A 576716-nucleotide genomic window follows, 5' to 3' on the forward strand; every position below is an offset into this window, starting at 1 on the left:
TTCGTTCATAGATTTTTCACGTTATCTGCATAATTTTCTTCAGCTATGCGATTTTATCAACTATTCGATTGTGCTTCGCTCGTGACAGGTTCAACGAGCTAAAAATAAATTTCACCTCGTGTTTTTTAAGATCGATAGAACATCATACCTATTGATCCCTTTCTATAGCAGAATGTATTTCTATAACTATAAAATAATTCCTACATATTTGTGCCTGTAGTTATAACAATACCTATATTCACAAACAGAAAAAAGTGGTAAAAGTAATGAGGCTGCAATTGTTGTGGTTTCATATTAATATTAAAATAATTCATGTAATAATATTTACAGGCGATAATAAATAATAAAAACGTGTGACAAAGATTGATAATAATAGTGTCCGCAAAATTACAGACACGAGTAGGCATTTGCTCATTCGAATGTGGTTACGCATTAAATGCAGGCGGTTTCATTACGGCTTATTTTAAACAGCTATTTGAATGCAACAAAACTTAACCAATCACGATTTAAAATTAAATTAAACGGCTTGATGAAATAAATGATTTGGTAAATTGAAGTGGTATAATTATAATTAACAATAATAATACCTACACACTATTACTACCATAAGGTAGTAGGTAAGGCTGGAAAAACATTTTACCCGTCGTGAAACGAAAAATCTATGGTTAAAAAATACCTCGGTTCATTAAATTTATCTGTAATGAACGTTGTTATAACTCAATTTTTTAAGCATTTAAACGCGTTGATTCAACCAATGCAGTAAAATAATAAAGGCGAATATGTGAAACGATTAAATAATAATATTACCTGAACAATGGCGTCGCTAAGTGAATTGTATTTTCCCTATTTAGTAATTCCAGATAATACATCAACACGCCAAACATAGTTTGCCAAGCCTTAATATTTAGGAACGATCATTTAGCCAACATGTCCGCAATAATCACATTTCTAAAACGGCCGGTAACTATATGCAGTGTTCTAACTTCTAGCGCATATGATTTTATTACAAACTAGCGGTGTTAGCAATTTTCTACGACCATATGAATAAATTAAAATTCGCATAACAATTTTATTGATTGTTCTTCAATTTTCTAGGTATGACAAATATTGTGACTAGGTTGAATAAAGGTTATTTCTCTCAGATAAAAACATGAGCAACAATCTACTTCTATTCTTAAATTAGTATAATCTTAATCTTAATACCTACTATTATAAAGGCGAAAGTTTGTATGGATGTTTGTTACTCTTTCACGTAAAAACTACTGAACCGATTACAATGAAATTTAGCACACATATAGAGGGTAACTTGGATTAACACACAGGATAGGTTTTATCCCGGAAATCCCACGGGGACAGGAACTATGCGGGTTTTCCTTTGAAAACGCGGGCGAAGCCGCGGGCGGAAATCTAGTAATACATAATATTATTATCATAGTTATCTCGAGTAACCGATTGCATTACGACAATACGGTTAAACAATATAATAATTATGTTTTCATATAGATGACGATAACCGGTAACCATAATTTAATGGCATTCTTAAACGCTTTACTGCAAAGCAACAGCGAGACTTGTAATTACATTATACGATATAAAGTTAACGTGACATTTGTTGACAAAAGTTATGTATATTGAATTGGCTGCTTTCAAAGGCATACTCAAGTAGGTAGGTAATCAGTTGACATTGAACAAATAAAATTAATTCGCATTACCATCTGTTTCCCGGGCAATATTCATTCGTATCTCGTCGTGCATCAATATTGTCGGGTATATCACGTACGCTAGCGTTTCATTTTGCACATGCTTTAATATGTTTCAGTTCACGTTATTTGCCACATTTGTTAGTCGTATTTGGAACTACACAACCAAAAATCGATATAAGCTTAACGCAAGTTTGCATCCAATTTCTATGTGTCACAAAAATTGTCAAAGGTTTTACATTATTTATTTATTATTATTTATTGGAATTATTCTTACAAATTATTACAATAACTTAAGTCTAAGTCCCACAAAACTGCACATGCAGTTTGACTGTGGGATCAAGCCTATAACTAAATATATTATATAAAATATCTTTATATCTATCTATAACTAAATATATTATATCATATTATTATCTGTTATAAAATATAATATTAAGTGAATAGGTATATCTATTTATGAGCTTGTGTTTTAGCATTCTATTGACTGAAGAAGGTGTTTCCTTAATAATCTTTTAAATTTGTGAATATTTGCTTCTGTTCGTATGTACTCTGGTAAGCTATTGAGAAAATATGGTAAACGTTTATCTAGAGTTCGATCTCCAAAATAATTGTTGACTCTAGGTACTTCATATTTTCCTGAGGTCACTGACCTCGTTGTATGATTGGTATTTAACAGATTAAGAGAAGGAATAGAGCTATGGTTGTTCACAGCAAGAAGATATTTGTGCTTAAGGCTGACTGGAAGAATATTACAAAATTTAAATAGCATTCTATAGTTATGTTTATATTTATGTTTTATTTTTTTACTCACCAAGAGTTTTAAGAATCTAATTTGCATATTTTCTAATTTGTTTAAGTTAGTTTTAGTAGTAAGTCCATAACAATCAAGAGAATAACTAAGTATTGAATCCACAAGGGCCATGTACAGACATTTTAAAGTCTTTATAGGAACTTTGTAACTTATATGATAGAATTTACCTAACAATACTTTTAATTTATCATATATATAGTCTATATGTGTAGTCCAAGAAAAATGTTCATCTACCCTCATGCCCAGATATGTGACAGTTTTCACGCGTTCAATCGGTTTACAAATACAATTTTTAAATTGATTATGGATGCATTCAAAAGTGTGGGTGAACATGGAATGTGTTTGACTGAGAGGTAGGTATGGTGAATGTACGATTAGAAGCTTAGTTTTATCAGTATTTAAGACTATTCCATTGTCATGTGACCATTTGACTACTGCATCTATATCAGTCTGTACGAGCCGGCAGGTCTCCGTGAGGTCCGTACCCGCGCGCATGGCACATAAGTCGTCTGCGAACATGTGTGCTGAACAATGTTTCAATACACCACACAGACTGTTTACGTGCATAAGATAGCACACAGGCCCGCAGCCTGAACCTTGAGGGACTCCGCACTGAACCGCTTTCCCGTCACTGAAAGTGTCCTCTATTCGAACTTTAAAAGATCGTGATGTAAGATAGTCACGGAACCAATTGTTAAGGGGCTCTACGACCCCGCACTCCTCCATTGCGTTTAAAAGGGTATTCGTTTCTAAAGTGTCAAACGCCTTTTTAAAATCGAATAACACTGTTACAACAAAGTTTTTATTATGAAGGTGTGAATTTATTTCGTTTGTAAAGTTAGATAATAAGGTGTTTGTACTTTTTCCTTTTTGAAATCCGTGTTGACATGAATTTAATATACTGTTTTTTTGAAGATAATTACTGAGTTGATTAATAATACATTTTTCTATAATTTTGTCTACACTAGATAATATAGCAATGGGTCTGTAATTAGAGTAATTATTACGGGTTCCTTTTTTGAAAACTGGTCTAACTATTGCTTCTTTTAACTTGTTTGGGAATATATGTTGTTTTATTGACATATTAATTAATCTCGCAATGACTGGGCTTATTTGGTTCACTACAATCTTAAGATCAGACATGCGCACTAAATCACTACCTGGTGCCTTATTGATGTTCATATTACTTATAACTTTTTTAACTTGTGTTTCGCTAACAGGTTGTAATCTCATGCAAACGTCTGCCTTTTTTACATAGTCCTTCCTATCGAGCCAGACATCATTACATGAATGTTTTATTTGGGAAATTTCGTCTGTAAAAGTATTTGAAAAGTTATTACATATTTCTTTGGTACTACCCTGTTTACTCATATTGTTAAGTATAAAACTATCTAGACTAGATCTTTCTTTCCCCATTAACATATTTATTCTTTCCCACAGTTTTTTTATATTTCTATTACAGTCTAATATACTCTGTCTGTCGTATTCATTTCTACATCTATTTATAGTTTTTGTACATTTATTCCTGTATTTAGTGTATTCAAGTCTTTTTAACATATTTTTTGGTTCGTTACTCCATATTTTAAATAGTCTATCTCTTTCTAGTAGCATTTTCTTTAAATTACAATTTATCCATGTTTTATTATTTCTATTGCTAGGCCTTATTATTTTAGTCTTATAAGAGTCGTTATATATATTATTAAATAACTTAGAAAACTCGTTATACAATTTTAAAGGACACGAAATAGTCATTAAGTGACTAAAATCAGTAGACAATAGTTTATAGTCCAGGAGGAATCGGCGCATGAGTACCGAAAACTATTCCACCTCAATTTTTTTACGTGATCCTCTTCAAATTGCCCTACTGATGATATAAATGCATGTTGCCATGGGGCAACCCGGTGCCATATTGTTTAAACCGAAATTGTTTAAACAATTGCAAGGAATTGTTATTTTTCAACCGGACAAATTTTTTTTATATTTTTTATCGAAATACCAATAAAAAAGGTCCAATTACTTTTCACGATAAAGTTAATATTTTCAAAGATATGAATTTTTTAAGGTTTGAAAAATCTCAAATTTGGGTACTTTCGACCCATGAAAAATATATTTAAAAAAAAAATAATATATAAGTAATATTTTTTTTTCAATTCTCTATACAATAGTTAATAATATTGTTAATAGAGATTTAAGAAAATTTCATTGTTTATATCTGTTTTTTAATTGTTAACTTCGCGCGCTCACAAGTACGCGCCGCTTACCTTTAAGTATCGCCGTCTCTCTCTTACTCATGCGCTGCATCGGCCTCTCTGTGTCTTGAATCATTATTTATCATTTATCTTAAAAACTATCAACTTTATCAAGATTTCTAAAGAGAGCAATCTTATTAATAATTAAATTGTCTACAATTTGTTTCTTATATATTTTTTTCTGAAATCAATTTTTTTAAAGTTATTTAAGCATAAATTGAAACATGTAATTAAAATTACTTTTTTGTCAGTTTATATTACTTTTTTGTTATTGAAACAGCAAGTAAGGTAAAAGACCCAGTTATTGACACTGGCCTAGTTGTTTGACACTCGCAATTTGATTTTAATTAAAAGAATGAAATGTTCTCAAAAAACCAAAGATCTTAAAATTTTTAATTCAAAAATTATATTTATTAATTTATTAGAATTGATTTGTTTTTTTTTTAACTAAAATAAAATTTAAAGTGTCAATAACTAGGTCTTTTACCTTATTAATTACATTGAATAACTTCTTCAAACGAAAGTTATAGATGGAGAAGTATGAAATAATAAAACAAGATTTAAAAATAAGTATTTATTTATTATCAATATTATTTTTATATATTATATTCTTACAGTCTTCTGAATCACAACCACATAGAAGTATGCAACTTATATTATTTGTGAGCGCGCGAAGTTAACAATTAAAAAACAGATATAAACAATGAAATTTTCTTAAATCTCTATTAACAATATTATTAACTATTGTATAGAGAATTGAAAAAAAAATATTACTTATATATTATTTTTTTTTTAAATATATTTTTCATGGGTCGAAAGTACCCAAATTTGAGATTTTTCAAACCTTAAAAAATTCATATCTTTGAAAATATTAACTTTATCGTGAAAAGTAATTGGACCTTTTTTATTGGTATTTCGATAAAAAATATAAAAAAAATTTGTCCGGTTGAAAAATAACAATTCCTTGCAATTGTTTAAACAATTTCGGTTTAAACAATATGGCACCGGGTTGCCCCATGGCAACATGCATTTATATCATCAGTAGGGCAATTTGAAGAGGATCACGTAAAAAAATTGAGGTGGAATAGTTTTCGGTACTCATGCGCCGATTCCTCCTGGACTATTATCCCTTACTAGACGGTTGTCAAGAACGCGCCGGCGCACAGGTGCGAGGGGCCTCGACAGGGTGGAGGCCTCGTATCGCGCGGCGGAGGCACGGTTCCATTGTATCGATGCAGCTACATAATAATGATCCGATATTTTATGTTCAATAACAGCAGAGTTGATAGTACTCGTAATAGGTACTCGTGTGTAAATGTGATCTAAGCAAGATTCGACAATTTTTTCTGATACAATTTCTTTACGCGTTACTTTATCGATGCACTTAGTGAAACCAAACTCTGACATTATGGTCTCGTATTCAATGACATGATTATTTTCTTTGTTTAACAAATTAATATTTATATCCCCGCAGATTATTACGTTCTCTTTGCTCGGAAAAGATTCAAGTAATGTATGTAAGTCTTCAAGAAAATGTACAATTTTATCCTGTCTTTTAATTTTTGGCGGCCTATAAATACCTATTACGTGCAATATCTCGTCGTTATGGTGCAGTACAATGGGAACGCACTCCGCCGCTCGCATGGTAATAGCGCGCGCTCGGTTGTCAACCTGTGCGCGGAGCCCTTCCCGCGAATACACCAACACGCCCCCCCCGCTACGTCCCTCACGAGTATAACTATTTATATTAAAACCTTTTATATTATAAAAACTTAACATATAAAAGTTTATATTTGGTTCGGTTACAATCAGTATATCGATATGGTTTAAGTAACTTTCCAGCGTTAGTAGAAGTTCACTAAAGTTTTTCTTCATTGAGCGAATATTGACATGCAACAAACATATTTTATCTTTGCTATTGTAGGTATTTTGTATGGTAGATATCCATGTATCAAAACTATTTACTTTAACGGCGTTTATTGAATCCTCAGATATGGATTCGATATTATTTAGAAGGGTCATTATAATGGTGAATTTATACAATTTAAATCAGAATAATTAGTAATTTGTGATTAGGTAACTAAATACCTATATATACGTTAGTATAATGCGTTAATGCGTTAGCATTAACCTACTTATTTTTGAGTAAATCACGTATGTCAGATTCGGATCTCAACCATGAGGACTTGTCGCCTTCAGCCTTTTTTACGAGTACTTTCCCGTTGACCACCCATATGTATTTGTAGGACCCGGTGAGCTGCTTCTTCGTATTCCATAGTAGAGATCGTGTGGCTTTAGTTAGATCTTCGTTTATGTAAACTTTATTCAGTTTTGTTCCTCCTGTTACCATGCTGCTGTTAACCTCGGAGAGTTTGCGGCGCTGAGCCAGCCAGTTCTGGATTTCACAACAGGCTCACAAATTACATCTGCATATGGCTATTATTATCTATACAATTTTAGTTCCATAAAGGATCATTTATTTAATACTATAGCTTTCCGCCCGCGGCTTCGCCCGCGTTTTCAAAGAAAAACCCGTTCCCGTAGGATTTCCGGGATAAAACCTATCCTATGTCCTTTCTCGGGTATCAAAATATCACTATACCAAATTTCATGCAAATTGGTTCAGTAGTTTAGGCGTGATTGAGTAACAGACAGACAGACAGAGTTACTTTCGCATTTATAATATTAGTATGGATAAGTATGGAATAGTCCGTTTTCTTATGGGAAAAGGTATACATTTTTGAGTAAAGCAATGCCATTTGGTACGAATGTTGTACTCGTCCACCTAAGCCCAAATCGCCCGGTAGCCAGTCTTTACTCCCCTGCAGAAAGGAGGGAGGGGGGGTTATAGAACAGAGCGCCCGGCGCTCCGAAAAACAATTCTGGCGGAGCCATTTGGACCTTTGAGTCGAGTTTGGTATCGTTTTCAGGTAACTAGATGATGCTTGATTCATTCCCCATACCAGTTTTTTAGGTTTCCCTAGCAAAATATGTCACAATCCTTAAAATAATAAACTTTTGGTAGTGGCAAAATCCAAACAAACCAGTATATTTTCATATTTTTGTATGAAACCTGGTTTATAAAAAAATACTGTCTGAAAGGCCATTTAATGCAGATTATAAAAACATTAACAAGTAATATATATTTTACCGTTGTCAATGTAAAATTAATTATAGAAAGTATAGTAACGCTCGTTAGCGCAGCATAGGGGACGGCTAATAGACCCGAAAAATAAGCGATACTAACAAACAAAAACCAGCCAAGTGCGAGTCTGACTTGTTCATCGAGTGTTTCGTACTTATTTGTCCCATATCATGTTAACTTGTCTGGTAGAACCTCGTTAACTGATACACACACACTTTCGTCTTTATAATATTAGTGTGATTTTAAATCATCTTTAAATTATAAATGAAGTCAGGTAACATTGTTAAAAATAAAGATATATAATAATAGAACGTTTTTGTATTAATAATAATGACAACCACCTCCACAATTACATAATTCGGTACATTTGAGCTGGCATATGCAATCCGGAACTACAAGATTTCACGTACCAACATCTTATCAATTCAAAGCTTCTCTTTTCTTTTTATTACAGATGGGCAAGGAATGTTTTGATTTTTTTTAGGCCCCCAAATATATACACTATATAGCCTGTAAAACTGCCCTTGAGGTGTGTTGTTTATGGGCAGCTTCTGTGGGAGGCAAATTTTCGATCTGCCTATCTGTGTTTGTTTAAAATTTGTTTGCAACTCTCATTTACTGTCACAGCGGGGTAAGATGTGAAAAACAAACATGTACTTGTAATACTTATAAAAAAATATAATTTCTGGATAAGAGCATCTTTAAAATATTGTGACCGTCCTTACGCTATCATGCATTGTAATAACAAACTTTTCAATTTCACTGTCTGTATATTTGCCACTGTGAAGTGTTTCAAATCCTCGTGTGACATTCGGATATGTCTTCCATACCTTAAATGCATGTGTACCTATAGTTCTTTTAGACCTTCTAGCTTTGGAACACATGATATTTTGTACTAGCCATATCTTTCGACTGTTCTTATAAACAATAATTCTTATTAATAACTCAGGCCCCGGAATCACAGATACAATAGAAAATCTATTGTGTCGTGGACCGATCGGGCCGTTCGGGGCTCAATGGGTTAATACTATTTTGGCTACTACTACTATACCGTGTGTTCCAAAGCTAGAAGGTCTAAAAGAACTATAGGTACACATGCATTTAAGGTATGGAAGACATATCCGAATGTCACACGAGGATTTGAAACACTTCACAGTGGCAAATATACAGACAGTGAAATTGAAAAGTTTGTTATTACAATGCATGATAGCGTAAGGACGGTCACAATATTTTAAAGATGCTCTTATCCAGAAATTATATTTTTTTATAAGTATTACAAGTACATGTTTGTTTTTCACATCTTACCCCGCTGTGACAGTAAATGAGAGTTGCAAACAAATTTTAAACAAACACAGATAGGCAGATCGAAAATTTGCCTCCCACAGAAGCTGCCCTTAAACAACACACCTCAAGGGCAGTTTTACAGGCTGTATAGTGTATATATTATTTGGGGGCCTAAAAAAAATCAAAATATTCCTTGCCCATCTGTAATAAAAAGAAAAGAGAAGCTTTGAATTGATAAGATGTTGGTACGTGAAATCTTGTAGTTCCGGATTAAATATGCGCCAGCTCAAATGTACCGAATTATGTAATTGTGGAAGTGGTTGTCATTATTATTAATACAAAAATGTTCTATTATTATATTTCTTTATTTTTAACAATGTTACCTGACTTCATTTATAATTTAAAGATGATTTAAAATCACACTAATATTATAAAGACGAAAGTGTGTGTGTATCAGTTAACGAGGTTCTACCAGACAAGTTAACATGATATGGGACAAATAAGTACGAAACACTCGATGAACAAGTCAGACTCGCACTTGGCTGGTTTTTGTTTGTTAGTATCGCTTATTTTTCGGGTCTATTAGCCGTCCCCTATGCTGCGCTAACGAGCGTTACTATACTTTCTATAATTAATTTTACATTGACAACGGTAAAATATATATTACTTGTTAATGTTTTTATAATCTGCATTAAATGGCCTTTCAGACAGTATTTTTTTATAAACCAGGTTTAATACAAAAATATAAAAATATACTGGTTTGTTTGGATTTTGCCACTGCCAAAAGTTCATTATTTTAAGGATTGTGACATATTTTGCTACGGAACCATAAAAAACTGGTATGGGGGATGAATCAGGCATCATCTAGTTACCTGAAAACGATACCAAACTTGACTCAAAGGTCCAAATGGCTCCGCCAGAATTTATTTTCGGAGCGCCGGGCGCTCTTTTCTATAACCCCCCCTCCCTCCTTTCTGCAGGGGAGTAAAGACTGGCTACCGGGCGATTTGAGCTTAGGTGGACGAGTACAACATTCGTACCAAATGGCATTTCTTTACTCAAAAATGTATACCTTTCCATACAAGCATGCCCATAAGAAAACGGACTAGAAGGTATTCTTTAATATAAAAGTATTGTCCGGCTTTGTTTTTTTAAGAATATGTATACTTACATACATATATATTACTTGTACAAGTATATATAATTTTTTACATTACTAAAATATCTATACTATACTAATATTATGTATAAAGCTGACTGCTGAAGAGTTTGTTTGTTTGTTTGAACGCGCTAATCTCAGGTCCGATTTGAAAAATTCTTTGAGTGTTAGATAGCCCATTTACCGAGGAAGGCTATTATTAGGCTATATATCATCCGTCCATCACGCTAAGACCAACAGGAGGGGAGCCACGCGGGTGAAACCGCGCGGCGCTTCTAGTAGTAGATAATATAAAACAAAGAGCTTTCCGCTGTGTGTCTATTGCTATGTATGCTTGCTTAATAACTGCTCAATGGATGCTGATGCATTTTTTTATAGATAGAGTAACCGCTCTATCTTCTCGGGGAAGGTTTTACTAAGTAGGTATATAATTTGTTAAGTTTTAAACAAAGCGCGCGAAAAACTAGAATCTAAATTCGATTCATGAAAAGAGGCTGCATCGCCTGAGCTTGAAGCAAACACTTTCTATACATATTTAAAAAACTATGCAACATGTAACTGCATAGTAGTTACTTACTACTTAATTAATATAACTTTCATTTATTTATTATATCATCAATTACTTTCATTGTACAGATATAACTTTTCTACAATTTTATTATATGTATTGATGATGATAATGATGATTGATGATAAACCTTAATAATAATTGAACTCGCAGTTCAAAATTCGACTCTCGCTAGCATCTTTTAAAATATAATAGGTACATTTTGTGTAGATGCATTAGAATAATTAAAATGAAGCTGTTCATATATTAATCACATTAGATAAATCAACTTCGTGGAGTAAACGGACAATATTAAAATCTTATTTGTTCTGCTGATAAAGCTCTCGAAACTTTGGAAAGCAAATTCTTCAGTGAACTTCCTACAACGAATTCAGCATTTTTATATTATATGTAAGTATGTCTTTTATCACAAACTGTAATATTATTACTTATTGACTTATAAATTAAAAATAGAGATATGTATTGATGAATTTGTTTATTTTAACGAAATAAAAAGTCAAAGTTTCGTAAGCTTTTTCTTGAGCATTCGGTTCGAAAATGTCCGCTTAGCACTTATCTATACTAATATTATAAATCTGAAGAGTTTGTTTGTTTGTTTGAACGCGCTAATCTCGGGAACTACTGGTCCGATTTGAAAAATTCTTTCAGTGTTAGATAGCCCATTTATCGAGGAAGGTTATAGGATATATATCATCACGCTAAGACCAACAGGGGTGGAGCCACGGGGGTGAAACCGCGCGGAGCAGCTAGTAAAAAATAAATACATAACATGAAGTTATTCTTAAGATTATTTTGCTAAATTATTCGATTGATTATAAAAAATAATATCATTTTAATGGCTATTACCTATGTTTAAATATACCTACACTTCTATATAAACATTCTGAAGGAGCCGCAATAAGGCTTTTTCATAGTACGTCACCATAATAATATCATAATCCTACAATAATGGTCTTATATAGTAATATATTAGTCTTATATTATTATTATAGTCTATTAATAGCATTTCAGGTAAAATGTAGCGAATGAAGTGCAATTTCAATTTTCATATTACTTAACTCTCCAATATTTATTTGCACTTTAGTAGATACTCATATTAATTTATCTTTATGAAAATATTCAGCGTTATTAATATAAATTACCTTTGAAATAATGCATGCTTCATATTAATTCGTGGAATATTTAATTCACCATTATATAGGTAAGTACATAAGTATGTGTACCTATTTTAAACGATGCAAATAAATCCACAAAAATTCTCATAAAAGCTCGAATATTTTTCGTTCAGTTAAAAGGCCTTTTGTGCAAAAATCGTCTTTATAAATCTTCGCCTAGGAGATTTCTTCCATATCATTTATGAATATGAACGAACTCTTAACGAAGCTCGCAGTGTTCTGTTATCATGAAAGATGTAATGGTTTTCATTTATTTTGTTTATGTACCAGACCTCATATTTATTTATGTTTGCGATTTAATTCATTTCGTTCAGATATGTTTTCACTACAGTTCTGTTTTATTACGTGAGTTGTATACCTACACATAATATTATGCTTCTTAGGTTCTAAGAATATTTAATAAGTTTTATGATAGAAATATGGATATAGAACTCATTTATTTCACCTCGAAACATTTTTCAAGCAAATTTTGATCAATAAGATACTATAGGTAGTACTTATGTGGAATTGAACGCTTGAATAAACGGTTTGGGAAATTTAATTTCATAGTTTAACTTTCTAACTCGTTATAAGTCTGTTCAAATTTCATATATGTACTTAATTAAATTTTGTGTTATTTTTTAGGTTGTGTGTTATCACTATAAATATAACATGATAGTGTGCAGAGAAGGAAGGATGAAGAGGAATAAATAAAACAGAGTTGCATTTTTCATACTTTATTCATTCTTTTATGTAATTTTCAGAGTTGTACAACTAAATAATCACAGTTGAAACAAAACATAACTATGTAGGTATAATAATTAATGTCTAAAATAAAATTACGTGCACCGATTACGTACGGTGTGGCGTGGGTCCGCCCTCATTGTATGTACTGGGATTGTGTGCTCTGCCGTCTTAATTAGTGTACATACAGTATTTTAATAATCACCAAAATGCAGTGAAATATAAAGTGCTATTTTCATGTGTACCTATCTTTAGTAGAAAGCGGTAACGTGTCGAGTAGCAGCTGCGGCGAAACGTTACTCATGATGCATAAATTTCGAACACAAATGTTTTTGCTTTAAATGTAACAACGATAATTTCGTCGGTAACATGACAGAATACACGAGCGTGGAATATTTACAGCAATTATCTATATATCTTTGGTAAAAACGTATTAAATTGTAAAGGTACACACATGGGAGACAACGCAGAGCTTATTCAAAGAAATATCAAGGTTTTGTGCATCGAGTGGCACGTCACTGTCGATTGAGGAGAAAGTATCACGTTCATTATAAAAAAGTTCAAAAAATTAATATACAATATCATATGTATACGACAGAAATATAAAATCGGACCAAACTCTATCGTAATTCGTCTATATATGATTACTGGCAGTGTAATGATATTATAAAAGAACAATAAAACCTAGAATATCAATCTCGGACTAACTATTAACGTCTACTTACACAAATAGTAATTAACGAGAATTGCTTTATTATTGAGACTTGTATATCCATTTTGAGTGCAAACTAGTGTGTTCTTAGAGTAGGTATTCGAAGTCTATATGTAATGAAATAACCGAATCTACATAATCTTAGGCTTTCAAACGCATAATAAAAATCAGTCATTTTAACATAATTCAGTATATTCTAAAATTTACACTGATCCTAATTCGATGTCGAGGTGAGACAGTATTTGCGAAACCTTCAATAAATTTAATTATTTTACTATAAATTCTTAAAAATTAGATTTAAATTAGTGACTTCTAACGGTTCCGGGGACTATCTCACGTCAAAATCGATAACATAAATCTAGCACAACACTCTTAGTAAGTTATTGATATTTTCCTAGGTGCGACTAAATTTATACGTAAATATATGAATAAATAAAGTGCAAACACTTATCGCTATGTTCATTAGCTGCATCGATAATAATGCTAATAAATTGGCACTGTCCCATTCATTCGGCGCTCGTCGGAGCCGACGCCGCGCTCTCGCTCGCACGCACTCGCTCGCACATCGTGCGTCCCGCTCACTCCCCGCGCCACACTACCCCGCGCCCACTCTCTCCGAGCCGACAGAAAACTCTCTCTATCAAAACTACGTACATATTATTATTATTTACCGAGCCGATGCCCGCACGCGACACGACGCACGTGGGATCTAAAATTTATCAACTACTCTACATGGAGACTTTAGGAGAGGAACACCAGTTATTGTACACTTACGAAGAGATTTCGAATAGAGATGTCGATCGATTCATATTAGACTAAGTTGGGGGTAGAATTTTATTAAATATTTATATGTACATCCCCCGGCGATCGATCCACGTATTGAATGAGCATTATAAACTCGACGTCCGTTCGGACGAATTTTTAAATATTATTAATCATTAATATAAAATATAACATATATTTTTATAGTAGGTATAACGATTCGTTACGGAAGGGCCGTAAGTTAAGATATATCACGTAAAGCTGCGGACTTACAAAATACTCGTATAAATTATTCACATTTATAGCACACTATCTACAAACACCCACGGTTCACTTATGGCCCTCCTGCATAAATCCACTTACATCGATAACTTCCAATAAAATACTGACTCATAATATTTATGGCTAACTCGAATAAAAACTTATATCAAATATTTGGTGAAGATACACGTTTTGTCTCAAAACGACGCAATACGCCCCAAACGAGAACGCTCTTAAGCTAACACGTCTATTAATTAAATATTAATAAACTAAAATGTTCGTGAGCACAGCCCACACTTTAGGTGCGTATCATACCTATATTTGCCTAGCCTGTAAACGTAAACAAAAAGACGCGGGTGGTGTCTCTCCCAAGATAGCTTAAAAGTGTCTTATTAAATTAGAAACGTGGGAGACAATTGACTAAATTTGCGCGATGTAATGCGCGCGGTTTGCGTTCAACCGAACCTACAGTTGTTCGTCCAGATCGGGGCCGTACAGGTCGGCGAGCTTGTCGAAGCGCGGGCCCCAGGCGCCCAGGTAGTCGTACTCGTGCGTCTCATCGTCAGTACCTGCGAATAAAAATAATTCGATTATTCAGTGCATCAAATAAATAATAAAAAAATTATCAGTGAATTCTCATTATAATCTTCCAGTCCAGTCATTTGGTTTAACAAATGGTGGTGCGAATGGAAAATATATCCACGAGATGGCAAAATAGAAATTCGAAAGGAGCATCTCTTGCACCCAAATGCTTCAATAATTTGAAATTACCGGAAAACTCTCTAGGTACAAGTACCAGATAACTAAACTACTAAACACGGACTAAACAATTTTTAGGTAATAAAAATAATGCTACTTCATCCACAATTAGATATTTATGAATTATAGAAAACTTCTTGCTCTTCCATCTCTTAATAGTAATAAGAAGGAGGAAAACTTATTTACGTTTAAAAAATAAACAATATAAAAAAGGTACTGCAAAGAGCAACGTTTTAGACAAGCGGCAGTAATGAGCAAGCGACTTATCAAACGAATTCATAATCAGGTCTTTAGCGGTATTTGTTGGCGTATTGCTTCAGTCGCTAACTGCCACCATTGTACGAGCGCTTGGCGGTTGCAGTAAGAAGTTAAAACAAGTGGAATTGAGAAAACGGTAATTTTTAATTCATATAATGGAATGGAAAATGTTTAATTCGAAATCGTCTTTAGTAGAGAGTAACGCTGAGATCAGAACAAAAGATTCATCTGTATTTTAACAATGCGTAACAAAGTAACCTATCTATCAAGTTCTATCTTTTGAAAGGTGTAATCTAAAACACTCACGAGTATTACCGATTAAAGTGTTTACAAAGCGACGCCTTGTCTCGATTAAATTTCCACTTGACAAAATGAATTTTAAGCCAGCAGTCCTTTGTCCCTAGTGACATTGGACATACTTTCGATCATTAATCAATTATTTCGCCCACATAAGGAGGTGATCAATTTTCCGCAATCTATCAGGTCGAGAGTTCTTTCTTTGGTAACGGGAAACTAGCAGATTAACAAATTACTTAAGAAATCATAGATTAACTATGAATATTATTATTTTACTTATAGTTACTTATTCAGGGATAGGTATTCCAAATACGTTAATGGGATTCGAATTAACTTAACAAAATATGTATAATTAAAAATTTCGCCATCTATATTAAATACAAAATTATATTATAACGTAGAATATAACTTGGCAAGGTTTTCCTTCATTAAATGAAAATGAATCAAAATCTACAAATGAAGTTCATTTGTAGATTTTGTGGAATTTTTTCTATAACTTATAATATAAGTAAATAGTTATTTACACACATACCAGAAGCAAGAGACGACAAGGATCCAGCCGTGCTGCCGCCGCCCTCATACGCATAATTCCGCAGGTCGTCGAAGGGCGGCGCGTTGGGGTCACTGTCGGCCCTCCGCTTGTGCTCCTCAATGAACATGCCCACGTTGGTCTCGCCCGGCATCGGGACCCCGATGGGAGGCGCCACTCCGACACCCATGGGACCGACTCCAAGCCCGACGCTCATTAGCGGATCTAAACAGATGGACCGTGGTTACAGATCTATCTTATTGACGGATTGAGTGAGAGAAGAATACAATAATTAGTGCAGCTTGCTGCTTGCAGGGAGACAAAATTTTAATCGGTTAATAATTTGAAACGATTTATGACTCATTCGTTCCACTGTGACTTCTTATTTTTATTTCCTGTCTTCTTTAAAGCACGTATAAAGACTGACCTCAAAAACTTTAAACGTATTTGTTACTTAAAATTATAACTTAATCATATTTATTCATGAATACAATATACATATAATAGGGTATTGTTATAGCATAAATCAAGTTCCTAACAAAAGCCGCTTCCATTTCCCGCACACGCCTGACGTTAAAAACTTGCAACTTTAACACATAAATCCAGGCTTGAAGTACAACTATGTAATTTGCGTCTCAACGAACGCTTTAGATGGAAGACGGTAAAGTTCTATAAAATTGGCTTAACCACGAAATTCAGCGCACACTTTACAATTACTTTACTTCTGAAATCGTTTTAATAATTAACAGCCTTATCTCGTATTTAAGCCCCAGATTTCATTACAAGCCTGAATCGTGAAATACGAATTTTGTGTTGTTGTGCATTAAAGGGTTTTATGTTTGGGTGATATTTTAATTGGGGAAGACCGAAGAATGTTACCTATATAAATTTTGTGTTGTATTTGTTACGCCCACAATTAGTATAATAAATAAAGATTCCATTATTTATAGACTATAAACATTGTCAACAACAACAATTAAAACTGATAAGAAAATGTCTACGAAAATAGAAAGATAAGCAAATAATAAAGCATATTTTTAGTAAATTATTCCGATAATTTCCTTTCATAGCTATCCAACATAGTTCGATACAAATTATGAGGATATACGAAGTAATTAAACATAAATACTATACAAACATCTATGAAAAATAAACCACGAAAAACATATGAAATCGAGAGAATTTTGTAAAGGCTTGTCAATCAGTTTCAGTTGACAAATGTAATGCGCCGTTAAAAAGGGTAGGTACGGTATGGGTAATGAGTTCCGGGATTGTATTACTATGTCGATGTTCAATCAAAACCCAATTATTTTAAGTTGTATTTTAAAACCTTGCCCTATTTGGACTTTAATTATGAGCAGTAGTTATTTAAATCTTTGAACGATTTTATTTGAATCCTTTAATACATGAAAAAATTTAACGTCACCTTTCTCATACGTAAACTTTTAAAGTATACATATATTTTTTACAGAAGAGCTGCAGTACTTAATAAACTTCAACTATTAAAAGGCAAAGGCAAAGGCAGCACTTAAAGAATTAAAAATCTTCGCTTGGAAAAGAACAAGGGAATAATGAGTTGGTACTTATAGTTTGTCATTAAATAAGTGATAACAATACTTCAAATGAGAATTTCAAACAGAATGAAATAAAAATAAAAAGGAAGATTGTTACTTTCGCAAGCGTAAAGAAAATTCCAAGGGATTTTTATAAAAGCACCAGTGTCATTGCCGGGATTTCGTCCTTGTCATTCACGGTTCAGCGGCAAGAATAATATAAGATAAAAATTTATTAATATTAGCACGCCGACATATTTTGCGAGCATTCTGCGCTCTCTTTCGTAATTGACGACTGGTTGATGAAATGTTGAAACTCTAATGATAAAGAATTTTATACGAATATTAAATGAAATGTATGAACATTAAATTTACAAATTTCTCCTCATATTAATAAGCTTGATGAGTTTCAACATTATGTCAAGTGTTATTTTCCATTCTATTTTGCTTTATTCAAGTTGGTAACCATAATTTATTGAATATTTTAAATTTTTTAAACGGATAGCGATTACATCAGAGCAAGCGGAAAGTCCGCGTAATAAGATCGCAATTTCTATTTTTCTTTGGAAGGCTACTAATTTCCTCGGTGATAAATTGTTGTGTCAGTTTTTAAAAAGTAAGATTTATGATTGTACGTTCTTAAAAAGTTCTGACTATTTTTTAATGTTTGTTTTTTTGAATAAAAATAGAAAACTCCAATTTTAATCTGAAGTACTTATTCGTCTTTACAAGAATTTTATTTATATCATTTGAATTTCGGCACATCATAATTACAGAGCAAACATTTAATTTTATTGTTGCCGATAACTAAAAGTTGAGCTCTCTCGTTGAGCTGATTGAAGTTAATATTAAACCAATTGACTAGTCACTTTGCATCTAATAATTTGCTGCACACCAAACAGTTTGGTTTCACAAAGGGGCGCTCAACCACAGATGCTGGAGTTGCACTACTAACACATATATATAAGGCATGGGAAAACTCAAAAAATGCTTTGGGGATATTTTGTGACCTCTCCAAGGCATTTGACTGCGTTGAACATTGTACCTTATTGCGTAAACTTAATCACTATGGGATTAAAGGACAAGCTCAGAACCTCATAGCCTCATACCTGCATGATAGGATACAAACTGTAGTTGTTAATGGAGAACGTTCTAGCGGTGCGTCAATTAACATTGGTGTTCCACAGGGATCTATTTTAGGACCCTTCTTGTTCTTGGTATATATCAATGATCTACCTTATTATTTACAGGATAGGTGTGAAATAGTTCTGTTTGCAGATGATACCTCATTAATATTTAATGTGGATAGGCATGACCCAAATGTTGACGAAGTGAACAGTGCTCTTTTACACATATCCGACTGGTTTACTGCTAATAATTTATTATTAAATGCCAAAAAAACAACTTGTGTTGAATTTTTACTACCAAACGTTAAAAAGTTAAGCAGAAATATTACCTTGAACGGGGAGGTATTACACCCTACAGAATCGACTGTATTTCTTGGGTTAACATTGGACGAGAAACTACAGTGGGGAGCCCATGTCAACACCGCTGCAGGTAAGCTCAGTTCAGCAGCATATGCAGTCCGAAAGGTAAGGCATCTCACCGATGAAGATACAGCTAGATTGGTTTATTTCAGCTACTTTCATAGTATTATGTCCTATGGAATTCTACTATGGGGCAGGGCAGCAGATATAGAAACTATATTTATCTTACAGAAAAGAGCCATTCGTTCTATATATAATTTACGTGCTCGGGACTCACTAAGAGATCTCTTTAAGAATACTGGTATCCTTACTGTACCATCACAGTATATATTTAATAATATTTTGCATGTACACAAAAACGCCGACTTACACACAAGAGTAGGAGATAGACACTGTTATGGCACAAGGAACAGAAATAGAATTGAAATGCCATTTTTCCGATTAGCTAAAGTTAAAAATTCATTTATGGGTCAAGGTATACGCTTTTACAATAGAATTCCTCATAATATTAAAGAGTTTAGTAGTTCTAAATTTAAAACTTATATAAAAAATGTACTAGTTCAGAGAGCGTACTACAGTATTCAGGAATATATGGACGATAAAAACCCATGGAGGGTTGTCGCGTAAAAACCACAGGACAGTTCTTTGGCATGTTATTACAATACTTATATGTTGTTACATATGTATTTTGTAAAATTGTAAAACTGACATGATTTAAAAGAGCAACTATGGAGTTTCTTGCCGGTTCTTCTCCGTAGACACTGCTTTCCGAATCGGTGGTAAATTTTAAAATATGTAATGACGTTTCAAAAGTGCTTCTTTAAGAAGTCTAATTGAATAAATAAATGTTTGAGTTTGAGTTTGAGTTTGAGTTTGAGCACGTTTGTGATAAAATACCTAAAGATATTCGAAGTCATGAACTGGTTGGCAACAAATTACTGGATTTACGTATGATCGATCGCCGCCTTCCGCAAAATGAATCTTACAATCGTACCCTCTTCAGTATTTTCACATATTTGGTCAGTTTCCGAATAAGTTTGGGTCTAAATGGTTTATAGGTACTCTTTCTCATGAAAACTACTGAAACGTTTACGTAAAATTTACTTTAGTTGCAATATGTGTACAATTAGGTTAGTATAAGTTATACTTTTTGTGCGTTGAATTATGTAGATATCTTATTCCTTCCTATAAGTAGAAAATCTCTTAAAACTAAGAACCAAAATCAAGTTTCACAAGCGATAACATGTATATTTTGTGAACACACATCAAATAGCCAAGAAATCGACATGTACTCACAGGGTAATTTAGCGGGAACGTGATCGGGGAGCGGTCCCCCGATGGGAATCTGCAGCGGAGTGATATCAAAAGCTGTCATGTCGTCCTCGCCGCCCCCCTCGTCGTCGTAGTTTATTATATTCTCGCGAACGTCGTCGTCCGGCCCCGGGTACTTGATGTGGGCTTCCCGCCGCCGATTGTACACGACGAACACTAACACCAGAACTGGGAAAAATTTGCTCGAGTTAGTTCCTAAGTTTTTAATCAAAGTTCAACTTGTGACGCCTTTAAGTTTTGGACGGGAATTTCATTTTAGTTAAAGATTATGGCACATTGCAAGCGAAACCAAAGAGTGGGAGGAGCGGGGCATTTCGCAATTTCCTGTACCTTACATTTCACTCCATTTAATATGGGTCCTTTATATATAATGATTTTATATGGTCGATATCACATTATGGGTCTGTTTTTGTTGTTGTTCATGTAATTTATCCTAAATGAAAACGTTGATGGGATAACATACTTTAATCAAGTGGTATTTTCATCTTACCTTTCGTACTACAACAACTAGCGGTAACATGACAAACGGTAAATAAAAGTGAACACTAGATGAGAGACAATGGTATGGTATAACACATGCTAAAAAAAGTGCTCACCTAAAAGCAAAAATAAACAGACAATGATAGCTATAATGAAATCTCTGGAGGGCATGATGATTCCGGACGCGAGGAGCTCTAGTTCGCAGTCGTGGCCGGTGTAGCCGAACGAGCATATGCAGTCGTAGCGGCGCGCCGGCTCGCGGTCGACGCACGTGCCGCCGTTGAGGCACGGGCTCGCCACGCACTCGTTCACGTTCACGCACGTGCCGCCCGCGCGCGCGGAGCCCCCGGGGCACCTACACACAGCGCGCGTTACCTCCGCCCTCGAGCGCACCGCACCCGCACTGAGCCCTCCATGCACTACTACACGACTAGCTATGCGATCATACATACATACATATGGAATATGGATGCACTTTCAAATTGAATCACTTTGAATAAAGAACAAAAATCATGAACGTTTTCAATGGAAAAGAATGCAACGTTTAATTAGCTGTCTTTCATTTTAAAAGTGCAAATAATAATGAAACTAAATACTATATTAAATATACATAAGTATATATGGGTGCTGTTGTGAATTGGTGAAGGATGATCAGACGCTGAAAGCGCGGCTAATTAGGTGCTCACTCATGATAATTAGTAGGCAGACGAGAATCGCCGCGAGGGCGCCCATGCTGAGTTTGAGCGTGCGGCCCTCTTGAACGAGCTCACAGTTTTCGCCCCAAAATCCTTCCGGACAATGGCAGCGGTAGCCGGGCTCTCGGTTGACACAAGAACCGCCGTTGCGGCACGGGAAGTAGAGACATTCATTCTTGTCTACGCAACCTTTACCGTCCGACGACAAAACCAAACCCTCACCGCAACTAAACACCATTATGTTAAATGTTAAATAATTATATACACGATAGTATTATGCTTATAATATATGGAAGGCGATTTGTTTAATAACAATATCAAGACAATGTATTGTATTCATAATATAAGCTTATAAATTAGTATTATTAAGCATTGAATGGTTAGTTGATTAGTCGATTTATCTTTTATAAAGCAGAGTACATATAATATTTAAAATAATAATTTAAAATTAGTAGGCAAAACATAATATTAATAATATAATATAATATCTGCCCAATGTCTAAAATATCCTCAGTGCGCGTTTGGCATATTTAACAAATAAAAGAAACATTTAATTATTTAAAAACAAATATAATGTCAATCGTAAGAATTTTATGAAAGGAAATATCTATTATAAAAAATTATCAGGAAATATGTATTAAATTAAATTATCTTCATATATTTAATTTATAGTAATTGAGTGAATGAATAATACTCACGTGCATTCATATTCATTCCAGAGGTCCACGCAGACGAAAGGTTCTGTGCAGTGCACGTTGATGCAAGGACTGTTGGAAGGACAGTTGCGGTCCAAATTTCGCGCCATCGTCGCTTGTCCCCACTGCGTGCCATTCATAGCCGGAGGAAGTGGTAGGTGCTTTCCTTCCAAGCGTATATCATCTAAACAACCTTTTTGGAAATCAGCATACACTTCAAATGTCCTTACACCAGTATATTCCGCTTTTCCGCCTGCATAAACACCCTCTTGTTTGTCTACCAATAGCCACTGATGGCCTTCGAAAGTGAATGTCTCATTATATCGACGACCTTCACCTCCATCTATTTCCAAAGTAGCAGCACTACCATACCTGCTAACTCTAGCTATGTGCCATTGACCATCGTCGACAGCAATAGAATTTAGCCAAACATCGCGTTCTTCAGTTCTTAACGAGTTCAAATTGTACCTAAAGTGTAAGCGCGACTCTTTCACTTCAAGAATACCATATTCTCGGTTGTGTTGGTCACTCACTCTAAATAGTTCTCCGTGAGGTTCTCTTGTTCGGAATCGAAGTTGAATCTGTGTGCTAAATCGATCTGGTTCAAAACTAAGAGCAAACTTTACATAACTTTGAGGTCTAAAGCTAGTAGGCGTTGTGGGTAAGTTACACGAAGGTCCAGTCCAACCAGGTTGACATTGACATCTGGCTTCTGAAAAACTACCAACACATGTTCCGTGCTCCCAACATCTGGACGTCGTATCTGCTTGATTACAAATCTCTTCGGTTTGAGGGCAGCCAGCAACTGAGTTTCTAGATAATCCAGGATGTGCCAAATCATATAATTTACTATTGTGTATTAGATTTCTTATGCATCCATCAAAACCTTTACCAATAGGCATATATTGCCAATGATAATGAGTTGGATCGAAGTGCTCTATGTATAATCCACCAACTTGTAATGGTGCATTTACATTTAAGTATTCATTAAATGGTGGAATTGTTCCTGTAGCTTGGCAAGTTGAATCATCGAACTCTGGAGGTGTACCATCTTCCATTTCCTGTATGTCTGCAGATTTACAGTAATCAACTATCATTCTTACGTTTTCAGTGTCCCAGAATATATCCAACCGATGCCATTCACCGTCATCTAGGGGCTTTTTAGTTTTAACTCTGAGTTCTAACGTGCCGGAACCGAAATCGATTAGTAATCGAGGATTTCCCCTTTCTAATTCAACTGATATGAAATCAGATACCATTATTTCTTCAGGCTCAGGAGGTACAATCGGTCCATTATATATCAATACACCTTCAGATTTTCTAGTTATGAATTCAAAACTCAAATGAGAGCTATCACACATTTCCAATGAAGGATACCACGCCCATCCAGTACCTCTAAAGCTTCGTGATGTTTGTTGACATCGAGGACCAGTGTAACCTGGAGGGCAAGAACATGTTAATCCATATTTTCCTTCTATACATCTTCCTCCATTATAGCAAGGAGAGTTTCGACATGTTTCTGCTTGCGTAAAGTTTCTCGCACCACACGTGCATTCTGCAATAACATCAACGCGTACTCCCACGAGAGCCGTTTTATTTGCGTTCACCATGTAAGGTAAATTACTAATATCTAATACATTGGTACAAGATCCTTCACATGCATGATTTTCATAAAGACATTCATCAATTCCAACCATCGTAATGTTTATTCCAACTGCTCTTTCAATTTCTTCTCTGTGCATTAAAACTATTCCATTGAGCCGGATTGGCTTATAGTAGTGAGCGCCGTGAGCTGCGAAACGAATGTCAGTAACCGGAGGATGCTTCTTTCTTAGTTGAACACTAAAAATGTCAATGTTCTCTCGTTCGGTATTAAGTAAATCGGCTAATTTATCCTTAAAAATGTCTAATTTACTTCGAGATACACTTAAAGTCTTATAATTCCAAACTCGAATAAAATCTTCATCAGATATACCTGATATTCGTATTGAGCCTGAATTGACTAGTGCATCGTGTGATATTTCTTTTACATACACAGTAACATTTGCAGGAACGTCGGTTTGTGTATGTTTTCGATCGTATACTTTGAATTTTAAATGATATCTGCCTTCTCTTGTTTTATGTTTCATTTGTATCATTCCTGTTTCTTCGTTAAGTGTAAAGTTTGGATGTTCAGAACTTTCCCAGAAGAATTTTTTGTCTGGTAGATCCCAATCGTCAAGATCATATACATAAACTCGTCCAATCTCAGTATCAGGAGCTTGTCCTTGATAATTGTAAACAAGAATTTCCTTTGATCCTGGTTGCATTTTGTTGTCATTAACATCACCAATCACAACAGTCAAGGTGCTGGTTCCAGTCATAGCTGGGTTTCCATGGTCCTTAATAATAATAGGAATAAGATACTCTTTTTGTTGTTCTCTATCGAATGATCTCAACGATGACACAATTGCCATGCCATCGCCATTGGCACCTTTTTGATCCTGTTCTACTTTAAATGAAGCTCTTATAATATCATCGGCACCTGGATCTAACCGGAACTGGAATGGTGGACCATTACTTTTAGATCGATCGTCATCATCCGTAGCTAAAATTTCAGCTACTTTTTTAGGGGTTATATGTTCGGTCAAAACAGGCCTATAATCCTTCAAGAACGTAGGTGCATTATCGTTGATATCTTGAACGATAACGGTTAAAGTAGCTGTAGCCGTTCGAGGCGGTAACCCGTCGTCAATAGCTAATATTTTAACTTGATGCCGAGGTGTGTCTTCTCTATCCAATGAACGTTGTATGCTTACGGTTCCTTCTTGATTTATTGAAAATTGTCGTTTTCTATCTGATGATCTATCGATAGCGTAAGAAACCTTACTCTTACCACCTTGATCTGGATCAGTTGCCTTAAATGTTTCTAAACTTTTACCAACTTCTGCATTTTCGTATACTGATACTTCAATGTTAGCTCTATCGAATTGTGGCTTATTGTCATTTATATCTCTTAATTTAACGACCACCCATGAATAAGCTACATGATATTTATCGTTGTCGTTATCTTCACCTTTATCGTTGACTTGTATTCTAAATCTGAATCCATTACTTTGTAATTGATCTTCATAGTCCAAAGGTTGTACGATTTTTAAAGACCCGGTACCGTCATTATTTCTAACCATAGTAAACTTATCAGCGCCATATCCACTGTTTTCAATAACCTTATATTGAAATTTATTTGTCTCATCTTCATCATGTACAGTTACAGTCAGAATAGGCATTTCAGGAAGGTTTGTGCCATCGGTTTCATCAACTTCCGTAAACCATTCATCTTTCGTGAATTGCGGAGGCATATCGTTTATGTCTTTAACTCGTATTGATGCTGTACCAGTGCCTTTTAACCCCCCTCCATCTGACGCAACTATTTGTATTGAATAATCAGGTGTCCTTTCTCGGTCTAAGCAACAAACAGCCGTTTTAATCACGCCCGTTTCAGGTTCGATTTCAAATATTGGAGAACCAGTTTCTTCTTCGATTACATTTTTCTCAATAGAATACCACAGTTTTGCATTATTACTTTCAGCGGGATCATCATAATCAATAGCTGTCATAGTCATAACAACCATTCCAGCCGTTCCATTTTCAGTAACATTACCGAAATAAACGCCTTGTGGGAAAATGGGTGCATTATCATTAATATCTTTAAGATTAACTTGAACATCAGCGTAGCCTACAAGGCCCTCGCCTCCTTCATCTTGAGCGAAAACAGTAAATCTCCATTGAGGTCGTCCATTAGGTTGATCACGATCTAAAGGCTGCAAGTAAAAGCTTAAATGTATTCAATTTATCTAAATTATTATTGGTACAACAATTTTCTCTTTTTACGAAAATTCGATTCTGTATAATAAATATAATTTACCTTTAAGACGAATATCTCTCCCGTCGTTCTATTAATGTCAAATTTACTATTTGAAGGATTATCTGGATCGATCCCTTGTCCCGTTAGAAAATAAACTATATTTTGTTGTCTATCCTTATCTCCATCAGTTGCAGTGACCTGTTTGGGCGGAAATAATTTATTGTATGAGTTATCCTTATGTTACGGTTAATCGTCACAAAAATATAAAATTCGTTTGAAAAAAGTAAAACTAGCAATGTTTACTTCGTTTACTTAAATAAATTTACAAATAGAAATACAAAATGTAAATAATTGGTTTTAAAACTACTGATAATGATCAAACAAATAAGATTATTCACTTAAGTTATTAACAGATATAATTTATAAAGGAACAACTCTTTACTAAATTAGTCAATGCCTGAAATACATTTTGTCTTACTTTATTTGCTCCAAATTGATTGTGGAAAATAATAATACGCTTTGTTATATCTATTTGCAATCAAGATAATTATCAATTAAGGATCCATTAAGTACATTGGCCGAATATTGCCGTTAAATGTATGGGATCCGGTGTCGGACTCTCCAATTATGTCGGCCTAGCTAGAGCCGGAGAAATGACGAGGGTCGACGTTAGCGTAATTACGCGGATCATTTGTGAATCTCGCTAAAATATAAAAAGGTCTGACACTCAAACGAGTGTGAAAATAGACAGATATTTTGCAATTATGAAGATATTATAGAAATATTTTCGTGGGCTTCTTAACATCAATTCATTATTGTTGTTCCACAAGTTAAGGTCACATTCCAAAAGCCGAAGCCTTTTACAAATTATTGTGATTCCATTTCCATTTCTATAGTAAAATTTATTTAAAAGTTTCTTTCATGAAATATTTAATCTCAGTTCACTGATTCGTTTCGTTTTCAAGAAAGAGTTTTAAAAGGTATTAGCGAACGCTGTTAATTAAATAAACGAGATAAACAAAGGCTGAGTTTCAGTTGACTTCAAAATTGAAGTAGATGCTTTCTACATAAATCATGCATCAAAGACATTGAATTAAATAAAAAAAAATCTTCTAACTACACAATGAAGCACCAATCCACGCAATTTTGTGCATACTTACCGCATTCACCCATTCTAAGTATTTTACTAGGATTGAAAGAAAACTTTTTACAGGATAAGATTAATTATATACTTTGAATGTACTTAATAGAACCTAAGATACAATTAGTAATTCATAAATCACCGCAAGCTATAATAGAGCGAAAAGTTTTCTTAGTATTTCAGATACGGAAGGGAAGTGAATAAATAAAAATGAGATAAATGTTACATTGTAATAGATTTTTTAGATAACTGTTGTATTGTAATAAAATAATAACTTGAAAATAACGAAAAAAGAAACATAAAGTCTATTTCCATAATTAATAATTAATAATATTAAACTGTGTGAACAATTATTTCATTAGTGTCTTCTCGAAATACACAAGAGTGTAGAAATATTTACATTTTAAATATGTGTTATACAGGGTTACTTGTAAAACACCGGCAACCTCGCAGGACAAGATAGCTAACATCATAAGTAACAACATTTGTTCTACGACTTTTGATAATTTGTTAGATTTTATTTTCATACAAAAATAAATATTCATTTAATTTTCCGTCTGAATATTATAAACTCTACGCCTCCCAAAAATTACGTAAACAAAAAGCGAACGAGAGGGGGAAGGGGGCGTCGCGTCGTCCATCCGATAATTAATAGAACATAGACTTACAAATGTAAGGAGAGTACAATAAAAGTTTAAAAAATCATTTAAAAATAATTTATTGCGTTATGCCAAAAGTCGTAGAACAAATGTTGTTACTTATGATGTTAGCTATCTTGTCCTGCGAGGTTGCTGGTGTTTTACAAGTAACCCTGTATACAAACATATTTAATATCCATATCCCACATTATGTTTAATGAAATACCAATTACCAGTAACTCTGCGAAATATAAAAAAAAATAAAAATAAAACAAAACAAAACCTGTATAAGGGAGTGGGGGTAGGGTCCGGTTTCCTCGAGGGCCTGGGTGACATAGGCACTGCGGGTGAACCGGGGCGGGAGGTCGTTGATATCTAGGACGTGGACCACCACGCGCGTCGAGTTCTCGTTTCGCCCGTCGGACGCCACCAGCGTCAACTCGTACTGCGCACACGCACGCATTAGCCAACATGCTCATGCAATACTAGTCTTTCTTCTTTCATGTGTATGAGATCTTATTTGATCCTATTTGTGTCAAAGTCTGAATGTCCTTTTGTCCATGTGTGTTAAAGAAACGTGCTCTATCTAGCCCAATGTTTGTTGAGGATTACTTGATTCGTGGATGTGTGTGGCGTAGTACCGTGAACATAGAAATATAATACGGGAATGTGTTCCATTTTGATTCCATACAAAATATTTTTGAACGTGTTCAATCTTCGTTCAAGACGCTAATCTATTTGCTAATTGTGAGAATTGTTTTAGGCTATAGCAAATTAAATATCAAAAATTAATAAAAAAAAATCCATATTAAATATCGATATCCTTTTAAAATCAATTAAGATTCATTTGTATTCCAAGCTAATGTACTGAAATTATTTAATTGTACGTCTCTTTTGAATATTTATGTAGGGTTAAAAATATTCCTAATCCTTGATACGCAAATGTTGTTATGAACGACCTTTAAACGCGACGCTAAATCGCTTTTATTTATTTAACGTCGAACAAATCAAATGTAATTGAAGTATAATGTTATTTTATTTCAATAAAACAAAGGGTATGTTACATACATAAACACGGTAATTTACTGTATAAGCTAAAATATTTAAGTCAAACAGAGGAGCACACTAGAGCATGAATGCTAAACTTTGCTTTTGAATATTGATGTCGGCAAACATCGAAGTTAGAGTTCGTATTAAAACTCAGCAGGATATTGATTAAACATGTGTTTTACATATAAATAGAATTATATACTATTTTGAGGTTTGTATTTTAATGTTTCGCGTATGAGAAAATTTGAATTAGGGTATAAAGAAAATATGCAAGGATTGTTGACAATACATTACACATATTAGTTGTTATGATTCCTCTTATAAAGAATTAATAGTTGTTTAGGTAAACTTAACCTATATAAAATCTACCTGTACATGTTCTATTTCCTGAAAATTCAGTAGACTGTAAAAAGTGCAACATTCTAACATGACACAATACGTAAAGGATTCGACGCTAACGAAATCAAGGCACGCATTTTTTCATTTTTACATTAAAGTCCGATGTATTTAAATGTACGGTTCTCGAGCGTGTGGGGAATGGTGTGGGGAATCAACGCGATTGTTAAAACTCTTTATAGTAAAAGAGAATATCACGCGGCTCAATGAATATCACTAGATATGGCGGAATTGTCGCGTTCGATCCAATATAGTCCGATGGTAATTTCAATATCGAGCGCTTATGTTTCAGCGAAAAAGAGTATTTTCAGATATTCTTTTATAAAATGTTTATGCTCGTAGTGGATTTAACAACCAAGAAATAATACAAAACGTAACACAATAAACGCTGCAGCGCCATTCGAGGACGCACATGGAAAAATTGCGTGGATGCAATTGCTAAAAAAGAACACACTAGCTGTCGAACGATACTACAACAAAAAGTAAGATTTCGAAAAATTCATGCCATGCAAAACGAACAAACATCTATTTCAACCCACGCATCAGAAATATAACCTCATACGATTCTTTTTAAAGCTTAACGTTCCGAAATAATGATGAAAGGTGCTATAAAGAATCGAATGAGGCCGTCTATCGTCACTAAGCGGACCTGTAGCACACGTTTGGGAAGATTGCGGTCGTCTTCTTCTGTGATTTGGGTTCGATATGTGGGTCTCTCGAACACGGGGGGATTATCGTTGACATCCTTCACATGAATCACAACTGTGGTGTAGTTTTCCTTCAGGTTGTCTGATGCGGCTAACTTCAGCTCGTACTGTCCACGTGTATTTAGGGCAGCAATGGGTGAAATTTGTTATTAACAATATAACTATCTATAGTTTACGAAGTTAAAATATCATCGGTATACTATTCAAATTTAAATATAAGGTAAGGTATATATAGATATAATTAAAACTTATTTAACTTTCATAATGACTAATCTTAATTATGATTAACGAAGTAATTAAAAAAGTTTATTTGAGTAAAATTACGTAAAACGAACTCGAAAAACGCTTCACAGAGGTTTGATTACTTAGAATTTTCTTTTGATTCGTAAGTTACGTTAACATGTTCAGTTGCTGGTAATTATAACTTTTTCTGTCAAGAAATTAAGTAAAGATTTTAGAATTTTAGAATTCAATATTCCGAAAGATACACTTAGAAATCTGGTCGTGATACGAGTGATACGTCTTATTAAATGTTTAGTACTCGGGCCACGTCATGTTGAACGAAAGAGTGGTTGTGCAAGCATTGTGGCTGGGCCCGGGCAAGTTAATGGTATCATCTGTCAGTGTCGCTCAGTAATTTCCTCGGCAATGCAGGAAATGTTTGTTTCAAAAGTCATCTCACGCGTTTCAAAAGTTAGAACTGTCGTTGTCTACCATTCCCTGTTATAAAACACTTTGAATTCTAAAACACCTATTCTTTCAAGGAAAACATATAAAAATAAAAACGGATTCAGACTTCATAATAATTTTATTTACTGAAGCAACTCGTTTTTACTTAATGGTATTAAAATTTTAATGTATTTCGATATCACCAATATATAAAATGTTGAGTATAATTAATTACACAGAATAAAATAAAAGGGGTTTATTCTTCATGTGCATCATTACAGTGCTGCTGTTGTAGTGTATATTGGTCCGTACAATTTTATTTCAAAAGTATATTGCTTGTAATAAAAGTTTAGATTTTATCATCGTTTATATCTTTCATTTATCATTACACCTGATGTGAAAAATGTAATATTATCGCGACCGACAAAATTGTAGGCATTTATTTTGTATTTATACCGGGATAAAAGCGAAAAGGAGCCTGAAAAATAAAATGGTTTACATCCATTTAAGCTCTGTGAGGATCTGCAATTTAATAGCAATCCGGCCTTTGGTAGGAGCTCTGAGCCGGCTTGCTTAAATGGGTATTAAAGATTAAATTATTTATCTCGCGGAAAGTTCGACGAAACTTCCTCTGGGATAACAAAGAGGGTTCTTATGATAGCTGGGTATTGCCGAGCGCACGACTCGCCCGCTAGTCCGGACCACCTCGCCAACGGGCAAACACTTTGTTTCACAATTTAACCCGCTCAGTTCACTGCAAAATTAGTTCTTAGCGTTTGTTGGATAATTTTTAATTTGTTTAACGGAACCCGATAAATGCGAGCGATGCGATGCGCATTTAAACAACATTGTTTTGCTGGAGAATAAAAGAATTTGGTTCTCGAATTGTTTGGTATTTCTATTCAGTGATTTCTTTAGGATTTTACCTTATATATTTGTAAAAATACATTCGTATTGCTTCATTTATACGATTTAAATTTATAGCGCATCTGCGATCAACGCTTTGAAATATATCTGTGCGCTGAAAAACAATAAATTACTATGCAAATTGAAAACTTTCCGATACTCACCCTTTTCCTAGTTTCATAGTCGAGCGCCCCCGCTACATAGATGGCGCCAGTCATGTTCTTGACGGCGAAGGCACCGCCTATGTTCCCGCTCGTGATCTCGTATCGAATACGCGATGCTGTAACAAAAGTTCTGTATAATATAGAGGTGACAAAGGCATTACGCTAGTTATAAAAATTATTAATCATGGTGCGACGTCGCTATGCAGTATAAAGACCTAAATTCAAACTGTCTGCATTTTTATTGTTTAAATAAAAAATATTCCCGAGATTTTTATTTAAGACCGCCATTTATCTTAAACATTGGCATTCACAAAGCTCTCAATACTGAAAATATGAGAAGAAATCTTTTAAGTATACGAGATCCTTAAATAACTTGAAAAACTTAACGCTTCAGCGCACAAAATCGGTTTGAAATATTATAGCGCTTTCTTTAAACGACGTGAGTACCTACATTCTAGTATTGAGTGGGTAGTGAAAAATTGAATTCTTTTCAGATTTACGACTTAACTGTCAGAAGTAATATGATCGTTGGCATGGTATCTGTGCCTGGTTAGACTGTGTATGGATACATTAACTTTTAAATGATTGATAAAAATATAATACTTAATCTCACTCTACAATCCTCTCAAAATTGAAAATATGTGATAGGTACCTACACAAAATATGTCAACTAAACTAAAATTCTACACTATAATTATTGTTCGTTAATAAACTGTTCTTATTTTCCTTACTTACAGAAACATATGCATTATTCATTCCGCAAGGAAATAAGTTATTTAGAGAAAGACTCGGGCAACATCGTAATGGGTATGTTACAAAAGAAGGAAAATAATTCATTTGTTGTGATTACTTCAACAAAGTTCCTTATTGGAGTTTGAAAATTAGAAGGTGACTTTAGGCGGTTAGGAATGAGCGGGGACCACACACTTTCCGTGTATCTTGGTTAAATAGTAATCGGATTTCCATTACTAGAAATGTTCGGGATTTCTTGATAAGGTCCGGTAGGTAATGTAAGAAGGTTCTGGATTCGGCCAACGAAAACCTATAATAATGATAGGATCTCCTCGATTATGAACCATATTTTTATCTTACAAACCAGTCTATAAAAATGGCGAGTACCAATATTTTACAACAAAAATATGATAGAACAAACATATAAATATTATTAAGCTTTATTAACACTCAAACGACAATCTGAAGGAGATAAATTTTCATTCTAATAACATTTATACTTTAACAAAGAGCTTAAGTGACGTGTTCCAAATCTAATGTAATTTTAAATACGTTATGCAAATTTTATATCGTACCGTTTAACTCAAGACCCTGGTGGGTGTAATAAAGTTAATATAATTGCGTACGGAATGTATGTACTGAGTAGCAATATTGTGTACGCAGCGACTTATCGTCAACGCACGGTTTGTAATGAATGAACACTGTATTCTAAGACTAATTGGCGTATAAAGAAGCACACCCTCTTGCCTCCCTTCATAGTTGAATTTCATTCCGTTTAACACAACCACAACGAGGCGTATAGTTTAAGACTTTTGTGAATAAAGTTTTCATCCGGAATAAATTGATATATTTTATGACTTTAGTTCTAGGCGTTGACGTAAGCAAAGCAGAAACTTAAAGCGAGTAGGTTATACAAGATCCACAGGCTTGAAGTTCTCAAACACATTCAGTATTCACATTAGGAGAATAGCTTTCAAGTCAGCGATTGAGTGAATACGCTGGAATCTTCGTGGTTAGAGCATTAAAACATGATCAATAAAGTGCATAGATGTTAGTGGCTTCTGTAATGATAACAAGACTTCCCTTGAAGTGGCTATATAAGTGTGAGTGCACTTCCAACGAGGCAGTCTAATGACAGCACTAATGGGTGATAACAAGGCCTCTTTTGTTATAGTCCCCGACCAATCGCTTTCGACTCTCCATTATCTTCTATCAATGTTAGCAGCAGGCATTTATCAGGAAATTATGCGGACAAATGATTTATTGGATGATACGTCTATATCTTACATTAGGTGATTAATTAGCGTTTATGGCTGTATAACGTTACGACTTACGTACGATTCTATCATGACTGTGTGCTTTATAATAATTATACTGTTTTCAATAAAATTTAGTCTATAGTACTGATAATATTTATTAATTTGCTTCAACAGCTTTTTCTTCATTGTTGCTTACAAAAAATTAATGATTCTTAATAGGTAGATATTGTCAAATCGAGATCTTATATAACCAATTCAAGTAGTTCCTAAAGGATGAGTCTAATTGCCATTTATTACAGTGGAATGAATGAAAGTCATAAATCTTATAGGGGACGTCAAAACGCGATTTTTCTTTCAACAAGGCACGTTTTCAATAATGCACGAGCGGTGGTCCTCGCTGTAAATCACACTTCTTTTCAAGCTCCACTTTAGTGATTCTTTATACACATGAATTACTTTATATTAGTTGTTATATTTAAATATATTAAGTCTTATAAGTTTTTTCGCATATTGTGTAAGTTCGTAACATAAATGTTACGTATACGCATTGATTATGAAAAATATATCTACTTATAAATTGAAAATTATTTTGAGCTATTTAAGAATACGACTATTCTATGTTCTTCTGTGTGCCAGGCGATACCGCAAAATAAGATAAATAGTTTGAACGTTGCCGAAGTAAGTTAAGTTTCGGTTACGTTGAAACTGCAATACAACGGGAAGTTTTATACATACTGGTAACGTTTATCGACCGTATTTTTTACTGAAATCCGGAATGAAAGATAGGATTCTGTGAATATATACAATAGGTACATATGTTATATTATAATGTTTCTGTGAAGCCTTTTATAACGTTACCTTCATATAGAATAATAAAAGAAATGTCTTTAACAGTGATCTTTCATCAGCATCTTTCATCATTATATTATTCTCTGTTAACTAAATCTTATATTAAGTACACTTTATTACTTTGCTGAAGAAAAAGCTGAGCTCAAATAGCCACCAGAATAATAAGGTTATTAAAAGTATAGTGGCTTAGGAAGGATATAAACAAGCCGGCATCGATGAAATATTGTGTTTTCATGCTAATATTGGACTTAACATAGTTAGCTTGAAATCACCCAATCTCCACGCATAATTCGGTATCCCATTAATACTAAGTAACATTTGATGGAAACAAAGGAGTTAACATTAATGTTCATAATCCAACATACTATCTATATTTCATGAGCTTGATAACCTCAATATTTAATCCAACCACGCGAAATATGTTTCATACACATTGAGTTTTAGTGCCATGAGCTTTACCAAAAATTAAAATATATTTTCGTATACATTGCCCATTATTGCCAATCTAAAGCTTGTAAAAATATTTCTCAGACCTAAAATATATTTCGAAAACAATAAAAAACAGCCGTTGTAGCATTTTTGCTCGCATAGCTGTAATAAGCGGTGGCTTTATTGTCAACTTGGCAAAGTGGGATATGAAAGAGTAAAAATAAGTGTTTCCTGGTTTTGTTATGGACTATGCCGCTGAGTCAGGGGAGCTATTTTGGAAGCGGATGTTGGCTGACGGACCGAATATGGTTCGTTAGATTCTGTTAAATAATTCTTTCGTTCTTTGCAATTTACGACGGTTTGTTTTCATAATGCTATGAACAATTCCATATCAATGGTAAGAAAATGTACTAAATTCTCTTTAAAGTTATGGTTTATTAATATTTCAAAATGCCTTTTAAACAAAAAATATTAAAAGTGAATGGTTATTTCGTTAAACATAAATTTCCTTTTAAAACCTATATCGAAAGGTCACGTAGAGTTTCATTTTTGTGTTAATAAAAAAGGATATTGTTTCAATAGCACAAAAATATTTTTTATAGTGCTTTTTAGGATTGTATTGATATTGTATATTGAATCCGGGAAAATGCGATATAGATAATTGGAATAAATGGAGATAAATGTTTTAATATTCACTTTAACACTAAAAGAGGTTATAGTTATTGAAAGTGCACTTTAGGTAAAAGTTAATTAACAGAAACAAGGAAAGTCTTAATTTTTACTTGGTTCATTTAAATTTTAAATCATTTTAATTTCTCAAATCTTCATATGATTGAAAAATAAAATTACAACTATCATAAATAAACTCTCAACCATTAATTAAATACGTTATCCACACTTTATAGCTACCTCTATAATAGTGGCCATTAGCGACCCAACGCAAAGGTGCTGTACTAGAATTCCATACATAAAATACATGGCGTAACATAAACTTAACCCAAAATCAAGATAAGACAAAGCACCATAACAGTTTATTTAATCCAAGGTTCAAGGAGAATATTAATTCGTTGTTTTAGGCTCATATTTCCCAATACGAGACCCTAGGCTCCAACTCATAATATTTTGATTGAGTGAAGCACGCAAATTTGGTTGAATTCCGATTCATTTTGACCTGTTGATTTAAACGTTTTACAAAGCAGCTTTTTGCCAAATAGTCAAAATAACAGTTAGTTGGACACGAGCCAGGAGCTCTGGGGTAACATACACCGATGTTTTCATGTCGTTACATAAGTGATGAATTCGCGCAGGAACACTAAACTCACTCGCGAATTTTTTGAATTGCTCAGTTTTCAACTGACCGCAAATGTTTATTTAGATTTTATAGACCGTTTCACATACGAGAGATATTACAGAGATATACCTATTTGCAGAGCCCCTCGCGCAACTCGGTTTCCAGCTCGCACAATATTCCGCAAATACATCCGGATATTTGGGCGTCTGTTGTGTTCTACTTCGACTTCGATTTTTATCTGCACTTTATCTAATATTCTAATATATATTATAAAGGCGAAAGTTTGTAAGGATGTATGGATGTATGGATGTTTGTTACTCTTTCACGTAAAAACTACTGAACCGATTACAATGAAATTTAGCACACATATAGAGGGTAACTTGGATTAACACATAGGATAGGTTTTATCCCGGAAATCCAACGGGAACGGGAACTATGCGGGTTTTCCTTTGGAAACGCGGGCGAAGCCGCGGGCGGAAATCTAGTATAGCATAATTGACAAAGATTTCATTTGTTTGTAAGATGTTAATTTAATATTCTACCACTAACACAAAAGCTAGATAGGTACATATTTACAGAGAGAAATCGACTGCCTAGGTAATATAGAAATTAGGATTGAAATAACGTTTGTCATTTCGGGCTTTATCTAAGTTGAATATTTGTTATTATAAATATGGATTTGATTATTGTGGGAATTGATATTTAAAAGCTTGTTATGTACTGTGTATACACGCCTTAACTATTAGAGGATGCATGGGGCCACCCAAGAAGGACTTGCACCTGTTAGCCATTGCGACATCGCGCACACCTGCGATTCCAGAGAGTGTTGCGGCAATCATCGCCACCGCGACGCTGTAGCTGCTCCGCCGTGGACGACGAGCACTCTTTGTTCCAACATTGAACGGGAGGGACATAGTTTAAGTTAGGAATAATTTATCATGTAATTTTTTTTACAATAAATTATTAATAAGTAAATTTCGGTTTTTTTTGCGCCTTCGCGGGCCGGTCGATATAATTGGCGCAGTCTTGTGGATAATCCTCGAGAGCCGTCTCTCGGAACGCGAAACTACAAGCATCGAGTACCGCTATTCCATCGGAGGGACGACGACGGGGATCCAGAACCTACACCATTGGCCGCCGCAACGCGAAGGGTATCCAAACATTGATACTGCAGGAAAGGCCGAAATGAAAATCCTGTAAGTACACTAATTCTCTTAGTGTCTTGCCACTCCTAGATTGTAAGTTTTCCTAGATTATCCATTCACGGGAACCGAGGAACTGTAGTGCGTAGGCTTAAAATATATTAATTCATCGAGAATTAATTGTAGAATTTTACAAAATCAATTTGTAAAATTCAAATATATAGATATTAGGTTGATAAAAGATTAATAAATTTAAATATCAATTAATTACGAATTGATTAATTTTCGAATTTTACGAATTAATTCATTTTATAATTCAAATATATTAGGTAAAGATTATTAATTTTTTATATTAGTTTAACGAAGTAAATAAATTTAATTAAATTTAATATATTTTATATAGGTAATACAGATATTTAAAATGTCAGATTTGGATAAAATTTTTAATGCACTTAGGCTTTTGCCAGAATTCGATGGTAATGTTAACGTTTTAACAAGATTTATACATTTAAGTGACCAATTAGCTGAGGAATTTATAGATAAAGATCCCGGAAATACTTTAAAAACTGCCGCGTTATGTAATGGTATTTTAAATAAAGTTACTGGGCCCGCAGCCCGAGTTATTAATGCAAATGGTATACCTACTACTTGGCACGGTATTAGAAGCGTATTAGTTAATAACTTTTCTGACCATAGAGATGAGACCGCCCTTTATAACGATTTAGCCTTATTAACGCAAGGTCGTAGCTCTCCTCAAGAGTTCTATGAAAGATGTCAGCATCTTTTTAGTACCATAATGACGTATATAGCATTACATGAAACAGTCGTTACTACTCGTGAGGCAAAAAGGGACCTGTATCAAAAATTAACACTACAGGCTTTCCTACGTGGTTTGAGAGATCCGTTAGGCTCACGCATACGTTGCATGCGCCCCGCAACCATTGAAAAGGCATTAGAATACGTTAATGAAGAACAAAGCACTTTATACCTTCAACAACGTAATGAAACTTTTGATAGGAAACCCCACGTACCTTTTAGAATGCCGTACTCGCATGAACCGTTTTATAGACATAATGATAATGATTTTAGTGAACCTATCTCTTCTAAACTACAGCCTATACATTCGTTTAGACCGCAATTTAAGCCATCAAATTTTATTCAACCATACGGACCAGCACGTCCTACTCGTACTATGCAAATTTTCCGCGCTGCACCCCCTAACTATAACCCACAGAGCAATACGTTCAGATTACAGCCTAAACATCCTGCGCAACCGAAACCGCATCCTATGAGTGGCGTTAGCCATTACGTGACAAAGACTTTACCACCGACACCTTTTGCACGCGCTCATGATTGGTCAAAATTTGGCAATCCACCCCCGAGTAATTATTTTAAGACTAGGGAGATGAATCATAATGAATATATAGGTGACGAAGATTATTACTGTACCGATTTATATCCTTATGAAGATGACTATTATAATAATGAATATTACTGTACGGAATATGAACCTTATGTACATTACGAACAGACAGACGCACCTGAAAATTCTGATGAAACGTGTGACGTACGTTCAGAACACGATCAGGATTTTCCGAATCCACCAAAAATTAGAAAAACCAAAATAGAATTAAATCTACACACGCAACGTCAACTTCCTTATATTCAAATTCGTAATCCTCCACTTAAATTGTTAATTGATACTGGAGCTAACCAATCTTTTCTTAGCCCCGATGCAGTACAGAGATATTTTCCTGACGTTACTCTTAATTATGATCCCTTTGAAGTAAGCAATGTTCATGCTGTAACACGTAATAATTATTCTATAACATTACCTAGTTTTCCTGAATTTAATGACCCTGACGATATCACATTTTTCGTTTATAAATTTCACAATTATTTCGACGGCTTAATAGGTTCAGATTTGTTAGATAAATGGGAAGCATCCATTAATTATAAAACTAAAACTTTAAATACTTGCAATGCTACGAATCGGTTATTAGTATATGACTCACGGAACGCTAATCTTTATGAGGACGTCATACCCGCAGGAAGTAGTAAATTAGTTAGATTACCCGTAGATGTTGAGAATGGAGACGCTATTATACCGGAACAAATTATATGTAATTGTCATATTTCTGAATGTTTAACGAAGGCGAAAAGCAATCGCGCTATCGTCGAAATTTCTAATCCAACCCGTAATGACGTAATTTTTTCAATGGATCGACCGGTATGTGCCGAGGTTTATAATAACGAGTGCACGCGCACCAAACGTTCGTCCGACCGTGTGAAACAGGTATTATCTCGCTTGCGTACTGATCACTTAAATAATGAGGAACGTTTAAATTTAGAGTCATTATGTACACAGTATGCGGATGTATTTTATATAGAAGGAGAAAACTTAACATTTACGAATAAAATTAAACATTCTATTAGAACTAAGGATGAAATACCGGTTTATACGAAAAGTTATCGCTATCCAATTATTCATAGGCAGGAAGTACAGAATCAGATAAGTAAGATGTTAGAACAAGGTATTATTAGACCATCAGATTCAGCATGGAGCTCTCCTATTTGGGTAGTACCTAAAAAGGCAGATGCCTCCGGCAAAGTTAAATGGCGTTTAGTTGTTGATTTTAGAAAGTTAAATGAGAAAACTTTGGATGACAAATATCCGATTCCTAATATCACAGATGTCTTACATAAATTGGGTAACTGTCAATACTTCACAACGCTAGATTTAGCAAGTGGGTTTTATCAAGTGGAAATGAACCCGGCTGACATTCCAAAAACTGCTTTTAGTGTAGAACATGGTCATTTTGAATTCTTAAGAATGCCCATGGGTCTAAAGAATAGTCCATCTACTTTTCAAAGAGTAATGGATAATGTACTGAGAGATTTGCAAAATTCTATTTGTCTAGTTTACCTAGATGATATAATAGTGTTTAGCACTTCTTTACAGGAGCATATCGTTAATCTTGGAAAAGTGTTTCAGAGATTGCGCGAATCCAACTTTAAAATACAGATGGATAAATCGGAATTTCTTAAACTCGAAACTGCGTATCTAGGTCACATTATTAGCAAAGATGGGATAAAGCCTAACCCAGATAAGATATCTGCCATCCAAAAGTATCCTCTTCCGAAAACTCCAACCGACATTAAACGATTTCTAGGTCTATTAGGTTATTATAGGAAATTCATACCAGATTTCGCTAAAATCACGAAACCCATGACACAATGCTTAAAAAAAGGTTCAAAGATAACATTTTCCAAAGATTACATTGAATGTTTCAATAGGTGTAAAACATTATTAATGAATGATCCAATTCTTCAGTATCCTGATTTCAATAAAGAATTTATTCTTACAACTGACGCGTCGAATTTAGCTATCGGTGCTGTACTCTCTCAAGGCCCCGTTGGTTCCGATAAACCAATTGCGTACGCTTCACGTACACTTAATAGTAGCGAAATTAATTATAGTACGATTGAAAAGGAGCTACTAGCAATTGTCTGGGCAACGAAATATTTCCGCCCTTATCTTTTTGGTCGAAAGTTTAAAATTATGACTGATCATAGGCCCCTTCAATGGGTCATGAATTTAAAGGAACCTAATTCCCGTCTCACACGTTGGAGGCTCAAACTTAGCGAATACGATTACACTGTAATTTATAAGCAGGGAAAGCAAAATTGTAACGCCGATGCTTTATCGCGTATTCAAATTAACAATGAGGAAACAGATTCTTTAGCGGTTAATCCAACAGAAACAACACCTTCATTAATAAGAAGAAGTTCAGATACAATTACTGTTAATTCAAATTCAAGTACGATTACTGCACATTCAAAATCAGGTACTCTTACAGCAAGTTCCGACACCGTCACAGTTCATACTGACGCGGAGAACCCAATTTTAGATGTACCTATAACAGATCACCCGTTGAATAAATTTAAGAGACAGATAGTTATTACTTTAATAGATAGAGTACCGAGTAAGCCTATAATTTCAAAACCTTTTGAAAATCATACTAAGATAGATATTAATGTTAACAAAGCGAATATTGATAGTGAAATAGTTTCACTTATTAAAAAATATGTAGATCCTAAGATAAAAACTGCAATTCTAGTTCATCCCCCTGATGCTATGTGTGCTATAGTTCCAATAATACAGGCTAATTTTAAAAGTTCATGTATGGATTTAGTTCTTACAAAATTAGAATTGCAAAATGTCAAAGATTACTTTAAGCAACAGGAAATAATACGAAATTATCATGAAGGCAAAACTAACCATCGCGGAATTAACGAAACTCATTTATCTTTATCTAGGAAATACTTTTGGCCTAAAATGAAGGAAGCTGTAACTAAATATATTAATGAGTGTAGCATATGTGGTCAAGGAAAATATGATAGAATTCCAGTAAATCCAAAATTTCGAATCGTAGTTCCTCCTACAAAGCCTTTTGAAATAGTACATCTCGATTTACTTAGTATTGATTCTCAGAAATATCTCACTATAATAGATGCATTCTCTAAGTATGCTCAAGCATATTGTTTAAAAGACGCAACCGCGATAAGCGTAGTTCAGGCTCTTTTGACGTTTAGTACACATCATGGCTTACCTATGACTGTCGTAACGGATCGAGGTCCTGAATTCACGAACCAAATATTCAGTGAATTTGTAAGACTTCATAGAATAAATCACCATAAGTTATTAGCTCATGCACCTAACGAAAATGGTATGGTAGAACGGCTTCACTCAACTTTATTAGAACATATACGTTTACTAAAACTTGAACGACGTGGTGAATTAATCATTAACTTAATGCCGTACGCTGTTCTTGCCTATAATAGTTCGATCCACAGTTTCACGAAGTGCAGGCCTCTTGACATTATAACCGGTCATTTAGATCCCCGCGATCCTGTAGATATAGATCTATCAGAAAACGTCTTACAGCAATATATGCAAGAACATCGCGATAGTATGCACAAAGTATACAAAATTATTAATGAATCGTCTTTGGAACGCCGTACTCAAATTACAGAAAACATTAATAGGAACCGCGAACCCGAAATACAGTATTATCCAGATCAACAAATTTTTGTAAGAAATCCTAGGGCTAGACGGCAAAAGACCGCACTGCGTTTTACGCACTTTACGCGATTTACCTATTCATATCTATACTAAGAAGAAATATGGCGCTGTTGCTAAATCTAGGCTTAAGAGGGTACCTAAATTGTTACAGAATCCTTCCTCTGATCCTGTGCCTGATTCAAGCGGAGGATCCCACCCTGAGTAGCTTGGATGATGGACCCGGTATACTACCATTTAATATTGGAACTGCAAGAATTGTCACTCATTATCATTCATTTTTGCAAATTATTAATTTAAAAGATATTCGCGATAGTATAACCATAGTAAAGGATCAATTAAATTCATTAACACCTAATTTGCACGATAGATTATTTTCGCTTTATAATTCACATATCGAACACCTGCATTATAAGATTATTAAATTATCAAATCAGTTAGAAACTTTTGAACCCAATCGCAAAAAGAGAGGTCTCATAGATGGTTTAGGTTCAGTAATAAAAAGTATTTCTGGTAACCTAGACTATACGGATGCAATTAAATATGATACCGCAATTAAATTATTACAAAATAATGAAAATAGATTGGTCACAGAAATGAATAATCATATAAGCCTCAGTAAAGATTGGATAAACCAACAATCTGACATTTTAAACAACTTAATTAAAAATCAGGAAAAAATTGAAATAGCTATAAATGATTTAAAGGAAAATAATTTAAACATTACTATATACATCGATTTAATTCAACGCGTAGCAATTTTATCAGATAACATTGATGATATATCTGAGGAATTACATAGATTAGAAAATTTATTAGGTTTTATTCGTGCGAAAAGTACGCATCATCTTATGTTCAATTCAAATTCACTAAAAAAAATGTTAAATAAGTTAAACAAATTTTATGGCAAAGATCAAATCCCTCAAGTTAATTATAGAGAATATTTTGATTTAGTTAAACTAGGCTATTATTATAGTAATAGAAATATAGTTATAGTTTTTATGTTCCCGGTTGTCCTTCCTGCTACCTTTGAATTATTTAAATTATCCATAGTTCCTAATAAAGATAGTAAAGTCCTAATTCCACCCTATCCTTTTGTGGCAATTCACGACGAGGATTTTATGTACATGGAGGCAGAATGCCCGAAGTCTGGCCTAGGGTATCTATGTGAGGACAAGCTGAACCATCATCGATCCAAAAATGACTGCGTGTATCACCTTATTACCACGCAACGAGTCGTCGCATCTTGTCTCTTCACGCCTGTGGAGCTCGGAGCACCCGCACTAGAAAAATTAGACGACGCCCACTACGTCATCAGTTTCCCCAAGCCATCAAAAATTCACCTATCATGCTCGCAAGATCAATATGACGTCATTAAAGGAAGCTACTTAGCCACAATACCCAAAAACTGCATTCTTCAAACGGAGGCTTTCAAGATAGTCAATCGAGAAGACCATATCAAAGGACAGATAATGAAAATTGCAAACCTGCCAGATTCCAGCCAATATAATACAGATGAAGAAGTTCTGAAGTTGAATTCGATAAATTTGGATAAATTACACGCTAGTAACAGAGCTATATCAATGGAAATGCCTATCAGTACCAACAACGGATACGAGATTCTCTATATGCAGCCTTCCATCATACCGATATATGTTATATTAATAACGAGTGCAGTTGCCCTAGTGACATGGTACGTCGTACGGAGAGTGCGTACATCAAAGCCTATTACTACGAGTGTTCATGGTAATCAAAGAGAAGAAATAGAACATCAATCGGCGGAGTGTGAAATTTCAGCGATATTAACGAGCCTTGCCCGCCAATAATCGCTGAACTTCAGGAGGGAGGTGTTATGTACTGTGTATACACGCCTTAACTATTAGAGGATGCATGGGGCCACCCAAGAAGGACTTGCACCTGTTAGCCATTGCGACATCGCGCACACCTGCGATTCCAGAGAGTGTTGCGGCAATCATCGCCACCGCGACGCTGTAGCTGCTCCGCCGTGGACGACGAGCACTCTTTGTTCCAACATTGAACGGGAGGGACATAGTTTAAGTTAGGAATAATTTATCATGTAATTTTTTTTACAATAAATTATTAATAAGTAAATTTCGGTTTTTTTTGCGCCTTCGCGGGCCGGTCGATATAATTAGCTTTTGTCTGACAAAGAATACAACAAAAATTATTTCCGATCTGGGAAATATTTACTATTATATTTTACACTAGCGGTCCGCCCCGGCTTCGCCCGTGGTACATGTTTACGTTTTCTCTACATAAGAACCATCCTCGTCCTTCAAGGAATATAATAAAAATAGAATTATCGAAATCGGTTCAGCCATTCTCGAGTTATGCGCTTACCAACACATTTTGCGATTCATTTTTATATATAAGATTAGACAATATTTACTTAAAAGCACGTATATTTCTTCATAATTGACGTTATTACGATAATTGGTAGTTTTACATAAATTATTAACACGAAATTAATTTATAAAATTAGAAACGTAATCATTTTGTAAAAGCAGCCTGTACATGTTATGACAGCAAATTAGCAAAGTATAATTACATACATATAATGATACTGTTTTATTATTATTTTCCTTTTTATTACACGTTGAATTTAATGAACAATTTGAAAACGAAAGGTATCAAGTTAGTGAAATCATGAGAGCTCACAATTATCCAAAAAATGTTTCTGAAGGCCTTAATTGAATTAATTAAGTTCACTCAAATGAAGAATAATGAATGAAATCACCTGTGTAATGCAAGGGTTTTCACGTAAATCTCTTCGCGTTACACAGAGAGCTGTTAATAGCCGTTTAAATAAGTCGCAATTCGCGTAGAAAGCCATTAATACGTAGGTACCGGCGAATGCGATTACCATAATTTGTCCGAAGATATACACGTATCCTTTCTTCTGCTAATTAAGATCTCTGGGAATGTTATAAATATCAGACGTGTCCCAATAAGTTTCGTGCGGGTCGCGAAATAAATCAAAGAAAAACCATTCCTGAAGTAGGCCGTAAATCAGCAGATAGTGCATGGGAGCCTATTTAAATTCAAGGGGAAGTGTGAACGAAGGTTCCTATGATTTATGTACATTGGGCTGGTGCCATTGGGAAAATTTAAATATGATCGGCTCATCGCGTTTGCATCAACTACTCTTTGGTTCACTTTCGGGGGAATTGGATCAATGAGCCGTGTGGCAATGTACCTACAGGGAAAGGAGCTACATTACAATCCGGCTTCCGTACGCATCATTACTTTTTATTGTATCTCACATTCCTTTCCTGTGGAACGCTAGTAAAGCTTTGTCCAAATTAAATTGTCACTTTCTAGTTTATTTTCGCTTTTTAAATGGCAAGCCTTTCCTGTTTTTAATGTTTGTCTTCGCTATTTCTTAATGTTCAGTTTAACCATCTTAAGGTAAACGTTAAGGTTCTTAATGTTCTTGGTTGAGAATTATTTAACGGTGAAATAAGCACATGAAACCCTATTACGATTGCAGTAAATCATAGTTAAACCGGTAAAGTAACAACTTGTTTATATCGTTACATTAATATTATCGTAAAAGTGTTTGTCACATCGATACCTGTATGTACCTATGTTTATCTCTGTCAGTATTCATAGGCAATATATTATATAGAAGTACATTATTCATACCTATTTCTGGTTGTTTATGGTAACAGCGCACCAACTTACTTTTTCGTGAATAATTCATGACTTTAGAAGTGTTAAACGAGTACGAATACATTCGTATATTGCATTAATATTAATAATATTGTCGCACCGACAAAAGCAATCCCAGTAAACACACATTTCCTTGCAAATTACTATGGACAAACATGTATTAGGTAACGCACTTTGCTGATTACATATCTCATTACTGAGTTGAATTTGTGCACACAATTCATCAGTTATATTTGCATTGGAAAGTTTAGTGTGGTAAACAATAGCACCCAAATTATATGTATGTGAAAGCTAGTTCCGAGTTCAAATCTCAATAGAGAATTACTCTGAGCAATTAATACATAAACAAATTTAGTACCTAACTTCACACATACACTAGTGTATGTGGTATACAGCTGCCGACGAAAATTAACATAATTTTGTAGTAGTTCAACATATGAACCCGCGGATCGTCTGCAATTAAATTGAAATAAGATACTTTTGGAGTTTAGGACGGAACATTAATGGACGGATTTAGTTTACGTATAAATCAAGATTATCCAGAGAGTTTCAGACGTGGCTTGAATTTAAGGGAAAATTAAAATTCATTTTCAAAGATAAATATTTTAATATAAATATTTATAAAACGAAACACAAAACGTAATATATTAATATAATTTGATGGCCTCTCTGAACTGCTTTTTAATATCGGTATGGTTTATGAATATTAAAATAGAAATGTTGGCGTAAAGAAGAATATGTTAATCAATTTGGTATCTAATTATTAAAGTGCTGGACAGTATAGAAAATGCTTGTTAAAAATTCTAAAGTAAAGTTCTATAAAACGATATCATCGAAAGATAAACAAGAACAGAAACGATTAAACTAACAAATGTTTGAATTTAACTAGACCGAGTTAAACAAACAAACAAAGAAGGATATATCAAGTTATAACCGGACAGATAACCTAATTAAATTGTTGCAAGTTTAATTTGCAAATGTATGTAGGCGTGAGGGTAGTTATTAAACAATTTGGGATCGGAACGTGTCGGGCTGCCATTACATTCGAGTTTTACGCCTATCACGTGGTATTCGCCGCGGAAACAATCATGGCTCGTGTGCAAATTGTGTCCACGACCGTAACTAAATTCCTAAATTCTAATCGCATAGCAATGTTGGATAGAGTTATGTTCAATATTGCAATACATCGACTGCGCACTCATACTTTCTTTGGCCGATGGAGAACGATTTGCTGGGAATGCACTTCGTACAAAGGATGTATCGCTTCGCTATAACGTTGTATAATAATAATATAGAAATGTTGCTGTTGCTTCGGTTGAGGTAAGTTCCAAAGACTTATTACTTTATCCACCCACTACTTTTAATGTTGTGTAAGGTCACTATAGTTATTTTACTTTATAAGTTATATAAACACATTTGGAGTGAAATACTATCTGATATAATGTTTCATGTAAAGAATAATATAAAAAGGAGGATGAGTGGTTTTTCAAACGTACACAGTTTTCCTATTAAGAGATCTGCGACGGTTTAGAAAATGTATGGGTATTAGAATGTGCCTCATACGCGAGTGTAAGCTTCATATTAATACTTACTTATACTTTGCAGAAAATATGAAAATGTTGGTGTTAAATATAACTTAAAAATAATTTGGAAAATCCAAAAGTGCACGCCTCATAATTTTTTTTTAATAAATATTTATTAATTATTATTTTTGTTTATTTAATAACAATTAAACAACATCGAATCAGACCCTGAAAAATGAAAGGGTTCTATTCCTGAGCATACTCAAGCGTAAGAGAAAAAAAAAGACTCGATTAGTAAAGTATTTCGGTCGCTATCGTGTTAACAAGAAAAAGGATCCGCACATACAGACACACGGACGTCCAAGACAGAACTTTTTTAAACTGTTTTTTAACTAGTTTAAATAACAAAAATGACATCAAAAATATCATGAACGTTAAAAATAGTGTTTTTTCTTAATATGTGTGTGTATGTATTATCTTACAAGTGCAATGTATGATACATAAAGACATTTTAAGTTTGAAAAATCAGATGTTTTGCGCGAAGTGACAGTAGTACCCACCTCAACGCTTCGCTTATGAGGCGTGCAAAACACAAATGTAAAACGTAATTAATGTAATTTCAAAAAATATTTTTCGAGGGATTTTGAAACATAATTTTAAAACAAATTCAAATGCTGCCCTAAAATCAAAGATAGCATCTTCAAAGAACGACTGGGAAATGAGGAAAATGTAACTTCAAAAACAAGGTAATAAAGGAATAAAGAACCATGACGAATTGTAACAACAAAAATAACTTTCCAAAAACATCAACCGAATACGAGAAATACCTACCAATGAATATCAAATAGCATTAAATAAGTTTGAATTTGCATATTCAACAATAGTAGTATCATTTTAACTCAATAAAAACGACAAATATAATGAGTTCTTACGTTTATTACCCGATATATTGTTGAAGTTATTACGGATAAGATTGTACTTGTAGGGTAGATCTAGCATAAAAGCAGGACATAAAATCACCATATAACACAGATTTTATAAATAGGTAAAGTGGATATTAGCTATTCACTGTACAAAAGGGAGATAATGTTCCTAGACCGCTATATTGTTGCTAGAATGTAAATATCATTTTACGTCGTCAACTTTGCGCTTGCTAAATTGAATTATATTGTAACGCTTTTTACACAACAAAAACGATTATAGTAGTGTATTTTACGTGACTAAGCACAAAGCAACCCCAGCTTTAAAATTGCATAGCATTTCAGCTTTGCATTTTAAGTGCATTACAAAATAAATCCGAGATATTTCATTAAGAAGTTCTTGTGAAAAATTTCTGGGGCTTAAACTTTGTATTTCTCATATTGGAACATCAAGAACATTGTTCGAACACCAATGTTGTTGTTTGTTGGCGCGGAAAATGCATCCATTTAAACCGAGACTGTGGTATAGCGAATGCTTTGAATGCATGTCACTTCTCATTACCAGTAAGCGCTCGTAAGCTAAGTGCACTGTCTCCTGCCTTATCGTAGTTTAGCACTTAACATGTAACTCCTTTATCCAATCAACTGAGTTTTCCGCAATTAATTCACTATATGAAAATGATGACATCGGGGCTGAATGGTCTTATTTAGGTCGCATGCAGCTGAATGACAACGACTATTGATTTAGAATTTGGATTGCGTAATCGATATTAAATAATCTGAACTAATGGCTTACTATTGTTGTTATGCAACAGCGACAAATGTTTGAATATATTACTTTAACAAGCTCTTTGCAAACGGCTGATGTTTTTAACTTGCGAGGTGTTATTGTCGTTGATATCGAGAGTTGGTTTGAATAATAAAAAGTAAGTATAAAAATCTTTTTCTGGCATTTTCAAACAGTTCTTCTCAAAACATACTTTTCTTTTATTTTTGTAAACAATTTCCAATTTATTTAATTAAAATAAATATTTTAAGCATTTTTATAACATCAATTGATTATTTTTTATTAGTGTGAAAGCAGGTTCAAAGAAAACGAAAAATTATACTTCTTAAATTATTTTCGAATTTATTATTTACCCAAAAGTGAAAGTTAAACGTAGGTAAGCCTTATTTCACTCGTCGACCGATAAAATAATTCTGGGGCAAGGTCGTTCTCAAAATTGGTCCAGAAATATTCTCTTGAATATAAAATGTGTTTCTCTAACATAAATTATGGTGTACCGACACCCGTCGCGTAGGTACATATTTCAGAAAACTGATTAAACACGATTTAAGTTAGGTATAATTTAATTTAGCTAGAACCGTTTTTCGCGTTTGTACCTTATCCTTTTTGCCAATATAAATAATCGATATAAATTAATTAATATAAATTCAATATAAATAATCGGAGCTGAAATTAAAATAAATCGATGTTTGACTCCGTGAACACATCGATTCACATTCATAGATTTCTAATAACGTTTCCTTTGAGCTTCGCCGTAGCAACTTGAGATTAATGGAATAATTCCAAATTGTATCACGGTTGGATCTAAAATATTTTAAAGATTATTCGATTAAAATGGATTGTGTGAAAGTCGCACATCTCGTAAATAACTAAAAGGGATAGATTCTAAGTTGTAGAAATAGTGTTGGTTCTGGATCCCAGCCAATTCACCTGCGGTATTAAGCTGAGGTGAATTGGGGTATAAAGTGTGTTGTCTCGAAGCTTTTAGTTTTGAATACCAATATTATTGCAGTAAAGGATTTTCGACTTATTTATGTTTATTTAGCAGCAATAAAATGTAGCAAGTACATTTTCTCGTTGAATAAAATGTTTTACTAAATATTCATTTAGTTAGTATAAATAAGTTTGGAAGTGTGTTTCGCCAAGGTTGTTTTCTTTCTATAATAATAGTTAAATATAACAGTAGTAAAAGGCCTCTCTATGTATTGACGTCACAATGTACGGAATTCCCCAATGTCAAATCTATATAGATACTCCTAGTTAGGAAAAAAGCTCAAAAAAACTGTAAGATTATTATTTATATTTATGAAGAGAGCTTTCATAATATAATGCACCTAACAAGATTATAACAAAGCAAATACCGTGAACTGAACGCGCGTGAAAAGAAAACACAGTGAAAAATTAATTATTTCGATTTTAATTTGCACTTTAACATGCTATTATTATTTGCATCGCATTAAAAATTATTATGAAAATTATAAAATTATTATATAATCAATCCCGAAAGCCATTCATTAATTATATTTTATCTTTATGAATAAGTTTGTGGTGGCAAACGTATTTATTTTACTTCATATATATTTCGGCGTAATTAATTGAACGCGAATAATGCGCGTTATAAATGAAAAGGCTGCTTTTGTTAAACGATTAAATGACCACACCTTAAATCAATTCGCAAACATACATAGGACACTGTCGAGAACAACGAATAATAGATATTATGTATAAAATATATTAATTCTAAATATAATGTATAGAATTAATTGTCTGTATGAGGTTCTGTATATAAATGAAGGTAGATAAGAGGCAATTTATTTCTATCATGTTTATACTTTATTTTTTTTTTTATATAATATGTAAGTAACAAAAAATCTTGACTCATAATTAGCATCGCACAGCAATTGTAGGATGTCTTGTCCTGATGTCAAGAAACTTGCAGGAAGTCTAGGTAAACATTTGAAAAATAGGTTAGCTGAATAATGCATGCTTTAATAATTATTATTTCAATCTCTACAGGTATGAGTAACTTTGAAATAAAAATCTTATTCACTATTGAAGTAAACTTTATCATACGTTCAAATTCAAGACTATCAGCTTGGGCAGTTATGTAACTCAACCAAACGCAGATTTTTCGCAGATTTTTTATATATGTATGGTAGACGAGGTGTGAAAGTGACCCGATTCACGCTTGGTCGACTGTCACGTATAAAATACATATAAAACGGCTAGTCAAGTCTCATTAGACTAAGCAATATTTCACGCAGACGTTTCGTCTCCCCCGGATTTCCAAGCGTCAGCTCAAGCGCTAGCTCAACCCTAAAATCGTCTACAACGTGACACAAAAGGGAATGAAATATGAACTATATAGCACAATAAATTCTTAAAATGACCACTTCAATTCTGAAGCCAATATCATGCCCAATAATTTATAGTTGCTACCCTTTTTTACTATGAAAAAATATGGTGCAGAAGAGATGAGATTTTTATTATTTTTAATTAACTTTCTCCTACAATTACTGCAATCTTTCATAATTTATTGAATGGAAATATTTTTTCTGGCTCCAATATAGGTTACCCGTAAACGCTGTATACTTCGTACATGTAATTTTATATTCATGGCGCTATAATGATAGAGCATGAATTGTATATTATTTGATATTTTAGTAAGAATTTGAAGTGTAAACTTTTCGAAAGATTTGTTTTTCTCTAAATTTATAGTTGGTTCAATAAACTATGAATATTTTAATTAAGGCTGGGAGCTAGTATGCAAATTTACTTTATTCAATTAATTATGAAAGATACGACAGATATTACAAGCACGGCAAGCTGTTAAAAATTTTGCTTATTCAAACAGTTTTTAATTAACATAATGTAGGTACGTAATTACTAATTTCTAAATAGGTACTTTCGTTTTAATAGCGTACAATGTGTTAATATTTATTAAGTCGAGTGCTAGTGTCAAATAAATTGTTAAAGATACGGTATTACAGAAGCCTCGAAACAAGAGCCGTTAAGATCTAAGCGGAGCCGCGTGCGGGATATTCACTATTAATTAATTTTACTTGAAGTACACTTGATACCAGAACAGCGTATCAAAGAAATTCTCGGGTTTAAACTCGCTTCCGACATAGTTATATTGTAAAGTTGTTTACATGTTCCAATAAGAGCTTTCACGTTGGATCTAGAGGCTTTACTAATTAATTCATACTTTTCTACAACAGAACTGAATTCTTTAGTAGGTATATCTCGTACTCGGGCACGGTCTAAATAAGTTATGAGGGCAACAATATTTATGTAAATTGTGAAAAAAAAAGGTTTTAATGACAAAATAATATGCCGTGCCGAAGTAACTAAAATTATTTCAATTATTTTCATTTTTACACATGGTATTATTACTAGAGAGGGCACCACGAACAAAATCTGTGCCACAAGCGCTGTGACGCTGGGTGGCTAGTGAGACATACACTTTGTACATATTCTGCTTCTTATCAATTAAAATCAATCAATGTAATAAAAAAAATAAGTTTGAGACGATTGACTCTCACTCGTGTTACAAATAGTGTAGTAGCGATAGAGGACTCTCTAGTACGTAGTACATGTACATCAATGCAGTTTTTTTTCATAAAATGACAAGATATAAATAAAACTAACCATGTGAATATTATAACCCTGGGGAATATAACCTGTATTGTAATAAATAGCCTATTTCGATATTCATTTACATTAAATTATTATTACATTACATTTACTTTACGCTTATCATAACACTAAATATTTTCTGGATAAAATAATGAGCACGCATTCGGCTGTGTTTTGTATAAAATCAAAACCCTGTCAAACATATCCATTCGCTGCATCATTGATTACAAATTAAGCTCAGTTATATTATTATGGTTAAATTAAACTAATTGTTTCGTAGTTATCATAGTCAAACAATTAAACGACATATAGTTGGTATATGTGTAATATAATCTCGCGATTATTGAAAGGAATATTCAAACACGTTGGGATCCTATCAAATACGTTGCTATACAAAGTTGTCTCAGTGGTATTGAGGAAAATCACTAAACCGTATGAAACGGTGAAATAAGAATCACGTTTAAGAAGTAATGAAACAGAATTTCTAGAAAAATCACTTACTCCGATTTTATATTCCAGACAGAGCTGGTTAATTAGTGTAAAGAATCATAATGATTACTTTAAGGCATGGTCGAGTGCCAAGGAATAACACAATTCTTCAGTTGGAATGGATAAATTATGTAATTTCTGAAATTGGACGGAACATTATTCGGGGAACGATTCTCTAAAAAGTACACCATTTATTCACAACTGGATTCACGACGCTAACTAGTGTTCGCTGTTATTTTGATAAAGCAATAGCTGTTCTCATTGAAAATGACATAATTAGCTTTGTAATAATTAAGCGAGAACTTCTCCAAAATTATTACAGTCGGACTGTGTTTTAATTAAACGACTGGATTATATACGGCAACTACCTTCACCGTGTATTGTGAGACTTGTAACATGAAAATATTATGTGTAATATTACGGGATAGATTAATGGTAATGCGTGTTTGTACGGGAATGTGTATTATCCAAGAAATTAGGGAGGAAATATTATATTTTTATTATACATGAGATGCGGTAAACGAGTAGACGCTTACCATTTAGAACAATAGTCTGTCTAGAGCAGATTGATTAGATAAATATTATTAATACTGCTCTACTTCATTTTGCTAGACAGTTGCTTAGATATCTTTAATGAAAATGTAGATATTATATTGTTAAGTCTTTTTTCAAAACTACCTGTAAATATTAAAGTTACTCTTAGACTACAAGCCCGCATAGGACAAAAATATGGGTCAAATGAACCACCAGGGGACATATCTAGAACGATAGCAGAGCAAAAAATAATAAGATTCATCACTATGCCGTCACTTGTAAGCTGTCCAACTGAGTGCAGATGAGAATTGAAAAGTACAGGTAGACTCGGTAAATTTTGGTCATATATTTTTGTACGGCATTCTTAACCATCGATAGATCCATTAAAAATAATAAGAAACCGCTCAGTGCCGTACAAAAATGTGGGTCCACCAAGTCGGAATTTTTATTTAATTTCCGAGAGTTACCGGGGGTAAATTTGGTCATTTGACCATGTACGGCATCTGTGTCATACTATTGCTATACTGCTTTTAATCCATTATTCCGCAACGCCGTACAAAAATCATGGGGACAAGGGGAAAAAATCGAGAGATGCAATCCCCTCTCTGTCCCCACTCCAGGGGGTCATTTGACTAAGTACGGCTTCGGTTCCAAAACATTATCTAGCACTCAAAAGTACTATTAAAAGCAATGCCGTCAAAAAATAATTGTTCTTTTAAATGTATACCAATAATCATCTTAATTTCATCGAATTCTTGATATAAAGAGCTGTAAGGTCATTTGACCCTGTACGGGAACTTTTTTTTAACATGATATTGTAAAATTCAATTGTTGTATAGTATTGCCGTTCAAAAGAAACCGTTCTAAAAAAAGTTATAGAGAAATGCAAAACCAGAAATTTTGTTAAAGTTTAAACATCGTAGATTAATGAAATATAATAGTTTTCTACACTTTATCCGTTGTTTTAAATAGTATTTACATAGATAAATTAGGAAAAAACGATGCCGTACATTTTTGTGCAGACCACATCTTTTAGGCTGATGAAAGCGACGAAAGCTACAATTTTAAGAGTGCTTTATGGCCATTTGATACAGTACGGCATTAACATATTTTTACCCAACTACGGCAAAGCAAAAGGAGGGTTATGGTTGTTTACAGGTCATGTATGTATGTTCATCTATTCCCTCGTAACTTCTAAACTACTTATCAGAATTCGACAAATGACATATCATTAGAGGCGTCTGAATTGTTCACTGGATAACCAACGACCAGCTAGCTAAAGGCTATATGGGGTTTCACAAAATCTAATGTGGCGCCCTCTAGCGGACAAAACATACAGAGTAAAAAAATAAAGTTAAGATAAATATGCAGTGTTTGGTATCATTTGAAAGCGCTTTACTTGTACATTTTGAATATGTATATATTACTAGCATTTGCTTGTGACTTTACCTGTATTCATGGACTGATTGCATATAATTCACATCTTTTCGTTCATAGCTTTTTTATTAGTTCATCAATTTAACGGAGTCCATTCCACCTGACTCCGACTTTCCAAGGTGATAATTAACCACCTCGAGCTTCTTAATATTAATGTATATTTATATTTTATTATAAAAATATAAAGCAAATATTTCGTTATATGGATTTTTTTCTTTTTCAGATTTTTCCCCTTTGAACCAACGAAAATGTACGGCACATGAAAAAATATTATCTATGCATAAAATACTTTAAAAATAAATTTATTTCGTGTTGTGTCAAATGACCCCCTTGAGTGGGGAAAGAGAGGGGATTACAACTCTCGATTTTTTCCCCTTGTCCCCATGATTTTTGTACGGCGTTGCGGAATAATGGATTAAAAGCAGTATAGCAATAGTATGACACAGATGCCGTACATGGTCAAATGACCAAATTTACCCCCGGTAACTCTCGGAAATTAAATAAAAATTCCGACTTGGTGGACCCACATTTTTGTACGGCACTGAGCGGTTTCTTATTATTTTTAATGGATCTATCGATGGTTAAGAATGCCGTACAAAAATATATGACCAAAATTTACCGAGTCTACCTGTACTTTTCAATTCTCATCTGCACTCAGTTGGACAGCTTACAAGTGACGGCATAGTGATGAATCTTATTATTTTTTGCTCTGCTATCGTTCTAGATATGTCCCATGGTGGTTCATTTGACCCATATTTTTGTCCTATGCGGGCTTGTAGTCTATCTGTCTGTCTGTTACGCTTATTATCATTAAACCGAATTTGATGAAATGGAACCGGGATAAACTCATTCTTGATATGGACATATTAAACTAATTTAGTCAATAAAGAAGGTTCATACGAATATAAAAGTAAAAGTCTTAAAAACTTCAACTTTATATTTTTATTGAAAATGTTATAATATTAATAATAATCAGAAACCATGGATTTAAAGGATTAGATTTTACGATTTAAAGTAAAACTTAAGATTGTTATTTAATTTGAATATTTCATAAACTTCAGACGGATGGTTAAAAGTTTCACAATGGCTCATAAAGCAGTTAAATTTTGAATTGCTTTAGGCCTTGTCACGGATAATTAACCAACAATTAGCGATAAAGATTGGGCAGTATTGATAAAATGATTCAAGTGGTCAAAATGAAATGTATTCATGTTATTTATATTGTATCTCATTTTATTAATGAGTCGAGCTAATTAACTTATTTTGAAAACTGTATTGAAAAAAAATATAGGTACCTATTCGATTATCACATTTTAAGTTAAATCTTTAAAGATATAACAATTAATTGATATTAAGATTTAATATTTTATATTGATCGCTTTCAGTAGGTAAAAGGAGAGCAAGGAGAAGGCAAGGAGGAAATAAAAGTAGTTAGTAGTTTCCTTATTTTTTTACTTTTCACTATATTATTGTCTACTTTTCCTTATACACGCCGATGTGTTATATTTTTTTCCTTTCACTTTCTTTATAGACACAGGAATCAATTCATCAAATTGCCAAAACATCCATTAGACTTAAATTGGATATTTTGAACCAACTTGCTGCGGATATGGATTGGGCCGAAATGGATTAAAGTTTAAAGTTTCAGTTTCAGATGTTCCGTGCACGCCATATAACCCAGGATTAGAACTGATACGTTTTGGAAACCTTTTGAGTTCCATTTATTTTATTTTTTAAACTAAAAAAATAGGATTTTAAGACCTTTTTAAAACAAGCAAGTGAGGTTTTTTTTTAAACAAAAGCAATTGAGGTTTATATCAACTTGATATAAGTTCTTAAAGTTCGTAACCAGCCCATTTTTGTTTCTACGACAGCAAAGGTTTACTATCAGGGATCAGGCTATAATCTATCACGTTTGCCAACTGTTGGCTAGCAGATGTCACTTGTCCTCGAACTTTTTGCTTCTTACTTCATGCGGGTTTTCTCAAAATGTTGACCGATTGGAGCAAATTGGTTTGCAAAAGGTTATTAACTATACTAACGAAGAAAAAAGTCAAACATGCATCGTTAATTAATACAAATACTTATTAACATTAATTTGCTCTTTTAATATCTAAATCCATAGAAATAAAAGGCCCCTATAATTGTCCATAGAAATTTATACTATCAATTTCATTCCTTTTAATTAGGTAAGGACGAATCAGTGAGCGGAAGCAAATGACGACTTGATATTAACTTTAATCGGATATGGAACTCCTAACACCGTCTCTCCAATTTTATTAACAAATTTATTAATAAAAAGCGCATAAACACTGATAATATCAGAATTTTGAAGAATAGAAAGAGTTTGATTCCTAATTAAGTAACCAGACATTTTTTTCAGTTAAAAAACATCATTTAACATTACGTTAACAATATCACCAGCTACGAAAAACTGCTGCCTTACACTTAAATCTACCTCAAGCACCTCTTTTAACAACTACATACATATTATCCGCTTAACATAATTTTCTATTGTTTAAAAATGTCCAAACGATATACCAACGTTTTTTACGTGATTATTTTTATTTCTATATCATTGTATAAAGAAAACACGATTCAAACTAGGAGTTAAATAATGTCTCTTTGCCTGTAAAGCGATTTGTTTAAATCTAACGTTTCTCTCCTTCTACAATAACCTCATTGCACAGCAGTGAACATTCTTTAATGGTCTCAATGCATACGTTTAATTTTATTCTCATTGCGATACAATGCATTTTATTTTATTTATGCATATGCGTGATAACACCCGTTGAGTATAAAAAATAAAAACACTTGAACAAAAACTTCACAACACAAAAAGTAACAAACTAGTCTGTTTTTAAATTTCAGTTCTAGTGGATATCGTGTGTAGTTATTATACGAATTTTGGCACAGACTACGAATATTAGACCGGGAGATACTGACACAAAATTTCGAGTCATTTGTAACAAGGATGGCGGTTCTACAGGGGTCTTAGTACGCAATGACAAAAAGAAAAATGATGGTGTGAACGCTGGTACCGGTGTCTTAGTCGCGTGGGCGTTTGTCGAACTCGTCGGAAAAATAGCGAAAGTCAAACGATTTGTAACACAAAAATTTTAGAATTTACCGATAGCCCATAAAAAAGTAGTAGGCGGTAGTGTCATGCCATACTTTTCCGGTGTGACTTACAGCCCGCCATACCGACGCGAATGTGTTGATTTAAATAAAACAATCATTGAACCATTTGTACCAGGCTAACTTTAGCACAGGTAACTATCGTCGTGCAGCCATTTACGAAAATCGCCATACCATACTTTTCGGACGATTCCAAATGGTCGCCATACCGCCGAAAATCTGCAAAAAATTTTTATTTCGCCAAACTTTTTGTACCAGTATTGCATTTGGATTTTTGGAGAGTATTTGATAAAATGTGACCATTATTATATTTGCCATACTTCTAGTAGGGGGAAAAAGTGCTGTTACACTTGAAAACTTAATTTATTATTAATTTATATAAGTGAGGATTTCCAACACTTAGATCTTTGAAATTTTGTATTTATATTTGTTGATCCTCAAACTTACAGGAAAAATAAGTGCCATACTGTTACAAATCGTTTGACTTTCGCTATTTTCCGACGAGTTCGACTAACGCCCACGCGACTAAGCCGCCGGTACCAGCGTTCACGCCATCGTTTTTCTTTTTGTCATTGCGTACTAAGACCCCTGTAGAACCGCCATCCTGTTACAAATGACTCGAAATTTTGTGTCAGTATCTCCCGGTCTATATATGCTTTATGTTATTTGTATTTGACATTACTTTTATTTATATGCAATGGAAGAGATTAATGTGCGCGACATAAATATAGTCACGCTTTTGCGTCATATACCGGCAAGATGCTGATTATAAAAAGGATTTTTTCAAATCATAAAATATAGGTATCAATAAGGTTCTAACAATTGTTTTTAATATTTAAGATAAGTATCTTGTAATCTTCAATGTAATTTCATCTTATCTCGTACGTATTCACGTAGACAACGTGTAAGGTAATATTGAAAATATAGAGCGACAGAATAAGTACATAACAGTACCTACTCTTAAAATGATCTCGCAGTGAAATTTTATTTGAAATGCAAACACAAACTCCGTAATGGATATGATTTATGCCTTATAAATATTCCACAATACGAAAAACAGTGTACCTACGAATATTACAAAAACAAACGCTAAGTTCGAAACCCTCGTTGTCATACGAATGTGGGTTACCATGTGAAAAATGTTGAAAATAATCATGAGACGGGATTAACCTTATTACTTCATACTTGTGTAAAGTTTATTCATACAATGCTTTTGGCACGGACCTTCAACAGTTTGTAGATAGCGAAACGACTTAGAATAAAGCTGCTTCATCGTTCTTCTGGGAATTAGTGTGCGGTAAGAATTACTGCACACAACGTGTCAGCTCATTATAGTTTACACCCCAATGGCCAATAAAAACATAAAATTCAAGTATGTACAAAGTAAAACTACTTTCTGAATACAGTTTCATTAACTGGCAATGTAAAAATCTTTATTTACAGTAATAAATCCAGAAGGTTTTATGAACCCTCCTTATTAAAATGTTTTCATTAGATTTTCTCATTCGAAACACGCTCAATCATCTTATTTCAATAATTCATAGCTATGAGAATATAGCGATCTTTGTAAGTAAGACAATGCAGATCAGGATAGTATTTGATAAAATCATAATTCAAGTCTCGAGCTTCATGTGATTTGTGCTCTCCATTGTTCATTATTTTGGTCCAATGCCACCTCCATGCCATCTACCTAATATTGTTTTTATTTAATAGTATAAATGGACAATAATCTCAAAAGTGCGATAAGATTTTATTAGTTGAAATAAAAAACACATTAAGTACATTACTTGAAAGTCATTTATAACAAACACAATAATGAACTTCTTGTGACGGACAGAACAATCAAGAAAATACAGTGAGTAGAACAGAGTGAAAACATAAAGAGCTAGGTTACACGGCTCATAAACACGACGCATCAGCTGTTTCTAGTACATAATTCTGCAAGTTCTGCTTAGCTGGTCACGTACACATTTGATAGCTACAGCCGTCTCGGTAACCTTGGGCGTGGTTTCCTTTATATAATAACTAGACACAAGGACACTAAATTACACAGAGCACTGGTTTAGAAGTAAGAAACTACAAGACAATTTCCGGCACGTGTGTCGTTCGACCACTTCCAATACCCGATCGTATATATCTGGCTATTGACTAAAATCACACAAAACAGAGATCACAATAAGCGTTTTCTTAGCAGAAAACTTTCGTTAACATTTTCCTTTTTATATTTATACACCTAGCATAATGACTAACAAAATTTTGCACGACAAAAGAAGAATATATTTCCTTACGTTCGCTTTAAAATTCAAATTCAAATATCGGGTTTATTCACGTTATTTTATGCGGAAACTTCGATTTCATGTGTCATTGAACCGTCTCGCCTTCACTCGGGTGAAAATTTTCAGTGAAGAAACGAAAATGGACAATGATACTGAAATGGTTGTTGGATCAGGATGCAAATTAATACGCGCCTCCGGATAGGGTACATGAATATGCATGGTCAGTACGTCCGAGCCGGCCGGAATAATGCTTTTGCCACACATACGTCGAATTGACGAGGGACCGAATTTATTACTATTCTCCTTACATCTAAAGATCAAGTTATTATAATACCGAGCGACGCTATGTCAAATTGACCACCCCCTGGAGTTTCAGTATTCCTAACGAGATATCTTCATTTCCTTCAGAACCATGACATTCTAGAACTAAATTATCAAATATAACTGTTATAACAAGTTCATTATACTTGAATCATATTAAAGGCTTGTTAAAAAATATGTATAAAAGTTATAAGATACGCCCCTGACATAGTGACCTATATAGAGGACGAAAGCAAGAATAATGAGTATATATACTAATTATAGACTAGAACACCTTAGTCAACCTGATAAGTATAGAGACATAATTAATTGTGATATCTCTGTATACCTAGTAGGTATATTATGTACAGATACACATATCGCTACTTCACAGTGTACGTACCGTAAACATTCAGTAATTGGGTGATTGATTTCCATCTTATTTTCGAAATAAATGCTCGTACATTTTATTATGTATACGATTAAGCAATCACACAGTAATTTATGTTTGTAAAACATTCGCTGTGTTATTATTATGTATTTCTGGTTGAATCTACATGTGTGTTACAGTAACGATCTAACATAATGTAGATGCAGGTAATTTGTCTCCAGAAACATATTCTTTGAAGCGGGACATAACAGCGACATCGCTGATCGCATTACGAACTGATAATGGTATATGATGATATACAACTGTTTGTTCTATTAAAACATGAAAATACCTTTTTGGAAGTAATTTACTGACAAAATATAAAACTATCGTGCAATCGTCAATTTATTTGAGACTTCAAACTCAAGAATAATATAAATATTAATGTTACTAATACAAACTTTACAGCATAATTTTTAATAATGGTAAAAATTTTAATATAAAAAGCTCTCGGAATATTAAAACAACACTGCTAGGAGCGATAAACAGCAGCGCATTTTTTTCAGAATATATTTATACTTTTTATGCAATAACAAATGATTTATATAAGCAATATTTGGAATAAACGGAGAAATTAGTAAATCATAGCATTTTATTCAAAATATATCAGTTATTTTGGCTAGCAAATATCTAGTATATTCCCAGTATTGGGTTTTGTAAAATTGGTTTAATAACCTTGATTTATGGGACGTCTTTGAATATTCTTGAAACGTTAAATATGCAAATGATACGATACAACTAGCACGGGGCGTTTGAGTTTTCAAGAGTTCATTATTGACCCAGTAGTGTAAATGGGGCTGGTATTGAGACTTGGCACCCTTCCACTATACCTAAATATTTGCGACTTAACGGGGCAGGAGGTAGATAACAGTTTTCTAAAGACGCACAAGATTGGACTATATTTTGTCTTAGATTTATAATTAAGTAGTATATTAAACCCTGTTAAACAATTTAGGTGATTAATCATGGATTAATCCTTGCTTGACTATGTTTGAATAACAAATTATTTTTTAAGAAATAAGTTATTTTATATTAAAGATGAAAAAGATTGTGTTGAAATATTCACTGAGACGATTCTTTCTTTGTTTTCTGTTGGTGTTTTCACAACTTGATTACGCAGACATAGCCTTGTTTCGTACTTACACAATGTTTTAGTACAATGAAACTATTATCAGCTTTTTTATTCAGTTGGAAAAGATAGGATACGTACGTTAACATAAATAAAAGATGAAATAAGTCTGGAGTAGCTTTGACAATGTTTTAAAGTATTATTCAAGTTTTATCTCTTGCTGAGCATTTTTCCATTTCTGTGTCGTGGTGTGTGGGTTCTAAGAAATCTTTGATACTCGTCCTCAATTGGCTATTGTTATATTCCTTTACAAATATGTTGAATAATGGTATATCGTTTTTACTTTTATTACAAAATTATGAGTGAATATGCTCAGCTATTTTTGTATTGCTATTATTGTTCCACAGCTGTTTTTGTACTCGTAATCTGTATACTCCTAAATGGTGGATATGTAAGGAACGGTATGAATTGGAAAAATGGTTATAAGAAACTGGCATAGCGCCTAACAGTAACATGCACAAGATATGTGGGACAAACACATACGCAGTCAGCAATTTTGCCGTCCGCCGATGTCAGCTCATCTTGTGTACAAGTTTATATAACTGCTGAAAGAACGATTTTCCCCATCTTTACTACTTCGAGTGTTAAATCGGTTTACTGAGTACATCACGTTCACATCTCGAATTGACTGTAAACTTTTATGGTTGTGTTATTTACTGCGTACACTTTTAAATATATAGATATAGTTAGAATACTTCAGTGGTATTTAATAACATTGCAATAACACATCTATTTATAGATTCTTGGGATGCGATTTCAATTAAAATCAAGCTCACTGTTCAAAGATCACAGTGCTTTAATTAAAGCTGTTTTTTTACACGGTAGCCGGAGGCGGAGGTGGATTCTCCGGTCCTCCACTATTCATTACTTCTCGAGGCTACACATGCCGATGTTCAGTTTAATTAGTTTTTGTTAGAACCTTCGATCTACTTCGTGCGCTATAGACAACCCAATCCTAAATATTTTGAAGCTAACAGTGGTTTTTGCAAAAGACTGCTGTTGTAATGTATTTGATTTGAGAAAGAAAAGAAATACTCGTTTATTTATTTCCAGGCAGTTTCAAACAGTATTTTATATGATACATAACTACAATACCCAAAACGAAAATTTCGATATATTACACTTTCGGATAATAGAGATACACTGGAATATGCAAATTAAATACATATTTTGTCAAAGTCTGACAACAAAAGGGATTTAAACGTGGTATGAATAATTAGGTTGCAAGTTGAGCCCATTCGACGTCGTTGAAAAGAATTATTTTATACAGCGTTCGTTTTGGCTTTTGATGGCAAGCTGCGGTAATTTGTCACAGCTCCGACCCGGAATGTTTATTCAAAAAGAAGATTTTATTGCAACTACATAAAATTTTATAAGATTTGGTGCTAGTGGCGGAAGTATAATTGTATAAAATTGTAATTAAGTAGTTAAAGCATTGAATGAATCCTGCATAATGTATTTAAAAATGTTGGAGAAAGCTGAAAATTTTTCGCAATGAAGATATGACTGAGACTTTACAATGTAATCTTATGTTATGTTTCAAATTTAATTCAAATAATTGCATGGAAATAAGATGGGATATTTGTTTATGAATAACCAGAAAGTAAGATTTATTTTCATAAATAAAAGGGTTTATTTAAATACCAACATCGTAAAAGCAAGTTCCCAACATTGATAGCCTTTCTGATTTGCGCTGCGCTGGATAAATTTATTACTCGTGACCCTTGATATATTATGTTTTATAATACTACCTACTACAAATGACTACTGAATAATATATTTATACAAGTGACTTACTGAGTACTTGGACAGAATCATCACAGGAAGCCTGTACCATGGCAACATACAAGTGTGAGAGATGATTAAATGTTTGATGGTAACTTTTCCATTAATTACTTTCAAATTAACGAGTTTACGAGGAAGGTAATTCCTGATAAATGTAATAACTAAATAATTCAGAATTCATTCAAAAGTATACCAAATTGTGTTAAATTAGTACTTGAGCTCTTCATTAAAATCCTAATTATATTTCTAGTTAGAAAACTATAGACTACTAGGAGGCAAGCATCCGCAAGAGCTCTATTCCTCCTCATATCTCCATAATGAAGTGTGGATATATTACGTAACTATGTAATTTGAGAAATTGCGGTCTCGTTAACTGAGCGTTTCAGATATAGAACAAATATTTATTACGGAATTGAAGAAAGAGAAAACTATTTAGAATTCTTGGATATTAAATCATCTCAAACTGTTTTCTAAGTGCCTCTTGCGCTGAATGTCTTTGTTTTTAATTTTATGTTAATATAAATTTTCTGGAAATAATATCATATCGTTTAATAACAACATCATAACTTCTAGGAATGAAGTCTTTGAATTCGTATTTAGAATATTAAATATACTTAACAACGTATGTTGTTCAGTAATACGAGGTATATTTGTCACTAGTAAATCACTTGCTACGCTTTGTATTAAATATTATAGGACATTAGGTCAGATAAAGTTTTTGTATTATATATTAGTAAGTCAGCATTGTGTTATGCAAACTCCATTGAAGAATCAAATCATCTTATTTTTAATGTGAACGATTTGAAATTGTTATAAATACAAAAAAAAAGTTAATAAGAATCTTGACTTTGATACCGAGAAGATGATTCAGTATCGGATTGCCAATTTGCAAAGATGTTGAATTTAAAGAACCTATAGACGTTGAATGATTGAATCGAAGAAAAGTTAGAAAAGCTTTTCAAAAATTACGAGATCTATCAATATTCAAACGAAACATCCTCTATGTATTTTTCAATGTAAAAGATTTCACTCTTTGAAATAACGCGCAACAGTAAAATATATTTTCACACAAAGGAAATTTATTACACAAACCGAACGGTTTATCGATATCTGATACATAACTAATGTGATAAAATATGATGTATTAAGCGACTATTTGATATGTATTATTGACATTATTCATCCTATAAAAACAAACGATTTCAGTCATGTCAATTATTGGAAACGGACACGATAAAGAGTTATATATAAACAATCGCGATTGGTTAACTTTTTATGAGCTTTTTGTATTGACACATCATTCGTCTCCTATAAAAACATTATTTACGTTGTTATCAATAATTCTAATACTGCAAATTCTAATAAAAGAGCAACTACGTGATATAAGATTTTTCTATTAGATATCTATAATTAGTAAAATACGAATGCAAAATGTTCAGTTTTAAGAGAAACATAATTCACATCCAACAACGCGTTGCATCGTAACTTAAAAACAGAAGTTTGTTAATAAGTTATTCCATTAAGACAAAAGAAATCATCCGAGGGAGCATGCAGCAGAAAACTGCAAACTTTATCACTTAGCATAACACGCGTAGGTAAATAAGTTAAAACTTTCAAGCTGTTCACTTTGCTCGACAACAAAATCATAACGTAATTTGTCAAGTGTCAAAGGGCACTCGCTTGCTCCTGTTTTTGTGACGTCATCGACAAAAAGCTTCATATTGGGATAACGTTAAGCTGGTAAATGTATACATATAATATATTAATATGTTACAAGCATGTAGACGCTGTTCCTTATCCTTTATTATAAAAATTAATATTTTCAAGAAAAAAATATGTGTTCCTCAGAATATAGTTTGTATTTTAAACGCAATTAAGTTACAAATCTTAGAATAGCTGCTTTCTTTTATGAAAATTTCAAAAGAAAATTACTCGATCTCGCCAATATTATGTACTTTAAGGTCTGGAATTTTACTCCGCAATGTTCATTAATAAGTTATCGTCTAGACATGAAATACCTCACATAAATTATATTTAATGGGATTGCAGCTTCATTAAAGAAGCTTAGATGTAATAAAATATTATTTATTTTCGATAATATTATAACAGTCGTAAGTCTTCACGAATAGTATTAAAATGTACAGAGATTCTTTTGTTTTTGACCTGTAAAAGAGAAAATCACTGAACAAGTTTCAAAGTCAAGCGAATCTAAATGTGAAAGCTCCGAATGGCCATCCCAAAATTGCGGACTAGGGTTCTCTGACTATTATTTAGCAGCAATGTTCGACCAATGTCGTTGATAAATCAGTCGGCTGTGGTAAAAAGCTACGTGGAACAGAGATAGAATCAGAATGATTAGAACGCAGCAATTTATGTTGGTTTATAATATAACAAATTCATATTTTATATTAAAAGATGTGCGAAATATGTATGCATCGGAACAAACAAAAGTTGTAGGATCTCCGACAACAATGTAATATCTTAATTCCGAAAATTAATTAAAGGCGTTGCTAACATTTCTAATTTGGAATTAACAATTTAACACAGCACAGCAAGAGAATTTAATTTCACGAATTTTCAGGTTTCAAGCCAGTCGACGCGATATCAAGGCGTCGTCTCATCAAAATTTGGAATTGATTGCGTATATTGATTCGAGTGGTACTCATAAGACAAAGCTAAAACGCTGATCAGCCGCCGCGTCACAATGAATTAACGAGACAATCACTCAGATCGGAGCGGGCACGAGTCATCGCAGCCGCAATTAATGGTGAACTACCCTCCACATGAGTGGTCTCCACCACGAATTAGTTGACCTCAATATGTATACGTCTATGTTCAATTAATTATGTACGATTTTCGCTATATTCTCAGAAATTCTCACACCGAGCACAATATTCAAGGTTCACAAGGGACCCGCTCTTATCGTGCGACTGGCGTGTATGCGCGCTTATTACATCGCGGTACAATTAGAGGTTAGTACCTACTTCATAGAGATACGAGTCATATTATAATGATATTATTTCTAGGAGTACAACATTATGTACACAATTAAATAAGTTATCCATTAGCAAGTTATTGCGGCTTCCCTATCGAGGGCGTCGAATCGCTTGTAATAAAATAAATTAAATAAAAACTTTGTAGCCAAATCTACATTAAGAAGATTACTAGTAATAACAATAAATCAGACGTTGTTTGGTGCTTTATTACGATGAGTTGTCGTGGTTTTATCCATTAGGCGCGATGAAAAGCTACGCGTTGCGCATAATCGTGCAAGGAAGCCGTGACGTCTTCAATTAAACGGAGTTATTAATGTGCCTGAGGCAGAATTAATAACGCGCTGAACCGCCTAATTGCACATGTGGCATTATTTACTACGTAACTACCGCCTAAAAACTAGGGATCTCATTATCGTATAACCCACATACGACTACAATGACAAACGTTTGTTATAGGTACTTCTTGTGGGTAATATTATCTCATGTTTCTCATTCATTATATCTTTTGATGATTTCTATTGTAATGTGTTCTTCGCAATGTAGAAGCACCGGAACTTGACATATTTGACAAAATTAATGTAATACCACGTAATACCTACCTACTCAAACAAGATTATTTGTCAAAGTTTATTAATTATTACGTAGATATAAGATTGAGATTATAAAATTGTTAAGAACCGAGTAAATATAGTCTTATTCAGACGATTACTGTGCTGTTTATATTAGTTTATACATCTAATTGCGAATAGTATACATATTATGTGTGTAAGTAATTATTGAATATCGCACATAACCTTGTAATTGCTACAATAGAGCTGATTGAATTGCGGCAATTTAATCAAATACAATTGCAATTTAATATGCACCAGATAAAAAGCTTTTCAATTGTAAAATTACATCAATTAACATTGTGGGTTCTCATAAAATAAAATACTGCTTTGCTAATACACAGTGTATAAAAAAACAGAATGTTTATAACATGTTGTTTATATTAAAATTAAACAAACTAAACTTAAGAATCTTAATCAAACAGTGAAATAAATAAAGGAAAGTTAAAAAGTATTATATGACATTATATGTATTATTTGAACCTTTAAAATGAGAAGGCATTATAAAAGTATCGTCCCTAATCATTTGGCTAACCATTGAAATTGATAAATACGAAAAAGCTACATTGAAAATGTTTTAACTTTAAATAAATATACGTCCGGTTGATTTCGCTGTAGGCGGTGAGACTACCCTTTGTACTTTATTACTTTGAATTATTTATATTTATTAAAATAAAGGATTTAATTAAAACAATAAAAATGTTTGTAGCTTAACAATTTTTTTATAACACTCTGCTGATCACAAGGTCGTAGTTTAACATTGGACTAGCCATAAGAGCTCTGGCCATTAAATGAAAATATCCTTAAAAACAGAATAGCAGGTAAAGGGTAAGTTATCTCTTTATTATAAAACTTCAATTCCGAGAAGAGCGTTATAGTGATAATAAAGTTTTCTCAAAGACTAGTTAGGAATGCCAGTCGTTTTTAAAGAAATCCTCTCTGCAATCCAATTTTACGTAAATCATGGAATTATTCAGCTGGTAAAGTTTTATAATTTTTCTTTTCCAGGTCTTTTTTTCAGTTCCGAAACAGATGACTCGTGAACTGTTTAATTTATGTTGTTTTGCATGAAACATGTTCCTGAAATTACGCCCAATTTTAAATCAGTAGTACATAATTTGCAAAGTAACGTTATGTTTATTAAAATACATTTTCCAGCAATAATTAGATCATACCGGATTACTGTGCTACATAATATTATGTATTCCGATCTCGTGTGACTAACGACTGAGCTAATTATAATCTAAGCAGTTAGACCAATTTAGATATCGCCACTCGCTTTCAGATGCCCCATTAAGTACTGCGATACGATAGATAAGTAATTATTCAAGGAGCTACACCCATTGAGGACCTTCACTTTGCTAATTTATAGACCTTTAAGCTTAGGTACTTTGTAATAATTTAGTAGCTACTTATTAATTTTAAAGGGCGGCCAAATTTATGTACATTGTTCTTTGATAAGCCGAAAACTCTTTTGCGAAGTTTTCTTGTGATGTCTAAGTCAACAAATTTTCAATGGAAATAGTTGTGCTACACCGCACACTAAAGTGACTTTTTATTTTATTATTTAAATGATATTACTTGCTAATGCAACATTGTAGAGGTCTTAAGAGAAGGTAGAGTAAAGCTGAAATAAAAATAAACTATCATTTTAGTAATAAGGTTACGATATAGTATAAATTTAACAGCTTTTATACTATCATCATAACTCATTTTGTATAGAAAGCTACTGAGAGTAACTAATCAAACATACTATCATTGAAATTTAATGAGAGCCATTAGTTACTCATAACTACGCAAGACGAGTGCCTGCCATTCTATCGAATACAACGCTTCTCCAGCAGTAGATTAGGTTAATAATTCAAAAGCCAGCTAATCCATTACATTAGTGCGAATGTTTCTGAGAGGGCTGAGGTAGATAGCACATACATTCTCCTGCAAACTTGCGATACAGGATGCGGTTAAATGGAGACTTAAGCAAATATCTAGCGCAGCGAGTAACAGCAACAATTTAATAGTTTAACAAGTTGCACGATGAACACTACCGAAATTGTTCCCTTAATTAATTTGCTTCGTCGAAACAGGATATTGCCGCTAAAAATACAGAAAATCTATTTACTTTGTTTTGTAATTTCGTATAAATAAATCTCTTTCCCTCGTTAATTTCGCCGGGTGGGGCTCAAGTGATTAATAGGAGAAACAATCACTTAATAAAGTGTAACGAAAAAGTGATCCCCTTTACAAGTCAGCCAATTATATTGCAAAGATCATTTAAGCTCCTTTTAATAAGGAAGTTTTTATTTCTATCCGTTTTAAGATAGACGATACTCTATTACAGTTTATACTTGAGAAGACTTCTTGAATTTTTGTAAGAATCACTTAATGCATTACAATGTATTTAAATTGAAAATGGGAAACATAACAAGACTGGGGAAATCTGCTTCGACACAAGCACTGAGCGTAGTGAGAACTCTTGTACATTTCTAGTCGAATCTTCTTAAGCTCTCAACATGGTAATGAAATTTCGTATTTTTGTAAGGTATTTGTTGTCACTTTAAATCCTTTTATTGTGTATCTAGAGCACACACAGTAAATAACGAATAAAGTATGATTATTTGTTTAAAATACAAAAACATTATTAATATGCTTACATTTAAATCTACATGAGTTTACAAATAGTTAATGTTATGTTTTTGCTTAATAGCAGTTAGTACTACTTTTTCCGAGATTAATCTCTACAACTCTCGGAAAAACGATGTTAAAAAAGAAACTAAAATTCATTACACGTGCTGTGAAAATTAATGGCTTTATATTACCGGTGCCAATAGATTTACGATGCAACACGAAACATTTTACTATCCTATATACATTTCTACAACGGCAACGATCAATCATAAAATAACATTCAATAACTGCAAGAATGTTGCATATTTTAAATGTCCTCAATGCATAGGTACAATAAAATATCAATCAACAATTTTTCAATATAAATATTAGTAATTAATATAGTTTCCGTGTCATTCAGAAATATCTGTGAGATTTTCAGAGATTAGCATGGCAAGCAATGTATGCCAATCTATTATGTAGATACACATTTCTAAAATTATTTTCCTTAAAGTTGTGAAAAGTGGTTTTCCTAGTTACCGTGACTATGTAAACTCATCGATCACACTTCGGATTTCTCAGTAACTCGTGCGGTCTATATAAATACTTGAGTTATAGTATATGTATACTCACAGGAAACTTTGAACAAGATGTACTTATGCGCCAAACTGGCACATTCACACGTCGATGACGATGCTCCACTACTTGGAACTTTGCATTAATATTGAGAATAAACTGAGCATTCGTATAAACATAAGTATAGTGTAATTATATGCAGTTGATGTACTCAATGAATTTTAATATTAATATTCCTAAATAAATCTTTTAAGGAAATGTTATTCTAAATCTATAAGATATGTATTCTGTTTTAATGACAAAACTTCTGTTCTATAAAATATATATAGTAAAGTTGATTTTTGTATATTTTTTCGGTAACATTATAACATGATGTATGGAAGAAAGAAATCCAGTAACAACGCGGACAATATGAAGGTTAATCATGCGACCCTTACGTATTATATCACGAATCCTATTTATATGCGTATCGTTCCAGAATATTCACTTATTTATTTTACGTAACTCGATTATTTACTCACGGCGATGGAATTGTTACCGATACTAAATTAGGCTATTTGTACATCAAAAGCAATTTAATCAATTTGAATATGGATTGAAAAAGAAACGAACAAAGCCACAGGGGAAACACAAAAGGTATTATACGTTCACAAAGACCATTGAAAACGAAGTCGTACAAGGTGTTTTATCAATAAACACCTTTTAATGATTTCCTCTTTAGCTTTCGAGTTCGGATACGTCTAGGTCACGCTTCGCTCTTGTAATTATAAAACAACAACAAAGAAGAATCCTAAATATGAAAGTAATTAAAGTTTAAAACATCGCTGCTACGCTCATCATTATAACAAAAGAGAACGAGGAATAATTAGGAAGCTTTCAGATGATAGACATTTACAGGATTTATTATCGTCATAAATTAAGACGGAAATTTAATAGACTATAACTAAATCTGATAAACATTGCGGTCAAACTCCGAAGCGACAGACGCAAATCCATTGTCACCACTGATCTGCTTTTCAATGAACGCCTGGCACACTTCTCCATTATAACAAAACTGTCAACCCAACTAAAGATTGGGTCATTGCATATGCTCGATTTTCGTAAGCTGCATGAGCGAATAAACAGAAATAGGGCAACACCTACGTATCCAGAGATTTCAGATCGAGTTCGTGCGTTGTGTTTGTTATGTTGACTTGTCGATATTCACGTGAATACACACGGCATAATAGTAACATTATACTCTTGTGATCTATTTTGAATTTACGCGTTATTACTTGAAGTCAAATTATTTAACTAACCTTTCGATTCTCATTAATATACCACCGTATTATTTCCTAACTAGTTTACAACAAAAAAGCAGCTTTTTGGAATATAAAAACTCCAAGATTAAGAAAAAATATATTATGTTGTGTTACGCAAAAAGAGCTAAGCATATTATATATCGTATTTAACTAATTTTCAATTTAAATTCCGACGACATTGCAATGCTTTTCCTTTTACATTATATTCATTTACATATTTAATTCTATTAAATGAAGTGTTCTTACGTTGCTTGAAATATTAGGTACATAATAGTAATAAGACTTACATTCGTCGTGATCTTTGGCGGTGACGGTGAGGACTGTGTGCTGTATATCTTCATTTTCGTCGACCTCAGCCTCGTACAGCTCCTTATCGAAGTAGGGCGGGTTGTCATTTTTGTCCGCAATTCCAATTCGGATGAACTTCGTCACTGAAAAGAAATAACAATGGTCAAACTTTGAAAGCCGTAAAACGTTGCGACATGAATTTATGTCAGAAACACAATACCAAAGATTTATGGAGTCGTTATTTTATTGCTATTCGTTTAAAATTTTGTTATTCTTATTTTTACCTTAAATTCAGCTTGGATAAAAATATAATGATATGCAAAGGGTTCTCAACAATAAGGCGTAGAGGTTAAAGCAGTGGAAAAATTCAGTGTTCCAGAAATAGTGTACGAGTGTCACTCGCAATGTATGAACGATCGATGAGCATAGCTGAGACTGCATTATACCGATAGCGTTCGTAAATACTATAGAAATTTATTCTAGTAAAATTTAATCAAGTAGACTCGGAGAAAAAGCATTCATTCAATCAGCATAAGATAAATATAACATTTATTTCCTGAATAAGTTTGCATTAGTTTCACCTACTTCAGTCGACACCGCTTCAAGAGATATCCTAAGATAAAGTTCACTGTACAAACTTCTGAAGCCAGAATCAACTTAGAGCACAGTGCCATGAACCAACTCGGTTATTATTGTGCCACCTGATTCAATATGGCACATGAAACATTTGAATATTGTGGCTAAAGCGATACAGCTCAATTTCACATACCCGTGGGCAATCCATCCATAATAATTTTGAAAATAATTGGATATTACTGTGGTCTTTGTAGAATAAATATGATGTTTGAATGATTTTCATTTCCGCTGAATGCACGATTGTGATAGATATCGGCTTGTGTATTTGGTGTGCTAATTTAACAAATATTTAGTTTGTGAATCTATTGATAGACATTTGTATTATAATAAATTATTATGTCGAACCAACTTTGATACAAAAACAAATATTATGTTGTTATAATAATATACATAGACATAAACAATTATTATTTTCCGCGAAAAGTAATTTTCGAGAAAGATGTAACATTCAAACTCAAACTCAAAATTTATTCATTCAACAAGAATTCTTCAGAGAAGCGCTCTTCAATCCACAAAATACATTTTATTATTTACCACCGATTCGGGAAGCAGTTTCTACAGAGTCTTCTCTGTATTTGCTCTTGCCAGGTCAGGTCAAAAATAAAACAGATAGAAGAAGAAATGTGAGCTTTTAAGTTGAGTACATTAAATCTCATCCAGTAAAGCTATTAGCAATTATATTCATTTCCAAGCACTCCTCTAAATTATTTTGCATAAACGCTTAAGAGGTTAGCTAGTATTCAAGGCCCTGGAAACTAAGCAGTATGAAAATTTCTCTATTAAAAGATTTTATCACAGCTGAGCTGCGGATGATAAATTAGGAGGGAACCCTTCGAGGAAATTTCTTCCCGCTTTAATATACAAACACTTTGTGGTTTTTCTGCCTTAATCCGACCCACATGTTGGTGTCATAAAACTTCTACGCTTGGTTTCGGGCCGCGGTGAAATAATTTATCCTCCAGGAACATTAGCACATAATTAGGAAGGCTTTCTTAGAATAAACGTTTATACTGAGTGTGTGTTGATTCGATGAGGTTTAAATTAGCATATTATGTATATGAAATAAAACGAGACGTAATATTATTTAATTTAACAGAAATAGAATATTTAAGTGAATTCACTTTACAGACTTCAAAGTTATGCTTTGAATTATATTAGGTATCGACGCAAAAACTTGAAATTTATTTTTATAAAATATGAGATTTCGGTGTAAGGCCGTCAATATACTTTTGTACTAAATACATGACATGCAAATATAAACTTTCATCATTCGTTTTGATTTGCAACATTTCTTCTCGAAATGTACCAAGAAAGTTTTCTAATGATCGTTGTTCCAATTTGTTTATCTTCAGGAAAAAGTTTCAAGTTTTATTGTTGAATTGGTCGTCCATAAAAACTAATCAGCGCATAAAGAGCAGCGTAACGACGCCGCGGGCAACTTTTTGACAAACCAAGGGACAGCGCGGTCCGAGGTCCAACAATTTTGTTAGAAAACTGTGGAAACTCTCGTAAAAATTGACGCGGACAACTCGGCTTCTCTCATTTAATATTCCACTGCCTTTTAGCATACAGGAATACATAAACGAGTCGGTATCCATTAAACAACACATACGAAATTTATGTCTTCATATTTCCCAGCCAGCCAAAAGTGGCAAGATTTATTGTAAGTATATATTTGGATATATTTACGGGCATTGTTGAACATTAAATGCCACTATCTTTTTCTTATTATGAAATACTTTTATATAATTTATTAAGTCAAGGTTGAATACGTCATAAATGCTTCATCGATAGAAAAATGCTCGCTCTAAGATTTTTTGCTTGCGTCCTCATCTTGTCTCTCGCCACTAAAGATATTCTTCTTCTAGTCATTTTAAGAGAAATTTTCTCACAAGCCTGAGTGTTACATCATGCACTTCTACGTTATTTTGTACTCTCTTCTGATGCAACGATCTTAACGCACTTACTTTTTCCGAGTGCAGCGACTCCTCGTCGGCTACAGAAATCTACAAGCCGTTTATAAAATTGTATATCGAGTAAAAATTGTTTTATTCATTTATTAAGGATTTTCCATTTTCTCAAAAGAAAACCTTTAAGTATTTTATTTTAATTAAATTTTCTGAACACAAGATAGTTTTGAGTAAGATTATTTTTAAACACTATTAGCATGATAAAATAGCTGTTATGATCAAGCGACTCTAATCTAATATGAAATATAATAGCATGCGCATAATCCACAAACACAAATTCATGAGAGCTCTCTATAATGGATATAACAAAATGCACAACATCTACTCCGCATAATGGAATTACGTGCAGAAACGTCCCGGGGCCAAGTGCGATCTTATTGCCGACTTAATGCCGACATATTATCATGACGTCACTGAGCCTAACAGCCTACGTATGAACACAGTATGAAGTATCATCCGTTTAGTCCGAGCAAATCTTCGCTTCCGTATGGAACGTACGTGCATCTCACTTGAATACGTTAAGCCCAGCAGAGCTCTCGCCTGATCGACTTATCAGATCCCTACGTTCTTTCTGAGATAAATGGGGATTCTTCTCTTTCACTGAACGCGATTGAAAACTTAATGTTTGATTCAGGATATCGATATCCTGTTGTTGAAGATTTATGTCTGTGTCTGAAAACTTTACAAGAAAACAATAGCTTAATTTTGTTGTACGTCAACGGAACAGGGAAGTCGGTAATTAGTTTTTAACAGCCGATGCTTTTCTCAGACAGCAACAAAGCCGGCAGGCAGAGAATAAGTGTTGATTTTTACTTGAAAATTCATGAACGTGGCTGTTTTTGTGAAATGTATTTTCTTTCATTTGAAAATATAAATGTTTTTACAAGTTTGCAATCTAGTATTAAGGCTAATTGTATATTGTGGTGAACATAATACAACGGGTATTAATTTATATACGTGAATATGATATGGATAACATTATACCTACAATACACAGTATATTTTTATTCTATTCCAAAATATGTATAAACAAAAATTTAAATACAAATACATTTTTTATTTTAGAAATATTTGTGACTGACGATATGTATTGTAACTGTTGATTGAAAAGTATTCATAACTTCAAATATTTTTGTACTAGAATTGTCGGCTAGCTTTATGTTTCAGCCATTAATTAATTATATTAAACAATGAATCAATACTTTTTCATTTAATAAAACATCCAGCCATATAACACGTTGATCTAAATTTGAATAAAGGTCCTATCACTTAGAATTTAGCTTAACTAGACAACTTGTGGTATAATCATAATACAATAAACAGTAATTCCGTAGTATATGCAATAGGTACTAGGGTAGCTTATTAATTAAAAACAATAAAGTTATGAGTAGACAAAGCGAAAACAATACATTTATGACGTTATAAGAATAACTTTTTTACTCAGTTTACACGGAGAAAATGCAATGTTATCTAGAATACGCGCATAAAACAAAGAGTGCTTCACGAGAATCTTTCTCGAAACACGTAATAACATATTAAAGGTTTGAATAAAAAGCTTATCAACGAAAGTGAAGATATCACAAATCACGTTTATTTCCCAGCGGGGTGTTGCGGTGTATAAGGTCGGTCATTCTGATATGTCTCCAGTGTATTTATCCGAAATCCCAATAGAAGCATGATACTGGACTACGCTCATATCGTCCAATAAGACAAATTTATGGAGGTTTTAGAACGTTTTATCATTTTCTTGCTTGGTGCAGCTTAAGCGCTATTATTTTGCAGTATTATAAAATATTGCTATTTTATTACTAGAACTACAATAATTCTCACTCTGTTTTAAAATGTTCATATTTTTGAGTTTGCTTGTTTTTAATTTGTATATTTTAAAGTGACTGTTAATTGGTGAATAGCATTGGATTGAACTTAATTATTAAATGAATGGGGCTCTACAGATAAGGTTGATTCCTATACAATGTATGCTAATTTGTGATTGTGAGTCGCGTCCTGTTAATTTATGCTTGTGATTTCAAACTCAATATACACAAAATTCGGAGTGTATTCGTGATCATAACACTTTGGTATGACAAATAAAATTTTCACTCATTTTTCCGGTTTCGATAAGAGTATTTTTTCAATCACAAAATATATTGGTGTCAATAGATATGGGTTCATAGCAATATTATAGGGATGTCATTGTATTGATACGTGTGTGGCCCGAGGGATGAATATAGTTAGCAGAATTCTAAACGAGATTTCCTTCTTCGACTCGAGTGAGTAATAGCGGATCTAGCTTATCTCAGTTATATGTTTATATCAAGACTTGATATTTCTTAACAGAGAGAGAACTATTTCTATTTAACTAACAACGCTACAACTTAACCGAGAGCAAGATAGTTTAATATCTTAACTACTTTATTAAACTGGATGACCTTATTCGAAAGGACAGTATTTAGTAATGTTACCTTCCTGTAAAAGTACCGTAGTTAGCGAGACCGTTGGGTATATTATTAATTGTAAACAATACCTAGGTTTGGCTTACGTCCAAACAACTTATTAAAGCAAAATTGTCATAATAGCTGTTTCACTTTGTTCTTGACTACTTATTATAAAAAATAGACATTAAAACTTTTATTGAACCAAGTCGATTGAGGAAAATATGTAAAGGTGTTTCCAAAGTAATTTTGCACGGTAGTATTAAAATAATTGCTATTTCATGGTAAATTAACAATTTTCTTCAAGATATAGAATTTAAACCTATAACTAAAATATGTTTTCTTGTTTTATGCAACATTTTAGTAAATATCTTTCTTTAACTTACTGCAATATCTTTTTAGATTTCGACTCAGAGGTACCTATTCATGACCAGTGAATAGCTATATTACAATAGCCATTGAATTAAACTTTAATTTAGCATTCAATATTTCCCCGTTATTCTAAATTTAGATTACTCTTAATATTTAGGTATTGTGAAACAACAATTTTATTTTATTATAATTATTTCACAAAATATTTGATCGGGTTGAGATGTAACGATTTTATTGTCGTTAGAAATGTTTCAAAAATTAAAATAACCCTTTTTATGTAATACTAACATTTATTGTAACTAAAAAAGGTTCAGACGAGACATTTCCCTTATTACTTTAACTAAATATCCAATTTGTACTCAAACTAAGTACAAAATATACAGCTTACGGTAAGGTCAAAAGAGATCACATCGGAAAGGTATCCTTAATTGTGTTTGTGGCAACTTACGGATGCGACCCTAAACAGTTTAGTTAGCGGGGAATTAAATAAACAGGACCGAGCACGAGTGTTGCCATGTAGTCACCTACAACGGTCATGAAAAATAAACTCCCTGAATTTGTGTGCAATGGACGCTCTTGACCCTCTTCCGTGATAATGATTTCAGAGCTACCACTTGATGCTTTAGTTTGGAATACGTGTAATTGAATTTAATGGTCAAATTTCCAACCAAACCGCAACCACTTCACATGCGGGAAAAATAGCGGATAGTTCGATATAATCATTCCGAATTTCAAGTGGAAAGCAAATGTTTCTATTTCATTACACAATTGAACTAAAATGCTATTTGATTCACTTTGGTTCGAATATAATAAATCTCTATAATTCTATATATGTAAATAATTTTATGAGCATATTAAAACGTTGTGTTATTTACTCTCAGCAAAACATAAGACAAATTTCTCTTCAATACTCAGGATAGATAATAATTGTTCGAGAAGCGATGACCGCGTGAAAGTGGCAAAATAATAAACAACAGAAGCTAGAACAACTATAAATTAGACTAAGTAACTTTACTCTGTGGTTGAAGTGCCGTATCTATGTGTAGTGCAACTGGAAATGGCTTTCGCCATCAAAATATATTTTTGTGTTTGCGACAACGAGAAGAATTTCCAACCACTAATGTACCAGAAAGCTTGGAATTTGTTTACAGAATATTCTGTTTACGGTTAGCAAATATAATTATCATACACAACATTATTCGCTCTATTTCTCAGAGAAATGATGACGCTCTGAAAGCTCTTGATATTAAAAGTATTATTGAATAAACTTACTAAACATTCGTATGTTTACGTATTTATATAATAAAAACATTATTAACACCTCTGTCAGTATACCATAGTACACTCTAATTTATTTTAAAGGTTTGTAAGGTCAGCTCAAGTCTAATTAATGATTTTTCTCATACGAAAACAACCTTTCAAGCCTTACAGAAGAAGGGATAAAGTAGCATCCAAAGAAAGCGATATAATAAATTCTTGTTTTATATCAAAACAGCCGTAAAGGAGTAAATGTAAATATCTTTATTTAATACCCAATAGCTAGAGTCAAAGGAAAGGGTAAATATACAAATTCAAGGTGGCGGTTATTTTGTGTATTCCAAAAACTCCAACTTTAATATCGTAAATACCTTTTCCACAAACCACTGAATTGAATAAAATATTACGACAAACTGAGAAGTAGACAAACTCCGAAAAATCTATATCGATTATTGTGAAATCCTTCTTTCTCGACAACATAAATGTTCTCATTATTATAGTAATTTATTATTCCACTTTAGTTTGAAGTTTAACAGCACGCAATCACTAGCAAATAAATATTATTTTGCATAAAATATCGTTACCTGATAAAATTCACTACGATGTAAAACATTTTTGAGAAATGCTAACGTGTTTAATTTTAAATGACAGTGTAAAAGAGAGTGTCGATCCACATTTTATTAAAAATATTTATTCATAAAGCACTCGGAACGCGCACACCGATTTCGAAGATTACTCTGAAATGAATAAAAGAAGACCCGAGAGCTTTCGCGTGATTCCTATCGAGGGACTGACGAGATGAGAAATGGTGTGAGACTGTAGGTTCTGTTCACGAATTACTCGATAGCGGAGCAATCTATCATGTTAGTCGAAGGTTGCGAACGAACGTTGTTTTCGAAGACACGAGGGAGGTAAACTAAGCTGTATGAAGAGGATCGTCGTGTCGGAATGTCGGCCGCAGTTACGGCAGCCGGAGTGCAACAGCTCAGATTGAGTTATTGTCTCATCTGTATCTCGCTGCGGACGCCGTGTCGCCAATCTGTCTGGCCCCAGGTGCGCCCTTATTGCACTGACGCGACATTGCATCCACTCGGTCACAGTTGTATTGATATTGCATTTGTCATTTTCCAGCAAAACAGATTTGTATCTATATTTTACTTTTATCTATGCAATACGCTAGAGAGTCGCTAGCGTTATACGAACACTTCCAATATCTGACACGATTTATTTTAGCGATTTATATGCGATACGTGTTTTAATTGTATCCTTTAGATGTCATAAATATAAATGTGACAATATTTACGAGATTCTAAGCAGGTATTACGTGGAATTCATCGGACCGATTTTATTGAAACTTTTCAAGAGTTTCATGAATACCTTAGAGGCTCGCTCTATTTCGGAAATTACCATACTTTTCAAGCCTTGTTCATTTCAGTTAAATTTTTTCCCAAGTTGCGATGCCAAATTGTTACTATAGTGTTTTCTTATGTTTACAAAAATAAGATATTAATATGAAATTGCAATAACTTATTCGTTTATTTTAATATAACAAAGGCTTAGTAAAGCCAAGTAAAGTTTTTTTGACATTTATGTAAAAAAAAAAATGTTTATTATTTCAAAATAAAATAGAGACCATAAATGCCCGCAACTATATTAATTAATAGGTAATTACGGTCACAATTTATCAAACCATTGAATTATGTTTTTGACACAATATACGAGTATAATATATCTGCAACTAAACGCAACGTAAGATTCGATAGACCTTCTTATTAAATAACAAACTTTATATTCTTGTTATATAATGTTACAGATGTTAATGTACTTTCTTTGTATCTGCTCATATCTTGTGACAATCGTCAAGAAATTCGCGTAAAGCGGTGGTGAAGCGAGATCTCTAGTCACAAAATACTCCATTAAAGTTTTGACACAAACAAGTATGATGCTTGTAACATCTCTCAAAGTTACACAAGTGAATAAATGCTATAGTTTGTCAATGATACAGTGTGACTTTAAACAAAAGTGCTTCCGGAGATCCTTATATGATATGCGAATAATTATATTTTCAATGGAACTGCTATAGATTTATATTTTGTAAATAGACAAAGCTAAATAAACATCTAAATACCCATCTCATTTTAGCGATTATCCGTCATTGTTAGGTATATATTTTTTTCGTTGTAATACATATTATAGTAGGTACTACTATTATAATATATTCTGTGGTATTACGTCAATAGCATAAAGGATCACCAGAAAAATGGATATGAATGATTATTATGTATATTTTTCCCACAAGGAACTCGTACATAATATGTTATTTTATCCTGTTCGAAAAATCTCTGATTGATATTATAACAAAGGTTTATATAAAAACATTTGAATGCTATACGTTTATTCTAAATATATGTATGCTAATCAGTATTGACTACTGCATGAAATACGAGTCTCATCTTCACTTTATGTTAACGACATACAATAAAAGTGTGTAATAAACACTTCAATTACTTTAAAGATCATTAGCTACTCAAATCCCTGCGGATATAATGCCTAAGAGCTTTCTATTTGCGTTGTAAACTAATAAGAGTATAAATAACATATTTATTTTGAACAAGTTACCTATTCGAGAAGGGCACGCGTTTGTAAAACACAAGATGAAAAATATTTTACTCACGTACACAAATTGAAAGCAATTTAACGCAAGCAATATTGGAAATTTCATATTTATCACTTTGTTTAATTTTTATTGTTATTTTGGAAAAAGAAATGAAATAAAACTTTTAAAAGAAAATGGCTTTAAGTCCAGCGTCAGCAGTTACTTATTTATAACAGTTGGTCAATTAAAAATGAAAGCCTCTCTAAAACTCTCTGAAACGAGAAAAATTGGCAAAGTATGAGTTTTATATTCAGCATTCGTTACAATACTTTTGGCAGTTGCGTAGGACATTAGCTTTAATGGCTGCAATTCATTATATATACAGAAACCAAGATACGTATATTTGTACATATATAAACTGTCTTTGAAGAATAATATGCTTTGTTTTTAAAGTTAAACAAAATACATTTAGTTCTACTTTTTCTTTTTTCTACTGGTATATTTAAAGACACAACTCACATCTTAAATTAAGCATGGTAATTATAAATAAATATAAAGAGAAGACGACCACAAGAAGTTACTATATATTTATTTCAGAAAAAATGCATAACTTTCTCTACTTAGATAAAAATACACTAAGTATTTGTTATACGAGTAAGAGCTGTTTATAAAGATTAATTTATTCCGTTTTCCTGTGAACAAAGTACGGGGGAGGTGAGGACTGTGGGAAAGTCTAACATCGAGTGTGGAATGGGTCGTAAAAGCAGACGTAAATAACACATACAGATACGAGAACTTCGCAGAAGATTTGCGACATAAATTCGACTTACATAATTATAACATACATACGTTTCCCAAGAATAAATTATGCAATTTTACCTAAATAAGTGCTGTTCGTCAAAACCCAAAATATTTTCAAGGGGTCCACCATATCCGCGCGTGCAAGCACCAGAGAGCGATTTTTCACCGCATGGCGCACTTAAAGCCTCGACTGTGATTACGATACCACTTACATACCACACACTAATTGTATAACTGCACAGCACTGAAAATGAGATTTCACTTTTGTGAGTTTCGACAGGTTTGACATTGAAGGGAATAGAAGTACGGAGGGAAGCGCGAGAGCCGGGCGGTCGGCGACGGAACGCGGAGCGACTGCCGCGTCGCCGAGCCCGCCCCTAGCCCCAACAACCCCGCCTAGCGCTGTGCCAAACGATCTGCAACGTTTTCAAATACCAAAACATCATGTTATAAACAAATAAACTTCTAATGTAGTCACTTATCTATGATGTTGGTTATGGGTTGAAATTTAGATTTCATCTAAATATACTAACATTGCGGTTTTATTGCAAGGATTTTAATAAGGGATATCCTTTATTAAAATAAAGGAGTTTTAACACAAAGACACAAGATCATAATATATTTTTTAAAGATAATGAAGTCTATGACAAGTATTTTTTTAAGTAAGTCCATAGAAATACTAGAAAACACATCTTTAACTCTGAGAAACCAGAGCAAAGATTGGAGCAAAATCTAGTATAGGGCTTGGATCACGTTGCATGTGCACAAAGTAATTTAAGCGCCAGAGAATTAGTCTAGCGTAAAAAGCGCAGTTAGTATCGTCAAATATTGTTCAACCAGAAATCAAATAGAAGTTTTTTCTAAAAATAAATTCTAGATTTGAATATTGAGTCGGCACGAAAAAGTAAAACGAAAATTACAGTTCTAAACGAGCAAAGGTTTGAATTCACGATATTACAGTAAAACATAACACAAAAAATAAACTATACAATAGCAAACTTTTGTAAAACTTGCTAATGAGTAATTTCTCCGGGGATCCTGACAAGACTTCGAAAACAATCATTTATATTATAGAATCGCAAGTTTTCTGTGGTAAGTGGTGTTGATACACAAAAAATTCGTACAAAATACTTGCATTGAAGCTGCATAAACTAGGAAATAGATAGAGGAACCTCTCGTGGTATTAAATTTAAGCACGTCGTAACATATTTAATGGTGTGACATAAATAACAGTAAGCTGCATCGGCAGTTTCAGTATGTGGCAATATTTTTTCGTGTTCTTTCTTTTATATTTCCATTCTACATTCAATTTCGAGCATTCATTGTTTTCGTTTTACCTAGATTTGGTTTTAATATAACAGTTAATTATCTTTCATCATTACATTATCAAAAGCAAAATTTAATTCGCGAGACCGAAGCTTGTATTAAAACCAGACATTGATGGGTCGGAGTATTACCGGTAGCGCAATCATTAATTTGTACCTTTCCGATCAGTAGTCTCTCGAATTAATACGCGAGATTTAACCATTACACTGAGAAGTTTATATTGATTTATGAATTTATTTAGTTCAAAATATAATCTTTCAAATCGGTTAAATACTAGTTTCTCGTAACTATCCAAATAATTGGTTTTGACTGTGATATTGGAAAACTGAATAGTTTTGATGAAAATGATGAATTTAAATTTTTATGTGTGAAGGAGTTATTCTGTTTGTTAAATGTACGTTTTATAAAGGTTTTAACTAACAGATTGAGAAAAGATTGGTTTTCCTATTTTACATTACCTAATTTCGTCTAAAATCGAATACATTCTCAATTATTGAACTACCTAAGGTACCAGCCTACTCAAATACTACTAGTATGGTCTAATAATCAACTACAACAACAATTATTTTATGTTAGTCAAGTCATTACTTTATACACTCAGTGTTGATTGAAAAGCAGATACTCTCACAGGTTATGTGAATAGAAATTGCATCAATGCCAACCAAGTTCTAAGCGTTAGACAAAAATCCAATACATTTTCACCTTAACTAAGTCCACTTCGAGTTAGTTCGTTTGCTACAAAAGTACGAGAGCGCTTTAAACGACAATATCTTCTTAATACTCTTAGCTGCGAGTTGAATTTGAACAACACTTGTTACCTAGTCGTTATTTTTACAAACGATATTCATTTTTACTGACAGACAGATGGATATACAACAAATAGGCTCTAATAGCGTCATTTCTCATTTTCCAATTTGCAATGCTTAAATGTTCAAGCTATTAGTTATATTATTAGTTCCCCTGCTTGCTATAAATCGTAGGACGATTTACGCCGCAATTTATACAAGTAGGAGGAACCGCAAATCGTTATTTTAAAGTACATTTTACCTAAATTGTAAATGTAAAAATAAGTAAAGGTTTTGATATTGTATCTGAGTCTTTGTGATGGATCACTCGAATATTTATTCAATTTTTTTTTAATTTTATAATTTACAGTTGGAAGCATCGATGTTTAGCTTTCTCTCATTAATTTAATAAAGAATAACAACCAGTACCAGACAACATTTCTAGGAAAATTTCAGCAAAGGATTAATAAGAATCTAATTTCTTGTATAAAAATTTAAATAACAAATGGTCTTGTTGGGTTAAAACAGAAAATAAATAAACGAACTTTCCTTTAACGCAATATTGTATAGAACAAATTATTTTTGATAATCATCTCCATTTTCCGACTCATTTCATGATCTCATTTTTTAGGATTTTTTTAACGAAAACTTTCCGGAGTCCCAGTTTGCATACAAAACGATTAATTAACAAGATCAACAACACTTCGTAAACGGAGGTAATACAAACAGCCCGTCCAGGACGCGCAAACACGAAAAAATATAGCTAGATCCGAAATAAAGTTCCTGTTAATTAATGTGCTTAACTCCGTATGTAACCCGTGATGTCGACTCTAGATAATATGTTTAAACTCATTTATATTTATTGCGCTCGCAAATCACTCGCAAATTAACCACCGTTACATATCTAATTGAATCGCTTTCGAGAAACGTCTGAATCGGTTCAATGCTTAGGTTCAATGTGTACTTGAATATTGTGGATTTTAAATTTAAACATAAAGGCCATTCAAAATATAGTCGTAGATTGAATAGTGTATATGTTACGGCTAAAGGTAGGTGAGAACATAAACTTAAGATTAGCCGGCTAAACTTAGGTTTATTTTCGACGAGGTGTTAATGTTAGTTTGTTCTATCTTTAGCCGGCTAAACTTAAGTGTAACCGCAGGCCCGTGGCTAAAAATGTCGGGGTGGGTAGATTTGGTTACTATAATACATGTAAGGAACAGGGCGAGTGTTTTCTGGCACTTCGCCGGCTGCTGCCGCAGCACGCTCGCTGCGCTCGCTCGGCTCGTGCGGGTCTTAAGAGTTCTAACCTAACCTAACCTAGCCACCAGCTTTCTGCCCTGAGTCGGGGTGGGTAGATTTGGTTACTATAATACATGTAAGGAACAGGGCGAGTGTTTTCTGGCACTGTGCGGGCCCCTCAAGCCCTCCACCGGCCCGGCGCTAACCAAATCTACCCACCCCGACATTTTTAGCCACGGGCCTGCGGTTACACTTAAGTTTAGCCGGCTAAAGATAGAACAAACTAACATTAACACCTCGTCGAAAATAAACCTAAGTTTAGCCGGCTAATCTTAAGTTTATGTTCTCACCTACCTTTAGCCGTGACATATATAAGTCACCGTCACGAGGGCGCACTCTAAATGGCTACTAATAAATCTCAAGAAAGTTTTTGCATCTTCGAACAATTTTGTATTACACTTCCGAACGTCTTTTTAAAGTGATTTTTCAATATAATATATGTATTTGTATACACTAGAATCTAGATCCATTAAATATAATTTAAAAACTTTCGTAGAGAGCAATAAAGTCTAATTTATTCTATTATAATTTATCTCTAGGTATTACAAAAAAATAATAAAAACTATTGTTTTTTCATCTTGTTTTATTATTTCTTTAATCTTTATTTACTTTGAAAACAAGCAAATCTTTTTCATATTATACTTAAATTATCAATATTTATCTAATACATAGCTATAATACCTATGCATCCATTTGCGAAAGAAATTTTATATGTTTGCGCAAGTTCTTTTGCTTTTGCTTTATGTGTTGTGCAAACAGTCAGCTCTGTATAGAATTTCCGGTTCTATTGTGTGGAAATGTTCTGAATAAATGGTACTTTCATAAAATTGAAGTACCTATACGCCTTCCGTCATGGCGTCGCGCCGCCAGTCCGCCACTAATCGGCGCTAACCTCAAGTTTATAGTGCAGTTACGGCTTAAGCTATAAATATCAATATACGCTCATAAGCGGACGACACGCTTAAGCAATAATGATGATACATCGAGAACTAAATAACCACTCAGCAAAGCCTTCTTGACGTCTAAGAGCATTATGCTTCATGCTACGAATAATCCGATGGATCGTTTACCATCCCGATACTTGACGTAATTGTACTTCATATTTAAAAGTATGTATCCCCGGAAGTAATTATTATCCAGATAATAAATAGAATATTGTTATAATAATTCACGTCCTTCAACTCTGTTTATAAGTAATGTAGCCAACGTAACTTCTAAATTTTAGTTTATCTAAAACTGAAAATGTGAACATAAATAAAATATGTTGCTTTCATACACATCACAATGTAATTTGGGCAGTCTGTCCATCCAAGATAACATAGTTTATCCTAACAAAGAAGCGTCGCTTCGGAGCCTGCCAAGTGTTAAAAGTCCGACTTCCCTAGTCGGGTTAGGAGGGTCGCCGCCAACTCTCTTCCGATTTCCGACTCCCCATTACACAACAGCGATGTTAGAGATAAGTATTTATACCACATTCATACGCCACACAACATTGTGATTATTATTACGATTAAAGGCTATTACTGTATCTGATACGCTTAAATTAAAAGCTCAGGAACTATTTTAATTATATACAAAATATAATTTCATCCTATTGATGAAAATTAATTGACTGATTTTATATAAAGAATCGAATTTGTTCGAGTTTCCATTTATTTTATACACTTGTTTTCATTGAAACCTTTATAAAAGTACCATTAGGACAATGAATAAATAAGATAAGTAAGAAAAAAGCAAACTTGACAACTGAATTAAATAATGCAAATAGAAATGCAAAATAAAATAAGAATCAAAGTGAAACGGCTGCAAATAAAGCAGTATAAGCTGCGTTTCGAAACAAACTAGTGAAAATTAAATGCATCTAAGCACAAACGCTGGATAGCGGAATTACACAAATGAAAATGTTCATATTGTAACTACTTAACATTTACATCCATGTAGAAATAGTTTTTCGGCCGTATGAAATAGGATTGTGTCAGGTTAATAAGCCGCCGTGAAATATTGATGGACGTTGATACACGGAGATAATTGTGGAGACGTGCCATGAATAATAATTTCATTAGGCGCTATTAAGCTATGCCGAGAGTTCCTACGCAACGAGTATGCAATGGCATTTCTGCTTCTATTCTCTTATAATAGACTCCATAATTGAAATAGATTTTTTTTAATTTATTGATTATTAGAGCCCTACTTATCAAGATGTTTCTTAGTCATGGCTACATTATTTTGATCGTCTAGTAACTAACAAAAACTTCATCGTAATTTCATTAACTTTTTCTTCGAATAAAAGCAGAATACTTCTCAATTACTTGTATCATCCATACATAACAGAGAAAAGGTCTTTAATTAGAGTATCTCTACTAATACTAAGATAATAATAGTTTTAGTCCAGCGAAGCGACGTAGACAGACCACAAAGCTTTTTAAAACTTTTAATTGTGCAATGAGAGTATATTTTTGTTAGTTCTTTTGTGTTTAAACCAGATTTAAATAATAAAACGCCTTTTTTTAGTCTTATATTATAAAGATTTGAATTAAATAAATGTTTTGATCAATATTCACTTTTAATTAATGAATGACATTTTAAAGCGATCATGTTTTCGGAGACTAAAACATTATAGCCTTCATTTCTGCTATTTACGGTCCATTACTGCCTGAGAGCATTGCCTATTAGTCTTAAGAGGTAACGGTAGATGCATACACCAGCTTATCATACTATCGCAGATATATGGAATTGCTTGATAATGCTTATGATTGATGAGGTTTGGATGAAATTACTCGTTCAATAATTCAAAATAGCACAGAAAATAAAAGATACAAGTAACACATATTCTAATATATTAACTTTTAAATACGTTTCGTAAAAAATAAACTAACAAATGTACTAATCGTGAAAGATAAAATTGTTCATTTTGTATTGCTACAACGGTTGAATAAATTGAAATGTACAGGCAGGTAAACTTGATTTAACAAAGCTATTATGTAGACAGCGTAGAACGACAACGCTTAACGAATTTAATTGTATAGCCAAGTAAGTCGATACAGCAAATAGGAGTTTGCAAGTTGGTTACCGTTAAGCATACAGCTCATTAAACTTCTGCCATCCACATTGCCGGCGACTCGGTTCAGGGTTTCTTGAGGACAGAAATGACACTTGTCTGTTTTATCATCGACCTTTTAGTTGGCTTAACCCACTTATTAACGCTACAAAATGTTCGTAGTCAGCGAAAATTAATAAGAGCGTCCTTCAGTATCTCCGCCGACCAAGGACAACTATTTTAATAAAGCTGCTTCCAGTGTATTATATAATTAATAAGATATCAGATTTGTTACACGGGCAGTTCCAATTATTAATCTATTACTAACGCAATAAGGTTCGATATTTCTCGGAAAACAATGAATCAGTCATTTTTCTACATAGATAAAATTTTATTGTAGTCAGGAACCTTTCTCCATGCGGACCTGAATACGAAGCAGGCAATAAGGGACAACAGAAACAATTTACTAAACACTATTATCAATGTTATAGCCGTGAGTAAAAGCTACGACTATAAGAAAAACTTTAACCTTTATCTTATTGAGCATAAAAAGTATTATATTAAAAGCAGAAATATATTGTCTGTACAAAAAATATCCTTTGAACATAGCTTTAATAGTTTTATAAGTGTTTATATATTTTATGAGGATTTCTAATAACTCTTTGTCTCCGTATATTTCCGCGGAAATAATATAAATCATTTATCATAGTATAAAAGCTCCAGAACGATTATAATCCAGAATAATCGTTTCTTTTAACAAACGATACTTGGAAATGATTTTTCCCTCCTTTTGTTTCTTTATTTTGAATTATGAATTTGTCTTTACCTTTTAAATATAATTAACTTGATTTAGCTGTAAAGATCTATTTCTAAAGGATTAATTTCAATGATTATATTGAATAATAATAAAATAAAAAAATGCAATGTCCATATTTAATCGATAATAATAATATATTTACTGCGCTAAAGCGATTTTCTTTGAATGAAAAATAAAAAATCGAACAAATGAACAGCTTTGGTCACTATAAGTGAGATGGCACAATGAAGAAGTGGCGAAGTCACTTTAGCCGAACTTTACTCGGAAGAACTTTGGAGGAAAATCAAACTTCGCACTACGACAGTCATTGTATATTAGTCATAAGCAATGTTGCCCTAAATATAACTGTACATTGAGCTGTTACTTAAATGTATTGACTTTAATAAACAAGATGCTATGGTAATTGTTAAACATAATGGCAACGTGAAGTTTCTATTGAAAGTGATACAATGAGAGCCGAGTCCATCTTTGTGTATTTCTTGCTTTTCTTTGGGGCCAGGGCGCTTGAATAAAAGATTCGTATATTATCCCAGACTTGGACCGAGTACAATAGAACAGCGACAACGCAACGACTGTAACTCAGTAAGCAAGGAAACCACCATTGTAAAATACAACTGCTTCGGGTGTCCAACGACGCTTTTCCAATTTTCTGAATTAAATCAATTAGGATATTCTTGAATGTTAGTGGTGCAAGCAATGTTTCCTTACCGTTTCTGAATAAAAATGCTGTATAAAAAGCAATACATCATTCCATAAGTATGCCGATTTTGATATGAGGGCCCCCTTAGGGTAAATAAAAACTTGTGAAGAAAAGTCACGCGTTGGTTTTATGGCTTTAGAAAAAGGGTTCTGTTCTCTGAATAAGAAAACATAATTCGTCGTCTTCCCGTAAGTAGTTTGAAGTGCAAACAAAAGAAGGATACAAGCGTTTCACGCATACACAAAAGAAACGAGCCAAATCTCCGCCGATTGTACGCAAATTGAGATTCTCACAAAAACATCTAAGGTCACGCGTCACTGACCTGACGTTATTTGTCAGAGTGGATCGAAAAGCAATTTCACCTAACTGGAGACTATTTGTCACACATAAAACGTGATGTATGGAGACCTTCCGTCGATACATTCTCCAGCCGCAGCGGACTCCGGAACTAATGTGGACGGACTTCTAAATGATATACTTATTCTAACTTCATCCCTTCACTTTTACGGTTCTGATTTTATTATAAAGGGTCTGTAAATAGTAAACATTTCTTGATTTTATGTCCTTTTTATTATGGTGCCAGTCAGTAGGTTGTGTTCTATTCTTTATAACAAGAAGCGAAAATATAAGTAACATTTAAGTTAATAACTGTTATGTGCTATATGATTATACTGGCTATTATTTATTCCAACAATCATATCATGAGAAAGGGCAACCTCCTAAACGAGAAAGCGAATGTCTACTTTAAATACTGTTTCTTAATTAATGTAATAACGAATAAAAACGATGACTTAATATTTATGTTTGAAATCATTTAAGTTCTAAGTAGATAAAAGCCTGAATGTGTTACGTGCGTTATATATATATATATATATATATATATATATATATATATATATATATATATATATACAAAACAAAGTTTGTAAGAATTTCATTTGGACCCTATTCGTCGGTTGATCTTCTTGCATTCGGGCATCAGAACAAAGACGTATTTTGGCATGACCCAAGGTAACAAAGCATGTGAAATAATAGAGCAACAAGCACAGAGAATATTCACATATACTCAGCGCTGTCAGATGTTATCGAGTGAGTATGGACGAAAACAATGCACATTGAACCTTTCCGTGTGTCAACGGTGCCAGTAAATGGTTCTTGTACATCGGGTCAGAGTTTTCGTCTGGAAATAGAAAATTGGATTGTCTAACATCGGTCGCAGGAACAACGTCGAGGAGTTGGAAATGAAAACTCGGTCTGCGATATGCATGATGCGGTTACTGCGAATGTCTGCTGCGCTCTGAGCTCTGTTGCACTGGCCACTGTACAAACGCTAAGTGTAAAACCGTATTATCACGGATGGCTTGCTTTAGACCAACACGATGTTAATGTCTTATTTGTAATATTTCTATTTTTATTGGTTTTATAAAGTTGATATTTTCAGTCTCCCTATTAAAAGATAATCTCGCGCTTGACGTCTTTTCTAAGTATTCTATTTTTATATCCAATCCACGTTTTTAGAATTTGTTGATGATACATAATTAAACAGATAATAATGAATTGATCGTAATTAATCTAAAACACAAATAAATCTTTTTCCCTTTAAACGTGTATAAGATTACATAAATACGTAATTTAATCAAATGTTTAACTCAAACAAAAATACATCGTACAATATGTATCGTTAAATTTCTGATCGACGCTTCAGGCGGCGTAATAATATTGAGGAGCATTCGGTGTAGTTAAGAGATCCTTATCTAATATTGAAATTGTATGAGTCGGATCGCGTGGGAATGAATCAGAAGCGTAACATTTGGCGATAATTTAATATGTGGGATATGTAGGATAAAAGAAGGCGCCGGGCCGCGAACGTCGTGGATATTACTATGTACTTGTGAGCCACGCATCGTTACTTTACCTAATGATACTCGAGACCGAAAAAAAATGACGCTTGATTGAATTTCCCAACTCCTCCACATTATTTTGTTTGTCAAATTTCCTTGTTCTCTTGTCTAGTTTCCCTCGTGATTATGTAAGACATCCTTTAGTTAATGAGACGTGAAAGGGTTTATAGGGGTTAATTTTTAATCTTCTTTAGGTACATATTTTATATAAATTATTTAGCGAATATAACTCAAGCTATTCAAATAATTTAGCCTATCGAAATTTCAATTAATTAGACCGACATTTATTATTGCGGTAATTTTAGAATATTAAATATCGCTTCGCGTGTTTTGCGCAATGCCTAATATTTCTGTCAAAATTAGTCGTCTAATTTGACTTGGAATAGACTAATGTAATGTATATTAAATTTTCTTAAGCTTAAAACTTATGAAGGTTATATAAAATACGTAATACCTACATATTTATTAAGTAATTTTATACAATTGTTTGCAAACAGTCTAAAATACGAAATAGGATTTACAAAGGTTAATATAGCTTTTTAAAAATAAAATGCAATTACAGTTGAAGTCGGAAATGCGGTTCTAAGTGCAAGACGTATGTAAGGAAAACTTTCTTTTATGAACAAGATTGCACAGAATATTACTTTAACTCTCAGCAAAACTGAAATTCGCAACCTAAAAAGGAGCAGCTACTATTGCTATTACTTTAGTTCTGCTCCTGTTAGATTACTTTAGCCTCATCTTTTGCAGGAGTTTTCAAATCGCAATTCATAATATTATCACAAGTTTCCTAGTGAATAAGATTAAGTCAATTACTATTCAAGGTCTCCTTCAACTGTTAGACCTCTGACAATCGATTCCGTCGCCAAGCGGACCCTTTTCAAGCTGTAGGTAATATTAATAAAGTTTTATAACTCCTGTCAGGCAGAAATGGCACGTAAGTCATCATTCTATGGATTATTGTACTATATATAGATATGTATTTCATTATCCCTTTTCAATATTTTTGATTTTAAATATTATAATGTTCATCGAAGCTTAAGTATGGTAATAAAGTCAGAATACGGTTCACAAATCGCTCGCTTTGTTATTATATCAGTGATAATTGGTGTGGCTATAAAAATGATTTGTTGAAAATTGTAGGTCAAATAGCTAGAGATTGTCATTAGCGTGTACATAATGGTACTATAAACGCTCCATGGAGAGTGATGATACACACGATTGTAGGCAATGGGATTGCGGCTCGCAGGGCAAATGTGCGCAGGCTGTGCCTCATTAAGGCTAATAGACGGACATCAATCAATGTTCGCGTAATAATGAGCTGTCTTCCCGATCGATACCCGTAAATGTCACCAGCATGGCTGACACAAAACTTTGGCTTTAGCAAATGACTCACTATCACGCACGCATCGATGTACTGGTATGGTTCCAACCATGTAAACGGTAAGATAATATTCTTAGTGTTTTCTTTGTGTTTTTTATTGATCTTGATGGGCTAATCTAATATGCCATTAATTACACAACGAGAATAACTTATCTATAGTAAAGAATGCATTACAACAACAATAATTTAAAATACACCCCAATTGTCTGCGTTAAGGTGGATGTTCCGACCGTCCCTCCATACATTTTTGATTACCTCTAAACACTTAACACAGACACTATTTCTTTAAAACTAATCATTTTATCACTTCTCTATAATGAAATGTGTGCGCGTTCGACCTTTTTAATCAATAATTTACAATATTTACTTAGAAAAACAACAGTAAAATACCGGAAAAATTTGACACTTCTACAGTAGTGTGCGTGACTTTTGCCAAGCGAAACACGACATAAAGCACGACATCTAGCGCATAGACTATATACTTATTACAGATCTAGCGCGTCAATGTCTAAACGAAAGGCGATGTTTAGACATTGACGCGCTAGATGTCGTGCATTCGCGTTCGTTATCTTATACATAATGAGCATAATTCTAATAAATCAAAGTTCTGTGTAAAAATTGAGTAATTTCATTTCCAATCGTTCAAAGAAAATAACAATAAAATAAAATAAAACTAATGACCTTAGAAACTATGTTTTTTTTGTAAGCAATTTATTACTCATTATTGTTCGTCCGTCGTAGGTCTGTAAACTGTATTGTACACTGAAGGTGAAGGTACTGTAGGTACTTTAGTTCGGCGTCGTCATCGGCTTGATATAAAATTACATTCTTGATTTCATTGACACGCGCTATGATTTGCGCGCGGAATTTCTTGTGTTGTGAATTTATTTTTGTATGCTATGCATTTTAATTGATTCAAATTGCAATGTTTCTCTAGTATGCATTTGAGACTATATTGTAAATTGTAATAATTAATCGTGGGTATAGTAATTAACTAGATTTCCGCCCGCGGCTTCGCCCGCGTTTTCAAAGGAAAACCCGCATAGTTCCCGTTCCCGTGGGATTTCCGGGATAAAACCTATCCTATGTGTTAATCCAAGTTACCCTCTATATGTGTGCTAAATTTCATTGTAATCGGTTCAGTAGTTTTTACGTGAAAGAGTAACAAACATCCATACATCCATACATCCATACATCCTTACAAACTTTCGCCTTTATAATAGTATTAAGATTATTCTAATAACGCAATTAGTAATATATGTATTTTCGGTGGGATTCAAAACAAAAAATTGGCCCGTGATTTTTATGAAATTTCACCACATTGCAAATCACATCAATCATAGTTCATACACATGTATGACGAAAGTGATTAGTATTGTGGCTAACATTGACTCATCAGTTCATCACTGAAACCAGTGATAAATCAGTACCTATATCATATTGTGTTTGAATATTTTTAAACAATGATATAAGTATACAATTATTATAAATCGGTAAACTATCAAAGTAATCACAAACTTGCAAACATTGGTAAAATGTCCAGTAGTTTATGAGCCTATTCATTACAATCAAACAAACAAACAAAGTTTTCCTCTTTATAATATTAGTGTAGACAAACACTATGAATACGATCACGAATGCAAATTCGGGGATTTTCTAATTATTGCTAAATAATAATTGAATTCGTTTTGAAATACTCTATAATTTTTAGTGTATAAATAGACATTTATAATGTGGTGCTCATTTTTTTTTTGTACTGCTAACGCTATTGTAGGTACCTATTTTCGTTGTTTTATTTCAAGTGAACACGGCCATACAATTTTGTCACGAGCCGCCTATGATTGTAGGTAGGTACTTTTGTTAGGCTCCTTCGTCGTCCGCGTCGCGTCGGCTCGAAAGTTCTTGATTTCATTGTCACGCGCTATGATTTGCGCGCGGATTTTCTTGTGTTGTGAATTTATTTTTGTATTATTATTATTTTTTATTTTTTTTTATTTTATTGATTCAAATAAAATATTTCACTAGTATGCATTTGAGACTATATTGTATTATGTATAATTTATCGTAGGTATAGTTATTCTTATAACGCAGTTATATTTTCGGTGGGACAATTTGACCCGTGATTTTTCTGAAATATCACCACGTTGCAAATCACATCAATCATACACACGTATGACGAAAGTATAGTGGCTAACATTGACTCATCAGTTCATCACTGAAACCAGTGATAAATCAGTATATCATATTTTATTGTGTTTGAATATTTTTTAAACAACGATATATACAATATTATTATAAATCGGTAAACTACCAAAGTACCTACTTCCGAATTTTCAGACAGACAAACAAGTAGTTTGAACACGCAGTTTTCTTATACTAGTAGCAAAAATCAAAACCATAATATGTATTATGTTTACCTACTATATTTTACTAAAAGTCGAGTGCGTCGAAATCGTAAATAATAGGTAATATAATGTTTTTCACCTTCCTGGTTATTTTCCCATAGTAAATAGTGTTTTAGGTTTGTTGTTGTAGGTAGGAATAATAATAATTATTCTTACTTGTTGGTTATGAAATGTATATTGAAATAATTTACTTTTACAAATCATTAGTGATATTAGTTTTGAGTGAAAATGCTTGGATCAGCATAATATTATATGGTACTTCAAATACATGTTTTGATAAAAAAACAATAGTGTAATAAAATAAAACGTGTGCGTTTTATTGTAATCAATGTTGACAGTTTTAAATTCCAAAATTATTGATCAATAAAATAGTTTACACCAACAAATATAACTTTTATTTTTATAACCATCGTTCATAATATAAACCGTAGCAGGTGGCGTTTTGAAGTTCTGTCTACTCATACAGAAAAATGGAAAACTTGCTTGCTTTACTTTGGCAACTCGAAGCGTGGTCGTCCGTCGTAGGTAGGTACTTTTGTTTTGTTACTCAGGAGGATAACCTCAGACTGTAGACACTGTAGTGATGTCAAGACAAATGTGCGAAAGACTGTAAAGTCAGACGCTAATTTAGAAGACGGGCTACCCATTGGGGCTGTTGAAATTGTCTGGAGATCCTTTTGGAACTCATCCATTCTGTGGTTAAACACTTCAAACATCTGATCAATAGACTGTGTGATGGATTCCATATTAGTTTTAGTGCAGTGGCAGTGTAAATGTTGTTGTTGAGGTTATGTAAATTTAACACTTTAGTTAACTACCAAGATATAAAGAAATGAGGATAGGACACAATAACTATTGGTTGAGGTATTTATAAACTCATAATATACTTTTAAAAAAATCACGTTTTAATAAATTTCTAGAATTAAATTAGAACAGCTGATTCAAAATAGCCTAAAAAATCTTAATAATAATAATTACGCTTCACAGCAAGAAGAAATGTACCATAATTATGTACCCGCACAAAGTCGATATTGTGTTGCCTACCGTTCGACTCAATGGCTAGGGTTGTAACTACCTTTAATAATTATTACCAAACTAATAAACCGAGTGATGCGAAATAACCATAATTCTTTTAGAGTTTGATAAAATGATCAGGCAGGTATTTTCTTTAATCCTCTGAATTCTCGGTTACTAAATTGTATCGTTGAAATTATTCTTAATCGCGTAAATTTAATAAATAATCATATGGAAAACACTTTTCATTTGTTTTTTTACTTTCACGCCCAACTACTATACAATAATTACGTTGTTTCGGTATTTTGACGAGAAAACGCAGGAAACATCCGTTGTATCATTTTAGATAGATTGTATATTTTGTATCTGTAGAATTGAAATCAAAGCTATGTATATGTTGTCTCCATTCTTTTCTTATCGGATTGTTGATCCCAATGCGAATGCGTCAGTAAAATTTTATAAAAGACAATTAAGAACATCAAAAATAAAGTGATACGTAAATATTTCACAGTGCAATATATTATGTAATTAATAATAATTATATATTTATGAAAAAATAATTACATCAGATTTAATAATCGCAATTGTTTTGAATGTACATATGAATAAATGATTACATCATAATAGTAATAATCACAATTGTTTTATTTCCCATTTGTTGCAACCCTAGCATATTTTCATGTAGCAGCAGAAGTACCTACACTGGCGGCGCGGCGGCATCGTGCGACATCAAAGGCATTGCCTTACTAGGTAAGTTTATAATGATTAACTCTTTAATAATTATTTTTGACTTTACTCATTTCTTTTATTATATAATTTACGTTTTACTTTTACAGAATCCGATTCAATGGATTATGAAGACGAGGCACACAACGCCATACGATAGTGATGATGAATGAACATTTCAATAAATGCATGCGTGTTTTTTTATGTTGTTTTGTAATTGTTAATTGTTTCTTAAATAAAGAAATAAACTAAATATTTAAATGATGATTTGTTATTTGCAACTTTATATTTGAGATTCTTTACAAATGTATATTTAGTTTTGTATCATCAAATTTATAAATTTTATTCCATAGTTTTCAAAATTAAATGTAAATGACCATAAAAACATTAATAAAGTAAATCATTGATGTAAGGTCAGGGAACGTAATACATATATACATCTGACCATGTAGAAGCTAAGTCTTGTTGACTGCTGAAGTCTGTAAAGTTTTGTTGTCTGCTGAAGTCTGTACGCAATGAAAATGTCTGCCGTTTCGAAAATAAGTTTTTAAGACCCTAATAAATAAAATATATGAATGGCAGATCTGGTCAAATACTTTCAAAATTGTATTTTTTTCAGCACTTTCATAAGTGTCTGCCAGAATGTTATCCGCGTGATAATGGTCTGCCATTGTTATTTTCCGATAGTAATAATAATCTATTTTCAAATATCAAAATGGCAGACGTGGTCAAATGATTTCAAAGTTCGCCAAAAATTTCCACCTGTCTTACCTAAGCGCGCGCCCCGTCCACCACTCTGGGCTTAGTGACTCCTCATCTCATGTATAGTAGGTATAGGGGAATCAACACACAAAAATCCAGGTCTGGTCAAATACATACAGGTAGCTTTGCGCTAGCTCTCTAGCTATTACTTCTTATGGAGAGAAAACGTAAACATGTACCACGGGCGAAGCCGGGGCGGACCGCTAGTAAATAATAAAATAATAAATAGTGTATTAGATTTGTTATTGTATCTTGTATACCTACGAATAATTATTCTTACGTCTTGTTGGGAAATGTTCAAATACCTACCTATTGAAATAATTTACTGTTACAAATCATTAGTGTTATTAGTTTTGAGTGAATAGGCATGGATCAGAAATTCAGAATATAATATGCTACTAACTACTCAAATACATACATGTTTACACAACAAACACCACTGACCTCTATAACTATAAGTTATAGAGGTCAGTGACCGTCAGTGACAAACACTATGGATACCTACGCTCGCGAATGCAAATTCGGTGATTTACTAATTATTGATACCTAGTCATTGAATTCGTTTTGAAATAGCCTGTACTTTGTAATTTTTAGTGTTATAGACATTTATAAAATGTGGTGCTCATTTTTTTGTAATAAATCATCCCGAACGCTATTGTATTTTCGTTGTTTTATTTCAAGTGAACACCTATACAATTTTGTCACGAGCCGCCTCTGGCCTCTGGGTGAAATAAACAAGTCAAATGATTTTTGTTCTAATTGTATTTTGGTAGTAGTTTGTTTAGAATTTACATTACCATTGTTTAATTTTTACCTACTATATTTTACTAAAAGTCGAGTGCGTCGAAATCGTAAATATCTTTTTCACCTTCCTGGTTTTTTTCCATAGTAAATAGTGTTTTAGATTTGTTGTTGTATGAATAATTATTCTTAGCATAATATTATGTATATCATAGGTATATGCTACTTCAAATACATGTTTTGATAAAAAAAACAATAGTGTAATGTAATAAAATAAAACTGCGTTTTATTGTAATCAATTTTGACATTATTTATTTCCCAAAATTACAACAAAATAGTTTACGCCAACAAATATAACTTTTATTTTTATAACAATCCTACTTGTTTTACATTCACGCCATCTAGACTTAAATCTTTATCATTTTTGTATACGTCTGTGTGTGTAAACGACCCTGTATGCAATGACAGATGTTATAATGCATTTTTTTACCGAATTGGGTGGATTTTAAGGCAATGATATGACATATTTCAATAAAATATAATATTCAGTAACCGCCATGACTATTCCTACGACCTTAATCTTTTCCAATTACGCAAAAACTCAAATAAACTAGAAATGTAGAATTCAGCGCCATCTAGCGGGACATTGGCTGGGAACAGATCGTAGGAATCACCTTAAGCCTTTTAATTTTACACTCAAAAAGCATTCTTGTGTTTGTTTAAAACAACAACGAAGCTAGAAAGTAGAAGGCACCCGATGTATGTAACTGAGTTTTAACCGATATCCGCATTAATCTAAAAAGTTTGTTTTTACGACAGAACGGATTTGCGAATATTATAATAATTGCTACAGTTATATATGCAAGGCTAACAATGGTAACATCTGTTCAATCTACCATTAATAAGATACAACTACTGTTAATATTGATTATCACAATGTTGTGTATCGTTCATGCATAGTATATCATTTAATTGTTACACAATCTAAATAGACTTGGTAATAGAAACTGATTGCATTGTTTAATCATGTACCACTTAACTATGTACATTATTATTTAATATTTTTGTGTCGTACTGTAATCGAAAATATTGATAAAAAACAACAAAACCTGAATAAGCCAGGATTTTTAAAAGTGGCCAGATTTTAATGTGGAATACAGTAGAATTTCTAAAGATATGAATACTTAAAAATTAATAACAGAGTTCACAAGTATGCGTTTACCAACGTTTAGTTCATTCAAAGATAGTTATAATTGTTTCCTACTTTGAGTACTATTCAAACTATTGCAAAAGTGAAATACGCAAAATATTTCTACATTCCAGGCCTCTTTTTTCCAACACATTAGTCGTTAGCGTGAATATTGGCCACAGCCTTCTGCAAATCCTATTTCCACTATTTTCAGTCTACGGAAAAGAACATCAACGATTCAAACCTCAGTTAAAATGACTGAATTTCACCACAAGCTGTCTACGTATTTGAAATGCGCAGTTGGGACATTTTCCTTCTAACCACCGCGGCTTAAGAACGATTTCAAAGTTTTTACATTTAAACTTTGATTATGCAATTAGCATTAATGTGACATAATGACTAAATGTATGAAATAAATGGGTCTTTAAATAATTATTCGACATAAAGTACCTACTTACGTTGTGAAATAATGGTAGAATGGCAAATTACTATATGAAACTAGTGGTAAATAATAATGCCCAAAGCTTTCGAGTAAACAATTCAATGCTAGATATCGCCTCCTTCATTACATAAGATCTTTATTAATTAAACCCGTTTGAGAGCTTCGAGCAATAAATCGGAAGAGGCGTTTATTAATTTCGTATCGCTCCCGTACCTCTATAAGTATAAAATATTCTCATTGTTAATAGCAGACGTAAATGATTTAGTATTTTTGCTGCATTACATTATAAACAGATATTATTTAATTTTAACAGCTAGAATCAACAGAAATTATATATTAATACGTTTTTATAATCACTACAATAAAAAACATAAAGGCTTTGTATTTCCGAATTTGCTATTTTGGTAAATTGTAAATAAAATAAACCGGAAGCGGCCGTAGTTTCACAAAAACCTCATGCTTCAGAGAATTATTTCACTTGAACAAATTTGCTCAAATGTAATTTTTTCCTGAAGGATTTTTTTACTTACTCACTCTTTAAAAGCTACGATAAAAATTTTCGTCTGTGAAATTATTCTATTGAATCATTGACCTAATTCAAAATCAAAGGCGGAATTCATTTAAATTTTTATTCCATCAATATATTTATGAGTTCAAAAATGCATGTGAATTATAGCAGGACGGGTTCTTGATGTTTGTTCCAAATCTACTATATTAGTGTAATTTTTTGTAATCTAAAGCTTTGCTACGTTTCGTTTACCTTTGATATGAACACGATCAAATATGATCGTAGACATTTGAAATTGTTATAGAACTACCATGGCACCAGCTTTCACAAATATAAAATGTATTGCCTAATCTATTTCCAACGACGCTGACGTCATTATAGTACAAATAAATCATATTATATTCTTAAGATTTAGGCTCCGCAAGGTAAGCTGTGTTCGAATAAGCAATTTGTTTTAGTGATGGCGCCGTCATGCTACGTAGCAAGCTGATGTGTGGAACTAAGTGCCAACATACAGCAGTGACGGTGCTATTCACTCAGCGAAGCAATTAGACCCTCAGTATACAGCATGCATTAAACGGTAAGACCTAGAACTATGTCAAATATAGTGATTAATGACTACACGCTCTAGAGTTTCAACGTTTTCAACAACCATTTTCAAATTCGCGAGTAATTTTCAAATTAATATAGCAATTTTCGTTAATGTTTTAATTTAAAATTAACGTATAATATCGAATTATATCTTCGCCTGTTTGGAAAACCGAAGAACGGAGAATTAGAGAAAATGGTTGTCCCAAACTTATTATTCTTTTTATTTGTAGGTAAGGATGGTCAAAAAGGAAGCTAAGAAAGGCATCTCGGGACTGCCGGCTGCGTTTGACGAACGGGAGGAAATTTGCTACCCCCTGCCGGGAAATTGAGGCGCTTCTCATAAAATCGAGCTCCCCTTTAGGAGTCTATATGCGATCACATCCGGATTTCGACATAATTTATTAACAAGCTCACCTACGCATAAGATCGTAAAATCGGATAATCTCATGAAACAAGGTACAAATATTGTACTGTGTGCAAAAATTATTTGTACAGCAGAAACAAAGGCCTTTGTGAAATATAAATTCTGGATGAACATTATTGTTGTTTACCCCAATTTGTAATTTATAATTTGTAATATGAATACTCAGTAGTAAAGAGCGGTAGTTAAAGTTGGATAACGTTGGTAATCTAACTTTGTTATATTAATTATTCAATTATTTCGAGGAATGATGTTTCATTAAAACTTGAACAACAATCACTTGCTATTGACCACGGAATCTTTCCGTTTGAACTGAAGCGCTCTATTATTGTTCCCATATTTAAAAGTGGAGACAGAGACGACATTAACAATTACAGGCCGATCTCGGTCCTGACAGCACTATCAAAAATAATGGAAAAATTAATAAATTCACGATTATCAAGTTTTATAAACAAATACAACCTTCTCTCTAATTCACAATTTGGCTTTCGAAGAGGAATCAGTACTGAAGACGCTATCTCCAGCCTTACAAATAATATTACAGAACAATTAGATGCAAAGCGCAAAGTTTTATGCATATTCTTGGATTTAAAAAAAGCTTTCGATACCGTCTCTGTCTCCACTCTTCTAGAAAAGTTAAATAAAATGGGCGTTAGGGGTACTTTTCACTCATTAGTAACGGATTACCTCTATAACAGAACTCAAAGGGTAAAGCTGAACAATGACATCATAAGTGATGATGAAAATTGTTCCAACTTCGGCGTACCCCAAGGAAGCGTCCTTGGACCCACATTATTTTTAGCATATATTAACGACTTAACAAATATTAAAATTAAAAACGGAAAAATTTTTTCATATGCCGACGATACCGCTATTTTCATCCACGGCTCTAACTGGATCGAAGTATTTAATCTAGCAAATTCTGCGTTATTTAAGATATCAAACTGGTTAAATATGAATCTGCTCACACTTAACACGTCAAAAACACATTACATTACATTTTCAATAAGAGACAATATGCAACCAGATCCTAATTTAACATTAACTCTTCACCACTGCACCGATTATAAATCTTGCTCATCAAATTGCCCCCCTCTTAAACGAGTAAATACAATCAAATACTTAGGTATAATTTTGGACAAAAATTTAAGTTGGCAACCGCAAATAAATCTTGTCACTGTACGCGCCAGAAAACTAATTGGGGTCTTTATAAAATTACGTGATATTGCAGATAAGGAACTAATTATGTACATATATAGAACGTTGGTCGAATCTCTTTTACTTTACTGCATTACGATTTGGGGTGGCACTTTTAAATCAAAATTCATTAGTATAGAACGGGCACAAAGATCTATTATTAAAATTGCGCTGTTTAAGAAAAAGAGATATAGAACCGATACCTTATATAAAGAAGCAAATGTCCTTACGGTAAGAAAACTATATATACAGCAATGTATACTTAAAACTCATAAAAACATAAAAGTCGACCCAAACATTCTAAAAAAAAGAATACCATTCTCCGTTCTACCACAAATAAATAATAAAACACTATTTGCCTCCAGACAATTTTATTCGCAATCAATTAAATTATATAATAAAATGAATAGAACTTTAAATTTATACACAATGTCCTTTGCAGACTGTAAAAAAACAGTGCATAATTGGCTCAAAACTATAACTTATGATGATGCGGAAGATTTGCTATTGTAAAAAAAAAAATAATAATAATAAAATTAACAGGATTTTGTTTATATAAATTATTCTATTTTATTTATATATTATATATTGTATATATAACTAGTATATTGTATATTTTAATATAAAATATTCTGATTTTATTTATTGTATTTATTTACTTACTAATTATATAATATATTTATATATTTATTATTTCTTAGTACCATATTAAATTAAATAATCTTTTGTGTTGTATTGTTAGCATGTACAGCTATTTTCCAGTAAGGAAGAGGGAACTTCCCTACTACAGGTCTATATGACTTAAAAGGGAAGTTCCAAATGATTGTGACCACACCGCCATGCTTATCAATAAATAAATTGTTTAAATTGTTTAAATTGTTTGTTTAAAATTGTTTAAATTGACAGCGTATTTTTTATATATTATGTATAATTATCATATGATAGAATTGCTGATTGAAATATTTTGCGATAAGTTAATATAATATAAATCTTAAAAAATATACCAAACCAAGATTAAACTAATTTCATATGCATAAAGCAAGTTTCTCTGTTTATCAAAACTTTTGTTGACACCACACGTGTGAACTGTGAACTAGTTTAACTTTATAAATATAGACGAGAAAATTAAGTTTTCTTTATATTTAAAATAAAATAGGTATAATATAAGAATTTAAAAAAAAAATCGCCACGTAAACGCTTCAACATAAAAATGTATGAACGACATTTTCTAATAACTCAAACGACTACCAAATGAAGTACAAAGTGAATGCGACATTTTAATGCGCTTAATCAAAAAAAAGCAACAGAGGGACAACGTTTCGTTTGGAATATTGCAACGGTTCGAGACAGTGGGAATTGCGAGGCAAACGAGGTCCGGGTGAATTATAACATCGCTGTTTGATAACGCTAAATGTACCCATCAGTGAAATTAGACCATGTAGCTAGCTGGCTGTTAGATTTTATATTCTGCGCATGTAACTTTATTCGGTCTAACTGCTCATATGCGATATCACACGCTACGAGAACTGTTAAAGTTAATACTCATGTACGATTCACATAGACTAATGCACCAGCCGAGCATAATATTTGTGGAGGATAGAGTGCTCTGTAACTATCTAGATTAGATTTGCAATGTTCCAATGGCTGTGGTTATTCACTTCAGGTTAAGTTAACAAATATATATTGAATTTCGCAAGACTTCTTATCACTGGTTAAATAATTTGTATTTATTTTCTTTTGTTTACTGAAAGTAAATGTATCAAATAAATATAAATGCGAGACTTCCTCTAACAATAATAAATAAATAGTTTATTTGGAATTAAGAATCCGATAGGTAGATATTATAATAGAATATCAGGTTTATAATTTGAGATAGAAAAACAACATTCTTCCACGAAAACACGATATATAATATTGTTTTACGTAACGTTCAGGGTAAAAAATGATTGCCATGTCAATATGGATAGACAATACGATATTTGATATTTTTATTTTATCTTCTTGGGTAAAAATATATTATACATCTTCTATAATATAAAAATGAATCCCAAAATGTGTTGGTAAGCGCATAACTTGAGAACGGCTGAACCGATTTCGTTAATTCTTTTTTTTTATATTCCTTGAAGTACGAGGATGGTTCTTACGTAGAGAAAACGTAAATATGTACCACGGGCGAAGCCGGGGCGGACTGCTAGTACTTAATATTATTATCCATAGTGAAATTTAGCTTTAATACCAGTTTTATAAAGATAAGTTAAATAATGATCAGAATTTTTTTAAATAGAGCTTTTAAACAAGCGCCAATGCATTCGCATTATTGTGGAGGCACCGCTTATATTATAAACCTAGAGAGTGGAAGCCATTTATTAATTAAAATTGCTTGTTGCCTAGCAAATGCGTATTTTGCACAGGGTACTTCAACGAGAGACCAAAATATAAAACGACAGCGTGATGTAGCACCATCTGATACGCAGAGTTGACTCTAACGGAATTTAAAACTGTCACAGATAAGCACACTAACTCATCATAATGGCTGAGGCCGGCCGTCGCGCGCCCTCTGCTCGTTGTCATATTGCGTGATTTTAGCGAAATATATTAACATTTCACCACAAATATCCCGAAAATGTTAACCGAAAAATCTACAAAATAATAATTGGAGATTGAGTTTCAGAATTAAATACTCCGTAGTCTGTATCAATTACAGTAATTTAGGTTTAACAGTCAGATTTTTAAAATAAATTTTAATTAAATATATAATGAAAAGTAACCTGGCATCGCGAAATGGCGAACAACAAATTACATGTAATAAACGGGTATGTAAGCGGAAAACATATTTCATGCTTATTCAAAAACAGTTCCTTCCAGATAACAATGTTTTCCCTTTTTTTGCACATGACTGGTTTCTTTCATGCAGGCACATAAGATACCTAACGTAACGGCACCAGTCTTGTACAGATTAAGGAAAAAATTGAAGTTTTTTGCAAATTTCTCGTAGGTTTTTTAACTTTATTGGATATTGTTTAGTTATACCTTTAGTTCAATGTTAGTTTAACGTAACCAATGTTAGAAAAAAGATTACAATGCATAAATAATGAAGTTATTTATAAATTAAAAAACCACTTTTTTGCACCAGTGTTGGACAGTGAAAAATCTAATGATGGACACCCAGTTTTGGACAACATCCAGTTATGAACACCCATTTATGGACTGTACCTAAGGTCGTTTCTCTAGTTATTTACACTTGGAGAAGACTTATAGTTATCAATAGAATCTTGAAAATGATGATTGGAATACAATAAATCGGGGATGTATTTATAAAAAATAGTACTTATTAATTATTTTGTACACTTATAATATTTAAAACAGTCTTAATTTCCATTTTCTGGGCAAAAATTGGACAAATGCATCGTTAAATACGAGTTATGTCCGTTTAGAAACACCAATATGGTTTTTTTTTTCTCAATAAGTCAGGGATGAAAAATATAACTAAAAAAAGTACTGCCATTCCATCCATTTTGGGACTTCTTCTTCTTCGTCATATCACTCTAGGGGGGTAGATGTTACCCGCTTCATGATGTTCCGCCATATCTCTCTGTTTCCTGGCATTCCGCTACACTCGTGAAGTGACAATCTGAATCCGCCAGCAGCCTTAATCTGATCGGATCGATCCATCGATATGGATTCCAAATTGTAGCACGAGGCAAAAAGCTTTTTTTAAACTGTTGTCAAGATGGTGTGGATGAAATTTAAGCGTGTGTGCTATATGGTGGTGGAATTTAGCAGCAGACAACGATCCAAACAGTTCATCAGAGAACTCTCTATGATAGATGCGTTACAATACGCATAAGTATGCGACTTCTCTACGCAGTGATAGAGAATGAAGCCGAGAACGAGTCACACAGCACATAATGACCCATTGTTCTAAAATATATTCTTCATGTTTAGATAGATATTATGTTGTTGGACCCATTAGTGTAATTTTAACAAAAAATATCAATGTCCATTATAGGAACCAAAGCAAATCCAGTCATGGACAATTGTTGTACAATATTGGAACCCTTTGTTTGAAATGGTCGTGATAGGTATATTATTAATCAGAAAGAAAAGACAATACAGAAAAGCGCATGTAATTAATACCTTTAAAAAAAGTTTATTTTCGACATATGTCCATAAATGGATATATCCATAGAATTAAATCCAGTTATGGACACTGATGAATTTTATTTAAACAACATAACCTATCATGATACTAAATCGTGTAATATTTCGTACACTTAACTACTATAAATAAAAGTAATATCAAATTTTGCTGACATTTATACAAAAATTCTTATAACCAAAATTGTGTCCTCACTTCCTTAAAGATTTTCTTAGTAAAAACGGATTTCTTCGAAACGAGTCGCAGCAACTGAACATAACGTTCTGCCATCTTCAAACATTTTGGCCGAATAAGATGAAATGTCGTATTTTGATAGCTTATGAACCAAACTTTTATTTTAAGTATTGCCAAATTATATAACGTTAATTTTGGTCTTAATATTTAAATTTAATATTTATTTTGTCCATTACTGGATGCTTGTCCACGACTGGTGCCGTTACCTTACTCTGCGAGTAAGCACATACTTTAACGAATGCTTTGTCAACGACCCAACGCGAACAAACAGGAAAGCATTTGTTTATATTTCTCTTATTGTTGCTCGCCGGAAAAATGCGGCATGTAGGTAAGCTGTTTCGACTTCTCCAGGACGGAGATACTAAAAAGTTTTATACTAGTTTTAAAAATTAACTCTGATAAAACAAGGAATAAGCTAACCTTTTGTTTTTTTTTTATTTATAACTACTACTAAGCTGGATAATATTCAGTTAACCTGCTGGTGAAAATATTACCTATATATATTTTCTCATCATTGAAAATATATTTATACGAAGTAACAATTCAAAGTAACTAATTGACTACAAATTGATATGTTTGTAGACATCTCTACAGTTCTACACATATTACACTGACCGTACCTACGTCGGAAATAAGAAAAATACAGTCGAAGTCCACTGGTTCGCTATAAACTGTTGTTTTCATAGACTATGGTTGTTTTTTTATAAACATTGTGATAAGCGGTCCACAACGGTTGACATAGTAAAATTGATGGCTTTGTTATCGTATGAGTCTTTTATTATAGACTGTTGAAAAATCAATACCATATGCATAAGCAACAGGATATTTTTATAATGCAATTCATAAAACTATAAATTTCAGTTGTTACAGGGCGTTCAAAACTAAATAAGAATGTTTCTATTTCAAAAGATTACAAGCAGATTAAAATATAAATAAACTCTTGCTGAATTAATATTTTAACTTATTGGACATTCTCAAATTATACTTCTCTATTTCATTATTACAAATATTCCTGTCACCTTTTTTATGTACAGAAGGGTTCATGTATCATAGATGTATATATTGTTTCATCTTTTAGAAGTGGAAAGACTGCGCCATTGGTAACAGATGGCAACCAACTGTCGCTCAATAGTCCCTTGTATGGTTTTTGAGAATTGGCTTGAATAACACAAAGACAAAGGGAAACAAATATCTTTCACCAGATGCTATGTACATGGATGTTCGCTAAAGCTACATCAAATTAAATAGAGTCGTCATTTCTCCATCTCGTCATTTCAGCACAAAATGGAATGTGAAATCTATCCGAGATTAAGCGTACATTACCAAAATACACGCACTTACGAATTTCCAACGAATTTAGAACATCTAAAATCATAGAAGAGCTGAACTCATTAAACATCAAATTTAACGAGGACGAGTGTATTTGCGAACGGAATGTGCATAATACCATTTTCAGATGAGCGCTTTATTTTTGCCTCTTTTCCGGTTCTGTACGTGTGCGAATTACTCCGGCAAGCGGCACGTGCTGCGGCCGTCGTCTCGCACAATGCATACCTGTAATTATACGGGAAAGACCGCAAGCCCCCAAATACTATTGTGCTGAAATAGGCTTTTTCACTTCTATGTATTTGCCCGTAAACTTTTAATACACTTACGTTTCAACTAACATACAAATTGGTGAGGGAATTGACTATTTACAGAGAAATTGTAGAAAAGTATAAATAATACGAAAAGGAACTTTATTATCGTGTGTTATAGAATAATTATGAACAAATAAATTTAATAAAAATATACTATACAAAAGGACAAGATCTTTGTCCCAGTTGACAGTAACATGCGCGCCGCAATTGAGTATTTGAATGAAATTTTTTTTGTGATAAATGGAAAGATTATATATTAGTTTTATAACAAAACTGTTTTTATTTTTATTTTTTTTGCAATAATTCAAAAGTTATTTCAAAATAAAAATTAGTCTTTGAATCCAGTACCGAAGACACGCCGACAACTCCCGAAGCGTCACCCGAGCGCGTGTGACGTCATAATGTTAGTTTTCACTCATTGCAGTTGATAGAAAAATAAATATAGTTTGAAAAACTAAACAGGATAATAAGATAAATTCATGAAATTATTGTATTGTTACCGGGTTTTTATAAGTATACAAATTTAAATTAAATCCGTCGGTTTATAATAGTGGGTTTAAATCGAATCGAAAGGAGAATTGATTACTTACAAACATATGTTTTAAGCTGATCCTGGCGATCCTTATCAGGATAAAAGGATAAATTTATGATATTATTGTATTGTCATCGGACCTTGATAAGTGTTCAAAATTTGAACAAAATCCGTCGGTTTTAAATGGGTCAAAATCGGGTCGAAACTTCGAAAGGAGTCGGTTACATACAAATATACAGATGAAGCTAATAAAAGCGTGTTAATAATAAATACAGTGTTTTGATCTATTTAATTTTGTTGTCATTATTAAATTACATATTAATTATATTAATTTTAATTATATTATTTAAATTTATATTAAAAATGGCGAACTTCAAAAGTTATCGTTTTGTACCATTATGTACGAATACTAAAAGGCAACTCCTGACAAAAATCGGTGATCATAAATATATCAACATCAAGAATATTATTTTCGTAACTAACTAACTAATTCGGAACCAACAAACAAATCGTATCTTAGCAATAAATCAATATTATTGTAATAGCCGTAAACGCTATAAAATTATGACGTCACAACTATATGGTGACCAGTCATGGCGCGTTTGTAGTCACGTGATTCTAATTTAAATTTCATCAATTTTTAATTGTTTATAATTAATGGAAAATTTTTGTTTTTGAAGTTATTTGCATTAAATATCAATACTATTAATAATAAAGTTTCAAAATACATAAAAAAAATCAATATTTTTTTTTTATTCAAATACTCAATTATACAAACTTTTCACGTTTAAACTTTCACCTTAATAAAAACTTTCTTCAGAATTCTTAGCCCTTATATTTTGTTGTAACTAAAATATCTACGTAATAGTTCAAAATAAATGTTCTCTAACTAATCAGTCTGAAGCATAAATTATACGTGAAGATGACATCTAATTAAAATTATGAGTGAGCTGTGTAAGTTATTAATTCTGTTTATTATTATTTTAAATAACATTTCTGAAAATTTTCTAATAAGAAATTGAAACGTGTATAAAAATCTTTAAGACTACAGCTATGATCTATTATTTAGTGAAATCATATTTTATTTTTCTGATAGCAATTAGCAAAGTAAGTGAAATAAAAACCATTTATCAATTTTGTAAAAGAAAATTGTAACAAAAGAATAAAACGCACGTACATATATACCATATATAAAAATGAATCCAAATTAAACCGGATTCCACATAATGCGTCCAATACGTGATACATAGCCTTAACTGAAATATTTTGCCGTTGAATGGTCGCCGGCTGCGCGTCGGGAAAATTAAATTTCGATTCATTCTTTGCGTTGGATAATAATTACCGGTATAGACGGTAACGAGTGTTGTACGCTCAATACGTGAATACGGAAATGGTAGTTGCGTCCGGCCGCAACAATCGAAACGCAACCCCGCGTTTCAACGTCAACCTACCCATTATCTGCCGCCTATAGCTACGCTCCCTTCCCGCAGTTTAAACCATTCTCGACCTTATATTAAACAGTCAAACCCCAAAATCGAATGCACCGACCTGATCTATTGGCCAACGTTATTATACGACTATAAATCGGACGATATGACAGTTATTTACATGATTTGGGAATTAGCGCGCTTTAATGGTTAGATCAAAAAGTAAGATATTGTTTGTGACCTTTTTATGAAATATTAATCTGTAGGTACTTAAATCGAAACTTTTATAATAATTAGCAAGGTTTGTCCACAGTGTCCGCCTTTCCTATGATTTTGACGTAGACTGCACCTTTTTTCGCAGCACGGTCTTAAAAAAGAGCGTTACAATTCAGCACTGTGTCACTTAAGGCTTTAGTCATTAATTTTAATGAGAACACTTTCTTAGGCATTGACATAATTACAACAAGTGCTAAATTGAAATTAGCCCGAGCGGATATGGTCATTTGTGTATCAAGGCTGTTTGAAATTCGACATTAATTCTTGGTTAAAAGAGCCGTATACAATAATGAGATAATAATATACAGGAAATCTTCACAGTAAAGGTTACATTCACTTATCAAAATTATGAGTATGGATGATAGAAAGTTTGTAACTAATCCTTCAATCAATTGTAGATACAGCTATAATTATTCAAGTGAAGAATCACAATATTTTAGGTAGATACCCATTTATTAAAACAATATTCAAAGCAATCAAATTTAAAACAATAACTTTTCCTTTCGTCTGGAGTTTACAAAATAAACCTGTTGACAAAAACTAGTCACAAACAAGTTGTATATTCAGAAAATAAACTTATATTGTATTCATACAAACCTCCGTCTTCTGTGTATTTAACTTTGCGATACATAAGCTCGAGGCTATCAAATTTCCTCGAAAGCTTCGAGGGACGCCAAAATTTGCTTACCTGAAAAGAAAGAACAATATTCTTAACCCTTACGCAATTTAATTTCAATTAGCATAAAAAGTATTGTTTATTCGTTGTTTTGTTTTTCCTTCTTGGAACTACATTAACATTACCTACCTATACATTATACGTAACGTATTTGACGTAATTCAACACTATACGATTCAGAATACGGTTACGTTGACTGTTACCTAGTATATACGACAAAAGACGTACAAATAATATCCAACCAGACATTAAATATTAATTAAAAGACTTGAACTTTCATTAACTAAAGACGAAAGTTAGGTATGTACTAATTATTATTATGTGACTATAGGTAGGTACGCGACGATTCATTTCAAGCCATTGACAAAAAGAAAATTATTCCAATTGTAGATCGTACCCTTCAATTGTATTTGGCTTTAATATACATATATCCATACTAATATTATATTAAATGCGAAAGTAACTCTGTCTGTCTGTTACTCAATCACGCCTAAACTACTGAACCAATTTGCATGAAATTTGGTATGGAGATATTTTGATACCCGAGAAAGGACATTAATTGCGAAATATGTACCACGGGCGAAGCCGGGGCGGACCACTAGTATCACATAAATATTAGCTATTTAGCTTGTGTGCCTCAAATAATGCCACTTTTATCCTCGCGCTGAAGAAAATCTTGTATTTCTATTTCCATTAAACACAAATACATAATATTATGTTTTTTGTGAATTTTCACGCCTTAACCACTGAACGAATAAAGATGTTTTTCATTAATAGCTTGATGGAACCTCGAAGAAAGAATATAATGACCTGTTTGAAATAACACTCAGACCTTGGCGTGCATAGTGACAATGTGAAGTGTACACGAGCGAAACCGCAAGCAAAAAACTGAGAGTGAATTTTTAAATAAACAATACTAATGAATATATATTTTGTTCCAATATTTTTATAAATATTAAAGTAAATACTGAATAGTAAAAAATTACACGTTCAACAACTACCCTCAAAAATATCAAGCAATCAGAGCTTTCATGATCTTAGCTTTTTTTCTACATAAATTATTAGAAATTTTAATTAAAAACTTATTTTTTAAATGTTTGTTGTGAATTTATAGTCCAGTCGAGAACTTGGATTTTTATTAACCTTTCATACCTAAACAATATCGTTTCAAAACATTTTCTACGCCACCTTTTGTAGAGCATAAATACCTACTGACTGGATTATTAGTTACATGTTGTGTTTAGGAATACGAGGAGAATACGTAATACAATAATAGCGCCATCTATTCGAGGGTAGACGAAATACTTACAAAAGCTTGAGGTGCAGATTTAGGAACAAACTTGGTAAACTGATTTTAGCAACAGTGGCGCCATCAAGGCAACAACGCCATCTAACGGAGGGTGGAGGAAACACTTTCGAAGCGAGAATTCTAGTTAAAACTTATAGATGGCAGCACATTGTACGACTTACGATACTATTTTTGAAATGAATGTGTAGATGGCGCTAATGAAAAGAAAAATGTAGTCATTTTCAATAATGTTTTAACAAGCTAAATTTCAAATTATACAACAAAATCACGAACAATATTAACGATCAAAGAACCTTTTTATTTTTTGTTTTCTATTAGAATGTAATACATTTCCGCTGCTTAATGGATCTCTAAAAAATAATCGCTTTGATGTCACAAACACTCTGATAAAGGGTTTGAATCTTCATTACCCTTCCTTGCGTTTGATTTTTAATTTCAAAAAATATAATATGAAGTTTGCATTATATTATGAAAATCTAGTTTTGGTAGAATAAGGAAGATAAATCACATGTATGCTCAACTTTATGCACTCAAAGATATTCAATAGAGTCGATATACTCAGTCTTTTACGGAGCGCTGACTGCGAGTAATAGGTGCTTAGAAACAGAAAAAACTGAGCTTTTTACCGCAAATCCTAAGTGAATTTCGTCTAACTGTGCGTTCTACTACTTTATTCCAGTATGCCTTCATAAAACTCGCGTAATTATGATGCATTTTTTGTAAAATGTACTTAGTCGACGCAATCAGTTTACCTTGAGTTTTGTTAACGTTCGCTTAGTCTTGAAAATGGAATTCAATTTTAAATTGAACCAATTCCATTATTTAAATTGAAAAAAGAATATATATTTCTTAACATAGGTACATTATTATGTAGTACGCTATGAATGTTTAAATAATATATATTGTTAAAATAGTAGGTACCTACATTTATTTAATAAACTAACTGTAAGACGAAAATAAACTGCTTCAAGTAAATAAGTCAACCGATACTCGATCCATAAGGAGTTTACAGTATCTAATGCTGTAGTCAAACGGCTATTGAAAATTGACAACAGAGTATCCTAAGTAGGTTAGCAGCGTAAAAGCCTTTTGAAAATATCAGCCAAACGTAAGCGGGTTTCGTATGACAACTTTACATTGAATCCTAAGTTTTCATCCTCGGTTGAGAACGTTAATCCGATTACCGGGGAACACGGTTTTCTGGTTTCTGGTGTAGACAGGTGTGAGGTGTGAGGTGGACACAATGCTGACCGCGGTGTCCGCCGGCTGTGGTTCAGCAATTAACATGAAATATCCCACAACACATCCCGCACTGTGTTTGTCACGCCGCCATTAAAGTTAGACCAACAACTTATAATTACCTAATTAAATTGCGGCCGAAACACATCTCAGTTCAAGCCTAAAACTAATTTATTCGTATGAATAAATTTATCATCCAATCTTAATCGTTGTTGTTTCTCAGATTGCAAATTAATGTTATTTTAATATAAACGGTATTTAAACCACAAAGGCCAACGTACTTTATAGAACTCCTTTTATCTTTACTTTATACATTTAATTCGAGAGCTACGATTATTGGCAATTTTCGAATGGTTAAATCACAATTTTCAGGACTGGTAGAATTGAAGAACAAAAAATGAGAGGTATTACTTATATCCGGCCTAAACTAAGACAGTGAATATGGAACTAGAATATTTTATTAGCAACATAAAATAATACACAGACGACTGAACATGTACACTTGAGGGAAAGATAAGCAAACACAATAATTTACATATATTATCTAATGCCTCAGCTAGCATAAAGCAAGTTTGCGTTCCGGATTCGTACGTTTAATTACTGAAATCTAACACTGTGTACGTTAGAGTAGACTTCTAGAGCTGCCACTATAGCATTCTAAACTTAGCACTACCAAGTCAGCTGCGATACTTCAAACATTCTGAGCTATTTAATGTGGAGCGCTCAACCGATAGGCTAAGTTATGAGTTATGAGTTTGACTTGACCATCACGTCAACGCCGTATTGAGAATATTCAATGAGTTGCCAATTGAATAATCCGTGACTGAAATAATAAAATTTCACATAAATTTCATGTAAAATGAAAAAATGTACACATACCTTTTTATTTTAGATATATTAAAATACATTTTAAGATGGCTGAATGAAGTAATTTAACGGAATGAAACAAATTCTCAGAATGTTATAAAATAACAGGAAAATTGCGAGTTCCAGAAATTTAATTACTTACTTTAAAAAGTAATAAATATTTTAGCTATGTTACCCTGTTGTATACTTAATGGTATACTTGCTTTCATTAAATAGAGATTAATTATTATACCAAAATTCAATATAAAGTACACACAACCTAATTTTGGTTTTCCTATAGTTGTTTGAAGCCAGTAGGCAATAACATTTTCATAAAGCAATAAATTAATCCACAAGCACCCTCATAAAATAGAAAATCATAAAATGACATTAAAACATTATCGTTATAAATTCTAAGAAATGCGATTAATGTGAAAACTAAAGTTACAGGAGAACTGATTGCCTCTGTGGAATCGAATAAATCTGTGGAGGATATAAATTATGCAGGTGATTTTTAACAGAAGTCGTTCATGAAGAATAAAGTTTCTGAGTTAGGAGGGACACGGGGAGCATCAGCATTCCGCATGCGAGTGACCGCCCGGTCTGCGGAGGGCCGGCTGGGGATCATTCCGTATATTAAATATCGCATTACTTTACGCCAACGGCAGGACGGACCCATGTTTGGTACAGTCAATGACGATTGCCACACACACGGCTCTTAGCCGAAACACAAAGGAGCCAAATTACACCCTCTTTGACAGGATGCTATCATCCCCTTTGTGTACAAAATTGTACTAATGAAGCATTTGGTACAATAATTCTGTACGTGAACCACATTTTTATAATCTACATACTTTTGAAAAATTCTTAATTTTGCAGTACTCGTCGCAGCGTAATTTTAACGGAAAAATGCATATTATATTCTTTGTTCAAAAACACTGCGTAAAAGTTCAATGTAAATAAGTAGCTACTTATTTTCACTTGTTTATCTGTTTCTAATACTTACATAACTATTTAGTAACCTATGCTAATACGAAGAATGCTTGAAATGAATAACAAGAAATGTATTTACCTACTTGTAAATGAGTTGTGGTACTCATTTACAAGTAAATACATTTCTTGTATGAAACGCAGAAAATGCACAATATGCAGCAATATTTGAAGTATATAAATTATATACTTCAAATACAAACACCTGATTATTAAACTAATCCATCAAATGAACAGCGCATAACAAGCTTTACAACTAACAAAGAGAAGGAAATTCAAAGCAACAAGGTTCGTGGTGTATGCCTTGTAATGAAAAGCTTGCAAGATTTTGAAATGTTAAAAGGTCTCGGTAGCAGAGGTCGAGGGCGGCACAAGCTCTTGACATGTGCCGACGTCACAGGACAATGCCTCCTCGCATACCTTCACTGCATATTATTGTTTACTACCCATTTGTGTATATTTAAACCTTTATATGTTCATAATGGATTACAGAAGAGAATGATAGAAGTTCCTATTACATAAACAAATTATTGACAGACTAGTTTTAATCACTTGCAATTGCTTAATCTTTAAAAATGTCCACCTACCAAATAAAGTTGAAAACTATTTAACTACGACGATTATCCCGGCTCAAAGCCTTAGGAGAGCCATAAGTTGTAAAGAAAAAGTTCTACGGAAAACTAGTATTTGATAACTTTCTTTATAGTCACGCTTACGTAAGCTATGGATGGGAAAACCTCTTTTAAAGCAAGTGAGGTAGATAGGATTAAGAGAAAGAACAAAAGAGACTTAAGATCTTTCCTGCGATGACTAAGCATTTATGCTACGAACAATTCGGATTTAGCTAATATTAAACCTTATAATTTTCACTTTTTATATTTAAAAACAAATTTTAGTTAATATATATTTAAACAGATAGAGATTCCATATGTTCTTTCATTAAATTTACTCGTTACGGAAAAATTATGTACCTACAACAGATCTTTTAATTGTAAAAGGCATGTTATTTATTTTCATAATTGGGGATGAATATATGTATAAACATTCATAATTGAATCCAGGCGTAATCACCGCACGCCGCTGTTATTTAAATCGATGTAAACAGACCAAATAATTGAAAGAGTCCTCCAAGAATTCAATTCGAACTATTAATACATATTCCAACTAACGTCCTAGTCCTAAGTTCAATATGAATTATGAAGCGAAGTTAATAATTAACTTTAAAGTTTCGCATATACTGAGTTTGGCAGTTTATTTGATGGTAGCATGAGGTAAATTACGGTAGCAATTATCTGGAGCACACGTTCCGGGGTTTAGTTAACGATAACCTGCGTTTATCTGCCCTTAGTTATTGCTAACATTACTGTTAACGGCTAAATAATTTATTACGGAGCAATATACGTCCGGCATAACAGGAAGTTAAGCGCAAATAACCTAGTAAGGAACCTAGTGAAATGAGGATATTAGATAGGCTTAGATCGATATCTTATATACGCTTGGCTTTACTAATTATTTTTTATTATCATTTGTACAGATGGCATAAAGGTTCAATAAAAAATAAGCTTCGTTACCAATAGGACCGCCTATTGGTAGAGATCATATTTTGGAATGAAGCTAAGTTTTTCATTATTATATTTGTGTTATTTTAGTAACACAATAGAGATAAATTCATTAATTCTAAGAGCAAAATAAGCAAAATTTGCTATAGTATCAATACTTTTTGAAAATAAAATACAAAAGAATGTATTGTGCTGTGCTGAATGTTTTTACAATTTGTATTTTTATATGAAAAAAAAAAAGGTTTTAAATGCTATCTCCGTAAGTAGCACTACGTATTTAATGTCTTAGCAAATGTATTATTATTTATCATTCGTAGTAATTTGGCCGTATTCCAATGGAAGTGCTGCTTGAAGCGTAACGTAGGTCGATCTAAGTACATACACGTGTTTCAGTTAGAATTTAAATAAAGATACTGAAAGTGTGAATACTTTACTGTTAATATTTTGTGTGTAAGATTATAAATTTAAACCTGAAATACTGTTAATACAGCAAGAGCCTTTAATACAACAATGAAATAACCAATTTTGCAGTTTATGCAAGAGATGAACAAGACGTGTTGATACAATTGAGTTTAATGATCATTGGAAAACTTAGAATTGAAAAGGGGCATAAATTGAAACGATATAACAAGCTCAAATATAAAACTACCTTAGACATAATGTTCAGTTTATAAATAATACACTACGAACCCACAATAAAGTTATGATAAATTGACTCTCCGTGATATCGGTTTTATTCTGTCTCTGGAGAGAATGTGCCGGCTTATAATTTATAAATAATACATAAAAATGCAACATTAGATATTTTATGCCCGTACTCCTTGTTTTGTAGAGGTAGGTACAATATATTTATAATGGTCGGTTCATCGGTAAAACGGATTTATTGTTCTATAATTAAAACAAACACAAAAGGACGTACGGAAAATTCTAGATTGAAATTGACGCAATTGTTATTTATTCAATTTTATTGTTGGATACAAATAAACAGAGGAAGGTGTGTAATAGATGTTGATACAAAATTTTGTTTTCGTTGACAGGATTTATAACATCTTTATAAATGTTGTCGGCGACAAAAAAAAAAATATCAGTGATTTTGTAGAGAATACATGAATTTTCTTTGCTTTGCTTCAAATTTACGAATATTTTAAAATCTAATGGCGTGTAAAAACACACTACATACATACATTAGAACAAATCGTAATTAAGTGGGATAGCTTTAACTATTGTGAATTCAATATATACCTCGTCATAAACCATTAAAATTAAAAATAATTTGCAAAACAAGCATAGGTCATAATATAGTCGGCGCACGGTTTTATATTGTTAACCCCATTAACGCCTAAAGCTTATAAAATTAAGCACGTGCGTTGAATAAAATAAAATATTGAAGTGATTTAAATATTTACAACGAACAGAGAACGCAGAACAATGAACATGGACAGCATAAAGTATATTTATGGTCATTGATTTAAGCGATACGATGTCCAATTTTAAAATTATAGTTTACATTAAACTGCCGTATTTATTGCTGTTTTTCCGGAGCAATATTTATAAATAAGTAAATAACGTAAATTGGTAATATTTTAAAACAAGCATTCATAAAGTTCTATTTTTTTTTTTAAATTGGGCTATTTTTCGTGTTGTTAAGGTTATATCTTCTACATTAAGCTATAATCGAAGAGGCTAAAAGAGAAAATTTATTATGCTCTACTTTTACCTTAAATATTTAAAACATAATAAAGCTTAAGTTCAAAACTTTTCCAATTCACAAATTACACTTCCGATTTATAACAATAACAATTTAGAAGTGTAAACAGCAAATTAAACCCAAACGTTGTGCTGGAAAATAGGCGAGCGCTATCATTTGTTAAGTGTGCGCATCAGACGACGCATTAGGAAGATTAAAACTTGTAAAAGCAAAGAAGCAACTGCTTTCACTCCGTCACTATTCTACATAACTATAAGAAAGTCAGAGACAATTTCTCCCCGGTTTACAAATACTGGACAAACTGCGCAAACGATACAAATAAAATGTGTATTTCGCCAGAGCCATTTTGCTACAAGCAATTTTGTTACTACGCTACATGCAATTTAACTCCTGTTTTATTTTTTGATAAATGATCGCACAGTATACTTGCTCTTGTAACAATATAATATATTAGAATTCGAATTTTATCCAATTATGTACTCATTGACTTGAACAAGTTTAAACGATGTTATTTAATATTGAAAACATTTACCGGTGCGACGAGGTCGCGTCGTCTCTCAAATATTAATTTCATTACAGCTAAGGTGTAGAATGTAATTTTGGAAGTTAAAAGTGTATAACGTTCGGCTGCAATATTGAGTGAGACCTACTTACCAATGATAAGCCGTAGAAGGCTAGCGGCGAGCAAGCCCAGGTCTGGAGAGTTAGCCATCAGTCACATTCCTGGGTCCAATTAATTTCACCAGCCATCACACACAACGCAACGCCACCGAGCACTCAACAACACTGAATTAATTATTTCTGTACTAATATCAAGATATTGCTGGGACGATGATACCATAGTTATTAAGTCAACAAGATCTTCAGAGGACGCGACACGTTTAACTAAAAACAAAGTTTCCTACGAGTCCATTATTAGATTGTACAAGTTAATATCGGTGGAAAGTACAGAACGTCGGTCGGTGACGGTGTGTACCTATTCCCTAGGAGACGGCGGGGAACATGTACAATAACTCATGCGAAATTGGAGTAACTTTTTTAATTTACGCTTCGCAATAAATGCAAGCTTCGCTTCGTGATTTATACGAGATAGCGCTGATAATATTCGATGCACTCTCATTCCGCACAATAACACGTGATATTTACTAATTTCTGGACTGCGATGATCAAATGCGTTTAAATTATACAAATTGTCCACATTTTAAATTCAACTTAAGATAAGCCAGGATTGAAGACAAATGGCAACTGAGCTAAGACATGGAAACGACAAAAAGTTAAGCTCAGTAGACAGGACAAAAGACATAGTGCTCTTAATCGTGACTCGTGGCCATTATTAAGAAAAATACCCTCCCTACTTAACGGTTGAGAGTATATAAGAAACGACGGCTGCAGTACTAGTGACCCAGTTATCGGTTAGTTAAAATGCAAATTTTTATCTTTTGTTTTCATAGACAAATCGACAACACACGAGTACGCTCGTACCGACATTTCACTTTATAAAACGCCAGCTTCATTTTGCGTTAATGAAGCCGTAGCTTAAATGCAAATATCGCTTGAAATGTATATGAAAATTTACAATAAAGTAGGTAGCCACTGTTTAGTTAAGCAGTACAGAACTATTCGTTAGAATAAATGCTTTGCATATAATTCCGGCTATTTTAATGTTTCATAATGCTTTTGTAACAAAGAGCGTAAGTTTTTAAACCATTTTAAAACAGCTACGACCAAAGTAAAAGATTCAATTAACATAATGTATTGTGGGGATGTTTTAATTTGCGGCCGCTAGCTTTGAAATGCATAAGGATTCAAAGCTTCTAAATTGAATTGTTTTAAAAGTAGCCTTTATTTTATTACCAGATGGCCTGGAAGTAGTACCCTTCACTTCGAATTAACGTTTCAAACTATACAAGATTTTAGTAGTCATATGGACGAATGGATATTCTTTAAACGTCTGTATTATGTTTCTCTAACCCAATCATACAGGGAATATAGAATTATTCGAGCACTTCGAGCTTTATTGAATGGGTCCTTTTAAATCAGTTCCTTTCACATCTATACGAAGTAATATATTCGGAAAGTTCGTGAACAAAATACAAATAAGGTTGGGTCGTCTGAAGTGGCGTAGCATGAAAAACCCTTCAACTAAGCGGAGACCTCGCGACGCCAAACTAGCGTTACAAGTGCTTTTGATTTCACCCTAACCAACTAAAACCTTCCAGCTATTTTTAAAGTTTATTACTGAATTTCAACTTTAATTAGATCAGCTTTAACAACATCATGTATCAAATAACGGCAAATCGTTTCAAATGAATACTGGTTTAATTAGAAAATAGTTGTGGCCGAGGACTGTAAAGTGGACGACAAAATCTATTAGAGTAATCTCGTTACACAACGCGCCGTGTGAAGTTTTCATCCTACTTCTAAGGCGCAGCTTACCGCAAAATACAGAAATAAATGGTTAAGTATTTGTTCTACAAAAATTTATGACCGCTTTTGCGGTGTTTAAGGAGTCCTCCGTCACAGAATGATATGTGGTTGACCCTTAGAAACAGGTTTAAATGTCCCTAAAACGTACCTTGATATCATTCTTCCTTATAGAATAAATCCAATTACATAACATTTATATCAAAACATTTGATATGATAGAAGAGGTCCTAATATTCAAATATAATCACACATCTGTATTTAATATTATTGGCAAAACACACCCAGCATATTCAATGTGAGATATTAATTAATGGCAATATTTCATTTTCAATTAAAATTAAATACCGTATTCTGATAACGTTTATGAACTGCTATAAATTATGGTAAATATTTCTACATATTTAATTTATTTTATTCCTCGCGTCTCGAAATAACAGGGAAAATAAATTGGCTAGTGTCATCATGTTATGCGTTGAATGACACTAAAAAGAGAAAATATCAAATGAAGAAGTGAAGATTGAAAATAAACACTGATTTTTTCAAAAAAGTGATAATGCTAATGCTATTTGTTTCCATAAAATATAAAGATAATACTAGATTTCCGCACGCGGCTTCGCCTACGTTTTCAAAGGAAAAACCCCCATTTTATTACCCTCTATATGTGTGCTAAATTTCATTGTAATCGGTTCAGTAGAATTTGCGTTAAAGAGTAACAAACACACACACACACATCCTCACAAACTTTCGCATTTATAATATTAGTAAGAAGATTATCATAACATACTATTTCGAGTAAGGTTATGTATGAGCAGGTATAAATACAGTCTCTAGACAGGTAAAAACAAAGTTTTTCCTACATATCGTATATCAACAGTACACACAAGCTTGCTATGCTAGATATTTATCACACGGAAACTGCAATAAAGCCTGGGCGATAGCACACGGCAGCAGGGACGACATAAATGTGTCCTGCGTTTTCAGACTATTTTCAAAACAAAATTCCGCCCGAGACCACAACAACGTAAACATCATTCAATTTTAAGTTAGATTTTTATTAGGGATCTTCTTGTTTACCGCGGAACTATATTATTTTATTTCAATCATAACAATTTACACATGTCCGCGATGTTGTTTATGTTCTGTGCGTATTTTTTCCCCGACTTTTGATTTCATCTTAACTTTTCAAACGACATTTGTCTTCTCAGAGATTTTAAAAACGTAAAGATACATAACATTCCTCAATTCCTAAGAATAAGGTGTTTGTGTATTTTTTATGGGTTTTTATAGAGCTATATTGCTTGCAAAAAATGAAATATCATTCTTCTCAGCATCAATAGTTTAGGCTCTGCGAAGACGAATCAAAGAATCATCGCATGAATGTTCATTCCCTATCTCTATCCATACAATAGAAAAAGAATATCAAGCGTACACTTATGAGGATAAATCCTTACATAATAGTCTTTAATCTACATACTCAAGGTAACGTAAGTACACTTTTTATATTCATAATAGTGCCAAGGGACCACCCATTACATTTTATTTCCGAACTCCTTAGAATAGATTATCTCGAAAATCGAATGAGGTTTGATTGCCATACAATAAAGGGAATTTATTCGACATTCCTTTAATGATTGTATTTATAATATAACTGTGATACCTTTTATTATTCCTGAATTTAAATATCTGTCTTGATTTTAATGACTATAATATACTTTATATCTCAAATCAGCACAAGCTATAATGAACATTTATTATGTTTCGTAAGTATTATAAAATCGATAAAACTTGATCTTCATAACTCTCAATATAAACTACTTCGGTCCGTTCTATCTCGCTCTCTCAATATTCTCAGTCTCTCAATATAAATATAAACGGTCCGCCCCGGCTTCGCCCGTGGTACATATTTACGTTTTCTCTACATAAAAACCATCCTCGTACTTCAAGAAATATAATAAAAAAAGAATTATCGAAATCGGTTCAGCCGTTCTCGAGTAATGCGCTTACCAACACATTTTGCGATTCATTTTTATATATAAGAAGAAGATAAGTAAGTATATTTGGTTGTTTACGAAACTGAAAAAGTTGCCCAAATTTTATGAAATATTCTTTTATATTTAGTACAATATTCATAGAAAAAAAAACACTTTTAGGAGTTACCTATTACATATAATGTTATTTATAACTATAATATTTAATTTTATAGTTTGATTATTTGGAAATGTAGGTCAGAACCTTATCAAAAGTTTGGATAAATTTTTCGATCCAGTGGACATTCATAACAGTTGGTAAACAATTCAGTTTTAGTCCATGCGAAAATTTTGTATCTACAAATTATGTTATGTTCCTCTTAATTCAAGGAAATGTTTATTTAATTTATATATTGGGCCGATAGTGAAAATGTAAAGTGCTACGAATTAAGAACCACGTTCGTATTTTTGGAATGTCCGTTAGTAAAATACTTATTTATACACACGTTTGCATTTAGATTTTATTCTAAACTGTAGCAAAAACTAGAAACTGCTCTAGTTTTTTGCTAATATACCTTTATTTATTATTATAATATCATTTGAAATTCTATGCGTCTCTCTATTACATTTTCATAACATAAAAGAAACAGACAAAATACGAAAATTTCAATGACGTTTTTTGTTTATATTTAAACTAGATCGTTTCATTTTGACCTTTTATAAAAACAACCTTCGTTCTACTTCCAGGAACAAAGAAACTCCGAGGCACGGCACATGCATTCGCATACTAATTAAAGTTTGCTTCTCTTATGTTCAGATATATGAAAAAAAAAACTTAGTGAAGTTCAAGACTGTAAAGCCGGTGACTGTGAGGAAGCTGTGGGCTCTTAAAATTGATAATGGATATATGTTTCAACGTATGAACAAATGAACTTTCATCGTCACCAGATATGTTTTAAGTTTGACATAATTTTGTTAACAAAATAATCCTAATTAGGTACATGAAGCGTATGGTACAAAGCTCTTAATTGGTTTAACATTAATTTAGCTACGAATCCATTATTTGGATTAAAGTCATTAATAAATCATTAAGTATCAAGAGGGTTGCTTTAGCGATTACTGCTTCTGACAGTTTATTAATTGTGTGTGACTATATTTAGTAAGCTTGCATATAGAAGTTTTGTTTAGCCAGCCCTCCGCATGATTACTGCAACCACATTATAAACGTGTATTTTCACTGTTAATTTTAAACTATTGTTGTGCGGTCAGGTCTAATTCAATATTATATTACTCATTTGATTAGTAACATAATATTTTGTGTTTGGTTTGTATTTATACATCTGCATCATGCATTGTGGTTTGTTTAATAAATTATGTCAAAAACAGGAATTCACAGCAAAACGAAATGTTAATTAATATATTTTCGTGGAAAGTAATAAATGTTTTGTATCAATAGAAACCTTTATTCTAAGTTACGAAAGCAAAATTACTGTATAAACAAAAACGTACACATTTTCTGTGTGGAAAGGGTTCGTAAAGGAAATGAATGATAGATGGTGTTTTATTTTCCCCGAAACAGACAAGCAAAGGAGGATAGAAGGAACGTGTGAGGTCAACCGAATGACGTGTGTCACAACATCGTGAAATCGAGAATCCAAAGGTAACAACCCCGTTTAGAACTTAATACAATTTACCGTGTACCCTTTCAGTGTATGAATAGGGTTGTTGCTTTGATTTCCGAAGTGCTTGAAACCTTTGTATGAGATGTATTTGCAAACCTATTTTGTGAATATGATTGATCACGGACATGGCTTATAGAGGACGGCAAATGTATTTCCGTACCTTCCTTTCCAGTGTTGCACACACTGCAGCCAACTACTGAAGATTTTAAAGCTGAGGATATTTTAAAGAATAGAAAAAAATTCGGTCACGAGGCGGCGATATCAAAAATTTTAATTAAGTTCTTATTTTAGTTGAGTTTTTATCTAAAAGCGTACCTATATCTTGATTATTAGGTACTTAATTTCAAATAACGCTTTGTTATCTCTCATTATTCGATAAAAATTACTTCATAAAATCGGTAGTAATCAGTTTATAAAAAGATCAAATATTTCATAAATGGTATTAAATAAAAAACAAGGTACAGGAAAAATCGTTGGCCGCTAAGAGGAAAAATAAAAATGAAAATTACCATCTTCACTTGAACGCGCAAAACATTTAACTTCTCTGATATAATCGGCCATATTTAGAATTCACCAGAGGAGGCAATAAATTTTCCATTGACGACGAGACGAAGAATTGAACAAAAACGGCTCTTGTTGGATTGGGAGTCTAACAATGGATAATTTATCGTGGTCGGCCCAGGCACGCCATTTTGCGTAAAAGAGCTGGTGGTCTCACACTATTTTCACGATCGGTTGGATTTTATTCTTCATTGATACGCGCAAATAGCTTTTGAATCGACACTATGAGCATAATGTGGGGCAATAAGTTACACACATCTACTCATTCATAATAATACTTCACTTTAAATGGAAAGGAAAGATTTTTACATAAGTATCACTTCCCAACGTTGTAACAAAATAATGCATTGTTTTTATCGGACAGTAGTTTTGAATTACGGTTGAACCAAGATAATGTAACCAAAACAAGATATTGAAAATGATTTTTTTTATAAAATGCATGTTATTATTATCTTTACAATCTTTCATTGTTTTGGCCGTTCGCTGTAAACCATTCAAAACAGAGTCTTTGATAACAATAATTATTAAACCGCGTATTAATATAATCCCTTATATTATATATACACTGCCTAAATTCAAATTGAATATTATTTGCACAAAATAATTTTACCATAACATCAACAAAGTGAGTTGATCTAAAAACAGATTTAACATGTTTCAAATATGCTACACACGGCCTTTTATGGACGCGATTTTTCACCATTTTCCTCCCTAGCTAGGCTTGATAACGTTTACTGAAGAGACTTGAATAGTTCATTGGACTCAATAGTTACACCGGGTGACTGATTTTGCTAAATATTTTACCCGAGTCATCGTTCATTGTTGATTTGAGTTGACTTGCACCATCCATACTAATATTATAAATGCGAAAGTAACTCTGTCTGTCTTTTACTCAATCACGCCTAAACTACTGAATCAATTTTCATGAAATTTGGTATAGAGATATTTTGATACCCGAGACATAGGCTACTTTTTATCCCGGGAAAATGATGCAATCCCGGAAATCCCTCGGGAACGGGAACTATGCGGGTTTTTCTTTGACTGCTCGGGCGAAGCCGCGGGCGGAAACCTAGTAGATTCATAATTGCACAAGAAAATTTATCACAATTAAAATCTTTTAATTTCCACAATATCGTATCGAACTATTTTTAATTTCAAAAGACACCGTGAAATAATAATAAGTAAAGTGTTTCAATTTCATAAAGTAAACTTCTACTTATCTTGACGTGGAGTTGATACAATTCAAAACATTACTTTTGAATATATTTAAAAGCTCTGTAGAATAGCATGAAATATGCAACCTAGCATGCGAAAATGCCTCAACCAGGACACGCTTCCACGATGATTTGTGGCCTTTATATCGCGATTCTCGAAATAAATTGTATTATATACATCACAACATACCTCTTGCGACTTGCCGTACCGTTAGTGTAATGTTAGCTTGCTAGCTTTTATAAAACATCTTTTATGTACATTATATTATGTTAGTGAACTTAGCAGATCATTTTTAACAGATCAAAAAAAATGTGAGTTCTTATCGCGTGCAGTTGAGTTCTACAGTTCCTGATACTTTTTAGAAATAGTTCTGGCGTTTTTACCTTAAAAAACGACATTTGAAAAAATGATCTGCCAACTTCCCGTAGCAGATCATTTTTAGCAGATCAAAAAAAAAATGTGAGTTCTTATCGCGTGCAGTTGAGTTCTACAGTTCCTGATACTTTTTAGAATAGTTCTGGCGTTTTTACCTTAACAAACGACATTTGAAAAAACCCGACCTGGACCCGGCTTAACGTGATGCTAAGACGTAATGCTACGACGTGATGCTACGACGTGATGCTACGACGTGATGCTACGGCGTGATGCTACGCTGTGATGCTACGGCGTGATGCTACGGCGTAATGCTACGGCATGTGTTACGGCGTAATGCTACGGCATGTGTTACGGCGTGATGCTACGGCGTGATGCTACGGTGTGATGCTACGGTGTGATGCTACGGTGTGATGCTACGGCATGATGCTACGGCATGATGCTACTGCGTGATGCTACGGCGTGATGCTTCGGCATGATGCTACGGCGTGATGCTACGGCGTGATGCTACGGCATGATGCTACGGCCTGATGCTACGGCGTGATGCTACGGCGTGATGCTACGGCGTAATGCTACGGCACGATGCTACGGCATGATGCTACGGCATGATGCTACGGCATGATGCTACGGCATGATGCTACGGCATGATGCTACGGCATGAAGCTACGGCATGAAGCTACGGCATGATGCTACGGCATCATACTACGGCGTGATGCTACGGCATGGTGCTACGGCGTGATGAAATATGACATAAATAAATTTTCTAGTGTTTCATTTTACGCGAGTATTTCTAAAAAGTATCAGGAACTGTAGAACTCAACTGCACGCGATAAGAACTCACATTTTTTTTGATCTGCTAAAAATGATCTGCTACGGGAAGTTGGCAGATTATTTTTTCAAATGTCGTTTTTTAAGGTAAAAACGCCAGAACTATTTCTTAAAAGTATCAGGAACTGTAGAACTCAACTGCACGCGATAAGGACTCACATTTTTTTTGATCTGCTAAAAATTATCTACGACGGGAAGTTGGCAGATCATTTTTTCAAATGTCGTTTTTTAAGGTAAAAACGCCAGAACTATTTCTAAAAAGTATCAGGAACTGTAGAACTCAACTGCACGCGATAAGAACTCACATTTTTTTTTTTGATCTGCTAAAAATGATATCTGCTACGGGAAGTTGGCAGATCATTTTTTCAAATGTCGTTTTTTTTAAGGTAAAAACGCCAGAACTATTTCTAAAAAGTATCAGGAACTGTAGAACTCAACTGCACGCGATAAGAACTCACATTTTTTTTTTGATCTGCTAAAAATGATCTGCTAAGTTCACTAACATCATTATATTCTATGAATTACTAGATGCTTCATAAAGTACGGTACACTATTGGTTGTGTGGAACGTCTCTTCACGACGTGTTTAACGTTTATGAGAGCAAAGTCAATGAAAAGTATTATCATCAATATTTAATTTAAATAAATGTCTTTGCTCTTTACTTGTTTACAATGGGGAATGTTTTACGAAGAAAATTAGATTTCTTTAAAAAAACATACTTAAGTCCTTTAGGCTAAGGAGAGTAAAAGACGGTAATTAAATTCATTCCTTTCAATTAGCGCCGACTTTTTCAACAAAAAAACATTGAAACCGTCCTTAAATATGTTTCTGTTTTATGAAAAGTTAAATAAAGTCGCAACCATTTATTCTAATTTGGTAACATCATTAGAAATAACGATATTGTTATTATAGCCTGTTTTAATGTTACAACCATTTCTGAAACTACTTTATTACAACTAACGCAATTTACTTATAATAATTATTTATAACCAATCTAGTGAATTCGGAGAACAGGAGATAACGATCGTTCCGTTATTTTAATTAACTTTAATGAAACAATTATTTTGTTGGATCTCGTAATGCTCACGTACCGAAATAATAACTAAACTAAACGTAACACCACTGGGTTGAAGGTGATCGCAATGAAATGGTAAGCTACAGGCATTTTCAGCGTCAGATGGTTTTTCGTTTAGCAGAATGACGCGTAATTACGATACTGTAGTTTCTGTGTGAATTCGGTCCTCATTGTTAACAAGAACACTGCAATACTGCAAAATCACGATGAATACGCAATTAAGAACTACTTTTGATTGTCCTAATAATACCTCTGCAATTGTATTCTACACGACTACATACGTACGACGACGTACATACATTATTATTGTCGCTTGCGAAAAATGGAAGATAAAAGTGACTGGTTTATGACTGCGAGCTATATTCAGATATAGTAATGAAATAGGATACCATAGAAAGACTGACATCGATATAGGAACGAAGAAGTTTAACATAATTTTACGGTAGAGTGGTCGCGCGCGTCGAGATTTCCGTGGATACGGCGCCGCGTTCAATTCTCCTCGCTATAATGCCGCGATAAAAGAGATTGAACTTACTTCGTCCGTAATAAGCACGCCCTGTTCCACAACGAATTTAAGACTGGCGCAATTTCTAACACGAGTAGGCTCGTCAGATATAACAGTCAGAAATCACAAAGTGTTTTCAAAGCGTGTTAGGTTATAAATACATTACGTCGTGTTTTGTTTTACTCCCTTGTGAGGTAGGGATTTATTTGTACCGTTTATTTATGTTGTATCTCTAATTGCCTGTTTGTCTCGGAAAGAGATTACGTAGATAATACTAATGAGTATTTTTCTTACTTTATTTTTGTAATGTATATTCTTCAGTAGATTTTGTTCAGTATATTTGTAATATGGTAATCGTTCAAAGCAATAACAAATTTTTATTTTATATACCTAGGTAATATGTATCAATTGGAAAATTTAAAAACAAAAAATATTAAACTAGTTTCACCAAATTTTAAACAACAATAAAACATTCGAATCATTTCAGTAAATCCTGTCATAATATTAAAGTTTTTGCAACTTATTATTTTATTTAACAAAATATTTGCTCCTGAATAGGTACTAAAAATTTTTGAAAGTCAACAATACTCGACCTACCATATACTACGCATTAAATGCATTAATGTACCTACTAATGTTCATGAGATAACATTTTTAGGTACCTACTTTATAAATATAATATAATTATTACAATTATTCGTTAAGTACAAGTATTTTTTTTTTTTTTAAAGGCACCCGTCATCACAGGGTGTTCGCGCCACCTCTGGAATATTGTCCAGAGACATTATTTTCATTTTTTATTTATTTACAAATACATAATTTTCAGCCACATAATAAATTAAAAATAAAATTAAAAATATTACAAATACAAAGTCAAAGATATTAAAATACTGGGTAAATAAAATAAATGCTACAAAAATTGAAACTATCCTAATACTAATATCACAGAATCACATCACACGCCATTGTTACGCTTATTGACTACTTCTACAATATATTTACAATATTTAAAGAAAGTATCCCTACACTTGTCCCCCAGGGCGGAAGGCAGATTCACCCGTCATCGCCATGCCCAATTTTTGCTCAATAGCATATCTATTGCTTGCAAAAATTGGGCACTCGAGTAACAGGTGAGGAAGTACAAGTATTACAATAATACGCCATTTACTATTCACCAAAACTTTTATTTGAGGCACGTGGACATACTATTGTAATAAGTTTACCAGTGGTACTAAAACACGGGATCTATGGTTGCACAGTATTATGCTAATTTCCTTCACCTGCCACGTTGAGAGGATAACCAACTCGGAAAATATTTAACATGTTCTCACAACAACTGCTAGCTGATTGTGAGTTGTACAAAGTTTAATAAGTAAAGTTTACTGATGGCTTTTACCCGTTTAAATTGACATTAAAATCTCACGTTAGCTCCGGACATCACCTGCTTAATAAAGAAACGCGTTGTTCTAAATTTCTATTCACTAACAGAATAGTTTATTGCATTAATTTCGCTGCCAAAAGTTATGCTCAAATTCAATGCATGTTTATAAACATCGCTGCACTGCTTTGGATATTTATCATAATATGTGGTCATTTAACACAGACATAAATGAAAATAAATGGCGCTGAATAATCCAGAATGACGTCAGTGACGTGGACTATAAAAGCGCCAACGAAATTTCCGTGAAAAGATTTACATAAAACCACCGCGCATTTTCAGCGTACCTGTAACACGGTTGTGCAGTTCTGTTGCTAACGCTACACTATTTTTGCCTTTAAAGTTAAATGGGATAGGTTTCTGAAAACACATTCACTCAATATCTAAGAAAATATCGAGTTTCTTTAGGAAGCCGCTATATAAAACTATGGAACAAATATCACAATAACTGGAACGATTGTAAATGCAATAAAAAGTTCAATAAATTCAATAGGATTCTTCTATAGTTCGACGAGTTCCTGAACGAAACATTACATTCACAAGTGTGCATCTATACAACTCGTAAATTTAATTTGGGTAACTCCGCCTGCGTCTCCGTACTGCGCTCGCTTTGTGATTGACATACAAGTATGAACGCCTGCATCGACATTAATTTAAATGCATTATATTGAATATTGTCAAACCGGAAATGTTCAAGTTTATTTATAATCGATTTAATATAGTTGTATTGAACGAGGTTCGTGTATTTACTGTAGTCTCTGAAAAGCATTAATAGATTCTAGGAAACAGTAAAATATTGTAGAGAATAGAAACCGATAGTGGATGCAATGAATTAAATATGTGACAGGTGTATCGTGTAGTTGACAGCCTAAAAAGAGAAGTGAAATTATTTCCGGACGATCGTTCTTTTTGTGTTTTAGAAATTTAATAACTTTTTTTTTTCTAATTACAAGCATTTTAATAATGTAGAGCGGATTTACATAGTTCACTTTCTAGCTTCCATAAAGTCGGATAACATTTTTCGATATTTAAAGTATTTGTCACTTTTGTATATTTTCTATCATAAAACTATGAGTGCATGTATTGCAAAACCGCTGACAAGGTTCCCGCATTATACTCGTACGATCCGACTGGTTTTCATTCAATATGTGCATTCAAACTTAAGTTTCCACGCATAGCAACTACATGAAAAATAAATATTTACGTCATTTTTGTATCATTCTCCATCTAAGAGAATAAACTAGGAATAAAGGGGAATATATACGTTTGTTACGAGGCGTATCATGGTCCGTCAGAGCCATTAGCTACATTTATTGTAACAAAATAAACGTTATCTTCGGCGTAAATATAGTCGGCGGGGAAATAAATTAGAGTTGAGTAAGCAAAGACTTGGAAAATAGACAACACATTTTACGATTTCCTAGCTTGGCCATTAAACTGGTTTTGGACGGGATGTGCAAATTCGGACTGTGAAAATATAGATTCTCTCAGTTTACATGACTAACTTTGTGAAGCTGGGCGAAGTTCTGGAAAATATTCCAAAAATTGCAACTGTCCTTAAAGTTGTCCTAATGTGTTCTAACAATTCAGCTTCCTTGACAATACAGGCAGTTTTATTTAATTGAATGTATTTGAACAAAGAAAAGATTATAGCAACTTCTCCTTTCTTTTTTTTACATTAATGGCACGTTAGTCGTCTCTAAATGAGATGAAAAACAAGAATTAAAATTCAATATTTGTGCTAATTAAAATAGGGTCAATATTTCTATGTTTATCTACTGAAATTGGTGTAAAACTTTTACGAAAAATATACCCATTTAAGTATAAATTTTTCAACTTTCGGTTCAGTAACTCGAATCGCTGATGCAATCACTGTGTAGCCTGGATAAACCAATTTCGAACAATACAAATCAACGAAATTGACGAAAAGAAATCAATTGAAAATTGAATTTAAAAATAACACGGGAGAATTGTTTGCGATTCGTCAGTGACAATGTTCTGAAAAGTCGACCGGCGACAGACAACACGAGAGAAATTCATAAGCTCTTGTATGTAATACCACTCGAACTGAACTTTTGAAGAGTCGGGAACTTTCCATAAGTTGCTAAATAAAAGTGGGAAGTGGAGCGGCACTTAAAAGCCAAGACTAAGGACCATCACATACAGACGTAATAGAGCGACCAGAGAAACGAAACGTTTATTAGACGTTTCGAAGAGTTCATATGAGAAGTTAAAAAAGTGGAATCTCTGTCTCATACTATGATTCTTAAATATACGAGAAAAATAAATATGGTTGTGAAAACTCAGTCTTTATTTAGGTCACATAGCGAACTAATGTGTAGGTACATATAGCTCACGTTATTTAGTAACGAATTTCATTTAGCCGCTGTCCGTATCGGACATTTAATTTCCTGTTGGTTCATATCATTAGTAATAAAGGGTAGATTCTATATGAAATTATTAAATACTAGTGAAATGCCGGTGCAAGGGAAGGTAAAACAATTTTATACAAAAAAGGCAATCAGCTTCATATTTATGACTTTATCAATTCAAGATGGTTCTTTTTAAGGCTTCCTTCCATCGAGCTGCTCAAACAGAACTGCACCTAATTAATATCGTCGTTACATTTAATTCCGCTTTTCGCAATTTGTACACTTTTCTATTTTATATGAACATTAAGTACTGTGTAATTAGCTTAGCAATCTTTCAAAATGCTCTTTACTCGTTTGTTCCGTGTTTTTGTAAACAGAACTTATATATATTTTGTAATAATAAGAAAAAACATCCAACCCGTTTGACTAACGTATTTAATAAATCGAGATTTTCGTGTTTTGTAGCATGTGTTGATATACAATTATATTATACCGATATGAATAAGACAAATACCTATAATTATTTAATTTGCAATTTATTCGGTCAATTCCAATTTGTCCAGTAAAGGGTTATATTACCCCTGCAAGTACATAACTACCTATACCCACACTATGAAGGTTCGATTACAATAGCTAAAATCCAATCATAATATTCATGAAAAACATAGAATATACGTGAAACATTCTCACCCACTTGAATTGATATGAGTAATAAAGTTTGTTCTATAAAAGGTTTATATTACTAATTCAATTTATATCGATACACAATTTCAACTAACAACAGACGGAACCTTTTTGTTTCATCCGAGTAAGAAAGGCTAAAAACCTAATTAAGTCTAGGTTCTACTTTATCTTAATCCTGCAAGCACGTCCTGAGTTCCTATACAAAATGAGACAGCTTGGATGGAGTATGAATAGGAAATTTAAATTAAAGTCTTGAAGATCATAAATAGAGTAAGCAAAATTTTCAAATACAAAGTTTATATTCTTATTTGAGAATCACAATATTGCGAACATATTGAGTAAGGAAGCCCGACATCAGGAATATGAATGAGGTGGTATTGAATATGTATTTTAATTCTTAAAAGACATTAGCGACCCGCTTTCGTTTCTCTACAATTTCATGTAAGAAGAATAAATTGAGTCATGAAACTAGTCATATTTGTTGAGTGATAGTGCATACAGAACCATCTCTGGATACGAGAATACACTTCAAAAATCCATTATGATCCGCCTTGTAGTATTTGCGTGAAGTAAATGGAAATTCTCTAAATCTGAATTATGCGAATAGAACTACACTGAATATTTTCACATAATCTCTCTTGTATCTGACACAATATATTTTTATGTTGAAAAAGTTTTGTAGGTATATAAAATTTTAATATTTTATTAAATTTTATCTGCACATGAGTATGAGTATATACTTCTGAAGTTCCAAAGAACAAATTTGTTAGCAAAATACATACAATATGATACAAAAATTAGTTGTCTGTAAAGTCGGTTTACTGACGATAGTTGAACGTGACAACGACCGATTGTTTCTTTGTCGCTCGTTCCGCGCTCTCGCTTGCACTTCAAGCCTTACATGGAACGCCTCAGAGCGAGGTAACGCCGCATGAGTCATGTTTTTTCGTGCGTGCAGCCGGCTCTATCGAATTATAAAACGTTGTCACGTCAAAAAAAACAATACATAATACATATTAGCAACTTCTCGCTTCCATTTAGTTATTTAATTATTCAAGGACTGAAAGCCTGCATTATCCATTAAAAGAAACATGTTACATACACGATTAGTTCACAACTATAAGATTATATTGACTAAGCTCGGTACATTAAAACGATTACGTAATTTAAGCACTAATGGTTTCGCACTTTAGACTTCACTAAATGCACTTGCATTTTTCAAGTAGTCTTATATCGCTTATCTTATAAAATATACTTTAGAATCGAAATAAAATAGAGGGTTTTGTCGATAAAATACAGACATCCATTATAGGCACTCTACTTACATTCAATGGTTGACTAGACTTCACAAAATAATATCTGAAATGAAGATAATGTTTCGGCCTCTAGTTTTCCTTCGAATGTACGTGGGACGAATTAATAAAATAAAATTTTACCAGATGGCTACAGTATTCTCCAAATAAGATTTCATGTTATAAGTTATTTCGATAATTTCTTATTTTCAAAAATTGAAGAATGAAATCCCTTTACGAAAACCAATTCTATGAAATTCATATACCTAAGTTCATTTCCAGAACAAAATTTTTTTTTGTGTGAGAACTATAGATATCTTTAATTACATTTATCGGTCACATGTACTTTTCTAGTTCAGAATTCCAAATGGGGATTAAAAATTGAAAAAAAAAATTATGATAACATTATACGTATGTATGTCCACCTTAGATGCAGACTTGTTATAGAATAATTAATATTTAATAGCTTATTAATATACTTCCCGGCTAACATGATAACTTGAGTGGGTTATTACTTATGAAAAGGGTTTTAATGTCGCAGATTATTAATGTTTGAGCATCGTTGAATCTTTGCTCGAACAATGCTTTATGAAATTTAAACTTAATTCACTATATCATATATCATTAGGTTATAATTTTACATCCTATCATATCTAACTTTTAGAGCCTTCCTCGATAAATGGGCTATCTAACACCGAAATAAATTTTCAAATCGGACCAGTAGTTCCTGAGATTAGCGCGTTCAAAAAAATAAACAAACAAACTTTTCAGGTTTATAATATTAGTATTGATTTTTAACAAGGCAAATCCAAAGCTGACTGTTAATAAATGAATACGTGTTAATACGATAACTATGTAGAGTTTCTGAATAATTTATACCGATCCTATGTAAGCCGAGAGTTAAAGAAAACAATACATAGACTATCAAGACGGTCCCTAATACGACAACACCTCAACACAGCTTAGGCGTATAACGAAAAAGCTAGTTACGAACACAGAACAAAGTTATCTTCCGCTCGAATAATAAATCCCCTGAACCAAAAACGAGAACAGTTTTTAGGAGTCACATGTGTACGTACTTTTAATTGTCACACAGTTGTGGCGCCGGTTTTGCGAAAATAAGACTTCATTTTAATTTTACTTTACACAAAGGTATACTGACAAAATTTTCATTAATTATAATTTCAGAACTAGATAAAAATTCCATGGAATAATATGGGTTGATATTATTACTGTTAACCAAGGACGTTCCATAATAATAATTAGCTATTTTACTCTGATATGACCAAATACGGCAGAACCACAAAAATATTTCCTAACCTTTAACCTAAACCTTTCACGAATTACATATTACAATTAGCAATAATAAAGTTAAATTCCTTCCTATTATTGCAGAAGGTATTGGACGATGCAATAATTTAAATAAGCACGCGAGTTAAATCTTTAGAATAATTTTAAATGGGAATTTCATCAATTCGGATTTCAGGACAGAGATACCATTACGCTCGAATAGATAGAACACGGCGATATTAGGCGATTTCACAAATCACAAAGGAAGCTCTCTTCCCTATCGAACATAAATCTTTAAACGTTTGATGTTAAAACAAAGTTTATTTAAGCTCTTAATAATACAATGAATTAAACATGAAACAATTATTGATAAAATAATAAAGTCTATCTAAATAGTACCTTGGTATACTTAAATAATATTGATATAAGTGTTATATCCCCAAAACGGAGCTTAATCCGAGTTCCAATCCCGTATATTAGTATAAACGGAATATGCATTTAATCCAGAAATCGTATGTTAATTTTATTGAACGTACGGACTTAATGAATATATACGGGGTGTAGTTGTAGCAAACTGCACGTACCTACAAGTTCAATAATGCAAGAGAGTTAGTAGATCGACGAAACGGAAACTCCAAACAATTATAGTAGTTCCTCAACATAGCTTCGATACGTTTCATTCGTTTGAGGAACCAATAAAAGTTCAACATAAACTGAGGGTTTTGTACTAAAAAATCTGCCTACAAAAGTTTAAAACGCAGTCAATCCAGTATGGACAAATTATTATTAATATTTCAGCATATGCAATGTAGCAGAGATTAGGTAAATAACTGAAGTTTCAGGATATAACAATATAAAGGAAATGATATATGATACATGATCCTGTATCTGTATAACATAACATCGGGCAAAGTTTCGGCACACAGACTCAATTATTGTTTGTCAAATAGATATTCTGCTTAACTACAAATAGCTTGGCTAATACTCGACTTCGGATCGAACCTGACACAAGCGCAATGTTATCATAGATTTCCATAATTAATTCATACACGGTGACCCGAGGGACGTTTTGTCTAGACAAAAACTAATTGTACGCTTTTTATGATGTTTTTTAGTTTAGTTGTATCACAGTTCCTGTCGAATGTTCCAGAAAAGTTTTGTTTACTTTTCCTCATTAATTCAGGTTACATAATATAGATACAGAATCGTTTAAACTATAAAACTCCGAGATAGATGTAATTATATTTATTACGCACTTTATTTAAAGAACATATTTTATGTTGGTGAACAGTTTCTAACATTGCTCTTTACCAACTATCAGCTATCACAAAATCTTGCCACATATTTTACAGCCCTGTACATAATTTAGATAGTCTGCCGTTAACAGTACTCAATTGTAATTAGATTCTAGGCAGTAGCTAAGGGAAAACAAGCCTTTGTAGAATACACATTACTCTCATACCTGGAAATGAACGTCTCACATAACACAACTTACGTGTCAGCAGAGCCTGCACTTTACCTAATTACCACAGATAAATTATTAGATTACGAATATACAGCGTGGGGCGTGATTGTTTAACGACTTCACATACACCTGTGTGTGTATAATTAACGCTATTTTGATTGGTATATGTAACGTTGGTGCTGTAACAATACAATCAATAGTTTTTGTGTCTTTCTTACTTTGGAATTCTTCTTGGATCGTTGTAAAATAAAGAATTGTGATTTGTGTATTTAAAATTTGAGAAAAAGTTGACTATCGATTTTCGTAATTTCATAAATCTACATTAATAAATGTAGATAACAGATCTCGATCAGACTATACATTAATAAATGATGTTTTTTGGTAAGGACGACTAGAAAATGACTGATTTTTACACATAAATGTATATAGAAATCTACCAAATTGAAGTAGATTCCAGAAACTTGGTTATTTATAAAATATTTTCTCAATATTCTTCTGAACTCTAAACTAGTTGAGGTCAGAACGATGTTTATCAGAGCAAATAGCATGCTCGTATAATAAAAATAGAATTCAATTACTGATTTTAAAATGGAAATGTATACAAATTTTTATCATAATTTGAAATTACAATTCTGTAGTAGATAAACAACCGAAATAGAAAATTTAGTGAATTTCAGTTAAAAGGTATTGAAATGAAAACTATTATTTCGTATACATCGATTGGCATTGAATTTTATATTATACTAAAAGTACAAGTATGTTCGAAGCGAGATCCAAACTATATATGCACGCCCTAATAAAACTTCATAACCCTGTCACGATTTCGGTCGCAACATGACATGATGAAATATGTAACAAGTAAAATATGCTTACAATAAATCCTAAATCATATTCTCTGCTTTCGTACGAAGAAATATACGCAAATACCAACATTTATAGAGAGCCTAAAAAGTATACTGAAATACCTTCTGCCGCTTTTATTGTTAGAACAGCACTTAGATTTTGAATTTCCGCTATTATTACAAGCATATAAAAAGTTCCGTTGGTTACGAAATTGCATGGACCGTTTAAACATTAAAAGAATTTCCATGTAATTGAATTTTAGGTCACAATCTTTTATAAAATATTATGTATTCAACCTACGAATTGCTTAGCTTTCGTTTAACAGCACTAACGCGCAAAAAACTATTTTCAATCTCCCCTACGATGGAATTTTTAATAAAAATCACAGTGTGTGAAAATTGTGATAAATAGAGCCACTATTTTCAACACATGTAGTATCCGTTCTATGAACAAAAGTCCCAACCATTGTAATTATAGGATCGTATTGTTTTCCCACAGACTGCATGTGAACCATTGTGCCTCTGAATGGCTACTAATTACTGATACTTTATGTATATAGGAATAATCATTGCAATAGATATGTGTCCAGGGCCAGTAGTCTGTACAAATTAGTCGGTAATTACCGATAACTAATTTATAGTCCCGTCTTCAGCAATGAAAATGATGTCGCTTAATACCTCTCCCCAATTTGATGGAAGTATACAATGAATACATATATTTGTTTATAATTTTTATTCTTCACAAAACTTTCCGTTATGCGCAAAAATATTTATATGATAATAGCCTTGTAGTAATGCATTTTTATCTAAATTAATAACATCATTATTTCAATTCCGTAGATATATGAAAAATAAATAAAATATAGATTTCATGGATTTGGAAAATCATTTCTTTGCAACACATTCGAATATTGTCAAAACAAATTATTCTTTGACATTGTCAATCGTTATGATACCGACGTTTGATCTCGACAAGATCTCGAAGGCCCTTCTCCCATTACGCTACCGGTATCCTCCACGTCCGCGACTAGTTTAATTGGTCGCTTTTGCGTCGCGTTTCGCGCGTATCTCTTCGGTAGGAAGATAAAAAATTCTTATCATCATGTTGTAGTTCTCGTGCGGCTATAAAACTACAATTTATGTTTCTTTCAATATATGGATGAATCCTGCAGTACCTACTTCCTACTTTTACGTCGTCACTGGAATTGCTCGACATAGCGTCCGTCTACAAAAACGAGGCACAATAATGATGAATTTAGTCATTTTTCAGTCGCATAATATGTGAGCATCGGGTAGCGAGCAAATATCTAACTAGTATTCTACTCGAGTATCGTATTCTAGAAGTATCGTAATGGGAGAAGGGCCTTACGGTTTGTGTGGATTTGTAGATACGGTTGATAATGTCGGAAAAATTATAGATTATTATAATTTTATAATAAAAAAGATATTTCAAACTTCCGATGTTACATGATTTAACGCAATATTGTTTTCTCTTATTTAATGTTATTGCAATTAAAATAAAATAAACAAATAATGTTTTATTTTTAAGATGGTTTCAAAATTTTATTGATAATGTTAAGAAGCCTCTTATATTATATTAAATAAATATTAAAATACATATGTAGTGTACTGCTGTCTGCATTTATTCAGCCTAAATTATTGCATTCATATTCGATTAATTTCTTTCTGAACTTCTAGGATAATACAATTATACAGATGAATACAAATAAAACGATCGAATTAAGAAAAAAATTTATTAGAAAAATTTAATTTAACAGTTTATAATAGCGTAGTTGAAAATTTGGCTCAAAACCATCATCTCTCATCAACATAATTCTAGTAACTTGTTCATCTGTAAATTATAAAATTTATAGATAAATATTTATATTTAACACTTAAATAATTACCCGTGAACCGCTAAATCAATTGCATATATTCATCCTTTGCTTATTGCACATAATATAATATAATATGTAATAATACAAGCTAAAAATACAAGTGATACAAATTATTATCCGTTCCGTCCTTAGTTTTAGTTCCGTCCGTTTCTATAATGTCTTAAAGATTTCTCGAAAGGCTTCGAATTGAGCAGAATTATCTTGTAGAGCTTTTAGAGTCTTTTGATTAGAATTTTAATGCACTTCACAAATAACAAAATATTAGTAATCTAAAACTAATAGCTTTAACTATATAAAAACATAACGCAGATTGATGTTTTCTTAGGATATTTGTTATCCCATAGATTTATAGGATTTTTAAGAACATAATTAAAAATTATCCTCTTGAAAACACAAAATTTATAGATATTAATTATTTTGATAGAAATATTATTTTGATTGATTGATGTCAAATGTCAAAAAAGTAAATAAGGAGATTGCCATACATGGAATTTTGGATTCCATGAATATGTGATAAAAAGAACATTAATCAAACGATTGATATAAAAAAATATCGAATTTGATTAAAATTAAATTAACTGCCATGTTTTTTTATGCATAACATGTGCTTTTTTCATATGCAATTATATTTGTAATAATGCAAAAAAATTATGTAACTAATTTTAATTTACTATATATTCCATAATATCAGGGTAAATTTCTTGAAAAAACAACACTAAATTTTTTAGGTCCATACTATAGTTACTGAACATCGTTAGTTACCGACCGTTTTCGGTCGAGATCGATGTCGATTAATGTGTCGAGACTACACCTACAGTTTCTATTAGAAAAGCAAATAACAACGTCAAATCTGTATGCAATGCCTATAACTACAAAAAACTTATATTGCACTCGTTATTGATGTTGATTGTTGTTGATTCCATGTTTAATTTTACGAACGCAGTTTACATACGCAGTTTTAGAGCGAATTTTCCCAATTATTTGTACACTAAAGTCAATTTGTGATCTACTGTTTCACTTTTTAACCTTTTACAAAAGCTACGACGAAACAAATCTTTAAATTGCAACTCAGCAAACCACGAAAAGCAACTCTGAGCAATGCATTGAGATTTGTGGTTAACTTCTATTCTTACATCACGTAAAGAGGTAACAAGAAACGAATTAGGCCATTGTTAAAAAACTCGTGTTCGTCTAATTATCTAAGTAATCACTTTTAAAATAAAATTGTTTCAATCGAAAATCACGTTATTCGCTGGATTTACTTCGAACATATTATTTAATTTGAGTTTTATAAGTTTGAGTTTGAATGTGGTTTGAATAGTTGGAAATTTGATTATAATGTTAAGTGCATCTCTTTTTGGACAAAACAAACTTTGTCGTTCAATCACGAATATAAGTAGTTTAAAACAATTGTATATTTCTTGTCTGAGAAATCCATACATAAACTAAATCGTATAGCGATATTATACTCAAGTCGTTCTTGCAAAACGGTGTTCTATTTGGTTGACCTTTCCTATTTTTTTACCCGACGAGCCCTTCAATATCTCACTTTAGCTCAATTCGAAGGAATCATTACTTCCCATGCAGCTGTTACACTTTACGACCAAACTTATATTATGTTCTTAACATCGTTACAAACTTGTGCACTCTACTTACTTATGTATAGAATGCTATAGTAGTTTTTTTTCATTATTATCTTTAAGTATAACACTTATGCACAACGTTGTTATTCCTTATCTTAACACATATTGTTTTCCTTTAAATGGAAGTATAAAATGCAAACCAATTTCTTTACAGAAAATGCTTGCTAGTTTTTGGTGTACGCTTGAATCTTATTCTGGAAAGCATTGGCTTAGTAAGTAAAAACGATCTATTTATTCCGCTGTGTGACAAATTTTCAGCCTTACGTTGACTCAACGTGAACTGAATTTGAAATTGTTGTACGTATGTTTCTTGTATGATTAGCTTACAATTGTTACAATGCCATCTTATTAGAGTAATAACATCCAATTCAATTATATCAAACGAACAAGTCAGAATCAGGTTTTTTGTTTACCGGTTCGCATAAAAACCGATAAGGACCCTTTTATATCAAAATCCTCTATTCTGAAAAGCGATTTCACATTTATGTGGATAACAATGCCCTTTGTTTCCTTTGACTAAGTAATTCCGTCGTACTATTATATCATGTAAATTGTCCCAAAATCTGACATTTACAAAAGATTGCGACCAGATGAAAAGATAACAAGAACCAATATGTCATTTGTATTTTCGTCTGTTATTGAAATGTACCATCTCTATAATTGAAAGGTAGCTAATAGACTGTTTGAATACACTGAGTTAAAGGTATATTAATCCTGCAGATGTAATTCACGTTAAAATATATCTAAGATTCAGAAATGATAAAAATAATAGCCATTCCCATTTTACAAATAGTATACTATCATGAGATTTATATAAATATACATAATAGTAGTAATTTAATCAAATCTCAATTACTATGGTTTGGTTTGCATTGTCCAGTCTACATAAACCACAACGATGTGCAAATTTCATTTGTCAAGGAACAACAAAACGTTATCTCGACGAGATGAAATTGCAGTTAATATCCAAATAACGTGACACCAATATGGCTCGTTTCAAAGCAAATCCTTCGGGAATTTTAAAGACTGACATGTTCAGATTTCATTCTGTCAATATGGACTTACCGAGCTCTAACTTTGACACATATTGAATTCTTAAAATTGCATTTAAAAAATCTTTTACACGAGAATAACACTATTTAAAGAGCAATAGAGCTTTATCAAATCGAATAAGCAATGGGTCAACAATGCTCGCTTTCTATTGTGAAAAAATGTAATATCAGATATTGTACTAAGTTTGAATTGAATATATATTATAAAAGATACGTCAAACACATGGATTTAATAACTACCGCGGCATTTACACCATTGCGTGATTAACCAAAGTAACACGCAAGGATGTACTTGATAACGTAATTAAGTAATCATATATCAATCAACAGTTGACGCATGACAAATAGCTATTAATGTCCCGAATCCGATCAGTGACGAGCGTGGGCGGCGCGTGAATGTGCTCATTCGTTAGTTTATTGAAACCAATCAATTCGCAATTCAAGCAAACATCCAATTAATTCAATAGCGATATTCGTCAAAACATGTGCCCTCGTGTTAACAAGAAAAATTAATACGTATTGTACGGAACTGCCTTGAATCGGAAAGTCATTCGAATTATACATCACATACTTTTAGCGTAACGGGAAGTTCCGCGAATTTATTATATTATCTCGAAAAGCTTTTAAGATTTACAAAATTATGTATTGTCGATTTCTAAGAGAGCCAATTTGAGAAGAATGTAACAAAATTATACAAAAATATTACTTTCCATACAACAAAGCCATTATCGAAGCTAGCTGGCTTCGGTGCGTCTAACGAGAAACGTGTAACTGAAGTTAAAACTTTTATTTACTGGCGGAAACAGTAAATTTTATAATAAAAGCGTTACCTGCATTGCTTGTTATCCTTGTACAAAAAAAAAAAGTAGTGAATAACGTCTCCAACTTTAAACATACATTTATTCCAGTTAAATCAAAAAGTAAACTAAATGTTTAGTACGTTGAATAACCGTCGTCCTTTTAACTAATTATTGTCTAACGGCATTTATTCAATGTCAATAGTTTTTAAGTTGTGTAGGCATAGACCTAAACAAATATAACTGAAAATATTGAATAAACACGGAGTCGCCGAGGCATCTCACCGCTGTTGCGAATGCTTCAAAAGAGATTTAAACTCGTATTCGTAGTAAGTCAGTCATTCAGAATTTCGATCTTTTCTGCCAACGAAATGTGAACGTATAAACCCCGTAAATATTCTTATATTCAGTTTATACACTGCTTGTGTGACATTGCAAAAATTTAATCCAACATAACTACTTCCTATTCATAAGCGCGAATCTGCGCTAAATAAATTCACGTAAATTGCGCATATTTATTTGAATAACTGAGAGCAAACATTTGCAGTAGGTGCCAGAGATTCTGCTTGAAGTTCCTTTAAAAGTTTTCACTTGCATTAGCATTTTCAGGTGGTATATCTTTAATTTATATTCGCTGCGAACCGGCGGGGCGTCATCTGCAGTGATATTATGACGACTTGCCAATATGCTAGTGTGTCACACTTAATAACTGCTCAGGAAAATCCCTGGCAACGAAATTAAGTTTTTGTAGCGTGTTTCGTTAAAATTACTTTTCGTATTTTTCGCTTAACTGTGACGTTGTAGGGTAAAAATGTAGAATGCTAAAATTGAGTTTCATTGAGTTTTTTGTGCCTTGCTATGCTCTTATAAACGTTTAATTAATAGTATGTACAATAAAATGTAAAAACGTACCATTTTCTTAATAAAAAAAATTACAACTAAAACTACAATATTTGCTTTTGTAGACTCTAAACTAATTTTAACCGATACGTTTAGATTTATTGAAATAAGGTGTATATTTTAATTTGTATGCACGTCCCGCGCGCGAACTCCAATAAACGATTAAAACGTATCTTTATAGTTGAATTGCGTTCGCTTCTTTAGTAACTAAGTAACCTTTTCAACATTTCGCTTAAAAACTTTCAAAACGGCATCTGCGTTATCACATTCGTGAAAAACAATTTATTCGTTTAACGAGAAAAAAGTTGTTTAGAAAAGCCCTTAAAGCTTTTAATTAGAAGTTGAAATCCGAGCTTTCACACCATACATACTTTCAAGGTAGAATCCAATTTAATCACAAACTAGCATAGCGCACTCTCACAAACAAAAAATCGTATGGGCACACAAATATCGGGCACTCAAGATCGCGGGTTGTTGCGGTACGTCGGGGTGCGGGCGCGTGTTGCCTTCGCGGGCTGGTGTGTCACTGGCCGTCGCGCGTCCCGCCCGCCCATCGCCCAGGCGCAATGACGCTTCACGCACAGATATCAAGCCTACATACTATCATTTCCTTTCTATTGCACATACTTAATATTAGACCAATAAAGACCAACTTCTCTCATACATACCGAGTATGATTATTTCCCATTATTCCATACGTTCCCTTCTTAATCGAACTCCGTCATTGGTATTGATTGACATGTTTTAATTTAATATTATCATATCATTACGAAGCACCCTAATTGGGTCGTGTTTAAAATTTCATTGCAGTGAATAATATAAAAAGTCGAGCCATAGTCGGCGACGCAAAAAATTGATGACAGTAAAGTACTATTACGACCTCTCGTAACGCCTTTTGCTCTTTTCTCTAGACTTTTAGACATTCTAGACACTTTTATTTGAACATGGAACTAAATTATTATATATAGCCTTTTGCTTCACTCCGTTGAAGATGAAAAATATGGTCGGTGGCGGGATTAAAAAAGCCGAGAAGAAGCGCATAGTTATATTCATAATGATTCGACAAAATTAATATTCTACATTCCGTGATACATTTCAGTTTCGCTTTTAAAAGACTTTTTACAACCTTATTTTAATCTGTATTTATTTGTAGATAAACTGTCGGATATTTCAGGTGCAGGTTTAGGAATTTACATTATCATAAATCTACATTATATTTTCGTATAATTTAATATTGGTATAAAAATTCTGTTTGATGTATATATATTGGTGTATAATTTGCTTTCATCCACTGTTATGATTCTTAATTATTCAACGTGTAGCAAATACACAAGTATAAAATAAAACATAAAACAATAACAAATTATATCTAGTCCCCTTGAGAAATCGTACAGTTGTTGGAATAAAACTATGTTGTTCTATCACTAATAAACAAAGTTAAATATGTGAGTTCCCCTCTAATAACCCTGAAAGTTCATCCTTAACTTCATGTTGGGTAACTGCAAATTATTATTATTTATATACAGAGAAGTTAATATAATATACGGTGAATTCATAACGCAATTAATCACAGAGATTCATACGTATTAAAGTAATAACTTACACGGATGTATTTTATGAAATACGCACTTGGTTATTAATCAATTAAAATTTATTATTTGCGCTTAAAAAAGATAGAGTCGTCTTTGAGAGTAATGTTGCTTCTATTTATCTCGTACATTGATTATATTTATTTTCGTTCGTTGTATTCTTGTTGTATTATTATTGTTGTTCATATGAAATAGTCAACCCAATTCATATTCAAAGCTCTTATGTATAAAAGCTTCTAAAATATGTATTCAGAAAGGAGGTTGTTTATCTTAAAACGAAGTACATATATTGAAACCTTTCCATTTAACAGCCAACACACTACACAGAACATCGCAAAGGTAAGTGAACATTTGTAGACAAGGCTTAAACGGATTAGCATGATTACGTTGACAGGTTTAAGTGCGGCTTGATCGCACACAAGATACCACTTTATTTTAATTTTGAGATGCTCCCGCAAATTGAGCAATGTCTGCATGGCTTAAAATAAATTATATGTAGATTTTCAATCTAATACGTCGTACATTGTTACTATTCGCAACCATTATTTAAATCCTCTGCGATCTACGTATATGATCACGAGGACCGAAATATTTCGCGATAACAAACATTAAAAATACGAAACAACTGAAGTGTTATGTAATCCAATCTCGTAACATTATTGTGTAAATAGGTAATAATGTTGACGCTTTTATCCACGAAAATTCACGAAATATTTATGTGCAACGACCGAGCCGTTCGAACATTCAAAATTACCGACATAACATGCGCTATATTTTAAAGCTTTGTTAATTTTTGGTATTAAGTGAATTTCACACTATCAACACTAAAATCGGGCGAAATGACTTTTTGATTGAAACATATTACCTTTATGGTAAAATGAATGAGCCACCTATACTACATTCCTGGGAATAATGTGAGCTTAGTAAAAATTAAATGCATAATATGAACGACACTGCGGTTACAGAAACGAGATTTTTAATTAACGCGCATTTCTTTCGATTAAAAGTGATTTTGTTGAGATATAATTTAAATGTGCCAAAGCTGGTAACGTCAAATAGGAAATGCATGTATCTTGTACATACAACTAAAGTTTTTTTCAAGTAATTTCAGATATATTTTGTATAATTTAATTGTAAATTTAATGTTTCATATTCTCTTTTCCTGGCTATTAAAGCTATAAATAATCAATTATCCGAATTTATGTATGTGCCCGGAATACTTTTGAGTGTATAATTACTGAAACCTTGTGTGGTGTGATTGCATAAGCGGTCTGTTGCTCAAATAAATATCATTAAAACTAGCACTTTTGTTGTACACCTGTAGTGGTATTTGTATTGTCCGTGCCGTAAAAGCCCCTAGTAGTGTAAATACCGTTCCATTAGACCCAAGCGACGCTTGACAGAGCTGGACATTTCCTTTACGAAGGTGAAAACAATGCTCTTTACGCTTTTTACAGTACCGGACAGACATACCATTGCAGTCTTCAAAACTCTTTTGTCGCACTTGGAAAACGAGCTTGGGCATTTCATATATTATTGCAGGTAAAACTAACAAAATTGATAGAAGCGACTGTAAGCTGGTTTATGCAGTTATTTATTTGAGAAACAACAATCACAACGACAAACTCATCGTTTCAAAAATAGACATCGCTATTAGAGGTAAAGCTTTTAATTAGATAATTTTCCAACTAAAATGACCGCCGGCAAGAGACAAACATTTCCACTGGAACATTTATAATTTAATATTTAGCTCCGACAATATCATTGATGGTAATAAATAAAATTATTTTACGAACCTTTGTCGAGACTAACTTTTACAATTTGTCCTCAAGCGTTTGCTATTGTTTACAAACGTGGTTGTTAATTATTTGCGATGTCCAATCATCACGCATTGATTGTGAATTGATATATTAGATTTATAATAATGGCTTGTACTCACCGTTGAATGTAGTCATATTATAAAATGCATACCTGCAACAAAAACATAGCAAATTAATAGTAGTTCTTTAGAAGTAGAAAATAGTATTTCTTACATAATGATACGTTTGTTGATAAAATAGCTGCAAGAAACGGAGTCGGATATTGTATCTATCTTTACTATCAGAAACGGAAAAACGATGAAGCGTCACCCGCCTGATGCCGACGGGGAAATATGATAGGCGAACAAAAGCCTGAAATAGTGCAGACGTCCAAATCATTATTTATTGTTTCGTTAACGAGCAGCGAAGGAAAGCAGGCCGGATCCGTGGCTCAGTGCCCGTCCGGAACTACAAACTGACTCGCGACTGCCGTATTTTGGATTAATCGTAATCTAGCAACCCATTCGGTAATTCCATTCTGAGATAATTACCTAAGTCCCGAAACTTTACGTTTAACCCCGTCAGATAAGGGGCAGGTAGAAATCCGAATGTCGCGAATAGCCACGTACTTTACAATATTTATCGCCGAGACTGTAGTCTAACTTCGTTTTAATTTCAACTAAACTTTATACAGCAAAAAAGAAGCAAGATTTTGCTGTAACGTGGCAGTTTGTAAAATAATCATGTTACGGTTAGCCTTCGCCATCACAGTAACATTTAATAGAGCTAGTACAGTATCGACTGGCAGCGACGTAAAGCTAATTTAAATATCTTCAAGGGTATAAAACTTATAAAAGAAAATGGAACAAACAAGCAGTGTGATATTACTGTAAGGCTATTACGCTTAACTTTCCCTTTTAATATTATTAACAGACACGTCGTGTGTGACTTCAGAGAAAATATATTTGAGGTATCTGGCTATTTTATATCCGAAGCTACGTCACATTTTACATGTTACGAGTGCTGCAAACAATAGAAGATTGTTTTTGTCCAGAAAGTAGGTCGAATGTTACTTCGCACCTAAATACTTACATAGTAAAACTTTTTCAATTTACAATTAGTTAATTAAAAATGTCGCTAGTGAACGATTCAAAGTTTACGAGGAAACGAGACATTATATACGCATCGTGGGTACAATGCAGGGTCCGTAATTCGGAGAGGAAGCGACCGGCTCGAGATTCGAGAATGAGCAAACTTTTTGGGAAATTGGAAGCCAATGAGAAAACATGGGATAAGTTCTTCCGTGTGATAGACAAAAACAGTAAACATTGAAAGGGGCTCAATTAACTACAGATACTCGTATGTCTGATAGAGCGTGGATAACAAAGTAAATTTGAGCAAATATTTAGTTCAGTTACTGGCTGAGTTATTTGCAAGCTAAAATTGCTTTAGTTCCATGAACAGAATTAATCAACGGAGTATCCTACAGATGATTAAGGTAATTTGCTGATATTATTACATTCTGTAGCTTTATTGCCCTAGTGTCCAATAACAACTATCCAGATCCTCATAATATGCTTGTTCTTATGTATATATATTATATTACTTTAATATGTTTAGGAAGAAACAGCAGCATTTATGAAACATGGTCTGTATACAAAGCGGTAATAAGCACCGCTCAGCTGGATAATAAATAAAGGAAAGTCAACGAAACAGACGCTGAAAACATTTCATCGGCAGCTGTCGCGCGTGCGAACTCTGATAACATCCGCTCTCTGTCAATAAAATATTGATCTCAACCGTGGTCATGAGCAATAATATATTATCCTATTCAAACTGACAACACCGAAAGAACTTACGAACAAAATACAATGTTAAATCAGGGGAAAGATCGATATTATTTTGTCGTTTCACCGATTTTTAACCATCTATCAAATAGATATGTCGATGAGAATAAGTAGCGACGATGACATCGCACGCGCTACGCTGTTCTGATAAATCATCGCGCTTAAACGAATTTATCGCTGCTGTAGCTATTTTTTTATATATCTTAACCCTAAAGCAGAAAATGTTAAGTATCATTTATGCCTCATTGGCTGGATATCTTATATTCTAAACGCAAACATTTTTCACCAATGTTAGAAAGAATAGTATACAAACGATTTATTGGTTTTATACTAAACCTTTCGTCACAAAATCCTTTACATCTATTATAGTTACGAACAGGAAGTTGTGAAGTGTAATAAACCAAGGGCCTTATTATTATACAAATGAATCCTGTTATAAATCCGCCTCAAAATTTTCTAAATTTATCGTAAACAATTAAAAAGTAGTTAGTGGTCCGAAGAGTATTGAGATAATCACATTGTTTCCTCCCTGTAAGCTAACATATATAATAGTAGGTTAGGTATTAAACGACGGGGTTGGTTAACCAAATCCATAATTATGTTTTCCCCGCAATCCCATCTTAAATTACACTTTTCTTCAAGGTCCAGCTCAAATTACAATTTAAAGACGATAGGATATCCTCTCTTTTCTCTCATTTGCCTTTCCATTACCGAAAATACAATTTTAGGAAAACATTCCATTACTAAATAAATAAAGATAATTAATTATACAGTACAGTTAAAACAGTATCAGGAATTAATGTATAAAATTATGTTTACACTTTATACCCGGAGGCTACTATTGCCTAATAACAGACACGGGCACAGAACTATTAGTATCGCGATACATTTTTCAAAAGTCCGCTTAATGCTACTCAACTTGAACAATTGAAGAACAACACTGAACATCATAACACGTAACAATAAAATTGACGACTAGGACTCAGGGTTTACAATAGCGACTTTGTATTACAACTCTTGTACGCTTTTCTTCCGCTATTAATACTCTTAAGGAAGTTTTATTTATGCGCTTGTGTTGACTCTTTTTCAATGGGCAATTTATTTGAAAGAGCTTATAACAAGAATATGGTAATATTTTCAAAGTATTAAAGCAAGCCGGACTTTGGCGCCTTCATAAATATTTAAAGAAAAACCATAGGGATTTAACTTCCACTGGGGAAATATGCTACAGAAATTAAATATGTATGTAATGTAAATTGCGTTTTCTTAAAATTCATCTTCAAATGAAGTCTTTCATCGTTATTATTAACGTGATTGAATTAAAGCTATATCGTATCGTCTAGATCGCAGTTACTTTTTTTTTTTTTTTATTACAATACAGCACACGTAATCATTTTAGTTCCAAAAAAATCTAAAATAAAATCCTCTCGTTTTTGATTTTTACACGAGGCAATAGATAGCTCAACAAAAAAATATTTTGTTGGTGCATATGCCTCTGTAACAGATTGCTGTTCTAAAACTGAGTTATATAAATCCTATTTTATTCCCATATAACACATTTCAACACTTTTTACATTTTATGACAACTACAGAGCAACATCTGCATATCATGAACAGAATGTATCAGTTATTTAATTTAAACAAATTGATAAACTGTAAAAGGTTTTAATTATATTCAAATATTATGTTTCATATTACATAAATAGTTCAATATATTACAAACTTACTATATTAAAAGTAAAAACCTATTTTATCCATCAATATACATATACTACCAATAGTTTTGTATAAATGAGCAGAGCACGAAAGATAACATTGTCTTAAGAGCCGCCCTACATTACTCTTATGTCAATTACATAAAATTAATTAACTCGAGGACCAGCTATATAATTTACTATGCACAATCTTCCAAGATACCAGCGACCGTATGCAAGTACAAACCACTTTGTAGATATGAAAATTAAATACATACTGTTTGCGCTATTTACATAATCGCTTATAAAAACGTCAAACCACTGCATACGACCATAAAACGTACAGGTATCACAATATATTGTAAATTCGCAGACGTAGATTTAATTAATATACAGTAAACATGAAGTCGTGTTCTCGGCTTAGTTTAGGTGAGCCCTATTTAGGCAATAGCACGTTTCATATTTTGCAAATTGCAGTTTAAGTTCGTGAGGCGGAAGATGGCGGCTGGTCACGCGTCCCCGCTATCGCTGACACGTAGTGCGCCCTTAATTGATATTGCTCTAACGAAGACGCGTCGGTACAGTTTCAATACGGTATTCCACGATACTCTAGAGAATACATAATTAACGTCGTCAGCGCTTCTTGCAAACATCTCACTTTAATTATTATAAATATTAATTGCCGATCGGAGTATCGTAGTTTCTTAATGATAACTTGAAACGATCATTGAAATGGATCCTATCTCTTGAGTTCCAGCAACAGTGGAAACTTACACAAAATAAATGGCTTGTGAAAGGACATAGGGTGACTGTTACGAAAATAGAGCAATGAAACGTATGTAAAATTCATCTGACATATAAACTTTCAGTGACAGGAATCACTTCAAATGATAAATAAAATCATTCAACAACCGCTAGTACGATTACGAGAAATGAGATAAAGTAAACAGGTAAGTTAAATAAACATAAATGTATATTACTAATAATTCAAATTCGAGCTAACCAAACAAAACAGATATAATTGAAAAGTCATTCAATAAATTGGCTACAGTCAAAGGTATGCTTTTTCATCTCTTTGCTAATAGAAAAAAGATTGATGAATGAAATTTCATCTTTTAAAAACATTGATGAAAGTTTCATACTCACTCGGATATTCGATGCTTGTTCTTTTCACATCTTGTTTTTGATATTAATAATATTTGCATAGATAATTTTCTTTATTGACCACATTTTAAAACTTTTGTATCGTGAAGTCATGTTTATTTTCAGTCAGTATTAAAAAATTATACACTCTTTTATCGAAAGCATAAATTTTAATCTCCGACTTTGAATAAGGATAAGTACTTTTTCTATCTTTGGATTAATATCCTTGATCTATTAACATTGTACAATCAAATACCTAATTGCAATATTTTGATTGTGAATCCCAATATCTCCTACCAGCTTGAATCTATCGAAGCAGTATTTTACTACATACTTACATATTAGTTTTAACTTATTAACGATGTAAGTATATTTCTAAATTAGTAGTAATTACAAGCAAAAAGCCAATTGCAATTTCCATTCCAGCATATCGCTTAAAGGTAAAATATCACGGAGTAAACAAAAAATACGCGGTTTCGTATTAAATTAGATAGAAAAAAGCGGGGTAAAAATGTAAAATGGATCTCAAGAGAAGCGGGAGCGAAAAACCAATCAAGTACGAGTCGGCCGCCGATTAATGGCTCCGTACGACCACTTTTACGTTTTACATAAAATGTGCTTATAGTATTCGAGATAAACAATTTTTATTATTTTTATTTTCTTGCCTTATATTTCTTATGAAAGTTAAATTTAAAATTACTAAAGTTGGGTATTCATTATCAGTCATAGTCGAAATAACCCAAACATATAAAAAACTGCATAAAACTACTCTTATATTTAAAAGAAACAATTAAGTACTATTATGTACATTATTTGCAGTAATGCGACAACTGAACAGACTTCATAATTCAGTCTTTATCGCGTTGAAGAATGCATTGAATGTCAGACATCCGAAGGAAATGAAATTTGCGATGAAAAGTTACAAGAAATGGCTGCGCCTTCTCATATCTCACAAAGAATTGGAAGGAAACTTGTTTAAATATGTCTTTTATTGAACAAACAAGTTCGATATAAAATACTAAGTCTCAAATAACAAGAGTTCAGTCCCTTTTGTGGGTTTATAACGATCTTTGCTTCACGTAATTTCATTCGGTACATTGTTATCTAAATACCAAACTTTATAATGGTTAGCTGGCTCAATAAGATATTCGTGCTTACAACGTTTCATTAATTAGGAAGAAAATTCGAGTAGCGTCAAGTTGCTCCTTTTATTAAGATTTGTTTTTAAATACAATTTGCTTAGACATACAAAACCCTTTTCTTCCTCGGAACTTTTTAATATGATTTAAATTCATAATTCTTAACAAGTATTTGTTGTTCGTGAACATTTATAAATTATAAAAGCTTTTCTTATAAATAAGGTTAACAACGCGATAATTTCTTTAAAATGAAGCTCTGAAAAATTTTAACATTACACCATAGTTTAAGACAATTTTTCGCGTAAAAAGGTTACTTTCAGCGAGGGCTTGTGGATAATATTTTACAAAAATAAAACACTTTAGGGATTAAAACCAGATTTCTGTGAAAAATGTATAGAACTTAAAGGCTTCTCAAGTCTCTCTTTATTGTTTTGTATAATAATGAATTATTTTCAAAAATATTTATTTCGGTTATAATAATAATTTGTAATAATTAAATATTTATTTCGGTTATAATAATAATTCAAATAATAATTTGAAATAATTAATATTGAATAATTTATTTCTAACTAAAATTTTACTTCATAATATATTGTACATTATGATATTCAAATTTAAAACATTAAAATGAAGGTTAATCCTTATTCATTTTATACCCAAAGCAAATTTTAAGTAAAATGTAGAATCAATATTGCCTGACCGGCATGCAAATCCATTAACCTGACTTTCCTTATATAATCCCAGCCGTTACTTAATTCAATAAAATGCGACAGCCGGGATAAATTGTTACCGCTGCAACGGCCTAACACAAAAGCTGCTATTTTCACTTTAAAATCTGTTTTAAATATAATACTGGGTATCTATATATTTATAACACTTCCTCATAACATACCTACAATAATACATTCAAAATAATGATATGGTTTTAATTTATGTGTTCGAAAATTTTAGAGGCACTTCGCAACAGATTTTTTCAATAAGTTTCAAATTCTATTCTCTGGCGCCAAGATAACTGTTAATAATTTTTAGAAAATAAGAAACTTGCGGAAAATATATTTTTGTATCTGGCAAGCTCATATTGTCGCAGAATAGTCTCATATAGCATCTTATTTACGAGGTCACCTCGCTCAAACCGCCAACTGTTTACGAGTTGGCGACAATTCTGGGTGTGAACAGCTAACAGAAATTTATGGGATATAACGAGCTCCGAATCGAAACATAATAAGCTTAATAGCGAGCTAAGCAAGTCTTTGAAAATAAACTTACAGAAATATATATATTCTTAAGAGATGCTTAGACATTTCCTGTTTGAAAGTATATACACATACCTATGTGTACCTAAAAAATTTTAACAAGGTAGGAGTAATTTTGTTTATTAATATGTAATGAATAAAGTATACGGAAATCAAAGAAGTCTCTCAGAAAGACATCAAAAACGTCCCAACAACACTCCCAAGGTTAATGAAATAATGTAAGAACAAACTATATAACGACACAAACAATTTCATTAGTATCTATTTCATGGCAATCTTCTTTGGCAATATAATCGCACACTCTTGATTGTTGTTCGAATACTATATAATAAATTAATATCACTTAATAACCTACTTCATTTCATAGTAACTGTACTCTCTTCCGTGTAAACAAAGTTCTATTTGAGCAAGGTATTTCACTCAGCAAATATCACAATAATTATTTTATGTTAAGTATTTCTGATTTTCCTCTGAATTCATCCCTCGCGTGCTTTGTTCGTTGAATCGGAAGACATTGTAATTTCCTTGATGCTTTAATAAAGTTTGCATAAATTCTCGTAGCACAACTCGTAGGATAAAACGTTAATTGTTTAAAGTTTAAGCAAGTCAAGCTTCCGAGAGAATCGCTATCGCTAGAAAAATCTGCTGATTAATTATATCTCATGTACCGGGAGACATTTGACGTCTATAGCTACATCTAAATTAATTAATGCATTCCTTTGACTTCAAGATAATAACTTCGTCGCGGCGCCAGATGTTGACGGGCATAATAGCTGAGTTATGAATTTTAATGTCTGCTCGACGAAAATCCGAATGAATATTGAACAAATAAAAAAGGATAATTAGACTAGGAAAGGATGTTTCCGTTGAGGAATGGACCGGCAAGTCCCAGAAGGAAAATTTGCTATGAACACTGAAAAGTAATTATGATGAAAACTCATTTAAAATGCAAACAATGAAAGCTCTATGAATAAGTACATCGTACTATTATGACGTTGATAGGTAAGTATTACTACTGTTTTGATATTTGAATTATGTTGAAAAAAAAAAATCCATCTGTCTTTGTTGCGCATGGCTGTGGAATCATGTTTAGGGCGGATGCAAAAGAATATTTATTACGACCAACCCGCCCTTGCTTCATTTCGCAGTAGATAATTCATTAAATGTAAACCTGGAAAGATAAACTTCCGTAATAACAGAGAGTAACGAAACCTTTATTTATTATCGATCATCAGCTTAATAAATTATATTATTTGTGGCGTCCAATAATAATATTGAAATAAACATTGAAATTAATTAAATATCTCTCTAATTTCTATAACAATATTGCACAAACAGTATAATTCACATAATATATTAGGTATTCCAATCAGTTGGTAGCCTGTTGGCATACCTTCAATGTTCTAAAAATAGTTTCTTAAATATATATTTTGTGTTTAAGGCAAAGAAAAAAGAAAAAGAATTCAAAATCTAAGAAAATCAAGATGTAATTATGATAACTAGATGCAGAGAACATTAAAACGATTTGTGAAAAGTATGTACCGCAGACCGTCGTCTATTTTATGTATTAAGACTTTTATTCCTGCACAATAACTTGAACGGCATTGTACGTAAACTGGAGCTTGGTACGTCCTGCTTCACAATATGGAATATATTTCCATTTCTAAACGCCAGATCTGATTACATTTATGTAATGAAAAGTTAAAATATTTTAAATTTAGCATTATTATTAATTCATTTTAATAATTGAAGCTCTAATCTTTTTAAAAATATAATACGTTTCAACGCAAAAAAAAAGGTATATGTAAACTGTACTGGTCTTATCAGATCGATTGAATGTTTTTCAAAAGAGATACGTAACAATATTTCACGCATCTACTACTACACTACATTTTACGTAATACTCGTACCTACAGACTATAAAATGAAAGGCTCAAAATCAAATTTGAATACTCGAAAATGAACTTGACGTGATATTGGAAATTCATACATCAAATCAACAAAGTTTGCCATAACTATTTCGCGTCTAATTTCAGAAACTACTTGGTGGATAGACGAGCAATCTCTCTTGGTATGTGTATACGAGCTCTATTGACGCATTGCTTCGGGCTATCCTTTACAGCTAAACGAACCTTATGTGATTCAAAGCATTGATGGCTATCAGCTAAATACGAACAATATTCATGAGTCTAGCAAGAGCTACAGGTACATATTATATATGCATACACTGAGAACTTCTGTACTTCAGCCATGAAAGACGAGCTACGTGAAACAAACAAGGAATGCATTGTGCTCATACTACGAACACATTCGTAGGTATAAACGTAAAGATAGCTCTAGGCTATCAGCGGAATATACACAGTCGACTCATTTCTCGGTAAAGGAAAGTCAATATAATAAAATAGCCGTCCCTATCGATATCTTTTTCGTTTAAGTTTATGATGCAGCTCGAACGTAATATTTAGCATTAACAAAGTTATCGAAGTGAAATTGCAAATAGGAAATTACTTCGTTACATTCTTGAAATAAGGTTCATAACAAGGCAAAGCGCGATCGCTAAATAAAACCCCTGGAGACATAGAAATACATGATTGGTCTGCTACATTACGATTGGCAGCAACTCGGCAATACACCTCTAACCACCTGTGTGTATTCAGCCGAACACCACTCATATCGACACACTAGCCCACTTCGATACGCCAATAGCGCTACGATACTCCATATTAAAGGCCCCAAATTGCAGTTTAATTTATTCCGTACGTGTCTCGGCAACAGAAGCACAATAACCGGCCAAAACAATACCGTCATTTATTAGGGGCGTTTGATTGCATTCATACTTGCTTTCCCTAATTTCAGTTTGTATGCTGCTCTTCTTTCAATGGTTAACAAAGTCAACAAAACGTTTTAATGGAATCGGAGCGTGAACAGCAGATTACGTCCAATGTCCATGTGCGATTCTATTAAAACAAAGCTTCACAATAAAAAATAAAACTTTTACAAATTACAACATTTTTCATATTGACGACTCACTGTTTTCCACGAGTGGAAAAATTCAAATGGACGCAACGCAACATATTCTCATAGATTTTTGCAATTGTTATTATGAAAATAATATGAATTGTAATTGCTATTATCATGAAAGTAATACCTACAACAGATTATTGTTTATAAAGCATCCTTTTCATTTGCATAATTTCGAAGTATAAGCTAAGAATATGATATTTCAGCGCAAAAACTATGTAAGTAAAGAAGCGAAAAACAGTTATGGTATGAGCAATTATCATACTAGACGTTTCAGAGGTAACTGCCGAAACGGTTTTATGAAAGCGGGTCGGTTTGCAGTAGCACTGATATCGTATAAAATTAAAATGCTACAGCTTTTTCGACACGTGAACAGAATAGATTGGACACTGCTTTAAATCTACATATATGGCGACTGTGAAAATATTACGTGTTTTTTATTCGTTATTACTTGCAAAATTCATGCTTACGTGCTATGAATAATTGTTTAAAATAAAATGTTGTCATTTGCTTGGTATATTTAACGAAATAAATAAAGCCAATGCTACATCATAAACTCTACGAACTTAATTTAAAAGCTTGCAGATGGAAAATGTAATCATGATACCTAATTAATTCAAGTATTTGTAATGGCAATTGAACTTAGTTCACAATATAAAACAATGAAATGTATACATGTGTAAAAATATTCGCAGTTCACTTGTAAATGTAATCTTCTTGACAACATCCACGAGTTGTAACATAAAACCAAATCTAAACAACAAACTGAATTCTAGATGCCATTTTATGGCGATTCAAATGTTTCTTGGCCTGTATACGATATTTACGACAGGGGAATGACAAGATTATCATACAACAACAAACTATTCGGCCTACTCTTTCGGCATTGTAACGCATAAAAATAATTCGTGTATCAGTATACGTATTGTAGCCAAAATTGGCTCATGCGAAACGTGGGAGAAGATTTTTATTTCACATACAAGTACAAGATCACTTAAACCCTAATGCCTGACAGTTTTCTTACTTTCTTTTCAAATAACGGGAGTGTCTGAACAAATAGGAGGTTTAAATATATATAATATTATATTACATACAACAATCTATTTCACGAGATCATGTAAGGGATGGTAAAGGCTACTATTTGTACGTATAGAGCATTTAATTAAAGTAACATAACGCTGTCAGGAACTTAGAAAAGGGAATAACTTCAAACGATTGTGAAGTCCTAGTCCACATAACGAAGTTACGCATAAGGGTCTTCACGATATATTGATCTAGTCCTATTTGCGCAAATAATCAACAATGTAGACATTCTTTATAAAATCAGATTGAACCCTTAAAAACTAGTGTACACTCTTCAATGTTTCTAATATCGTTTATACTTTACAACAATATTTTGTATCAATATATTTTTGTTGTTATTTACGATTGATCATAATACTTTTCCAACTAAATAAACAGTGGCAAAAAAGGGTCCGGTTTCAAAGTCCACTTGTGCCGACCGAAAGCTTACTTTTACTTTAAGATGTAATCTGAAACGTTATGTATCGTGTATTTTCCTTTAATTTTCTAAATATAGATGGCATTAGTTTACATGGCCTTATGGCCTAATAGAGAAAGATATTAAATTAACGTAATATGGTCATTTAAAAAAACAAATGATACCTAAGGTCATTTGATTCGATGATTAATTCATTTTCCAAAGATAAGGCCAAAATGGAGATTTTTATAAACTAGCTATTAGTACATTACGCTCTTCATTCTAGTCAAGCGAAATTTCAGGCTAAATGCTTATGAAGAAAATAATGTGCGGAGGCACGCACACTGGAATTAATTAAATAGTTAGGTACACTTTCTAGAAAAAAAATTACCTAATAGTTTTTAAACTGATTGACTTGAAAACTTAGCGACCTCAAAGACCACAATAGACAACGATTATCTCGGTCACAGTAAAATTGGACAGAAAGCCAAATTGAAATAAAATACGGCAAAATTGTCTCGACATAAATCTTTACAATTTAAATAAAGTTATCGACTATTTTTAAGAAAATAATTGATAACATTGGAGTTACTATGAGAATATTACGAAAATAGTTATTACGAATCGTTTCCATAAGATACAGCTGTAACATACACATTTTGAACTTAACCTCACCACTTAAATAACTATATTAATAAATTGCCAGTGCGAACACCACCTCTCAAATTAAACTTACGCCTTTCTTCCAACTATCTACGTGTAACTTACTCGAATGTTCTTCGCAAATGTCTTCTGTTAATTTAACGCGGAAGAGAACTTAAACATTGTAATGTAAAACTTTCAATGTAATGAGTATTATTCACACACATTCACGTGTGGTGCTAAGTGTTATGCTCGATGTAAAGCTTTATTATTTAAAAATAAAAATAAAACTTACTTCGAGCTTTTCGGATTACATGCCATTACCACAAGCCGGTCTCTGTGAATTTATTTTTTATTTTTATGTTATTCCATTTTAATGAATAGCACTTATGCTTAAAGCTGTCGTTATCTGTGCAATCGCCTATGTAGCTTTCTTTTTATAAAATAAAACAGAGACTGAAACGAAAAGCAGATAAAAATTCAAAACAATATAGTTCCATCTTGTCCTCTACTTCAAACACTTTTCGTAAATACTTGACACAGAAAGGCCAGGCTTAGTTTAGTTCTTGGCCAAAACAAAAAAAAATCTATTTAACTGAAACAAAACAAAGTTAATCCGCGTATAAATTGGCTGAAAATTTAATGGCAACGACCTATCAAGCTTTCAGGTAAAGCGCGGGTGTTTATATTCGCAAGCGCCATATTATATTATTTTTATGGACCGTTTATCCCACGTTAAAGATAAGAACAGAATTTACATACGAAAACAACTACAATATAATCCATCGTCTGAACGTAAAAAAGGAGTCACATTGTTTTCAAGCTGAAGCGATTCGTTCGCTTTATACATGTTTGTTTTAATTTATTGCCAAGGATATCACTTGTGGCTTTAAACGCGGTAATAGAATAGTCTCGAGTGCACCGCACGTTATAGGGGAAGCATGTCTTACATTTTAAAAGGATTACGAGGTCTTGCGATTCCCGATTTATCTTCCTAACGACTTCCGCCGTGTGACGTGCGGTGCGGGCCAACGCCATCGTTTCGCGACACTCGCACAACCTATCCGACCACACCATCCAGTTTCACGTTTACCATCATTTTTCATTCCGACATGCATATTCAACGATATAATAAATCATTCGCGACCAGAGCCAAACGAAATAACCTACTGTACTGCTGGAGCTAGCTAAAATATGACACAAAATGTGAGCAAACAAAAAGCAATAATTACCCAGCCTTTCGAGTTGTTGATAAATGGCGCCGCTATTATCACTAGTGCTATAAAAATGTTGCTTGCTGTTTATTCAAATAATAATTCATACTTGAATTATTTATTGAACTCGTGACTTTGTCTTCGGTTATAAAATATATACTTCGTAATAAGTCTGACATTGAGCCGCCCTTCATGTTATAACGCACACGGATTAAAATTCTATTGGATAGAAAATAAAATAAATTAGGATAGAAAATATTATAACATATTCGAAAGATTTTAAACGAATAACGGAAAATATATAATAAGGATAACTCTCGTGACACAATTCACTACCCCATTAGTTCATTGTTCGGGAACAGATAGATTAAGATATCTCAATTGAGATTACGTGAAAAATGGTAATGAATTGCCGAAACTCCAAGGAGTTGTTTGTCGTAACCAGAAAATACGTCTGATATAACTTTTTGATGAAATTAAATCGATGTTGAATATCATTATACACATTCAACCAAGCTATATTTAACAATATGGCTTGACCGTAACCTATCTGTATAACAGTAACTACCTCCAGTGCAATATGTATTTGATATTATGTAACGAAAATGATACCCTTAACGTTGTGTTAACCTTACTTGGAGGTCTAACAAACAATAATTAATATTGAATTACAAGTCTATAAGACGATGATAATTAATTAAACTAATACAAGTAATATAATTAAAATAGAAATAAACTTGAATAACAAAGAAAGCTGAGGTCAATAGCCTTAAAGCGATGATTAATATTAGAAATGGCTGCCTAGAAATTAATATTAATAGTTCACCACTGCAGTCATTAAGAAGGACTACATGCAAGTGTATATACTCCATTACCGCATAACACACAACGGCAATAATTCTTAATCCGCCATATATTATGAGCTTCGTCCACATTTCACACAAGTAATATTATGTGACGAAGCTAAATGCGAGCAAATTCGCAATTTCGAAAGGTGTCATTCAATCGACACGGATTAGCGTCCCGTGACAACCTGTTTACATAATTATAGTCAGATTTGCTACGAATGTGTGGCGAATGTTCACGCCTAGCTCCACTAATCAATGTTTTAGTCATGAGAATTATTAATCTGTCTGCTGAATCTAAATTGCGTTCAAATCGCTTTCAGGAACAATTTTTGGGCAACATTTGCGTTTTTGCGTCGCTTATTTCTGTTCCGTCGTGACGGTAAAATAATGGTAACAACAAAGGAATCTATTGTGAATTCAACCTTTCACGGAACGTTAAAATTTACAGATTGAATCTTAATGTAGGTGTGCTTCCCTTTAAGCCCTTAAAACTTATGTAAAGTTCATACGTACGCATGTTGTTAAGAGTGATTCAGCGAATGTAATCTTAAAGTAATGAGCCGTGACACTACCTGTGCGTAGTTTGGGCGATATGTTTGCGAAAACGAGGCCAAGCCTCCCCAAACTCCCCACTTAAAATGCTAACATTAAATAGACGATAGACGATTACTTACGCTTCTAAAAGGAGCTATTTTTACATATTAGATTCAAAAACATTTTCTTTATTTACGAATAATAATTCGAGTAATATCTAAACAAATCAGGAAACAAAACATTGATGTTATTAAGTACTGACTAATTATTCTAATGAAATAATTCTCAAGACACAAATTATCTCTAGGCATAGGAAACATCTTTTGAGAGCGGAATTATGAAATCAAAATTTTTAAAGACATTTGATACAAAGCAATCCGCTTGGAGCCGAAGTTACAAAGGAAGCTTTGAAGGCGGAAAAGCAAAGAAATTACACGTAAGTAATTACCTACATTATACATAATACAATTAAGTTTTGATAATTAAATTGTAGATCTGCCGTATATTTCAGAGAATATTATACTGAGGATTGAGATTATTATTCCACGTATACATATTAACTAGGGATATAACGATACCGATACCGATACCGATATATCGGCCGATATATCGGCAAGCCGATATATCGGTATCGCCGATAATAAATCAACCGATACCGATATTTTTTTATTAAATTCTTTCTTTTCTTTTATATTTTTGCATTGTATTCATTCATATTGTTTTATTTCTGTTTCTGTAATAGTGTTAAGGAAGAGCGGAACCTCCTGACACAAGCATTTTATTTGCTTACTAGGAGTGTTCCAATCACAAATTTGTTTATGTAAAGGAAAGAAATAAATAATTTTGAATTTTTTTAATTTTTAACGTGATAACGTTTTTAAAATCGTTTTAGTCGGGTGACATGTTCATAAACTTGTGTCACACCAAAACCTCACGAGCGCGATCGCAGGTATAACGAGAGAGAGACGGACCGATCTCCCGTTTCATCTCGAGCGCTGCCACTGCATTATGTTATCACGTAAACATCTCGATCGTAAACCTACTTTACAAACAACCAATTTTTTTGATATCAAATAATTCAAAAATCCGCGCCCAATGAACGATGCGGGAGGCCGCCCGCGCGTGCGCACTTTGTTTTCTGAAAAAACTCTACCAATTATAGTAAACTTTTATTAGGTACTGATTGTATGTGTATTACTTAAAGTTTAACTGACTTCGTAAAATAATAATACTAAAATAAATGGTTTTGTTGTTTTTTGATTTGGCATTTTTATTTAAAAGAATACGATTAACAGTTGTCTCTGTTAAATGTTGGTAACTTTTTATGCATAATTCACTATTTATTTTTCTACCAAGCCATCGATATCGGTATCGGTATCGGTATCGCCGATACATTACTACAAATATCGGTATCGGTATCGTATCGGCAAAATCATGTATCGTTACATCCCTAATATTAACCTTTGCGTTTGATACATACTTGGAACAAATGATTTGCAATCTAAATTGAATATAAAGTTTTCATTGAAAATACAAACGTATGACCGTAATAATATTGCCGTAATACATTCTTCTTGTTATCCATACACAACACGACGACGACATTACGACAAAAATCTCTAAACAAAAGATGGAAACTATTGCATAGAATGCATATTATTACAAACACAAATGAAGGATCAAAGTTTTAAGTAGGGCTAGAGCATATGACGTGTCGCAACTCCAGTTGACCCATGCAAACTCTGAAACGTAAATCTGTTGCGCTAGTACTAGCAGTATCGACGATGGCATTAGGTAAACGCTCTCACCGATCTCCAAATCTCTTCGGATCCGGGGATTTGAGCTCGCCGAATCGATATGCACATTCAACAACCGATACAAAAAGTCCAAAATGATCAAAACTCATAAATTAATTTGCACAGTGTTAAGTTCACACTTTTTGTTTTATATTGAAAGTGTATCCTTCGAATATTATAAACGCGAAAGATTATAACAAAGTATGTTTGTTACTCATTCACGAAAAACCACTTAATGATACTTGGTAGTGATGTAGCCCATGTATAGATACTCGATATTGCCCGCGGGTAAAACCGCGCGGCACAACAAGTCATGTATAAAAATGCGACTCCATTTTAGACTTATACAGTCGCTTTAAATTTCTCTTTATTCCGGTCGGAATTAACATGCGACGATCATAACTTCAGAATATTGATTTTATGCAGTCTCATATCTCTCTTCAACGTAGCTTCAGGCGTAGATACCTATTATGCAATTCACATCTGTTTCAGATTTTCGGCCATTTTAAGTAGAACCTATACGTTCTGCCTGATGTTGCCTTTTAAAAGCGGACTTGGAAATAGAATATTACATAAACGTCTATTTTATGAGAAGATCTGCTAAAGTATTGGTATTAAACAATATGAACTGATTTATAGGGATGGTTTTACTATGTATAATCTATTGGCTTCACAATTTTATTTAATAGCGACGATGATCTTAAATATTTCCTATTTATATTTTAAATGGATAACTAGAAAAAATGCGCTTTACCTATGTGATATTTATAAAGTATAATTTAACTTTATGATATAATTGTCTAATGCATGCAATCTTTACATCGTTTGTAATACGACAAACTATTTCAAAAAAGTCGTACTAATTTATTGTCAGTACCATATAAGTTAAAAGGAAATACTTTATTTATAATGGACACTTTATTTTATCGGATTTATCTATTAATCCTCGTCCCTACGTTAGAGCCCTTTGTAGCGAGCGGAGTCTCGTCGTGACCGTGAATAAATCGAACATAACCTTACGAAAAAGTATTCCTAGACCTATAAATTATTTAATTAAAAAGAACCCGTACATTGGACATATATTAATATGTCTGTATTAACAGATCCTTCGTATTTTTATATTTGTAGATATCATAAATTTTCAGCTTTAAAACATATGAAAGAAAAATTTTAAAGAGAATTTAAACAAAATATTTAACGTAACCAAACTTGTTAAGACAGAGTTTGTTAAAATTAGCACAAGTTTTTCGGAATAAACTAATTTTCTTTCACCGCAATCTATACAGATATGTATATCTGCCTATCTGAATTTGTTGTATACAATAAAAACTTTCTTAAAGCGAACTGGCACAAACATTTAAACAAACTTAACCAGTCTTAATTGAAGCGCCCGCCTCGCTACGACTGATACGCGAAATAAGCGGTTAGGTTCTGGTAACAAAACCTCCGTTTCGCCTTTCTTCTAACTAAATTACATCAAGAACCACAGACTTACAAAAACGTCGCTATTAACTCCGGGTTTGAATATGGGAAAATTATATATAAGAAATGAAATCCAACTGCCGACCGTTAGTCCTAGTGCATTTTAAATGAAATTGCTTCTTAAGAAGGATTGTGATACTCTACTCAGGATTAAGTGCTGTATAATCTTAAAATGGCGCTGTTATCCTCAGCTCAATTAGAAAATTGGTTTTTATAATCACATTCACTGGGAACGGGAGTATAAAGTTCAGATTAAGGCAGCATTAGCAACAGTCATTATAGGATATACACACAACGCTAAGAAATCTGATAAACATCATTTCAAAGAAATGTTCTCATGAAGGAACTGAAAATTACAAATTGTATTAAAACATTTTCTATTACACACTTTCTATTAAACTTAACAAAATAATATTCGCTTTCCAATTAACTTCATTGTTCTTCTTTATAGAAATGTTATATAATATCATTTATGAAGTTTTTAATTTCAATGTCCGAAAAACTTTAAGATACCTATAAATTTCTTTGTCTTCCCGTGGCCTTAAATAGCGAAAACAGAACCTTCCCAATTTCGTCTTGAAACTAACTCGGAATTTTAATATTGTTCATACTACCTTCGAACCGTTTAAATGCCGGGATCAACGCGAATTTAACAAATTTTCGAAAGTCCTTCATGGAAAATTAATTAAACACTGGAGCATTTTACTGATTTGCAAAACGTAAGCATTCCAAACGTGTTCATCATAATTAATGGAACCACATCAACGAACAACATTCATTGTCATCGAACACAGATTAATTATGTAAATTCGGTTTGGGCTGCAGCAGGCGATAGCAAAGGAAATGCTTACAAAACGACCAGGCCGACATCACTCAACCACTTGCAAGTTCGCCATACTTAAAAAGGCCGCCGATCAATCTTGGAACCATTATCGCCAACCATGATTTATGCAAGCCAAGTAACAATGCGTTTAAAATATTACCCGAAATGGCGCCTAGTACATTCCTAAAGATGGTCGTAAATCGTGATAAGATTCAAAGTACTTTATGTCGTGAATAATTGTTAACGCTTATCGTCTTACTTAAACATATTACAACTTGATACGGAATTGATCTTTGAAGATTATTTTGGTTTTAAATAATTATAAAGGACTGTATAACTAACTATAATTTAATAAATAGCAACTACTAGTTTCAAATATAGTTTGCTTGACCTAACATGAAAACCGATCAATACTCTTGATTAAATTGATACAAAGTATATAATACTAATTAATTATGTCAGTAATCCTATTCAATTAGCTACGTATTGATTACGATATAATATATCTACTAAGAAGAGCTAAATATATTCACATCTATTATAATATACGAACATGCAATAATATCCCTTAACATCGGTGTACGGTCGGAATGGGAATTATTTCGACATTCCAGAGGTTAGCACCGGAATGCCTTCCAAATTGGGGTGACCAATCAAGAACCCATTGTAATTTTCCATGCGTTATTTAGTTAAAATTATTTATCTGTGAACACGGTGAAAATTGCCAAATAGTTCGAAAACGATAATATAATAAAAAAAACTAGCAATTGTTATTTAGTTATATTTTTTTTGTAGTGTTTCTCAATGTTAGCCAGAAGGGCTTCTACATTTTAACGCGGACGCGTAGTTATATTCTATTCTCCTTGTTTTGTTTGTATTAATGGTGGATGTTGGGTGGATGGATAATGATTCATATTTTATAGAGTATTCAATAAAAACAGTACCATTAAGATTAATTACGATACTTCAAAAGCCAAGATAAAATTAGTTGTTTTACCAACTCTTCAAAAACAAACTAGGATCTTTATAAGTAAGTTCGTTTTAAATATTGCAGTTTACTAGCTGGCAGTTTTATTTTTATTATCATTTTCTTTTATTGGAACTACGAGTTAATTTCTTTATTTAAGTTATCTACAACAGTATAAGAAAAATTTAAAATAATTCACGTTTCACATAAAACAATAAATCAAATTTTATCAATCATATATTTCAGACAGCGGCAATCAAAGTCTGAATCAATAAAGAGGGCAAACTCTCGAAAACGAAGGTAAACACACGGGATTGCGTCACAAGGGGAAGACTTGCGAAGAGGTCCACATCACCTATTTTTCCTTTCCACACTTAATGAGTTAATCAACACTCGCAAACACATTCTTTAAGTTCCACTTATCTTAATTTTTAAAATTCATGGTGTTCTTATTGTCATTCTTTTATCCGCCTCCGACTGGATATTTCCTAAAGAATTTTGGAAATATTACGCAGATGGAAATGTGTATCACGACAAGAATACTCGTTTTTATTATTCAATACATAAAGATTCAGATAAATATGACTGAAAAAACTTCTTAACGTCTCATATTATTTTCGATATTATAATGATCATTATCTGTACGAAAATGTTACGTTTTCTGAAAAGTAAGTTAAAAACATTCTACAAGCATAAATATTCATATCAAACATAAATTTCCTCTTTTTTGCGAATTAATATCAATTCATGACGCCGGGTACGCTTGAGTAGAGTACTACACATGTTAAACCTACTATATAAACAACGACCTACATTTATTTATAAACATTATGTTTTAATATAAAATCCGTATCACCGCGATTTATTTTTATCATATTAATGAATAACAAACCATGTTTTCAAACTGATTCCTTTGTATGTAATATATGCTTTATGTTAATAGATACTTTTCAAGTCGATAGACGATAGAGAGATAGGAAGAAAATAAATGTGTTGCAAAAAATCACAGACGTTCTTAGTTTATGATCAAATCAAGGTATTATTAATTATCTATAATAATTTCTTAATTATTTTGGCCGTCTCAAAGAGAAAGTCATATTACAATCAAGCTGAGCAATGAACTGTAAAAATGGAGTTCAATAAATTAAGAGGATCGTTATTTTCCAGCACGAAATTATCTTAATAAGGAGCTCTGCGCATTATTTATCGAAACATATCCAATAACATTACTCCCTTTCGGTTTACTTTTAATTTATCATTGATGTACGAAATGGTAGTTCATTTATTAATTTGATGGTATAATACGCGATATCAATCATGTGGGTGGGTAGTGGAGTGGTGGCCGACGAGCGTAGCCAGCGTCTCCCCCATTCATCACACTTCGAGCGTTCTTAAGTGCTTTAACGCTGCCTCTGGGCCAACTCCTTATATCCCACTCTCTCGCTACATAAACAATCGCAAACTAAATTGTTTGTACAATATTAAAGAACGCTCGCTGCTCATGGTGGATCTCATTGTTGTATTTCTTGTTGTTTGCTCCGAACACTCACAATAACAACGTTAAAATAAACGTGCATGTTTACTCAAACTGAACTGCCATTAAAAATGACACTATTCATTGTGTTCAGTAATTTAATGCGCTTTAAATTATAAAATGGATTCATTTTATAATTCTTCATTTTTAAGAGGACTTGAGCTTTACACGGTATAATAGATAGATATTATATTCTTGGTTAGTTGGTTATATTTTTATATGGACATAAGGATACACGTGTTTTGTTACTAAGAAACTGATCACGTACAATGCAAACAAGTTCGTTCAAAATCAGAAAGGGTGTATTAAGAAGGTCCTAATGATTAACTTCTGCTTGTGCCGGTACAAATCTTTTCGGCGAAATGGAACCAGTCGGATATATTACAGTTAAATAACAACAAGGAAACAAGTTGTGTCGGCATGCGAGCTATTCTGTTTAATAGCTACATTCGAAGTTTAGTTTTCGAAAACCGCAATTTGTACTGATGTCACTTCACCCCGCCTACGATATCTTGCCTTGAATAATAGCAGAGTAAAACAATTCGTTGCAAACTCAACAAACTCGACGAAAATATATGTACCATCACTGATAAAGTACATCTAATTGAGATTGAAATCTTTATATATATTCATATCAAATTTTCCAAGCTAAAGCTTTGTCACTTTACAGCGGCTAAATAACATGTTTAAGGAATAATTAGAAATAGAATTCTGAATTACATAGAACGTAGATTCCTTTTAAGTTTTAAGTTGTTATTTAAGTTGCCAATTATTTGTATTCCTACTAACTAAGGACTAATGTTTTGTATTGATATAATATAGTATAAGTTATCTAAGTTAGAGTATGTTAGACTAATTATATGCAAAACCAAAGCTCTTAATAACTTATGCGTCTTAAACTAAACAAACTTTAAGTCCGATCTTAAGTATGCATATGATTATAAGTTCTATATAGAAGGTAATTATTTAATATACTTGCACTATATGTATCTTGCTCAAGGGATACGAAAAACACACTTAAAAGATTAAAAATTTAAGACATTTTAAAACACCTTTTCCAAAGCCAGATAAATGCACACTTCATTTGATCGCAATTTAGTGTAAGCCTAGATATGGCCATATAAGCCGTAGAACAGGGGTCGATGGTGTGAACGGGCTTAGAGATAACCTCCGTGTACCCGCACCCTCTAACCAGACAATGTTGCTTTACCGAGAATGAAATAAATAAAAACTGTGATATTAATTTCATAGACATTTAACATAAACATTCCAATTAGCATCAAAAAATTAATGCGTAAAAAGTTGATGGCGCAGGTGACACGTAATGGGGAAACGCATTAAGCTCTCGCGGAACTCGCGCCGCAAACGAGGTTCGAAATAAAATGCACTAATGATCGCCTCGCTCGCCGTATCGACCGACTTGATAACATTAATATTTACAATATTAATGCTTAAGCAATATAAGTTAACGACCCGCCCTAATCAAAGTAGCAGTCGAACATATTTTCTCTCCGGAATAAATTGCTATTATAGATAGGAGTTCAAAGGATTATACGAGCGAGCTAGAGCGAAGCTTCTTTAGATATCGCTTACATTACTCTGCAATTAAACGCCATTTCATGGAAGAATTTAGCTCTAGGAAACTCTACAATATTAATACTTAAAACTAATCATTATTATATTTTCTAATAATTTTCTAGATATTCATAAACCTACCATACCTGAATACATTTTCTACATATTTTTCGCACTTTAATAAAAAAAAATTATACGTCAACCAATTATATAACCCATGTTCGTGTCCCAAGGCGCCGACGCAACTATTTTGTCTTTGCCTTATCGATGTACCGCCTCATCCTCCCTGATTTCGTAAATAAGCGTAGGTGTGATTAGTTATTATCTTATTAGGTACATAAATTGGATAGTTGTATAGAATTATGGTACATCTATGTATTTGTGAATGGAGCTATTTATATTACCGTCCCGTTACTCATATTTCTGACAATACAATTATACAATGCCCGAATCGTTTTACTCTAACTTTTGCGAAAATAAATAACCCTTTGAATTAGTGTAAAAACATGATTTTATGTAATTGCTAAAACTGATAAATAAATCCGAAACATTAAAAAACAATATTAAAAATTAACTATCACAGTTGAATTTGCAGATACTTTAGCGTACGTCTACATCTAAATATATTAAATTAAAACATTAAATTACAAAGCCTTTCAATCACGTAGATAACACCTAAACCACACCTAAACACTAAACCATATCGCGATCGTTATTAATTGAAACCCTAGTTAAAATTATTACTATAATCTTGTAAATTTTTAACATTAATCTTGAAGTATCTATAACTGTGTTATACAAGGTGAAAGGTAAGACATTTGAAAAATTTAGACAGGAGCTTCTACTCATGAAACTGAACAACTTTTGTTCTACAACTTTGCTGAATTCGTAGAAAAAAATTTGGACTTTGTATGGAAATCTGTCAGCTGATTAGCGAAGTTTCCTTACAAAGTCCAATTTTTTTTTTACGAATACCAATATTTTTTTATACCAATATTGGTTGGTATAATATTGTAATATCACTACATAGTATAAAACAAAGTCGCTTTCCCTGTCCCTATGTCCCTATGTCCCTATGTCCCTTTGTACGCTTAAATCTTTGAAACTACGCAACGGATTTTGATGCGGTTTTTTTTAATAGATAGAGTGTTTCAAGAGGAAGGTTTATATGTATAATAACATCCATTAAATAGTGGAGAAGTACTGTTAATTTTGAGGTTTCTAATGTGATGGCGTAAAAAATTACATTATTTCCGCTTACATTGCAAACGCAGGCTGAACCCTACGAGTTTTATCAAAATAATGTACTAAGTATTATACACATTGAAAAGGTCTACAGAAAAGTCCGCGATGGTATATGTCTATCTCTTATGGATAACCCACAATAACTTTTTTTTGTCATTTACTTTTTACGACAAATAATGGCTAATTTTCGATGCGATTTTAACCAATACAGCATTAATCCTTAACCAATTAAATACCTTGAATACATTGTTCATTTAATATAGATCTATATGGCCCTTTACACCGTATGATTTAAGTGAATATTTTCGAAGATATTACAGATTTAAAAATTGCGGTACCGGCCGGCCGCCCGGCTATCTACTTTATACCCGTACGAAGTCGGAGCGGGCCGCTATGTTTTTATATACCTACAACGTTCACAGTTTTTCTGTAGTGTATTTAGTATCAGCATTGCACCCGTGCGAAGCCGGGGCGGGTCGCTAGTTACATTATAAAACGTAGCTTGAATATTTATCCGGAAAATAAATTTACAACGAAATTGATTAAACTGGAAATAGCCATCTGATAAAAGAAGTGATTATAACAAACAGGAAATTGTGTTTTTTCTGACAAAAACTAATTACAGATAAAAAATACATAAAGCAAGTCATTTAAGGCTTAATAGAGGCTTTGGGGTGCAATACCAGTCGGAGAATGAGTTTAAATTGTTGTGCGAGTTTGATAATATTATTTGCGTGTATATTTCAAATTATATTAAATCAAAGTAATGTAAAACGTTATGTGAGTAAGCAAAAATAGCTATTTTCTTGTCTTGTGTGAAATTAGTAGTAAAATTAATAAGAAATCTTTGTACAATGTGTGTACTTTCATATTTATTTTTTATTTGGTTACTTTATATTTATTACTTTTATATGAGATTATTATTTTAGGGGCCATATAAGGCATCTTGGGACAAGTATGAAATATGTAAGGGTCCAAAAAAATTGAATTGTGGTAATGTCAGGATTGATAGCCTAAAGAACATGTCCAATATAGTATTTTTATTAAATATTTCAAAGGACTGTGCTATAACAAAGGTATTTTTTTATATTCAATATTTTTAATTGCACTAAAATATCCTCATTATAGAATTATTTTAGAATAAACTCTTGCAATGTAGTTGCAAACAACCTTTAAACCCTCACAAATAAAACTTGAATGTTGTAGGCTAAAGTTGCAACGGGAACAGTAAAACATGGCAATAATACAATGAAAAAGTTATGGAACTATAACTTGAACAAACCCTGTCAGCATTTCGTGCTTGGCCCCATACTAACGAAAGCCTTCAATTTGTCTTCGAATTGCATTATACTCAAGGTAATGTACCCATTGCTTATACTCATAAATTGTTCTTATACTTTGATCGATTCTGCACGATAAAAAGTTTATATATTAGATTAAGAAATTCAAAGTTTCTTTTTATTTATTAAAATCGTGCTTTATAAAAGTTCTAAATACATGAAAAGCCGTGTGTATGACTGAAGCTTAACGGTTCGGGAAATTCATGATTTCCGTAAAGGAACGCCACGAGGTCAAGTTGGATTATAAAAAGGCAAATAAAAGGAAATGTTGGAAACGAATTCAATTTTGTTGACAGGGCCATTACGAAGTAGCTATAAATATGCATGAGATAAGCGCTAATTTTCTGGGAACAAGTTTTTTTTACGATACGTATTTCTTCAAAACCATGGCTTACAACGACCGCAATAATTTCATTTGCGTCGACACAGTTATCAAAATATCTCCCAAAGAACAGTAAGTAAATATTATATTAAAAAGTATTGTAATAGTATATTTAATAAACAATCTGAGAGATTTGATTTTTATTTATTGCCTCTTTTCATTGTATTCAAAGTTAATAGGCACCAGGCTTTTTTACACGATCGATCGTAACACAACTGCCAAGCTCAGCAGAAACGAGCTGGCAAATTTGATAGAAAATCCCAATTGAAAATCGAACAGTAATTCGTTTGCAGTGCTATTCCAAGAAATTCTTTTTAGAATCCATTTTCACAACTCCGAAACTGTATTCCGTATTATTGTATATTTTTCAATTATATGGGTATACTAACAGCGCGTGTGTACATAGTCTTATATTATGTTAAATGTATTCAAAGCCAGTGAGGCATGAAAACGAAACTATGTCGCAGGAATATTGCCAATTAGAAGTAAATTATATACAAATTAATTTAATAATTCATTGCCCGATATCTTAATAAAACGAAATTCACACCGATTTTAATTTCCTTATTTTTGTCAAAAACTAATAATCTACTTTCGCATATACAAATTTACATATTTATTGTTATTTTTAAAATGACGAATAAAATATGTAAAAAAACTATCGCCAAAATCTCTCCCATCGTTGAATTGAAACATGCATCGTACATATTCGTACTTTCTATACGCGTAATAATAAAAAATGTCAACATTTTCAACGGAAAACTTAATTTCATCACGATTAAAACTCGTTACAAATGGTTGTCTGACCCCCGCTGCGCCCGTCACGAATACCGCAAAAGAGAAAAAGACTCAAACACAACGCGCAAATTTTTCATAACGCGAACATGAAAATATAGCATTAATTTAACCTCTCTCATATACCAACGACATGATAACGCTATTGAACTAATTATGCACGCTTAGTCCTAGAATGTTAAAGCTTTAAAACCCTACAAAGCGTGTCATAAAAATTAATTCGTGGATGTTTTATTAAATTTAATAACAAAGAAAATTATACAACAGATTATACGGTCTCCGTGGAAGTCGTTGTTAGGAGAAAATCCGGCTAGTAATCGGGGTCGGCACCTGAGCTGGTGGTTGTTGGACGCGCTAATTCGCAAAGCGCAATATAAATTACAGCCTCTAAACAATGACGGCAACTTGCTCTGTTACCGAATTATACAGAAGCACACTAATGTACTCGCTAAAAGGATTCAACCGAAATGCGAATCATTTCAGACCGTCTTGAACGTGCTGCAAAATGAGCTGCTTAATTATTTTGTACGTATGGAGAAGATAATAATGCGGTCTGATAAAATAATTACGCGTGTTTATTTACAATGTTTGCAATTTAGTATAGGCACGTACGTTTGTATATTATGATCATAATCAGTGTTTTAATTAAATGTATCGTCTCTTCGTTTTAATTTATTTAACTAACATTCAGAATGACATTTTGAGGAAAAACTCATTAAAACTACGGATACTCCAAAAGACGCCAGACTGGTGAGTCAGGCAGTTAATTATTTTTCTCGGGCCGTGATTTGCAAAATTCAACTCGCTCTCTTTAAGACGATGACACGGTTCATCGGTTAAACGAAGCCCACAATAACAAGCATAATAAACTAAGTTTCAGCAGAAAATACCCTGGTACGGTCTCATCTGCTAAAAAAAACTTCCGGTAAAAGAAGTTTTTAAATATAAAGTGCAGGAATTTTTACACTTCGAGTAAATATTGTGATGGAAATGGAGGATAGCTTGAAAATCATGGCCTTAATGATTTCGAAATGAAATTCAAATTGGCCGTATGTGGAATGAAGTCTCTCGTGAAAATGACAATAATGGTGTAACACACGTCTGAAATTAATCAGCACCCGTCATTGATCAAATTACGTTGACGCCAAGAGCGGTAACTGGCCCATGAATCAAATAGCTCGTGAATGGCTCGTGAAATGTTTGAAATGAATTTTATATGAATACGTAGATACGTAGATATACGTTATTGGCACGGAAGCAGGCTATTTAAATGCGTGACCCGTCATTAGGCACGCGGCCCGAGGTCCCGGTCCGCCCGAGTACGCACTTGATGGCTTCGCATAATCGACCTGTTAACGTTTCCCCGTGCCAACCTCCTGCTTTTCCCCATTTATTTTTATCACCTATATAGATTTCGTGACCGCACCCTTGGACAAACAGGAGAAACTTTTTCTTACTTAATCCGGTAAAGAGTCTTATTGAGACCCGATTTAACCCACGGAATAAGCGATTTTTAATGTAAAGCCCGTGGTTACACTGTCTTAGAGATTGGTAATAGTAATGGTACATTAGAATTCTTGAAAACTTTTATGATCTGTATATGAAATGCTTTTTTATTTATACTTACGTATCCCAGAAGTTGTTTCTTACCTAAAACAAATAAGAGTAATCATTAGCGAGGTTATAATGGAAGAAGAATATAGAAAAATAATTATACAATAAATAAATAATTTGATCATGTAAAACCATTACGAACGTAATACTATGAAATGTGGGAAAACCCTTCCTAAAAACATGTAAAATAACACCTGAGTGGGGGATGGGAACAATTTACGGCATATTGTATATGTTCCAACGGGTTGGTAAACATTGTACGCTATCATAGTCGGCCTTTACGAAATATAAAATTGAAAACGCCCAGTCATAAGAGGTGCTGAGGCAAATTAATTCAGTTCTTTGAACAAAGTTGTTTTCAAAATGTTCTCTACCCCTCCACTACCTTTATACTAAAGATCTCAGCTTATCCAACTAACAACACCTACGTTTTATAAGAACAATGAACAAAGAAGATATTGTTTTTCCTAGAACACGGACAGAGCATAGCACAATAAAGTCATATTATTATTTGTATGGTCTCATTGTTGCGTAGTCACGAGCACATTGGCGCACGCTACACCTGTCGGCGGCATTTGCCACCAGGGACCTCACTTCAAACTATTCCTTTGTATTTCCACCGCGTAACAAGTTTATTTCATTTTACTCTTCATCCTCTACAGTCTAACCGAATAGAATGAATCTTTTTCCCAACAACACGGGAAAAGCCTAAAAATAAAGAACAACACTTTCCGTGTTGCACGTTACAATGAGATTACTACGTCAACTTTCGCAAAGTTCAGAGCACAGCTGTGCCGTATAACGTATTACATAAAGTGCATTATGAAAACAAAAATGTATTTTTTTGTGGAAAAATCCCGTGAACCGAATGATTAGCAGCAACGAAGAGAAAGAACACCATCAAAAAGTAATATTAAAACTGCCTGAGGCTTGTAAAATGTCAGTCCCAATAAAAGTTAATAAAAGCGCATACTTACGTAAACAGAAAATATATATTTTTGTTTAACCTTCTTTAGTGAACAAAGATTTCCTTTTTAGAAAGAAATCATAAAGTGCTTTTATTATTGTTTTAATGAAGCGTTTTTAATGTATAAAATGCATTCATTTTATTCATTCATTTTATGTTATAGAGATTAACCCCTTTCACATTCATAAGATGGAAATAAACAAAACAAGGTGTCCTGAAAAGCTGAAAGGATTACGCTAGACTTAAGAAGGTTAGAGGCGGTAAACATGGAGTCACTAAGATCACGCACACATCTACCTCAGCGTATTTGTAACACGAGATTTACGTAGCGGAAAATGTACGAGAAACAAACTCCACATATCTGATGCTCTCATTTCTGTCATTATTACAGTAAAAATAAGGAATACGGGAACAACCAAAATACGACGCAAAAACTTTCGTTCTCATGGTAAAATTTAATATGCGTGCCTAAAAGTTCAACACATTATGTATGTTAGTAGTGTATGTTCATATTATTCATATAGTTCATACATTCAAAGACGTTTAAAAATGTACACAATGTTCGACCTGACCACTCATATACGGCACGAGTGTTCCTAATGTCGCAACTGCAGTGTAAATCCAATACGTAATGGGTACTAAACCTTTAAAATACTATATTTCCAACACTTACAGCTATCATATTATTTATGGTTTTTAGTGGCAATAAACCTTTGCTATTATACTGAGTATTTCTTACAATAAGCGAATCGCTTCGGAGTCTTACAGCCGTTACGCCTAATAATAACTACACGTATTCTCGTACAGAGTAAAATGAAAAAACAAGGCAGAAAAATCTTAAATGCGATGCGCGAATGTTATATTTGCGACAATAAGTAATCATAAAGACGGTATTTCATATACGTGAAGTGGCTTGGTGTTACGAGTGTGGAACGTGAGCTGAAAGAACCGCGACAGCGTTTATTGGAACACCTGCTTACTTGGGATATTATGAGTTTTAAACGTTCAAACAGAAACTCGTGACTGGAAATCTAGGCTGCTAGAACAACATCTTGTCAGAAAACTTGACAAGTAAAAGGATAGTATACGTAAGTATAGTACGTTTACCCATACATTTATTTCTCGAAGATAATTCTATATGACTACTGACTACATCTATTTGAAGTACAAAATATGTTATGTTGTCTAGAGTGTTTTCGTTTGTATAGTTTTTATTACATTGAATATCGTAGAGATTTTTGTAAACACATCTATATGTAGGCATTCCACGAAGTATTCGTAGTAAACACACTTATAGTCAAGTACACCAAATATTTTTAAGCTGACAAGACTAGTTTCCAATCAAATAAATGTAGACTTATGTCTACGTACTAAATTCTTATCACTATGTATTTTTTTTTCTAGAATAAGAAAATACAACGCACACAAACCATTAAAGCAAAAAAGTCAACCATGTAATAGGTACGTAGTTTTAAATTAAAGAAAACCTAAAAACTTTTTCGAAGAAAGAACTATTTCGAGTGCGGCAGTCCTTTCTCTTGAAAAATTAAGGTCGACTCAGTGATTTGCCGTTTTTAACACAGAACTGATTTTCATTCGGCCCCAAGGGAATGCTCGGTGACAGGGTTGGTACCCTTAGAATATTAATAAAAATATGATTTGTATTCACAGATGCTACTTTATGTTTATGGGTAGACTCAATCGGAAGGTCTGGCCAGATCATAAATCGGTACAGGGCAATATTAGAGCATCGCTGGCGGTCGTGAAATAGCATTGCCAGCCATGTCGCACATTGCCTAACTCGCTCATAACGAGCAAAGATCATAAATTCTAAAGCGATGCAGGGGCATTCACCGAAAGTTACTATGTGATTGGAACATCTAAAGCTTATTTATGAGATTATGGTATGTTTACATTAATTGTTTTTGGTAATCATGTGCCTACATTTGTTTAGGTCACTCTCATATTATAGAGCCTGTGTGCGTGAGCCATACTTTTGTGGCACAGACTCGCCAGTAGCTTCTTTCTTTTCATTTTACTAACATATAAAGTACGACTGTCTGAATACTTCATAATTGTAAAAAATGATATCAAAGTTTAAAATCATATTTTTTATATTAGTTTGTCAATAAAATACTATTCATAATGCTAGCAGAATTCACGTTATACGGTTATTTTACTGTAAAAATATAGATACCGAATATATATTTCAGTAGTGAACTGGAAATAGCGGGCATAGATCAAAAATTCAAATTAGATTTATTGATTTACTTTTAACCCCATTTATATGGCTTACAAACATATATCACACTAGATTTCCGCCCGCGGCTTCGCCCGCGTTTGCAAAGGAAAATCCGCATAGTTCCCGTTCCCGTGGGATTTCCGGGATAAAAACTATCCTATGTGTTAATCCAAGTTACCCTCTATATGTGTGCTAAATTTCATTGTAATCGGTTCAGTAGTTTTTACGTGAAAGAGTAACAAACATCCATACATCCATACATCCTTACAAACTTTCGCCTTTACAATATATATATATATTAGATATTAGATGTATGCATGCAACCTTTATTTGGACGTTAAAACAATTTAATTTTATATGCATAGTTACTTCAAACAGATTAATCCTATCAAAACTATGAACATTCTGAAACGGAAGGAAAAATTAATAAAGGGGCCATCAAAAGATAATAAGTTTCACATTTTACAGAACAATATCTAAAAACTGAATTAACAACGTCGCATTTGGCTCTTCGCAGAGAGAGCTTGCGTGCCAAGAGCCACCGTGATCCAGATTAAGAGCGTTACCGTATTGATTTAGTTTCAATTAAGTATGATACTGCTGTTGTAGTTTTGAATTTATATTCATATTAATTAAGTGTAAAACTCATTGTAATGTTACGTAACGTTGTTATGATTGGAAAAATAAATAAAAAAGCAAAAAATGTGTATCTGTTAAAAATAAAGTTATATTTATATATGTGCAAAACTAGATTTCCGCCCGCGGCTTCGCCCGCGTTTTCAAAGGAAAACCCGCATAGTTCCCGTTCCCGAGGGATTTCCGGGATAAAACCTATCCTGTGTGATAATCCAAGTTACCCTCTATATGTGTGCTAAATTTCATTGTAATCGGTTCAGTAGTTTTTACGTGAAAGAGTAACAAACATCCATACATCCATACATCCATACAAACTTTCGCCTTTATAATAGTATATTAAGATTATATTATATCATATTATATCGAAATTGTAAAAATGACCCTTAGTAATTGTTATGTTTTTAATGTAGCCAAACACAATCTGATTTAATAATAAATAATAATCTAATTTTTTTCTTCTTATTGTTAACATAATATTATGTACATGTATTCACTAATTTAAAAACTAGGTGTGAATTAAAATAATATACATCCGACATCAAAATGGCAAAAGATTCTAGATTTAATAAAACTAATACGTCGACGAAACCCACAAAATTAATTAGTTACATACTTTTACTGAGCAGCCTTTAATAGAATTCGTAGTAATTACGTTACATAACGTTTGTATATTTATATAGCTGATCTATTTTTATGAAAACCCCACGGGAAATCTATCCTATCATGAGGTACAATTCTTTATTTGACTTACTATATTCCTTGCTTTGTCGAGATATGTTATTATTTCTTGATACTGACATTTACTTCTCAATTATTACAAGCAGCATTTATGCTTAAACAATGCAAAACGTTATGAATAAGCGATGCAATGTACAATAGGTATACAGGCTTAATATCGTAGTACAAAGCAACCCAGATGTTAAAGAACTCATTCAATCGCCATCATTTATACCTCTCCTTAATTGACATGTCTAATTTATCTAACTAACATGCGTCTACTTTATTAATGTGTTGCGGGATCGCTGCCATTCGCTGCCGTTCTGCGCAAATATTCACTGACAGTCTAGATTCGAGAAAGCACTTTCATTTGGTCAATTTCATTAGTGAAAGAGATTTCACGAAAAAACTTAATTAGCCTTTTAAACGCAACGGTTTGTTTAATTTTTCCTGGCGAGTTTTTGTTCTTTTAGATTAAATATGTATACTAAGATTACAAGCGGTAAATTTATTTAGAGGAAAGTTAATTAATTTAGACATTATAGAAAAAAGTTAATTAACGTAATATAATGCAAACGTAGTTTTTAAAACATTATTTCTAATTATAGTCTTCAACTCAAAATACGTTAACTGAAAATGTAATACTTAATTAAAATTATTTTACTCGAATTCATAAACGTTAAATAATTTCTTAGGGCTCGAGTCATCCTTAAGCGTGAAAACTGTGTACCGGCAAGAAACTTATAATTATTGCTCTAGGTCATAAGCGACTGCAAGGTACGTTAATTATCTACGAAGCTCGGATATACATTTCTCTCATTGACCTGATTTTTATACACACACCGTCTCTTTAACATTCTGCGAGTTGAAATTCTTAGACGATGGTAACAGTTTAACGTATACATTGAAACGTTTATAAAACGTGAGCGGCGCGGTAAAAGTGCAATTTACGGTCCATGCTCGCATTGTACTGAAACAATTTCAAGTTGCACTATATCGGTCGAGTAGTGGTGGGTATTACGCGAGTGTACGTGAGTAGGATCTGCTAGCGGAATGGCAAATTGAAGACGGTCGAGTGTCCTATATATTTCAACACCTGCTGCAGTAGGCAGTCGACTGTGAAATTCGATGAAATTAACTGATTTTTATCTACGATATTGAAAACTTCGCGAGAAAAATTATATTAAACTCGCCGGATTTAATTATTGAGAAATCGTAGAATTGTGGATCGTGAATAAAGTTTCATTAAACATGAATAGCTTTTATTCCTCGCGGAAGGATAACCTATATCCGTTTTATTAATTTAAAATATATTTCTATTTCTTTTTAACGTTTTACTGTTATAAAATCAGAGTCACTGAAGCTAATTCAATACTGTAGGTATATAAATTATTGAGTATTCAGTTGAGCAGCTTGCACCTTTATATTATTAACTACCTTTCGAATTCTTCAAGAGTATAAGGTATATTCTTTTTCTCAGATAATAATATAAGTATCTATATTATCTACGGAGATTTAATGTAAATTATTTTATCTACCACTTACAATATAATAGTTGGGATCACCAAGCCATCATGTTATAATATATACCAGTAACATAGCTCTTAATCAATCTGTAAGGAAACTTTTGCGTTCAAAATTGACACAACCCACCGCTAATAATTATATAAGCCCGAGATTATATTATGCAATTAAAATTAATAATTCACACAAAGTCGGGAAGTACTTTTTCAGGTTCCTTAAAACAGTTTCCTTAAAACCAAATTTTCTGATCCAACAAAATTATGTTTTATTTTATGAGTTAAATATTATATGATCCCTGCTTTAGTGAATGTCTGAATCGAGTCGAGCGGACGTAATTCTCTTAATGAAACCATTCAAAACGTATAAAATGAACATAATATCATAATATAATTTTAACCGACTGTCCTAGTTTACTTCTTGTATGAATCTATAAACAATTTATAAAAATAACCTTTTTTATTTCAATCCTTTACATAGGCAGAAATACTTGTTTAGATTTATTTCTATATCGAAACATGGAATTATGAAAACAATATTTACAAGTTATAAATGTACTAACTGGCAATTGATAGGTATAACACAGGTGAGACCATGTTGTTGTCGATAAAACAGCACAATGAATTGCTTTCACAGCTAAACCAATCCTGAACCAGTAATGTACTTCGGTGTTCATGCGCTCTGCAAATACAACTGGGAGAACTTGTCCCCGAATGGTTTAACAATAATAAAACTTTCCATCAAAGGAGCGATTCGAATAATATAAATTTTATACCGACTACGCGATATAATTTCAAGATGACTCAACTGAGACACATTTAAGAAACTTTTCTATTTACGCTATGAGAGAACGGTTTAATCAAATAAAGCAATGCTTGGGATAAATTTATTTTCATATAACCAAATATACAAAACGAGAGATTTAAAAGCGAATCCATAAATAAGATACGAACTTTCTAGACCATATATCAAAACATATTATAGAGTACAGAATACAGAAAACCGGAAAATAGAGGAAGGCGGCACATAACCGAACTGTAAAAAGAGAACTTAAAGCGCACCAACTGGACTTTATTGCAAGTTACTTTAGCTTGAATATCAATTGAAATAAGCAAACAAAAATATTATAAAAAAACATATCAGCAGATTGTTGCATTGAAAAAATCAATAAGAATATTTTTTTTTGGCTGCTAATAAAAATCAGTAAAATACTCGTCCTGAAATGGTCTCGGACTTATTTTTACTACGAAGTTTTATGTGTAACTAAGAATAATCGTTACCTACTTTCCCGTCTCACAAAAACCATTATCGACACGACTGAGTAATCACCATTTACATTTTTAATAATTAAATAAGCCTTGAAACTTCGAGCATTACCCAACCTTTTTTGGGTATTACGACGTCGCAAAAATCTATACGAACAAGAAAACGACATAATATTTTACAGGATAAATAGATTGTTCATAACTTTGGAGCAGTAAAATACATGTTATACCTAATATAAATTATAAACCCACTTCAAATACTGGTGTTTCATTTAAACGAACATTTCTGTTTACTAAGGTTTATATATACCTATATATTTGTTACGCTCAAACTTATCATCTTTCTATGAAACTATAATAATATGTGGATAATGTGGATGTAAGAAGTTAAGTTTTTTTTATTATTTTCATAGAGTTTTAGGGTTTGTAAATAATATGAATATGAACAAGATAAGCAGATCATCTTTAAATAAAATATACATAATAATAAGAATCTTCGGAGACCGAGAGTCAGTAAAAGTGCTATTTGATAATAAATTAGCCGTTAATAAGATTACTTTATAACATGTATTTATTGTTTATTTATTTATTTAACAATTTTATGTACCATTACAAATTTTACAATCATATAATATTTACAAAAAAAAGGAAACATTCACAGCACATAAGGCAACCTTATCGCTTATCAGCGATCTCTTCCAGGCTGCCCAAGGTAAAGGATAAAGATTGATATACAATGAATGGGTACACGGGTGGCAATGAAAATAAAGATAAAAGAGAGTAAATAAAATACATATTATATGAATAATAAAAGAAGATATAATACATACTATTATTTTGAAGGAAAAGCTAAATCAGATAAATGTTTATTTAAAAGAGTTTTAAAGGAACTTTTCGAGGAAGCTCGTCTTACAGCTATAGGCAAAGAATTCCAAAGTCTGATAGCGGTTATTACAAAGGATTTACCAAGGAAACTAGTGTGGTGAGAAGGAAAGCTAAGGAGAAGGTTATCAGCGGAACGAAGAGTATAAACACCTGGATCTAGGTGTTATTTTTTAGCACATTTCAGCACATTTTCCGCCCCTTGTTCTACGTTTTAGATTCGTCTTTACAATAATATTTAGCAAAAAGAACACCATAAAAAGAATTTATATCTACTAGATTTTTACTTTTCACAACAAAAACAAGTAAAATATATTTATGATTTCCTTATACCCATTATAAATACACGGCCTGCGCCTGATAGAAAAACAAAAATACGCAATTTATTTTCCCAGATATTCCAATATGAGTTCATTACAAAGAAAGGAAACCATTGTGTATTTATGTCTCCAGGGCAAGTATCATGTGTATTGAATACATCTGTTAGGGTTACAAAGGGCCACTGTTTTTACTTCGGTAAGTATTATCAATCATACCATTTCGCGTGACATAAGTGGACCCTCCTTATACGAGCTCAAACTTCCATTACTCACGAGACCACGCCCAATTCTGATTCCTTCTGCCGTTCCCACAGTAACCTTGTAACCGTTTCGTACGAATATCATTAGAGATATTTCCTAAAAGAAATGATAAAAGTAATGAATATTCTTCTCGATGCTATCACGTAACGCCCGGAAAATTAACCGAGTCGACACGACACGACACTGACAATGATAATGCCTTCCACCATTCGTCTCGAAATGAACGTAATTACTCCAAAAGTATGTTAAAGACGAATAATACAAACAACACAAAGATGCTTTTTATATGAGAAATTAAATACACAGAAAAACACATTGTTAATTGAAGTACTTAGGCAAGTATTAAATTCTTCATTCACAATTGCGTAAATAAGAATGTTGTCTTAACAGAAAGGGCAGAGTAATTTTGTCGTTAACACTGTTGTCACAAATTAATTGTTATTAGCGTTTTTAATTAGCGTCCCTTATTGAACTGTCAGTCGGAAAGAGGCGAACGATCGACCCGTACATCGGACGGTATTCTGTTTAATTAAACTTGCAGCCCGTTGATAGCTCTCACCATTTTTTACTGAATATTGAAAATAATTACAGGATACAAATCAAAACAATATCAAACTATAAAAAATAATTTCATTTACATTTACGAGGATACAAAAAAACTCATTCATGCCAGGAATGGTGTTAGGTGATTTTTATGTAACAAAGGCGGATGGATCGTGGATGTTATAGCGCCTATAAACCCTCTTGTCGAGCTGGCGTTTTAAGAAAATTCCGCTCTTCTGAACAGTTATTTGTCACTTTTAACGCCTTCAGAGGCTTATAAATTACCGGAATTCATTTAGTGAATGGCCGCTGTAATGACACCTAAAATCCTTTACAAAGGATCAAACAAGAAGAATGAGACTGCTATTTTGAACAACACTAAATCGCTTGTAAAAGCTTGTTTGCTGTTTTATTTTGCCAATAATTTATTCGCAATATCCAACAAGATGAAAGTAAAAATTCAACCGGATAAAGCTACATGGAAATGGAAGTCAAAAGGTAAAAAATCTGTTTGAAACGCTTGCGGCGAGCCGGCTCCGGTTAAGCTTAAGCAGCAAACAGCAATATTTAGTAGTTTGTGACAGTAATCCTCAGCAAGCAGTGCACTCGGCCGCGTCCTCATCGCAAATTCTCGAGGGCACTGCGTTAAATATAGGCCACCAAGTTCCCGCCGACCACGGGAATATTGCTTTGTCACTTGGCGACATCGTGCTTCCCTAAGCCCAAGTAATTGGAAATAGTTGAAATAGAAGACTTGGAGAAACATAGCTCCATTTTACAATTGTGATTTCGTTTAACAATGCGCTACTCTACCACTCTTTAGGGGATTACGTAATTATGCATAAGTATTTAATTTTATTGAATGTAATATGAAGTAAATTTGTGTTATACAATTGAATAATGAACGCTTTCTATTTCCGCAAAACAGCCTACTCAGAGATTTATCCCTATAAAATGAGAAAACAAAACCAATTATAGAAGTCAGCCAAATACTTTACCAAAGAAACAATCTGGCCCCTAACTTACTCAGCTTTGTTATCTAGATATTTGAGACTAAGATCTGATAAACTTTCAAAATGGAACGGTTATAATATAACCTATACTGGTGGCGGTTTCACAGAATTATAATAATCTAACTATAAAATTAACATATGTATGCAATTTTGATTTGTGATATAAAAAAATGCACATTTCTCTTAATCTATATTTGTTAAACTTAACGGTGTTAACGATTTGATCATAAAATTTTCATTATAAGAATTTTAAGAGGGTCGCGATAAAAGAAATAACAAGACAATGCAGTAGGATATAAAACGAAACAAAAACCGTAATAGACATTTTAATGACTTGCTGACATCTATCTCATTCAGTCAATTAGACAAGTCGTAAACAGGCTGAAACGTGAGTAGAATAAAAGTCACAAAATCATTGAATGGAAAGCCGACGCAGTAAAATAAAATTATATACAGAGACTTCATAGTTCCCTATTAACCATGAGTCAAAGTAACGTAAAAGTCAAAGTATAAAATAAAGAAGACAATGAAATTATAGATCAAAGTCATCTTAATCTGGAGGTTATATGAAAATATCAAATAATGTTAATGAAAAAACAATAATTTCACTTTAATTTAATATAATATATATATATATTAATCCTCCAAACCAATATCAATATCTGATACTTCGTTGAATCACTTAACGAGGCCGAGGGAGCTCTTAGTAATGCATCAACTATTAGAATTGTAATTAGGATAACGTGGGAGTATTGATTACATTGCAGAATTTATATTCAATGAATACGGATATTACTGATGATTACAAACATTAAAATAAAACCATGAATTTTATCTCTTAAGTGTTCATGTAGAGTTTTAAACCCACTGAAAAGATTTTATTCGCCTTAATTCTGTATAATAGCAGAAGGGAGACTAGTTTGAGTTTTATTTCCTACTTTCCGACTAAAATGGTTACTATTATCCTCTATTTCTCATCAGTATGCGAAACGCGCCCGAACGCGCTCCTGGTCACAAATGTGCTGCAATATGCTGAAATGGTACGTGGCTTTTAGGCCCAACATGACGCATAACTAACCCGACGACAAATTATTCGCAAATAAAGAGAGACGCATGTCTGATGTAGCAAGCTAGCTATAACTATCCATCATATATACCACGTTAAACACCCTCCGGATATAATATACGCATGTACCTCATACAATACAACTGTAAATTAGTGTTCACAAACAATTACGTGTAATAAATAATCAATTGTAAAATAATCAATATAGAGGTACACCGTACACATCGAACATGAACGGACGCACGGTCGGTGTTTGTATTCGCAGCTATAAACAAAGATAACGGGTATGGATTTTACGATCGGAAAGTAGTTAGTTGGCATTTTATTGAGTCGTATAGATTCATGGTATTCATGATGCATCAAGGAAATTGTATACTGCGGGGAGCTAAGTAAGCGTTGAGCTGATTCAAAGCTTGCTATTGTGCACGTGAGACAGATACAAGGATGAGGAGCTTAGTCGGATTATGCCAGAGGCGGCGGTTTATTATACCGCTACTTGATTTACGATGACGCGATACCGTAGAACGTCGCCGGCTCGCCTCTCTAATAGGAGGTAGCCTAAGGCGAACAATTTATACTGTCACTAGCACCGATATAATCAATTCTCCAAAGTGTCGAAAATCGTACGAAATATTACTCGCTCGTTTAACTGTCAACATTTGCGTCGATGAGGGTCATACAGTTAAATAACGCTCACAGAAATTCAACGCACTAGGTGTTCGTCGTCTTATGACGCTGACTAAAGGAAAAATGGACATTAAAATGCGGGTCGCAAAGTGATTAAGCCTGAGGCCGGTGCGTTCCTGACAGCTTGTAACTCCAAGGCCTTTCGTCGGCGTTTAAGCTTTATATATATATACTTACATTTTAGAAAGGTTTTCCCTCTTGTTGACAGCCCCCGACCTCTATAAATGTCTACCTATTCTATTTTACCTTCACTTCAACACATTACGTTTATAAAGGTGGGATTTTAATATAAAAATACAATCAATAAAATTCCGGGACCCATTTATATCTATTTTATTATAAAATAAAATAAGGTAAGGATTATTGTAGCTCCGTAGCACCATCGATAACATAAAATTATGGTCAGATAAAACTTATGTACCTAATAATATAATAACTAAACATGTTAATATAAAATTTATAGAGTAACTAAAAGTGCTTATTCATTTTAATCTATTTAATTTCAATTAACTCCAATTATATATCATTGGCGTAGCCAAACTTGTTTATATTTGAATAAACTTAATCTAAATCAGGAACTTCGAAAATAATATTAAAGTTGTTCCATTGTTGGACTTACCTGAATTTGGTTGGTTGTCTGAATTCGGTCGCGCCGAGGGAGCCCCGTCGCGCGCCTCTACCTCCAGCGCGTAGGCGCCCTGCTTCTCCCTGTCGAACACCACCTTTGTGAAGATCTCCCCAGTCTGCATGCTGATTTCGAAGAAGTCCTTGCCTTCGTTCCTCGGGGAATCCACGATGTAGTAGTACACCTGACACAACAAAGATTATCATGAATCTCCATCCCGTATACATATTCGACTCAAGCTACCGCTGTACAACTCCCGAGAGATTAAAACAGAAATATAAAGATATGAAGCTTTTATTGTGAAATTGGTAAATGTGTTGCATGTGCTACAATAAACTTATTAGCACGAAATCATAACTGTAATACAGACTCGTACAGAAACGTAATAAATTCCGATACAGATCATCAAATAATTCTTAATTACGGAATATTAATATATTTATTGCTAGCTGATCACGCCGGTGTATATAGGTAGATACAGTATTAATCTTACTAAACAATGGAATGTACTAAATCTAATAAACATGCCCATGTAATTCCAATTACGGCAAAACCGACGTGTACCATCAATATTAGCTACTATGTCAGTGCGGAGGCGAATGAAAATTAAATATTCAAAATCCTTTGAGATACCGCACATGGAGTAGATATGTATAGTGCATTCGGTAAATATATAAGCAAATCTGGTTTTGAGTAAGGCGCTTAAGGGGATTTAAATACGTTCAGATCTTTGTGAATTCTTTTGGAATCGCGTTGAAGTCGTTTAATCAATTCCAACCCATCTTTGGAATTATCCTTACATTCTGATGTTGGAATTTCTCGACCATTTGAATATTCTGGTCATTGAAAGATATCTTTATTTTTATTTGATAATAACTTAAAATATCGGTTATGCAGATGTAATCGAATTATACCGGAAGATTTTATACATATTTTGTCTAAAGAACACGTCTTTCCTCAAAAAGAATTTTCGTCCATAATCTCGTTTACGATCTTTACAAAAAGGTAGCTTTTATAGAGCAATCTGGGCTTATAGTGGTTATCAGACGGAGTGCGGGGCTTATGCAATCCAATCCATTGATTGCTACGATATTTGGGTGCAGATAGTTGAACGTACGTATTGATTGTTCATACTACGGCAACTTCAGGTTTTACCCTGCGAGCTTATTGAGATCCTTTACCGAATATACCATTTAATAAATAATTACACTACTAACAAATAATGAATCATAATATTAATAAAAACCTAATAAAGGTAAAGGCACATATGATATTAGTATGTATAGTATGTATGTATAAACTATATCATAATATACTTCTACATATATGTCTTTTCTCTAGGTAGAGTTATTTTCAACAAAATATATTATTTTTGCCGTTTCGTTCTTCCGTACCTACAGGCCACATATTATACGGTGATTTGTGGTAAGTGTTGGGAGTTTTAATAATGTAGAATAAGTTTAAAGGATGACCGTATTTTCTTATTGTATTAATACGATTGTGGTTACGTATAGATCTAATCAAAGTGGAAACAAACTGTCAATCATCTATTAATTATCGAAGGTACCCAATGGACAAAAATATCAGTTTACGGAACAGCTTCTATAGTTTTTCAATAACAATATTAATAATAGAGATGGATGTATGGACTTTGAATAAATATATAAACTTTGTGGAAACCAGGATTCGCTTCATTGATGTACGCCGAAAATAAACTCAAGTAAAATGTTATTGTAAACTTGCGAACTATTTTATTGAATGGTTATTCTGCATGCATTTAAATTATTCATAAGTTATACTTGAGCAAATATTATCTCAGCATGCGATGTGCTAGATTTTAATAACTTCATCAGGAATTTAAAAACCAAGATCATGATTTTCAAAACACACAAGTTTTTTCTGAAATTAGAAGCACCCACTTATTTTCCAATAATCTTTGTATATCATACGTAAGAATATCATCATACAACTTAATCCAAAGCCAAAGGCAAACGTCATGAATTTCTTATGTACGATATTAGATAAATTGTTTTCACCAATAGTAGTAGACTTACATTAGAAAGATTAAGCCCAGTTCCGCGACTTGATCATAAAAATACTGGTAATATATTTAACTTCATTTTCATACCTTAATTTTAATTGACTAAGACAGATCCGCTAACAGAACACATCCAGAAGTAATATAGGTTCGTTTACTCTTATTTATTAGACACTAGCTTTCCGCCCGCGGCTTCGCCCGCGTTTTCAAAAAAAAACCCGCATAGTTCCCGTTCCCGTGGGATTTCCGGGATAAAACCTAGCCTATGTCACTCAGAAATGATGTAGCTTTCCAACAGTGAAAGAATTTTTCAAATCTGCCAAGTAGTTTCGGAGCCTATTCAATTCATACAAACAAACAAACAAACAAAAAATCAAACCTTTCCTCTTTATAATATTTATTATATTATTATTAGACAAAACACAACGATTATGTTTAAAGATGGCGAAAAAAATAACTTAATGAGAGCTTTTTTTATTATGTATCTTCAAAGCTATTTTTATTTGAAAATTTTCCGGTCTCTGTTGAACCCCGGGCGGACGCTAGTAAAATTATTTGTAATTTATATTTTAATTTTTCGTTATTGGGTAATTTATATTTTTCGTTGTATTTTCCTATTTCCAATTAGAAAAATATATCAAGTAAGAAATGAAAAGGTACAACTATTTTTATCAATGAATTATTCGATCTTTTAAATAAATTGGAGTTCTACTGTATAGAAATAAGAAGAAGAATAAAAGCGGTAACTGAAGTTCTACTTCAAAGTATATAGGTCGACCTGAAAATTATTATATATGTATTTCTATCTACACTAATATTATAAAGCGGAAAACTTTGTTTGTTTGGTTGTAATGAATAGGCTCATAAACTACTGGACCGATTTTAAAAATTCTTTCACCATTCGAAAGCTATATTATCCACGAGTAATATAGGATAGGTTTTATCCCGGAAATTCCACGGGAACGGGAACTATGCGAGTTTTTCTTTGAAACCGCGGGCGGAGCCGCCGGCGGAAATCTAGTATTCTATAATGTCAATCAGGAATCGGTGCTTCATAAAGATATATGTTTTTCTTTCTTCTACTATGTACTAAAATATATTTATAGAATTAGAGGATTTCTTTTTCGGGGAAAAGTAATTGCCACGCCCAAAAATATCTCAGCCACACTGATCACAGAATAATATGTTTATCACACACTTTTCTTTTCATGTGTGTACATATTATGTTGCAATAGAAGCGATTTCCCGTAAGATTGTGTCCTAGAAGTAGTTGTAAGAAAGGCATACTAGTTCTAACTAGGGAAAACTAGAAGATACTATAATATTTTTCCGAGAAATAATTTTACTTCTCTATTTACTTATCTTTGTTATTATATATCATATCTTTTTTATTCCTTTCATCAAAATAAAAAAATAGGTAGCGAATAGCGATGCAAGCAGGGACGAGCAAGTAGGGTTTATATTATCTGAACAACACCAAGAGCCGAACGAGCTCCGCGTGGGTGCAGCTGCCGGCTAATACCACAATTGACTAGGGCGTTTCCATGTCAAACAGAAATCAATGTCGACCAAAATAAAAGCTCATCGTTCCACAACACTATGTTTAAATTAATATTGAAAAAATTTCAATTAATTTTATGTAATTTGATTATTATTGACAAAAAATCGGTTCTAATAGTGCTATTTATTATTCCAGTTTAAATTTATCTTTACAAAAAATTAATATTTATTTGTAAGTTTTGTATATGATCGATATTATAGAGCTCAATTTCCGAATATGATACATGATAAGTGGATAAGAATTACTCAGTAAATCACATAAAAGAATGTGTGGTGTTGTGGAAAAGAGTTATCCCGCCAAATCATGCATTAGATAACACTTTGCGGTTCGGACACCGAATCTGTAGATTGCACGAAAAAGATTGTATGAAAATAAATTGTTGGAAATTTTCCCTTGTTTGTTTTGCTTGTGAAATACCATCCAACTAAAAATCGCTACTTTACTACGTCATTTACGAGGGCAAGTAGAAAAGATACGACACATCAAAATGTACAAATCACCGATTTTCAGAGCTCTCGAGATAATTTTAAATCTTTAGATCATACAACCTACAACCCGGAATTATTTAAATAAATGCTGCAAAGCAAAACCCATTAAATAGAAATAACTAACCTGGTTATTAGGAAAAGTCCCGTCTTTGTCTATAGCGTTGACTTGTGTGACCTTGGTTCCTATAGGCTCGCCTTCCAGCACAGTCTCCTGTTCTCTCTCCGTGAAGAGCGGGATCTCGTCGTTGACGTCTTCCAGCATGATGTAAACCGTGGCTTCTGAAGCTAGCTGCTGGGCTCCGTTGTTCTATTATCATAGAAACAATAAATGTAATTATTTGTCCTAAAAATGTACGCTATGTAAAGGATATAAATAATTTATCTCAAACTTTTTATAAATAGGTTACTTATATTTGAAAGGGAATTTTCCCCCTTTTCAAATATTTAATTGAAAAGGGGAAAGTGTGACAAAACGGATATCTTTCAATGACCAAGCAATTTTTACCTCAACTCGAATCGTAAGATTGTATTCTTTAATGCTTTCGTAGTCCAGGGGATGATTCACTTTAATGTCAGCCCACGTGAATCCGTTATCAGCTCTTTGTTGTAAGTAGAAAGTATGAAATTTGTTCGTCTGAGCCGTCGAGCCGGGCATCAAGCGATAGAACACGGTCGGGTTGTTTTCAATGCCAGAGCTAAAAACATACGACACAATAAAGTACCTATATCTGATGAAACCATACCAAGGGTTTATCTAACACAATACGACATTCAATGCGAACTGAATAAAATAAGATCAGTTATGGACATGACAATGCCTTACAAAGAAAATGTAATTTAATAAGAATAGATGAAATAATATGAGGCTAAAACTTTCTTTTTAATCAAACTTGATGATTTATTACTCCAAATAAAAAAAAATCTAATGTCACTAATTTATAATGATATTACTCAGGGAAGCAAAAACGGTACCATATTATTATGGGTACAAAATAAATACAATATGCAAATACATTATACATTCGTTATTATAATTTATGGTATTATTATCACCGCCAGAAAATCTTTTTTTTATATCTTTTATTTTCTGGCGGTATGATTTAGCAATAGTAATATTTTGGTATTTTATTAATACATCTAACTAGTTAGTTCTTTATTCTTATTGCAACCTAACAAAATAGTTTTATTGTTAGGATTAATTGTGGGTGAAATTAATAAAATAACTAGCTCATATTTTTTTAAACAACAATAGTAGATATTTGTATCTCATTTTGATGATTAAGTTTGGAAATGGTTTTAGTCATCAGATTTGCAGTCATATATTATACAAGGTATCCCGGCGCCAGTGTACTTAGCTTAATAGAATTTATAGTATTTCATATGCTGATTATAAATTAACAAAAAATGCGTTACCTTGTAAATGTATTATTACAATTATTTTTTTAGGAAGTTTATTATCTCGCGAGTTATATTGCAAACCAGGGGTGTTTATAGTCCTACGGGGTCATGTAAACTCCTAACTGGCAATCCGCCCACCTTCGACTCCCGCTCGCGCATCTAGGTTGTTTATGTTTTCATAGACACAATGCCCACATTCATCCCCATACCGCATATAAGGATATGAATTTATTAAAAATCGAAATAAAAATGTTGGCCTCGTAAGTTTTTTTTACAATCTACGTTTGCGTAGTTCTATTAAACAAAGTACATCGGTGACGGGACTCCCTGTATAGCAAATTTTATATTTGCATGTTGTATTTTTTAAATACCATACATCGAAACAATGATTGCATACTCTGTGCGTAGTAGTAGAAGTAACCATTAATAAAGTATATAACTACTAGTACCCACAGATGCAAGTAACTTACCTTACCTTTATTTATTCGTTCTCAATTTTGTCATTAATTTAATAGTATTTATGCAAGAGTAAATAATTTTGGAAACAACTAATTGAAAACGAATAAAGTTGTAGTTAAAAGTAAAATAAAAGGTTTAGTCATGTGATTTAGTATTGGTTTCGTCTTAAATTATCATGTAAGTTGAAAATGTGGTTTAGGATGAACAGATAGACAATAGAAGTGAACCATGGGCCAACACTGTGTGGATTATGCACTATGATATGCAATGCATTGACACTGTAGGTAATATTGACGAAATCGCTGGGTAAGTTTCTTATAAATAAAAATATTATTACTTCAAATCACTTTTTGAAATAATTTAATATGTTTTGATTTCAAATTTTATTTTTAACTGACAATGATCTAAGGTTTTCACAAAAAAAAAAACAATTAAACTTTTACTCCATCTAAGTTATTTTTTATTAATTTTTTCAATATTTTTGATTTGGTGATTATATTCAGAATATAACGAAAAAAAAAAATAAAAAAAAATCAATCATGAACTAGAAACTTTACTCTGCAATACAGTTTCATTACGACTCAAATGCAGTAAATTACCAGCCTACATGCAATTACACTGAACACAGATGACTAAAATACCTACCGATAAATGTTCAAAAATATCTAATCGAGTCATAATCTTTTGCAAACTAAAGATATTTTTGAGCACATTTCAATCCCCATTCCATGTAAGCAGTGAGCCCGCTAAGTAATGCACGCTGGTGTACAGAAAGTTTCACAAGTGATCGTGGAAATGCATATAAAATTTACGGACATCGAACATTACACGGTTATCAAGTCACCAATTATGTGAGGCGAATGAAAAATATATTGAATACGGTCGTGCGCGTATCTCGTGCTTCCAAAACCTGCACCTGCCGTCAAAATCGAATGCATAACCGAACAAGGTGCAGAGAGTATACGTATTCGATGTTGATAGTTGCGGAGCAGGCAGGCAGAAGAGCGAGAAGGCGCGGCGGCCACACTGCGTGCAAGGGGGGCTGCGTGCGGTGCCCGTGCCGAACAGTTAGACACGCACCTTGCTTTAACGGACACCACTTTGGCACCGACGGGCAAATTCTCTCGAATGTAGATGGGGCCGTACACTGTGTGGTCCCACACGGGGGGATTGTTCGCGCGATCCACTACGTCTATCTGGACCTCCACGGTTCTGGACAAGGGCGGGAAGCCCTTGTCTTGAGCCATAGCCTCCAACTTGTATGTCTCTCGCTATTGGGGAAAGAGTCGATGGAAACAGACAAAACCACGTCGTTAGTAGTGTTAAGGAGTGGAAGGGCGGCGGGCCCGCGGGCCCGCTGCGCCTTATACCAACCTGGCTTTCACACTGGTCACTACGGTACCCACTGTGACATTCTCTTTGATGTGAACGGGGCCATACGTGGACATGTCGTCCCAGATGGGAGGTTTATTGTTCCTGTCTACCACGTCTAATTCAACGTCCACGTCTGCGGAGGAGGGCGGGTCGCCTCTGTCGGAGGCGCGCACGCGAAGTCGATACCTGTCCCGCTACAGATACACGGGTCAGAGGTCAGCGGGGACAAATAAAAATAAAACAACTCAAATATAAACACATAAGTAGTTCTTGCTAATAAACAATTAAATTAAAAGAAATAAATAAAAAAACATCCACTTTCACGATTGATTACTTATTGCTTTTTTTTTTAATTAGGTAAGTAAATTAACTTTTTCATACAATCATCGTTCATACATTCATGAAGCCAAACTAAAATAAGAGTAGAAATAACTAGATTTAACTAACAAGTAGAAATCCTCTCGCGACGTCTTCTTCCACGCATAGGTCTCGTTCGTGCTAGCTTACGTAACAATGCTTATTAGCCAATGTAAGAGGGTGCAAGAAAATAAATCGGAAAAATATAATGTTTACCGTATTATACAATTTCCGGTCTGTACAATAGGGAAAAAGACAAACTGTACATTAATAATACTTTTTACAATAAATCAACTAAACTAATCGAAAAAAAATTAAAAAAACTTAACAAAAAGCAGGCAATGCATGCGGCTCTGCATACAAGACATGGCGGAAAGGTCAGGTTGTCATAAGAAGGTTTGGTGACCTCGTAACGACTACAATAAAACGACACTCATTGTAATGAATATATTACAAACGGTGGACGTTACGGTATACTGTACAAATTTTGCTTTTGAAAACGTTGCCCCTTTCACAGAAGAAATAATGTCACAACTGGTCAGATGGCCAAATTGCCCGAGGGCGATCTGGCCATCTCAGTTAAATCTAACATTAAAATAAGTCATATAATACACTGGAATCCTGTAAAAAATTCAATATTATGGTGAATATACTAAAGTTATAGTGGGTACATAGCATGAGAGTCGTCTAGCGCGCCAAAAAGTTTCTAGCAGGTTCGAACTGCCGCTATAGGGTATGCATTACTGTGTCGGACATTAGTAACAAAACATGTACATACATACAATAATGATAGGTATGTTTAAAAGCGTAAGCTTCCCAAATCAATCGGTTAATTATTAAAACTATAATTCAAAACTAGTCAGTGCGAAATATACAGAAGTGCTCTTACAGAAACTGTACATGTTTTAGAACTAAACACAGGTTTATGGTGAAATATTTACAGCAGTTTTTACGGTCAAAGATATTATACACAAGTCGTATTTATCGATAAGATAGTTAATGCAAGATGGTGGTGCGGAAATAAATCTTAACGAAGATTGAGTGCTGAGCCGGCGCTGGCGGCAAATGAAAGTAATTGTGCTGCAAGAGGAACAAGCGCCGCCGGCCGCGCCTCGCCGCCCGCCTACTTCAATGGACAACTACTCCTCATAGCCAGGATTTACTCTTCTCCACAGCAATTTACAGCAGCGTATAATTTAGAACTATTTACATGTAAAAACTTAAATTAGGTGCCAATTGAATCCTAGGGCTTTAGGTAGCACTCATCCACCAAATATAGTAAAGTTGACCCTTTCATCCGTCGTTCTCGCCACAAATCCACACTTTTCGTTCGATCGTGAAATATACTTACGTCCAGAGGTTTCTTTAAAACGATCCATCCTGATTCAGGTTGGATTTCAAAGTATTCTATGTCTGCTGGGTTATAAGGAGCGCTTAAAGTATAAACGATAGCTCCGTTGTTATCAGCATCTTCATCAGATGCCGACACTCGTAAAATATTTGTGCCTATACTGGCATCCTGTTTTACATTCTCCACGTATTTCTGCAATATAATATAGTTAATAAATTTTCTAATGTATAACCGACTATAAAGTGCAATAAAGCATTGTGATTACTAAAGTACTAAACATGCAATATCTTTTTACAATTGCTTACTTGTCGGTCGAATAGTGGTGGGTTATCATTCACATCTGTGATTTCAACAGTAAATGAGCAGACACCTTCCAGGGAAGGATCTCCTTGATCGGTAGCTTTCACAGTGACAGAAACAAATTTTCCATCATCCCCTTCTCGATCAAACACCTTGTTGGTGGATACTTCACCAGTTTCTTCATCGACTGTGAACTTTGTACCCTTTTGATTAGGCTGTTGCACTATAGAATACTTTACTTGACCATTAACACCTTTGTCTTCGTCGGTAGCATGTACTTTTATTACTGGACTGCCGTTTGGAGCGCCTTCTTCTACTTTTGGAAAGTACGTTGGACAATCTTTGAAGATGGGTTTATTATCGTTAACGTCTGTTATAAAAACAACGACCACGGCTGTAGATGTATGTATAGTTGCATCCCCATTAACGCAACAAGCCCCGTCGTCCATAGCCGTTACGTTTAACTCGTACTTATCCCTATCTAATGATATGGCTTTATTGTGCAATCGTATGACACCTGTTATTTCCTCAATTACGAATTGTCCAGAACTTGTACCGCCACCGACAAAACCGAAGCGAACATTATCTCCGTCCTTATCAGAAGCAACCACTGTAGTTACTAAAGTATTCGGGCCCGCATTTTCATCCACGTTAGGTGTGTATACTTGCTGTGAAAATTTTGGTTCTTCGTCGTTTTTATTTTTCGTATAGACTCTGACGGTTGCAGTTCCCGTTTTTGCTGGTTCACCCTTATCCTTGGCAGTTACAACAAATTCATAATATGCATTGTTGTTATCGGCGTCCAACTGTTTGTTGTTTGTGATTATGCCATTCGAATCAACGCTGAAGTGATCATCTGTAAAATAATTTTTTACTATTATTATTTGGTTATGATAACCTAATGCTCTATGTCTTAGGAGCAATAATTCTACATAATATATACCTATATATATATAACATAAAACAAACACTAACAATAATGAATTGATATTTTATTTGCAAGACATGTGAATATTAAACCCCAAAAAAATTGGATTATTATTTCATTATGTCCAACTTTAACGCCATCTATTGTAAGGTTTTAGGTGCGGTAACCATGGCGCAACTACAAATTAATATGAAGTTGCCCGTTCATGTTCACACTAGGTGGCGCTACTCGTATAAGAATGTTAGAATTCAGTTTACAGTTTGAGAATACGATTTAACCAATATTTTAATACTATGTAATATTTTTAAAATAAACATAGAACACCCCATCCCTGTATTATTGTCAAAAAAAACACCTATGTTTTATGAATTAAACACAACTATTGCTGTGATTCATGCAGAATTTAGATATGTAAATATTATGTATATATATGTAAAAGTTAATTTATAACAATTAACAGCAAGCCAATTATAACAATCATTTTCTTGGCAAGGAACCTAAGGCAAGGAAAGATAAACTTTAACATTTATAAAAAAACTCATAAATCGTACCTGAAACTAAATATTCGATCTCTGCGTTCTTTCCGGAGTCAGCGTCCATTGCTTTCACTTTGAGGATGCTGGTTCCAAGCGGGATGTCTTCATCAACATTATGGGCTTGGTAGTCGGGCAGCTCAAACTTTGGCGCGTTGTCATTCACATCCGTGACTCGGATTGTTAACTGAAATTGTAATAAGGATACTTTAACTTCTGTTCGAATACTGTAAGGACTTTTATTTTACTGTTAACGAGTAATTATTCCCTGAATAGGATAACAAGATAATTCCTTTGAGCTTTTGCACAATTGATTGACAATTACGCCCAACTGCACATTTCACAATGAGAATTGTGGTGAGAACATTTAACTCTTGAAAAATGGACCAAGTGGCCTTTTACCATTATAATTCTGTACATTTTTTAAATCTTTAGATAGGTACTTATTGTATTTTAAATTAAAGAACGATACTTCATGAATAAGGGCATGATAAAAAATAGCTCAATCTCAATATTAATTAATTAGTTTATTTATTTATCAATCCTTTATTGCACTTAAAGAGAATAAGAAAAAAGAAACACAAACACTTAAAGATAGCTTAAACTAAGTACAAATGGCGGTCTTATCGCTTTAGAGCGATTTCTTCCAGACAACCTTTGGTACAGTAGAGGAATAAATATAAAATAAATGGGTAGTGCAATAATATATAGTGAAAGGGGAAGAGTAATACAATATACCATACAACATAATACTTAGGTAGTAATTAATAATAAATATATAATATAAATAAATATTATGTTCGGCTAAGACTAAGGAAATGAGCTTTAACCATAGTTTTAAAACTATTTAGGGATTGAGCATTTTTGATAGAATCTGGCAGGGAATTCCACAGTTTAGTAGCATGCACAGTGAAAGAATCATCATAGAAATGTGTGCGATGTGGAGGCATTATTATCCTCAACGTAATTAATGTAAATATCTCAACATACTTATATAGTACTGACCATTGAAATACGTTATTTTGTTATCCTAAGTTTTATTAATATTTTTTTATTAATTACCTCAACGGACGTAGAGAATCCTCCAGAGTCTTCAGTAGCAGTGACGACCAATGAGTAGACATGTGGCTGCCGCAAATCTTCAAAGTCTAATTCCTTCGCCAATTTCACGATACCAGAAGTGGGGCCAATGTTGAATGTACCCGCGCCTTGTCCTTGTGCTTTCAGCGTGTAGCGGATTTCACGATCGGCAAACGATTTCGCTTTCACGGATATGATACTGAAATTGAGAATAATATTGAATGAGGACATGGCTTTACGTTGCAACCCAATAAAATATGGAACAAGTTATAATAATATAATTTTGATGAAAGGTTTTCAATGATACGATATACGATATTGCATAAACAAACTATGTATATTATGTAGGTATATTGTACAATGTACATACATATGACATATCGTAAAACCGTTTGAATTTTTATTATTGGTACCTAGATGTCGATATATATTATAAACATTCATTCAACATCAATCTTTAGTAGATTTTGACTTCAATTAGTGATTTACAGTTTAATTAATATATGTACCTACTACCTACCCAATCCAATGAATACAGAATAATCAAAAGTTTTGCACAAATTGATATACTTACATATACTATTTTAAACAATGTGTTAGTTCATAGAATGCACCTACTAGATATTATATTAATTGCTTCTTTTACGTTTAAACAAAAACCCACGCATACTTACTCAGAATCTTTCTTCTGATTCTCGGCTATCTCAGCTTCATAGCTCGGCAAATAGAACTGAGGGGCACGTTTACCGCCTACAATGCTAAGCCGTTCCTCGGGGGTTGATTGGAACCGCCTCTCGTCGACTCGACCGCTCTGAAAGTTCATTTAAATAATATTAAAAACTAGACTAGGTACCTACTTAGTTATGTGTGGTACTTTCTTTTAAGTAGAATCATGACGTATGAATAATTATTCTCGAACCGGTAAGGTAATAATATAATGCTACGAGAGGTTATGGTGAGAACTGAGAAGCATATAATGCGATTGGAAGCAGAATATCTTTGTACTTAAATGTAATCATAATTAAAACTCCAAATAGAGCTAATTCTAATACAAATTAAAGAATTTTTTAGGAATTTAAAACACTTGTTGACTTGTTGATTGATTAATTATTTTCGTAACTATATACATATTACACTTATAACAACATAAAACACATGCTGCATAAATATTTGACGAATTTGCGAGACTCCACTAGTTTAATAAAAAGTAAAATGTTTCTGCAAAAATTTTATATAAATTGGCCGTCATGGTCCGGGAGCCAGCAGCAGATTTTATGACCAAGTTCCTCTCAAGCGGTAATTAGTAAAATGCATCAAAGTATAGTATTATGAAGCCTCGTGAACGTCAGCTGGAGCTCGGTTGGGGGGAAGAGCGGTTGTAGCCTCCCGTATCAGCTGACGGTTTTTCCACCAAGATACAGCCAGCTGACATATATATTTATCCACAGTTACATATAAGCTATCGTCAGGTAAATTTTTGTTTGAGAGGAAATAACGGAAAATAAATTTTTCTTTAAATTTAACTTTCATGTTCGAGACACCAGCTGACGTATAATACACCATGTTGTAACCAGCTGACTATTTTTTTTCGTTGAGATATTGGGTTAGCTACAATTTGACAAATTTTTAGCTGAGAGGAAATGAATGAATGAATGTATTTTTTTTCCTGTGTGCGTGGGTGGCTACAACCGCTCACCCCCCCAACCGAGCGCCAGCTGACGTTCACGAGGCTTTATAATACTATACTCTCATGCATCTGACGAATTATCTCTTGAGAGGAAATATTTAACCAAATTTGCACCTGGCTCCCTAACCATCATTAGATACTTGAAGCCTCGATATATTGCTTTCTTCTTGAAATAAAAAACTTTGTTAAGGATTTATCACGCCATAAATTCTTTAACTGCGCCAGGGTTGGGAGAGTTTACAGCGGTTGATGTGAACTCAATAAAGATATTATAATTCTTTTTAATTTTAATTTTTATTAAATATTCTTTTGTCTCTCTTATATTTTGAATAAACAGTAGACACCTATCATATCATTTATACGAAATTCTAGTTTTGAAAAATGTTTTTCATCAAGATATAAAGTCCTCCAGATTAAAACTTTACGTAGGTAGGTAGAGAAATATAAAGTAAAATTACGAAACAATATTCAAAGCTCATAAGAATATGATTAATACTATTTAATTAATTCATAACTTTTCAAGAACTCTGAACTATTATTTTTACCATTTGGTTCATAAAAATAATTCTATTCAATTCCTCGACTTCGAATAAAAATACTCAAAGTATGAAACTTTTCAGACATTTCTGAGTATTCCAAACTCAATTTAGAATAAAATTTATTCATTCAATAAAAAAATACTTTGTTATTATGAGCGACTTTTTGTATTAATTTGCAATCGAAACCAAATACAAGTCACAAATGTTACTCAAGCAATAATAAGCGACTCATAAATGATCGACATAATATATAATATAATGGTAAGAATGTAACAAATAAAACCTATTCAAATACATATAAAAGTGAATCTCACCTGATCTTCGGCCTTGACATACAAGACGTATTCCATATCAAGTTGGAAAGGATCCGTTCCCCTGGTGCGAACCACACCCGAACGCTCGTCAACTTCAAATCTGCCCCCTGTTCGGTCTCTTACGATGAAGTAGTGAATATTGTGGTCAGTATCCGGGTCTCTAGCTTGCAGGGTAAAGACAGGCGTATTCGGTGCCGCGTTGAGCTGGACCACCGTTTGCATTGGTAGCGGACGATTGATAAAATACGGAGGTTCGTCATTGACATCCTTCACATGGATAATAACACGCTGGTTATCCGTATCTGGAATGGTTAATGACATATATTTAGTGTGAGCTTTATTTATAAACTTGTTCGTTTTAATTAACTCTGAAAGCCAGTAATGATAACCTTTCTGAAGTTGCTTTCTATTTAAAGTGAGTTTTCGGTTGTTTCAACAATAATCAATATTGTTGTTTGTACACTACCCACTAATAACCTTTGATACAGAAAACACAATGACCCAACTTCATAATACATTAAACCTAACCTCTATTTTAAAGGGCTTATCATAATAGCTAAGATTCTTTGTTGATAAAATATTTTTATGACGAGTTACAACTCGTTTTATCCATGTAAAAAGCTCCACAATGTTGCAGATGTATTTTGAGTCAAGTTTAACAACAGAACTAACAATGACATGAGATATAAAAGAGTCCGAGGATAAAATAGAGCCAACATAAAACAGAAGATAACTTTTCCAATTACGATAGTGGATTACTCGCTTCTGCAGACTTCAATAATCCTTTAAAGCAAATGATTAAACTTCACAAAAATGCAAGTTTGTACCTACAAAAGTTCCACCTTTAGATTTTAAGTGTTATATGTATTATATTATCTCTTAGTACTCCTATATATTATAGCTAAGCTATCTTATTAGAAAAGCTTAAGTCTTTCAATTGTGTGTACAGTCGCTCGTTAGACGGCTGATCCAAATAAACAGACTCTGTTGGAGAGATTCCATTACCGATTAAGTTATCAGGCAGAAACGAGAGCTAGGCACGATCTCGTTTAATTAAATTAGATTTTTATAATCAATGTCGTATATTACCTTAACGTGACAATAAACTATTAAAACTTAATGGAATAAAAAACACTGAGTAGAAACATGCAGTTTTTAAAATATAATAATTTTGATCATATCATTTTACTTTTATTTGTTATACTTACACTTCAGTGCCACTGGATAGCGTGAAAAAAACATACGAGTATTAATAATTTGTCAGCATTTTAATACGGTTAGAGACAATTTAAGCATAAGTTATATTATATACTTATATAATATCTTAAATCTACGAATTAAACAGTAAAATCGTCATTTAAACACATCTCAATTTGATAGTTGTTTTAAAGATATTATCATTTGGTATGGACTTACGATAAATAAATTATTATCCAAATACACAATAACGTAAATAGTTTCTTTGGACGTTTGGTTTATTATTATTATGATAGTTATAAGAAATAGAGTAGGTTTGAGAAAAGAACGACATCACCAAATATACCTAGGTATCTAAACAATCAGAATATCGTATGATACCTAGGTATGTATCAGTAAATAATTAGACATTTAATTAAATCAAAGTGAAATTAATTAACTGATGTGCAACTACTCTAGGGGTTAATTAGATAATGTTTAATTTAATTGATTTGATTATGCCATTACAGCTGTTTAGATCTCTTTCAGAAAGAAATGTAAAGTTAAACACCAAAGAACGTAACACATGTACAATAATCATCGATAAATAAATACCACCCAGCTTTACTTCTGAATTCGTATAGTATTCTTATCCCTAAGGGCTTTCCGTATATCCCAAACTAAATCCAACAATTTTGCTGTAAGCCCATGTTCCGGCGGCGTTGGTTTTTACACACGCCCCATACAAATAAATAAAACACTAAAGATCTTTATATATAACTACCACTTTAGAATCATTTTATGCAAACATGTTGTGTACGCATGGTTATGTCAATTATATATTTAACATTACCGCAACATTACACACAGTACAGAATTTATATTTTTGTGATAAATCATAATCATGTTTCACGGTATAAATTTAATATAATTCAATAGTTGCTATTGAACGAATAAATGAACGAATAATATTTAATGCGTGATTATTTACAAAACAATGTAACATACAATTATTGTTTGTAAACAAATTTAAAACTACAAATTATTTTCTCACCGCATCGGAGTTAGACATTGATGATAATATGTTTTCATTCAGAATTTATAAAATCATCATACTTAATTATTAAAAGTATTTCAGAAAAAAAACGTTCAGAGCTACGGTTATCTGAAGGGTGCCTTGTATAGTACGTGATATACATTGTTAATTGTTCAATTTATCCTATAGAACCACTTTGGCAGCTAGAATTGTCTTAAACTCCAACTTATCGTGTTACGTTGCCAACTTCCTGTTGAGAGACAAAAGCAATAACTCTATCTAACAAACTATTGCGACTGTAAATGTATTTCACAAGAAAAACTGTCTATACACTTATGGCACCCGAAATTGTTCTTGGTAGTTTCTTAAGTGTTGGTGAAACAAAAATAAACAATCATACGTTATAATATCTTAGAGCATTCGTTAGTCGTTATATATTTGGTGTAACTCACTCTATGTGAGAATGAATAAAAGACTATTGCGATAGAAGGTATACCTAAATTAACAAAACATCAATATAAAAAATGCGAGATGCATTCATATCACTAATACGAGATTTCTTCTAGGCAACCGATTTAAATCAAAATGTAAAACAAAGTGAAGACAGGTAAGGAATTCAAACATTTTATAAAAATAAATTGAAACTGTATCAGAGATAAAACTGTTAAATTATTATATAAGCGGGGTCCGATTAAAATATGACTTAGGTCGTCTGTAACACTAGCAGAAAAGTCTCCACGACCTGGCCGCCAGCCAAAACCTCGTAATATGCCACGTACGTTATTGTTTTTCTATTTATTCCAGGGGAATGTTTAGACACGTACTATGTCTTTAAATTGTGTCTATTCCTCCAAAATTTACTCAAGACAAACTGAATGTAATGATTTACATTGTACACAAAACTTGTAATCAAAGTCGATATGACTTCTTATATACTGTACTAAGTTGCATTTAGTTGTTTGTATGCCAACAAAAGAATATCGAATATTGTCAAATTCCAAATTGCAACTTGGAAATTAAAACCCCTACCCAGCATACTAGAAATAGAAATTTTCTGGAGGAGATTTTAAAATCAAATTTGATTTATCTAGTCTACCTCGGTTTTTATCTCGTATGAAGCTGTGGACTAGTCGCGCTCTATCTTGATATAGGGATTTTTGCGAAAATCGCGCCTGGCGGTAAAACTCGGGTGCATCAAGCAAAATGCTCTATATTTTGGCTCCATGCCAGCTCCATTGATAGTACGGACCTCGCTGATGAGATAAAAACACTTCCTCGAAAAGGCTGTTGTGAACTGAAGGAATGTTTTCGTAGCGCTATTTAGTTCAGTTATTATAAAGCTGCTTCCGCTATGTACTAAGGAATTTTAAGTACTTCATCGCATTCAGTTTAATTGCACTGCAATAATAAACTATAAATGCTTACCTATTTCTTTTGATGTTATTGCTTTAGACGCAGCGATATTATCGCATAATCACAAACAATATTTTTTTCATGAAGCAACATGTTATCGTTATGCTATATTTTTATGAAACAAGTATTAATTTTTGGATGTTGTATCTTGTAAATTTTTTTACAAACACCATTATCAACAAAGTTACCGATTGTGAGATTCGCTCATGATTTTTTTACAATATTAACTCAATCTACAATTGATGAACTCATATTTAAATAAAACCATAATGCAATTTGTATTCAAGCCAACGAATTAATTTCCAAATTCAATTTGGAATCCATGACTGTCGAACAGGGGCATAAGCGACAGTCGTCGGAGCCTTTGAAATACGGCTGGTTTTAATATTGCGGGGTACGTTACCAGGTGGGCAGGCCGGCAGGGGGGTACTCGCGACCCACTCCACCTGCACTTGTGGAGGCGCTGCAGCGCGCATGCGCGTACTACGTGCCGCGTGCTCTCCTCGTGGCTACGCGCCTCTTGCGATAAGAGAATCTGAACTTACATTCGTTCAAGCTACCTACTTGCTTTAGACAGCCTACTCACTACGATCGTAAAATTTAAAGCCTATTATATACTACTAAAACGTTCCATACATAAAATTAGTAATCTAGTGCTTGACTTTTGAGTTATGGAGCATTTTCGTGTGCTGAAATGTTTTATTGCTTTTTATTAAGCGGTTTATTAAAGCGCTATTCAGCGGTAAGGAAGTATGAATTATGAATATTTGAGTTGTAAAACAGAGTAACGTAGTTGGCGCACCGCGTTCAGCTCGACAATGGGACCGTGAAACTTTGATAAGTTGAATCCAGCTCCGACATAGAAAGCCTGATCTACGAGCACTGTGTTAACTGAGCGAACAGTTTGGTTAAAATTTACAGCAGGACGACGTTTAAGATACTTAATGATCAAACAAAACAATACTTAGGTACTAACTACTAAGTACTAACCAACTAACTATACCTACCTTCTTCAAAAGAAGTATATTGTACGAATAAGAATATAACATCGGGAAGTAAAATATTGAATGATTTAATTTTAAATTTAAACAAATTCGGAACATACCTAAAAGGTAAATCTTAATAATTAATCCATTGAAAGCTTTTAGTGTCAGAAGGATAAGTGACTATTGGATCAAGGAAACTGGTAGCAAGTTAAGGAAATAAACCTATTACCCTCGCTACGTTCTACTTCGTTTTCTCAATTACGACGATAATAAATCTTCAAAATCAGAATACCTGCCCGAGTTAGATTTGAGATAATTTGCTTCCCACTTCAGTCGCGCTTTACAGCGTTTATCATAGTCGGCAAAGTATTAAAGGGCGTTTGAAGTTGGTCCTAATTTCTGAAGAGATTAATCATTTCCAAGAGAAACTCGTTCTTTGTCCAAAATTATTTTTTACAAATGAAAAGTATAATTTCATAATAAGAAACTTTCAAAATGTAAGCAAAGTAAATTCTAAAACCATGTCTAAAAATTTATTACCTACTTCTAATCGTGATACTGTATCCAATAAATTAATATTCATGAACTCAATCTATGGGATTAATATTTTAAATTGAATTTCAAAGCTTACTGCATGTGTTGGCTAAATAATTTTGAAACATATTTTCTAGTAATCATTATAAATAGCGATTTTACTGTTTATAATATTATACCGTCACCAAATGTTCACTCCAGATTCGATATTTACCTGAAAAAGAAGAAAAAATATTATCATTAACGTTAAATAATAGTGGTTTACATCTACTAATGTTATGATAGTACATAATAAGCATGTATAAAATGAGATATTAAAGTATTTAGCAATATAACAGCAATTTGTTTGGTATGATAGACGGTAATGTTTTAACGGAATGCTCTATGTACCATTAGCTCCGCTATTCCTGGAATTACCACTATTTATTTGGTCACTGCTTTACGAGTTTATAACGCATTGCACGGTCATTGAACGAAATCATTATAGAACTTGTACAATAACCGTCAGTCGACACACATGGCATTTGAAACTAAACGGTTTTTCAATTTTCGTGTCTGCAGAGATACGGCAATATGCAATGCAAATCAAATTCCAATCAATCTAAAAATCAACGGCCTACATCTCCCATCCATGTGGTATGGGAACTGGATTTATTGGAAGGTCTTTTTTTAGTTTGTATATTATGTTTACTTTTCAGGTGGTTCTAAAACAGTCTGGATGTTGATGTTTATTTTGAATACCGCTATATACACGCTTTAACATTTATAAAAACATTTACATTCCACAAAGAAATAAGAAAGAAATAATTTGAAACATCATAAGTGTTCAATTTAATTCCCTCGGCCCTCCTTAAAATTATTTATGAAACATTAAATTCGAAATCGAAAAAGGTTTCTTCGAGGGTGTCGTTCCGAGAATTAAAGTTAGTCATATCTAATCAATGGAGTATCGCATAAATGTTTATAACACCTACTAAATTGAAGAGCCACTTAATTAAAAGAATATTCTATTGTTTCATGAATAATTTTTAACTATTTCTTCATAATCAATGACGTATTGCATCAAGTTAACGGATTATTGAATGCTATACGCTTCCAATGAAATTTATAATTGATTTAAAATAACTCAATAATGTAACTCTCGACGTAATGGAACAGTCGTGTATGTTATTCGGTAAATTAATACAAGCCAATTGCATTGCATGACTCAATTTCAAGGAGATGAACGACATTGACGCTATATAATATACGTTGTTCAACACATAGTGCTAATTTCCATATGACATAGTTAATTTAGGGTAAATTGCATGACGCTTCCTAATTGTATTCGTTAATTATACATTCATCGTGTGGATTTGAGAACGGCTAGGACAGAGATATTTTTAGCCAGAATTTCGAGGAATGTTGAATTTGAATTTTGGATTTTCCTTAACCTGACATATTCTACTACCAATTCAAATAAAGTATTAACCAGATTTATGTCGTGTCTAAAAATAATCAATGCCCTAAAACGAAAGAAATGTAAGTAGAAATATTCTGTATATCAAGATAATCTGTGAGAGTGAGGTTGCGTGTTGCGGTCAATTTGTCAAGTCATTTACGAGTAGCTGTTGTGGGGAATACGGGCTCAATAAGGGCAATTAATACAGCGCAGGGCTTCGCTACTAACGACTGAGGCTTCTATCAACATTCCCTTTCGTTCCCGTATTTATGCCGTAAGTTACAAGTCTATTCCCGCAGGTATTGTGCGAACGTTCGATCTAAATATAAAAATTCAAAGCGGGCTGACTGATATACCTACTCGTAAAATGAACATTCGTTCTAAAGTATTGAATCTGGATTTTATACGATATCTTATATTACCAAGTGAATATTAAATGCAATGAATATGAAATTTTTATATTAAAAAGGTCTCTTAGCGGTAAATATTTAAACAACATCACACCATGTTGTAACGCTATAAATTATACGATTTTTAAAACTTAAACATTCATCCCAAGTTTAGAAAAATAAACCGTCTAAAATTTAAATAATTGGATGAGTTCTGAACTTCTCACAACTTTAATTGGAAATATTTGACAATATTAATTAAACAAATGATATAACGGCATATAATGATACACCACATTAACAAACAATTATTTATCTAGGTTTATGAAAGGATATTTTAATGGTCACGCGAGGAATAGTAAACAAAACATTTCGGACAATAGTAGCCATACAATGATCCTCGGAAATGGTTCCACAGAAGCACCTATTGTGGATAAGCATCATGTAACAAAAAAGACATTAGTTCGCATGAAGCTTCATAAAAGCCTGCGTATACATAAAAATACAGGCCAATAGTGTATAATTTCCATGTAAAAACTACGGCACCCTAATTAATAATTTAATTTTGTGTAACACGAAAGAAAAATGACAAAATGAGGGTAACAGCGACATGTATTAATCTTCGTAAACCCGTATAGGGTGTGAAAAGGGTGTATAGGAGAATTGGATCCATCCGCGTCGCCGAAATCACGCACGTAAAGCGATAGGACACTTTCATTAAACCGATGTCCGGTACTACACGGTTCAATGTCCGGTTCACTCTATTTTTAACACACTAACCCACGAGCGGCGTCGTAAAGAGCACGTGCGATACGAACAATACGAACCCAATCGCATACTATCACTCCTATACTGTATCTACTTCTACGACAGCTAAAAGCATTTTCCTTCGATTTTAAAACTAATAAGATTTGCAGTCACGTATAGGACTTACTCTTAATGATCCTATTTAGGTCATTAGCCGTGCTCACGAAGTGTCGTTGACGGCGGAGGGCAGTTAAGCTTTTACTAAAAAGTGCAACAGAAAGCCCGTGCAGCCTTAAAATGCATTTTAACGCGGCACGTAATTTTTGCATTTAACTAATGGATTATTATTATTTTAAAGCTCTATACAGCTTTTTTACAGCTGCCTTACATGCAAGTCGTGTTAAAAATAAAATGGAAATACTTATATATAACATGAGCGACATACAGATATTATATTTTTATTACAGTCAAGGTTCCATTGAACGTCTATAATTCAGGAGAAATTCAATTTATACACCGAGGGATTGAATGCAAAAGTTAGCGTGCCGACTGCGCTGAAATCAATAAAATCGTCTCAGAGCGACCGCGAGCTTCCTTCGGTAGCGGAGTTTAGCGTAAAGCGTCCCTAAATAAATAATAAGCGTAGTAAACTTAAACGAGAACTTCACGTAGACGGAAAATGCATAAAGAACCTATATACATTTTCCTGTAGTAATAATTTATAGCTGTACGTCTTCCTCAATGTATAACTTCCCGGATAAAAACTCAAGACATTTTCAACCTTAAATGCAGTCATATTTTTAAAGATAGATTTTTTATTAAAATAAGAATGCGAGTGAATAACACCATGGAGTGTTTAAAAAATTTTGGTACTAAAAGCATTATTAGTTATTAATATACTAGCGACCCGCCCCGGCTTCGCACGGGTGCAATGGCGGCCGGCCGGTACCGCCGCAAACGCTACGTCCCGCAATTTTAAATCTGTAATATCTTCGAAAATATTCACTTAAATCATACGGTGTAAAGGGCCATATAGATCTATATTAAATGAACAATGTATTCAAGGTATTTAATTCGTTAAGGATTAATGCTGTATTGGTTAAAATCGCTTCGAAAATTAACCATTATTTGTCGTAAAAAGTAAATGACAAAAAAAAGTTATTGTGGGTTATGCATAAGAGATAGACATATACCATCGCGGACTTTCTGTAGACCTTTTCAATGTGTACAATACTTAGTACATTATTTTGATAAAACTCGTAGGGTTCAGCCTGCGTTTGCAATGTAAGCGGAAAAAATGTAATTATTTACGACATCACATTAGAAACCTCAAAAATAACAGTACTTCTCCACTATTTAATGGATGTTATTATACATATAAACCTTCCTCTTGAATCACTCTATCTATTAAAAAAAACCGCATCAAAATCCGTTGCGTAGTTTCAAAGATTTAAGCGTACAAAGGGACATAGGGACAGAGAAAGCGACTTTGTTTTATACTATGTAGTGATTGATAGCAATGCCATAGGTCATGGCTCATAAAATGTGTTCTTATCCATTATAATATTTGGTATATTCGCATCGTTAACAACCACGTTTTAATGGAATAACAGATACCTTTATCTAGAGTAAGTTCATACGTGAACATTTTAGAAATACTCCGACGTGGCTCGCTCGGAACAACTTCCTAAACTCATCAGCTGCCCTCTGAGCACGCTCGTAAGCTTACTTGTGAGAAAAGTTTCTTACATCGTTTCAACTTCCTCTGCTGGCTACAATAAACCATAATTGTCTGTGATGGTATATATACTATTCAATATTGCTTGAAACACTCAAAGCATTTATTGTGAACAAAGCATTTCTTTAAACTTTTCCTTTCTTTACATATACTCTGTAAGTCTACATAGCAATTTAATGATTAAACTCGACTTGCCATTTCAATCGTAATACATCTTCTATAAGCATTGAATGATCGATTTGGTATTTCCATTCTACAATCTACATGATTGCACTCACGATCTAGACGTATTCAAATGTTCCCTTTCCATTTACTACCAAATGTTTTAAAGCTCAAAAGAAAGTAATCAAGGAGCACCGACCCTATATACCTGTGCCCTAGCTGTGAAGTCTGTACTGTCATATGCACCCCGGGCGACGCGTCGAGGCAAATACTCGAAATATAGGGGTGTTGATCTAACCTGGACCGACTGAGACTAAAACAAATCGTTTAGCTCGGCTACATTATAGCGTACTAGAACGATGAGACGATAAAAGCTTTTATATGCTGTATAAAAATTTATGAAGTTTTACATTCATTGTGAATAAATGAAAAATATACCTTTTAAGATAAAAATATACATGACAATCTAAAGTGGAATAATTTTTCTTCTGTTTTTAGTGTACTTAACTTGCAATTCTCAACAATTTACGGCCTGTTTTATTGTAATTTTTAGTGAAAATTCTCCTACTAAGTACATGTAAAATTAAATCCAAATAAAGTACGTATAAGGCGATTAGTGAATACTTAAACGATCTTACATCGAATTTAAAAGTCATCTCAAATCAGAAAAGTGTGATATTGCAACAAGAGGACGTCAAATGGACGACGTTAATGATCTCATTACTGACTGCGTATAATGTACATCTATTGTTCAGTTGCAATACCGCCTTCTCTACATTAAGATATCAAGTTAGGAGTCCTCTCAGACGTCTCAAAGGGGTGTTTTGGTGTACAATAAGTGCAGCGACAAGGGATATCAGTCAAAGAACCCTTTTTGAATATTCTCCCTGTCGTGCAGAACATTATGAGTGCCTAATTACTCAATATTGCTGCGAAATATGCAGAGGGAACCGTTTTACATAATTCACCTGGCGAGTACCTATTGTAGCCTGTAAGAAATTTGACGTATAATGCACAATGAAAGTGAGAAAATCTTAACCGTTTTCTTCACATTGATTTAAGCAAAGTAAGATTATATATTTAATTAGCTTTATTCCGTAGTCATATCTTTAAAAGTAAATACGACAGTAAAATTCAAAAAATTATAAAACAAAATTAAAATTTATTCTTTAGACGAATTAATAATTCACTTTCGAAAACGAAAATTATGATAGAGAGTAACTGTACCTTAAATTTTAAATAGTAAACTATTTAAATAATTTGTACTCTTTAAATCACACACCTCATTTCATTACACGGAAAAATATATTTTTAATCAAGCAGCAGTTCATTGGACCTACAAAATGAATATTACCGATAAGCTTATTTAAAAAGCGCAATTTACCAAGAAAAGAATTAAGTTAGCCACAGCCGTGGCTACGATCTGTAATAAACCTCGTTTCAAGGAACGTAAAATAAACAATCCCTATATTAACCGTAATATACAAACTTCTAGCCACTATTTCACTGTGTAGGAATATAAAAATCTAATATCTTTTGTAGAAAGTGTTGGCTATACGAGATACCAATTACCTGTCTCCTTTTCTCATTTAAAAGACTGTCCCAATAACCCAGTTTACTAAAAGGCCAGGTATGAAAAGTTCCATTTATAGTTTATAGAGATCCACTAATACAAGCCTTGCTTTCTAAATGGAAGATTATTATTGCATTAGAGAACTAACTGGATTCTAAATCTAACATTAATCAAGTTCATGTGATAACGATTCTAACATTTTCATTTTACACTGAGTGAGTAGTATATGTTAGCAAAACCACGGTAAAATATTCAAACTTATTCCATTTCAAATACAATACATCGTTTTATACCTCAGTTCTAAAACCATTGTGTAGCAATTGACAAATCCCATATTGGAATCTGGAAATACGCTGGAATCGAAAATTGAACAGGATTCACACGATGTGTTATAAATAGCTTTATGCATAATATATATTGTTTGATTTTATAAATAATTAAACATCAACTAGCCAGTAAACAAAACACATTTTAAAGCTATCGTGTGAAGTTGTAAAGTAGGTAAGTAGGTAAGGTAAATAGTATGAGTTTTGCCTTTTTTGTTTTCGACTAATAGCTATCCTGCCATATAGTATGTAGGACCTATACCTTGTCCTTTATCATTTGTGAAATAATTTAAATATGATTTTTTTTTTGTTGGTATTCATTAACCAGATTTATTTATTTTGTTTCATAACACGAGCTGCGATGCAATCTAATCCATTCATGTCTATCTAACTGAATTTTTACCGTCCAATTATTCTTCTAACTTTCAAACTACTTTATATTCGACACAGAATAATGTTACGCGAATTCAGTAGAGGTAAAATATTTAATAACCATTCAAAACTCGCAGGCGCGAGTCGTACTCGAGCGTGATAGGTGTTTTGAGCTAGCTTTAACGATAACTGAAAAGAATAATAGAAACCCTCACTGAAGCTCTGAATAAAAACCTGGTTACTATTGTACATATAGGTACGTATTGTGGCCTTAATTGTAGTCTCTAGCGTAAAAAGGATTACGGACTCAGCCTGATCTATAATTCGTAATTAAATTTCTAATGCGGGTAAGGTAAACAGAAATCGCATTAAATACATTTTCTTTAACACAGATATTTTATGATAAATGTAAAAAAAATATCTTTACATACCTATACAGTATACTTAACTAATTTCAATAGATTCAATAATATCTTATCGAATTGCGGTCAAACGAAAGAAGAAAAATCCTACCACAGTTTTTCAATATCGCATCGGAAACAAACACACACAAACATGCGGGGTTCGCGTCTTCCAATGATAACATCGTTATTATCGATTTTACTGTCGAGAACAATTTATCCAAAAGCAACACGCCGTCAGCTAAATCAGCGACATCCGCCCGCCTGTCTCCCCCAATATAGTGCATAGATTCGAACAAATCTCCTCTGATAAATCTTGCGACTCGCTAGACACTTCGCTAATGGCCACTCCAGCGATCTCGTGAACATAGTTTAGTTTTTAAATCTTCAAATTTAATGAACCAGTACTGAAGACATAGAGTACTTCAAACTTCAGCAGTTTACTCTGCCAAAAGGAGCCAGCTCTATTGAATGGAAATTTCCTGTTAAACAATTAAAAAAACGGTTCTCAATCTTGAGCACTCAAGATGACCCGGTTTTCCAATGTTGATAACACTTTTTCTTAATTATTTGTATTGTTCAAAGATTGGAATTTAAATAATTGAAATGCTCGCTGGTGCAATATGCAGACTAAGAATTTACAAATCATCCCAATAAGGACTTTTTAGATTGACCTAAACTTTATTTATCTACCCATTTGGTTCTTCAAAAAATAATTTTCATCAAAACATACCAAAAATTCAAACAACTTGTACCTATGACCTAACAAACAAATTATTGATTACAAATATTCCCATCCATATACATACACATATATATATATTTTTTTTTTCATTCATAAATAAATACACATACATGCCCATTGCCCACATATCTATCTATCTGAATTATTTTTAATATCTATGTAAGTATATCTATATCTATATTGTTTATTTTATAATATTTATATGCATATATTATATGTACAATATGTAGACGTATTTATAAATTTTTACTGTTATTGGTAGGAACAGTTGTGGATGTAATTTTTTTTTAATTGTATAATTAGTATTTATGTAAATGTAGGATCTCGGAAAATACGCGGGCAGACTGAAAATCAGCGCTGTTCGGGTGTTAGCCCACAGCATGGCTGAGTCTGTTCCGATTGCCTAATATATTGTGTTTACTTTTAAGTTAAAATAGTCTAAGTTTTTTGTTGGCAATAAAGCTTTTTTTCTTTCTTTCTTTCTTTCTTTCTAACAATTGGCCAAAAAAAATTCAAACAAACGACAAGAATAATCCTCTATTTTCATTTTGCTGACCATAATAACGTTTTGTAGAATTCGCCTGCAATTTATAACAAATTATATCTGGATTAAAAATTGATTTTTATTACAAAGCAAATAACACATAATGGGTTCTTTATAATTTTGCGCCCCATACGCCATACCTATAAGCCACGCTATAGGGTCGCACCGACATGCTGGCCACCTCGCTCGTGCTACCCCAGTACCCCATGCAACCACTGCATTGCGGAACAAGTACTATAATTCATTTTTAGAACGCGACGCATTCCCTTTGTGCAATTTCTATTGTGAAATGATATTTTATGACAAGATTAACTTAGCGTGCCTTTCTGACGCGCTTTTATATCGATCGGGACAGTTATAGTGGTTATAGTGCCCTATTGTTAATGAGTTGGAAGTCAAAACAGATTCAATAAATAATTATAATGAATTTGACCGCGCGAGCTTTGCGTTGGATTTCTGAAAATTTGCAAATGGTTCTTATTTCGTGATACAAATAAAAATATTTCTGAAATAAAATAAGGAGATTAGCATGAGCGTAACTTTATTTAGCTTCGTGCATTTTATGTAATAGGCGATGGCGTTCAGTCGCTAAAACATTCCTAAATTTGTTTTATATTTTTCATTTAATTAAAAATGTAATAAGTACTTATATAATTTCAAGTACTATAAACATAATTATAAAAAACATGTTTTGTAAGATCACATAAGGTTAGAACTTGTCGGTAAACATTAAAGGTCGGGAAGCATCCTCAATTCAAGGGTTTTGAAGTACTTTCGCCGTAAAAAGATAATATTTAATGGGATCCCTACGTTTCAATGGAACAGAAGGTACTTATCCATAGACTAATTGAAATTGGAAGACTATCAGAGGATCGGGGTGTGAAATGAATGGTGAGGTTTGGTTAATAAATGAAGAGAGACGTCGGAAATCTACATCAAGGCACATCAAGGGTCGCTCGTGATGTAGTCTAGTCACGACACTTTTATGTCTCAATCAAAAGGTTCAATCAAATGTTTTTACAAAAGTTGAAGATAATATAAATGAGTAAATTGATTACAAATGACAGATTACAGTTAATATTATATTTATATGGTGAAATAAAGTAAATAATTAGTAAGTATCATGCAAAGTTAGGTTTAATTTAAGAAAAGTATTTTGAAGTAACAACAATAATTATAAGAACAATTTGCTGTGACAAAATCTTCACAGATAATATACCCTACGTGGGGTTAGGTAATTATCTACTTTAATTAAACATATCTTTAAATGATGATGACCGAAATTTATAATATCTGACAGCTGAACATCAAATTAATTATTAACAGTCAAATACTCTTTATGGCATAGTAAAAAAATAAAGACCCAAGAGCTATCCATCAACAGAATAAAGTCATTAAATGTGGTCTTAATAGGTGTAGAGCGCGATAAAGGATATTAACGTTCGTATGTGTCTTAAAGGGCTTAATATCTTATCGTCATACGAGAAAATATTGTTTCGAAGGCTAGCCACCCTATGATTTGTTCCTCCCCGCCGAGACGAGGGCTGCGCGGCGCGGGGGCGCGCGGGGCGGGGTAACAAAGCAGCGGCCGTTGACACGAATCTCCGACATTGTGTTTATGTATCCTATTGGATTTTTTCCGTATGCGCTTGCCGTTAGCAGCATGAACGCAAATGGTGTGTTTGTTTTTAGAATCGATACCATAACAATCAAATCGCTAGGGAAATCGGACAATAATAGGATATTAGTTCCTGAATTATTTCTTGTATAGTTTATTCAATGTCATTTTATCTTGAAATGATCTAATTTATATTATGATTCAATTAAATAAAATATAAAAATTAATTGAATTGTCGCGTTCGCGGTATTTTAAAGAAGAACATGTCTATTGTCTGTTGAGTTCACCACGATAACTTCGATTTTTACATACTTATTGCAATTTGCAAACGCTCTTCAGAAATGTACAACAATCATTATTTAAAACTAGCTTCCGCCCGCGGCCTTGCCCGCGTGGTGTTTTAATAAAAGGTAGCCTATGTTCTTTCTCAGGGTCTAAAGATTTTCTGTGCCAAATTTCATCAAAATCAGTTGAGAGGTTTAAGCGGGAAAGCGTTAACAGACAGACAGACAGAGTTACTTTCGCATTTATAATACATATTAGTACCTAGTAATTGTAACAATTAATTAACCTATTGACCACCGTAAGGCCCGATCGGGGCGCGACACAATAGATTTTCTATTGTGTCTGTGATTCCGAGGACTGATGGATTAATAGATTAATTCGGTATATTTATGTATCTGCTAACTTTGTAATTTTACTACTCACTCATCCCGGATTCACCTGCTTTAATCAGGGATAAAAAAATTGAAAAATAAAAATTGCCGATCTAATCGATTGCGTGCTCCCCACTGCGCGCTACGTAAACCTTAGAATGTCTACGGCTTTTACCGTGTTTACTCAAACATTTTAAATTCATGGCTGAATGAAATGTCCGATTTGAATAATTCAAAAAGTATCCTACGGGCTCTGAAACAACCTTGAATACAACGAGCACATCATGAATACGATTAAAGAAGGAAATTATTCGGAAGAAGATAATGATAAATAATAAAGCAAAAATAACTTCGTGATTCTTGGTCACATTTACATAAACTTTTGAAGTGACTTCTTTAGGCGCGTTGAGAGCAAAATTTCAAGGTCACGTCATGGCAATACCGTCACGTCATAGAGTACGGCGATGATTTTTGTATCTTTCAATCTTACCGTTTAAATTTCACTTCTGAAACGTGTGCTCAGCACACAGGCTCTAAATTGTTTACAAACAAAATTATATTGCAAAACTAAAATAGTTGAGCATGTGGTGATATTTTCTTTATATACTTATTATTACGTTCTTACGTTATATTCATCTAATATCAACTGTAATTGACGAATAAAGTACATATAAGGAGTACTTCATTTCGCAAAAACTTCTATCTAGCTTTTATATCATAGGTAAGGTAGGTAAAGCTATATTATAACAAAGTAGAATTCCCTCCGTGCATCGCTGTTATGAAATCGTGAGTATTCAATTATCTTCGAAAACGGTAATCCTTGAAACACAAAGGCAAGGAGTGAGGCTGGGGAATCCATTTCATTATAACTTACATTTACTCAACGTAATCCCCATACACTTGAGCAAACCATATTGTTTATTCTTTAATCAGTAATGTTGAATCATATTCATCAAAGGCTTATAATCACACGCTAACAGACGTGTTACTAAGAATTAAGATGTTATTTGATAAGTCTTCATCAACTCTCATCTTACACTTCACATTTAATAGCTCACCATATGAATAATTATTTTCGATCAGTAAAACAAACAAGTCGTTGAATTTCGTACTACAACTTATTGTACAAAGATAAACTACTACAAATCATATCATTTAGGTATAGACTATATTATAGAGTATAGACAATGATTGTGAAATCTTAAACCATCAAATTAATATTATAATCTTACATATTATGAACGGGACATGAAGTTACATAATGGAAGCTGTTAAAGTTTTCATCATAACCAAAAAATGCTTTATTGGGACTGTTGGCATTGTCTCTTCTAGGTCCTTACTCGGTCTTCTAAGTAGGTACTTATTCGACGCAATAGAGAACAAGAACAAAGACATTTTATAAAACGAGAGATTGTAGATGGTATAAACATAATACATACATTCAGTAAATCTCTAATGAACTAATTTACATACAAATGGGAAATGCGCGGCGATTGAACGTAGGTGCTTACCGTTTTGTACAGAACATTTGATCCGTAAAATGTTTTAAGTAAACATTATTTTTACTTTCAGCGGTCGCTACGACTGGAATTTGTTAATTAAATTTACTAGCGTTTAATTAAAAAAAAGAAAATACAAAATGCCAATACCGAGACGGTAGGGTTTATTACTGACTATAATAGAATAAAATTAAAATTTATTTTTAATTAATTAAGCACTTCATTTTTATAAGCCCTCAGAATTTAATTCCCGTAATTCCCTATTTAAAAATTAAAGTCGAAAAAGTTTACTGTTACTGTTATATTTCAACAAATTATTATTGCTCTACGAAGCTTAATATGTTAACTCTAGAATACTTAATTACACTGTTCAACATTCCGATGCAGAAACAATTGTTCTTTGCGTAAACATTCTAATATATCTTCAGTGCGGACTAATAGAAGAGCTGTTCTCGAGCACTTAACTTTGTTATCATCCAGTTCAAATTCGACGAACTGTGTTAAGACGATACACAAAAAAAAATCCACTGCTTGGCGGGCGGAGTCTAATAGCTCGCTATCGCGAACGCGGGTGTGCGCGAAGTCATTCTTGCATACTCGCCGCGCTGCCGCTGGCCGACTCGGGTTCAAACATGTATGGAGTCGTCATACAGTTATAATATTGTTATACATATATTTAATTGTTGATTTATTGGTTTTATTTTCTTGCTTATAAACACAAAATTATCTTCTTTTTAACAACTACTTAGACATTATTAATAATTATTAATTATTATTATTTCATAATGTTTACTTTATTACAAAATAATACAGGTTATAAATAATCTTTAAAATAACAAAAAAATATTGTTACTCTGAAAAAATGAAATGGTACCTAATTACGCGGACTACTGAATTGATTTAGATAGAATTTGATGCTGACGTAGATATTACATCATGCCCAGAAATGAAAGGTACTATTTCTGAAAGAAGTTATAAACCCTAATTCTTCTCAGTCAAAGTCAAGAGTGGAAGATATCGCTAATACAGTAAAACTGATGCGAAACTTTGGATGTTAATTTGTATATTTTTTTGTTAGTTGTTACTTAATCACGTCAAGACTACATTACCAATTTTGATAAAATATAGCTAATTGCCTGGATTTACACATAGGATACTTTTTATCCGAACTGAACACTTCTGTGGGATAAAACAGGATTCACGATATAACCTAATTCCACGCGGGCAAAGCCGCGGTCGGAATGATATTTTTTTAAATAAAAAAATTGTTTAAAAAAAACACAAAATATATTGACGCATGTATTTATTTTTTGCACTCTATTATAATTGTAATTATTCATTACAAATAATCAAAATAAAATAGCCAGAACAAAGTTAGGCCCTGGTAGGATAGGTAGGCAGGTACAGCAATGTGAGACGAACACTGGCTTATTTATACCAATAATAATGTATTATAAACATTAAATTAAGTTTACTTTCTAACAACAAAAAAACATAATATTAGCTAATGTGAAAACGAATCAACCAATCATCCCACAACAATGAAATGTGTACACAAATATTCATCCAAATCGGTTCATGTGATTAGGAGGAGTGACTGCAGCGCCATCCTCCGGGCCCAATTGTGTTTCCAGATCACCCAGGAACTCAATTTAATATACTTACACAAAATTTTTCGAAATGAAAACTCACATTACTATGTAAATATGAATATAAACCGGTTTTAGTACTAAGCAATTTCCCGCACAGGTGTAGTAAGTATAAATGAAATAAATATCAACATCAAATTCTTTATACAACATACTTATCTACCACCTACTAAGAAATTCTTGAAATTTTTTCGTATTTTTTTAAAATATAATACTACTCCAACGAGCTCCTGTTCCATAATTCCATATTACGTCCACCATACTTCCACTAAGTTCACCATGATTTTTTATTTCTTTGCACTTTGTTGCTTTTTGCTAAAAATGGAATCATGCGATAAAACCAGTAGAGCGTTGATAACATACATTTTTGACTGAATAAAGGTACTTACGAAGGAGTGGGTTCACATTGTGAACAATCAGTGGGTTTATTTTCCTTCTGGATTCCGGATTTCTGAAAAGATTATTTATGCTATAAATGAAAAAATCTTACACATTCGTTATGTACTTAAAACAGGGGTACATATCAAACATCGTCTATAATACAATTATCATCAAATTTAAAATAAAACCAACTTACTTCATTAATTTGTTCCAATTGTAAGCATTCTTTTTCCTCCAACCTTTATGTTTCTTCTTCTTATTTTCTTTATTGTCCCCATTTGTCTCATTTTGTCTTATCGTGTTGTCACCCTTTTTTACGATTGCGCAAGCGACACAAGTTCCCCGTGTGACGGCCGTAGCGGGAATGACTCGTGCAGCGATCGGGGTAGGAAGGTACAGGGCGGCTCTCGCTATATTGGCTGGTCAGGCGCTAATTTCAAGTATTTCTTGTTTATTTCAAAACCATCGCATATTTCAAAATTCTAACACGGTAGACGTATAGGTTGTATATTTTATAGTTAATATCCAAAAAGTCGTAACTTTACGTTTGTTATTTTGAAGATGCCAGAGATTAAAAAAAAATAACAATGAGAACTTTGTATTTTTTTTCTATCGAGAAAATATCATGGAATCATGTTTCTAAAACGGTAGACGTATTGTGTTACTATTGAACTTTCTTGTCAAGAATTTTCATCACGACAACTTTAATAATATAAAAATTACGAAGGTTTAAAAAGGGCCGTAAATGTTAGAAAAATTAATTCATCACCTTAACCGCTTTTGTATCTCGCAGCTTCACACCTCGGGGCTTCGATAGCATCTTATGTAACTACCTGAAGACGTGCTTAACGGTCAACCTACATTAAATAAATGGCACGAGATAATGTCAATACGTTCGCGTGTAGGAACTTTGCACCCCAAAGGAATTTGCTTGATTCATTTCTTTGCATTTCCCTTGCTCGGTTTCCTCAGTAAATCTTCCACAATGCTCTAAGAAATACGATGCTTTCATTGCAAAATTATACAGTAATTTTAACGAGGAAAAGTAGAATAATATTCAAAGGACTCTTTTGTTCTTTTTAACGACTGGCGACCTTTAAAAAGATGAGTAAGTACTCCGAGGTGTTTAGGTCGATTAGCGTAATTTTCTTTAATTGAACGATACTTATACGAGAAAAATTTAAGATACATTTCCCCTGAATTACAAGTTTTATTTCATTCATATACCTATGTTGGTTCTTATTATTATATAGATATTCTTATTATTATATAGATATTTTTGATAATTGTTTTTGCAATATACTTAAAAATACTGATTTTATTAATTTTGATTTGCCCACACTCTCCAGTATTCTTCAATTACTAAAATAGGTGAACATACAGAGAATATACCGTGATGTACCTTCACATCATATCATCCTACAACTTCATGCATTGCCACATCCAAACAATAGATAAGTAAACAGATAATCTTATTTACAATTAATCCACTCACGAAGACGATCCTAGAGTGGCAGATGGAGGGCTATCATCACTCCCGATCGCCGGCGCGGTCACGATCTCAGCTATTGTGGGAACGATTTGATGTTATCCACGACATAATACCCTATAACGCGGTATACTAAACGTTTTACACTACTGTTATATTTAGAAGTATGACAGATGAAATCATAGGTGTGTTGTACTATTTGTTCAAGTGACATGTAGTTATAGTTAGCGACGCCCTCATTTCGCTTTCGTTTCAAGAAAGACATGGCAAGTCGTCGTCTACTGTATTGCAGTATTAAATAAAAATAATTAAGTATGCTGTAAGTACTGATCCTAATTCTAGTTATTGTCAGATAAAATAGAACATGATAAAAAATTGAAGGTTACACTATGATTTTTTTTTGTATTAGAGAAAATTATAATAATTATAATTTTAAACAAGCTGCGTGATAGTATTTGAAGTACTTATTGATTTCGGTCAAAACATTTAAAAAACTTGGTAAATGCGACAATAATTAGTAGCTCTACCATTTGAATTATGTGTTTCTAATACTTATTATAACCAAGTATTACGTGTTGTTAAAATAGTTTAAACAATTTAAACAATTTTATTTATTGTTAAAATAGTTATAATGATAATTGGTAAATAACTATAAACTCTTTTCACTTTCGCGATAAATAAGCCACAAGGATTAACTGAACATAAATTAATTAAAAATAGATTGTGGAAAAGGAAAATATCTAATTTCCGCTGTTATTATATTAAATGCTTTATTTCGATATAGTCAAAGCCGTTTTTCCCGTAAACCACACCATTGCAGCAACGGTAAACTTAAATAGAGCTTATAAGAGACACTTTGCTATTTGTGATATGAAATTGAATTAGAAAAAAAGTAGTCATTTTAATGTCCGTGCAAGTTATGTAAAGTGAATATTTATAATGATTTATAACGTAATCAATACTTAGGTATATTACTAAGAAACTATTTTTAAGGAAAAATAACAAAAAAGTTTTTGGGCCCGAAATTACTTTCCCTCTTTAAAACCTGAAATATAAAACAAAAATTTCCATAGTTTCGTCAACGGCCAATCCGAAATACTTTTTAAAATGTACGTTTATTTTTTTAGGAGTGAATTATAGGGCAATTTGTATTAATGTTCACAGCATGACAGCAAAAAACGAGAGGCGTGTAAGAAAATATTTTGATTCGAAACTTAATTAATCGGTCCATGGGTGCACGAAACTAAATCCAACACCGTAATCACGCGAATCAGCGCTTAAATAACATGGGAAATGCGTATTTTCCTACAAAACATAATTTTGATACGAATTTCAGTGTTCAGAATGATTACGTCATAGAACGTTATATTATTTGGCCTCCTCAATTAATGCACATTGAAAACATTAAACATGCTTAATAAACTTATTAACTTAACTCTTAGATCATTAAGTAATGGATAACACACGCAGGCGTTTCCCCTTTTGCCGAGGTATAAGATTATTCGAATCGAAAAATCTTATGCTTTCATAAAAACTACTTGCGTAATCGATTACGAACACTCTGCGTATTCGTAAAACATCGAAAGGACGTCTGCGAGTGCTCCGCTAAAAATGCCGTTTTGCACTGTCAAGTCTTGCAGAAGCAATTCAAACATGTCGAATATTAAAAAAGATGGAATAACCTTTCATTTGTGTATATTTTTTTATTTTTTTAACGTACATTTCTAATTAAATGCAATTTCTAATAATCGTCGATGTATCGTTTAGCGATATGATCAAGACAAATAATCGAGTCATGTGTGTACTCGATCATTGATGCGGCCTCACGAGACTATCATGGAAAGAAAATATACAAATTTAATCTTTATGAACTAAGCGATAAAGTTGAATTTAGAACGCGATATTGAACCGCACTCCCCACGAGACTATAAGGCGCGGGTCAAACACAAGCGGTGCGGGCGCGGGCGTGCCATAAGCGCGCCTCTTCAATCTGTTTTGCACCACATCCTTCTTATACATTTTGTATGAAAGAATTTTGGACAGGCGTCGAGGCGGCACGCCACCGTTGCGCCGCGGGCGTACCGCAGGCGTACCGCAGGCGCGCTTCCCCAATCGCATCCAAATAGAGGTCAATTCACGGTCATACACAATCAAAAACAAATCGGGTGGTAGGAGACGGTAGCCTGTCAGTCAAAAATGTGTTCTCTCTGTGTGGAATTATATAGAGCTGCTATTACATACCCTTCTTCGTTTTGTTTTTAAAGGTGAATTGAATTAATCGATGAAATGATTTACACAGGTGATGGCAGTAGGGAAAGTGAAAATGAAGAAGAGCATAATGAAAGTTCCCATGTATTTACAATGTCAGAAATAAAGATAATCCTGATTTTGATTGTGTTTTTTATTTATTTGTAATTGTAATAATATTGTGGAATGATCAGTACTGTAAATACTTTAGAACTGAGATTTTAATGATAAGATTTATATGGTTTAAATGTAAACCTGTGTTTGAAAACCATATTTTATCTATACTAATATTATAAAGAGGAAAGGTTTGTATGTATGTATGTATGTATGTATGTATGTATGTATGTATGTATGTATGGTTTTCACGCATAAACTAGGTACTGGACCGATTTTGATGAAATTTGGCACAGATAATCTTTAGACCCTGAGAAAGAACATAGGCTACCTTTTATTGCGAAATATGTACCACGGGCGAAGCCGGGGTGGACCGCTAGTACAATATAAATTTTGTGTTATTTTAACCTTCTTTTCTTCCATCATTACACCAGTACTACTTTAAAATTACTTTAAAAGTACTATAAAATTTTCCAGTAAATTCCAACATTTTCAACAAAGATATATTTGCAATCGTGGGGTTATCCTCGCTATTTACTTACAAGGAATTATCAAAACAAAATCGTTACTTTCAAATTAATGTTAATCTCTTTTAGCACAAAAAACATAATTTTACTAAATTATGCATGAAGAAAATGCATTTAACCACTCTATATAAATATGATTTTCGGACGCCAACAGCGCGCCCGATGCGCGCCGGCAGCGCGCCCGAGGCGCGCCGGCAGCGCGCCCGAGGCGCGCCGGCAGCGCGCCCGAGGCGCGCCGGCAGCGCGCCGGCGGCGCGCCCGAGGCGCGCCGGCAGCGCGCCCGCGGCGCGCCGGCAGTGCGCCCGCGGTGCGCCCGATGCGCGCCGCGCCGCTTGTATATGTCCCGCGCCTAAACTGATGTAGCGAGACTATCTTGAAGAGAAAATATACAAATTTAATCTTTATGAACTAAGCGATAAAGTTGAATTTAGAACGCGATATTGAACCGCACTCCCCACGAGACTATAAAGTGATGTAGCGAGACTATCTTGAAGAGAAATTCAAATTTAATCTTTATGAACTTAGTGATAGAGTTGAATTTAAAAACTCGTCGCTTAAAAGGTCGTTAATTTTTACGACTTTCTTAGTGACGGACTGCTTTTAACTTGAACGTCGATAAAAAAATATTTTTCTAAGTATAATTTGAAATGAGATGAGAATTAATCTTTATTATATTAAAATTTTACACAACTGCATAAAAAGGAGTATAATGTTTATTTTGTAAGTCTTGTATATATTTATTAAAATTTACGCTCGGTTACTTTTAACTGGCAGAACATTTTAATGGTACGGAACCCTTTTTTTGTAATGTTAATCTTGTAATTATTCTATTATGTAATCTATACTAATATTATAAAGCTGAAGAGTTTGTTTGTTTGTTTGTTTGTTTGAACGCGCTATTCTCGGGAACTACTGGTCCGATTTGAAAAATTCTTTCGGTGTTAGATAGCCCATTTATCGAGGAAGGTATATATCATCACGCTACGACCAACAGGAGTGGAGCCACGGGGGTGAAACCGCGCGGAGCAGCTACTTTATTTATATGTATGTACGAATATTGCGTATATTTCAGATTTACAAAAAATCCTGCTTTAAGGCTAAGGTGGATTGAATGCTGTGGGAGAAAATCAGAATGGACACCTCGGTACAGAAATAATAAAAATTTCTGTACCGATATTTATTTTATTGAATATAATATGTGATGTGTTGAATAAATACATATTCAAATACAAATAAAATGGCGTTTTATTGTTTTTTCGTATGCATATAATAATGATGAAAACGTTACAAATGACCTGTATAGTATTTTTTATGAATATAATATTAATGTTATTTCTAATTTCAACAAAATTATTATTTTTGTAATATCGATATGGTTACATCCCTTTAGAGCGATTGTATTATTACGTATATGTATAGAGATTTTTCTGTGTAATCGATGTATGTGTGCAAAAACATGCTAGTCTGTCCATTTTGTAATAGTTTGAGTTTGTAAAGACACAAATTATTTTTGTGAATGTGTGATAGTGTTTCAAAGTGTGAGTTACCCTCCCCGCACCAAAACCGGCAGAAAGTTTAGTTAGAACATTTGCCAGCGTGCTCCATCCATTACTTAATGATCTAAGACTTAACTGGTTGACTAAATTAAAAATATTACATTTTTCCATTTAAATTACTTTTATATATTTCCTGTTACAATAAAATTAAGCAAATTTGTACATACAAAAAGCTCTTAGACCATTCTTTAAGCTGGTTGTATAGAACTACTAGCTTTCCACCCGCGGCTTCGCCCGCGCATTCAAAGAAAAACCTGCATAGTTCCCGTTCCCGTGGGATTTCCGAGATAAAACCTATCCTATGTCCTGGGGTAAAAAGTAGCCTATGTCCTTTCTCGGGTATCAAAATATCTCTATACCAAATTTCATGCAAATTGGTTCAGTAGTTAAGGCGTGATTAAGTAACAGACAGACAGACAGAGTTACTTTCGCATTTATAATATTAGTATGGATTAATGAATTAATTTCCATTTCAACATTTAAAAAAAACACCAGTATAGTGCATGTACCCATCCAATAGTATAAAGTATGCAGTAATACAGTATTATTAAATTTATGTGTCACTGTTTCCAAGCCCGGTGGCTTCCTTCCGGTAGCCGATCGCTCTCATTAAAACTGCCGACCAGAAAATTATACTGCAAAATTTAAACTACAACCATATTGATACAACGTCATAAATAAGAAATTACATTACCCATTACATACTACAATATGTCATTCACATGAAAAATATCCGATTAAAATGCTGAAATATATAAAAAAACTAGTGGTCCGCTCCGGCTTCGCCCGTGGTAGGTACATATTTAGTATCCTATGTCCTTCTCCTGGCTCTAAACTACCTCCCTGCCCATTTTCAGCTAAATCGGTTAAGCTGTTCTTGAGTTATAAGTGGAGTAACTAACACGACTTTCTTTTATATTATATTCTTCAACTTTTTGATTAATACATACATTTAAAATTTACAACAATAGCTCATACTACAACCACATATAATTTCTCCAGCCCATAATGTAATGATAGTACAGTAATAAATTAATAAATATCAATAGATAAAAAGTATCTACCTATTCCATCATAACAATAATTATTATATCAACATTAACCCACTCTAAAACTACATACAGATAGAACAGAAATGTAAACTTTTAAATTAACTCTACGTAAACCGATTAAAAGGTTAATTCAAACCTATCAAACTAAAGTTCAAATACCTCTTGAAGCCCGTGCAATTCAAATAAAGTTTTATTTTGGCTTCATCTAGAGTTACTTTAAAATTGCTCCAGCATTTTTAGATTAAGTGACGCCCTGAAAAGTACCATAGATCCAGCTATTATTTTTAAATAAAGCCTTTAAGCGATATATTCTTTGAGGATAAGTACCTCATTTCAGAATATAACGCGATATTCAGCTCGCGTGCCGACGAGCGTCTCGATCGATAGCCTCCGACCTCGTATAACATCGCACGCTGCTGTTAGCGTCTGCTTCACGTTTAAAGGAATGACTTCAAATACATCGAAACCCAAATTAAACACAGGACATTTAACCAATTATTAAACAGTAAAACAATTCGTGCATCGGATACGAGCTGAATAATAACAATCGATTATTGACCCGATTGCTGCAGCCGGAAAGCCTTTTTAACGTGTCACTGCATTTGCGGATTTGTCTTTGAAATCCTATTCTGCAATCGTTTATTAGGACATCGCTTTTAATGTAGGTATTATTTCTCTATAATCAAATGTACATTAACATAAAGTATAGGTACTTACATTTAAACTTCAAAAATAACATAACTAACATTGTTGTCTTTCTCCGTTCGATTTTACAGTTAATTTATTCTAAAGTATCTAAGCTTTTGTCATGTAAAGCTCTATTGGTATTTTCTATTCTAATTTGAACTACCAGACTCACAAGTTGTATTGAACCAACAATCAAATACCGTTGGTGTTCATACAGTAGATGCATAATGTATACGCTTAAACACATATTTGGCAGAATACCTACTTATAGAAACAGAATGACTTTGATTCCATGGTGATAATTGGATTGATAAATTAAATAAATAAAGCTAGTGTCACATCACACATTGAAATTACATAAGAATTACATTTTTTGTAAACTGACAACAAATATAATATCTATGTACATAATAGGTACCAAGGATTGGATAGGGCAAACAGCCAAACAATTTATCATTTTCAATATCATATGTGCGCCGATTGACTGATAAATAACACTATTTAAAGCACATACTAGGTATATCATTTAGAACGTATGCAACACATTACACATTTATATGTTGTATTTATTCCCCGTTTAAAATTATTATTTTAAAAATTAATTGTGTTCAGATATTTACATTACTTATTATTAATTGATTATAATTTACCAAATAAAATATTTTTTTTTTAATAGTTACTTCGATAAAATTTATTTAATAATTACAAATCAAACATCATCATAGAAAAATCGGAAGCGAATGAACCAACCATGACTTGTCTGTTTATTCAATCCGAAGTAATCTATGAGCATGGCGCACGTGTGGCGCGCATATGCGCCGGCCGGCCCTACCGCTCTCATTGTTTGGAATTTCACATTCAATATGGTGCGTAAACATTTCGACAAAGCTGTAAAGGCGAGCCAATAAAAGAGGAACAGATCCCACAGTACCATTTCTAAGAATAAAGATCGAGATTTCATTTTAATATTTTTTACGCGATTGGGTATTATTTGTCATATCAAGATTACGTAAAACAAAAGATTATTTCTTACTCGTTTTGTTATGGAGATGTGCGGGCGTGGCTCAAAGTTAGAGCTATACGCATAATGTCGGGAACAAAAAGCCGGCAAAATAAGGGAGCTGGATTCATCGCACACGTGCATCCGCTTGAAACAGTGCAGTTATTTTTTGAAAATGTATCATTTAACAGCGATGAGTGAATTATCACAGCTTCCCCGATTTTTATAGTAAGTGTTACAATCCATACTAATATTATAAATGCGAAAGTAACTCTGTCTGTCTGTCTCAATCACGCCTTAACTACTGAATCAATTTGCATGAAATTTTGTATAGAGATATTTTGATACCCTAGAAAGGACATAGGATAGGCTTTATCCCGGAAATCCCACGGGAACGGGAACTATGCGGGTTTTTCTTTGACTGCGCGGGCGATGCCGCGGGTGGAAAGCTAGTATAAAAATAAACTTCTAATATAATGTAATTTTTATCATATCGTAACTAGCTAGTAGTAGGTGCATCTTATTCTGTAAACCAGAATTATTAAGAAATGCATAATAAAACAATCAATACATTATCGTATAAGGTTTTAGAAAAGATAATTTACCTGTTAATAATATACGATTTAAGAAGTTGGACATAACTATAATATAATAAAGGACGGTCATTAACGGAATATATCATTATCTCCATTTATAGCCGTAAGATAAACACTATCCCCTCGCCGGCCATCACGGCTTAATTATGATATCAAAAGCTGCCTCGTCAGTCAGAACCCAGCACGTGCATTCTTTCTCTCTCCGACACAGGCCGAGCTATCCGAATTGCATCTCTAGCATCGGCGATTAAACACGACTCTATGCATGGTCTCGTATTTTATTATACGTCCTGTTGTTCCTCAATGACGTCCAGGATCGTAAATGACTACACTTAATTCAGATTTGAAAGCGACGATGACAGGCTAAAATACAACATGAATATACCTTTGTAAAACATAAGCCTCAATGCATAAAGCACTCTCTACTATTAGAAAATGTCGGCGCTATTATATTTGAATGCCAATCTATCAATCAGTACGGTGTTTAAAATGCTTTGTGGATTGCGTAGTGAAGATACAAGATTGAACCGTGAGAACGTCGAATTTGCTTCGGAAGCAGCATCTTGCACGCAAATGAAGTGCAATTTTCTCCGAGTCTGAGATTGAAGTTGAGTTTCTGCCGGGAAGTGCTTTAATAAGAAAACTAAGGAAACGGTCGGGAATGAAGCTTAAATTTATATTCATTTGTTGAGCCAAAGTAAAATCATTAATCGTAGCACAACGATGATTTCAAAATAAATAGGTGTAATTGAAATTATTATTCTTTGGTCTCTATGCCTTAACTAATATTTAATAAGGTAGGAAGATATTTTAAAGTATCCATGAACAAAAATTTTCGATATAATATTGCAAGACTGTAGAATTCACCAAATAATAATTTAGTTCAGATACATTATTAAAGAACAGAAATTAATTATGATTGTATCTTTTTTCATTTATTTATGTCTTAATTATGCAGCAGCAGCAGGAGCATTGCAAAGACGGGTAAATTACTATTTCATTTCAAATGCCATTGATTTTGTGAAATGAATCACCATATTATTATAACGCTATTATTCATCTAACCCGAATCCCTACTCATATTTATGTACCTATAGGTATTTGATTATATTTTGCCCGTATTCCTCTAACTCGTCGCCGAAGTGTGACGACCACTGACAGTGCTATATCGCAGCACTCATCAACTTTCGCAATCGGAAGTGTTTATAATCATTGCTCACGAACCAGGCAAATCGTTGACGCACGACAAGAACCCGTTAACAGTTATACGTTTTTATCAACCTGCCATCAAAACCATCATTCAAAAATACAAACATTAGTAGAAACATACTTTAATGTTTAGGTAATTGCAATTCTACATTACCTATTTGATATTTATCGGGGAAAATTATCCGATTATCTAACGATTAGGCATATTATCTCTATAGGTACTACACCATTCGAACAGAATAAATGGTTACTCAATTATAAAGTTGCATGCAATCGCCCCATATAAGTTGTATCGACACGATATATTCAAGGGAGCAAAGTTTAATTATTATTTACCACAGTATTTCCCAAAGGAACGGTCTACCGGCGCTTGCAAGCCCAAAGCTGCACTAAATCTTAATAAAGTACGTAACAATTTTCCCGTAATACCACATGCTAGTGCTAATAAATCACATAGACGAAGCAATATACCATGTGTTTACCTATAACAAAGACATTCATCGTAGGTATATCGTTTAGGGCCTACATTTTTGCACGGGCGTTAGGTAACGACATGCTTTAAATGATACATGATATTATTCAAAATAATTACAAGTAAAAACTTTCAAAGCAATTTAAACGGTAACGTACATCAGTGTTATTATGAAACATCTCTGAAACGCTTTGAAAGCAACACGTTAGGCTAAAACCAGTCTATAATTAGACAGACGAATGTTTTGGTTGTAACTTTCTAAGTAGACGAATACGCACGCCCTCTGTGACCCCGCGCATCTCAGAGAGGTGTACTTGACGGGAACTAAATGATACTCTCACCGTAATTACCTATATAATAACTTTAAAATTGTCTGAAATGAAGGCAAATAAATTATAAAAGCGAAACTAATTAATGTGTACTAAAATTTCCTTTCATACTGTGATGAAAGTTATAAAATCAACTTTATTGCCATAATTAAAAGTTGTTTAGCGAGTATTTTCTTGAAGCTTGCAATCTAGGCGTGAATGCTTACTATCGAGCAAAAGGGGTGAATTGACATGTGTAGTGAATGCCAATCAGGGTCGCGGAGAGCTCTCCAGTTACCATTGCAAACAGAACAATGCTATGTTAAGTGGTGTACATGCAAAAACCACGATTTCGTGTCCCCCACGTATAAGTACTTACGTCTCTTAGTTTGATGTACTCCATTACTTCTTACGAACTACTGTTCAAAACCAACTGAACATGTTTTAATTCTAGCAATAAACCTAGTAACAATCGTGAATATAAAATATAAATGTTATTATTTCATATTGAGTTCGATGTAATCAAAATCAAAATTAATAAATAATAGTTAAGTAAACACTCTCAAAGCTCATGAGACCGCTTGAACAACATGCGCTTCAAAGGTAAAATTAATTAGGCTAGAATTATAACTGTACTAATTGAACACTAGCAGTCGGAGTTTTACGTGTATAACAAGGCATAATAGTTTGACTACAGCACGCAATAGGCATAATATAACATGTGTAAGAATCGTGAACAACCAATGTATCGTTAGTTGTTTATACTCGGCGTGTAAAGCTTCTCACTGGCATTTAGGGAGACGAGCAAATGACCGCAATCAAACCACAATCAGAGTGAAAGCCTTGAAGATGGGAGGATAGATCGACAATCACGCACTTTGCGTGAGCTATTTGCATCTGATATCATGTTAAACATCGCTAACTACGCTTGTCTTATAATAATTCACGAAATTACAAAACAACAATGAAACAAAACGGACATAACATGAAATTTGATATTATAGATATACTTACTGATACTATGTACATAGTTTTTAATTTATCTTTAATTTTCTTGTAACTACATTCGCAGTAAAATTATAGAGTAGCGTAATAATCACTGATTAAATATTTACAGCTATGTTACATAATTTAAACTTTAAAAATACTTGTACTCTGCAAACAACGCAAAAGCACACTCGAAACCTAACTATACCAATAAGTACGTCCCGTGTGCTAAGCAAATACTTGAGCATGGGGTTAAAAATGGAGCGGTCAAACATTCTCACGATGGACAGGGCTAAAAATAATTTTTAGCTTTTGCTTGTTATATTCAAGAGGAAATTAAATACCTCTAAAAATAAAGATTTTACAGATTATTGTTATTTAAAATCATAACCTAGATTTTTAACAAGCATATTAGATTTTGTGTTAGCTATTTTCATAGCATAATGTCCTATGGAATTCTGCTATGGGGCAGGGCTGCAGATATAGAAACTATATTTATATTACAGAAAAGAGCCATACGCTCTATATATAATTTGCGTGCTCGAGACTCACTAAGAGATCTCTTTAAGAATACTGGTATCCTTACTGTACCGTCGCAGTATATATTTAATAATATTTCATATGTACACAATAACGCTTACTTACACACAAAAGTCGGAGATAGACATTGTTATGACACAAGAAATAGAAATAAAATTGAAATGCCATTTTTCCGGCTAGCTAAAGTTAAAAATTCATTTATGGGTCAAGGTATACGCTTTTACAACAGAATTCCTCATAATATTAAAGAGTGTAGTAGTTCTAAATTTAAAACTTATATAAAAAATGTACTAGTTCAGAGAGCCTATTACAGTATCAAGGAATATATGGACGATAAAAACCCATGGAGGGTTGTCGCGTAAAAACCACAGGACAGTTCTTTGGCATATTATGTTAATATAATAATTATTATGATGTTACATATGTAATTTGTAAAATTGTAAAACTGATATGATTAAAAAGAGCAACTATGGAGTTTCTTGCCGATTCTTCTCCGTAGATACTGCTTTCCGAATCGGTGGTAAATGTTAAAAATATGTACATACCTAATGACGTTTCAAAAGTGCTTCTAGAAGAAGTCTAATTGAATAAATAAATGTTTGAGTTTGAGTTTATGTTAAAGTTAGTTGTTATAAGTAAGTAGGTATTTCATTTAATTTTCATAAAAAACGTAACATTTTTTTTTAACGAATCATGACGTGTAGAACATTTAAAACACGTAGTAAGTAGCGCGATTAAGAGAAGAGGATCTTGTGTGCACTCTACGTAAAAATAAATTAAAAACAGCGTACTGCATCTGAACATTAATCAATTGATCAAGTTAGGTTCACATAAGTAAGAAAAATCCCTCAACTTTCCTAATCTCTAGAGGGCCGTATTGAGGGTAGTTTTATTCAGATAAATAGCAAGGGTGAGTAATTTAATTACGAAATACAGTGACGCACAATACATTACAAAAAGTATGACATTATCGTGTGTAGTACATAGAAGCCCGTTCCCATGCATATGTATAATATCTAGACTGTTAACTACAATTAGCTGTGATGCGCATCCTAATAAACGAGAGGCATAAGAGCAAAAAATCGGTCACCAGATGTGTCGGTCGGGGTCGAGCATAGGAAGTGCGCATACGTAATTGCGGCCAGTGGTCACAATGAGGGGAATTGTCCCGTACCGATTATTGTGCGACCAACGCCCGCACCCATTGCCATTGATTGAATGAATGAGTAAATTTAACAAACAGTACTGCACAAACGGACCGTAACCGTTTTGCGAGCATTCAGTGTCCGAACTACGGACCTTCATTGCCACATAGTTTCAAATGTTACACATGATATGGCTCTGATGTATCGGTCCAGTAGAGTAATGGTTGAAACAAATTATTATATAACTGATATCAGATATTCTTAACTGTTTACGTTATAAGAAGATGAGATCGTATATTTAATTATTTATCGTTTGAGTTGTACCAATGTAACACACATGGATGATGGACCCAACATCATCGTCTTCAAAATCATCTTAAAAATATGCATTATAGAATAGGATATGTTACATATTAAAATGTAAATATTATAAAAACTTATCGGCATGTAATATTGGTAAACCTAAATGTGGATTGCGGATACATGAAATTAACGTTTAATTTTACAGCAGAATAAATAATAATCAGAAACCATATAGGTACCTATACATTATATGTATCTATGCCTTTATTGTTTGTTAATCAAGTCCCTTTCAAAAACCTGTCTCATCAATATTAAAAATCAATTTAAATAGAGCAAACAATCGAGATAACGCCATACCTGCAAATGTATTGAAAGAGATTCAGAAACAAGATCAAAGCACTTGTCGATCGCTAACTCAAAGAGCGTATAGGATGATACAGGGCACGAATAGAGGATTAATTTACCAACAGAATATATCTTCCTATATACATTATACATATATGTAGTATATACGTATACATAAAGGCACTTTGATGAGATTGCGTCGCATACCAGGTATTAAGCGCTTTGTCATTTTTCTGAGTAAAAGCACATTGCTGTGTGTGTTCTTTTGAATTGAAAGCAATTTTTGTAATTTTATAGAAATACTTGTGAAATTGAAAATTAAATGTCAAAGAAAAGCTCTACGTCCGCGTCCGTCGCAAGAAACAACAAGCAATTTTATTTTAGTACTTTAAAACTCTATCTACGTAAAAATGTTAACAGCTTTTAAAATTAAATACTTGAATATGATTATTTTAGAATTGCACACGAAATTTGATTACATTTTAAATGTTCTTTTCTATGTGATTGTATCATAAACTATTATAAGATTTAACCTCGAACTAGTGAAGACGCATCATTCGAGAAATGAAGGTTAATAAAGATTTGATATCCGAGTTAGATTAGAGTAATAGCCCGAAGACGGCCACCCACTAAGGATCATCTACTGGGAACGTATAATTAGGCAACGCGTTTTTATAGACGCATAATAATAATCGATACAGGGCTGCTAAGACACAATAACAATCGTTAATCATGAATACCAAATACATTTTATACATACAAGATTTAATAATGTTCCCGTCAAGATAGAGCCCGGTCTCGTGTATTTTTAAACAAAATTAGACCTTGTCCTTCGCTAAATAAACATTATCACATTTAGGTTAGACCTATACTAAGCCCTTAGATAAATTGGGTTCTCTCTGGTTCATAATTACTAAACTTTCAGGGTATGTTTTAAGTCCGTTCCCGCGCTACTTTAACATCATATTGAAATAAATTAAAAATGTTTGGTATCAAAGTACGAGGTATCGACGCTATCGTTCTAGTTATAAAGTAATGTGGCATTCCATGACAAGATTGCATCGTGATCATGGGGGTTGGCGTAAAGAATCGACAAAACTGAGGCCGTGCGACAGGTCCCCGATTATCAACGCATTCAGCACGGTGGTCGCAACCTGTCGCATCCATTCTACGGCTAAGATTTATGACTTTTAATGGGAATTCCTAGCACACCTGTCTGTGGTCTCGTGCTACTGTTCATACAAAAGAACTGGGACACGCTATTAATGTCACATTCTATTGCTATTAAAGAAGCCATATAATAATCGGACTGCTACTATTATTTTGATTACGTTGTATGAGGTAAATCAATGTAGGTTAATTGTAAACGTGTATAATTAAAATTGTTCTGCTTTGATTGTAATGTGGTTGCAGTTATCATTACAGATTAATAGGTAAAGCTTATTGCGAATGAAAGATTAACATACACTAAATTGTTTATAAAATTAATACAAAACACGCTTTAGTCATCAAATAGGTCACATTTATGGTAAATATTAACCCAAAATTATATTAAACCAATAACATAACTTATCTCTATCATAGTTAAGACACTAATACAAGCAAATTATATCCAAATTTCAAACCAAAATACAAATACAAATTACCACTGATAGTTACTTTACAGTAATGTCTATCATAACAAGGCCCTTAGTGAACTTTTAATAACGCATTAAAACTTGAGTGTATAATCAACGTCTTCACAAACTAAGCTTTCTTGGCAATAACTTTTCTCGCCTCGTTCTAGTTTCAGCAATAATATTGTCATAAATAAAATCTCGTTTTAATCGGTCCTATAATATGTTTCTCTTATGAATATTGACTAAAAAATATAAAATATTAAAAAACGTATGGAATAATTTTATATCTTTAATATAAGTAGTCATAAGATGAAATCTAGTTAAACATAGGCATATCTTTGTATTGTAATTTAAACTAGAAGGAGGTGAACTAGGGAATTGAAAATCGTACGAGGAAATGACATGCATCTCAGATGATATGTTAATTGCGAGCGGAAAGTTAGTAGGTACCTACACCTATATTATGTATCAAAAAAAAGTTAGATCGATGAAATCTAAAAAATGAAAACAAAACCATGATCCAAAATCTCATCTCTCGTTCACTAATACAATAGATATAAACTGTATAAATAAAATAGATTATACGTAATATACGATAGACCTAATGTAGGTATATCATTATGCATGACTGATGGATGCACCGAAGATTGCGTCGCAGAGGGACTCTATAACCTGACGCACAATAAAACGGTTGAGTGGGCAATTCGATACGACAGGTGTTAGTCACGAGTAAGTTATTAAAGCTCAAGGGTTATATTAGAACTTGGTGTTCAATTACATTTGGAAAATATACACTCGTTTATGAGATGTTTGTGAGTAAAAATTTTTAGGTAATATAAGTGATTATTAATTGCATATGAAATGTTTTCGAGACAAAAAAATTCTCTTTAACCCTACTAATTTTTGTGAGGGTTGGATTGATATTGGCAAAGTTTCATTACTTGATGATCAAGATTCACTCATTACATTTAAAAAATAATTTGGAAAATCCAAAAGTGCACGCCTCATAATTTTTTTTTAATAAATATTTATTAATTATTATTTTTGTTTATTTAATAACAATTAAACCACATCGAATCAGACCCTGAAAAATGAAAGGGTTCTATTCCTGAGCATACTCAAGCGTAAGAGAAAAAAAAAGACTCGATTAGTAAAGTATTTCGGTCGCTATCGTGTTAACAAGAAAAAGGATCCGCACATACAGACACACGGACGTCCAAGACAGAACTTTTTTAAACTGTTTTTTAACTAGTTTAAATAACAAAAATGACATCAAAAATATCATGAACGTTAAAAATAGTGTTTTTTCTTAATATGTGTGTGTATGTATTATCTTACAAGTGCAATGTATGATACATAAAGACATTTTAAGTTTGAAAAATCAGATGTTTTGCGCGAAGTGACAGTAGTACCCACCTCAACGCTTCGCTTATGAGGCGTGCAATTATACACTAACGCATTTCTATGATACTTACAGAGAAAATAGTATTTGATTGTATGCAAGTGTGTTTGTAATAAATAAACTTAAATAGTAATTAACCGATTGAAAAAAATATTTTGATTTCTTCAGCGACATAGGAACGCATTTTTTATTTTGTGTTCATTTTGTGAGTCAACCAGGAACGGAGCTTGGGCAAGCGCGTAATATTAAATAGGCATATAAATATTGATTATCTCTAATATTTCTTCTTCTTCTTTTTCGTTTTGTTCTATAATAAAACGAAAAAGAAGAAGAAATATTCTAATAAAAACAGTAATATAAAAATAACTTACCTCCATTTCCAGCATTTGTGATGGTAACCCAAAAGTCAATAGTCTTCTCGGGCCCGAGTTCCTCAAAGTCCCACTTCTTTTTAACTTTTACAACACCACTAGGTTCCACTGTAACCCACGGATTTTCATCACGAATTTTAAATGTTTCACGATCAGTTTCTTTTTCAAGTGTAAAGACTGCACGTCCCTCAACTTCACCGTCACCTTCTGTGAATTCTATGCGTTTCGTAGGACGAACGGCTCTAGTAACACGTCGTTTCTCTCGATGAAGTGCAGGTAAATCTTTTCGCTCCCGAATAATGAACTCTAGGAATACCTGAGCTGGCTTACTTTTCCTAGAGGGAGTACCGGTATCATGGGCAAGTATCAACAATTCTGCTTCATAGCTGTCGGGTTCGCCAGCAAGAATCAATTCGCCAGTTTGAGGTACAATCACAGCCAGATTTGTAGGTGTTTTTATAGAATAGTAAACTCGATCGCCATCTGCATCGTAGGCATGAACTGTACCAATATTCGAAAATCTTTGCCAATGTGCAGTTCCATTATTAAGGTTCTTGTCTAGAGTTCCATTTACAGCGAAATAGTATATTTCCTGTTCAAATAAGGGCTCATGATCGTTTTCATTTAAGACTGTGATTGAAACTGGTAAACTAGCCTTACTTGCTCCGTGCAAATCGGTGGCTTGGATAACAATATTATAGGAATTCTTCATTTCAGCATCTAATGTACGAAGCGCAACTAATTCTACATCTCCTTCCGTTACTACAGATTTTAGATTATAATTTTGATTGTTATCCTTTTCTCGTAGAGCAAAAATGGAATCTTCATTGCCTTTTATAATTTTATATGCTATGGGCCCAATATTAACAAGAGCTGTAGCTCGTATCGGAGGCAGGTCCACTACGGATCGTTCAGGTGCATTTTCTGGAATCTCTCCATGCAATCCATTAATAGTAGAGAAACTAAGCATTTTCTTTCGATCCATAACAAATAAGTGTAATGAATGAGCTGAACTACTATATGGTGTACTCTCCAATATAGCGAGATTCAATGGTTGATTCAAAAGAGGTCCAAGGTCAGCTGTAGTCATTAGTAGGCCATCGTCCAAAAGCGTGAAGTATGAAGTGTACTCGGGATCCAGCAGGGTATATCTCGAATGGTTCCCGGCAAAATGGCGTACGGCGTGACCAGGGCGAACATCGTGCGGCAGGAGGATAAGCGCGCTAGACTCTAGCACTATGCTGAGGATACAGAGCAGCGCCCCTCGGGCCCCTACTATGCACCCCATTGCTCTTTTAGAAGACTTCAAACTTATCCCAACATTTCCACCTATAAAAAGAAAAAAATATCTATGCAATCCCTTTTTCATTGTATATAGTAAAATTATAACCATCTAAGTGTTGATATTATTCGCTAACGCCTAACAGTGAAATGCGAAGTATGTAGGTACATATAATTAAGTTTACATTTGGCACGCATGCATCTTTATATTACTATACAAGTGAACTTTTAAAGATCTTAAATATATAATTGCATCATACATAGGTACCTACTATTGTACTTATTCAATATTTTAATACTGTCTTAAAATGTTATTTCATAGGTATTTGTCATATATTCTTATTTCTATAATATAGTACGTAAAGATTGTAAACAAGTGGGTAAATGGTAATAACTTTAATTAATGTTAAAAGAGACCGAGAGAAATGTGTAATGGCAAATAAAAGCGCAAGACAGAGTTGTCGGCGACGACATCGGCGTAGGGCGGCACACATGCAGAGCTTTATTTAGGCGGCTGGCGGCAACGCCGGCGTCTCGCGACCCGCCGTCGCCGATCAATACCCCCTTTTGCGCCGCCGCGTGACGTTTCGCGAACGAATCTAAACTGTATGCGCCCCTGTTCACGACACACCATCAAATATTCACATATTTTAATAAAGAACGCGTAAGCTATTTCTGTCAATCTACACTACACTGGACGTAAGTGTTTCGCACTATAATAAATGAATTGCTTGATTAAAATTTATGTAGCTCCAGAAACACGAATCGAGCAGTCCGATTATATCATATTTCATTTCAGATGGGAACACTTTTATTTTATAATTAACCACCACGAAAATTTAATCAATGGCAATTAGATTTGACACAATATAATTACATATTTAAATTTGCTAATGGGTATAGGTACAACAAACATGTGTGCCAAATGTAAACAAAATATTAATTTCGACTTTTCCTTTCCACATTTTCTTTATCACACGTAATTCCATTAGCAAGGGTTTATCAAAACATTTTTCACTTATCACAGAAATACATACATATGGTTAAAAGTTTATAATGATTTGTGATCGATGTGATCGTATCGAGCGATTCGACGGCTGACAGCAACCAAACGCGAGGGGCGTCAGAATGCGACTGGATGGTGGATGAGTGAAGTTGTAGCGCGCGCGTATCGAGCGCACTTCGCCCGTAACACCCCCGCCTTGCCGAAGCCACCCCTATTCCAGCACGCTATAGAGTTATAATAAACCTATAGCAACCTATAGGATAAGAATGCCGCGATCTACTGTTCGTACTGGTTTCTTTAATTCGAAAAATAATTAACTGCTAATAAATAATGTATAGCAACCCGTTTATTTTATAAAAATAATTATACATAAATAGTCTCTATCTACTTTTCTTATCCTAGTAAGTACCTAGTTGTACCTAGTATGGAAATCGATGCATAAATTTTAATGTGTCCGGGCCTGGTGAGATTTCCCGTGTTGAGTCAAATTAAGCCGCAGGCTCCACTCCTGGTGGTGCCCTTCCGTCAATTCCTTTAAGTTTCAGCTTTGCAACCATACTCCCCCCGGAGTCCAAAATCTTTGGTTTCCCGGAAGCTGCCCGCCGAGCCATTGTAGTAACGTCGGCGGATCGCTAGATGACATATTTACGGTTAGAACTAGGGCGGTATCTAATCGCCTTCGAACCTCTAACTTTCGTTCTTGATTACAAGTTCTATTTGTAATTATTATATTATATTGTATTGTGTGTAATTATTATATAATAACTAACTAATTATTTAAAAAAAATTGGTTGCGCTTTAAAAAATATAATACCTACGGACCGAGCTATCATATAAATATTCAACTGCCTACTAATTTACCTATTTTATATACCTAACTGTTGACACTAAGTGCTAATGACGCGGACGTAATGAAATAATAAAAAATCAAAAACCTAGACCTTATTTGATGATCATACGGTCTACGCATAGTACGAGCACAGTACGAGCACGCCTTGGTTTAGAGTCTAAAACTTTAGACTAATAACAATGGTCAATGCCTATAATATCGTACTATTATGTTTTTCCCATGTACAATGTCGCTTGTAAAAACCATATTATACCTAAGTACCTACTTAATAAAATATCTTAAATTGTGGACTAAGTTTATAATGTCCATAACTCATTAAAATTGACGAAATAATGTCTATAACATTTGCTTGCAATTTAATGCATTATTTTTCAGAAAAGTATTGTGAGGAGACCATGGACGAGACATTATTTTTCCTGTTTCAGGTTTCCCAAACGACCATCGGTGCAGTTTGCGTCTTCGCCATTTTTTCGGGTCTTCGTGTAGGCACAGAATAATAACTAGTCGCTAGGTAACTACTGTGTAGTATTTAAATAAACTGAAACTAATCTTGCATAATAATTATTATCGAATTAAACGATTTCATGTCGACAGTTTACTATCTACCGAAAAATCCTATGGAAAAATCAGTGTGTTAGGGCGCGTTCCCACCGTGTCGTGACGACAGATAATCGTGTAGTTTTAAGTGTCGTGGCTTATATGTTTAAATGGAGGTGTTCACATTTAGAACGACACAATTTACTGTCGTCTACGACAGTTTTTGCAGTGACGACACTTTGTCGTGACAGTGGGAACGGCAAGCACGACAGTCGTAAAACGATAAAAAATCGTGGACGGCAACTCTATAACGTCCATTGAACTCAGGAGAGTAAACGCACTCGTAATCACCAAGCGAACGCAGAGGCGACTAGATTTGTAGCTTGCTGATGATGTGTAAACGACAAAGCGACTCCCAGGAAACGATAAAATGTGGTCGCGATCCAATGGGAACAGCTAGATACGACAGTCGCTAAACGATAAAAAATGTTGACGACAAACAATCGTTATAATGGGAACAGGTAGAGACGACAGTCGTCGAACGATAAATTAGTCGTTACGACATAGTGGGAACGCGCCCTTACGATTCATCAGATTTCCGATTCACCAAATTTCGACTGATTAGGGGTTTCGCGGGCATCAATCTCTCGATATTGTAAATGAAACCAATAATGTAACGGTTTTTACAATTTTACGGTGACATACCTATCATACGTTAACGGATAACCGTACTTACGGTTAGTAACATTATGTTAGACGTTCTATGAATTAGCTTACGATCATTGCTTACGATAAGAAAATTTAAATCGCGCGTTTCGGCGTCGCATCGTTCGATTGAAAAAATTGTCCATTAATTTAAAGTGTGTAAATAATTGAATTTATTAATTAATCGTATTAATACTACCAAGGTATACTTACTTAATTTTTATTAATAATAAGTATATTACTTATACAACTTGTACAACTGACTCAACGCTATCTTATCCCAGAACTCATCTCTCTACAAACGCCTTGTGCAGTTCATACCTATCTAAATTGTTATAATCATACCGATAGTTGGTAAGTATATAATCTTGAAAATACTGGTCATCAGCGTGATGATAAATAGACTATAGTTTTCCTCGATAAATGGGCTATCTAACACCGAAAGAATTTTTCAAATCGGACCAGTAGTTCCGGAGATTAGTGCGTTCAAACAAACTCTTCAGCTTTATAATACATAGCAGTATGGATTTAATTATTTTCATGATTTGATTACTTACACAATTTAAAACTAAGTTGCGTGAAAATTTTTCTGGCGGGATTTGAACCCGCGTTTTTCTCCCGAGGTCTCTAGGGTCGCAAAAGATTTCTCATCTACCCTCATCTCAAAATTCAACTATTTTTAAGATCAATATAAAATGTAGGTAGGTATACATAAAAAATCCGTTTGGTTCACCATAAACACAATAAGGTACAGCTATGTAGCTGCATTCTTCATTTTATAAATTAAACAACAAAATTTATTTTAAACAATTATATTGAAACAATATAGACTAGTACAAAAATAGCCAAAGCTACAACGCTGAGCAAATTTATTTGTGACATATAAAAAGTAAATATGTATATAATATTCTATATTTAATTATAAAAAATTATTGTGTGCTTATTTAATAGGCGAATGCACTATGTGCAATATAGTCGTCTTTTGCTGTATACTAAATATTGTTAGGAAATTGTTTTGCAGCAATTGCTTTTATTGTCAGTTGTTTTCCTTGATGAATCCTCTGGAGATGACTCCTCATATCATAAGATCTTGAAAAAGAGCGTCGACAAACAGGACATTGAGTTTTACCAGCATGTGAGTCTTTATGTAGGGTTAATGAAGTCGGGTGCTTAAAGCCTTTTGGACATAATTGACAGCGAAACTTGGCTAGATCCGATTCTGCAAAAATAATAATATATTATTTACTGAACAGTAGATAGACATTTAGATTTAGTCAAATAGAAATTTAGTTTTGTTAACAACCAATAATATATTGTATGCCTATTGGACCGGTCAAGTTTTCTGAATGGCATCACAATAATAATATTATGTTCTGACTGCATCTATTTTGAATCCAATTATTTAATTTCTCTCAAAGTTTGATTATCTTATATTATCAAGCAGCATAATATTTGTGAAAAACAGGCCATAAGTTCCTCCTATTGGTCACTTTTTGTTTATGGTATTCTTATCAAAACAACAATGTAATAAAATTATTGTTATATAAATAAAATACATTGATAACAATACCAATGAATCATAACGTGATAAAATTGGGAAGATAAAACCTATTATACCTATAAACATGGGTCAATATTAACAAAATTGTAAAGATTTATATGTGATTGTGGATACAATTCAAAAAACCTGAATGGAGAAGAAATTTTTAACATTTGTTTGAAACACACAGACAAAATATATTTGTTGTGCTAATGTAATACATACACAACCCTTTGTTTTATATTGAAACAGAAGGCCTCCGCTGAATATAGCAAGTCCATAGACTCACTTGATTTGCATTCAAAATAAACTTATGAGACGAACTTATGGCCTGTTTTTCACAAGTATAGAATAAGGGAATTACGCGTAACATGTACGTTTCTTCTTTATCTCTTACCTTGGGCAGCCTGGAAAAGATCGCTAGTAAGCTATAAGGCCGCCTAATGTACCTACCATATTAATCCTCTTTGTATAATTGTAAATATTACTTGGTGTGGTATATTAAATTGTTAAAAAAAAAGGGATAATTGTGTGTAGAAATAGTAATTTATATACTTAATAGAAATCTGATTGATAATCAGTGTTATCATGACATTATCTTAAGCCAGTAGGCAGTAAGTCATATTTAAGCTGAAGTTCTGCTTTAAATTAGATTGATGAATGGTTTTTATAATCTGCTAACGCTTTAATGATCAAAATATATAACATGAACTTAAATGGAACAATTATACATACCAGAATTATTCCTCTCTGATAAATCCTCAGCTGATGTAGATTGAATGTCAATTTGCATATTTTCATCCCCAGGTGGGACAGAAGGTTTTACTTTCGGGTTACCTAATTCTTTATTTGCGTCCAATTGTAAATCAAGTCCATCATCATCCTGTTCAGTGGGTATTGGCAGTGGATTGCTTTGAACATTTTCATCTCTGCTAGGATGTAAAGTTGCTAAATTTATAGGTTCATCTACAGATGTCGCAACTGATGTCTCTGGTCTCGATTTTGTCAAATCTAAGGAAGCACTGTCAGAAATCTTTAGCTGATTCTTATAACCTTCATCTTCTAAATTATCAGTCAAACCCTTAACTTCTAGAAGTTCCGCTGTTATGAGAAATGATTCCAGCTGCTCTTGGAATATATTAACTTCACCGTGATACATAAAATTTATGATTGCGTTAAGATCATCGTATTTAAAATTTCTGAATATAATAACAGGATGTTGACATGGATTCTCTTTAAATATCTGCTTGAAATAGTTACTACATGCTGATAACAGCATTTTATGAGCCTTAATTTTACCACCATCACAACATAAGGTCACATCCACTAAATCATTCTCAAACCGTAAAGTATTAAAAGCTTCTGTAACGTGGCTAACATAATTATTCCATCGTAGTGAAAACTGTGGTGCATTATTCATTATTTACTCTTTTCATTTATCTTATGAAGATCAAAATAAAATGTCCGTGTCGTTTATATAGAAATCTTTGTAATTATTGTAAATGGTGCCCTCAGTCTTGTGAAACTACTTTTTCTAGTTTAATCATTAATGTCAAAATCCAAAAAGTAAATTGATGTTTGTTGAAATCTCAAGTGTCAATGTGTCAATCAAATCGTTTCTGACATACAGGGTTTAAAAATCATTATGGCAAAGATTCATTGCTAAATATTTCTTTCATCGGCAACTTCACGGCACACTCGGGCTGTTTTCCAATTACAGAGCATAATGCGACTCAGTGCCGCACAATGCCGAATTATGCTGATGCTTAATTGGAACATGAAACGCACCAGCAGGCTGCGCTAAGTTCAGTGTTGAAAAAAAAAATATTCATAGAGATAGCAATAACCTCATTTATGTGTAAATAAAGTGGTATACATAATAATTAGTTGAAAAATATTTACGGTTATTTTAAGTACATTTTTTTCAATGTTTTTCAACCTTCATCCATACTTATATTTATTTTTTTTAACACAATTTGAATTAACTTTGATTATTTCGAAAAAACTACAATGAAACGAAAGCTTTAGATTTTTTTCCAAAAATTAATAATTACTAACGATAAATCGATTGCACGCATCAATAGGCATGACGAAAGATTTTGAAATCCTCTTCCATAATGTGTGTATACGTTTACTATACAAGAAAAACCCTATATTTCGGTAATATACTTAAATTTAACGAAGATAAAAGCCATTTTTCAAAAAATATTTATTAGCTGTGCCAAAACAGCTCGCAGGTGTCATGGCGTAGGCGTGACGTCACTCTTTCGTAAATACGTAATTATTTGTACGCATTGTGAAGAAAATTAAAAAAATATTTATTTATTATGTGTTATAGAAACGAATTTCAAAGTTTATAAGTGGTGTGCAGTATTTCAGTGTGAATCCACATAAAAATAATGCTCAAAAATGTGTTAGTAATTATTTCAAGCGAGAAAATAATAAGAAATGATTGTATAAAGTTGGTGCGGAGAACCCCGAACCACGTATTCGTGAATTCGTAATTATATTTCTGTTCTGTGTCGATAAAGCATACGTGAAACAATAAATATAAATAAAAATGCGTATACTCAACATATTCATAACAACAAAAACACATCTGACGTGAGTTGTTTACTTAAGCGTGACGTCACGCGTGTTTTAGTCAAAATGGCTAACTGCAGAATTTCAATGTTTTATTTTATTGATAATCTCATTAATCTTAATGTTTTTAAGATTTCTAAGTCACTATATTTAATTTATTTATCATATATTTTCCCTTAAGAACACTAATACGATCATTTATGGATACTGTCGTCATGCCTATTCACGCGCATTACTTTTTCTAGTGCTCGATTGTGCGAAGCGTTGCTGTAGTTGGAACATTCAACGTTAAGCATTATGCCGCATAATGCGCTCTAGTGCTGTAATTGGAAAACGGGGTCATACTGTTCTGTGAATCGGCATGTTTGCTTCTCTTCGTTTATAATCTGAAAGAGATTTTCAGCAAAATTTGCTTCAGTATTTCAAGTACTTTTCCTCCAGGGAATCCACCGGCTATCGGCGTCCGACACCGATATCGGATTGGATAGTGTGAAAACCTTAAATTAGTGAAAACGCTCTTACAGTAATTTAGTCTACCTACTGTACCTAATATGTGTACCTACTGTAGAAAGAATAGGGGAAGATCGAGCAGCGAAACGAGCGTACTGGGACGCTGCGCCGTCCGGTTGGACGTCCCAGGTACCGCTGGAAAGACGAAATCGCCAAAGACCTGCGCAGCCTCCAGATTGAAAACTGGCAAGAGATGGCGCAAGATAGAGTCAAATGGAGGCTCTTATCTTATTGTCGGAGGCCAAGACTCACTTTGGGTCCCTGCGCCACTCTAGTAAGTAAGTAAGTATTGTAATATACTATATACTGTAATATAGGCTGTTGCACGCCTCATAAGCGAAGCGTTGAGGTGGGTACTACTGTCGCTTCGCGCAAAACATCTGATTTTTCAAACTTAAAATGTCTTTATGTATCATACATTGCACTTGTAAGATAATACATACACACACATATTAAGAAAAAACACTATTTTTAACGTTCATGATATTTTTGATGTCATTTTTGTTATTTAAACTAGTTGAAAAACAGTTTAAAAAAGTTCTGTCTTGGACGTCCGTGTGTCTGTATGTGCGGATCCTTTTTCTTGTTAACACGATAGCGACCGAAATACTTTACTAATCGAGTCTTTTTTTTTCTCTTACGCTTGAGTATGCTCAGGAATAGAACCCTTTCATTTTTCAGGGTCTGATTCGATGTGGTTTAATTGTTATTAAATAAACAAAAATAATAATTAATAAATATTTATTAAAAAAAAATTATGAGGCGTGCACTTTTGGATTTTCCAAATTATTTTCCAATTACAGAGCATAATGCGACTCAGTGCCGCACAATGCCGAATTATGCTGATGCTTAATTGGAACATGAAACGCACCAGCAGGTAGCGCTAAGTTCAGTGTTGAAAAAAAAATATTTATAGAGTTAGCAATAACCTCATTAATGTGTAAATAAAGTGGTATACATAATAATTGGTTGAAAAATATTTACGGTTATTTTAAGTACATAATTTGGATTTTGATTATTTCATTAAAATTTTTTCCAATGTTTGTACCTTCATCCATACTTATATTTATTTATTAACACAACTTGAATTAACTTTGATTATTTCGAAAAAACTACAATGAAACGAAAGCTTTAGATTTTTTTCCAAAAATTAATAATTACTAACGATAAATCGATTGCACGCATCAATTCACGCGCATTACTTTTTCTAGTGCTCGATTGTGCGAAGCGTTGCTGAATTGCTCCGAGGTTGCTGTAGTTGGAACATTCAACGTTATGCATTATGCCGCATAATGCGCTCTAGTGTCGTAATTGGAAAACGGGGATTATATAATATACTCAAAGCTATGCGCAGTAATCCCCTCCACATTGCACTTAACACGTAAAAACTTAAAAAGCTTGCTGTTGCTCATTCGTAGACAATCAGGACAATAAATAAATAAATTTCTATTAAGATGGAATTTAATATTTAAATCGATGAATATTTAAATACTTTTTAGGTACTCTGTGATACATACCAAACTCTGTGCTCGGTCAATGGTGGTGATTGGTGGTTGGTGGCTCAGGTTGGTGGTGTCAGCTGTGGTTTGTCATTTTGATACGTCACTCGTCAGTCTAATCAAAATTCACCAAACTTCACTTCACTAAATTTTTGGTTAAATATTTCAGAATATGATTATAACTTTATTATAACAAGATTTTATTTTATGCAATATTGTAATTGTAATACACACATAAAAATAAATTGTATATTATAAGTCAGTAGATTAAATATTTGTTAGAATTCCATGGATGTTTTTAATGATACGCCTCTTGTAATCAAATTAGACTAATCTTATGAAATTTCTTAGAAATTAGAATCCAGTTCACCTACTATTTCATCACAATACTAAAATAAAAAAATATTGAAAATGGTATGTACTTCATTTATTTATACTCTTTTTATGTTTCTTACTTCATTGAATAAGACAGTTATACTTGAATTAATCTTTACTTTTTAGCACGGACGGATAAAGGTTCGTACTACAGAAGAAGAAAAGGCCAAGAAAGAGAGAGAAAGGCAAGAAAAGCTTAAAATTTTTAAACATGCAATGCAAAAAATCCAATTAAAAGTAGGTAGCAGAGCAGCAAACTTTGGTTTTATACATGTCTTTTTGTTAATTTATTTATTTATTACATTGTAGAGAAAACAAGGAGAACTGGATGAGGAACAGTTAAATCTTACTGGAAATGTTTTAAGCTCAAACCCTGATATTTACACTTTATGGAATATAAGAAGAGAAATTCTTTCTGACTTTAGGTATGTTTTGCTAAAAGTACAACTATTACTATAGTGTGATACTAATACTATATGTTGATATAATCAATGGTAAGAAATACAAATTGTAGCTATTAAGCTACAAACAATTTGTTAATTAAATATTATGTTAAATCCCTACTAACTGCAAAAGTAACTCTGTCTGTCTGTTTGTCTGTTACACTTTCCCGCTTAAGCCTCTCAACCGATTTTGATGAAATTTGGCACAGACAATCTTTAGACCCTGAGAAAGAACATAGGCTGGCTACCTTTTATTGCGAAATATGTACGACGGGCGAAGCCAGGGCGGACCACTAGTATTCTATAAGTCTAACTTGTTCATTAGGCTACACTTAAGAAACTGGGCTTAAGGTTAACATTTGATAAATAATTGAAAATAATTTAATTTTTTCCCTTTCAGGAATAATAAAACTGAAGAAGAAATTTGTAAGCTTTATGATGCTGAATTAAGCCTCACAGAGTATTGTTTAAAAATAAATCCAAAATCATATTGTGCCTGGCATCAAAGGGAGTGGGTCCTTACAACTAGATCAGATCCAGATTGGAAGAAGGAGCTTGGTTTATGCAATACTTACTTGAAATTAGATGAGAGAAACTGTAAGTATTATTTACTTAAACTTGGAATATCTGGATACTACTTAAATACTTAATATGTACTTATGTCTGTTCTGATGTTGGTAAAAAAGGCTATGTAATCAAAATGAGACCATATTATTTTTTATTATGTCTCAGTGTACAATATACATAAATCATAATATATAATCTATTTGTGTACTATTTTAGTTCATACTTGGGATTATAGAAGATTTGTTGTAAGTCAATGTAAGCCATCTCTCAAAGAAGAATTTGATTATACTACAGAAAAGTTACATGAAAACTTTTCAAATTATTCTGCTTGGCATTATAGAAGTAAGATGTTGCTGCAATTATATCCAGATTTGGAAGGTAAAAACAAGTATTATAATTTTTTTAAATATCTGGTCTGTGGTCTAAAAACAATTAAATGAATTTTTTCATTTAGAAAACGTGACAGTAGACATAGTTAATCCTATATTAAGATTACTATTAATAATGAATCTAGTACAATTATTGTTAACACTTTACTTTCTAGGAGGAAGACCTATACAAGATAGTCATCATAAACATGAACTGAAAATGGTGTTAAGTGCTGCATTTACTGACCCAGATGACACAAGTGCCTGGTTTTACCAAAGGTGGTTATTAGGTATGCAGTAAGTTGATTAGTACATATAATAGCTACTAGCTACTAAAATATAAAAAATACTAAAATATAAAAAAGGATTTGTAAATAAATAATATAATAATTATATTATAGAAAAAACTAAGTAATGCCACAGATAATATTATAATACTATACTGTAATAGCCTTGTTTTTTTTAAACACACATAATATGTGTACTTTTTAAAATCATCCTACTAATATTATAAATGCGAAAGTTTTGTGATGATGTTTGTGTGTTTGTTACTCTTTCACGCAAATTGTACTGAACCGATTACAATGAAATTTAGCACACATTAGAGGGTAACTTGGATTAACACATAGGATAGGTTTTATCCCGGAAATCCCTTGGGTACGGGAACTAACCTTTGAAAACGAGGGCAGAAATCTAATTTCTATGAATGTTATGTACTTGAATTACTACTTAAATTATGCTTTAAATTTTTTCAGGTGCTGTTAAAATTACTACAAGAGTAGTAGTATGCACTATAACCGAAACAAAGACATCCGTGGCCTTTAGTCACACTGTTTCTATAGATTATATAAATTCTTATATTAATTTGTTTATTAATGACGTGAAATTGGATGGAGAATGGTCATCATCTACTGGCTGTGAAAATAATGATCTGTGGATCTTTAAGCACAACCAAATAATAACTGATAAATTAATTATTAAGGTATGTTTTAATAATTAATTACTTAAATCTGCAATTAAATATATTTCTATATTTATATTTTATTTATTACTAACAAATGTGTTTTTTTTGACATGATAACGTTTTTAAAATCGTTTTAGTCGGGTGACATGTTCAGAAACTTGTGTCACACCAAAACCTCACGAGCGCGATCGCAGGTATAACGAGAGAGAGACGGACCGATCTCCCGTCAATCTCGAGCGCTGCCACCAATAAGACATTATCACGTAAACATCTCGATCGTAAACCTACTTACAAACAACCAATTTTTTTCAGTTAGAGCATAATGTAAGCAATGATGAAAAAGAAATTATACAACTTGAAGAGTACAAGCCGTGCTATTATGTTGGAAAGAATAAAATAAACTTTCAAAACAAGTACTCTGCTTCTGTGTTAGAAGAACTGAATGAGCAGTTAGATGCATGTCGACAGTTACTTATTCTAGAACCTGACAACAGATGTAAGAATATTATCAGATTTCTTTTCAATATATTTAATAAAACAATCAATAAGACACTTGCCCCCCTATACCCCTTCACACATTATCTTTATTCGTCAACTTTCTATACCCTACTTACGTTATAAATGCGAAAGTTTGTGAGGATGGATGGATGTTTGTTACTCTTTGAAGCAAATACTACTGAACCGAATACAATAAAATTTGTATTGTAGGTAGCTGAAGACCCAGAATAAGACATAGGCTACTTTTTATCCCGGAAATCCCACAGGAACGAGAACTATGCGGGATTTTCTTTGAAAACGCAGGTGAAGCCGCGGGCGGAAATCTAGGATTTTATGTATGATAACCTATTAAGATGTTCCTTTAATAAAATGAAACTAATGTTCAAATTGACATTTTTATTTTCCAGGGACTCTTCTAACAACTACCTTCTTTTTGCAATGCATTGATTCAAAAGCATATCACAGAGAAATAATTAGCAATTTGGACTTGTTAATGAAACTCGATAAACAAAGAGCAGGTTATTACAGTGACCTTAAATCTAAATGGTTGATAGAATATATTCTTCCGGAACATTACATAAAGATGAACCTTGATTATAATGTTGCGCTTAGAAATCTTACCAGCTTACCTCATTTGCAATACTATAGCTATTGCGAGGATGTAGACCTTTCAAACCAAAGCTTGACTTCTAAAGTATTGCCAAGTCTCATTAAATTACAACATTGTAAGGTGAGTAGGATCATTAATGAAAAATAAGTACTATCTAATTGTTTATTCTAAAAATGTTTTATAAAATATTTTATTAAATTGCAGAAACTTAATTTATCTAACAACAAATTAACAACATTGAATGGATTTCCATCACTGCAGTTGGAAGAACTGAATATTACACAAGGAAATAATTTAGATTTAAAAGATATAGAGCAATTTAAAAAGAAACACAATAATATCAAAGTAATACTTTAATACATGATATTGATTTACGATAAGTAAAATTGTATAATCAGATCTTTAAAATTTTATAGATGTTCTGTATAAAATCATGGCTTGGTAGAGTTAATTTTTAATCGGTTTTTGGAAGAGCTGTAAACTATGTCTATTTAGATACCGTTTTTACTTTCATATTTGATAGTCCATTCAGATACACAATGGTGGCCTTATTTATTAGTTATTACATTAACAATGTTTAAAAATATTACAAATAATAATTGCAATGCCTTACTTTGTTACAATCAATATTAAATAAAGATTTTATAACACTAAGTTAGTTTCTCTTATGATGTATTTGCAAATTTATTATGATTGTAATTGTAAAATTATACATCCTTATAAACATAAAAAGAACAGAATCTTCATTTCATATTTCTTATCTTATCTTTTAGAATCATAAAGTCAACAAGTACATACAGTTCATCTTAGTCTAAATAATTATTAAAATACTGAGTTATTCTAATGAACTGATGAACAGTTATGGTCATACCTACCTACTATTCAGCTATTGGCAATTAATTATAGTCTAAACACTAAGATTTAGTAATTGTAATACTACTTTACTGATGCATTTGAATGTCTCATCTTCATCCCAATAAAGTTTACCACAATCATCACAAAGAGTAATAGATTTGTCCTTATGTGTTTGTGCAAATGAATAAACATTTTGAATACTACTCAGATCTATTGTGGCACCTTTACTGGTAGTGCAAGGTGTATTCTGCTTTGGTGGAGGATATATACAAAGCTCTTCATCATCAGATTCACTGAGAAAATTATCAAATGCATCGTCATAATCCTCATCATAACTATCATCTCTAAAACGATTATGACTAGCCGTTGTCACAATACTTGTTTGAGATTTATTGTATATATCTGAAAGCTCATCAAAATTCAATAGTCTTAGACCCAGGCCATTGCAATAAACACACCTCATCAAAAGATCTTTTTCATGTACAGAAACATTAAAATATGTGAAAATTTTTTGTAAGTGATCTTTAACAGTTCCTTTACCTACATCTAAAATACAATTTTGGGGAAACTTAGATGTAGATGTCAATTTTAACTTAGTTGTGACAATGCAACGATCTTCAGTCATAGCAAAACCTACTGAATCGTGCCATACCATTGATGTTGAAATTATTACTGTATCAATTCCACAGTACCTTAGGTAAGCCACCAAACGTGATAATTCTGGTTCCACAAGCAACTTTAAATGTTTTGGTTCTTTTACAAAAGTGCATGCAGTTGCCTCCAACTTATGAATAGCTTTTGGCTTCTTAACAATTTTCGGTTTTTTATCCAACATAACTTCATTACAAACCTCTTCAAAATTTATATTACATTCATTAGACAATTTCTGGAGATAGCTATAAATATCTAATAATACATAGGCATCAAGGGCTGCATAGTGTATCTGTGTCTTTCTTAGTGGTCTAAGTTCCCAATTAGAACATTGCTCAGTTTTTTTCAGTGGTACTCCAAAGCATATTTGTACTAGTGAACTTAGACCCTTTCCTTCAATATCACATGTGTTTGGAAATGAGAGGCCACTATCAATAAGTGTTCTCCAAAGCAGGGATAAATCCAATAATCCTTCACCTTTTATTTTGATATTATACAAACCAATAATGGAAGCTTTAATTTCCTTTAAATCTTGTTCAAGACCGAACCCTAATTTTATAATCTCATCATTTTCTAAGAGACCTCTATTGAACCTGTGCCAGAAGCTGGAATACTGCTTATCATTGAAAATAATAGTATCAATGAGATAAATGCATGTTGGAGTGGCTACTTGAATAAGGGCAACTTGTGATTGTGCTGCACCAAATGATGGCTTCCACTCACAATCAATGCTGACTAAATTGCATTTTTCTAAGTGATTCATGACATCATAGAACTTTTCTGTTGTATCTATCATGATGATGCAGTTTTCTGGTAAGGAAAGTTCATAAAATTTTTGTGCTGGATCTGATACAACATCCCAGTTTTCTTCTTCAATGGGAACATCCTTTACAGATAAGTTTTGGAGTGCCGTAGGTAGATTATCTTCGGGTATATTTAAATATGTTGCCCATTTCAAAGCTTCATTATGATCATAGTCAATTAACATGTTTATAAATTCCTCAGCACATCCTTCACTTTTCTTTAATGAGTCCTTGACCAAATCATCCCACACGGTAGCACTCACATTGTGTTCTACATATTTTTGATAAATTAAATACCTTAGGCCTCCTGATGTTCGATTTTTACTCAAATTTTTACATGTATCAATTGGAACATTATACTTATTACAAATACGGGCTACTAACTTTCCAAGGGGTTTATGGTGTAACTTCTCATGTTTAACATTATAAACTTTATGATCTTCAATAAATTTTTGAAAAAAATCTTTAATATTGCACTTTTTATCAAGCAATGAATCCAAGAATTTTAATAGAGGTCTGACTTGACTTGGTGATTCAGCAAGATATTCATCAATAATGTTAATTTTGTCCTGTAATATCAGAGGAAATAGCAAATCTTCTATTGGTATTTCATCATATAATTCTAGAGCACTTACAAATTGTGTTGCTTGTTTGCAATTGTCATTCTTTATCATATCTATTACTTGTGGTAGAACTTTGTGTTTAATTGTCTTTAGATCAAAAGTTTTTACAACTTTGTTGAGGAAGTATTGATTTCTTTGTAATGTTGTTATATGAAAAGCTGGAAGTTTTAAAGATTCATCAGGTATTCTATTATTCATTTGTGACCATTTTTGTAAGGATTCAATAATATAAAAAGGAAGAGTCTTCGGCTTACAATCTTTAAACTCTTGGCACTTTATTATACATACTAGTGCTATTCTAAATGGATTGTCAAATTGGTATAAGGACTTCAAGTGGTTTTCCACAGTTGGACTTTTTCTCCACGTTATCCAAGTTATTTGTAGTTGATTAAACCAAATAATAGTTTGTTCGTCAAGATTAACATCTAATCCCATCTCTTGTAATGAATCTTCAATAGAAGGGACAATCTTTATAGACTGATGGCTGCTACTAACAAGATCGCTTAAATTCATTGTATATTGCTTTTGTTATAATTTATTTGGACTTATTTTTTTTAAAGAAAATATAAACTTTTGCACTGATAAAACGAAATAAACAACAGTTCAATTTTTTATGACTATCGATGGAATTTGAAGTTTGACGACATTATTGTCAAATGTCAATATTAGACATTTTCAAATCATTGGTCAACTGCACACTCAGAGCACTGCACAGATCTCAGAACAAAGAATCCTATGGAACTGCCGTAATTGTTCAATTTGACGCGGAAATAATAATGATATACCCATCTCTTTCTCACAACAGTGGTTTTACCTTAGAAAAAGCATCTACACTCTTTTTATTAGCGCCCTCTTCATTGGCATCGATGTACCTTTGCTGCCACGGACGCCATCTTAGTATACGGTTTTGTTTACATGTGAGAAGATGTCATTGTGAAATTTTTATGATTTTCCAGTGTTTTTCGACCATAATCGAGTGTAATAAGTATAATTGAAAATAATAATAGGTACCATGAAGTGTTCTATAGTAGGTTGTGGCCTATGCCAAAGCAAAAACAGGCCGAATCTAACCTTTCAACGGTAAGTGGCTAACATTTTGTTAAATTGTTGCTTATATTAAAGTGTATTTATTATCAAGTGTATAGAAATCTTTTAATCATTTTACATTTAATCATCTTAGTTATTATGAGCTGTAGAAACAACAAGTGAACTGTAGAACTGTAGAACTGTAGAACAAGTGAACGTCCCTAGCCCGCCATGTTTGTACCCCGATTTGTTTACTTAGGTATGCAGGAAAAGTACATGCATATGGCAGTTCCATATGATCGTTGTTCAGAGGCACAGATCTACTACATTATTGTAGTAGATCTGTGGTCAACTGTGTTCTGCACAGACTACTCAGTATTACGTATTAATACTATTTTTTTAGTCTTTTTTAGTTCTAAACATTTTAAAAACCTATATATACTACACTACTTACTATACTACTTACTATACTACATTACTTGCTCTGTGTATACTACTAATGTGCTACTAAACTATAACAATTACTTGCTCTTTAGTAGGTAGTTGGCGCAAAATTGGTCCAAGTGAGAGCGTTCTTCGTTCCAACTTGTATCTTTCATAATCATAGTTTTTAGTCTACTTGATAAGTTGAAAATGGCGTAAAATAGAGATAAGTCTCATAAAAATACGTGCGATAGCTCATTTGATTCGGAATGACGTCTAGAAAAATGTATCGGAAATGTGTATTAGGCCGTGTTTCCACCTGCAAGTAAACTTGCGGAAGTCTTGCATGAGTTACTTGCAATATCGTTTACATATCCTGCAATTTATTGCTGCACTAAATGTCATGCGAGAAGCTCGCGGATCATACTAATATTGACTTTCTTGAAATTGACTTTATTGAAATCCTATTGACTTTATAGTTTCTCCACAAGAATGCTCTTTTCAAAAAAATCAAAAGCCGTACGGGCGATACTTGTAGCTTGCTGCGAGATATACGGGTCATGTTTACACACGCTTTCGCAACTTCTCGCAATTAGCGCTTGACAAACTGTCGCGACAGAACTTGCTACATGGTTTACACTTGTAAGTTGCTGTCAGACAGACTGTCGGACAGTTCTTGCGGAAGTTTACTTGCAGATGGAAACGCGGCCTTAGCACACAAAAAAAAAATGTTGTGTGGTTTTATGAAACCACGGTAAAAGTGAAACTGTACGAACGGTTCCGAACACTGCTTTGTGTAGCGCATGTCGCGTGCCGAGTAGGTATACCTACTCGGCAGCCGCGATACACGCGACATGCGCTACACAGACCAAAAAGTTTGAGACGATGTAATAAAAGTTTCACTTTAAAATTGCAAAAGTTATAAACAAATTAAGTTGCAAAAAAAGGTATTTCGTTTATTGTTATTAACATTTCAGAAATTTTGAAAAAAGATTCTTAAAGAGGAAGAAATTTCCAACGAAAAACTTGTGTATATCTGTTATATTATTATGCGTCTGTGGTTTCTGTTTCTGTCGGTTTCTGTCGGTTTCTGTCTGTTACTATATTACTTGCTCTGTGGTTTCTGTCCGTTTTATGTTTTTAATCTGTACAAAAAGTATGAGTGTCAGCAAAATTGAATAGGTTGAAAATTGTCACATCATTTTGTCAAACCATATTTTCTTAATTTGAAGAAGTACAGTTTAAAAACAATATTTGTATCCAATAATTGTGATAAGAATATTTTCTGTTAATAGATTTCAAGTGTTTATATAATTCGTGTTAGAAAGGACCAGAAACTAAGATGGAGCTTTCAGCAGAGGGCAAAACTCCGGAATACATGGCATTAGCCGGAATTAAGTTCAAGTTAACATTACCACAGTTTAAGAATGATCCCGCATTAAGCGAACAGTTGCTTCAGGGTATAAAGGCTGGTCATATGGCACCATATTATAAAGAGGTTTGCTCGGATCTTGGATGGAAATTTGATCAGAAGCTGTATGATCAAATGACAAAAGAAAATGAAGACAGGCTCTCTAAGTTTCAAGAAGATGATTCAGAGACTCCTGTCTGGCAAGATCGGTAAGTATTTCTCCACTTTGTATGCTTTATTTTATAATGTGATTTAAATCATACAAGAAATGCGTGATTTTGAATTGACAATTCCGATAACTTTTTAATTTTTTTGCATCAGCACTTTATGAGCATACCTACAGCTTCAGAAGTTATGAGAATATTTATAGATTTAAGTGCAAAGTTAATTAAACCTGGCATTATTTTATAATTTATCTATAGGGTAAGATTAGTATGTCGTCTCATCTCATTTTCATAACATTACAGATTGGATTACCTCTGTTCAATTGGCGACAAAGAAAATGCAACAGCTTTAGCTACAACTAAATATGAAGACTCAACATTAACAACCAATAGGCGATTGGATGCTATATTTGCTTTGTTCAGAATTGCTTATTTCCATGGTTGTAATGTGAAGGATATGGGAAAGACCATTAATAAGGTAAATTTAGTCAAATATAATGTGTCTTGTAATAATGTTTTTATTTCTATCAAATAGAAATCAATGTGAGCAAGCTTTGGCAGAAATTGATTGATGTTTACTAAAGATCTATTTTATGAAACAGAAGATTGGTATTAACAAGCAAATCCTTCTAGGATTAACAAAACAAATTATTAACAGACTAGTGTAAATTATCTCATATTCCCTTTCTTAATCTTTTTGCTGCATGTATTTCTGAATAATTTTTAATTTGTTTTGAAGAATACAATCATCAAAAATAAAACATAATAAATATAAATATAACATAATATGTCTTGGAGGGAATGTTAGTGCAAAAAGTTTTAGCGTTTAGTTTAACCTCCGATTTTTTTTATTGTTATATTAATATTAATTCTTTTTTTTTTACAGGCCCATGAGCTAGTAGACAAAGGTGGTGACTGGCGTTCCAGGAATAAGCTAAAGGCATATGAAGCTATTTACTGTTTGGCAGTGAGGGACTATAGTCACGCTGCTGATCTATTCATTGATTGTGTGTCTACATTTGAATCTTATGAACTTGTTGATTTTGGTAAGTACAAGCTCTAGCTTATTATCTATAATATATTTTTGTGATATTATTTATTTTTCTGTTCATTTAGCTGTGAAGAGTAGGCAAAAATTTATGAAAAGTTGTTTTCTGTTAACGTTTAGGTAATGGATTAGATGACAATAAATAAGCAAGAAAGCCAAGCCATAGTATGGTGCAACATTTAGATTGCATTAACAAATATCAATAGGGATAACAGTCCTAGAACAAATCAATGTCTGACTTAAACACAGATATCAATTGACTAAAGACTAAAAATTGTTACACTTTAATAGCTCCTTTACAGTTTAAATCTTAATATATATAAATCTCTTGTCACAATGTTTGTCCTCAATGGACTCCTAAACCACTTAACCGATTATAATAAAATTCGCACACCATGTGCAGTTCGATCCAACTTGAGAGATAGGATAGTTGAAAGATATAGGTACCACGGGCGAAGCCGGGGCGGACCGCTAGTAATGATATAAAGAGTATTTCCCCATACCAGTGAAGTATTGCCCATAAATTTCCAGGCACAATCATCCAATACTGCGTGTTAGCGTGTGCGCTCGCTCTCGAGCGTCACGCGCTACAAGCGGCGCTGCGGAAGCAAGGGGCAGCGGTACAAGCTCTACGTTCAAGGTTCCCGGAGCTCAGGGAGCTGGTGGAGTCGCTGCATGAATGCCGCTATGCTGACTTCATGAAGAGCCTCGCTTGGGTGAGTCTTGTATTGGTTTTATGGCAATTTTTGTGTTGAGAGTAAAATTGCGGCGCGTTGAGAGTTAAATTTCAACATGTCAATACCGTCACGTCATCTTTGAATCTTGCCAAAGAATTTTCACTTTTGACACGTGTGCTGGTGCATATATGTACTCTTTTTTATATGTATATCTATCATATTTAAAAATTCTTTGGGAGCTGCCTCAATTAGCCATGTTCTCAATTACCTTGATTACTATTACAATTTTTTATGACATCATGTCAAATGAGAGAAAGTAAACTTTCTCAAAATTTATCTTATGATTTTATCTATTGATTGCTTTCATTTTAATAAGAAAATGTGTGTCAAGTTTTCAGGCAAAATAAGACTTCAATAAAGAAAAAACATGAAATTGAAGCATTGAACTGGTTTTAACGAGATCAAAAATGTTTTAAGTTTTTTGAATTGAAAACTTCTTTAGCGGCGTTGGGTATAAAATCTTAAACTCGCGTCAGGACACGTGACCTGATCGAAAAAGCGTAAGACGGATGGATATCAAACATGCTCAACGTTAATAATCAAGTTTTCACTTCTGCCGGCACTCCAGGAGTGCAAACCCGTCTTTTTTTATAAATCCTGATTTTTGTTATTTGTACAATTCCAGGTGGAAACTCAGATCTGCGTGGACCCAGTGTTCCGACCCCACTATCAGCACTACGTGCGCGAGGCTCGCATCAAGGCGTATGTGCAATTGCTTCGTGCGTACCGCTCGCTCAGTTTGGACAATATAGCTGATACGTTTGGTGTGACCAGGGAGTTTATTGAAGAGGAGATTTCTACGTAAGTTACATTATCATACTTTACTTATACAGATAGGCATGCAGTCCTTGTTTTACGATATTTAACGTTATTTCATCTTGTAATACTACTCTGCTATATATTATATATTATAGACTTGACCTAAAAGATAATGACGAAAGCATTGTTAATTTTAATATGACAAATAAGAAAATTATTGTATTCTGGCTTTTCTTTCACTGTTTCGTTCAGGAAGTCAAGAAAATGCCAATGGGAATGTTGGATGTTTCACTGCAGTATAAAGTAGTCTCTTTCATGTTATAAAATCGCTCCGTTGCAATGTGAACGAAAGACAAAGAAACATAGTTTCGAATATCTGTAAATTTTTAAACTGTCCCTGATTGGTTGATTATACTGCTTTTATTAACTCTAATATGGACCATACCATAAACCATATCATGTAATACAAGAAAGATAAAAAATCCATGAGCTTCAACCATCTTCTAAGATAGTGAAAAAAAGGAATGATCTGTTTTTCCTTTTTCTTTTCTCTACCAAGGATTGAATGAAAATTACTGCGCATAACTATATTTTTATAAGCTTGTTCTGGTACCTACACCACACATTAGCAACATCACTGTCAAGTATCATTAAATTATGTTCAGCTTATCCAAAATATAAATTATTAAAATTAGGTTATCTCTTGTACAATAAAAAGTCGCCTAATTACTCTGTTTGTCTCAATGAAATTAATAGATAAATTAAGTTTTTCTTACTAATGTGATTCAACAAAGAATAGGAAAGCCAAAAAAAAAAATACATTTTAAAAATACAATTTAGGTGACTTGTTTGCACTTCAACAACGATTTATTTATACATAATGTAATGTAATATATACATTTATTTATACATCAAATTCAAATCCAAACATTATTTCATAGCTAAGATTATTAATTAACTTGTTATAATGTCACAAAATGGCACAGAATTATATTAGGTGAATTGCATAACACTATTTAACTTATTTAGATGTTTTTTTTATGTAGTTATTTCATTGCATAATAATTTCCCTATTCCAGTTTCACCGCAGCGGGTCGACTCCAATGCCGCATCGACGCAGTAGCCGGTTGTGTAGTGACGGGTGCAGGGCGCGGCGCGGACGCGGACCGCTCGCAGCTGTACCAGGCGACCATACGCGAGGGGGACCTGCTGCTCAATAGAGTCAAGAAACTCGCTAGTGTTATCAACTTCTAGTTGTTTATGCTGCCCTGGTAGTTTTGTGATGCGTTCTACTGTAGTTTGGTAAAAATTAAAGCTTTGATTCATGATGATTGTTTGATAAACACATTGACGTACAAAAAACTAGACGGAATTACTCAAAATTGTCTGGAATAAAACTGTGTAGTTGTGTATCAGTTATCTAATAGAAACTACTAGACTCACAATCAAGCTAAAAATTGTCCGAGGTAAAACTCTGCCTATGCGTGAGAATAAATACAATATTAATAATGGACTTTCAACATTACTGCCTGTGAATAAGGTGTTAATTTCTATGGATGTTTGATACAACACCGCTCGGACATTTTTGACGATCTTTTAAATGATAGTCTAGTTTTTTTATAGTACGCCAATAGATGTAAGATCATCCTGGATGTTTGTATTTTGAGTATGGATTAATCGGAATATTGAGATAAAAATTAATATTTTTGCTGGTTGCAGTTTGAATGTAGTCACGAAATATACCGTATTCTTATATAGCTATCTAATATAGTGTAATACTGTAAAACTTTTCAATAAAATTGTAATTAAGTATATCTGGGCTGTTATTTTGTCATTATAGTTCAAGTTACTTAGTTGATAGGAATATTCATGTAGGTGTTGATGATAGGGATGTAAAACCAAAATAAAAACGAAGGATAAGGTAGAAGGAGAACAAAAAAGAAAAGTAATTAGTGTTATAATTGTTTTTTAAATAATTTGAATACTTTCTGGACATTTACATAAACATTTAATAATTTACAATTGATTATTTATACTGACATGGACATGACACATCATATTCATGGCTAACGCTACGCTATATCTATTCGCAACATGAAAATTAAATTGTAGGTGCTATGAGAATTTATACTAGACAACTAAATTGTTGTAGAGGCCTATCGCCTCACAATCATTTATTTCTACGAGTGTATGCATGATTTGACAATATAAATAATTTAGCTGAACATTTATACACATCTATTTAGAAGTACGAAACACATCACTATGAAACAATAATAATTATAAATAATCGTATAACAGTTCGGCTTTTAGTTACAAACATTGAAATGCACATTTTTGGAAACAAAATTTCGTAAATAAACGGTCAGTCTGTGAAGTACACACTTTCATTATTATGGAAAATAAGTAAGATACATTTTTACAAAGATATGTTGAAATATCCTAAAGCAATATAGCTATGACTCTTAAACACTTAAATCTATGTAGACCTCAAATGCAAATACTTTTTAATTTACATGATATGAATATGTCATTAACCTCTGTTACCGTAATTAAATATAGTAAATATATTGAGTACTTAGAGCGAGAATAAGTTAATAAGGTATACATTCCTTTAAATAATGCATTCATCAATAAAATCTTATACAGATATTTTTCGTTGCCAAAGAAGATTCTTATAAATACTTTGCTGCCTACTTGAAATTTGATGATGTATCAACATTTGATACATTTCAATAATTTACTAAAGAATCTCTTCACATTGGAATGTGGTATTAAAGAAATCATGCATATCGCACTCCAGTTGAGACATAATATAGATATAGCATAATAATTAATTAATCTATTTTACTTACGAACCTAAATATTATACATTTTATTTACATAATTATTAAGATATATAGATTTATGAATTTAATTAATTTTTGGGATAATTTATAATTACTTTTGATGTTATAGCACATTCGACTGCATCCAATATATCTGATACCGTTTCCATACTTCTGTCCATAAGATACAGCCTCTTCATGTGCACTATCACAGAGTAATGACATAATAGTGGGACTCTTACGAGCCCCGGATTGCCCCAGGCCCGTACTCGTGCATATAAGTTACTTATAGTAATACTAGGCGTAATAACACTTGGAATAATGACTCGATACATACATCGATACACTTAGCGTGTTAGCTTACGCTATTATAAAACGTTTTTTTTTCATATATCAGTCCGTCACTTTGAGTACTCAAGTTTAATCTTTGTACATAATTGAGAATACTCGGTATGGTCAATGGCCATTAGCAAGTTAGAGATTCTTCGTAGCCCGCGGAGAGTCGATTATTTGGAATGTGATCGGGCATTGCAGGAGTTCTAGTTGCTGATGCACGACTTATCGGATCGATCGTCGATCGGTAGGTATATTCGAGTGATATATCGACTGGGCGATATCATTTCAAACGGTGAGGCCTTCGGTCCGGGCGGGCGGCGGGAGCGACGCCAGCGGGTGCGAGTGCGGGTGGTGCGGCGCGGGCGGGGAGGGCTGCGCGGGCGGCGGGGGGTGCGGCGCGTGCGCCGGCGGGGAGCGGTAGTGCTCGCTCTCCTCGCGCATTTGCCGACTGCGCTCAGCCAGCTCTCGACCTCGTTCGGCAAGTTCACGCATAGCGGCTTGGCGCTCATCATTCTCCAAAGACGGCGGCCTCTCTAGTGGCGATGCTGCGCCGGGCCTTCCGGCTCCGAATGCACCGAATCCGAGCAGGCCTGGGAATTTACCAGCGACGCCGTTCTGTCCAGCGCTCTGTTGTATGACTGATATTTCATTCAACTGTGGACAAAAAGATTATAGTTTTAGTTGGCCCTTTGAAACAAGGTTGATTAAACGATACTGGAAATTTGACTTGATTGAATGATTGATCCTTGAGCTTTATATTCTTTGACAATAACCAGCTAATCTATTAGATAAGTACGTAAAAGTGGTCAGCTTACTTTCTGCTGCATGCCGTTAAGGAAAGGCGCGGGCAGGTAGGGGTAGAAGAGGTCGGGGCGCCGCAGCAGGTCGTGCGGCTCGTGCAGCGGGCGCGGCGGCAGCTCCAGCGACATGCGCCGCCCGCGCCGCGACGCGCTGCCGCTCCACATGTGCGTGCCCATGTGCACCTGCGTCAAATGTTCCCGTTAATATTTTTGAGTACTTTTTGATAAATGTGTAGGTACGTAGGTAGTAGGTATTTGGTTGTAGGTTAGTACATGTTTTTGAGAGAAAATAGTGTTATGCTCTATGTATACATATTGTTCTTTTTCCATAATACATATATCTAAAGGTATTTATATTTTCCATGATTTATTGATCGTTCGGCAAATATATGTTGGTGCAAGAGTGAAACATTTCTGAGTGGTCATAACTAATACCTAACTTTTATACAATTGTGTGCGTATAGTGATGAACTATTTATTCGATTCCATGACATGTTCGATAAAATATGTACCTACCTATGGAAGAAATTAAATTCATATTCTAGAATGTCGAATACATTTATGTTTTTTGGAACATACATTAAATGTTTTATATTTCGGAGCGTGTTTAATTTACATACCATAATCATTAATTTAAAAATCTGCTATTATAATTAATTGATGAGTTATTTTTTCTTTTAAAATTGCAACTGTTTAGGTAGAAAGAACAAACTATAAAATAGATACAAATAGGTACAATGAAATTAGTTACAACTACCATACCTTTTTTAAAATTTTTGTTTTGTTAAATAATATTATGTTTGTAAATAATTTAAATTACCAACAACAGAACAAACTAAGCTATTTCCAAAAAATATTCACCTTGAGGTTTCCTTTGGTTGTGAACGCTTTCTGGCAGACCGCGCATCGGAAGGGCTTGTCCCCAGTGTGGGTTCGCATGTGGATCTGCAGAGCGGACGACGACGAGAAGTTCTTGCGGCAAACTCCGCATAAATGCTTCGACGACGCTGACGGCGGTGGGTGTACAGGTGCACTTGGCACTGGGGAATAAAGGGTTTATGTAGTGACAATGAATATATATAGCCATATTCACCTCGAATGCAGGTTTATGTGACAAAGAATATACATATAAAAAATTTGACATAGGAGCAATTTCTTGTCCCCATAATTAGTGTTTAAACGACATCGCCCCGAATGCAAAAATTAGTAGTAGTAAAGTTTAGTCTTTAATTGCATGTGTAAGAGAATTAAACATGTGTGCGTCTGTGTTAAAAACACGAAAGGAGATGGTCCAAAAATGTATGGACCAAAAACCCAGAGTCGATTTAGACAAATTGGGTATCAATGGCTTTATTATATTGCACAATTTACCCCACCGAAAAATTAATGCCCATATCCATGGGGTATGAGAGTTATAGGCTAACAAATTATATATGGAAAAATCATGAGTAACTTGTTATTTAGCCTATAACTCTCATACCCCATGGATATGGGCATTAATTTTTCGGTGGGGTAAATTGTGTAATATAATAAAGCCATTGATACCCAATTTGTCTAAATCGACTCTGGGTTTTTCTGGGGTCCAAAAATGTATGGACCAAAAACCCAGAGTCGATTTAGACAAATTGGGTATCAATGGCTTTATTATATTGCACATTTTACCCCACCGAAAAATTAATGCCTATATCCATGGGGTACTTATGAGAGTTATAGGCTAAATAACAAGTTACTCATGATTTTTCCATATATACTTTGTTAGCCTATAACTCTCATACCCCATGGATATGGGCATTAATTTTTCGGTGGGGTAAATTGTGCAATATAATAAAGCCATTGATACCCAATTTGTCTAAATCGACTCTGGGTTTTTTTTGGACCATCACCTTTTACATCTTATTTTAAAGTACGTCTCGTGTTATATTTTTAATACGGTAAAGAGCAATTATCTTGGTATTTTTATGATCTAAATTAAACATTGTTACTTGATCAATATTGCATTCAACCACATTAAGTTGTACGGATTCAAACAATTCTACCGTCTACGTATGGAATTTAATTCCACTAAAGAGCATTGAATATTCCCAGCATGTCAGAATAGCGAGGACACGGCGGAGTGAAATAAATGTAAAGTTTCGGCCTACTTATTTAAATTGAACTTTTATTTATATTACAGACGAAAATAAATCATTTGATGATACGATATAAGTATCGTTACCATTTATAGCACCTTTAGGTACTACCTATATAGGTAAGGTCTAATCTCTAAACAATTTCAAATTGAGTTTATCAATTAATAAGATATTTAAAGTTATTAGGAAGGATGGCCGATGGTACCTACCTACATACATAATGCTAAATTAAAATATAACTCTAGGTACATAAACTTCGCTCTTAAAATAAATATCCGATGAAAATCTACCAAAACTTAGTTTATTGAATAATATTCGTATATACTTATGAAACAAGTTTCATTAAAATCGGTTCAATAGTTCAATACTTCAAACGATCTACCCTATCCACCAAAATGTTACACGAAGTGCATTTAAATTCATGTAACGTTTGCTCTGTCGAGTTGTATCATAACAATTACCTGTTAGTCTCTTTGGTAAAGGCGGCATGTCAATCGGGGGCGGGTGATTCATCGGCGGCGGCGGGTGCGCGGGCGGAGACCGCTTCAAGTCCATCTTGTCGGGCGAGGAGCGCCTCTCGGGGCTCGGATCGCGGCCGTCCTCGCTCGCCGCTCCCGTAGGACCACTTCCATTTTTGTCGAAGCCCGGTGGCATGTCCCGAATCTTGTGCGTGAGCATGTGTTGCTTCATGTTACCCTATCGAAAGAAACGACGATTAGTTCTGAGATTTCGTCACTCGCTGCTTAATAAGAAATAAGAATGCAATTTTGGGGCGGTTAAGTGCAGAAGCAAAATAATGATTTTATAGAGGCCACGCTCAGGCGTCACTCTCTCATACCGGGTAGACGAAGGCGTTCCAGAGGTCCAAAGCAGTGGCGTGTGGCGGGCGAGGAGCGCGCGCGCGCCTGCCGCATTGGCAACCGCCACTGCTCTGGAACCACAAATACACGCAAAATTTACACACACGCTCAGCTCACATAAAGTTTCTAATTGGGGGAAAAGTTCAAACAATACATTGGATAATAAAAAGAGTTAAAATTATCATCTAATATGAAATCAACGAGAAGAATATGTCTAGGTACGCACAGAGGATTAACAAAATCCCTACCTATCGAGCTTTCGTTATGAATCACGAATTTTTATAAAAATACTCAAAATAAAGCGCAAGACTTGTAAAACTCATATCTACTGTCTTTACTACGTTTAGAATTCCTTTTTTTGTAAACAAAAAATATAAATTCAGTTGTCCCCTTAAATTATATTTATCTTTTCAATAAAACATATAGAAGTAGTCATTAAATTAAAATAAAAAATAATCGGGAAAAAGTGAAGCGCCGTATTATTTAACACAAAGTGATTTATAAGAGTTTATGAACATTAAAAATGAGGTCACGTGATACTTTGTAACTTTGTAGTTATTAATTAGGTAATTCTTATGCATTGACGATGTCTTGATTTATCTTCCTTAACTCATTATTATTGAGAAGATATAATATTTACATTAAAATGCTTTAAAAATTTTAAGTTATTTTAATAATATTTATCAATGCCAAACGCTCAAACCTTTAAACCCTGTATTATGAATATACAGGGTGTCCCACTGTTGGTATACTAAGCTCAAAGGAGGTTATAGCTTTGCATACGCTGAGTACGTAAAAAATACTTATAAAATTCCAGACGCATTTTTTTTTTCAAATAGATGAATTATTCTTAAAACTCTATGTGTACACCCATAACAAGCAACCCGCCCAACTTTGCCACCAGCACGTGAGCTATCGTTTAAGATTATGTTTTCATAGACAAAATGCTCACATTAGAGAAGCGGTATATTATGCCGGCTGCGCGAAGATATAGAAGAAAACATGGATTTTCAGGAAAAATTTAGCAAACAATTTTTGACGTAATTTTGTTGTTTAAGTATTTTTTACGTGATCAGTGTATGCAAAACTACAAGTCTCTTCGCGCTTAGTATACCAATAGTGGGACACCCTGTATATATTCTATTCTACTTAGTCATTCTATATTAAATAAAAATAAAATTGGTTTTAAATTACCTAATTAGTTCGTGAGTTATCTTGTAAATTAATTTTTCATTTCGTAAAATAATTAGGTTTTATATAGCTCTACTTTACAATTAGTCCGGGATACATCGCCCATTTTTGCAAGTGATTACTATCAAGCTAATTTTTCGTGAGTAGCTTTATTTTGATGAGATGCCCAATAATTTCATGTACGAAACTCTCGATTGTGGTAGCTTACAGAGGTAACAAGGATAAAAATTCTTGATTTGACGGTTCTCAAATATTTATTACGCAATTTGTAGGACAATATGTCTGTTGAATTATATAAGTATTAAATAAGTGAAAATAAAAAAATCAGCTGGTTAGTAATCATTTATGATGACTTCGTTATCGATACACATTGGAAAGGGGGACTCTTTGATCAAACCATAGATTTTGTAGGACAAATATTTTTTCGAATAATTTAGATAATTATCTTGAGATTGAACAAAAAAAAACATTCAGTTAGTAATTAATATTTGAGAACCATCAAATCAAAATATTTTATCCTTGTTTCCTCTGGTAGCTACCACAATCGAGAGTTTTGTACATGAAATTATTGGGCATCTCATCAAAATAAAGCTACTCACGAAAAATTAGCTTGATAGTAATCACTTGCAAAAATGGGCGATGTATCCCGGACTAAATAACTTATTAAAAAAATATGGAACAATTAGGATCACTTAATATCTAACAATTATTATAGATAAAGAATAGTTAAATTAAAAATTTCTTAAATTCTTAAGAAATAGTTTAGCTATTCAGTAACAGATGGCGCGCTAGTACATAATATGTATGTAATATCCACATAATATCAGTACCAGTTACGCGACGGTAGAGACCGTATTTAAATGAAAAGGTTTGTAATCTAGAAGAATCTTCGAATGGATGTTTATAAAAATAATAAAATTTGAATCTTGAATTATAATATTTAAAATTTAAGGGAAATATATCATGGACCATAAAAAGATAATAAAAATGTCATTATGCGGGCTTATCTCTGTTTTATAAAAATAATTGTCTATTTTGACTTGAGTGCTGATTCATAATTTTATACTAATAAAGATTTTTAAAATATTATACTCATAAATAGATACATTTTGTTTATATGTGATGTATTACATAATATTAACTAATTTCATTGGTAGGTACTACCTATACTTTCACGCCTATATTGTACCTACTTATTACAAAGATATTAATTATTATAATTTATGATATCCAATCCATTCCCTCCATTATGGCTGGGCATTTATTGGTCAATATGAATTACCTATTTTCCTTTTCGATCATCACATCATATTTTCATGTATTTTCGTGAAAGTGCATTGTACTTAGATAATCTTAAAGTTGGAAGAGTATTTGGAGTCAATAAACTGGCAACGGTGATCAGAATAATCGATAATACATAGTTTGGCGCGTGAACTTTCATCGGTACGGGTGTTGGCGACACTTATTGTAATTTTAAATGTGCTTGTAAGCAGACACTATTCGATAAGGCCTCGCTGCTTGTTTCCCGATATTCTCTACAAGCGATCTGACATTCACATTCTGCCACGCTACGGTAAAGTCGATACATTTAATATTTTACTGCAGTTGTATGCATTAAAATATAACAGGTACAATCTTATCATGCAGACAAATTTGCACTTAATAATTATTTGTTATGTTTACTGTGCATGCAACGTTGCACAATATCATAAAAACGTAATTATATCTTCATAAATTTTGATGTTTGTATCAGAGAATAAGAAGTGGGTCATGAATTTAAAAATGATATTATTTTATAGTTTAACCAGCTATAAGTATTAAAGTTTTAATGTAATTTAAAAATAATACCGGCTGCCATTTGTTATTCACAATGTGAAATCACATTGTTTTAACACAAACAAGACAATATTGAGCTATAATAATTTTATGTAGGTAATTCTGATAAAATATTTGTAAGCGGTTTATGTGTAAGTTTACTGAGAAGTCGTCGTAACCATTCTGCGTGAAACCGGGGTGGCCACTACATTTAAAATATTTTATGCATACTTTAAGTTTTTGTAATTAATATAATTAGGGAAATTTTGCGAAAGGTATATTTCGGCAATGTAAGAAATGTAACTTGCAGTAGGTATAGGTATCTATAGGTATATCAGGGTGATATTACTCTAGATAAATATATTTCCAACAATAGGTATACAGATAAAGATATAGGGTAGTATCTGAGTGAATTTGCGGCGCCATCATAAAATAAACTTTTAGACTCATTTTATTGATAAGGCCCGCATAGACACTTAGGGAAACAACGAAAAAATATTATTTTGTGAAGCATAAATAATCTTTTTATGAGAAGAGGCGTAGGTAAAGGCTCAAGGATTTATAAGCAATAAATATTTTACGACATGAATTAATATTCCGATCGTTTTCCGTGACGTTGTTTTTATGACTTATCATTTTTGTGGCGACGATGGACCGCGACGCAAGCGCAGCTTTATGCTTGAAATATTGGCCGGACTGATTATAAAACTTGATTTGCCATAAAAGCAGAAATATTCTTTGAACCGTCTTAAGTATTGCATTAATTATTTTAATCTGATATTGCTTTATTATCATCGCTGGGGGAGAGCAAAACTCTTGAAGCAGTTTATACCTAATCTTTTTGTCTTCGCTCCAAAACTAATCAATACTGATATATCTTACAATCGTTCGATGAATTTATCTGGGCTGAAATAACTTTACTACAAAAAGCATTTCTTACAAAAGCCTACGTTTTCCTTTTATAATATAGGTAGGTATCTGTAGTATTTAATCTATCTCGAGACACGTACAAAATAACACAAATAAATCCGAGGCTTGAAGCAGCAAATGTAACATTCAATACCTACGGGGAATCGAGAAAATAACAATAGAAAGGTGATGTAATATCTAGAATAGCGCTTTAATGTAAAGCGAGTGTTGCATATCTGAGCGCGTCAAGTGAACACGGCTCGCCGGTAAATCGGCGAAAGTCAAGTTATGCCGTTGAGTGGTTTCTTACCTAAGACATAAATAGACTGTAATGAAAGCCGTTTAAAGGATTCAACCACCATTTAAGGTGATGAGGATATAAGGGCGAATATGAGTCCTATGATTAAGGAAAACGTTAGACAAAAAGATATGCATTCCTCAGCGTGCCTATCTTAGTTATTTTTCTAATTTCTATCAGTAGGTAGGTATATAAAGTGACGCCAGAAATATCAGCACCAAAATTATTATTAATCCTACATTGGAAGTATATTATAATTATGTTGATATAAATAGTTTTGTAGAGTTGCTATGGGTAACTTAATAACAGTGCCGTCTTTAAGGCAGGGCCCGCAGGGCCCTGGCCCGAGGCCCCGAGGTAGGCAGGGGCCCCACAATTCTGAAAATTTTCGATATACAACAACAAATTTTATAACATAATAAGAAAAATATCAAATCACACACTTGGTAAAATAGAAATTATAATATTTATTGAACTCTCATATGTGGGGTGTTAAGAGACGGGGTTACGATTTAGCCTATTGCGTTATTGTAAACTGAAAAATGATAAAGTTAAAATTTAAGGATTTTCCATCCCTTACATAGGCCCCAGCCAGTACCTTGGCCCATAGCCTCGTTGATCCTAAAGACGGCACTGCTTAATAAATAATTCTTGCACAATTGCTATAGATATTTAATTAAGTTATAATTATGAGCTGTTAGCCCATAAATTAAAATGTAGACACGCTTATCGGCCTAAGCATGCACTTAAAAAATGCATTCAAATGCACCATGAATAAGGTCTAATATACAATAAGTAAATAATCGAACCAAAAAGGAAGTTAATACAATACGATTTGATTAAATCAGAATAAACGAGCCTACAAGTTTGTAAAGTTGGTCGTCAATTACTCAGCAAGTCTGGGCTCGAGAGAGGAAGACAACGAATAACGACCGAAACTTATGCGAGCTAGAGGCGTCGACTAGAGACTTGTAATTACAGCCTGCAAAATTAATGCACTGAAACTTGGATGAAATGAAACCGGAGTATGCAGTTTCGTACACCAACATTGAGTTGGTTTTTGGTAAACCGGGCGGACGGACGACTTTATCTTATAAGTAACCGTAAATATAATCTTTATATGTTAAAACCCGTATGCAATTATTATGGCAACATTTATATACAGCATTTACACGTTGAAAACGTTTGTTTTCGCCAATAAGGCATTAGATATGTTGTGAAAATTAGAGGAAACGTCGTAAACGCGTAGATATGTGTCGCTATTTGTGTAACAATAAAGTATGAACTGGCTTCGAGCCAAAGATACTCGATAGGAGTTTATACGATTAGATATAAGGAATTTCGTTTTGAATAATATAATTTTCTGATTCCACTTTTTTAAATATAGAATATAGACTATCTAGTAGGTAATTTAGTAAATATACATAAAAATATATCTATTTACAGAATAAAAAATAAACTAACCTTTGTCGAAAAGCCTCTATCGCAGACCGTGCACTTGAACGGACGTTCTTTGGTGTGACTTCGGTAGTGGATCTCCAGTGCGGAGTTGCAGGCAAAGGTTTTGTAGCAGATGGTACACGTCGTATTACCACGCACTAGACAAGGAAAAGAAAAACATTTTTAATTGTTATTTTCCGGGTCACAATACGAACATCTCATTTAAAACAAAGATAGATTACTTGTTAATCATAGCCATCATGTCCTTAAGCACCCGGTAAGGTAATATTAGAGTAAAAAGTATTAGGACAACATGTAGGGAATGGAAAAGTGGACGACCGGGGCGGACGATTATTTAAGATCCCGCTTTCGCATACCTGCGGGAGGAAAAGCAAGTCCGAGCGGGCTGAAGGGCGATCCACCGAGAGCACCGAGCGCAGCCAGGGGTGTGGGCGGCGAGGGCAGCGGCGAGTGATGCGGCAGGCGCGGCGGCGTTGACAGGGCCGATGGTGACGGCGAGGGCGACGGTGGCGAGGCTCGCGCACTCCGCCCGCTCTCCGAACCTGTCGCCGATGGGAGGGAAGCCGTTGTGGTGATGGTTTTTATTTCGCATTCGGACGCCGTGGCGCAGACGGAGAGCGGCGAAGTTCGACGATCCTTTATTTCAGATTCATCGTCGAACTCCCGAGTAGTAAGCTCGCGCTCTTCACGGCCGCTCTCATCGTCGGTTCCGCGGGAGTCCGCCCTTCGGTCGCCAGGAGTGGAGGGAGTTGGAAAGGTAGGAGTGGGGATGTTGCAAAATGGAGAATAGTCTGTGATATCGGAGTCATTATTACTGAATGATTGACTATCGCAAGTATCTCGGGTGCCCTGATCAAAAGAAACATTGCAACGATCGCCCGTATGCATTCGAATATGTTGATGTAAAATGCTTGGGTCAGTAAATTTTCTGTGACAAACGGGACATTGGTGTAACATTTGAGAGGGAGGTTTAATTCGGTGGACGCCCATGTGCGTTTTCAAATTCCCTTTTGTAGTAAAAGCTCGACCGCACAACTTGCATCGAAATGGTCGTTCACCAGTATGAGTACGATAGTGCATCTGTAGTGCACTTTTACATGAAAGAACGCGATGGCATACAATGCATTCATTAGGATCGGTTACTTTATTATCAATATTATCTACTAATTGTTGCAACTTAGATGTTTCTGAAGTTTTTGTAATTTCTATCAAACTTTCCCATGAATTATCGTTGCTACCAGGACGTGGTAGAAGAGAATTGTATATTATAGGGTCACGAGAGAGATCTGGGTCAATTATATTGTTAGGAATATTTGGGAATGGAGTTACACTACCTGAGGAGATACTACTTGGAGGAGAGTGGGGAAATAGTGGATAAGACGGAAAAGTACGAAGTCCCGTAGCTATTGAAATTGGTCCAGATATCGATTGATTCTTACTTGATAAATTTTCCGGTTGATCGGGGTCCGGCTTCACGTGAGGACTTTCTCGGCCGATTTGATCTTCATTGCTATATTTTGAGTCCATGCTGCAATCGTCATAAGGTGAGGTGGATGGATATCGCTCTTGCTCTGTTTCTTGCACAGGCTCATTTTCTTCGGGCTCTCGTTTAGGTGATATTCGGTCAGTTTCTTCAAAACTGGAATCTCGTTGGCTTTCTTCGTCTTGCGGTTCTGACTTAAACATATCCGATGTCGATCGGGAAGGACTTGGTGCAGAAGGTTTGCTTAAATCAGCAGGGGCATCTTGTTCTTCCCGCATTGCAAAAAGTGGATGTGGTGGCAGAGGTTTATCTCCAAGTGGACGTGGAGGAAGAAGGTCATGATGCGTTGGTCTATATAATGGCAAGCTTGGCGGAAAAGGTGCAGGCGCACCTGGTGGAAACTGGAGAGGGTGTGGTGGCATTCCAGGTATAGGCCCCGGAGACAGCTGCGCTAATAGCGGAGGATGGTATTTGTCTAAATGTTCTGGCACTGGGTTCGGGTTCATTTTGACATGAGGGAATTTGGCCGTGTGTCTTTGGAAATGTACTTTAAGATTTCCTTTTGTCGTGAATCTTGATCCGCATACGTTACATTTAAAAGGCCTTTCTCCAGTATGTGATCGAATATGGATTTGAAGCGCTGAATCACTTCCAAACACTTTGCCACAGTATCTGCACCTGTGTTTAAAGAAAGGCTCATTTCTCCCTCCGCTTTTTCCATCATACGGTGACATTTTTCCTGACTTTCGAAAAGCCAGTTCATCAGCTAAATTATTCGCTAGAAGTCCTTGAGATGCGTTATCAAGTACCTCTTGTGCTCGCTTCTGTAGCATTTCAAGTGTGTTTGGTTCATTTAGGGACGGTGGAGGATCGTTGTTTGTGATTATTGAAGATGCTAATGATGAAGAAATGGAGCTATAGGGTGGATGAGACATCATAGGTGGAGATGAGGTCGGAGGTTTAGGAATGGATATCGGTTCCATCTTAGGCGTAATGTGCGAGTGGGTTGATGGCAAGCTTTGGCTAGTAGGAGGAGCTGGTTCAACAGGAGATGGCTCCCGTGGCGGACGAGGCGGCGACGGTGAGCGAACTGGCGTCGATGGAGCGGTCGGTTCTTGTTCACAAGGTGGTGGACTTGGCTGCTGATCATCTTTTCTTCTAGTTAATGATAACTGATTTTGTAATTGTCTTATTAACTGAAGTTGAAAAACTTGTTGATGTTGCAGGGTAAATAACGTACTTTGTAATACTGCGAGCTCATGTAAAGCAGCCTCATTGTTTGCATTATTGGCCATAGCTGTGGCCGCAAACTGTGCAACTGCAACTTTAGTATTTTGTAATGCTTCAAGCGTTACATGACCAGCCACCGAGAAGGGTAATCCAACTGGTGGAACATCAGCTTCAGGTACTTCAGCCTCTCCATCTTCAAGACTATTATTATTTTCTGCATCTTGGCGATGCCTTCTTACTTGTTCTAGTCTTTTATTAGGACTATCCATTTCTTCATCCCCTGATACAACCATATCTTCGGGATCCGAGTGCATTCTTTCTTCACCCATCTGAATTGCTTTTTCATCGCAAAGTCTCTTATGGTATAAGAAATCGTTAAAGTTATCAAACTGTTCCTGACATCGCGGACACATATGCGTCTCTGGACGGTCTCTGCCATCTTCCGGTAGAACATTATTTATCTCTTCTTCAGAACACGACCCCGAACTTTCACCTAAAACAAAAAGAAATCGTTATTGTTGCGATTCCGACGAATATCATATTTTATATGAAAATGTGCAACTGTAACATAAAGTTCTATTCATGAATGATAAAACAATACTATATATATACGTATTTGATGTCGTTTTCTTTATCTTTACAAATGTTAATGAAGTTCCATTTATTTCGAAACAGTAACGTGGAAAATAATATATTTAATCTATAATTACATCTTAAGTACATGTTGTAAAAATTTTCAAGATCATATCGTAAGTTTTCTATCAAGTGAAGTAATGGTATGAACATATTTATAAAAAAATATCACACTAATGTAGAGTTATGAAAATCATAATTATTTACATAAGGTATTTGAAATATTAAAAACGTACCAAACGTAAGTATACTGTACTTTATACTTATAGAAATATCCTTATGTTTATAACGACCGCGACGTGGTAAAATTTGGCAATCAATATATCATTGTAAAGTGAGTAGTTATAAAATTGCCTATAGAGTGATAACAATACTTGTATAACTAGGTAATTAAAGGGCTAAAAATAGAAAGGATAAAAAATATTTATTGTCCTACTATGGTGACTATTTATAAATATATTTATTCAATGAAAGAAAAGTCATACGGGAATATTGTCAGTCATGATGTGTTGAATTATGAATATGGGGCTTTTATATATTACCGCCCTTATTAACGAGACCATACTGTTTACGCTCGACATAATTCTACTAATTTAGAATAACCATTTACAGTCCAAACTAGAACTTAATATGCAAAAAGTATCTGGGCACACAGTATTATGTAAATAACTCGAAGGCAAGGCGATGATGTAAAACATTCTGGTGCCGTTTTTTAATTCGAATATGTATTACAAACCCAAGTATATCTAACTAATTATATGTTTTTGCATATTATAACAAAATATACGATGATGACGCACATGAAAGTGGTACTTCAGGTACATGTACAAAATAATGATATTAATTGGAACAGCTAGAAACGATAACGACCTTACATGTAATAAAATTATAAAATGTACAGTGAAGACATACATTTGCGTAATATGTATATATATTGAAATCTAGGCTGTTTTTCTTAGTACTTTAATTTATAGTTACGCACTTGGCTCAAGCCTCAAAGAGATAACTTATAACTATTCTGACTTTTAATCTTTTAGTCTTAATATTAAAAAATGTTTTCCGTAAGTCGTTGTATGATATTTATTTCGGTTTAAACTACATAAAAATAAACTCTAGATTCGATAGAGCAACAAGTCACATCTTCTATATTTATTGACGATTGAAAAGTATAGGTTATGACTTTGTTTCAATTTCAGAATAAGAGAGAGAGAGAGAATGAAAGCGTTGTTTCTACGTTTTTAATTTTTTACAACAAGGCGGCGCGTTGCCTTCATCTATAATTAATAAGATAGTTTTATAGTATATATCTATAACTATAATAATACTAAACTGCTTATAAAGGAAATAAAAATAGATACGTCTAGAACTATTCAATTGGAATCATGAGATTACCTCAAACATAATTATAAATTATGTAACGAATTTGTATGATCTCCATATTATAATGACGAAGTTTTTCTTTTATGTAAGAACCTTTAAAATTTACTATGCCTTGCAAGTTTTGAACTTTATATTCATTTCGCATAGTATAACACTTCTATTATAGGCAATAGAAAGTACAATAATTATAGTCATTGTTCGAAATCTTCAATTTTGAATAAGAAATTAAAATATTGTATATAAATATAATCATAGGATGACGTAGATATGTATTTTAGACTCACTTTAGACTTTTAATAATATTTGTAACTTTTATTATTCAGTACATTTGTCGGTAGGCAGATACTTCTACTAATCATCAATTGACAACTGCATTCCATGTATCTAATATTGTAGCGCTTATTCAAAAATGAAATTATAAATTTATTAAATTTTTATAATTTTTTGCTATTCTTTATAAATTTAAATTCAAAACCATATTAAGAATTTTTTTTCAATAATTTTAAGTTTAGGCCCTCTCTTTACAGGACGTTATCGCAGGCAAATTACTTTTTTGCTAACTATTAATTGTAGAGGAGCTTATGAGAGTACCTATAGTTTGACCAAATAGGATTATTTAAATAAGTTGTAGCAATTCACATATTAGATAATGAATATATAGTCAATAATTATACAATAGTAGATAAATATTCGATTGGCAGTTTATCTGTATCTAAAAATGCCAAAAAAAAAACATTTAAAATGAAAAAAAGTCAGTGAAGCGCGAATTAATCGAACTTTTTTTTCAAATTTAAATATAATTTATTTATTGTACCTACCTAATTAATTCAGTATGCAAAATTTTAGTAGCGTAGCGTTTATAAAATTATCTATATTAGGTATTTTACGAAATACAAAGAATATACCTAATAGGTCCTATTGTCTTTTTAGTTGATATTATTTTATAATCATAAACAAAAATAATTTGGAAAATCCAAAAGTGCACGCCTCATAATTTTTTTTAATAATTATTTAGTAATTATTATTTTTGTTTATTTAATAACAATTAAACCACATCGAATCAGACCCTGAAAAATGAAAGGGTTCTTTCTATTCCTGAGCATACTCAAGCGTAAGAGAAAAAAAAAAGACTCGATTAGTAAAGTATTTCGGTCGCTATCGTGTTAACAAGAAAATCCTCCGCACATACAGACACACGGACGTCCAAGACAGAACTTTTTTAAACTGTTTTTTAACTAGTTTAAATAACAAAAATGACATCAAAAATATCATGAATGTTAAAAATAGTGTTTTTTCTTAATATGTGTGTGTATGTATTATCTTACAAGTGCAATGTATGATACATAAAGACATTTTAAGTTTGAAAAATCAGATGTTTTGCGCGAAGTGACAGTACCTAGTACCCACCTCAACGCTTCGCTTATGAGGCGTGCAATATATTTTAATGCATGAAAAACTTTAATATTCTTACTTATTTAATATTTGATCACATATTTGTTTACATATTACCTAAAGATATCAATTATTTTTGTCACAATTCATCCCGTTGCAAAAGTTATTATTTCAAAACCAAAGCCTATCCGTATACAGTATTACAATATATATTGTAATACTGTGCTATTAGTATGTGGTAATATTATAGACTAGCTGCGCTCCGCGGTTTCACCTGCGTGGCTCCTCTCCGTTTGGTCTTAGCGTGATGATACATATATAGCCTATAGCCTTCCTCGACGAATGGGCTATCTAACACCGAAAGAAATTTTCAAATCGGACCAGTACTTCCTGAGATTAGCGCGATCAAACAAACAAACTATTCAGCTTTATAATATTAGTATAGATGTATGGATTTATTCTATTATTTTTGAATTTATGATTATCTTTGACTGGCTAATATTGTGTTGTAACAAGTACGTTTATGTTTTGTATAGGTAGGCACGTGTAACTTTGATTTTCATAACCCATTTTTTTAGTTAAATTTATATTCATAGTTCTCACCATATTTTTATTTCCATACTTATATACACTGATCTTTAGTAAGCAGAATATACTATGATAATATTATGTGATCTATACGTTATTCATTGAAATATTTTAATAGGATATTTATAATATATTTGGACAGTTCTAAATGGTTGGTAACAGCTTCTTGACAAAAATAGGCTGTAGAGAAATTTATAAATATAAAATTGTTCTATTGTATAGGTACCTAATGCACATTGTAAACGAAATAATCTTTAGTGGACTTTGAATGTAAAAAAGTGGAATATATCCCTATTATCGACTCTATGTAAAATCACGGTGCGTTAAATTGTTGTTTAATCTTATGTCATTAATACTGTATTGATAAACAGTAACTATAATGTTTTTTATATTTATTACAACAAAGGGATTCAGGTAATAGGTATGTATAAATGTATAGATATATCATAATTATTGAATGGTTTTTATAATAAATTTCTTATTTAAAGTAAATGTGTGTTTTATTTCAATAAATTAAAACAAAAAGAACGCTGTGAAAATGTAGGTATCCTTTTAGTAGGTACCTATTCTCATTTACTAACAATTCAAAAGACAATCTTTTATATGCAAAATAAAATAATATTATGTACATATTGTTTTGCCCAAAAGATAGAGGATATCAAACGAATGAATTATATTTTCTGTAGGAACCTTATCGTTGAAATTGTTTACATTAGGTAATATATACATTTTCCATTTCTGATTAAAGTCAGGGAAACGAATTCATGTTAGTTATCATTTAAATGAGTCCCTTAACAATAGACAGTTTATATTGGGGTCAAATTAGCCTTACAATAGAATACACAAACAATGAAAAAAATAAATGAGAATCAAAAATAATGTTTAATTAATATTTTTTAAATTACCCAAACGTTTGAACCAATGACTTGACACGAATGATAATAAGCGATATTGTATTATGTATTTGGTATCTTATTTTGAAGAATAGTGTGGTCATTGTAATTCATATTAACTATAACTATGTAGGTATATGAAATTCAATGTGACGGTGATCTATTCGACCTTTGTTTGGGAGCATCACTAATCATCCATTGTTATAATTCAAATTTAGGTAGATAAATTCTAATTGAAAATTACAACATTTTTAATCAAAATTTATTATTTATTATACCTAATATATACCTTAACACAATTAGTACAACACTTAGTTATCCTATAGCACTTAACCGGCTTCAAGTGCATACTTTTCGATATTTAAAACATAAGGATTAAATACCTATTGCTGTCGGCATTTAATGTAATTATAACAAACCATTTGTTTTGTTTAAAACATACGAATCATGACCAAATTACTAACACACTAATTTTTAATAAGAATTTGACTCTATCAAGAGCTTTTTTAATGTAGGTATCATCGATTTCTTGATTGTCTTCTCCGTTATCATATTCGAATATAGAAAATTACTTAAGATATCACAAGTACTCAATATCAGGTTATTATAATATTTAATGCGTAAACGCATAAATTTGCTTATCGTATAGATTTTTCAACTTTCACCAAAGAGTTTTTATTTTTTAATGTCCATTTGATGTCCGCATCATAATTATTATATTAGAAAGTAGTTATCTGAAGGCATAGATTTTACGCAGGCCCTTATTTATCGACAGCGTTTGTAAATGTTTACATTGAAAAGCGAGCGAAAAGTGAGCACCGACACAAAACATCATAATAATCCGGGATAATCTTGCGGTAAGGGCTTAAATGTCTCATTTGTATCGAGATACCGGTGCGGTTAATAGTTAGTTTGTAAGAAGGAGGATTAGTGGTGTCTGTTTATCGCAATTTGGGTGTAAGCTTTGCGGCCAGCGCGGCGACTCAAAGCGCTGGCTTGCGACAGCGACGTGCGCCTTACTGGGAAGTGCAAAAAACGTTTTGCATTAAAAATACAACAGAATGCCGCTCGACAATATCCACTATACCTATTGACAAAAAATAATATGCCCATATTCATATGTCTTTATCGTCCAGAAGCTATTTAAATCGGTTTCAATCAAAGCCACTTTTTCAGTTGATGTTTAACTAAGCTAAAATTAGGATTTCCTGTTTATTTGAATAGCGATCTATCATAGATTCGGTTCATGATGTGTTGATTATATACCTACTCGATAAATATTATAGCCGTTTGAATATTTAATCTATATAATTTGAAACACGATGGTAATTAATCCACTTACAGAAAGTCTATAATTTATACATTAAGTGTAATTATTATTCATCATTCAAGGTAAATGGACGCAATATACATAAGTATCAATATTTCATTTTAGTAAATACGGATTAGAACCTGATCGCTTAGTAGCTTTTTATATTGGAGCCATCAAATTCGTTATCAAATATTTCTTCGAGAATATTAGGTATGCAGCTTGTTTCAATCATTGAAAGATAAAAAGCTCACTAAATTTTTTATAGAACAGCAATAAAAAAGTGTAGCGGCTCATATATAAAAATTTGACGGCCTGTCATTCGACTAATATACAGCCACTTAAGGCTTTTATCAAAAATGTGATACTTTTTCGGGGTTATGACACTCAAATGTAAACTTTCCGCATAACTTCTAACGTTTTATTTTTGATTGGTTTTTATCCGAGAAGACTCGTTTAATTCCATTATTACAAAATCTTGAGTAAATATTGCTTCTTTGTTGTATTATTTTATTATGGTATGTGTTTGACATTAATGATGTACGATAAGATTTAAGATTTTATAAAATATGTTTGAATAAAATTCTACGATTTAAAAAATGTTAAGGCGTACAAATGCTTTTGCGCATAATATAGTTTTAACAAGAGTGTGGTGAAATCACAAAGAAAAGCAATTTATTCATAAGTGTGCATTTAGGTAGTTACTTTTATGAGTAGGTAACATACAAAAGGCTTTTATAAACTTTTTTGAATAGCTACAGTGGGTACCTACCTACTGTTCTTTATGAAGAGCGTACCTATTTGTTTTAATTTCATTGAAGAGAAAAAATGCATCGCTTTAATATGAATTTAAGTGCTACCAAAAATGGCTCATATTAAATCAACTAAGATAATAAAAGGGTAGGATTTTATTTTCAGTTAAAAATTGTTTTAAATGCAAATTTTGCCGTAGTAATACTTTTTGGACGGGAAAAGGTAGAGCCAAAATGGTAGAGCGTTTAACTTATAATGAAATATTGACTGTTAAAGACAAAATAAAAGCGAATTAAGTTTAAACTGGTTAAGAAATTCATATTAAAAATTGAAGAAAGCTCGTACATACATCATTAGCCGCCTAATGCTAAATATCGGAAATAACCGGGGTCAACAATTCACTACACTGTTTACTCACCACGCAGAGGCCGAATTTTTTTGCGCACTTTTTGATGAATGCCAAATTTTATCGTCGCTAACTGAATCATTTTAATTAATAATTGACAAACAAAACTTTCAAAAACCGAAAAGCGGTAACACGATTTATGCTCCCGAAGGAGACTTCACAGTCCTTCAGTCGGGTGATGTTTGGGTGTCGATAGTGAAGAAGTAAGTACCGATGGAGACGCGGCGGACGCAGGCGGGCTTCACGCGCGGCATGTTGAGAGGCGCTGGGCTGGCGGCTCACGGCCAGCGCATGGCAGGGAGCGCTCGCCCCGGACACAGTTCACTTCGCGGCCGCGGACGGGCTCGGCGGCGTGCGGACTCGGAGTGCGGTGCGGACGGTCAGAGGAGCGCACCTCTCGCCATCTGACGCGGGACTGAGCGCGAGGCGGCGGGCGGCGGGCGGCCGCGCGCGCGCGCACCAGGTATACGGTTATGACAGGGAGGCGGGGCCGCGCCCGGCTCATAAATCAAACTTCGCCCATTCGCACGCGTTCCGAGCTCTCCCTCCTCCATATTCAATATTCAGGGCGGGGCATATTTCATAATCATAACGCCTCATATTCATAAGTGACATGTGGCCGCGGCCGCGGGCTCCAGACGCGGGTGGGCGGTGTTGACGCCCGCTAGATGGCGACCGACGTTCGCCCCGCGAAGCCTCCCACATTCGCTAATTGAAGCTACACTTTGTAAGTTATAATCCTTTGTTTGTGAATTAGTACATTTGTTTTCATTGGCAACATAGGTGCAATGTAGTATGTGATCCAGTACTAGCGTGTAATAATGTTATCATGTTTTGTTAGCGTTATTTTACGAAGTGTTTCTTTGATTTATTTTATGTTTCCATGAATTATTTTAATAAAAATTAACTAAATTTGTAGATTAAAATATAATTGCTCTAAGTTTTACAGCACACATTAATAAAAAATTATAAATGAATTGTGCTGTATCTATTTAGAAAAATATCATATTTTTTTGCTATCATGCATAAACAAATATTATTTGTTATAATGTATTAATTTCACTCACACATAGAATATCTTAGTCCAGTCCAGGTACCTACCTATTATTTTGAATGCATTTACAACTTAGCTTTTACAACTTTAAGCTCATTTAGGTATTTATTTTTAATTTTCAAACTCAAAAAAAAAAAAAAATTCAAACTCTACATAGAGTTCTAATTATAGAATGAATTAAAGTATCTTAAAGAAATTAATTTCGCTCATAATAATTTGACTATGATTCATAATTAGTTCTTAACTTTTTATCAGCCATATCAAAATCGAAAATCTATCCAATAAAAATAAAAATGAAAAGCGAACATTTCACTGAGTCATGAGCAACGACAGCTGTGTCGAATCCTACAATGACAACTAACTAGATTCCGGCTAAATCGACATCGATTTTAATTTTTGAAACTGCGACTTATTAAAAAGCGGATGCCGGGAGCCATGTCAATCGCTTTGTGTTCTTTAAATTAAACAGATATATACGTACGGTAGTCCCGGGGCGGGCCGAATCCAATATTAATGTGATAGAAGCAATTTAGACGAATCTGCCAGTCATCGGGTCGAGACGTGTGACTCGCTACCGCTTTATAATTGGCCCTATTAAAAACTTTTGCCTCCCATTTAAACTTATAACATCACTTCTCAAATGACATTTATAATTTGTAGGTATATTGTTCGTGTGAGCGCTTTCTGGGGTTTGAAATGTAAATAAAGGGGGGTTTACAAATTATTTATTGATAATAAGATTAGATAAAAGTTCATTCCCATATATATTATTGAGATGGATAAGTTATTTCAATACTTTGATACTTTTATGCAGTGCTATAAGCTATAGATACAAGCGAAATAAACATGTAGAGCTATTTTTATTCAATAAATAAAGATATCATAATATGTATCTTGTTTGCTCAGTTAAAGTGTCAACAAAAATCTTTAATTAGTATCTACCTATTGAGAGCAATCTCCTCATCTCCATTTTCTAAGATAAATGTATTTTAATGGTTTTAACGTGTATTTAAAACGAAAGAAGGCACAAAATATTTACTTCAAAATCGTTTATTTTTAAACGAACTCTAAATTTCATTTACTTGATTACAACGGCCTGCTTTTTTTTATTGATAAATTCTGTTGAGTTAGTAAGACGACATTGTGTATGCTATCTGATAAAATCAATTAAATAAAGTTTTAATTAACGATCAACATCAACTGACTTTTTATATCTGTCTGTTTGTATTGAATATTCATCGCTTCGGCTCGGGACTTTAATGTGGCGATGTGAATATACCTGTAGTTAGTGTACTTTTTAGTGCATTTATTGCCTGCTACAAATGTTATGTATACATTTATGTGAAACGTAGTATGTGGTGGGGCATGAAATTGAATATATCGAGTCCTAGAAATATTTTAGCAGCTGACAAATTTTTGATTATTTTAATTAGTTTCCAAGGATGTGATTTACATTGAATTGTATTTAAGTCGATATCAATTGTCTAAGAAATCGATTGGATTTACAAATACCTAAAGTAATTGGGTATCAAATAAATATTTTACATAGGTATATACAATTTTCAATTAATGAATACCTATAGGTTAGTTATTACCAAACCTTCTCTACAAAATTAATACATACTAATAATACATAAGTATAATTAATACATATAATTTTCTTCATTTAAAGAAAACTAGCCTTGTTCACTGCAAGCTATTAATTTGACTTACATTTGTAATTAGCGCGAGCTGTTGTTGTTTTTAACCTCAGTTGACTAAATAATTCCTGTTTATGATGACACCTAATCCCCTATGAATTAATGCGAGTTCTGTGAACGGTAAAGGTGTTATTTCAGATCCATCAGTGCGGCTGTTAAACAGAAATAGCTGTAACACAAGTCGCATTCGATTTAAATACACAAATTTTTGAAAACGTATGTTTATTTAAGCTAAAGCATGTGCCCTGTACTGTTAGGCGGTAGAGCATTAATTCATGTGATTAATCCTAACTCTATTTATGATGTTTTCACGTTGAGTATATTATGATGAATATTTTTTTGACAATATTATGGAAATCTTTATATTTGCTCTACAATGAAAAGGATACTTATAAAGTGTGAACATAGGTTGTTCCTAGTGGCTTAGTTCATTAACTACCTAGCAAGGTGATAAGGTATAATCCAAATTGATTTATAGGTATTTTTATAGAAATAATTTTTTGATTAAGATGACTCTACATTTAAATTTCAAGAAGCGTATAAATTAAAAACAATTTGTTATTTTAATACCTATTTTTATATAGATAAGGTTACACAAATTTCTTCATGTATAATTACCAAATCAGATGGCAATGTTTATAAAGTACCTACTTAATTGTTGCTTTAAGTAAATATTTAGCCAAATTGTCCTTCAAATACAATAACAATACGTGCGTCCTTACATCAGCCATATAAACGGTCGGCGAGCTGGTGGCATGAGTAGCGGCCGGGCGTTGCGGACGCGTTCATAAATTTGAATATGGAAGTGAGTTCTAATGGCGTCGCTGTTTATTTTTACTGCACCCCCAAAGCTGTACGACCGAATGCGACGCCGAATTTATTTCCATGCATTTTAATATCTCCCTCTGAAAAGCTATCGCCATTTTCACGCGGTTTACGTTACATTCCTACACAGCCATAAACCGTAGATGATACATTGTGCGATGAAGCCGTAATGTCGATCGAGTATAATTACGCGGGCAGAAGGAACGCATATTGAAGCGGTAATAAGTGGGTGAGCGCTCGCGGCGTTCGCGTTTCATGTGATGTTATGAAGTGATTTTTGCGGTGGAATTCAGAGGCTGAAGTTGTCAAAATTAAGTTATTACATTTGGACAGTGATTGACGCGCAGTCGTGCGGGTATCCGGTGAGCGGATCGTGCACGAAGGCGCAATTCGCGTTGCGTCTCGTTCGCCGACCTGCGTCGCTCGCTGCTCTAGCGGGCTTCCCTCCGCATTGACATAGCTTAACGCCTTGTTACTGTTTACTCGCCTCGACCTCTAAAGGGTTATTGTCACCGCTTTCGCGACTACGTTTTTTTGTAGTATTGTCATTGTTGTCACATGTTCTTTGATAGATGTTTCCTTTTTCGATTGTTTTACTGTATTCAGAATGTTTAAAATATTAAAATAGTTTCATCAATAATAAAATAATCTTCTATTAGATTCTGAACCAGCTTTTCTTTTTAATTACCTAATTAATAATAGTACTTACCTAAAATATTACTGATGGGTTAATGAGTCACAAACACTGATTACTTCCAAATTAACTTTATTTCTAAGTAAAAATACCGGGAACACATACAGTATGCTATAATGTCACGGAGCAGAGAGAGACCATAGATTATGAACCGCAATGGAAGGCACGCAATTTAGAATAACACAGATAATAAATAAATTTACTTTAACAATTACTTAATTAAAGTAATGTTTTTTGTTGATTTTTTTTTGGAAATTGCTGATAAGTAGGATAGGTAGGTACATTTTCCATCTACTTATTACTTCTTTGATTAATAATAGTGACATTTTAATATGATAATAAAATTGACGTATGTATCCTCACACATCATAAATACAAAATATGTACAAATATGATGCATCTAACCTAATGCCTTTTTATAATGAATTTACACGAAGTACCTATGACATATATTATGACTATTTTCACGGAAAAATAATACACCAACTGTATATTATGATAAAAGCAAATGGTCGCGGTAAAATGTCTCCGGTTAACTTAGCTCATGAAATATAAAAGTGGCCAGGGGCACTCAACGGCCGGACGCTCATATTTTGTTATTTTGTTTATATCAAAAGTAATGGTTCTGCGGCGAATAATGCCCTGGACACTTTCATACGTTTTTTTTCCTTTTCACTCTCTATTATTTTCACTTAGGGAAATTTATGACTTTGAATTGACAGGTTTGTTCATTTATAAAGTACCTATTTATAGAGTGTTTTTATTCACCTGAGAATAATTGATATAGATAGACTGTTTTCACAGTTACAATTTAAAAGATATGTTATAAATGTAAAGTAATGGTAACTACATTGAAACGACACAAGTATCTTTTTTAGTATTGAAATGTATTGTTGATCTGAATAAGGCGACACTTCTACTCCATAATTAAATTTAAAATAAAACAAGTAAAGTTAACAATATACGACAGTAGTATATTTCCTTTTTTGTAACATGGCAGTATACGCTACTACATTGACATCGTAGCATAAATTTAGCTACCATAGCGAACATATTTATGCTATCATAAACAAGAAATACTAGACATCTTCACTATAACGTTGGAAAACGCTAGAGCTCGTTGGATTCGAGCGACTTCGGGCGATAGTGACGGTATTCCGCTTTAAAGTGTTGGTAATAGAGGTGAAGTCGGTGTATCTCGGAGCGCAACAGCTACAACGATGGCAGCGACCGGGGCCAGCAGAACCGTAGCGTTGTAATGGCGGCGTGCTGCGTGTCGCACGAAGTGTGGCTTGTGCTGCCGGCTCAAGGGGTCAGTTCGGCGCGGCAGCGGGGCGCGCGACGGCCGCGGCGACGGCGCTCTTCCGGGGAAGGCACTATCTCGGTGCGGTGGCGTGGGGCGCGCCACCCCCTCGTAAATAACGCGCGCTGGCGAGCCGGCGAAGCGCCCGTGCCAGATTCTCCAGCTAGAAACAGTTAAACGCTCATAATTTCGTGCTGGTTAAGCTTATCTTTGTCTCGTACACGAAATTTCCCTTTGCGACCCCTTCGCGCGTTTTCGTGGACATATTTTATTTGTTGCAGAGGAACGTACCGCCGCGTCCAGGGCCAAAGTTATAATTGTTGTCCGACATACCTACGGTTGCAGCTTCTGCATAAAGTTACTCGACGTTGGCATTGTTTGAATAACTACATCTGGTTAATGTTTCAAGTTTCAACTTAACCATTCAAACGAATTTTAATAAGATTTTAGAAGTAGGTACAGGAAAGTATAGTTTGATGTTACTTTAATACATGAATGAATAACCGAAAACGATTTTTATGTACATATCTATGAAAGGATTGAAACGAGTCCCTTTGCTTTCCTCTAAGTGAATAGAAAAGTGAAACTACTAACTATACCAACAATTGAAGATGTTTAGATAAGGCCGCGAAGTTACAAAGTTTTGTCACTTATACACGACGAACTTGTGTATAAGCCGTAGACGCAACTTTTCATGTAGATATACTGGAAAGGCATCGGAGTGGCATGCGATAGTGGCGCGGGCGGTGGGGGGTGGGGAGGGGTGTTAAGTCGGTATCATCCCGCCTTATCGCGGCGCGGTGGTTTCATAATAATTTTAATACGCGAGACGGGTTCCGCATACTTTTAAGCGATTCTCGCCTTCCAGGGATTCGAGTTGTCACCCCTTCTTCAATCTCCGCTTTCCTTTCGGAAAATACCCTCGAGGCTTTAGATTTATTTTGACGTTTTATATAGTTCCTGTTCAGCGGGAAAGGGAACTGTGGCTTTGCGATTTACACAAATTCACATCCTTTGCTTTGGTTTCGATAAGGACAGCGGAGGGATTCATTTTAATCGCGTGTTCGATATAAATGCAAGACACTTTTATTTGGTTTAGAAAAAAGTCAATCTACGCGTCGCGTTTATAGCAATCAACCATTCCCTAATGAATAATACGAGATCGGGCAATCCGCTAAAATGGATATAATAAATGACAGCCGTAATAGAGGTACTTGAGTGGAACATTAATAGAGAGGCAGGTAGGGTATGAAGGAGGTGGGAGGGGGAGGCTAACGAGCGTTTTTATCCAGGGCGGGAGGATGATGGATGAAGCCACTTCCGACCGCGATGTCGGCCGTCCGTGTTTATCAACATTAATATCAATGTCCCGTTGGAAATATTAAATAGGGCAGTTTTAGCATTCTAGGTTTTCGTCCGGTCCACCTGTTTTTTATTCATTAATACTTATACAATTATTATGGAAACTTTATACACGATATTCATTTTGCTATAAATTATAGTGTGTTCAGGGTAGATACCTAGCTACTGTAAGTCAATTATAACATTCTTTAATGGAGTTATTTCAACGACATTGTATTGTTATGCTGTAGATGGATAGTAAAATATTTTACAGAAAATAATGAGAATGTTCGAAAAGTTAAATTGCTATGCTCAGAATGCAGCTTCGATAATAGAGATAACAAAATATCTAGTGTTGCAGGGCTAATTATCCCAATAAAATAACTCTAATGATGACCGACAATCCGCTCGTCTATCATTATTCATTACCATGGCTGGGGTCGATCCCTATTCACTATTTTCATTAGACATATTTTCACTCAGAATATGAAGTCCTGTTTCTAGGTACTTTATTATTTTTTTGGCTTTACTTTTGCATTGAGTACAATGTTAAGTATTAAACTAGGATCAAAAGTGCTCAAATTGAAAAGTGCTCGCAAAATTAAATCATTTAGATTTTAGGTTTTAAATGGCAAGGACATCTTTTCTACAACCAACTTATAATTAAAAAAGAAACGCAATAAGCGTAGGTAATCAAACTTATGAATAATCTGATATTTTAAGTTCTCAAACAAGCAAATATTTTTGTGACTCTATCCTCTAGTCTCTACATAGCAAATGACGTACAAAAAGTTAAAATCAAATAACAAGTACTAACACTAGACAAGAGCCTCTCTCTTTCTGCATAGTTATCCTTTACTAGAAACATTCTCAGTCAGGTAAGAATTGATGAAGTACGATATAAATTGTTATACCGAGAATAGTCATATTAATAACATTACCGTCTAAGCCGATTCATATTACAATATATATTATAGCCTTACAAGTGCCTCGTTCCACTGCGGTGTATACTATTTATGGTAAGCCATCGCTAATATTATAAAATATATTCAATTACTTTTAAAATCGAAGTAAGAAATGGTGAAATATACAATGAAAATATTCAAATCACCTCATGCAAATAAGTACACGCTCACGACTAAAAGGAGTAAGTACTACATTTCAGTCGATGCGTGGAGTACCAGCGCCATAACTAATTACGGTATAAATCAAACTCCTAATCGGCAATACGATCTGTAATATATTCACTTAGAGGCGACTATTGCTTGCAATCTTGACGTAAGTTATAACAAACTTCGTTGGCGTCCGTCGCTAAATACTAACTGCTTAATTGAATTTATATCCACGTTCTCAAATGAATATGAGTGGAACGCTCTCTGTTTTATATTAATGATGGTGTATTAAGTATTCATTGTGCCTCCGTCGAACGGTGAGAACCTCGTAACATAAATTTTGCGTATTATTTACGTTGACAAGCGTTGCGTTATGAAATTATAATAACGTGATTGATATGCTGGGAGGCGCTCGTTCGCGACTCAAAGACGTGGTCATCGCAGTCCGCACGTTGACTTTCCTTGTAAACACGATGCGCAAAGTGTACGCACTGCCACGGTTCCCATGGACTAAGTGGCACATTGTAACTTTGAAGGACCTAGAAACACGCTCATAATATAACTTGCATACCATGAGTTATTGCTGTAGATGGTATCTTTATATGCGTCGTTCAACATACAAAATACAAATCTGATGTTCCAATAACCATAAATAATTAATTTGAAATTAGCATTGCATTTTGCAATTACGGGAAACAGGCTGTTAATCAATGTGTCCAATAGATTAATATTAAAAACACATCAATTATTTAGAGAGCTCAGTCAGGGTAATAACGAATCTATAGATATAAAAATATAAATGTATGGAGTGTTTTTGATACAGATATGCAGTATTAGAAAAATGAAGCAAAGTTAAAGTCATCAGATGCGCTAGTTTTGAACAAATTCGCGCGAGTCGAAATAAAGCGAGCCAATCAATATTAACACGCCGCAAACAGCGTAAATTGTTGCCTAATGCCATACACGCACACAACCGATACGTCCGTGAAATGAGACACGGTAGATAGCCAGGGTGTTCTTGTTTAGGAATATTATACATTTATTTTACAAAACACCTGATATTTTAACATATAGGTAAAGATAAACCGTATAAATGAGAGAGATGTAAATTGTAACAGCACGAACTTTAGATTGCTAATGTTATTTGGTGGTATTGCGTGCACTCATTTAAAAATAACTAGAGCAACCATTGCACGCAAAAATAAATTAAGATTTTTTTTATCTTGATTAGAAAAATATGCAACATACTGTATGTGTCACATTATTACATTTACACAAGAAGCTCACATAGACAAGTGAATCGTTTCTATGTGGACGCACGCACACTAGCCCCTGCGCCCGGCCTGTAATAACTCGGAACCACAATAAATCAATGTGATTAATGTCATTAAGCACTGTGTGCCGGCCTCTCTATATTCCGTCAATATGCACTGTTTTACGACATGCCGCGCCACGATAATTAGTCAGCTTTGTTAGGACCATCCATGAATGCTATTACATAAAAATTAGATCGATCAACTAATTATATCAACTTGCTACGCCGGTTTTGGTCGGGCGATTATCGCATTACTTTCTTTCTTTTCTTTAAATTATCACTGTACATTATACGCCCAAGACATGAGAAAAGCAAGAATCTTTTTTAAATTTACAATTTTTTTTTCAAAATTGGAGCACGAGACATAAATAAAGCAATAATTAAATACTGTAAATGTGACACCTTGGAAGATCAAAGGCACAACATAGCATTCATAAACACTACGCCCACGCAAAAATGATCTCTGCTATATCTCAAACTAATTTCTGAATTCGCAGCCGGTACGTTAAGATTGACAACGTTGACCAGTTATTGGTCAGAATCGAGAGTCGCATGTTTATCATACGTCTGTTTGATTGATGTCTCGTAATTACAACGATTAGAACTCGCAAATCATGAGAACATCGGGGACAGGCTGACTCAGTTGACGTTCTTATCATCGCTTTTGATCTGAATTGTTGGATCGCGGTTGTGTTCTGGAACAACCGGCCAGTTTCATACTTTATTTCATCTCTCGTTCACAGTGAATGCTTCATGCACGAGGCGTAGTTACAACGTTACGAATGTATTGAGTATCGATTCCGTGGCCCATTTAGATCGCTGATACGTACCAGCTTGACGGACAGGACCGGCGCGTCAACTATGTTCACGTTAAAGGAATGTTTAGACCTATTGCATTTATGTGCAATTGTATATTACCTATGTACAAATTAAAGGGTGTTAACGAATAGAAGAATTATAAAAACAACAACAAACATATATACATATGTATATATATGTTATTATTACTAACATATTATACTATTCTCTTATCTCTTGAAGCTAAGTGGAGCTTATTAGTAAATTCAAGTTCATAAACATACCTTATTTTGCATTTTAACTATAATAAGATATTCAGTAGTTTCATGGTACGCATTTGTAACTCATTACTCAAGTAGCTTAGACTAACTCCTAATTAAAAATGAAGTAGTCTATAAACGGATTCCACATATGAATTAGTATAGATCACGTCTAATTCTCGCGTCCTAAGGGAGCCGTCTGTTGGCCATTGTGGTGGTCGCATGGATGCCGATGACCATTTCGGTTGCACGCCTGCGCTACGAGGTTCGCAATCAAATAAATATTTCGGCACAATTAAGAAAACCCCAGAGTGTAGCACTCGTGACATCGAGGAAACGATAAGCTATGGAGTATCCCTTGATTAGATTTTAACTAAACTGAGGTTTGTAGTTAAAAGGATATGAAAATATTATGAATAATATTTAAAGCTATATTTTTATGTAATGACAGTAAAAAAACCTGAAAATTGTTAGAAATAATTGGCATTGATAAAGCATGCTGTGAACGGGTAAAAATGAAGAAACGATACAAATTGTTACGCATTTATATCATTTTAAAAAATTATGTTTTCAGTTTTTACATATAATAAAATTTAATATTATAATTATGTTAAGAAGGAACTGAATAAATCTTGAAAATATAAGAAATTTTAAGTTTAAAATGACAGTTGGTGTAAAAAGTATTATCTTTAAGAAAACTACTTACATATTACGACACACGACATACTTGTAAAGCAATTTCTATGAATAATAATTAATTAATTTACAGTAAAATGAAGCCCTTGTTCATAAATTTATAGAAAAATTTGTAGAAAAAAGAGTGGGGCGCCAAAAGTCGTCTCTACGTATGGCTGTGTGCTTGCATTTCGTTCTGCCCACATCCGCTGAAGTATTTTGTTTATTGCTAATGCGATTTTATTTTTTATTGTTTTTTATTTATCTTTATTCAGCGATTGCGGTTTATTGTATTAAAATAAATAAGAATTCTTGACTTTTTAATTTTATTCTTGAGAGAGTACAAGACAACGCCGCGAGGAGAGAAAGAAATAAATTTTAATAAGCGTTTCTTTTTTAAGGCGTGATTCTTCAGTTAAAAGCGATTTATTTTTTATATAAGCTTGAAGATAACCCGTATTCATTAGAGATCGGCTGGAAAGGTACAAAATAAAAACAAAACGTGGGCAAGTTGGTATTGTCGCTGAGTTATTGTCGTTAATCAACCCCACTCCCTACGCGGTGATTGGTTCTACGTTCTCTCTCAATGCCCATTGTTGTCTAATTAGCATTTTGTTTAATTATAACGGCCATTTTTATTAAGCATTCCATAACAGAGCCGCGCTATGATACTTTTAAGTATTTGCGATGATAACAATTGTTTCAATGTAACAACTTTTTCCTTATGTTTGCAGTAAAAACGTTTACTGGCAATGATATAGAAATATGTGTCATAAGCGAGTTGCTATTTATTTATGTTACTATGTGAGTCGTGCGTGCTCAATTCATTTGAATTCAATGAGCGATCACAGGTAGGTTATTACTTGGGACGCTTACAAACGTGTATCTATGTTGTAGCATCAATTTCCCATATTAGGTTAGTAATAAACTTATTTATATCTCATATGTCGCCTGGGTTAACCACATTTGCAATGTTGGCTGTTATTTACCTAATATAACGAAATATTGAAGATCTCTTTAGACTATCGAAACCAAACAAGCGACTAATCATGTCGAAGATAGCGGAAGTACATAAATTATGTTTATCGATCGATCATCACCGGACTATAGTGACATAGACACGAGATTTACTGCCTTCACTGTCAGCGCCGTAAACTAGATCTCCATAAAAAGGAACATTTCCTATTTAAAATTTATATCAAAGACAATGGTTGACAAAAACTCGGCGCCCGCTCGCGATGCCAACGGGCCGAGCTCCACGGCGCCAACTGCCAAATCTCTATCGGCCTCGCGTAAATTACGCCTTTTTACCTGAATTCCTGTTTTGACATATTTAAGGCATTAGTAATAATTATGAGTGCTGCGCTCACTGGGTAAGTGTGCGTCAGTAAGTTTTGACACTATCTTAATGACGAGCTTCGAGTGACAATAAATATTGAAACGTTATCGGTCCCTATTCAAGCTCATGTCACTCGAGCTAGTATTCTAAAATAGACCTCCGGAATTGGTGCTTCTGCTAGGTCTAATCTTGGAAACGTATTGAATGATTACATTACGGAATAAATTCAAGAGAAATATTCACCGAGATGGTACAGTTAGTTGATTGAACGTAGGTGATCGGAAATATTGGGGTGAACGCGAAGGTCAAAAGGGGTCGCGCACATCTGCTGCAGTTGTCCTCCTACGCAGCGCAGTTATATTAACAAGTTGAATAGTTTTAATTGTAACGCGATATACACCTATTTGTCAGTGTCAATTCCAAAGTTTATTTCTCACTTCTTCTAATTGCATTATTTGAAGGTTTTCTTTACTTACTTATCAATTTTCAAATTACCTACTCTACAAATTCGAAAATTGTGGGACAGGTGTTATTACGACTGATGTGATAAAAATGCATTCAGCGTACGGCATAATTAATATGCCGCGCATTGAACATTGCGGTAGCTGCGAAAAAACGAATAAAAAAAAATATAACAAAATATCCGCTATCCGAAAAACCGATCATGTGTTTCGGGTGGTATGAATAAATCAGATATAGCGACGCGACTGGCGTAGGCGCCTGGGGAGCGAGCGGAAAAACTCTCCCAGCCGAGGTATAAAACCTTTTCAAAGAGTCAACTGAAAGAGTCACGCGTAAATATTATGGGTTTACGATGTCTCATTCAGTCATTAGGGCACCTTTTGTTTATAACCGTTCGTAGAGTTGACACGGCCAGATAACATCGCTCTCAGATACTCGCCACATTATTTATGTGAATTTTTCAAAATTGATACTATTGGGTTGAAACAAAACTAGCATAATTTATTGCGAGTGTAGTGAACAGGGATATGTAATAAAGATAACTTGGACTTCCTTTCAAAAGAAATACTTTTAGCTAGTAATACGTGTCAGACACATATATCATTTACGTATAATAGGACACATTTTTATTTCTTATTAGTTAAATTTTAGTAAAATAACTTTTACTTTACCTTCGTGCATAAGCATTATTTCAATAAGATTTATTTGTAGGTAATATAAGATCCAGTTACGCTTGTAGATGAATTAATAAATATCAGCTGTAGATACAATTTTTTTTTTAACATTGTGCCTAAGTTTGGTTTGACTATCATACGCTTATATAGGATTGGGAGCTTGAAAAATTGAATTATAAAACTAAACATCCGAAAGCTATATAGACCATCATCGGAAATAAAATTTATACCCCTTAATAGGCTTTAGACAAGGGTGGATGAAATACGGTTAATGATAAATCCACAAATGAGATTTGCTGGACGTCTGGCCACTCAAATGCCATTGTTATTGGACACTCACCTTATATTTAAGCAGCTATATTAAACGTAGGGATGTTCACTTTTCTGAATTACCTTTATTTGTATTGCTGTAGTAGGTTGATCGTGTAAGGTATATGAAATATTTTCTTTATACCAATTTATCTTACTTTTTTATTACGTGCGAAATTTAAGTGTCTTCAAAATTGTTGGAAACTGACTGAGAAAATAAGTTTGTACTTTAATTTGCTTTCATAGTTAGGTAGAATCTAATATTGTGATATGGTAATTGGTAACATAGTTCTGTCGTTTCTTGATTAGCGCATAAGATGCTGTAGACTTGAGACAGGATGGATTTGGAGGACAATTTATAAATTCTGGTCTTTGGTGTATTCCAAATACATAGGTGACATCTGTGTACTGTTCTCGTATATTTGGCATGCTTTCGTTCACAAATTCATACATTTTTTTTCGTGTTTGCCATAAAGCAACAATTAGATCATCCTGTAAATCATAGATAGTGTAGGTGGTGATGTTACAGATGGACGCGGGTCAGCAGCTGCGCGGTAATTAAGAGGTGGCTGGAAGTGGCATGCGCCGGCGCACAATGCGGTTCAATTGAATGAGAATAATCTTTGCACCCACGCTTCCTTTGTGCGTGGGTGGACCGCTGACCATTCGGTACGTGATCGGTAAGTAACTCTACTTTGTTAAACGTATTGTTGAGTATTTTTCGGATCATTTAAGTGATTTTTGGTACATCACAAACACACATTTTATAGATATCGTAGACAGCGTCAATATTTTTCATATTACATATACCTACCTATTTTGAAAATAGGTATATTTTGTTTTGATGCAATCTTTTAGTTTTCCAAATGTTGCTCCTATCATTAATATCAGTTTGCGTAGCAAACTAGAAGCAAAGAAAAAATGCTATAATTGCTCTAGAATTAAGAAAAAATAACATAACTTAATTTTGCTTTGATAAAGTTACTTACAGCACTATTTCATAAGGCTTATCGGTAAAATTTAAAACTAAATAATATTTGGAAAGTAGAGCATCTTTCCAATATAATGCTTCATGTACACAAAGCAAATTATTATTGTAAAATTGCCTTAATGATAAATTGGTGGCCGTTTCTAATGGCAGTGGGGTAAGCATCGGGATGACCCGCACTAGTCATAACGTCCTTCAAACACAATGACACTCTCTCTATGATTTATGTCTTAATAGAACATTCCGTTATAGGCTTTTATGACATTTCTCTTTGTCATAATTCAGGTAATAAACATTTTATTTTATGTACGGAAATAATTTTGCAGAGACGTTTTGTCTGTATTGCTCTGTTAAATTAGGAGTTTGATTTGATGATATCATTTTTATCAACGCTTTTGCTCAAGTTTAAAACTAGATGAGAATGTATTGTAGTCATAATGTTTCATTTGGTGACAACTCTACATATTTAAAATTGTTTTTAATTTTAAACATTATGAGGCCACTGCAGTGTTAGTATCACAAATGCTCGTATGACCTAATTATTAATAATAATTGATTATATACGCTTATTTTAAAGTCACCAGTACCATAATTAAGTATATTTTCTGTAGGTACTGATAACAATTTGCATCATCGATATTTTGAGATGTAACCGCATCTTCTTTATTCATAGTTTCAATATAAAGCTAGAATGCAATATATTTCTTTACCGCATATAAAGTAAGACGTATTCTCAATAAAAACAATAGCAGGTAGGCACAACAGCGGTGCATTATGTCATGGATGATGGAACGTCGCAACCATTGTCAATACGAGTTGTAAAGAAAACTAATAGAGATTTCCTTCCTACAACGTTACGACTGTTTTACCGTTTTATGCGATATCAGCGGTGCGCAACCTTTGCTTTCATGTTTTTTGTATAAAATAAACTTCATAGTGGTATGTTCTCGTATAACAAATTGCTTAGGTAGGTTTAAAAAGTAATAATAATTCTCACAGGTTTTGAAATGGTTAAAGATACGCAATTAAAAAAAAATTCTATCAATTTAAATGAATCACGAACAAGAGAATAATATGTAATGCGCTTTTAGTATCTACATAACTGCAACCTTCTGTAATATAAATCGGGGCCATATGCATTACAGTAATTTTGTCGTTCTCGTGAAATATTCTTCCTGTGTTACACGAGCTCCTTTAATTAAGGGCAATTAATATAGATTAAAAGATACCCATAAGCTTTAAAAGGCTGATGAAATTACGTTAATCTAAAATTAGAATATTAAAAAAATATATTGAAAAAAAATGTGTTGAACGCCTGAAACCGCCGTAGGCGTATGGGGTTGTCGTCGAACTATTGATATCAATACGAGGGAGGACTTTAATATTACAGTTATTTATTGTAAATCGTTTTCCTTCCCCATTGTGATAAAATAATGCTGGTCGTGAACGATTCCTATCTGTCTTACCTGTTGAGATTGAAATCATATCTAATATTAGTATATTGCGGAGGCTATGTGGTTGATATAGAAAATTTATTGTTACAAATTGCAATGTTTTTTTATGTAGGTATCTTTTTTTCAATTAAATTTTATAAAAGGTACGTAAAACCAACTTTAGAATAGGTATCATTATTGTACAATTTATTCGGTGCGCTGTTTTAAGTTTGTAAAGATATTAATTCAATTTACACAAATTCAATATATTATTGAATTTGTGTAAATTGCACTACAGTTCTTTTACAATCTTATAAAAATTAAACGGATATACTGTACTAATAAATTTTCATATTCAAATATTGTAGCGACGTATAGAGACAGTGAACAGACGTTGAAAGCGATAATACAAACGCTAGGGGACGATGTTTGTCCGCTGCGGTATGAATAAAGATATTCCCGTTATTTGTAGTACAGATGTCATGTAATTTCATTGTGTCGCAAAATATTTAGTGTAAACAAACGGGGAGATTCCGCGGGGACTTGATAAAATCTCCCAGTTCCGATGCATTTCACGTATCCACCGCCTAATAAAGGTATTTTATAGAGTCACAAAAGATTTTCCTTAGTAATGATGGAATTATTCCCAATATTGTGGCAATATAAAAGAGATTAGCCGCTTTCAACGCGAAATAATATTTAAGCAATAAAAATAGGGGAGTATTTCATCTTTGCATTACTTTAATAATTAATATTATTTGCTCTAGGAAACGCAATTTATAGTTTCTGTTCAATGTCAAAGCGAGGTTTATGAAATAAAAATATAAGAAAGAATATATTTTTATAAGCTAACTTTTATTTTAAAAATCATATTTGAATATTACCATTTTACTGAAAGGATTTTGAAGTTCAGTGTAGATTGTTTAAATTTTCAACTAATTAACATTGCAATAAAATTTGTTGCCTTTGTATTTGGAATTTATGTATGTTGGGTAATGCGAAAGATCGTTATCTACTCGATAAAAAGTTATTCATGCGCTCATTTTTATAAAACAGTTATTTGTAAAATCTCCAAGTCGTTCTTTAAAAAATCATTGAACATCGGCACGTTATCGTAATAAAATCATGTCAGTCATAGGGAATCGCGACAAACCCGATGAACATGAGCCCTCCATTAAATGATAATCCCTCCAATTTATCGACAGAGCAAAAAATATACAGCATTGTGTCGCGAGTTGTCGAACATGAAAATTATTTTATATAAACACATTGAATATTCTCGGGTCGCGACCTCCCCGCCGCTGGCAGATTATTCCCGATCTTCCCTTGTTGTCATCCCTTGACATATTTTTTAAAATGGGGCGACCGGTAATGGAATAATAATTTACTGGAATTTACTTTTCGGTCATCGTTGAATCAAAACCTAAAGGGGTGTGAACATATCGCTCGTTGTTAGACGTTTCTCATTGTCCTGAAATCGACCAATACTGTGTAATCAACGGCCGAACGGAATGAAATGGAGTTCCTCACTTATTTGTCGCATGTTTGACAGCAATAACAGGGTTCACCACGCATTAGAGTCACCATATGTCGGTCATATCAAATTTATTTCTATTATTTTATTGGATTGCCCGCCGATGATTGCCTTCATTACCTTTATTGATTGTCACAGAGAATTCAAATTTATGGTCACCGATAGCTAGATGACCATAACGAAGTGTATTAAGTAATAAAAGTAATAAATTGGATGCACGCTATCGTTCAATATTACATTTACTATTCTGCATGTATTTAATAGAATACGTATTGAAAATAATATACTAATAAAAATGTAAAAAGTAGTTCCATTCGAAATGCGGTGATTAGTGATGTATGTAACTGTATTAAAAGCAGCGGGACAATAGCAGTATCAGTGGAATGGGCTTAGAATCATCCATTTAAATAGCGATTTTAAATAAATACTGCGCAGATAATAGGAACAATGTAATATTTTGTCAACTGCCGACTCCGGCCCGCGGAGAGTGCACAACTGCGTGAAGCGGAAAATCCTCGGGACATTCGAGGACATTTTTTGTGGGTTAATATCCGCACGACATTGTCAACCGGCTATTTAATACATCATGTAACACAATACTTTAAATACGACTAGATTTGTGCAAAATTTGAAATTATTACGCTCTGTGAATTTCTATTAATCTACGAGATTAATGTGTCCCTTTGGTGACATCTCATTTTAAGTTAATCTTTGGTATTTACATTTTTTTGCAAAGTACCTGGAAAAGACTTTGAAATTAAGTAATAGATTGCGTATCATTGTTTTTATAGAGCTTGTCCATAGAGAAATAGCCTCCTCCTGCCAGTTAATATTTGATATGCTATATGTAATGCTCATTGCTCTACATGGTAAATATGAATTCAAATTAAAGGTAAATTCTTACGAAATGCTTAGAAAAACAATGTCTAAATTTATATATCAATTCACATTTGAATTAAACATTCCTATCATTAAAAATGTTGGTATCATAAAATTTAAATAAAAATCAAAGGCAACTTAATAGGTGCACCATTCACTGATTTAATTTTACAAAACTCATAAAACGTTCAACCCTCTCGCATTTGCGGCATCAAACTCAATGGCTTTTCTGAACTCCGACGCCAGTAATTCACTATTGAGCCGCAATAAAACAAGATATGACAAAAATATCGGGTTTCATAAAGCTTTGGTTTCGTGACATATAATATTATATTTAAGCCATATTACTATTATGCTTTTTGTTTGTCACCGCTCGGAGTTGGAGCCTTATGTCGTCATATGCATCGATTCACATTAGGTGATTTTTTTAAGAAGATATGAAAATTTTATTATTGGTTGATAATATTAAACAGGATTTTTCAATGATACGAATGGTCTGGAAATTGTAACCATTAAATTATAATATGAACTAATGTTATATATATATATTAAGTTACTTTAAAAATTACAGTTAAGGTATTATTTCCTTTAAAACTTACACAGAATTCTGTGTACTTTTCGATCCAATTAAAATGTAAATTGCACGCCTCATAAGCGAAGCGTTGAGGTGGGTACTACTGTCACTTCGCGCAAAACATCTGATTTTTCAAACTTAAAATGTCTTTATGTATCATACATTGCACTTGTAAGATAATACATACGTCACACATATTAAGAAAAAACACTATTTTTAACGTTCATGATATTTTTGATGTCATTTTTGTTATTTAAACTAGTTAAAAAACAGTTTAAAAAAGTTCTGTCTTGGACGTCCGTGTGTCTGTATGTGCGGATCCTTTTTCTTGTTAACACGATAGCGACCGAAATACTTTACTAATCGAGTCTTTTTTTTTCTCTTACGCTTGAGTATGCTCAGGAATAGAACCCTTTCATTTTTCAGGGTCTGATTCGATGTGGTTTAATTGTTATTAAATAAACAAAAATAATAATTAATAAATATTTATTAAAAAAAAATTATGAGGCGTGCACTTTTGGATTTTCCAAATTATTTTATTTTGTATCCGCAAAAAATTAAATAGGTACAGAAAAAAATCGCGGTGTGTAAATGGATTCATGTTTTTAATTGGATCTGAGAAAATATTGTTGAAGAGAGCTTTGCTTCAATGGAAAGGAAATAATTCAACAATTAAGTATAAGAATTAGTGCCCTTGACAATGGCGACAACTTTTTATGGATGAATAAAGTATGGATGTATGAAAGAAATCGTTTACATAGGGGTCTCATATAATATGGCTTTATTATTCATAATTTTTGCTTTTATGTGGTACATAATTTTTGTTCTTGTCCATTACAAAACAAAACTTTCAATCATACCCAACGAGACTCATATTTCTCTTGATTGTTATCTTAAATGCGTTCAGTTCGGTCCATTTAATTAAATAAATAAATATATTTAAAGCCACATAGAAATTAAGTAACAATTTAAGTTACGTCATTACAATTAAATAATTCGCGTTCGATTAAGTGTAGCTGATAAATTTTCATTACTTCTTTAATTTCGTGAAAAGGAAAATGTGTCGTTAAATTAAATTTAAATTTACTACTTTTTTATACATACTTTTGGAAAGAACATATCCGGTAATGAAAATTTTCAGGTTACACTAAAGTTTTACGATACGATATTTTATATGGAAGTACTTATTGAGTTTAAAGCGTAATACAATATAGGTTTGATAGTTAGACATAAACGAATAAAATACGAACAAAAATATATTTTTTCATTTCATCTAGAGACTTTTTTTTTTGTTTTGTAAACGATATTTATGTAGAGAAAGTTGTTGCGTATAATTGTGAAATTTTATTTTTAGAAAAGGGCATCACGGGGGTATTCATGGTTTCAAAATTAAACAAACAATACAAGCTTTAATTTGCTCAATCCAAATAATGGATTCTGATGGAATTACTGGAAATTAGAATAATACTAGATATAGTTACATACGTACTTTTAAATTGCGTAGGTATCTGGTATAGGTACATAAACCTCTCCAAACAAAGTTTCAGCGAGCGTGCAGAAATAGAGATAGGTACCTGATAATAGTATTGCATGAGACAGATGTATTTCTTACGTGTTTTCACTTTTTTATTTGAGGTGATAAGCCGCCTGTGTTCTACCAACTTTTTTATGTCCACTCCAGAGTTCGCACCTAGGACCTCTTCGTTATCCGGTGCTTGACGATGTTGTTTCGGGCCAAAACATGCTCAATTCACACCTATATAAGAATTAATACCTTGGAACAAGTTATATTAATTGTATCTTTAAAGGCTGATAAATTTCAGTATCATTATTAAATAATAAATTGCTATGAAAGTCTGTCAATGTAATTTATCAGCGATCGTTAGTTAATTATCGGGATCGAAATGAAAAGGGCAATCTATTGGAGGGCAATTAAATTCTCGCATGCCTCAGTCACTTATGTCAAAGCGGAGATATTGCAGTGGCTTGTTAGTTAGCTTCTTACAACTTGTTATAACGTTGTTGTAAACACGCGTGACGGCCCGGTATCACGTCATCGCGCACGCGATTCTCCCGCCCAATGAATGCATCCTACCTATAATAATAAATCTGCCATCTGACTCTCACTCACCAACATAATTTTACAACTTAAATGCTGTGGCTTGTCCATACAAGCGGTGATATCTTTATTCACATTGTGCACTTAGTGATTAAATCATCAGCCCTGCAATCCATCTCTGATTATAGGTTATGAATAATTAACTGTACACAAGATGGCATGATAATGAATCGTTATTACTATATGTTTTTTATCGTGTAATTTATGTGTGTGGGCCGGCTCAATATAATATACCTCTGCATCAAGAGCTGCAATTATTTTATAAACTGTAGATAATGTACAAACTACAAAGCAATGTCTTTCTTTTATATACATACAACATTTCAAATAAACTATTTACCTATATTTATGTTAAGAGTAGTACCACATTCTTTTTCTCAAAATAATCATAGATCTAAGACCTAAGTAAAAAAAAGTGATAACTTTTAATGGCACGTTATGGGCACGTTACATTGGGGCATGGTGATGATCTAGCAATATAGGGTATCCCATTAAACCATATTATGCAAATCAAATTTTAGGGAGAATGGAGATAAGTATGAACACCAATAAGTAATATTAGTGACAAATGTCCTGTGATCAGTCCATACGAAGTCAATGTAGGTGAAGTTGCGTGCAGAGGCTGCGTGCGGCGGGCACATTCGCCTCCGCGCCTCACATCGCCACCCTAATTAATATAAGATCTCAATTAAATTGCGACACATAACGAGGACGGAATTTTTATTTAAATAACTACACTGTACCGGCATCTTTAACATAATACACGCTTACATAGAACAGGTGCAATTTAGAAAACGGCAGCATATCTAGTCTTTTTATAATGACAAAACGCGCATAATTAGCAATGATAAATAATGCAAAAATAATTCGCTTCAAACATGTCGTTTATAGAAAATGTTAAATGTGAAAAAATAATTAATGGATTTTTTAAATTTCTTACGGTTTTGCAAATTATGAGAGAGATCCTTATCAAATTGTTGTCGATACACATACATTTCCTACTACCGGGTGGGCTATAAATTATTCCAGTTTAGTAAAGGCCTTGCAACTTGAGATAAAGATTATCAATATTAAAATAGTGTCTGGTGTAAAAGGTCCGTGTTTATTGTTATTCCTTTAAAGCATTTTGTCGTATTGCTTTCATTCCTCCAATATTGTTGACATCTCTAGAAGCCCACATAATAGAGTCGAAGTTGATAATTCAGAAATAAATACCTCGGATCTTTCTGTAAAAATCTATTTCTGTATTAATCAATAAATTTTTTCATTATGTTGTCTTCATTGTTCAAACTGTTGGCATACTAAAATTCTGAAAAGTTTATTCACTTTGATGAATATTCTACCTTTTCACTTCGCTCTATTTCATATTTTTTGTTGTATGTTTTACAGAATACCTATTAAACTTCATACGATATACTGATAAACAGTAGCATCGATATTCATTGTTTATAATATATTGTGTGTAAGTGTAAGTGAAATAATTACCATGAAAGTTTCGAACTACTAATTCTGCATAAATAATTTACACTGATTTATAGTGAGCTTTAACTACACCCCTTTAAACTGGCCGACAGGATACAAAGCACTTAGTCACCAGACTCTGAAATTCTTTAGATTATGATACCTCATTCGATATAAAAACGAACATAACACATTAATTTCCAACGCCGCTTAATTGACATTCGTTTATTATGACTAAACAAATAAAGTATCTGAAGTTGAAGTTATAAATGGCCACTTTTTCCTTTAATGGTATCCAAAGTTACTATATTCGGGATATAAGGTCTTGACCAAGTTTTGAATCGTAATATTTTGGGTTCAGATTACCGTGCTGATAAAACTTCATCTCACCTTTTACCAGTGCCGAACTTAAAGTGAGAATATTATTGTTATTATTCTACTCGAGGTTGATTCATTGATGACATTTGTATCAATTACATATATTACATACATTGCTTAATTATTTTGTTGTTTGCGTAAAGGTAAAATATAATTCGTTTGTTATTCACCAACTTAAATAAAACCATAAAATTTTATTAAGATCATTCCGCATCCAATATCTCGTTAAGTGACATTTATAAAAATTTAAAAATATGTGGTAATAATTTTGATAACTTGATTAATGATCTTTAAAAGTTTATCTTTTGCATCTGCATTTAATTCTGGAAAATATAATGTTTAATTATGCATTCGTAGTAAAACTTTGATTTGATTATTTTCAAATATTAATTGGTTTAATTACGTAGCTAGTTCGACCCTGTGTTGGCAATGGTAAGGCCACACGCGGTCAGAGCGGGCCCGCGGCCGGGGGAGGGACGGTTCATTCATGTTGTTAGACCGACCCGCTCATAACTTAACTTTTAATTTATTCCTTCATAGCTATCCTCGACGCCTTTAGTGTACCTAATTATATGCATAATTTAGAAAATACATAACACGCAGCATGGTGAGAGTTAATTGGATGAAGCTTGTTCTGAATTCTGATATTTTGTACACATTATCAGTTTAATTATCTTTATTGATTTTTTTTATTGGAGTCTGTTAAGGAGTCTGTAAATAAATTACTATATTTATTGAAATTATAACTCAATTGAGCTTCACTTGTATCATAAATAGAATGAATTGAAATATGAAAAAGACAGGAATAGTTAAACCTCAAGTCATTCACATATATCTTATTATCTTTAATCAAAAGATCTAAAACCTGCTCGCTGACTGGTTGTGGTTTTCATTCATATGTTAGACAATAAAGGGGTCCCAAGCTCTAAACTATAATGTGACAATGAAACGCCTACGATTCAGTTTAAAATAATATCGGGTTTCATTCCAATCATCAATCGGGATGGTGTGTGAAAGCCCGATGGTGGATAAATGTTTTTTCTTCTATATTTATGTTTGTCTTTAATTTTTACTTCTTAGCCGCTGTCCATTTAATATTGGACACGGGTCGCGTTAACGATCACTATATAAAATTTTATTTCAACGCAACTCGCGCTTCTCTTTTTCTGTTCGACACGTCGTTGGTTTTACTTTTTATTAATCGTTGCTTTTTGGACAAAATATTATACCAGTGTTCAACGATAATGCGTATCATTGATGAATATGTTTAATTTAAGACGACGATGAATGCGTACGTATTTATTAAGGGAAAACCGATAAATCGATAAAATAGCATCGCTCAATATCTTCTATTGTTTTGTTCCAATATCAATAAAAGTCAGCCACAGCTCCGGTTGACCCCTAATCGAGAAAACAATGTAAAGTTGCGATGCAAAATAAAGCGGCGACGAAGGTCGAAAAGATTTGCGCGGTATCTCTGGGGAGCGAGCATTCATGTAGGCAGAGATAGGCGAGCGGCCACCGCGCGCCCGCCGCGCCCGGGCCCTATCGCACACTCTCACATCCAAAACCAGTAAATATATTTATTTAACGATAACAATTTCTCGTTATAATCTATTTAGAATGAAGCACAACAAGTTTTCGAATCAAATGTGTCGCCCATAAAGATGCCGTCCCCGAGCCTCGATCTTCAACTTATTATTTCATTTACGGCGCTCGCATTACGATTACTCCACCATTAAATGATCCTTTGTGTCATCAACATAAGAATTAAAACTGATCGTTACCTTTTATACGACAATGATCGTTTTGAATCTGATCGATTCGGCTCCGCAACTCAAAGGGTTTCATGAACAGATTTGATTAAAAAATGAAATATTTCTTCCATGGAATAAATTAAAGTCTATAATCCAATTCCATCGTCGTATTGTGAGGATCCTACGTATGGACTTTAAGAAGGGAACAGATAGATTGACGTCGTTCGTGGAGTGTGAATGAGAGCAATACGATAAGGGAGGGAGGCGAAGTATGCGGGGCAAGAAGAGGCTTTCGCCGTTGGATAATTCTTTATAGTTTATGAATATGTGAGCTCGTTATCTCTGGGCTGACGTGGCCCAAGACATTCGCGCGTGTACTGATGTGAATGTGAGGGCTCGGAGCACACACGGATATGCGTCTTGTTGCGCTATACTCACTCTAGTGACGATACTAAATAATACATAGGAATCGACAGGCTCGTCTGCAAAGAGCGGGTACACGACCGGATCAACATACGGCATCGACGGCAGATTGAACGATAGTTCCCGAGGAACTGGTTATCGTTATGGGCCGACTGGCGGATGAAATTTATTGGCAGCGCGTTGGAGAAATGTAGCGGGCGGAAGGGCTTGCGATTTTAATTAGGTAATGAATGTCGATCCTGATCTGCATATCGCTTTACAGCTAGATTTATCAGTGTGTTAGCTGTCTAAGTTTGAAAGGTACCTCAGCAAAATACAGAACGCTGTATTATTCTGTATCAGTAAAGTTGTCGCACTTTGCGTATAAACAGAACTGACTGTAGAGTATTAAAAGAAATGTTTAAAAAGTTTAGCTTATTATAGCATCACGTTTTTTGCTTCTTATAAATAATAGGAAAAAAGATACTTTTGACGGTACATTTCTCTTCGAAATTGACGTTTTTCAGGAACAGTTGGTTTTTAACGTTTTAATTAGGGGCGCACATTACGGCACGCCAGCACGTTCGCCCCTCGCTCTTTGCCTCACATTTTTGTATATTTCTGTCTATTTAGGGAAAAATTTTATTTTTCGACAAATGTGTGCTATTTTTGTGTCGCGTGCAGCCGGCTTCGTCGCGGCGCTAAATCTCTGTGGGAATTACGTCGTTCTATTAATTGTATGTTTATTTTATTCGTGTCGGTTTCTTCAACTGTGTAGGTACTATACCTACGTTAAATTATTGACAAGATAATCTTATCACAACGAATTGATTTCATGAAGAATAAAAGTTGACATGACATTTTATCATAGACTCTAAGTACCTACTGCTGAAAGAAATAAAAATATAATTTTTTAAACGAATAAAATTTTCTTAATTTTATATGTATGTCACGTGTAGAAGGAAACGAATATCATGATGGAGTGAAGATTGACACTTTCCTTTTGTTAAGTAAAAAATATTCTTTGTTTTCATTACTTATACGCACCTGTCATCGCCCGAGTCACTGTAGTTTAGTTTTTACGTTCTCGAGAAAAACGAGATTCATTTTTCATTACCTACTAGCGATTAAATTTTATTTATTAAGCATATTACTGTTTACTATTTAATAAAAATCATGAAAGAAGAAAATCTTAAATTTAGCCACCCGCCTGCAAAATAGATTACGATATGCGAATATTTATTAATATTAGGCTCCTATAAAATTCCCGATGCTATATTTAGGATTAGAAAACGAAGACAGTTTGATGACGCGCCGCGCGGTTCTGAGGCGCGTCACGTCACGTCATGTCATTTGTCGTCGTTAGCGATGACGCATGGCGCCGGTGACCCGGCTCCTGACCCGCTCCATCACTCTTCGATCAACGAATGACAAGATATTGTGTAGTGTCAGTGTATGTACAAGGTACACGTTTCTTAGAGAAAGTGTTTGGTAAATTGGCCATTTTGTAATGCTTATCGATTTTATTAATGGATCTAAAGAAAAATTACTTTGGTGGTGTTTTTTTAATTGTTGTCTACTCTTCAGATGCATATTTCGACATTTATAAATATTTTTTGCACTAATTTGATTTTAATTTAAAATGCAACAGTAACGCATTTAGCAGTAAAGTCATATTTCGTAAGCAGGTGACAAAATGAACACATTTAACCATTTCTATAAGCTTTCTTTTCTTGGAAAATATTTACAAGAACTTTTTTAAACCACCCACAATGGATGGAACGTGCACAAATGGCAAAAATCTATATTTGTGTAATGATTTTGCATTGAGACCACGACTCCCATTCACGGAATATTTCTGTTTAGGTGATTTATGGCGATATGCAACTAGACAATAGATCCGTTTTGACTTATTATCCACCCGGAGCAGGTTTCACTGACTACCCTTTAAGATTGCCTTGAAACAAACCCTTTGAAAACGGGGTAATAAAATTTTATTATTATATTTGCAATACCGAATACAATTCTCGTGCGCCCCGTAGCGTGTTGCTAAAGCTACCCCAATTAGTCATGACTTCGGTCAAAGAAAAAACGATATATTTATTGGTTGAAACAAAAAATGACACTTTTGGATGTGGATTTATGATGGATTGATAGTTACCCTTTTGTGAGTGTCATAAAACTGAAACAATGTTGTTTTATTATCGTCTTAATTAATGCTCTTTGGATGGGAGGTAGAGCGTATTATGGACAAAAATCAAGTTGAAGTTTTATTAATTCATCAGTACATTTGTTTAGGTAATATAAAATAAATATTATGTGTTTTCTCTGAAATAAATTATAAATTATACGACTCTTGTATCAGAAAAGGTGTATTGACTGCTTGTAAAATTTAATAAAATCCAAACCAAACAAAGCCTAATTAGAGCGATTCATAATACGATCCTACAATACGAGAAAACATGTACGACACGCGTCTGTAGATATTCGATATGACATTATACTATTTCTATTTTCTGTTGACGAAAGTAGTGGCGAGATGCGCTCGAGTGCATCCAAATGGTGCGTGGAGATATTTAACGTTGACGAACGTCTAGTGTACGTCTCCCACCCTAGTTACCTGCACTACAAATTGGAACGAACAAAATAATACGCTGGTTTAAATTAGATCCTAGATTTTATGGAACTTTTTCTTTTTCATGATTTCTTCTAGAAATTATTCTGCATGATATTTCACGCATTCCAAAAGGTCATCACGAACATAACTAAATGTTTATATTGAATGTACCATCTTGAGGAAAATATTGTGTGCAATTTCTCACGAGCCCGGCTTAGTCAGCATTCAACTAGTTTATATGTAGAGCGAGTGCTATTTTTAAGTAAATCTGAATCATTTCATCGGGGTTACGTATTGTTTTGGATTGTTTCTTTGGCCTTCAATGGGAAACAAAATATCTAATTGCGTAACAGTTTCGAATGAGAACAATAATAATTTTAATATTGAATTTTAAGACATATCTGTTCAAAACAGTTTTTTCATACCTTTCGGTTTCAATTACACGAAGAGTAAGTTTTTGCGGCGTCACGACGCGGACGCCTCACTGACTCCCGAGTCATTGTCTCCGGCGGCCTGCGGTTTTAAACAATTACCATATCGACACACAACCAGATAACTAGTTTCTAATAAATAAGTGAAAGTGATATGTCCAGCGTCCCTAGCGCTTTTGTCATTCGAAATAACCGTCTTTGTTATGCTAATGTGCGACAATTTTAAAGCTTTTCTGCTAAAGGCGTAAACGTATTGTTCAATGTAATAAATACTATAAACGCTTGCATGTGAAGCGTTCCGAGAAGCGAGTAGACAAATGCGAAGTAATTTGGGGGTGTCGGTAGAATCAAAAGGCAGCGATCGCAATTGTTGGGCAATATGTCGCAGGCGGTAACTCGGGAGTGCGCCGGGGCCCAGAGGCTGCGGCTGCACGAGCGGTAGCGTCGCCGCGCGCCCGTCTAATGAGCAACCGTGTTCGCCTCAATTGCACACAGAACTCTTATTCACCGGCAATTTATTTCATTTTTGCTTCTGATCGCGCCTTATTGAGAGACTTTTTATCTTTTTGCCTTCGTGGGTCTATAATACCCGTCCTGTTACTTGCAAATGAGACGCACCAGTAACGTGTTGGGTTCGCCCGGTCATCACGTACATAGGAATAATTAAAATTTTTATCTCATTATTTATTTGCATCGTTGGATACATTCCGTGGGAATTATTTAAGGCGTGCTTATAATGAGAATTATGTATCGTACAGCGTTTTTAAGCTCTGTCGTGTAAATCAAAGAGTTCATTGGACAATACTGACATTTATGTTCCGAGGAGTTATGGCTTATTGACGATATGAAGACATTTGCCAAGGCAATAGTGATATGAGTAGAGGCATCATTAAAAGTAATAACAATTTCTGACTTCATGCCAATTCGCTGTCGAGTCGACGATAAATAGTGGGATGGTAGTCAGAATAATAATGGCACTAAAATATAGTAGCGACATTTTTATGTATTTTATGTATGAAATATTAATAAAGTAAAATTCTTCATGTTTCTTACATTTAAATATTTTATTAAATCTACCTTAGTCATCCTCTATAGTCAGACTGATTGATATGAAAAAAAAAACAACACAACGATAGCCATACTCATTTTTGCTTGTTTTGTAACGTTTTATTACGTCCAGAATACTAGGGTAGAATCGTAAATTAAATAAAAGATCCTTCAGTTCGGGAAGGAGTAAATCAAGATGGACGGATTGCCCCTAATAAAAATTATAAGAGGCACAATGGTTCGAATGTGCGCCGAGACCGTCAGGAGCTGTAAACTCTCGCCATGTTTGTTTATGAGGCACTAAAATATGTTATAAACTAGATAAGTATAATCTAAATAAACTAACATAATATAATTAGTGCCATGATTCTTATGTTTAGTGCCACGATCCCTTCCTTGTTGTTGGAAAATAGGTTATTAATAAGCTTTATCATCGTCTACGCGATCTCTACATTATGTTTATTTTGATTTCTATCTGGATTCCGTTGTAATAAATACTCTTAATTAGTTCAGAAATTGATTAATTTAAAGTACGTAATTGTTATAAAAGGGGTATGAGTATGGTAATAATTTTGCGGAGAGACTAAATAACGCGGCAATGTTTCTTTGTTCGCACAGCCAATGGAGCGCGGCCGTCGTTGACGTGTCTTGCTAAGCTTTTTGTGATTCTCTTATTATATTTTTTGGTGGCATTTTTTGGATGATCTTATTTGTTGGTTCAATACCTGGTCGTAAATTTGTCGAGATGTATGAGAACCAATATATGCAGGTGTGCCAACCCCTTCCGGCTATTATATTTTATATTTACTTTTTACTATTTATATTCCCGCTGTTATATTTTACACAGATTCATTTGTGAGGTTTATTTTGACGAGATTATAAGTAATACAATCGGTTGATTTACAGCCGAAATATTTAGGTCTGTTTCTGTTCTAATTGAATCCACCTCGATAGATTTAAAATGCGAGTACTGTCTATTTCCAGCGTAAATTAATTTTGTATTTAGAGGATGCCCCATTTATTACATTCACAAATGTAAATGAACGCTTTCGAGTTACTCGTTTACGTGAGAATATTTGTATTTATTTTATTTATGGAGAGAAGCGCAAGGGCGATGTGTTTAAATATCTCGAGATTTAAATACGTGTTCACTTGAGTAACCCAGGAATCCATTAGATGAATATTAGAAGTATTTTCTAATTTCGTGCAATTGTAATGTTTGTTGTAGGTACTCAGTACTGGCTTAACATGGTCATGCGCGTTGGATTTACATAGCTCAGTTAATATCTCTTCTCTTTTTTTTAAATAATTTAGATTTCATTTTAATCCACTGGAAGACTGCCTTTTAGTTTATTTAACTGTAAGGTTAAGTTAGGTTAAATGTAAACAATAAATGCTTTAAAATTTACTGTAAAGTATGACACATTCTTGTGTAGGGATTCATTTAAATGAAGTTGAATTACGGCTTTATAAGATGTTCTTTCTGATGTCAACTTTAAAATTTAATGCCGTGAATTATCGTTGGTGTATTCGTGACGATTACACTCGCGCTAACGAATTTATGTTTCACTTGTCTTTTGCGTGCTTCAAGAGAATCATAATGTCTGCAATCGGTATTTTTGGATGTTTATTTGATTTGAAAAGAACCGCGAATGAAAATTTGGTGACGTTTATAAAGTGTGATAAAGAAATATGCAACAACAGAGCTTTATTCTTTAATGCAGGTTGGTGTTAACTGGTAAGATTGCCAGAGGTAATAATGATAATTTTTGGAGCTGCTCTTGTTGTATTTTTTACTGCATTACACATTTACTGCTTAATTTTATTTTCTTTTGGAAATTTAAAATCTTTGAAGGTTTTAAGGAAGCTTTGCTAGCAAAAATCTCCACTTACACCTAAGACATAAGGAACAAATAGATCTGTGTTAAATTTATCGCTCTATGTCTATGACTCTTTAAAGAATACCTACTGATTATATTTTATTTAAAACAAGAATGTGTGTGATCTGATTTGTCCTCAATCCTACTGAAAGGTCGGTGAAGAAGTTAGAAGCCAAGAGGTTTTAAAAGGAACTGCAAATCTTATGTAACTAAAAATAATTATGTATATTATTTTACTTAGATACAATACTCAGCAAATACCTAATAGACAAATTTATAAAGGATATGGGTAGATGAAAATTCTAGGGAAGTTTTCTTTTATACTTATAACCTCAAAGGCAATTCGGTCGAATCAAGTTGCGAAAACTTAAATAATTCACAAAGCAAGGTTTCTTTTAGGTGTCTGTTAAAGTGCCAGTTTTTAATCATGATAGCATAATATAAAAGATAGAAGATAGATACAGAAGATAGAAGATAGCATAATATAAAAGATAGAAGATAGAAGATAGTATTATATATGCCCTAGTGTCATGTAGTAGTTCAAATGCATTTAATATTATCACGTTCTCGATTTGGGCATAATCTCCATACTACATAATATTGGGCACATGCATCTATCCAAAGATAAGTCTGACTGAGCTGCTACGTCAAACATAAATATTATCGTTTGGAAGGCCGTTCTCGATCGAACTTATTTTTCCGACTGCAGACAGTTATTTCATATAAATTAATGGCGCGAGTCGTCATGGGGCAGACGCCGTCTTCTATTTTTAAACTGACGAATGAGACTGGCCGAGCGCACGCGTACGCGTTCCGTCATATTCCAATTACAAATAGCTGTCATCGTTTCTATATATCCAGCATGTTCTGTTTCTCGTGTTTCAAGTAAACATTACCAAAATAGTGTTACTTTTGAAGAGTTTATAAGTACACTCTACATAATAATCTGTACAGCGTCAGTAAATCGCTCCAGGCGTTTACCAATGAAACGAAGCTTTCATGTAGGTATAATTTTAGCGCTGCTCATAAATATAAAATTATGAATTATGAAATGGTGGGTGTTGTACAGCGTCTCTGTTTCACCTAAGAATAAAACGGGCGAGTGAATGAGACGCAGTACGCCTCGCCGCGTCGCTTCGACTTCAGAAGGGTTATTATATATGAATTATGATGACGCCGCAGCACCGTCGGCGGTAATATCGTTATGAATATGCTGAGTTCTCTTCGCCCATTGGTGGAAAGCAGAACCGCTTCGATTCAGCGGGAACGCCTCCGGTGGTCGTTTTTTTATTCCTTTATTGACATTCAGATATGCACATTGCAAGTGGCGATGCACAAACTGTAATATTTTGCTGGAAGAGAGATAAGTTGGGCGGGCGAACGGTCGTAGCGAGAATTTGGGATGCAAATACAGCAGACTGTCGTATGTAAACGAACTTATGCTACTCATGCGGTATAGGCCCCCGCTATGAGACCCACTCAGACGTTTCCTGCATTATATCAATTTGCATTTCAGTTGGGATACCTAGTTGACATGGCTATGTGTGTATATCTTGTTCGATACTTTATCTATAATATTTTATATTTAAGGACACAGGGTGATACTAAATCCAAGCAGATATTGTGCTAAGTATTAATCTTTTATGATTTTACTTTTGAATATTCTTATCAGATTATTATTCTTGTAAGACTGTTAGACCTTTAAAGAGCTCTACAATATTATTCAGTTTCATATTAAATAGGATAGCATTGATATGAATCGGGCTTTATATCAAACTAAAATGGTGCTTTATAAAAAAATCAAATAAAAGCAATGTTTACAGAAACTATATATAATTGTAGGCCATGTTTCTGGCAATGCTGGTATGGTATGGGCTTTAATAGGCCTTAGAAGCTGAGTTCTAACTTTGAAGTACGGATCTATTAAGAACCTGTCAAATGGGTTGTTATTTTTGAATAGTAAATAAATACGAAGTACTCGTGACGCTTCCGTATGTTTGTTGGGTAAAGTGGGTTGCGTGTCCCGGTGCGTGGCGCTCGTGGCATTCACCTTGTTGGCATCATGCCAAATTTCGATGTTCGCGCCCGCATTCGATAGTGCTCCTTACCTACTTGCGAAGCGATCATCGGCGTGACGTCACGCTACAATAACATTTTGCAACAAGTTTGTGAGCCCTGAATGCACTTGATTGTTCTTTGACAGAGTCTATGAATGTTGTAGGTGTCAAGGTTTAGGTTGTGATCATAATTTTATCTAAGCAATGTGTCTCTGATTCTGTATAGGTACTTAGAAAGTAGATTAAAGGCATTAAAGAGATCATTAATTGGAAACACAATTGTATTATTCATATTGTGCAGAAATTTCAATGTAGGCTTCTTATTGATGTAGGCTCAACATAATTAAAATTTTCTTAAGAATAATATAGTAAAGTATTTGAAGTGGATAACAAGCATAGAAGTCTTGGGTGTTATATGCGAACATTCTTTAGTATTTATCAAAATTACGGTGCTATTGTATTTATGTAAATGGAACACTGTTTTATATCGCAACTAAAATTGTGTGTACCGACAGCTGAGGTCAATCGTGTTAACTCAATGAATTACGTAGTCTTTGTGTGATCGTATTTTGTATGGAGAGGATTTAGATATCATTTGTGTGTCGCATGTTCTATTCTACCAACAGCAAATAATTATCTACATACAAAATAATAGAAATATATTTTAGGTATCAAAACTTGTTTATTAGTTATTACGTCATTCATGTTAACATCGAACATCGTTAGTACACAGAAGTCTGCTGATACACTTTTACATTAATTATCAAACGCAAACAGCATGACCAATATAATGCTCAGTTAGCTTCGCGTCTTAATTTGATAATTACTTTGTCTGGACACGCCTATTAAATCGAGTACAACACAAAAACCTTTATTAGCACTTACATATTCATTGCAGACACGCTCACGATATAATAGAGCTATTTAATTGTTATTAGAAACGTATAAGAATGCGGTGTAACCGAAATGTTCCGTTCTGAGAAAGCTGTGAATTTGTCAAAATTAAAATACAAAGGCTTCGCGCGCTTGAGAATTGTAATTAATAAAAAGCGTTGAGAGAAAATAATTGGCCATTGTTGGAATCGCACCAATGGCGGTGTGAGGCTGCAGTGAATGTACCGAACGCTGCTTCCATACTACTCAGCTTCATATGGTAATGAGAATACTTATATCCATTTTCGTAGGATAATAATGAAAACAATTTTAGTACATAGAATTTTATAACGCCGCGCACGGAGGGTCCAAAGGAATTCTTGAGCATTTCTTGAAATTGAAAATCTATTGATATTGCTTTTATTGGAGACATATTGTTTTGTATCTTATTAGACTTGGATATAATAGAAAATACAACATTCAAAGAAATAATATAATCATAAAAGAAGTTTATTTACCATAATTTGGATTTCGGTTTCGGCTTCAATTCTATCATGCATATTCAATCATTTGCAGACAGAAGAGCGGGGCTAATTACAATTAATGAATTCACGGGAATTCAAATTAGTTTAGATTTTTTATATTTTAACATTAAAACTGCAATCGATTTATTATATCGTAAACAGTAATATTTCGTATTAGAATTTAATTAGAAAACCAAATTATGTACGTAGTGATAGAGTAATGAGAAAATGTTGTATGGCTTCTCTATTTGTATTTTCCAATATTTTATATTGATGAGTTTCAAAAAGGAGACATAGTATGTGAATTTTTAATTGTTTTTTTTTTTTATCTGAAAGTAATCTCTGGGTGTGGTAACATTGTATGCATAATTTAATGTGGCAAGTACTCGGAACGATTCAACTAGGGCGATGTTCCATCGGAAGTTAGCAAATTATCACTGACTCGTAAAATTAACGCTTCTTATCGATCCAGAAATAATTTCAGACATAAAGCTTGCGAACAATTTTGTACATTTGGTTCCGTGAACAAAGATCAAAGTTCTTTGTAGAGCGCGGTCGACAGCGCTCAACTTATTTAAAACGTAACAAAATGTTTTCAATTTTATTGCTGATTTTATGTTGAATTCTTTAAACATGTACGATAGAGTGCGTTCGTATTTGACGTTTGTATTCAAACGCACACTAGTTCAGTCGTAGTTCAGTTATGCCGTTGTGACCTTTATTGCGAAGACGGTAAGTCGTGAAATTGGAAGTACGTGGGAGAGAATCTGAAATTTGCCTGCTGGAAGTGGCAGTTTCAAGATAAGATCTCACGATGCCGCAATAAAAAGCGCTCGTAGCTCGTCCGTTGTGTAATATGCATTCAAATTGCATTGTGCGAGAACTAATTCGTTTTAGGCCGATTCGCATGTTACGATAAACACATGTTTCTATTAAGATGGGTAACACTTTATTGTTGGCAACAATAGACGTTTAAATTTTACCATATTCTAAACGTACATATTTGTTACTGTACCTGCTTGTTATACTATCAGATATTACTTATATACAAGGGACACTAGGTAGGTACCTAATTTTCAACAAAAGTGAAGCTGTTTAAACGATTCATTAATAAAAATAAAAAGCAAATTTTACTCAACTAAAACGTGATTCTGTATAAGGAATTATATTAAGATTTACTTACACATCGATACAATTATGAACGAGTAAATTCTGTGCCTCCAGTGAATAAGGGAATAACTCAAAAACAGCACTTTTCAGGAGAGACAAAAAACTATATATCAACACTAAATCTTTATTAATTCAAAATTTTAAGCTTGTATGTGTAAGATATGATGTTAGACTATATTTTTACATATGAACACATATTGTAACAACCCCATAAATATACTTTTTTCGTGTTTTTTTGTAGTTGTGGCCTTATGAACGAGTACTTCATGGAATAACTCAATGTATTCACATAATTTTTTTTTTACTCTTTGCAATATAACGACTTATGCCCTTATGCACTATGTTCATAATCGCACAACACGACTTATATTATTGCCAGTTTTGGTTTTATAGAAATGATGTGACTTATTATGCTTGAAATTTGTGTACTTTATGACTCAATTGAGGCATTTTAGTGGAAAAACTATGCACGTAGCTTGAAAAACGAATGAAATCAACGGGTTTTTTTATCGTTATTAGATAATAAAAACAAAACAACATTAAGGTATTTATGCATACCTTAATGTGTACCCTAGAAGTCCAATCTACGTAAATTTGACGTATGAACTCTTCTATATTTACCATCGAATCGCTGCAAAATCCAGAACCAACTTATTAGCCGTCGAGACCTAGCAGTACATAGTTGGCTCATCCAGGTAAATTCCGCCATTTGGTTGTAAAGAGGATGTTGTGCGTCATTTTGACGTATAATTGGGCTTTTCGTAACTTTTAAAATTGTTTCAAATTTTTATTTTGTGATTTATTTGAATAATTTTTTTCCAAGTCACGTTTCACATGATATCTATAGTATAATTATACTATAGATTGAGTATAAAATGGGATCCAGACAACTTTTATACTAGGACGAAAAACCTTCAATTTTAGTAAATGACGATTATTGTCCTCCGCTGGATTTGGACTTCAAGCAAAGGGATTGGGTGACTGAAGATGTTGTCCGGAGTAAAACCGAATATGTTATGGGGTTTTGTTACCCATGTATAATGAAAGTCGTAGATTGTAAAATAAACCTTTAATCGATCTTTCAATAATACAGTACTATGTTGTTAATGCTATACAATGTTTCACCAGTCACCGCAATGAGTCTATAGTCTGTACAGGTTAGCAGGAGACAATCATTGAGTATTGGTATTAAATACGTATCAACTGCGTATTGCGTTTTGCTTATTAACTATTGTCCTAGTGAAAATGAATCGTCGAATCAATTTAAAATTCGATCAAGTGCGTTCCGTTTCGGAACGCCACAGATAATAAAATATAGATAATAAAAGTGGCAACGCCACAATGTCATGGTGGTATACATTGAGGATACAAGCACTATAAAGAGATAAGAGAAGCCCGAAAACCATATTCCTGTATGTTCAGTTAATACAGGAAAAGTTATAGGTGGTCAGTGGCGATATTTTACGGCATGATATAGAATTTTAATCATTTTTTATATCATATAATATCAAAATAATGTAGATAAATAAAGAAAATACAATGAGCCGCAAAGATTTTATGAAAAAATTAAGCACAGATTTGAAGGTGCCTTGGATGCAAATACGACTTGTGGCACGCACTTTGAAGAGACTCTACGTGACAATAGCCCAATTTTTTAAAAATATGTGGTACCAGAGTATCCATAAAATGTTTACGAAAATGCAGGACCAAAGAAGTATCGATATTGCGGATTTTTTTCCTATAAAAAAGGCAAATTACCAAAGCACAGTGGCTAAAACGCTATATGCGGAGAAAACAATATTCATAATTGTCAAGACTGGTTATAAATACTTTTTTTTATGCGACTATTATAGACTATAGTATTACTGTCTTGATTATTGTAGTTAGATAATTTTTTTGAAAAAAGATTAAAAACGAGTTATTTTTTAAAAACTTACCCAATTATAAGAAGAAAATATAAGTTTAACATTTTTGTTGGCTTTTTTTAGATGATTCAATTATCGTTCTGTATTTATATAAACAAAGAGTATAATATCATTAAATGCACTTAATGTGTTAACTGTATTTTTAATATCTATTGCAAAAAATAGTTAATTTCCATAGAAATATATTAGTATCCCAAGTTAACTGATACCATTATGATAATATATTATGATATTACATATGTAATTTGTAAAATTGTAAATCTGACATGATTAAAAAGAGCAACTATGGAGTTTCTTGCCGATTCTTCTCCGTAGATACTGCTTTCCGAATCGGTGGTAAATGTTAAAAACATGTACTTAATGACGTTTCAAAAGTGCTTCTAGAAGAAGTCTAATTGAATAAATAAATGTTTGAGTTTGAGTTTGAGTTTAACTGATAAATACCTTTTTTAAAAAATATAAAGATTTGTTGTTGCAGATTATTTAAAAAACGATTTAAAAATAATAAGGAATAGTGTGTGTTGTTTCCGTGCAGTATTCAATTAATAGACCAATAGCAACACGGCATTAATGCCAAACTGTCTCATGTCGTCACTTGAACCAATGACACTAAAAGAGTTGTTCCTTTATGCTCATGTTAGAAAAATGACACAAATGCGTTTATACCAAAAATAGTGTTAGGACTGATGGAACAAAATGAATTAAGTCTTTATTCAAAAAGTATAACTACACATACGTCTTTGTGTTCGTGGGAACTTTTGACTCGAGACGAATAGTTCCTTTGCGATTGCCTAAAATGATGGATAAGGTAACTTATACCGTTAATCACACCCTACTTATACCGTTTGGGTCATTCGAAAAAATGGGTTAGGACGCAGCTAGAGATATGACCTTTTGATATGTTGTGTATTTTGACGAGCTGAATCCAATGGTGCAATAAAAACCAAAGGGAATAACTCGTCTTACTCCCTTATTCACTGGAGGCACAGAATTATAACAAGTTGTATCATTCAGCAGAATTCCATGAACATATTGAAAGCTAAGACACGTTATATCAAGATAAGCATATGACAAAAGCTATTGTTCTGTAGACCAATTACTCGCGGCTCGCGAATTACCTAAGCCTCATAATATAAATTAACCGACGGCAAACAGCGGAAAGATTTCTCTAGTTATACGCCAACACAACAATTATTCGTAAATCACTTTACTATATGTTGAAATTTACGAGAGCGCGCCCGGTGAAGCGCCGACTCGCTCTTTGCTGTTGCGCGCTCTTCAGGCGAATTGTAACCGATACGCCTACAGGATAGAGTTTAGTTTCTTAACATTCCCCACTGTTTGTAGAGAACATAACATTCTGTAGCAAAAGAGAATATGCATGGCGATTTCGTGATGAATATTCATTTCCTACGGGGCATGAAATTTATTGTGTTTTACATTTATATTCAACTCAGCTGTCTTATGTAACGGTAGCAGTGTGGGATTAGCAAATTGTGGTAGATTGTGTTATGAATGTAGATATTTGTGATGCGACTTTCCACCGATACCCAACGCAAATACGAAGTACCTAGATAGAGTTAAAAACAAGGCCACAAGAATATTTACGTATTTGAGTATTATTAAATAACATACGTATAGGTATTGTATGTTGTTAGCATTTGAAAGTACGTATACAAAGCGGTCATAGACTAGGTATACATTGCAGGTAGTTAAGTCAACCGTAAATTATTAGAGATAATTCATCCTTTATAATAAGTCGCGATTTCGTTCATATTGAAACTTCCAAGTATAACGATGATAATTACGCATTTAGGCAGATAACTTTTTCGTATTTACATTATGCATTTGCATCGCATTGCTTTGAAACGTAGGCGCGAGTCTTCAAAATGAAACTGTCGAATATCCACCACATGTGGATCTCCGTATGTTTAAATTGCTTCCTCGAAATTGATTTATTTGCCTTACTAATTAGTTATTTTCAGTATTCTTATAAGATTTTCACAAATTAAAGATCTATTGTGATTTTTGTAATCTAAGTTGTATACTCGTATTTAACTTCAACTACACACCTACTTCATAATAACTTACCATCGTGAAACTATTTGTCAGTATAAAATGCTAATTAGCTTAGTTCTGTTAGCAGATCTGCGATTTATAAAGCGATATTGAGTGGAACAGGTACACAATAAAGATATATTGAGATCAGCCGAGCGTGGAGTGTAGATGTGACCCGCGCGGGGAGCGGGCGAGATGCTCAAATTATTTGACATTTGAAATATAATTTGGGACATTGTTAGTCATCGAACTTTGCGATCGACACACTTGGCACCTGTCGAATATTTAGCGTATAAATCCATAGCAACCAATCAAGCCGTTCTCTTGATGGAATCTGAGCTATATTTAATCAGCACGAGCGCGACAAGCCGCCGCATTGTTCTCCCGATTAGACTATCCAAGTGTCTGCCTCTATTCGATTTTATATATTTTTTATAACAAATGCATTTAATAGGCCTAATAAGATAATCAAAAACTAATATGAAACACTTAATTGTTTAATACATATGTATGCCGTATAACAAGTTAGAACATTTAATTGGTCACGCGGAGTCCTAGGCGAATACATGATGTAAAGCGGTCTTTGTGCGCTCCATTTATGTAGTGGGATGAGTAACGTTTAAATATTCAGTTTGATTAGTAAAATACCAATGAAGTGCACAGGTGGAGCGGGTTCGGCGTCGTGCGGCGAGTGATTGCAGTGGCCGCGTCAAACAATTGATTAGTCGCATAAACTCGGTTTGGCGCGCGCTAACGATGCATCATCCAGCTTGATAATTAAATTGTAAATTAGCTAAGCCGATACTACCTAACTGCAGCAGGGCTGTGGTCGCGTTCTATCAGACACTATGCAACGATTGTTTTATGAACCTCATGTGTTTATGATTATCAACCTGCGGTCCGTGGGAAGGAATATCGGTCGTTCCACATTGTAATTAAAAGTGTATAAACTTTTCTAATTACTGCAAGTATTATACTAAATAATAATATATTAGATATTATTGGTTAATTAATCAATTCCTTTCTGAGCAATAAACTTTCGCCGATTTCTAGTGGCTATTACCTATTAATATGAAATGGCATTAACTTTTAATTAGGTACGGTGTCTAAACTAATAAGAATATTTATTGCACCAAGAATCCGTTCATACCCATTAATTGAAATTTTGATCATCGATAGCAGCGATAATTTGCGTTAATTGCACATAAATGAAAGAGCACAATACAGTTCCTGTAAGTATACAGCTGTAGGATACAATTACATAAGTTCATTTCGGTCTCGCTCGTGCTGATTGCGAAAAATTCAATCTTGTTTCATGGAAATTTAATTTAACATACAAAATGAAAAGCTGCCGTCGCTCGATATGAATCGATGTCGGCCGGTTGACTGCTCGTCTGTGTTTGTGGACGCGATAGTGCACTGTGTGCATATTGTAATCAATTGTCGAATTGTATCAATTTGTACTTTCAGTTTGCAATTTTGACGTGAATTCGTTTATTTGTTAGGACTGTTAATGAAATCGGCTCATGTTGTATTTTCTCATTAAGACTGGACCAGAATCACGACTTTGATTTTTGTTTATTATTGAATGCTCAACTATTTAGATTTTATGTCATTAAGTGTTGATGAATTATTTTGCAATTTTCTTTGGTAAAGATTAAGACCCATTACACTCTAACCATCTATTACAATATGTTTTTAATTTACGAGCAATCTAAATAGCCGCTCTCCTCCCCCGAGTCGTTATAAGAACATGTCTTCAGTCAGAGCTTGTAAGTGCTTGTGAATAACGGCCGTTTGTCGCATACTCACTACGCCCGTCGCGCTGCATTCGCATATAAAATATATTAATAGCAGTTCGACGCACCTATCGCGAGAAGAATTCGCGTGCCGATCCCTTGTCAATAATCATTAATAGATATTTCAGAAGACAATGCAATCGTCTAAGTATAGCCGTCGTGACTAACGTCCCGTCTGTCGCGATGGCTCGCGCCCGCTACACGCATGCTCAACTCTCTTGATCTTATTATATTCAGAAAATTTATTTGTGATGGACCCGCCGTGACAGACGATGTCCCGTCTCACTGTCTCACAGTAATTATTAAACGTGTGCTCCGCGTATCGGCTCATTAGCAACACTGATATGTGGGACAATACCACTGGGTGTATGTTTTAAAACCAGAACCCTTCGAAGGTATTTCGTTACAAAACGTGTCTATGGCTAATCTATTCCGATCTTGCGATAACAATAGCGTTTATGAGGAGATGCTACGAGACGCAGAAAAAATTGCCAAGCCTCGTAGAGCCATATGTTGGCAGGCGTCGGAAGTCGTAACTCACTATTATGATGCGAACGACACCAGTTTCATAAACATTGTTTTTCTTCGTTTCGCCCCTAATATTTATATTTATCAATCCATCTACGCATTTATTTATAGTTCAAAATAGCGAGCTTCCGAGGGTGCCCAGGGGGTGCGCTGTCATTACGATTTATTGTTTTCTTTGGTCATACTTTAGACCCCAATAACAGCTTCTTAAGTACGATATTGGTAAAATTAATAAAACATTTCTCTTTTTGGATTCTAAATTTTTATATAAAACATTTCATTCGTTTGTTGTAGATATTATATTATAAGCATGATCTTTACTTTGTTACTTCTTATCATTGTTTATAGTTGTGTACATTAAGTTTATTCTAATTCCATAGTTTTAAAAATAAATTATTACAACCGAAATTACGTTCTTTATATTCCTAACATACAACTGGTACTTTTCCTCACCTTAACATTTATTTGAATATATTAAAATGCACGCGGCAAAGCATATGGTCAAAGAGACCTTTTGGCCTAATTTCATATCTTGTATTTATAAAATTCAATTTAATAAATATATACTGCAATGAATAAAGAAAGAAATTCAATAATAGCATAAATTAATCAGCAAGTACTTTTCTAGTTTTTATTTGAGCAGCGACGGAATCAATTATTTATAGTGGTTTACACATGGCTGTTAACAGACGAGATTCTTTTTTTTCTAAATATCTTGCTTCTAAATATTTTTCATCGAACAACTAAGAATTAAAAATAAATATTGTTTCTGACCAAACAAAACAGCAAACGTGGCATATTGCCATGCACCTAATATCACTGGTAGTTTCGATATTTTTGATTTCTAACCTGTTATTCTTTATCAAGTAATTTATCGGTTTTCCTTAAAAAATAACATATGCATATTTATTATGATATTGCGATTTTAATTTCTAGTGCTACGAAATGAAAGTTTTGATTATAATAAGTACCTACTCTACCAAACTTGAACTTTATAGTAAATTTCAAGTTTGGTAGAGTACTTATCTAAAAAGTAAAGTTAATTATAAAGTAACACATAAAGTGGTTTAGTAGGCAAATTAAAGTTTAATAAGTAATTATTGAAATTAATAGCTCTACATAATTAAACGACAAAAAAAGCTCATAGAAGCAAGAATTATAATGATATACTTTCATCCAGTTATTTTATTTTGAAAGTGTGGTTACTGTTTCGAACTAATAATGTCACACTTGCAAGCATATTTATTGTCTGTTTTACATTCTATTCGCCATCTGTGTTCGGTGCGCGTGAGTCTATCGATCGACGACGACCTTTGTGTCACTGAACTTTGGTGTTACCTGTCTGCGAATTGTGTTCCTACCTACTATACCACTATAAACAAACATGACAGACAAATTCTTGTAACGAAAAGGCCTATTTACGCATTATGTGCACATTTCTTTTAAATCCCAGGAGATGAAGCATAAAATTATGAAGTAACTATTTTCGTCTTAACTAATCTCCGGAAACGCAAAATTGTAGGTGTCAAAAATACTATTTGACTCGTGCCGCAGCTAACTATACAAGTGCGCATGTATAGCGCTACCAAACAGTTTTGATCGTGGCAACAAGTGAACACTTTAAAATTCGTATTTCACACTTCGATACCAATCGAAGCACCAATCTTAATTAGTAGTTCTATGCAGATGAATTACTATTCAAGTGATTTAAAATAACTTAAATGTAAAATAACTTAAATGGAAAACGATAGAAATCAAAGGACAAGTATCAAAATTTCAAGTCCTCTACAGTTGTAGCGGCAGTCTTCTCAATATTTGACATATTTATGTATACAGTAGGTGCAACACAGGGACATATGGCGCGGCAATTTATGAAGCCGAGGGCCCATTACCATTTTAAATATTATTTTTAGGGAATTTCGTGTCAGATCTCACTCGTCGGCTGGCCGTATATTGTGAGATGTGATCCTCTGATTAAGCCAACTTGATGTTTCTGTAGCACATTGCTTTCGGATATATGTACCGATAATTAAACGTTCTGTGACACTAAATTACGTTCGTTATTACTGTCTGAGATGATAAGAACGTTAATAATTTAGTGCATATTTTAAAGACGATTAATGCCAACAATAACTTGGCAATGCTATACATCAACTGAATATGTTAGTGCGCAAATATGCGTTGACGCATGCATTATAAATAAATAATGCAAACATTATACTCCAGAAGAAAACTTTTCAATAAATATAACAAAGTAACTTTGAACCGTCTTAAGCTCAATAATACATTAAAATATATATCTAGGTATCTACGTAATAAGATGAGTTTAGAAGAGATAGGTGGTTGAATGTTGAATGCCTAAATTATAAATTGTGCGTTAGTTTTGTACACGGTTTAAAATAACATTCAATGTTAAAAGCAATTAATAGTTAACCAGAAGGACTATATTATGAATGGTTCAGTTGTGAAGTAAAGTTAAGCAAACAAAGCTGGGTCAACCACGTCATTAAACTTTATGAAACGGAAGCCGTCAAAACCGACATGTGCTCCGTCCTTCGATTTGTCAATAACAACTGATCTGCGCACGCGCCGACCCGCAGTCTGATCCCTAATTCTACTCCATCAAAAGAAAATTAACCCTTATGACACCTACACAAAATGTATTTTACTTCAGTTTCTAATCCTACACAAATTGTTTAATGATGTGGAAAGAGAATATTGTTTACCTCCACATGTGATGAAATTAAAACTTTCGGAGGGTGTTACATCGATACGAACTTTTTAAATGAGCACCGTCTTCAAGATTTAAGTTAATTTTCTGTTAAATTTATTTACCCTTGTTACTACACCGAAGGCGCTGTAGTTGCGGACCAGCAATCAAAACATTTCATGATAGGTCGTAAACCAACAAAATTCAATTTCACATTTGCGATTAAATAATAATGTATACAGAAATTTTTAAGCAACGTTTTGCTGTAAAGATATAATCGGAACTTAACGCAAGATTACGATCTAATAAACGAAAATAATTTCATATAAAGATTTCTTCTAAGATAAGGGTTTATTTTGAGCGAGATAAAATCGCCTAATTAATTATGATGAAGGTGAAAAAAGACATGTTAAGAATACAAGCAATTACGCCAAGAACGTCCGAGGTATGCGCATTGCTGTCCTGTGAATGATAACCGATAAGTGGAGCATGTAACATCGACATAAAGTGCTCTAGTTTTTGTTGTTTATGTTATTACACTTATGGACCTGGCCAATCATTATTTAAGCCATGTCGTTATTTTACTTTTTGTCTTATTTTCATACATTTAAATGCTCTTTATACAGCTGGGAAAATATGGATAGTTTGGTGTTTATAATTTAAAAAAATAAAATTCACACATAGCCTTTATCCTCTTCTTTTATTTCACATCCTTTCATATTACAGGCTGCCTTGAAATAATTGGTCTGTAGCGATAATACTTCGAACGCTTACAAGTACATTTATATCAGTGGCTTGATGATTAATTTATACAATGCAATTAATTAATAATGGCAATATTTTAAATACTGCATTAAAATAAATCTTGTTGTTTATAACACAGGAATTCATAAAATTTTGATAAGGTTAAGGTTAAGGTTTTAAAATAAAATTGTAAAAGGGCTTGTGGTGTAGCAGAGAATGCAGTGGTCCGTGACAATAGGCCGGACACTGTGGCTGCCACCTTGCCTCCAAGTACACTCCAAAAGACAATAAATTTTAAGATTTATTAATTTACTAATTACTTCTACATTAAAACACACAAAAAACTGGAGGGACAAAGTTGTTGTATATAGATATGTAGGTTTCACATGTATTTATCCGCTACGGTATTGTATTCTAGTCATAAAATGTTCCATTAAATTCGTAGGCAATATAGACATAGTATCACTTTACGACTTAATACCGTCGTAATCTAGGTTAATTGCGTTTAAATAGACGCCGAAAAGACCTCACATGATACAAAACTATGATAATACGCAATTTATATCGTATTTTCCAATCATAGTTGTTCAATACCGGTTCATGAATTTTGTTACCGATTGTACTAAACGCATAATAAACAGGTACAATATCAAACGGAAATATCGGGTTCGTCAACGCCATTATATTCATACAACAAAGGTCACATCGTTTATTTTACTCGAGGAAGTTTCATTAGTTATGTTGTCAGGTATTAGGTACAAATGTTTTTGTTTAAATAGGTTCCAATAATATTATTATCACTGTTCATGACTAACAGAACAGTAACGCGAAATTGACGGCTTATCATATAAATTTAAACCTATCCCAATAATGTATACCCGGTAATTGGGAAATGGCAATGTTATCGCGTTATGTACGCTAATTGTATTGTCATTTCCAATTGCCTTTTTTGTGGTGGTTAATGTAATAATTTGAAAGTAATTTTAATACAATAGAATTGTGTGATTTTATTTTGAAATGAATGTGAACTGACATAAAAAGATAGGTAACTAACATGTTAAATATTGAATGGTGAACACATACCCAAGATCAAAATAAGATACAATGTACAAAATGTCAAAGAACGCGAAGTGTTTTTCTGTGAATATTTGATACCTTTTGGCGGCTATATCGTTCAAATCAAAGGAAATATAAATGCTGTCCAAGGGCGAATATGCGGCAATCCCTCACACAAGTGGGTAAGACGACTTGAATTTTTAATGTTACACTCAGACCGTTGCAAACCGTAACAGTTTTCTTGTCATTGGTAGAGTGGAGATGTGAGATAAATTTTGCAGAGTGGCCCCATCTTTTCGTTTGACATTAATTTTTGATACGAACAAGCTGAATACATCATACGTGGCTTGTCTAATGCCAATTTGAAACGTGTAATGTTTTTTTTGCTAGCATAGGTAAGTAATCTAGTATGTTATTTTTATAACATAAAAAAACTTATAATTACATCAATAATAGCTGGGGCCGTTTCTTATTGGAATTACAAAGAAAAATTATCAATTGCTCACCTTGAAACGACTTCCTCATAGTCTTTGATAATAATGACAAATTTAAGACAATAAAACAACTTTACTATTAGTTTTTATTTTCGGTAATCGAAGGTTAAATTAACAATACATAAAACCATGTCGCCATATAATTTCAGTTAATCGAACGCCTTGTAATCATGGCATGGACTGGAATCGATTAAAGCGTTGCGCTTCCCGTGTTTTTGTGGAAAAATTAAATTAAAAAAATTAAAATCATTAATTTCCTTGCTTTTTACGTATAATGAATCTATGGATGATCTGTATGGACAGTCAACTGTGACCGCTTCCTCGATAGATCATTATTTCTTAGATAACTTCTTACAATAAAAACTACGGCTTTTGGTTTTTTGGGAGTTGATGTCATGCTTTTGTTATATGCAATGCCGCACTTGCAGCCTCGTTGAAAACATTTAAAAATATTAACTATCTTTTTGTTCACGATTTAATATTGCGATTGGGAAGTAGATCACCTCGTTGATTACGAGAATCTTTTTATTACAGTTTTCGACTTTAGTTATGCAGTGAAGCGTAGCTCCGTTTTTTTGAAATTTGTTATTGACGTTCGTCAAAATACAATAGTGTTTTATAACTGACTTTCGAAATAGAATTGATGATCAAGCTCATGTTTAAGTGATATCTAAAAGTTGAAATTTATTATTTCGACACACGATATTATAATATCTATAATCGAAATCTTTTAGGTAAATAGTAAGTATAGATATTGATTATAATACTTAGTTTTTATGGGTCTGTAATACATAAGTTTAATAAAGAAATTACTTTATTAAACTTATGTATTACAGACCCATAAAAAACATTTTTATATCACCCTATATTAAAACGGGATATGCTACGTAAAACGTTTCCCATCAACAAATATTTATTGAAGCTTGTTTAAGAAACACGTGCATATAAAATGGCCAAAATAAGGTTGTGTTAATGTTAATGGAGGCGATAAGCGGTCGTCTGTTAAACTCCTGTCACTAAATTATTAATATTTTATTTTTATGGCCTGATATCATCCATTTTTAACGACCACTTTCCGGTTAAGCTTAATGGATATATTATTAATAACGTAGATATTCAAATGTTGCCAATGGTTTTTGACGCTCCAAATGGTAACATCTCTGTTGACAAATGTTTATTAATTATGTATAATCATTAATTGTATTAACACTGTGCTAATGAAGTGTTTTAAAGATTTAGTGTATTCCAATTCTATATCTTGATGAAAATATTACGAGTTACGACGAGCTTCGGTCAAAATATTTTTGTGATATGTCAAACTTGTCCTAAATGTCAAGGGTTGACAGCGGTCCATGACACAAGCTGTACCCGAACGCGAATCATTAATAATATCGTTACCCTTTGAGTAATATGAAAACACTCTTTAGTCATAATATGACTGAAAACTATTTTAAAGTGTACGTTTCCATGTTACATGTTACACTTTTAAATTGGTATTCCTTACTAAAACTTCTTCAATAACATATGATTTTCTGTGCTAAAGTAACTTAATATCTTCTCAAGCGTTTTCTAAGGATCATTTTTGTTTGTATATCCCATTCGTCTTCTTCTGCGGAAGGAACAGCTCAATGTGTGGCTGTACATTTGCGTTATTAAATGATTTATGGAGGTGGATTATCGGGATAGAGAGCGTACAATGCTAATATAGAAGTTATGCCTTTGGGATAAGGTCAAATTTTGAACGTACAAATTAAGAGTTAATCATGCACAGAAGTCGTGTGTTGATCTCTATGTAATTGAGTTAACTGACACACTGATGACTTATTTGACGTCTGTTTTACTATTCTGTACTAATGCTGTCATGTCTTCCGTTATGGATTACGTCTAAATATTTGTGGACTGTTAATAGATGATTTGAAATTTTTATTTGGATAATTGTCTTCCTACAATATTGTGTATAAATTAGTCTAATTACATTACATTTAATTAAGGGTTTAAGGTTGTTTAGCTTTAATACATGTAAAAAATGTTCCATAAAGACAATTTATAAATTTACAATGAAATTATGAAGCATATCTATTATACTAGGATATTTTGAATCCAATCCGAAAATGTGCCATAAACCATCGAGTCGCGATTCAGCATTATCGATCTGACATTCATCGTTAAGGCATTATTTTCCCAGATCGAGATATCAAATTGATAAGTGAGGCACATTCGCAGCGGGCGGGCAGGGCATTATGAAATTGGCCGTACGTTAGAAGCCGTTACTTCCGATAAAATATAACAGGCCACGCTGCTCATATCTGTCGAACGAATGTGTAAGCTTTTCCTAGTAACCGACTCACGTCCCTGCACCCATCATTTTATACGAAATATCAATAATTTATTAACAAATTGCAACTATAAGCGTATTTTGATAGGCGATAAAATAAGATAGATCGCTAGTTCCACGAAACAGAATGGAGCAGAATCTGAGAATTTATTGTAAATTAATTAACAACCAACGATGATCCTTCGATTAAATTAAGATTTATACGATTATAATAAGGCGATTTCTTAATAATTATTTTGTACTGGAAAGTTGATTATAGTAGATTCAATACTATTTAATTGTGAATTACAAATGTAGAGTTTTTGCCTATACAGCTGTATGTTGTTTTTTTTTTAAATACTAAGCTTAACATTGCTTCTACCAAATTTGTATACCGTTATTAAATGCTAAAAATATTTTAAAGTCAAAAACAGATATAGGGCCTAAGTAATATCAGGTGTTTTTTCTCGTTTTTGAAAATGCAATAATTTCATACTGGCTATTCGCAATGAATTCGCATTATTTGTAGAAATAGTGTTTCGTATCTGCAACATATGACGTGCTCTACACTGGGGTGGTGGGCCAGGGCCCAGGGTGTAGCCTCAGAGATTTATGTGCTCATAACGCGCCGTTCCTCGCCCACAAAACGTTCAGACGTATTGATTTCATTTCAGAATTCATTTTTAAATATGTAGTGATGCTTCGTTTGAAGCCAATAAAGTTCAATTTTTATAGTTTGCAGGTTGAAGGAAATGGGTGAGTGCTTACCTGTGAGACGTAAAGTTTTCCTTGGATAGGAACAGGCTAGAAGACTAAGAATAAAAAAATCAAGAACCAATACACTAAGAAGTAGAAGAACTAAAGTGAGGAGTGAATTCTTGTATTATACCTTCTTGTATTATACCTTGTATTAATACCTACTGAACAATATTGCCTTACAGTGATTATTTTTAAAATATTCGTCCGTGTATAATACGTCCTGTAAGTGTTCTGGTATAATAATAATAGATATATTTCACAAAATTCTGAAGAAATAATATGACAAACAACGCAGTGTATGCATGTAGCAAACTCTCAAGATACAATTATTGCCGACAAAATGACAACCAGTGAAAAGCAATTTTATGTAATACTTAAACTGCAGTTTAAAATTACTTAAGTAATTATACCTACTGTCACATAATCTTTCACTGGGTCCTTTAGTTTTAATTAAAAGCTATGATTTCATTATGATTATAAATATATTTATAGAGCCATGATAATAATATGGATGGTCGCATATTTTTATTCATGAATAAAATTAAAGCAGCGTCGTCATATTAGACTATTCGACAAGTCTTGGAATAAAAAAAAAATAGAGGGATTTTCTTTGTCTTCAGTCTTATGCACTACATTTTTGTAACGGGGATGCAGAACCAACGATAAATATATACATTCCATTTAAAAAATGCCCAAATATTCCATATATGCGCATCAGAGTAATTAACGTCGACTGTTTTGTCTAGACGCAGTTGGGCCGCGTGCCTATCGCGAGTAACTAAAAAGGTGTCGTTAGTAATGGTTTTTGAAACATCATAAAGATGTCAAGTCGCTGTTACCAGATTGTGGCTATCAGCCCGGCGTAATAGAGCGTGCGTAAAGCCGCGGTGTACCGTGAGACTATACAGTTTGTGTAAACTACGCATCATTATTTTAGCTTTTCTGTAACATTCGTTTATTGTCTTTACATTGGTAACGTTATAGAATAATACTATTTAGATTTCTTTATTTTAATAGTCGTGTTATGAATGAGTGTGATCGGAATAAGCTGAAACGAGATTATTGTCTTATATGTCTATGTTTTCTGTTATTACCTTACATTATGAGAGAATGTTGAATAAATAGTGCATTATCGCTATCTGACCAAACAACTGCCCAAATAAATACACTTTAAGAAAAATTCAAATAACAAAACCTTTTGCTGTCAGTACTTTCTTTTAATCACTTCATAAGTCACCAGTGCGCTATTGTCACAGCTATCTAGTAATTTTTGATAGTCCGCGGTCACTTAACACTTCAAATTGTTTCGGATAGCTGTTTATTTATTTTAATGGCATTGTAGTGCTTAAAGAGCACTCCACTAATCAACTCAAGTGCGTTGTACAATGAATATGACGTGATATAAAGTAATTGATGTTAGTATAATGTTTACACCAGTATCCATAAACTTATCTATGGAAAATTTAAATGGACGCTTTATGTGCTTGTAAATGTTATTCAATTTGTAACGTACTAATCAATTGTCATGTTTTAATAAACCGAGAATGTGTTGCATACTTACAAGAAAATAAAATTATGTTATTACTTTACTTCACATTCATTCTTCTTTTAATGCATCGAATAAACTATATTATGAATAACAATAATCACGCCCTATTAATTTGCTTTGCCTATCCGGAACTATAATATCATAGCATAATAAATTATGATTTATAGCCAACACGAATACTGAATAATGAATTCATTCCCCTAATAATATTTATGCTTGATTTGCTTCAACCATCACAAGGCGGAAATTTTAATTTATGCGCTTCAAATTGTTTGTTTTTCTATAATATACTTTTTGTTTACGATCTCTAACAAAAAATATTGAATCGACGAACCGATAAGACAATATTTTATATAAATTGGCAACTGCTAGATTTATACTTGACTTTCATTTTAGTTTGTGAAAGTTCTTGTAATTTATTATGATAGAAGTGCCGTTTCAATTGGCATATTGTGAAATATTTTCTATACTTACGTAATTATCTATTTAATTTAGTTCAGTAATAATTTAAATGAATAAGCTATACCTACTAAGTTAATATTATGTTGCATATGTTTTTCTTTGTTTTAAGACATGCTCCACAAATTATTCGCCACGTTCATAATGCATGTGATTATTTAACTGATCGTTTTAAGAAGTCATCAATTGAGTCGATATCTGGAACTGATTATAATGCCCATAACAATTGGATACGCTCGAAGAATTCTAATCTACGAAAAGTGACTGAGCAAAAACCATGCTCGAGTCCTTCCAATGATTTCGTTCAATTATCGAAATCCATTTATCTCCTTCATGATTTACGCTTTTAATAGAATATTACGTTAATTAATTGGCTTTCAACAAAAGATTTACAAAGGAGAAAACTTCAACAGGAAATTGTAAACACTTAATAAATTGATCGATTCAGAAGTTAGTTTAAACCGACAGTTCGTATATCAGAGATCAAACGCAGTCGTGATTTCGGTGTTAAAAATATTTATTTGTTAGTTTACTGTGCAATCTGTTTCGTTTGATAGTATTGTCACTATGTAATATACATTTGATTGAAATAGCGTTTTAATTGGGCTTAATAAAATTGAGTTAATGTCGTGAGTTAGCCTTGTTGAGCAAGTACCTACCGACTAGCATTTAAGTAGAATGCTTTAGTTGTTCATCTTTGTATGCTAAAATTTTACAAAGACAGTATTAATGCAACATACAATTATATACTTAACAGAAATTCGATTTTATGAATACATGACAATATCATTCGGTTTAATATCAAACAGACACTGAAATACAATCTCTGTTATTGCGTGGATTAGACCGTGACTTGGACCTCAATTTAAAGCATAAATGTATTTATTATAAAATATTTACTGTTGGTACTGTTATTATAGAATAATTCATAATTCTTTATTTACGTTATATTATCTACAATGACCTTAACCAAATATTATGTAAAAAAGTATTTTAGCAAATTTTGAAGTAGATCCTCTACATACAAAAGTAGTGCAATAAGGAGAATATATTCCAAAATTTATACATAGCTGGTAACTGTTGAATGCTGGTAATTGCAAAATAATCGATTCGAATAGTTAAGTGATCCTCTGAAGTTATGACAAATTTTTGAAATAACCTTACATTCGCTATTAACCACTGGACACTATAAAAATAATAATATTAAATTCTTGTTTTTAATGTCATGTAAGTTTACTTATAATATTATCTAATGGTATGACAAATAATGCAGAAAATTCAATAAAGATTTTTTTTAATTTGTGTTTGGATATTTTCCTTGCCTTCGGTGATGACTTTGTAGTTTGTACTGTGTTTTTAAATTAATTGAAATAGTTCACTACGAATAATAGTATATACCACTAAAATTTTTACCAATAATAAATCAAGATATATCTTTAACAAGTGTATTTACTTTTTATAATCTAGTTGGTATAGCAAGTCGAATATAAAAACAAAACACAACACATTTTTAAAATCCTTTTTTCTTTTCTTATCTGTTCTTTATCAAGCTTTGGTTATCTTCATGTAGGTACAACTGTGTCTTATTGAAAATTAAGCAATTTGTACGAAATAAATAATTTCATTTATAATTCCTACAGAATTTATGATTAATTGGTTGAAGAAAACAATGGGAATACAACAATACGATGTATAATTTTAAATATTGGTTACCTATACAAATTATTGAATTGTCGAGTTCTTATTGTATAAAAAAAATTTATACAATAAATTGTGTGTTAATCAATTAATTAATTATTTAAATTACTTTCCACCTCTCACCTCGTGTCAAGACATTTCATATTTGTTTCACGGCAATCAGCATTTTAAAACTTGAACTTGATAATTGTAATTATTGTGGGACAGATTTTATACCGGTTAAACATTGCTATTTAATTTTGTAAGCACTGACACCAAAATACCTCAACGTAAATATTTTAAGTGAAAGTTTACTTCAACAAGTATTGTTAACAATACTTTGTTTCCAACATAAAAGAGTATAATTACAATTGTGCCGTAACTAGTAACTAATAGGTCCTGTTGCGCTGTCGCAAATACATCTCGATGTGAAACAAAATAAAAAGACGCGCAGGCGTGTCGTACAACATTTATCTAGATCTGAGCATTCCGAGAACAGAGAACTCTGCTACCAAATATCATGACTACCGTCTTACAAATGAGAAAATTTCGCTCTAATTATTTATGAATGTGTTATCATCATATCTCGAGAGCTCACGACCCGGCGTCTGTGAGCACGACACGAGCAAAACCGTAGGTAATTAGCAAATGTGGCTCTCTTTGTTCTCATGGCACGTTTTGCATTGATTTCCCATCTATTGCTATAGACGAGCTGCGCACGGGGAGAAGAGTCGTCGACGTATCGCTAATAAACCTCCATTACTTTCATTAAAGCTATCTGCGGACAGTGGTCGTATCGCGACGTCGGCCGTCATGCCATCGACACATAACAAAATTAAACGCGATGACGCTATCGAAGGCCGCGCATCGAGCGCCGAGCGTCGAGCGCCGCTCCGCACTGCTCTCCTCGACTTCACTTAATTGCGAAATGCGAATAAATGACGATAATACGTTTAATCGTTACACTGAGCACCGAGCTCGACATCATTCTCTGTAATCCTAAATCTCGTTATGGAAATGACTGGAATACCTAAGCATCTATAATAAATTAAGTTTCAGATTATCGTATGATCCAATCGTAAATTAAGACAAGATACATAATTAAGGCGAATAAATAAAATGGTTGGCATTTCGACGGGAGCACGTTCGATTCTGCCGCGCGATATTCATCCTCTCCATTTTGAGCTATGAGCCCTCTTTAATAAAGTATAGTTTGATTCGTTACATTTAATTGCGATTCAATCGCCAACAATATTGAAAGAGGCAGAAGAGTGCGGAGGCGGGACGGGGCTCTGAATGTCACGACAAGATTTTTAATTACGGCTAAGATATCATCTAAGAACTGCAGTCCCAGCTATAAGTCGGCGACACATCGTGAAATTACAATTCAATAATTATTTCTTGGGAGACCCGCAAAGGTTAAGGTAATAATTTTAACTTGTGACAGTTTTACTGTACGCTAACATGAACTCGCGGAGGAAGAGCGCACAATGTATGAACAATGAGAGGCGCGAGGCGGGAAGCGGTGGCCGCGGCGGGTGTCGAATATGATCTGAAGTTTATTTTCGTTCTTCTAATGCGTCTTCGCTGCCGTTCAGAGGACAATTAAAAATACAAAAAATAAAATGTTCGTTTCAGACGTTCATTGTCTTCGTTATTAATAAATTCATTTTACTGAGTTGAAGTGGACGTGTATATTTTATTCGCTTTAAGTGGTTTCACATTGTTTTTGTATTTATGTTCAGTTATTTTCGGCGAAGACATAATAATACGGCTCGTAGGGGAAGATGTGAAATGGCTCACTGTTACTCCATTAGAGATATTTGAAACCACAAAGTGCACTCATAAATTGTCATTTTGTGGTAATAACTGGTTAAAAATAACTTTTATTTAATAAAAGCGTATTCTATCGAGCTCGAGGGAAAACACCCTTTGTGCACGCTACAATGTAGATTTTTCAGTGATATAGAGATGAATATAGCATAGTAAGCACGCATCAGAAGCAATAGGCACGTCGCAGGCCGCTACCATTGCATTTACTTTACAGCCCTGATATTTTACAGGCAAGCTCTTAACTTCCATATGTCCGCTTTTATAGTCTGCTTCACGTTATAGCTTAATGTCACGAGATCCTCTGATTTGAGGCTTTTACTTCTTTAAGATAATATTACTTAATGTTGAACGGGTAAATATATTAACGTTTACTAACTTGCCATTTATTTAAATTATAGTTTGTTCTAATTACTTGATGGATAAACCTAAATGCGTTTTTTCAAGGCTTGTCTATTATTAGGACTTTGATTGTAATTGCTAAGAAATAAATTACTATTTTACAAAATTTCTTTAATATTTAATTTCTTCGAATTATTGAACTAATAGATAAAAACAAAAACATTCATGAGTGGTCTAATAAATCGCTGTGCTATTACAACGGTGACAAGCAAACTTTAAATTAACAAATGAATCGAAGGGGCATTACTCTTGGTGAATTTCCGGCTCGAAAAAATAGAAGAGGCTTCGCAACAAAGTGAAACAAGATCCACTCCACTAATCCGACAAAAGCGAGCCTTGTTACCCTTCAAATTTATTTATAAGAAAACTCTCGGACAAGTCGTTAATACCTATAAAGTAGGGGCGAGAGAGGCGCGAGCGAGTTTATAACTCACGTACCGAACTTTACTTGCCGACACATAAAATAATAGGTGTAAAAACTTACACGGGAATGTACTCAATGCGGCGAGCTGCGAGATGGACGACGCTCTAGCCGCGCCGCTATAGCTGCTATACACCGTCACCTTGCGACTTGCGAGCCTTCACTCTTTAACATTCTACTTTTTTTTACTGACAATGTATATTATGTTGCTAATTTCCCCGTAAATCGTTTTAAACTGAGCAGCGCTTTATCTGCAAAGATCCTCCTGTTCTGTTCTTTTTTAGTGAATTATTACAGCGAAAATAATTAAAATGATATCTACCTTTAAGAAATAGAACCAATGAACATCATTGTTATCAAAAAGTACGAGTATATTAATCAAGTTTATAGTATCTTCGACTAAAAGCTTCGCAATAAACAGTGTAACTCAATTTCCCATGGTCAGTCTGCACTGTTTTTCTGACCCTACTATTGTTTGAGGTGAGGTTGCACTCGGTTCGAGTTCACAAACTTTTATCAAATTTCGTGAGCCCACTTAATTTGAAATGCTTATCGGTAGACACAATGGGGGTAGCGCAAGAATTATTTTCTTGAATAAATCATGATAATGAACACCTTTCGAGCCTTTTATATCGTTTAATTCAGATATCACTGCGGAAACAAACGTCGGTTTATCCCGCCATCTGGGGCGCATGCGCGCACCGGTAATCGTTAACCCCGAGGTGATATTATTTTGAATATCAATTTCCTTTATCCTTAATATTCAAATCGTTCTTAAGCGCGGGTTCTAGAGTCCAGTTTACAAATATTATTGTTGTAGCCCAGGCGTAAAGATGTATGACACGGATTCGAATTCGAAAACGTGCATAGGAGCCGCGGGCGTAAGACACGTGCGCTAGCGCACCTTGCAATGCATTATTTCTGAACTTTTTATTAATGTGAATTTTTTTTTTTTTTTTTTTTTTTTTTTTTTTTTTTATTTATTGGTCTACAAAACTGGTTACAAATGTTTGTGATTTATTCTATTAATTATGTACTATCATGCAGTTGATTTATAACCTTCTGGATGTAGACACAGCATGCAAATTTACAAATTTCAATTGGATACCTTATCTATGTATAACAATAATTATAATAACTATTTATTTGATGAAATTTAATAATTTATTCCTAATTGAGACCAGAGAACCACTAAATATGTCTATTTCTGATCGGATACTATTTGCATAGGTACACATTCGAAACAAAGGTGCATGTTGACCAAGATTAGTTTTACTTGAAGCTGGCAGAAAACATAATCTGTTATGTAAACGAGTAGTGATACGCGGAACTGAAAGACAAATGCGCTCCAAGACATCAGGACAATCTGCTTCCCCATGTAGAACCTTATAAAGAAATAAGATATCTGCTACTTTCCTGCGTGTATGTAAACCACTCAAGTTAAAGTACGATAGACGCTGGTCATAGGAAGTTAAAACCCTACATTTATGTTCTGAGTAACTAAGATAATACAAAAAACGTTTCTGGACTCTTTCAATTCTATCGGAATGGACTTGGTAACTAGGGCTCCAGACAGCTGAACAATACTCTAGTATTCCACGAACAAGGGTGCTATAAATTAAAATGGTAAGTTGAGGTTGTTTCAGGAATCTCATTTGTCTCGTGACGAAGCCGGATAATTGTGAAGCTTTTTTAACAATATGATCGTAATGGTTTCTGAAACTTAAAGAACTATCCATGATCACGCCTAGGTCACGGATAAAGCTCACTTCCGTGAGTGGTAAATTATTGATAAGGTAAGTTACGGGTGTTCGAATTTTCTTTCTAGAGAATGTAATGTGATGGCATTTATTAATATTTAAGCACATCTGATTATTTGTACACCATTTTTGTATATTATTTAAGTCTGATTGAAGTATATTAACATCTGTTTTATCCTTAATCGTTCTATAAACTTTTAAATCATCAGCGTACATTCTATAGTTTGATTGTATTACACGGGGGAGGTCGTTGATAAATATTAAAAAGAAGAGAGGACCGAGATGGGAGCCCTGCGGTATTCCCGATGGAATAGTATAGGGGGTAGATTTAAAACCTCGGATTGAGACAAGCTGGGAGCGGTTGCGTAAATATGACTCGCACCATCTTAATAAGGATCCGTGTATCCCCATATTTGAGAGCTTATGTAATAGAAGATCATGATTTACTAAGTCGAACGCCTTTCTGAAATCGGTGTACACGGCATGCACTTCGAGATTCTTATCAAGTGCTTCAGCTATATCAGATACATAACCTACTAGATTTGTGTTTGTTGATTTACGGGGCAGAAACCCGTGCTGATTTTGATCAATTTTACATTTAATGTGGGCCAAAAGTTTAGTATTTACTATGTCTTCTAGAACTTTTCCAGGTGTACTTAGAATTGAGATAGGTCGGTACTGGGTAATCTCGTTTAATGAGCCTGCTTTGTGAATCGGAGTTAAGTGTGCGAGTTTCCAAGTAGATGGGAAGACGCTGAATTTTAATGATTCGTTAAAGATTAGAGTAAGTGGTACATATAGGCTTTTGGCACAATTTTTATAGAATATTGGTGGTATTGCATCGGGTCCTGGGCCTTTATTGGCATCTAAAAGTTTTAAGCGATTTAACACTTCTTTTTCAGATATCACCAACGTGCTAAAAGGGGCGACACCACTGTCTGTATCTGCATCATGCATATTTTTGGATAGTGTCGTTGAATTCGAAGAATAAAAATATACTGATTGGAAAAAATCAGAGAAAGCATTACATATTTCTTGACCACCTTTAACAACCGTATTATTAAAAACCATTTCATGTGGTAAATTTGTGCAGTTGCTCATTTTATCTTTAAAGAATTTCCAAAAATGCTTAGGACGATGACGTAAATGATCAGCCGCATGATTTTTAAACTCTGAGTAGCAGTGGTCTAGCATGTCCTTACATCGCCTTCGAAGTAAATCAAACTGGAGCTTGTCTCTGAGATTCCCATATTTTAGGTATTTTGAATGAAACTTAGCTTTTTCTTTAAGAGATTTTATTAAGGGGCGACTAAACCATGTGGGATATTTTTCATTGCGTAGTTTGCGTACTGGAGTATTACTTTTAATAATATTTAATACAGTGTCATAGAAAGTTGTGACCATTTCGTCAACGTTGGAGGCGTTTGTCCATTGGGAAGTCCAGTCAACTTGTTCCAGTTCGAAATTTATTACTTCGTAATTGCACTTATAAAAATCATATAAAACAATGTCGCTATTTGGTTTCAAATGACGTTGAGATGGATTTTCTATATTAATTTTAAGAGCGGGATGATGCGCATCGATCGAAACTAAAGGAAAATCAGCATTATAGACGTTGACATGCGACGGCTCGCTGGCTAAAACTAAATCGAGAATACGATCATTTGAATTCGCGACAGCATTGCATTGTTGTAAATTGTTAAATGCAAGGGAATCGAGGAAATATGTACTAAGTGAACTACAACGGGAAGACGTTTTTAGGTAATTTAAATCACGATCGCGTTGCCATACTAATTCCCATAGATTAAAATCACCTATCACAAAAGTGGAAGAGCGCTGAGAGTTCACGTCATTATGTATGATTTGAGTAGTATTATTTAAAAAAGTTTCGAGGTACGACGAGTTAACAGGTGAAGGTATGTAAACAGCGCATATGTGTATTAAAAAACTATTATTAATTTTTAATGAGAGCCAAAGGTCTTCGCATGCTGATTCCCAGTTGGAATTTCTTATAACACGAAAACGGTTATTCACTGCAACTAAGACACCACCTCCATCTCGTTTATTCTCACTAGAAGAAGTTGACGATCTATCTCGTCTGAAAACATTATAACGATGGTCAAAAAGTTCATGGTCAAATACACTATTGTTAAGCCACGTTTCGGTTAAAATTATTACATCGTAGTTATTTAACAATACAGACTTGTAAAATTCTTCTGTTTTGGTTCTGAGGCCTCGTACATTTTGGTAATAACATTTTAGAGTGAATTTTAAAATAAATACAGTAAAGAGAAAATATGTTGTTGCTAAAGTTTACAAGGTTTTTAGAAAATCTAAATTTTTTACCCACTTTGCTTCTGATTTAATATCCTTACGAATAAAAATGCGGGCATTCCTTATCCAAATGAAGTCGTATTTCTTTTCTTTAGCAGCAAGTCTAGTGGCAGCGTGAAGTTGTTTATTGGCAGGGCTGAGATGCTCCGAGATGAATATTGGCGACTTAGCACCAGCAAGGCCAATATGAGATGTGTTTAATTTCTCTCCGTTTTGGCGGTTAAAGGTTTTTACAGCGGCTAGGAAATCATCTCGGGTACGTTGGTTGTTCATTTTCAGTATAATATTGCGTGGGCGTTTTGATTCTGAATCCAACTTAGCTACTCTGTGGAAACCCGCGATGTAAGTGTCTTTTAGATCATACTTTACTGTGCTTGCTATTTTGTTTATAATGTTAAGAATATTTTCGTTTCGTTGTTCAGGGACACACTGAATTTCCAAATTGTTGTCTCTAGTGGATTGTTCTAGCTGAGCCATTTTTGTATTTAATAAATTTAATTCAGACCTGAGAAATGAGTTCTCGTCAAGAATTTTTGAAAGAGAACTTTCAGTATGTTCATTTATTTTTATTTGGTCGTCGTGTGCGTCTGATAAAAATTTTATAGACTTTACAGCTTCATCCAATTCTTCTCGTATTAAAGAAATATTTAAACTTATCACTCTTTTATAATTGTGATCATATTCATAACAACGTCTATTGATATATTATCAGTTAAGGGCATAAGTTTATTCATGATAATAGCTAGTGTGCATTTAATAGTTTTACTTTTGTTTATCCTGTCTTACTGAACGTTGAATTTTTACTTTATCAGTTGGCCATAGATAGATATTATAATACATATTACAGTGTAAATTGATCGTGACAATAAATATGTGTACATATAACAATAAAATTGTCCAATAGGTACTTATACGATATAAGTAGATACTTCGACAACAAAACATATTATAAATATATTTTCACTCTTTATAAATTATGCTCTACTACTATGTATCATTAAAATACTTACTAAATATTCAATATTAAAAATATATTAACAACGAATCAGACCGTAATACACTATATTGATAAAGAATGCACATCGTCGAGTAAGGCTATATGCCTCATATTTGCATGCAGGCACCCAGTGACCGAGGTCAATCAGCGTCTATGCTCAAACTATAAATTTCTTTTAATAAGACACAAATACAACTTTATGTTTCTTTTTGAGTCGCGAACTAAAGAAATTTAAATAAAACGCTGTTATCAGATTCGACAGGTGGAGCAGTTTTTCTTATTCTTTTTAACTCCGCTGTAGGTTACGGATTAGTCGGTAACTAATCGATTCCTGATACGGATAGAGCTCTTTATTAGCGTAAATGCTATATAATATTTAAAACAATGGAATCTTTGTATTATCTATAGTAACATTTATCACCGGCTTTGTATACAAGAAATACACACCAATGAATACATGCACACCTATGATGTCATTTCATTGTATATTGACACTACTTGAACTTTTGACTCATAAGCTGTTTACTCGCAACAGAACTTAATATATTATTGTAACTTAAACCATGTAAACGCTCGAGCTCCGTGAAAAATATTCACACGCATGTATTGATTGTAAAATAATTAGTCGTGAAAGTAATCGTTTACTCGTATTAATATTCATCAAGTACTTAATCAGTCAGTCAGTCAGCGGCCACCCACATTCGCAGTTGACGCAACAACTACCGTTTTCTTCACCATCAGTGTATGCATCGTCATACTAATTTAGCACAACTCCGTCTACCAATAGGCTATGTGCAATAAATATTTAAGATTAATCTGATTGGACCCGTAGCTAGTTAGCTTAGTGAATACTAACGATCGCTAAGGACTCGATTCTCTTAAACCAGGTAGCGAAGAATTTGTTTATTTTGCATATGAGTTTTGTTTTCTATTTATTTTTATGAACCATACTAATAAATTTTATAAGAGCAGACTTTTATAATTTATGTACCTACATCGCAAGATATTGATAACAATGGACTAGTATACAATTAAATTGGTTGTAATGTTTGTAACTATGTTTAATGGATGCTGTAAACAAAATTGCTCCTATTTTAAAATACTTATTTCATAATTTTTTTTAAACCTTTTGCTTAATTTTAATCTTGTTTTTAATGCACACGATAACAGCTTTTACAGTGCGTAGATATACTACACGATAAGAGCTAAGAATATAATATAGTTGTTTAAATTCAAACATCGCTATGCATAAAGTGGCTAGAAAATATTATGTTGTTCATAATCTTAACTATAGTGACTGACACATAAATTAAATCAATGACTTTAAATCAGCCGCCGTTTACATGCAAAATAACTGCGAACAGAAGACGATCGTACTTTGTATCGTCTGATTTGTAGGACTTTGGGTACCTATCAAGTTACAAATTGTATATCTAAGATCGATACGGCCGTAATGAAGAGGGCTCAGCATTTAAATACATTTGCATATTAGAATGCGTTCACTCTATTGCTGTGCGGGGCTATAGCGAGCTCGCTAACTATATGTCATTTTGCATACTTGATACCGGACAATTGAATAAGAGAATTGCACTAACCGAGAGGGAGCTAACTCATTTTCCTCATATACAATACTAGCTTTCCGCCTGCGGCTTCGCCCGCGTTTTCAAAAAAAAACCCGCATAGTTCCCGTTCCCGTGGGATTTCCGGGATAAAACCTAGCCTATGTCACTCAGAAATGATGTAGCTTTCCAACAGTGAAAGAATTTTTCAAATATGCCAAGTAGTTTCGGAGCCTATTCAATTCATACAAACAAACAAACAAACAAAAAATCAAACCTTTCCTCTTTATAATATTTTTATACAATATTAATGAAAGTAGTATTCTATTAGCAGCCATTATGAGTAATGGATACGTGACGTTATTCACCTCTCAATTTATGTACCTGCCAGTCGTAGATATCAAATTGTCTTAGCATAACATTGATTAAGATACATTTAATTTAATCGTCGCGTGCGTAATAAACAACCTACACAGCTAGTTAATAATTAAATTAAAATAAATAATGCTTTAAGCAACGCTTTAGCTAAATAAGTTTCTTGTCCTTGTTTTAGCAAAGCTATTGATTGGTACACGTTGTTATCTCTATCTGATCAAGTTACAATGATTTCACAGTACAGATTTATCGGGCCCGATATTACTTCATAGCGTACAATCAAATATTGCGTAACATTTGAAATATGTACACGTAACAAAGGTTTAGGTAAGAGTTACCGTGGCCGTGGTGTTGGTGAACTGCTTTAATTCTGTTGTTCCAACGGCGATGCATCATTGCGAACGGTTAGGAGCTATTACGGGGTAGAAACTAGAAAGCTGCATTCACGTTTCACATATGTATAATATACGTTACGCGTTTGTACTGCACATAGGCTAGGTCGTAGCGATGTGCTCGATAGCGACAATTAATATGCAATGTCGTAGCACTCGTAAACTAGTCACGAACATATGCCAATATGTTGGTTCCGTTAGAGCTTGGGATATTTGTACGATTCGGCTATTATTACTGAAGGACGATGCTCTTGTTCAACGTATTGTTTTGTTCAATTTGCGATAGACGAATACTTATACGACAGATGAATACTTATTTAGATACTTTTCAGCTAATGTAACTTGAGTCTTATCATTTGAACTATTCATGTAGAAAATTAATCTTTCGTAGAAATGGCGTGGTGACAACTAAAAATATTTATTCAAATAACAGATTACAGAAACATGCATTCCAAATAAAATCAACCCGCCTTACATCAAATGCCTCAACAGTTTTTCACGTTTAATTAAAGGAGACACGTTGAGCTAATATTACTACTAATTAGTAATTCGAGAAACCACGTTAGATATTCGTATACTATCTATGTAAGAGAGCATTCCCTTACAAGCTTATTAGATAGAAAAGCATAGTGCTTACATTAGTAAGAGGGTTAATCAGTGATAATGAGTCTTGGTGCGAACGGTATGTTAATACTGCGGTATCACACATCGGCCGACGACGGTGTATCGGCTGATCGGACGGCGGCGCCAGACCAGGCTTCGTCTTGACCACGGCTTCATTATGCGTAAACGATGCTGCAGGCCATTTCATAATTTGTACCAATGCTGATTATTTCTGCCAATTAAAGTCTGCGGAGTTCTATTTGTAATCTTAATATATATAAATCTCGTGTCACAATGTTTGCCCTCAATGGACTCCTAAACCACTTAACCGATTATAATAAAATTCGCACACCATGTGTAGTTCGATCCAACTTGAGAGATAGGATAGTTTAAACATGTAGGTACCACGGGCGAAGCCGGGGCGGACCGCTAGTAGAATTATATAACAAAAGTTATGTAGCGAGTACCTGATATGTTTGTGTTTAATTGATTATGAATTGATTCTGTTATGAAAAATATGTAAATAAACATGTAAAGAGAGGATTTGTTAGATAGTAACAACCATCCCATAAGTAGGTATGTGAAAACAAAGTTGGTGAATTTAATGAAACAACGGTGTTCTATTTTTTTACTTATATTGATTCGTTTACTTATTAAAATAAGTTAATTTTGATAATAACAAAAATATACAAAAAAATAGTAGGTTGCCACTTATTTTTTGTCAATCTGAAAATAGAAAGCGCGCAAGCTTAAAGCTCTTTAAGTGGGAATCTGAAATATTTATACCCGGCGCGGCAAGATGATCCCTATGACAGTTCGTCTTATGCGCTGATTACACCTAACGAGTACAGTGGCGAGTCAGTAAATACGCTCTCGGCCGAGACAGTTGCCGAACCGAGTGGGTGTTTACACGTATTTCACTAGTGGCGAGTCAGTTCAGTTTTGATCACGACGCGGACGTCTGCAATGGATCGAAAAAAAAAAGAATTTAAACGGGTTTTAAATCGGCTGTTACCAGATATTATTAACGAATTGTGGGATTTATTAGAAATAATAAATAAAAATAATAATTCTTTGAAAAAATACAATGACGAAACGAACGAGTGGCGAGTGGCCGAGTGACGCGACGAGTGCGTGTTTATACCTGCCGAGCGGGATAGCGAGTGGGTACTCGGCCGAGTAAACAAATTGGGATTCTAGTGACTGTCTCGCCGCTCTTCTCGGCCGAGTACTCGGCCGAGCACTCGTTGAAGTGTTTATACCAACCGAGCACTCGGCCGAGGACACTGACTCGCCACTGTACTCGCTAGGTGTAATCGCCGCATTAGTGATTGCTCGTATGATGGATCGTGTCGATACTTTACTATTTTATAGGCTAAGGCGTGGTTTGCATTCAGCCACGTCGGTAAACATGTTTTTAAAAATATTATAAAATGAATTTTTAACGTCTATTATGTAAACGAAACGGTAAGTAAAACGAAAGTTTTCCAAAACATAAAAATGCACCTTATCATTTTCTCGTAATCTTTAACCCGTTTAACACAGTGTATATTATTTTATCATGAAAATGGAATCCCCCATTTAATTTTTCTAAAAAACTTATATTATCATAGGTAAGTAAATTAACGCGAACGGTAATTAATTAATTAATTATGCTGCGATCTTCTGTTCCATTCAATAGAGAATGAACTATAGCTTAAGCATGGAAAAAATGTGAACTCGTTTCCATTATCGAAATTTGTTTATCGATACTTTCCGCACTAGTCGATAAATGCCAACGATGTAAGTTTTGAAGGACGTAAACGTAAAGTCAGATTGATATAATTTCTCGTAAATGTTAAGAATTGTTATAATTCCAACGGAATATCATTGTAATGGCATAAAGCTACGTAAAAATTAATAAATGCCATTTTTAGACGCCTCCAATACGTTTCTAATTTTATGGTGACGCCATTACAAGTTTGTCTCTTGAGAATAACTGTCAGTGTCATAGGGATCATCTTAGGCCGCGCCGGGTATAATAATGGAAATGAAACTTAGGTATACAGGGTGTCCCACTGTTGGTATACTAAGTCCAAAGGAGGTTATAGATTTGTATACGCTAAGTACGTAAAAAATACTTAAAAAATTCCAGACGCATTTTTTTTTTCAAGTAGATGAATTCTTAAAAGTCTATGTGTACACCCATAACAAGCAACCCGCCCAATTTTGTCACCAGCACATGAGCTATCGTATACCAATAGCGGGACACCCTGTATAAAGAAACGTAACTACCGCCATTTACCCAACATTTTATATAAACTATGTTATAATTAGTAATTAGTATATTAATGTTTTCACAACATAACAGATACAAATAAAACATTTCAACCGTAAGCATCATGAACATGAAAAGCCTGAAACCCGGGCGGAAAACAAAAAAACAGTCATGATATGTTCGTGCAGATTGATGACCTACCGCAACCCCGAGGTAAGAATAAGCAGGTAGGTGTACTGGGTAGGCATTAACTGACGTAAACGCAACGCACAGCATAATAATTAGTCATTAGAAAGTAAGCAGGGGGCGATGGGGGCAGGTGGGAGAGGGCGGGGCTCGTCCGTTTCAGCTTATCTGAAATTACATCTTTTATGGGTATCCGCGATTATTCCGCGCTGCAGCGACTTGCGGCGCGTTACTGCCGCTCGGGAAACAGCTCCGTGTTACCATCGGTGTTCAACATAATCCCCACTATTGCTTTTTATGAGATTGCTCCTATTTTCGCTCTTAACTTGTCGCGTTTGCAAACCATTATGTTGTCTGTGCACTCCTAATGCGACTGCTAAATCTTTTAGTGTTTGTTCTATGTATTATGTTCCTTATATTTTAAAGGTAGAGCAAACATGCTATTGAGTAACTTTTGAAATATTATTGTACTTACTGAAATTTTAAAATAGAAGCTATGAAAATAGATGATTATCTAATATCTTTATTTAAAGCTTCAAAATCGTTAGATAACTCAAAAGATAATATTTAACATCTGTACCTACATTTATATTGCCGCTTCTAATACAGATAAATATATCAAGCCTTTAATTATCTTGGGAAGATGGAAGAAGTAAAGCGTTATTATCATTGTTTGTAACAAAGCACAATCTACAACAACAAACGAATAACTCAGTGGAGTTAACTTGAATTCATAATCAAGTAATTTATGTGCACGGCGAATAAATTAGGCGCTCGAGCCCGCGCGTCGCCCATAACTTACCCCAATAAATTGCCCAAAGCGGGCCAACTTCATTTTATCTCCAAATACTAATAAGTATGTACATAGGTACACAATTACTTGCTTTTTACTGCCATTTTATATTTAGTACCTACGTTTTTCACGCTGCTAGGGCTTTTTTATGTACGGGTTGCGATAAGTGGCTGATAAGATTCGTTATGCTTGTAAATAACGTGCCCCTGGCGAACTACAAAAATGTGACTTATGTATTAACACATAGGTACAATTAATTATTGTTACACTTTAATATTTGTAACTGATATAACGAGAGATAACAATGTGGAAGTCTAATGAGCGATAATGTTCTGAACGGCTTACGAGTTAAGAAGTAAATTTGAAAAGCATTATGTTAAACACTTGGTATGTTTTGTTGCTGAACGTAATACTACGTATCAGGTAGCACCTGCTTTGCATAAGGCGTCATGTGGAGAACCCCACGTTTAAGTGTAAATTTTGCGATTAAAAGTACAAAATTGAGCATAAACATGAAAATAATATGGGTTATGATAATGGAAATGGGACATGAAGCTAACATGCCATATGGGAAGCATATCATGATGTCCTTTTGAATTAAGGTAATTTGGTGTTCTAAATTATTTGTACTATGGACGCTAGAAGGTAGGTGAAGTCCAAATTATTACAGGTAATACCTGATGTGTATTCAAATTGATTCGTTTATGACGAGCTTTTTTATCGCCGAAAGTAGGGAAATGATTATATATATGTATTTCTGATGTTTTCAGTTTCAGTCATGTAGTAGGATAACGATTTATCTTCGCACTAAAATTACAGCTTATCCATTTATTACAAGAAAATTGATTGAACCCAGCAGAACACTGTTTAATTAAAAGCATTTTAACTTTTATATTAATTATATATTTAACAACAAAATCTAAATTATTTAAATATGCACATTCAACCCCAACAACGTCCAAATTGTACAATAGAGACAATAAAATTAACATACGCCGAATCAAGGTGTCACCGCGCAGGAAGTGCGACGTAATTTGTAAGCTTTGTGATTAATAAAATGTACTAAATGTGACCCGAATAGCACAGATTAGCGGCCACTTTATCACTTCTATACCGAGTTAACGTCGCGTGACGGATCCCGTTTGAAACTCATAAAGAGTCCAAAGCAAAATACACTCGTAGATAACACTTGGTTTACGTCTTCGGGCCTCCCACTTACTAACTTTAGACGGAGTCACGGGAGGGTCAACTTTAACAAGTTTATTTAAGTTTACCATTATTTATAATTGAATTTCCCCCTTAATTTGGTTGCTGTGTGTGGAAATTTGGTTGTCGTATGGTTATTAGCCTGTTTCGGTAACATCTATGAAAATATTAGAATACCTTCAGTTGTTACTAAATTTCCTAAGTAGAATTAACAGGTACATAAAGTATTATCACGTGAGCTTTTTCGCATAGGTATTTCACGCTTTATGCCAAAGGTCACGTTATATTCTGTAAAAGCAAGAAAGCTCTATGTTCTAAAAGCTTTTTTTAAACTTAGAGCTTTTGAGCTACATAACTTCATAATCATGCGTAATTTGTTAATGTTTAATTGTATTTTATATTCGCAACCTTATAATTTGCTCTGTATAAACAACATTGACTTATCTGCAAGGATAACTCACGCTTCTCCCATTATCCCGCCTCAAGCGCATATTATAAAGGTGTTACTCCAACATTATGGCCACTTTAGATTTACATAAAATTTTCTATTATTCGCTTATCTCCCACGTGACAAGAGTCGCACACTAAACATGAATATATTTGACAAATTTTAGTAGGAGCGTAGCCGACAGTCGCGTTGGTGCGAAGTATTCTGGAATGTCTGCGAACGCCGGCGTAATCCGAATGCAGCAGAGTAAGGCTATGAACATTTGAATAATCGTACCGTGTTCAAAGCCGGGGTATTATATGATAATAATTTCACGCGCGAACGCTTCACGCCGGGTGCCAGCCCCTCACCCCTCCGCTCAGTGCTCTGCGTCCAAGGAATGTGTAAAAAATGTGACCACATTCATTACAATATGAACATTATTCACACTCATTTCATAACGCTACGTTCTGAACGTTAAACATTTCACGGTGATATCGATAATGGTATGGATACCTGTTCGGGCTATTCAATATTCCTCCCCACAATTTTCTTTAATTAATTGATACTACAAACGTTAAAAATCGGTGAAGTGTTAAACACGCTACGGAGGGTTGTACTGAGGGGAAAATATCAAATTGCCTAGAATGAAGGATTATGAATACAGACGCAGTTACGGCCATTTCAGTCGGAATGATGACGTTGTCCCTAACTAAGGAGTCACAATGTGTATGATTGAATAATTTCATACTTAGATAGGTATCATTTTTTATACATATCTTGTAGTTTGTATGCAAATGGAGTAGCAAGCGAGCGTAAAATGATAACAAAAAGTATAACAAATATGGTCGTAAATCTTTGTGTACCTATCTGGCAGTTAGTTAATGTGTGAAGTTGTTAAATTAACATATCATAAAATTATAAAGTTTACATTATAAAGCGGACATCATAAAATTTGTAATTCATAGAAGTGTTTTTAGATTGCGTATCAGTTGCGGGAATGTTGTTAAGTTGTGCTTGTAATTATTAATTTGTTCATAAAGTAAACTGACACCACGGTCAGTGAGCACACGCGTGTCCCTTTACAATTAGCTACCGCTAAGATTAATCAAGCCAGGATTACTTGGCTCTAACATATTATGCAATAGATGTTGCGTTTAATTGAATCAATTTTTTGTCGTGCTTTCATGATAGGGATAGGGATTTTTATATTTAAAAAATCTACCTTGTCATCATCATCATGTCAAAGTATATATAATGTGAAAATTTGATTATTATTCCAAAATGAATCGGAGGTAGATCTTATTAAAAAGTAGAATAAATAATTGTAATACATAAATCATAATTAATTTATCCCAGAGGTATTTACTCCTTACGATAAACAAATTCAGAAAAGCCATGTATTCCAGTAAATTATTATACCATAATTTCACGCTTAATGGATGTCTCTACCTATTTAAATAATGATAAATGTATTGATATGTCTTCTACTTTAATCAAACATTAATAAAATATATGCATTTCCTTCCTCGATGATAATGGGTACCCTTTGTAGTACTAATTTATTTTTATAAATGTGTAACTATAAACATATAATTAACTAGAAACTTCATGCACCAGTAAATGTAGACATTAATTTCCACGCTAGTTTATCTATTTGGGCGCACAACCAGCCTTTATCTATCATCATTCTTAGCGTTTACGGTGATAAACAAAAGCATGATTACAATGCCAATAATTCAATTTATGTTATAACGTATTCACATTAAGGTTCGTTTTTCATCAAAACAGGAAAGACGCGTATGCTCTTTTCGAAGAGCTCCTATTACGCACGGAAACAACTTACGTATTGCGTTTACTCGAAATTATTTTAATATGCAAATAGGAAATGTGAAGGAGAATTGTATTTCGGCGACGGTGAGGTGGTTACGTAGACGTATTCTTTAAATTAATGGCGTAGCGAGATTAGAGTACTGCTAACTGCTTTACATGGAGCAAGCTTACACGGCGAGCCTCGCTCGTTTGTTCTGAGAAACAGACAAATGAAAGCACATAATTACTAGGCCGCCCCGGTCTAAATGCAACAAGGATTAGAATTAACATGCGCGCCTTAACAAGAACGCGTATGGCATTTATGACTGAGACGCTAAAATGTGACTGTATCTAACTGGGTGTCGAAAGAAGAATCAGAATCGATATCATGGTTAGAGAGCTATAAAACTTTAGTGTCATTATGTGTGTGTGAAATCTTTTTACAGGATGTTAGTTAGGTGTACTTTTTACTCCAGAAACATATATGCCAGGTATAACAGGTAGATACCTACATATAATGATAATATGATACGCTTATGAGAATTGACAAATTTCTCAAATGTAATTAATTGTTCACTAGGTATAAATAGTTAATTATACTCTTTAAAAAATACCTATGTAGAGTTTTTGTGGTGTATGGTAAATGAACTTTTATTATTTATAACCAGTATGCAAGCAGATAATTTATATACGAAGTTGTGAATGTGTAATAAATTAAATGCCGAAGAAGATATAAATTGTTTTGTCTTCTTTAAAACACGTAAATCCATTCCAAGTTGCACGTTTTTAGATATCAAGTCGTAATTACCCACAGTCAGAGCGGCGATTAACATCTGTCGACTATTAAATAAACTCAGATTATAAGGGTTCAATCATTGCAAGTAATTATTCTTATCCGTCGGATGTTCTCAAAGAGCAGCCTGCCTCGATCTCGACGTGTGCTCCAGCATAATTTTCTCATGATTCGCAAGCAAATCAAACCCACCCTACCCTTTTATTAAGCAGTCACATTGACTTGACTGCCTAATGTTCCTGTCTATCTAACTACTCACAATAGCCTTGTAATTGTATAAACGGTAGTATTGTATTGATTTTCCGTAGGAATAAAACAATTACAGCTCCGCGATTCATTTATTTTTGATGTCGAAATACGTGTAACTTTAGCATAAAAATGAATGAGCATAACATTTTTATGCGTAAAGAGTACTTCAGCAATATTTCCCATTAAAACGGAGCAAAATGATGTCGATGAATGCTTTACATGAAAATAGTATCGCGTTGAATGGGTGCTATTCGACGACATCAGGATCGTAGCGCATAATAGAACATGATGTTCCTCCATCGCTCGCATCTCGTCGGTCAATCTCGATAGTAATGGGGTGTTACGGCGAGGTTATGTGAACGCGATCAAAACGCGCCGCGTCGGCTCACCGAGCTCTGGTAAAAACAACTGTTGCTAACAGAACGATTATAATATATTAGTTGCTCTTTAATTGCGCCGATATAATTACGACGGTCTGCCGCGAATACGTGACGATATCCCGGCCGCTCTGCCCACGCCGCGGAGATATTAAGAGGAATAACTCGAGCTAACCGATTGAATGTTCCGTGATAATGAGTGCCGCTCGCGATCGAAGTGTCATTAGGAAGTCGTAACTGACGACATGCGCCTTTAGTAATCTTGTATGCCTTTCATAGGACATTCATCCTCTTAATGTGCATGGATTCCATGATACCTCATTTGAGAGGAAAGTATTTTTATTGATGCCGCTTTATAAGCTTTATTATTGAATATGAGATGATTTTAATCTATTTTTTTTTTAGTATTTTGACTTTAAAACAGGTAGATATTTGGCGTTTCTTCTTATAAAATAACACTAACATGCTGCAGGTTAACAATGTTATTATATTATATCTAGGCAATATAAATACGGTAATACATCTCTTATGCAAAATTAAATGCTTATGTTCATTTCACAGAACTTTCAGAATAGAAAAGAAAACAAGCGCGTTCTCGAGCATTTACCTATCTATACCGGAGTATTCTTTTTCGTTCTGTATGATGACACTAATTATCCAGAATGTCAATTATTGCAAATAATATTTTACGGTGTACTGCAATTTATAAAGGGGGCCTACTAACGAATTTATATTACTTGCATATCATTGGAATAACTTCACCTTGGATTTAACGTTTATCGTCGAAATAACCTTTGGCAAGGGAAAATTAATTACAGTTATCTCTTTGTTCGTTTGCGTTAGCCTTTATGATTACGAATACAACACTTAATACAATGCCAAAGCTATTTGCTATAAATAAATATTACTATTCCCAGCAAGGATAAAAATTATGAATTAATTCCGATAGGGCGGCACCTCTCAGACGCGCGACATACTTCGTCCAGATAAGGGAAAAGCGTCGCTGGCTTATAAATGACTCTTTATTAAACGTGAAAGCAACGACGTCGGCTAATGGGACGATCATGCGCTCCCATTAAAGATTATTTAATATTCAAAAGCGGCCGACGATAAATCACGATCGCCCGCCATGCTTCTTTGACTACGGTCTGCACTTTTGTCCAAATACTCCACATAACTCGTTTTTGCTGGAATTAATTTTTGAAGGCGAAGGCTGATTGTAATATTTATGGGCTTCAAATAAACTTAATCAATACTGATAAGCTCTCAATCATTCTGTTTTTAAACATCGATCTTGGAATGTTAGGGTTTACTTTGTAAATGCTATCAGATAAGAGGATAGTGTCAAGCAAGGTATAGATAATGCAGCTCCTGTGTGTGGTAACGACCTTGTAATAGCTATTTGCAGTAGGAAATTACTTCAGTTCAACAAATAGCTACGTACAATTCTACGTCATAACATTCAATACTAAATAGTACTGCGTCTATTATTCATTTACTTCCTTTCTGCTTCCAAAAATAATAATGTTTAGCTTTTTGTACAGAGACTACTTACAGATTTTAATTTTATATCAGATATTTAATATATTGTGTTACTTTGTAATTTTACTATGTTTAAGAAAAGCATGTGATCCTTATCTATAAAATAAATATCTATTATGAATGAAAAAGTTAGATAAGCACATATTTAATCCCTCTTGATATCATTTTCTTTGAAACTTTATTGAATCTCTTGTGCTATCTTTGTCAATATGTATAAGCTTGAACTGATATTTGTTTTTCAGATCGGTCACCTATCTGATTTTCGGGACAAATGGCAAAACAATAATTCGTACCCTTGCGACTGAGCTAATAACAATAAAATAGAAAGGCGATCACGAACACGGGGTGGCGACTGGTTCAATCAACGAGAGTCAGATTTATTTTTATGAAAATTGGCATAAAATCGGACGGGTCAGGGAGGCGCAGTGGCCCCGCGAGACCTCACGCCCGACCGTTTACTGCATATCGTTTCCTCCGAGCTCTGCCTCTTGGAAATATTGCCAGTGGTCATAACTTTTTATATGCAGCGATGACATTGCAGAAAATTGCGGTTGGATTTTGTTGAGTCGTTACTCTTCAGATTCAATCACAGTACGTGTGAGTAACTCGCTTGTATTTGTTGCAAATAACATTCGAGTAGATGTTTTATTTTTAGTACTTGTATAATTTTGTGATGCATTCTCTGTACTAGCGCAGATCTCATCTACACTGTTTTGTGGATGAGATGAAATGTTTTTAATAAAATTAAAAAATACTTTACAGATTGGTTTGTTTTATATCTAACCTTTATTTTTAAGTACTGACTGCGGTGACTGAGTTAAGGTTTATTAGTTCGTTATAACATGAACATAATTTTAATGAATATGTATTTTTTAAAGAACCTTTATTAGATTATGTTTTCTTGAAACTTATTATTTAATATAGTACATATTAAAATGTTGCCTTCAAAGAATTTCTATTTCATTGAAATGTATATCTTTATTCATAACCACTGAAATGTATATTTTCAAATGTACAATATTAATATTAACGAAAGATGAGACATGTCAGCAAAGTTATGCAGTACTTTAGCATTCACCAGCGCTCCTCGTAGCCCGCGGGAGCAAATCCAAATTTTCAATCTTGACGGTTATCATTTTACCAAAGCAAAGCTCCCATAATATTTGCTCGCCCGCGAGAAGTCTTCGAATTTCATATTTATTCGCGGGAGGAAAACCCACGCCGCCGGAACTGATATTATTGTGCATTCCGTATAATATTGTTTGCTATTTGGCACATTCTCTGTTTGTTTTCGTCTTTCATATGAAAGGGGAGCTATAGACGTGCAAACAGATCGGTGAGAAGTTTCATACTCGAGTGTATCAGAAAATGCTGTTAAGGAAACGTTTTTGAATTTGAATATTGCAATACGTTTCTTTGATATAAATAGTTTTCCTCGTACACGTGATCAGAGGATCGCAAACCTTGTACGTTTGTGGACATGAAAGCGAGCAATCCATTAAATAAGAACGGCAAGTGAATAGACGACTGGAGCCGGGAGACGCGACTGTGCCTCTGATAACCCATAATGCGCGGATATTTTTGCGTTGCTCATATGTCGGAAGTAATGGTTCGTGTATTCTCCTCAGTTATCAAAGCATGGATAAGCAACCGCGTGATACGAAATAACCTCTACCAATTTCTTGATATAGGAGATGAACAAGGAACTTTGTCCTCTACATAATAATTATGTGGTTAATGATATAAATTAAATTCGAAATATCACGAAGAAGGTGAAAGGCTATCGATGTAACGTCTTGCTAATCACGACCTTATATCTCAGGGATCATAATTAACAGTTTTTATCTTAATATTTTTAAACAATTACAGAGCTGATATATGATTTAATCACGGTAAGGTATGTCCACAGTAATTTTTCGTCAGAAATGTAAACCATAATATATTATATTTGGCATATAAAAGGCTCGCTTATCTAAGGGGTTTGACTGGAAACGAACATAAAGGGTGATCCTCTGTGACAAATACCGTGATATACAGAACGACAGTCGTAAGGGAAATATTTTTATAAGATGAAACATTATTATTTTTAGGGGCGAGATCAGACGCTGACATTATGATTTTGCAATATCAATAGTTTCATCAAAGTAATGCGATGTTTGCTTTGTATGTTGAATACTGAGTTCCTTTCTCGATTATGTTTAGGATTGGGTATTATTATATTTTTATAAAACTTAGAAACAACAGACATTAATCTCATGTAATCAAATATCTTAACAATGGTGAAAATAGCCGTCGATTGAAACAATATGGAGTCACAACGTTTAGAACAGGAAACTGTAAAACGATAAACCGATAATAAAACAAATTAATGCCCGTTAACCCTAAAATTGGACAAGTTCAATGCAGAGGTCGTTACCGCTATAGGAAATATCCCGTCAAGTATTAACATTGAAATCTGTTCGTTGTATTCATTGTCATTAATGTCGTGGGATGAAGGTGCGGGAAATTGTGTTTTATTGTGCGGCTTGTAAGGGCGCATTCGGGTTGCGGGTTCGAGCGTCAGCCAATCAAAACATACAAGGAGCATATTGATTCCGAGAAGTGTCGCTGCTAACGTGGAGGCTGAAGTTGAATACATTAGCCAGCGGCGTAATGAAGTCTCGTTGCTTGTATACAAACATCGGGTGAGCGGGTGCGGCGTGTGCCCGGGGCGCGCGCGCACCCCGCACTTACAGGAATTCTATTTCCACGAGCGTCATGTGTTAATTAACTCGCACCTACGATATTGAGATATCGCCGGAGATGCTACTGTTGTTATTAGCGTAAGACGCCTTATTGCTAACTGTTCCTCTGTATTGTCGTTACCTTTGACACGCTCGCCTTGTGTTTGCTGTGTGCAATCTCAATGTGTAATTGCGATGTTACTGACGTCTGTATATTATAACTAGCACGTATATTTCGGCTTGTTGGTACTTAGTGTACATTTTTAGGGTTCAAACCCTACGTTTTATGTTGCTTGTACTACGTTAATAAAATTAATACTTATTTTTATCGGCTTACGTGTTCACCTCGCAAACGTCATTAATAATAAATTGAAGATTAATTTATCTTAGCAATGAATGTGTTTTTGTTATTCTCTTATTAGTAGGCAGCAAAATAAAGATCAAAGTGTACCTATTTTCATAAAAGTGTAATGAATATCATTACACTACCGGGTGACACATCTTAATAGGCATTTTTTTATGATCTGTTGTTGCTCCAGTTCAGAAAATAAACAAGATTATTAAAGAGGAGCCGTTCAGAAACCACATGAAGTGCTGGCAGCTGCCGCTCACCGCGGCTTTATGATGAAAGAAGGTAATTCTCAAAAACATACCGGCCGCTGTATCAAGTTTCCTGTTATGACTTCAGTTTTTAATAGGCCTTTGTTGAAACCTTTTTATTATCATGAAGAAGCGCTAACAGCTTGAAACGTGTCCATGAAGTACAATGTAAATATTCCGTACGTTATCTACCTCGTTTTATGTTTTTGGTTTTCGTTTATTGTTCTCGAATGAAATTAAATGGATGACGAAACTTCCGCTTCATTGCTACATAAAAATATTACACAGTAATTAAGATATGTTGTCCCGAAATTTATAAGAAACATTAACCATAATATTTTTTACAGCCCATTAAATTGATAATTTTTTATGAAAAATTTGAATGACGTAAAACTTCGTGTAATGAAACTCGTAGCACTTATTATTTAGCTAGATAAGGACATCATAAAAACTGTTTTAGTATTTTCTTAGTTTTTCCATTGGTTAAATATTAAAAATTTGTATCAAACAAGGACCAAGGATCTTCTACGTTGACACCATAGCCCATTACTGGGAATACTTTGTCATATAGTCATACCATGCAAATGGAAAAGCGCGACGAATGGCTCGTAAAATTTGCTATTTGTTTTGTTTACGATAACCGTGGTTTTATACAATTTTATTACGACGGTGGCATTTCATGAATGTTACAAACTCCAAGCTCTCTTATACTTTGTTATTTTTACTTCGATTAATTTTGTATTATAATATTGTGTAATATGTTGATGATGTAAAACTGTTATGAAAATTATTTAAAACTTCCCATTTTCAGCCCCTAGTTGATGCCGTTCTACTGTGGTACTAGGTACCTACTTATTCATTAATGAAAGATCATGTAATATTTCAATTTTTTACGATAGTTTTTCATTTTTTTTATCGTGTCCTTAGTTACATTTAAGTTGAAGCATACCTAGTATAAAGAGGTAGAAGATATTTATAAAATAAAAAATTACGACGGTAGTTGTAAATAAAACTTGAAACATTTCAAACAATTGAAATCATGTATTTAAACGATTTTTTTATATAACATTTCCAATTTATTTAGACAATTTTAAAAGTAAGAAAAATGAATTTAAATGTATTTAAAAATTGCCAAAACACAACGTGGGTTCAATAAGATGAATGAGAGGGTACTTTCTGACAATCTAACACACGTTTTCAATGTTTGTTACCTATATTATATAGCGGTCATCCATTACTTTAATAGTATAGATCTATTTGAACTCTAATCCTGCAATATAAAAAATGTGTGATAAATTGAGAACCACCACAGGCAGGCGCGAATTAGTCATTTTGGCAGAGCTTCAAAACGATTCAAATTAAATTACTTATAGCTGTGTCTAAAGATTTCAGCTATTGTTTTAAATGTGCCCGTCAAAATCTCTAATGCCTCGTAGCATATTTAAAAACATCACATTTCTCCTGTAGATGCGCATCATTAAATATTTTTATTTTAAACAATTTGTTGAGATTAAGAGCACGTTGAAAAATATTGTGTTTTTAACATTCCGATTGGCATAATATTGTTTTTCGGTGGAAAAAAATTAAAATGCGGTAGTTTAATAGTCATCAAGCTAAGAGCTGTATGACAGCAGTTAATTGATTAGTGTCACAGCTGCTGCTGTGGTTATTCTTATGAACCTGTGTTGTGAACGCTATGAAGTCTATTATCTGCTAGTTACTAATCCTTTTTTTTATACTCATCGATAGAAGCGATTGATACTTTATATATATCAACTATGTTCATTTAGAAGTAACTAAATTATTATGAACTTATTATTATTCAACATTTCTTAAACTAACAAACAACTATTGAACCGTTTTAGAATTGAAATTTAATGTACAAAGCTCATCTAAATAAACATGCATCATTTTATGTAAACGCATTTAATCACAGCCCAGATGTATCTATTAAGTTAACATGAAAACTGATTTATGGCATTAAAGAGCAAAGAAACTTATGAAGGAAGCACTTGTGTATTACGAGTGTTCAGCTAATAAACACGTTTTAATTCCTCGTTGAATAGTGGGCTATTAAAATAAAGTTTTAAAATATGGAACGCCAGAATTTATTTATGTTGATACAATTTATGGTGAACGGCCCCGTGACGCGGCGCGGAGGGAGCGCAGCGCCGCCGCCCGCCGCCCGCCCGCTCCGCACGAGCGGGACATTCGATGACACGTGTATGACATAGTGTTGACTGTTATATTTTTCAGACGATTTATTACATTATAAGAGTTCACTGCATGCCATCAATACGCTTTCAGATGCATAAATAGCGATGATTTTATTTTGATGTCCTACAGGACATGTGATGACACGCATAATTGTTTAGACGTGACTCTTAATAACGTTAGTTATTTTAGTCGCAATATTCATAGCTTGAAACGATTAACTCCCTGTCTTCGGAATGCAGTGATTAATTTTATAATCGGGCTGAAAAGTAAATTCTAATTAAATAAATTGTTGATTTTATTTTTCTGTTGAGATAATTTTAACAGATTTAGGTATGCATACGGTCACATATCAGACACTTGATTGCACATTATGGCGGACATGACTGCGAACATCTCATTGTTTTGAGTTTTTCCGACATCGTTAAACCGCTCTCCTAATTATAATATCGTTATATGCGGTCGAATAATGTCAATGACTGAGTTGAAAATGAAGCCAACAAACAGTTCGTGTGAAAAAAAAATATTCCAACTTTTAAATAAAGTGTAGAAGTGAGGTAGAAATTAACTAAAGCTTTTCTTATATTTTTTCAAAAGTTCTTATATTTCATCAAAACAAGGATCTTCACTTTTTTCTTTACACAAGCAGATTGTGATATATTCGCAACTTTCAGCTTTCAACATTATTCAACATTATTCAGCTGCAATATTAAGCAGAAAGTAACAACTTACACCAAACTCGTAGCAAAGACACATTAGCAAACGTTTTACAAGCAGCAGTCTTATTGGCTATAGCCATGTCTGCCAAGCAATTTTCGGTTGGAAGATGGTTATAGGACCAGGGGCCGTGTAACAATCACCAGCCATATAATATATGCGATCATAATAGAAATTTCCAGACAGTACAATTCACAGCGTAAACTGTCTGGTAAAAAGAGTATGACTTATACGGCCCCAGATGTATGATAGACCGGGAGATACTGACACAAAATTTCGAGTCATTTGTAACAAGGATGGCGGTTCTACAGGGGTCTTAGTACGCAATGACAAAAAGAAAAACGATGGTGTGAACGCTGGTACCGGTGGCTTAGTCGCGTGGGCGTTTGTCGAACTCGTCGGAAAAATAGCGAAAGTCAAACGATTTGTAACACAAAAATTTTAGAATTTACTGATAGCCCATAAAAAAGAAGTAGGCGGTAGTGTCATGCCATACTTTTCCGGTGTGACTTACAGCCCGCCATACCGACGCGAATGTGTTGATTTAAATAAAACAATTATTCAACCATTTGTACCAGGCTAACTTTTGCACAGGTAACTATCGTCGTGCAGCCATTTACGAAAATCGCCATGCCATACTTTTCGGACGAATCCAAATGGTCGCCATACCGCCGAAAATCTGCAAAAAAAATTTATTTCGCCAAACTTTTTGTACCAGTATTGCATTTGGATTTTTGGAGAGTATTTGATAAAATGTGACCATTATTATATTTGCCATACTTCTAGTAGGGGGAAAAAGTGCTGTCATACTTGAAAACTTAATTTATTATTAATTTATATAAGTGAAGATTTCCAACACATAGATCTTTGAAATTTTGTATTTATATTTGTTGATCCTCAAACTTACAGGAAAAATAAGTGCCATACTGTTACAAATCGTTTGACTTTTGCTATTTTCCGACGAGTTCGACTAACGCCCACGCGACTAAGCCGCCGGTACCAGCGTTCACACCATCGTTTTTCTTTTTGTCATTGCGTACTAAGACCCCTGTAGAACCGCCATCCTGTTACAAATGACTCGAAATTTTGTGTCAGTATCTCCCGGTCTAGAATATTTAAATATCCGATCATTTATATTTTTACGACACGTCACCGAGACATAAATTCACAGAAAATTATTTTTTGTATAATAAAATATGAAATTATTTTTTAATATTTAAATTTTATAACACATTAAATCTTTTATCATTTATTAAAAATATTCAGTTAGCATGGTAGAGTTAATTTAATAATGAATTGTAGGTATTGAATACTATGGTATAATTGTCTATATATTACTTACTAGTGGTCCGTCCCGGCTTCGCTTACGTTTTCTCTACATAAGAACCATCCTCGTACTTCAAGGAATATAATAAAAAAAGAATAATCGAAATCGGTCCACCCGTTCACACGTGATGCCGTAACACCGCGAAACGGGTTTCATTTTTATATACGGCTAATAACTAGATCATAGCAGGTGTTGTCTTCCATTGTATGAAATACCAAATGTATTTCAATATAATAGAGAATTAATTATAAATCAATATATACCTTAAGGCAAATTCAGTAATATCGTCAGAGCAATCGCGATATTATCTATTCTTATAAATTTTATGTTCTGTTTAAAATATATAAATTGAATGCCATCATAATTAAGATAATTTTTTTATGCTGTGAATTAACGCTATAAAGTTTCCCACAAATGATGTGATAATAATGTGGTATTTCATATTTTAATACTAATTTTGTATGATAAACAAATTTCGAGATAATAATTTTTTGCCATTTATTTTCGGCAGGTTGAAAAATATGAACACAACATAGATGGAAATCTTGGTGGATATCGTAAACGGCGGAATGGCATATTTCATATCGCGTAATGGAGAATTTACAAGCTGTCGGTGCGAAATGACTCCCAAAGGTGACCGCGACTCTCCTCTACTTGCTCTCTTTATAGAGATGTAACTGAATTTTTGTTTGGGATTGTTCCGTGAATTTGTACTTACGTATGTAGAATATGTATGTAGTCAAATGCGAAATTGTTTTGGCTATTTCATAATGTATTATGTAGATGTTTAGAGAGACCTATCGAAGTTTTGAAGTTGGATATGGAAAAACTAGGAACAATATTACGCAATTGAATATGTTTGGAAATAAAAATTTGTGTCCTTAAAACGTTAAGATCATTACTCATTAAAAATGGATCACGTTAAGACCATAACATGATAAAGACACCAAACAAGAATGTGAGATTAATTTCTAATTCGCAAAAGTTTTTGCATAAACTATCACCTTATAAAAAGTGTAGTATTCCAAAAGAAATTTTAGTAAGCTCGTCGATTCGCGCCGACCGACCCCAGTCGCTGTTCCCGGCGCGAGCGTCCCGGGTGTCCGGCGGCCAACATTATTATTTATGTTCCACAGAAAGTACATTTATAACAATATTACGCCTGACCGCGCCCGCCCTCGGAAAATGATTTTCCTATTTTCTCAAGATTGCAGGTGTATTATATTTCATGACTGTTATTTATGGTGAGACTTTTATTACAAATGCGTGCAACGTCTCTATCTATTTTTTATTGCAGGCCAAATATTTGATTCACGTTTTTTTGTCACAAATACTGATATTTATTAAAGTCGTCTTGATATCCACATTGATATATGAGGGTCGTCTACTGATATATTTGCTTTACAGATATTGCAGCGTTGTCTAAAGATTTGTAAATAATGTTCAATATCTTACAAATGATCTGGTGCAAGTATTTTTACAAAATAAGAACTAATTTTAGGTGTCTATGGTTACAAATAGCTGATGCCTGAACTTTTTAAAACTGTGTAAGTTAACAAAATATAAGTTAACTTTGCTCTGTGAATGATGATTTTAACAAGAATTAGACACTTAATATTCTTAACCTCATGATTTAAAATAGTATTGCTGATGTACATTTTCTAATAAATATAGCAAACCCTCAAATGCTGGATGCTCTGTTAGGCCAGGTGTAAACGCGAAAAGGCAAAGCGTGATTTCGGTATGTAGACGTCACGTTACTGATAGCCCTTAGCGATTTATAATTTGAGAAAGGGCCCAGAATTCCCTGAAGATGGATATATCCGTCAGCCCGGCACCCTCGGTGTTTGCGAAGTCCGGTTACGAGGCTCGCGGGACGCGTCGCTCAACTCTCTCCATAACCAATAATCGTAAATAATCTACCTATATTTGTATCTTTTATTTCTATATCCATCTATATTGTAGAATTGGAAAAGTTACGAGCTCCTCTTGTTGCGAATTTATTACATTTTTATTAAGTTGTTAGATTTTTAGGTTGTTTCTGAAATTACACATTGTTTAAGTGCACGAACACAATGCGGGATACTATTATTATTATTATTTTTTATTTTTTCTAGGCCCTTATGCTAAAGTTACAGATAAGTAACTATTTCCTATTTATCACCACTTTAAAAGTATCAATGATAATTTAGTAAAACTAAAACTGCTTTAATATTTATGACTACTAGTTTTGTGTGAAATTACAAAAAGCAAAGAAACATTAATCTTCGAAGATTTACAATGCGATTGTAACAAACTGTAAATCCAAGACGCATGTTAGCAAAAAGTAATATGTTTATTATGCTAACTGACTCGCTAGAATACTTTCTTAAAAAATATCTCAAACCATTGGCCGACTATAGTTTATTTTTACCTGAAGAGCGCGATCCCGCGCATCTCTCCCTATTAAATTTTGTTTGCATTTATTTTAAAGGTGCGACGCTCGAGAAGACTTGGTATGTGAAAAATTACACCTCAGTCCAATATTTATGGGTGATATTCGGCAGCGGTTCCTTTGTGACATGAAGGTGTATAAATAACACCTCTTATCGCGTGGGAGCTCACCCTTAATTTGGATTTATTTTAATTATTTATTGATACTATTTCATCGTTATAATATTATTGCCCAATTAAATTATATCTCACAAATATTATGCAAATAGTTATGATAAATCTCGTTATCATATTATTTTATCGCAAAAAATATATGATTCCAATTAATAGCCAAAACCGGAGTTGTCATTTGTAAAAATATAAAAAGTATGGACTGGTTTTCGATCGGAATTTATTTACGATTCGTTAAAATAATAAGCTTTTATGATGAATCTAACTTCGCTTTATCCTTGAGTACGCTCGTAATCTCTATTTCTTAAAGCTAGCGTCATAAACACTTCACTTTTATCTGCGTTTACCTTTAGTTTTAACTAAATAAATTATGAGCACCGAGAGTTACGTCGGTTATTTTTATCTATAATCGCGGAGTATGACCATAAATTAGTTCTATATTTAAAAGCAAGTCGTTTTGCATACAAGACAAGCCGTCTGCACATGCGTGCGACATCAATCTCAATTCTGAAATATTTTTCCGTCTGCTCACCGCTCGCGGTGTGCACATTCAATAGTTAATGCTGCGCACTTAAACATTTCACTTCATAATTCAGTCCTACTTTATGTGAGTCAGATGTAATTAAAATCATCCCTTTCTCACTCCTAATATTAGATTATCACTAAAATACTATTTGTAGTAGATACCTCGAGGAATGCACTTAGTTTCTTTAATTATCCTGACTGCGGTCAATAAATAGCGATTTACTTGAAATCCAGGTAATTATGAAACAATATCCAGGTAATAATAATAAACGATAATTGGATCATTATAATATGAACGCGATTTTAATCAAATTTTTGGTGCATACGAGTATCGGTTTTGAAGATGATTCAATTCATAAATCTTTTTCATGATTTTATGTTAACAAGTATCGTAAAATTAAAAATAATAATATTAATAATCTAAAATTGTATCCTAACATTGAGTATACTTACTTGAGATTGTTTTTGTAACCAAAACGAAAGCAAAGTCTTCCATATCATATTCTTTTTTTTTTTACTCAATCAAAATATTTTGTTTCAAATTAGAACGTAAGTGGATAAATGGAACAAAAATATACCATATAAGGTAACAAATATCTTACTTAATGGTAAATGTAGCAAACAAGCTATCATATTTGCAGTTTTCAACGTAACGTCAATCAGCGAACAGACAGGCTTACGCAGTGGAATAATGCTTCGATTATCTTCTCTGCTGGCTAAATGTGAGAGCAAAAGCGTTTTTATTTTTGTTGAAAGTTATAAAAACATAGATGGGAAAGCTTCTGAAAAGAATGTCACTATATTTTTAGAACAGATAGTTCTTTCGCGAAAGGGTACCCGTGTAAATATCAGTAGAATTTATACAATCATATACGTAAAGAACTTCTTAATGATCTCTAATATCATAATAATTCCATCATATTTAGTCGCTCCTGTTACAAATATCGTATAAATCAAATAAAACTAAATTATTAAATAGCCAACGCTTGTAAATTACACTACAAAGCAAGTGCTAGTGATCACGCAGAGGGGAAAATGATTGACGGCATCAAGAAATTTCATTTTGTGGCTTGTCGAGGACATGTCGATAACTCACTGAGGATCCACTACACTGCTTGATTGCCTCCTTGAGGACTTTCTGTTGTCACTCGTTCTACTTCCACCATGCTCAATTCTGTTCATTTGACAAATCATTTACGATTGGATTATCATTGAAGTGCCTATAACAAGCTGCGCTTCCCCAAATTCGCACAATAACTATTATTAGGCACGTATTAGGAAGGCAGGCGACTACTTCATTCTTCAAGCACCCGCTAAATTCATAAAAAATTGGTAAAACAAACGCGACTTTTTGAGCTCATTCAAATGTCATATAATTTTGCATACAATATTTTGCTGGGTGAAATGAGAACGGTCTGTGACAGTGGAATTTAATAATGACAAAATAATACAAGGTAAGTTTAAGGGGAGCCCTTTCTGCTGTCCGTCATACGGAGCTCTATTCATGCACATAATATTTCTGAGATATTTGCCGACCGCCTAACGACTGACTAATTTATTCGCGTGTGGTAGGTACGCATCTCGTTCATGCATATTCCGTATTCTTGCATTTAAACTTCAGTCGCCACAAACAGCGATGCACGATCGCTATCAACAAGAAAAACAATATCCATATGGATACATCATTGAAACAAAGAATACGAAGAGCACGTTCAATTAGGTTTTAATAGAGTCATTTCATAATATCATCGTTAAGATAATAATTCAATTGATCAGACACAATACAACGAGTTTCACGAAGTTAATCGGGGACATGATGACAAATGCGTATCGCTTCATCTCCTGCGAGAGATTAATGCTCGAAGAAGACCGAGCGCGACTAGACAAAACCTACCGCCTGCGCATATGCAACCAACAATCCACTAATTCGACCCGTGACTCCAGCGTAAGCACTCCAACGACATCTATACACAGACTCTTACTAGTGTCGCTTATTATTTATCGCTTACAACCTCCACACAATCTTACACTTAACCCGGAATACATTGAAGCGAACTTCAACCCTTTCCGAAAGGCATAAAATAGAAAGTGCTCTGTGTCGCTTATACTTGTAAGACATTGTTGTTTATCGCTTGTCCTGAACAGAGACAATAATGACACGATCTTAATGCAAACTATAGTTGGTCTAAAATTAAGCGAGATGAAAGAGAATATCTGTGATACAAAAAATATTAGAATGTTCGAGCATTGTTTGAGCACTGCTTTGTTGCGATACAACTATGTTAACATGTGCATTCCGCTCGATTAAAGTCATAAATGAGAGAAATTTATGATCAAAGAATAGCAGGTGTGCCCTATTATTATAATTTGTCATTGGCTTTTCATTGGATTTATTGTGCATTGTATTCTATTTTGATACGTTTATGAATAACGTAATATTACAACAAAAAATGTTGAATATGATATTAATCTACCTACTTCTATCTTGAAAACTTTTTTATAGATTACTTATAGAGTATTAAGTGCGTGTCGAATGGCTTATTGCAATATCTGCTGTAGATATCGCAACAGTTAGAGGTTAGCTGGAATACAAAATATGTTTGACCAAGATAACGAAACGAAGTGATATGTGAACATGTGTACACATAATTGCTTACAAATCATCGACACTCGTAGCTGTTATTTTTAACGATTCGCATTAATTCTTCACTGGATAAATGAACAAGTCATCTATAAACGATCAGCGTGTCGTTCATAAATTGTATCATGATTATATCCGAATTGATACAAACATTGCAGGCTCTCACTTGAATGACAATTACCAAACATAATCCAAATCTAAACGCCACAACAAACCTGACGGAATATAAATGTGAGGCTTGATCCTGGTGCCTTGTGAACCGAGGACGTGATGTGTCGTTATTAACAAGCCTGCATTAATGAAACATAAATACTTAACTTACTACAACATACATATACACTTTCACGAGCGCTTCTAGTTCTCGACTTTGTCATCATCCGTTAGCCGGCTCCATAACGCGATCACGTATTCGCATAATGTGGAAAATTTTGGGCCATAATTCGTTAAGAACTTTTACATTTTTACGATCGGGACGAATAAGAATTCTCGACCGCCACAGCGTCGGTTATGCCTTATTAGTGGAGTTTGGCTATTAAAATTATACAATTTCATATTGAGTATCGTATGTTTTATTGAAGTTGAGATAATTAATCGACAATTACGATGCTGGACGTTATAATACGAGATATACCGCTGTGAGCGCCGGCCGCCGCGGCTGCAACGGACCCGAATGTCGCTTATAAATCGCCGGCGCTGCTCGGCTGCTCCCCGCAGGCCGTTCCGGATAAATATTGACATTTATGCACATATTGCTCCATATACGTTTTTTATGATTGTAAAATATGAAGATAGAACAGAACGTTTGTTCGGCTTTTTAAGTCCGAGCGCTCTTAAGTAGCTATAAAAATTAGCATAATTGAATGTTTCTCGTTGTAAATACATATTATTTGGGCGTATATGTTCGGAACGTCTTTGTTTATGTCGCTTAATCAATAGTGAATACGTAAAAGGTACACTAATAAAAATTCAATTCCAAAATATGTGTAGGAGATAAGCAACATCGAATAAAGCGGAATCGAATTAAATGTTGTTGTAATAATTGTTTATAAAACTTTGAGTACGAATGTAAGCAGCGAACGCAGTGGGCGGCATGTGGCGACAGCGACACGTCGATCTGATAATATGGCCACTAGACAACATCCACCACTTATCTGCAGACGTGAAATCAATTGAGCTCGCGGAATTATCGCATTACGATACCCGAGCTATGCCTAATTGGACATTTCCTTGCATGTTCTTCTTCAAATTTAATCCACTTCGCATCTTAACTCGACTGCACTTTCCACGAAGTTATTTTTGTTCACAAAATATGCTTAATGTCAACCGTATGGAAACATTTTAGTGTCGCGCCTATAAAATGACGCGACGTAGAATAACAACAGATATATAAAGGTCTTTATAACACAATTAATCACCATTTTACTGAAGCTGAATATTCTTTTTATTGCTTGTCTATTTACGACTATAATACTATAGCTGTAAGATATGCTTTCGTGTCATAATATGCCATTTCATCCGGTAGCAGGAAATGCCGCTGCGGCGTCGTGTCAACAAAAAAAATCTAAAAGCACGCATTATGTTGTTAACTGCGATTTAACTCATTTCATATTTAAAATGACTTTTGTTGTGAGACGCCACTTAATTTTATCACGTTATTTATGAGATTGGATTTACGAACATTGAAGCTGTTAACAGCTTAGTAAGTTTATACTTTATATTAATAAACTTGAATATATTACCTATCGCTAACTTGCGATGATTTTAAGAGCGTTTACTTGTTATTATTAATGTTTTAATACTTGTGGTACATTTAAGATTTTTCATTCAAACAATCAACAGTTATAATTATGTTGGTTTGTGCTTATTATTATTTTGCATACCAATGGCAGTTTTAATCAGTAAAGCTTATCGTATTTTTAAACTTTTACTTTCAAAATAATACGTTACTAAAATTTGTACATAAGATAATTTCATAAATATTACAGTAATTAAAATTATCTCCTAAAGTTTCTTTTTCGGGATTTTATAGCAAATATTTGCCTGTCTTTACCCGTGTTATATAAGGTGTTTTTATGTCTCTCTTATTATGACGAAACAAGTGATTTTACGATGTTAACACGCTGAATTGATAATGTTACAGTGGTTCCAGTGTGCGCATTAAAAATGTATAAGTCGACCTCCTTTAATATTTATAGATGAACTCAAAAAGATCAGAAATGATACGTGGCCTTAACATCCCGCTTTAAATGGAGTGACATTGTAATCATCTTATAGCCTAACTTACCTAGGACGCTTCAAAGAAAATTTCTGTTAAGTATAAATATTTTGAAACATAAATTTTACCTAATTAAATTTATATGAATGTTCAATAAAAAGTGAAATAATAGTAATAAAAAATATTGACGCCCAACGTGGGGCTCGAACCCACGACCCTGAGATTAAGAGTCTCATGCTCTACCGACTGAGCTAGCCGGGCTTGCTGAAGGTGTCTGAAAATACTATTGTAGTCATAATTTAAGATTAAACAAGAACGTTGTATAAGCACACCCCGAACACTCCATACAAAATTATCGTTTTGACAGTCACACTGTAGAGACTGCAAATGTGTGTGTTAACGCTTTATGGTTGGCACATTTGTGACTAGCGTAAAAAAAAATAGTTTGGAAAATCCAAAAGTGCACGCCTCATAATTTTTTTTTAATAATTATTTATTAATTATTATTTTTGTTTATTTAATAACAATTAAACCACATCGAATCAGACCCTGAAAAATGAAAGGGTTCTATTCCTGAGCATACTCAAGCGTAAGAGAAAAAAAAAGACTCGATTAGTAAAGTATTTCGGTCGCTATCGTGTTAACAAGAAAATCCTCCGCACATACAGACACACGGACGTCCAAGACAGAACTTTTTTAAACTGTTTTTTAACTAGTTTAAATAACAAAAATGACATCAAAAATATCATGAATGTTAAAAATAGTGTTTTTTCTTAATATGTGTGTGTATGTATTATCTTACAAGTGCAATGTATGATACATAAAGACATTTTAAGTTTGAAAAATCAGATGTTTTGCGCGAAGTGACAGTAGTACCCACCTCAACGCTTCGCTTATGAGGCGTGCAAAATTCGCGTTTTTCTGATGAAATATCCGTAAACAGCACAATATCTAACCATTTTCTACGAAAAACAATAATCACAAATCCAAAATAATAAAATTACTTTAAGTCAATTTGATTAATGTTGTCAATCTTCGTTGCGTATCGTCCTTGCAGAAAAATGTGGCCCATTTTAATCACGATCGCGCGGGGTGAGGTAAGTGTTTAATTTTGGCGGGAGGCGGAGAGTGTCCGTTCTGTAGCGTTTAGCTAATATTATGTATTCTGTCATCTGTGATATAAGTTAAAAAAATATAAACACAAATTATCATGTAATTAAAATATTTAGATATTGAGGCAAGACAACTGGACTGTGTTTAAAAATCGAATAGATGATTCAACTTTTAAAAATAAGAAATGTACCTATAGGTACCATATTTTATTCTTCTAATAAGGGCCGATTTTTCAATGCTTGGATAAAACTTATCCGTCCAATAAAGTATTACACGATAATATTAAAATGTCACGTAAACTGCGTAGTTATACGGGCAATAAGAATACGTTTTTAAAATGGTAGTTTTATAGACTATACATTATTCGACGAATAAGTTTTAACCAAGGATTGAAAAAATCAGCCCTAAGAAAACAATAAAAAGATAAGATAAGATAAACTATACTTTTTTTTCATTTCATTTCATGATCTAGAATTTTTTTATAATTCAGAATTACGTAGTCTACCTGTATTAGGTACAGCTGATATTAGGTATACCTAACTACTTACTTGTAGGTACCGTGGTTTAGTTGAAAATTATTATGTTGTAAATACACAAATTTAATTAATTTAATATTTATGTCAATTATACCAATATAAACTATTAAATTAATAATGCCAGAATGTTTGAAAAATAAAATGTATGTGGGTACCTGCGCACAAGTAAGGTAATAATTCATAATTCTAAGATTTCTAACCTTAGTTAATATATTTTTTCTACTTATACATATATAATTTAAAAACTTTTTGCTATTAACGATTAACATTAAATTGTTTCTTATTATTTACGAGTACCGTTCCAATAACGGAAACTTAACATGTCAACTAACGAACATAAAATTAAAAGAACGTGTCGGAAGGCCAGCACTGCCCTAACATTTGAACAGTTCAATAATAAGAAGGATCTTAATGATGATATATCATATTGTTTTAAAATTAACTAATTCAAGGTGTCTCTATAAATTAATCTCGCTGCTGTCAGAATACAGTGAAACGGCAATTAAATGGTCGAACGAAATTACCACACAATGTGCCCTGTATATCATGAGATGACATCTGTCTGCCACGCTGCTACCCTGGCAGACCACTCATCATACACCGCTTAATATAGCTTGCAGGATAGTATCTATAAGTTATATCCTAATCGTCCCCTGTAACAAGAACATTCTTACATTTACAGATATTTCTGATGTAGTTAGGTACATAAATAAGACATTGCTATACCTTAAAAAACAAATGTGTTTTGTGAAAAAAACATTGTATTGACTGAACATGTCTGTGGGCTGAACGCATCATTGCTTTAAAAATTATAATTTGGGTATATGTAATAACTAATAAGGAACAATTACCTATAGGATGTGGCGCATTCATTAAAAACTGACTATTCGTGTCGTATTTAATTGATAATATTATCATTCACATTTTTTTTTGCATTCTAAAATTAATCTAATTTAAAATAATTAAATTCATATTATACGCTTCTCGAATGGTTTAAAGCAAGACAAATGAGCCGCAACACATGATCCGTATTATTTACAAATTATACTCACGTGTGTGGAAAAATTGTTGGTTTTTACTCTGTGTTTATCTGCCAGTTGCCACTTGCCACCGTCCTCCGGGCTCCGAGCACGCGAAGCGTTACCGCGCCGCTTATGAAGCCGCGACGGGAATTTATTTAATGAGCCCTGCGATAACTTATACACTACACGTTCATTTACACTTTTTGGACTTTCATTCAATCCCCCTCGTTTGCTATAAAAAGTGTTAAATTAATTAGAGTTAGAATGCATACGCAGTGATGTACGACTCCGTGAAGATTTATTACCTACATACTCTTGAATTATGTTCATATTTCTGTTTTATTGCTCTATAACTCCCGGTAGCCTATTAAGAAATTTGTTTGTTTTCAAAACGAAATAGTTAAAACCCGTTCCCGTTTATTAAGATTCGTTTAAACGGAATAGCTAAAAATACAAAGTCAGATTTCACTTTTAATGTATTCAACACGGTGTTCGGACTTCAAAATAAACCTCGTAATATGCTTAAGGAGGACAAATATCTTTATGGAAATACCTTTTATCACAACGGATACAGATTCATAATAAAATGATGCCCATGCATTTGTAAAATAATGGCGTGATATTATTTTCACGTCCTCACGTGGCATGCAACGTGGTGCCTGGTCAGAAATTCATATCATTGACATTTTGAATTCATTAGACCGTTTGTAAGTATGCTGGTGAAGGTTTATTTCGTAACAAGACGGGAGAGATAACAATGGAACGTTTTCTAATTGCATGTAAAACTTAAGGTTTGTAAATTTGATTGTATCTAAATACAGCCCAAATCTTCGAATAAATTAGTTTTGTTATGTAATCTGGAATAGGTTGGAATTAGGAGTGTAAGATAGGTATATCAGTATTGAGTTGTAATTTTGTAAAGAAGATTTTAACATAAAATTAGAGATTAATTAAAGAGTAAACTTTGTAAAAGCTTTCAACGATGAATATCTACTTAAAAATTTAAATTCTGATCAAAAATAAAACTAATAATGATGCGAATTTCAGCAGAGAATAATTGGACAGCTGTGAATTAATTAGCGTATTTACACGGCGCATCGCTTTAAAATAGAAAATTAATTAAAACATTTATAAAAAGTAGTTAGCTATGCTCAATAATGTACTTAGCCATTACTCACGTTTCAATTACGTCGTTGATGAGCCGATATCGAGTTTTATGGCAGAAAATTTGGCAATGACACAATGTAATTTTTGTTACATAGAACAATTAGATAAAAAGAACATAATTTTTATGTGGGTGATAAATATTCATGATCCAAGGATTTTGAGTTCTTGTTTACATTTTTAGCATTTAAATATGTATTGTGATTTACCAAGAACATTCAAAGATTAACTAATACAATAGGTCCTCTTTATATTAAGACTTTATACGCAATATTGTAAATCTCATGTAATAAAAAAGTTGCACGGTAAAAGTATTGCCATGACAATTCAATAATAAGGTGATTCCTATTCAATGTCTACTGTGTGTATGGGTTAATTGCGACATTTTAGGCATGTTGTTGATATCAAAACATCGATTTCATCAAACATGCGTGCGGTATAAATACGAACGCCCGCACAGCACGTACATCTATCTATGTCTAGAATTTTAATTTCATATGAAGTTAACACATTGACATGAAATTATTTTAATTTATTTATGGTTCATTTTATGCGTTGTCACGAAAAATATAGTAACCGTGGTCAAGGATACATATACAAGTGCGTTACAGTTTATTGAAGGTATTTTTAGTTATTTAAGAGACTGACACTAAGTTTAAAGTTTAAAGAGATACGTTAGGTACCTACATAATCTTAAATGAGAAGTTTTTCTTGATAGACGATATCCATATGGGTCTGATATTAGCAAATGCTAGGAAGAAAACAAAACCTTTGATATAACTTGCATATTACATTAACTTTCTAAAATATATCGAAATTCTGAAACTTGAAAATGAAAAACAGTATCTCCAAAACGCAAAGATAATTGTTTGGAAAATAAAACCAATACGAAACTAGACTAACTTTAGTAGCGTATAAAAGCCTATACCTTCACCATTAAAACGGAATAGCTATAACAATAATATTAACCTAATAACAGCGATGAATTCGAAGAAGGCGGTAAGCCTAGACTGTACCAACACGTTATAGTTCAACCGTTACATAGTATTCATACTAATGGTGCAGCATTTATAAATAATCTTCATTTCTATTTAGTACGATCTTCAAACCCACGTACCCAGTTAAGTCATCCTCTGTGACCGAGTTAACACAGCACGCACTTGTTTTATTACCCTCATGTTTCCAAATGGCCCTCATTTTGTTTAAACCAAATTATTTATATTTTACTAGTTTCCCAATCATCCACTGTCCCAAATGTTCGATTCGGTGAACCGTTGAGAAATGTATTCTTATAATTCTATGCGTGGTCACTACATGAGGGCTTACGTAAATCATATGTGAACTATTTTTTATTACAATTTACCATGACTTTATTGTTGGTTTTATAAATTGTATTTAGGTAGTAAAAATACAATTTTGTATAGCTATTACGGCTAATATAGTGATTATTAAAATAACCTGACCTTTGAAATAGTTTTTATCAATAAATAAATCAAACTTGTAGTAAAAGAAGCTAAGCGAACATATGTTATGATTGGAACACCATATGAATTATGTGTCATGCTTGCTTTCAGAATTAAATTCATATCAATTAAATGACTAAAACGGTTACAACTTACTCGAATGACAATAAATATCGACTATTAAAGACTGCTATAACTCAAGCCTAATTGTTTGTTTACTTTAAATGGATCCAAAACTTACGATCAAGTGATTCATACTGTGTAGGGTAAACACATTTTTGAAGTTCAGTCTAGAGGAGACTTAAGAAGTAGCGTTTTAGTAATAACTAATAACAATACAATGAATATCTTCAATTACTTTTAGATTGAACAGTTATTTCCAGTGTGCCTAAGTACACCCCAAGATTTATACAAGCCAAGATATATAACAAACAAAGATAGAAAAATGTTGATATTAAATCAGATTCTACAGATCGAGAAATAGATACTGAACTTGCAAACAAACAACATTTTTTTAATTACTCCCATGTATTGTTAGGTACTGTTAACAAAAATAAGTCCATGACTTATGTATAGAGGTATATTTTCATAATACGAGTTTACTTTTATTGAATGGCGTCAACGAAAGTGACTGTGCCACAATTGTTTCAGTGTCATCATTAGAGGGGTTTCCAATAGCCGCAGCTGTTAAGATGTTGATTTATGTCACTATATTGCTCGTCCAATTATCTTATTAGTGGCCAATTTATCGTTCGTCACATTAACATATGGATCGCATTCGCTCAAAATGAAACAATGGGTATATTTTTACGCTTTGATCGACTAAACTTTATAATTGAAATTTCAACGGCAATAAATAGAATATATATGTAATACAGCTGTGGGGACAATTATTAAATAATAACAGTAACTATATATTTCTAATAATAAAGCACATATCAGGCAAAGAGGAAATTATTATTTAAAAAATACATTATTGCTCTATGTAGGTCGGCTCTGTATTGTTTGAATTGACACTAATAATTCGTTTATTCCACTATCTGCGGGTCAATATTTTCTCATGAAGCTCGACGTTTTGTCACACAAAATAACGTGTTTTATCGCCGCACGCTGCTCGCTAAATGTTTTACGGCAATAACAATAAAGAAAAACAAAAGCATATTATTGTCCTTCTTCCCGTACTTATTTCTTTCGAAAAAGAAAGACAATCGCGCTGTTTTATTAATATTTATCTTTCGTGCCCAAAATACATTGGTGACCTCGCGTATTTAGGTACCAATTTTAAAGACACATCCACAGTATATACAGGGTTAATCGTTAAGTGTGCACAGGCGATTATTCCGTAACTATTGCAGATATTAAAAAACTTTAAACTGATGTCGAAAGCCCTTTAAAAATCAGTAAAATGACAATAATAACTTTTTAAAAATAAAACAGGAAATATCCAAAAATTTTACACCAAACACTCCCATATATTTAGTATGAGATATGACTATCCTAAACATGTAATATGAAAAATTTTGGATCTTTTTTTGAATTTGTGCTTAAATTACTAAGCAAATTTTAATAATCATTCATTTAGAAACTGAAAATAGAGCTCGATGTGGAATACAATGGTATTCCAAAACGAGGACGTCACTTCGAACATTTGCTTTGAACACAAAATGCATGGAAAATTCAATGTATGGGAGTGTTTAATGTAACTTTTTTGGATATTTCCCGTTTTATTTTTAAAAAGTTATTATTGTCATTTTACTCATTAGGTAAAGGGCTTTCGATATCAGTTTAAAGTTTTTTGATATCTGCAATAGTTACGGAATAATCGCCTGTGCACACTTAACGATTACACCCTGTATAATGATAACGATTTAATTGTATGAATTGATTTAATAGATATTTATTATTTAAACGTTTTGACGTTTGTATTGTTTTACGCTTCATTACCGTAGATAATGTTTCGAGAAGTTCTTGATTACGGATTCCACGGTCGGCCATCGGAGACATGTGGTTTCAATAATATTTTCATATTAACTACTGCGTGCTCACTGGCCGTGTAACAGCGAACAAATAGCTCTCTGTGGCACTTCTGTGAATATTCCGATTACCATCGCAATACATGTAAATCTACATTCAATTTCTCATGGAACTTGTAATCAAAACACAGCTGAGTAGGTGGTACATACCTACCTATTTTGAATGAAGTGTTTTTATGTTTCCCAAAAATTATGAATAAAATATTTATTATTAAAGTTTAAGACACTTAAGAATGCTTAACACGTTCGTCGTAAGAATTCTCATTTCAATTGTCATATTATCCGACAAATTAATGATTTAAAATTCATGTCCCTCCAAAACGTTCATGCATCAGCGCGTTATTATTACTTATTAGCATCGAATACACGTATCAACAATAAAAATGTAAAGGAAGAATATCATAACTGTTGTAATGAATTATTATCAAAATATATTACATATTCAAATAGCAGAGGGGACTTCCGCTGGGAACTCAGTGGGTTCACGACGCATCGACGGATCTCTCAGGCGAGCATTCGTATTTTACAGCTACAACCGATCTGAATAATAACACGGTACATTAGTTTCCCATTATGCCTTCGAGACAATAAAATTTGCTCAATTTTACGATCGCATTAATAATTTTATGAATGGAAGCAAACGTTTAAACGGTTAAATAAAAAGTATCGAAAGGGCGATCGAGGTCAGTTGTATATGAGGTAAGGTGCTAAAAGAAATAAGATGCGTTTGGAGCGTGTTCCTGCGACAGGGTTACAGTATACAGGGTGCGGTGCGGAGCGGAAGACGGCGGTTCCCAGGGTATCATTTGCACGAACGCCGGATGCTTATCGATACCTTGCTTTTTGCTTACGATTACGTTCAATTAGTTTATCAATTAGCACAGGCTACGTGCGCACTCGGATTATTGTTTCGAAACTACTGGTGGGTGCCAGTTGCAGTGGTACCATGTTCTTTCATTTATGTTATAGATGCAATTATTTATATGAATAAGTATAAGTTCATTTTTTCTGGATATAACCGCAGCTTAACCTAGATGTTATATTAAATTAAAATATATACATAATATATGTATAAGATATCTCTAACTTGGTGATATAATTCGTTTATTTTAGAAATAAGTACATGATTGTTGTTGTTGTTAATTAATTTCATTGATTAGTAGGTTCTTAATACTATACGTTTTATACTTGTGTAATTTCCTAGTCAATGTTTTATAAATTCTTTTGTACACAATAATCAAATAATATCACACATAACAGGCACTAAAATAAATACATTATTAATATCCATTGTTATTATTTATTGTGGAGTAAGTTAATAAATCAAGTTACGTGTGAGCGAGGGCATAGTGTAGTGGCTTCCGTTGCTTTGCGGTCGACGTTGATTTTGTGGTTAAGTTCCGCGTAACTTGATAAGCATAACTTGACATCCTTTGACTGTGAATTATAACTTTAACTTAATTTGCCCTGTTTAAACGTTTTAATACATTAATCTCATCATGCTTTAGTAATAGTAACTTAACGTTAATTATTATCTAGGTACTGAAAATAACATGTAAGTTTCTTGGTATGTTTTTAAGTTTATGTATTTTCTTTGAAGCTATAATATAATAAAAACAAATATATTAAGAGGTAAGAGACAATATATCAATGTAGCTGGCATGCATTAAGATTATTCTTGCATAAAACAAATACTTAACTCAGAATCTGAGCCAAATTACAGTCATAAAAGTGACAACCATTTATAGCATTATTCGGAGGCATATCGAATCTGCCGCTTTCCATATTACAGTACACTGCAGACCAAAAATATTGGGACGCTTCAATGTACATACAATGCAAGGCGACGCAGTACTATTGACTGATGCAACACATGCAGGTTTTGCATTAAACATTTAATTTACACATTAGCATAGGTAAAGTAAATTAGGTATTCCTATTTACGTATTTTTTAATTTTAAGATATTGTTACATATATAAATATGTTTTTATCGCATCAAACCATAATTGAATTCTTTATATTTTATTATTTTCAAATTATCTTTGAAATTAATTATGATAGTAAAAAATATCACTAATGTAGATAGATTGAAAATAACTACCTACTTAAAATCTGACCTAACTGAAAAACTTATTCGGTAACCGTATCACTTTAAATATGATCATTGCCTACAAATTCCATTCCCTACAAATTAAAGTTGCGCTGCCAATTCGTTCGGCCAACAGTGTATATGAGAAGTTATAGGTTTCATTTGCGGGCGATAGACGACAATTTTCAATTTTCTTGCGCGTGCGTCCCATTTGAATATTTTAATTTGGGGGGCGGCGCGACTATTTCAATTTATTTTATGAGCCCGTTCACAGAAGGGTTCGCGCTACGCACCGCACCAGATTAGTAAATATTTGATTGCTTTATAGCTTCATGTGATATATTTGTGTAGGTACGCACTCTAAATGTGAGCTGTCAACTTTTGTTCAATATTTCCCGTGTGCACTGCCGTGAACACTTCAGGGTGTAAGGATTACTTGGGTAAAGTATGTACCTTATAATATGTAATGTTATTTTTAAACAATAACGATTAGAATTAATGTAGATCTTTAAATATGAATTATAAGTAGATTTAAACATATTTTCAGATCCTACAAGAAATTAACAATTTGTGGTTACATATTTTAATGTCAATAGTCAATACTATAATTTTCTGAGACTTTATCAATAAATTTATAAATAATAAACGACGTATGTAATACATGTATTTGCATACGTAGTTGACAAATTATGATTAGGTTATTGCTAATTACACAACACAAAACTTTTTTTGTGGAGTATAGGATATTAGAAAACAACTCTTCATGGATGTTGGCAATAACAAAATATACCTACATCGTACATAACTCATTAAATGATAACACATTAACGTCACTTATTTTGGAAAAGTACTGAACAAGTTAATATTATATTCAAATTGTTTCAATATCTTATAAATATTATAATTACGTTTTTGTATTTAATAGGTATAACCTTGGGGTTATCTATTTAATTTATAGTTTATTGTCAGTCAATTATGACATCACCTTTTTGAGGTGATTCGAAAACATAATACTAATCTATACTAATATCATAAAGCTGAAGAGTTTATTTGTTTGTTTGAACGCGCTAATATCGGGAACTACTGGTCCGATTTGAAAAATTCTTTCGGTGTTAGATAGCTCATTTATAGGTATATATTATCATCACGCTACGACCAACAGGAGTGAAGCCACGGGGGTGAAACCGCGCGGAGCAGCTAGTTATAAAGAAAAATATAATACCTATATGACGTAGAGAGAAGCATCGCGATAAGTTCTTTTTTTTTAGTTATTTTTGACATTTTTGGCAATGAATATAAATTAAAACACAATTCTTTTGTACCTAGTACCTACTTGTATAATAATAAAATAACAATACAGATCTGAAGATTCATTATATAAATAACAATGTTCATTGTTCATAGCAAAGGTCATGAAATAGCTTTTATTTGAATATTAATTGTTGATTACATGAATATTTGTATAAAAGAATGATTTTTTCCTGTTTGACTGAAATAATTATAATTACTTTCAATATAATATTATAATAATACAGACATGTTTCTTTCCTTGCTACTTATTGTTATGAAAGTAATCTTTCATTCAGTGTGGTTAGACGTGATAGTAAAGTAATGGAGTTCATGTTATTCCATTATAAGTAGTAAATGCAAACCTAAACGCATGAATGGCGAAAACGAAAATACGTTATTTGTAACACTAAAAAGTAATAGGTATTTTTTTTGCGTTTACCTTTATCCATTTTAACAGATCTAAAAAGACATTTATTGATGTCATAATTTTATATAATCCCGTAGGAATCATAAATCAATTTAAAAATTAGTTAAAAACTATATCGAAATGAATAGAGTGCGCGCGCTGCTGTGCGCGGCTGTGATGCAACTGAGGGTACCGCTTGTGTTTAACCTCACATAGCTATGTTTCATCTAATAGAATTGCGAGCTCGTTATCTGCTCAGATTAAAATATTCAGTATTTGAGTGATTTCACGAGTGAGTGAGCGGCAAAGGGTTGACTAGTCGTTTCGCCCGCTTTGAACACTTGTGGGGAGGCGTGCTTTGGGTTAGGCGGTTATCTACCTACCCGCTTTACATACAAGGAAGTGTCACGCTGAACATCAAGTTATTAAAACCATCCTTCGTTAATATTGCATTGATTCATTTAACGGTGTTCGTAGTGTGTACATACCTACTCATTTAAAAGGGTTGAGAGATCAAAAGTTAGCCTCGATCGGGTAGATGCGGAGTGCTAAATTGTTTAGTGTAATTAAAAAAAAAAATTATGTTCCGAAAATGTATCTAAAATTATGGCCATAGAAAATTGTTACAATTTCCATATATCACGTATGGAATTAAACGGTATCGGCTGCAATATACGCACAAATAAATGAATTGTCGAATTTCACCGCCTTTTTCCGGCGTCTGACTCCATGAATAATTCCATTTATATAATGGTGTCGACCGCATCAAATATTTTATTCCGAGTTCTGCATATTTAAGTGTCACAAAAACAATGTTTGAGAATATTTATCAGTTCATTCGTTTGCTACATGTCCTCACACATTTCAAATAAACCTTATAATGGTAAACGATTCATGAGTTACGTAACGCAGTTTATAATGGGTATGTGTACTGAACTTATTTAATCTATTATCGACAACAATAGAGCATCGATACATTTGCTATTGTAGTATGACGATTGACGAGAAGCGATCAGTCACGGCAATATAGTATATATCCTAATATGAATAGGCGGATGCTGTAGTATAAATATTGCACTCCACCCATGAAAAGCTAATTTTATGAGTGAAATTAGTTATTCACCTGTTGTTGCCATTTATTTATAATGAGTACAATGCGAACAGCAGCGGAGCGCGGCCGCACCCAGCTATTATTTGCGGACGCATCAAAACCAATTTGTCGATTTCATATTAAACACTGATGATGGCCTGATAATAATCAACGTATAGGAATGCGTTGTGCTCACATATTATCTATATTTTAAATGTGCATTTTGATTCAGTATGTAGGTACATAGGTATTTTGAAATTAACTTATTCTTTATATTAAGTAAGTAAATGGCTTTAAAACCCTTTATTTAATGTCATTTACTTTAGATACAGATTTAAAAGTTAAATTAATCGAAAGTAATATTTTATGAAATTAGAATTAGAAAATTGTTTTGATTAGGTTAATGATATTGATCAATATAATGATAGTAACTACTAGTCAAGATCAAATTATTCTGTGTCAAAGCGTAGCCTAACTTTTACTTATAGGTAGTAGCACAGACTAATAATAATATATTAGGTAGTAGGTACGCTCAAACACACAATACCTACAATAAGTTAACTGTTGCACACATTTTTCAACAAGTTAACAGTTTTCTCTGATTCGGTTTGTAATGGAAACGCTTACTTATTAAGAGCAATGACGTTTTTTTCCTTAATTTAGGATCATTGCTTGAGCTAGTAATCATTTAAGTGTTTTCTGTATTTTGTTAGATTACAGTTCTACGAGGAGGTCTCACGTACGGGCCTAGAAGAATTGGAGATTGTTTTGTGATCTTTGGCCGGACAATATGTTACAGGCGTTCAATTAAGTTGGGGAAAATTGATAATGCCCAGATAATTTTTAAACATTTTTGACAGATCATAATATTGGCTGTTCGACTGTTTAGGCACAAGTAGGTAATTGTTATTTTGATGTGTCATAACACATTCGTAGGTATATTCAATAGAGGGACAATTAAGATTTTCTTAGAATATATTTAGCCGACTATTTTTCCTCTAGCATTTATTTTATTACTCACATAAATATTATTTTATCCAAATGTCATTTCGTAACAGTGTATTTTCCTAGTACCTACCTACCTACAAATACAACAATTACAACACATTTATCCCTCTTAAATATATCCATTACCCTTTATAACACATTCCATCAGTTCAATTTCATCGTTAATTCCTTCATACCATGAGTAAATTACCGACCGGTAATTATGAATTATTCCTTTTTCTTCACACAGCTTCAACATAAGTTCGTGAAATACGTGACCATCATTTTTTGTCACTGGAAACGGGCACTCGTGATAATATCCGATCAAACAGGTACACTATTGAGCATGAAGCGAATAAATGTCACGTGCCGTTTCAGACGAGACACTTGTCGCTACATCATACAATTGTACCACAAAAACGCGGCCGCCGATAACTATGATTAACTATTATCTTTTTTTTTATTGTGACGTAGTTACAGCTTTAGCTATCACATTTCTTGTGTCTAACCGTTTGTAATTTGGGCTATGACATTAAAGATTTATAGTAAATAGAAGTGGTCCCAGTGCCTTCTTTTCGGGTGATGACCAATGACTTTCGGCCTTCTTCACCTGCTAGGTTGAGTATTTAATTTTGTTAGTCTCCACTTGTAATTGATCGAAGTACTTGTCGCTCACGCGTTGACTATTTTAAGAAGCCGATTAGGAAAAGACTCAGACAATAATAGACTACCTATAATATAATAGTTTAGTAGAAAGATTTGGACGAGTTTATCCTCCTGGCTCCTGTGACTCTTTTAGTTGATATTATCATGTTTTCTACGTTAACAGCGATTGAACGTTTTTAAATCTTTCATTATCTTGACCCAATATTTTTTCACTCATGTGAAATTTCAAATAATAAAGTCACAACTCACAGCGTGTATCAGCCATCAGGTACCCTTCATATACATAATATACATTGACAACGAATTGCACTTTAGTAAATACTATTAATATCTGTTGTACTGATTTGTTTTGCCTGCATTCAACAAGTTATATATAAATATCATCACATATTGTGTTAATGAAAAAAAGACTTCATAGTGTTGAAATCTCACTATGTCGAATCAATTCTTTCACGCTACCGGGCATGTTTCATCTCTCGTCTTTCATTTCAATGGAAAATAAATTTTATAAACATGTGATTTAGAGTCTATTTTAACGTACTCGTACAATTGATTTTGGAACCTTCAATGATTCAGCACTTTAACTGAATAACCATTATAATATGCAATAAAATCTTTTCATTACAATTTTTTTTCCTTTATTTGAAACTTTAATTGTGTTAAAGCTTATAGGCAATTGAGAGATTCCTCTCCACATTCATTTCACTTGCTCAAGTATGACCATTTTTTCTTAAATTACAGCTTAACTCTGTAGGACTTTAATCAAAATTATACATATTATCTCTATAGAAGACCTTCATCTAGGTATTGGCCATTTCCTGCGAAGGTTCGATTGTCACAACTAAAATAATAATTATTATAGTAAGTGTGGAGAAAGAAAAGTTAAAGTTATATCGAAAGTAGGTACCTTATAAATTGCAGCAGATAATTGTAAGTTGGATGGCAAGCTACAAAAGTATCCACCATTTCGTGAAGAATTTTAAAGTTGTCATTATAATTATTGTGTGTGTCTTTATGCTTCAAGACGGTACCATATGGATAAAACCTGGATATTTCATAACAATTCTTCAGCAACCTATTGCATTAGGTGCAAACACAACCCATTCCATATTATTACTTTTAATAGTCTACAAAAAGACGATCTCTTAGTCTAAAGAATGTGTTACAAAAGGTACCGATTAATAACCCATAAGGATACTAACGTTTTGTTTACCATAGAATGTGATAGTGGCACGTATCTCAGAAACGCTACCGAATTAAAAGGAGTCAATAACATCGTGACAAAGAGTTTAAATGCCAAACTGTCTCGCTCGCGACGCTGCGCTACGCAGCGTGACCGATGGCCACACGACTGGCTAGTCTTGATACTTTGAGAGGTAAAGAGGTAGTTTCTATACATATTATTTGTGTCAATAGAGTTTTTAAGGAAATGTATTTTGAGGGGATGTGTAAATGTTATGACCAAAAATTTTTAATTGAGACAAATGTGTTTAGGTTTCTGTCAGCAATGGTTATTTGTTTTACCTAATAATTTTGTAAACAGAACAAAATCAATCGATCCGTCACCCTAAAATATGTAGGTATGTAGAAACTATACTTACTAATGCATAGAAATATCATTCAAGTATCAACATCATTTTATCGATTTGTGGTTATTGGTAGGTGAAGGAAGGTTATTATTTTCTGAACTATGGTCATTAAAATTTTTGATTAACAGCATTTGATCCGTGTCGATAAGATGACGTTGCAAGAAGCTGATATAGTCCTTTTTCTTGGAGCCGTAACTAAACGCTTTTTATAATTTTTTATTAGATACTCATAAAGATATTACAATGTTATCTCGGCGGGGAAAAAGAATGTACCTTAGTTCCTATTTCGGTTTATTTTATTCGATTCGTTGTGAGATATTTCAAATGTTTTGTCGAAGAAATTTTTTGAATTCGTTTTCATAGAATTAACTGATACTTGCGACATTGAGTAACAAAAATGGATAAAAACAGATAGAGTTAAGCCTTTTTAATTTAAGTATAGGATATGAAGGGTTTGATTGCAATGTTACCTACTTATTTGAAAATTTTGGAACCTTTTATTGAATACGCTTTGAATTATAATAACACTGGTGACATTTTGTATATACATATATTATTTACGTTCAACCTTAACAACTTAATCATCGACTCGTACAATTGTTTAAAGTAAAATAATGTGAAGTGTGAACCATAATGCAATGCGCATACATGTGTGCTCGGAGGAACAATCGGAGCCCCACCTCGATTGCACGAGCTCGGTATAGAAACTAACCATTTGTCATCCATTATTCACGGCCTAAATTGCACAACTTTAGAGCGCCATTTCTAAATGACATCTAAATCTGTTAGTGTATTAACATTGTGAATAAAATTCATACAATCAATCTACATAAATGTCCGTGAGCGTCCGTCCATTAGTCAAGTGGAGTACAAAGGGCACACGCTCATCTCGTAAATCAGTCGTACGGAGGTCTCGCCGCTCGCGTTGCGCTGAGCGACTTGCCCAAATCGTACGCAATAACCGCTCGCCACTTTCTCAACTCTTACCATTAGAGCGACCCCATGCACATTTGTCATTTAACATGACCACTTCAGACTTGGATGAGATCCTAATTCACAGGATAATCTTTAGCCTGCAATGATAATTGTAACGATATAGGTAACTAAGTCACATTTTGCAACTTTTGCTTACAGCTACAATATATGAATATTATATTTTCCTATATTTATTTTGATAGAGAATTAGAGGTAAAAAAATCATAAAATCATACTTGGTGCTAAAATTTGAGATATTTGCTGCTCAAAATTAAAATTAAATCTTAAAACTATTCACGTTACATAAAAGTTACATTTTCGTACAATTTATAAATAATGATTTCCTATTAATAATGTTAATGTTATTTAGCTTGTTAACATACATGCCGCCTCTTTTAAACAGGTTATACTAGAGCGTTTGTGTTGATTGCTTTTACAATTGCCTTTATAGTAGATAATGATTATTCATTATAAACACTTAGTGTGACACTAAAAAATGTAACATATTTTTAAATTTTAACATAATATTCAACTTACTGAAAAAACATAACCCAGTAGAGCGACTCGGACCATTATAATAACAACATAATAATCGTAATTCTGACTGTTTGTAATAAGCAAATAGGCGTACAATTTAATAAGATAATCAGTGCCCCATTTTGTCGGACATAAATTGGATAATTATTCAAAGTGTTGCCTTAACACACCCTAAACGGTTATTAAGATATTAAATATTACAAGCGAGCGTGGTGTTTGGGCGTCGCAGGCGGCGCGCGGCGGGGCGCCCAGCGGGAGACGCTACCGGCAGCACCCAACTAATTGTACCTAGCGACTGGCCTGTAGGCTGTACCTCCTCAATAATAAGCCATACATAATCTGTGGACAAATCGTGATTGTTCTAATAAGAGAAGATGCTCCGTAATGACTGCTCTATCGCGATTATTCTCCTAGAAAAATGCGAAAGGAAAATATATCATCAATAATAACATATTTTGTCTTTCAAGGATGTATCTATGAGTTTTTATATAATCTTACGCAATATGATGTAAAATATTTATAAATATGATAATATGTATAATGTTATGAAATATATCTTTAACAAAGATCAGATATGCAGATTTTATACATGTGATATTGTTATATCGAATATTAAAATACCAGATAATAACTCATTTCGCTCATAAAATATGTTTAATTTGCTATTTTCCGAGATCGTATCACGTCGACACAGCATCGTCGAGAGCTACATAAAGGCTTTAAATTTAGTATAAAGTCGTGTTAACAGTCGTAACTTGATATTCACACGTTTAAATTATGGTTATATTACAATAACGATATGGGAAAATAAATTATGTGTTGATGTTAAAAGCTTATATATTACAAAAATTATCATTTGTTTCGTCCGGTGTCATAAAATATAACACATTCAATACAGCATCAGGTTACAATCGGTTCTAAAGGAGCTTTATCTCGAGATCTCTCTAAATTTGTCGTCACATCTCGACCCGGCCGCGTCGAATGAAATGGTTACTACGTTAATTTTTAAAATTAAACTTTTAAAAGACATTCGGTATAATGGGCAAGTATTTATATGCATAATGATGTTTTTGGTGAATAAAAATGAAGGAATCTGTAGGAATATCTAAAAAAAGAGGAGGATTTGAAGCGAGCGGGCTGGAGTTGGAGCCCTAACATCAGATGCCGCGGTGAGATTGTGCCCGACCCGGCTCACTGCTATCATTTATATCATTTCATTGCGGCTGTTTACATTTCATTCATAAATCCACACACAATATCCCTTTTTCGAAACAAATTTTATTCAATTCATTCAAATTTTTCTTTAGACTTATGGTATCCTACTCGAACTTCTTATCGGATAATATTTTTTCAAACGCAATAATATCGTGTCACTTTTAAAATAAAGGCCGCTTCGTTATGAAAAGGCATTATCAAAACATGCATAATCACACCAATAAATTGTTTGAAATTGACGCAACATTTATTTACTCGGCAAGGAATTAAAATATGAATAAAACTGACCGGAGGTAATATTATAAACAGCGGTCGTATACATTTTGTTTTAATAAGCCCTTGGCGTGTATATATGTCGCCGAAGCTCGCACGTTGCTCTTTATTTATTGACCTATTAGAGATAACATTAAGATCAAGATGCACGGCCAAGGACCTTTGTTATAAAAATGTCTGCTTCATTATTCTTAAAAAATTAACAGCGACTTAATATGGATACGACTCACTTTTAAGATCAATTATACGTTCTTAAGTGCTATCACTATTAAAATTACTTTCGTAATGGGTTTCACAAGTGGTTTATTTGTTTTATTGTTTTAATAAGACTGTGGAATGTTTGATTGAAACACAAATAGTCATCATAGTGACAATTATGGAAGCCTGTAGGCTCTAGGCAGTGTCATTTTAAGCAGGTATATCCATATTATTATTTCTCTTATCTCTATGGCGGCATCCTCCTGTTATAATTTTTCTCAGATTTTTTTTATTTTAATCTAAGCAATTTAAATCAATACTCATTATAGGTTTTAAGGGATACACATCTTGTATTTTTAACATGGCCACACTAAACTTGTTTTATGATTATTATTTAAGGCATTTTTAACTTTACGACTTTCGCCTTTGATAAATAATCATATATGTTTGATCAAAAACTGGTTTTCCATTGAGTTGTTTTACTTTATTCAAGTCTTTCGTTTATTGGTATCATTTAGATGATTTACAATCCCAAAATTGTTTTTATAATGTTACTTAGTATATTTTGACGATAATATTAATTGGTTTAACTGTTTGAACGTTATAATTTAAATGAAGTTAAAATAATGTCACAAACAAAATGTATATTTTCTAATACCAAATTCATTGGGTAGGTATGTCTTTCGAATTTGATATTAACACCTTAGTCAGTAATCTGCAATTGTCTACAGCTTAGTCAGTAATATTATAGTAAATTCGAAAATATCGAGAAAATGTAATTTCCACCGGCCACGAACCCAATTAACCCGTTAGGGGAGACCGGGTTTGGTTGTCTCACGGGTTGTTTGTCACAGCGGTCTTAACACAAAACTGAACTATCGAATAAGTCTGTTGAACAGCGTGGCAAGAGCGATACAGTGAAAACGCTGTCCCAACTTCGCGTCAGACCGCTCCGATCTGCCGTGAGGGCCTCACACGTGTTTATTGTTTTCGCACAGCAAAAGTAAATTTTTGTGCTGCTGTGTCGAACCTCGTAATTATACGTTCTTGTTTTACAGTAATAATCTTTCAGTTCATTTGATGATGATGAAATGTGTTTTATAATATCGTAGTATAGTTTTTTAGATATTCATTGATCGGAATTTATTTTCAATTTTATTTTCATAAAACGTGTTATGGGGCTCGTTGTCACAAATTTTCGGGGGCTGGTTGTCACCTATCAACCAGCCCCCTGTATGCGAGATGACTTTAATTGCGTTTTGAGGTTGTTTGTTTTAGCCGTAAATTATCAATCAACACCGGAAAATCACCCTAACAAACCTGCTGGAAGTCCATCTGTCCTTGATGACTCTATATTGACTCACGATTATTATTGTTTGCTAAAATTGTGATTGATTAATATTCAGACTGAAATAAAGACCGTAGACACGGCTTCATTTGGTTAAGAGTTCTTAATTAAAAATTATTCCGTAAAATTATAAGACCAAAGTGTGACTTTCTATTTATAAATTGCCTGTTATTTAGTACGTGACTACCTACCCTAGGCATTGTGACAACCATGCCTGACCCGGGGTTATAAGTCACATTTTTCTTTAGAGTGAAAATACAAAATATTTCTACAACTGATAATATTACACAAAAATACGTTTATTTATTTTGTAACAGAATAATTACACTATCTTTTGGTATACAAATATCATTCCTAAACAACGTATTTTGGAAGTTACATAAAGAAAGTTAAAAATGTGACTTTCATCCCCGCTCTCCCCTAACGTTTTCGTCAACATAATAAAGATAAGGCATGTTAAACATGCAGTTAATTTTTATAGTTTGGCACATAACGATAATATTAGATAAATTACATTCCTATATGGTAAACGAAAGAGTCATCTTCCCACGTATTATTATTAAAAATGTAAAGATAGTTTGGAAATTCCCAGAGGAATGCATAGCATATTATATCTAATTATTTAGCCTAGCCTCAAGAATATCTCCAGATTCAAAATATGTCATAATATGTTGCGACGTGAAAAAAAACAAACAAATAAACTTTCACATTTATAATATCAGTAGATACGGATGTATAAACACATGGTCAATTTTCTTCACAACGATGGGTGACTTTTTTAAAGTTCCCCAAAAACAAAAAAAAGTCCTAATTTCATTGCATAATATTACAAGACACATAAATTTTTATTTCAAACATACACGAACAATATTTCGATTCCTCAAGTTCATTACTCGCAATTTGCAATTCAGATGCTTCATAATGTATCATAGTAATTATAATTAATTAACTTTGAACGGACGTTTTTAATTATTTGTTATCAATTAAGGAACGACCTACATATCGTTCAGTAGGAATTAAATGTATTTTACGTGAATATAATTGCAGTTCTTTAATGTCGCATGTTAAATAGTTTCAATGAAGTCAATAAAGAATAATAATGGCGCCATAGTAATAAATAATTGAATGAATTGTTTTCTTAATGTCTCATACATAATGAGATCATTAAAAAGGCACGTATTGTCAATACTCTTTATGGGCCTGATAACTAGTAATATAAATAAAGTTAATTCCAGAGTAGGATTTTTTTCGAAGCAGTGTGATTACTAGCTTAGTCAAATACCGTAAATAAAAAGGGAGTAATGTAATAAATATTCGCGAAAGTTATTTTAATTTCTTCCTTAAACAAAGTAGAATCAGACACGGAAAAACTTTTTGTTTTCATTTTCTTTAAAACGTCCAGTTGTTTTTTACATTTATTTCCAGTAAATACTCGGCAGGCTTTCTTAATTTCAAAATGTTAACCTTTCTTGAACGAAGTATATATCAGCTTATTGTAGTGTGCTATTTTCGACTCTAATGCTTTTTGTTCAAGTTCCATTATTAGATAATTATCTTAATTTATTTCGAACTTTTTAATTGCTTTGTAGAACTAACTTTAGGTGTTCTTCTTGCTTTTTACAGTAAGTTTGTTTTTATTGAAACGATATGGCTTTACTTGGATTTAAAACAATACAAATAAAACATGAGTAACGAGTGTTAGGTAAGTTAAATGCATTTAAAACATAAAAATATCTAAACACATATGAAAAGCATAGTGATAGAAAAAATAAAAAAAACATCTTCTATTAATTGGCTTGACATTTAAAACCTTATTGATCTGATGATCATGAAATCCAGTTCAAAGTTGTACAAAATACATTAATAACCCATAAATATCATTGATGATATATTAGGTAAGTAGGTACCTTTATCTAATCATAATTTTGCCTCTAGCATAGATAATTATTACTAAAGTAATTTAGTCCAGGAATAATGTTACAAAATTGAATTCGAACTTGTATTATTTGAAAACAATTTTCGTTATCTAATATGCTTGCATAAGTTCAAAAGCTAATACGAAGTGAACACAGATAAATTCAATGATCTCGTGAGCTAGAACGTTGTACAAGCGTATCGGGTTCTCGGGCATACGATCATGGGAAAATTACCGATCCGCCGACAATCATAGGGAATAGGCTTCGGGCTCTGCGGGCACACCTTATCATTGCATTCGCCCATTGTGCAGGCCGAACGATGCGCCTCCATATCCCTGACATTTCGCAATATTACATTCCGCTCGACCAATACGCCTAGATTACTAATATGATTAGAAACTCCAAACCCATACAGTCGAACGGTTCTCGATATCCCGATATTAATATTTCGTCGGCGACACAAAGGGATTCGTGAAACGCTATAAGATGGTGATGACGAGACCGCCATTAATCATCTCGGTCAGTTATGACATAAAAATAAAGAATATATTAATGGTCGTTCAAATTCTTGAAAGCCCATCCACATAGCGGCGCTGTAAAAAACTCTGTTATAGTTTGCGAAAGCAATTAAGTTATAAAGCCCTGACTCTACTGTCCTAATGAAATATTCTGGTGAGATAATAACGTCAATTTATTGATTATGCCTTTAGTAGTGCGCAAATTGCAATAGATAGTTGATAAATGAGTTGAAACATTTAATACAAAATTAATCGCCGCATTGAAAACGTTATAGTAAAATTATGTTCAACTAAAATCTGGTTTCAGATAATCACACCAGCTTCCGCATAATTAATAACCGCGATCGAGTGATAAATCAAAAATTATTTATTAATGCAATTCACGATAACATTGCTTTCGAACAAAAGTTAAAAACCTAACTTCATAATATACCTACCTATATTTGTAGCTTTTCAAGCTCAAACTCAACTTAGAGCATTGTGTAAAGGGTGTATGCATCGTGACAATAGATAATGTTAGATATTAATATCTATGTGTTATTATAACCAGCAATCTAATTATGCAGTTAAAAAGTGTTGGAAAATCTAATACAATTAGTGTAAACAATAAATATAAATATATCAAGAGTCTTCAAATAACCATGTCATTATCATAATCTATTCCCCTTTTTTTTCGGTTAACTCTATGATTATTTTACCTTCTACCTACACTTGATTCTCTCAGTCTCGTTGTTAAAAAACAAAAGGAACGCTTCAACACAAACAAAGATAATAAAATATAATGGCATTTATTATATTATTAGTCGTATGGCAACTCCAATCCGAGATTCAAATTACAGATTATAAAATCATAATAAAAGAATAATTTCTAAGAACAATTTATTGCAATAAAATAATAAGAATAATTAATTGAATGCCGCCAATATAAATGAGATTATAGCTGCCGGTGTGGTCTCTTTTTCTAGTAATATTCCGTATAAAATAATCGTTTCGCTAAGACATTAATGGTTATTTTCTACAGCCTGCTCCCACAAGTCAAAGTATGCCAAAAGAACACGATAAGCCGTACAGTAGATCTAATTAATGTAAGCACCGGGGAGATAATTAATTGTCGGCTGCCCGTGTAGTGCGCATGAAATATTTATTAAATTCATAACAGATCTAATTATGAAACATCAACGCGCCCGCGCAGCGCGCCACCCGCAGGCCGCAGGCGCTCGCCCGCTCCAACACGGTCAATTGAAAAAAACATAATAATCGTAATCCTTACTGGCTTTTGTATATTACCGAGGAACTAAGCAGCGTAGCGATCGCATATTGTTTTTATTGAAAATCTAAATGCGTCGAGAGGTATGCTGTAATTAACCACGTACGTAGCCAGTCACTATCCTGCTGCGTGCCTAGAGGAAATGCCTGTCAGTTATAAAACTCATAAAGGTTGTTCAATGATTAAAGAAAATACGCACCGCTGTTACTATTGATTTGTTGAGAGTAGATAAGTACATTGTAGAGATACCTATACGCTATAGCGGAGATTATTAAGAAATGTGCAATCAGAAAGTTGCCGGAACAATTAAATTTTGTTGTTATAAAACCGGGGGCGGCGTGCCATCTGCATTGGCACGAATAAGGCAATCTTTAAATATTTATCAGTAAATTGGTATGCCTAAACTAACAAAATCAATTAACATTGTTTTTGTTCTTGACTGGTTTTGCACAACGGCATTCCGGTGTTCTGCAGCAACGATTGATGTCAGACAAGCTCATTGCCATAACATACTATTGTTTTACGAACATACTTGTCACTGGAACAAAGCCTTTAGAGATCGATATTGTACTAGTATAATAATGTATCGCTATTTCGACAACTAACTACTTATTTCAATTAAGAACTTAAAAAAGTTCAAGGCATTATTAATTATTGAGGTAAAAGTAATAATCCCATTGCAATAATTGTAATCTTACTTTAGTTTAAATATTTCATAGGTAGGTGAGGTGTTACGAAATAAAATATTTTCTAAATTAAAAAAAATATTACCTAATTAGGTACATAATATCTAATATAATACCTAGATATAATATTATTATTGTTTCATGTATGCAAGCTAATCTACTCATTACCATATTTATAAAATTTGTTCGAAAGAACTCTACAAATTATATCTACTCACTATGGTACCACCGTAGCTCGATTTGCGCATCATACAAATAGTGTAAAAAAGCTGGCAATCTCCGCAGCATCCAGCCCTATAAAAGCTGCCAAGAAAAATTCACTCCAAAGCGACAAGAGTCAGGTTCTGCATACATCGAGTGGACACCTTACATCAAAACAAGCGCTGTAGGAGCGAGGAGGTGGCGGGCGGCGCGGGGTGGGGCGTGGGGCGGGCCGGAGGCGGAGGTGCATCTGAGGACCCGCTGCCTCCCGCCTGCAGCTCGCACCGTGCACTTCGTGATGACCTATGCTTCAAAATCAAAAACATTAACGACCTAGCCATAAATTACATATTTGCAATTGTTAGTTGTAACTTGTAATTGTGTAAAGATTGTTTAATTGCTTTAATTACACTTGTATAAATACGAAAAATTAAATGATTATTTACATATAATAATAACTATCTATAATTGTTTAAAATAATGTCTAAAATATTCTTGTAAAAATCTTACCCAGATAGCGAACAGGTGGTTCGAAAGGTAGCGATACATGCAGCGCCATCTCTTGCCAGATAGCTAAACTGCGTGCAGTGAAACGTCTTTAAAACAAGTATCGTAAAATACTAATTTATCTGCAATGTATTGGGTGCATTATTGTTGTATGCTTATAAACACAAAAACTTCGTAAAAAATCGTTGTCTTCGATAAACTTGATGCGTTTACAATTATTATATGCGATAAAATACTTAAACGGCGATTTAAAATGCACGTTCGACTCCTTAAATAACCTTGTTGAATATAAAGAGGCGCGTTATCAAATCGACCCAATATTATAGGGCAATCAAACGTCCTGCGTTTTATAACTGTGACGATGCACATTACAATTTGTAATCGGTACATCCGCGGATACAAACTTCATTTACATGCAAATACATCGACATTATTACTAAAACGGGCATCCTGTCGCAATACGATCGATTTGCATATTTTTAATAACATATCATGAAAAATAACAAAAACATTATTTTATAAAATGAACGACGAACCATTGTTAGTGTTTCCGGTGCAAAGGTGAATAATTCATAAAATTAAATCAAAGCGTCCTCATAATCAATGCTAGATAATTATGTGGCATGGACGACACAAGGGCATGCGTTTATACGGTTTATGTATTTGTTATAGTCAAAGTCCGATACACAGTCTCTTCGCGGAAGGACTGGTTTATCCTAGGTTTGGCCAAAGCCATCAGGCAATCCCCGAAATACATTTCAATTTCGCCCTTTGCCTGAAGTATTTTTAGTCAAACCCAGGAGCTCCTAACTTTTCAGTCAAACGTCGAAAGTAAATTATTCTGTTTCGGTTTTGGCCTAGTCAATCCTAAAAGCGACTGCAATTCTCGGTCAAACGTTGATCTGAACATGTTTAAACAGGTTCATAATGTCTCTCGCGGACCGCGGTGTTCCGACTAGGAATGGGTCGTCGACGCATTTTTCATTAATGCCTCACCATGTCAGAAAAATGATTAATTTGTCACTTTAATTACCTAAGAAATTATTAAAACAATTAACATTAAAGTTAATGCCTCACCATGTCAGAAAAATGATTAATTTTTCATTTTAATTACTTAAGAAATTATTAAAGCAATAAACATCAAAATTTTAAAAATGTTATTTTTTTATACTTAATCTTATACAAACTAACCTCCGTATATTCCAAAGCATTTATTTATTTATTTTATACTTTATTGCACATCGTACAAATGGCGGGCCTAATGCCACACAGCATTCTCTCAAAGCATCTCAAATATAAAAGTGAAAATCACGTAAGCTGACCAATCAGGTGTCAGAACTGGCAGAGTTAAGCGGTTCTTAAGACTTGAAAGCTGCTTAAATGATAAAATGCTTCCAAAATATACGAAGATAAGACACTTCATACCTATATCGGAGTTTGACTCGTCAAACCCCGATTTAATAAAATTGTGTTTTGACGTTTGCCTGACCAAATTAGTCTCTCCCAGGTTTGACGAAAATTGTTTAGTCAAAGGCCGAAAATTTACATTTGTTTGGGCTTTGACTAAGTCATTCAGTCTGACCTGAGGATTGACCAGTCCAACCTAGGAGCGCCGGAGCTTCGGAGTTTGCCTATAACATATTCATACATTAATATTTTATTAGCCTGTCTTTGTTTAATATTCCATAATGATGTAACGATTTTTAAACAGAACTATTTTTGAAGTTTTTATCTGTACCCATAGATTGATAATAGCTTCCATAAAGATAACATCAAATTAATTATTCATAAATGCCTATTTATATGGATATGAATGTAGGTATACGAGAGGTTGCTCGTCGCTCTATACACGCTCAAACTACATGTTATTATAATTTATTTAACTAAAATTCGGTATGCAGACAGATAACATAGGTACCTATAAATTTTTTGATGTTTTCTCAAAGTGGGTTTCGCTGCGGGTAGGTACTATCTAGTTTTATATTGGTATGTTTTTAGAGCAAAACTTAATCAAACACAATCTTTTGTCCGCCAGATAATATCGAATAGCATTACTTATGTTAATTTTTAGTTAACGTCGAATAAAATTCAAACAAAGACTGTTTCACCTCAATTCCCAAGTTGTTAAAGAGGGACACTAGTACAATTGTGTTTTTATGTAAATTACAACAAAACGCGCGTGCGACATCATGCGTAAACAAAATAAACGCTTGCCCATGCGTTATCGATACAGCTTTTATCCATACAAAAGCCTTTTTTTTTTTTTTTTTTATAGTGGAGAATGCATTTAGGCATACCCAGGGCACTCGGGGGAAGAGCCCTGGGTTATGTCGGACTCACCCTGCTGAGTGCAGGGTCCTACCGACTAAACTCCACTGTGTTCCGCCGTGCCGCTTTATTGACGGGGCCGCGGGTATTCGGTAGAACCGCGTCCGCAGAATCCATACAAAAGCCTGTCATAATGAACGTTAAGATAGCTATTAGTTATCAAATAAGGAGTTCTCTAATATTATAAAACTGAAGAGTTTCTTTGTTTGAAAGCGCTAATCTCAGGAATTACTGGTCCGATTTGAAAAATTTTTTCGGTGTTAGATAGCCCATTTATCGAGAAAGGATATAGGAAGGATATATCATCACGCTAAGACCAACGGAAAGGAGCCGCGCGGCACAGCTAGTATATTATAAAAACATACATAATCGCATAATACGAAATCATAACAGATGTAGGAAGTACAAATATAATTTATAGATAAGTTAAGAAGTCGTTTAGAATTTATATTATAATAATTACAAATAGAAGGTGCTAGTTTTCTACTTGGTAGAAAACGATCGTTAAATTTTTATTAGATAGGTATACCTCCACATAACATTTACAGAATTAGATCACACGAACGCAGAATCACGTATCCACGTATCCACGTATATTCATTTTAAGACTCTCTCGACTGATTTTGCTCAAAACGAGGCTGATATATATCCGCGAACAATATACAAAATATGTTATCAGTTTTTATAAAACACTACTTATGTTAATATTTAAAAGACATACCTACCTAAGGTCTAATATCTGTTCTTAATAAGGATAGATACCTACACATATTATATTGTGAGACATAGGTATTACAAATTATTTATGTTATATGTATTACCTATTGCATATTTTATTCACAAATTATAAAATACATATCAGAAGAACAGTAATTGAAGTAGTTAACCAATTACTTAACGATTCAAATATCACAGATATGGAGACTTTTGTTTCATGAACTAGACATTACCCTCTTTGTTACACTAAAATTATAGAGACAATTCTTTACATATCAATTACAATATAGTGACAAAGTATGTTAGTAGATTTTTATCACCACTCGTCACCTGAGCGGAAACACAACGGTGAGCGTAACACAAAAAACACATTAACTTGGTTAAGGTTAATTTATATCCATACATACATTATTTTCGGTTGCATTATCACAGAACTAATTTATGAACGATAACGGTCGTATATGGTTACAAATTTAAGAACAATTTACAGGCAATTCTCAATACTCGGCTAACTTGTAATTCATACAATAATGGCTTAAAGTAGTGCTTATAATAAAACTTAGCACCAGCTTTAATATTATTATTAATTCTATATTACAAAGATTGGACTAAACAAGAGTCCGATTTATTTGATTGAAATTATTTATTATTAAGTGGACTGTAATATGCTTAATCTGCCGTCGGAATATATATTTAAATACAAGGAAAACTTTTAAAAGTTCATAACGATAATTTTTATTTACATAAAGAGAAGTTGTTCTATTAGATTAATTCGTAAAACCTAATCTATAGGTATTCGTGATAAGATGAATCAATTGTTTCACTCGTCTGATGAATAAATTAATAATTATAACAAGCTGAGAAGTTGAATTGTTTTATGTTTATATTATTACCAAATCTATCAGCGATTAAGAATTCAATGGTATCGAATGCGCAGATCTCGACCAGATGTTTCAACGGCGAATAATTTCGTCTGCAGTAAATCTTATTTGAAATAAAGTATCCGTGTATTATAAACACTGAATCTGGGTAAACATATAGACAGGTAAATCAGAACGCCGAATGACTAACTATAATATAAATATCTGAAATAGAAAATTAGGAATAGCGTCTGGAATCGTACAATCTTTCAATAGTTTCCACAAAGCTCAGAATTTTTAAATGATCCGGTAAAGATCGTAAAATATTCGATAAACAGGGCGGGTATGTTTGCTTTCGCCAAGTTTAACATTGCTATTAAACAGTCATGAAATGGACAGAAATAATCGGGCCGATCCGTTATATCGCGTCATTCGTATGATGTCGGCGTGCGCGTACATTGCGATCGCACTCACGGCCTATTACCATGCTAGTCTCCTCTCCCCGTTTTCCTACTTCGCCATTCGCTCGATCGTTAATTCATTTAACATTACTTCATTACATTTGGCAAAAGGTAGTTTTAAATTAATTACCATGTCGATTGCTGTATCGATCGTGCGTTCGGCATGCACGATGCGCTCGTGCATTGTGACAATGTTAAGCGGCGTGACGGCGCGGGCGCGGTGACTTGTGTAGGAAGCTCTCAGTGCGAAAGCTCGATGCGCGTGCCCACTGCGCAGCCCCAGAACTGCAGACGGAGTTTTTGTGAGTCGCGTCGCGCCGACGGCCTTACATTGAGGGATCGGCCGAGTCACTCATTCTATACTCAGAACTAGAACGTTTAGTCTTCACCGCATTTTTTGAGGCTTCATAATAATATACTCAGAATTAATATTTAAACCATTTTTGGCTTTTACAATGTAAGTATCATGTTTGCTACAATTTATTAGGTTGATTTGTAATTTCTGTTATTATCTGAATCAGCCAAATGTGGAAATAATGAATAATGTAAAAAGTTAATTATATTGTCACATACAATATGAACGTACATTAGCAATTTGCAAGTAATATTAGTCATGCAGTATGCATATCCTCAAATGGTAATGTAACTATCATAATATTATGAAGCTCATTTGATAAGGCGCAGGGGACAGGACGCAGCCGCAGCGCAAAGCCTCCCGTGGCGAAGTCCCGGCCGCGCAACTTTTTACCCACACATGCCCGGCTCGTGTCTTTTTCGCTCTTGCCGATCGGAATTCGTTGAGAGATCGCCGCTGCCGGTGGCAGACGTCTTGTGACATGTCAGCCACTGTACGTGCATTGCGTACGCAGCAATTAGCCAGTCATCTCAGCCCTACCGCTCGCCCGGAATCTCCCCTGTTACATACGGATTCTGAGGAGCGCTGTCTTCATTCAAGGAACGACCGTAAAATGATTGAACAGAGGTAATGTGTTAGTAATTGCCAAAAAAGGCAATCTGATCAGTTTTTATGGGCACAAGGATATTGCTCAATTTAGTTGCAATTTGCCGTAAAGGTTCTATTTCTTTAGGGTGTTTAATTCGTTTATATGTATCACATACCTACAAATAAAAATTGTTATATTACTAAGTATATCTTTATAGCAGAAATAAACACACCAGTACCAGTATGAATTTTCAAATAACAACGGTAAACATTTTGACTGAACACCTATCTAAGTAGTTATTAAAATTGGTAACAAAAATATTATAATAACATAATTATTTTATTCTAATAGAATAATTTATATTTAGATAAGAAAATTATATAATTATGCAAATTATAGTTTATAAGCATCCAGTGGCAAGTATCTACTATTTATCTTAAATTAAAACCACTTTAATTAATGACATCCAAAAATTCACTCCGGTACTACCAATTCTTAACTAATAATAATATTATACATGTAAAAAGATAATGCCACTTTTTCTGTGAGCTTGTTTTACATAAAATTATAGTTATAGTATCTGTATAGTGGTAAAGAAATTAGTGGACTAATATCATAACATTTTAAATTATTTAGAGAAACTACGATTACATTAAACATCCTTTTGTAAATAAATTAAAATTGATTTATAAACACGTTACATAAATACGATTATATTATTGCATTTTTTATTTTTTACACAAAGTAAGCTATACATATTTATTATGTGGATTAGTTTCCTCTTACCGATAAATAAATACTTATACCTATCTATGAATATTATTAGGTACCTATGTAGGTAAATGCTAGGTAAGCATGTACTTAGGTAGCAACTAGCTACTAATATAATCTATAGTTACTTTAAAATAAAGTTTGAATAAAATATCCAACTAAAATTCGTAGACATCACGATGACTGCAAAATAAACTGTAAATTAATATCATTGAATATGATAATGTTAATAATATTACTTACACATTACGTACAAAAGGTTTCATAATAAATAAGAATTACATGAAAATTATTATTTTAAAGCCTTAGTCGTGGGATGGTTGTCTCTAGCAGTGCCAATCTCTGCGAATTTATACACTATTTCATGGAACATAATACTTATGCAATATTTACGTTCAAAACGGGCCATAAATCGTCTCTACTTGACTTGTAAATGACCAAATATTATTTATTAGTCAAAAAGTGAGGCGAACATTTACACAGGAACAGAATTTCGTTAAAGTTCACTGTTCACGCAGTAAATTGTAAGTATAATATTGTGGCAATTATGGTAAAGGCTGGTGAAGGTGTCGCGATCGCAGCTACACGTGTTACCGGCCACTTGCATAATGCTTTTAGGGCTATGCTATCTGTCGTTCAATTGATTCCCACATTCATTATAGCAGTAGAGTGGACCTATTTTTTTAGTATTTGCATGGCAAGGTTACTTTGTCAAGAGTATGAACTGATGATGATTATCTAGGTTATTTGTATTTATTGATCAAGGTTTTAATGTTTTATGTGTTAGATGAACATAATTCCCAATATAGAGATCTTCATGACTCTCCAATGGACATGCCATTGGAGAGTCATGAAGATCTCTATTTCCTATTCATCTCTTATGTTAAGCATACTCATTACTCTCGCAAATGGGAGATATTAAAAAAAATTCAATTGTTTTGAGTGCGTGTACACATAGATATTCTTAAAAAATATTTTTGCGACTATATTCTTATAAATGTAACCAAAAAGAAAATAATCTATTTAAATAGAGTATTATGGACACAGAACACGAGATACAGTTTGGGTCGAACAATGTAAAAGGTGTTTTTAGCCTCATCAACAGGTTTATAACTCTAAACAAAACGGATAATAATGCTCAATACAAGGTGTCATTAATATTTATCTCGCTGTTTCCAAAGCAAAATATGACGGAATATTTCTTCGGCTGCTGCATAATGTGTCCATATAAATTATTAAAAATAGAGAATTTAGCAAACGAATGCCCCGGTGGCAGCCCTTCCAACAACAGAAAGAGAAGCCGCTTGCTCCACCATTGAATCAAATTCATATATTTTGAGATTCAGTCGCCAATTTCATTTGTACCGTTAGCACAAAACGTTGCAATAAAGTTCATGCAGTGCGAGTAAAACTCGATGAATAATTAAATCAGATGTTATTGGAAATATATAATTAACATTCTTAATTACGCACAGCCGATATGCGATCGATGGTGCAGTTGGTGTTTAATATGACAAAGTGGTCTTTTCTTGCAATCGGTTGACTGCGCTGAATATAAATATCGAATAAGTAGTACATTATACAATTTTTAGTGATGATTAATTTATGTATTCGAATAAATACTTTTCCCAAGCAGAAGTATACTGTACAAGCAATGTGAATCTGTCTTTTCATAACATTTATTACTTATATTAAAAAAAATATATGATTCGGCTTTGCAAATAGATACAAGGCATTCTGACTGTACAATAACATTCCGTGAATTGTTTTATTGGATTATGCGACGAAGCCGCGAAGCAGCTATAACTATTCAGTGTCGTCTTTTGTGTTATGGAAAAACTTGTTCTTGAACCCATGTAGTGTGAAAGTGTCGTTTATTTTTGCAGTTTAATGTTACATATGTACACATATTATCACCTTCCCTGCGACTGTCATCACATCGCGCGCTGCGCTCAACCGCCTGTACGTTGTTAGCGCAAACAATGCAATGCCTGCTCATTTCGACATTCACTATTTTGTTATGTTGATATTAGCCGCCATTGTCAGCCCATATCTGTACTTCACGTTGTAATTAAATTAGTTTTACATGAGTTCGAAAGAGAATGTTAATGAGATTCAATTACGATCGGATTCACCTTTTTACTTTTGCGCTCTTATTGTGTTACATATCTCGTCGCGTCTGTGAATCCTTTCAACTCTGTCGATTCAATTCAATCACGAGCTGTGAATAATAAAGTGTGATTAATGAGTGAATAATAAAATCTGTAACGGAAACGTGCAGAACCCTATCGACGCCTATACCACTGATCGCTGGAGACTAATGTTTATTTGGACATATTTATGGCTATAGTTCCGCTTTTTGTAGGGATGGAAATATGTGTGGCGGATCGCACGTCTGCGTGAGATTTCGGACACCTCTCCGCTTACTAAATTTAATATCGTCAGCCTTTACGGCGAGGACGAACCAAAAAAAACTATGAAACCGCCATTGTGTCGGCGACACGAACGGCAGTTCGCGCCTACCGCCACTCATGAAAATCATTTTGTTTTTATTTCAAAATGTATGTTTATGATAACACCTGTTTCGCTGATGCCTCCGCGAACGGTGTCAGTCGAAGCTTGTCTCGATTTTTTGCCAATTTAAAGTCTATAAAGACGCCCGCATCGCGAGCTAATTTAACCACTGTTCACCGAATTAACGTATTCCCTTCGTCTCTGCTTAGATGACATAGGTACTTTTTACGCCTTGTTTTAACAAGTCCAACAATAGCTTTTTCTGAAAAATGAATAAAGGTCCTGCTACGTATAATAAATGTTTACAATTTTCATTTCTGTAAAGCGTGTTGCAGTTTTTACTTGTATGTTAAAACAAAGGGAATTTTAAATTTCAAAATGTATGAGTGCAATATACTTTCAATAATTATTTATTAAGTCTGTATTACATTACCTATCATAGTACGACTAGATAATATGATTTGCTTACGGTTATTTATTATTAATAATCTCTACTATAGTTAAACGAACAATTACAATAAGATGTAGAACAGAAAATCTTACAAAAAATATGACATTTATTTTATTTAATAACGTTTGTACGTTGTTTGTAATTATGCTTTAAATTATCAATAGATAAATCGTATTTCACCGGATTTGCACATATTAAAAAAGGTTAAATATATTGCATCAACAATGTAGTTTCGAGCGATACTTACGCTGGCCTATTTATTTATATTGATTTATTGATTAAGTGAAGGCGCTTTGAGATTCAATGACCTTAATATAATAACAAGTAGCATATTTCATATTTACCTTCTAATAAATCAATCGCATAAATCTTAGTTTATGTCAACTATAATGATGCTGTTGTCAAAGGGCGGCCGCCTCGACCAGGGTCCAGCTTTTTGCATAATTACGCGGATGGAATGTCGTCCTTTTAATATAATAACAAAGAAAGATGACCGATTTTATATTAAAACTGAATATTTTTTCCTTTGTCTCAAGACATTTTTATTGTTTATTAATTTATGAAATCTCTTTGAATATTTTCCATTTTTATTTTGTTACAATGAGAGCTTTATACAGATTCTTTATTTACTCTGCTTTAACATAAATTTCAACAATAAAGATGGACCCTATAATGCTATACATATATTTCGATTCAACTATATTTTTACAACGCTTAAGTGATGGGTTTGTAGATTTGTATTCGAAACCTATTTTCATTGTCGAATTGAATAATTTTACCGCGAAATCTTTCAGTTTATCTCGTAAATAGCACAAACACGGACTAAGAGAAACAAATATGTCTATAAGGCCGTTCAAATTGATAAACCACATGAAATCGCAGATAGTGAGCCCTCCTCAGCGAAACCACGAGCTGTATATTATCGTAACACAATCCATAAGAAAGCGCTACAATAATCGTACATTTCTCTTGACAATGTTCCTTTGAATATAGAGAGTTAAGGCGAACAGATACAATGTCGAAGATTTGTTTACTTACCTCTATGAAGTCGGCGTCGTGTGATTACCTACAACGCGATCGCTTGAAAAATAGACTTTCATACCGCGATATATAAGAAGCAATCCACGAACGGACCGCAGCCTCGTAACTCTGCTATGATAGCGCCTACACAAGTACTCATACTGAACTAAATTAGCGGTACTGAAATATCATAGCATTCATCGCTCACTTTGTTATCGCATTCAAAATTGACGTGGGAAATATACTCGTTTGTGAGTGAAGCACAACTCGCGTCTATAAATTTTACAATGAATTATAGAACTGGTCCGCTAGAGATATACATTGCATAATTTAATCATATTATTATTTAACGCATGACCGTGAATACCGATCGGCCGATTGGGTTCACATATGAATATTAAAAGCATCGAGACGTCGTTTCATAGAAATAGGATTGGAGAAAAAGTTGACTGAATATCTTATTAGTTAAAGAAATCTATGCAACCATATGTAAAGCTGGGCAAAAAATATATGAGCATGATATGTGAATAACTGGACATGTTGAACCAGGTGACATATAAGTGTCCGGGTACGCATACATACATACGGGATGTGAACGGTATGACGAGCTCTAGCTTCCTGTTTTTAATTCCCAGTTTTTGCAAAGCGTGTGAGGTCGCATGCATTGCGGATGTCGACATCGGACAAGCTATCATAACTATACAAGTATACAGTGCTGATGTACATATTATAGTCGTATAGAAGTAGGTAACGAGATGGCGGTAGGTAAAGGATTGCTGGTGTCCTTTGGGACACGCTATGAACACTTAACGAAACATTGTGGAAACATCGTTTACAGGCATGGAGTTTTTATTTGATATTCGTTTATAGGTACAACCCATAAATAAACCAGAATCCATATTTGATCGAATTATTAAAGAAAGAAAAGAACATAATATATAAACGAGTTTATGACAATGTATGTAACTGACCTTAAATATTTTAAACAAAAGCAAAACACAAATCCATCATTTTTAATAAGACAAAATGACGAACGAATAAATCTTCTTTGTTTCCATAACGATGGTATCTGAATGGCAAAAGGAATAAGTGTATATTTTGCATTACACACGGGAAGACAGATATACGCCCCGATGATATAATATATACATGATTATGCGAAAACGGAATGCATAAAGCTGAAACGACATGATTGTATTTTTTTATAAAGCGACTGCACTTTGCTTTCAAAATTGACATTCAAATCAGATTAATCCAATCAATGAAAATTTATGACGCACCCAAACCGAGCCGAGTGTGTGCCATTGAGAGATCTGCAGGACCACTAATCAGTTCTTTGGTAACAAACTGTATCCAGGCCGGTTGCAATCATTTATATTTTACTTTTTAGCGGCTCGTTATAATTAACGTTGTGTTTTAAGGTGGATGTCGTGTTGTAGCTTGATTGACTCACGCTGAAATACATTCTCATAATGTTATCGCGAATCGTTTCAACCTAAATTTACCGCGAATGTTATCCACTAACAAAATTAATAACAAATTTGTTTAAGCGATATCTTGTTTTAATAATTTCGTCATCCTTATTTTCTATCTAATAATTATTGAAAATGATATACAACATTGTAACTAATTCAAAAGCTGTATCTACACATATTTATAATCTGTTACATTTTTGGTACATTTTTTAATTCGGCGAAATTATTCAAAAATTTGCCATCGACTTCAAATATCACACAGGGTGTGTTTTTGCAGCAATTACAAAGACGCGTGGAGCGGTCGCCTTCTTCGTAAACATTCTTTGATTTATACGTCTGCTTTCAACCGCAGAATGAGAGTAAAATATGAGCGGAGCCATCAAATATTCAGCCTTTTTAGGACGCAAAAGCGAGCCTCTACGTTCATTATAATAAAAATACGATAGTTCATTGTGAAACTTAGCTACCTACTGTATCTGTATAATAACTTTGTTTTTTGTATAACAGATGGGATCGTTACAATAATTAAGAATAGTCAAAGAGGGAATAGGCTTTTATCGTCTTTTTCTAAACCCATATATAAATGCATAAGAAGGTACTTTACGCATTTAGTAAGTGTCAGTTTAAACTTTAAAATGTCACTGTTAACAACCACGATACATCTTTTGAACAAAGGTTGCTCTATACAGTTCAAATCAAGGAGCTATAACATACAAAAAATCCGTAGAAAAATGGAACATTGGCTAAAAATTGACATGATGTCTGTGTTCTGCAATTCCTGAACCTTCCTCGAATTATGTAATTACAAATTATCGTAAATAAAACAAACAAAATGTTATAAAATATGTCTTGATAATATTTAAATGACCGTCGGCACTGTGTCGATGCCCTTAAGGCCATCGACTGCTGTTCACAGTGGGCATAATATGTCAATCAGTAACCATTTATGAAAACCTCAATGCTTTACTTAGGTATATCGATTCAGATTATGATAATTAGTTATACGTTGATTAAATCTATGTTTAGTATAAAAAGATATGTTTGTAAGTTTTTGAGGTAGTTTGAAGAACATTAAACTACTGAATGGATTTATAAGGCTATAAATTGCGGGTAGCAGAGAGGGGGTGATTTATACAGATTGTTGTTTTATTCAAAAGCTTAGTCTTAAGAATACATAGATTATGAAATATTTTCGCTGTAGGACTCCAACAAATGATCTACTTGTGTTGTCTTAAATCAACACTTAATTAAAATACTTGTATACACTAAAAATAAAAACTAACCTAGCATTTAAACACGACTTTTATTTGCATCATTTTCCTCTAGCTAATAGTAATAAATAGAGTGAAACTTGCATTTTTTAATTCAAGATACCTTATGCACATATTTCCTTCCTTATAAACATGTAAAAAAAACGTTGCGTATATTATTACCATATATTTAAACATGCCTCATAAAGTTACATTCATCAAAGATTAACTAGGACGATCCAAACGTATGAAGGTTGTAAATTAAACGTCGCTTATTCAATTAAAAGAGAGATTGAATAACATAAAACTCCTGAGATGGTGCAATAAAATACATAGCAATTACTAGCCAATATCAGCTGTACATAATATATTTACTTGTGAGACACATTTTTTTCTGAATATGGAAATCAGACGTTTCCGACCTATTTAATTGATATGAAGATATTTTATGGTTTTTATTCTATTTCACGTTACGAACAAAGCATTAGTTTAAATTCTATACAATCTACTTAGCAATATTTTATAAAATATTCACATTTTATTACTTTCCTTCAGGAAAAAAATTAATGCAAGAATTTGTCTCCTGAAGATCGATACACGTTTTATTTATTTTATTAAAATTAACAAACGTTAATTTTAATAAAATAAATAATAATTTCATATAGGTGAAAAGTATAAGCGAACATGGATAATTGAATACAGTTTGGCTGCAAGTTAACGTTCTTAAACATACATGTAAAGTCAGAAAAAAATGAACTCAGTATCTATTTGTTATAAATTTCGTAAAATACTTACATGTAGGTATATTTTCTTGCCTACAGATTTTTCCTAGATAATTCCCATAAGGTCATTTACCTATTAGTCATGTCACAGCAGGGTCATATCAATGCATATGAATATCTTTACTCTATATGTATATGGAAATATTGCGAAGTAAAAAAGAATTTAAAAGATCAATTATAAGATGTGATCCATAATAATAATTAGTATGTGTCAAGAGAAAGACTTCGTGAGGAAAACGTTGAAGCAAGTTTTTGTTTTCTCATTCTCATGCCAGACGTTAAAATGTGTCTGAAAGTACACAATTAGTAAACAGGATAGTTTCACACTCCAATAGGCAAGACGAGGCTCAATGATACAACTATATCTTATAAACTATGTACACCTGTTAATGTATTTAACACATTGTAAAAATTAAAAACAAACATCATACCGTTATCACTAATTATTTCGCTTTTTATGTGAATACCTTTCATATGCAGTCGGTAATCATTTCAGACAATTTGACATTAAGTTATGACGATTCTCGGTATCGGTAAAAAGAATCGAACGAGCCTCATTATTATCTTTAATTATGACAGTTCACCATATATGAATGGTTTACTCGATCGCCACTGCGGTCGCGGCAAAAAACCCACCGATCATCCCTGTATGAGCTCTCCCTTACAGGTAACTTGATATTACACAAAAACATTCAAATAACATTATGTTAGATGTAATGTGTGATCTTAACAGCACACGATGTAAATGCCAGTTATTAACATTACTCGCATTCGTGGGGACCACGCTAAGTAGGTACACATATTTCATGCAACTCCATATATGTTGACGTCATTATCGATTTATGGTTACGAATTTGCATGGCCTTTTTAAGTATTCAAATCAATTAGTTAATATTTGTGTAAACGGTTACTAGAACGCTCTCCATACGTTGCATTCATTTCGATATACACTTATAATATTATTCTTGATATTTTTAAACGACCTTCATCTGCAAATGAACATATTATGTTCTTAATTCCATCGTAGCTAAGATTTAGAATTGATTTTTATTTTAAAGAAAAGGTTTTGGTAAGACGTACATAAAAACAGGTGTATATTTCAGAACTAATTTAGAGATAAAAATCGCTGTCAAAAAGGTGTATTATATTTATAGATAACGCATGAACAATACTTAGTTAATTGTCAGAACAGAATCGATTCTTAAAGCCGAATGTTTAGTGTTTAGCTAACAGAGCCTGGACCGATGCTCCGACGACCATGTTTAATTGTAGCTATTAGAACAGATGGCTTATTCATTTGTAGAGCAGTCGGTCGTTGTGCTCATGTCGTAAACTAGCGATTCGTTCCCGTTCTGATGTTATTGTAGCGTTTTGTCTATGCTCTGCTATTTTATTGAACCATTTTATTGTCTTTGGAAATTCACTGACATCTATATTTGGTCTTTCTTTAATATTATACATAATTAAAAGCTCCTATCGGTATGTAAATGAAGAATGAGACTATCCTGTACCTAGCTGTTTAAATTTAATTGCATTCCCGTTAATAAATTGATTCATAGTTGTCATTCAGCGTGACCTGTGACCGGGCGATCTATTTCAATTCAATTTCCTCACGTGAGCTGTAAAAATAAATAAAGGAGAATGAAGCTATGATACGAGGTTGGTTGCGAGTTATTGGTCCCCATGCGCCGGGGCCGCTCAATTTCTCTAATTAATTAACGATCTCGCTGATAAGACCCGCTGACAACCTTATTTGTGGCGAACAAATCTTCCAGACATAAATTTTAACGTACATGCTCTAAAGTTGTAAACTCTATGCGCGATTAGCAGACTACCGATAAATATAACCCCGGATATCAATATTCTCTTCGAGAGTACTCGAGTCATTAGCGATGTATAAAAGTCCACTCGTATATCAGCTACTGATAATAGTTAAGCTTGACTTGCCTCTATGACATATTTACTAGTGGTCGCGGTGTTTCTCTTCTTTTTTCGTTTTCAGTAAATAGGCAATTCAACATGCATGTGACTTATCAACTCGTATAATATATTGTTAAATATATGATTTACATCCGCTGTTTTATACATTACATCTACTCTTTATGGTATGTATTTAAAATCTATATATATAAAACTCAAAGGTGACTGATATAGTGATCTATCAACGCACAGCCCAAACCACTGGACGTATCGGGCTGAAATTTGGCATGCAGGTAGATGTTAGGACGTAGGCATCCGCTAAGAAAGGATTTCCCGAAATTCTTGCGGGAACGGGGAAAAACGGGGATGCACGTACAAAGTCGTGGGCGGAAGCTAGTGTGTCTATACGAACATACCTATTGAATTAACGTTGAGCATAGCATTTATACATGTTAAAATAATTCGATTTATATATTTTTCTTTGAAATAGTACACACTTAAAAACAATATTTGCCCATAAATTAGTCGCGAGCATTGAATTTATCTAAACTAAAACAAACATTATTTCGTAGACACCTTCACTACCCCTACTTTTAAGTGCAGTAAAATAATTATGACTTTGGAGGCGGTATAATTTTATGGCAGTAATTAAGATATAAGGTTATAGTCGGGCTTTTAAGGGAGGGTTGATTTTATCCATCATCGAATACCTGTTTTCGTGTTTACATATCATAATTTATTGTTAGAATGATATGGATGAGTATTGAAATATTTTATAAGGAGAATGTTGATATAGAGGGTTCTGTTGAAGGTCATTGTATTGTTATAAATCTGCTTCTCATAATCGTAGACATAAATTGTTCGCGAGTATGGTACTAACTCTAAATTACGCGGATTCATCGCACCTATTAAAATGCACAGGATGAAATTACATAGAGTGGGGCGCCTACATAACTGAGATACTGTTTGTTAATTTATGTTTTCTTCGCGCTTAAATTTTTAATAAGTTTCTTAATGCTATTTTAAGTATATACCCACTTTTTACGTTATGGCTAATGATATCACGATAAGCCCATAAGATTCCTACGAAGGCTAGAGTCCAATAAAGATTTCATAATAACATTGCACGAATTATCATCATCGACACAATAGTTAAAAAGACTGCTAAAATTTTACGTAAAAGTAAGCGTAGCGTAAGCTTAATTCTTCCCTTTTTATATCATCCATTAAAATATCATATCTTACATAATAACTGGTAGCTAATAAAAGCAAAAAATCTATTCAAATATTCCAATAATCCAAAATTACAAAAATCTGAAAATGTTCTTGGGTCAATTCCCACGCTTATTGTCGTTTTCGAATAAAAATAACGACGTGACGACGCAATAGTCATAGTGGACAGGTCATCGCTTAAATAAATCAACAAGTAACAACTAATAAAATATTCTTCATACACGGTAACGGTCGTGCAATACAGACGCCGGCTACCGATTCCCTGAAGTCGTTTGGAAAGCAGGCTGTGATTTGCAAGGTCACGCGTATAACACGGATGTTCCCGATATTGAAATGTACAGACGTGCTTTATTCACCTACATATCAACATAAGCAATTTTAAAAGATCCGAGCCAAACTCCGCTTCGTCATTGAAAGTGGACCTTATGCGGCGGTTGGACGCTATCATTTCATTCGGTGAAATCTCTACGTTTAAATGTTGCCCAATGCGACAGCAGTATGAGAAACAAATACTCATATTGAATACGAAACAGACGAACGGTACGACAGTCGGTATGGTAAATTCCGTATTGCGAATTATTAAATTATTTATGCCGCATATCGCGGTATGCTGGCCGATCGCTGAACCACAATATCGGGAATCCCTGTTCACTGCTAATGCAATAATTTGGCGTATTTTGCAATCGCGTATTGAATATTGAATAGTTTGTAAATAGTTTATGTTCTCGACGAGGATTTCAGACTACGTGATCCGGCGCGGCTCGTTGTGAAATTGTGTGACATACGTTAACAAGTGGTCGTTTCGAGTAAAATTTTATGATCTCGTTGTGTTTAGATTTATATGTGATAGAAGGTGGAGCGATCGATCTATTTCTTATTCACGAATCAATAACTCCTCTTGGCTTACCTTTTAAGTGCGAGGTGTAAATCGATCTTCAATTAACACCGATCGTTCTCTTACCTATATAGAGATATAAGTATTAATTTATATTTATAGTCGTAAGTCGAAATACCACAAGGCGTGTATAGGCTAGTATAAGCCATACTTCTTCTGCCTTCCTTACTTCTATTCTCACTTTTCATGTTGTCAATTACTTATAGCTGAAATCTTTAATTGACTAAAATACAGGTAAATCTGTGAGGCACTTGTTATAAATCAAACCACATTTACGCTCTTTGTGTAATCCTTACTTCCATCAGGTTTATAGGCTATAACTAAGCGCTAATAACTAATACCCTTAATTGTTACCAGTAAATGATAGGAGCTAGAATATTGATTGTCGGTATTCATTCTCGACTATGTAACATATGAATTTTCTAGACATGTTCTTACATACATTATACATTTTCCTATACTTATTTATAAAATCTTAAACATAACAATATAGCGTGATTCGTATGTATAATTAGATAAGATTGCGTTGATGAATAATTATAAATAACCTTATATGGTTATAAATCAGATTTCCTTTGAACAACATATGTTCTTGATAATTTAATGTTTTGTCATTTAATTGTTATTTATGGTTCTATGCATTCATGACACGTTTTAACATTAGATGGAATAATAGCCATTTCTATGAAAATATGCATTTCGACATCATATTCCATGGGTAGTAGAGTAACACAAGTTATTAACGTACATGCTTTAATAATATTTCGGCATCCACGTGGGAATAGATAAATTGCTAAACTTGTAGATAGTTCGCTATATTTTCTATCAGGTAGAGATGATAATCTTTATCTGATAAAAAATCTACATAGTACCATCTACGTATGGAGTGTCTGATATTTAGAAGTAATCGTTTTCCTTCATCTTAAATGATATAAAGTCCCTCATTAGATTCAAAAATATTACGTAGTTTTTATGTCTCTATAGGTAACCTTGATGAATAATGCGCACAAAGAAAAATATGAAAAATACAATCGATAAGAAATAACATCCATAAACACAAATCGTTGACGTGCAAATTTCCTACTTAAAAATAAAATACAGTACATATAAATGCCAATTAGAAATTCCATTTAAAAGTAATAAAGAATTAGTGGTAGAAGGAAATATGTTATCGCGTTGATTCTTGTCCTTATATTGATACCGTGTTGGTTGCGTGCAAGTCAATGGCAATCCAAATAGAAATGATTTAATTTCGCCCCTGAGTACTTCTGAGTTCTGAGGGATGATTTACCTGCGGTTATCACGTCATAGACTATATAAGTCAGTACCTCAATCTTTTTTATTACTGTCATTAATTTGTGTGCATTATACTGTTCATAATGATACAAATACGTTCGTATTATTACTGTTATGCTCTTCATAGTGATAAAAATTACAAATATTATGTTTCATATTTTTTAGTTAACAGATGCTTCTGCTAAGTATGCATCTTAATTTTGTAAAAATATTTCAACAAATTATTGAACAAATTTTCAATCACATTTTACAGTTTTACTAATCTCAAAAATACAAATTTTCCAACTATACAAAACTGTTTCAGTTGGTGCTTAAATTATATTTAAGCTAGTACTATTATTTATTAAAAAAAATTGTTAAAAAAGGTCACAAAATAATAAATTAGTAGCTACATTGTATATCCTGTGGCCGCCACGTCTGGCTCATTGATCGTTTGTCATCGACGAGTCGCGTCGCGTGACTCGCTAGTGTTGACTTAATGGAGTATTCGTGAACAAATTTAAAACACACCTCGTTATAAGCTACGGCTTTACTCGCTTTATGAGTTACTCCACGTTATGGAACAGCGTGGCTTCACGCGAAACCGGTATGCGGTTACTAGTTATTTCTAGGTGTTGAAAGCTATTTACTTTATTGCTGTGTTCTGTAGGTTTTATGTAACGCCGTCGTTTATCATTTAGTATAATAATAGAGTGAGTGGTTTAGTTTAGTTGCTAAGTATTAGATATTTGATTTTGGTACACGATTATACCTAGTTCATGAATTGGAAATCGCACATTTTTCCTGCTATGAAATGTAAAGCCTTCGCTTAATTATCAATAATAAAGTCTAAAATAGTAAAGTCATAAACTAAAAAAAAATGTTTATTCTCATAGAACTGCAAGCACTGAAGACGTAGTTGACGTATTCCTATTTTCAGTCCTCCGCATATATGTAATATGGTAAAATTATTACGTGTAAGTCATTAGGCACCGTTCTATTGTATTCAATTCGTGTCTAATAAATTTTCAATAATAATGTAATAATAGAATAAAGAAGGATATGTTAAAAAATAAATATATACCGTAGGGCCTAGCAAATTTAACCCCAAGGCGCTGTCGGGACCGAGGGTTCGTAATTGAAAAATAAAAGACCGTAATAATAGAATTTACATTACATGCTTTTCAATGACAAATTTTGCTGTCTCTGTTTCTGTCAGGAGATAATGACTTTGCATTTTATTATTACGACAAATACACTTACTTCCCTGTGCACGTGTTAGGTATCATTTTTTGGCAAAGTGGTCTTGATTTAATTATATTAAAATAAATTATGCATTTCTAACTTATTGATCGAAGCGCCTTCATATTTGATTCGTTGCAATTTTTCTCGTAAAAGCTTCTGTAGTACTCTGTAAAGAAAATTTTCAGGCAAGCGTTATTTAAAAGCCCTTTGGACAAAACTGTTCTTGCAAAGTATCACTACGGAGTCGGTAATATGCTATTTGGTTCACTTTAAATTGTACGACGGCGAAGCCACGCACGGTACCTAACAAATATTTATAAAGACACGGCGCGAAATAGTAAAACGAAGCTCCAAACATTTGTATGCAGATATTACGGTAAACGGTAGGATTGTTTCGTGCACCGCGCGACATTTCCGTACAATACATTTGCCGAGGCGTGGCGTAGCTAGTTAGCCGTAAGTGAGATGTAAATATGCGCTGCGCCAACGCAGAATCAGGGGTCGTACACGTATTAGACTCTCTACCGCATTGTAGTAATGTATCCTCTAGATATCTACAAATCATTCAGCGGGCCAATATCTCAGGGATTTATTTCATATTATCTGATTTTATAATTTAAATCCTCCTGAATGAAAATTGTATAAAAATAAACAAATTAAAGATATTTATATATTAATGCTCTACATCCAGTTAGAGTCATATTCAAACCATTCATCATTTCACCTGTATGTTCTTTAACTTAAAATATTTTTTATCACACAAAGAAATAGCTATGCAAATCGCTGTTTCGCAAAATATGGTATTTATTCACTAATACATTATTTATGAAATATCATGGTATGGTGTGATGGCAGGGTTTAGATTTAGCCCTTCGTATAATCAAACACGCACATTCACGTCAAAGTATGGAGAAAGAGGGAGCAGCAACCGATCATCGAGTGAAATATATAAATCGAGGCTTATCATCTTCAGGGATCACCACGGACGGTCGGCAAGCATTCGAGACGTGAAATAAATATCCATTTCCATACTCAAATACAGGTAAGAGTACAAAGACGCGAGTGAGGGGACGGCCGTCAGCCAGCGCGAGCTGACAGCCTCCGCGCTGATCTATAACTCCTTATTATTATTTGAATGAGATCTATCGATTCGAAAGGTGTGGAGCTCGCGATCCGATCCTACGAAGATCATTTTGTTCGACTGGAACGACCGCTTTTGAACTAACGTGACGTTACAATAGCGGCCGGTGACGGCAATGATTTAAAATCTGTTAACAGGACGGTTCTCTTTTTAACGATTGGTATACAATTTCCATAAATGGTTTTCCCAGATGATCTCGGGATACAGAATGCATTACATACAAGAAATAACACGGTCACGGGGATTTATAAAATATATATTCTTCTTCGATTTGAAAAGCCTCTTTGTAGTCCGAAGTAAACAATGGTGAGGATTATATGGAAGTGGAAATGAAATCCCCACCCTAATGAGGTGTCGGTTCATTGCTCCCCACATTATCTCAAGTAATTATCTACTATTTCTGTGGAAGCTGTGCACGAGTTTATTAAGATATCCAATAATTCCTCTTCTTTCATTACAGAATTGTAGTCGAGGGTCTGCAATTGTTTGATTAATACAAATATTTTCATTTCGTTTAAGTTTAATTGAACAGTCTTACATATTGGTCAACCAATTCAAGGACTACAAATTCAAAGTACAATCTTCAAATATCGTATATAGTTTGTGAAGCACATTTTATAGTGTTCATTTTAATTTTAAGATTCCCCCTGATTTTTAATTAATTATTAAACTTAAACACTATTGAGTTTTTAACGATTTATTTTTTATGCTTTAGCATTCAACGATCCAATTTCCAAATATATCTCAAACAATATTTACCAATACATCGTCGAAAATTTCCATGACAAATAAAGTGGTGGGAAAAAAAAAATACTTACATCAAACCTATCGAAGACTCTTAAAGCTCTCGAGTCAGTGTCGGTGTGCCAATCATTGGTGATAAAATAATGAGTTCGATGCAGGAAGCGCAGTTATTTCGCAACAAGCCGCCCGCGCATAGGGGCTTTTAATCAACACTTTATTGTTTAATGACCCCTCGTCCGACTCGTAAATTAAAAGGGTGACGGATCAAACCCTATTGACGAATGAGTAATATGTGAACGGATTGAGAACGAATTCGATAATAATAGATAATAGCAACCTAGTTCTAAACAGACTCGTTAAGATAATGCTCGCAAAGTTAATATCTCCATTGTTATCTTTACTTAAACCCGAGGAATATAGTCGTCCATTCATTTTGTATTTAAACGTAATTGTTGTTATGTTGTCTTCTTATCTGCATGCGTTTCTAAGGGAAAGTAAAGCCCGTTTGAAATACCAAAACAAACTAATGCTGAGTTTAGCCGATCAAGTGTAATTGATAAGCACAAAAGTGTTTAAGGTAATCCGAAGTATCTTCACGACAAGTGTAATTAGCAAATATGAGAGGAGATTAGAGACGGCTGGAGCGGCGGGCGTCATTATAAGGGTATAAGGTATAAGGTAAGCCGTTACGTCGCGTGTGCCACGTTAAATACCTCACATATTGTTAGATATTAAAAAGGAATGGAGTTTCTCATTTAAAAAATAAATGAAAAAATCTAGTCTTCTTATTTTATAATATGTTTTATGTCAATATGGGCACGGTTTGGTTGGGTAGTTAATAAGAGGTCTGTTATCTGTTGGTGGTGATAACCTGAACTTGGTTTATAATAAACCATAGAGAATTTTAATTTAATTTTTACAGAAGTTCTAGTCTCACGAAAGAACATTTCACTTAATCAGAATAGTGGAATAGGCGTAAGTAAGTAATCTAATAATTTTTTTCATAAAGGAATCTCACCTAATAACGTGAGCAATTTAATGTTGTGTCCATTAATTCCAATTCTTATTTATTTTAAAAACAAAAAAAGGCGACTCAACTGCTTCCCCATACAGCATTAAAGGCATTTGATCCCTGACTTTTAATGCTTCACCCCGGCATTAAAATTATGTGTATATTTGTATCACGCTAGCGATTGTAGGGCCTCAATGACTGTCCACTGTCCAGCCTGTGTGCCGGCCGGGGAATCGAACACCGCCTGCAAGGTCTTCACCAATATGTCAATGATAATTATTTATTTTGAATCCATATCAACTAATTTAGGACGTTAATTATGTAATTTCTACAACCCAATCTTTTTCTAACAAATGTCTACAACAACTATTAAATATACCTATTTAAGATCAATCAGATCAAATATTATGAAAATAGAATTCACTTTGATTCATATTTTTTTAAATAACAATCAGCCTCTGGCGTTAATTACTCGGAACCTGATATCATTCATTAGAAGATACCCAAATTATTGCGCCGAACGAAATTCTTAATTATATCTCTTGAATTTCTAAGCAAAGTGTTGCCTTGAGCATCACCAGGGCAGCAAAATGATATGTTTGTAAACAGCGCAAAATTTTACCGTTAAATGTTAATTATACTTCGTAATAACAGCTGGCCGGTGAGATAAAGGTCTAATTGGTAAAATTAATTCTTCAGCACATATCAGTGAAAGATTTTATGATTGCACGCAACGGTAACATAAATTTTACAGTTCATAAACTTACGTTAAACGTTGGATAATGTGTTAAAAGAGGAGCTCATCGCCCTTCCAATTAGGTAGATAATTACGGTGTTCTGTTCGGAGTTATTAATTTAATAAGTAGGGGAGGTCGGGTGACGCGTCAGGTGCGTCGATGGCGCGTGTCGTTCTGTGCATGTTATGACAGCATTGACGTCTGATCCCTTGTTTCATGTTCCAAAATAAACAAGTCATAATCTTTAATTCCTCCATCTTTCCGGGTTTAAATTCAATTCATAAGACATCTATATAGCTAGCTACCATAACATTTTAATTCTGCCAATATTATATACTTGGGAAATTGCTGGAAACTTATCCTTTAGTAGACAGCAGTTCATGTAAGCGTGTAAGACACAACCAAGACTTCTTTCATAAAAATTTAATTCTCTAATTCACCCCACAGGGAGCGCTCGGAGTGCGAGTAATTACTGTAAAAGGTCTTAAGCATGAATGTTATGACGGTGTTTATGAAAAGTGTACAGAAATAGGTATAATGAACCATTCAAGCCTCCTTTTAGGAACTTGAATGCTCACCACACAATAAATTTTAGGAAGGAAAGATCTTTTATGAGTTTTCGTAACGCCGGCGCTGTATTATAAAGTCAAAGGAATTTTTTAACAAAGTCAGTCAAAGTAAATACAAGTAAAGAGTAACTATAACTGTGCTACCATGCTGATATATTATATATTTTATTTTTATTGCAGCGTTCTTTTAAAACTTTGAAAAAAAATTTACTGCTTTTAAATCGTAATCTTTTTAGCTTACATACGACGGGCCTTAACATTTGACATGATGATAATTCGAAGGAAAGAAGTCGAATTTAATAGCGAGTTAAATGATACGTGCCCTGATTGGAAAATGTATGCTTATTCAGGTCGAGGAGCCCTCCCTCCCAACCCTCCGCACGGCTGATTTGAAATGAATGGTAATAATGGCCGAGAATCCCGCTCGCATCGTTTTGTATGATTATTCCAGATTAATTATTTGTCGGAATTTTGTTGGCTAATTTTTCGGAATGGGATTTTTCCGCTTTGACTGACGTTTTAATTCCAACTCCACTTGGGGTTACATCTTTGAATATCATATATTTATAAACTCTTACATGTTACTGATCAATATTGAATACACGCATTGTTTATAGAACAGATTGGAAAATATACATTGGCATAAAAAAAGACCGTTTTCCTTTTGTTTAGATTTGTATTTTTCATTTATGTATCGAATGTAATGATATTATAATATCGCAATGAATATAAAAACGTCTATCTGAAGGACTTAGCTATTGAATCACGTCACAACGGTCCCGAGGGCCGGCTGTTGATGCGAATATCAAATCGCTGCCACCCCAGACTCTATAACATACAATCCATTAGACGACATGGGAAAGCGGCACCTATGTCGATCATGTGCCATTCACCGCCTGTCAAAACTATGAAACGATACTTTATTATTTAAGACAGACGAACAGCACACAAAAATATCTCATTAACGGACCTACTGTCTTCATTTGGCGGCTGTGTGCTTTGTTCCCGAGACGCCGGTGAAAATAATTTTTATTGGAAAGGTCAAAAGCAGATTTTTGTTTGGCAAGTAATTGGCATTCGTAGTCTCGACTGGACTCTCCCAAGGGGCCTGAGCTGGCGCATTCTGACGACTGAACTAAGTAGAAAGATAGAACAGAATTAAGCGGGCCAATTATCCCGTATTGGATTTATTGGTAATCTCTGCACGAATGGGCGCGAGGGTGCGAATCGAACCAACTTTTGATGATGCCTACATCGCTATTATGAACAAAGTTCTTGCAATTTTTATGTCGGCTGATTTATTGTTTATCGTTTGTTTGTCTGGCCCTTGAATGGTACTTCCTGATAAGAAAACGTTATACAGCTATTCGTTAAGGAAAAATACAGCCATGAAGTTAAGATTTGTAAACAATAGAATATGAATGTTAATTGGTTTTAAGCTCATAAATTATTAAGAACATTTAGAACAAGTATTTAGAATAAAATCCAAATTAAAGAAAGTAAAATCCTATTAAATATATTAAACTCAGTGCCAAATAAACAAAGTAATATTTCGTATTCAATGATATCCATAAATAATTTAGAAAAACGAGGGGTCAATCTTTAATAAATATCGACAATCGAAATTTTATTGCGTCCACCCCATCCCAGCTGACCTACTATCGACTTTGTATCTTAGCCTGCCATAAGGGAGGGTCATCGCGAGATTTATAAGTTCAGATCTCGGTGACAAAGCGCCAAAACTATGAAAAGCGACGTTCGGCTCATTCCGAGATATTCCTTTCATGTCCAATATTGACTTATCCGTACTATCTTTTATTTGTTATCATAAATTTGAGCAATACGCTTCTCTTTATTTATGGACGAGTATAACGATATCAATATTCAATACAATATAGGTACTAGATATAGCTTAAATAAAATTATTTTTAATTACCTTTTAATTGATTACCTACTCAAGCAGATTTCGATTGAGATGTAATTTAGTGAAAAGGTTAGGTAAAGTAAAGTAAGGTAGGTTGAATCTTTTGTAATAATTTGAAATCGCAATAGTCAATCAATTAATGAAAGAAGAATGAAAAACTATAAACACAAATTCAAGTCCTGTAAGAAGCAGTCGCTTTTTTTATTATTTGATATAAAAATATGTAAAAATACGTTTGGAAAACCCATATCAAGCAATGATATTTTATGTATAGATACGTTATATACTCACAATATATCCAAAAAAAATGCTTCATATGCAGTGTCAGGCACACACAAATACAACTTTCATTTTACTTAATTTATTACATTGACAGACTGTATAAGAGAGATGGCTCTAATAAAATGATTAAACAAAAAAGACAAAGATAGTTTGTCACTTCCGCGCAGGTGTAAGCAAAAGTCATAAGAATTCGCCAATTAAATATAAATAAACAAATAGTTGCCATGGTAATTGGCATAGACTAACGACACAGAAGGTTCAATGTTATAGAATATAGATGTTAAGGTTTCCTGCACAAGTAAATAAATGTTACAATTTCATTTACTATTTTATGATTTTTATGATGTCGTATTACAATGAAAAAAAAATTTTTTTTGGAGATATAACTGTATTACTAGCTGTGGTGTTCGTTTTCGGTCATCATCATTTCACCCGATAAACACCCACTGCTGAGCATACTGCATAATCCTCCTTATAGAACTCCATAAGAACCGATCTTACGCTATTCGTTTCAATGCAGTTCCCGAAACCCGTACAAGGTCATCACTCCAACTTGTAGGATAATTATAATAATAGTGGTGCCTAGATGAAAAAAAGGATGAAATAAAAGAAAGGATGAAGTATAAGCCTTTTTTATCTAAAACACAAATAAAATTTATGTTCAATAGCTATTTACAGAAAAGCAAATAGCATTTTTCGTCAGTAGCGATAATCTTTTCTTTAATGTTTACGTATATTCAACATCATTTTATTTTTATTTATCATTTTATTATTGCAAACAAACATTTTTGCCATCACGGTTTCATTGTTTATAATAAATAGCTATATTTGTTAATTATATGCACTGGATGTAAACTGTGGATTTAAATATAAAAATAATCAAGTATTTACCAAAATCGAAATTAATAAAATAACCGTTCTATTTTCAATAATCGTATCTACATGATAATCTTTGAACACAGTGTACGCTAGCTTTGTCACACTAGTGATTGAAGCAATGTTTTATCCCTTTCATTATTTCAATACACGTGTCAAGCAAGTGTCATTCATAAAGAATTGTAAATTGTTATTTTTACTCTTAAACTGTAATAATTTAATATATTTTGCTGTGATAATATGATATTCCTTTATCTTTTATTTTTTTGCACGAATACGTGCACTTTCTGAACACACAGGAAGGCATTTTTGACAACTTTAATGTACCTATCGGCATATACGCTCACTGGGACCGGTGACAATCTGACTGATTGCATTGGTCCCAAATAGGACCAATTCACGGAATCAGTTTTGGTGCGTTGATGACGTATCTACCTCTTGTTTCTATATATAATATCATTGATATCAAGTGTCCGTATTTTAGTTTGTCTAAAACGTCGAACGTGACAAACAAAATTGATATATTGACATAAAAGCATATTTATGTTCTCTTTATATTGGTAAAAAAATCTCAGTGATACGTCATAGCCGTCAGTCGCTTACTGCCTCCTGGGTATTGTATAAAAAGTTTTGCGACTCCACATGAAGGGAATTTAGTTAGGAGAAAGGACCAAATGCGTGACGAAAAGCTGTGCACTATAAAAATACATTAGAATGAGAATAATTTTATCAGGAAACTGCTTTTTTGCAACTATGTATTCCTCATACATAGTTGCTAGAACTAAATTTAAAAAAAACTATAATATCCTATCCGATAAATAATAGCCCATATTTACATATTAAACGCATCTTATATATTTGTAGCCTCCATACAATATTCTGAAAGGTATAAAGATTAATATTATATGAGAAGGAAAGTTATTTCCCTAATGCTGCCATTAAGTATAATATATTGATAATTATTTCAGCAAGTACCGATAAATATTCAGCGCACATATTGCTTGTAGATTTTATTCACGAAAATATACCAAATTGGTATAAAAATTAGTGGGTTTATTCTAATGAAAGAATTTTCTCAATCTTCTTTCTTTGTAATCTTTTTTGAGTTCACAATCAAGTTGGGATCATTGATCATTATCAGAGGTTAGTTGGCATTCAATAGTCTGACTTAAAAGATCTGAATGATGATAAAACATTGCAAATATTTTAATCGGTTTTAATATTTGAATTTTAATTGATTATTTTTAATGTCATTATTTTTTGTATATTTATTGATTTTTATAATATTTCAAATTATGCAGTGCTATTTTGTGGTGCTATTGTTTCGTTTCCAAGAACGACAGCCGTGGTCGTAGTTGCGTTTTGGTCAATTGGAATGGCATTTTCTGATATAGAAGAATTATCAGTATTAGTGGAATTATTATCAAGCTTTACATTCTCTAACTCAGTGCCCCCAGTCAAGACCTGTGTGGCATTCGTTTTTCCCGCTTGAGTGTTATTTGATGAAAAATTGTCTGTTGCATTTCCATGAAAATCTTCAATATCACTCTGTCCAACATCAGGATAAGTACCGGATGTTTTTTCTTCGGTTTTCTGTTTTTGTGCCCATATTGGTATTTTTGTTGTTGGTGCTCCTAATTTCCATTTCTGTTCTTGTCCTGGTACAAATGCACTGTACTTAGCTTTTTCTTTGTTAACGTAACAGGTGCAGTAACAATTTCGATCCGCATAAGCTATATCATAATGAAAATCTAAACACTTTTGGATGCAAAGATATGCTTTTTCAAAATCGTTACACTCTGACGTTCGGTGAAATCCATAACGCAATATTGCCTTCTTCCTTGTACCTAAACAAAAAAATATTAATCGTTAAAGGAAAAATTAATGAACAATTGTCAGGGAAATCATACTATAGCCTTTAACATAGCAACATATTACATACCATTCTCCGTTTTTTCCACCATTGCCAAATCATCTGGCGAGAATGCTGAAATAAAGAATTTTAAAGTGAAACTTTTATTACATCGTCTCAAACTTTTTGGTCTGTGTAGCGCATGTCGCGTGTATCGCGGCTGCCGAGTAGGTATACCTACTCAGCAGCCGACCGTCACGCGACATGCGCTACACAAAGCAGTGTTCGGAATCGTTCGAACAGTTTCACTTTTACCGTGGTTTCATAAAACCACACAACATTTTTTTTTATAATTGCTTCGTTTAATAAAATAATAACATCTTAATTTATGTATTCAAACGAATCTCACCTATAGTACTATCATACACACACAATGAAATGGGTTGTAATATCAGAAAAATAAATAAACATAATTCCATTATTCCTTGCCAATTTTAGCTGTTTCGAGTTTAAGTTTTGCAAGGTGTCATTCATTTAATATAATCCCACAAATAATCATTATTACACTATCAAAATGAGCGATAAACTTTATTGCCTGTTCATTAAAATTTGTAATTTCAATTAATGAGCTATAAAATATGAAATGCACCTTCATTTAAGGCACTTGATTATTGATATAAAAATATGAAGTGTTGGTATGAGGTGAAAAGAAGAGATAGTGGTTGTAGAGATAGATATCAATATGATAAAACGGTTTTTACAAGAAACCATAATTAATTATAATTAATTGAATGCCATTTTTATTGTAATGTCCTTTATTGATACACGATTACTCGTGTACAATCGTTTGTACACAAAGGTTTTCCAAGTGTGATAGTGACCTTTATAGATTTTGTATGATTGTAATTATTATATTTGAATAAGATATACGTATTATTAACTAATAGATATATCAAAAAAATTATATCTAACGGAGATAAAAAGCCTATCAAAACTTTGAATTAAAGCTTTTGAGTTAGGTAAAAGCTTTTTATAATACAAGAATGGCAAAAATAAAAATTAAATAATATTTTTCAAATATTTTATTACATTAAGAAGTTATTTATGTTTTATCACTTGCAATTGTTGTGGCATTTCCAGAATCCGTACCGTTTCCACTTTTATCTCCATCGAGTGGAGTTGTGATAGATAAACCATCATCTCGAGTAACATCTGTATCATTTAGCCCCTTATCTGTTGAGTTTCGTGAACCATGGGTGGTCATATCCTCATTGGATGACAGACTTTCAGGCGGGAATAGAGTTCCGACAACCTGATATAACTGAGGTTCATACGTTTTGGGTATCTTTCTCGTGGTCCCATTTGTTCGCCACATAAAGAAAGGCAATATAGTGGAAGTCTTCATTTCGTGACAACTGCATTTGCAGGTGTAGCTTAAACGGAATATTTTGTAACCGACACTTTTACATGCAGTCATACATTTGAAAGTCTTCACGTAATCCCCACATCTATTATAAAAACTTAATCCGTAATGTTTTCGCAAATCTTCATATTCTAAATTATCTACAATATTGAAATGTTGAATTATTTATAAGGAAAATATATGTACTAAGCTTCACTAAAATACCAATTATATATACCTTCTCGACAATTTATAGTTACACAGATTGAAATCAAGAAAAATACTTTCATATTAGTATCGAATGCACTCTTGAAACGGAAGTTGTTTTAAAAAATAATAATTTTATTAATTTGTTGCAAATAACGCAGGTGTCATAATTACAAATACATTCGTGTTAATGGATTTTTTTATAGATCTCTTAAACATCCATTTAAAATACGCTATAACATTAAACCAGTATATTGCTGACATCACACCGTATCTTTAGCAATAAATTAAAACGCTGAATTTATGTTGTTCGATGCATTAAAATTTTATTTGGAAAATTTTGATAAGAAAAATTTTTATAGTAATAATTTGATAATATGTATGCATGCTTGGGCAATATATTCATAGTGGATAACGTGAATGTCATGTTTTGCTTTCTAAAAAGGTATAAGCCACGTTTTCTGATCTGCACCTATCTAACGACTAATTAATAAATCAAGAATGTGATAATGGCCGTGCACATGGGTCTCGAACTAAATTTCTCAGAATGGACCTCTCTATGGCCACCCAAATGATGATTTCATTATCTGTATGATTTTGATTGATGCATCAAAAGAAGTTCAGCAGTCGGATTCCCTTCATAACGGACATATTTGCTTTGTTTATTACTCGGAACTAATTGATCGGCGGCGCCATAGTTTTTCAGCGATCTGTTTCGATTTGAGAATTTAGAACGTTACGATACATTTATGCATATAAATGCGTTTTGTTCGATGCAATTTTTTATCTGCAATATGGACGGAACGTTTGAATTGAACAGAATCGTTTGACAGAATCGTATTACAATTTATCATTTAGATTTTCGTCATTCACAGTGTGGACGTTGTAAAACCATCGTAAAGTTTGGTTGTTTATGTGTGAAAAGGCAATAAAAAGGTTACAAGAGAAAGACGAAATGTCCAGAAGCCAAGTGACAGGTCCCCTCGGTTTACGCCAACTACGGTACAAATTGCGATATTAAGCACAGAACGTGATGAAAGAACACAAACTGAATATAAATTAGGGAGGAGCAGCGCCATAATCAATATAAACGATGCTAAAGAAGATTAGAAAAATCCCGTAAGGAAACAAATTTGCAACACCGAACGATTTACGGATATTTGCGCAAGTTATAACGACGAAATTAAATTTTATTTTTAACATTTTTACAATTTTTACACGGTGATTTATATATTATTTACTAAGTATATACCTAATGATCGGGCATTACAAACTTTCTTTGTGCGTGCTTTTTGTGAAGATACTTTTAAGGAGCAATTTCCTTGTAAAAAGATATAATGTCGCCTATCATTTACAGTTCTTTATAACCAAATAATGTGATGAGAAAAATTAATTGGTCGAACCAAGTAGGCTTACCTACTCGTAAACTATACGAATCAATAAGAATTTGCGTTCTGGTATGGCAAATAATTGTTATTATTTTAACTAAGTACTTTACACGCCATGTCCCTATCATAATGTGATATTATTAAACAAAGGAAGTGAGACGTAGGAAAATTCTTACTAATCCAGCTGAGGAGCCCATTTCTATAGATAATGAGTTTAATACCACTATTTACGACGCACTCCTTGTAATTTAATTTGTTTCTGGTACATTAATATTACTTAAACTCCAACGGATCGAGCGGGAAAATAAAAGGTGTTAATTCAATTTGCCTTTCGGTATAGAAGCCTTAATTGTTCGTTTATTGAACTCTTTATACATATTACAGCTTTTCATAGAATCCCTGTGAACAGTGTACTTAGTAATAAAATCTAATCATAGTTGCCGTCTGCTTCAATACAATACATGCAATGCTTCTGATTAATGACTCTCGAAATGAGTTAAAACAACAGATATAACGTTTTTTATGTTTGTTATGTTTACATAAAGATTCTTTGTGTGGGGTGTTTTATGGTTTTCTGTTCAACCGATTTGTGTACGCATGAAAATAGATTACAACCAGTTTTTCTTGTTATTAGTCGTTATAAATCATTGCACATCCGTAGAGATCAATCCTTAAACAAGATCAGACGATCTTAACTAGCTTGAATATTGTTTATCAAAATGGATGTCCGCTGGCATATTTGCAACTTTTTTTAACCCACCAAATAGTATTATACATACTGTTTTTCATTAGGTATGTTGTTGTATAGAATTAGAGCTATGGATTTGTGTGCAGAAGTAGATAAGTTACTACTTACTAATCATACAATTTCATTTACTTATGAATGTTTGGAATGTTGAATATATTGAAAACTATTAAATTTTTCGTTGTAGAGGCAATTCTACCGATTTCCCATGAAGAATACACAAAAATAACATCTACAAATGAATCAAATATTAACCAATAACCAATAAGAGGCTCGCTCCGGATTATGCTATTATCCCCAAATATATCAATCGACTAAAACAGCATAATTAATCATTATTTTTACATTAGCTCGATCAAAGGCGCTGAATATGAAGCATTTATCACTATGACAAGTCGACTGCTACCTATTTACCCGGCAGCCCCCCCCATCTACCCTGAACCTACCAATCCAAGTTAATGCTCTGAATTCAAATCTTCCGTATCGCATTAATCCGGCCGAGGGTCGTGCCGTAATAAATTCCGTATTATACGCACGACACGCGTATTAAAATAAACATATAAACATGTTACACCCCCGCGAAGTACAGTTGCCGACAAAATGTATTCATAACAACAATTTTTTTAATTATAATCAATCTTGCGGATGTTTAAACTTACTTTGTACAAAATTTTACCTTATTTGATCAAACGCACTTTGCGCAAAAAATTATAATCTGTAAATAATCTTAAGAGCTTTTTACTGGTCTTTTTGTAGTTTTTTTATTTTATTTTTAGACTAGATATAATAATTTCTAGCCTCAATAAGAATACGTTTTAGTCAAATAATGCATAGCTTAAAACATCATTTCTAAAATCACAATAAAAAAATAAAAATAAAACAGCAAAACAATATCATAATTCATAACTACAATAAAACTTCTACATAAAAAATATCCATATATGAAAGCACTTGTTTACGTGACTGTACGCTTCATGCTCTGAGATGGCATTTTATTATAACAATAGGTGAGTCCCAACGGAGGCAGGAGGCTGGGGTGCAAGTGTATAATTTACATGACACATTGTCGCCGAGTGCACTCACTCTCGTTACATCAATTATATTGCACGCCTGCGAATTAATATACTGCCGTGACGTTTGCAATAAAATATTATGGGGTGAAGGAATTGCTTGTTTAGTCTCAAGGTATCGGTCTTCTCCGGGTACAGCTGATATTCTAGAATCTAGATCTTTGTAAACAACATAATAAATAATAACAATATAATCAAATTTTCTTATAATTTTACACAATGTCTTACAAGATGGATATAGTTAGGTAAAAGCTACTACCATAGACATAATAATAACAAGATAGTTAAAAGACGTCAATCCAACAGTCTGAACTAAAATACTTAAAAAATAATTATGAAAGATATTGTTGTTAATAGTTATTACACGAACAACAAATCTAACTATCAACAGAAGACACTACAGAAAAAGTTATTTAAAAGATAAAAAGTTAAAGTAAGAAAGCTAAAAATACAAAAATTAATTAAAAATGAGTTTATTTGTTTGTTTGGAGATCCTATCAAAGCGGAGCACTCTAAAAGGCGTTTAATTGTGAAGCAATCCCAAATCGCGCTTATAATTTATGATAACGGAGACGTCCCTAGCGAAACATCGTTTTGTAGATAGGTATCTATCAAATTACGGCCACCTTCCCCTTCATAGCGCCTATTGTTGCCTAACACGGAAAATATTCATTTGAATATTTACTTAACATGGATAATATTTTAATCTTCCCCTTTGAATTATACATTTTCCAACGGAGACAATTTCACGCCCGTTTCATTGTATTGTCGTAACGTTCTCCTTAAATACAATCTATTATATTTCTCGTGTCAGTGAAAAATACATTAATAGAGTTCAATTTTGCATGCAAGCCGGGGCAATATCAATTTAACAAGATATTCCTTTTGTTAATATTCGCACACGCTTTATCAAATTCTCCAGCGGGGGTGACAATAAGCCGCTGTAAGTACTCACTCTAACATATGGATAAAAGCTTTCATTTCACTCTTAGCTCTTTCGAGTGTGATATAGAATTCGATAATACGCATAAGTAATTACGAGAGATACATTTATTTATTTAGCTCTTATATGATACATTTTAACATTTGATCAGTACTTTTTTTTTGTTGAACAATATTTTAATTGAGGTATCGACTTATTTTAAAAATATACCGTATTGGTGCGTATTTTTTTTAAGCTTAAAGCTCTTTTTCTACACCACATCAATTGAAAATTATCCCTGGATATTCATTAGTTAATACGCGTTCAATCTATTTTTAATAAATTTTCCCATCACTTTGAAGCAATTATCTTATAAATCGTTATATATTTCTCTTAATTATACATAAATTATAAAAACTCATTGCAAAAACATAAAATTCTTTAATTCAGAAATACTTTTATTTACAATATCGATAAAACAGTAATTTATGAACAGCCCAGTACGTACAAACTCGAGCTAACAAATTGATTTATCCTCATACAGTCTTCGCGCTAAAACGCCTTTGTTGTGTCAAATTATATCATAATTCCATTGTGAAAACTGTTAAATGTCTTCTCGACGCCCTCCTCACAAAAAATAACTGGCACGGGGTCCTGCCCTCCTCAGTTTAATAACATAATAGCACAATTCCCTCGCCGCATGATTCAATTTGGATTTCCTCCAGCCTCCCTTGTGCAGCCTAAAAAATGACAACTTCATTATATTCTACGCGCTCCCGAGGGCGACTTGTTTGCTAGAAGGATTATAATGATTAATACCGTAAAATATTAATACCCATCACACCCGCGCTGCACACTTGCAATCTGTTAAAAGCTTATTGAAATTTTAAGCCACGTCTTTGTTAGCGACAAATTGTCATCTGCGTATAAAATGCATCATTCAGATTAGCAATTTTAATTTTGCATCTTTTTGACGTAAGGCGATTTTAAAATATTACATTATTTGCCTATACATGCATAACGATTTTAACGATCATACGGCTTATAGGACTGAGAAGCAATTGACCAAAAATACTAGAATATATGCATAGTGTACATATGTATTATAAAAATGAAAAATGTATCATAGTAACAACTCCTTACAGATCTTTGTCTGCGCAGAATAAAAACTTCATCTCGTTCCCCGAGGAATTTAATTTGGAGTAATGGAAGTGTTATATTGACTTAACAGGCCAGAAGCTCCCCTCGCAGTTACAGTTATTAAAATGGAGAAATTTATTATTAGCATTTCACTGTTACACTATTTACATTTTAATTTTATTTGTTCTGTGATTCCATTAGTCACAATCTGGTGCATTAATACAATAATGTGGACAATAAACTGCCGTTCGAGCGTGTTAGGAAATTAATTTTGCTTTATTCGTGTTTTAATTTTAGAGGATGCATTTAATTAAATTATTCCTCTCTTTATAGCCTGTTTATGGAACTTTATATTGATAGTATTAACTTTATGTTTATACAAAGTGAAATGAAATGATAGATTCTTCTTTTTTTTTCTGATAGATTCCTGAACGAAGTTGTTTCGTGCTAAGTTATAGAGCTGAAACTTGACATTTCAAAATTGTTCGGTATTTAAAAGCACCGTAATCATATTATTAAGAGTAATTAAGTAATATTTTTTCGTAAAAGTCACACATACCAATCACAATGTTACAGAAAAGAAGTTATAAAGTAGGTGTAGTTCTCGAGTAAAGAGAGAGAATGTGGCACGCACTTGCTTCTTCTTTTCTGAAAGATCCACGGAACTTCGAACTTAGGTACAAGAGACTCAAAAAATGACATGTCAAATCTGTTTCATATTTAAAATAACCATTGTCATATTAATAATAAACAGTAATTAAACATTTTTTGTGTAAAAGTCACACATAGAACAAATTACAAAGTTACAGAAAGGGTGCAATAAAATAGGTGTAGCTGTTCTCGTAACGAGAAATGCGACACGCACTTGCTGCGCGACCCTGAGTATATCATTTATGTGTAGTCCTTTTGTCGCCTAAATTATATTTACAGAAGTGAGCAGACAATTTCACGCTCTCTTCCCGCGCCCCCAATGTGGACTCTAATCAACATGTCGATGACATAATGTGGATACGATTTCATTAAAAATAATAATGAATATAAAGCGAAAAATCTGTTCCGATTTTTTGATCGTACCAATGAAAAATCTATGCCAAAAATACTTGTGAATATGCATGCTCAAGATATTTTAAATATTCAATTAATACCTAGTTAAGCATGCAATTGCAGAAAATTGATTATCATTATTAATCAGAACGTATTAAAACATGCCGTTTATGAAATTCAAGGAAATTTTCTATCACAGTCGCTTCATCATCATTACATAGTGAAGTTTTCATCTTACCGCCTCATTTTATACAAAAATTCTTACTTAATTACAACCACTTACTATTAAGTAGATCATTACTGTCAAACTAGTTTTCTGATGAACTCTATAAACGTAAGCAGGCATATATTCGAGAGATATGCACTATAAAATACCAACCAACCCAGTTTTGAATCTGTGGACAACTTTTCAAACTGCTCAGTTCATAATATTTGAATAACTTACATTCCGCTTTTTTTAAGCTAGTTTTAATTTTAATGACAACCACTTTTAACGATCATACGCTGTGGATTCTGGAATGATATTCGTTTTTTATATAATCTTAGATAAACTACATACCTACACCTTTCTTTTAGCACAATGAGCACCAAAAAAAATTCATAAATATTTCATGTAGGTACATTTTGTATGAAATACCTATTTATGAATTATACAGCCATTCCACATAATTCCATCACTCGGATCAATAGAAGGGTGAACACAGATGAGCATGAAAGATTGTCCACATGTTCGACGGACACCCCGCGATCCGCGGACCGCTCCCGCACCGTTATCTACCCGATGCATCAAATTATAACCTCCAGTCTCAAGGCTGTCCCTTCCGCTACATTATCTAATATGTCACTTCTTAGTCCTCGCGCCCCAGCAGATTTGTTTTGCCTGATCGTGGATGACTCCCATTTATCTTTAATCGCGTTATGATAATTTATCTAATTAATTTACATGTGTTTCTATCGTGTATGAAGAATCATTTGTACAAAAAGATATGACTATTTTAATAACTAAGTTCTAACTATATGACATAAGATACACAAATGCATTGCCAACTGTCACAGCACAGCAGAATGGACCCTCCTAAATAATCATATTTATAAATGTATGATTATTTATCTCTATATTATAGCAAATTCATGTTAATTTTGCCACTCGATTAAACTTCCCGTAGATTTATCGAGTTGATACGTCGCAAGCACCGAGAGCGCCGCGTGGCCTCTTCCTGAAATTGACAAGCAAATAAATTGCAAGATCAAAGCTCAGTACTTAGAAAAACATATCGCAGAAGGGGCGGTCCTACGTCATGTATGGAGACGATCGGAAACGGAAGTGACGACAGTCGGCGATAGGAAGAGATGCACGGCGCCGGGATAGCCCACTTCCTGAACGCTGCCTTCACTTATCCCAGCGGGGTGCGTAAATATTACCTTACTAATAGATTTTCGTTAAATAGGTCAACAATTACGCTTCTTCACTTTTATTTGATTGAATAAATAAACATAACGCTGTCGCTAAAGATCAAATACATAATGAACATTGCAGCTGTGTAATAATAGATGCTAACATATTCTATGTATTTAGCATGGATACAACTCAGATGGCGAAAAACAAATAACTTATATACTACTTTGATTTGTGTAAATTAATTATCTTCGCAAACAGTACAATGAAATGTGTAAAGTATACTGTTTATTACATGGAAATGTGTATGATATGAATCCAGACGTTAACTTAATCGGTTCCTTACTATAATTATCTAATAAAACCACAAAGGGAGTGAACAATAAGCGCCAGTTATCAGGAAATACAACTCATTTCCAAACATAATAGATGTTCCGTTGCGTGTTACACAAAATTAATTTATTCTGTGTCAATTATTTTTGGAGTTCCTTGTCGCAAGCTTTATAATATAAAAACGTTTGTTGTAGATTTTTTGTTTTAAATCAATCAATTCTATGGTATTTCACTTCACTCAAAATTCATATTACACACGCTACCGACACTTAAAAATTGCAAAATAAAATGTAGAGCTCCTTAATTACCTACCACATATTGAACGCAGAATTCTCTACATTTTTGCATATTTCCCTATATCTTTATGATTAACATTTCCTGAAATAAATATATATTTTGAAAACTTGCTTAAAAAAACAATGCAATCGTAATTGTAAATTTTTTGAATGCGGAACCCGCACTATGAATTGTTATTTCGTTCTTAACACCCTATTTCTTCTACTACATACCGTGCTCAAAACTTGTAAACAAACGACTCAAACTGTAATTAGTTTCACAAACTACAAATTGTACATTAAATAAGGCAATCAATTTCTGAACATACCTTTATACGGATAACATCAACATAATTAAAGAAGGCATACAAGCAATTCATTTTTTGATATGGTTTAATACGGAGTACAATGATATCTTTTTTATTAGAATTGATACATAATTAATGTGTATTATTGTTGTAGAGTATTATTTTGTTTATTAAAATGTTGTTGCAAAGTAGTAAGGCGAATACAAGTTGATATGAATATTTAAGAATCATAATTGGTGCGATGTCCAGTGTCCACCTTATGAATGAGACCATAAAACGAGATGATAATATTATATTTATTATTGTTGCTTATGCTTGTTTAAAGGTTGTTGAACTCTACCTTATGTTCCTTGGAAACTTATTTCAGGTAACGCTTCCTCAAAGGTGTATAGAGTATTCATTATTGTGAAAATATTATCTTTATCTGTATTATTAACTATATTCATCTTTATCTATCAACTATATTCATTCATTTATCATATTGCAGTTAATAACAAAGTTATTTTGAGATCATATCGTATTTCATAAATCTATGACTTCAACAAATCAACGTGCAAATTTTATAATTTATTGAATAACATTAACATGCATCGCTAGTTTAGGATTTTACACAACAATGAAGGTCCCGGTGTTTAATTCGAGATTATAGGGGAAGTGATGCAAATTGTACAATAAGTGCAATGAGCAGAACTGACAGACAAATGACTTAGATGGACGCCGTCGATCAAGCACCGCCAGCGGCTAATAGACGCATCTTTTAGTTATTTACCATTATTGCTTAACCAATCTCTACAATGAGACTAGGAATTTGAATTATCTTCCGATTATACCCATGATTTCAAACGTGTTGGTGCAAAAATATACATCCAGCTTGAATTTTTAAACTGCTGTGTTGAAAAATTCAAGCTGGATGTATAATGATGACTTGAAGAAAAACAAAAATTAAGTTTTTTAAGGTTACTAAATGATGTTTGGGTAAAAGTAGAGGTTAAACGCTATGTAGATATCGTAACTATAGCAATTATCTGTAATAATTCAACACGTTTAGGTAAAGAAATGCAAAATCAACTCGTTATTCGTAAAAGTCCTCATAGAGCTCAATAATTTAAACTTTAAATATTATGATTAAAGCGACTAAACCGCATAATCTGTGTTATTATCGCATTACATACAAAATTGCTTGTTGTATTCAATGCCTAGGCATTATCCGCACGACTCCACTATTGGCGTGTACTTAACAACGCTTCTCTGAATGACAAGTCTTCTAACAGTAATTGTATAGTCAATTGCCAACTTTGTGGTCTCATGCTTTTAATAAAATATTACGCTTTAATGAAAACTAATTCTTTATAAATTTCTCGGTTTGCCTCGTATATAAAGTTGAGCGTTATTAAAGCCGTTTAGTATGCTACAAATTATATATTGGGTTTATTATTGGTACAAAATATATTATGCAGTTACACCTAAACGTAAAAAACTACTTGAATTCAAATGTGAAACTTAAATTGATTTTGCAAGTTTAACTTCTTGTCTTTGAATTTTTTATTTGTTCAAAGAAACACTGCATAGCTTTTCAACACGGAAAAGTTTAAACAACCAACAAAATTAACTCGCTAGTAATCTAGATTAGTTTAAATAGCCCTAAAGAAATTATCGGTACGACCACAACAGCGCACGGCGATATTTTCAAATTGGCTTTTTATTTTCAGTGTAATGGAATTTAAATTGCTGCATAGGAAAGCTTCCTTTAAACAATTCCAGCCTCGTTTACTGTTAACTCTTTCTTAGTCACGACTGTTAATTATATTTATATATTGTTCGTGTCTATGGGGATTCATTAAAGTCAATTATTGGATAGAATCATTTGCAATTGAAGGTTTTTAGAGGCCGAATCAGGTTTTATCATCTACCTATTCCGAAGAAATTCCATTATTATTGTAGAGTATTACTATTTATTTATTTTAAGATCCACTAAGCATGGAATCAGGAATCTGTAAAGGTTTTATACTAAAAGGTAAATATAGATTATACATTCTCTCGAAAGAACATTTAACTTTACTTAGAAAGAACGAGTTTGCCACCATTATGATGTTTTAATAAATGAACTAAACTAATTTATGAGCTGGGGGGTTTCTTGGCGAGGTGGCTGGCTGGTGCAAGCAGCATGGTGGGTCGGTGGAGGCAGCTCAGCGCACAGCAGTGCACGCGCCGCGCAACCCAATGAGCGGGTGCCACATTGAAATTGCTAACCCGCGCCTGCCCGTATCAAATGTTGTTTTATAGCTAATTCCCAAATTCGGTTATGGCCTATAAACGATCGGCTGGAATAATTTAAATGCGAACCCGCCTGTATAATGTTCGTACTTTACTCCGAAATAAGGTATTTGTATGTGAAATGCGTTTTGAAATAGGATTATCTATCCACTTTTATTTCTATTCGGAAATTCCGCGACAAATTGGAATTTGTCATTGTTTAGACGTGATTCTATAATAAATTAGTGAACGCATTTACATAATAACGTATTGTAATACGTTATTATTGGCGAACTGATGGGAATACATGGTACAGTTAAATAATTATGATAATTTATAAAATTATACTGCTTTTCAAATGATCAAGTATTTCTTAAATATTTAATTTATCGCACAACTCATTTTGAACACGGAATGTTTTAAACTTACTTCACTCAGTTGTCATAAAAATGTGAAAGTCTTTGTAAAGCCACAAAGAACATGCTAAATACATTAGCCCGCCGCTAGTTCCCGCCCGTTGCACCTTTTTACAATTTAAAACGTTTTAATATAATAAACGACTGACTTCTAAAGGTTTTCTCTTGTTCCGAGCTAATTTCCAGACAGACATTTCCTTTCATTCAATATGAGCGATTGTTTATTGGCTGGCTCCGTTTTGCGAGACAATTGAACGTAATTACTTTAACGGGACTGGGTGTCATTGTAATACGGAAAATTCATTTCATAATATAATGAAAAAATTGGCATACATAAATAAAAGAGAGGAAATTGTTTTAAAAAATCGTGAAGTACTATCTACACGTATGTCTACAGGATTCAAAACAATCTATGTATTGAGCTCATCTTTCAGTGATATTTGGAATCTGGATCGTTCTAATGTAGAGTTTTGAATCCTGATGAAATCCCTCTTATGTAATCTAATATAAGAGGGGACCGTTTGAATTATTTAGTAACATATATATAAAGTAATAAGAAACGGTTTCGCAATGAAAAATCTATTTGTCGGATTATTAACAGCATTATCCGCTTACATCAGTCTAACGGTGTCCTTATGGACGAAATTTAATCACGATAAATCGAATGCCACCCGTTTATGAAGGCGAATGACTTAACATCTTTTTAATACGATTCACACGTTAGCGGTTATAGTTAGTTAAGTTTTTGTATCGACACATTTCACGGTACGATGTATTGGACTCTTATTATATGAAATGTGATGCCACATACCGCTTACTGATGAAATCTATTATTGTTGATCCACGGATCGATATTTAATCATCTCGCTACTTCGACATGGAGCAATGAAAAAGTTGCTCTTCGTTCCACTGTATTTATCGTGCACCTACTTTAAAACCGTCTTATTAATCGGCTACCTATTTGCGTATTTATTTATCTTCTCACTCTTTTTATTTAAGCAACCTAATGAGAAAACCAACCGGACCTAATCACCTCAATAATTACAGAGCACATCGGAATAATCTCTTAACAGAATATAAAGTATCCTGTATTTTACCTCGCACATGAGATCAAATAAGTGCAAAGTGCATACAAAATCGTGATGTGGTCTTTTAATCGGTTTCACGTTCGTTCCCGTGCTAGTTTTTGTATTTGAATTTCATTCGGTCTGCCAATCTGCTAGTTCCAATGGGTTCGTAGGTGTGAGCCAAGTGAAAATATGCTATAAGACAATAGTATAGAAGCTATGAATGAAGAGGAGAGGTGAGGCTTAAGTTTCATAGCTCGCGGCCAATACTGGAGTAATAAGATAAAGAGGCGGACGCATTTTGTTTTGCAGTAAGCTCACTCCAATTTACGCGGCGCAGGGGCTATTAGCATAAGTCCGGGCCGGGAGCGTGATGTGCGCGCGATGCGCGGCCGTGACGTCGCCGCTCGCCGCGCCGACCGAGCCGCCGCATGCTGTAATTGCGTCCGCGCAACACATTTGTTTAGTATTGTAAGCCGTGAAGATGCCATCGTACACCGACACTACACCCGACTCCTTCAAATTAGCGCGCTAAACGCTCCCGCTCACTTACCTTTTTTACGACGTACCTTTCATGGCAATAAACAAAATGATATCTACTGTGTAATGACTCGGAATGTTCTTAACAGTAGTTATCGTATCTCAATGGCTGCATTTATAAAATTTAGTATGTGACTTCTTTACCTACTTGAAATTTTTGTTAAAATCGACATTCATACGGTCATACCTACTTAAGAATCTTTCAAGATCTTTTTCAACTTACTAGCATCACTGCATAATAATTTTATAATAGGTAAATAACCTAAATGTAAATTCAATCAATTACATTTGTGATTTACTTGCTTATTTTACAAGTCCTTAAAATATGTAGCGAAATTATTGAAATAAAATTGTGAGAGGAAGCCAATTATAAAATTATGTTGATATTACTGCAATAATATGATATCCATCGATGAACGCTCTACGTAGGCATGATATCAAAAAACCATCCTGTCAAGTCCAATTAAAACACGTTTTCAAACCACACCAATAAAAGGAAAATTGAATATTATAAAAACATAAACAGCTACTTATAGCGATCATGTTTGGCCCTTTAATAATATGTAGATAAGAACAGCTTATACCGTGTAGTGAAAGGTTTCTAGGGCTGCAACAAGTTAATTAATTTAATAAATTATATGCTTAATAGATTAAAGATTTAATACTTATTTGTATTTTTGTAAACATATTTAAACTGCTAAAATTAAAGCTATATTTAAGCACAGTGAACTTCAAGGCTAGAAATCACTGGCCGATTTGAACTTGACAGTAGAAGATGGTAGAGCAGCGTAGACTCCTTTTGAAAATTTTTTTTTTTTTTAATTAATGTAAATAGTTTAAACGGTTTATGAAAGTGATTACCTGCGACTTTATCCCTGGGAAAAAACGCGGGGAACAGATAGTTATAAATATATCTAATAATAACAAAATGTAGAGTAACGTAGCCCTGCAGGCTGCGGCCCGCTGAGTAGCGGCGCACGCGCGGGCTCGCCTGCCGTCATTAGAATGTAGCATCTCGAACGATTTTCCTACTATAGACACGGTAATGATCGTAAAAACAACCGCGAAGGAAAAACGCACAGCATAAAAATATTGTATCCTTACTGCCTATATGCCACAGCCATTTCTGAAAATCATACGGAGCGAATAGCAAAAGCAAGTCGGTGCACATATTTTGCCTTACACAGCCGCTACTAACGAATGCATCGAGGATTTTAATGTCACTAATGTGATTCTCGCAATACATACATTAATCTTATTTATGCGAGCATAAATAAGTACAATTTTATGGAAGTAATTTAATTTTGCGCGGACAATGTTTAAATATTTGTCAATGAATTTTCAATAAAGTGCAAAGCAATGACCACAAATTAACAATCATCTCCACTGAAACCGAATTATGTTAATTATTTTTTGCCACTTTTGCCGTTAATAGGATCGTTAATTTTGAATCTGAATATTTGTTTTTCAAATATTTATGATAATGTTTCGAACGTAATCTTTGTATTTTATACAAAATACATTTTCTCATTTAACAATATAGCAACATGACATAAAATGATAATTCATATGTTATGTTTTCTTCTTATTATAATGAAATATTGTAGAGAACGAGTGTTTTCATAGATAGTATTCCCAACTGCATGGCTCACAAATCAATACTTTATTTTCTATTTACTACAATTTTAAATTATGAATACATTTAATAACCTACAATGATTCATGATGAAAATTTCCTGTGTTCTCCGTTAGCCCGTCCCGTTCTCGGCGGTTTGCAAGAAAAATGACAAAAAGCCGTCCATCAATGTACTGCCAAAGGAGGACGCGATCATTAGACCCGAGCCATAATCGCCGCATCCTGAATAGGTAGGTGGCAAAGCGTGCTCCGTGTACCCTCTGCTTCATACATTTCATAAACATTGGTTCATTCATCTCAAACAGTCACTTTTTATAGGAAACACAGGCTTATTAGATTGCTATCTTGTTATCCCTATTTCGATCGGTTAGCTTATGAATTTTAAAATACAATTATAATACTAATGTAACAAATTGTTTAATGTTATACACACAAACATAATACAGGAGTAGGAATTAAAAAATATAAAGTAAGAGATGTAACATTCATATCATGTTACAATGTACATACCATTCATAAACATGAATTGAGACCAAATATGAATTTGGTCAAAATTCATCTAGCAAAAAATGTAATTAATACATTAATAGCTCGTTTAACTTTATTCATATTGATAAAGTTAAACGAGTTATGAACGATACAGCAAATACAACCAACTACATAAAAATAATAGATACAATGTTATATGCAAATCGGTGTCATTGTCGAAGGGTATAGTGAAAATAAAATCTAATCAACTTCATAATGGAGTCACGACATGAAAGTTAACAGTCAAACATGTGTTAGTTGAGGTAAAATAATAATTAGGTAATCGTAAAAGTGGCGTGGGAGCGTGTGGGGTGGCCAGGGTACGGTCGGCATACAAATTGAAAGTGTCCGATCGATCGCTGGACTCTACTCTCACGGAACCGATTACCTTAAGACAATGGCCTACAAGCCTTGCATCTATTACCCTTTTTAAGCTTTAAACTGCCCGATGCCCTTTGTACGAAGAAAATGATATGGTCTGCTGGCTTTACTCGACAATTACAGTTTAAAATCGTAGTCTCCTTCATTTAATTCAATTTTATTCCTCCTTCATTGAGTGCACGTGCAACGATACTTAATCAATATATATATTAGTTTTTAGAAAATATTTAAATTCAAAATAAGTTAAACGGAGATAAGATAAGATTCTGTGTGATTAAATAATAAAATAGGTAGGTACCTTATTAAACAATGGATGATGACATTTTTGTATTCAACTAGGTATATTAAATTAACAATAGGTAATTGCGTTTCGAATATAATATGACAGAAACATAAAAAAATCTATTCCTCATGATAAATTTGTTATCGTAGTATTTTAGGGTTTTATCAATTGTGCAATAGTGGCTTGCAGCTTAGAACAATATGTAAACAATTATAGTGTCATTTGATATTCTGTCAACAATAAGTGCAATGGCGGTGCAGGACGAGACGGGGTGTTGGAAACAAACAAATGACGTACAGCGAAATGTACTCGCGCACCCCTTGCCGTTAAGCCCTATGCAAAATAAAACACTCGATTGACATCTCTTTGAAATTTATTAAAAATTCAAGCAGCTTAGACTTTAAATGGAGGGTTAAACGCTCAGGAGAAAGGATTACCGTATATCCAAAATGCGTTGGTTTATTCGAAATGCTTGTAAGAAATATTGATTGACATACATTCACCATTTGCATTTCAGCGTTGAGTGCTTTGGAAACGAAATGTAAAGCTACAGTTAGCTATTTAAGTATTTAATCACTTTTAAGAACTAAATAGTTGCCAAGTAAAGTACAAGCTTTCTAAGTTAAGAAAATAATAAAAGATTTAATTCAACATTTGCTAAAACGCTGTGAATAGGGAAATCATTTTTTAGGTTACGGACCTATTAAAGGATAATATTTTGTCCTATCTTTCAACTTTCACCTGAACTTCTATAGAATATAGTTTATTCGAATGTAATCTTCATTCACGTTATAATGTCATTCTCCTCTTTACATCACCATCCGATTTCGAAACCAATTTTTACATTTAAAAAAAAAGTCATCCGTATAACTATGAGCTTTTTGAATTATGGTGCTCCATGATATGATAATCTAATACGTCTTACACCTGATGGTATGTCGTAAGATGGCGGGTTATCTGTTTATGATGATTAGGTGGCCGCCGGTTGCCAAGCAACGGGGGGCAGTGGTCAGCAGGGAGAGGGTCACTCGTTCCTCATACTCGAGACTCGTACACACCACCCACCCTTATAATTATTCTCGTTCTCCACGTTAAGTTAAATTGAAGCCTATTTATAAGTCGCCGTATGAGATTATTTTTATTCGTCAAAGACTAGGCGACATGACACATCGTTATTTGTTACTTCTATTCAATTATTACCTGAATTTAAGAACAACATTTCTGAAAATATGTCATGCCTATGCCATGACATAACGGTATGAACTTTTACATTAAAATCATTATGGCAATATCATAAATTAATGTTACTTTCAATAATATACATAATATTATGGAAAATGAAAGACATGGCAACCTTAATCGCAAGTCATAAATAGGCTTTTATTACACCCATAAGTTGAGACCTCTTTTTGCAGACTGTGAAAGCAAAACAACAAAAACAGGTAAATTTTAACTGACTTAACTGATTTTATGTTTTAAACGAACGAATTCACTGAACAGATTCTAATCGCAGCCACGATGAAGGGATCTCATCCGATTCTATTCGGAAGTTAAGTAGCGAAGGTTTATTTTGTGGTTAGAAGCTTTTTAAATGGCTATCTATCTCCACAACTCTTTTCATGTTTATTTTCTTTGGGGACAATTGTTTAATGTTAATTAACTTAACGACTTTAAAAATAACATCGTCTATACAAGGTTTTCTATAGTGTTGTTGTGCCAATAATATTTAATATTTAATTATTTATGTAAACAATAAGGTATCTTCTATATAACGATAATAATGTGAGAAAAAAATCATCACAAATAATTATTTTGTTATTATGTTGCTCATGCAGATAAGATTTACAGTTACACCAAAGAAAACCATTTAGGGTGCACTCACACACATCAGTCACCGTCAAGTCACCGATGACTGATCGGTGACGGTTTGTGTACGTATCCACAAACACCAGTCACCGTCATGTTGTCCGTCAGTCACGTCGCCGGTTTGACTGAATCATTGAACACATACATCAGGTTAGTCAGTGATTAGACGTGTGTCACGCTAGAGAACATGTAGCAATTATTGACGGTAGCACGACGCTGACTGAACTGAAACGTGACGGCACCGGGTGAGTGGGGATAAAAGTATGATACATGTATGGAAAGATTATTTGACGTGCCTGACCGGTGACGTCACTGATAGACTTCGTGCCGGCGACTGTCGTGTGGGAACAGAGTCATACTAGAACTATTGATACATATTTTTTTTTAATCCTGTCCGGTGACGTGCCGTGACGGTGACTGATGTGTGTGAGTGCACCCTTAGTCTTGTTTGTAATGGAGAAAGCATTCCAATATTATGAAGCATTGCAATGTGTAGTTACAATACAATAAACTATCGAACTATTAAGAGTGCATTCAACTCTAACACGGTACTATTATTAAACGGAATTCGATTTAAAACCGAACCCTCCTCGTCGTTTGTGAAATTGACATTTATTCTTCGTGTTTCATTGTTGTTGCAGTCGGATCCAATCTATTGTTAATTAGCTTAAACGGCCCGTGAGGTGCGTACGGGAAATTAGAAATGATGCGAAGAAAATATTACGATTAATTTATTCACGAGAAATATCGCCAAATGTTTCGGTAAATATTTGGATATATTATCTATCAATATAATTATAACTTATCAAAAGCGCAATTTAACATTTTAAGTAAAGATAAAGATGATTAGATTTTTTCATTAATAAATTATTACAAAGCTATTTAAGTTTTTCATAGTATTGCGCCTATCTCATTATTATACTGTTAAAATATAAGTAAAATAAAATAACAAAAAGCGTACCAAGTTAATTATTTTTCAAACTGTTTTATTTGAATGATTTTAAACAAAAAGGAACTTTCTTTGGCGCTGCAGTAACCGTGGCAAACGACGGAACTACAAATGAAAACGCGGTATAGATAGCTACACCTAGCGCCATCTGTTGGCAAATAGAACAAAATTATTAACCATGTAATAAAATAACCCAAACTGTTAGGCATTTAATTTTTTTGTATTTGCTACCAAAATTAAATTAATTACATTGGATTATTATAATCTACAATTCATAGGAGAAGTATCGTTGACTTTTGAAATTCAAATAGGAAAAAGCTTTAACTTTTACATATTACGTACCTATTATAATAAATATAAATACAATAAATTATAAAGTATTTAAATTAAATTAATGTTAGATATATATATATAAAAAACGGTAGGTGCCTTATTTATTTGGTAATCTTTAAAGTATGACAGGCCAACTTATCTCATACTGGCTCTATAATAACTCATTACGACTCTATGATATTTTAAAATTAATCATTTTTTCTTAATGTGTGTACATCATTAAAAATTATAATGAATTGTTTTAATATAAGTTACAAAATCGGTAAGTATAGGATACTGCTTATAATTAATAAGCCGAATATTGAAACATATTAAACACATACATACTTTCATTTGAAAATGGTAATATTACGTGTGTTTAGTTGTACCTCCATAATAAATGATTTTTGTATTATAACTTTATAGGCAAACAAAAAGTTACTGATCCGCAAATATTATCAACAACTAATCAGACGCTTCTATTGTAAAGGTCAATAGACGATAACTACGATGAAATGCTTTTTCGTTTATAATTTGCAATTACCTAACTGTAAGTTAATAAATGTATACCGTGTTATGTGTTATGTGTAGACTGTAATTACACACACCTAAAGTAGAAATGTTTTAAATATAATGTAGTTTAGATACTAAATTTTATATCATGTAAGTTGTAACATTATCGTCAACATATACCTACAAACAATAATGAACTATTTAAAAAATTACGCTAAAAAAATCTTCTCTCATTCGCTAAATAAGTCACACAAACACGAATAGCTAACGAATTGAACTCGTAAAATGAAAATGTATTGAGGCTGTAGAGTGTAGGTAAGGTTATTACATACGAGAGTTATTCGCTCCCCATCAGGAGTGCCTCGATTAAAGCCGTAAATACTTTGAGATTAATTATCTCGTAAACAGTCGCAGTGGCACTGCGCGACTCAAATCGCTCACCTACGCCGTGAGCGCGATACAAATTCAACTTTTCCAATTAAATTTCGTGAGGCATTAATAATTATTTGGGTACATCAATTTGTTTCGTCGCTGGCAAGCGCTGCCTTTAAGATTGTATGCTTACATAGGGTGAGGCACTTTCGATAAGTCTGAAGATGTTGCCATTTGTTATTCCGTATAAAACTAGGTAGGTAGGTAATAGGTATGTTGTTAACTTGTTACTATTCATACGTTAGCGTATTCATCAATATTATTTATAAACACTTTTTTAAATATTAGAAAAACTTTGTAAAATACGTTTGTATTACAACAAAGGTTCTCTTACTAAACTATTCAACTTTTATTAAACTATACCTACTCACAATAAATAAACCTAACTCTAGATACAACTCCGAAAGCAATATCCGAAGACGTATCTTAAAACGCTCTACCTCTTAATAGCAGCCCGACTCCGGAATTAATTGAATTAAACTTGGAAATGAAATATTAACACTTTAACGTATAAAATTTAATACTGTTAAGTTATAACGTGATTATTCAACTCCCCGACAATTTCCAAAAACATCTAGGAAATTAAATTCGCGAGACGACGGCAGCGCCTCCTTTGAGCACAGCTTCCGCTTTTGTCGGCGCGAGCCTCACCACTCCGTACTCTGAAATTAATTTTCTTCGTCTTTATGTAATTTAATTATAAACATTTCAATATGCTCTCTGAATTTATACTCAAGAGAAAAGTTAAATAGAAGCGTTTAATACTTATCTTTTAATACCATTTCGTATAATGGCATGATTTCCGTGAAATTTAACGCAATTGATTTCAATGTTGGAATTGCCAAATACTGTTGATTATAATATTTTTGTTGTCCTTCAATCCAAAATGAATGCTTAATAACCTTTATGTATTACTTTTTTAATAATAAAATATGGGAATTAGGTCCAAAAAAAATTCTGTGTAATACCGTTTTATTTATAATATTAAATAAATAATAAATAAATAATATTCTTCAATAAAAATCTTTGATCACTCATCATAGGTAACATTCACACACAAGCATGCAGATTAACTCAAACTAAATGATAATGTTTATAATTTAGGGTGTGCTCAAAACGATAAAGCACTTAAAACAAACATACTCATTAATAAAAGTAAAACCAAAAGTTATAAACCAATCAAAATAGAAGCCATTCCCGAGATCACATATCTAGTGTTATTGAGTGCATTTTTTATTAAAGCGTTCCATCTGCGAAATTAAAACTATCTATTTGTATGGAGTGCTCAGTTAACAGATGCCACTAGCGTTCGTGCAATTTTGCTCTTAAACCGTTCACGCTCCGGCGACAAGAGGCGACATCAAACATACGCGGTGCCTGCAAACCTTTTGCCAGCTTATCTCCTATTCACTATCTGAATCTTCCCAAAATATCTACAACCATCTCGATTGTTCAATGTTTATTAAAATTCATTTTACGTTCATACAACAACACTTTTGTCGGCTACTTTTTTGTAATCATCTTGGGACATTTTACGGGTGGATTAACTGGTGACGCATGCTTTTGTTAAACCGGCAGTGATGTCTTTTTGTGACGGTCCGGTATTATGGTTTGCTATTGCGCGTATTATGTCATAACAAGAATACTCAACGTATACTCGCAGACTTTGTGTTCCGCTATTTATTGTAAATTGAATTCTGTGTTGACAATATTGTCATCGCCGAAAACATCCTGTTTTTTATGCATGCACTTTAGACAGCGAAATTAAAAGCTTTGACTGGTATTAGAAGTGCTCAATTCAAGTATGTAAGCCGGATGGGCAGGTATGTTCATATGAATTATGCTTTCAAAAAACTTATAAGCAATTTAGTTGGAGTGCTATGATTGAATTGTTATGTCACCTCACATAAAGTAAAATTTCTGAATGCAAGACCAATACCGCACATTATACAGATGACAGACTACTAACATTATTTGATTTAATCAAAGATTGTTATGGCAAAATAGTAGCTAACTTTTCGATAGTTATTTCGAATGTTACACCTTAGATTAAACGATGTAGCCCTACGCCGATACTAAAAGCAATAAGACTTACAACTCTGTCCCTACCGAAACAATTCTGTATCTCGGTGTCTTCACTAATGGCGTAAGTTCGACAGTCGAAGTTAGTTGGAGTGTTCCAGAGCTGCAATAAAGATAAATCCAGCAATAATATGTTCTGTGGGCCTTATGTGTGGGGTTGCTTGGGCACGAAATTGAATTTACATAGTCTTAAGTCGACACCGATTGAGTCGCGCGGCGCGTTCAACTGCCGATCGTGGACAATTACGAGCTCGCTAGTTAGATGACGATTACGCGGTGGCCCTCTTGAGGTGCCCCGGGACCCACGCTCGTTTGAATATCTAATTTTATCAATCACTAACCTCTAATAGCGATTGTACTAACTAACCGACCAACTTGCATAAATAGTTTGTTAATTATTAATGAAAGGGCTTCTGTTTAAAGTTTGAGTAATAACTTCGTAAGTTTATATTATATTTTCATGATAACAATGGGTTTTTTCGATATTCCATTATACACTTAGTGCGTACTTTTTAAATAATTCTGTAAATTGCGAATCTTATACAGTAGAACCTCGATAACTTAAACCTCGGTAACATAAAAACCTCTGTAACTTAAAAAAATAATATGTTCCCTTCCCATCAGAGCCCAAAACCTCTTTAACTTAAAATACGCAACCTCTATAACTTAAACAAATAATCTCTGTATTGGCCCTCAGTAACTCAAAGAAATGTTTCCACAACCTCTATAACATAAAATTGTTTGTCAATGAGTCATTTTGAAAGAGTGTCAAAACAAAAGGTTTCGGTATTTATTGCTTGCACGTGTTACTAAGTATTGTTAACGTAAACAATACATTACTTATTGTTTGCTTTATCGAAATTCTTCAAAGCTTTGCGGCGGTTAGCTTTATGACAACGACTTACTTGCATCATAAGTTTTTGATCGTTGTCCTGGAAACATCGCTTTACTTACTGTGTGATAAAACGGGCTTAAAATGAGTCCAAAACGAAAACTAACAACCCTCACCTACGCTGATAAAATAAAAGCTATAGAAGAAGTGAAAAATGGATAGACCCTTGATAACTTAAAACCTCTATAACTTAAAATATTTTGTGTTTCCCTTGGACTTTAACTTATCGAGGTTCTACTGTATATAAAAATGAATCGCAAAATGTGTTGGTAAGCGCATAACTCGAGAACGGCTGAACCGATTTCGATAATTCTTTTTTTATTATATTCCTTGAAGTACGAGGATGGTTTTTATGTAGAGAAAACGTAAACATGTACCACGGGCGAAGCCGGGGCGGACGGCTAGTTTTAAATAAAATTTTAAAAGGCTAGACGTGAAGACATTTTATATTTTTTACAAAATTAAGTCACGTCAAGACACTTCCAGCGTTTGCATCTTAATAAGACTCTTAAATTTAATTGAAATCTTTAATTATTCTATGAAACATGAATCACCAAAAGTTAAATGAAACTGAACACAAAGCGAAAGTTTATGATGAACGTACAATTAGTACATAATCCAGTCTCTATCTTTAATACACTTCGTTAGATAAAACGCCAACCGTAAATAACCGAATAGCCATTACGTACATACCCGCACAAATCTAATATTCCCATTACACGTACATACTAAATTCGTCCATCTGTGGTAATATGTGAGACGCGAGCAATCTTCCTCCAAGTCACTAATCCTGCTGCCGGAGGGCCAGCTCCGTATGAAAGGACGCTCCTTATCCCTTGATCCCGTTGTTTACCAGACATTAAACAGATAACAAGTCCGCGCCCTGATAACTTCGGAGCAGATTAAAGCCTCGCAAGCTGCCGTAATCCTGACTTCGATTAATTTCATCCAATACTTATTTGGGTTATACTGTGTACTCATTAAGTTAACGTTTTGCCCGACATGCCCTGAGCGAACATTCATTATTGGTACCTACTTGTATAATGAAAATAGAAAAAGGCTTAAGATATAACAGCAACTCGTACACAAACATACATGGTTCATGTAGCATCTTACTGCACAGATTACTGCTATAATGCGTGTGTAGATTCTAAAAAAATAATTGCAAGGATCCATGATGCTTTTAGAAGTGCCTGAAGATATTGTGTACCATTCACAGCTGTTTCTTTCAGACCAGACATTTAAGAAGATTTGTGTGTCATGTAAGAAGTAGAGCATTATAAAATTAAAAGAGAGAACAAACGGATGTAACGATGAATCTTATAAGTTAGCAGAAGATAAAGAGTATTAGCGTATGTCAATCCGAGATCCCACACATAAGTGTACAACATAAACAAAGGCATACAGAAACATCTCACTACGTGAAACACTAAAATATACGTCCAAATTACATCAAAGACATAGCGCATGTTTAATTTATTAATAAATAAGTGCCACATATCCAATCTGATACATAATTAAGTTTCGGAATGGCACACACAGTTATTAATTAACGATATGATACATCTGTCGACGTATCTATTTAAACAGTGAGTTGTATTTGCCGCGACGTTCGCTAAGCCAACAGGCGCGACCGTGCATGATGAGTGCACAATATGATACATCCCCCAGTATCATCTAACTGTGCACATACCAAACGTATGACCAACCCCTTACTGTAGTAATAAATCCGTGTTTACTTTACACATCAACGAAAACCCGTGTGGAATGAAAATGACAGTCAATTATCATACTGAAATCAAGGATTATTCTATACTAGCATGAAACATGTTGCAGTCTTTAAAAAAAAAATCGAAAAATAGACACAGGTAAAAATAACTGTTTACCCGCGTCATTTTGTGTCTATTGGTATACATGAGTAACAATAATTGAATATAGTACATGCAAACCTATATACATATTATAATATCTTAATTCGACATTCATTTCAAAATACAGAACTGTTTAGAAAAACATACCAATTGATACCAATTAGAATATACGGAAATAATGTATTATTCAGCATATTATTTTATAGTCGATACAACCACCCGGAATTAACATGACTCAACCCGAGCATCGTTTATACAAAACAAGCAAGCGTAATATTGCTAACTGGAAACTAATATAGCAGGCTAATCAAGAGTGTGCATATTCATGAAGATTCATTACTATTCAGTATGAATTTAGTCCACGCCTAAATCTAATTAGATGTTTGTGGAAACGTACAAGACGTATTCCAATATTTACGTAGAACGTCTTAAATTGCATTTAGGTTCTGTAACAAGCGGACAGGTATATTTGTCGACCGATAAAATTTAGTTTGGCCTGATGAAATTCAAGTCATGTTTCCGTAGAGCCGCGCAACGGTAACCACAATAGTCAGAGCATATAGTATAACGTTTACGTAAATTTCTTTACAGGGTCCAAGTCACAGAAACATCCTGTATAATGTTTCGAGTTTTCTGCCAATTATTGAAACATAAGAGTACGTTATAATAATTGTTATCTCTATGAATTTAAAAACCAAACTCCTGTGGGCATAATACATCTAACTCTACAAATTGCAAGATTGCATTATAATAATTATTAACAATACAGATAGATAATAAATTTAAAATAATATCAAGTCACAGATAATATAACTATATCATGTGTTACCTACACACCTATGTATGTAATCAGGAATAGGTATACTGCGATATTATAACTAATGGTATTTTCTAGGTAGGTACAAAAACCTGAAGGTATTATTGTATTGCCCATTCTTCCGTCGAGCTTAATTTCTGTAAAGCTTTTTAAAGAAAATCATTTTTATTGGAAAAAAAAATTAATGTAGAATATGTCCTATCTTCCCAACGAAAAAGTTCTTAAATTAATCATAGTTACAAAACATTGCGCCTTAAGTAATTTTCCAGTGGATCCTGATAATCCTACTACGCCTTTCTTCAGTAACTACGTGGGAAATAATCATTAATTAATTATTGATTTTACTCATGTATACACTAGTAAAAAATTGTAGATAGGAGAAAGTTTACTTATACATACAATTAATATTTTTATGGTTATTGAAATACATTGCAACTAATTATTGCTACTAATGTGAATACTTTTCCATACCTTTATATAAACATAAAAACGTAATTTGCATTTTTAATTTCAGGGGTACTTTTGTAATGTAAGACGTAATGCAAAAAACAAAGCACCTACCTCCTTTTCAATGTAATTTATTAATTATTCCATTACTGCATTAATTATCACATAACTTTTCAACCTCAGTCAAACAAATGATAGACTGCGGAGCAAAGTCTCAATCTGCAAACACAAATATAAAGCTAATTAAAAAGTTTCAAACTAAATTATAAGAGGGTTGCGCCGATGGCCTCCGTACCAAGATTGCAAAATAGATTTAATCAAAGCGGGTTGTCGCGTGGAATGTGAAGCAGTACCAAGTGTAAGTATGCACGAGTAAGTGTAACGTAATGTGATAAAGTTTCATGGTAAACGGGAGCAATGTTTGCAGTTGACAGTTGCGGCACCAAACATCGGTCTCGCACTCACAGAATTCCAAATTTCAATTACATATTCATAACAGGCGCGCAGAATTTGTTCATTTTGTAAATCCCAACTGACACCGTTAGTAATAGATTAGAAATAGTAGGACGTATCTGATTTATTTTCGGCGCCGAAATGTAAAACGGACCGTTACTTTTGGACTATAATACGTAAAAATGTAGCAGGTAACTCTTTATTATGCGAGACATTACAGAAACGCTTACGAAAAACGTGTTACACGTGTTATTATATTCTGGTAATCATACAGGAATTTGAAGTGTGTTGTAAATATTCTTGTTTTTTGGTACAAATAACATATATTCTCCGAAAGTCGTCTAATCCATCATACCTATTATATACAATGTACATGTTTATAATATGTATTATATTTAGGAAACGATTTTTGTCCCATCGGGCTATTAATTCAAGTCAGCTAAGCGACAAAGGCAAGTCGAGTCATAAAATTTATAGGCGATCGAATGAGATAATATGGTCGACGTTAAGAGCTTAGACAGTTTGAAAATTTAAATGTGAAGTAAGTTTTGCGAGATTGCGCGGTGTAAATCAGCGCGGAGGGCGGGAGGCGCGCGGCTCCGCTCGTCAGCCGCCAGCGATAAATCCACCGCTCCCTCGGGCTCCTCAACCTCCGTCTTCATATACCACTTCGAAAATCTCACATTTGTTCATACTTTATGCTATTCTTTGAGCGACGTGAATTGCTCGCACCATGGCTATTATGGCGATTTAAAGGGCCTTTGCTACGGTAAAGATATATTAAATTAGAATTATTAGCTCTTTAATGTTTAATCTCTAGTTCTAATAAATATTTTATAGAAGTATTCATCAAAGCGTATACTCTTCATTAAATTTATATTATAGATAAAGTAGTTAGATATGACACTGCCTACCTAAAAGTGCACTTCTGTATGACGGCATAAATTTAACAAAACGTGGTTTATTGCATAATTAGTTTGTTGACAATAAAAATATTTGTGTCCCAGCCGCTCAGGCCGTAGCATCCGCGGTATGTCGCGCCAATTTCGCCCAATTTCTTTTTCACGCTACATTTCAAGAATCTTATTTTTGTAATTACAAAAATGTCTAGCAAGTCGACGTTATCCTTAATTGCTGGACATAAAAATTCCATTTAAATTTCCCTTTTAAATATCAAGGAGGAGCGTCTAATTGTTATAATACACTCGTTTGCGTATTTTTATTGTCCTTGCAATAATTAGAACATAACGCTACGTAGCTTTTTAAAGAGGGTTGTAATTAAACTTTTCTTAAGGAAAGCAAAAAAATATAGCCGATGCGAACGAGGAGGTAGGTCCAGCGAGCGGGGGTTCGGGCAGTGGGTCGGTTATTTAAGAAATGGAAAGAAAAGCAATTTACTGCTTATCAAGCGAAGTAGCAGCCCGTGGGCCGTGGGTCACAACAAGTAAAAAAGTAACAGCGAAACGGCCAATCAAACAACTTCGACACCGGCTTTTTATTTTTATTCAACTTGCAATCATTGATTATATCCATTCTTCTATTCGACATTGTTTCGCTAAATATATATAAATCACAGCCTCAGTCGAGACTCTGGATCAAGTCGGAGCGGAAGATTGGATATTCGAGATGGTACCCCAAAAATAGATTAATCAGGAAAGTTGCTCTATTATAAGTTGTTAGTGAAGTTAAGGCAAATTGGTTTAAGTCTACAAATTCCGTTCGTAGTTGTCGACGACGCGAGCTTCGCTAACTTTGCTGAGAGACAGTTTTCCATGACAGCCCTCTACGAGGCTACTCGTAAATAATAAAGCTACAGATTCTTAACGTAGCTTATCGCTACAAACAAAATATACTTTAACTTGTAGCTAATTTTGATGTCATTTGAAGCTTTTGCGACTTTATGTTTACCTTAGAATAGAACACCTTTTATATAAACACTCGTAATCCGACTTCATTGTATTATCATATGATTAGTTATTAATTAATTTAAATTTTATTAAACAAGATCAATACACAAAAACGTTTAAAACAACATATTGTATATCCTTACTCTAATACATAAGGGATGATGAAAAAAAATTTAAAACTTGGATTCGCTCAATCACTTAGAGCCAATATAAATTCTGCTTGTGTTTCATGAAACGCTTTGTCAACCTATCAATCAGTTTAAAAATTCCCTGTTGATCCCCTTAATTTAATCAAAAGATCGCTCCGGCTGGTCATGGACAAGAAAAAAACGGAATGACTTAACAGACGATACGGTAATATAAAATTTTCAACGAACACAAGGTGGTGGGCTGAAGGGAGGGAACTCCCTCTGTAATATCCTAGTCGAGCCGAGTAACCGATAAATTACAATTTGACATAAACAAAACCCCACTCCGCCACACGTTGTATCGAATTATTTATTACAAGCCCGGGTGCATTAATACCTTTATGTACCGATTCCTAATAAATGTTTTATTGACTTATGTATTTTGTTAGGCACTTTCTGAAAATATTTTAGGAGTATGACGTTATTTACTTGTACTATATATTTATCATACATCATCGTCATTGGCATCATCATATACAAATTTAAGTGATTAAAAAACTTAATACATATATATAAATCTCGTGTCACAATGTTTGTCCTCAATGGACTCCTAAACCACTTAACCGATTATAATAAAATTCGCACACCATGTGCAGTTCGATCCAACTTGAGAGGTAGGATAGTTTAAACATGTAGGTACCACGGGCGAAGCCGGCGGACCACTAGTATTATACATATATTTGTAACTTAAGTATAGATATATAATAAAATCTTTTTTTTTAAACTTTGCTTGAATTTTAGATTATTATAAATTTACATGAAAATAAATACACATTCAAGCAAACAACTTGTATGGGATTTTGCAAGAAATAAGACGTAAATATTAAAATATAAAATTTGTTACAGGAAAACTCGTCCCTCTAGCCGAGTCGAGCCGCTCTCAGATTTCCACATAGGACCCATCAACGTACGGGTAAATATAACCTCCTAAGACCCCGCGTACAAAATTTTGTACAAAATAAAATAGTGCTATCTGACCCAGCTCTGTCATATAGTTTATAGTAGTAACCGCCCAGTGTACAATTTTTTGTACTTATTCTTTTAACAACTGTAGTTTTTTTCAAATCTTCCCGCGAATAGTTTCACATGTCAAAATTACTTAAATAGTTTGTATTGTCTATGTTATCAACGCTGCCAACAAAAAAATAAGTATATTTTCAAAACTAGCTGTGATGAACGACGAAACCTGCCGCTCCCTCGTGCTAAGAGTAAGTTTAATCTCAAAATACTTATCTATATAATCACTAGTTTTCCCACGTCACTGTTAATGTTATTTTATACTATAAGGTGTAAATATTACACACTATTAATATTTTTTGTTGCTGTATTGAATAAAGGTGATTCACAAAGTCATCAATTATTTTGTTCAATATTTTGTACATTGGTTCTCAGTATCAAACGTTAGGTATCTGCTTTTCATAGAGAGTATTTTTATTTTTATTTTAGATTCTAATGAAAATGAGATTCTTCAGTGTCTAAATGAATTAGAATATGAGTCAGAAGCTGAAGAGGACCCTTTTGAATATAATGAGACAGATGACCAGTACATGCCAGATGGAAGAGAGGAATCTTCATCTTCAAGTTCTTCTAGTGAAGATGAACAGCCGCTTATTGAAGATGACAATGATGATTCTCCTTTTTGGGAGGATCAAGTCGCAGCAGAACACGAATTCGTCTACGTTGGACACGTGGTTGTAGTCGTGGAAGAAATATTATAAGCACTCGCGGAAAAAGGAAGTCGTGGGAGTAGAAGTCAAGGACGCGTAATTTAATATTGCCTTAATAGAAGTTAAGCCTAAAGATCTCAAATGGAAAAATTTTGTTCTCTATTTAATTTCTATAATAAACTTTATTTTTTGTAATTTTGATTTATTATTTTCTCTGCTACATTAAGACCCACTGTACAAAATTTTGTACAAAAGATAGAATTACAGAAGGTGACCAAAAATGTCCCATAGACACCTGGTATTACGGTAAAAATACTTTCGAAACCCTAAAAGGTATAGCTTCAAAATTACGACGTTTTACGTCTCTGGGTCTGACAGCAATAAATTAATTTGTGCATAATTTTGTACAGTGGGTTTTTACGACTACCTTAGGTAGTTCCGATCTGGGTCTTAGGAGGATAATTGTTATGAACGCTCCATCAATTGTTATAATCGCAGTAACAGCTTATAAAACACATTCAAGATTGATACTAATTACATTACAGATACGAGTTCAGTTGACCCCAATCGGTACGTGTGTCCCCATCCGGCACCCCGAGGGATGTAATAAAATTTGCATACTTTTAATCAAGGGCCGTGTCGCGGAGAAGTTTGCCAATATCGGACCGCCGTGATCGATCTCATACCGGCTTGTCGTCGCATTACAACGCTGTTTACTGAACAAACGACGTGATAATGTGTCATCATAAGGCTGTTGCACATTATGTTTGCTAAAATTTGGAAGACGAATTGAGAGGTGGAGGTGGTACCTGTTACGGCGACTAATAAGCAAGGCTCCGAAATGTTTCAGTAGTACAGTATATTAGGTATGTTAATAATTACCTATAGGATATATATATGTATTTTAAGAAGTTAATATATTTTGTGAAGTTTATTAAAAATATTAAACAAACAGATTCGTGTTTCTTTAATTGTTGGACTCATTTAATAACCTTGCTAAGATATTTAAATGTTTTTGCTAGAAAATAAAATAATATCTACTACAAAATAAATAACATTGAGTATGGCTTCCAATTAGGTATAATTCGTAATTCTTTCTTTTTCATCCCCGCAGAGCGTATTATTAGATTCCTTGATTGAATAAAGCTTAAAATATTGTCACTTCTTTAATATTGCAGAGGATTCCCGTAGCGCAATTTGCAATAAATTAGCTGGCTTCTAATATAAAACGACAAAACGACTAGAGAGCGTCACGGCCCCAGCGCCGTCCGCCCGTCTGTCCATCTCCGCTCCGCATTAATCGTGTTTAGTTAGCGGATATTGGCGGCGGAAATTCAAATGCAATCAAATGAAAATAGAATTCGTAAAAAAGCAAAGAAAACAAACCGACAGGCGTCAGTCTAGCGGGAGAGAAGCGCTTCCCGCGCTTGATCGTCCCCGCCGCACGCTGACCGTACTTACACGATTTTAAATTGTACATATCTGAAATTCCGATCTGTCGCGCACCCACCCTGCGCTATGAAATGAAACGAAATAAAACTAGGACGACACCGTGCGCCCGGAAAAATCAAAATCGAAATTAAAAATAAAAGGTTTTTCCAGCGAGCGAGGGAGGCGGATGCAATGTTTGCGGCCGTCATTCGATGGAGTCCGCAATAAAAACATACTCGGAGCGTCTATGTATAATATATATATGTATATATATATGTATATATATGTATGTGTCGGATTGATTGGAATTGAATATGTGGGGGGAGGGAGGCGCTGCAGATCGAAGGTGAGCTCGCCGTGCTGCTAAGACTGTAATCGGTTTTGCCCGGGGCCGGCAACACCGCACCGCTCACAATTAAACTTTGTTTGTACATGTGTCGCTGGAGATTAGCCACAATGCTCTTTTTAAGTGGACCGTCTACTCCAGTCCCACAAGCAATTTAAGAATTTAGAGCACTATTTTAGCTATTACAAACACGTTTTGGTGCATTCACACGTGCTTATCGTAACTACTTACCCACAAAACGTTGTTTTTGAGTATATGTTGAAAATAAAACAAAATACAAGTATTTAGATACAATATGGAGCTCGTGTAAATTGCAAATAATTTTCTCTGCAGACGTTGAAGATTTAATTATAAAATAAAAATGGACAAAGTTTATCTTAAGAATTTAAAGTCACTCATGAAAGAAAGAATAAAATAATAAATAAACTATATACTATGTCGTAACGAAATTGCATAAGTTCATTCATGCAACAAAATTACGAAGAACATTTACGTCGGAATTTTGTTCAATAAATTTTATAGGTTCAATATAAAATGAATAATGACCATCATTGAGCCCCGAATCTGTTCAGAACGGATAGATAACGCAAATGTTCAAAAGATGTAAATGCGACGTGGAGCGGTGCGGTAACTTGCTATAAATCATCGGGAGGGGGCGCTGATTGCCTACAATTATGGCATTTGCTTTCATGCCTAATTTTATGTTACTATCTTCCCCCTTAACTTCTTTCTACGTATGCTTGAGATACATGAGTAATGTAGTACAATTAGGCGGGAGTCTAGACTCTAGACTACATAGTTTGATGATATGGCTAAATAGGTAAATGCTTATGAATGAATAAGTGTACCGTACTCGTAGGACAATTATTCAATCTGTCTTCTACTTTTTATCATAATATTGTCAATATTTAGTTATAATAAAAATTATCACATAATAATTGTGTTACTTTTACCACAGACTAATAATAATATACTACGTTTCTTTTACATTAAATTTACAACATTTTTTATAAATTTATATAAAAATTATTACAGCCATCTCGAAAAATTTAGACTTTTAAATTTATATGAAATGTCTTATGGCGTACAGACACATAATTTTGGGGCTCCAGGGTAAAATATTACGAAAGGGACATTTTATTTTAGTAACTGTATGCTTATATATTATATTATTTATATTATATAGAAATATGTCCAAGTTTGATTAAATTTGGGAATAAATGATGAAAATTCATAGAGGTAGAGCAAAAAAATTATCGTAAAAGAACCTTTTTTCTGTTTTGTTTCAAAATTAATGAATGAGGACATGAGGTATCAATAATTTCTTAATATTTATTACTAAGTATCTTATATTAACCATATGGTTATATCAACCATAAATTTAAAAGATGAACCACTCCAGATTATATTTGGGTTGGTAGAGCAAGGCTAGGCAGAGTTAGAATAACCTTCATTCGAGCTATCAATCACAGCGGCATTGCAGCCGTGAAGTCATCGGAGGTTTGGGGGGCAAGGGGCAAAGATAATTCCTGTTTAACTTCCGTTTCCAACTTATCGAATAATTTAACTGAACATTTATTTTTGCGCGCTCATCAATCAACCGAGCTCGCTTTCCACCGATAAGCCTCGCCTCGACGCCGAGAAATGACTAGGCATTACATAAATCCCCTCGGATGATGAAAAGTGAAGTCTAACAGATAAGAACCGGCAAAAAGTTACGATGAGAAATGAATCGCGATTTGTATTCACTGGGAACGCCCAGCGCCAACGCTACGCGCGAAGCTCATCGCTACGAGATGCAGCTACACCTACAGAAAGCTTAGAGACTACAAGTGTACAAGAAAACAATATAGGTAATATACTCTATGCCTATATAAGTACAAATATAAAACATTTTCACGTATATATTTTACAGAAAAATCTTTCATACAACCGTCGCTGTATTTTTAACCGAAAAAATAAAAACAACAAAAAGCCAAGTTTAATCGAAACTTTTCTCCTGGCAGCCATTATTTAGATAAACAGTACAATACATAAGCCTATCTCGACATTTATTTTATCACGGGTTCACATCACGCGCCGCTATTCCCTGTTATGATACGGCCCGTACCTGAGTGGAGCTGAAAGAAAAGCTATAAACCTGTTCGAAGCGTTTCTTCCGGCGCGCCGGAGCGTCGCGTACGCGCTCCGACTCGCCAAGCAGCCCCCTCCCTCGCGCGCCTAACCCCGCTCGCCCCCCACATCTGCCGACCATATTTTCCACTTTATGTGTGACAGTTGAGGTAATATCGAGACTCTCGCCGCTCTCTGATTGGACGAAAAATACACATTAAAGGAACCTGCCGGTTACGAGCGAGCGATTCGAAACTGTATTCCCGTGGAAAATGTCGGAAAATATTGTATTATGGGGGTGGAAAATTGCCACCCCCGGCCCGCTCGCTCGACTCCGGCAAAAACTGTCGAGTATTTGTTTTTGATGAAAACGATTTATTATTCTACGTGGGTTGGAGGCAATAAAGATAAGCCGGCGAGGTGGCGGAGCCTTATTACGGCTAACCCTCGCCTTTGTTTCCTTATAAAGAATAATAAATGAGGCCACCACGCTTATGTACAAAGTTCCTTAATTATTTATGTTACACGAACGCTGTTGATATTTGATCCATAAGCTTGAACTGTTGCTGAAACAGATTTATGCTGTGTCGAAAGCACAGACACTCAAACCAATCTCTTTTATTCACATAAAAATTTGGTTTACGTATTCATTGCAGAACTTCATAATAAAAACAATATACTTAGTTAACCTGATCATATATGGAGTTTTATTTTTATTAGTAAATAATAAATATATAAAATATAAATCATAGTCATGCTCATGAACAGAACCATAGTGCAATCTGAAAGGCATGTAGTTAACTAATGTTCTAATAACCCCTGTGGAGAGGCTCCCCTCTTTTTCTCTCTATGATCAACCATAATTTTTACTTGTTTTATTCATCTGTTGCGGTTTATGCTCTATATGAGAGATACAAAGCGTTTATGACTTTCTGACCTTTGACACACCATTTTTGTATTATTATTTTTCTGACAAATGAAACACTATTTTTTGAATATGTTCTAATTAATTTTTAAAATTGTTGCATACCGTTTACGTTTATTTTTCTTTTAGACCCATAAAAATGGCAGAAAATAGTGACACATCAAAAAACCGTGACATAAAATTGAATAAAGTTAAATATGAACAATTACAAAATGAATAGTAACCGCAATCAATTGCAACAGTTCCCTTGACTGACAAATTTGTACAAACAAATTGGTTGTGCAGCGCCCTCCCTTGTCTGTCTGGGCGACGGCGACGTTTAAAAATTTAAATATCGACAAGCAAGGGAGCCTCAAAATGAACGGAGTTTGTCAAAATGTTGATACGACGAAAAATTAAAACATGAAATAACATTTCATGTTTTTTAATTGAGATTTTTAATATTAATTGATGTTAATTTTTAGTTTCTACATAAGTAGATATAATTTGTCAAATGTTGTGTTGTTTACTTTCTTTTAAGTTTCATAATGTCACTTCAGGGATGGGCATATTTGAATTGAATTTAATGTATTTAAAACACTAACCACAAACATTATGAAACCATATGATACTTTCAAAACGAAGCACATTTTTTTCCAATAACAATTTTCCAAAAGCGTTCTCCTCGCCGCGAACGCAATATTTAACAAAACGTTTATGCAGCCGTGATAAAACAACACCCTAGCAATATCCACAAAGAAAGGGATGACACTACGCCACTAGTAGCATAGAAAGGGTGGCATGATAATCAACAGAGCATAACTCATAAATAAAATACAATATGGTGAGCAAAACATTGAATTATGCCGGTATTATGTCACATTTGGCCTTTGTGAATTAGTCACAGCAAATCGCGAGGGGTGCAGATTGGGTATTTGACGGTCTTGTTAACGGTCCGTGCTCACTAGATTTATTACTTATAGCTCTGATGTTCTTATTAATTATAGCTTATTGTTTTGTCTTTGTTTTTTTCATTTTTCAATAATATAATTTATTTTAATTAAGGATAGAGAGTTTGAATTGAATTGTTAAATATACAATACAGCTACGCACGTGTAGAAAAGTTCGACATACACACGAAAGCATGTAACAAACGAGGTAAACGAGTAAACATATTAAAACGCTTCGATTTATAAACAAAATGTTCTCTCCGCTAAGCTATAAAGGGAAAGCGGTTCGACTCAGCAAAATCATAGAAAGCACATAAATTGGCGCGCATTAACATTTCCTTTATCCTACGTGTCGGCGTATGACGGGGGCGCCGCTACCGACGGGAGCCGCCCAAGACAATAAATTTACATATTTCACCCCTCAAACAGACCTTTTTTGCCATTCCACAGAATTACGCGCATATGGGAATATTCTGTTGAATATATCAACAGTAAGGCGATATACTCCGCGAATAAAATTATCTCAGACACATTTGCGGATGAGAACCCCCACGCTCGGAGTAATGATGAGTACAAATTACAAAATAAAAATAGAATTTCGCTGAATTTAATTATGGAATTGTGACGTAATAAACAGCTTTATACGAATTACAAGGAAGTATTGTAATAATTATGGTAGATGAAATGTTAAACGTAACTCTTGAATAATCTCAAATAACTTTTTAAGCTTTTTTTTATATACATAATTTGAAATTTATATTAAATGCAATGCAAAAAAATTATATTAACAATCATATTAAAATTGTTAACAGTTAATTTTATTATTTTAGCTTTGCCTTCTCCTAGACATCATTACTAGGTAAATAAGTGAAGTGAATAAATATTATATAAAAATATAAATCGATTGAATTTTTAAAACTATAGCAAAAGTTAATTATTAAAACAATATGGACGATATATTTTCATTCATTGAAACTGCCATATCTCCAATATAAATAAAGTAAAACTACAGCGAATCGTCACAGATGGAAATGTAATTTTGCGGTAAAAGCACCCTCCAAAGGGTCAAATCAAAATCATTTTCACAGACCAGTGAAGCGACATCCTCGTATATACGGATTGTATGCTAGAGTTGACCACTCGGTATTACCTTGTGCCTATAAATGAATTTTGTAATTATTATGTATTCACATGTAGACATACGTTCCTATTATGACAAAAGGGTATTAAAATATTCAATCAGAACAAAAGAAGCAATTAATGAGGCTTACTTAACAAATTATACTACCACGCAAATAATAATACCATTTAACCACAGAATGCTTAAATAATTTTATTTTAATTCGATTACGATATTGACTTATAATTATTCAATTTTGAAACACTATTCAGACTTATGCATTTACTCTTTATAACACCAATTGAAACTACAAAGTGATCCTAACTGTGCTAACGCTATTCATGTCGTTACTATTTTGAAAATACACAGTGCAAATCTACTTCAAACAACGCCTGATGCACCGGCTCAATGGATGCGGTTACAAGCAATGTAGATTAGTTTACGTTAGGCGCATGCAACCAGCTAACTAATCTTTGCAATTGTTACCATCTATCTACATATAAAGCAACATTTTTAAACAGCATCGCAGCGCTGTCTAATAATATTAACGCAATTGAAGTTTTGCTCGGATATACGTGTACATTAATCTCATTTCATTGTCTCGAAGAGTGTGTAGAGCGCTGGGAAATATCGCATTCTGTGCACGAATTCCACCACAATCGATAAGAGAGATGACCACTAGCCGCGAGGAGAGGGGGGAGGACGGCGATGGGGAGACTGTTATTTGATTAGTCTTGCCGAGAATGAGCTCGCCTTTACTTAATGGGGTGAGGGCATGTAACTGGACCACGTATAATTTTCTACGTTCGCTAACTGCTCGCCGGAAGATATCAAAATCGATCCGTAAGGACATCGCATTTAACACGTTCGCTGCGAAACAGGGCTTGAAACACCCTGTCCGTGTCTCGTCGTTATAGCGGTAGGAAAAAACTTAAACTTCTCTGTCGTGCGGGAGGCATAACTTCCATCTGGTTCAGTGTAGGAAAGTGATATCTATATATCTGAGATGTGCTATTGATTCCTAGTTCAATGGTATACCGACCTTAATACCGGGTTTCTTAGACCTCGTGCCGCACTGAACAAATAAAAATTCTAACACAGTGCGGAACGAGGTTGCGAACACCTCGTACCACCGCGCACCTCGTACCGCACCTTAAGCTAGCTTCACGCGGTTAGTGTTGTGCAACGCATTCGAGACTATTTGTGGAACAACTTATTGAAGCTTTTACAAAGAAGGACCTGAATGTGGATACAGGTAATTTTCAAACATCCTAACTACTCGTTATAATAAATATCGTTAATAGAAACGTGAATGTGACATGTTGATTAACTTTCTACAAATAGGTTGATAATCATGATTACTATTAGTGTGTTTGTTCATTGAATCAACTAGCGGCAAATCCAAAACACCCGGCAATCGGTGTATGGCTCATCAAAATTTAACTCTTGCCTAAGTCAACAAGCCAACAAACAAGGCACATCATCTCTTAAAGGGATCAAAGAATAGGAGATGTGTAGGATGTTACGAAAAACTCCGCACCTTCTTAACAAGTCGTAAGGCCGACAAAAAAGTAAAGGAAATTCTCACAGAATGCACTGGTTGCAAACAATATTCTGGTTTGGCCTGTTTTAATAAAAAAACATCCATAAGTTTGATAAATAAATACAATTAAATAAAATCGATATTTCTTTTCCCATCACTAAATTATATGAAAAACTGCTATTGTTCAGTGCGGTATGGGGTACATCAGACCCCACATTTTATTTTACCCATAGAATCTAAACTAACTAATCTAACCACGGGCGGCGGTAGATTTAGGTTAATGAACTCATTGTTAATAATAATCACGACAAAAGCCGCACACTTTGTCTTATTTGGCGCCAAAAAAAGGATTTTGGTCTCCTACGGGCGGTGGGGTTTAATATGCCTCGTGCCGCCACAATCTCTGGTATAGGACAAGGTTTAAAACGACCCGTAACGCAGTAATGGAAAGTACAGATATATCTGTGCCGCAGCGAACGTGTTAAAAGATTAAATAGACATTCTGCAATCATCGCTTAATAGACACGCATTTCGACATAAATGAGTTTCGCTTCAAATTAATTAGTAGTACGTTTCCATTATAAGGACAAATGTAAAAGCGACCGCTTAATAGCGTGGTGGAAAACTCGCTAGTTTTAGCTCGCGCGAATAGGGCCGGAGAGAAATTGCGGATAGACATAATCAGTCTTCTGGCTTTGAGGCCGCAGCGCCCTAATGTGGCGCACGCCTCTTCACCTGATGAATACACACGCATTATCCGCGCTGATACAATTCAATAACAACGTTTCATTTGCTCCTAATTGAAATTTTATCTATGCGTCTCTTTGTTCTGAATTGAGGTGATGTGAATGGTTTGGTTTCGAAAAATAAATGTAACTATCGTAGGTATATCATATCGTATATATGTATATTCTTTTGAAACGTTCCATAGTTCTGTCTAAATTCATTTTTCTCAACATGAACTTTCAGTACTTCTACATAATTATTATTTTCATTAGATTTACTTACATACATTGCATTGGTTAGAACTTTCATACAATGAAGGGCGACGCTATTAGAACGGTCTGTAATGACCCCATTTCGATCTTACAAAAAGCAATTACAATAAAGTTCCATTCGCATGCTCGTTAACCGGACGACATATCTGAGTCCCTCAGTCAACTCGCCTTTTGCACACGTTTCATCTTACCGACGTACGGCTCAGTTGTAACCATGATTACGTTAGTAGGTAATATCGAAAAGTTTGAAGTTTTGAAGAATATAAAAATATCAAATAAATTTTGAAGAAATATGTTCTTAATATATTTCTCAATATGAAGCATTTAGTAGATAGATTAGATATCAAAATACTATGATCACCTCTAACATAACAAATTTTGCAAGTTTGCTCATTACAATCAAATATAAAAAGAACCTTGACGCTTCTTAAAAAAGACACTTTAAAATGTATTGGATATAGCTCGACATAAAAACCGTATTAGCTGAAACAATTTAAGTATTAATAGCCCGTAATAATAGGTAAGGTGACAAGATAAAAGAGGCAGCGAGGTAGGAAGGTGTGTGGCATCCACCCGCCCCGAACACCTTAACTGCCGAGCACACGCTTTACGAGCGAGGGATTAACCCATGTAACGAGATTCATTAATTCTTGTCGTTAAAATTTGTCGTTCTCGATTAATAAGGAAGTCACGGACGAAGGCACGTTATTATCACTCGACCGCACGGCGTCGGGGCCCAGAGGCTATACCGTCGCAAAACTTCCCACACCGCCTGCTTTATTTACACTATCGAGTAAATTAAACTCACTCGAGTGTCGGAGAAAACTTTAACGGAACTTTGTGTGTAATAAGTGGTGCAACAACACTAGTAGAAGAGCAAACGTCGGACGCGGTCTCCGCTCCACACTTCTCTCGCACTTAACTCTTTGGGACATATTTATTCGACCCTCCGGCGACCGCTGCGACACTTGCCCGGAGCCCCTTTAAAATTAACTAACGAATCAAAGAAACTATTAAATCTTCCCAACTACTCACATAGATACGAAGGTAAACTTAATTTAAGTCCGTAGCCACAGAATGTTTAATAATGTATACCAACTAACGGATTTGTCAATGAAAATTTCGGTATTATTAATTGGTTTGTATCAAACAAAAAGTGTTGAAATATTTTTAAAGAGACAATACTAAGTTTCAACCTCGTTTCAACTGATATTGAACTGTGACTTCAATGCCTCATGCTACTTTTTTAATGTAGTAAGAATAATAAAAACAAAGGAAAGCAATTCCTCGACTCTCGCACAATTAGTATGTAATTTTAACGTAGGGTCAATCAGTGAGCTATACCGTATATCTCCGTCGGCCAAGACGGTAACGATAATGAATCGGCGTCGTAAGTGCACCGGACCGCAATCCGGAATTATTAACAACTGTGTTTTATTTGCGATTTCCTTCTGTTCCTTCAAGATTGCGGGAAAATCTAACCAACCACTGTTTGACAGCTAAGCATTGTTAAGATGGGCTTTTAATACAAATTACGGGGCACTGGTCACCGTCTTAATTCAGTTTCAATTAGACGGCATTACTTATGCATAAAGAACTATTGTGGCGTCTACAAAGCCGCATTTCCTTGTCCTTTAGGAGAACCCTCTTCGGACGACACACTGGACTTGTTTATTATTTGTTTTACCTACCTTCGACCCTCCTACAACTGTCCACTAAGTGTTGATTACTTGTAAACATACTTATTTTCATCTTCAATAAATTAATGTTTTTGTTGGGACGTTATCTGTTTATATTACGACGTTTTATTACAGTGTAAAATAAAGCTGATTCATAAGTTTTATATTATTCGATTTGTTCTTTGCGTGGCGGGAATTGATAAGACGCTCACCAACCTTTTCGTCTATTGCCTCAAATTTATTGCTGTTTTGGGTTTTTATTGTTCCGTTTTATGGGCTCATCGTATATAAACTATAGATAGAGATAAATTCAGGGACCGCTATTAAAACAACCTATATTTGCAAAACAAATGTTTAATTTAACCTACGCCACGTCCGAAACATGAGTTTTATTACATTTCTAAACAATTCCCTTTGAAAAATACCACATGAAACTAAGAGGAAACAAAATGTTTCTAATAAAAATTGTTACGTTCTCCACGATATATCACATGAAATATTCTCGGAAGGTTCTACGAGCGCGACAGAGATAGTCGACGAGGCGCTGACCCTCGGCCCATAATGTACGGTCCGGTTAGGTACACGACTTACGGAAAATGGTACCTACATATCCCCGCGCCCGCACCCCGTGCATGAAATGCTTATTATACGCGGCACGTACACCGCCACCCCGCGTTTTCCGCCGCCGCTCCTTGCCTCGCTTCCTCCAACAGGCTGACCGCTCGCTCGGAGAGGGACACAAGACCAATATTATAGCAAATCGAGGATTGTTATGTCCGGTCCGGCAGAGGTCGGCGTAATATATGACCACGGTATTCCGGGCACATATATTAACACAGAACTCGCCTCATACGAAAAGATCTTACACGATGGAAATAAATGGGAAGGAAAATTTTGTCGGTGAAATTCATTGAGATGGAAGAAGTGGAAACATGATGAATAATTATAGTCATTTTTCAGTGTGTTTTGTGGAGTATCAAAAATTGCAAAGTAAATAATAAAATATTTGGAATGGTAATATAATGATCGATTTATCATTGCGTCGGTCAGACGAACCTTTAGAGCCGAAAAGACAAATGAAGAATGATCACCGCAGCGTAGGGCTTCATCTTCAGAGGGGCAGGGGAGACGAGCTATAATAGTAATACGTCGTACTAAGTGAATGATTTGCTAGAAAGATATAAAAAGTCTTAGAATTTCGTAGCACTTCGTACAAAATATTTTCGCCATCGAGAAATTCGTATTGGTGTTATCTACATCTGAGTAAATATCACAAATATATAATTATCGAATAGATAGGTATAAGAATTGTATCCCAAACTATTAAATTATACATATATTTAATAAATATCGATGGCACCAAACGCATTAAAAATAACATAGATACAACAGACAACTCTGAATACGTTCCTGCTTAAAAATGCAAGCACGGCTTCAGTCGCGATAAATGTCTTGGGGTGCAGCCGCCCACACCGCCTAAACGAATTTAAATAAAATCAGGTATTAAAATCTGAAGGCGATCTTGCAAAAATATACCTATGTCAAGAGAGATTTGAACGAAATAAAAATTCCTCGAGCCCGTCGCATTATCGAGGGGCGGGCCTCCTGTTTTCTTTTATAGCTGTCGTACGGTATAATCTTCAAGAAAAATGCGATATTTAAATGAAGTGAATTCCTCAATGGAGATTTGCTCGATACCCGAACATTTATGTTGCATTCCATTTATTACATCTCGAATTTCTACGTTAATCCATTTAGAGCTTTACAATTCAGAGTGTCAGGCTTTTGTATACACTTCGTATCATACAATATGAAAAGATGAACTCCGTATAAAAATATATAAAAGATTACGTTCCTCTTTAAAGTAAAGCGAAGTTTCAAAAATTATACCTTGCTACAATTTAACGGTAGCAAGCAAAAATTGTTTCTATTATGGAAAAGATTTTCGATTTAACTATACTCACTGACCTACACTTTCACACACAAAAGTAAACACTCATCCTTACAAGAAGAAATCATAAATGGGGTATCTGTTAAAACATATCGCTGTCACGGGCTAATACTCGTTGCGTGCCTAGTATAAACATTGGATAATATTAAGAGTAATGTGGCCGAGTCGCGTGCGCCGGCCTCGGTTCCCCCAGAACTAGCTTCCTATACACGTGGCCGACACGCACAACACGTCTCTAATTGCCCCACTATAAGGATTGTGACAATATTGCACAATCCAGTGAAAATAACTCCGGCTTATTTAGTGAACGTTCAAGCTGACAATAATCCCTCATTTTAATAGATAAACATGGGCGGAGTTGTGTCATTTGTCTCGCATTAAAACTTATATAGCAGCTGAGCTAATTTTATTTTCTCTCTATTCGAATGAACACAAAATTACTCATTTTTTTTAAAACTTTATACAACAACGCATTAAATGCAAGAAGTTGCGTAGGCACATTTATCTACAACGTCAAATTTATTTAAATACGCAATTTCTCGGTCGTAATGATTAAATTAAAAGAAATAAAGCCCTGACACAAGACAAACTGCCGCCATGAGAAATAAAAAGAGCAAGGCAAATGAGAAGAACTCATTTAGGCGACCGCTGAATTGTGTTCGAGAGGATAATAAAAAAGGAAGTCAGTAGTGACACGCACAATAAGCATCAACCTCAAGAATATCATAGATAACGGCGCGGAGCCCCCACAGGGAGCTCATTAGTAGACCGTAGGGAAATTAAAAAGAAAGCAAGATCTCGGACTCAATTGCGAGCGGAGAGAAACGACGGCCTTCCTCTCATAACATTACATACAGCTCCAACGATTTTCCGGACAATTATTATTTTGTGGTGCGTAAGCAGACCCGGAAAAGCAGTTAATGGCAGAGTGAGGGTTGATATCTACTGATTCTGTACAAATCTGCCTTAAACAACCTCTATGCGAATTATATCCAACAAATACATTGAAAAATTAATTATGTCTATACTACATAATTTTTTTTGAAACTTCATAAAATTAGCAATACCATAGGTACATTTATAGTAGTAGGTACCTACACGTAGTTCTAACATTTTCTTAATAAATGATTGCATATATGGTCGAGACAATAGTTCTACTTGTTTAACTTTTTGTTGAAGATAACACTTATATCAAAATCAAAACAATAGTCATTTTCTAAAAAACAAACTCTTAGATTTCTAACTTACTCGATTTACTAGAAGAAATCAATAGAAATCTTGCATTTATGCAAAACAAAGGCAATCAAGGCTCGGACGAACAAAAGAAATGAGCTTCATTAAGCGACGGAATGAAAACTTTAATAATGTAAGATGCAAAAAAAAGTCTACAAAATGCTTAAGAAAATCTGACAACATAAAGGCTGTTGTAACCGGGGACTTGCCGTAAAATCATTAAGATGCTAATAAAAACTTCCTTTTGTAGCGCAAAGACGAACTCCAGAGACGGTGAAAAAATATTCAAATAAAAACTCATTCGAGAGAGTGGAATAGGAAACGGTGCCCATGATTATTCTTTAAAACATAATGAAGAGAATTAATGTAAATATTCTTTTTTGCTCAGAACTTTGCGCCCTCCGGAAAGTTTTATTTTACAGCGTGTCATTTAACGACCGACCCTACTTATTGACATTCAATTCGGGGGGAAATTGATTTATGAAGATTGTTGCCTTAATTGAAAAAAGATTTCATCGTGACAGATATAAAATACTATTCATTTTAAAATCACTTTCGAGCATTGTATGAGTTTACTGACTTAATAAAAATCAGTTAATTGCACGGCACTGCGTGAAAAAGTTATTAATTGTAACATATTTGACGACGTTATTATAAACACACAATACGAATGGAATCAGTTTTTAATTAAATAAATTAGAAAATAGTGCAGATGAAAGATACGTTTGTCGTCACAGTTGATAGTCACTTAACATATTTTTTGTAGGAAGAAATGGAACGATACAATGGACGCATTGTTGCATTATTGAGCACCACGCGACAGCGGACGGGCGACGGGCGGTGCAGCTGCGACTCGCTGTCATAGTGATTGCATTCACGACAGCCGGAACTAATGTTTCTAATTTTTACAATTACTTTATCAATTATTAAAGCGTTAATATTAAACTATACGAATATCAATGTACTTATTGTTACGGACACGCGAATATTCATACACGTTTTATTTTGATCATTGTTTTTTTGATAAAGATACATTTTGATTTCATAATATATTTACACTATATTTACTTTCTAGCTTTCTTGTATTGATAGGGAAAGTTACTGTTTAAATTTATCATTGATTTCTTAGACCAATAACACTTATTTAATACATTAGTGTCCATATAATAAAACGTGTTGATACTGCCGACCAAAATCAACTAAGGCAAGTCAAACAGACATTAGGCCAAATTATACACATTAAGAGCTCCCAAATCGACTTCTAATATGCAATCACATACTTTATAGAAAATTTATCGTACCTATTACAAGATTCGCATTAAACTACCCAGAAAATCTTTAACCTAAGCTTTAAGCTTATAAAAGCTCGGCGCTAATGGCCGGATACCGGAAATTGCGCTCTCATATATCTCCGAACAGATTTATGAAAGTACTCACACACGAGACTCTGCCTCTCGCATACAGCCTTCTGACGTATGTGAGCAGTGTCTCAGCCACTTTGACACTTATTAATTTAAAGGGCCATTAATTTTATAGCTTAAAGTTGCGATAAGATTTAGTTGAAAACTATCCGCTATTGAACGTTTCGCTTAACTTATGGAACCCACACGGACTCTCTTTACGATAATTACCTACCTCATTTCAAATGCACGTAATTTATTTAAAGCTACGTAAAAATATTTGTCTAGTTTTCAGAATCACCTCATTTTATTAGATAAACAAACGGACCTAACTGTTATTTCCCCAAAAATATTTCCATATAGATTAAGGACATACATTTAGATTTTAATCTTAATACTACTACGCGCGTAGCAGCTCAAAGGGCTACGTGGTCGCGTAGATAATCCGGGGCCGAACGCGCTCTCTCACGCCTCCCGTAGCCGATATGACTGTGATGGTCTTTCCCTGTCATGTTTAATGCATTTGGCTCTACGAAAATCTCTAATGCATGTATTTATAATATTATCGTAATGTAGCATGATTTATAATCTATGAAAATATTATTAATTTGCTTTAGCAAAATATGCAATTGTACAAAAAACTAATATAACGTAGCACATTTTATGGTCTTAAAACAAATTTCTTGTATTAATTTGACTTAGCAAAATAAACAAATTGTTCACAAATAATTCATAATAATCGTTAACAATTCTACTTTATCAACCAGATTTAGATTTGATTGTGTATAAAGTTAAATCTAAATAACTTTGTGTAATTCAATATCAATAAGAATACTTAAGAGACGGTTGAAAGAATATTAGAGAGATAAATACTCGACTGGACGCTGTTTTTTTAGGATCGTAATCTTCCTCGCCGTATCCCGCCTTAACGCCGGCCGACACGTACCGGCCATTGTGACGTCGAATACGTCTTCCGTGGCGCTTCTTATATGAGCGTTACAAGTGCTTTCTAAATAATCTAAGTCCAGCTGAATAGAGCGTATTGTATTGACATAGTAGAGTGGTGGCCGGTCGTATAATACCAGCGCTATGTGTGCGCGCCGAGGAGTGCCGTGCTCGTGTGTGCGTGTGATAGAATAATATTGTAGGAGATCGTAACGTTTTCTTTTAGCATTGGTGGCATTTTACGTTCTACGTCATGAAAATTCTTTAAATAGCGTCATTTCTAATCTGAAATTTCTAGATGAACTGTTCTCAACCGTGTATTTAATATCGAAGTTATATGTCGTAGTGTCGTAAAATAATACGTTATATTATGAAAATCTCTTTGGCTATATCCAGAGTCCCGGCGGGTGGTCCCCGCACCTTCAAGACTGACCACCCCCTCTGCCCACTACACGTCTTCTGTAGTACTTCCTACGCCGCATCGGACGTTAATGGAATTTTGTTTTATTTTGTAATATATTTATGACTAAAAGCTATGTTTTGTTGTTAAGAAATACCTACAATCTGTATACAGCAATAGTAAATAAATTCTATAGATTTCCAATGAGTTTTGTTAGTTTGCAAAAATACTTCCTTATGACATTACATTTATAATCCCAAAAAATAAAAATAGTTTGGAAAATCCAAAAGTGCACGCCTCATAATTTTTTTTTAATAATTATTTATTAATTATTATTTTTGTTTATTTAATAACAATTAAACCACATCGAATCAGACCCTGAAAAATGAAAGGGTTCTATTCCTGAGCATACTCAAGCGTAAGAGAAAAAAAAAGACTCGATTAGTAAAGTATTTCGGTCGCTATCGTGTTAACAAGAAAATCCTCCGCACATACAGACACACGGACGTCCAAGACAGAACTTTTTTAAACTGTTTTTTAACTAGTTTAAATAACAAAAATGACATCAAAAATATCATGAATGTTAAAAATAGTGTTTTTTCTTAATATGTGTGTGTATGTATTATCTTACAAGTGCAATGTATGATACATAAAGACATTTTAAGTTTGAAAAATCAGATGTTTTGCGCGAAGTGACAGTAGTACCCACCTCAACGCTTCGCTTATGAGGCGTGCAATATAAGTTGCATAAGAACTCGAATGAATAATGAAAGTGATGTAGAGTTTAAAATTTGAATTTTTGTAATCGATATGAAATTTAAATTTTGAAAAAATATTTTTTACAATTCATGAAAACAGCGTTACCACTACCTAGGTACTGTAGATTCTGGTTTTGTACAAATAATATTTCCGTAGGTACGATGAATTAGTTGTAACTATTAATAAAAAGCAGTTTAATTATATTTATATAATTAAAAAAAGCAGTTAAGTTGTTATAACAACTTAACTGCTTTTTTTCAATGGAAGAAGAGTTTTATAAATTAATCACGAATTATGTTAATATTATTCTATTACTCCTTATTAATAAAAAGGATATTTAAATTTTACTTAAGTAAGATAAGATAAGCAACCAATAATTTTAAGATATGTCCCTGCAGCGGGATTAGGTACCTATAAGTAATGAAATATATTATGGTGGAACAAGGAATGCGTTCATTAAATGAATTTACATGATAATAATGCTTGAAACTACGTAACTGAATATTCTCTTACGGCTAGCTAGAGCCTTCTTGGAAGGTCCTTTCGTAAACTATATATAACTTTAGTTTTGTATAGGACGCACCAAGCATGGTGATCGGTTAATATTTAAATATTTTTAACAAATAAATAAATTAGATATGTATACAATAATAGTTACGTAACCAGTAATTCAAAGATAGAATCATGTTATTTTATATTAACTTTTTAATCACAGAATGTAAAATGATAAATAAGTTATCATCATCGATTAAGTATTGTATATGCATTTTAACGCATTCATCTTCAGGTACTAGATTTATCTTTATTGGGGTGACATCCACCTAACTAAAATGAAAAAGCAATTACAAAAGTTTAAGCTAATATTGCTGTAACCATCTCTGCCACCATTCCAACACATGACGATCTTTTTTTAACAAAAGACAACATAGCAAACATTTTCCACCTGTCTTGCTTCAGGAATTTCGTTAAAAATAAGTGAAACAAGCTGGTTTATTAAGTTGGTGGAAATGTCACGAACAGAGAGACGTACGGAGCCGTTGTGAGCAAATCATATTAACGAGAACGTACTGCTCTCCTGACGCTATAGTTTACTATTTCTCTGCAATTTTTCCCAGCAAAATTGGTGTGTAAATATTTTTAACTCGTAGCAATTGTCTCTATGGAATGTTTTCGTATTTTTGTGGAGGTTATCTCAACTCAACTCATCCAGTATCGATGGGATGAAAATTGTTTTGTTAATTAAAAGGTAGGTAATTCATAGCTTATCCGCATGTAATAAATGTGTTTTCATTGGTTATAACTTAGGTATAACTATTTAATAGAACCTAGGTTTTATTGTCTTTAGATCAAGAAATGATCAAGATTGAAGATATTACATTTTTACACTACTTAAATTATGATTTGGTATATATAAATCTGTGATAAATTTATATTAATAGATATGTATAATTATTCACATCTTCGATTACTTTTATTTACTTATTATAAAACAGTTTACACCTATTAGTAGGTATGTGAACTTTTACAGCATCGCTTTAGTACAAAAGCAATAAATATAAAAACATTTTAAACCAAAACTGTAAGTATTTCACATTAATTTCCTGAGAATGTTAGCCACCACCGTTACATACTCGTAGGTGCTCGAGCCAAAAGTTATGTTCGAATACTTTTAACGGGCGGCGGGCGGTATGAGTAGATTTACAATAAATACAGCAAACAAAGAAAAAGAATCTCGCTGTGGGAAAACTTCTGCTTTGTACTGCTGTACTGGAAAAGTAGTCACTTTTGCCAGTTGCCTATTTATCTATCCTTAACGTCACATAACTTTTAAAGTCTGCTATGTCTATAAGGGTTTCTAAAAATTATATTTATCATCTGCTGAAGCATGTTATACAAAACTCAATTGTGTAGGTATGTAGGTACTTTGTGGATGTTGATAATTACCTAGATAAGACATTTAAGGATAATGAATAATTATAAGGTATTATTAAACTTGTTACTTAATAATATTAATGCGAAAGTTTGTGAGTATGAATGGATGTACGTTTGTTACTTTTTTGCAAACAAAGCTCTGGACGGGTTTGGATAAAACTCTACAATATTATGTAATACATCACATGAGCTATAGAAATACTTGATTTTGCCCGCGGTTTCCTCCATGGATAAAATTGCGAGGAATATATACTAACCAGTATTATAAAATTCCTAGGTCCATGATCTAAGTTCGTACTATAATTTTGTAAATTTACTGTCAAAACGCAAGCAATCCACATTTTTCAACTACCTTTGTACCGACAGTGCACAATACAGTTAATTGGTTCAAAATAAAAATAACATCGTGTCTCGCATAACAATTTCGAATCAAACGCTCTAAATACATCACCGATGAAATGTAGCGTGATATCGAACACCAAATGAACTAGACGAGCGGATGGCACTGTCACTGACAATACCTGAATCACCTCCTATATAATTGGACTTCAAAACTGCGCTCACAGAAGATCCCCAATACTTCCGAGTCGCTGCTCCACCGCACTCTACCGCCCTCCTATTTATTTTGTCTGCGTTACCTTTGCCGCTGTCAGGATTGCCTTTTGAACACTTTTCTATCTGAGCATTATATTGACGGTATCAATTCCCTTCAGTACAGCTATTTCTTCAATAAATAGCAAATAATACAAACAGTTTTGTCTATGAGTGAACTAAACAATAACCGTTAGTTTGAGTAATACTTATTACTAAATACCAAGGAACGCAATCAATAGTTATCATTTTAATTATTAAATCAAAAAGGTTTTTGGTAGAATAAAGAGCTACATTTTTTTATCATTGATCGAAATAATTTACTTTATTTTCTATAGAAACAAAAGTATTTACCGTATTGTTCAAATAAAATCGAAGACAATTTCCAAAACCTAACTCATGTAAATAAGAGCATCCTTTTCGGGCACTCGAACAGCAAATCAAGAAAGAAACTTCAATCGGCGGTCCAGCGTCGTTTACGCCTCAATCAACTCAACGATACGATCCTTTGTACGAGTGCCTCTACTGCCCTTACCGCTAACCTCCTTGAATCTTAATGTTACTTGCTATTCGATTTCGTCTACGAAGATGTCACAATATGTACTGAATCTTACATCGTATGAAACACATAAGAACCCGCCACGACTTAAGGCTCATATTCGAATTATGAAAATAAAGAAAATATGCTGTACCCTGACCGCTCCTCCAATCGCGCACCTCGCTTTTATTACATCCATAAATTCATCATATCGTGGAGGCAGCGCGGGTCGCCATTGGCCGCGAAAGCGAGAAAGCTAAAGCATCTCTCTCGCACCTCCTTCATATTAATATTGAATTTTTCTCGACCCCCGCCCGCCACCCTCGCGGGAGGCTCTACACTCGCCCCCGTATTGTTGTTATCTTTAATGTTGTGGAAAACGCGTTTTCTTGTGTCGTTAACTTTTATATTGCACAAGTGATACTTTTACGGGTTCGGTACATAACTTATATCAAATCCTTGCAATGTTTTGAATGTCTGGCTAAAAGGAATCGCCCATTTTATTGAAAAATAGAACTGCTGAACACATGACTTTCTGTGTGCTACGGCTATTCGATGAAATAAAAATCTATTATAATGACAATATTAACTAACCTAAACATTACCAATAAGAATATAAAAACTCTGTTCATCAAACATTGAAAACATTGATAAAAAAGAAAATTTATGTCTATTTTAATCTTTACATTACGAACAATAATTAACTGAACATCCCACTTAAATGAATGGAACTTTTATTATTTCCCAAATAAAAATGTTTTCCAGCGCAAAGACAATTATAAATTAATCACCTCCGAAAGGGGTCGGTGTCTCCCCTTTTAATGTTTTCCTTTACGTTTTCCTTCAATGTATTGTCTGGCTCGAAAATTAAAAAACAGGAAATAACCCATCTCCGACTGGAAGTGACGTAGACCAGTTATATTTATATTTGTCGAATTACTTTTTTAATTTAGGTAGCTGTACTGTATTACTACATAGTAAAAAACAAAGTCGCTTTCTCTGCCCCTATGTCCCTATGTATGCTTAAATCTTTAAAACTACGCAACGGATTTTGATGCGGTTTTCTTTACTAGATAAGGAAGGTCTTATATAATTATTTGAAAATGAAATGAATGAATGAAATGAAATGAAAATTCTTTATTGCTTATAAATAAATACAAATGCAAAAGCACACAACACATAATATAAAGCAAGCAAAAGGCGCTTATTAATAGGTTTTAGACAAAGCGGGCGAAGCCGCGGGCGGAAAGCTAGTTATGAATATACCATTGTTATTTTCAGAAACATATAGATATATTTATCTATTATTATTTCTTATTTTTTAATATTTATATACACACTCAAATCAATCGATTTGAATTTGAATTCAAAAGTGTAAATCACTTTTTTTTTTTACGCATTTTTTTTTTCAATCAAGTTTGTAAAGCAAGTGGATTCAGTAAACTCGTATGTTAATATATCAGTTTTAACAACGGTGGAACTTGAACAGGCGACATTCGGGGTGTCTAACAATTCCATCAATCAGCAAAAGTAATTAAAGAGTGTTTAGTACTCATTCATGTGAATCATTGAATTGAAAATTTTAGAATAACGGAAGATTTTATAAACATTTTGCGGATTATATTATATGGATTAAGGCATACTTTCTCTAGTAAAACATTACAACCAAAAGCTTACAATAGTAACGTAACCTATAACGTTCACTATTGCAACACGCTAAGCTACAAAATCGCAAACAAAATAAAAGAAATTTTCTTAGATTTCTTCCCTTATATTTCAAAGCTCAAAAGAAATCGCTAGCAATATCTGTCTGAAAAATATATCGGATTGCTTTGTCGCAGCTTTGGAAATCGAAATCTATTTTCCTTCAAATCTAAGTGAATCCCGTGCGGATTGGAAATGTACCCTTTACCTACCGCCGGGCGAGGCAATTGATATTCCAACAATACAATGTATGAATAAAATATAAACTGAGTTCCTATCAGGCGTGTTCGTTGCAATTGCCGCATGGATTTACGAGAAATCTCTTGTTATTTTCGGCTTATATGTATGAACCTATATGATTAGCAGGGTTCTGCATAAAACACTAGCACTTGTCGCTAATTTAAAATCCTACAGCTGCTCTAATAACGACTATAGTTTAACTTTTATGTTATAAGAATACATATTACAAACAAAATTCACAATACATTATTTTTTTTAATTAAAGAGGAGTCAATGAACACATAATTGTTATTTAATCAATTATTATTATTAATATGGATTGTAAAAATAATATGTAGTATATTATTTTATTGAGTAAGCTGATAAAAAGAAATCATGAATAATTGATAATAATTAAAACTGCCATCTAGTGAAAACAATTGAAACGTCTTGACTTTCGACGTCGACGTAGAGTCTTCAATGGTGGAGGCGGTAGAGTGGGCTCTACATATAAGCCCACCAGAGAGTAACTGTTGAAAAAAAATGTATCTTTCTAGAATCAGCACATAGAAGATTATTTAACTAGGTTTCCGGCCGCGGTTTCGCCCGCGCAGTCAAAGAAAAACCCGCATAGTTCTCGTTCCCGTGGGATTTCCGGGTTTGCGTCATTTTCCCGAGATAAAAAGTAGCCTATGACCTTTCTCGGGTATCAAAATATCTCCATACCAAATTTCATGAAAATTGGTTCAGTAGTTTGGCGTGATTGAGTAACAGACAGACAGACAGAGTTACTTTCGCATTTATAATATTAGTATGGATTACTTACCAACATTTAACCTTCAAATGGGATTTACATAGACATGACTACTTACGTACGTACCACAGAATACATAATAGTAGCTAAACGCTACAGAACGGACACTCTCCGCCTCCCGCCAAAATTAAACTTACCTCACCCCCGCGCGATCAGACATAAAATGGGCCATATTTTTCTGTTTACGGATTATATATATTGTGCTGTTTACGGATGTATTTCATCAGAAAAACGCGAATTTTTTTTTACGCTAGTCACAAATGTGCCAACCATAAAGCGTTAACACACACATTTGCAGTCTCTACAGTGTGACTGTCAAAACGATCATTTTGTATGGAGTGTCCGGGGTGTGGTACGTACTTTAAAGTTTGTAAAGTTATTTTACGGCTTTTCTGTAATGACAAAATAAAATGCAAATGCTGTCTACATACCTACATTCTTATTAATTTTCAAAAGATGAACCTAGATAATTATTATTTTTCATCTGCACCTACCTCATTTGTTCTTCTATATGCATATACTATTTTACTCAAAGTGCGTTACCATTAAAATATTAAAGAACACAACGTGGACTGGAGATCTTTTGTTAACCTAATATAATTCGGAATAGCTACACTGGACATTACCGTCCCCTCCTCATTTAGCTGTCGGAGAGTTATTTAATACTGCGAGTGACCCCTGCCCGCGTTCTTGCTTGCAAAAGTGTATTGAACACATCTGCCGGACACTCCTGAGTCCTGATATAAACCCGGCCATAATAAATTTAACAATTTAAGTGAAATGCCCGACGCTAAAATGCTCCTTGATATATTGTTTCCTTAATTGAATTCATTTCCACATTTAAAATCTTCGAGCGGATTGAAATTTTATCCTAACGAAACTTTATATTTGAGTAAAATTTTTAATGGAAAATATATTCTGAGAATTTTTGTTTTAATGTAGAATTGTTAAATACGGTAATTGTACTGGGCGGTATGAATTAAATGTACACTATCTCTCTATCTCTCTCATTTTATCTACACTAACATATTATAGGAAGAAATATTTGTATTAAACGTCTAGGTAAACAAAGAACACTACTACAGTATAGATTATAAATATGTTTTACCATTACAATGCTATACAACTTTACCGAGTAGGTAAAATAGGGTATTTTCAATCTTGGGTCAAACGGCACTCACCACCTCTGTTCAATGATGATTAGTTGAGCGATTTAAAGCGTATTTATGAATAAGAAAAAAATAATTTTCCCCGTAAAAAGAATCTATTATTTTCGTTCTTATGCAACCTCAAAAACGATTCGACACTTATTTACACAATAACTATGCTCTACATATATTCAATTAAGATACAGATCTACTTTATTACCTACGCTTTATAAATAACTGTTTGAATAATATGTTATTATATGTACCTAAGTGATAAATGGTAATGTTGTTTTGTCTTATATAAATATTATGATCTATGAAGTCGAAATATGAATGGATAGAAAATATAGGAAGATAACAGTAATATAGAGCAATATTTGGAGAGAACTTGTGGTAGAAAGACATGAATATAAATTTAAATTAATTTCAATACTGAGATATGACTGAAGTATTCAATAGTAAATGTTGAAAATTCACTTTATAAGATATTTCGATATATCAACCTTCTAATTATCATATTTATGGAGATAAATTGCATGTAAAACATTCAGAGCTATCAGATACCAATAGATGATTAAAGTCTGCATCTCCTCGCATCATAATACACATAACATAGGTGAGATTCCGTAAGAAAAAACACAAAAAATTAATATAGGTACTCGTAGTAGGTACCTACCTGCTATAATTCTTCTCACCACCTACTGTTATCTAATATTTTATATGTATGTATTATAGCATATTTTATAATTTTATTTTAATATCTACTTACCCTAGACAGCATCAAAAGTTTAATGTATTCAGAATGAAATCCATTCATGAGTACGTAACAAGAGCGTTCGTAATCTTCTAACATCTTAAATAAAATAGTATACCGTAAGTAGTATATGGCCGGTATCTTATGAATTAAATATGAGCGCTTTATTCGATTCCGTAGTCCCTCGATATCTGATAATAAAAAAGAAATTTATCGCACACATACAGCGAAGAAATTGAGGCCGATTCTCATCGTCCGCTATTTTTTACGGCTGCCGTCCGTCGACAATCACTTCATAGCGACCCCTGTCCGAGGCTTCGATGACAGAATTATTTATCAGTTTGAAAAATGACGGGAAATTGAATGTAGTCGCAATGTTTACAACGCATTTTCTGTTCAGTGTCCTCGGGGGCTCCTTCCCTCGCGTTCCGATGTCCACTTTTCAAAGAGGCCGCTCGGACGAGGGTCGAAAAAGTGTCCCCTGAGTAAAAAATAAAAAATAAGTATCCATACGTACGAATATCGATGTATCGTGAACGCCGGACGACAAAGGAAAGCCGCTTCCCATAAAACGGCTAGCGAGACACGTCACTGATACTTTATTCATTTTGTTACTATAATTGTTTTCCTCTCTGGATAGCATTACGCTATGACGTAATCTATCGGAGTGACCGGGGCCATGTGTCCGCCCCGCACAGCCTCGAGGGACTTATATCTTTCCCGAATTCACTACTTTATTTAATTATGTTAATCCAAAGTTCAATCGCCTATCCTTCAATTTAATAATAATACTTAATATTTATATAATAATAATTTATTTTTATTACGATGAAGACTTAATTATAGTAACCACCACATAACAGTTTCTTTTTTTTTAATATAAACAATTACAGGTAGATACCGAAGGATGTACTTACCTATATCGAATTTTAATTTGTCAAGTGTTTAATGGTCATTTTAATATAAATTTAAGCAAAACATTTCATTATAAGTATATAAAATATTCCCAGATCGAAGCAGTTATATTTCATTTGCAAACAGTTTACTTTACAAAATCGGCATGTGCGATTTCCATCTATGTTGGAAGACACCTAAGTTACAAAAATTTATTACCTGTGTTGATACATAGTGTACATGGTTTTATGTATTATAACAGCCATGGCCGCTCGTAAAAATGTTTTATTCACCCCATACGGCGTCGTAAAAGGCGTAATAACGCGAGGAGGCATCGTGGAAGCAATTACCGATCTGTTATAGTTTGTTACAAAGGCGCTTGTTTATTATCATTTTATTATCAACTCATTTGTCGAACAAGGACGGCATTAAAGTCTACACATACATTTATACAATTAATTTACCTCACAATAACTGTAAACAAGTTTATAGCTTTAAAATTGGCAACAGTTAATTTATATTCGTAAACGAAATTGTAAAGTCACATCAACAAATAAAAACGTTCTGCATCTTTCTTAATTATTGTTTGTGCAACACTTGCATTGAAAGCATATTAGGTATGAATATTTTTCCGAATACCTAATCTTCTATACATAATAAATAATATTTCCCAAGATAAGGGCTACGATTGGAGCAAACGAACAAACTTCGCACCCTATTATATTCATAACGAAATATTATAAGCCCGCCCGCCCTACGAGGAAAAACTGAAGCTGCATTTATCGCCCGCCTACAATATCATAACAGCTCGCTATTGGCTGATATAACTTGATATAATATCATAACGAGCCGGGATTGGGTGAGGGAGTGAGTCACGTCTCCCGACCCGCGCGCCCCGTCTTTCATTAAAGGTTAGTGCAACGCGAGGTGGCCTGCGTTATAATAAGTTCTACGTCCATACGTTCCCGCATCGTACCCTTCCCGCGCGCCTCAATAAATATGTCGGGAGTGGGCCCGCGCCCCCTCCCCCCTGAGTATGAGCGGTAGGAAATGCCGACCGCCGACCGCCCGAGCCGGATCAATAATAATACTCGCCCATATCTGCAGTGGACTGGATCTGCTTGAGAAAGCAACCGGCCCGCTTCCCCCTCGCCCAAGTTGCTGCTACACAAACAATATAAATCATTTTCCCGACCCTGAAGCCGCGGTCACACGCAGCGACCAAACATCACAGGCTGCGTCGCGTCGACAGTCGCCCACTACCTACCTACGGCTCCTCTTTAGGTTCCACTGTTTCAATAATATGTATTGCATTCTGATCACAAAGTCCTCAATTATTGAACAATAGAAACTTAATGAATATCGAAATACGATTTAAGTGATCTTATAAATCATGCCATTGTTAGTTTAAGGTTCAACTGTTAACTTTGATTCAGAACGAAGATATAGCAACAAGTAGGTAATGAAAACCCATATAAATCAACTCTTAATGTATTGAGAAAAGTATAAAAGTGTTTGACTCATAGTTCCGGAATAATAATTTCCCAGTCGGAAAATTTATACATTTAACATGAACGCGTCCTTAGATTGACAGCATGTTAAGCGAAAACTTTTCTTTTATATATATATATTTTTTGTAGTTATACCTAACTTAGAATACCTAATATATCAAAATAATATAATTTGTTATTACCTATAGGACGCACATGTTAACTTTAAGATTAAGGAAATTGAAACTGAAATTACCAAATTAACGTCACGTACAGTTACATGTCTTGTGTTGATTTATTTATCTTTTAATCCATTCGCGTGATTGTGAAACCAATTAACACGGAAACGATTGAAATGTTTACTTTTAAACAGTTCTTTATAGTTTATTAATATGTACTTGGTACTTACTTTCTAGTTTTTGTTCAATAACTTGATACCGTTACATGAATTCATTTATATTGTGTTACTTGAAGCGTGTAATCAGCCGATAATAACTTGTAAAATATCAAATCCTTTATTGCGCTTATTCACAAAAATTAACAATTATAGAATTATACGCATTATATTTTGTCACGATTAATCTAATATGGTTTCAGTAGGTACTATTAATCTGCATTCTGATTAGGATAGGTATCTCTATAATATAATAGAGAAGTGAAACGTATCAATATTTTATAATGTGCTACGATGCACGATGAGTATAGCTAGATTTCATAATTAGTATTAATTTAAATTAGATCTTATACCGCTTTCTTAAGATTCTAAAATTTATAACAAAACTACACATTTAGCAACCAATTATACCATAATTTTCTTTTACTTTTCCTAAAGTTTAGTTTAAGTGTACTACGAAGTTGTAAGTCTTTATAAATAAATCCAGAAAAATATTTCAGTTTTAAAGTCCTTCATGGATGATAATTCTTAGGTATGAACTATTAAGTTAGATTTCGTTAAAATTTTAATTCAAGTTATTGAATACTTCCCGTATATCAACGACTTCAAATGCAATCTGAGAAAGTTACAAAGTCTCCTAATATAACAAGAAATTTCATTACATCTGGAACTAGAAACGTGTCGATCGTACCAGTAGTAATACGGAGCTGGCGAACTTTGCACAATTTATCAAATTGAGTTACTGAGGGGCAATATCACAGAGCGAACGCAATATTGCAGCGCGTGACCGCGTCTGCAATACGCGCTCAATACATCGGCGGCGCCGGGCCCGGCACGTCCGCCGCCCACCCGTCTTCTAGCGCCCGACCCCCGCCCGGCTGACCACCTAGAGATATTTAGCTAACAATGCCTGCCCGCGAGCTTCGGCCACGCGCCGTCCCGCTCCCGCCGTCGCGGCGCTCCGCCGCCCGACAGGGACCGCCGCGCTCGCCTTCGGTCATCGCGACTATTTATTGGCGACGCTCATAAGTACGCGGGTCAGGTTATAAGTTGCTACGAAATGAATGACCGAGCGAGCCACGTAGATGGCGAGTGCCCGGCGCGCTTAACAAGAAAGCGCCTCCACTAAACTTGGCCGGGGGTGCCACCCCGCCTCACTGGCTTTATAATTAAAAAACAAAAGAATACAGAGGCACTCAGGCTCTTAGCTGCCGCCCGTTCGACTTTCATGAGAATAATGCAGCGACGACAGAATTAGTTGTTTCGGATATTTATGTACGTCTAGCAATTAATGAACAGAATTAAGCTTTATTTATATTTTTATTTATAACAGGTTAACTTCACTTCTTGCTACACAGCCTAATGCGTTTAATTTATTTATGTATTTGTTCATAACCGTTGTGGTCAAACATTCATAATATGCCCTGTAAGTACTATGAAAATGCCAAAAAGAAGTCAGGAAATCCAAAATAGTTAAAAGAATACACAGAAGGTAGAGTAATTCAGTACTGAAATAAAAAAGACACTAAACATTTTGCAAAGGTACCAACATAAGCAAGTGCGTTGTAGCGTATTTCCAAACTATACATAGCCAGAACGCAACCATAGGAAACTGCTCGTGTATACTTTGTAATGCTGTTTTTAAGTTTGTTATTACAATATATACACGAATTTTGCGTACTGATCGTGCATACTTTGTAAAGCGGATGCTTGCTTCTTCTTTCCAAACTATACACGATCAGTACGCAAAATATGTATAACTAAATATAGCTAACACCACTTACGCTTGAGCGAAATAATAAATATATAGGCAATCAAAGACTTGTACAGCTATATCTATCTACTTTTATTCTTCTTGATTGATTCAGTAAAATATGGAATACAAATATTATTAGGTAAGCTTAGAAAAATAAATAGGTAACAGATATAAGGGTTACCTATGGGTTAGGTTAGGTTCGTGTTTTTTTTAACTACACAAAAATAGGAGCCCCGCAAAGCGGGGCTCCGTCGCCTCGCAACCGTCTTCTTCTGAACTTATTAGATTCTTACATTTTAGCACTATTGTCAATTGTACCTAAGTCGTGCAATACTGCACGACTTACAATTGACCGAGCCGACTATACAGTCGGGAACGAAGACACAAGCATCCTCGATACAAAAAATATACGATCAGTACGCAACATTATATACACAATACATTTTAATAATAGATTTCAAAACAGCAATACAATAATATAAACGCGAGCAATGGAGAGACGCCGCGCTTACTCCGAAACATACACGATTAGTCCGCATGCGTACTGGCGCTGTATATTTTGGAGCGCTATTCTTACTTACTTCACTACAAAGTATACGCGAGTATTTGCGTACTGCTGTTGTATAGATTGGAAGAACTTTGTAAAAAAGTTATTTCCAAACTATACGTGATTAGTTTCACACCGTTGCGTACTGGCCTTGTATAGTTTGGAAAGACGCTGCGTTGTATAGCTAAACCATTTGACATTCCATCGCTCAATTTAAAAACTATACACTTCCCGCTCGAGACCTATTAAGAAATCCCATTACGGACTTTGCAGATGACCGCTCCATTTTATAACGCAAAGGCAACGTCGTCCAGGAGCCCCCCTCTTCCCGTTGAGCCTCCATCGCTCACCCGCTCCCTTGACCATCGACCGACAATTGTAAATGGCACATAAAATAAATGAATGTGCAACGGGACTCGCCTCTGCAGCAGACAATATAAATTACGACTTGGCGATTATATTTGTCGGAAATGAGTTTCTTATACCTAATGCTATTTCTTATATTTGTCTGAAGTTGTAACTTGTAGAGTCACCAAGTTATATACAATTGAAAGTTATTATAACTTTCCAATTGATCATATGTAAAATTTAATTAAACAAAAGATTACCTATATTTCATACAATATCTACAATTATATCTCAAAGATACCCAAGGGCAAAGGCAAGCTTTCTTTTGGCTCTATCATGCTTCTCTCTATCGCGAAAACTTCACTTTCAATGTTAAAAATATTTAAAAAAATATACATCCTAATACCTGAAAAACATTTATTCAGTGATTTTTCGGAAAATATCATATGCCTACTAACGGTTAGACAAAACGCAACATTTAATGTAATGTTCTAAATATTATTCCAGTAAATTACCCTAGATATTCCCAGAGCGTTTTCATTACACGATCTAATTGCAATATATACCGTTACTATTATGGCACATTTCCAATAACACGTCAAGTATGTTGCTTATTGAAATTTATGGTATAATTAGGACGGCAGATCGTTCGTACAAACAGAGCGGGCATCGTAAATTCGTTCAACCCAATTAGACCAGACAACATTGCTATGAATATTGTGAACTAATCCACATTATATCCATGATCTAGGTTCTACTACATTCGATAGTTTTTCCTAAGGTGTGTGATTCGTTTTATTTAATATGGACTGGCCACTGACTCTTTTTATATGATCTTTTCTTAGCCTTCAACTTATATTGCATCTATTTTGTATTTAAGAACTACCAGAAAAGTTTAATTTAAATAGTATTAAGAAGTTTTATATTTATATAAGACATTCATAATTCGTGCCTATTTATAACCGTTTTTTTTTTATATCCATTCTCTCACTAACGCTAGTTAAAATTACATTTATAGGGTTAGTTTAGAAAATCACAGAGACTAAATACGAGCCGAATGAGTCATTCGATATCACAGACCAGTCATTTGGTCAACGTCGCAAAACTAATGACACATAATGACGGCCGGTCTAACGTCCAGAGGGTGGCAGTCGGCCAACTTAACATTACATGCGGGATATACAATTATGAGCTCTATTACCGAAGGAGTGGTACTTGGCTTGCTGGCGGGCATCAGTCAAGGTCTGTTAGCTGGCCTCCCCAGGAGTCTTCACTCGGTAAAGTCGCGACTGGCGCCTATCACCTGAACGCCCCAACCTTAGCTAATGGACGCACTCCGTACCAATTGGTCAAATCTAGCATTGAAATGTATGCGAAGTCATTTCAATTAAATTGTCAATATTTCCAAGAAGTTCCTCTTACAATATAAGTATGTACCTAGTTAGAAAATATATCATAAGTGAAATTATATCCAATTAAAAACTTGACCTACTCATAAAAACGCTGCTATTAATTGTATCACACAAAACACTATAATGTAGGTATAAAGTTACTAGAATAATTTTTATTAAACAAACCTTATAGATGCGCATAAACAATTAGAAAATAATATCTGTTGCGTGAGTTATGCTCATCGCATTGTTGCGTATCGGTTTCATCAACTAAATTTATAGCTAATAGGATATACATATTTACTTTCAAGAAAAATGTAAATAGAACAATTCACACATATTATTATACACATATTATTATACTATAAATTAAGTTCATAAATAAAATTAAAATTTCTGAAAATTACTCACTTATGACTACGTATACTAGAACTGGTTAATTATTATAGTTTTATAATCAGAATAATATATTTATTTTTTAACGATTTAAAGATTAGGTATTTATTAATATTATAAACTAGCGGTCCGCCCCGGCTTCGCCCGTGGTACATAATATTTACGTTTTCTCTACATAAAAACCATCCTCGTACTTCAAGGAATATATTAAAAAAAGAATTATCGAAATCGGTTCAGCCGTTCTCGAGTTATGCGCTTACCAACACATTTTGCGATTCATTTTTATATATAAGATTATAAAATTATAGTATCACGTATGAATTATTTTCACAATTTTTTAATAATACACAGAGGAGTCCTCCTCCTATATATGATACGTATTTATAGTACATATATACGAAGATAGAAATGAAATTGATGAACTTTTCTCGCAGCAATAATGGCTTTGGCACGTACCAACATAATTCCCAACAAAACTTCCTCACAGTACTCCGCCCTGGACCAGGGCTGCGACACATGTACGAGAAAACAAAAAAATCACTACTGAAATTATAAACGTATAGAAGATTTTATGTGTCTACATATTAAGTAATACATATATTTCTGATATTTGTTTTGTAAAAGTTTCCATTGTGCATCAAATTTATTCTTAAGTTTATTTTTAATTTGTAATCTGGATTAGCACACCAGGCGCTTTCTGTACTGGTAGATGAATGTCAATAAGGCCGGGACAAGTTAAGTGTAAATTGGAATATACGATAACGGATGTAGATATTGGTAAGTTCATTACAACACGAAATAATTAATAACGTAGAAGGAAAACCTTTTAATTAACCTAATATGGAGAAGAACACATCGTTATCTATATAATATTCGTAATATTATAAAGATAATATTCGTAATATAATAATATAGATAACGTATAGTAAATAATTATCTATTAATTTAAATCTTATAATTTTCTTTCAACCTACAGCCCTGTTAAAAGGACAACGAACGTCCGCGGACGAAGAAGGGAGCGTATATCCAATATAAGAAGAGAACAAAATAGGTTTATGTCGGATACTTTGACCATTCGTCCGTAAAGTAACTTCGCTGGACGGCAAACGCCCACACTCTCATACTTTATATCCGCTTATATGTCACGGCCCATTCGAAATTAATTTCAGGATCCATAACATCTTTCATGTTCATTTGACGAGAATTCATTACAAACGTTCAATTATTCGTGCCCTGGGTATATAAAACAATTCTATTTGGCGTATTATTAGTAGGTACATAATTATGTGTCTATGTATATGTACTTACTCTACTAAATCGAACTTACTGTCCATTAATGGTTAATATGTTTAGATGCACGCGTGTTGTTGGCCTAATTTGAGATATACAGTACACACCATTAAATATTGTATGAACTTGAAATTGACAGCGCGCCCAATCATGGTCTGCCAAGTAGATGGTATTAACTAATGCTACGGATATTCTAGCCATTTCCTTGTGGAATTCGTCAATTAACACATCGATAGATAGTAGGTAACTGCGCCAAATACCTAAAGGTATTATTATAATGTGTAGGTAAGTAAAGCCCCTTTGCACGAAAACAGCAATTTAGTTTAAAGCTTTTTTATACAAAGGCCATTCTACAAGCATATAGTCAATGCTGCTTTTGTGTGATATAACGCTTAATTTAAATTTTGCTAAAAGATCCTCATCTACGAAAATGAAACACGTACTCATTTGTAACAAATTGCTAAAACACATTCTGGAAAAGTAATCAAGTGAAATGTCAGTTCCTAAAACAGGAATGAATCCAATGTCACCGCCAGCGCACCGCTTAATCAGGGCTGGACTGCCCGCCCTATATTTGCGTATGCAAAGAGACTCCAGCCGCATTAGCTATTAGACATGCGCAAAACAGTACGTCAAAAAGTAATGCAACATCACGCATCTCTTCCACGGAAGTGATGTTACTCCGTAACATCACACATTACCCGATCGATTTTTAATGAAATGATGACCGAGGTCCGAGGATGATTAAGGTGATATGTGAAGTTGAAGTATTACAGATCATATTGAAAAATAGTAATAATAACTGCAATACGTCTTATTAGTTATTACCGTAAAATTACAATTTAAGTAAATATTTAAAAAATGTAGTTGATTTTCCTTCATACTTGGCCACGTACTTTATGTTGTTTGTTAATAATTGTAATGAACGCAGCAAATGTAAAACAAAATAAAAAAAAGTGAGTGATGCGAGTGATGTTTGTAACTGATGCGTAATGCGTGATGTTGCATTACGTGTCAAAGTGATATTACTTTTGTACTATTACACGCATTACCTACCCATGTCTATTAGCTATGCCATATAGCCAACGTAGCGTGCAGCGATTGGGCAAACACATATCTGCATTATAAACAGCGTTCGGGTGCACAAACGCGCAATGTGGTCGGCCTTTACCGGCGCTCGACTAATCAACGAGCTGACCTTCCGCCGAACAAATGCCATACCACACTCTACTACCACTGCTTTCCTGAATGAATAAATTAGTTATCCGTTAACGTGATTGTGTACCGATTAATCATTCGTTTACTTATGTACACATGAATATGTAAAGAATGCACGCACGGAGGAAACAGCGTCTTTCCACAGAAAGTATTATCGTGATTGATATTTTCTTACTTATTGGGTCAATGTGTTAGTGAAACTTCATGTTTAATAAAGCGGAAAAGATCACAAACATCATACGTTCTAACAGTATCAGTGTATGCATGTGCAGTGAATCGATTAAAGCTTTCTACTTTCCACCTTCATACACACTGCACATTGATGGAAAATCTGAACGTATCGCTTTGAATCCTTTCCACTAGAGTGATTGAAAGAAAGCGGATTATTATTTTCACTAATAAATATATTCAATAGTTTAAATTACTTACTACGCATTGATATGTGTAAAATATGTGCGTATACATATTGGTCCATATTATTGCAATATTTTTTGCAATTATCAGTAGGTATATTATATTATATACCAAGTAAACTAAAGGTGCATTTTGCATCCATCGATATAATCATGAGATTAGAGATAATTGCATTAATTTTGAATAAAACTACCGGTACAGTTTCATGTTAATTCTTCTTAAATTTATTTATAAATTAATTTACATTTAAATACACCTAGAACCGCCGTCACAAATAAATAAATTACAATAAATTATTTATACTGACATAGACTTTGAGAACAAATGTAGACAACGGATTTATCTAAGCAGTGTCCAAAACTTAGACGGTACTTTGGTTTGAGGTTATTTGTATAGATTTATCTTCAACACTATGATGAGGATATGAGTGAGACCAATTTCTGGACCGGCTTCTTCTCAGTCTATTACCAGTCAAGATCCTCTTCTTTAGATTTCACAGGCCTCACCACATAAAGATTGCGCCTTCGAATTAAAGACTAGAATTAAAGAAAACTGGAATAAATAAATAATTTTAGAATTGTATTATGTTAACCAATAATATAAATAAAATTAAAAAGACTACTTTTTATTTAACAACAATTTGATTATTATTGTTAAGCTGGTTTATTACTAGATACGCTACGTAATAATTTATATATATTTCAAGTGATGATTTTACCTATGATGTCCATCGGCATGTACTTGGAAAGTAGTTTCTCCTGTGGTTCCATCGTGACTGAAGAGTTTTTTCAGAGCAATAATTCCAGCAATCGTTAATGCTACTTTACTAGCAATGAGGGCTTTTCCAGCAATTGCAGCCAAGGTCTTCAGAGCCATACCTCCTACTATGCTAACAGTTGTAAAAATACCGAGCAATAGGTATGGCAGGACCTTTTTCCCTAGTCAAAAGAAAATATTCATGATTAATCAGTCAATAACAAATTCAATTATTTTATTAATGAATACATACCTCTACCTCTTCCTTCGGAAGCTAAGTCCATGGATATGGTATGAGTGCTAAGCAGTTGCTCGAACTTTGCTCGTAGCATGTTATCGAGTTTTTCTTCGGTAGTCATCCCAGGTAGGAAGCGAGGCTCGGCTGACGCCACTGGCGCATCAGACTGTTTCACCAATGTCAAACCGTCAGCAAGCTGTACGTTTTCCTGTAGAACACAATTATATTATATTAGATATGGATTTCACTTTACACTTAAATTTCACTATTTCACTTTCGTCACCTGCTCTACGGCTCTCGTAAGTGCATTTAAAGCCTTGCCCTTGAGGCATGTGGTCAAATGTTTTTGCGCACTGCAATCGTCGTAAACTTTTTGTAGAACCGCGAACTCCGCTGTGGGCCACCATGAGGTTTCATCAGCTCTACCACTGTCAATTTCATTCCGTGCATCGTCCTCAACATCCATCCTCCGAGATCTTCTCGGTCCGTGAACATGGCCGGAGACAACGATAACACAAATAAATAATGTTAAAGGTATCCGTAAAATCGAACACATTTTTCTTTCTGATTAGGCACACTACACTAAAAACTAAAAATTGACGCAAACGAGGGTGGTCTAACAACGACTGACCGTGGAAGCAGTGGCAGCGACTTTATAACGGCAGGCACCTCGTCGACGAGCATCACCGAACATCCGCTATTCCGCACCAGTTCTCCTGCACGCGTACTTACGTAACTGAACTTGAAAATGGTTGAGAACAATTTTCCAAGCCAATTTCTCCAATAAAATGTACTACAAAAAGCAATACTTACATGCGTTTTAACAGTCTTGTGTGCGTTCAGCAGCAATGTTAATGTGTGTGTTACTTTGTAATTACACTTTATTTGCGTGCACATGAGATTTTGCTGGCCCCACTTTTTAGTACGGCATGATTGTTTTCAGTCCATATTTTCATTAGTTCTCTAAAGCATTGTCAGTGTTATTTCGGTCTCAATTAATTTTATTCGCAGAGTTTAAATTTAGTTTGCGTGATTACTTTGGCAACATGCGTCTACATGGCGTGGCTCAGGATGTTTATTGAAATAAGGAAATAACATGTATTCACGATTAAAGGAAAGTAAAAGCAATACCAGACCGTGTCGGTGGAATAAGTATATAACATACATATGAACACTTATCATATAATCGTCATCATTATATTTCGCAATTTAATGAAATCATTAAAGCATATCATCGCATAGATATCTAATAATAGAATTATAATACATTATACGATATTTTAATAATAATATTTTATAAGCTAGCTTTTAAAAGTTTTATTAGAATTAAATAAACGACAGTTAATAGGTAGATTACATAGCTTTTAAAGAAATTAAGTTGCCTTTTTTTATTTAACATAGCGGATGAGAACAAACACGAAGCATAATCGGTATTAAAAGAAAATATGTAATTTCATATTCCGATTAGTTCCTAACAGCAGATAAGTATTGTAGTTTCATGAATTCATTATTTTTAGTATTAATTGTTGGTGTGGAATTAAAGCAACAAATCGGCTTCTCCCAAGTCTCGTTAGTTGTATATAGGTACTTTTACTGAAGCTGGGAGATAGTCGAGGACCTAGAGGGCTATCCGAATCACGGATCACCCCCATGTATGTTATGCGATTTTTCGTATTTTCGGAGTTATATCGTTTTTTTTTTTTCAATTTTTCACCTATCGCCGAGTACCATGAGATTTTTATGTATTGCGGAAAATGCTTGATTTTTGAAGTGAAAACTTCTTTAGCGGCGTCGAGCACTTCTGTAATGGGTATAAAATCTTAAACTCGCGTAAGGACACATGACCTGATCGAAAAAGCGTAAGACGGATACCATTCCAAAATATCAAACATGCTCAACGTTAATAATCAAGTTTTCACTTCTGCCGGCACTCCCGGAGTGTAACCCGTCTTTTTTTTGGTGCTAAGCTGAAAGATAGGCCAATTCAGTATGGTAACATTTACTATCGTTAAATTTTTAAATGAAATAAAAAAAAATTTAATGCCAAGAAAGATAAAATTACCCTGTATGATGTATCACAACTTCAAGGGCCTGTAAAAAAATAAAATCACAAAAAAAATCCGTTTGCCTTTTAAAAACTTGCTCTATCTTTCGGGTAGCTACTCTGAAAATTTCAGTTTATTGATACTTGAGTTAGATATAAATAGTGTAACTAGCAAGGCATTCTTCTATAATATATAATTATATAGATTTTATATTTATGCCACATATTATTGTTCAAAGAGAATACTAGTATAAAGCAATTTTGTTTGAAATTATCAAATTAAACACTTTTGTTGATGAACGTACCTACATGTAGGTATACTTATAATAGCTGTGTTTTACCTGAAAATAAAACACATTAAATACTTACCTATATTTGAAGCTTACTTCATTGAGAGAAGGCACCTAGCTTTTTCCGCCTATTCTTCCCTCTCTTTCCGTTGTATGTATGCTATCTCTCTCGCACACCTCTCCACCAGGTGGCGGGGCGCACGATTATGTCGGGCGCTGGATGTTTTTCATTGAGTCGAAATCCACAACAGGTGGACGTTAAGTGTAAGCTTCAAATATAGGTAAGTATTTAATATGTGTTTTATTTTCAGGTAAAACACAGCTATTAAACACTTGACCGTAATTTGAAGCTTACTTCATTGAGACCTGCTTGTTACCCACCTGGTGTACAATATATGGACGCCAATGTGAATTTGAATACATAAGTAATTACTTATTTCTTTATTTGAAAGAGTAAGGTGTGCAGATAGTATACCTACCAATAAATCACACAAATTTTTATATTATATAATATATTAACAATCCCAGATGAAAAGTTAATCAAATAAGAACCAAAAAGTTAATCATAATGATTAAAAGTATTAGAACTTATGAGATTGGTTCAAGCGTACCTTAGTTAACCTTTTGGGCTTGAAAAGTTAAAGTTACTACAATTTTCACTATCTTTAGCGTAAATCTGCGAAAGCGCCAGTAACGACTTTCAATTATGCATTTAGATGTTACTTACAAAATGAAGCAACAGCTGATCCCGACGAGGCAAAAATACCTCAAACTCAAACCTTTATTTATTCAATTAGAACTCTGTAGAAGCACAATTGAATCATCTTAGAGCCCCCGCAGACCACAGACTTTTTATCGGCAGATAGTTTGGTCGGGCTCTTAATCAGTACGCAGATATAAGCAAATGCGCACACTATGACGATTAGGTATCGGCCGATAAACAAGTTTGATGGGCTTCCCGATTCAATTCAAACTATACTGTCGGCAAACTATCGGCCGACTGTATAATCAGTATTGGCTCCCTACCACACGCGCAAACACGACGATTTTTTAGTCGGCCGACTAGGCCAATAGTTCAGTTCGCTCCGAGCTTTGACAGCGAATGGTCGGCCGCGCATGTTTTGTAAAATGGCGTCGCTCAATTCTCAGTCGCTTATTTCGGAATTTTCGATCGTAACTTTGATCGAGGAAGTCGAAAAACGCCCTCCACTTTATAAGAAAGACTTAAAAGAGTAGGTACTCTGTATTTGACAAGTTGGTTGAAGCTAGTTATGCTCATTCGATAAAAGGCGAAAATTTTTTCGGGTAATGGAGTAATTTGGAATGCATAGTGTAAAATTTTCCATTTTAATCTATCACTAAAGATAGGATGCACCCAATACTCTCGGGCTCTCTTTTTAATTTTCCTCCTCCGGTGTATGAGAGCAATAATAACAATTCTATACAATGTTTTATTAATTTTCATTGTGCGGTGTGACCACTCTTTTCAACAGTTGGTTAGAAACTAGCAAATAGTCGGCAGACTGTTGGATAGTTTGCGCACTCATAACCGACTGAACTGTTTAGTTGGCTCGGTGTGCGTACTAGCAGGCCAACCCGACTAAACTATCGGCCGATAAAAAGTCTGTGGTCTGCGGGGGCTCTAACATAGAATTACCACCTGTCTCAACTCACACAGTTTTAACCCAACCTGCTACAAGCGGACAAGAAGAGAACTTGGTCCTTACTTTTGGGGTCAGAAATAAATTTAAAAGGTCACCCCTTGAATAAGGCAATAAAATATCAAAACAGGTAAACGGTTTTAATTATAATACAGATTTTTAACATCCAACCAAACCGTGCGGTATCTATTAATGTTTAGAGCCAACGCCACCAATCATAATCTAAACATGGCTAGTACTTTCAGTACAATGCATGAATTATTTATTTAAAACTGATAGGTCATAAACTCTGTACTGGAAACAAATATACTGAACTTAAGAGACTAAAATGATAAGGAGCTTATCTGTGTCCCAAAACTGCAATTACTACAGCCAAGTAATAAAGCCGCCAATTGCTTAGTATAATATCCTGATTTTGTCAAACTTTGTGTGTGCAATAAAGAGTATATAAAACAAGTACGTTACTTTTAATCAATTCGGTTTTAAGATATAATTATGATTTACATCAGAACTTATATACCGAAAGCCTCGGGACTACATAACGTGACTTATCTTCTTATACTTATATAAAAATGAATCGCAAAATGCGTTGGTAAGCGCAAAACTCGAGAACGGCTGAACCGATTTCGATAATTCTTTTTATATTCCTTGAAGTACGAGGATGGTTTTTATGTAGAGAAAACGTAAGTACCACGAGCGAAGCCGGGGCGGACCGCTAGTTTATAATAATAGTGTTTGTGCACAACACTAGGCAGTCAACAGCTATATGAACGTCAGATAGGAAAAGAGCCAAATTTATCCAGTCAGTAACAAAGGATTTTAACTATAGTTACTTTATTCTAATTCAACCAACTACTACTAGCTACTCCGTATGTCTTTTGGATAGACGGAGGCAAATAGGATTTTTATTCCAACTATATCATTTGATATTTTGAAAATGTACTCCACATTTTCATACCGTCAGAGTCATTTTGCAGATTATAGTGGTGCAGCACTGAACACTGTCTATTAGGTGGCTGATGCTGCTGACCGGGCCTTCAGTTCCGCTTTCCAGAATACCTTCACCCTTCTAGGTGTTACTACTACTGAAATAGCGGTACTCTATCGCGTCGTTCAGGTCTCTAACTGACTAGGATTTCTCATATTATCGTAACAACCCTTGCTCGTTCTAACGAGGATAAATTATCGCCAAGGAATTCTGCTGCAGGATAATGGCAAGAGAGATTATAAGCTTAACTATGCATTATTATGTTAAGGAATATGGTGGGTTTTGAATACTATCGTCGTCTGAAAGTATCTCCTTTCGATTAACTGCATTAAGGATGCAGATCTGATCCCATCTTTGTCCCGTAGGAATGCTACGACAGTCTAAACGTTACACTGAACAAAGAAAATTGCCCTGAATATAGTCGGTTGTTCCAACATCCGTAATATGGCTAGCCTAAGGTTAGTTATCCCTTGATTGTAACTGCTACCAATGGAGGCATTCCTCTTGTGTTGTCCACAGTTGTGCGAGTGCAAAAATGAAGAACTGAGCTCGTGGGGAGCTATGTCGAATGAATCTGTGTTAAGATTATGACAGTATAGGACAGTTAGCTGTGGATGCGAAGACAGGACATTACTTTATTCATCCGTAAACACGCGAGGCAGCCACGGACAGCGATATAGCAAGAACTAAACTAGCAAAGTTTAGTTCGCTTACCAGACTTTGTCATGTTTTAAATGCAGTATATCCTCTGAATAGCATTGCATTTATGACTATTGATAAACTTAATTCACCCGTAAACACGAGAAGCAGGCACGGATAGCGATATAGCAAGAACTAAACCAGCAAAGTTTAGTTCGCTTACCAGACTTATATTTTAAAAGCCGTATAGCCTGTACATTTCATTTATTGCCCCCCCCCCCCCCTCAAAGCAAAGAAATGAGAAGTCATTTGGCAGAGCTTTCTCGTTAAGGGTAGGGGTTCCAAGTAATATCTAATAATAAGAGGCTTTTGTTTGGAAAGATTGACTTTCCGTTATTTATCCTCTATCCTATGTAACTCAACAGTCAGTATTCTCAGCATTCGTTGAGTACTTAAACGTTTTACGTTAATAGTTGTATATAACTTTATTATACAATATAATAATCCTGGTGGGATGACAAAAAACTTGTCTAACAAACGATTATCCTAATCCCTCAGCGATTTATTGTTTGAGCCCCGAAGAAAAATCTCATGGGTGCAATAATGAGGTCAAATGGGTTGAAAAACGAGTCAAATAAATTGCCTACAAGACCGGGCAACTAAAATAGGCCTATGAGAGGTCAACTATACGTAATCAATCGTCATTTGTTACATTCAATCGCTTTGCGATTAAAAAATCTCTTCCGATGTTTGTATATGAAAATTGGTCGGCTAGTGCCATTTAATTACGATACCAAACATACCGTTGACACAAGGCTTGGTGACAATCCTCGAAACCACCGCCACAAATCATCTGCGAGAAGATATTTGATCCGACTCGCCTTCCTTTGTTGTGATTAGGCTTTGCATTGGTAAATACAATTTGTTCAATTCCAATTTCCATAATTGGTAAACCAATGGTGGTTTCCTGATTCCTGAAGCGTAAACTTTTAGGATACGAAGTATCAATTTCATGCGCCCATTATTTGACGTATCTAACCTTTATTGTATTTATTAGGTCATTTACTATACTGCCCACTGTGAAGTAGATTTCAAAACCTTTTTCTACCTACCTTAGAAGAGTGAAGATCCGATACGGTCATATCCAAAACTTCTTTCGTGGGTCCTCGTTGACAAAAGCAAATATCTATGATCATTTTAATGATCAATCCTTTGTATATTTGCACCAATCGCCATTAAAGCCCCGCGAGGGCTGATATATATTTGCACCATTTCCCCGTGGGGACGGTTGTTATCAAAGCCCCGCGAAGGCTGATATATATTTGCACCATGTCTCCGTGAGGTACTGTTGTAATCAAAGCCCCGCGAGGGCTGATATATATTTGCACCATTTCTCCATGAGGGACGGTTGTAATCAAAGCCCCGCGAGGGCTGATATATATTCGCACCATCTTTTCCGTGAGGGACGATTGTAATCAAAGCCCCGCGAGGGCCGATATATATTTGCACCATTTCCCTGCGAGCGACAGCTGCGCGAGGGATGTTTGTAACTAGAAATAAGTAGGGCCTGCCAAAAAATGCTTAAGAGACACCCTGCGAGGGTGAATTTGACCTGGCTAACCCCTGCGAGGAGTAGTGGCCACATTTATGTATTCTGCTTCGAGCAAGAATACACCTTAGTGCTAATATAAAAATAGCAGTAAATAATCATTTAAATAATATAGCAATTAACAAGGTCCTTTAACTTATTTTCCAATGTTAGCGACATTTAATAAATTCATAATTCAAATCAATTCACTAAATTTTAAAATGAACTTCGATTCATATTTATTCTTGTTCATGCAATCGATGTAACATTTAGTTGCTTTATATCCGTTAACATTCCTTACGAACGCAACCATACCGTCGTAGGACGTTATATTTAATTGCACAAAATAATCTCCACTCACCCGCAATTTTTTACTTTTTGTCAAGGTGTACAAGTTTATAATATTATTCTAAAACGTTAGAAGTGAATTGTAAATCCTTTGAAATAAGTGTATCTAAATCTAATTTATATTAAGATATCTCGATAATTATTATACGATAACCCTTTCAGCACAAGTTCAGTAAACCAAAGAATTTAATTGTAAAATTTTTGGTACTTACTCGTTTTAACAAAAAAGTTGCATCATTTGAACATAGGAAACGTTATTTTCAATCAAATTAGCCGTGTGTAATATGGGTCATTTTCAAAATATTTGTACGTCACGAAATTGTCAGTAAACTGTTTCGTTAGGAAATGTCAGGAAGTTGTAAAAGTAAGGCTGTATTCAGAATAAGGTAATATTACATATAAAAAAGTAAGAAGTCACTAGTTAAAAAAAATATATATTTTTAGTTACAAATAATCAACAAAACATTAATTTTTATAATTCTCTGTTTGCTTTTCCTTTTCTTTTCTTCTATCATTAGCTTCTTTTCATTTTTGTCTTCGAGCTTCTTTTTCACTGTCATTAAGATCTGATATTTTTCTTTGTCTTTGTTTCACTTTCTCGAGGTGTGTTTTCCTTTTCTTTTCATATATTTCAGGGTTTTGCTTTTTTAGTTTTTCAATGTATTTTTTTGCCGTTCGGCACCGGTTAGCGGCATTCTGAAACTAAAAAAAGCTGTTGGATATATATGTATTTTGAATAAAAATAAAAACAAAAGTAAGCATCACTCGTGTGGGTGGAAAAGCGATCAACACTAAATGCAATAAGGCAAGCGTTATCCCATCAGAAACCACTTGTAAAATTGGAGGCCAAGACTCACTGATCCGCTTTCACTATAAAAAAGTTATCAGATCCCAGGAAAAGTCAAGTCCCTAAGCCTGACTTTACTAACCCTACATCATGGTTTAAAAAAGTATGGCCTGTAGTTACAAAAAAATAATCTTGAGAGATTAATTGTTTTTCTCCTTTATTTTTATTCGTTACATTAATTTAACACACATTTTAATATCTTATTTTCATACTTTACACATGAGACCACAGCTTTACCGTCTACAATTTACTGACGTCAGTAAATGTCAAGAAATTGTTCGTCAGTAACATGTAAAAAATAACCTAAGAAATACTTTTACACAAAACATAATCACATTTACCATTAGATTGAAAGTGTAATCTATTACTCTAGTCATAATTTAAGTATATTACAATTGCGGTAGGTGAATTCTTCAAAATGTACTTACTTTTGTTGAGAATACGTCGTTAGGAAATTGTAACGAAATTTTTTGCACAGCACACTACTGGACTTCTTCCATGTCTGGACGACGAACAAAATGGCGGCGCGTTAATGTGACCTTACTTTTCGTGACATGACCAGTGTTACCAATGATTAGAGTTAGATTCCTCTTCTTTGTGATACAAGAAGTTGGTTAATTATGTCAATAAGTCAGTGTCACGAAATTGTAACGATTGATAGGGACATTTTTATAATATGTAATTCTTCGTTTATTTAAGGTAATTTAAATAGTTTAATCTATCAGATATAACACTTCAAACATTGCTTTTTAATTATGATACAAAAAAATAGGAAGTTTCATACAAAAATTCTGATAAAAATATTGGTTTTCATTGTCGTCCACATAGGGGACAATAAAAAAATGTATGGAGCTTTTTTTGTTACTTTATTTTCACATTAAATTTATGTAAGAATTTGAATTGCAATTCATTGCTTTTTATCAGAAATGATATGCAGTATGCTTAAGTTTAGTCTGTAAAACGTTAACAATGATTTATTTCAGTCGTAACCATATTTTTTTCGAAGATTTTTTAGGGGGACAAACATTTTGTAGTAATGTACAATTATTTTGAAAACGACCCATATGTCTATTTTCACATAAAAACGGATCAGAATAATACTCATAAAAGGACACGTATAGACTACGGATAGTTTTGAATGTGTGGAACATTCATGGTACGTATCTACTATACATGAGCGAATTCCATCATTATTCAGTTGAGCGGTAACTCCCGTACGATTTATAAAATAATATCACAACGTGTTCTGACATGTCGTGACTTCTTGGAGCTGACTCATCTCGTTCGATAATTTTTAGTAATAAACTATGATAGGAATTCCGAACCGTTCCTAGCGATAACGACAATGTAATAAAGTCGTAGCAATGGATTGTATGCCTGTAAAGCTTTGAGTTGGCTCATATCCATACTAAGTATTAATTGTAATTTTTCCACGAAAAATTCACTTGTACCCTTGTAATAAAAACACATTATTAAAAATGAAATAAAATATTAAAAATATCTATATACAAGAGAGGGTATTTGATATATCTAGTAATATCAAATAATCACAAAAGTAATATTAACGATTCGAGTAAAGCCGAACGGTAACACCGTTAAAATAGCTTTACTCACAGTATTAAAAATTCAAATATTAATTAGTACATATTGCATAATGAAATATTTCAAAAGAAAAGTTACTATTTCAAGTAAAATGTAACGGTTGTATCGTTAATTTTAAATATCTTTATTCATGCTATTAAGTATTTAAGCATATTGAAAAATAAACTATTGCTGAAGGATTCATTAAAAACCTCAGCATTTTAAATAAAGTCCAACGATTATACCGTTGACTTTAAAGATTTTTACTCATTTTTAAGTAAAATATTATTAGAATAGATGTAAAAATAACTCACTGTACCGATCCGACGGGATACACTTTTTAACACTTTTAGCACTTGCTTTAAGCAATACTTAATACTTAATAGCACCAAGGTTGTAGTCTTGTAGACAACCTTCTCGCGGCGGAAGCTAGACGCCAATGAAAAACATCCAGCGCCCGACATAATCGTGCGCCCCGCCACCTGGTGGAGAGGTGTGCGAGAGAGATAGCATACATACAACGGAAAGAGAGGGAAGAATAGGCGGAAAAAGCTAGGTGCCTTCTCTCAATGAAGTAAGCTTCAAATTACGGTCAAGTGTTTAATAAAGTACGTTGGTCTTATGGAGAAGTCAAATTATAGGAATACCTATTATCAAACAAACAATATTGGTCACATACCTACCTAAAATTTGTATAAATATATTAATGGCTTTCATTTGGGTGACTATAGTACGATTATACCTACTGAGCTTTTATGAGCTTTTATGATGTATATACACGCGATACAAATCTTTATAATGTGCTGATAAGGTGCTGATCATATTAGATCGTAAACCATCGTTAAGAAAAGATTTTGACTTAGACCCCACGGGGATAAAATAGGGGATAAAATTTTATATCATGAAAATTGATTTCGACCACGCAGGCAAAGCTGTGGACATCAGCTTTTTACAGAAGAGAAAGAAGAAGAACATAAACATACCTACATATTTAATCAATATTTAATAGGTAATAGCACTCACGTAGTTTTAAGAATAAATTTGACATTTATAATAGGCATAACCCGGTCAAATTAGACATTTAAAAAAAAATCCGACATTGTAATGGACATAGTTCCAAATTTTCGTGGGGAGCTGGGGTGTACCATAAAGTTTTAGTTTTTAAAGTCCTCATCGATCCTATGTGTGCAACAAAACATACTCGGGGTCAAAGGTCAAAATTTGATGTTTTTTTTTATTGTTTTCGAAAATGGTAAATTTTATAAAAAAATATGTCCCTTCCTTCCCATTTTGGTTATGGAAGGCAGAGTTTAGGAGAACCACCTCATATGGAAAAAAGCTTGAAAAATCCAGAATGGATAGATCTAGAATATACCTACACAGAGTATGATATTAATTGAGCAGTTGTTTAAACTGATTGAAGTATGCCGAGTTAAGACATTTAAAATACGTCAGTCTACCGGGCTGTTACCGCAATAATAGGCATGACGACAGTATCCATAAATGATCGAATTAGTGTTTGTAAGGGAAAATATATAATAAATAAATTAAATTCAATAGTGACTTAGAAATATTAAAAACATTAAGATTAATGAGATTATCAATAAAATAAAACATTGAAATTCTGCATTCGGCCATTTTGACTGAAACACGCGTGACGTCACGTCTATGTAAACAACTTCGCGTCAGGTGCATTTTGTTGTTATGAATATTTTGAGAATACGCATTTTTATTTATTTTCTATTTTTTCACGTATGCTTTATCGACTCAGAACATAAATATAATTGCGAATTCACGAATATGTGGTTCGGGTTTCTCTGCGTCAAATTTATACAATCATTATTCCTTTCATATTATTTTCTCGCTTTAAACAATTACAAACACTTTTTTTGGGTATTATTTTTATGTAGATTCACATTGCAATACTTACGATTACACCTACTGTTTAATAACTGCAATTCAATTCTATCCATGGGGTTTTTGTATTTATTATAGCGATGTTTGATTTTATATTTTTCTTTAAGTCTTTTCAGAAACGTCTGGCTTATCCAGGGATGACGCTGTTTAGATCTTCTTTTTAAAAGTGGGATGAAAAGTTGAATGGATCTTTGGAATTTCGTTAAAAATATCAACCATGTCAGTAACATCACCGCAGTCCTCAAATTTTTCTTGCCAGTTTATATTTGCCAGATAATCTCGTAATTCAACATAATTGCCTTTGTGATAGTTATAAACTTTTCTGTTACTATTGGGCATCAAATTTGAGGAGCTGTGAAAATTAGTAGTGATTAAAAGTGGTGGGTGTAATGGATCAATTTTAGTTAAACAATTAAAACATTCAGTTACATTACAAGTATTAAAATCAGCTAAAACAAGATCTAGAAGTCTATTGTGAACATTTGGAACATTATTATACTGCATTAAATTATTAACGTTGCAAAAATCTCTTAACATGGAATCTAGAGGGGATACAGATGTTACATTAAATTGATTAGAATTAAAACACCAAAACGAATTCAAATTAAAATCTCCAACGATAAGAGTCGGGTACTCATGTAGTTCTGAAACTCTATTACAATTGTTTATAAATTTAGCTAAACAATTTTTATTTACAGGTGGTGGGAGGTAGGCAGCACATAATACTAGTTTTGAGATTGTATTTCCGAGGCATATGTTAATAGATATCCACAGGTCTTCACCATCACTATCCCATTCAACTAAGCGAGTAGAGATAATATTTTTGTTGACTGCTACAAGAACACCACCACCATCTTTCTTAGCTGTCGCTCCAGATATGAAGCGATCCTTCCTGTATACATTATAATCATTCCCAAAAAGCTCACCACTCAGCACAGTGTCATTTAACCATGTCTCAGTGAAGATGATTATGTCGTAATTGTAAATGCAAATATTCCTGTATACTTCATGTGTTTTGGTGCGAAGACCACGCGTATTTTGGTAGTAGATGTTAAGCATTTTTGCATTTAGGCTATTTTGATCATGCTATTAAGATAATAAATTTAAGATAGTTTATCAAGATAGGCTAAGTTCTTAATAATTTTTAAGTCAGCACCATCATTTTTTCTCATGAGAACTTTGCCATTTCTGACCCAAACATATTTGTATCCAATTTCTTTGGCCTTTATTCTAGACGCTGCATGAATGATTTTAGTTTGAGGAGATAGATGTTCAGCAATGTATATAGGTTTACGGTCATTACCTAGGCCAATGTGACTAGTATTAAGCTTATCTTCAATGTTTTTATTCCTATTAAAATTAATAGCTGCAGCTAGAAAACTATCGCGCACTTTGGCGGTGGAAAACTGGGCTATAATCGACCGTGGCCGTGGATTAGAACGGTCTTGCTTTGCAGTTCGGGTACATCGAGATATCTTCTCATCCTGTATCTTACAACCAATAGCGTCTCCAATTCTTGACACAATATCAAATACATTTTCACTTCGTGACTCTGGAATGCATTGAAGTTCCAAATTACAAGCCCTTGTTTGATGTTCCAGTTGTTCAATTCGTTCGTTTAAATTTAGTACAGTCTTTTGTAATTTCGAGTTTTCAAGAATTAAGTTCGACACTGAATCTTTTTCAGCTTCCTTTATTTTTTGAAATGCTTCGTATTGGGCATTCATGAAGGTTATTGAATCTTTTATATCTTGAACTTCAGCCTTAAGTGACTTTACTTCAGCGTTAAAGGCAGAGGATAACGAAGACTTAAGCTGTTGAAGCATTTCACTGTTTTCCGCCTTTAATACCTCCCTAACAACTTCACGAAGATCGTCGTGAGAAATGGAAGTCATAGATTGCTGAGGCGGTGAATAGAGTGCGGGACGCTTATTACTTCGTTTAGTTAAGTATATTTGCTGTGATATGTGCTTTCCCTGTTTTGTCACGCACGGGAGTACTATCATCTTTAGATTTTTTAGGCCTGCATAGCGGGCATTTCCAGTAAGATCCTTGGTTACGATAGTCCTCAATAGGATCGCTTGGGCAGATACATTTAAAGTGGAAAACTTTTTTACAACTTGAACATTTTATAAAATCTTTATCGTATTCTTCTTGGTCACAGCAACCCCATACTAATGGTTTAGACATTATTATAGAGAATAAAAAAAAATATATAAAAAAAATAAAAAAAATCGTTGAGCTTCGAGCACCGCTGAATTCGAACCCGGTTCGTTACGAGATATCAACACGGCAGTCTTGTCTTCAACACAACAAGCCAAACCTGCAGTTGTGAAATTATTCGAATTTAAGGTCTATATGATAAAAGATAGCAACTACTGGTGCGGATCAGCCAATCATAGATTGCAGCGCGTAGATGAGTCGTACTCGCGGCCACAGGCAACTGTTCGAGAATCACTGACACAATATCACTGTGAACGTTAACTTTTTGAATTATATTCTTGTTTTAGTCCGTTATTGCTGGATATATACGTTAATGTTTATGCACACTTTATAATGGAGTATAGATTGAAAGCGAATTTAATATTTTGAAGAGAAAAAGCACAACTTTTATAACACTTTTAATAATTTATTAAAGAGACCTACTTATAACGTCCGTACTGCGCGGGGGGACCGCGCGAACTCATAATTAACCACCATGAAACCATTAGTAACCGTAAGTACAGCTCCTGAAAGACAAACGAATTTCTAAGAACTGTAATATCGTTACCACACATCAACACTAGCGATGCAACTCTCCCTTTGGAATATTGAAAAGTTTTAGACTGAAGCTTGAGTAACCAAAACGATGTTTTAATGTATGTAGCACTCATTTTAATTAAAAAATCGTAGTATGAGATCAAAAGTTATCAAGCGTTATTTAAAACTATCATTCTCTACCAATTAAAATGGTATGTACCTATAAAGATGATAATTATTCATGTAAGTTGACCAGTAATATTATAATATAAATACTGTTAAAAATATATGTCGTTTTATTTATAGACCATGATTTTTAGTTTTTTTTATTTCGAAAAATCCTGAATATATAAACCAGTGTGGTCACCCACAGAAAGAGACAAAAAACAACACTGACGTCATTCAAGGTTATATTTTCTTTTGACAAGTTAATGGTCATAGTGCAATCTCCAGTGTATTAGATATAAGCTTCTTGATTCTGTGTCTTGGGTTTGCCAAGTTTTTTTTTTAATTTTGCCGCTCCTTCGTTGTCTTCTTTATAGGTCTACCAGAATCTGATGGCATATTTATATTTATAAAATAAAAGATTTTCATGTGGCAACTTTATTTGACAACTATCAAATTGGTTGTCAAATTATTTGTCTTCTTCGCAGTTGATGAATAATTTTTAGGATTTTGTCTAAAAAATCTTCGAACACGTCGAAAAAGCGGCTGCGATCACAAGCAAGAGGTGTTGTTTACAATGTGTATAGAAAAACATTCGATGAAGAAGGGTCAGAAACATAACAATTTTCAATTTTGAAGATTTTATTGGTAAATTTGACTTACCCGTTTTGATACTTTTAATTAAAAATATTATAAGTAGGAAACTATAATATTTTTTGTTGATTGCAATATAATTTTATGAAAACTTATTACAGGAGTTTCCAATGCGGCTATCAGTCAAGTCTAAGCTATCCAAGTCAACTTTATAATGTGTGTATCTGATAATACTTACGAAAATAAACATAGTTTTATTTTATTTTTGTTTTATTTTATAAAAAATTATAAGCAATCTAGTTTTGATCTGCAGTATCATTATATCCATATTTTGACATGGCATAATGATAATGATTTAAACAAATATAGGTATGTGTAAATAATAATATTTCTAATATACATATAAAACTAATATGTATATTATACAATATACATGTAATTATGTACCTACATAATATTAGTGGATATCTCATTAATAAGTACAGTATTGTCCACTTATGTAATGTGACTAATGATGTTGAGGACAAAATAAAAAATATAAGTATCAAGATCGTTCAGTCCATTTTCCCTAGGGTTGCACACTCAAAATTTTGATTTCCCTAATTGCCATCAGATTCTGGTTTACCTATAATTGGCCAGTCTCTATTTAATCTGTGTTAACGATTAACGGTTGTCACCTATATTACTTGCTCTGTGGACCTGTAGTTGTCACTTGACATTTGACAGTTAGCAGTTGACAAATGGAGGTAGACATGTTAGATATCGTGCCACGGTGCTTATTGTTTTTGTAATGCTAAAAATTTAGAATGTGGACCGTCAATGGGGGGGCGGGGAGAGGGAGGGGAGGGGAGGGGGGGTCGGGGGGAACTCCTAGGTACCACCCCCCACCGGCGCAGACCAGTAGTTCCTGAGATATTCAAGGTCAAAGTTTGAGGTTATAATTGGGCCTAAAGTTACAAATAATGGATGGTAGGATAAACCTTTCCCTTCCCTCCACTCCCAAACTCCCTCCAGTTTCACTATACTGCTTCTGCTTCTGCTCCAGCGCTGCGGGAAGTGCAGCCCTATCACCCTTGCGTAGCTAAGTACAGGCACTTAACTCGACTTCGCAGCTTCGGCTGTTTGGTCGCCTTCGGCGACCAGCCTCAGCCGCTTCGGCTCGTACGGTGCCTGCACTTAGCTACAGCGGGTGAGGGCTGCTCTACCTCCGCGCTTCCGATTTTTTACATACACTCTAGGGGTAACAGCGGAAGGACCACGTGGAGTCGGGGTTGACAGATTTGGTTATGTGACTGTTCATCTTTTGTGTAATGGATTTATGTGTGTTACATTACCCATAATTGTTATTGTTAGAATTACTAACTTAAATTGAATTAGAATGAAATGTAATTGAACTGAATTATTAATTAATAGCCGAGATGATATGTAAACTAGTGTTTTGTGTAGGTAATGTCTTTATCTCTACTAAAATACTTTATTTAACTTTGTGCATTGTTATTATTATCCAATTATTTTAGAGGAAATATAATAATCCACAATTATTTTAATGTAATAAAAATTTATTGAATTCTATAAACATACTCCACAGCTTTTAATAACTCTTCAAAAGGATCTTTGTGATAAATTCTTATAATATTACTATCAATTTATGTATTTTATAAAGTATTATTATGATAAAAATATCTCTAAGGGTGCACTCACACACATCAGTCACCGTCAAGTCACCGATGACTGATCGGTGACGGTTTGTGTACGTATCCACAAACACCAGTCACCGTCATGTTGTCCGTCAGTCACGTCGCCGGTTTGACTGAATCATTAAACACATACATCAGGTTAATCAGTGATTAGACGTGTGTCACGCTACAGAACATGTAGCAATTGACGGTAGCACGACGCTGACTGAACTGAGACGTGACGGCACCGGGTGAGTGGGGATAAAAGTATGATACATGTATGAAAAGATTATGTGACGTGCCTGACCGGTGACGTCACTGATAGATTTCGTGCCGGCGACTGTCGTGTGAGAACAGAGTCATACTAGAACTATTGATACATATTTTTTTTTAATCCTGTCCGGTGACGTGCCGTGACGGTGACTGATGTGTGTGAGTGCACCCTAAAGCTGTATATGTGAATCCTTTGCTAGTGACAGGCATCTCTCAACGTCAAAATTACGAAAATTATTAGAAAATTATACAAATTTGTTTATTTTATTATAAAAAAAATAAGCGGCGTCGCAGGTTGAAACTTCGTAAAATTACTTCTCATAGTCTTATCTTATTGCTATAAAATCGCTGATATCCAACTCGACGGTCCACATCCTAAATTTTATCCTTAAAATTAATTCTAGTTAAAGCAAGAACCAGATTCAATAAAATAATGACAACTACGGACGATTTATCATTCTACGGTAAGGATCCAGGAGCAACAAGATTTGGAAATTTTATAAATTACTACTCATTCCACAGTGCGAACGAAAGGCTCAAATATTTTCATAAGTCTATGTTTCCAGAATTCGATTTAAATGATACCAATTTGATACTTGATATTGGTTGCAATTCTGGAGAACTCACAATTGAATTTAAAAATTTCTTGGAAAATTTATATCCCGAGTTGAAATTTCAAGTTTTAGCTATAGATATTGATCCAATATTAATCAAAAGGGCTAAATTAAATAACCCAGATAACATTTCATTTGTTGCATGTGACATTATGACTGAATGTGGTAAAAATATACTTCAAGATTATTTAAATAAATATAATAAACAAAGTTTTGATGTAACATTTTGTTTTTCCGTTACAATGTGGATTCATATAAACAATGGAGATGAGAAATTCTTAGAATTTTTGAAATATATTAAACTTATTTCAAAATCTATTGTCATTGAGCCACAACCATGGAAATGTTACAGAAACGCGCAAAAAAGAATGAAAAGAGCTGGAGCAAACTTTGATTTATTTAGTTCTCTTAACATAAGAAATGATGTCCTTTCTGCTATAGAAAAAACTGTTACCGATACACACAAGAAAGTTTATGAATCTTTATCATCTCCCTGGAACAGGACAATTCAAAGCTATCACTTACTTGAAAGTAATTTATAGCATAAATTTATGATGTACAACCTAAAACTTCAATTATATTGACTAAATTGAACTGGGCACAGTTTAAAATGTCCATGTTTAAAAAATAATATACAAATTAACATGTACATTCTTCAAATAATACTTATGCTAATCAACTGGACTTCAGAAGATATCAAAAATGAAACAAATTTCAACATTTATATTCTTTAAGTAGGAACTTCTTCAGTGCTGGATTCAAATTCTAATTTCACATCACCACCTAATTCTTCAGTATCCATTTCTGTCTCCTGTGCATTGAGCATGTTCAATGTTACCTGCTAAATAAGAAATATGTATTAAACAATAATAATGTTTTTACAAAAATAAATTATTTTTTCAATTTGAAATTTTATTTTATCTTTGGATATTTTAATGTTAATGCCCCATTGCCCCTCTGTGGACACACATTTGATTGTTGCTATGCAAGATGCAACATGCAACCAAGTAGCCCTTTATTCCATTATATAGTTTCACACTTAATTATTCTTTTAAATACTAAATAGTCCCACAACTGACAAGTATTTGACCATAGCCTGCATGTGGTCTCTCCTTTATATCTTCTATCACATTGAACTATAATTTATAGTGATGGATATATTTTACTGCCAAATTTATTTCAATAGAGCTATTATTTGCAAGATAATATCATAATTATGAATTTATAATGAAAAATGTGCATCAAAATATAGTAATACAATAATAACTATACAACTATATATAACTATATAGTACTTTAAACTTGCACCCTAATGCATCCAGTAGGTACTTTTTAGAAAACATACAAATCTTTCCTCTTAAATATATAAATATTTCAAGCCAATTTTCACACACAGCACAATCTGATCCCATACTAAGCCTTCGCTTGTATTATGGAAACCAGATGACTGATAACCATACATATATGTATAATATAATTTTAAATAAATACTTATATAAATAATTAACACCCAGACACAGAGAAAACTTCTATGTTCATCACACAAATATTTGCCCCGGGTGGGAACCGAACCCACAACCAGTGGCTTGGAAGGCAGGGTCACTACCAACCAAGCCAACCGGCCAGTCAATTCTGCCTCTTATTATATTGGTATAGATTACCTGGCCTGAACTCCCTGCAGTTGGTAGTCTCTCATCTGCAGCTTTCCGTTTCACTGGTGTTTTGGTTTGGGAACTGTAAATATGATTATTATAATATTTTACTTATTAATTTTCCATAATATTATATTATAGAAATATTAAAATATGATGCTAAGCTACTTAAAAGTAATTACTTGCTGAATAGCAATAGTAAATAATATACACAAATAAAGAACATATAAGAAGGTTCATTTTTGATATGAAATCAATTTGATTAACTAATAACTATTTACAAAATTACTATTATATTAATTATAACTTTGATAAGTACTTTATTTATGTATTTACTAATACCACAACATATGATAAAAGAAATGATTACAAGGCAATTTCCTTTGAATACACAGGAGAAACTGCAGGTAATATTTTAAAATAATGCACAATCTGGCTGTTTTACTGTGGAAGACTTCTATCTTCAAGCAAAAGATATGCATGCATGCATAAATATTAATTATTTTACCTAGTGGTTTGTTCTGCTAGAGGATGTAATAGCATTGTCATTTCAGCAAGTCGGTTAAAAGCTGCACCGGCCTCGGTAAAAATTTCACCCACCTGAAATTAGAGATTAAGAATGTTGGTATTTTACAATGAACCTCTCACATATATTATATTCATTTGATTGTATTAACAAATATACCTTTGCAGCCGAGTTATTCATCTCTGTAATAATGTAATGCAATTAATTATAATGAAAAGATTAAGAAGATAAAATATGATCTTATTAATATCTCTAGTTAAAGTGAATTATCGTTCGTTTGTTTTTTAATTTTCAGAGCAATTTCTATTATATAGTAACAAAAAACAATGCAGTTTTGTGAATTTTCATCAAAATCACAGATCAAAATATTTACATTTGGCAAATGTATTTGACATTAGCTAACGTTTCATGACATCTACCTATGTCAAAAGTGACGTCCCATATGACGGTGTTGTCATGTTTGTGTTCATGTTGCTAGCCAAACGCAATAATAATTATCAAATATTAATAAACACATTTATCACACATTTAAACTAGGCTGTTTACCCTGGAGCAAAAACCGGTCCGAGTAGGAAGGTTTTTCGTTCCAACTTGTCTCTTTCTAACATGGTGAGTGGTGACCATGGCTTAACATAATAAGGGACAAATTTCTTGAAAAGCAACCGGGTAAACGTCCAGTCCATATTATAATGATGATACGCTATACATATTATAGTTTAACTTATGTAAAAATAAATTATTGCACCAATTTTCTGTGGTAAAGTTTAGATCGTGATCGGCGATTGTGATTTATATCTTCTTCATCTTTTTCTTTTGGCAACTCATTATGATTTATGTCATATATGATGACACTCTCAGATGACACTTGACAGATAATCTGTAATCAAAACACTATCAAAATAAACGTGTTCATCTTGGAAGTAATGTAATAAATAAACGTGTTTAATTTGCAAATGCAAATCTGGGAGATATAAAATACTAATTATATAAATACCAAAATTTTTCTCCTACATAGATTCAGTTATAACCTTGCCGTCGTATTACCTTTTTCTTCGCCATGTATTGGCCAAATGATATGTATCCAAATGAAAAATATATACCCAATTTGAGAGACAATCGCTTTATGAATACTCGACCACATGGCAATTTTTTAAATAGGAACGTATCGTATAATAATAGTCGCCCTTTTGGAAATCAATCGTTTAGCGATGAATACTGGTGTGAAACATGTGACAGAGGTTTCAGAACCCAACAAATTCTCGAAAACCATAAAAAACAACATCAGGTATTGTTTGATGGCTTTCTTATTTATACCATCTTAATATTATATAGATAACCACAGGAGCTCACACATGAGTTTATTTGTTTATTTATATAGTTGTATTTATTGTAATCTAGAGCAATTTACTTTAAAAAGAAAACTTAGTTCTTCTAATCTGTGCATGTCAAGTTAGATTTTTTTAAATGTGTATTTAATTAATAATCTTATATGTACTCTCATTACAGAAATGCAATATAGATGGTTGTCAGTTCATAGCACATCCTAAAGTTATTATTAAACATGTTCAAATGCAGCATTCAACAGGTTTATATAAAAAGATTGCAAAGCTCAACAATCCAGAAGAAATTGAACGATGGAGAGAAGAAAGGAGGAAAAAATATCCAACTAAATCCAATATTGAAAAGAAAAATTCAGAAATCAAAGAAAAAATTGAAAGAGGTGAAAAAATGGGTATAGGGAGTCGTAAGAAGAATAAAGGTAAGATGGGTCTAATGAAATTAATTTTTAATTCTAATTTGTGCCTATAATCTTAAATTAATATCTTAGACTTTGGAGCAGCTAGCAGTATTATCTCTATCAAAAACTGTATGTGTTTAATAAATAAATGAAAACTATCACTAGTATATAATATTATAACTTTCTTCATGCAGCTTCATCTGTATAGTCAATGGGAAATATGTAGTTCCAGGATTTTACCTGCATTGTTTCCATTCCTTTAATAAAACCTCTAGTTCACAATAATAAAAACCTAATTATTTATTACATGTTTCAGATACGCAACACCAAATGAAAAGGAAGAGACCATTTGACAATCATACTTCTCGAAAACATGGTGTAACAAAAACTGACATTCTTGTGAAAACTACTGAAAAACAGTGTGTTCCTAAAAAAATAAGCAAAATTATTTCTGTTGCTGTTGAAGAAAGAAAATTGAAACCCTTTCCAGGTCTTCAGCATCTACTAGATGAAAGTAATGATAAAGAAACAGAACAAGTATTGGCTCCCGATATGATAGAAGAAGATGAATTTGTAATGGATGACAATCATGAAAATACTTTAACATCAGAACCTGTGCTATGTGGCGTCCTTACATCACTGATTAATGATTATGGATCATCTGATGAGGAAGATACCAAAACGGATTCTACAGATCAAGTAGTTAATAAATGTAATCAAAAAACACTAAATAAAAAATTAATACCAGAAGAAAGCACAATTAAAAATGAAGAAAGTCAAAAACATGATAATATTGATGAAGATGACAGTGGACCTGAAGAAGTAAAAGTTGTTAAAGTTAACACAAGCAATAGTATAACAACAGAAGCAAATATCAAACCCCAAAAACAACCCAATAGCAAACAAACTCAGGCTAATAATCATAGTAAAAAAATTGTTAAAAATACATTTAAGCGAAAAATTCCTTCAACTCTTCTGGAAAAGCTATTAAGTAATGAGATTCGCCAAGAAAGGAACATAGTATTGCAGTGTATTAGATATATTGTACAAAATAATTATTTTAAGAAAGAAAATAAAAAATGAAACTGCCTTCACATAGGTTTATTTGTCTACTTGATATTGCTAATCATAATACTTTCGTCACAATGAATAAATCATTATTTTAAATCTTACACAATACACATTTTGGTTTTTTTGCCTGAAGCTAAACCTTTGAAATGTAAAATTAATTTCTATTCATTTTTGTCGTGAAACTTCTTTAGCCGCGTTGAGAGTAAAATTTCAAGGTCCCGTAATGCAATACCGTCACGTCATGTAGTAAGGCGACGAATGACCTTTGAATCTTGCCAAAAATGTTTCACTTCTGACATGTGTGCTCGGCACACACATTTTTAAAGCACATGACTAAAAGTAGGTAGGTAGGTGTAGTAGGTTGGTAGAGGCTAGAGCGGATGTAATAAGGTGTAACTGAGGCTACTTTTTATACTAAACATTTCCCACAAGAGCATTTGGATTAAAAGGAAAAATTCGTTTATGTATTTATAGCTAACTATATGAGTAGAATGACGGAATTCCGTCTTTCTACTCATGTGCTATAAGCGCAATTTATTTTATCATAATGTATGAGTTACGACGCGCGCGCTAGACAAGAAAACGGACCAAGCTGCCAATTACATACTTGTTTGAACTTTTTCAATAGGTAGCGTTGATAGGTAGGTATTTAGAGTTGAGACAATTTTCAATAATAGTCGTAGATAAATCAAGTCTATATTATTAGGATAATAATTTTATCATGCAATTGATAGGAGAAAAATAGAAGCAAGAAATCATGCATCTCTGCGCAGAAATACCTATGGCATGAATAGTTGTATATCTATTATCTACATAGCATTTGAACAATATATCAAACGGTGAATTACGTAGACAGAGAAACCAACCATACATACATACATAATTACAAACATTAATTATTACAAACTCTTTATAATATTAGTTTAAACATGTAAGTATGTAATGTGGATATCTCATTATTATCCACTTAAGTTATGTGAATAATATTGAGAGATTTGTATCTTACAAATTGCGGGGTAAATTTTCCCTCACATGGTAACCCTAAATATTGTGACGTATTCTTTTTTTATCTCTTTCTGCGACACGCATTGCCGGTGTCTATTGGATTCTCTGTCTACTGTGAATTAGGGTGCACTCACACACATCAGTCACCGTCAAGTCACCGATGACTGATCGGTGACGGTTTGTGTACGTATCCACAAACACCAGTCACCGTCATGTTGTCCGTCAGTCACGTCGCCGGTTTGACTGAATCATTGAAATTTGGTAACCGGCACCAGCACCGGCACACCGGTGAGTCGTGTGGGAACAGAGTCATACTAGAACTATTGATACATATTTTTTTTTAATCCTGTCCGGTGACGTGCCGTGACGGTGACTGATGTGTGTGAGTGCACCCTTAGAAGACTAAAAAAAAATTAGAAAGGTTTTTTTAACCGACTTCAAAAAAAGGAGGTTATCAATTCGGCTGGTGTTTTTTTATGTATGTACACCGATTACTCCGAGGTTTCTGGACCGATTTACGTGATTCTTTTTTTGTTTGGTGCGGAATGGTGTCGATATGGTCCCATAAAAATTTTATTCGGATAGACCCAGTAGTTTTTGTTTAGGCAAAATGGTTCACTATCAACTATGTATTACTTATATAAAATGAAATGAAATGAAATGAAAATGAAATGAAAATGAAATGAAATGAAATATGTTTATTGTGGGTACATAAAAAAAAATACAAATAAAATAAAACAAAGAAACTTAAATCTAACTCAAATCTATGCATGCCACAAAAGGCCTGCTACTCAGTGCAATACACTGATTTTCAGTGGTTGCCTTAGAATGCCCTGTTGACAGTGGATGTATTTTTGCCCAAAACTGCATAAAGTTATTAAAAAATAAAAAATAATAATATATATATCTATTTTGATATTATGATATATACTAAAAAATACTATAATTAATTTTAATATTATAAATTATAATACCTATATACTTATACTTAGGAAATAAATAATACATAATTACACATTAGCTTAGAGTAGTGACGAGATTATTGGATAAATACTTATATCTGACTTAAATAATAAATAAACACTGAATAAACAAATAGAAACATTATTGGGGATGCTAAATTTTTTCTTGTTGACGTTTTTGATAATCGAGAAGATATGACTTTAATTTTTTTTATATAGTATTTTTTTTATATAGTATAGGGATACAGGCTTTGTAAAAAAAAGCATCATATTTTTATATCAACTTATATTGTCAAGAAGTATTTATGACTGTGGGGCTGCAGCAGTGGTGGTGGTAGCGGCTGCCTCCTCACGAATACGGTCCTTCTTGAGCGTTCCCATAAACGCGGCCTTATCAGCCGGCGTCTGGAAGCGACCGTGACCAAACTTGGATGATGTGTCGATGAACTTCAGGTTGATCTTCTCAAGAGCAGCCCTCTTAGTGTGGACACGTAGGGACTGAAAAATAATAAATAATTTTATAAAAAGCTATTCTTTCAAGTAAATTTTAAAGAGGAAAGGTTTGTATGTATGTATGGTTTTCACGCATAAACTACTGGACCGATTTTGATGAAATTTGGCACAGATAATCTTTAGTCCCTGAAAAAGAACACAGGCTACCTATTATTGCGAAATATGTACCACCACGGGCGAAGCCGGGGCGGACCGCTAGTATATATAAAGCTGAATAAAGTATATTATAAAGCTGAAAATTGTGAATACCACTTTAGAGCATCGCTTTATCATAAGTATCGTGAAGGAAGGGCATTAAGATATAATATAGGTTTAATATTAAAGGCATACATATTCGCTTAATCTATCGATAGTTACGTATTAATTTAACATATACGTATTTATCCCATGGCCGGAATTACCCCTGTGTACTACACTACAATTTGTTGTATGCATTACTGTTATAAAATACTATACTCACTTTTCTTAAAGTGATGACACGCTTCTTAGGTCCCATACAACAACCCTTGATCATAACAAAGTCATTGTTGACTTCACCATAGTGAGGGAAACCACCCATGGGGGTGATGGACTTTTCAGACAAGTCATATTCAGTGGATGCATTGTTCTTGATAACCTTTCCGTCCTTTGTGTGAATACCTGAAATAATATGAACACATACAAAATTTAAATAAAAATTTATTTATACACAGATTTAAAAATATTATGTATACTATCTAAAGCTTAAAATTTAATCAGAACTGAATTTAGACCTAATTGGTATATAAACAAGACAAAAAAAATATCTAAAAAAAAACAATCCAAATTATTGCAATTACCTTGACCAATTCTGTAGATTTTCTTGTTCATTTCAGTACGGTGATGGTAGCCCTTTTGACCAGCACGGGCAACAGTGAATGAAACTCTTGAAGGATGCCACGCTCCAATACAAGCAACTTTGCGCAGACCCTTGTGTGTCTTACGCGGAAGTTTCTTTGTATGCCAACGAGATGTCACACCTTGACAAGTATAAAACAAAATTTAACCAAATATTTCATAGATCAATACAATGATATTAATTGTTTAATTCAAGATTATACATCTTTAATAAATTTCATTCATTTAAATATTATGATTGCAAGAGTACTTTTATAAAAAATTTGCTTTATAATATAATTAAACAATACCTTTGTATCCTTTTCCCTTGGTAACACCAATGCAGTCAATCATCTCATCTTGAGTGAACACTGAATCAATGGGAATGGGCTTCTCAAGGTGCTCTCGGGCCCATTTTACTTTATCTTCAATGGTTCCACCATTGACTTGGATTTCCATGATATGAGCCTTCTTTTGGCGTTGTTTCAACAACTTCATCTGAGTGTGAGCAATGATTCTAATGACACTGCAGTAGCGGACCATTTTCTTGAAGTCCTTATCGATGGACTTGCGACCCAGCTCATCTTGCCATTTCTTGCTTGCCTTGGTAAAAGCCTTCTTCTTGCACTTGTACCTAGATTAGCAGAAGACATATGTTGCTGTAAAGAAAGCCATCAGCCTCATCGTTGAGCGGAGACCGAATGGCTGCAATATGCGCAATGCATATATATTTTTAAACCCTCATCCCTTGAGAGGAGAGCTATGAGGTTTTCATTAGTACATTACATACATATAGAATCGATTTGAATTATATAAAAAACGAAGTAAAATGATTACCAATTCTTGTAGAAGCGACGACGGCAGTCTTCAGACATATGTTCCGCCCAGACAGTCATCAATGTACGAAGACCATGTGGTGTTTCGATGTAACCAACAACACCAACGCAGACCATGGGAGGAGTCTCGATGACGGTGACAGCTTCCACGATTTCTTTCTTGTTAATTTCTAAAAAATTGATTAAAAATAGGTTATGATTACAAGATTCCCGAAAATCGTTGGTTCAAACATTTAAACATTCAAACATAGGAAATAAGCGTGAGAAATACTTACTTGAACCAGGACGGTCGGGTTCACGGACCACGTGGGTCATGCCAGCTTTGTAACCAATAAAAGCTGTTAAATGTACTGGTTTGCTGGGATCATCTTTAGGGAAAGCCTTCACTTTACCACGATGACGGCGGGATCTCTTCTTGGGATAGAATCCCATCGACCCATGCCGGGGAGCCGAAAACTTTCTATGCGACTAAAACAAAGAATTTAATAAGCAAACCGTATCCAACAAAAACATATTCGGCAGTATAGTATTTAACATCAGTCCGCCCTAGTATCTTCACAAAGATTCAGGTTCTAACCGTATTTTTAAAGAGTTTGTTATCATCATGTGTTTCGTTTTCACAAAAAAATACATTTACAGAGAATATATTTAACAAATTCAAACACAAAACTGTAAAACTAATTTAAAAAATAATCAAGGATTACGGTGATAAACAATGATTTTAATTTAGCAAGTATTTCATTAACTAGTGACGTAAACTTACCATCCTTGTAGATGGTCGCAACAAAAATGGCCGAATTACAGAGTTTTTACAAACCACATTGACTTTGATTATGAGCACAGATGAGCACTGACTTTGAAAGATATTTGTCAACGTCATATTATGCTGGTGCTGGTGCCTATTTTAAGCTGTGGCACAGAATACATAATACAAGAAGCTTTTAACTAATACACTGGAGATTTCAGTATGAACATTAACTTGTAACAAGAAAATATGATCATGAATGACGCCTGTATGTTTTTTATCCCTTTCACACCTAACTTGGCAAGTGGGTGTATTTATTCTGATGTCCTCCTCTGTGTGACAAACTTTACAGTTTTGTCTTCAGATAACTTCTTCATCATTGTTAAAATCTTCGCAAAAAAGTCGGCTAAAAATAACCAACACATGCACTGGATTGGCCGTCTACATTATTCCAATTGCACTGGATTGATCGCATTGGACTGAAAAGTTGACTGCGAATCCAGTTACTGGACTAGAATGCTTCCTGGATTCAGTTCATTCCGAATTCCGATGCCGGTAACTTACATTATTGCAATCCAGTATTGGACTGGATCGCTCGACTGGATTATTCCAGTCGAGTAATGTAATGTAAACCGGGCATTGTCGTATGAATATTTTTGTTTCTCTATTATGTATAGGTCTACCAGAATCTGATGGCATATTTATATTTACGAAATAAAAGATTTTTATATGGCAATTTTATTTGACAACTATCAAATTGGTTGTCAAATTATTTGTCTTCTTTGCAATTGATGAATAATTTTTAGGATTTTGTCTAAAAAATCTTCAAAAATGTCGAAAAAGCCGCTGCGATCACAAGCAAGAGGTGTTGTTTATAATGTGTATAGAAAAACATTCGATGAAGAAGGGTCAAACACATCACAATTTTCAATTTTGAAGATTTAATTGGTAAATTGGACTTACCCGTTTTGGTACTTAAAATAAAAAATATTATAAGTCGGTAACTATAATATTGTTTGTTGATTACAATATAATTTTATGAAAACTTATTACAGGAGTTTCCAATACGGCTATTCGTCAAGTCCAAGCTGTCCAAGTCAATTTTATAATGTGTGTATCTTTAATACTTACGAAAATAAACATAGTTTTATTTTATTTTTTATTTTATTTTATAAAAAATTATTAGTTATCTAGTTTTGATCTGCATTATCATTACATCCATATTTTTACATGGCATAAAGATATTGAATATACAAATATAAGTATGTGTAAATAATAATATGTATTAGATAAAATTAGTAATATGTATGTACCTACATAACATTAAGTGGATATCTCATTATTAAGTACAGTATTGTTCACTTATGTAATGTGACTAATGATGTTGAGGACAAAATAAAAAATAAGCAGTATCAAGATCGTTCAGTCCATTTTCCCTAGGGTTGCACACTCAAAATTTTGATTTCCCAATTTGCCATCAGATTCTGGTTTACCTATATAGGTAAACTTGCCATCAGATTCTGGTTTACCTATATAGGTAAACCAGAATCTGATGGCAAATTGGGAAATCAAAATTTTGAGTGTGCAACCCTAGGGAAAATGGACTGAACGATCTTGATACTGCTTATTTTTTATTTTGTCCTCGATATCATTAGTCACATTACATAAGTGGACAATACTGTACTTAATAATGAGATATCCACTTAATATTATGTAGGTACATAGGTACTTAAACATGTAGATATAATATACATATTACTTTTATATAGGTAATACATATTATTATTTACACATACCTATATTTGTATATTCATTATCATTATGCCATGTGAAAAATATATGGATGTAATGATAATGCAGATCAAAACAAGATTGCTTATAATTTTTTATAAAATAAAATAAAATTAAAATAAAACTTTGTTTATTTTCGTAAGTATTAACAGATACACACATTATAAAATTGACTTGAACAGCTTGGACTTAACGAATAGCCGTATTGGAAACTCCTGTAATAAGTTTTCATAAAATTATATTCTAATCAACAAACAATATTATAGTTACCTACTTATAATATTTTTAATTTAAAGTATCAAAACGGATAACAACACCTCTTGCTTGTGATCGCAGTGGCTTTTTCGACACTTTCGAAGATTTTTTAGACAAAATCCTAAAAATTATTCATCAATGCGAAGAAGACAAATAATTTGACAATCAATTTGATAGTTGTCAAATAAAGTTGCCACATGAAAATCTTTTATTTCTTAAATATAAATATGCCATCAGATTCTGGTAGACCTATAATAACAAAACTTTCGTCTGTTTATTTTATTTTCTTATTTTTGTAGTGAAACTTAAGGCGTGTTAAGAATAAAATTTCAATGGCAATACCGACACGTCGCGTCATGGATTATGGCGATGATTTTGGTATCTTCAAATCTTGTCAAAGGAGTTTCACTTCTGACGCGTGTGCGAGCACACACATTCTTGTTATTCTTACTTCTTTTTTATGGGTAGGTAGTTAAATCCTAAAATTTTTCCGTTACAAATCGTTTGACTTCCGTAATTTATCCGACGAATTCGACTAACGCCCACGCGACTAGTCTACCCGGTACCAGCGTTCTGACTGTGGTTCTGAGTGACTCAGAACCATCTGACCATCATTTTTCTTGTCGTCATTACGTACAAGACCCCTGTAGAACCGCCATCCTGAAAAAAATGACCCAAAAATTTGTGTCAGTATCTTCCGGGCATTCCCCGTTTTCCAATTACAGCACTAGAGCGCATTATGCGGCATAATCAATAATGCATAACGTTGAATGTTCCAACTACAGCAACGCTTCGCACAATCGAGCACTAGCACTAGAAAAAGTAATGCGCGTGAATTGATGCGTGCAATCGATTTATCGTTAGTAATTATTAATTGTTGGAAAAAAATTTAAAGCTTTCGTTTCATTGTAGTTTTTTCGAAATAATCAAAGTTAATTCAAATTATGTTAAAAAAATAAATATAAGTATGGATGAAGGTACAAACAAGGTACAAACATTGAAAAAAATGTTAATGAAATAATCAAAATCCAAATTACTAAAAATAACCGTAAGGCCCTGCGCAGACGGCACACTTTTTGTGCGATCGAGTCTGCGGCGCACAAAAAGTCTGCATGGCGCGCAAAAAGTCGGTCGCGGATTTTTCACAGACTCAACGCACACGACGCACATCTTCGATCATTTTGTCGGCAGAGCTGTAGGGACGTAGACGCTATGGAAATCGTGTAAAGTGTGCGCCGTCTGCGTTAGCGCGCGTTGAAGCAAACGTTCAATTCTTTTCACACACTTTTGTGCGGAGCGGCGCGGTGCGGTCTGCCCGAATTACACGGATTTTTTGTGCGCCGGACTTTTTGCGCGTCGTGTGCGTTACTGCATATAATTTCATAGGTTCTATTTTCACAGACTAAAAAGTGCGTCACGGATAGTCTGTCGTCTGTGCATGGCCTAAATATTTTTCAACCAATTATTATGTATACCACTTTATTTACACATTTAGACCTCATTCACACGAGAGTTAAAAAAGCGTTGCGTTAAAACCCGGCGTTGGCGCTTTTTAAACGTTCTCTCTGTGGTTGTTCATACTAACGCTTTAAAATCACTCATGTCTAGTCTCTGGCTTCAGTAAGACGTGGAAATTGTTTCTGCTAAATTAATGGCACTAGCGATTTGTGTTATTAAAAGACGAAAAAGAAAACAAAAAGCATTCTGGGTACATCCTCTGAATGAACAGAGATACTTAAAAGGGCAGTTTGTGACACTGTACGAAGAGTTAAGGCAATACCCCGGAATTTTTTTAATTATTTTCAAATGTCTATAACGATTTTGAATACAGGAACGGACGAGACTCCACATCTATAATTAATAGTTCGGGATCAACAATCCACGACATCGTATCGATTTTCTGATGATTATAAGCACAACAAACACGTGCTACCGCTGAGCGAGCGTGCGGCATAGGTACTGAACGCAGCGCCGGCGCTTTTTTAGCGCTCGTCTGAATAATAGTAAGAAGTTTCCTATGGTCTATTTTATTTAACGCCCAACGCCGAGCGTTGAAAATAGAACACTGCGCGATAAAAAAGCGTCGCGCTTTAAAAGCGCTGACGTGTGAACATATACTTGGGAATGCATTTGTTCTATTTGGACGCTTTTTTAACGGACGTTAAAAAAGCTCTCGTGTGAATGAGGTCTAATGAGGTTATATTGCTAAATCTATGAATATTTTTTTTTTTCAACACTGAACAAGCATCTGTCAGTCCTGACTCCTGTCACCTCAGACTTCAGAGCAATAAACCCTCCCTGTCACTGTGTTTAGACGGTAGGACAGTTCCATACAATGACAGATTTGGGGTTTTTATTTTCAAAATGCGCCATCTCTTAACTGCATCCAAAACAATTAGTTGCTTTATACGATCACAGATGGCAGAACAATCGATAAGAAATAATTTATTACAAAAAAAAAAAGACAAAGAACATTTATTTAAATATCTAATTATTTAATTGAACTTGTATTATAAATATTATAAAATTTTGTATAACTTACAAGTTGAGTAATAATTACGATAGCAACACAGTGAATTGATTTCAATATTGATTGTGAAATTTTTTACACAAATATGGCGACTGCTCCTTGCGTTTGCGCTTGTTTGTAGTTTTGTTCCATATTTGTACTGTTCTTCGTGAAATTAATCCGCCGATCCGCGTTGAGTTGAGTCCTCTCCTCCGTAGTGAAGTGTACGAATTTCCCGAAGTTATTGTGAGAGTTGAGCTTTTAGTTCCTCCACCGTTACGTTTGTGCTGTATCTTTGCGATATAGACGCTCGTGATTTGTTTTCATCATGCCTAAACGTTGTGCATTAGGTTGTTATAACAGTAAGTACTAAGTATAGTCATCATATATATCTTCTTATATATAAAAATGAATCGCAAAATGTGTTGGTAAGCGCATAACTCGAGAATGGCTGAACCGATTTCGATAATTCTTTTTTTATTATATTCCTTGAAGTAAGAGGATGGTTTTTATGTAGAGAAAACGTAAATATGTACCACGGGCGAAGCCGGGGCGGACCGCTAGTATATATATATATATATATATCTGCCATTCTGTTTTCTTCATAGATTTCCAATCCTCCATAGAGTAACCTCAACTTAGATGCGTGTTCTTAGTGGTTGCAATCCGGCGTCATTTTCAGTCCGCATTTTCATTTTCGCCTATGAAAGAAAATAAGTAATAGAAAAAATATAGCTTTTAATGGTGAAAGAATTTTTGGAGTGGTTCAAGTAGTTTGAGATAAATTTTAACACATAAAACAAACAAAAATCAAAAATATTATTTTTTATTTATAACTCAGGTTGTTTTTTTTTTGTATTTATAAAAAAAAACATATTTAAGAGGGTTTATGGGTTACAAATATAATACATAAGTACATATTTTTGTCCCACTTCAAATTTAAAATTCTCTGACATAACTTATAAGTTTTTATTTATTTTATAAATAAATAATATTATTAATATCTTATTTTTCAGGCCAGTCTGATGAAGCTGGTACTTCAGAAAAAGTTTTCCTTGCATCTGAACCTGTAATTGAGGGAAGCAGCCTAACTACACTAAAATCGACACTGGCAGGTATGTACAGGTTACATAATTATATGGATTCTAATTATCAAAGAAGGCTATTAAAGAAATACAAATTTAAAACAAAATTAATTAATTTTATAAATAAACTAGCGGTCCGCCCCGGCTTCGCCCGTGGTACATATGAAAAATAGATGTTGGCCGATTCTCAGACTTACCCGATATGCACAGAAAATTTCATGAGAATCGGTCCACCCGTTTCGGAGGAGTATGCAGACTAACATTGTGACACGAGAATTTTATATATAAGATTTAGTTTCATTTTAAAGCAAATTTATTTTATTTCTTTTATTTTAAGGGGTTTAGTATTCTAGGTGCCATCAACATTTCCAAAAGGTCATCGTCATTCAATAATTATTTGTTATAACAAGTGAAATATAATAGTATCATAATTCATAATTAATTTTGGGCCTACTCTGATAGAATGTAATTATTGTAGTAGAATCTAAATGGTCAATAACTGTATTGAACCCAATCAATACAGTTATTGACCTCTAGCTTTTGCCTGCGTCTTCGCCCGCGTGGCATTAGATACTTAAGGAATCGGGATAAAAGACCTATGTTCTTTTCCATGTCAAAGGCTATATGCATGCCAAATTTAAACCAAATCCGTTCAGCCGGTTTTGCGTGATTAAGTAACAAACATCCACACTTTCGCATTTATAATATTAGATAGGATTTAGGTTGTAGTAAAACATACTTTCAATGATAAATAAAATCTTTCTATGTGTATCCGTGCTCAGCATTATACTTATAACATGTACTCTTATTTTTCAGGCAAGTCTGATGATGTTGGTCCTTCAGAGAAAGTTACACTTGTACCTGAATCCAAACATGAAGGAAGTAGCCTCGCCGTATCAGAATCAATATTGACAGGTACTTCATATTAATTATAATTATTTTATTGCATTCATGGTGTTGGTAAATGTTATAAAATATGGATGTAAAAGACAAGGAAGGAGGTAATGTAATTTTAGCGCATCCCAACATGGACAGGTTAGGGTTATTTTTTTTAACTTTATACATTGCAGTATTGTATAGAATACCGGATTATATACATTGTCTAGGTATTGTGTAGAATATCGAATTATACGCAATGCCTTTAATATATATATATATATAATATATATTATATACTATTAATATTTCTAATGTATTTTTATTTTTTCACATTACAGATAATTCTGCCAGAATCATAATTTCAGAACACAATTATTGCCAACTGCAGAAGAAGGCAATAAATAAAAACAGAAGTAAGTTATAGAGGGGGAGTGGGACAGGATAGGCTTAAAAAAAAAATGTTTTTAGAAGTTAACCCATTGAGCCCCGAGTGGCCCGATCGGTCCACGACACAATAGATTTTCTATTGTGTCTGTGATTCCGGGGGCTGAGTTATTAGAACAAACAAATGTATTAATACATACAGCATAGCATACAAATGCTATTTAGCTTAGTTTGACACTAATAATTTGTGTTTCTTTTAACAGGTAAACATCAGCAGCAGGAGGTGCCGTCATTTTGGTTGAATCAGCTGAAAACAACAAGAAGAAAAATTAAAATTTTGCAATCTAACTTGTTGAGATCACAGAGCAGAAACCAAAATCTTCAATCCCGATTAGCCAGTGCGGAAAAAATGTCTGCTGACCTTTTATTTAAAAAACTGTCATGCAAAATGACAACAGCAGCAAAAATTTTCACAAAAATGCAGTACAGCCAGACAACAAAGAAGCCTTCTGGCCGCAGATTCACGCATCAAGAAAAAGTGCTCTCACTTTCTTTATATAAGAAAAGTCCGAGGAGTTACCCTCTTTTGGCAAAATTTTTCACATTGCCATCAATAAAATCTTTAAAGAGACTTTTATCAAAAGTAGAAGTGGAGCCCGGGCTTAATAAATGTATATTTTTAAAAATAAAAAATACAGTCGAGGAGTTGTGCCCAGAAGACAGATTGTGTAGTCTTATATTCGACGAAATGTCGATTTCCCCGCAAATACACTACAACGCTGCAAAAGATCAACTTAGGGGGTTCACATTTAATGGTGAAAAAATTGCAGACCATGTATTAGTCTTCATGGTGAAGGGACTCAGACGGAAGTTCAAACAACCCATTGCGTACTATTTCACCAACGCCTTAAATAAGGCACAATTAAAAAAAACATTAAAAAAAATTGTTTTGTATGTACGAAGTACAGGACTAAAGGTTGTGTGCACTGTGTGTGATCAAAGCACAGTCAATGTCAGTGTCATCAATGAGTTAATAGAAGACACAAGACGAAAATATATAAAAGAAAAAAAACAATGGAAAAATGAATTAATTGAAGTAGGGAAGACCACACTAATCCCTATATTTGATGTTCCGCATTTGATAAAAGGAGTCAGAAACAATTTGCTCACAAAAGACTTAAAGTATTATGATTTTGAAGAGGAGTGCGAAAAAATTGTTAAATGGGAGTATTTCAAGCTAACTTATGAAGCTGATAAGTCTTATGGAGAGTTAAAATGCCTGCTGAAAATAACAGATGAGCACATTTATGTGGAAAAAATGAGGAAAATGAAGGTGAAACCAGCAGCCCAAATTTTTAGCCACACAATGGCTGCAACTGCAGGACATCTTGTGGCAAGAGGAGAAATTCCAAGAGAATGCCAAAATTTGGTAAAATTTACTAAATTAATAGATAATCTTTTTGATTCGCTAAATTGTAATACATTCAATGTACCAGATGGTAAAATTTATAAAGGGTGTGTGCGAAGAAATAGTTTGCACCATGATTTGTGGAAGAATGCTATAAAAGTTTTAAAAACAGTAAAATTTATGAAAAAAATTAGAGATAATAACAAAATCCGTTTAATTGAAACACAAGCAATACCATCTGTTAAAAACTTAATACGCACAATTGAAGGAATGCAACAAATATGGATATTGTTGTCTCAAACGTATTCATTTGATGCTATGCTAACTCGTAATTTTAACCAGGACCCACTAGAAAATTTCTTTGGGAATATCAGAAGTTATGGGGCTAGAAATACGGCACCAGACACGGTGGCTTTCGAAGGGGCCTTTAAGTCCCTGTTAATAAATAATTTTAACTCGCCCCATTCTCTTCACGCAAACTGCGAAAAAGATGAGGACAATTGTTTGCAAAATATGGATTTTTTTTTTAAAGAAAAGTCTGTTTTGGTGCCCTCAACTTCTGATATTCCCAGTCCAATTGATGACGAGGCACCACAATTTTCCGAAAGCTCACAAAAGAACAGAGCACAAGAAATTGTGATACCTTTCATTAATTTAAATACTTCAGTAAATGATGTTGGACAGGGCAATTATGTGTGTGGGTGGGTCCTGCACAGATGTATTAAAAATGTTAGTAAAAGCTGCAAAGTTTGCAAAAAAAATATGTATGGCGACCCTGAGAGCACATCAAATGAATACATAAGGGCCAAAGAATATAAAAAAAATAAAAAGTCACTAATATATCCGTCAAAAGCTATGGAAAAATGTTTCATACAGTTACAAAATTTAGTGACGGATATATTGAAGAAAGATGTACCTAAAAAAGGATTGAAAGAAAAAATTAAAATGTTTACTGACATATTTGTTGATTATCCTTTTAATTGTGATAAACATAAAACGACATTAAAAAAATATTTTGAAAATATAGTAATTCATGTACTTGTATACAGTTGGTGCCGATCAATAAATCGGATTTTGTCTGGCAAAATCACTTATCACGGTGAGGACGAAATAAAAATAGCAGCACAAAAATATAAAAACAGACATAAACATTTAACAAATAAAAATTAATGTAAGTTTTAATTAGCTGTAAATAAATAAATTGTAAAATAAAATTGGTTTTTATTTGTATGCACTCACTTTCTGAAACTTATGTTTAGACTTCAGCTTCTTACTATTTTACTGTATTCAAGTTGATAAGATTTTACTTAATTTGATTTACTATCAACTTGAATACAAGTAAAATAGTAAGAAGCTGAAGTCAAAGTACCATTGCATGTAATATAGTAGATGTCTATAGCTATAGCTATACATTTCACAAGTTTGTGGATGCCGATAATAGATGGCGCTGTTTATCAGATCAATTGACATTAGCGGTCTTCAAAAAATTCTGCGAGCGGGCTCTCTATACCCGTATATATTATATTACTCTATGGTTTAGACTTTAGTTTGTAAAATTGTAAAATACTAGTTTACAGCGGCATATTATTAGAGTTTATTTTAATATAATTGATCATAAGTAATAACATTCGAAATGGCAGGACCTATGGATAGAATACAAGTTTTAGACGACATTGAAAAAGACATAATAACATGTTTGCAATGTGCAGGTATTTTTTTTTTCTAATGAATTCATATCTCTTAATAATATTTACTAAACATAAATAATTTTATGCAATTCGCTTTCAGCACAAGCGCTTCTTGAATTGGGTAAAGAGAAATCTAGCCAGAAGCAAGCAGAGAGTAACACTTCTCAATTTTTAAGAACACTAAGTCAAGTCGAATCTAAATTGAGTGATCAAATAAATTATCTCACACAAGTTTCCACAGGACAGCCACATGAGGGTTCTGGATATGCATCTCAAAAAGTTTTACAAATGGCCTGGCATAGACTAGAACATGTTCGGTCTTGGATAAATGAGTTGGAGAGACTCAAAGCAGCTCATTTAGCTGCAAGTAATAGGTCTGTTGCCAATGTACCTAACGGTGGAATGACTTCGTCTGGCACTAGTACTTAGGGATAGATAAATTTATGTAATATTTGTTTCAATGAATGATGTTAACAACAATGTAACTATGAAGATAATGCAATCCACACAGTTACCTACATACTTCATTTGGCAATACATTGTATAATTAATTTTTGCTATTCATGTCTAAGAATAAACCAGAATAAAATATACAATGAAAATGTAAAATAAAAAGTGGAAATTCTTATTTATTTCTAATGCAATAAAGAGTTGGAATAATAAAAGACTGTTTTAATTTCTTTTATTACCACATAGTATGTATTTTCCCATAATATGTACACTTGTATTCAAAATTTAAAAATGTTCACTAAAAGTCCCTAGTGAGATTCTGGTACTTATTTTTTTTTCTATTCATAAACATGAATCCCTATTTTACTGGGACACGGAATCAAGTGAATTTTGTTTATTTTTGGATTTTATGATTGAAAAAAGAAAGAAAAAGTCTGAAGAAGATGGGACGACATCTGTTGGGTTAGGTTACTGGCATAGTTACTAGTACCTTTCTTTTCAGTACATGTATTTCAGAATTTTGTGAATGTGAAGTAAAATATCTACAAATATAAAACCCACATATCCTCATTAATAGTTTAAAAAGATAACAATATAAACAAAAAGAACAGCAGATAACAAAAATTTATTGACAAATACAAGCAAAACAAATATCTTTACTAATGGATCTCAATTTGACATCTAGAATGAAGAAAACAATCATATCAATAAAAAAGTATTGTAACTTATATACATTCTGCTATTTAAAACTTAAAAATGCATCAATATGAAACATAATATACGTAAACAATACCCATGACATACATTTATTTCAATAAATACATTCATTACTAATACTTAACTAATGTTAGTGCTTTGAGTGTATATATCGTAATGAAACTAAAGTTTAATGAATTTATTTATATTGTCTAATGGGCTTGAGTATAGTTTGTGTAGAACTTTCTTTACAAACATTAAAGTCAATCAGCCCTATAATCGAAATCACTCCTCTTTTCAGCTTCGTTGATTTGCATTTGCCTTGGTGAATTTCTCTATGTCATCAAGTGACCGTTTTGCCTTGGTTGATATATCATCCATAGATCTTCGTGCGGTTGTAGTAATGTCATCAATCGACTTTTTTGTTTGAGAGAGGAGCTCATCAGTACTTTTGCAGGCAGAGTTAGCAAGTTCTTTGATTTCATTGTCAAACTTGCCAATTACCCATTCAATAGCTTGGCGTCCCTTCCCTGCATTTAGTGATATTTTATTTGTTAGCAAATCTTCCATGTAACTGCTGAGAGGTATTCCCTGAAAATTTAAGAAATATAAATATCAATTCACACATGAGAATGTGGTGAAGCTCATAACAAATTATATGAAGTTAATTTATATTATGAAAGAAATGAAATAGCATATTCTTAACATTTAATTGTTCAAAAATAAATTTACCTGAACTGTTACTACAGCTTCTTGTGTCAATAGAGTTTTGGAGGTATCTGTAGGATGTGGAGTGTATCGGACAGTTTCATCAACGGCAATGTAGTGACAAAATGTCAAATTTGTAGTTTTCAATGTCATTTGACGCTCATTTGGATTAACTTCCGATTTTTCACTTGCATAGCATATTTTAGCTGTTCCAATGAGCTATATAAATAAATAAAAAAAATACAGCATAATTAATAGATTTTTTAATAGCATGATAGTAACTCTTTATATTTTTTATAAATGATACAGAATACAGATATTTATTTTGATCTGTTTGAAATGTTTAAATAAATGCTTTATCTATATTGATTTCGGCAGAAAATAATGTGTCTGATAAAAATTAAGATAATATTATCTTTAACATAAAAATATGATTATTTGATGGTTTTAATGTAGATAATTGTATTATAACAGCTGTTATCTAAACAAGAAAATAATCCATCAAAATAATATAATAAGTTTAATGCTCCTATCTGATTAATAACAACTTTAAAATTTCCAAAAACTGACATTAGTAATTAACCAATCAAAGGTATTGTGGGATAGAGTGTAGAATGAGGCTGTAAGATAGTTCTTAGTTTACATACAATGATACAACTACTATTTAAGATTTCATACCGCTTGTGCCCATTTAGGGAAGAACCATTTTGAACTGACAAGTCTGTGGGTATGCAAAACTCCATCGACAACTCTTCTTTCCACCACATCAATTCCTATCACGGCAGGATTCATGGGGTTGGGATATTTACGCCATGCTGCTTGTGCAACTGTCTCCCAAGGATGGCTACAAATGAAGAAGGACAACTACAGTTGAAATACAATAGCTTTAATTTATCAATGAACTTTACACTAATCAGTAATGTTGCGTCACAACATTGAACATACTTAAATGTGTGCTCTGAAGTCCAAATCTTCATTTTTGTGTAGTTTTATGGATTATCCAACTTCAATTAAGAAAAAGCACCTTCTTCCATTCAATTTTTGGTGTTAGATGGTAATAACGTTACATTACGATCTACCAAACATTATCTTCGTCCTCTTTTAATAAGACACAAAGAGGAAAAGAAAATTCCATAAATTTTAGGAAACTACAATGACAGTGACATTTGACCATTAAGTCCACAGGGCACAGATTATTGATCAGATATAGTATACCGTATCAGCTGTATTTTACCGCCTCTACACTGTACACCACAGCTGTACACATAGGCCAGCGCATTCGCCAACGCGCTGGCACGGCGTGGGCCGGGCCCGGGCGCGGCGGTGCGCTTGCCAACGTGCTTGTGAGTTAATCCACACATTGGAAGGTCGTTCAGTATGCTTTGGTGCGGACGTATTCAAAATGGATGTGTTGAGCCCGCAGTTGAGCCTTATTTTTGGGTTCTATAGGCAGTTTTCACACTGATACAGCTCAATAAATTTGAATGTTTTCTCGTTACTCATAATATAATACCTCATTTCGTTAGGTTAGGTGTTAATTCAACGCAAGAAGAAAATTTGCACTCTTGATCCTTGTTCTGGGCAAACTCATCACGCGGCCAATCTTCAATGTGTGGATGGTGCGCCGTATGTATTACTTTACTCTTTGATGGTGCGTAATTGCGTCAAGCTTGCGACAACTGACAAGTGTCCTTTGATCTTAGAGTATATATTACAGTAGTATAAAGCGCGTGTATTGCACAAATGAATATGTAACTTAAATAAATTTTATGTTCAATATGTTATTAATAACTCAGGCCCCAGAATCACAGACACAATAGAAAATCTATTGTGTCGTGGACCGATCGGGCCGTTCGGGACTCAATGGGTTAAAGGAGAAATGTATGAATAAAGTATAAATATGTAATTTTAAATTTGTTTACCAAGTGAATAAAGTGTGTTTATTCCATTTGAATGTTTCATGTATTAATTATTATAAGTAGTTACCTACTTTAAAAAATATGTTTAAATGACGGACGAAAAACGTACGGGTACGGACTTCTTAAAAATATTAAAATTTATAAAATCACAGATCGGGTTTAGTGCTATTTTTATAATAATAAATCGAACAATATTAATAATGATTTAAAAATGAGAAATAATTATTAATTTAAAATGAAATAGTAAATAATATTAATATTTTTTTTATTTAATATTATCCATTCCATACTTACCTAAATCTTCAAAATCAATTTAGCGGTCCTCATATCGTAACATTAAATACTTCACATTTATACTACATACAATATAATACATTCGCATTCTTAATATTAGAAAGTGCATCATACAAAACACACCACAAAATTATTTACAGTAATACAATTTTAAAGAGTTGGTTTTTATTTTAAGGTACAATAAATAATATGTTTAAAATATAGTTCTTCTAGTAAACTATCGAGTACAGCGTTGGTCAAGGCACATCACTGCGATGACGTGGCGGCAGAGGCGCGCGAATGGTGCGCGCGCGAGCCTGCGCTGGTCCGCCTCCCACTTCCCCTTCACTCCCGCGATACTATATTTATTTTCATAAAAATAAGAACAACAATCGACTTACCGATGAAATGTGATACTGGATTTCAATTTTGTGTTTTTTCTAGTATCGTTCTTGCAAGATCAAACTGCACATTTCACCATACACGGTTTATTTGAAAAAAGACGTGTGTCACGCGAGGACTGCCGCGGTAAAGCTATTGCATGCTATGCCTTCAAGCCACACCTCCGCGCCCGTCGGTGGCCCGAGCGTGAGGTTTTTCGTTACTAAATTTCTGCATTCGGTCCCCGCGCTCAAGGCCCGCGATAGAAGCTATGCAATAGCTTAAAAATCCCCAGATAAACGCACTTCGATAGCACTCAACCACGACTAAAAACGCTCGCAGCAGGAACGTCGTGTTGTTCCCACCTCTGCCTACTGTTTCCACTTCGTTGTTCGCACTCTATAGGTAGTATATAGTATATACTATGAGCCTTTGATATACTGCCGTATTATTATAGTACTCTTTGATATACTGGCACCGCGCGGCAAGCTCGCAAGCACACCGGCCAACGCTCGTTCTGTCACATTTGACCAGTGGGCAGTGGCTGGGCCAGCCACTATGTATTGTAGAGGCGGCATTATAACGACTTTGATTTTCTGTGACAATATTACTTGAATATTCTATGCTTGTCTATGTTTCGAGTTGAAGATAGAAGTCAATGTCATGGACTGTGACATTCTGTGGTCTCTATTTACATGGACCATGGTTGATGGTTCAAAGATCGACGTTATCGGTAGTCAGTTTAGGTATGAGGTATCTCTTTTTTAAATTCGTTTACATATTAATTCGGTATTGTGTGCTTGTTTTACAGAGGTATTCTGTTTTGTTTTTATAAATGTTATTGAAAATAGTCAATTGTAAAATGAAAAAAAAGGAAAAAAGAACTTATTATTGACTCAAATTAAAATTTATTGAATGTCCAAATAAATCAAATCTATTTGATTTTAAAATAATTTAATAATATTGTATTTTTAAGGTAAATTGTAATCAATGGGTGCTTACCATGAAGAGAATTCCCTGCGATATAGAAGGGCGCAGAGTGTTACAACCGCTGAAGAAATTACAGAAAAAGAAAAAAAGGCTCGAAGATCCCAATTTGATAGACCGTATGTTAATCAATTAGAAATAAAATTATTATATGAAAATAATATTATCTCCCGTATTTGTGAATGAAATAATACCATTTCAGATGTCACAAGCCAAGAGATTCACTTTTTTCTTGGAGCTCTGAGTTCACAAATTTCACAGGCTTGGTAAATTGGGGTTTCCTCATGTTAACTATTGGAGGATTGCGTTTATGTCTTGAAAATTTTTTAAAGTAAGTGAATTCAAATTCTATGTTTAACAAGAGTAACTATGTAAAACTATGATTTGTTATTTCTATAACTGTTTTAATATCTATTATTTAATAATCATTTTTACCATTATTGTGTTTAACATTGATTATTTCAAATATATGACTGGGGGAGGGAAATTCTAGGGGAGGTTTAATGGATTTCATTGTTATTTTTAAATTATGTACCTATTATTGCTTCCCTATTATTATTTTTTGTTTTTATAAAATTTACAATGTTCTTTTCACTCTTTTTCATGCATCTTATAAGGTTCAATTGATGTTATCTGCATGTAAGTGTTTAAAATAGTGTTATTTTTTCTTAATTATTTGTGAATTGTATTTGATTTATAAATAACTATAATTTTGATATCTTTTTCAGGTATGGAATACGTGTGAATCCATTTGAATGGATAATTGTTCTAACTGGCTACAATGAAGGCAAAAATTACGAATATCCATCAATACTACTTTTGATGTGTAAGAATTTTGTACTGGTTATTTAATGCTGTTAATTTTTATAGATAGATTTTCTGAAAGTTTAAATTAATATCTAATTTGTAAAATTAAGTAATTAAATATTTATTATGATTTAGTAACTTATTTATCAATATATAATTGAATCCTAATCTTTCTTTCAGATAGTGTTGTACCGGCTGTTATCAGTTTACTGATTGAAAAAGCGATTGCAGTGGTAAATATTAAAAATGCAAACAATAGAATACAATTTTATGTTCAAAGGCAGAGGTTGTGGGTTCGATTCCCACCAAGGACAAATATTTGTGTGATGAACATAGATATTTGCTCTGTGTCTGGGTGTTAATTATGTATATAAGTACATATTTATTTAAAATTATATATGTATGTTTATCAGCCATCTAGTTTCCATACACAAGCGAAAGCTTAGTATAGGATCAGATCGTGCCGTGTGTGAAAATTGTCCTGAAATATTTATTATGTATTTATTTATTCAAATAATTAATCACCTTTTTATTTAATTTCAGGAATTCTTCTCACAAAAATTGGGAGTAAAATTACAAATACTTAATTTATTAACAGAAATAAGTCTACCAGTTATTGTTCTTAATTTCAGCAATCAAGAATTCAGTTTCGGTTTGTACATAATTATTTTATTAATTATTATTGTAACATAAAACAACTCTTTAAAATACTTTTGGTGTTAGATAGCCCATTTATTGAGGAATGCTATATTATATCATCATGCTAAGAGAAACAGGAGCAGAGCACTGTGGTTAAAACCGCAGGTCACAGCTAGTAATTAAATTAATGTCTTTAATATAACTGTTATCACTTATTTTGTTTTTAATATTTTAAACAACTGTAAAATAGTATGAGGCTGTTAGATTCAATTGCTATATTTAATTTTCAGTGGGAATAACTACAGTGTGTATGATATATCTGGTAATATTCCTAAAACTGTGGAGTTACTGTCAAACAAATCATTGGTGCAGAAATGGAACAAGGACAAAGAAGTCTAAATCCTTGCGTCGTCAGAGTTTATCGGCACCAAATTGTAGTAAGTATTCTCTCATTATTTCCATGGAAATGTTTTTTTTTTTTATTTCACACATATAAATATTTCTTTGATAATTAATTCATTATCATGCACATGTAACATATGTGCGTACGTGCACATGTATCATTAGTGAAATGTACTTTAGAAATTTGTGTAACATTTTCTACTTAAATTTTTATAGCAACAATATTTTTACCTCTGGTGTATGATATCTCTCTTGTATGGAACACATCCTAGTAGGCATAATCAAAATTTACTTTTATTATACACATTTCACAAAGTATTACAGAGAATATTAGTCATAAATCATTGAAATTATTTTATTTGTACAGGTATTATCATGTGATGAATCATGTTCTTTCATTCTTTGTTTAAATTGTCATCCTTCCATAGAAACATTATTAATTGGAGTTTTGGTAAAACTCAGTTCAGGATTCCAACAAAAATAATTTAATTATTCATCCAACATCTATTTTGTCATTCTTAATATGTGATGTGTGACTTATAATAAGTTACACTATCCGAGTGAAAAAATCAGAGTAAATATGTAATTATTAATAATTACCAAGGATTGAATGGCATTGAACTTTGTATGTTATTGTGATCTAATGATTGCTTTGAATATTTAAGTGACTTGCATTCTTCAAAGATATACTAGATGTATGTAGATAGATATACTAAACGTATTTTTTAGATGCCGTAATAACTCAGGCCCGGAATCACAGACACAATAGAAAATCTATTGTGTCGTGGACCGATCGGGCCGTTCGGGGCTCAATGGGTTAAAGAGTTAAAGAACACTTGGTGGTTATTATAACCTTATTAATTGATTAAAGATATGGGCCATATAGCTTAATCATTCAATGCAATGTTATTAATTATTATGTTCAGTACAGAAAAGAAGAATTAAGTATAGTGGTTTTATTAACAGATTTCAGAAATGAAATTTTTAATGTATTGTGGTAAATAAATTTTACTATATTCAATATGGCGTGTTAAATACATTACATGATTACACATATACAAACTATTAACATAGTATAAAGAGAAGAAGTAAGCCGTCTCGCGTTTAGGAGCGCACGGTACCTAAACTCGTGAGGCGCAGGGTTTTCACTTGTTACGTTGATATTTTAAATAATTATTTAAACAAACACCGACCGCTCACAGCAATCGCGCGGCCCTCACGTGTGCGTGCGTCAAGTTTGCGTACGTACATGAACGGGGGGAGTGGCCAAGCGCTCCGCCTACATACAAACGGCTCGCTGTACCTTTGTTCAAAGATAACTTCCTTGTTCTCATAATACTATGCTATTAACTATATTAAAGTATTATATCTATACTAATATTATAAAGAGGAAAGATTTGTTTGTCTGTTTGAATTGAATAGGTTCCGAAACTACTAGACCGATTTGAAAAATTCTTTCAGCCTAGGACAGCTACATTATCAGGAAGTAAAATAGGCTATATTTTATCCCCGAACTCCCACGGGAACGGGAATTACGCGGGTGAAACCGCGTGACGTCCACTAGTATTAAATAAAGTACATATTTTCACATTTCACATTTCACTGTTGACATTTCCAGATGCGCTTGTTAATGCCGAACAAGATCGTAAGTTATGTTTTTATAAAAAGCACCTTTTGTGTGTTATAAGCACTAGCTTTGATGCTTTTGTGTGTGCTTACAATTATTAATATAGATAACTGCAATTTTACGATTTATGCTGTTATTTTATTATAACTTATAAGCTTTTTTATTTTGTATATAATAAAAATATGTTGGCATTCGTAATTAACAAGTCTTACGAATATAATTGCTGCTGCAATCTGGTGTTGGACCTTAGTGTTGGACAAATAAATTTGATTTATATGAGGTTTTTTCATTATGTCAAGATTTATTTAAGGTTAATTTATTTAAAAGAAAAAAAAACTACTTAAAGTCTCTATATAATAGATAATGTGGAAATATGTATATCTGACTATAGGAAGACATCAGTGGCATAAAGGCAAACGCAGTATTTTTTTTGACTTTATGAGGAATGATAATATTAATATTATCAGTAATTGTTATAACTAATTCATATTTCACTAATATAATATGTATTAACGACATAATGAGACAGTCTCGTATAAATTAAGTTTATAATTAAAATAATTTACAAGTTGCTTTTAGTGTGATTTGTATAGTTCCATTTTCCATTATAATCAAAATAATAACAAAAAAGTGTAATTACGCCAAAAATAATCACCTCATAAACTCATAACATAGACTTATGCTTTATTAGTTTTTGTTCATGAATACCTTTTTTTGTTTGAATATAAATAATAATTTCAAATCAATGTTACTAACGACTGAACGTCGTGCTGACCGTTTTTTGTGCTATTTTATAATTTTAGTATCTTCATACACTTGTGATTTAACAGATATAAAATAAATATAGTTTAAAAACATGGTTAATTAAGATAAACTTATGAAAATATCATTTTATTGTTATTCGTTACCGCCTCTTTCATCTTTCATATATTCTATATTGTAACAGTAACATCAAGTACCCATATTATATATAATATATATAATATTTCAAATGTATGAAGAACCTCCTCAAACTTATATTATTGTAGTATTCCAATTCCAATAGTATTGTCCAAGCCTAAGCTTTGAAGTGCTTAGTAGTTGTAGGATTTACAAATATATTATTCTACTGTATGGCAATATAAATGTAACGATATTGAAACCCTTATAATATTGAATGCAAGTGTATTTTTTATCTTTTTTTTAACAAGTAGTAGATATAAGGACTAACTGCGAGACCTGTATAATAATATCATCTACATATTGTTATGATGTGTATGTGCTATGTCAATAATTGCATGATTTTTCCGTCAGAAAACTCAGACCATGAGAAAACCGATGACATTGTGGGCATCGTTAAGTATCCAGACAACCTGAACCTTAGAGATTTGTTCTATTTCTTGCTTGCACCTACTCTTTGTTATGAATTGAATTTCCCACGTACCACAAGGTAAGTCATATAAAATACCATATGAATAAAAACAATAAGAATGGTACTGTCTGCTAAATTACAATAACAGCGATTTTTATTTGACTCACATAGATAAAATGTAATCATGTGTTGTATTGTTCTTATTGTAAGATTCTTGTTATGTATTTACATTTCAAGGTTTGGTTTTAGTAGTTATAAGTTAATTTGCAGATTTTTTCTTACTTCAGACTATATATGGGGTTCAAATAGGATGTAAATATAATTCATTTAAGCAAATAAAAATATTATTTTGAATTGTAGAATCAGAAAAAGGTTCCTCATCAAGAGGATAGTAGAAGTTATATTTGGAATGAACCTTATTATGGCTTTATTCCAACAATGGATGATTCCATCTGTCAAAAACGCTGTGGACCCCTTCTCGCAAATGGACGTTGTAAGAATTACTGAAAGATTATTGAAACTTGCTGTAAGTCTATGATTATTACTTTTACTGAATCTAATACATATTTAACTTATTTTAAGTTTTTAAGCCTATTTGTATAAATTTGTGAACAAAATAATAAAAAAGAGCGTGTTTGCCGAGCACATGTGTCAGAAGTGAAACTTCTTTTGAAAGATTCAGAGATACCAAAATCGTCACCTTGCTCCATGACGTGACTATATTGCCATGACGCAACCTTAAAATTTAGTCTCAACGCTAAGGAAGTTTCACTACAAAAAATACAATTTTTTACATTATCATTATTATACCAACATTGTTTCAAATTTAAATAAACACATTAACTCCCTCCAGGTGCCCAACCATTTAATATGGTTATGTTTCTTCTACCTATCGTTCCATTCATTCCTTAACCTTATGGGAGAACTGCTGCATTTCGCTGATCGCAATTTCTATAACGACTGGTGGAATGCAAGGAACATAGCAGTATTCTGGAGTACTTGGAACATGCCCGTGCACTTGTGGGCTGTGAGACATGTGTACATACCGATCACTGAAATGGGATATGGGAAAGGGCTCGCTGGGATCGTAGTGTTCTTCGTATCGGCGTTTTTCCATGAGTACTTGGTGAGTTTTTAATACTATACGCACATACGCTGCTATTTGAACTTCTACCTCCTCTTTATTTAATCTCCGGACTATGTAGGGTATGTAATATGTTTTCTTATCAATATACATGTATAACGTACAAACAATAGTCTATGTATTGTGGGCTGTGAGACATGAGTACATACCGATCACTGAAATGGGATATGGGAAAGGGCTCGCTGGGATCGTAGTGTTCTTCGTATCGTATTTTTTCAAGATTGTAAATTAACGAATTCGGCACCCGTTTTGTAAATTCTTTGATAAGTTAAACTTCACGCCATCTAGTATTTAACTAAGTAAAAAGTAGAAACTAGCATTCTATAGATATTGAACCTGTCGCGCCATCTAGTCCCTAACATAGAGAACCGTGTACTGTTGGAACCAACAACTACAGTGCCATTTATTATCTAATAAAAGCGTGTGTAATTTACGGAGAGATGGCGTGCAAATTATCAATATGGTGCTGTGGAAATTTATATGCAAAAATTCTTTGGGAATATGATTGAACTTTACTTTACTAAAAATTAACTGATTTAACGTTTTGCATGCTGTGTTTGCCAGTAAGTGTTTGTTACATTAACCATGTTTGTTTATTTTGTATATTAAGTAAACTTTTGTTGTAAAAATGTAAACAAACGTTGGTAAACCAAAAAATAAACAAATAAATAAACTTGTCTGTTCTAGGATAACAAATTGCAAGATAAATTATGTTTTCGATAATGTACAGTTACATACCATGATTTTCTAGATCTCTATAGATTCCATATTAGGACAATGTATTAAATATTAATCAATCTATTAACTATTAAGGTTATATGCATTTCATACTTATATTCTTTACAGGTAAGCGTCCCGCTACAAATGTTTAGAGTCTGGGCGTTCCTCGGCATGATGGCTCAACCGCCGCTCTCTGTGATATCCAAATTCATCGAAAAGAAGCTAGGGTCCCGTTGGGGTAACATCATAGTTTGGAGTTCCCTTATACTGGGACAACCTCTGGCTATTATGATGTATTATCACGACTATGCCATTGCACATTATACTCCTAAATAAAGCAATTTAGTTGCTTCCAGTTTCCCAGGAGATTTTACTATGGTTTAAATAGTGGAGATTATAACATTGTTACTAGGATCACAATTTTTATTGCTTGTTTTAAGGGGTGCTAATGTCAAGTTTTAAATATGTACAACATTTGTAGCGGGACGCAAAGAGAGTGCAAAATATAATGATTAAGAGAAAATCAAACATTCTATTGCATTTCATAAAAAATGTATGAAATAATACTTTGTTCATGTTTATTTTATACAAAAAAATAGGAATTTATCTATGAAATATCAAAACCATGACAAAGTAGATTTTTTGAATTTTATATGTAATTGAATTTTATATACTTTATTTGCATTTTATATCAGATTTTTATTATTAATTAATATAGATAATGTGCAGTATTCAAGTTTGCATGTTGTAGTATAAAAGGAATTTAAATTTTGTTATCTAGTTACTACGTAGTACAAGTTAAAAAGGTACATAATATGTAGTCAAATAAACTTTGCCATAAGCTACTATTAAAATATGGTTACTATATTTTGGTGATGAATGTATAGTCAAAATTATTATTATAACCTAAAAATATAATAAATTTAAGATAAAATTAAGGAATAAAAATTGACTATATTTTATATTTTTAAATGGAAATTTATAATATACATATTGGTAAGCCCATTGGTTCAATGTAGCAGCTTTGAATTTTTTGTAAAAGATTTATATTTTTCTATTTTTTATAGGTACATGTTTATTATTAGATCCAAAATATGTGAATGATATAGTTCCAGTGATATTTATTATTTATATTTTTTACTTTTTCAATTCCTAAAGAAATTTTCATTCTGATGTATTTTTATAAGATTTTAACTTCTATAAGTAAACAAAATAATCAACATAAGCAAAGGCTACTAATTTTGTTAAGGATTTGTATAATGTTTTGTGTTGGATTCATAATATTTATGTAATTTTGATATTTTTTTTATTTATGCTTACTTAATCATGCTCAAAATTTGTGAGATATAATCCTTTTATATGAATATAATTTTAAAATAACTATATTTGTATTGCATTGGAATGAATATGTACATGTTTTTCAATGGAAAACTAATGACAAAGAGATTAAATTAACAAAAATAACCATTAAAAATTGTATTTAATGAACAAAGACTGATATTGGTGAGATTGAATTGCATTTGAAATAAAATGAAAAAATATAATAGTTGATTTACAATTATTGCCTCTATAATGTATATATCTGTTATTGTATTCTTTACTACTTACAACTATATTTTAAGTATAGTTTTATTGTCAATTTATAAAAAAATGGAATTGCATTTTTGATGAAATCGATTAATAAATTTTTGAAATAATTTATGTTTTTCATTTATCTATATACTAATATTATAAAGCTGAAGAGTTTGTTTGTTTGAACGCGCTAATTTCAGGAACTACTGGTCCGATTTGAAAAATTCTTTCGGTGTTAGATAGCCCATTTATCAAGGAAGGTATAATATAGCCTTTACCATCACCCTTAGACCAACAGGAGCGGAGCAATGCGGGTGAAACCGCGGAGCACAGCTCGTCATCTATAAGTATGTTTCTTGTAACTACATAATACTACTGATTATCGTTGTTCTGTGCATCTAGCATCTATACCTAAATATAGATATCGACTATACAAGGTACACGAATAACTTGTTAGTGATCCCAGCTTATCAATAACTAAATATTATTGATTACCTATTGGCTATTATGGATAAACATAAGATCCATGAACTAATTGCTAAAGCGTGCAACCTCTGACTCGACATAAAGGCATGTGCAGAGGTTGATGAACGATTATCAGATCGTTAAGAAGGTCAGTGCATAATATCAACAGTTTTACTGGGATTAACATTGTCATCGCATATTTAACCCTTTGACGAGCGTATTTAATAGATGCCGTTTGGTAACTTTGATGTAGGTACGTATTAAATAATGCCCAAAATATGGTAGTTTTGAGAGAGAATTTTAAACATATGAAAGTAATTAAATACATCACACCAAAATAATAGTAAAAAAACTTGATATGATGAGCTACATAAAATAACAAAAAACAAAAACTGCCTTAAAATTTTCAGAACTAACTAAATCAAATTTAAATTTTGGTAGTTCCACCACATGGAAGACACCTGTTTTCAAATAAATATTTCAGGACAGTTTCAGGACAGTTTTCACACACGGCACAATCTGATCCCATACTAAGCTTTCACTTGTGTTATGGGAACCAGATGGCTGATAAACATACATACCTATATAATTTTAAATAAATACATAAATAGATAATTAACACCCAGACACAGAGCAAGCATCTATGTTCATCACACAAATATTTGCCCCGGGTGGGAATTAAATCCACAACCTCTGGCTTGGAAGGCAGGGCCACTACCAACCAAGCCAACCGGTCAGTCAAATGAAAAAATAATATCAAAATCGGTTCACTCAGTCAAAAGTTCTGAAGTAACAAATAAAAAAAAATAGCTACAACAACTGTGTCCAGTGTCCAAGTACTAAGTCGTAAGGGAATTTCATGACTATCGCAGTATCGCGTTTCATATGATGATTAGTTCTCTTATCTGTAATCTGTTACCGATTTATTTACGAACGATAATGAACGTTTTATCAAAATAAATCATTTCATCAAAGTATAGGTAAATAAGGTGACTATAAGTTTAGAACCAGAAATATGTAAAATAAGGTTGAGTGACGAGTCGAGGATCTACGGGCGTGTGAGAAGTGACAGGAGAAAGAGGGCGGGCGGCGGATCAATTGATGAAGAGCATCCGATACTAAAGCGTACGTGTTTCGCTCCGGGATTCTGCCTCTCCACCGCTATCAACCTAACCCACCTCATACTCCTTGCCTATTGTTTGTCAACAATACTTAATTTACATTATTATTATGCGTGATGATATGGAATACCTGAAGACAAGGTAGTTCTTTTGAATATACTGAACAAAAGCTAATATTAGGAGGTGTAACGTACAACTACATATTTCATATTTTTTGCTAGTCGAGCACAAACCTAGGTAAAAGCAAGATAAAGTTATAAAGAAAATTTATAAACTCATTTAATAAGGGTAGTTTTTGATTATGAAATTATTAAATATGAATGTTTAGATGGGTATAGGTATATGAACACTGACCGGTATTACATATTGATATGTATCACTAAGATCAAACATCCAGATAGGTACAATTTAAAGTACATATTTTAAGTAGGTACCCATTAAAATAAATTATTAAGAACTCGCTATTAGCATTCCATTATGAGCAGATAATTAACAAAGGCGGTTAAACATTGGGATCAGTACGTGTTGGGTGAGAGTTAATCATGTAATAACATTTGCGGGTGAGAGGAAGCCCGCTAACAATGTTGACCGTTGAGAGCAAACAGCAGAGGCTGCGTCAGCCCGAATGCAACCCTATCCGATTCCACATCTACGCTTTTAACTCAATCAAAGCTTGTTAGTGTATTTTATGTTAAAAAACGCATCGGCTAAGATATAGTTATTGTAGGTAGGTACACAGTTTAGTTTACTTTAAATATTATAGGTACTTATTTGATTGATTCGGTAGATATTTACGAATCTTTAACATGTAGGTAGATAATATAGCTCTAGGTATTATAAAAACTAACCTATAGAGTCAGTTTATTAAATGATGATCATAAAAACAATACAATTAAAAAATATTTTAAATTATCTTTGAATGATAAAAATTCCCCGTACACAAATGTCTGTGTAATTAATGAATATACGCTGGTATTGTTATTTATTACAAGATCTATTGTTTTTCCAGTAATTGGGGAAACGTTTCAATTATTGAAGGATAATAAGGAAGGGGTTAAATGTTTAGAGTGGCAGGAAGAGGTCGGTGATTAAATGTAATTCGGGATTACGCTGACTTGTTAACCCCTCGAGATTGTCGAACCGTGAAATCACTGCGCAAAGTACACTGTTAGCCGTATAGATAATTGAAACAACTACAGTTGACCTTCATTCCATAATTTCATATTTTATTTTGTAAAATCTTGGCAGTGCCATTTTAAACTCAAATTAATTTTGTAGATTGTAAATTCATAATTTTGCGAAAAAGTGTAAATTTAACCCATTAATGAACAATGATATATGCAGGAATCAAATCCTTTTAAAATACCTCGCTTAATGAAATTAATGCAATAAAAATAAGTTTGATACATAAAGACAAACAATAATCTAAAGGGTTTTGCAATAATTTGATTTTTAGATATTATTCTAAGTAATAATAAAAATCAAAATAATATAAATTATAATATATAAATACCTTTAGCCTAGTTAGCAATAATTTAATTATTGCTAGGCTAAAGGCATATTTTTTGCGTTAATTATATAAGTCGGTTAATTCTTTAGATCTACAGCTGTACCTAGTCGCGACATGTAGGTAGAGTCCACAGGTAGAGTCACTACAAATTGCTCATGCGCTCATGCATGCGCAGCATGATACATATAAAATGTGCCCTATAGGTATTATGTGAAATTATAGCAAGTAAAATTAATATGACAAATGGAAAATCAAGAGCGATGGATACCTTCCGATTTACAAAATATGTTGTAAGTAAATACATAGTCATTGTTTTTTAACACAATAAGATATAATGCAATGTTAATATTTATATACCTACTAGCGGTCCGCCCCGGCTTCGCCCGTGGTACATATTTACGTTTTTTCTACATAAAAAACATCCTCGTACTTCAAGGAATATAATAAAAAAAGAATTATCGAAATCGGTTCAGCCGTTCTCGAGTTATGCGCTTACCAACACATTTTGCGATTCATTTTTATATATAAAAGAAGAAGAAGATAGGTAGTTTAATACTAGACTAGGTTTATATTTTATATTAATTATTTATCTTTAGCCCGAGCTTGGCGAAACTAGAAGCAGCTTAGGTACTTTACTTACAAGGGAATAATCATCATATTTACTCCTATCTCTAATATGGTACCTATCTAATATTTATTACTGTCTGTTTTGATAGCGTTTGTGTTTTTTTAAGCTATTGCATAGCTTCTATCGCGGGCCTTGAGCGCGGGGACCGAATCCAGAAATTCCGTAACGAAAAAACCTCACGCTCCCCACTCCGACGGAGGTTGGCGGCTTGAAGGCATAGCATGCAATAGCTTTACCGCGGCAGTCCCCGAGTGCCTCACGTATTTTTTTTATAATTTCTTCATTTTGGTCTTCTTTCTTGTCTGCATATTGTTGCTGTTTAGCTGTTGTTTAGTTTATTTTAAAATTTTGCCAATTTCGGAAATTAACAAATGCAGTTAGATAAGTTATGAAAATTTTAAATAAAATCCATACTATCCATACTAATATTATAAATGCGAAAGTAACTTTGTCTATCTGTCTGTTACTCAATCACGCCTATTCTACTGAACCAATTTGCATGAAGTTTGGTATGGAGATATTTTGATACCCGAGAAAGGACATAAAAAAAAAAAGTGAAGTCCCGTGTCCCCGTAGTGGGGTAGGGGGCAGATGCATAATTCATACATCTGTTTCACTGATCGATTTTTCTTTAGGGACAAGTAGGTGATCAGCCTTCTGTGTCCTGCCAGACCAAGACATTTTTTTTTTTTTTCGTCTCCACCGGGAATCGAACCCAGGGCCCCTCGGTTCTACGCTCACGCGTCAACCACTGTACCGAGGAGGCGGTCGGAAAGGACATAGGCTACCTTTTATTGCGAAATACATATGTACTACCACGGTCGAAGCCGGGGCGGACCGCTAGTATGCTAGTCTTTAACTAGGCAAGTTTAACATTTCACAGGTCCTCTCTACTTAGTGCCATAGACACGGAGTAAAAAATGTTTGGAGCTTTTCATTATATGTATCAAAATTGGTTGTTTTGAATAAGCTTTACGTAAGCTCAAGTTGGAATATTCTAATAAGTATTAATATGTTCGTCCAAGTACAAAAACAAGTTCTATTTTGCTAACTTTGTAATTTACCTTCTTAGAGACATAAAATTTATCAACTTTAATATTTATTAAAATCATAATGAAGTAATAAAATATCTTTTTAATATAAAATGTAATATAATGTTGAACTACTCACACATTCTTATTTATTATGGTACATAAAAACTAATACATACATAATATAAATAATAAGCATACACATTTCAACTGCTTATCAATAATTGGTTATTTAAATCCCAATATCTTATTTCTAGCTGACTGTATTATTAATAAGTACGTATAGGTACGTGTACAACGTACCTACTATGTATTTAATTAGGTTCAGTTACATGTGTAAGTGTGGTTGTAAATATGTTGTGTTTATATTGTGATGTCTTATTGCGAGCGTGCTTATATCTGCGATAATAAGGCTGTAGCGAACACTGCGCGCGTCGCACAGCGTCATTGGGTTACAGGGCGGAGTCTCGCGCCGCCCTGCTTGCGGCGGCAGTTCGTTTCCGGCCGGCGCGCGCCCCGTACGCTTTCATGGTAGAACACGCGCTCGTCGACTGCCCTCAGTCGAGTGCCATGCAGACGCTGACTCCACAACCACACCGTGATGCAGATGAGGACCAGCTCGCCGACGAATACGTTCAAAATTTTGAACTCGACCATCTTGAAGATCATCATCTCGTCAAACGCGAGCCTTTGAGATCTGGATGGCACGACCTCGTGGACGCCTTGCCAGCGTGCGCCCGCGCTTGTCGCCAGTGGCCTGATGCGGGTCCCTATCCCCAGCCTCACGTTGCTATTGCAGTCGACCCCAGCACGCCTCCAGAGACTCCTCCAGCTCCGATCGGTCGAAGCCCGTGCAGGGCGGCTCCAGTAGATGATGTGCTATGGCTGCCGCATATGCGAGAACCATTAGACATGCGTACAGTTCCTTGTGGTAATTTTGAGGAATGGGATCGTCGGGAATGGAGAGACGATCCTCATCACGTGCAACAAGTTGCGCTACGCCCGGCCAGTTCGTGCTCTGCGCTATCTCCACGGACGGGGCCTCATCCCTCGTATCAGCCTTCATCCTGCGGGGACGACCTAATAAGTGACGATTTGCTCATGACTCTCAGCGTTCGGGAGCTCAATAAGCGACTTCATGGATTTCCTCGGGAGGATGTGACTCGTCTGAAACAAAAACGAAGAACCCTAAAAAATAGAGGCTACGCTCAAAACTGTCGAAGCAAGAGGCTACAGCAGCGGCAGGAGTTGGAATTGGCGAACCGTTCGCTCCAAGACGAGCTGCACCTGCTGCAGCTGCAGGTGGCGCGCGTGACGCACGAGCGCGACGTGCTGAAGCAGCGGCTGTCGCTGATGGGGCGCGAGCACGCGGTGCCGCAGCACGGCGGGCACGCGCCGCCCACGCCGCACTCGTCGCCGGAGTTCTTCTCGGAGCTGTGACGGCAGGGCGCGGCGCCGCGTGCCGCCGCCGCCGCCTCCACCGCCTCCAGCTCCTCCGCGGCTTGCGCCTGGCAGCGCTACTGAGCTCCCGATGGACAGTTCGTGCTTTTGTTAAGTTTGAGGTTGAATTATTATAAATCAGTTCCAGTTTTATAGTTTTTTTTTATTGGTGGAACAATGTGGCCGTGGGATTCGATAGAGTTGGCTAATACACCGTGTTAAAAGATGTATGGTTGTGTCGTAATAATATATGCATAGCTTCGTTATTATATAAATTTGTGTATTAATTAATTATACATAAGTTTAATGACTCACCAACTGATAAATCAGACAAATGATTGTAAATAGATATACCTACTTAAATAATAATTACTATCTATAGGATTTCTGTTTTCCTAATAAAACATTATATAAAAATACGTTTATTTTTTTATTGTCGTTACTAATTTTATACAAACAAATTAACATTTTACCCACCTATTATAAACATTATACGATACCTCACTATATAGTATATAGAGATATTTTGTATCTTATATTTAATTTTAAATTAATTTTCTTTATGTAGAACATAAACTGTGCCCTGCGATTTCACCCGTGGATGAACTCGCGGACAAAATCAAGTATTTTTATATCTCAGGTGTCATTCTGATGTTTATAAACTACATATATTACAGTAAAGTTTCATCCAAATCCGTCAAGCAGTTTTTATAATACATATTAGTATTTAAGAGTTTTCGCTTTTATTTATCCACTACTGAGTATTTAATGATCTTTTAGTAACTTACAACCAATAGAAGGTTGTAATTTGTAAAAATAAGTCTTTCTGATTTTGATTGTTTTTTCTCATTCCCTTACAGTCAAACGATCTACTTTTATGGAAGAAGATATAATTTTCCTAAGTTTAATTCTGATATTAATGCTGTATGACGCATAATTTGGATAACATACATTCATATAACATGTTATATAATATTTAATACCATCATTTATAATGTAGGTAGGTATCTAATATCTATCATAATATTATGAAAATCATTCGGACACTATAGTAGGTATTTATCGACGAAAATTGTAAATCTGAAAGATTATTTATGAAAATGATAAAGGCCTACTTACTCTTGATAATTAAATGAATGGCATACGCACGAGTATATTGTCTATTGAAATTGTATCAATGCAACATAAAAAAAAAAAAATATTTTCACGTACAAAAATTTGTCGAGTACCTAATCTTATCGTATGATCAATTGATCTTATACAACTTTCTACCAGTTGTTTAGGCAATGGACACAGGCGTGTGAACGACATAATTTTAGCTGAATGGTTATAGGTACATAATATATTCTTAGATATTGTTCGCTAAGAAGGTTTAAAAAACCGAAACGTATACTTGATTATTGATTACTTTATTTGATTTATAAAATAAATTATAACTACTTACAAAATATTCAACAATTTATTGTTCGCACAAAATTGCTATGAAGAGCAACAACTATTTACCAAAATGTAAAAACTTCATATCAAGTTTCATCTCCGATTTTTTTGGTTGTTAAATCAATATCAATTAATTTTGCCTTGCAAAGTCAGGATAAAGTTTTCTATGAAGAAGAAAAAAGTGTTAATAAAAAAATATGGTACTACCTAAATATATTTCAATCTGTTAGGTAGGTAGGTACAACGCCGAATGCTAGAGCTTTTTCGTAGGCGTCGGGAACTCACCACGCTCCGTGTTTTGATGAATATCATTTCGTCATCTCAAATAATAATATGATCTTATATATTTATCAGTTACATACAAGAAGTGTAGCTATATGTCTCTTGCAAAAAAATAGCTAACGAAGTTTGCAATAAACTTATGTTTTGAGAACTCTATCTAGGTAATAACCGAGTTTGAAAAATATCACACAAATTTTATTATGTTGTTTTTTTTGAGGCATTAATATTGATATTATAGCGAATGTTGCGTTAAGTTAATGATAGGTTAATCTTCGCATGGCACAAGAGTTTGGTGTCATGTTCCCTATTTATTTTGTTTCATTACTTCAAAAAGACTTCAAAAGTTCAAAGAATAATTAAGGTTGGCTTAGAAATCTTTAATTAATAAGGGTGAATTACACGATCCTTGTTATTTATGATCTTAGGTCTACCTACTGCATTTCATAATATCAATTTGGAGAGGCAAATTTTCATGTTTGAGCTTAAAAATGACTGAAAAAGCGTCTTGGCTTCGGACAATAGTTTCCAACTCAATTTATCGTTTGCATATACTGCCATAAACATGAAAATTAAGAACAATAGATTTGATTTAAAATGAATAGCTGCTGCGGAGTTGGTAAGTTTGTAACTTCAACTAATTCTTCGCGAAAAAGTAAAAAAAAAACTAAAGATTTATTGTGAGCAAAACATTCCTTTAATACCTACCTATCAATTAAGTTGTGTTCATATTTAAAAAATTGCTTTGTTTTCGGTTTTGGGTGTGTGGACAAATCAGCGAATCTGCATTCTTTTACGATTACTTTTTTCTTACTTGGCCTAAATAATTTATAAGTGCATTTTATGAACAAATTGTACGAAGTTTCATGGTATGTCCAGAGACAATCATTTATTCTAGATAGGTAGTAAAGAAAAAACATATAGGGGCATATAGTATGGCATGGAGATTGGAGTTGGATTGATTTATATACTTAAAAGCCTGAAATAGGCATGCTCGCTTATATCTATAAAATAATGCCAAAGTATACATGAAAAGTAATCTTATATATAAAAATGAATCGCAAAATGTGTTGGTAAGCGCATAACTCGAGAACGGCTGAACCGATTTCGATAATTATTTTTTTATTATATTCTTTGAAGTACGAGGATGGTTCTTATGTAGAGAAAACGTAAATATTATGTACCACGGGCGAAGCCGGGGGGGACCGCTAGTAATTATTATAAATAAATATGTAAAATGGTAGGTATGCACTTGATAAATTGGTAGAGTTTTTCATATTTTGCTTCCAATTTTCTTCGCATCATAGAATAATTATTTTAAGTACTAATTATTTTTCTATCTGATAATGTACCTATATTTAAACATGAGTTTACAATGAAAATTGAGTACAATGACTTATTGGTGCTGATTCTGCAATTTTGCAAAGTAACCGACGGCATTGATGGCGATTGCTCAAGAGTTGCAGCGAAATGAGGTCGTTGTAAACAGTTGGTAGGTACCTACATTACAACATTCGTAATATTTTTTCTATTATATAAATTGATGTGTCCCTTTATATCTCAAAAAACAAATTAATATATGTAGGTATAAGCCAGTAGTGCGATGATCTCTGGAAATTGTAGAGACAATTATTGTCCTTGTTCAGAATGCAGATATTGATATATTACGTATTTCGTTGTTTTTTTATTTTTTCATGATATAGATACATGTTAGTGAATTTTATTAAAATATTTTGTGTATTTAATGTAATTCAGTAACTTTAAAAAGATAGGTACCTTTAACTAATATTGTATAGAGGCCCATTTTCAAAAGGTGTTTCAATCTGCAGATGAAATCGAATGCTGCATGTAATCTAATGTATTTCATTCAGTCTATCAAATAAAATCTAAATGAATCTTCTATAAATAAATAGATATAAGAGTCTTTTATCTACTCAGCTGCAGTAGTTACTTTTCAGGAGAAAATTAAATAAGAATATCTGAAGATCAAAAATAGTATTTTACGTGATAAATAAATTATATATATGTAGAGGATGAGAATCCATTATCCACCTTCTTATTAAAAAGGTATATTCAATTTAATTATCTGGCATAAATATAAATAAATAATAAGAAGTTTCAGGCAATGTGAAAAAATGGATCTATTTGACTGGCTGCTTGAGAAGAAATGGATAGTGTTCAGCGAATTTTTTAATAAAAAAAGAAAGAGCTATAGTTTATTTAAGACTATCTATGTACCTACTTACTTAATCTAAGCAGGTCTTAAGATATATTTTCTTTTGGTAGTAACCAAATTATATTACCTACATTAATTACCTAGTGATACCTCATCAAGCCCTGAGTGAATAGACTTCTTCTTGGCAGATTTTTTTCACTGCTTATATCATAAGACAGAATGGTAGTGAAAACACTATTTAGCAGGATAGTAATAAAAAAATGATGTTTTTCCTTTGATCTCATTTCAGCCCACAACACACACTTACCATTATTTCTAGAATAAAATTATTAGGAATTTCTGTTTTTTTTATGGACTATTTTTTTAAAATAATGCATACTAACATCTGCACTACCATCGAGTAGGTAGGTACAATTGTTTAGGTACAATTACCTAGGTATGTACAATTGTAGAGCTACAATTATTACGAGATAGCGTGTTTATATAAGTGTCTACCTTGTATCTACGTAACTTTTACGCTTAGGTAGATATGATTCGAAAGAGTAAAGTAGATAGGTACATATGCTTTTATTCTTTTCAGGGTTGAATTATTTATTTAGAACTCTAATATTTATTGTGATATATAAACACAAAATAACATGTAATCATACGAACTTTTGCCTAAGGTATAGGTACCTACATAGTTGCAAGGTATAAACACTAAGTACTCAAAATGAATGTTCCGACAAAGTTACATATAAATTGTAACACGAAACGGCTTGTTATTAGAATCGGTAATACAGTATCGTGTTCCTTTGATAACTGCGCCGCGATAGATTTATGCTTACTATTGTAATTACAATACCATGGACAATGGAATGTCTTTGAATTTGATATTAAAAATGTGATGTGGCATCAGGGGCGTAGATACCACCGTATCTGCCGTATCAATTATACGGGGCCCCCGTGCCAAGGGGGCCCCAACGTGCGCTTTTGTGAGAAATCTTTACCCTTCCAAACAAATTTTTATACGGGGCCCCGCCAAGGCACGCTACGCTTCTGTGTGGCATGGACACTATTTAGTTTCAGTTCCAAGGAAATTACCTAGATACAATTAATTTTAAAACTTTAGCTTTATCCATCCAATGAGTAAAAATTATTGTCAATAGAACGTAAAAGCCTTTTAATATAGACTTTACAATGCTTATACAATTTACACTATACATATTTGTATGTAAAATCGTTCACAGCAACGATCTCGCGAGCCTTCATAGTGGGAGAGAGAAGGCGTGTCTCCAGACGCCACGCCCCGCCAGAGCGAGAGGAAAAGATCGCAGCCCACCGACATCCGACATCCACTGAATTTCAGTCGCGATAGAGCCTTGCGTTTCTCGTACCTTACATTAAAGTTCAGAATTCCTTGCAGTTTACTAGATCGACGGTATTGTACTAGGGCATTTCAGGCTATATCCTCGTCCATGCGTTGCTCTTCTTATCTACAGAGCGCTTATTATAAGCTGTAGTTGTACATAAGTTGAGGCTGTCATGCAAATGGAAGCCTGTTAATGAAGTCGAGAAGAATTATAGGCATTGTTACTGCGGGTCCAGAGACATAATGGTCCATTTTGTAGGCGCACATCACAATAATGAATGGCACAATTATTCCGGTTTTATTTTAGTGCATATATTTTTGCCATTTTTATTTTATTTTATCTTTACCAAGAGTAACATAACTTATTTGGTTCATGCTTTTTGGTAATTACATCGTTTTGGGACAGATAGAGCAACGTCAGCTAACAATATTCATAATAAAATATAGGTTTGGATTGATCTTTATGACTGCAGAAGGTCAAATATAATGCTAACCTTAAATTTTTGTGTAAATTTCAGTACTCATACATACCAACAACTTGAAGGTAGGTATATACCTAATAAATACCATATACATATTTATTAGTGAAATACATACCTGCAAGTTGCAAATAATAACAATGAATCAACAATTACGAGGCAGGCAATAAGTACCTACAAATGAACCCTGTACCTACCTAATCGATATAAGAAAGATAAGAGAGAAGTGTGCTAGTCTGGCGATAAACAGAGGTTGCAGTGTATCAATTTGGTGTAGACAGTATAGGGAGCGATGGCCGGGCTTGTGATGAGCAAGCAGAGCTCGGCTGCGGCGACCCGGCACATTTTTCTAGTGGCAAGGTCGGGCTGCCAACGGTGACGTCACAATTCCACTCTACTTTCCATTTTTCGACTTAGCTTTGGTAATAATTATTATCTGTATTACGGGAGCATTCGTCCTCATTTATAGATAATTGATTTAAGAAACTCCAAATCATTAATTAATTGGGTAAAAATTCAGGAACACTTTTAATTGAATACAAATAAGTAATTAACTATTATTTTTCCATAATCTTGGCGGATAATATCTAGAATTGTTCAAACAATTTCATTTTCAATTTTATTTTAATTATGAAATAAAATATCATCAACACAGCTTAACTTTTTCTCAAAAATCTACCTAAATGGTAGTTTAAAGTTTCATATTATCTTAATTTTTAATTAAACAACTAAAACGGAAATAGATTATTTTCCATTCCTAACTAACGTTAAATAAATCTGCTAAGAAAAATATTTCGTACAATTTAATGTTTACATCCAAACACCTGTTATTTTGCCGTGGAAAGTATAAAAAGGGCTGATGGCGTAGAAGCAGCGCTTACTCGGAGCTGAGGCAGCATTATGCCAGCAGGGTCGCGGTCGATACTCTCGCAGTAGGTCGACCCTTCTACTAGTATAGCTGTGTATATTCATCGTACCTACTATATAAATTCAATTTTTTTTTCTTATGTTTTGGTTGTTGTGAGCTGTATGTAACTATGGGACATTGTTCTTTTTGGTAATCTATTAATAAAAAATATCGTTAATAAACTAAAAAGCTTTAATTAGATAAAGTCATGAAATTATTGTATTGTCACCGATCCTGGATAAGTGTACCAAGTTTTAATTAAATCTTTCCGTTGAAGTAGAGTCCGACAAAATACTCGAGTCTTGGAGTCGGTTACATGCAAACATACCAACACACCAACGTACAAACATACAGGTGAAGCTAATAAAACCATTTTTTGTCCTAATCTTTAAAAATTTATACTAATTAAACCATGTTAATGTATTTTTGATATTGTGTGGTTATTGTCTATCTCTACTTACTTATATTATAAAGCTAAAGAGTTTGTTTGTTTGGACGCGCTAATCTCAGAAACTACTGGTCCGATTTGAAAAATTCTTTCGGTGTTAGATAGCCCATTTACCGAGGAAGGCTATTTATCATCTCGCTAAGATCAATAGGAGCGGAGCACTGCGGGTAAAATCGAGAAGCACAGCTAGTCTTTTATAAACTGCTATTTTTTACTGTTTTAAATCAAATAAAACACAAAAGTATAAACTTAAAACAAACGAAAGTTAAATTTTAATTGCGGTTATTAAATCGATGTTTCGCAACATTTAATTTCAAACATTTAACATTCAAAAAGTTTCATTGTTTTCTTAATTAATTCCCATGTACTTTTGAAACTTACGTATTCATAATAAATGTAATCTATGCACATAGTGCGAAAACTGAAATAGAAAAATTAATTAGAAAGTTGATGTTTCCCAGAGTAGCTGAGAACGTAGCGAGGGGAGGGCGCGCGGGTTCGCCCATATCGCTAACTAGGCACTATTGACAATCGATAGGTTCCTTGAGCGAGCCGCGCCGGCCACGCGCGACTCATCACTTTACTTGTCGCTACGTCAGGTTACTCTCCTTTTCCCGATGTCCTTCAAAATTAGCTTTGTAGGTCAGGTTTCGTTGGAATACACGTGATGTTTGTTGGTACACATTTGGTCCATCACGATTGATGTAAACACAAGTTAAACGACTTAACATAAAACGCGCGGGAGACTGATTTTGACACCTAATTCCTAGCCAGATGCTTGTCCCGAGTATGGCATATTATAATTAAAATTGATTACGTCAATCGTATGATAAGCTATCAGCCTTTTTATAAAGGTACAAAATCCTGAAAATTTGAATTTTTCTAATTTTCCAATTACGAAAGATTTTAGTTACACAAATAACAATACAATACATTTGCCCTATGAAGCTCTAAATTAAGATTGATCAGGTAAGCAAAGATTTTTGAAGTCTTTAAATAATTTTTCCTTAATCCAAATAAATATTTTCAGAAGAGAGAATAATTATTCTTTACGAAATATAATTTATTGTTTTTAAGTTAAATTGCCCTGGGTGGGAATCGAAACCACGACCTCTGGCTTGGAAGGAAGGAATAAATTATGTTATAAAAAATCTTCAGGATATTTAGAGAGGTGTACAAATACTTAAGCAGTGTGGTTTGTACAAATGGCAGTTCACGCATTGTGGTATTTCGGCACAGCAAGGGGTACACCGTACAACCTGGTGTTTACTTATGCAAAACTTGACAAGTACATTTTGCATTCGTCTTCCCGCATGTGTTTTATATTCGTTTACTCCAGTCGGTCGAGCTCGTAATCGGCGCCGTGTTTGCGAGGGGAATCTCTGCTGACTGAGCCCTACAAATATGTCGTAAGATTTAATAGACATGTAATGGATATCAGGATGACGTTTTAAGGATTTGTGCAAACCGAATATGTCATTTCTTTCCCGTAATTGAAATTTTATTTGCGGGATTCCTGGATAATACCCGTGCCCTTTTCATTTTTTGGATTATTGGCTAAAGGATGACAATTGACGTATTGTTCTCATCAAACTCTACATGTATACTTATTCGATTTAGGGTTTTATTTGGTTATTAAGTTCTAGATATTAAAGTAAGTTATAAAATTCCTGTTGTGGTTGTAATTGATAAATAGATTTCCAATGATTAAGTGATTTAAATGAATTATACCACCCCTGAGGTGTCCCGGCGGCCGTTGCGTGCTACGCTTCAAGTACTTTAACGCTTAACATCAAAAGATTCATAGAGATATTAAACTAAGACGAGACGAGCTACAGTTAGCTTTGCAGTTTGCCTTGGCTTCGCCTGGCTTAATTTTTTTTTTGTTAATATAATATAATGTTTAAGAATCCTTAAAATTATAGAGAAAAGTATCATTCACTATGAATTAAAGCTAAATAACTAAATGACGTGATTCATACGAGACAAAAAGAGATTTGCACTATTACTTTTTAACTTTTTATCGAGCGATTATCTTATGAATTATTATTCATATTTAAAGGAAATAAATATCAAATCTACAGAGCTGATTTTCCGGAAAAATAAAATATTTCTCATCTTTGATCAGTATCAGGGTTGAATACGAAACGGGTGTGCGCCGCAGGGTGCCACCACAAACGCGATTGTGGGCAAACGAACCGGCACATGCCATTACTACGCCACCTGCCTTCAATGTACTCGTGTAACCTGCAAGTTTCTTTGCATTTGATCTCTATACACTTGAAACTTTTCCTTTTGCCTGAAATATAAAGAAAATTAATAATTTAAAAATGTATTTATTTACATAGCATTAAGATTTAACAATAAGAAGATGCATGTATTGTATTTAATATGGATGTAGAGCAAATTTTTATGCAAACTTTGATTAAGTTTTTTTGTATTCTTTAAATGTCCTGTTTGAAGTCGTTAAATGTATAATTTAATAGTAGGTATATAAAATTCCTATATAAAATTTACATTCTTATTGTCATTCTTATTGATTTTCAAAGAGTATGTGTTATCTCCGTCACACACTTGTATTATAAGTTACATATTATTATTGTTTTATATTATTGTAAGTTACATTGTAATGTAATATTATACTCTCTACTCTTACGTGTGATAGTCCTGCACTACCGGGAAGGATGTGATAAGGTTGTTTTGTCTCAGTTGGTTAAGAAACAAGTGTCTATGTGACATCCGGTCAGGTGCCTTATATTTCTTGCTGAATTAACATGTAAAATAGTGAACGAATTGATAAGAGTTGCATTAACTATCTTTTATAATATTATTTTAACTTATAATCTATAAGTAGGTAGTAAAACTGTACGATTGAACAAAACAATAAAAATAGAGCTTTAAAAATGTTAAACGACTGTCTTTTTCTGTTTACCCTTTTTCAGCCCTCAAAAACACCAGGGAGTTTCTTTCAATTCTGTTTTGATTATTTTTTTGTTATAAATAAAATTATGTAGGCTATTCTTGTATTATAACTAAAAATTAGTATTTAATACTTGTATCTGACGTGACATTTCTTTAGCGTCATGTTCCGGAAGAAACAACTCGGCCACTGCGGCCTCATTCACGTAAAATAATAAAAAATGTTTTTTTACATTCGTAACGTTTTGGCTTGCAATATTATAATTTAAAATAATTTTATGATTTTTTCATATAATAATAATAAGAAAGAAGAAATATTTTATTCATATGATGTAGATGCAAAAACATAGCAACTACTTTGCGTTGCTACTTTCTCCTTTTTTACTTTTAATATTTCTATCTTTCCACACAATGTAATCTATAGCATAATTAATAAATATTATTTCAATAGCAACAATGTATCGCACACTTGGACAATGGAGACGCTCGTTAGGCATCAAGTATCAATAACAATGTACAGTCGGTGTAATCGGGTTACATTCCCAAGGTAAACATTTCATAACATTGGTATCCTTTATGAGTACTCACTTTAATTTATGAATTAAATGATGATAATCTAATGATCATATACGTACTTATATACCTAACATGCTCAATAATTCATAGAAAGTACCTAATCTGGTAAGCGTTATTTAGACTATACTATAGCTGTTTTATTTTACTTATTTTCACTGTATAGACATATCACTTTTCTACAATTTTATTATATATGTATTGATTAGTTAGAAGCTTTTCTTGGTGTTAGGTTTTAAAAGTCTATCTGAAGTAAAAATGTGTACCTAATCACTAAATAATATAAAACAAAGTCGATTGATTTATTCCATTCTAATACCAAAAACTAATACCACTGGTATTTGTTTCAACTCATAGTCTTTTTCAAAAACACGAACATAATAGGTTTGCACTTTGCAAGGGTCGCAAACTTATACGATAATAATAATTGAAAATGGCGCGCTACACTTCACTATCATCACTATCACTACATAGTATAAAACAAAGTCGCTTTCCCTGTCCCTATGTCCCTATGTCCCTTTGTACGCTTAAATCTTTGAAACTACGCAACGGATTTTGATACGGTTTTTTTTAATAGATAGAGTGATTCAAGAGGAAGGTTTATATGTATAATAACATCCATCAAATAGTGGAGAAGTACTGTTATTTTTGAGGTTTCTAATGTGATGTCGTAAAAAATTACATTTTTTCCGCTTACATTACAAACGCAGGCTGAACCCTACGAGTTTTATCAAAATAATGTACTAAGTATTATACACATTGAAAAGGTCTACAGAAAGGTCCGCGATGGTATATGTCTATCTCTTATGGATAACCCACAATAACTTTTTTTTGTCATTTACTTTTTACGACAAATAATGGCTAATTTTCGATGCGATTTTAACCAATACAGCATTAATCCTTAACCAATTAAATACCTTGAATACATTGTTCATTTAGTATAGATCTATATGGCCCTTTACACCGTATGATTTAAGTGAATATTTTCGAAGATATTACAGATTTAAAAATTGCGGGACGTAGCGTTTGCGGCGGTACCGGCCGGCCGCCCGGCTATCTATTTTATACCCCTTCGAAGCTCCGGCTATGTTTTTATATACAACGTTCACAGTTTTTTAGGGTTCCGTAGCCAAAATGGCAAAAACGGAACCCTTATAGTTTCGTCATGTCCGTCTGTCCGTCTGTCCGTCTGTCCGTCTGTCACAGCCGATTTACTCGGAAACTATAAGTACTACAGTGATGAAATTTGATGGGAATATGTGTTGTATGAACCGCTACAAAAATATGACACTAAATAGTAAAAAAAAGAATTGGGGGTGGGGCCCCCCATACATGTAACTGAGGGATGAAATTTTTTTTTTCGATGTACATACCCGTGTGGGGTATCAATGGAAAGGTCTTTTAAAATGATATAAAGTTTTCTAAAAAACATTTTTCTTAAAGTGAACGGTTTTTGAGATATCAGCTCTCAAAGTCGTAAAAAGTATGTCCCCCCCCCTCTATTTTTATAACTACGGGGTATAAAATTCTAAAAAAAATAGAGGTGATGCATGCTAATTAACTCTTTCAACGATTTTTGGTTTGATCAAAGTATCTCTTATAGTTTTTGAGATAGGTTGATTTAACTGTAATTTATTATATTTGCTGCTACGGAACCCTTTGTGCGCGAGCCCGACTCGCACTTGGCCGGTTTTTTCTGTAGTGTTTTTAGTATCAGCATTGCACCCGTGCGAAGCCGGGGCGGGTCGCTAGTATATAAAAAAGTAAAGAAAGCTTACTCAAAAATATCTATAATACTAAACGAATTAAATCTAATTAAGTTTTTTGCGTCATTTGAAACGTGTCAAGTAAGCCAAAGATAATTAAATAGCAAAGTGTAGGTTTCGTGGTATTAAGGAATAATCCTCAATGACCGTGAGTAATGCCTGCTTATTAACACCGAACTGACTTAACGAAAAATAAACCAGATTAACTATGTAGGTACTAGGTGTTATAAGCGCTTTATACGGTATAACCGTAATTAATTATAATAAACATTTTATAGTAGAACAAAGGTACCTACATGCTCTTGTAAAACCAGAGAACAACTTTTTGCAACAAATGTCTTGTATATATTTTTAGGAATAAAGTCGTGTGTTGTGTCAAAATGATTCTTGTTAGTAAGTTAAATAGATAAGTGATTAATGGTTTCGTAACAAGGGCTTAATCAACGTGTGGTCAGACAGACGCGGGGTTACCGTGTTCTGAGCGTAGGGCATTTACTGATCAATTGCTTGTTCACATCACAAAACAATTGAGCCCTAATGACTCCTGTATCTACGTTAACTGTATTGGTTTATCTCTTTGATTTTATTCAGTCGTAAAAACTAAAATATTCTGTATGAAACGTGGAATGTAGCTGTAATTTTAAGTAAATTATATGAGTTTCCGTTATACGTCCTATTTATTTAAATGCTAATAATCATGAATAATAATTAAAGTGTCTGAATCTCATACCTCCGCAATACCACGTTTTATTCGTTTTTACCACGTAAAACATAATATTTAGTATTTTTTTGACTTGATTTTTTATTTACACATCCTTTAGATAGATGTAGAGTTCATAAATGAATCTTTATACAATTAGCTTGTGCATTGCATGTTTCAGAAATTACTTACACGATAAACAGACAGACCAAAGCCTATTGATTATAAAAGTATGTAGGTAATGTAAAACAAAAAGAAAGACTGAAATATTACGCCGTATTCATAAATTATTACTTGACAATAATTGCAAATTATACATTATACCCACACTTGCATCAGCAAAATAATGCATTGTTGCGCATTATGTATTTGAAAGTAGTTTATTATATTTTTTAAAAGATTGCAAAACAATGTCACATGCAGGTAAATATGTCTTAGGGTTATTAACCTGAGATTAATAATAAATTAATAAGTAATAAGTATGTACCTGGAGAACAAATTTAAGTTTTCAAAAATCATTATGTTTTATACTTATAGATAATGTATGTATGCTAGCTCTACATTGCATAATACTGATAAATTGTATTAACAAATAATTAAAAAAAAATGCTAAAATCCATACCTTAACCTAAGTACGTACAGTCCTATGGAAAACGTTTCAAAGGTATTTGTTAATTTTATTGTCTATTTATCAACGCTGATTGCATTAGTTTAAATAATTCCATTAAACTTCAGCTTAATCGAGTCTATAAACGACTAGGTAACTGAACAAGGACAGTAAGATTATCCATGTTCTATACATCGGCTTTATTGGACTAACCTTTATACAATCATCGGGTAATGACTTATAATTTATACGCTTAACTCGGAAAGCTTACAACTACGAACATATGTTACTATTACTATAGTAGTTTAAATAACGTACATTTCAAGACGTTGAAAACAATCGTCGTGAATATTAGCTAGTTTATTTCAATACAAAACAGCTTTTTATGTTCTCTTTTCAGAATAATTATAATTATAACTTGGAGGTCAGTGGTGGTTATTACTTTTGATATTAAGTATTTATTTAATCAGTTCTTGACGTTTGGTTTATGGATGGATATCAAATTTTTATTTTAATACAATACAACAACTTACCTCGTTTTAATTAATACTCTCAAAACTCCAATTTTTAAATGATACACCTGATTAACGATACAATAGAAGAAGGAAGTGAGATGTTAAGGGTCGGTGTCAGGTCGAATCGTCATTTAGCGTTGGGCGGGAGCCCGCTGACAGTGACGCCTCATTAGTACTGTATTATTAACACAAAAAGCGAGGGGGTGAACACATTATTTATTTTAACGGATGACACTGTATTGTATGTTACTCTCTTATTTTCCTCTATAAATTTGTTTCCCAATCATAAATTGGAGATCATGTCATTCTATCCGTTATCAATCGTGGTTGTCAGTTATTAAAAAAAATCTGGAGCTCTTACAAAATGTGGGTGCTTATCTATCGAATACATTACAACTTACATTTTTTTGTAAGAGTAGTGTAGTTGGCGTATGACCGATATTCAGCGGTTCCCGTACCATAATTTTTTACTTACCTATATCTCCCTACAATCGTTTTATTATTAAGGTCCGCAAACCTTTCCAATAAAAGATGATTTGAACTAAGTTAAGTACGGACTACGGTACAGAACTGTGTTCGAACATTCAAAAATTCTTTATAAATTTTGACAAGTGGAAAGGGTTTTGTCTATGATGTGCAACCCTCGAACGCCTGTAGCATAATATCACTACGGTGACGGATAAATTGGCTTCATTTTAGAGAATAACTGGTGTGCATGAATATTTCTGATACAGGATACATAATATGATTTAAATGTATGTTTTGGAAATCAGTCTAATTGAATACAAATATGTTACATAATAACTTACGAGGAAAAGGCAAAGAAGGTCGGCGAAAACGGAAATCGGAAATCTAACGAGCTTAATCCATTACGAAATTATCCTCACAGAGATTTCTAATAAATATAAATATACGTTGGTATTGATGCAGCGAGCGGAGACAATATTTACTGGACCAGGGGTCCCTGCCGAACGGAAACTTATAGTTTTCTTGAGGCGCCCGCCGAATAAAATACTGCTGGTGGGGTAATAAATCAGATCGTGTCGCGGTCGCAGCCGGCGTAGAGTCGCCTGTGCCGGCCGCCGGCCCATCTCCCGCGCTCTCTGACGCTCGGATACATTTTAATAACGGGACTTCTTTGGCATAAATGGCCACTGACAGGTTTTATTTCAGATCGTATATTACGGCCAGTCGTGCACGTGAACTTTTTATTAATATAGGATTTTGCATGAATTTTCTTTGTCTTCTAAATTCCATTTCTTTTTTGTATTATAAAAAAGAACAGAAAGTATATACTAGGTAATGTAATAAAAAGGTTAGTTCCTAACTTTTTACGTTTTTTTTTATGCTAACAGAAATGTACCTAAGTACACCAAACAGGACTGACAGGCTTTTTTATCTTGGGTCAACTAGGCCAAAGCTGGAGCAAGCGTTTTGCAAATTCTTTTTCTTTTTACTTTTTTACAACATTGATTAGTTGTTATGAAAAAATAAACCTAAGTTGTTAAAGACAATTTTTTTCAACTTGCATACAAAATTACCTACATCGAATAATTGCAACCTTGTAAAAAGTTTAAATATTGTTATGAACTTTTTATAAGTTATGTAAATACTCAGCATTTTCAGCTCTATTTGTATTTATGTTAATAAAAAGAATATTTCAATAATCGGTGCAATATATCAGCACCTTGAGTAATATGGGCAGTTTTACGGTTGCGCCAGACCACTGTAGTGACCGCGAGGGTGTCAACTCCGCGTAGCAGATGTTTTTTACAAGCTTAAAGCTTCTACATCTTTTATTGTCCTACGAAAATAAGAAATCGTAAAGGAAATCCTGTAAGATAGAAATCTGTACTGATATTGTACTTTTTTTATAAGTTATACTTGTAGGTAGAGGCGCAGGCATATTCTTAAAGTGAGAGCTTTTCCTCATTAAAGCAACTGGGTTAGAACGACAATAGTATTAGTATTTAGGGACCGGAAAAACATATTATATACTAGAGGTCAGCCCCGGCTTCGCCCGTGGTACATATTTCGCAATAAAAGGTAGCCTATGTCCTTTCTCGGGTATCAAAATATCTCCATACCAAATTTCATGCAAATTGGTTCAGTAGTTTAGGCGTGATTGAGTAACAGACAGACAGACAGAGTTACTTTCGCATTTATAATATTATTATGGATTATCATTTACTTAGTACATATGTTTTTCTTAGTGTTATATCATAAAGACACAAATAAACGAGCAATAAGTTTTTATAGAGTTTTAAAGTTGCGCGTCCTAAATCATATTTCAGACTTTCATTCTTGTATGAAACATATGAAAAATCCATATATTTTTATCGTGTTTGACCAAAACCATTACAATAAAAATATTAAAAACCGCATAAGTAAGAGGTGGAGGTCGGCGGCAGTTCGGTGCAAATGTCGCCCCGGACACTTACATTATTCCTCGCTGCCCCTGCCATGCCCGGGAGACTTCGACCCCGCACACATTATCTCAATACTTTAGATAGTCACCGAGACATTCCCGTACTACCGATCGTTCGGCTAAATGACCGCCCATTTGCCGATATCCGATTAGTCATGATTGTGTTTGTGTTGTACTATAAAAATATAATTCCTTTTAAGCGTTATAGCGATCATCTCGAGCGAAATATAAACCCGCCCCTTGAAAAGGATTGAGCTCTATCAAAGACGGTCATTATAAATGCCGCATAGACGGAGATAGGGATTTTCTTCAAATTTAATCAAACGAAGGTTATCAATTTCATTTTAGGATTATTTTACT

At 33.6% G+C, this 576716-nt stretch overlaps 18 protein-coding genes, 2 long non-coding RNA genes and 1 other non-coding gene across 42 annotated transcripts; 10 read left to right on the top strand and 11 right to left on the bottom strand.

Annotated features, from left to right (window-relative positions):
- Window positions 1-12799: 12799 nt before the first annotated feature.
- CadN (neural cadherin) lies at window positions 12800-246253 on the bottom strand. Its single transcript, XM_090113293.1, has 21 exons — window positions 246184-246253; window positions 243866-245194; window positions 206511-206812; window positions 204645-204781; window positions 203953-204169; window positions 202909-203077; window positions 201435-202285; window positions 201130-201321; window positions 199422-199615; window positions 196696-196885; window positions 196315-196497; window positions 192098-192287; window positions 73390-73533; window positions 32153-32268; window positions 30356-30520; window positions 26542-26679; window positions 22641-26437; window positions 21364-21602; window positions 20732-20935; window positions 16399-16620; window positions 12800-15121 (listed from the first exon to the last, which is right to left on the bottom strand). The coding sequence occupies exons 2-21, from the start codon at window positions 245151-245153 to the stop codon at window positions 15018-15020; spliced, it is 9042 nt and encodes a 3013-aa protein (XP_089969419.1). The 5' UTR covers window positions 245154-245194; window positions 246184-246253; the 3' UTR covers window positions 12800-15017.
- Window positions 37480-45087, top strand: LOC149910381 (uncharacterized). Its single transcript, XM_090113174.1, has 2 exons — window positions 37480-37908; window positions 43092-45087. The coding sequence occupies exons 1-2, from the start codon at window positions 37898-37900 to the stop codon at window positions 44761-44763; spliced, it is 1683 nt and encodes a 560-aa protein (XP_089969300.1). The 5' UTR covers window positions 37480-37897; the 3' UTR covers window positions 44764-45087.
- On the bottom strand, window positions 225155-234502 carry LOC149910382 (uncharacterized). The gene is made up of 4 exons (XM_090108771.1): window positions 234319-234502; window positions 226093-226315; window positions 225905-225966; window positions 225155-225830 (listed from the first exon to the last, which is right to left on the bottom strand). Exons 1-4 carry the CDS (start codon window positions 234500-234502, stop codon window positions 225790-225792), a joined length of 510 nt encoding a protein of 169 aa, XP_089964897.1. The 3' UTR covers window positions 225155-225789.
- A 2787-nt stretch (window positions 246254-249040) lies between the features above and the next one.
- Window positions 249041-251336, bottom strand: LOC149910383 (uncharacterized). The gene is made up of 2 exons (XM_090107872.1): window positions 250520-251336; window positions 249041-249463 (listed from the first exon to the last, which is right to left on the bottom strand). Exons 1-2 carry the CDS (start codon window positions 251202-251204, stop codon window positions 249237-249239), a joined length of 912 nt encoding a protein of 303 aa, XP_089963998.1. The 5' UTR covers window positions 251205-251336; the 3' UTR covers window positions 249041-249236.
- Window positions 251337-254617: 3281 nt separating this feature from the next.
- RabGGTa (Rab geranylgeranyltransferase subunit alpha) lies at window positions 254618-258563 on the top strand. Its single transcript, XM_090113226.1, has 11 exons — window positions 254618-254634; window positions 254728-254790; window positions 254878-254988; window positions 255061-255176; window positions 255595-255791; window positions 255978-256139; window positions 256306-256419; window positions 256885-257111; window positions 257406-257589; window positions 257999-258321; window positions 258406-258563. The coding sequence occupies exons 2-11, from the start codon at window positions 254788-254790 to the stop codon at window positions 258556-258558; spliced, it is 1590 nt and encodes a 529-aa protein (XP_089969352.1). The 5' UTR covers window positions 254618-254634; window positions 254728-254787; the 3' UTR covers window positions 258559-258563.
- On the bottom strand, window positions 258350-261775 carry Nbr (exonuclease mut-7 homolog). The gene has a single exon (XM_090113215.1). The coding sequence runs from the start codon at window positions 261644-261646 to the stop codon at window positions 259109-259111; it is 2538 nt and encodes an 845-aa protein (XP_089969341.1). The 5' UTR covers window positions 261647-261775; the 3' UTR covers window positions 258350-259108.
- A 1963-nt stretch (window positions 261776-263738) lies between these two features.
- Window positions 263739-268513, top strand: Rpn7 (regulatory particle non-ATPase 7). The gene is made up of 6 exons (XM_090113238.1): window positions 263739-264202; window positions 264461-264635; window positions 265044-265203; window positions 265737-265921; window positions 266568-266743; window positions 267781-268513. Exons 1-6 carry the CDS (start codon window positions 263925-263927, stop codon window positions 267953-267955), a joined length of 1149 nt encoding a protein of 382 aa, XP_089969364.1. The 5' UTR covers window positions 263739-263924; the 3' UTR covers window positions 267956-268513.
- Window positions 268514-268641: 128 nt separating this feature from the next.
- Window positions 268642-289813, bottom strand: salr (spalt-related). 4 transcript variants are annotated; one of them, XM_090113203.1, is made up of 9 exons: window positions 289408-289579; window positions 282052-282534; window positions 279685-279870; window positions 279332-279465; window positions 273633-273725; window positions 273256-273490; window positions 271527-271705; window positions 270681-270848; window positions 268642-270519 (listed from the first exon to the last, which is right to left on the bottom strand). In XM_090113203.1, the coding sequence occupies exons 1-9, from the start codon at window positions 289475-289477 to the stop codon at window positions 270151-270153; spliced, it is 1917 nt and encodes a 638-aa protein (XP_089969329.1). In that variant the 5' UTR covers window positions 289478-289579; the 3' UTR covers window positions 268642-270150. The 4 variants fall into 4 exon arrangements, with proteins under 4 accessions (XP_089969329.1, XP_089969324.1, XP_089969319.1 ...); XM_090113198.1 differs by having other exon boundaries at window positions 280768-282534; window positions 289408-289576; XM_090113193.1 differs by lacking the exon at window positions 289408-289579 and adding an exon at window positions 289607-289813 and having other exon boundaries at window positions 279685-282534.
- On the top strand, window positions 289738-466288 carry LOC149910388 (uncharacterized). 9 transcript variants are annotated; one of them, XR_016457828.1, is made up of 5 exons: window positions 289738-289858; window positions 303786-303936; window positions 449960-450073; window positions 464611-464677; window positions 465977-466288. It is a non-coding gene; the product is annotated as an uncharacterized LOC149910388 (long non-coding RNA). The 9 variants fall into 9 exon arrangements; XR_016457824.1 differs by lacking the exon at window positions 289738-289858 and adding an exon at window positions 289865-290122; XR_016457830.1 differs by lacking the exon at window positions 449960-450073 and having other exon boundaries at window positions 303786-303925.
- TRNAK-CUU (transfer RNA lysine (anticodon CUU)) lies at window positions 379522-379594 on the bottom strand. The gene has a single exon. It is a non-coding gene; the product is annotated as a tRNA-Lys (tRNA).
- A 34948-nt stretch (window positions 466289-501236) lies between the features above and the next one.
- Osi21 (Osiris 21) lies at window positions 501237-502677 on the bottom strand. Of its 2 annotated transcripts, none has more exons than XM_090113309.1 (4): window positions 502318-502677; window positions 502050-502242; window positions 501759-501978; window positions 501237-501576 (listed from the first exon to the last, which is right to left on the bottom strand). In XM_090113309.1, the coding sequence occupies exons 1-4, from the start codon at window positions 502588-502590 to the stop codon at window positions 501570-501572; spliced, it is 693 nt and encodes a 230-aa protein (XP_089969435.1). In that variant the 5' UTR covers window positions 502591-502677; the 3' UTR covers window positions 501237-501569. The 2 variants fall into 2 exon arrangements, with proteins under 2 accessions (XP_089969435.1, XP_089969429.1); XM_090113303.1 differs by having other exon boundaries at window positions 501237-501592.
- Window positions 502678-515040: 12363 nt separating this feature from the next.
- On the bottom strand, window positions 515041-515943 carry LOC149910391 (uncharacterized). Its single transcript, XM_090109295.1, has one exon. It carries the CDS (start codon window positions 515941-515943, stop codon window positions 515041-515043), a length of 903 nt encoding a protein of 300 aa, XP_089965421.1.
- A 1275-nt stretch (window positions 515944-517218) lies between these two features.
- LOC149910392 (uncharacterized) lies at window positions 517219-517697 on the top strand. Its single transcript, XR_016457311.1, has 2 exons — window positions 517219-517489; window positions 517597-517697. It is a non-coding gene; the product is annotated as an uncharacterized LOC149910392 (long non-coding RNA).
- A 469-nt stretch (window positions 517698-518166) lies between these two features.
- Window positions 518167-520918, top strand: LOC149910393 (putative RNA methyltransferase CG11342). Of its 3 annotated transcripts, none has more exons than XM_090113429.1 (2): window positions 518167-518181; window positions 519789-520918. In XM_090113429.1, exon 2 carries the CDS (start codon window positions 519818-519820, stop codon window positions 520538-520540), a length of 723 nt encoding a protein of 240 aa, XP_089969555.1. In that variant the 5' UTR covers window positions 518167-518181; window positions 519789-519817; the 3' UTR covers window positions 520541-520918. The 3 variants fall into 3 exon arrangements, with proteins under 3 accessions (XP_089969555.1, XP_089969549.1, XP_089969544.1); XM_090113423.1 differs by lacking the exon at window positions 518167-518181 and adding an exon at window positions 518196-518207; XM_090113418.1 differs by lacking the exon at window positions 518167-518181 and adding an exon at window positions 518207-518222.
- On the bottom strand, window positions 520378-522755 carry LOC149910394 (uncharacterized). Of its 3 annotated transcripts, XM_090113452.1 has the most exons (5): window positions 522425-522678; window positions 522336-522371; window positions 522159-522250; window positions 521660-521732; window positions 520378-520839 (listed from the first exon to the last, which is right to left on the bottom strand). In XM_090113452.1, exons 2-5 carry the CDS (start codon window positions 522354-522356, stop codon window positions 520729-520731), a joined length of 297 nt encoding a protein of 98 aa, XP_089969578.1. In that variant the 5' UTR covers window positions 522357-522371; window positions 522425-522678; the 3' UTR covers window positions 520378-520728. The 3 variants fall into 3 exon arrangements, with proteins under 3 accessions (XP_089969578.1, XP_089969579.1, XP_089969576.1); XM_090113453.1 differs by having other exon boundaries at window positions 520378-520836; window positions 522336-522755; XM_090113450.1 differs by having other exon boundaries at window positions 522336-522666.
- Window positions 522756-523028: 273 nt separating this feature from the next.
- Window positions 523029-525008, top strand: Nufip (nuclear FMR1 interacting protein 1). Its single transcript, XM_090113412.1, has 3 exons — window positions 523029-523461; window positions 523683-523935; window positions 524231-525008. The coding sequence occupies exons 1-3, from the start codon at window positions 523234-523236 to the stop codon at window positions 524995-524997; spliced, it is 1248 nt and encodes a 415-aa protein (XP_089969538.1). The 5' UTR covers window positions 523029-523233; the 3' UTR covers window positions 524998-525008.
- A 2213-nt stretch (window positions 525009-527221) lies between these two features.
- Window positions 527222-530000, bottom strand: RpL3 (ribosomal protein L3). Its single transcript, XM_090113320.1, has 7 exons — window positions 529920-530000; window positions 529432-529624; window positions 529158-529326; window positions 528632-528954; window positions 528284-528463; window positions 527926-528104; window positions 527222-527450 (listed from the first exon to the last, which is right to left on the bottom strand). The coding sequence occupies exons 1-7, from the start codon at window positions 529920-529922 to the stop codon at window positions 527256-527258; spliced, it is 1242 nt and encodes a 413-aa protein (XP_089969446.1). The 5' UTR covers window positions 529923-530000; the 3' UTR covers window positions 527222-527255.
- A 4204-nt stretch (window positions 530001-534204) lies between these two features.
- On the top strand, window positions 534205-540565 carry MED11 (mediator complex subunit 11). 2 transcript variants are annotated; one of them, XM_090113362.1, is made up of 3 exons: window positions 534205-534256; window positions 539755-539921; window positions 540001-540565. In XM_090113362.1, exons 2-3 carry the CDS (start codon window positions 539846-539848, stop codon window positions 540327-540329), a joined length of 405 nt encoding a protein of 134 aa, XP_089969488.1. In that variant the 5' UTR covers window positions 534205-534256; window positions 539755-539845; the 3' UTR covers window positions 540330-540565. The 2 variants fall into 2 exon arrangements, with proteins under 2 accessions (XP_089969488.1, XP_089969495.1); XM_090113369.1 differs by lacking the exon at window positions 534205-534256 and having other exon boundaries at window positions 539747-539921.
- A 392-nt stretch (window positions 540566-540957) lies between these two features.
- slmo (PRELI domain containing slowmo) lies at window positions 540958-542899 on the bottom strand. 2 transcript variants are annotated; one of them, XM_090113352.1, is made up of 4 exons: window positions 542700-542899; window positions 542433-542618; window positions 541779-541973; window positions 540958-541637 (listed from the first exon to the last, which is right to left on the bottom strand). In XM_090113352.1, exons 2-4 carry the CDS (start codon window positions 542544-542546, stop codon window positions 541344-541346), a joined length of 603 nt encoding a protein of 200 aa, XP_089969478.1. In that variant the 5' UTR covers window positions 542547-542618; window positions 542700-542899; the 3' UTR covers window positions 540958-541343. The 2 variants fall into 2 exon arrangements, with proteins under 2 accessions (XP_089969478.1, XP_089969469.1); XM_090113343.1 differs by having other exon boundaries at window positions 542433-542598; window positions 542700-542898.
- Window positions 542900-545029: 2130 nt separating this feature from the next.
- Window positions 545030-552463, top strand: mdy (diacylglycerol O-acyltransferase). 4 transcript variants are annotated; one of them, XM_090113374.1, is made up of 12 exons: window positions 545030-545073; window positions 545304-545433; window positions 545517-545645; window positions 546043-546140; window positions 546302-546354; window positions 546665-546773; window positions 547051-547197; window positions 548781-548807; window positions 550083-550218; window positions 550501-550666; window positions 550994-551266; window positions 552131-552463. In XM_090113374.1, the coding sequence occupies exons 2-12, from the start codon at window positions 545318-545320 to the stop codon at window positions 552338-552340; spliced, it is 1464 nt and encodes a 487-aa protein (XP_089969500.1). In that variant the 5' UTR covers window positions 545030-545073; window positions 545304-545317; the 3' UTR covers window positions 552341-552463. The 4 variants fall into 4 exon arrangements, with proteins under 4 accessions (XP_089969500.1, XP_089969515.1, XP_089969511.1 ...); XM_090113385.1 differs by having other exon boundaries at window positions 545034-545060; XM_090113379.1 differs by having other exon boundaries at window positions 545043-545140.
- A 6376-nt stretch (window positions 552464-558839) lies between these two features.
- On the top strand, window positions 558840-559771 carry LOC149910400 (uncharacterized). The gene has a single exon (XM_090107888.1). It carries the CDS (start codon window positions 558860-558862, stop codon window positions 559769-559771), a length of 912 nt encoding a protein of 303 aa, XP_089964014.1. The 5' UTR covers window positions 558840-558859.
- Window positions 559772-576716: the final 16945 nt, after the last annotated feature.

Source organism: Colias eurytheme, chromosome 2, assembly GCF_061535395.1.
Source record: "Colias eurytheme isolate Ceu_HAF_F1 chromosome 2, ilColEury1 Martin Lab GWU primary, whole genome shotgun sequence".
In the NCBI taxonomy this organism is placed as follows: domain Eukaryota; kingdom Metazoa; phylum Arthropoda; class Insecta; order Lepidoptera; family Pieridae; genus Colias; species Colias eurytheme.

Bases quoted from the DNA above. Each gene is read 5' to 3' on its own strand.
- LOC149910382 (XM_090108771.1), bottom strand. From the start codon at position 234,502: ATGGTACTGTGGGATCTGTTCCTCTTTTATTGGCTCGCCTTTACAGCT. The intron at 225,967-226,092 runs GTAAGTTGGTTT...TAATCTTTTCAG, and splicing joins AATTGGAACAAATTAATGAA to AAATCCGGAATCCAGAAGGA. The intron at 225,831-225,904 runs GTAAGTACCTTT...TTCCATTTTTAG, and splicing joins CAATGTGAACCCACTCCTTC to CAAAAAGCAACAAAGTGCAA.
- CadN (XM_090113293.1), bottom strand. From the start codon at position 245,153: ATGGGGTGCATAGTAGGGGCCCGAGGGGCGCTGCTCTGTATCCTCAGC. The intron at 199,616-201,129 runs GTAAGTATATTT...GTGTATCTGTAG, and splicing joins TTTTAAAGAAACCTCTGGAC to CGGGACAGGTATCGACTTCG. The intron at 196,498-196,695 runs GTAAAAATTGCT...CTATGATAATAG, and splicing joins ATCTTACGATTCGAGTTGAG to AACAACGGAGCCCAGCAGCT.
- LOC149910383 (XM_090107872.1), bottom strand. From the start codon at position 251,204: ATGAATAATGCACCACAGTTTTCACTACGATGGAATAATTATGTTAGC. The intron at 249,464-250,519 runs GTATGTATAATT...TTATTTTTGCAG, and splicing joins ATCAGAGAGGAATAATTCTG to AATCGGATCTAGCCAAGTTT.
- RabGGTa (XM_090113226.1), top strand. The intron at 254,989-255,060 runs GTAGGTAGCAGA...ATTACATTGTAG, and splicing joins TGCAAAAAATCCAATTAAAA to AGAAAACAAGGAGAACTGGA. The intron at 258,322-258,405 runs GTGAGTAGGATC...ATTAAATTGCAG, and splicing joins TTAAATTACAACATTGTAAG to AAACTTAATTTATCTAACAA.
- Nbr (XM_090113215.1), bottom strand. From the start codon at position 261,646: ATGAATTTAAGCGATCTTGTTAGTAGCAGCCATCAGTCTATAAAGATT.
- Rpn7 (XM_090113238.1), top strand. From the start codon at position 263,925: ATGGAGCTTTCAGCAGAGGGCAAAACTCCGGAATACATGGCATTAGCC. The intron at 265,204-265,736 runs GTAAGTACAAGC...ATAAATTTCCAG, and splicing joins TTATGAACTTGTTGATTTTG to GCACAATCATCCAATACTGC. The intron at 266,744-267,780 runs GTAAGTTACATT...TCCCTATTCCAG, and splicing joins ATTGAAGAGGAGATTTCTAC to TTTCACCGCAGCGGGTCGAC.
- salr (XM_090113184.1), bottom strand. From the start codon at position 289,477: ATGATTCAGTTAGCGACGATAAAATTTGGCATTCATCAAAAAGTGCGC. The intron at 273,726-279,331 runs GTTAGTTTATTT...TTGTGGTTCCAG, and splicing joins ATAGAGGCTTTTCGACAAAG to AGCAGTGGCGGTTGCCAATG. The intron at 270,849-271,526 runs GTGAATATTTTT...CATTTGACGCAG, and splicing joins CAACCAAAGGAAACCTCAAG to GTGCACATGGGCACGCACAT.
- Osi21 (XM_090113303.1), bottom strand. From the start codon at position 502,590: ATGTGTTCGATTTTACGGATACCTTTAACATTATTTATTTGTGTTATC. The intron at 502,243-502,317 runs GTGACGAAAGTG...TGTGTTCTACAG, and splicing joins TTACGAGAGCCGTAGAGCAG to GAAAACGTACAGCTTGCTGA. The intron at 501,979-502,049 runs GTATGTATTCAT...TCTTTTGACTAG, and splicing joins TTCCGAAGGAAGAGGTAGAG to GGAAAAAGGTCCTGCCATAC.
- LOC149910391 (XM_090109295.1), bottom strand. From the start codon at position 515,943: ATGATAGTACTCCCGTGCGTGACAAAACAGGGAAAGCACATATCACAG.
- LOC149910393 (XM_090113429.1), top strand. From the start codon at position 519,818: ATGACAACTACGGACGATTTATCATTCTACGGTAAGGATCCAGGAGCA.
- LOC149910394 (XM_090113452.1), bottom strand. From the start codon at position 522,356: ATGAATAACTCGGCTGCAAAG. The intron at 521,733-522,158 runs GTAAAATAATTA...TCATATTTACAG, and splicing joins CTAGCAGAACAAACCACTAG to TTCCCAAACCAAAACACCAG. The intron at 520,840-521,659 runs GTAATCTATACC...TTTCTTATTTAG, and splicing joins CTGCAGGGAGTTCAGGCCAG to CAGGTAACATTGAACATGCT.
- Nufip (XM_090113412.1), top strand. From the start codon at position 523,234: ATGTATTGGCCAAATGATATGTATCCAAATGAAAAATATATACCCAAT. The intron at 523,462-523,682 runs GTATTGTTTGAT...CTCTCATTACAG, and splicing joins ACCATAAAAAACAACATCAG to AAATGCAATATAGATGGTTG. The intron at 523,936-524,230 runs GTAAGATGGGTC...TACATGTTTCAG, and splicing joins GAGTCGTAAGAAGAATAAAG to ATACGCAACACCAAATGAAA.
- RpL3 (XM_090113320.1), bottom strand. The intron at 528,464-528,631 runs GTATTGTTTAAT...ATACTTGTCAAG, and splicing joins CAAGGGAAAAGGATACAAAG to GTGTGACATCTCGTTGGCAT. The intron at 528,105-528,283 runs GTAATTGCAATA...ATATTATTTCAG, and splicing joins AATCTACAGAATTGGTCAAG to GTATTCACACAAAGGACGGA.
- MED11 (XM_090113362.1), top strand. From the start codon at position 539,846: ATGGCAGGACCTATGGATAGAATACAAGTTTTAGACGACATTGAAAAA. The intron at 539,922-540,000 runs GTATTTTTTTTT...ATTCGCTTTCAG, and splicing joins AACATGTTTGCAATGTGCAG to CACAAGCGCTTCTTGAATTG.
- slmo (XM_090113343.1), bottom strand. From the start codon at position 542,731: ATGAAGATTTGGACTTCAGAGCACACATTTAA. The intron at 542,599-542,699 runs GTATGTTCAATG...CTTCATTTGTAG, and splicing joins ACTTCAGAGCACACATTTAA to CCATCCTTGGGAGACAGTTG. The intron at 541,638-541,778 runs GTAAATTTATTT...TTAAATTTTCAG, and splicing joins AAGCTGTAGTAACAGTTCAG to GGAATACCTCTCAGCAGTTA.
- mdy (XM_090113374.1), top strand. From the start codon at position 545,318: ATGGGTGCTTACCATGAAGAGAATTCCCTGCGATATAGAAGGGCGCAG. The intron at 546,141-546,301 runs GTAAGAATTTTG...TCTTTCTTTCAG, and splicing joins ATCAATACTACTTTTGATGT to ATAGTGTTGTACCGGCTGTT. The intron at 546,774-547,050 runs GTTTGTACATAA...TTTAATTTTCAG, and splicing joins CAATCAAGAATTCAGTTTCG to TGGGAATAACTACAGTGTGT.
- LOC149910400 (XM_090107888.1), top strand. From the start codon at position 558,860: ATGGTAGAACACGCGCTCGTCGACTGCCCTCAGTCGAGTGCCATGCAG.